Here is a 465,919-nt window from a genome sequence, read left to right as displayed (position 1 = left end):
TCAAAAAAATAATAACATTCTAGAAAAGGGTGGTGCCTGTGGCCCAGTGGGTAGGGCGCCCACCCCATATACCGAGTGCTTTTTTTTAAAGTGCTTCAAAAAGAAAAAAAAATCTAGAAGAAATTATATATCACCCTTGGAAATTATCAAGACCTCTTCATACCATTAGCACATTATATATGTAAATATGCATTTGTTAATTTAATTGGTAGGATGACTTGAAATAGTTTATTCTATGTATAAATACTGCATTTCTAAAATCAAAATTGCAACACATACTGATGGTTTTTTTTTTTTGTTTAGTGATTTTTATTATCAAAAATATGCCTCAGACAAACATCATAGTAAGAATTGTTCAAAAGTGGGCGGTGCCTGTGGCTCAGTGAGTAGGGCGCCAGCCCCATATACCGAGGGTGGCGGGTTCAAACCCAGCCCCGGCCAAACTGCAACAAAAAAATAGCCGGGCGTTGTGGCGGGCGCCTGTAGTCCCAGCTACTCGGGAGGCTGAGGCAGGAGAATCCCTTAAGCCCAGAAATTGGAGGTTGCTGTGAGCTGTGTGATTCCACGGCACTCTACCGCGGGCAATAAAGTGAAACTCTGTCTCTACAAAAAAAAAAAAAAAAAAAATTGTTCAAAAGTCCTTGGGGCAGTTGGTAGTCATTATAGGTGTTTAAGACTAGAGAATCTGGGCAGCGCCTGTGGCTCAGTCGGTAAGGCGCCGGCTCCATATACCGAGGGTGGCGGGTTCAAACCCGGCCCGGGCTGAACTGCAACCAAAAAATAGCTGGGCGTTGTGGCAGGCACCTGTGGTCCCAGCTACTCGGGAGGCTGAGGCAAGAGAATCGCTTAAGCCCAGGAGTTGGAGGTTGCTGTGAGCTGTGTGAGGCCACAGCACTCTACCGAGGGCGATCAGGTGAGACTCTGTCTCTACCAAAAAAAAAAAAGACTAGAGAATCCACTTCAGGATAAAATTATAAATGTAGTTTGAATCATACTTGATGCATTTCGGGGTAAATAACCTCTGAAATACAGTTTCTAGGGAAGCATTAACATTTATTAGGAACCATTACCCCTTAAGCATGTAAAATCAAAATGTCCAGGCTTTGGTTAACATGGTATCCAAGGAATTTTGCTCTAATTGTTAACTAATTGAGATAAATGGGGTTTCTTCTGAGAGTTCAGAAATCCAAAAGGCACTGATTTATTTGACAAGTTTACATAAAACAAAGGAAAAGGAATTAGTTTTATTGGCTAATGGCAAAAGATACATTTAACCATCTTGAATGTATTCCTGAGATGTCTGTTTTGTTAAACTCTAGTTTTTGTGTTTTGTTTTTTTAACCTCAGACCATTGAGCAGGAAGTTACTCTCTAGTTTTCAATATTTTCCTGTGTCTACTATAGGAGAATTCTCAATCTGGGGATAAGGATTAAAGAACCCTTTCAGAGTTGTGTATCTGTACCCAGAAATTCTATTGGCTAGAAAAAAAATTTTTTTGTAGGGCGGCGCCTGTGGCTCAGTCGGTAGGGCGCCGGCCCCATATGCCGAGGGTGGCGGGTTCAAACCCGGCCCCAGCCAAACTGCAACCAAAAAATAGCCGGGCGTTGTGGTGGGCGCCTGTAGTCCCAGCTACTCGGGAGGCTGAGGCAAGAGAATCGCTTAAGCCCAGGAGTTGGAGGTTGCTGTGAGCTGTGTGATGCCACAGCACTCTACCAAGGGCCATAAAGTGAGACTCTGTCTCTATAAAAAAAAAAAAAATTTTTTTTGCTGGGAGTCTCACTTTGTTACCCCTGGTAGAGTGCTATGGCATCATAGCTAACAGCAACCTCAGACTCCTGGGCTCAAGTGATTCTCTTGCCTCAGCCTCCCAAATAGCTGGGACTACACCCCCCCCCCACTACACCTGGCTTTTTTTTTTTTTTAGAGACGGGGTCTCGCTGTAGCTCAGGCAATCCACCCACCTTGGCCCAGGAGTGCTGGGATTACAGGTGTGAGCCACTGTGCCTAGCCGAGTAGAAAAATTTTTGAGCTGGTTTTTGTTTTGTTTTGTTTTTTCCTCCACAATGACCCTTCAGAACTGTTTCAAGAGTGACCTTTTGTGAAGTTAAAATATTGATTTTGAGACTTCCTTAATTTTGCCACTACCTACCACAAAGAAAAATTACTGGCTCGGCACCCATCACTCAGTGGTTAGTATGACAGCCACATACACTGGGGCTGATGAGTTCCAACCCGGCCCAGGACTGCTAAACAACAACAACAAAAATAGTCTGGCATTGTGGTGGGCACCTGTACTCCCAGCTACTTGGGAGGTTGAGGCAAGAGACTCCCTTAAACCCAAGAGTTGTGATGCCACAGCACTCTATAGAGGGCAGCAAAGTAAGACAATGTCTCAAAAAAAAAAAAAATAGGTGTTAAACTATACCACATCCCCGAGCCATGTAGTATCTATACTATAGACTCGCATTCAGATTGAATTTTAGTTCTTTCTCTTTTTGTTCTGAGCGAATCTTCAGTTATCACTATAACCAATTTTCCTCCGCAAAAAAAACCACTTGGTTCTTACAACGTTCCTTGTCAGTGTGCAGGGTATTAGCATATCCCGTTGAGTAAACTATAAGCTCCTCCTTGTAATCAGGCATGAATAACTATTGGTCTTGTGTATTGACTATCAACTATGTCCATCTCCATCGCTACTGGCCAGATTTTAGTATAAATTAGCATTACGCAGTGCTGGACAAGGTATTAGATTCTTACCGGAGTGAACCATCACCATGTTACGGGTACTCATAACTTGGTAACTCTATTCTCAGTCTGTTCCTTACACGGTAGCTGAAAATCCTTGTGCTCTAAAGGGAAGTAAAGCCTGAAAATGGGCCTCTTTCCTGTGTGCTCTCCTCTGAGCTTCTTAGGCACTTGAGCTCCTTGAAAGCCCCATAGTTATTTTGCCATAAAATGTCCAGCCCACCCCACCCCGCCATGGTTCCCACACACTCTTGCCTCAGATCAGGTTCCTTGTATGGCTATTTGTCTTCACTCAACAACCCCATGAGAGTAGAAATTGGGTCTATTCTGCTCACCATTTTAGCTCCAAAATCCAACAGAACACCTGGGTTGGAGTAGGGCACGTAAATATTTTTGAATAAATATTTTTGAATTGACTTATTGGAATTAACTCTTCAAATTATTGAACTTAGCAGAATTGTGACTTTTGCAAATAGTTTTAATGAAATTATAAAATTCTAACTACTTGGGACTCCTATTGTACTATTATTAGAAGTGGTTGATTATTGGAGTAGGATTCCCATATTCCTAGGTTAGCAACATTCTGTGTTGTGAATTCAGGCAAAACAGTGAATCTTGAAATTTACTCAATTGTAAATGATCATAATAATAACCATTTCTTTTAAACCATCTTGATGAACTTCAAAAGAAATTGTATAAGCTGGACACAGTGACTCACACTTGTAATCCTAGCAATTCTGTGAGGCCAAGGCAGGAAGATTGCTTGAGCTCAGGAGTTCAAAGCCAGCCTGAGTAAAGTGAGACCCCATCTCTACTAAAATAGAAAAAATTAGCTGGGTGTTGTGGGGGGCATCTGTGTCCCAGCTACTGGGAGGCTGGGGCAGGAGGATTGCTTGAGCCGACCTAGGAAGTTAAGGTTGCTGTGAGCTAGGCTGACACCATAGTACTCTAGACAGGGCAACAGAGTAAGACTCTGTTTCCAAGAAAAAATTGTACCACCACCTCCCGAAAAACACTGAAAATTATAAAGATGAGAGGGATGACTGACTGTTTATTACCCACATTCTCTAGAACACATCCAGAATGAACTAAGGCTTACAAGAGAAAGACGAAAGATACTTAGAAGGGACTTTAAATATTTCCAGCAAGAGTAAGGATGGATAGGATACAAAAAGTACTTAGTACCTATTCAACTTTACCTCCTTTCTATCCAAACTCACCCCAATTATTAAAAAAAATAAATCAGCAACAGGGTCTTTAAGTGCTAAGCAACATACTTAAGATAGAATTTAAACGGGAGATAGTTAATTGACTCCAAGGAGTTACGCAAGTCTCCAGGGCCACATGAATTACATTCTGGGTTCTAAGCACAGCATTTCTGAGCACAGAAACGCTGGCGGAACACTGCATGGGTCCTGTAAGAATGACAATAGCCAACTTGCCCATTTAAAGTTTTAAAAAGTAGGTCCCAGAAACCACTAACCAAAAAGCAACAGTATCATTAGAAGCTGGCATCATTTTACTAAAACACTGTATAATTTAATAATTATAGTTATAAATACAAATGTCACCTTAAGACTTTAGTCTACCTAAAAACATACTTGATGAACATGTCAGATGGGTAACTCCTCTGAGGTGATATGAAAAACAATGCAATAGGGCGGCGCCTGTGGCTCAGTGAGCAGGGCACCGGCCCCATATACCGAGGGTGGCGGGTTCAAACCCGGCCCCGGCTAAACTGCAACCAAAAAATAGCCGGGTGTTGTGGCGGGCGCCTGTAGTCCCAGCTGCTCGGGAGGCTGAGGCAAGAGAATCGCCTAAGCCCAGGAGTTGGAGGTTGCTGTGAGCTGTGTGACGCCACGGCACTCTACCGAGGGCCATAAAGTGAAACTCTGTCTCTACAAAAAAACAAAACAAAACAATGCAATAAGTAAGAAATATAAAATCAACCTCATTGCCTTTTATTTTAACAGCATTAATACACTGATAGCTTATAGGGCTGAACCTTCAGCAGGTTATCTAATAAAGTTTCAGGGTATCTTTCACTCAGTGAGACAAAAGCAGCAAAAAAATAAAGTACTCACTTTCTAGTGGGAAAGACAGATGAGTCTGAACAATTACAATGCAACGTGTTAGGTACTGTGGTTGAAGGAGCCTTGGGAGCATAGAAGAGGTATACCTAATCTAGTGGAGAGGCGGGTGGTTTTTCAGGGAATTATCTCTTAGGAAGAGTAAATTGGAGGTGAGACTTAAAAGCTTACATAGGAGTTTAGAAAGAATGAAAGGCGTTCTATCTTCTTTTTTCCAAGGCAAGTGGTTAACGAAGTTTATTGAAGAGAAAGATAGGTTCACAGAGCAAGAGCAAGAAACAGGTTCATAAAGCCTGGCGCAGCAGCGGTTCACACCTTTAATCTCAGCACTCTGGGAGGCCAAGGTGGGTGGATTGCTTGACTCACGAGTTTGAGACCAACCTGAGCAAGAGCAAGGCCCCATCTCTAAAAATAGCCGGGTGTTGTGGTGGGCTCCTGTAGTCCCAGCTACTCAGGAGGCTGAGGCAAGAGAATTGCTTGAGCCCAAGAGTTTGAGGTTGCTGTGAGCTATGATGCCATAGCGCTCTACTTTGGGCAAGAAAGTGAGACTCAGTTTCAAAAAAAAAGATACAGGTTTACAGAGCAATATACGTTTGCAGAGTCAGCAACACCAAAAGGTGATGAAAGGCATTCTAGACAGGAGGAAGTATGATTAGAAGGTCCATGAATAGAAAAATTTAGGAAATGGGGTGACTATTTCAAAGTGACTAAAATGAAGACATCATGGTGGGATATGGCAGGCGCCTAAGCTAGAAAGAAGTAAGACCACAAAAACCTGTGTCTTTTTAGTTCTACTCTAAGGAACTTGAACTTTATGCCAAAGCAGGAAAGTGTTTTAGTAATTTATTTCATTTGTAATTGGTTGAACAATCAAAGCCACAGAGGCTTCCCTATTGGAATAGTGTTAACCTGGAGGGATGTTGCTAATGTTAAACAATAGACTTAGGCTGGACCCAATTCTTTTTTTTTTTTTTTGAGACACAGTCTCAAGTGGTCACCCTGGGTAGACTGCTGTGGTGCCATAGTTCACAGCAATCTCCAACTCTTGGGCTCAAGCGATCCTTTTGTCTCAGTTTTTCTTTTCTTTTCTTTTTTTTTTTTGTAGAGACAGAGTCTCACTTTATTGCCCTTGGTAGAGTGCCGTGGCCTCACACAGCTCACAGCAACCTCCAACTCCTGGGCTTAGGCGATTCTCTTGCCTCAGCCTCCCAAGTAGCTGGGATTACAGGCACCCACCACAACACCCGGCTATTTTTTGGTTGCAGTTTGGCCGGGGCCGGGTTTGAACCCACCACCCGCGGCATATGGGGCCGGCGCCCTACCCGCTGAGCCACAGGCACCGCCCTTCTTTTTTTTTTTTTTGAGACAGAGTCTCACTTTATCACCCTCAGTAGAGTGCTGTGGTGTCACAGCTCACAGCAACCTCCAACTCCTGGGCTTATGTGATTCTCTTGCCTCAGCCTCCCAAGTAGCTGGGACAACAGGCACCTATTGCCACCACACCCAGCTATTTTTTGTTGTTGTTGCAGTTGTCATTGTTGTTTATCTGGCCTGGGCTGGGCTCAACCATCGTGGGTGCATGTGGCTGGCACCGTAAGCACAGTGCTATGGGCACCCAGCCATTTTTTTGTAGAGACAGAGTCTCACTGTACCACCCTCGGTAGAGTGCCGTGGTGTCACACGGCTCACAGCAACCTCTAACTCTTGGGCTTACGCGATTCTCTTGCCTCAGCCTCCCGAGTAGCTGGGACTACAGGCGCCCGCCACAATGCCCGGCTATTCATTTTTGTTTTTTTTTTTAACAGAGTCTCACTCTGTCATCCTGGGTACAGTAACCTGGTGTCTTTGTAGAGCACATCAACCTTAGACACTTGGGTTCAAGCGATCCTCTTGCCTCAGCCTCCTGAGTAGCTGGTACTCCAGGTGCCCATCATAAGGCCTGGCTAGTTTTTCTATTTTTGGTAGAGACAGGGTCTCTCTCTTGCTCAGGCTTGTCTCCAACTCCTGAGTTCAAGCAATCCACCCACCTCAGCCTCCCAGAGTGCTAGGATTACAGTTATGAGCCACCATGCCTACCTTGACTCTATTCTATTCAACATTTATCCATAACATTAATAAAGATATCTGCTTAGCTAAAGCAAATAACCTATGTAAGTCAGAGAGATCTTGACAGGCTGAAACATGCAAGGCATCTTAAAAAATAAAATTAGCTATTTAGGATAATTATAGAATTCCATGTTGAGAAAAATGGAGTCTAGATGTCTTCTAAGATCCTTGTTACTTCTGGAATTATGTGACTATTTCCAAAGAACATTGGTCTGCCTTTAAATATCTAGGTCTTCTAATTTCTTGAAGCTCATTTACTCTTAAATTACCTAGTACACCTGAAACTTAATAGATATGTTAATGTTTTTCTTTTTTTATTTTCTTCTTGATTCTGTGTTTCTTTCTTTCTCCACTCTGATTGAAAAGGTGGAAAAGAGTAAAAGTAGCCATTCAGAAGGAGAATGTTTATTTTATCCAGGAAGGAGTCTTCTCTTTAGACATAAACAAAATTAAGAACTACATAATATATTTCATCAAATAAAAGACACCAATAATTGTAAGACATTATTTTATGTGCCACTAAAAAAAGTTGCCAAATATTGGGAAGCTGGGGCAAAAGAATCATTAAACCCAAGAGTTGGAGGTTGCTGTGAGCTGTGATGCCATGGCACTCTACCGAGGGCGGCATAGTTAGACGCTGTCTCAAAAACAAAAAAAGTTGGCGGCACCTGTGGCTCAAAGGAGTAGGGTGCCGGTCCCATATGCCAGAGGCGGCGGGTTCAAACCCAGCCCCGGCCAAAAAACTGCAAAAAAAAAAAAAAAAAAAACAAAAAAAGTTGCCAAATAAAATTTAATACAATATTGATTGTAAGATACTAAAATTTCAGGTATGTTCAAATGTGGGGGAAAAGTCATTATAGAACTGGTGAGTTACATCTTTTTGTAGATAGAAATGGTAAAGGGCCTCAGCACCACATTGGCCTTAAAAAGATTATTACCTCAAATATTTTATAATCACGAAAGGGCACATCATAATTTTATGAGATAATCGTTTAATAACCAAAGGTTTTGTTGCTTATGGGCAACTAAACGTTAGGCCTAATTTATAGGATTACTTGCCATTTGAGACGAGAATCTGCCTAATTAAACATCTGAGCTTCAAGGTCTTTTTCATCTGAGCTTCAAGGTCTTTTTTTTTTTTTTTTCTTTTTTGTAGAGACAGAGTCTCACTTTAAGGCCCTGAGAAGAATGCCGTGGCATCACACAGCTCACAGCAACCTCCAACTCCTGGGCTGAAGTGATTCTCTTGCCTCAGTCTCCCGAGTAGCTGGGACTACAGGCGCCCGCCACAACGCCCGGCTATTTTTTTGGTTGCAATTAAGCCGGGGCCAGGTTTGAACCTGCCACCCTCGGTATATGGGGCCGGAGCCTTACCGACTGAGCCACAGGCGCCGCCCTTCAAGGTCTTTTTAAAAATTCAAGGTATAGGGCGGCGCCTGTCACTCAAGGAGTAGGGCGCCGCGGGTCCCATATGCCAGAGGTGGCGGGTTCAAACCCAGCCCTGGCCAAAAACCACAAAAAAAAAAAAAAAAAAAAAAAATTCAAGGTAGAGTTAGGGAGTTGGCCTTAGAGGAAGCAGAACTAAAATCCAAAAGGTCATGAGTACCTCTTTTTTTTCATTAGGGTTGTTTGGGTTCTACAAAATGGTTATCGAAATGATTTTATTGGCATATATTACAATGTTTTAATGATTTGAAAGATTTGCTAAATTGGTAAGAGTGGAAGAGACTGCAGTCTAGAATTGAACTTTCAAGTTTCTGGCTTGAGCAACTCAAGGGGGGGATATTTATTGAGTTAAGAACTGGAAGAGGAGGGAGGGTCATGGGTGGGGCCACACCTACGGTGCATCTTAGAATGGGTACAGGCGAAACTTACTAAATGCAGAATACAAATGCCTACATACAGTAACTAAGAAAATGCCATGAAGGCTACGTTGAACAGTTTGATGAGAATATTTCAGATTGTATATAAAACCCGCACATTGTACCCCTTGATTGCACTAATGTACACAGCTATGATTTAACAATAAAAATTAATTAATTAATTTTAAAAAAACCCCTCAAAACCCAAAAACCAAAAAAAAAAAAAAAAAAAAAAAAGAACTGTTAGAGGAGGAGAACTTGACTTGTATTAGTGTCAGCACTTACCACCGGGACTCTGCAGCTATCTTAGACAAACTAGATGTGATTTTCTATTCTCTGTATTTCAACATGGAGATACTGACACTGCATACTGATTCTCTATTAGTGAATGAAGGATCATAAAAATTAGAATCACACAAGATCTTAAAAATCATTTAGGGCTCGGCGCCTGTAGCACAGTGATTACAGCACCAGCTACATACACCAAGGCTGGCAGGTTCCAACCGCCCTGGCCAGCTAACCAACAATGACAACTGCAACAAAAAATAAGCAGGTGTTGTGGCGGGCGCCTGTGGTCTCAGCTACTTGGGAGGCTGAGGCAGGAAAATCTCTTAAGCCCAAGAGATGGAGGTTGCTGTGAACTGTGACAACATGGCACTCTACCGAGGGTGACATAGTGAGACTCTGTCTCAAAAAAGAAAAAAAATCATCATTTAGGTTAGCCAGGATGGGTGACTCTGCCTGTCATCCTAGCACTCTGGAAGTACAAGGCAGGAGGATTACTTGAGCTCAGGAATTTGAGACCAGCCTGAGCAAGAGTGAGACTCTGTCTCTACTAAAAATAGAAAAATTAGCCCAGCATGATTTCATGAACTTGTAGTCCAGATACTTAAGAGGCTGATGCAGGAGGATTGCTTGAGCCCAGGAGTTTGAGGTTGCAGTGAACTAGACTGAGGCTATGGAACTCTAGCCTGAGCAACAGAGTGAGACTCTGTCTCAAAAAAAAAAGAATCCTTAATATTAGCTTAAAAATAACAATGTTATACAGTCTGTAATCATTAATTGTGAAATCAATTTTAGTGTGTAGTGACCAGCAATTAAAAAAAGTTAAATAATACAAATGTGTATTTCATAAAATGAAAGTATGTGTATTTCATAAAATGTTTCCATATAAATGTGTGTATATCTATTATATATTTAGATAGTATATAAATTCATAAGTTTATTGCATATGTATACATAACATTTACATTCGTGGATATATGCATATGTGTGTTCTGGGTCATAATGTGAAATGTTTTACTGTGGTTGGGTGGAAAAATTTTTAGAAATACTTTAACATTTACATACATTACAGTGATTTCTGATTTTTTTTTTTTTTGAGACAGTATCACTTTGTTGCCCTTGGTAGAGTGCTGTGGAGTCATAGCTCACAGCTATGACTTACCTCAGCCTCTCAAATGGATTAGATATTTTTTAGATACTAATATCTAAATGGATTAGATATATTTTAGATACTAATGCTGGGATTCTAGAACTTCAGCTTCCGCTACTGTCCACCTCAAATTCTTGAGCTCAAGCGATTCTCTTGCCTCAGTCTCCCCAATAGCTGGGACTACAGGCACCTGCCACAATGCCCAGCTATTTTTAGAGACTGGGTCTTGTTCTTGCTCTTGAACCTGTGAGCTCAGGCAATCCACCGGCCTCGGCCTCCCAGAGTGCTAGGATTACATGCGTGAGCCACTGCGCCCGACCTTGTGATTTCTGATCTTTGATGTTGAAAGCCAAAACTTATTTTTACAGAGATTATCCATCTGTCAAAGCCCTGGAAACTTTAAAGTACTCCATCTCGGACGGCGTGAGGTGGCTCACGTCTGTAATCCCAGCACTTGGAAGGTGGAGGCGGGTGGATTGCCTGAGTTTACAAGTTCAAGACCAGCCTGAAGGTGACCAAGTGAGATTCTGTCTACAAAATAAATAAATAAAGTATTGTGTCTCTAAAATATGTTTGTTTTCCGCTCTTAGCGTAATATCTGGTAAACAGGTGACAAATACATGTTGATTGATCCAAGAACAAGAAATAGTAGGAAGATACACAGTTTCCGTAACGTTCGTGTGCGGTTTAAAATATAAACTACAAATCGCACACGAAATTTATGGACACCCTGTATAAACTAGCGGTTTTTCTCGTGATCAGACTTCTTTTGAGAAGTTGTTGAACGTTTCAGACTCCTCTTTCCAGAAGTGACAAGAACTCATCTATTGGCCCTCTGAGGATTCACAGACCCTAATTTAAGAACCCGGTAAAGTTAAAGGCTCTTTAACTTCTGACAGTGGGTGTGTGAGGTCGCGAGCCTAAGATTTTGGATTAGATTACTTTTTTTCTCTTTTGGGACAGAGTCTCACTTTGTCACCCTCGGTAGAGTGCGTGGCATCACAGCTCACAGCAACCTTCAACTCTTGGGCTTAAGCGATTCTCTTGCCTCAGCCTCCCAAATGGATTAGATATTTTTTAAATTCTACTGGTCTTGGGATTCTAGAACTTCAGCTTCCGCTACTGTCCAAGAATAGTGGGAACATCTTTAACATTTTCTTTACACACTTTGGTATTTCAATGCCGTGATGATCCTGTGATGATGAAACTGACGCTCTGAGGGGCTTAGTGATTTATCTAAAAGGACACAGCTGGTAGGCTCTACAAAAGAGACTAGAATCAACTTTCTCAATTTTCAGAGATGAAATTGGGCAGGACAAACACGCGGGAGGAAGGGGCGGGGCCGCGCACGCGCACCGCTGCGACGGTGCGGACGTCTGTGGGTTTCCTTTAGCAGCTAGCCTTGCTCAGTCCAGTACGGTGGCCGGCGGGAGTCAGACGCTGGGGATGAATGAAGGCGCTGGGTGCAGGTTGAAAAGGTCGCTTCCGCTTTCCCCTCCTTCCAGTCCGGTTCTACCTTTGTGCGGGCTGCCCGTCTTGCCCCCTCGTATCGACAACCCGGTTGGTCCCGGCGTCTGACTTCTTGGTGCCCGAGTCAACTCAGGGCACAGCTCGGGTTTGGGGATCCGGATTATCGCCTAGGCCCAACTTCGGGCCGCGCTCTCCATTTCTGCTGCGTCCCGCCTCCAGGACGCGGAGTCCGGTTGGGGTCCCGTAAGGGGGTGGATCTTAAGGTATGACGCGTTCGCCTCTTAGACCCCAGCGCGTCCATGTTGGCAACTCCTGGACTTTCTCAGCCTGAGGGACCTGTTGGTTGTTGTTACGCCCAGGGCGAGACGTATGAGCTCACTGGTCTTGGCACTTCTGTTCTATCAGCCCGCCCCTCTGTTAAAAGACCAGCTCCTCCTGCTTGAAAACAGAATATCTGCCCACAGCTCTTACCCACGGTTCTGTTAGTCGGTCTTAAGAGGGGATGGTTTTGGCTACCTGTACACTGCCTTTTTGTTTATTTGCTTTTTGTAACTTTGATTACTTCTCAAGGTAGAGAAGTGCCCAAGTGGGACTTTACTTTCTCTCTTTCCATAGCACCTAGACATCTGCTTTTTACCCACTAACACAGAGGACATTGGATAGTGTTGTGGTCCCCAGAGCGTGGTAGCTGACTTTGCTTCTGTCTGGTATTTCCACCGACTCATGGAGGGGGAGGAGGGGAGAGAAGAAGCCCAATGCTTCTTTACGTATGTTGGGTAGGTATGTGAGATTAAAGGGATATGGAAGAGGAGCCTTCTTAACTGGTGACCATTCATTTACTGTTATTCACATTTTGTGGTGCGCGAATGGCTAGTGGAGAAAGACTTGGATTGGGATTTAGTAGATGAAGATTCAGCCTTGGATTGTGCCACTAACTAGTAATATTACTTTGAGCCTAGTACTTCGTGTCTTTGGGCTTCTTTGTTTGTTAAATAAGAGTGTTAGAGCAGAAGATTCCTGAGGCTGGAAGAGATTACCATACTTTCTCAGTGTTCAAAAGGCAGTGGAAACCAACACAGAGAAGACTTGTCTTTAATTGTGCCAGGAATTTGCTAACCTGTTTTTCAGGTGTTTTTAAAAAAAGAGGGATGAGGTGGCGCACACCTACAATCGTAGCACTCTGGGAGGCCGAGAGGTGGGTGGATTGCCCTGGGCTCACAGGTTCACAGGCTGAGCAAGAGAGACCCTCATCTCTAAAAATAGCTGGGGGTTGTGGCTGTAGGTGTAGTCCCAGCTACTTGGGAGGCTGAGGCAACAGAATCGCTTGAGCCCAAGTGTTGGAGGTTGCTGTGAGCTATGACATGATAGCACTCTAAGGAGGGTGACAAAGTGAGACTCTGTCTCAAAAAAAAAAGAAAGAGGGATCATCATATATATGGAAGTTATACCCCTTTCTTTCCCTCCTTCCCTTCCTTCCTTCCTTCTTTCCTCTCTTTTCTTTCCTTTTTTATTGTTTTGAGACAGAGTTTCACTGTGTCGCCCTCTGTAGGGTGCTGTGGCGTCTCAGCTCACAGCAACCTCAAACTCTTGGGCTTAAGCGATTCTCTTGCCTCAGCCTCCCAAGTAGCTGGGACTAGAGGCGCCTGCCACAATGCCTGGCTATTTGTTTGTTGTTATTATTTTTTTATTTTTTTTGAGATAGAGTCTCACTTTATGGCCCTCAGTAGAGTGCCATGGCATCACACAGCTCACAGCAACCTCCAACTCCTGGGCTTAAGCGATTCTCTTGCCTCAGCCTCCGGAGTAGCTGGGACTACAGGCGCCTGCCACAACGCCTGGCTATTTTTTTTTGGTTGCAGTTCAGCTGGGGCCTGGTTTGAACTGGCCACCCTTGGTACATGGGGCCTCCGCTTAACCAACTGAGCCACAGGCGCCACCCGTTTGTTGTTATTGTTGTTGTCATTGTCTTTTAGTAGGCCTGGGCCAGATTTGAACCCACTAGCTGTGGTGCGGATGGCTAGCGCCCTAACCACTGAGCAACAGGCACCAAGCCTGTACCGTAACTTTCTTTCTTCTTTGTTTTTTTTTTAAGAGACGGAGTCTCACTCTGTGACCCTTGGTAGAGTACTGTGGTGTCACAGCTCACAGCAACTTCCAGTTCCTGGCCTTAGGCGATTCTCTTGCCTTAGCCTCCTGAGTAGCTGGGACTATAGGCACCTGCCACAATGCCGGGCTACTTTTTGTTGCAGTTTGGCTGGGGCTGGGTTCGAACCTGCCACCCCCTGGTATATGGGGCTGGCGCTCTACTCACTGAGCCACAGGTGCCCCCTCCTCTTTTTTTTTTTTTTTTTTAGTCTCACTTTATTGCCCTTGGTAGAGTGCTGTGGCGTCCCAGCTCACAGGAATCTCCAACTCCTGGGCTTAGACGATTCTCTTGCCTTCCTCTCCTGAGTAGCTGGAACTACCGGTGCCTGTCACAATGCCTGGCTATTTTTTTTTTTTAAATTATTTATTTATTTATTTGGCCGGGGCTGGGTTTGAACCCGCCACCTCCGGCATATGGGACCGGCGCCCTACCCGCTGAGCCACAGGCGCCGCCCATGCCCGGCTATTTTTTGTTGCAGTTTTGGCTGGGGCTGTGTTCAAACCCGCTACCCTCGGATTATGGGGCCAGTGCCCTACCCACTGAGCCACAGGTGCCGCCCATATACCCTAACTTTGATTTGTATTTTTACCATTAGGATCAATAGGGATGATGACTGAGTGTACAAGCCTTCAGTTTGTCAGCCCTTTTGCTTTCGAGGCAATGCAGAAAGTGGATGTTGTTCGCCTGGCGTCTTTAAGTGATCCAGAATTGAGACTTCTCCTACCATGCTTGGTGCGGATGGCACTTTGTGCTCCTGCTGACCAGAGCCAAAGCTGGGCTCAGGATAAAAAACTGATCCTTCGCCTTCTCTCTGGAGTGGAAGCTGTCAACTCCATTGTTGCATTGTTGTCTGTGGACTTTCATGCTTTAGAGCAGGATGCCAACAAAGAACAGCAGCTTAGGTAATGTCGTGTTATATACTGTGTGGATTAGAATTTACTTGGATTTGTCAAAGAATAGGGAATCAGATGTTTTCCCAAGCTTTCAGAACTGCCCCAGAAAAGATACTACTTAAATCTTTTCTATTTATGGTTAAAGTTCTCGGATCTTTTGAATTCCGTATTATAACGTGTCTAGAGAAGTCTGGCCATGTACTGTTAAACTTGGGCTAAGCTAATCAGGCCAGTTACTCTCAATGGAAGGTGGGTAGGGTAACTTCCCCTAGATTAGAGGGATTTATTGGAATCAGTTGGGAAGCTTTTTAATCTCACATCGATTCCCAGAGATTCTGGGCAGATGTTAATGTGCTTCACTGCCCATTAGAAATCTAATAGTAAGCCATTGTTATTAATGGAAGTGGATACATAGGTTACAAATTGCTGAAATAGGAAACTGAAATAGTATTCCAGAAATAATAGAGAACATGTAGAATGTATACATTTCTTTTGTAGATTATTTCAGTAAAAGATAATTTTTATGCAGTTATTTCCATACCAGTTTCCTTGTAATTGCTGTTTTTACATGTTTTACTTCATTAGGCATAAACTTGGAGGAGGCAGTGGAGAGAGCATCCTAGTATCACAGCTTCAGCACGGACTGACATTAGAGTTTGAACACAGTGATTCACCTCGCCGATTGCGTCTTGTGCTTAGTGAACTGCTGGCAATTATGAACAAGGTGCATTTCTTTTAACTACAGCTTCAGTATGCATGGTCTGATGTCTGCATATAGAAAAGTAGACAGAGGCAAGAAGTCAGGCTGGTTGCATCCTCTTCTATTTTATATATATATATATATATATATATTTTTTTTTTTTAGAAACAGTCTCACTTTATTGCCCTCAGTAGAGTGCTGTGGCGTCACAGCCCACAGCAACCTCCAACTACCTGGGCTTAGGCAATTCTCCTGCTTCAGCCTCCTGAGTATTTTTTGTTACAGCTATTTTTTGTTACTGTAACGGCTATTTTTTTGTTACAGTTTGGCCAGGGCCAGGTTTGAACCTGCCACCCTTGGTATATGTGACTGGCATCCTACCCACTGAGCCACAGACGCCGCCCATATATTTCTAATTTGATAAATGTTTTCTTTTCAAAGGCTGAAAGGATATTAAAAAAGCCTGTCTAAAAGGATTTCTTTCTCTTCTAGACCAGCCTGAGCCAGAGCAAGACCTGGTCTTGAAAAATAGCTGGGCATTGTGGCGGGCGCCTGTAGTCCTAGCTACTTGGGAGGCTGAGGCAAGAGAATTGCTTAAGCCCAAGAGTTGGAGGTTGCTGTGAGCTGTGACGCTACAGTACTTTACTGAGGATCATATAGTGAGACTGTGTCTCAAAAAAAAAAAAAAAGGATGACTTATATGAGATTAGGGCCAGAGTTTCAGAGGCAAAAGTTATTGACTGTTAGAATTTTAGGGTCAGTAAATTTATAGTAAATCAAGTTTAGGTTTTTTTTTTTTTATTTGTTTTGAGCAGGATTTTGCTCTATTGCCCTAGGCTGGAGTACAGTGGTACAATTATAGCTCACTGTAACCTTGAACTTCTGGGCTCTAGGGATCTTCCCAACTCACCCTTCTGAGTAGCTAGAACTACAGACACACACCACCATGCCCAGCTCATTATATCTTACAAAGATGGGATATTGTTTTGTTGCCCAGGCTGGTCTCGAAACTCCTGGCCTCAGAGAATCCTCCTGCCTTGGCCTCCCAAAGTATAGAGGTTATAGGCTTGAGCTACTATGCCCTACCTAGTTATTAGTTATGGACAAAAAAGACTAAATTCCATTTCCAAAGAAAATACTGGTAGTAGCGTTTTAGGTGGTTTCAGGTAGTTTTTATACTATATTAAAAATCTCTATAAAATTTCTATCACAAATAATAATTTTCTTCTTTTTTCTGTTGTACTTTTAAATTTAAACAAAAGATTTTCCTACATCATTTTCTTTTTTTTTGAAACAGAGTCTCACTATGTTGCCCTTGGTAGAGTGCCATGGTGTCTCAGCTCACAGCAACCTCCAACTCTTGGGCTTAAGCAATTCTCTTGCCTCAGCAGCTGGGGCTACAGGTGCTCCCCACAACGCCTGGCTATTTTTTTTTGTTGTTGTAGTTGTTGTTGTTTGGCAGGCCTGGGCTGAGTTTGAACCCGCCATCCCTGGTGTATGTGGCTGGCACCCTAACTGCTGCGCTCCAGGAGCTGAGCCCCTACATTTTTTTTCTTAGTACTTCTAGTAAAATAAGTTACCCTGATGGCTGTAATAAAGTAAGTGACCTTTCTGTTCTGGGAGGTTTATGATTTTTCAGTTTAGCATACTTTATATTTTATATTCTTTGTTGCCCTGAGAGACATGGCATCAGGCTAATTCACAGCAACCTCAGACTTCTGGGTCCAAGAGATCCTTTTGTCTCTCAAGTAGCTGGGACCACGGTGCCAGCCACAATGCCCAGCCACTTTTTCTGTTTTTAGTAGAAACGGGGTCTCACTCACTCTTGCTGAGGTTGGTTTTGTACTCCTGAGCCCAAGCAATCCTCCTGCCTTTGCCTCCTAAAGTACAAGCATAATAGGTGTGAGACATAATGCCCTACCAAGCATTTTTTATTACGTGGTAAATATGGTGATGAAACTACTGTAGAAAATTTTCAAAATTAGCAGGGGCCGGGTGCAGTGGCTCACGCCTGTAATCCTAGCATTCTGGGAGGCCGAGGCAGGTTGATTGCTTGAGCTCAGGAGTTTGAGACCAGCCTGAGCAAAAGTGAGAGCCCATCTCTACTAAAAATAGAAAAACTGAGGCAAGAGGATCGCTTGAGCCCCAGTTGGAGGTTGCTGTGAGCTATGACGTCACAGCACTCTACCCAGGGTAACAGTTTGAGACTCCTGTCTCAAAAAAAAAAAGTAAGAAAAGAGTTCATTCATAACTGAACATGAATATGTATTTGTTAATGTTGCCTTACGTTTGTAGTTTTGAGCTTTTTTAAGCCACAGCTTATATAGGTAGCATTCTTAGTTTATTTCCTTGGTTTGCTTTATCCTTTATTTCTATTATTATTATTATTCTTATTTTTTGAAACAGTTTTATTATGTCACCCTCGGTAGAGTGCTATGGCATCACAGCTCACAGCAACCTCCAACTCTTGGGCTTAAGCGGTCTCCCAACTAGCTGGGACTACAGGTGCCCGCCACAATGCCCGGCTATTTTTTGTTGCAGTTGTTGCTACGGGCGCTGAGCCTATCTTTTAATTCTAGATGTCTCTAAATATTTAGCTAGAAATCAATTCTTGAGACTGATATTGCCATGTCTGAATAATAATGTGACTGCTATTTATTGTTAACTTGGTTGGAATAGACCAAATACTGCATATTCTGGGCTGGGTGCAGTGGCTCACGCCTGTAATCTTTTTTTTTTTTTTTGTAGAGACAGAGTCTCACTGTACCGCCCTCGGGTAGAGTGCCGTGGCCTCACACAGCTCACAGCAACCTCCAACTCCTGGGCTTAAGCGATTCTCTTGCCTCAGCCTCCCGAGTAGCTGGGACTACAGGCGCCCGCCACAACGCCCGGCTATTTTTTGGTTGCAGTTTGGCCGGGGCTGGGCTTGAACCCGCCACCCTCGGTATATGGGGCTGGTGCCTTACCGACTGAGCCACAGGCGCCGCCCTCTTTTTGTTTTTTTTTTTCTTGAGACAGAGTCTTTGTCGCCCTCAGTAGAGTGCCTGGCGTCACTGCTCACAGCAACCTCTAACTCTTGGGCTCAACTGATTCTCTTGCCTCAGCCTTCCAAGTATCTGGGACTACAGGCACCCACCACCTGGCTATTTTTAGAGAGGAGGTCTTGCTCTGGCTAAGGCTGGTATCGAACTCTTGACCTCAGGTAGTTCACCCGCCTCAGCCTTCTAGAGTGCTAGGATTTTAGGTGTGAGCCACTGCGCCTGGCCACGCCTCTAATCTTAACACTTTGGTAGGCCAAAGTGGGAGGATCCTTTGAGCTCAGATGTTCCAGACCAACCTGAGCAAGAGTGAGACTTGGTCTGTACTAAAAATAAAAAAATTAGCTGGGTGTGTAGCAGACACCTATAATCCTAGCTACTCCAGAGGCTGAGGCAGAAGGATCACTTGTGCCCAGGAGTTTGAGGTTGCCATGAGTTTTTCTGACTCCTTGGCACTCTAGCCTAGGCAAAAGAGTGAAACTAAGAATGCTACCTATATAATTAGAGACTCTGTCTCTAAAAAAATAAAAATAAAAAAAGCAGGAAAAAAATACTGCATATTCTGCTGTAGTGTATTAGTGACATTCTGAGAAACATGATCTGCGAGCTTAACAAATAATTATACAAATAAGCTTTAACTCATTACCTGAGATTAACAGAGTTCATGTCTTTTTTCTTTCTTTTTTTTTTTTTAAGGTGTCTGAGTCCAATGGAGAATTTTTTTTAAAGTCTTCTGAGCTCTTTGAGAGTCCAGTCTATTTGGAGGAAGCTGCAGATGTACTTTGTATTTTACAAGCAGGTACTGTACTAAGTGTTAAGATACATTTTCTTCTTTTGCTTTTTTTTTTTTTCTTTTGAGACAGAGTCTCGCTGTGTTGTCCAGGCCAGGGTGCTGAAGCATCAGCCTAGCTGAATTTAAGCAATCTTCCTGCCTCAACCTACTTAGGAGGGGTTGAGGGACCTGGGATGACAGGCACCCACCATAATGCCCAGACAAGTTTTCAATTTTTAGTAGCCTCATTCTTGCTCAGGCTGGTGTGGAACTCCTGAGCTCAAGTGATCTTCCTGCCTTGGCCTCCCAGATTGCTAGAAGAGGTGTGAGCTGCCAGGCCAGGCCAGTTCATTTCATACATAGTTTCTTGTTAAGTGATATTAATGTGTAACTACTAAGATGGGATGCTCTGTTATTTTTACAGGTCATCTAATGGGTATGTACCTTAAAAGTTTAAGTGAAAAATAGATACTAGTAGAATAATGATTAAGTAAATTATTTATTTCCATAGTATGGTATATTGTACAGATATTAAAATGATATACATGTATATTTGATTTAATGATTCTAGTGATTTTTAATGATTTTGGAAAATGTTTAAACTGTGTTAAATGAAAAAAGCAAAGGACAAAGTGGTAATTAGAGTATAATCCCAGTTTTGTTAAAAGTTAAGGTAAAAACAATACCTATGGGAATTAAAATATTTTATGTTATTGACTTGGAGTGACGGGATTAGATCTGATTTTAATTTTCTTCTTTGTACATTTTTACGTTTTTCAGATTCTTTATAATAGGTATGTATGATAGAAATGAAAGAGGACATAAAATTATAATACAAAGATTTTCATGAAACTGTTTAGATCTTCCAATAACAGGGGTCTATGTTGTGCAGTCCAGTATAGTAGCCACTAGCTGCACGTGGCTATGAATTACTTGTAATGTGGCTAGTGTGACTGAAGAACTGAACTACTTTGAATTTTGTTTAATAGGCACATGTGGCTAGTTGCTGTCTTACTGGGTAGCTCGAGTATGAAAAGAAAGTACTTTTATTTAATTGCTTTTTGATGACACATGTGGAGTGCCAAAAGATGTTTAATGCAATGAAATATCAGTTTTTAATAGTAATGCTTTGTTTTCTTGTAGAGCTCCCTTCCTTACTTCCTATAGTCGATGTCGCTGAAGCCTTGCTGCATATTAGAAATGGTGCCTGGTTCTTGTGTCTCTTGGTGGCCAATGTTCCTGATAGTTTTAATGAAGGTAAATATAATTAAGAAAAATAGGATATTGGAAGAGGTTTGCTTGAGCAGGTATAGAATCTAATTTTTTGAACTAAGAAGAAACATTTATGGGATTTTATTTGAGATTCTGTCTTTTGAAAGCTTATTAGTACAGATTTATTGTAGAAATATTGAGTTTAGAGATTTAAAAATTGGTTGACATTGCAGTCTAATTATAGTGAGTGTGTAGCAAAAATAATTTTTTTTGCTATTAGTCAGTAGTGCTGTAATATGACAATAAAAAGTGCCAAGAAACTAAGACGCCATCTTTATGCTCAGGGAGCAAAGGGGAAGAAATACGTCCATGAAATAGCCAGAGAGAAATATTAGATATATATAACCAGAAATACCAACTGTGAGACCATTGTTTAACCATATTGCTGTTAGTCTGCAGAAAAGTGTAGGGTAGGAATTGAGAAAAAGCAACTAAAAATTTTCATCTTTATTGTATACTTGTAGTGATTGAAGATTATTGTTTGGGTATGGGTGATATAAATAGAAATAGCATTTGTCAAGCGAGGTAAATTGTGAATTGGGAGCTGGGGGGTATACCAAAGCACTGGATCTAGGGTCGTAATTCCTGACTTGGTCACTCATTGTGTGACCTCCATCAAGATACTTAACTTCTGGCTTGGTGCCTGTAGCGCAGTGGCTCGGGTGCCAGCCATATACACTGGGCTGGCAGGTTTGAACCCAGCCAGTGCCTGGCACACAGCAGTGACAACTACAACAAAAAAATAGCTGGGTGTTGTGGTGGGTGCCTGTAGTCCCAGCTACTTGGGAGGCTGAGGCAAGAGAATCGCTTAAGCCCAAGAGTTAAGAGGTTGCTGTGAGCTGTGATGTGGAGGATGACATAGTGAGACTCTGTCTCCAAAAAAAAAAAAAGATACTTCTTATCTGTTTTTTTTTTTTTGGAGACAGAGTCTCATTTTGTCGCTCTTGGTAGAGTGCTATGCTATGACATCACAGCTCATGGCAACCTCTAAGCTCTTGGGCTTAGGCCATTCTCTTGCCTCAGCCTCCTGAGTAGCTGGGACTGCAGGCGCCCACTGCAACGCCCGGCTATTTTTTGTTGCAGTTTGGCTGGGGCTGGGTTTGAACCCACCACCCTCGGTATATGGGGCTGGCGCCCTACTCATTGAGCTCCGAGCGCTGCCCAATTTCTCATCTGTTAAATGGAGATAGTGATAATACAATTTCCCTTACTTTTCTAAGAGATTTATTAATTATCTTTGTAAATGGTTCTTTGTAAACTGTGTCCCAGCTAATTTTCTGCCAATTTGTCCTGTCAGTTACTGAGAGAGAGGAGCATTGATGTCTCCTAATGTAATTGTGGATTTGTCTGTTTTCCTTTTCTTTCAGTTTTTGCTTCATGTAATTTGAAGTTCTGTTACTGGGGTCATATATATTTAGTTTTATTTATTTATTTATTTTTTGTGGTTTTTGGCTGGGGCTGGGTTTGAACCCGCCACCTCTGGCATATGGGACCGGCGCCCTACTCCTTGAGCCACAGGCGCTGCCCAATATATTTAGGATTGTTAAATCTTTTTGATGAATTCAGCTTTTTTTCCCACTATGAAATACACTTCTTTATCTAGTAATATTCCTTCTTTTGAAGTCTGTCTCCTTTATCTGAGAAGTACAGCCATGTCATCATTCTTATGTGTTCAGTTAGTGTTTGCATGGTATATGTATTTCTTCATCTTTTCATTTTTAGTCTAACAGTTTATTGAAGGTGGATTTCTTGTGGGCAGGAATATTTGGGTCTTGTTTTTTGGTAATCTAGTGACAGTCTCTGTCATTTAGTTGGAGTGTTTAGACTACATACACAGACCATTTAATGCAATTATTGTGGTGTTAGGTTTAAGTCTGTCACTTTATTATTGTTTTCTATTTGTTCCCTTTTTCCTCTTGTCCTTTGTGCTGCTGTTGTCATAATAGATTTTACTCCTACATGTGTTATAAACCTTACAGTACATTGTTATTACCTTTGCTCTAAACATTTAGATTGTAAACTTTAAAAGGAGAGGGGGAAGAAAGTCTTTCTTTATCTATGTATTTGCCATTTTTGGTGCTTTTTTCCCCTTTATTTAGCTCTGTATTTCCATCTGGTTACTCCTTAGCTTGAAGAACTTCGTTTCTTTTCTTTTTGAAATTAGGTTTCATGTTGCCCAGGCTGGTCTCAAACTCTCCGGCTCAAGTGATCTTCCTGCCCCAAGTGATCGTCCTCTTTTAGCCTCTTGAGTAGCTGGCATTACAGTACATGCTACTGTGGCCAGCTCACCTTTATTTTATATTTTTATTTATTTTTTTATTGAGACAGAGTCTCACTTTGTCACCCTTGGTAGAGTGCTGTGACGTCATAGCTCACAGCAACCTCAAACTCTTGGGCTCAAGCAATTCTTTTGCCTCAGCCTCCCTAGTAGCTGGGTCTACCAGTGCCCACCACAGTGCTCAGCTATTTTGTTGTTGTTGTTGTTGTTTGGCAGGCCCGGTCGGCTTTGAACCCACCAGCCCTGCAGCATGTGGTTGGTGCCCTAAGCACTGAGCTGCGGGCGCCCAGCCTCACCTTTAGTTTTTGCTGGCAACAAATTTTCCTAGCTCTTTTGATCTGGAAAAACCCTCATTTTCGAAACATATTTTCACTGGGCATAAAGTTTTAGGGTGACATTTTCTTTTAGCTGTTTAAATTCTATTGTCTACAGTGATTTTTATCTCTGTTCCTCTGTAATGCTTCACCACCACCCCCTGCCCCCGGCTATTTTTTTTTTTTTTTTAATTTCTTCTGGCTACTGTTAAGATTTTCTCTTTATCAATAGTTTTCAGAAATTTGATTATGATGTCTCTTGGTATTTTCTTTTTTCTTGTATTTGTCTGCTTGGGGTTAATTGAGCATCTGGGTTTATAGTTTTCATTAAATTTGGGGAAATTTCTTCAAATTTATTTTTGTCTTTTACGCCTTTATCTCTCTGAGACTATAATTACAGGTATGTTTGTGATATTGTTGCACAGGTTACTATTTGTTTTGCAGTGTTTTTAGGTTCCCTGATTTTTTCTTCTATAGTGTCTGTCCTGCATAAATTATTAGTTCTCAAGGCTGAACAAAATGGTTTATATCATCTTAGTTTGTAGGGGCCTGATTAAAAATGGAGAACGACAAGATGAAGAAAGTCTTGGAGGAAGGCGCAGGACAGATGCCTTACGCTTCTTGTGTAAAATGAATCCTTCTCAGGCCCTCAAGGTCCGAGGCATGGTGGTAAGAGATCATATTGTTTTTATAAGACAGAGGCCTTTATATTAGGACTAAGAACTATTCCAAGGTGGTTTTAGCATCTTGGTGAGATTTGGAATTTTAAGTATATACTGGATGTATTATTTTCCTTTTGATTCTTATATTTTGTCAGATTTCTGCTTCTAAACATTAGATACTTTAGATTTTGGAGCTTTCTGGCCCATTTCCATAAGATTCTGAATTCAATTTATTTTCCTTGCTGTGTTAGGTGGAGGAGTGCCACTTGCCAGGCCTTGGTGTGGCTTTGACATTGGATCATACTAAAAATGAAGCTTGTGAAGATGGAGTGAGTGACTTGGTTTGTTTTGTTAGTGGTTTGCTTCTTGGAACAAATGCGAAAGTCCGGACTTGGTTCGGAACTTTTATCCGTAATGGACAGCAGGTGAGGGTTATATATCTATACAGGCTAAGGATCAGGATATTTTAACAATTAACCAAAAGATGAAGAAACACTTTTGGAATGATGTCATTAGATTAGCAGTTTTCAAACTTTGTAGTTTCAGGGACCTCCTTACATTTTTATAAATCACTGAGAATTCCAATGAGCTTTCGTTTATGTGACTACTTTTTGCTATTGGTATTTACCACATTAGAAATTAAAACCAGGGCAGCGCCCGTGGCTCAAAGGGGTAGGGCGACGGCCCCATATGCTGGAGGTGGTGGGTTCAAACCCAGCTCTGGCCAAAAACTGCAAAAAATAAAAAAATTAAGGGCGGCACCTGTGGCTCAGTGAGTAGGGCGCCGGCCCCATATGCCGAGGGTGGCGGGTTCAAACCCAGCCCCGGCCAAACTGCAACAAAAAAATAGCTGGGCGTTGTGGCGGGCGCCTGTAGTCCCAGCTGCTCGGGAGGCTGAGGCAAGAGAATCGCGTAAGCCCAAGAGTTAGAGGTTGCTGTGAGCCGTGTGACGCCACAGCACTCTACCCGAGGGCGGTACAGTGAGACTCTGTCTCTACAAAAAAAAAAAAAAATAAAAATAAAAAAAAAATAAAAAAATTAAAACCAAGTATTTTGAAATATTTATTTAGTTAATTTAGAAATAACATCTGGGCGTGATGGCACACACCGTAGTTACGTTTACCTGGGAGGCTAAGGCAGGAGGATCACTTGAGTTCTGGAATATGAGGCTGTAGTATGCCTGTAAATGCCCATTGCATTCCATTTGGGTAACATAGTGAGACCTTGTCTTAAAAAAAAAAATGATAAAAACAATAACCATGTTGCCTCAGCGCCTGTAGCACAGTGGTTACTGTGCTGGCCACATGTAACAAGGGTGGCGGGTTTGAACCTGGCCCAGGCCAGCTAAACAACAGTGACACCTGCAACAAAAAATAGCCAGGTGATGTGGTGGGCGCCTGTAGTCCCAGCTGCTTGGGAGGCTGAGGCAAGAGAATTGCTTAAGCCCAAGTGTTTGAGGTTGCTGTGAGCTGTGACGCCATAGCACTGTACCGAGGGCAACATAGTGAGACTCTGTCTGAAAACGACAACAACAAAAAAAACAAACAAAAAAAATAACCATGTTAAAGGTGAATATAACATTTTTTTTTTTTTTTTTTGAGACAGTCTCAGTTTGTCACCCTCGGTAGAGTGCTGTGGTGTCACACCTCACAGCAACCTCAAACTGTTGGGCTCAAGTGATCTTTTTGCCTCAGCCTCCCAAGTAGCTGGGACGATAAGTGCCTGCCACTGTGTTTAGAGTCAGGGTCTTTCTCTTGCCCAGGCTGGTCTCCAACTCCTGAAATCAAGCAGTTCCCCCTCCCTTGGTATCTCAGGGTGCTAGGATTACAGGCATGAACCACTGTTCCGGTTGTACGTATTTTTAATGAAAAATAACTGTTTTCCCAAACAAAAAAAATTTAATGAGAAGAATGGTATTGTTTTATTACTTTTTTTGTCAAATCTCTTCAATGTCTGGCTTGATAGAAGCCCTTGGAAAGTTGCACTGTATACTCGTGAGTGAATGAGATAGAAAATGGCAGATAATGTTTTATTATTATTATTATTATTTTGAGACAGAGCTGAAGGCTGTCACCCTGGGTAGAGTGCCGTGGCATCACAGCTTACAGTAACCTCCAACTCCTGGGCTCAAGCAATTCTCCTGCCTCTGCCTCCCAAGTAACTGGGCCTACCCGCGCCCGCCACAACACCTGGCTATTTTTTGATTGCAGCCATTGTTGTTTGGTGGGCCCGGGCTGGATTCGAATCCACCAGTTCAGGTGTATGTGGCTGGCGCCTTAGCTGCTTAAGCCACAGGCGCCGATCCTTTAGTATTATTATTATTATCATTTTTTTTTTGAGACAGAGCCTCAAGCTGTGTGTAGAGTGCTGTGGCATCACAGCTCACAGCAACCTCCAACTCCTGGGCTCAAGCAATTCTCCTGCCTTCTCCTCCCAAGTAGCTGGGACTACAGGCGCCCGCCACAACGCCCAGCTATTTTTTGGTTATAGCCATCGTTGTTGTTTGGTGGACCAGGGCTGGATTTGAACCCGCCAGCCCAGGTGTATGTGGCTGGCGCCTTAGCTGCTTGAGCCACAGGTGCTGAGCCTATCATTATTATCATTTTGAGATAGAGTCTCACTCTGTCACCCTGGATAGAGTTCCGTGGTGTCATAGCTCATAGCAACCTCAAACTCTTTAGGCTTGAGCAATCCTCTTGCCTCAGCCTCCTGATTGGCTGGGACTGTAAGTACCTGCCACGACATCCAGCTAGTTTTTCTAGTTTTGGCAGGGATAGTGTGTCTCTTTTTCTCTGGCTGGTCTTGAGCTCCTGAACTTAAGTAGTCCACTCACCTCAGCCTCCCAGAGTGCTAGGATTATAGGCATGAGCCACTGCACCGGCCATGTCTTAGTATTATTAGGAAAATATTTTTGTCTTATTAAGTCCCTGCAAGAGTCTTAGGAATCTCCAGTGTTCTACCTCTTATTCCTAAGAACTTCTGCATTAGGTCATCAAAATAAATTATTGTTGTAGTCCCTACTTTTTTTTTTTTGTAGTTTTTGGCTGGGGCTGTGTATGAACCTGCCACCTCTGGCATATGGGGCTGGCACCCTAGTCCTTTGAGCCACAGGCACCATCCTATAGTCCCTAATTTTAATATACATATCTATATATATTTCTTATTGTGGTAAAATATACATAACATAAAATTTGCCATTAAATCAGTAGTTCTCAACCTTCTTAATGCTGCGATGTATTTTCATTGCTGCAGAGGGGTTGCGACCCGCAAATCGAGAACTGCTGCATTAAATCTTTTTGTTTGTTTTGTGTTTTGAGACGGGGTATTACTCTGTTGCCTCAGCTAGAGTGCAGTGGTGTCATAGCTCACTGCAGTCTCACATTCCTGGGCTCAAGTGATTCTCCTGCCTCGCCGTTCCAAAGTGTTAGGATTATAGGTCTAAGCCTCCATACCCAGCCCACTTTTGCTTTCCAAAAGGAAGTTAACATTTATTGTGTGCTTTATGTATTTTAGGCACTGTGCTAAACACTTGGCATACCAATCTTGTTTCTTTCCTTCTTTTTATTTTGCAGTTTTTGGCCAGGGTCAGGTTTGAACCTGCCACTTCCGGTATATGGGGCCATTGCCCTACTCACTGAGCCATAGGGACCGCCCACCAATCTTGTTTCTAACTGTGCTTTGTATGCAATAAACTTTTCTTCTTTATTTTTTAAATTTATTTTTATTTTTTAATTTTTCGAGACAGAGTCTCACTTTGTTGCCCTCCCATAGAGTGTCCTGGGTTCATAGCTCACAGCAACCTCAGACTCCTGGGATCAAGCGATTGTCTTGCCTCAGCCTCCTGAGTAGTTGGGATTGTAGGCACCCAACACAATGCCCGGCTATTTTTAGAGTTGGGGTCTTGTTCTTGCTCAGGCTGGTGTCAAACTCGTGAGCTCAGGTGATCTGCCTGCCTTGGCCTCCCAGAGTGCTAGGATTACAAGTGTGAGCCACCACACCCAGCCTAAACTTCTCTTCTTTAAACTTACTGTTATTATTATTATTATTATTATTATTTTTGAGACAGAGATTCACTATGTCACCCTTGGTAGAGTGCCATGATGTCATAGCTCATAGCAACTTCCAACTCCTGGGCTTAAGAGATTCTCTTGCCTTAGCCTCCCAAGTAGCTGGGACTATTAGGTGCCCGCCACAATGCCTGGCTATTTTTTTGTTGCAGTTGTTTAACTGGCCTGGGCCATGTTTGAACCTGCCACCCTTGGTGTATGTGGCTCCTGCCATAACCACTGTGCTATGGGCACCGAGCCACTTACTGTTTAAAGCAAGTTTATCATATTTTACTTGGAAACGCTCTAAAGATAAGAATCAACAAACAAAACATTTGTCTAGCCCTTTATAGTTTAGAACTGCTTTTATATGTATGTATTAATTCATTTGCCTACTTAGACATTGAATGCTTGCTACACTTCATGCACAGTGTTAGGCCTTGTTGAGTGAAAAATGACTAACTGGAGAACTCTGGGGGTTATAGACTTTTTATTTATTTATTGCCATTGAGTCACAGCTCACAGCAAGCTCCAGCTCTTGAGCTTAGGCGATTCTCTTGCCTCAGCTTTCCGTGTAGCTGGGACTACAGGCGCCCACCACAAAGCCTGGCTATTTTTTTGTTGCAGTTTGACTGGGGCTGGGTTCGTCCACCACCCTTGGCATATGGGGCTGGCACCCTACTCACTGAGCCTCAGGTGCTGCCTGGTTATAGACTTTTAAACTCTTAATTACAAGAGTTCTATAAGGAAAATATTATTATTGTTGTTGTTACTGTTTTTGCGGTAGGGTCTTGCTATGTTGCCCAGGCTGGTCTCATATTTCAGGCTTCAAGCGTTCAAATTTTTTTTCTTTACTTTTTTTTTTTTTTTTGAAACAGAGTTTCAAGCTGTTGCTCTGGGTAGAGTGCAATAGTGTCACAGCTCATAGCAACTTCATACTCTTGGGCTTAAGAGATCCTCCGGCCTCAGCGTCCAAGTAGCTGGGACTATGGACATCTGCCACAATGCCTGGCTTGTTTTTCTTTTTTTTAGTAGATATGGGGTCTCTCTTTTGCTCAGGCTGGTCTCGAACTCCTGAGCTCAGGTGAGCCACCTGCTTTGGCTTCCCAGAGTGGTAGGATTATAGGCATGAGCCACTGCTCCTGGCTAGTGGTGGGATTTAAATCCACAATCTGTCTCTAAAATCCACACACTTTCTCTAGTAACACATATTACTCTTTTTTCTTTCTTCCTTTTTTTTTTTTTTTGAGACAGAGTTCCACTTTGTTGCCCTTGGTAGAGTGCCATGGTGCCACAGCTCAGGGCAACCTCAAACTCTTGGGCTCAAGCAATTCTCTTGGCTCAGCCTCCCAAGTAGCTGAGACCACAGGCACCCACCACATTGCCCGGCTATTTATTTTTATTTTTTTTGCAGTTGTCATTGTTGCCTAGCTGTCCCGTGCTGGGTTCAAACCTGCCACCCTCAGTGTATGTGGCTGGCGCCGTAACCACTGTGCTGTGGGCGCCGAGCCACACATACTATATTCTTTTAGGTTTTATATATTTAAAAGTGTGTACAATTCAAGTTTTTATTAATTCAGTCTTTTCTCTGCTGCTCATACAAATTAGGATGAGTATTCTTCAAACCAGTGGATTTTGAGTTTCCTTAATTGGTTAAAATGATATTCTATAGTCATGAAAACCTCAAAGAGGTCAATTTCAAGTGTTTAAATGGGGAGCCCTGTTTTTAATTTAGTGAATGTTCATGTTTTCTTTTGTGATCTATATTTCTTACAGAGAAAAAGAGAGACCAGCAGTTCCGTCCTTTGGCAGATGAGAAGGCAGCTTCTTCTGGAATTGATGGCCATTCTTCCCACAGTAAGAAGCACTCGAATTGTGGAAGAAGCTGATGCGGACATGGAACCCAATGTGTCTGTGTATTCGGGGCTGAAAGAAGAGCATGTTGTGAAAGCCAGTGCACTCTTACGTCTGTACTGTGCTTTGATGGGGATCGCTGGACTCAAGTATTCAATAGTTTGATATTTTACCTTTTATCATTTTACTTTCTTGTTTCTAATCCCAAGAAAGTGAGCCAAAGGCCTTTTATTCAGAAGATTCAGGTTTTCTATTGGGCTTAGGTAGTGGGCTGGCCTATAGAAAGAATAAAATCCTCAGGCTGAGCATTTGTAGCAGGGATGTCGTCATCTGTTTTTTCTGATTACAAACAGAATTATGTAAATACAGCAGAACCAGAGCAGTTTTTCAGTTTCTCATCACAGTATAAAGAAACCTATGATTTCCCTATAGCTTGATAAAAAGGATCCTTTACCTGGCCTATTCAACTATTTGATACCTTTCCTGTGTTTCCTTTTATGAACCGAGCTCATAAATTATCTAAAATTGATAATGATGTGCTTATTAAGTACAGTCTTTCTTGTTTAGTCAACTATACAACATCCTTTTGAATATTGTTCTACAGTCTTCATTTTGCATGTCTCTGATATGCACAAATATCATTTATTATAGTTTATTTAAAGGACACTGATCCTTCCATATGGCTCAAATTTCAGTTGCCATGATACATTAACCAAATAATTGTATGATGTACACATTTTGCTGTGAGCTCTTCAGGTGACATTTTACTGTGTAAATGACACATGCATGTCATGATCAGTGACCAAGGGTGTCACTTTTGCCTGTGACTGGTCATTGCACATCTGTTACTGTATTCATGTACATACAGTGAAGTAGGAAATTAAACAGCTGGAGTAACCCTTACCTGAAATGCTTGGATCCAGGAGTGCTTTGGACTTTGGAGTTTTTCAGATTTTGGAGTATTTGCAGTATATTTTCAGGTGGAGCATCTCTAATCCAGAAATCTGAAAGCTGTAATGGTCCAATGAGCATTTCTTTTGTGTGTCCTATTGGCACTCAGAGTTGTAGATTTTGGGGCATTTCAGAGATCAGGTTTTCAGTTTAGAGACACTCAACCTCTATTGCCTACTTTTCTCTCAGTGATAAACCCATGTAACATTTTACTGAAATGGGTAATTGAAAGAGACAATTGGCTCATAAAGCTGAAAGTATAACAAAAAAAAGTGATAAAGCCAAAAATGACATATGAACAAAAGATAAATTGAAGAAATAGGTGACTATCAGAATTTCGACACTGTTGCCATTTTAAAGACCCAAGATAGCCAGAGGAGCTGATGAACAGGAACTTGTTGATATAAATGAGAGAAGTGATGGTGACAAGAGGATGAAGATGTCCGAGAGGAGATGATGCTGGTAAAAATCCTCACATTAAAGGAACTTGCAGGTATTTCATGACGGAAAGTGCAAATGATAAAAACGTTGACAGCTGATTCCAACTTAGGCAGTTTGATACTTTACCGTGGCGTAGAAAGATGCTCCATGTGATACCTTACAGGAGGAAGATGGCAAAAGCTATTCAAGCTGCTCTGATAAAGTTTTTACAAAGGAGTAAAACACTTCAATTTTTAATGTTTTAAATGTTTTCAGGTAGAGTACTACCATGGATAACAATACTAGTTTTACTGTTTTTAAAAAATTTCCCTATGCGTTATAACCAACAGAATTTTTAATGTTTTGATAAAAAATTTTAAAAGTCACAGTATAATTATAATTTCATGATTGATTAAATAACTTCATGCTGCATGGCCATGTCTGTGGTCTCACCCCAGGAGACAAAGTAAGAATACAAACACAGGACAGAATACTGCCTGGGTTTGTGTCGGAGCTGAAACACGGTAGTTATACTCTCTCACCAGTTTTACTTTTGAGAAGATGGTAAAGATTTAGGTCTCTCTCATCTTTGCTCCTTCATGAGAGGGACCCATTTCCAACTCTCTCTGAAGTGCTTTAAACTTTCTCTTTGCTCTTCCTAAGTAGAATCTCTCTTTGTTACCCTAAACAAAAAAAAAGGGAAAAGATGTTAAAGATTTTATAAATAGTGAGATGCCATTATAAAGTTTGAAATTTGTATCTAAAAGGTGAAAATGTTACTTTTGCATCCCCCAACTAAAGAAAGCGAAGCCTGATAATTCATTCTCTTTCAGACCGACTGAAGAAGAAGCTGAACAGCTCCTGCAGTTGATGACGAGCCGCCCTCCCGCCACGCCGGCCGGTGTCCGCTTTGTCTCGCTCTCCTTCTGTATGCTGCTGGCCTTTTCTACTCTTGTCAGGTACCGAGCTCTACAAGGTGCTCTGTTTCCTTACGGTCTGCTTTCATTTATTTATCATAATGTGTGTATAGCATTGGGTTCAGAGCTCACTATAAAAATTGGCCCAGGTATGCGTAGTCGTGGTATTTTTTATTAGAAAGATGTCAGTGGTATCACTATATGCCGTTCTTCTTATGTATCAAAGTTTCCTGTGTACCTTGTTCAAGAGTCTCAATAGTTCTTCAAAATTTGTTAAGGCTGGTAGCAGTCCTTATTTCCTTCCTTATTTCTGCTTTGTTAGAGGCAGTATCATTCAGTTTTTTTTAGCTGATTTCTTTTAGGTGTTACTGTGGCATCTTTAAAAACATGTTTGTATTTGGTACATGTTTATTTTATTTATTTATTTTTTGTTTGTTTTTTGCAGTTTGGCCAGGGCTGGGTTTGAACCTGCCACCCTCGGTATATGGGGTCGGTGCCCTACTCACTGAGCCACAGGCGCCGCCCCCTGTATTTGGTACATCTTGAGTTCCTACTATGAAAGAGTAGAAATTGGCTCGGTGCCTGTGGCTCAAGCGGCTAAGTAGCCAGCCACATACACCTGAGCTGGCGGGTTCGAATCCAGCCCGGGCTGCCAAACAACAATGACGGCTGCAACCAAAAAATAGCCTGGTGTTGTGGCAGGTGCCTGTAGCCTCAGCTACTTGGGAGGCTGAGGCAGGAGAATCGCTTGAGCCCAAGAGTTGGAGGTTGCTGTGAGCTGTGAAGCCATGGCACTGTACCCAGGGCGACAGCTTGAGGCTCTGTCTCACAAAAAAAAAAAAAAGTAGAAATTGGCTCTTTCTTGTTCTCTCTGTCCTTTTTTTTTTTTTTTTGGCCAGGGCTGGGTTTGAACCCATCACCTCCGGCATATGGGACCGGCGCCCTACTCCTTGAGCCACAGGTGCCACCCTTCTCTCTGTCCTAAACACATCTACATATCCTTTCTATCTTCCCATTCCTGTAGTACAGTTACAATAATTTTGATTAGGTGAATATATAGTTGTTTATATTATTAGGTTTATGTAAATAGTACAGGAAGCTCAATCATATGGTAGATGATGATTACTTTTTTCTTCTTTTTGTGGTTTTTGGCCGGGGCTGGATTTGAACCCACCACCTCTGGCATATGGGACCGGCGCCCTACTCCTTGAGCCACAGGTGCCGCCCTTTCTTCTTTTTTTTTGAGATAGAGTGTCATTAGTCCCCCTCAGTAGAGTGCAGTGACATCACAGCTCACAGCAACTTCAAACTCTTGGGGTTAAGTAATTCTCTTGCCTCAACTTCCCAAGTAGCTGGGACTACAGGTGCCCACCATAATACCTGGCTATGTTTTTGTTGTAGTTGTTTAGCTGGCCCCCAGCTGGGTTTGAATCTGCTACCCTTGGTGTATGTGGCTGGCGCTGTAACCAGTATGGGCACTGAGCCTGATTTACTTAATTATCCTATTTCTGGTTGGGCGCAGTGGCTCATGCCTGTAATCCCAGCACTCTGGGAGGCTGAGGCAGGTGGAGTGCTAGAGCTCAGGAGTTCGAGACCAGCCTGAGCAAGAGTGAGATCCCTGTCTCTAAAAATAGCTGGGCATTGTGGCGGGCACCTATAGCCCTAGGTACTCAGGAGGCTGAAGCAATAGAATCGCTTGAGTCTAAGAGTTTGAGGTTGTTGTGAGCTATGATACAATGGCACTCTATAGAGGGCAACAAAGTGAGACTCTATCTCTTTTTTAGAGAGTTCCAGAGTCTCACTCTAAGAACTTCTGGGCTTAGGCAATCCTCTTGCCTCAGCTTTCCAAAGTGCTGGGATTATAGGTGTGAGCCACCATTCATAGCCTGTTATTTATTTATTTATTTATTTTTTGAGACAGAGTCTCACAATGTTGCCCTCAGTAGAGTGCTATGGCGTCATAACTCACAGCAACCTCAAACTCTTGGGCGTAAGTGATTCCTTTGCCTCAGCCTCCCAAGTAGCTGGGAGTACAGGTGCCTGCCACAAAGCTCGGCTATTTTTTGATTTTTTTTGTTGCAGTTGTCATTGTTGTTTTGCAGGCCTGGGCCGGGTTTGAACCCTCTAGCCTCCGTGTATGTGGCTGGTGCTGTAACCACTGTGCTACGGTTGCCGAGCCCAAACACAGCCTGTTACTTGTTTTTAATTTGCTTGGTGTTCTGTGTATCATTAATGCTACCTCAAACTCTGTGCCAGTGTAAATCTTCAGGACAGTCTGACCTGGGATGTTCTGAACTGCTCCAGTCTGGAATGGTTACTGATTATATCTGGTGGCACACAGCTCTCATCCTGGTTCTTCATTTTGGGGACTGACTTCAAGTGCCCTTTGTTTGCCTGTTTCCTGTATCTCGTGTCTTCTCTTTTTCCGTGTGCTCTCACTGTTTCTTAAGAATGAATAGGGGTGAGGTACATTCTTTTGGGAGGGGATATTTCTGAAAATGTCTTTATTCTGCTCTGACCTTTGATTGCTGGTTTGATGGCATATAGAATTCTAAGTTGCATATAATTTGCTTTGAGAATCTTGAAGGCATTGCTCCATTTTTCCTAACTTCCGGTGTTGTGGTTGACAAGTCTGACATTCTGATTCCTTGTCCTTTGTGTGGCCTATTCTTTGTGTGTGTGTGTGTTTGAGACAGAGTCTCACTATGTCACCCTTGGTAGAGTGCTGTGCTGTCATAGCTCACAGCAACCTCAAACTCTTGGGCTTAAGTGATTCTCTTGCCTCAGCCTCCCAAGTAGCTGGGACTACAGGTGCCTGCCACAACGCCTGGCTATTTTTTTTGTTGCAGTTGTCATTGTTGTTTTAGTTGACCCAGGCTGGATTCAAACCTCCAGCCTCAGGGTATGTGGCCAGTGCCCTACTCACTGAGCTATAGGCGCTGCCCTGGTAAGCCCTTTTATTTTAGAAACTTATTTGCTTCAGTTCTAAGAAATTTCCTTGAGTTAAGTTGTTGATAATGTCTTCCCTTGGTTGTTTTTTGTTTAAAACTTCCTTTTATTTGGAATTGGGCTGCTTGAAATGATCATGTTTTTCTCTTATCTTTTCTCCCTGGAACTGCCTGTTCCTAGGGAAGTTCTTATTGAAGATCACACTACCCATAATTAGTGGAGATGGTTGTCCCACTCAGATCTGGCAGGCTGTAAAGGCTGTAATCTTTCTACTATGTAACAGTGTTTTTCTATGAGTTGATTAAAAGTTTAGTTTAAATATGGTATAGTTAAAATGACACTTTAAATTTTCTTAGCTTGGAGCATTAGGAGAAACACACTTTTCAGTTGCTGTCTGTTTTACTTGTTTTCACTGCAATGAAGTGGAAAAGAAATCAATGAAAACTTTTTTATAAGGCAAAGACAGCTTATACATTTCAATCTAAAATCTAGGAATTCCCTTGTAAAAGTCATTGACATTGTTATATATATATATATTTTTTTTTTTGTAGAGACAGAGTTTTACTTTATTGCCCTCGGTAGAGTGCCGTGGCATCACACAGCTCACAGCAACCTCCAACTCCTGGGCTTAGGTGATTCTCCTGCCTCAGCCTCCCGAGCAGCTGGGACTACAGGTGCCCGCCACAATGCCCAGCTATTTCTTTGTTGCAGTTTGGCCGGGGCTGGGTTTGAACCCGCTACCCTCGGCATATGGGGCCAGTGCCCTGCTCACTGAGCCACAGGTGCCGCCCGACATTGTTATATTTTTTATAACCATTTTTGATATCTGGTGAGCCCATCTCTGTCTTTTTTCTTTTTCATGAATAATGATAATTTATTTCTCTATGATTTTTGAGTTCTACTAAAAAGGTTTCTATAAATTAGACTTATTTTTCAGGTAAAAGATGGACTAACTTGTTGTCTAGTACTCAGTTTGTGACTTTTTGGTGCTTAAATTTTAACAGTAGTTTTTTTTTTTTTCCTATATATAAAAAGTATCTGTTGTTATATAGTTCCTTGTAACATTTTAATCCCAAAGGGTGTTTGGTTTTAGAGCAAGTGTATTCTTTCTAACTTGCAGATGCAATAAGTAAGACCTTGAGAGGGTTTGATTATTCAAGTTCATGAATAAAGAAAAGTTCTTCATTCTTGAGTGGTAGAACTTATTTCATATCTCAATGACAGTTAGTGACCAAATTCAGCATGTCAGTACTTTGAGTTGACATTTCAAAATAGGGAAGGAAAGGTAATTCCTACCAAAAGTAATTTCATATTTTCTTATTCATAGGCTAGTATGTTTAGATCAGTGACATTCTAGGCCAGGTGTGGTAGCTCATGCCTGTAATCCTAGCACTCTGGGAGGCCAAGGCAGGTGAATTGCTTGAATTCAGGATTTCAAGACCAGCCTAAGCAAGTGTGGGACCCCATCTCTACTAAAAATAGAAAAAGTAGCCAGATGTTTTGACGGGCAACTGTAGTCCCAGCTACTCTGGAGTCTGAGGCAACAGGCTCACTTGAGCCCAAGAGTTTGAGGTTGCTGCCAACTGTGATACTGTGGCACTCTAGCCAGGGCAACAGAGTGAGACTTTGTTTCAAAACGCCTGTGGCTCAGTGAGCAGGGCGCTGGTCCCATATACCGAGGATGGCGGGTTCAAACCCGACCCCGGCCAAACTGCAACAAAAAAATAGCCGGGCATTGTGGCAGGCGCCTGTAGTCCCAGCTACTCGGGAGGCTGAAGCAGGAGAATCGCCTAGGCCCAGGAGTTGGAGGTTGCTGTGAGCTGTGTGAGGCCACAGCACTCTACCAAGGGCAATAAAGTGAAACTCTGTCTCTAAAAAAAAAAAAAAAAAAATCAAAAAAAAGTAAATAAATATATTAGTGACATTCTGATATGTTTTATATAGTACACCTGAACAGGAGCAGCTAATGGTGGTGTGGCTAAGTTGGATGATAAAAGAAGAAGCCTATTTTGAGAGGTAAGATGACTTAATTTGTTTTAGTTAGTTGAGAAAACTTCTCTCTTAATTCTCTCTTTGGAATTTCATATTTTCTTTTTCATTTCAACAGTACTTCAGGTGTCTCTGCTTCGTTTGGGGAGATGTTATTATTGGTGGCTATGTACTTTCACAGCAACCAACTTAGTGCTATCATTGACTTGGTTTGTTCCACTTTGGGAATGAAGGTAATTTTCTTTTAACTTCTTTCTAAAGGAAGGTGTTTCTAGGCTGGGCATTTTATTGTAGTATAAAGAAAATAGATTGTTTTTTATTTAAGTAATTTTAGTTCTATTATAGTTTGAAATTTTAACAAACTTCAAAATATATTAAAATGCATTAGAAAACATTTATTTACAAGGGTAATAGATATTCACTGCAGAGAGTTTGGAAAGCTCAGAAAATGGAAAAATATCTTATAATTCCATCATTCAGAGATACCTAGTATACTACTATTAACATTCTGGTGTCTGTTCTTTCTTTAGAATGATATGCATATTTTTAATTTTAAAAACCATGGTCATGTATAGGAACAGTTCCTCAGATCAATAAATATTCTAACACAATATTATTAGTATTTTTTTAAGACAGAGTCTCATTCTGTTGCCCAGGCTAAAGTCCCATCACATCGTCATATCTCATAGCAACCTCAAACTCTTGGGGGTCAAGTGATCCTTTTGTCTCAGCTTCTTGAGTAGCTGGGACTATAGGCAAGCACCACCATACCCAGATCATTTTTCTGTTTTTAGAAGAGACAGATTCTTGCTCTTGCTCAGGCTGGTCTAGAACTCCTGCAATCATGAGCCACCTTGCTCAGCCCCCCAGCTCCATTTATTAAATAATACATTTCCTTCCAGTAAATTAAAATGCCAATAGTAGTAATTAGTATTGGCCAGATGTGGTGGCTCACTTCTGTAATCCTAGCATTTTGGGAGGCCAGGGCAGGAAGATCACTTGAGGTTAGGAGTTCAAGACCAGGTTGAGCAAGGGTGCGACCCTGTCTCTACAAAACATAGAAAAATCACCTGATCTTGGTGGCATGAGCCTATAGTTCCAGGTATTTAGGAGGATGAGGCAGAATTGCTTGAGCCCAGAGGTCTGAGGTTGCTGTAAGCTATGATGATGTCACTGAACTCTGCTCTTGGTAACAGTGAGATCCTGTCTCAAAATAAAAATATTATTTACTGAGTACTTTTTATGTTGGTTCTGTGTTTAAGGAAAAAAAACACTTTAATGTTGGGTTTGGGAAGCCACTTCTGAAACACAGGATAGTACTTGAACATGTGAAATTAATATTATATAACATAGTGTTTTAGATAATTTACCAGAGTTGATTATGTTTCATATATTGTATTTTTACATGCTATTATACTTCTTTTGGTTGTTTTAGATTGTAATTAAACCAAGCTCTTTGAGTAGGATGAAGACCATCTTCACACAGGAAATTTTTACTGAGCAGGTACTTCTTTTTATTCTTAGGTATTTATTTAACTTTCTTTCACAACTTCTCTTTGGGAGAAAACTTGTGTACCTCACCTTAAGAGAATAATATGGTCTTTTTTTCATTCTTTTTCTATTTCTAATGATGACTTATTTCATCTTTGAAACTTCTATAAAAAAAATCCGTTTAAAATAATAGTTTTTCCGGCTTGGTGCCTGTGGCTCAAGCGGCTAAGGGGCCAGCCACATACACCTGAGCTGGCGGGTTCAAATCCAGCCCAGGGCCTGCCAAACAGTAATGACGGCTGTAACCAAAAAAAATAGCCGAGCGTTGTGGCAGGCGCCTGTAGTCCCAGCTACTTGAGAGGCTGAGGCAGGAGAATCGCTTGAGCCCAGGAGTTGGAGGTTTCTGTGAGCTAAGATGCCATGGCACTCTACCCAGGGTGATAGCTTGAGGCTCTGTCTCAAAAAAATAAAAAAAATAATAGTTTTTCCGTTTTTGGAGACAGACATTTATTTTGTCACCCTCAGTAGAGTGCCATGGCATCATAGCTCATAGCAACCTCAAACTCTTGGGCTCAAGTGAGTCCTTTGCCTCAGCCTCCTGTGTAGCTGAGACTACAGGTGGCCACCACAATGTCTGTTTTTTTTTTTTTCTTCTTTTTTTTAGAGATGGGGTCTCCCTCTTTTTTTTTTGTTTTTTGTTTTTTTTTTTGGTTGGGGCTGGGTTTGAACTCGCCACCTCCAGCATATGGGGCTGGCACCCTATTCCTTTGAGCCACAGGTGCCGCCCAGAGTCTCACTCTTGTTTAGGCTGGTCTCGAACTCCTGAGCTAAAGCAATCTACCTGCCTCAGCCTCCCAGAGAGCTAGGATTACAGGTGTGAGCCATTGCACTTGGCTTAAAATAAATTTTAAAAACTACTCCTTACATAAGAAAGCATGTTTTAAATTTATATACTTTTGGACACTTTGAGTAGATACTTAGAGCATAGTCTTAGATATCAGTGGGAGGGTATTCACAAGGGGTACTTACTGAATTTGCCAGGAGAAAAAAGACCTGTTTAATTAAACCTTTACACTGTTAGGTTCATTTCTAATTCGATTCTAAATTCCTTATTCTTATATTTACATATTCTTATTTGGCCTCAGCACTTTTGTTCATGGGTAAGCCTAAGTATATTGTATTTCTCACTGAGGAGTCCATTTTAAATTTTAATGTTAATATTCCGAGATCCACATGTGAATTTAAATCTTTTTTTTTTTTTGAGACGTGAATTTAAATCTTTTTTTTTTTTTTCACTGTGTTGCCCTTGGTAGAGTACTATGGCATCACAGCTCACAGCAACCTCCAACTCTTGGGCTTAAGCGATTCTCTTGCCTCTGCCTCCCAAGTAGCTGGGACTACAGGCACCTGCTACAACGCCCTGCTATCTTTTGTCGCAGTTGTTATTGTTGTTTGGATGGTCTGGGCTGGGTTTGAACCTGCCACCCTCGGTGTATGTGGCTGGTGCCATAACCACTGTGCTATGGGCACCAAGCTGTGAATTTAAATTTTTTTTTTTTTTTTAATTTTGCTTTCAATTCTCTTAGTTTGAAGTTTTTTTTTTTTTATTTTCTCTTTCTTTCCCTCCCTCCCTTCCTTCCTTTCTCTCTCTCTCTTTCTTTTCTTTCTTTCTTTCTCCCTTTCTTTTCTTTCTTCCCTTCCCTTCCCTTCCCTTTCCTTTCCCTTTCCCTTCCCTTTCTTGTCCTTTCCCTTCCCGTCCTTTCCCGTCCTTTCCCTTCCCGTCCTTTCCCGTCCTTTCCCTTCCCGTCCTTTCCCGTCCTTTCTCTTCCCGTCCTTTCCTGTCCTGTCCTTTCCTTTCCTGTCCTGTCCTGTCCTGTTTCACTTTGTGGCCTTCAGTAGAGTACTGTGGCGTCACGGCTCACAGCAACCTCCAACTCGGGCTTAAGTGTTTCTCTTGCCTCAGCCTCCCAAGTAGCTGGGACTACAGGTGCCTGCCAGAACGCCCAGCTTTTTGTTTGGTAGAGACTGGGTCTCTGGCTCATGCTGGTCTCAAACCTCTGAGCTCAGGGCAATCCACCTGCCTTGAACTCTGAGGGTGCTAGGATTACAAGTGTGAGCCACCACGCCTGGCCTGTGAATTTAAATCTTAAATTGACAAAATATATGTCTTTAAAAATGAAGTATTTGAGAAAATACTTATGAATCTATAATTGTTGTTTCTTTACTGGTAATTAATATCTTTAATCCCTATACCAAAGTTTCTCTCCACCTCCCAACACACAATACACATACAGTCCTAAATATCAGTCATGTTTAGGACATAGAAGCATCATTAATTTTTTTTCATCTTCAAATTAGCATCACTGGAAGATAACTTTAATGAGGGTTTTGAAAGAAAATTACAGATCTATATATGCCACCTTGCAAATAAAAATTCCTATTTATATTTGTGTGGTACTTTATAATTTACATAATGTTTTTCCAAAAATATTTTTTTTTCCTCACTCTCAACAACCCTCTGAGGCAGTTAAGGTGGCATTGTCCCATTTTGTAATGTGAAAATAGATTTCAGAAGATAAAGTGACTTCTTGGAAGGCATTGATCCCAGATTGTGTGATTCTAAATTTTCTAATTTTTCACCTTATCATACCACCATGTATATACATATATGTTTAAAAATATATTTGCTTCTATCATATGTATTAATACTGTTTTTTCCTTTAGGTTGTCACAGCTCATGCTGTTCGAGTCCCTGTCACCAGCAACCTGAGTGCCAACATTACTGGGTTTTTGCCTATTCATTGTATTTACCAGCTTCTCAGGAGTCGTTCCTTTACCAAGCACAAAGTGTCAATAAAAGTAGGACCTTACATTTATATTTTAAAGAACATTAATGCTTTTTTTCCAGTTCTGTTTTAGTTTGTAGGTATTTATTGTGGGTTTTGTGTATAAAATATGTGGTATGAAGCTAAATTTATTAGTCATTTATATAGTTATAGTAATTAGAAAGCGAATTTAGATTTTTAAAATGAGGTAACTGTTATTTACAAAATGCACGATGTTAGTAATGCTTTTAAATTCTCAAAAAAAGCACATGCTGCTTTATATATTTTAATTTAATTTTCATTTTATTTTATTTTAAGTTTATGTATTTTTCAAGATAGTCTCCCTCTGTCACCATGGGTAGAGTGCCATGGCCTCAGCCTGGCTCACAGCAACTTCAAACTCTTAGGCTCAAGTGATCATCTTAGCTCAGCCTTCCGAGTAACTGGGATTATGGGTGAGCACCACTGTGCCTGGCTAGTTTTTTCTATTTAAGTTGAGACAGTGTCTCACTCTTACTTAAGCTGGTCTGGAACTCCTGAGTTCAACCAATCTACCAGCCTCCACCTCTCACAGTGCTAGTATTGTAGGTGTGAGAGTAGGGCGCCGGCCCCATATGCCAGAGGTGATGGGTTCAAACCCAGCCCCAGCCAAAAAAAAAAAAAACCCAAACAACTTAGAAATTGCCATTTTCTGAATTTTGGTTTCTAGGATTTGTATATTTGTTTGTAAGGACACCTACTACCTAACTTACACATATTTTGATATGTTTTTTGATTTGTCACAGTTGGCTATATCATACACTTAAAAGGTCCTGTAAAGAAAAGGATAAAGCCCAGTAGGTAAAGAAACCAGTTTGAACCTTTTCTATAGAAGCTCCTTTATTTAAAAGAGCAGTGAATAATGTATGCATGATATACCACTTTTAATTGTTTCATGTTTTTTGTGATTTAGTGAAATTATTTTCCAGATAAATCATTATCTTCTGTTTCTTTATATGTTTAGCAAGTAAAATAGCTAAGAATTGCATTAAATGCATACCTGGCATTATCTTTGTTTTCTTTTTTCTTGAGACAGAGTCTTGCTCTGTCGCCCTCAGTAGAGTGCTGTGGCGTCATAGCTCATAGCAACCTCAAACTCTTGGGCTTACGTGATTCTCTTGCCTCAGCATCCCATGTAGCTGGGATTACAGTGCCTGGCTATTTTTGTTGTTGTTGTTGCAATTGTCATTGTTGTTTAGCTGGTCCGGGGCCAGGTCTGAACTGCCAGCCTCAGTGCATGTGGCTGATGCCGAAACCACTGTGCTATGGGTACTGAGCCATACCTGACATTTTCACATGTCCTCCATCCAAAGATAGTTAAGTGATAGTCTGCAATAAGTGCTTGCCAAAGACCCTTTGTTCATCTCTCTGAGGGCTTGCTGTAAAGGACTTAGCCCTCTCCCCAGATTCCTCTCTGCTTTAAAGTCTTCCATGACAACACTAATGGTGCTTTAAATGCAGATATGGTGGAGACTTAAAATGTTTTTCTCACTGCTTAAAAACTAATAGATTATACCAAGTGACAAGCATTTTATTATTTTGGGTTCATCTTAACCGCTTTATAGTATTCTTAGCATTAATGATTAAGTTATAAAGGTAGCTCATATTTTTAAATCAAAGACAGTTATAAAACAAGATAACAGATTTGGAACTGCCAAAAGTTAATAGTTTTATTGATTCATAAGTCACTTAAAACACTATATGCTTTTATAATTTTGCTTCCTTTTTCTTTTTTTCCATAACTGATTCAGTGCCTGTAACCTTTTATTTTAGGACTGGATTTATAGACAGCTGTGTGAAACCTCTACTCCACTCCATCCTCAATTACTTCCTCTGATTGATGTGTACATAAATTCTATACTCACTCCTGCATCTAAGTCTAATCCAGAGGCCACAAATCAGCCAGTCACAGAACAAGAGATACTCAATATTTTTCAAGGAGTCATTGGGGTAAAATGAATTTATATCTATGAATTTATTTTCTTTTAGTTTACCTTCTAACTTATTTCATGTATTTTTCCTATCAGAGAACTTCTAGGTGGCTCTGAATTTAAAATGAGATTACATTTTCTTAAATTACTTGTGTAAAAATTTAAACAATAGTATTAATTCCAAGTAGTTTGTCAAATAAGTACTTGTAGAAGAATTTTTTTTCTTTTGAAACAGAGTCTGGCTCTGTTGCCCAGGCTAGAGTGCAGTGGCATCATCATACTTCACTGTGACCTCAAACTCCTCGGCTCAAGCAATCCTCTTGTCTCAGCCTCCTAAGTAGCTGGGACTATAGGCATAAGCTACCACATCCTGCTAATGTTTCTATTTTTTGTAGAGACGGGGTCTTGCTCAGGCTGGTCTCGAACTCCTGGCTTCAAGCATCCCTCCCGCCTCGGCTTCCCAAAGTGCTAGGATTACAGGTGGGAGCCATTGTTCCCAGACAAGAGGAATTTTTTAAAAAACTATTTTAGGGTGGCGCCTGTGGCTTAAAGGAGTAGGGTGCTGGCCCCATATACTGGAGGTGGTGGGTTCAAACCCAGCCCAGGCCAAAAACTGGAAAAAAAAAAAACCCAAAACAACAACTTTATTTTAAAGTCTAATGGGTGCTCTGGAGATTGTGTTTTTGAACAAGTACTGTGTGAGATTTTAACATACTCAGCAGAGCTTTGTTTAGCTTCCCAGGAATCTTAAGATATACCTAGATTCATTTATGAAGAATTTGATGAAAATCTTTTCCCCCCATTTTGTTAGAAGGGAAAAATAGTTGCTTTTTTCACAAATACAGTTAAAATATATTATCTCTTTTAGGAATTAGTTTCTTTATGATAATTTCTGATAATACTTGAGATTCCTGTCAGTCTTTCAGAGGTACTAGCTGAACTCTTTTTTTATCCTAACTTACTATTTAAGCATCTTGTCTCTCATACCATCTCAAGTTTCATTTATATTTCAAGTTGTCTCTTTGAGTTTAATGTGAACACAGCAACATTTCTCCCTGCTTTATCTGAGCTTGGGAGCAGTAACACTGAATGGTCTATTTTCATCCTTTTATTATATAAAAAAATCACTCATGCAATTTAACATTATTCTAAAATGTTTGTAACATTACTTCCAGGGTGACAGCATCCGCCTTAATCAGCGTTTCAGCATCACAGCCCAGCTTTTGGTGCTCTACTATATACTGTCGTATGAGGAAACTCTCCTAGCAAACACGAAGACTTTAGGTAAATTGTGCATAGGGAAGTGGTTCTAGTGGTAGTTCTTTTTATTTGCTCGTTATTTTGTTACTTTCCAAGCTGTTATATGATAAAATAAGGCCACTATTCTAGCAAACTCCAATATCATATCTTTGCAATATAGGCATTGTATACTTGATAGGTAAATCATGCACGAATGGGCACATAACCACCCCTTCTGGCTCAGTCCTACATTTAACAGGCTAAATTAATAGATAACTGAATTATCTGTGTTTTAACAATTTTATTAACAAATTTAGTTTATCTCTTAACTAAATTAAGAGATAGACCTGAAGGAGCTGTAGCTGAAATTTTTTTGCTTGATTTCAGGCTGGAGTGCAGTGGTGCATTCTTGGCTCACTGTAATCACAAACTCCTGGCCTCAAGTGATCCTTCAGCCTCAGCCTCCTGAGTAGGTGGGAGTACAGGTGTACACCATTGCATCGCCACCTAAAATGCAGGACTTTTAAGGAAACATAGGCAGATGTTTTTCTTGATGGTTTGAAGTTTCAGAACTGTAAAACCTGGAGTTATATCAAGTTTTGTCCAGTAGTTATGTGACTATATTGTAGAGTAATAGTTTATATTAATTTTGAACTTAATTTAAATACAAACATTTAACAAAAGTATTTAGTGGGGAAAATACAGGAAATGAGAATAATTTAAAGAACAAAGCATAAAGCACCAGTACTCATTATTATTATTGTTGTTATTATTTTTCAGACATAATCATTATTATTATTGTTGTTATTTTTTGAGACAGAGTCTCACTTTGTCACACTCGGTAGAGTGCTCACAACAGCCTCAAACTCCTGGGCTCAAATGATGCTCTTGCCTCAGCCTCCCTACTAGCTAGGACTGCAGCGCCAGCCACAACACCTGGCTATTTTTAAGAGACAGGGTCTTGCCCTTGCTCAGGCTGTTCTCTAACTCCTAAGCTAAAGCAATCCACCCACTTCAGCCTCCCAGAGTGCTAGAATTACAGGCATGAGCCATTTTGCCCGGCCAACCTCCTGTATGTAATCCTACTACCCAGAGATAGTCACCACTAGAAGTTTGCTGGAAAACCCTTCCATCTTTGCACGTATGATGATAGCTTTTATGAGGTTGAAATCATAATACATATTTTTAGTCAGCTTTTTCCACTTAATAATATATTTTAAATATTTTTCTGTTGTAGTAATGTTTTTTCTTCTTGTTTTTTTTTTTTGAGACAGAGTCTCACTATGTCACCCTCGGTAGAGTGCTGTGGCATCACAGCTCATAGCAACTTCCAACTCTTGGGCTTAAGGGATCCTCTTGCCTCAACCTCCCAAGTAGCTGGGACCACAGGTGCCCCCCACAACGCCCAGCTGTTTTTTTTTTATTGCAGTTGTCATGTGGCTGGCACTGTAACCACTGTGCTATGGGTGCTGAGCTGAGATAATGTAGCAAGACCTCATCTCTACAAAAAGAAAAAAATATTGGCTGAGTGTGGGGGCCTGTGCTTGTAGTCCCAGCTGCTCTGGTGGCTAAGGTGGGGGGATTGCTTGAGCACAGAATTTGAGGTTACAGTGAGCTATGATTGTGATACTGAAGCTAGCCTGGGTGACAGAGCAAGACCCTACCTCTTAAAAAAAAAAGTACATTTTGGCTTGGTGCCCATAGTACAGTGGTTACAGCACCAGCCATATACACTGAGGCTGGCGGGTTTGAACCCAGCCCAGGCCAGCTAAACAACAACGACAACTGCAACAAAAAGTAGCCAGGCATTGTGGCAGGCACCTGTAATCCCAGCTACTTGGGAGGCGGAGGCAAGAGAATTGCTAAGCCCAAGAGTTTGAGGTTGCTGTGAGCTGTGGCGCCATGGCACTATACCGAGGGTGACAAAGTGAGACTCTGTCTCAAAAAAAAAAAAACAAAAAAAAATTTTATTCCAACCCTATGTCTGTTTCTGGATTTTCTTTTTCTTTTTGACATTTCCCGTACCTTTAACTTATATTGTTCTTATTCAGAATTTCTGGTATTCTCACATATTTAATCTTACCAATAATTTTGTCTGGTTCCACAAAAAATATTATATTGGAATTTTGATAAAAATTATGTTAAATTTGTAGATTAATTTTTTTTGTTTTTTTTGAGAAAGAGTGTCACTCTGTTGGCCTGGCTAGAGTCCCTTGCCATTAGCCTATCTCACGGTAGCCGTAAACTCCTGGGTTTAAGTGATCTCCTGCCTCAGCTTCCTGAGTAGCTAGGACTATTGGCTCCTGCCACAACACACAGTTAATTTTTCTATTTTTAGTAGAGATGGGATCTCACTCTTGCTCAGGCTGGTCTCTCATTCCTGGGCTCGAGCAGTCCTCTTGCCTGGGCCTCCCAGAGTAATCCTCCCATGAGGATTATAGGCATGAGCCACCACATTGGCTTTAATTTTTTTTTTTTTTTTAGACAGGGTGTGCTCTGTTGCCTGGGTCTAGAGTACAGTACATGATTGCAGCTTACTGTAACTTCAAACTCTGGGGCTCAAGCAGTCCTCCTGCCTCTGCCTTTCAAGTAGCTAGGACTGTGGTGTGTACCACTGTGCATGGCTAACTTTTTAATTTTTTTTTTTTTTTTTTTTTGAGGCAGAGTCTCATTTTTTGTTCCGGGCTAGAGTGTCCTAGCATTAGCCTACCTCACAGCAACCTCAAACTACTGAGTTCAAGTGATCTTCCTACCTCAGCCTCCTGAGTAGCTAAGAATTCAGGTGCCTGTCTTAGTGCCCAGCTAATTTTTATATTTTTAGTAAAGACAGGGTCTCGCTCTTAGCTCAGGCTGGTCTCAAACTCCTGAACTCAAGTTATCCTCCTGCCTTGGTCTTCCAGAGTGCTAGGATTACAGAAGTAAGCCATGACCCCCCAACTTTAATTTCTTCATAGACATGAGGTCTTGCTGTTGCTCAGGCTGGTCTTGAATTCCTGGCCTCAGATGATCCTCCTGTTTTGGCCTTCCAAGTGTTAGGGTTATAGATATGAGCCACCATGCATGGCCTAAGTAGATTAATTTGTAGAGAATTTACATCTTTGCAATAGTAAGTCTTCCCATCTAGGAATATCAAATAATTTTTGCTTTTCAATTAAATTTTAAGTATTTTTATTTTTATTTTATTTTATTTTTTTGAGACAGAGCCTCAAGCTGTCACTCTGGGGAGAGTGCTATGGCATCACAGCTAACAGTAGCCTCAAACTCCTGGGCTTAAGCTATTCTCTTGCCTCAGCCTCCCAAGAAGCTGGGCCTACAGGTACCCGCCACAACGCCTGGCTATTTTTGGTTGTAGCTGTCGTTGTTTGGCAGGCCCAGGCTGGATTCGAACCTGCCAGCTCTGGTGTATGTGGCTGGCGCCTTAGCTGCTTGAGCTACAGGTGCTGAGCCAAGTACTTTTATTTATTTATTTTTCAGTTTTTGGCCAGGGCTGGGTTTGAACCCGCCACCTCCGGCATATGGCGCTGGCGCCCCATCCCTTTGAGCCACAGGCGCGACCCACCGAATACTGTTATTTTTAAAAAGCAAAAACACAAGAGGTGTGGTAAGGATACAGAGAAATGGGAACTCTTAGAGCAGGTGTTCTTTCTTTCTTTTCTTTCTTTGGGATGCCATCCCATCTCTCTGCTATCTGGTCTCTTTGCTCTCTCTTTCCCACTTCTTCCCTTGCCTGTCTCCCTCTCTCATTCTAAATTATAAAATAAACTTATACTTTTATATCCTTAAAAAAGGGAACTTTTATATACTGTTAGTGGTCATTGAAATTTGTATAACCTCTATGGCAAATAGTATGGAGGTTTTTCTCACAGCTAAAAATAGACCTTCCATTTGATCTAGCAATCTCAGTACTTCTTATCTATCCATACAAAACCAAAATATTATGTAAAAAAGACACATGTACTTTTATGTTTATGGTAGCACTATTCACAATAGCAAAGTCATGGATTCAACCTATTTGTCCATCAGTGAATGACTGGAGAAAGAAAATATGGTGTATGGGGAAGCGAAAGGAACCAGCCCCATGGGGCGAGCCGCCGCGCCGCTGGGTCAGGGTCAGGCCCTGCTCCCGCCATTTTCGGTGCGGACGGGGCTGCGGTGGCGGCCCCGTGCGGCCCGAGAAGGCGGACGGTATGGCCTCCCACCTCGACTGCGGGGACGGGGCTCGCGCCCAGCAGCTCGTGGTCCTGCTTCCAGAATATTTGAAGGATGCTTCAAAGATGAAACATGGGCTTATGTTTGTAAAACTGGTTAACCCATGTTCAGATGTGGAAAGAGAGATACACTCAGATTTATGTAGCTTCTCCAAGGACGCGTGCCCAGCATGTGTAGGAATGGATCCAGGCTCAGCTTCCTTGATGCCAGAGACTGTGCTGTGCTTAAAGGGAAGGAGCCATTTACTTGTTCGATATGTATCTACAACAGCTGTTTTAAGTAAAAGTTTTCAAGGAAAAACACCATTCTTGGTTTATAAATCAATCAGTTCAATCCGGAGGTGCTCTGCACGTCGCCACCCCCGTGGACCCTCTGTTCCTGCTTCTGCACTATCTCACCAAGGCTGGGAAGGAGGGAAAGTTTCAGCCCCTAGAACAAGTTGTGGTGGATGACGTATTTACCAATTGCATCTTGTTGCTAAAACTTCCTCAACTTGAAAAATCACTTCGCCACGTGACAGAGGAAAAAGAAATAACCAACAAGAAATACTACAATATAGCAAAGAGAAGACTTTAAAGTGGCTGGAAAAAAAGGTTAATCAGACTGTGGTCACACTAAAAACTAATAATGTAAATGTCAGTGCCTGGGTACTGTCGACTGCATTTTTCTCCAGTGATCAAGTTGCCAGTGACAAGGAAGAGGATTACATTCGCTGTGCCCATGGTCTGATATCTGAGTACATCCCTAAAGAAATAAGTGATGCCTTATCTAAACACCTCCAGCTTCCAGAGCTTCCAGCTTCATGGCCAAATCCTCCATCAAAGAAAATAAAGTTATCAGATGAACCTGTAGAAGCCAAAGAAGATTACACTAAGTTTAACAGTAAAGATTTGAAGACCGAGAAGAAAAATTAAAAAATGACTGCAGCTCAGAAGGCTTTGACTAAAGTTGACAAGAGTGGAATAAAAAGTATTGATACCTTTTTTGGTGCAAAAGTTAAAAAAAAAACTGGAAAGATTTGAAAAGTTGAGAGTGAAATCTAACAGAAATACTTGCTTTGTCTATGTTTCATTTCTGTCCTCTGACTACCTTTGGGGTGAGGAGAGAAAAGAGGGCAACTATGAGACTCTCTTGAACATTTCTTTGTGTTTATTTTTTGTGTTTCTGAAGAAAGTATGGGAAAGTAATTTTGTAACTTCAGGTCTCATTTGACTTAATGAAAAGTATTCAAGTGAATGGAATTAACACACGGCACCCTGGTCTCCTCAATAAACCGACTCTGATGACGAAAAAAAAAAAAAAGAAAATATGGTGTATGTGCATACCATGGAATACTACTTAGCCACAATAAAGAATGAAATATGTCTTTTGTAGCAACACGGATGGAACTAGAAGCCATTATCCTAAGTGACTTTCAGAAACAGAAAGTCAAATACTACATGTCTTTTAAGAACAAAAGAGTGGGTGCACATGAACATACAGAATGGAATAACAGACATTGGAGAGTCCACCAGGTGGGAAGTGGATAATGGGTGGAAAGATGCTCTGGCGTATGTGGCTGGCGCCCTAGCCGTTGATCTACAGGTGCTGAGCTAGATTCCAGCTATTTTTTAATGTCTATTAATAAAATTTTATAATTAACTTTATATGGGGTCTATATAATCTTCTAACAAGTTATCAATGGTTATAGAAAAGATATTGGTATTTAGCTTGGACTAGCTAAGCCCTGAATTTTTTTCTTATTGTTAAGATATCATTGGTTTTTTCTTTTGGGATAGGATGTCACTGTTTTGCTTGGGAAAGAATGTAGTGGCATCACCATAGCTTACTATAACCTCACAGTCTTGGGCTTAAGTGATCTTCCTGTCTCAGCCTCCTTGTAGCCGAGACTACAGGCCTGTTCTATTGTGCTTGGCTTGATTTTCTGTTTTTTATTAAGACAGGGTCACACTCTAGTTCAGGCTGTTCTCAAACCCCTGGCTTCAAGCAATTCTCCCCCCTTGGCCTCCCAGCATGCTAGATTATAAGCATGAGTCACTTTACCCAGCCAGGGTATCACTGTTCTAAAAATTTTTTTACTCATCAAGTAAAGTATTTTGGCACTTATTGAAATAATTTGTGTAGTCTGTTTGTATATTTCATTGTATAATTAATGTTTTTATATTCCCGGAATGGACTATACTTTTCCTTGGTATAGTATTCTTTTAGTATGGCACTAGATTTGATTTGCTTGTTTTTTTTATTAAGATTTTTCTGCATATTCTCCTTAGTAAAGTATTACAAGAATAAAAAAACAAGTATCCGGACGGTGCCTGTGGCTCAAGGAGTAGGGCGCTGGCCCCATATACTGGAGGTGGCGAGTTCAAACCCAGCCACGGCCAAAAAAAAAAAACTGCAACCTCCCCCCCCCACAAAAAAAACAAGTATCCATTGTACTCAATACTAATAAGAAACCAATAGATACAACTACATGCCCACATGAGAGAAAAACACAATTAAATTCAAGTGGGTGTAGGGAGAGGGGGTGGGAAAGGGAGGAAAGAGGGTGATTGGTGTGCTCTCACCTCGTGTGCACAATGTAGGGGTTTACAGCACAACCCCTGAGTGATAGGGCTCAACAACAACTTGGCCTTTACCTGTCACAAACAATGTAACCTAATCATTTGTACCCTCATGTTAATCTGAAATAAAAATAAATAACTAAAAAGACAAGTTTAATAATAATAACAAAAAGATTTTGCAGTTCACTCAGTAGGCTATAAAAAAACAAAAAGAAAACAAAGATTTTTCCTTTTGTGTTTAAGCTAGTCAAGTTGACTTTTTTTTTTCCTTTTTTTTTAGGCTTTGGTATCATGTTTATGTTAATTTCATAAATGAATAGGAAGTTTTCCATCTTTTTAAGGATTTAAACTCTAAGAAAAGTAACAAGGGGGGCCCAGAGTAGTGGCTTACACTTGTAATCCTAGCACTCTGGGAGGACAAGGTGGGCAGATTGCCTGAGCTCAGGAGTTTGAGACCAACCTGAGCAAGGGCAAGACCGTCTGTATTAAAAAAAAGAATACAGAAGCTAGCTAGGCATTGTGGGGGGCCCCTGTAGTCCCAGCTACTTGGGAAGCTGAGGCAAGAGTATCTTTTTTTTTTTTTTTTTATTAAATCATAGCTGTGTACATTAATGCAATTATGGGGTACAATAATTGCATTACAGTTACAATACTCGTTTTATATACAATTTGAAATACTTCCATCAAACTGGTTAACATAGCCTTCACTGCATTTTCTAAAAAACCAACAAAAAAAGAATATCTCTTGAGCCCAAGAGTTTGAGGTTTCTCTGAGCTGCGATACCATAGCACTCTACCCAGGTTGACACAGTAAAACTCTGTCTCAGAAAAACAAAACAAAAAATAAATAATATTCAAAACATTTCTACAGTTTTGCTAAGGGTAGAGTTAAATGTTAGCTTTGAAACTTTGCAAGCCATACATTGGAGGAAATTTGAAATGTAATTGGTCATGTTATATGTGTAAGACCAACGATCATCTCATAGGCCTTTCATAATTATAGTTTAGTCTTTTACTGAAAGATTAAGAATATGATTGATGTTATGTTTCACAAAGATCTTAAAAAGAAACAGTTGTTATAGGTGGGGCTTCATGGGCTGCTAGTTTTTTTTTTTTTTGTAGAGACAAAGTCTCATTTTATTGCCCTTGGTAGAGTGCTGTGCTGTCACAGCTCACAGCAAACTCCAGCTCCTGGGCTTGGGTGATTCTTTTGCCTCAGCCTCCCAAGTAGCTGTGACCACAGGTGCCCGCCACAACTCCCAGCCACCCTTTGTTGCAGTTTAGCCAGGGCCAGGTTTGAACCCACCATCCTCGATATATGGGGTCGGCGCCCTACTCACTGAGCCAAAGGCGCCACCTGGCTGCTAGTTCTTTGATGGTATCATTAATATGTATTCAGGGGGTGGCGCCTGTAGCTCAGTGAGTAGGGTGCTGGCCCCATATGCCGAGGGTGGCAGGCTTGAACCTGGACCCAGCCAAACTGCAATAAAAAAAAAAAAGCCAGGCATTGTGGCAGGTGCCTGTAGTCCTAGCTACTCGGGAGGCTGAGGCAAGAGAATAGCCTAAACCCAAGAGCTGGAGGTTGCTGTGAGCCGTGATGCTACAGCACTCTACCGAGCGCAACAAAATAAAACTCTGTCTCAAAAAAAAAAAAAAAAAATGTATTCAGGATTTGTCTTCAGTGTCATTAGTCCAGAAACTCAAAGTATTCATAGTTCACATTAAGCTGATCTTGGGGACTCTAGATCTTAAAAATACTAGAGAACATTTGAGTGCTTGCTATGTGTCAGACAATATTGACGTACTTTATAGATGTTAACTCATGAAAGCCCTCACAGGAATTCTGTGAGACAAATTATCTGTAGTTTACAAGGGATAAGACCCACGGACTGTCACTGGAACTTGTAACTGTTTTAACTGCTTCCTGATTGATTCTTCCTCAATTCATAAAAGATTAGTGTGGAAAACAAGGATGCTAATTTAGTAATTTAAAAGGGGGGTTATATCTAATCATGAGGTATAGGGCCTACATAGATAGTGATTCTCAACCTTTTATTCTAGCACTTGCACTAATACAGTTCTTCTTGTCTTTAATCAAAATATATTGTTAAGCTTTACTACTTGTAATTTGAAAAAAAATAAGTATATTAAATATGCTTATTTGTTTGTTTATTTTTTGAGACAGCATCTCACTTTGTTGGCTTGGGTTTGGTTGAGTGCCATGGCGTTGTCATAGTTTACAGCAACCTCAAACTCTTAGGCTCAAACGATCCTCAAGACTCCCAAGTAACTGGGACTGTAGGTGCCCACCACAACAACCAGCTAACTTTTCTGTTTTTAGTAGAGACAAGGTCTCATTCTTGCTCAGGCTGGTCTTGACTCCCGAGCTCAAATAATCCACCTACCTTGGCCTCTCAGAGTGCTAGGATTTCAGGTGTAAGCCACTGTGCCCGATTTGAATATGCTTTCTAAAACTATAAACACTCAGAGATTCTCATATATTCCTATGGTATACAAGCAAAGTGACTTCAGGATGCTGCACATACAGCATGTAGTAAAGATGAGACAGAGAAAAATAGTGTTACTGACAAGGCCCTTTCCCCTGTAAGATCTGGGAATCCACCGAAATCTGGGAAATCCACTGTATTTGGGAATACAGCCAAATCTGTATTTAAATAAAAGGACTATGACTTCAGGGTGAAGGATGAAATAAAAAGAGAACAGAGGCAAGGAAATTGGGCCATAGAAGCTATTAAAACAGAGAATGAGTAGGCACTGAATTATTAGGGTAGCAGCAAAGAACAGGAAGTAAGACGAAGTTTTTAGAAAGAAAGGAAAAAAAAAAAAAGGATGGGCATGGCTGGTTGAAGGTAGGAGAGAAAGAAGTCAAATTTTGTTGCCTAACTTCCTTTAAAAAGAGTCAGCCAGCCAGGCGTGATGGCTCACACCTATGATCCTAGCACTCTGGGAAGCTCAGGTGGGTGGATTGCTTGAGCTCAGGAATTCGAGACCAGCTTTAGCAAGAGGGACACCCTGTCTCTAAAAACAGCCAGGCTTTGTGGCAGATGCCTGTGGTCCAGCTACTTGGGAGGCTGAGGCAAGAGAATCACGTGAGCCCAAGAGTTTGAGTTTGCTGTGAGCTATGATGCTACCACACTTTAACCTGGGGCAACAGGAGTGAGGCTCTGTCTCAAAAAAAAAAAAAAAAAAAAAAAATCCACCACTACTGTACATAACATGATTAAGTTAAGGCTTCCTTTTGTAAGTTACATTGGAGTTATGAAACTCTAAGCTATATGTTCCTGACCTGCATGTGATGTTCCTAATTAGATTTGGGGAACGTTTGACTGACTTATTGGTTATTTTAGTGTAGCCACTTCTCTCACCTATTTTATGATTTTTCTCCACACTAGTTTCAATTTCAGCGTATTTTCTTTTTAAGGCAGATTAAGATCAGTGTATTTTCTTATGTTGTGTAGCCACTGTTTTGGTTGTGATTCTTCAGTCTTTATGGCTCTATTCACGGATTAAGTGAATTAAAAGTAATTTGACATTGTTTTTCCCATTAGGGTTGACTGTTAAGATTTCTGTTGTTTCTGACACTTTATTTCATTTGACTGACAGCTGCCATGCAAAGGAAGCCCAAATCATACTCTTCTTCTTTAATGGATCAGATTCCTATCAAATTTCTTATTCGACAGGCTCAAGGGCTGCAGCAGGAGTTGGGAGGTATTTATTTTATTTTTACTGCTAAGTTGTTTAAAAACTGTTGCTGTTTACAATGTTAAAGTGTAATAGGTGCTCAATTTTTTTTTCCTTTCATTTTTTTGGTTAATTAGGCCCAGGTGAGGTTCAAACCACCTCCTCTGGTGCGCTAACCACTGAACTATGGCAGCCAGCCATTTTTTGTTTTTTTTTTTTTTTTTGAGGTTACCTACTGGGTAACTGGGATTATAGGAACATACTACCATGCCTGGCTAACTTTTGTTTTGTTTTATTAAGAAATGGTATCTCATAGGTGGTGCCTGTGGTTCAGTGGGTAGGGCGCCAGCCCCATATACCGAGGGTGGTGGGTTTGAATTAGGCCCCAACCAAACTGCAACAAAAAAATAGCCAGGTGTTCTGGCGGGCGCCTGTAGTCCCAGCTACTTGGGAGGCTGAGGCAAGAGAATCGCCTAAGCCCAGGAGTTGGAGGTTGCTGTGAGCTGTGATGCCATGGCACTCTACTGAGGGTGATAAAGTGAGACTGTCTCTTAAAAACAAAAAAAAAGAAAGAAAGAAAAAAGAAATGGTATCTCACTATGTTGCCTAGGATGATCTTGAACTCCTGGTCTTAAACTATCCTCTCTCCTTGGCCTCCTAAAGTGTTGATATTATAGGCCTGAACTACTCTGCCCTCAATGTTAAAAATTCAAACAGTTCTGGAGTGAAATTTCCCTTTACTTTCGCTACGTCTATTATTTCACTTATTGAAAACCACTCTTCACCCTTCAAAGCACCAACTGTTTTTAGTTTGGTATTTTCAGAGATTTTCATTGGAGATTTTAAATTAATTTTGTCTTATGGAAACAGTTTCATATGGTTGAACCTATAGATATACACACAAGTAAAAAAGAACCAATTTTTTTTAGTTTTTTGAGACAGAGTCTCACTTTGTCACCCCCAGTTGAGTGCTGTAGCATCATAGCTCACAGCAACTTCAGACTCTTGGGCTCAAGTGATTCTTTTGCCTCAGCCTCCTGAGTAGCTGGGACTATAGGCGCCTGCCACAACTCCCAGCTGTTTTTTGAAATGGGGTCTTGTTTGCGCTCAGGCTGGTTTTGTATCATGGGCTCAGGCAATCCACCGGCCTCGGCCTCCCAAGTGCTAGGATTACAGGTATGAGCTACTGCGCCCGGCCTTAAAAACCAGTTTTACAAAGAACTATGAATTGTGTTATATTGTGCCTCTTCTGAGACATTCTGTTTTTTTTCTTGGACACTTGAACATCTTTTCATCTGAGTACATGTCAATCTACCTTATTGGTTTTTTTCCTTTGTTTTTTTTGAGGCAGAGTCTTGCCCTGTCACCTAGGCTGGAGTGTAGTGTTACGGTCACAGCTCACTGCAATCACCAACTGTCCAACTCCCAGGCTCAATTGAGTGATCCTCTGGGCTCAGCCTCCTGAGTAGCTACTACAGGTGTGTGCTACCACGCCTAGCTAATTTTTTATTTTTTGTAGAGACAGTGTCTTGCTATGTTGTATAGGCTGGACTTGAACTCTTGGTCTCAAGTGATCCTCCTGTTTTATTCTCCGAAAGTGCTGGGATTATAAGCATGAGCCACTGCACCTGGTGCCTTATTGTTTTTAAATGTTCTGTAATATTCTATAGTATGGATATGTCATATTTTTACTATAATTACTGACTAATAAATGTATCTGTATAGTAGTATTTTTAAAACTTCGGTGTTTTTCTAAATTAAACACCTTAAAATGTTAGAATATGGGTGTTTTTCTTTCCTTAAAGTAGGAATTTTTTTCCTTTCACTGTTATGGTAGGATTTAAGGAGAAACTTGAGGCTTCATTGCTCATTGTTAACCAGATGTCTGCATTTATTTACTTACATCTTTGCATATTTTATTTCCAAAGAAATAATGTTACATTTGGCAACATTTTGCAGTTAACACAATTTATTGAAAAGAGTGTGAAAATGTACATTAATATGCACTTTTGTAAATAGTGTTTTTGAATATTGAGTATATTTTAAGTATACATATATTATGTGCATTTAGAGATTTATTTATTATTATTATTATTATTATTATTTTTTGTAATTTTTTTTTTGGCTGGGGCTGGGTTTGAACCCACCACCTACAGCATATGGGGCTGGCGCCCTACTCCTTTGAGCCACAGGCACTGCCCACATTTAGAGATTTAAACTTTAAAATATTACCATTTTCAATAGCTAAACAATGTCTTTTCAGACATGGTAACATCAGTTTTAAGCTCTTTATGTGAAAAAGGAAGCTGATTTTATCTGCACTGTGCCTAAGTGGTGGTATGATTTGATCTAAGTTGCATAATAAGGGGTTGATTGGATCTAAAATACTTTGATTCCTACTATTGCTACTACTATTATTACTCTTATTACTTTGATGGTGATGATAATAATAGTGTAGCAGCAACAATATTTATTAGGTTGAGTATGTAGCATAGTGCTACTTCATATAACTAATAGGCATTTTTAATTGTGTCATCATAGATTTTTTCTCATTAATATTACACATTATAGTTATACATTATAGTTATAAATAGCCAAATGGTGCTGTAGGCAAAGTGTTAGAAACAAAGCTTTGATTTGGTGAAAGGAAGTTTTCCCATTTCTTTGATCTTCTTTCACCTATGTTGAATGAAAACAAATGCACCCTATTGTGGGTATCATTAGTAACTGCTTCCTTTAGCTAACATACTAGCTGTGTGATTTTGGAATGGTTAATACATGTCTTTCAGCCTATTTTGTTCCTTACAATAGAGTGGAGACATTATTGCTTACTTTGTAGGAATTTTAGGGTAAAATGAGAATATGTATATAAACAACCTGAGACCTTTTAGGCACTCAAAGTGATCAACTTTAATTTTACCCAGTTACAGCAATAAAACTCATTGGGATGGGAGGAAAGGGCATATTCTCTATAGAAGCCTGTCAGTATTTCTGAGTGGGTTTTTTTTTTTTTAAATCATGTGTAATTTTCCTCAAATGTATATTCTTCCTCCCAACCCCCATTTTTCTTTCCTCTCCCCTCAATTGTTCAACCACTGCTTTGTGAAAACAACTTTTTCGGATAGGAGACTATTTATGTTGGGGTGGTGTAGAAGAAAGCTTGAGAACTTTTGCTGTAAGTAGTAGTTCCAGCTCAATGCATATCAGATTACTTGGGAGTCTTTATTTAAGTAGATAAACTGGCTTGAACTACTGTATAGAATTTTTTTTTTTTTTGTTAAGTGCAAAGACCATCCCTATGGCAGAAATTGTATAGAATTTTTTAAACTGTGATATGCAAGCACAAGAAGTACAAATTCCCAAGGCTCAATTCCAGAGCTTCTGATAGAGTCATCTGGGACGGCATCCATTATTATGCATATGCAACAAGCTTCCCAAACTTCTGATGGCAGAGGTGCTCTAATCATACTTTGAAAAACACTTATTTAAAGGACAACCTTTCCTTCTGGCCTGTTGGCTTGCTAAAAATGACATAGGTAGGGGAAGCTTCTGCTGTTTGAAAATGGAGAATCCAATTGATTTTCTATAACTTTTCAAGGTTTGCATTCAGCTTTACTACGTCTCCTTGCAACTAACTATCCACATTTGTGTATTGTGGATGACTGGATCTGTGAAGAAGAAATCACAGGGACTGATGCCCTGTTGAGGCGAATGCTCCTGACTAACAATGCCAAAAGCCACTCTCCTAAACAACTCCAGGAAGGTATAGTACATTGATCCTCCTTTTATTCCTTTTGTAGTGTAAGGAGAAGTTAGTTTAACTGAAATCCTACAGAATTTTGTTGGGGATATAACAGTGTTTTGGAGAATATATTTTAAGTAATTCTGTTTGAGATTAAAGACCTTCAACCATTTCTTTCTGACATGCTTGTCTCTTTTCTTTTATGGTGCTAAGTTATATCGCTTAAAAGGTAGTGTGGTTCTAGGAAGGTCCTAAACTGGTTAGAAACAAGGGTGATGGAATACTCGTTAATGGATAAATGTTCTAGGTCAGCACTGTTAAACAGAAATATAATCCAAGCCACATGTATATACCTTCTATTAGCTACATTAAAAAGGTAAAAAGAAAACAGGTAGTATTAATTTAAATAATCATTTTATTTAACCAAATGTATCTGATATTATTTAATCATGGAATCAACATAAGAATTATTAATATTTTACTCTCCCCCTACTAAGTCTTTGCAATTTTGTGTGCATTTTACAACACATTTCAATTTGGACTAGTTACATTTCACGTGCTTAATAGCCACATGTGGTTAGTGACTACTTTATTGGAAAAGACAATTCTAGATGTTTTTTAGTAACAGCAATTTGCTGGGTGCTTATTCCTATAAAGGGGGCACTTGGAGGAAAGTGTCAGGAAATTTGAATTTCTCAAATGAATGTTAGTGACCACAAGCGATACTTTAGTATATATTCCTCTTTGCTTGTGTTTTTAAAATCCATCTGAATCACTGAGAAAATGAGATTAGGGTTTAATCACTACTGATTTTTAAAATGAAATTTTTGTTCTTTATGAAATTTTTCGTCCATGAATTTTTCTTAAGGCCCTCATTTTAAGTGTAGTCAAAACTATAGCTAGGATTGAAAGTTTTATTTTTTAGCAACATCATTTTCTTGATTGTTTGGCCTATAGTGTAAGAGAGCAATAGTACTTCCCTGCCTGGCAAACTTCACAGAATGTAGTTTATGACTACTTAATGTTCTTTTCAGCATTTTCAGCTGTCCCAGTAAATTACACACAAGTGATGCAGATTATAGAACACTTGACTCTACTCTCTGCCAGTGAACTTATACCATATGCGGATGTATTAATATCCAATATGAGTCAGCTGTTGAATTCAGGAGTTCCACGGAGAATTCTTCAAACAGTCAATAAACTATGGATGGTTCTTAATACTGTGATGCCGAGAAGGTAAATTCAGTGTATTGTTACGCATAATAGATGAATGTATAGCAGCGATAAGATGAAATAACCTAAACTTAATTGTTGGAAAGAATTTTCACAAAACCATTTATGTCGAAATTAATATATTAAGTATGTGACACTATAACGCTTTTCTGAAGATTGCTAATTAGAGTTGTTATAACTTTAAGAAATTGGGGGCGGCACCTGTGGCTCAGTGGGTAGGACACCGGCCCCATATACCGAGGGTGGCGGGTTCAAACCCAGCCCCAGCCAAACTGCAACAAAAAAATAGCCGGGTGTTGTGGTGGGCACCTGTAGTCCCAGCTACTCGGGAGGCTGAGGCAGGAGAATCACCTAAGCCCAAGAGCTGGAGGTTGCTGTGAGCTGTAACAACACAGCACTCTACTGAGGGCGATAAAGTGAGACTCTGTCTCTAAAAAAAAAAAAAAGAAATTGGGAGAAGGGGCGGCACCTGTAGCTCAGGGGGTAGGGTGCCAGCCATATACACTGAGGCTGGCGGGTTTGAACCCAGCCCAGGCCTGCTAAACAACAATGACAACTGCAACAAAAAATAGCTGGGCACTGTGGTAGGCACTTGTAGTCCCAGCTACTTGGGAGGCTGAGGCAAGAGAATCCTTAAGCCCAAGAGTTTGAGGTTGCTGTGATCTGTGACGCCACAGCACTCTACCCAGGGTGACAACTTGAGACTTTGTCTCAAAAAAAAAAAAAAAAAAAAAAAAAAAGAAATTGAGGGAAGTTTCTGTGCCCATAGCTCAGTGGCTAGGGCGCCAGCCACATACACTAGGGCTGGTGGGTTTGAACCCGGCCCAGACCTGCCAAACAATAATTACAACAAAAAAAATACCAAGTGTTGTGGTAGGCACCTGTAGTCCCAGCTACTTGGGAGGCTGAGGCAAGAGAATCGCCTAAGCCCAAGAGTTTGAGGTTGCTGTGAGCTGTGTTGCCATGGTACTCTACCGAGGGCGACATAATGAGACTCTGTCCCCCTTCCTAAAAAAAAAATAAAAGAAATTGAGAGAAACCTTGATGTATTTGTAACTTGAGAAAGTTCTTTAAAACTGGGTTATGGGTCAGGTGTGGTGGCTTATGCCTATAATCCCAGCAGTTTAGGAAGCCACGGTATGAGGAGTGCTGGAGGGCAGGAGTCCAAGACCAGCCAGAGGAATGTTGTGTGACCTTGTTTCTACAACAAAAATTAAAAATTAGGCTGGTATGGTGGCATGCATCTGTAGTCCCAGGTATTCAGGAGGCTGAAGTAGGAGGATCACTGGAGACTTAGGACTTTGAGGTTGCAGTGTACTATGATGACATCAGTACACTCTAGCTTGGGCAACAGAGACCCTGTCTCAAAAAAAAAGAAAAAGGATTCTCATGTATAGTTATTTGCGGTTAATTGTGACTTAGATCATTATCATGTCTTGCATTATTGCAGTGGTTCCAAATTTGGCTGCACATTAAGATCATCTGGAGAACTTTTAAAACTCCTACTCCCCAGATTGTAATCCATCCCAATAAAATCAGATGTCTGTAGATGGGAGTCAGTATTTTTTTAAAAGATTCCCCAGATGATTCCAACGTGCAGCAAAATTTAAAGAACACTGGGTTACTTAGTTCTTCTTTAGTCAGCGGATCTCTACTGTTCAGTATTGCCTGGTCAGCTCTAGAAAACAGAGTCCTAGAGACCTGACTTAGTTGAGATTTTGATTTAGTAGATCTGGGGGAATATATATGCTTTTGAAATTTAATTTTTACTTACATCAAATTAATAAATGCACATAACAGGAAGCTATTATATAAGGTCTGCCTCATACCTTTTTATTTTAGACTAATTTATACAGAGACAACTGTTTTAAGCTCTTTTGTCTTTTATTCTGCCATTTATATCTCAATATATACCAATAATATGCTTATTATAACTGATTTCCCTGAATTTCCAATTTATAAATTATCTGTTGACTTCCTTTGAATCTTCCTCCAATACACATTTCTCCTTCCCCTATTTTTCCTTACACAGGTATACCAAAACTTTTGGTTAAAGCAATATTTAAAGCATATTTTAAATATTTTAAATAAAAACCTTTTATTCATACAAAGGCTCAAAAAAATTAAGTTTCCAGGCAGCGCCTGTAGCTCAGCTCAATCTGGGGAGTAGGGCACAAGCCACATACACTGAGGCTGTGGGTTCGAACCCAGCCCAGGCCAGCAAAAACAACAATGATAATTGCAACAAAAAGTAGCCGGGCTACTTTTTGACCCAAACTTTTAGTTAAAGCATTTTATTATGTCTATAGAAGTAGTATTTATAGTTGAGCTATGTAGTATCTTTTGATTGCAATTTTTTTCTTGTACAAGTTAATACTTGTTTTTTTTTCTATTTGCTGTGGAGGTGAGGGTTGTTTGTTTTGCTATCAGCAGCTACTGCCATCTCTAAATGTCATTATTCAGGGGAAATTTACTTTACTGTTAGCTGTAACACATCATGTAATATATCAATAACAATTTTTTCGGAGGCTGAGGCGGGCATATTGCTTGAGCTCAAGAGCTGGAGACCAGCCTGAGCAAGCGTGAGACCCCTATCCCTTGAAAAAATTAGCTGAGCATCGTGGCAGGTGCAACCAGCTATTTGGAAGACTGAGGCAAGAAGATTGCTTGAACCCAGGAGTTTGTGGTTGCTGTGAGCAATAACACCATGGCACTGTACCCAGGGTGACAGAGTGAGACTCTGTCTCAAAAACAAAGCAAAACAAAACAAAAACATTCCAATTTTTTTTCTTGGAGACTTGCCTTTCAGAATTTTCCATCTTCTTGTTCTCCTCTGAGACATACACAATTACCATACTAGAATTGCTGTTGTCCCTCTGTTGGTTTCTGTGTTTTTCATTTTTTTAGTTTATGGCTTCATTTTAGTGAATGGAACAGTTCCTAAGTTGCTTTCTGAGAAAGGGAGTATGTTTGCAGCTCACAGCAAACTCCAGCTCATGGGCTTAAGTGATTGTCTTGCCTCAGCCTCCCAAGTAGCTAGGACTACAGGCACCTGCCACAACGCCCGGCTACTTTTTGTTGCAGTTGTCATTGTTGTTTTTGCCAGCCTGGGCTGGGTTGGAACCCGCAGCTTCAGTGTATGTGGTTGGTGCTCTACCCACCGAGCTACAGGCACCGCCTGGAAACTTAATTTTTTTGAGCCTTTGTATGAGTGAAAGGTTTTTATTCTTCTCACATGTGATTGATATTTAGCCTAGTATAGAGTTCTGTTTCATTTTTGCTTCTCAGAAATTTGAAGGAATTGCTCTACTGAATTAGAATTTCCATTATTGCTGTTAATAATCTGATGTTATACCAATTCCTAATCCTTTCTATGTGACCATTATTTTTTCTCTTTTAAAGGCTTTAGGCCTTTTTTTTTTTGAGACTGAGTCTGTTTATGTTGCCCTTGGTAGAGTGCTGTTATATCACAGCTCACAGCACCTGAAAGTCTTGGGTTTAAGTGATTCTCTTGCCTCAGCCTCCTCAATAGCTGGGACTACAGGCGCTCACCACAACACCCAGGTATTTTTTTGTTGCAGTTGTCATTGCTGTTTAGCAGGTCTGGGCCAGGTTTGAATCTGCCAGCCCCGGTGTATGTGACCAGCCCCCTAAGAACTGATCTAGGGGCACTGAGGCCCCCCCTCCCCTTTTTTAAACTCTTCTGGAGTTTCATGAGATGATGTATTTTGATGTATTCTTTCATTCATATGCTGGACACTTGGTTGGCCTTTTTTCTCTGGAAAGTAATGCTTTCATTTCTAAGATATTTTCTTCTAGAATTTCCCTCTGGTTTTTGAAATTTTTTGTAATTTTAATTTAATTTAATTTTTTGAGACAGAGTCTCACTCTGTCACCCTCGGTAGAATGCCAGGGCAGCATAGCTCAGAGCAACCTCAAATTCTTAGGGTTGACCAATCCTCTTGCCTCATCCTCCCAAGTTGCTGGGACTTCAGGGGCCCACCATGGATACACAGCTAGTTTTTCTATTTTTAACAGAGACAGGTTCTCGCTCTTGCTCAGGCAGGTCTTGAACTCTCAAGTGATCCACCTGCCTCAGCCTCCCAGAGTTTTAGGATTACAGGTATGAGCCACCTTGCCCGGCCTACAATTTGTATTTTAAAGCTCTTGGATTTATTCTCTGATTTTCTTATTTTTTACTCCTCTGATTTGTCTTTTGAATATACTTTCTGGATTTTTTTCTCAGTGTTATTGGCTGACCTCTCCTTTAAAGTTTTGAATTTCTGTTACATTCTTAATTTCTAAAAGCCTTTTCTTAATATTTTTAAATGCCTCTTGTTCTTGTTTCACGTATGAATTATTTTATTCTTTAAGGGTATTAATTTGTTTTAAATTTCAGATTAATATAAGGGTACGTGCAGTTGGGTAACATTGTTTGCATTTGTTAGGTAGTGTCTGAGTTGTAGTCGAATCCTCATCCAGTGATTAATAGTTTAAAAATAAAAAAACTGGGTGGCACCTGTGGCTCAAGGAGTGGGGCGCTGGTCCCATATGCTGGGGCTTAAGCCGATTCTCTTGCCTCAGCCTCCTGAGTAGCTGGGACTACAGGCACCCGCCACAACGCCCAGCTATTTTTTGGTTGCAGTTCAGCTGGGGCCGGGTTTGAACCTGCCACCCTTGGTATATGGGGCCGGCGCCTTACCGACTGAGCCACAGGCGCCGCCCAAAAATAAAAAAACTTTTTGAGACAGGGTCTCACTCTGTTGCCCCAGGCTAGAGTGTTGTGGTGTCGGCCTAGCTCACAGCAACCTCAAACTCTTGGGTTCATGTGATCCTTCAGTCTCAGCCCCTGGCTGAGTAGCTAGGACTATAGGTGCCTGCCTCAGTGCCTACCTGTTTTTTCTAATTTTAGTAGAGATGGGGGTCTCACTCTCACTCTCACTCAGGCTGGGCTCAAACTCCTGAGCGTAAGGAATCCTCCTACCTCAGCCTCCCAGAGTACTAGGATTACAGGCATGAGCCATAGCACCCAACCCTTAATTTTTTTTTTTTTCTGATCCCTACATTTTATTTCTTTGGAGTTCCTTTTTTTTTTCTGTTTGCATATCTTATTCTTTTTCCAAGTCTTCTTCAAATGAATAACAATCCTTGTTTGTCCATTCATATTTAAGAGGAGGCAGTTCTGTGTGTGAGGTGGGGCTACCATCTCCTGGACTTCACTATAAGACATCAAGTATCCTCCCTATTGCATATCCCTTAGTGATTATGATATGCAGTCAGTTTAATAACCACTTTGATAATCTATTAATCTTTAATCAAAGTGGCATCTTACATTCCAGACTTTATGATGGCTGATGCATATGTAGAATAATGACTTATTTTTATGGGGTTAGATGTAGTTTCAAAGTGCTTTGGTAAGTATTATTTCACTTATATGCGTTATTCCTATAATACCTATAATGAAGAAAAACAGTTCAGAGAGCCTCAGTGACATATATGGAATTATATGGCAAGTATGGTATAACTGAAGTTTTAATTCAGATTTATTTTGAATTAAATTGTCATGATTATTTCATTATGACTATGAAAATTTTGAGACTACTGTGTGTTTACTGTTTTATTTTTGTTTTAGAGACATAATAAGGTTAGATGTATATCGTTTTTAATTTTTCAAAGTTCATTCACACCTATTTTCTAACTTTTTCCTGGATATAAAGGAATGGCTATAATGGCTATAAATGGCTATAAATTTCAGTTATAGCTGTTTGAACATGTGATTATTTTTTCATCAGGCTGTGGGTAATGACAGTTAATGCACTTCAACCTTCAATAAAGTTTGTACGACAACAAAAGTATACTCAGAACGACCTCATGATAGATCCTCTCATTGTACTAAGGTGTGATCAGAGGGTTCACAGGTAGGTGTCATTATAGTTTTGTTTTTATTATAGAGTTATACTTTGGAGAGTTAAAAGAAATTGACTTATATTTTAGTGTTCTTGCACATGACTAGGCCGTATGAACTGTGTGGATTTTTGGTCTTTGTTTAGTTGTATTTATTCCTGAAATACATATTCAGTTTAATATTTAATATGTGATTATTAAAACTTAGCCTTAGATCAGTATTGTTGGTTTTGGTATCCATCAGTAGTGGCTTTTCTTTCTCACACTCAAGATCAGTAAAAAATAACACTATTTCTGCTTGCATGTTGAAAAAGGCCTTTAAACAACTGATTCATTTTGAATCATGACATGAATTAAAACTGTGACCTTTTTGGCATGTTCAATTGTGATATTAGTGTCATTGATTTCTACATTTGTCTTTAATTCCTTCCCAGTTGCTAAACTTAAGCAATTGCTTTGAAGTGGCTTCCACTCAAAGGCAGAACTTAATTAGTTTGTATTAATATTTGAATTTCTGGTTGTTATGATAAATAATATCAAAGATATGTAAGTTGAAGGGCCTTCCTTTAAAGTGGTTATCATCTGCATGGGGAAATGAGACAGATACATGAAAAGTTAAATAATAGGGTCATGAGCAGATGAATGATATATAAATGAATGCTGTTCAGGAAAGATACAGAGGAGGGGGGGACCTGAGTCATATTTTAAAGAATGGATATCAGGGCCAGGTGTGGTGGCTCATACCTGTAATCCTAGCACTCTTGGAGGCTCAGGTGGGTAGATTGTTTGAGCTTGAAACCAGCCTGGGCAAGAGTGAGCCCCTGTCTTTACTAAAGTAGGAAAACAAGCTGGGCGTTGTGGGTGGGTACCAGTGGTCCCAGCTACTCAAGAGGCTGAGACAAGATGATCACTCCAGCCCATGAGTTTGAGGTCGCTGTGAGCTGTGATTCCAGACTCTAACCCAGGTGACAGAGTGAGACTCTGTCTCAAAAAGAATGGACATAGGCTGGGCATGGTGGCTCACGCATGTAATCCCAGCGCTTTGGGAGGCTGAGGTAGGCAGATTGCCTGACCTCACGAGTTCGAGACCAGCTTGAGCCAGAGCGAGACTCCCATCTTTAAAAATAGCCAGGTGTTGGGGCGGCGCCTGTGGCTCAGTGAGTAAGGCGCCGGCCCCATATGCCGAGGGTGGTGGGTTCAAACCCGGCCTCGGCCAAACTGCAACCAAAAAATAGCCGGGCGTTGTGGCGGCGCCTGTAGTCCCAGCTACTCGGGAGGCTGAGGCAAGAGAATCGCGGAAGCCCAAGAGTTAGAGGTTGCTGTGAGCCATGTGACGCCATGGCACTCTACCCGAGGGCGGTACAGTGAGACTCTGTCTCTACAAAAAAAAAAAAAAAAAAAAAAGCCAGGTGTTGTGGCAGTGTGCCTATGTAGTCCCAGCTACTAGGGAGGGTGAGGCAAAGGAATCACTTAAGCCCAAGAGTTAGAGGTTGCTGTGAGCTATGACACCAGGGCACTCTACTGGGGCTGAAAAAGTCAGACTCTGTCTCAAAAAAAAAAGAAAGAGTTGTTTATTTATAAAGGATATCAGGTTTTTGTATGCATATTGCATTTTTTTCTCATTGCTTTATTGATAATACCTTTTAATTTTGTTCATTTTTTAAAATTTAATTTTTTGTCAAGCGATCATTCTCATGGTTTTTTAAAAAAACAATATAAACAAACATAAAAATGTAAATATATAAAAGATATGAAAGTCAGTATTTTCTTTGAATTAACCCAGTGGTAGTGATAGGAAAGTGAGTGGGGGTATATGTAAAAAATATATAGATACCTGTTGAAGCTGGGTGATGAATTCTAGAGGGTTCATTATAATATTCCCTCTTTTATGCATATATGAAATTTTTCATGATATATACAAATAAATGTTTCATAACATGCAAAAGAATTAACAAAAAGAAAAGGTGTATAGTGAAAAGTCTTGCCATCATATATCTATCATTCTGACATTGCTAAAACAAAATTCCTCCTTGGCCTTTTTTGACTAATTTCCAGTTCCATCTCCAGAGTAAACTTCATTATAATGGTGTGTATGTAGTTTTACTTTTCTGTGTACTTACAAATTTGATAAATAGAAATGTTTAGTTTTTTATTGGATGGCTTAAAAAAATACATAAGTAGTATTTATATTGTAGGTATTATTTTGTTCTTTTTAAAAATCTTACTGGGCTGGGCGCGGTGGCTCAAGCCTGTAATCCCAGCACTTGGGAGGCTGAGGTGAGTGGACAGCCTGAGCTTACAGGTTTGAGACCAGCCTGAGCAAGAGCGAGACCTGTCTCTAAAAATAGTCCGGTGGGCACCTGTAGTACCAGCTACTTGGGAGGCGGAGGCAAGAGAATCGCTTAAGCCCAGGAGTTTGAGGTTGCTGTGAGCTATGACTACAGTACACCACAGCACTCTACCAAGGGTGACAAAGTGAAACTGTGTCTCAAAAAAAAAAAAAAGAAAAGAAAACTTACCGAGCTCAGTGTTTTCCATATCAGTATGCATATTTCTATTTCATTTGTTTTAACTATTGCATTATATTCCATATATATATTATCAGGCTTGTCCTCCAGAAACTCATTCACAGTGTCTGGGTTGGAGTTTGGTATATATTTTTTTTAAACAAGCATTCCAGGTGATTTTTCAATTTTGGGAAAAATTGCCATAATTGTTTAAATCATTGACATATTGATGTACACTTAGGTTGTTTCCGGGGTGTCATTTATAAACACAGCTATAATGTCTGCTAATGCACACTAGCGATCTCAGTCTCTTGTAATAGACTGAGAAGTGGAATTTCTGGGTTATTCTAAGGGTGTTGCATTTAAAATTCTAGTGGTTATTAATTTGTTTTTTCTGTTTTTTTTTTGGCTGGGGCTGGGTTTGAACCCTCCACCTCCGGCATATGGGACCGGCGCCCTACTCCTCGAGCCACAGGCGCCGCCCTTTTTTTTTTTTTTTTTTTTGTAGAGACAGTCTCACTTTATGGCCCTTGGTAGAGTGCCGTGGCATCACACAGCTCACAGCAACCTCCAACTCCTGGGCTTAAGCGATTCTTTTTGCCTCAGCCTCCTGAGTAGCTGGGACTACAGGCACCCGCCACAACGCCCAGCTATTTTTTGGTTGCAGTTCAGCCGGGGCCGGGTTTGAACCCGCCACCCTTGGTATATGGGGCCGGTGCCTTACCGACTGAGCCACAGGCGCCGCCCCTGTTTTTTCTGTTTTTTATATTTAAATCTTATGTCTGCTTTTATCTCACTTATTTTTAATCTGTAACAATCTTTGAGGAATGAATAACTGTGTACCCATGTTGTAGATGAAGAGACTGAGGCTCAGTAAGTAACTTTCCTAAGTTAAGTGGATGAACCACTCTTGAAATGCAGAGTTGTCTTGATATCTTGTTCCAAAGAACAAATAGTAGTAAAAATAAGAAATATTCTGCTCTAGCCTCCTTTTTGAGGACAATTGCTTTGTAGGGTCACATCTAAGATATATACTGATAGTGTCATTTTCTGCAAAAGAGAAAATACCTTTTCTTTAGATGCAGTGTTTTTCAACTTTTTTTTTTTTTTTTTTTTAACTTCACAGCACACTTGAACCTATAGCTGAACTTCTGTGGCACACTTAAATTATGTTGATTAAAAAAAAATGAAAAAGAATATACTTACTGTGCTTTAAACTTCTTTTTTTTTGGAGATAGTCTCAAACTGTTGCCCTGGGTAGAGTGCAGTGGCATCATAGCTCACAGCAACCTGCACCTCGGGCTCAAGTGATCCTCTTGCCTCAGTTTTTCTATTTTTTAGTATAGATGGGGTCTCACTTTTGCTCAAGCTGGTCTTGAACCTGTGAGCTACGGGTGATCCACTTGCCTTGGCCTCCCAGAGTGCGAGGATTACAGGCATGAGCCACTGTATCCAGCCCTGAACTTCTTTCAAAAATAATTTATGATCTTTCTTTTTTTTGAGACAGTCTCATTATGTCTCCCTTGGTAGAGTGCCATGGCGTCACAGCTTACAGCAACCTCAAACTCTTGGGCTCAAGAGATTCTCTTGCCTCAGTCTCCCAAGTAGCTGGGACTACAGGCACCTGCCACAACGCCTGGCTATTTTTTGTTGCAGTTGTCATTGTTGGTTAGCTGGCCCAAGCCAGGTTTGAACCCGCCACCTTCGTTGTATGTAGCTGGCACCGTAACCACTGTGCTATGGACGCCAGGCTTAATTAATGATCTTTAAAAATATTCATGGCACACCAATTGAAAATCATTGCTTTAGAATATATTATTCATATTTGATTTTAGCTGATAAGATGAAACAGGTAATATACTATTTATATATAATCTTAAAATATAGAGAATAAGATATTAAGCTTAATTTTGAGACTTGTAATGAGAGAAGTTTCTACTCTGTGCTGTTCAGGTTTTTCTAACTATTTAAACTCAATTGATTATGTTCTGGCTAATTTATAATTTTTCATTGTTTCTCACGTATTTTTCTTTTCCTCTGTCTTTGTTTAGATGTCCCCCGTTGATGGATATCACTCTGCATATGTTGAATGGTTATCTACTTGCATCTAAGGCTTACCTTAGTGCTCATTTGAAGGAAACAGCAGAGCAAGATAGACCTTCCCAGAATAACACAATAGGTTTAATTGGACAAACTGATGCTCCAGAAGTTACCAGAGAAGAATTGAAAAATGCATTGCTGGCTGCTCAGGTAAATTTTGCTAAAGTAAAATTTAGTTAAAAAGAGGAAGGGCTTTCCTGCTAATGCAATCAATTGAATTAGATGGCATATTATTCCCTCTGTGCATTTGTGACATGTTATCTTCCTTTTACTAGAGAATTGATTATAATGATGTTACCTTTGCTCTTTATCAGAAAGACTATATTACTAAAATCAGGAACAATATTTTTAATATGAATTAAATAGCCATTTAAATAAGATTTGTATTTTAATAAAATATAAGATTTTACCTATTCTGAGGTTATAGTCATATGCTCATTCATTCAACAAATGATTTATTGAATGTCTTCTGTGAGGCAAGTACTGTTCCAGGGACTGGAATATAATGGTGAAGAAGAAAAATCCTTGCTTATTTGTTTCTTAAAATCAAATGATAGGGAAAAAGTCAACAGTGGAGAGAGAAAATAAACAGAAAAATAAACAATATATAACAAAATAGTCAGTGATAAATATAAGCATCTCAATATAAGCATCTCAATTTTATATTTAGAAAAGTTATAATCATGTAAAATTTTACTGAAGCCTTAAATAGTCATTTTTAAGTAATGCAGCAGAATTGAGATGTTAAAATGTTAAGCAATGTAAGGTCCTTAAAGCAGAAATGTTTTCATAGTTTCAAATGTGTGGTGTTTTCTAAAATCTTCTCTTACACAATTGGGGAATTAGGAGTAATAATATAGGTTCATAATCCCTTACTAGTAATACAGAAATCCAAAAAGCTAGGAAAACTGATACGTTTCTTTTGTAATTTCAATGGTAGAAAGATGACCTGATGTGAACTTGTTTGGTGACAAAATTTAACCTTAATTGATATTCTTTTTTTTTTTGAGACAGAGTCTTTCTTTGTTACCCTGGTGGAGTACCATGGCATCATAGCTTACTTCAACCTCAAACTCTTGGGCTTGAGCAATCTTCTTGCCTCAGCCTCCCAGATAGCTAGGATTACAGGTGTGTGCCGCAGTGCCCTGCTAGGTTTTCTATTTTTAGTAGAGACGGTCTTGCTCTTGCTCAGGCTGGTCTTGAACTCCTGAGCTCAAGCAATCCATCTGCCTCAGCCTTCCAGAGTGCTAGGTTGGATTACAGGCATGAACCATCCCGCCTTGAATAGCAATTCTTTATCCCACTTAATGTATTCACAGAAATATTTACAAGGGTCTACCTACTTTCTGCTGGTGGGTATCATATAATATTACATTTAAAACGTTCTGAGTTCTGAAAGAAATCTGTCCTTGAGAGTTTCAGATAGGAGATTTATATATCATAATAGCTAACATCTATATAATGCTTACTATACTAAGGGTGCTAGCCTAAGTTGTTTAAATGTATCAACCATTTAATATTTATAAGCATCTTATAAGGTATGGAGTATTGTCATATCCATTTTTACATTGGGAAATGAGACCCAGAGAGGTTAAATGACTTGCTCAAGATTATATCTTCAGTAAATGTTAGAGCTAGGATTCACTCCTAGGCATTCTGGCTCCAGAGTTTGCAAATCAAACAAACAAAAAAAACCAATAACCACCAAAAAATTCTTCACCCCAAACATGGTGATTAAAAAGTATGCCAGGGATAGGGAAGGGAACCTTGTCATGTTGGAAGCCCTCATTAATTTAGCTATAATCAGGTGTGGCACCTGTAGCTCAGCAGCTAGGATGCTGGCCACACAATGGGGCTTGGTGGGTTTGAACCCTGCCCGGGCCTGCCAAACAACAATGACAGCTACCACCACCACAACAAAAAATAGCTGGGCATTGTGGCAGGCACCTTTAGTTCCACTACAGGTGGGACTTCGGAGCCTTGGGAATTGTACTTGGGAGGCTGAGGCAAGAGAATTGCTTAAACCCAAGAGTTTGAGGTTGCTGTGAGCTGTAATGCCAGGCACTCTACTGAGGGCAACATAGTGAGACTCTGTCCCAAAAATAAATAAACAAATAAATAAAAAATAAAATTTAGCTATAAAATCAAGTAAGGCCACATTCAAGAAACTTCAATTAGATGTACTTAAAATTTTCCATTATTTTGTAAAAATCTGACTACTAGGTACTTAATAATTTAAAAAAAAGGAAAAGTACTTGTTAATTTTAAAGTTAACTAAGCTTATGTGACTTTGTTATGTCTGCTTTTTGTTGGAAAGCATTTGAATGTTTGGATCCACAGTTTTAGTTGATTCTCTAGCTGGGTATCAGTCTTTTGTGACCTTAAAGGTGTCTTGATTTGGATGAGGTAGGAGAATGTTGATTTGTGGCAATAAGTGGTTGAAAATCAAGAAAACATTTTTCAGGCATGTTGCTGAAGCCATAAGTATTTTATTAGTGCATTTTCCTGTATTTCAGTTAGATCTTTCTTAGCATCAGACAATGGCTTTAAATTGTCATCTACTAAGCATTCAATCAATTCCATCTGTAGTTCTTTAGGTGCCCAGTGATACCAAGTAGGTGAGCCTGAAATGCTAATTTGAGTGTAATATTATGATTCCCGAAGTTAGTGAACCTTTCCTTGTATTCTTCAGTTAATAGGGCTACAACAGCTGCATATTCTTACTGTGATTCTCATATATCATTCTACTCATCAGTGACCTTTGCTAACTGGGGGAAATGTTCATCCAAAATTTCCTTTTGAAGAAGTGTTTTGAAAAAAGATAGCTTAGGCTGGACACTATGGCTCACACGTGTACTCTGGGAAGCTGAGGCGGGTGGATTACCTGAACTCAGGAGTTCAAGATCAGCCTGAGGAAAGCAAGACCTGTCTCTCCTAAAAATAGAAAAATTAGCCAGGCATGGTGGCACATGCCCATAGTCCTAGATACTTTGGAGGCTCAGACAAGAGGATCTCTCCAGCCCAAGAGTTTTAGATTGCTGTGTGCTATAAAGCCATGGCACTCAACTCCAGGGTGACTGAGTGAGACTGTATCTCCAAAAAGAAAAAAGATAGCTTAAGTTTACTTTGCACAGAATATTCAAGTTGTTTTGATTTGAGATGATATCACACAGAAATGTGGCATTCCTATAGATATCTTCTCTCAATATTCACACTGCTGATTTTGTTCTTCATAAAATTTATCTGTTTGCAGAGAGGTAAAATTTTGGCTAACACCTGTTCTTGTGATAACACTCTTTAGAATGATACACAAATCCTCATTGTTCAACTTAAGCATGTTACAAAACTAATGATGCAGTGTTGTATTTGCATAAATGTAGTTAACAGTACTTATGAATTTTTGTTAAGTGTAACTTAAAATAGTAGTTTTAGCTCAAAGATATTGCTGATGCAAGATATAATAAAAAGAAATGAGAGCACCTACATGTCTTAGTACTTTTTCTTTTTTTTTTTTTGAGACAGAGTCTATGTTGCCCTCAGTAGAGTGCCGGTGGCATCCAGCTCACAGCAACCTCAAACTCTTGGGCTTAAGCGATTCTCTTCCTTCAGCCTCCCAAGTAGGCAGGACTACAGGTGCCTGCCACAATGCCCGGCTATTTTTTTGTTGTAGTTGTCATTGCTGTTTAGCAGGCCTGGGCTGGATTGGAACCTGCCTGCCTTGGTGTATGTGGCCAGCACCCAAACCAAGAGGGTGCCGAGCCTCTTGGTACTTTTTAAAATCTGAGCAATAAACCCTTCATATTTTCTTGTCATGGAAGATGCACCGTCTGTACTTACACTTACTAAATTGACCAAATTCAGTATAACTTCATGACATTTTTCTTTAAAGTTGTTGCAGATACCTATTTCCTGCGTTCTATTTTCAAGAGTACCCAAAGCGGGTGACTCTTCTTAGCAAAGAATATCTTCTGTTATGACCTGACTTAAGTACAAAACCTTCCCTGAGGCTCAGTGCCCTTAGCTCAGGGGTTAGGGCGCTGGCCACATATGCTGAGGCTGGTGAGTTTGAACCCAGCCTGGGCCTGCTAAACAATAATGACAAATGCAACAAAAAAATAGCTGGGCATTGTGGTGGACACCTGTAGTCCCAGCTACTGGGAGGCTGTAGCAAGAGAATCACTTGAGCCCAAGAGTTTGAGGTTACTGTGAGCTGTGATGCCACAGCACTCTACTGAGGGCAACATAGTGAGACTCTATCTCACAAAAAACAAAAGCAGTACTGCCCTGAAATCAGTAGTGTCAGTTGACTGATTCAAAGCGATCAAATAATATATATTTTCCTTTTGAAGTATTGCATGAAGTTGTTCTGTTAAGATGAAGGCTCATTCATGCTGCTGATCAGTTATGGTTCTTTTTGGGGGCAGGGGGAGACAGAGTCTCACTTTGTAGAGTGCTGTGCTGTCATAGCTCACAGCAACCTCAAACTCTTGGGCTCAAGTGATTCTGTTGCCTCAGCCTCCTGAGTAGCTGGGACTACAAGCACCAGCCACAACGCCCGGCTATTTTTAGAGATGGTGTTTCACTCTGGCTCAGGCTGGTCTTGAACCTGTGAGCTCAGGTATTATTACCCGCCTTGGCTTCCCAGAGTGCTAGGATAACAGGCGTGAGCCACCATGCCTAGTCCCCATTGTGGTTCTTGAAAGAGGCAGGTGTTTGTACTTTTTTTTTTTTTTGAGACAGAATCTTACCTTGTCACCCTTGGTAGAGTGCCATAGCATCATAGCTTACAGCAACCTCAAACTCTCAAGTGATTCTCTTGGCCTCCCAAGTAGCTGGGACTACAAGCGCCCGCCACAATGCCAGGCTTTTTTTTTGTTTAGCAGGCCTGGGCTGGGTTGGAACCCCCAGCCCTGGAGCATGTAACTAGTGCCCTAGCCACTGAGCTATGGGTGCCCAGCCGTGTTTGTTATCGAGGGCTAAGCATCCTACAATTCTTTAGCACTTCATTCTTTCACAATTTCTACATCACTGAATGGCTTTGTTCCCTCCCCCCCACCCAAAGTATATAAGCTGCTTTATAAGTTGCTTCAGTGGTATTATTTCTGTTTTATTGCTGCTTGAAAGAATTGGTTTTGTAGTGGGGTGCAGTTGCTCATGCCTGTAATCCTCAAGCTGCTGTTCTATGAAGTGATACTCAAGCTTGTAGGTTGAGCAACAGTGATTTGTGCAGATGGGTGGTAAGGTTGAATCCTTCCTTGTACAACAAGCACTGTAAACAGTGTGTCTTCAGGTTAAAAGGGAAAACAGCTATGGGAAGTGATTTTTTTAGGTATTATTAACTATTACCTTTACAGGAATTAGTAAGTGGATGAGAAAAAGAGGGAAATACTGGATAGGATACTGGGGAAAAAAATTAAGAAGAAGGAAAGGAGATCTTGGTGAAAGACATTTTTGCCTAGGGCCTGTTTTGGTTGCAGTCAGAATGCCCTTCTAGTAGATGTTCTTAAACTGGAGTCCACTGATGAACCTTAGGAAAATACAACTTTCCTGAAATTATGCAGTATGTTTGTTTATGTATGTTAATTTTATGGGGAGAGGATGTATAGTTTTCTTAAGATTCTTTAAGGGTTCATGACCCTAAAATGGTGAGAATCATTGCTTTATAGATTACTTATTTCTGCTCTTAGAAAGTACCTTTTTGTGTGTGTATGTTTTTTAAGAAACTAGTTGCTTTATTATATCTGTGCATGTGAGAACAAAATCAGATTTGGTTTTCAAACCAACTTCTCAGAAACCTTATATTCACTGTATTTTATTTGCTTACAGGATAGCGCAGCTGTCCAGATTCTCTTAGAGATTTGCTTACCTACGGAAGAGGAGAAAGCAAATGGTATCAATCCAGACAGCTTGCTAAGGAATGTTCAAAGTGTTATTACCACTAACACTCCAAATAAGGGGATGGACGAAGGAGAAGACAATTTACTCTGTAATCTTCGAGAAGTTCAGTGCCTTATCTGTTGTCTCTTGCACCAAATGTACATTGCAGATCCCAACATTGCTAAGCTTGTTCACTTTCAGGTCTGTTTCTAAAGAATGATGCTTTGTGGTTGACCTTTATTTTGGGGGCTTTGAATACTATCACATATATTAATAGGGATCATTTAGAAGCTAGAGATAACACAAATGATCATGATCCTTTGCGATATGGAGAAAAACCTAGATGTTTTAGGTTTTTTTTCAACCTAATAAAGTATTCAGATAATTTATTCCTATCCTAGCACATCAGAAAAGTGAAATGCAAGAATACATGTAGGGCACTGTAACCTTTTGAGCAACTTTTATGGAAAGGAAGCGAACTTCATTTGTATTCTTTTCTGTTTTGACTTACAACTTTCTCCCCCTTTCTTGTTGATTTAGGGTTATCCATGTGAACTTTTGCCTCTGACGGTTGCAGGTATTCCATCTATGCACATCTGTCTGGATTTCATACCTGAGCTTATTGCACAGCCAGAACTTGAAAAACAGGTAATGAACATTTTAGAGCTTTCAGACAATTGCTGTCTAGTTGGGTGCCTGTAGTCTCAGCTATCAGGGAGGCTGAGGCCAAGAGAATTGCTTGAGCCCGAGAGTTTGAGGTTGCTGTGAGCTATGACTCCACGGCACTCTACAGAGGGCGACAAAGTAAGACTTTTTTTTTTTGCAAAAAAAAGCAAGAAAAAAAGACAATTGCTTTCTATCCAGTTTTGCATGTTATATAAAAACATTTTTTAATTTTTAATACTAGAGATATACTTGAGAAGTGTGTAATAGTTGGATTGATTTTGTATTGCAGATATTTGCTATCCAGTTGCTTTCTCATTTATGTATCCAGTATGCATTACCAAAGTCACTTAGTGTGGCTCGTTTAGCTGTCAATGTCATGGGAACTTTGCTAACAGGTGTGTAGCCTATCAACATCAACAACAAAAACTTTTAACATAACTTCATACATATAGTTTCTCAATTTAGTGATACAATATGTTTTTTGTGTCACTATGAGGCAATAATGTGTTACTACTATATGCCATCTTTTGAATTATTCTTTTTAAAATTATTTTATTTGCAAATGTGGTTTATAGTACAGCAGGTGTGAATAGGTAGGAAGATTGTATCTTGTAAATGAGTATGTAGATATATAGTAAATATAATAGGCCATCTGCATTTTATAAGTAGAACCCAAATCTTTCTGAATAATTTTGTCAGTAGAAAACAAGTTAGGGTTTATCAAAAATGCTCATAGTTCTAGAAAATTATAATCATATATAAATAAGAGATAAATATAGTAGTTGCTTCTTTAAATTCTAAAACATAGCCTAATATAACCACCTTCTCTGGTTTATAAAGTAAAAGGTATAAAAATAAATTACTTTAGGGAGGGGGGTTGGGCCTTGGTGTGTGTCACACTTTATGGGGGCAAGACATGATTGCAAGAGGGACTTTACCTAACAATTGCAATCAGTGTAACCTGGCTTATTGTACCCTCAATGAATCCCCAACAATAAAAAAAAAAAAATAAATAAATTACTTTAAAATATATTAGCTATAAGTTTAATTTAGTATTCTTTCTCAGAGTTCTCATAATACTCTGTTCATTTTTCTTTATATTGTATTTACTTCCTATTATAATTATTCGCAGTGGCTAAGAAATTTACACTGTGTGAGTTCAGTCCCAGACTCTACCACTAACTGGCTTTGTGACCTTTAACAAGTTTCTTAACTCTCTAAGGCTGTTTAAGAATTTTCTCATATGTAAAATGAGTGTCATAACAGTACCTTCTTCATTTATAAGATTATGGGAATTAAATGAAATAATGCATATACCACATTGCTTGGGCAAAATAAGAATTTATATCTTCAGTGATGACCGATGATGACCGAGACTGCTAGATTAATGAGCTCTCTGAAGGTAGAGGCTGGCCACGTCTTAAAAAACATAGAATCTCTGCCACAACTTAGTTTGTTACATAGGCTGTGTATGTTGAATTTGTATCTGTGAAGTAAAAAATTCTATTTCATTTCTTTACAACAGTTTTAACACAGGCTAAGCGGTATGCTTTTTTCATGCCAACTCTGCCAAGTCTGGTCTCTTTTTGTCGAGCTTTTCCTCCACTGTATGAGGATATTATGTCTTTGCTGATCCAAATAGGACAAGTTTGTGCCTCTGATGTTGCCACTCAGACAAGAGACATTGATCCAATTATTACACGTAAGTGGTAGCTCATTTTCAAGATTTATCCTAATATTTCAAACCCAGAGGTTAAATTACTTTCCAGAGTTTTTGGCCTTAATTTTTCTTTTCTTATGGTTTTAGGTCTTCAACAAATAAAGGAGAAACCAAGCGGATGGCATCAAATCTGTAAAGATCCATCTTATAAAAATGGATCCAGGGACACTGGGAGTATGGATCCTGATGTACAGCTCTGTCATTGTATTGAAAGCACAGTAATTGAAATAATAAATATGAGTGTTAGTGGAATTTAAAAAAAATTTAAGACAATAATATGAAGGTGTTTGCTGCATATACCTAACATGAATCATATCTTATAACAACTCTGAAATGGGAATAGTAATGTCTTGGAATCATTAAAACAATTCAGTTCAACATGAATACTATTTAGAACTTGAGAATTATGCTTGCTTGTATTTGATTGGCACATCTTTGGATCTGCTTTGCTGATGTGTTTATATTGTAGGAGCCGAGATTTTTTTTCCCTTGGAAGCACATTTAAGAAACTCATTACTGGAAAGGGAATTTGGCCTTATAGTTAGCTTTTGATGTGAAGAAAGACTGCCATGCCTTTAATTTCTTATACAAATGAGTCTATGGGTAGCCTTAGTAGTATTTATTTCAATTGTGAGTTTGTAATGGAGTTCAACAAAGATGCAGTGATAGGAGGGAGAAGATATCAAGACAAAGGAGATAGCCGGGTGTTGTGGCGGGCGCCTGTAGGCCCAGCTACTTGGGAGGCTGAGGCAAGAGAATCGCCTATGCCCAAGAGCTGGAGGTTGTTGTGAACTGTGACACCATGGCACTCTACCCAGGGCGACAAAGTAAGACAATATCTCTAAAAAAAAAAAAAAAAAGACAAAGGGGAATTCAGGAAAAATTAGGACGTCTCAGTCTTGCAATGTAAATAGTAAGAATGCAGGTTGGAATTCTAGTGCTCAAGAAACAATATTGAGAAGATATTTAAAAAGGCAAGTAGCTGTTGTAATTGTTTTCCATGGAATACAGATGAAGATTTAAAGAGTTCACATATTTGCTTCAATTTTTACTAATATATGAAGCCATATGTTCAGAGAGATACTTGAATAATTTGGAATTTTAAGATATTGGTTTAAAAGTGTTTACAGAAACATCTTTGTGCAAAGAAAAACCTGAAAGGAGGTCTTATTTAGTTTTTTGTTTTAAATTTATTTTTATAATGTTTTATTAACTTATCTAACACTCAGAGAGGGGAAGTATGTATCAAATTAAATGAAGTGTAGAGCAATAAAACCCACTGGACAAAAGAGCTCTTAGTTTGCCATCAGGATTATAATTTACATCTTAGTTTGAGAAGTTCTTTGAGTAAGAAAATATTTAAACCTCAGGAATAATTAAAATGTGGAAAATACTGTCTTGCTGAAGGATTTTACAGTCCTCTGTTAGTAACTTCCATTGATTAGGCAAATGCATTCAGGTAACCCATAATCCTTTTTTTTTTTTTTTAATTAAGTATCCATTGTAGAAGGTACTTCTCTTCTTTTGCTGAGATATACCTCAATCACACACTTTTCCCCCCACTCAAAATAGACCTCTTCACTTGTAAAAGAAGTTAAATAGACTAATAAGAAAGTGTGGTTTTTAAGACATTTAACTTCAGTCTTTCATTAGCAAATAGTCACATCTCATTTTCCTTCTCTGTAAAATGGGGTTACTACTGGCCCTACCTCATAAAGGTATTATGTAAGAATTAGTTTATAGCTGTTTCAGATCATGAAGTGCATAGTATCATATGTGATAGAATATTTATAACTTTTTATTAAATGCTTAATGTTTGATTAAGTAATTTTGATGTGAAAATTAAAAGCATATGCTTTAAAAATACCATAAGAATTTTCATATTTTTAAACAAGGCAGTTTTGTAGTCCCTTACAATTAAATACAAATCCTGTTTTTTTTTTTCTTCTTAAACTGAGGCCTTGGAATATTTTGTGTGAATAGTGGGATTCCCTAGGGGTTGAGAAAAAGTTGAAGTATGTTTTCTAGCTAAATGCAGTGCACATTCCTGGATCAATTTTCAAAGACTGGTCATTGCCTGATGTGTTAAAATAATAACATATGCTGTTTTTCATCAGATTTGTTGATGATGTAAATAAATGTGTAAATATATTAGTAAATGTTAATATTCATGTATTTTAAGTTAAGGTTATAAAATTTGTCACGATGTGATTTTTTTATTCAAGTAAAACAGATGTGTGCAGCTATTTTGAATATTGATTTATAAACATTCATATTCTTTATCAAATGAACTTATAGTTTTTTGTGTTTCATTCCACTATTGTTAACCTGAAAGGGACAGTTCAGGGATTGGATTCCAGGACTGTGTGGCTCCAGGGCCTATGTGTATCCCTTTCTGTTATGCCACATACATTAAATGGCAATATAAAGTTAAAGCATCAACAGTAAATTACTCCATCTTTTCTTATCCATATGTATTTTCACATTACTGAATTTCTTCTTATTTATTTTTTTCTTTGGCATTGGAATAATGGCCACTTTTTTTTTTTTTTCTTAAGAGACAAAGTCTGTCTCTTGTTTATTGTCCAGGTTGGTGTTCAGTGGCACAATCATACCTTATTGCAGCCTTCATCTCTTGGGCTCAAGGGATCCTCCCATTTCTACGTCCTAAAAAGATAGGACTACAGGCCTGTGCCACTGGACCAGGCTAATTTTAAAATATTTTTGTAGGGATGGGATCTTGCCCAGGCTGGTCTCAAACTCTAGGCCTCATGTGAGCTTCTCACCATGGCCTCCCAAAGTGCTGGGATTATAGGCATGATCCATCATGTCCAGCCTGAATTGATACATTATAACCACTTCTACATTATTAGATTGGGAAGTTCATAACTTTTTTTAGTATTACACATAGGTACTCCATCGTTTTTTCTTTGAAGTATTATCACATTTTCTTAAAAGATTATGCCTTTAGGATTAATTTCTGGGACTGAGATTACAAAGTCAAAGGGTAGAGTTCATTTTTATGACTAAAACTTTTGTCATGTTGGAAGATTCAGTAAAAACAACTTAAATTGAATCAAACAAATCAACATGTTCCTCCTGCTGCTGCTTACCTAGCAGGTTTACATAGCAAACCTTCCCCAAACTAGTTATCTGAATTTGAGAAAGTCTCAGGTTTGGCCTATTTGGGACACTCGTATTTGAGACAAATTCAGGCTATACAGAACTTTAAAAAAAATAACGTAATTTGGCAAAATCATGACTAATCTCTTACCTTTGAGAGAACTGAAGTGTACTTCTTGACAAAGAATAAACTGGTGGCAGGTGAGATGGAAGGCCAATAAGCCTTAATGGAGATATCAGTAATGTGCTGGAAACTTGGGAACTTAACTCTGGCTTGTTTTAATATCTGGAAAACCTTGAAATATGAAATGCTGTAGCCATTTGTCACAGAACCTTCTTGACTACTTTGGCTCAGTAGTCTGGCAATTCCTGCTTCATTCAGTCTTTTCAATACACTGGCTACTGTAAAATTGGGAAATTTAAATTGAGTGGCATTGGGGCATGCGGCTTTAAGGCGATTCTTCTACCCCGTCTACAGATCCTAAGAATGAGACTAGTTTTCAAGGTATTCGTTGTGTGGGTTAAACGGCGGTTTCTAAAGTCAAACGGAGAAAAACCATCTTTCCTTTAAACAAAGCCCCAGGATTTGCTAGAGTAGAATTCCCCAGAGACCGCCTTCGGGTGCCTCCAAGTACCTGGGTCTCTGTTCACTTCCCAGGCTTCCACCGGGGCCAGAGCGCTCGCCGCTAAGCTTGCGTCGGGATTGGTCGATTTTTGCTCTTGGCGGGTGATTGGTTGTCGAGCGGGCTCGGCGATTGGGTGCTGGGACTCAGCGGGGTGGGAGGCGGGAATTCGTCCCGGGCTCTGTTACTGAGACCGGAGGTGAGAGCTAGAGGCTGAAGGAAGGTGTAGCCGCCGCGAGCCCGCAAACCAGGTTGGGGGAGTAGCCGCTCAGTGAGGAAGAGACAGAGGATTAAGGCTTGTGCCCTCTTACCTCTTCCAGGGCTCCGCTTTATTTGCTCTCAGAAATCGGTTTTCTTTTCTGAGGTGAGTTGGAGCCCAGTCAGCGTTGCTTCTTTCGGTTTCCCTCGGAGTAGGCAGGTCTGAGGGAGGTGGACGGGAAGGGCTGGAAGCTTGTCCGCGGGGGTCCTTCTGCCTTCGCCTCAGACGTCTCGCAGACCCGTCGGAGTTGGATCGCCGGGGCCTCGGCAACCTCGGCTGGCTGTGGGGAGAGGGAGATGTGGGGAGAGGGGGACCTGGCCTAACCTTCTGGGGGCGTTACCTCTAGGCGGGGGACAGATGGCTTTGTTTGTCCTTTATGCAATATTTTGGGGAAACGACCTCATTTTGAGACAAGTGTTGCCGCTGCTGGGATTGGGGACGGATTGATTTCTAGGTTATATGTGAGTAGGCCGGCGTGGAGTTGATTCGGATTAAGAGGTTGGATTCCACCAAACCTGATTCTCAGTTACTGAAAAAACCGCCAAAGGTTAGAACGGGAAAACTACCTCAGAATAGTGTTTCTTAACTTTTCGAACACAAAAGTTGTGGTTAATATTAATTGCTGCATGACCTACTGAATTGCTGTTTTAACCAGCTCTTCATCCCCATGAATGGTTGAATTCGCCATTTTTTAAGACTATTGCAAATAATTACACATTTGAAAATGTGTATCATTTTCTATTTCCTTGGGAATTTTTATGGGAAGAGAAAATGGACTTTATCTTTAGAAAGATGCAGCCATGCACAGAAACTTCTCAGGCAGTTTCAGAAGGTTACTGTCTCTGAATCGCATCAGTGGATCCTGTGTCCTTGGTTAAGAAAAGTGGGTTAGAAAAGGAAGATTAAACTGTATCACCTCTGTGACAAATACTGGGTTGGGTGTGGCTAATTTTTACAAAAAACTCCAGCAGATACATAGTATTATTGCAATTCCATAGATGAAGAAGCAAGCTCTGAAAAGTGATTCACACAATTGAATTCAAACTTAACTTGCCTTATTCCAAACCTCTTTCCATTATAATTTATTAACTTTTAAATAAAATTTTTGAGCACTTAATATTTGTTAAGGTATTTTCTCTCTACAACAGTTTTGAAGTTAGGGATTATTACAGATAAGGATCTTAGACTAGAGAAGTAAAAGACACATCAACGCCAACATGTAATTTCCTGTCAAAACTAGATCCACGGCTTTTTCCTTCTAACTGGAAGACTGCACAAATGGGAAATAGGAAGGTGCAGAGTATGTGGAGAAGAGTGGTGCTATGAAGTTGTAGACGAGAGAGTTGCCATCTGATCTGAATTATTACAAGAACTCATGTTAAATCTGCACGTACTCTATATTACACATTATTTCATTTAATCTTTTTTTTCTTCAGTGACAGGACAGAATTTACTGATGGAAAGATTGATAGACTGATAAGCAAAAGAGAGGGAACAGAACCTCTGGCAATGGAGGGGGGTGGAAATCCAAGTGGGAAGCCCCTATTTTGTTAAATCTTTAGAACAATCCTATGGGGTAGATGTTATTACTATCCTTATTTTATGGATGAGGACACTGAGATCTTGAGAAGTGAAATAATTTGCCCAAAGTCACACAACTAATGTAGAGCAGAGATGTAAATCCACATTTGTTAGACTCTAAGTGACATGCTCTTGACTATTGATTGATAAGACTAGGAAATGACTTGCTTCTGTTTGTCTGGTTTATATACATTTGTTAATTCTAATTTTTTTTTTTTTTTTTTTTGAGACAGAATCTCAAGCTGTTGCCCTGGGTGGAGTGCTATCCAGAGTGCTGTCACAGTTTACAGCAACCTCAAACTCTTGGGCTTAAGCGATTCTCTTGCCTCAGCCTCTGAAGTAGCTGGGACTACAGGTGCCCGCCACAACGCCCGGCTATTTTTTGTTATTGTTGTTGCAGTTGTGGGTTTTTTAGCTGGCCTGGGCCAGGTTGGTACCCGCCAGCCTTGGTGTTATGTAGTCAGCGCCCTATCCACTGAGTACAGGCACCACCCTCCAATTTTTATTTTCAGACTTCTGTCCTGGTTTTTGGATTCCTAGTTTTCTTTGAATGGGATTGTTTTAATATTGATTATCATTTCTGTTGCAGTTAAGAATCTGAAATAAACAAGAAAGAACAATGTCTTCAATGTGGTCTGAATATACAATCGGTGGAGTGAAGATTAATTTTCCTTATAAAGCTTACCCATCACAGCTTGCTATGATGAATTCTGTAAGTATTTTTCTCCAGTTAAGTCTTTATTACAACATAGATACTTATAATCCATAACAAATGTTGGGTATGTGACTACATTTCTATTCTCAAGGTTTTTTTTTGTTGTTGTTGTTGTTGTTTTTGCAGTTTGGCCAGGGCCGGGTTTGAACCTGCCACCCTCTGTATGTGGGGCCGGTGCCCCACTCACTGAGCCACAGGTGCTGCCCCTACATTCCTATTCTCAGATAGTAAATGGATTGAGAATACTTGCTGGGTTCATTTGGAAGACCATCTAACATTTTGAAAAATGTTCTTAGCTCTTTTTGAACTTATATTTACTTTAATGAATTATTGCTTTCTACAAAGTATTCCCTTTTTTTTTTTACATAGAATACTATATTTTCCACCTTTAACTTCTTTGTAGTAATTGAATTATATAGAAAATTAGTATACAAATTCGAGCAAACCAACTTTCCAGTTTGTTAAATCTTAATATTTTGCCATATTTACTCCATATCTTTTTTACTGGTAAAAAAATTATCCTGAATTTTTTCTTTCTCTTTCCTGGTCATGTTTTTTACTTTTTTTTCATACAGATGTATCCATAAACACTAGAGTATTATTTTACATATTTTAAAATTTTGTACATTAATATGATATACTTATTTTCATTATTTATTAATTTTTTTGAGACAGAGCCTCAAGCTGTCGCCCTTGGTAGCAACCTCCAGCTCCTGGGCTCAAGCGATTCTCCTGCCTCCGCCTCCCAAGTAGCTGGAACTATAGGTGCCCGCCACAACACCTGGTTATTTTTGGGTTGCAGCCGTCATTGTTGTTTGCTGGGCTGGATTCGAACCCGCCAGCTCCAGGCTGCTTGAGCCACAGGTGCCGAGCCCACTATACTTATTTTTTGTACAACTTGATTGTTTTGCTTAACATTATTTATTTATTTAGAGACAGCTCCTCAAGCTGTTGCCCTGGGTAGAGGGCCTTGGCATTACAACTCACAGCAACTTCCAACTCCTGGGTTTAAGTGATTCTTTTGCCGCAGCCTCCCAAGTAGTTGGGACTACAGGCGCCTGCCACAACGCCTGGCTATTTTTTGGTTGTAGTTGTCATTGTTCTTTGGCAGGCCCAAGCTGGATTCGAACCTGCCAGCTCTGGTGTTTGTGGCTGGCGCCTTAGCTGCTTGAGCTATAGGGACTGAGCTTGCTTAACATTATTTTTAATGTGTTAGCCCTGTTAATTGCTTTTAATTAAAATCCATTTAAATTTCTTTATGGTCTTCATTTGTGTAAATATACCAGAATTTATCTGTCCATTTTCCTCTTGACAGACATTTAAGTTGATCTCATTCCTTTGCAGTGACACTTCTGCTATGAAATTTCTTACACATGTTTCCTTGTGTTCCATGGGATTGATTTTGGGTGTATATTTATGGAACTGGACTTGCTGGAGTTGGGCATTTTCAACTTTATTATAAGTTATTAATCTTTGTACAAGGTGATTGCAAATCAATTTGTAATCCCACTAGCAGTATCCCTTATTAAGTTTTCATCAAAGATACTGATAGATATTAGTGTATTCTTGTTTTATAGAAATGATTGGTATTTGCATAATTAAGGCACAAATTCCTTTTTTCATTTCTTTAGTGCTTGTTATGCTGTAACATAACATAATTTTAGGGAGCGGTGTAAAGGAAAAGTCTAAATTTAATTAAATACTAATATTCACTTCTGCTGTGTTCCCTGGAGAGGAGCCTTATTTCTCCCTGCTATTTTATTTGTACTTCTGAGAAAGTAAAATGTTTACTGATTTTTTTCATTGGTTTCTGTGTCCATAGATTGTCAGAGGATTAAACAGTAAACAACATTGTTTGTTGGAGAGTCCCACAGGAAGTGGAAAAAGCTTAGCTTTACTTTGTTCTGCTTTAGCATGGCAACAATCTCTTAGCGGTAAGTAGTTATGTGCTATCTTTAGGTTGTTGATTGGGACCTGAATAAAGCATAAAGTTTTTTTTTTATCCAGACTGGTTTAATCATGCTCTAGCTAATTTAAATATTCTCTTTTAAGATGTTTCTTTATAATAAGTTATATATTTCCAAAAGAGTTTCAGTATAGAAAAAACATGTTTAATCTTAAAACTATTGAATATAATTTAGTCTTTTATTTGATGATTCAGAGAGTACATAAAAGTTTGCATGCTTAATGTTAATCATGAGAATAATTAGATGATAATTTGTGTATAAAAGATAAAGAGATGGGGCTGTCATGATGCTATAACATATGCTAATTGCTTTTTTTTTAGTAAAGACCCTTTCCTTCCTATAACGTTAGAACATGGAATATATAAAAAAGAAGACATTCTAGTTGATCTTTCTACTTGTTTAGATGGCAGATAAGCAGAAATTTATTATAATATTATTTGTATGAATCCATTTTATTTCCCATAACTTTTACTTTATTTGCTAAGAAATGCCTATTAATATTTACTTTCATGAAATTATATAATTTATAAAATGAATCTGAAATATAAGCTTGGATCAATTTTAGTTACATGATTAGATGGCTTTCACCTAAAGTAATAGAAGAATTTAAAGTGAACCATGGTGTGCCTATGACATTTTATAAACTTTTGGCTATCCATTTTGAGTCTTATTGATGTTAACTTTTCAGGAAAATGAGATTACCCAGATTACCTGTTAATAACTTAAAATTTTAATGGCATATGTCTGGACAATAGAATTAGTAGAATTCTATTATGGGTAAACAGTGTTAGTACTATTTATTTTAAGAAGTAAATTATTCTGCTTTCTTGGGTATATGTGAATTGTATGTTTGTTTGCAGTGTAGACCTATGACAATTATATTTGAGCATCAAAATCACCTATTTTGTATTCATTTTGAATATTGATCTTCAAAGTACATTTCAAGTACTTCAAATGTACTTCGAAGATCATGTCAGTAATTTTTTATTGTTAATAATTTTTTTATGTCAGTAATTTTAATTTTTTTTTTTTTTTTGAGACAGATTCTAACTATGTCACCCTTGGTAGAGTGCTGTGGCATCACAGCTCACAGCAACCTCAAACTCTTGGGCTTAAGTGATTCTTTTGCCTCAGCCTCCCAAGTAGCTAGGACTACAGGTGCCCGCCACAATGCCTGGCTATTTTTTGTTGTTGTTGTTGTTGTTGTAGTTGTTGTTTGGCAGATCCCATGCCAGATTCAAACCCACCAGCCCCCCCATGTATGTGGTCGGTGCCCTAGCTGCTGAGCTACAGGCACTGAGCCTTTATTTTTACTTTTTAAAGCTTATAGTTTTTTCTAAATTTCAAAATATGAAGGTGGTATAAATGTTTTTGTGAAATGGATAGCTTTTATAATGCTTAGGTCAAGACTATTAGTGCACCTATCACCTGAATAGTGTTCACTGTACCTGTTAGGTAGGTTTTTACCCTCCTTGATTTCCGATGACTTCATATATCAGAACTGGTAATTCATCTTGGTAGGGAGCCTATGGCCTTGGGGCAACATGTGGTTTTATGGATCCTTAAGTGTGGTCTTTTGATTGAATCCAAATTTTACAAAGTATATATATATTTTTTGAAACAGAATCTCACTGTGTGGCCCTGGGTAGAGTGCTATGACATCATGATAGCTGACAGCAACCTCAAACTCTTGGACTCAAGCGATCTGCTTGCCTCAGTTTTTCTATTCTTAGTAGACACAGGGTCTTACTTGCTGAAGCTGGTCTCCCAACTCCTGAGCTCAAGCAATCTGCCCACCTTGGCTCCCAGAGTCTTAGGATTACAGGTGTGAGCTACCCCACACAGCCAAAACATATCCTTTTAACAGAGGCATTTGTTCTGTGAAGTTTGTATTTAATCAAGGGGCCACACTTGGGTATCTGGAAGGCCACATGTGGCGATAAGGCTGCAGGTTCTGCACCCCTATGAGAGAGCAGTAATTAAGAATATACTTTAAGTTTTTGTTTCAATCCTTTCCGCTTGATTTTTAAGTAAATCTCAATGTAAATGAATACTTGAGTGGTTGTGCTTTTATCATATTATATTATTAAGCTTTGATTATTAGATTTTTATAGATTGGGTAAATTGATAACTTCTCTATGAATGTTTCTGGCATAAGTATTTTCTCTTGTGTCATGATGCTGCAGATAGGGTGACCAGCTTGTCCAGCTTTGCCAGGTACTTTTTCCATTTTAGGTCTAAAAATCTTGCATCCTGGGAAACCTTCCATTCCTGAGTGAACTATGTTGGTTACTCATCCTAGCTGCATAGAATGATTAATATTTGTTTAATTAGATGTACTCTATAATAAATAGAAGTTCTCTTATTTTTAGGGAAGCCAGAGGATGAGGGGTTGAGTAAAAAGGCTGAAGAACCATTGTCATGTTGTTGTACATGCCATTCAAGGAATTTTGCAAATGATGACATGAACCAGGAAACTTCACATCATTTTAACAGTTCAAGTACACCACCTTCTGAAGGAAATGGTACTTCATCAGTTTGTCAAGGTAGCTTATATTTTGTCTGAGTCTGTTGATATTTGTAATAGAAGTCTTAATTATTACTGTTAGGAGACCTAATTTTTACAAATTTATACACTAATATAATTGATTGTATATCTCCACCTCATTTCTCTGGAATTATTTTATTTTAAGAGATAGGGTCTCAGGTGGCACCTGTGTCTCGGTGGGTAGGGCGCCGGCCCCATCGGGTTTGAGCCTGGCCCCGGCCAAACTGCAACAAAAAAACAGCCAGGAGTTGTGGCGAGTGCCTATAGTCCCAGCTACTTGGGAGGCTAAGGCAAGAGAATTGCCTAAGCCCAGGAGTTGGAGGTTGCTATGCAGGTTGCTATGAGCTGACACCACGGGACTCTACCCAGGGTGATAAAGTGAGACTCTGTCTCTAAAAAGAAAAAAAAGAGAGATAGGGTCTCACTCTTGTCACCAGGTGGGTGTGCAGTGCTGTGATTATAGCACATTGTAGCCTTAAACTCCTGGGCTCAAATGATCCTCTTATCTTAACCTCCCCAGTAACTGGGACTACAGGTACATGTCACTGCGCCTGGCTAGTTTTTTATTTTTATTTTTATTTTTTGTGGGGATGGGGTCTTAGTGTGTTGCCCAGGCTGATTTTGAACTCCTGACCTCAAGTGATCTTCTTGTGTAATCCCAAAGTGCTGGGATTACAGGCATGAGCCACCATGCCTGGCAGAAAATGAAGTTATTTGTAGTTGGTATTGTTAATTATTGTATATGTTAGAATTTTTTAAAACATAATGTTTGTATCTAAGATACAATCTTATTCATTCATTCTTGACTTGAGAATCCTACATGAGAATCAGGTATGCTTATGTATAATCCTTAAATAATTCTTATTTTATTATTTTTTTTTTTATTGAGACTCACTTTGTTGCCTTGGTAGGGTGATGTAGTGTTATAGCTCATAGCAACCTCAAACTCTTGGGCTCAAGTGATCCTCTTGCCTCAGCCTCCCTGGTAGCTGGGACTATAGGCACCTACCACAATGCCCAGCTATTGTTTGTTTGTTTTTTTTTAGCATGCTCAGGTCAGGTTCGAACCCACCAGCCCTGGTGCATGTGACTGGCGCCCTACCCACTGAGCTACAGGCACCCAGCCAATAATTCTTATTTTATTTTATTTTATTATTCTTTTTTTTTTTTTTTTATTAAATCATAGCTGTGTACATTGATATGATCATGGGGCATCATTCACTAGCTTCACAGACCGTTTACCAAGTTTCACATATACCCTTGTAAGATGCACCGCTGGTGTAATCCCACCAATCCCCTTCCCTCTACCCACCTTCCCCCTTCCCTCCCCTCCCTTTCCCCCTTCCCCCTATTCTTAGGTTGTAACTGGGTTATAGCTTTCATGTGAAAACCCTAAATTAGTCTCATAGTAGGGCTGAGTACATTGGGTACTTTTTCTTCCATTCTTGAGATACTTTACTAAGAAGAATATGTTCCAGCTCCATCCATGTAAACATGAAAGAGGTAAAGTCTCCGTCTTTCTTTAAGGCTGCATAATATTCCATGGTGTACATATACCACAGTTTATTAATCCATTCGTGGATCGATGGGCACCTGGGCTTCTTCCATGACTTAGCAAGTATGAATTGGGCTGCAATAAACATTCTGGTACAAATATCTTTGTTATGACGTGATTTTTGGTCTTATGGGTGTATGCCCAGTAGAGGAATTACAGGATTGAATGGCAGATCTATTTTTAGATCTCTAAGTGTTCTCCATATCTCTTTCCAAAAGGAATGTATTAATTTGCATTCCCACCAGCAGTGCAAAAGTGTTCCCTTTTCTCCACATCCGCGCCGACATCTCTGGTCTTGGGATTTTGTGATATAGGCTAGTCTCACTGGAGTTAGATGGTATCTCAAAGTAGTTTTGATTTGCATTTCTCTGATGATTAAAGATGATGAGCATTTTTTCATAAGTCTGAAGGCCGCACTCCTGTCTTCTTCAGAGAAGTTTCTCTTCAAATCCCTTGCCCAGCCTGTGATAGGATCCCTTGTTCTATTCTTGCTAATGCGTTTGAGTTCTCTGTGGATTCTGGCTATTAAACCTTTGTCGGAGACATAACCTGCAAATATCTTCTCCCATTCTGAGGGCTGTTTGCTTGCTTTACTTACTGTGTTCTTGGCTGTGCAGAAGCTTTTTAGTTTGATCAAGTCCCAGTAGTGTATTTTTGAAGCTGCTTCAATTGCCCGGGGGTTCCTCCTCATAAAATACTCGCCCCTCCCGATTTCTTCAAGGGTTTTCCCTGCACTCTCCTCTAGTATTTTTATAGTTTCATGTCTTAAGTTTAAATCTTTGATCCAGTGAGAGTCTGTCTTAGTTAATGGTGAAAGGTGTGGGTCAACTTTCAGTCTTTTACAGGTTGCCAGCCAGTTCACCCAGCACCATTTGTTAAATAGGGAATCTTCTCCCCACTGAATGTTTTTAATTGGCTTGTCAAAGATTAAATAACGGTAAGTAGCTGGATTCATCTCTTGATTCTCTATTCTATTCCAGACATCTACTTCTCTGTTTTTGTGCCAATACCATGCTGTTTTGATCACTATTGATTTGTAGTATAGTCTGAGGTCTGGTAGCGTAATTCCTCCTGCTTTGTTTTTATTTCTGAGTAATGGCTTGGCTATTTGAGGTTTTTTCTGATTCCATATAAAGCGAAGTATTGTTTTTTCCAGATCTTCAAAGTATGACAGTGGAGCTTTAATAGGGATTGCATTGAAATTATATATTGCTTTGGGTAGTATAGACATTTTAACTATGTTGATTCTTCCCAGCCATGAGCGTGGTATGTTTTTCCATTTGTTAATATTTTCAGATATTTCTTTTCTTAGAGTTTCATAGTTTTCTTTATAGAGATCTTTCACGTCCTTTGTTAGATAAATTCCCAAATATTTCATCTTCTTTGGCACTACTGTGAATGGGATAGAGTCCTTAACTGTTTTTTCAACTTGACAGTTGTTGGTATATATAAAGACTACCGATTTATGAATGTTGATTTTGTAACCTGAGATGCTGCTGTATTCCTTGATCACTTCTAAGAGTTTTGTAGTAGAGTCCCTAGTGTTTTCCAGATATACTATCATATCCGCAAAGAGTGAAAGTTTGATCTCTTCTGCCCCTATATGGATACCCTTGATCGCCTTTTCTTCCTTAATTGCAGTGGCTAAAACTTCCATTATAATGTTAAAAAGCAATGGAGACAATGGGCAGCCTTGTCTGGTTCCTGATCTGAGTGGAAATGATTCCAATTTAACTCCATTCAATATGATATTGGCTGTGGGTTTGCTGTAGATGGTCTCTATCAGTTTAAGAAATGTCCCTTCTATACCGATTTTCTTAAGTGTTCTGATCATGAAGGGATGCTGGATATTATCAAAAGCTTTTTCTGCATCGATTGAGAGAATCATATGGTCTTTGTTTTTTAATTTGTTTATGTGTTGGATTACATTTATAGATTTACGTATATTGAACCAGCCTTGAGATCCTGGGATAAAACCGACTTGGTCATGATGTATAATTTGTTTGATGTGTTGCTGGATTCTGTTTGTTAGGATCTTGTTGAATATTTTTGCATCTATATTCATTAGTGATATCGGTCTATAATTTTCTTTTCTTGTTGGGTCTTTCCCTGGTTTGGGGATCAGGATGATGTTTGCTTCATAGAACGTATTGGGTAGTCTTTCTTCTTTTTCTACCTTTTGGAACAGGTTAAGTAATATAGGTACTAATTCCTCTTTAAAGGTTTGGTAGAATTCAGACGTGAAACCATCTGGTCCTGGGCTTTTCTTTTTAGGGAGGTTTTGTATGGTTGATTCTATTTGCGAACTTGATATGGGCCTGTTCAACATTTCCACTTGATTCTGGCTAAGTCTTGGAAGGTGACGTGCTTCCAAGTATTGGTCAATTTCCTTCAGATTTTCATATTTCTGAGAATAAAGTTTCTTGTAATATTCATTAAGGATTTTTTGGATTTCTGAGGAGTCTGTTGTTATTTCGTCTTTGTTGTTTCTGATTGATGAGATTAGAGATTTTACTCTTTTTTTCCTGATTAGGTTGGCCAAAGGTTTATCTATTTTATTGACCTTTTCGAAAAACCAGCTTTTTGATTTATTGATCTGTTGTATTATTCTTTTGTTTTCAATTTCATTTAATTCTGCTCTAATTTTGGTTATTTCTTTTCTTCTACTGGGTTTGGGGTTGGAATGTTCTTCCTTTTCCAGTTGCTTGAGATGTCCCATTAAGTTGTTAACTTCCTCCCTTGCCATTTTCTTGAGGAAGGCTTGCAGTGCTATAAATTTCCCTCTTAGAACTACCTTTGCGGTGTCCCAGAGGGTCTGATAGTTCGTGTCTTCATTGTTGTTTTGTTCCAAAAAATTGGCAATTTCTTTCTTAATCTCATCTCTGACCCAGCTATCATTCAGCATAAGGTTATTTAACTTCCATGTTTTTGTATGAGTATGCAGATTCCTGTTGTTACTCAGCTCAAGTTTTATTCCATGGTGGTCCGAGAAGATGCATGGAATAATTTCTATTCCTTTAAATTTACTGAGGTTAGACTTGTGACCTAAGATGTGATCGATTTTGGAGTAAGTTCCATGGGCTGACGAGAAGTATGTGTATTCAGTTTTGTTGGGATGAAATGTTCTGTAGATGTATGCTAAATCCAAATGTTGGATGGTTAGATTTAAATCTAAGATTTCTTTGCTCAGCTTCTTGTTGGAGGATCGATCCAACACTGCCAAAGGAGTGTTGAAATCTCCGACGATTATGGAGCTGGAGGAAATCAAGTTGCTCATGTCTGTTAGAGTTTCTCTTATAAATTGAGGTGCATTCTGGTTGGGTGCATAGATATTAATAATTGAGATCTCATCATAGTGAGTATTACCCTTAACAAATATGAAGTGACCGTTCTTGTCCTTCCTTGCTTTTGTTGGTTTAAAGCCTATTGTATCTGCAAATAAAATTGCAACACCTGCTTTTTTCTGATTACCATTTGCCTGAAATATGGACGACCATCCTTTCACCCTGAGTCTGTATTTGTCTTGTAGGTTAAGATGTGACTCTTGTATGCAACAGATATCTGGCCTGAGTTTTTGTACCCAGTCAGCTAACCTATGCCTCTTTAGAGGACAGTTTAAGCCATTCACATTAATGGAGAATATTGATAAGTCTGGTGAAGTTTTCGGTATCGAGTTTTTCAAAAGTCCAGTGGGCATTTTTAATCCTTTCGCCAGTGTGGAAATTGGAGTTTGATCCGAAGTTTCTGAGTGAGTTTACTTTTGTGGTATAGGATTGGGTTGGTCATTATGGAGGATAGGTCTGAGACTATCCTGAAGAGCTGGTTTGGTTATGGCAAATTTCTTCAACATATGAATGTCATTAAAGTATTTAATTTCTCCATCATAAATGAAACTCAGTTTAGCTGGATACAAGATCCGGGGTTGAAAGTTATTTTGCTTTAGGAGATTAAAAGTCGGTGACCACTCTCTTCTGGCTTGAAAAGTTTCAGCAGAGAGATCTGCAGTCATTCTAATATTCTTGCCTTTGAAGGTAATGGTTTTCTTTCTCCTGGCAGCTTTGAGGATTTTCTCCTTTATATTAACTTTAGTGAAGTTAATTATGATATGCTTTGGGGATGTCTTATTGGGGTTGAGTCGTGCTGGGGTTCTGAAGCTGTCCGCTATCTGAATTTCAGAATCTCTAGGCATGTCTGGAAAATTGTCTTTCATAATTTCATGCAGAAGGGCCTCTGTGCCCAGCGAGAGAGTCTTCCTCTTTGAGAGTTTGGGAGCGTTCAAAGGCTTTATCTTCGATGTCAGAAATCCTTTCTTCTGCTTGCTCCATTCTGTTACTGAGGGATTCTACTGTATTTTTCATATCTTTGAGGGGTGCAAATTCTTGCTTCAGTGTGTCTAAGTCTTTGGTGGTTTTGTCTTTAAATTCGTTAAATTCTTGAGACAACTTTTGAATTTCTCCTCGAATTCCTAATTCCACTTTGTTAATGTTGTCTGCAATCCAAATTCTGAATTCGATTTCTGACATCTCAGCCAGTTGTTTATGAATGGGATCTTCAATCACATCTGCCGTATCTTTTCTTGGGGGGGGTTGATCTATTCTGGTTATTCATGTTACCAGAGTTTTTCCGCTGATTCCGCCCCATGGTTGTTTTACTCCCTCTGATTTTTTCCCCTGGGGCTTTGTCGAGGGCCTGTACAGTGTTGTGGTCCGAGAAACTGGGGCCCTGTCTGGTGTGGTGGGGCTAAATGGTTCTGCCTTGTTTTCAGCTGGTTTCTGTTCCACCCTAGTGAAACAGATACTTTGGATTGAAGTCTCAGCTGTGGAGAAATATCAGGAATTAAGTCACCCCGCCCCCCACCGGCAAACAATTGGAAAAGAAAAATCAAACCTTCCTACCACCATGCACCTAGGGCACCACCTGATTTGTCCTTAGGTGATTGGTTCGGTTCAAAAATGTCCAAATCAATTGTCTCAGTCTGCACCTGTCTCGGGTGAGAGAGTTTAAGAGGTCTCTGGGAACTGGATCACAGGGGTCTGGTGACTACTCTGGTGTGGCTTGCTCCAGTGCTGCGTGGAGTCAGGAGAAGCCACCCAGCCTATAAATCAGTCTGGGAAGGTTGCTGCCTCCTTCCCCACCTTTCACCACTTCACACCCAGTCACTGATAGCCCTGCAGTTGGCTGACCCAGTTGCCTGTAGTGAATCGGTACTCCAGGAGTTTGTAACTGGCTGAATCACAAGGAAGTCTGCCAGGCTGCCGCGCTCTGCCTCTCTCCAGCAGGAGGAGGTGAGGCCTGACAACCTCGGGCGCTAGATGAAGGTTGAGGGGTTTTCACTCAGGTCCAGTCTCACCCCTGAGTAATGTTACTGACAGAACAGAACAGAACAACTCTGCGTTTCCCCTGCAGAAGAGAAGCTGAATTGAGTTCCAAATCAGCTTGTCTTTGCTCTTGTATTGTCTATAGGCTGACGATCCCCTGAGGGCCAGGTGCGTCTTAGGTTTAGTAAAGCGGACCTCTGGGTCAGCCCCGCCCTGGGTGTTTCCCTGGTTTGCAAGTTTATGTTGCCTCAGGCAAACTCAGAGTCTCTGGTTGCCCCGGGAGACAGGGGGTGTGGCTTCAGAATATTCTGTAGTGAGCCATATTGCTAGGAAAAGAGGGCTGCTGCCTTATGGCTCAGGGAACCGTTGCTCCGGTGTAGCTCCCCTCCGGCCTCTCTCCGCTCCGTACCCCGGAGTCTGTACCGACAGGCTGCAGCCCAGCACTGTCTACACCCCTCGAGCAATCGCCCAAGAGTCTGGACCCCTGGGGGACAGGCCTCCAGACCTTGGAGCGAGAGCAGAGGGGAGCGCGGGGATTGCTGGAAGCCTGGGGTTGCGGGCAGAGAACACAGACAGCTTTACACAGTTTTATGCCTGGCTGTATTATCACCAAAAGACGGCTGTCGCACTGTGCCTCAGGGAACTGCCACTCCGGTGCAGTCCCCTCTCCACCGAGCGACCGGGACTGGCTTCCAGACCCCAGTGTGAGCGAAGGAGAGCGCTGGGAGCTCAGAATTCCAGGTAGAGACCATATACAGTTTATACAGTTTTATGCCTGGCAGGAGGACGCCGTGGCACCCCAGTAGGGGAGGTAGGTCCAGTTTTTAGAGGGTCTCTCCCGTGGAGTGTAGTGGGAGGACCTTTGAACTCTGCCCGTTTGTTTGTGGGGCACTCTGAGCCGTTCTCATGGGGGAGGGGACTCCCGTCCTGTTGGTGATGGATTTTGTACCTTTTGTTTGTATCCTTGTGGTCGCAGCTCACCTCAGCGGGGTTGACGTGCATTCTACAACCTTCTCTCTTAGTGCAGCTCAAATCCACCAGGTTACTTGCTGAATTTTTGTCCTTTAACTCTCCTTCTGAACAGGAGCCTCTGTGGAAAGCTGGCTTCAGTCAGCCATCTTGTCTCTTCCCCCCAATAATTCTTATTTTAAAGAAGATTATTAATAATATATTTTTTAAAATACTTACGATTTTAGCTATATGGAAAGGATTGACTATTATTTACCTAAGACTGAAATCTAGGGACCATCCTGGACACATTGCTCTTCCTTATTTCTTCATGCAAATTTTCATTCCATTGATACCCTCCACAGTCCAAAACACTCATTTGCTTAGAACATCCAAAAAACTTTTCCTGCTTTTACTTATACTATGCTTTTAACTATTTATTGGCAGAGAGAAAGAGTTTACCATCATTAACGTAAGTCTAAATCATATCCACTTCCTAAAAATCAAGGAATGAAGTCAGTTTTCTCTGAAGCACATGACTATATAGAGGAGGGTAGTTGCTTGCACTTGACTATGATTCTTTTAGGAATGAGGAAAAGGAGGTGAAATAGTTGTTGGATAGGTAACCAATAGTATTGTCTACATTGTTGTCACCCTTAGACTATTTTGGCTTTCTTATTATTCCCTCAAACAGTCTGCTTTGTCTTTCCTCAGACCCTTTGTTTGTATTTTTGTGTCTTCTGAGCGAAGTTTCATCTTCAACTTGTTAACCTTCTCTTCCTCAGCTTAAATGTCACTTCCTTTGGGTATCCATCTCTGATTTTTCTGTGAGACTAGAAGTGATGTCCCTATTATATTCCATCATATCATTTTGTACATTTTCTTTATAACACTTGTCACAGTTTGTATTATACATATTTGTATCTATGTGGATCTTTTATTAATCTCTGTTGGAACAATTTCAGTTTGTATACCGTCGATCCCTAGAACCTAGAAGAGTGCCTGACATATAGTAGGTGCTAAATTAATATTTGTTATGAATGAATGGGATTAATTTTGAGCTAATTATAAGAACTCTGGGCGGCACCTGTGGCTCAGTGAGTAGGGCGCCGGCCCCATATGCTGAGGGTGGCGGGTTCAAACCCAGCCCTGGCCAAACTGCAACAAAAAAATAGCCGGGCATTGTGGCGGGCTCCTGTAGTCCCAGCTGCTCGGGAGGCTGAGGCAAGAGAATGGCGTAAGCCCAAGAGTTAGAGGTTGCTGTGAGCCGTGTGATGCCATGGCACTCTACCCGAGGGCGGTACAGTGAGACTCTGTCTCTATGTATAATATTTATGTATGTTAATGTATATGTATGTATAATATTTACATACAACCTATTTATTTATTTATTGAGACAGGGCCTCACTGTGTAGCCCAAGCTAGAATGCAGTGGCCCTATTACAGCTCACTGTAACCTCAATCTCCTGGGCTCCTCAGCATCCTCAGTAGCTGGGACTGCAGGTCCATGCCACCTTCCCCAGCTAATTTTTTCAATTTTTTTGTGAACATGGAGTCTCACCATGTTGCCTAGACTTGTCTCAAACTCCTGTCTTCTTTCCTGGCAACATGAAATAACAGTCCAGAGTAACCCCTTCTAGGGATTGTGAAGTAGCTACAGCAGAGGATTCCTCCTATAAAGAGATGTTAGAAATGACAGAAGGGGAATTTAAAATACAGATGATGAAAACAATGAAGGAAATCATTGAGAAAGTGGAAAATAACCAAAAGGAAATGCAAAAACAGAATCAAATAAGAGATGAACAATATGAGGAAAATAGAAAGGATATAGCAAAAAAATAAAACAAAACAAAAAACCAGTACCCAAAACCAAACAACCAAACAGTAAATACATCCTGCTGAGTATTGTCTGGGCAATAGGTGATCTTCTGAGGTATAAGATGTTGATCACAGGGCGGCGCCTGTGGCTCAGTGAGTAGGGCGCTGGCCCCATATGCTGAGGGTACGGGGTTCAAACCCAGCCTCGGCCAAACTGCAACCAAAAAATAGCCAGGCGTTATGGCGGGCGCCTGTAGTCCCAGCTGCTCGGAAGGCTGAGGCAAGAGAATCGCGTAAGCCCAAGAGTTAGAGGTTGCTGTGAGCCGTGTGACGCCACAGCACTCTACCCGAGGGCGGTACAGGGAGACTCTGTCTCTACAAAAAAAAAAAAAAAAAGATGTTGATCACAATATTAATAACAGCTGTTTGAGATGGAGCCTGGAGGGCTCTGCTGGTCTCTCAGACCCTGTAGGCTTGGGAGCCCAAATGTCTCCTTAGCCCACTTAAGAGACACTCCAATAAATTCCTCCTATAAAGAAATGTTAGAAATGACAGAAGGGGAATTTAAAATACAGATGATGAAAACAATGAAGGAAATTGTTGAGAACGTAGAAAATAGCCAAAAGGAAATCCAAAAACATTATCAAATAAGAGATGAACGATATGAGGAATATAGAAAGGATATAGTAGAGCTCAAGGAACTGAAGCGGTCAATTAGGGAACTTAAGGATATAATAGAAAGTATCAACAACAAATTAGACCATGCAGAAGAAAGAATCTCAGAGGTAGAGGATAAAGCTCTTGAGATTACTCTGATAGTTAAAGAGGCAGAAAAGAAGAAAGAGAAAGTAGAACATTCACTGGCAGAATTATGGGACCCTATGAAGCATTCAAACGAGTTATAGGTATCCCTGAGGGGGAAGAAGAATGCCCCAGAGGAATGGAAGCCATTCTAGAGAATATTATAATGAAAACTTCCCAAATATCACCAAAGATTTTGACATACTCCTTTCAGAGGGATATCCGTCCTCTGGTTGCCTCAACTCAAATAGGGCTTCTCCAAGGCACATTGTGATGAAACTAAAGTCAGGACAAAAGAAAAGATTTTGCAAGCTGCCAGGAGTAAGTGCCAACTGACCTACAGGGGCAAATCTATCAGGGTGATCATGGACTTCTCTAATGAAACTTTTCAAGCCAGAAGACAATGGTCATCTATCTTTAATTTCCTTAAACAGAACAATTTCCAGCCCAGAATTCTATATCTCGCTAAGTTAAGCTTTAAAATTGATGGAGAAATCAAATCTTTTATTGATATGCAAACATTGAGGAAATTCGCCACAACAAGGCCAGCTTTACAGGCAATACTTCAGCCTATTCTACACACTGACCATCACAATGGACCTTCAGCAAAGTAAACATCCAGAAATTAAAGGACAGAACCTAGTTTCCACAATGATGTAAAAGACAAAACTAAGCAATGGACTTTCACAAAATAAGCTGAATAGATCACTACCACACTTATCAATTATCTCAATAAATGTTAATGGCTTGAATTCCCCACTGAAAAGGCATAGATTGGCTGATTGGATTAAAAAACACAAGCCATCTGTTTGCTGTCTGCAGGAAATACACCTCACATCAAAAGACAAATTAAAACTCAGAGTTTTAGGGTTGGCAGTCAGTTTTTCAGGCTAACGGAATTCAGAAGAAAAGAGGGGTTGCATTCTTATTTTCAGATACATGTAGATGTATAGCAATCAAAGTCAAAAAAGACAATGATGGTCACTTCATCTTGGTCAAGGGAAAATTACAACAAGAAGACATTTCAATTTTAAATATTTATGCACCCAATTTAAATGCTCCCAGATTCTTGAAACAGACTTTGCTTAGTCTGAGCAATATGATATCCTATAACACTATAATAACAGGGGACTTTAACACCCCTCTCTCAGAGCTGGGAAGATTCTCTAAACAGAAATTAAACAAAGATATTAGAGATTTAAATGAGACCCTAGAACAACTGTGCTTGATAGATGTATATAGAACACTCCATCCCAAAGATAAAGAATATATATTCTTCTCATCATCCTATGGAACATTCTCCAAAATTGATCATATCCTAGGACACAAAACAAACCTCAACAGAATCAACAGAATTGAAATTCTACCTGGCATCTTCTCAGATTACAAGGCACTAAAAGTGGAACTCAATTCCAACAAAAATGTTCAGCCTCTCACAAACGCATGGAAGTTAAACAACCTTATGCTGAATGACAGTTGGGTGCAGGAAGAAATAAAAAAGGAAATCATTAACTTTCTTAAGCATAACAACAATGAAGACACAAGCTACCAAAACCTATGGGATACAGCAAAAGCAGTCCTGAGAGGAAAACCTATCACTTTAGAAGCCTACATTCGAAAAACAGAGAGCGTATTAACAAACTTACAAGCCATCTGATGAAACTGGAAAAAGAAGAAAAATCTAAGCCTAAACCCAGCAGAAGAAAAGAAATATCCAAAATTAAATCAGACATTAATGAAATTGAAAACAAAAGAATCATTCAGAAAATTAATAAAACAAGAAGTTGGTTTTTTTGAAAAAATAAATGAAATAGATAAACCTTTGGCCAGTCTAACTGGAAATAAAAAAGTAAAATCTCTAGTAACCTCCATCAGAAATGATAAAGGGGAAATAACAGATGCCACAGAGATACAAGAGATTATTTCTGAATACTACCGGAAACTTTATGCCCAGAAATTTGACAATGTGAAGGAAATGGATCAATATTTGGAATTACGCCCTCTCCCTAGACTCAGCCCAGATGAAACAGATCTCCTGAACAGACCAATTTCAAGCACTGAGATCAAAGAAACTAAAAAGTCTCCCAACAAAAAAATGCCCTGGTCCGGATGGCTTCACACTAGAATTTTATCAAACCTTCAAAGAAGAGCTTATTCCTATATTGCAGAAATTATTCCAAAAGATTGAGGAGGAAGGAATCTTCCCTAACACGTTCTATGAAGCAAACATCACCCTGATACCAAAACCAGGAAAAGACCCATCTAAAAAGGAGAATTTCAGACCAATTTCACTAGTGAATATAAATGCAAAAATTCTCAACAAAATCTTAGCCAATAGATTATAGCTTATCAACAAAAAAATCATACATCATGATCAAGTAGGTTTCATCCCAGGGATGCAAGTCTGGTTTAATATACACAAGTCTATAAATGTTATTCACCGTATCAACAGAAGTAAAACCAAAGACTATACGATCCTCTCAATAGATGCAGAAAAAGTATTTGATAAAATCCAGCATCCTTTTCTAATTAGAACACTGAGGAGTATAGGCATAGGTGGCACATTTCTTAAACTGATTGAAGCTATCTATGACAAACCCACAGCTAATATTTTACTGAATGGAGTAAAAATGAAAGCTTTTCCTCTTAGAACTGGAACCAGACAAGGTTGTCCTCTGTCACCATTACTATTCAACATAGTGCTGAAAGTTCTAGCCAATACAATTAGGCAAGACAAGGAAATAAAGGGAATCCAAATGGGAGCAGAGGAGGTCAAACTCTTGATCTTTGCTGATGATATGATCTTATTTATACTTAGAGAACCCTAAAGACTCAACCACAAAACTCCTGGAAGTCATTAAAAAATACAGTAATGTTTCGGGATATAAAATCAATGTCCACAAGTCAGTTGCTTTGGTATATGCCAACAACAGCTAAGATGAGAGGTTAATTAAAGACACAACTCCCTGCACCATAGCCCCAAAGAAAATGAAATACTTAGGAATATACCTAACAAAAGAGGTGAAGGACCTCTATAAAGAAAATTATGAAACCCCTAAGAAAGGAAATAGCAGAGGACTTTAACAAATTGAAGAACATAGCATGCTCATGGTTGGGAAGAATTAACATTGTTAAAATGTCTATACTTCCCAGAGCAATTTACTGATTCAACGCCATTCCTATTAAAATACCAACATCCTATTTTCAAGACTTGGAAAAAGTGATTCTGCGTTTTGTATGGACTCAGAAAAAACCCTGTATAGCTAAGGCAGTTTTTAGTAATAAAAACAAAGCTGGGGGTATCACCATACCAGATTTTAGGCTGTACTATAAGGCCATAGTGGTCAAGATAGCATGGTACTGGCACAAAAATAGAGACATAGACATTTGGAATCATACAGAAAACCAGGAAATGAAACCAGCAACTTATAGCCACCTAATCTTCGATAAACCTAACAAGAATGTCCACTGGGGGAAAGATTCTCTATTCAATAAATGGTGCTGGGAGAATTGGATATCCACATGTAAAAGACTGAAACTGGACCTGCACCTTTCTCCACTCACAAAAATTGATTCAAGATGGATAAGGGACTTAAATTTAAGGCATGAAACAATAAAAATCCTCAAAGAAAGAATAGGAAAAACACTGGAAGATACCGGCCGGGCAAAGACTTTATGAAGAAGACTGCAATGGCAATAGCAACAACAGCAACAATAAACAAATGGGATTTAATTAAATTGAAAGCTTCTGTAGAGCCAAGGAGATAACAACCAAAGCAAATAGACAACCTACCCAATGGGAAAGGATATTTGCATATTTTGAATCAGACAAAAGCTTAGTAACTAGAATCTATACAGAACTTCAATTAATCCATAAGAAAAAAACCAACAATCCCATACATCAATGGGGAAGAGAGATGAATAGAACCTTCTCTAAAGAAGACAGACAAAAGGCCAGCAAACACATGAGAAAATGCTCATCATCCCTAATTATTAGAGAAATGCAAATTAAAACCACCTGAGATATCATCTAACCCCAGCGAGAATGGCCTATATCACAAAATCTCAAAACTGTAGATGCTGGAGCAGATGTGGAGAGAAAGGAACACTTTTACACTGCTGGTGGGACTGCAAACGAATACAACCTTTTTGGAGGGAAGTACGGAGAAACCTTAAAGAACTCAACCTAGACCTCCCATTTGATCCTGCAATCCCATTACTGGATATCTATGCAGAAGGAAAAAAAAACCTTTTATTATAAAGATAATTGTACTAGGCTGTTTATTACAGCCCAATTTACAATTGCTAAAATGTGGAAACAGCCTAAATGCCCTTCAACCCAGGAATGGATTGGTAAGCTGTGGGTATATGTATATCATGGAATATTGTTCAGCTTTAAAAAAAAAATAGAGATTTTGCAGCATTTGTACTAACCTGGATGGAGGTGGAACACGTTATCCTTAGTGAAGCATCACAGGAATGGAGAAGTATACATCCTATGTATTCAACTTTGATTTAAGGACAATTAATGACAATTAATGACCTCGTGGGGCATGGGGGAAGGGGTGAGCAAACAGAGATAGAGGGAGGGAGTGAGGGTAAGGAAAAGGAAAAAAAAAAAGAAAAAAATAGTGACTAATTCTCATATAAATTGGATTTGATTTTGACTAAAGTACATTACTTAAACATTAATTTTTACTTCAACTTGTTAATATGTTGTTTAGGATACAGGATACTGCATCCTCATTTATAAGTGAATTATGTTTGTAATTTCTCCTTTATAATAATATATTTTTTTGTAATTCCAATATCAGGTATATCCAGATTAAGTAGAATGATTTTGAAGTATTTCTTTTTCTGTTGTCTATAAGATTTGGCATGATCTGTTTTTTGAAATTATCTTTTATCTTTATTTATAAATATTAGTTGTCTATTCTTTGATACTTTGGGAAAAAAATAATAAGTAGTTAATTGATGACTCCATACTGAACCTCAGAGTCAAAGCATTCTGTATTAGACATACTCTTATTTGACAATGTGAATGTTACTTTCTTTGCATTACTATTATTATTATTGCTTAATACTTCATTGCAGCAATCGTCTGATTTCTTTTTTGAATGTATTTGTCTTTGTTCGTTCTTTGCGAGGTGTTTGTCTCTGGTCCCCATCTTAAACATTGTTATTGTTGTTAAAGTTTAAACCTTCTTAATTTTGTGAAGGCAAAAAGTGGAAGTCTAATGAACACATGTATATGTGAAAATAAAAAAAATAATAATTTAAAAAAACCCCTCAGTGGTAGCACCACACATGTAAGAGAATGATAACATTTTTTTTTTTTTTTTTTGTGGTTTTTTGGCCAGAGCTAGGTTTGAACCCACCACCTCCGGCATATGGGACTGGTGCCCTACTCCTTGAGCCACAGGCGCCACCCGAATGATAACATTTTTAAAAAACTAGAAATCTCAAGTGATAACAAAAGCATCGAACAATTTTCATATACTACTGCACAGGGTGGGAGAGTAATGAGTAGGGATATAAAGATTGGTTCAACCATGTTGGAAAATGTTGGCAGTATCTATTATAGCTGAACATATATATAGTTTATAATCAGCAATTGCATCCCTAGGTTTGTATCTAATAGAAAATACTGAACCTATTTGTACACATATAAAAAACAAGAATGTTCATAATAGCATTATTTTTAAAATAATAGAAACAACCTAAATGCCTAACAAATGTAGATTAGACTAATAAATTGTGGTATATTTATACAAGGAAATAATACAAGGTTGATGCAAAAGTAATTGCAATTTTGTACCATGATTTTTAAATCATTATAACTAGGCTCAACCACATCTTTATTAATAAAAATAGGAACCGTTACAGTCAACACAATGTTGCCTACAAGAAATAAGTTTGTTTCTTCCTGTAGTATAAAAATTGAGGGGCGGTGCCTGTGGCTCAAAGGAGTAGGGTGCTGACCCCATATGCCAGAGGCGGTGGGTTCAAATCCAGCCCTGGCCAAAAACGGCAAAAAAAAAAAAAAATAAATAAATAAATAAAAATTGAGAAATTCTTGGAGAGCGTTTTCTGGCTGGCAACTTCAAGGCTCTTGGCTCCTTTGCAAACCTTCTTGAATCACCACTGAGCTATACGTTTGTTAGCAGACTCAGCCAAATGCATTGATGATGTTGCAAGTTGTCTCCGCAGCTTTATGACCCATTTCAAACGTGAATAAGAAAATTGCTCAAATTCACTTTTTGTCTAACATCATTTCCATAGCCCAAAATAAATATAAAATAAATGCCAACTAGTAAGTATTAGCAAAAAAAAGCAAGTAATGCACATAAAGATGATGTATAATGTAAGCACATTTAAGAACGTATTCCAGTATCAAACAGCAAATTTCAACAATGCAGAAACTGCAATTACTTTTGTCCCAACCTCACAGAAATAGTAAGTACTATTATATGCAGCAACATGTATGAATCTCACAAATACAATGTCAAGCAAGAGAAGACAGACAAAAGAGTACATATATAGTTCTACTTCTCTAAAAAGGCAAACTTATCAATGGTGACAGCAGGGCAATAGTTACCTATAGAATGAAGGGAAAATAACTGGAAAAGAGCATGAGAAGGGCCTGTGGGGTGTTGGTAATGTCTGTTTACTTCATAAAAATTCATCAAGCTATTAGGATTTGCATTTTTCTGTATTTAGGTTATATATTACTAAAGAATTTACTTATAAAGAGGGTATCAGAAAACAATCCGTATTTATCCCTTTTACACTATTTTTAAATACCCTGCCTCACAATAATGTTAGAATTCGAGTTGTATATATATGGGCTACTGATTTTTGACAAAGGCCATGCAATGAATAAAGAATAGCCTTTTCAGGCTGGGCACAGTGGCCTACACCTGTAATCCTAGCACTCTGGGAGGCTGAGGTGGGTGGATTGCCCCTGAACTCATAGGTTCAAGACCAGCCTGAGCAAGAATGAGACCTCATTTCTAAAAATAGCCAGGTGTTGTGGCAGGCACCTGTAGTCCTAGCTACTTAGGAGGCTGAGGCAGGAGAATCACTTGATCCCAGGAGTTTGAGGTTACTGTGAGCTGTGACACCACAGCACTCTACCTAGGGCAACAAAGTGAGACTCTGTCTCAAATTAAAAAAAAAAAGAAAAGTACTGAATGAGTAGATACACATATACAAAAAATGAACTTGGATCCACACTTCATACCTTGTACACAAATTAACTCAATATAGATCTTAAACCTAAATGCAAAACCTGAAACTATATCTGACAAAAGACTTATATTCAAAATATTTAAATAATTCATCAAAATTTAACAATAGGCTGGGTGCCTATAGTTCAAGCTGCTAAGGCACCAACCACGTACACCAGAGGTAGTGGGTTCAAATTCAGCCTGGGCCTGCCAAAACAACAATGACAACTACAACCAAAAAAATAGCCAGGCATTGTGGTGGGTGCCTGTAGTCCCAGTTTACTTGGGAGGCTGAGGCAAGAGAATCGCTTGAGCCCAGGAGTTGGAGGTTGCTGTGAGCTGTGATGCGATGGCACTTCCAGGGCAACAGTTTGAGGCTCTGTGTCAAAAAAAAAAAAAGTAACAATAAATAAACAACCCAATATAGACAGGATCTTAACTATGTTGTCCAGATAATTCTTGAACTCCTGGGCTCAAGCAGTCCTTCCGTTTAAGACCTCCAAGGGGTAAGCTGGGATGACCAGCATGACCCATCATGCCCAGCTAAATGGACATATCATCGAAGAAGATAGATGGTCAGATTCAAGCTTACTTCTTAGGGGAAAAAAAAGATACATGAATGGATAGTAAGCACATGAAAAGATATTCAACATTCAAATCATGAGGGAAATGCAAATTAAAACCAAAAAGAGATACTATTGCATGCCTATTAGAATGGCTACAAACATTGTGGCAAGGATATGAAAAAACTGGAACTCTCATAATTGCTGGTGGGAATGTACAATGGCATAACCGCTTTATGTTAAGTTTGGAAATTTGTTAAAAAGTTAAACATATACACTCATAAAGTAATCTGACTTTTTCTGCTCCTATATATTTACCCAACAGAAATGAAAGCATGTGTCAATACAAAGACCTATACACAAATGATCGATCCTGGGAGCTGTCTTTGTAATAGCCCCAAATTAGAAACAATCCAAATATATATATGGTGGGTTCAAATATATATATGAACAGCTAAGTGGTTAAACAATTTGTGGTATAGCCATACAATGGAGTATGACTCAGCAATAAAAAGAAACTGTTAATAGATGCAACACAGATGAATCACAAAATAATTAAGATACCAGATAAAGTTAATATATATACAATATGTCCATTTATATGAACTGTGGGAAATGCAAACTAATTTACAATAATAGAAAGCAGATAAATGGTTACTTAGGGAGGGTAAGTCATGGAGGGATGGGAAGGAGGGATAACAAAGGGGCATGAGGAAACTTTGGGGTGATGAATGTAATACGTTCACTGCTTTGATTCTGCTTAAAGTTTCATGGAGGTACACATGTCAAAATTTATCAAAGTGCACCACTTAAAATATATACAGTTTGTTATCTCAAGTATATACTAAGAAAGCTGTTTAAAAAAAAATTTTTTTTTTTTTTTTTTTAGACAGAGTCTCATTCTGTCGCTCTGGGTAGAGTGCCATGGCATCATAGTTTACAGCAACCTCCAATTCTTCGGCTCAAGCATTCCTCTTGCCTCCGCCTCCTGAATAGCTGGGACTATATGGGCCTGCCACCTTGCCCAGATAGTTTTTTCTATTTTTAGTAGAGATGGAGTCTCGCTGTTGTTCAAGCTGGGCTTGAACTCCTAAGCTCAAGTAATCTACCTGCCTCAGCCTTCAGGAGCTGTTTTTTTTTTTTTAAAGGTACCAGCTGCACTGGCTCATGCCCGTAATCCCAGCACTTTGGGTGGCAGAGACAGGAGTTGTACTTGAAGATAGGAGACAGAGTCTTTTTTTTTTTTTTGAGATGTTTAGAGTCTCACTTTCTGGCCCTCAGTAGAGTGCTGTGGTGTCACAGTTCACAGCAACCTCAAACTCTTGGGCTCAAGCGATTCTCTTCCTTAGCCTCCCAAGTAGCTGGGACTATAGGTGCCTGCTACAATGCCCAGCTTTTTTTTAGAGATGAAGTCTCACTCTGGCCCAGGCTGGTCTCCAACCCTTGAGCTCAGGCATTCCACCCGCCTTGGCCTCCCAAGTGCTAGGATTACAGATGTGGGCCACTGCACCCGGCCTCTAGGAGTTTTTTTAAAGGCATATGTAGGAGATATCTTGTTTATTTTTACGTCTGTATTTTAGAGACTTAACTCTTTGATGAGCTTGCTGCAAACTTTGTGGTACATAAAGAACATGAAGATAAGCATTTTTGTATGTGATGACAATATCATTTTTGTTTTTTATGAATTAGGATTAGCCATATTTGGCACATGGAAGTTTAGTCATTTTAAAAATAAATTATTGTTTTGGGTAGACATTTCCTACCCTTTTGATGGGCCCATGTAAATTTAAACCTTGATTTACTTGGGACAGGGTTTCTCAATAGAGGCACTTTAACATTTTGAGTAGGATAATCTTGTGGGAACTGTCCGTTATGAGATGTTTAGCAGTATCCATGGCCTCTATCCACTAGATGCCAGTAGTATACACACCCCAATCCTGCCCTTTTTTCTTTTTTTTTTTGAGACAGAGTCTCACTCTATTGCCCTGGGTAGAGTGCTATGGCATTATAGCTCACAGCAACCTCAGACTCTTGGGTTTGAACATTCCTCTTGCCTCATTCTTCCAAGTAGCTGGGACTATAGTTGTGTGCCACTTTGCCCATAGTAGAGACAGGGTCTCTCTCTTTTTAGGCTGGTCTCATAACTCCTTAACTCAAGCGATCCACCCACCTCATCCTCTCAGAGTGCTAGGATTATAGGTGTAAGCCACTGAGCCCAACCATCACCCTACATTTTATAACGACTAAAAGTGTCTTCAGACATTGCTCAGTGTCCCCAGGATGGGAAGTGGTGGTGTTAAGATTGCCCTAGTTGAGAATCACTTATCTAGGTCTGTTTTGTGGTTTGCTTGGAAATGCAGAGTTCAAAATTACATGTCTTACCTAAAATATATATGGAAATGGAAAAGATTAAGAATAGCCATTCTGAAGAAACAGGTCAAGGTGAGAGACTTGATCTAACAAATATCCGGATTTAGGGCGGCGCCTGTGGCTCAGTGGGTAGGGTGCCAGCCCCATATACTGAGGGTGGCGGGTTTGAACCCGGCCCTGGCCAAACTGCAACAGAAAATAGCCAGGTACTGTGGTGGGCGCCTGTAGTCCCAGCTACTCGGGAGGCTGAGGCAGGAGAATTGCCTAAGCCCAGGAGTTGGAGGTTGCTGTGAGCTATAACGCCATGGTACTCTACTGAGGGTGATAAAGTAAGACTCTTGTCTCTAAAAACAAAAAAACAAATATCCTGATTTATTATATACAAAGCTATGGTAATTAAGACGGTCTGATGTTAGCACATTAACAGACCAAAGGAACAGTGTAGAGAACCCAAATTCATTTCCCCATGTATCCAGAAACTTGATATTTTCCAGGAAGTGCTCCTACAGAGATAGGGAGAAGGAGGGTCTTATTGATGCTCTGGGCCTATTAGATACCCATGTGGAAAAAATTAAAATTAGAGCCTTACTTCACACAACATATAAACACACGTTCTAGGTAGATTTAAGACCTAGGTATGAAAGGCAAAATTATGAAGATTTCAGAATATAGTGGTTTTCAAACTGTGTTCCTAAGAACCTTAGGAAGAAACATGGCTTGTAATGGGAAGGGAATAGTGGATCAGGGAAGTCCTAGAGTTTTAATTTCAAAAAAATAGTCCGGCTCCTTAGAAAAAGCTTGAGAACCTGGCGGCGCCTGTGGCTCAGTGAGTAGGGTACCGGCCCCATATGCTGAGGGTGCCGGGTTCAAACCCAGCTCCTGCCAAACTGCAACAATAACAAAAAAAAATAGCCGGACGTTGTGGCGGGCGCCTGTAGTACCAGCTGCTCGGGAGGCTGAGGCAAGAGAATCGCGTAAGCCCAAGAGTTAGAGGTTGCTGTGAGCCGTGTGACGCCATGGCACTCTACCCAAGGGTGGTACAGTGAGACTCTGTCTCTACAAAAAACAAACAAACAAAAAAAAAAACTTGAGAACCAATGTCGTGTGGCATAGGTTCACCTCTGCTTTTATAGGTTCAAACTTCTTCTTTTTTTAAGTTTTTAATTTTTTTAACATAATTTATTTTTTACTTTTTATTATTTGGGATTCATTGAGGGTACAAAGAGTTAGGTTACACTGATTGCATTTGTTAGGTAAAGTTCCTCTTATAATTGTGTTCTGACCAAGAGATTTGCCATACATCATGATCCCACCATCTCCACTCCCTCATTCCCCTACTCCTCACCTTGCATTAGATTATCTACTGCCTTCATACTAGAGTTCAGTACATTGAATACTTGCATCTCCATTCTTGTGATGCTTTACTAAGAAGAATATGTTTCACTCCAATCCAGGTTAATACAAAAGACATAGTCTCCATCTTTTTAAATGCCTAAATAGTATTCCATGGTATACATATACCACAGCTTGTTAATCCACTCCTGGGTTGGTGGGCATTTAGGCTGTTTCCACAATTTGGAGATTGTAAATTGAGCTGTGATAAACAGTCTAGTGCAAACGTCCTCATATAAAAGGATTTTTTTGTTCTGGGTAATAACAAAATTACAGGATCAAATGGGAGGCCTAATTTGAGTTCTTTGAGGATTCTCCATACTTCCTTCCAAAAAAGATTGTATTAGTTTGTAGTCTTACCAGCAGTATAAAAGTGTTCCCTTCTCTTCACATCCACACTAGCATTTGCAGCTTTGAGATACCTGAGATACTGCATTTCTTTGATGATTAGGGACGATGAGTGTTTTATCATAAGTTTGTTAGCCATTCATTCATCTTCTTTAGAGAAGGTTCTATTCATGTCTCTTGCCCAGTGATATATGGGATTGTTGGGTCTTTTGTTGTTGATTAATTTGAGTTCTCCATAGATCTTAGTTATTAAGCTTTTGTCTGATTCATAATATGCAGATATCTAATCCCATTCTGCAGGTTGTCTGTTGCTTTCTTTGTTGTTTCCTTAGCTGTACGGAAGCTTTTCAGTTTAATTAAGTCCCATTTGTTTATTTTTGTTGTTGCAATTGTCACAGAAGTCTTCTTCATAAAATCTTTGCCCAGGCCAATATCCGAGTATTTTCTCCACATTTTCTTCAAGTATTTTTATTGTCTTATGCCTTATATTTAAATCTTTTATCCATCTTGAATCAATTTTTGTAAGAGATGAGAGGTGCGGGTCCAGTTTCAGTCTTTTACATGTGGTTATCCAGTTCTCCCAGCACCATTTATTGAATAGGGATTCCGTAACGCAGTGTACGTTCTTGTTTGGTTTATCAAAGATCAGGTGGCTGTAAGATGTTAATTTCATCTTATGGTTTTCTGTTTGGCTCCAAATAGCTATGTTGCTATTTTTGTGCCAATACCATGCTGTTTTGGATCACTATGGCCTTGTAGGATAGCTTAAAGTCTGGTAGGGTGATATCCCTGGATTTGTTTTTATTAGTAAGAATTGCTTGGATCTATGGGGTTTTTTCTGGTTCTATTCAAAATCTTGAAAGTATGACGATGGTATTTTAATGGGGATTTCATTGAATCTGTAGATTGCTTTGGGAAGTATACACATTTCAGCAATACTGATTTTTCTCAGCCATGAATATGTTCTTCCATTTGTTAACATCTTCTATTTCTTTTCTTAGGCTTTCATAATTTTCTTTGTAGGTGTAGGTCCTTCACCTCTTTAGTTAGGTATATTCTGTATTTCTTTCTTTCTTTCTTTTTGAAGCTACCATGAAGAGAATTGTGTCTTTGCTTAGCTTCTCATCTTGGCTGTTAATGGCATATACAAAGGCTACTGATTTGTTGACATTGGTTTTATATCCTGAGACATTGCTATATTTTTTGATCACTTTCAAGAGTCTTGTGGCTGCGTGTTTGGGGTTCTCTAAGTATAAGGTCATATCATTGGCCAAGAGGGAGAGTTTGACCTCTTCTGCCCCAATTTGGATGCTCCCACATCCAAATTGCCTTCTCTTGCCTTATGGTATTAGCTAGAATTTCCAGGACTATGTTGAATAGTAGTGGCGATAGAGGACAACCTTGTCTGGTTCTGGTTCTAAGTGGAAAAGCTTTCAGTTTTACACTGTTCAGTATAATATTAGCTGTGAGTTTGTCATAGATGGCTTTGATCAGTTTTAAGAAATGTGCCGCCTATGTCTATATTTAACCTTACTTCTTGAAAACAGTATTGGACCTGCTCATAAAGTCTTTCCCATAGTCTGGAAATCCTTTAAGGCCAAAGATTGTTTCTTTTTCATTGTTTTTCCATGATATCTGGCCATTGTATGGACTCAATGTAATAAATGTTAAGTGAATTCAAGGTATAGGAGTGCAGAGAATGTGTAGAGAGGAGCAAAGAGGAAGGAAGATACCTTTAAGAACGCTCACATTTAGGAAATGGGAAAAAGCAATGTATAGGAATAATTAATTAGGAACAGTGTTAGACATTAAGGAAGAAGATGTATAGTCTGTGTTCCAGGAAGACCAGGTGTTAGGTTTGGCTGTATGCCCAGAGGTTATATTTATGGACTTTGGAGTCAGACAGTAGGATTCAATTTAGTCACATTTAAGCTCTGTCACTTGGTAGCTGTATGATATTGGCTAAGTTACTTGATTTCTTTAAACTTAGTGTTCACATGTGTAAAATGGGGTTAATTAACATTATTTGTTGTTGATGAGGTTGAGAATGAACTTTCAGGACTGTGGAATTAAAAGATAGATTAGGGCGGTGCCTGTGGAGGAGTAGGGTGCAGGCACCATATACTGGAGGTGGTGGGTTCAAACCCAGCCCTGGCCAAAAACTGCAAAAAAAAAATAAAAAATAAAAAAAGATAGATTATATGAGCTTGATTCTATAAGCAATATTTTTAGTCTAAAGAACATGAGGAACTTTAGTAGGAAAGGAATATTGAGATACTATAAAGAGTTTTATGGAAATGAAATATAATCTTTTGAGAGAATCTTATATTTCTTTTTTTAAAATTTCAGATTGATATGAGGGTACAGATGTTTAGGTTATGATATTTGTCTTTGTTAGGTAAGGTCCCTGTTGTTGTTGTGTCCCAAACCCAGGAGGTGTACCATGTATCCTTACATTGTACCCATTCATTGGGTGCACACTAACAATTATATTTCTTAAATCATGTTATTGAGAGTAGTCTAAAAACACATAAAGCTATTACAAAATCAAAATTGGGCTTTTCCTATTGAAAGCATATTTCTCAAAGTGTTTGCTGTGTCTTTGGTAAAGTAAACCGAGTGGTAAAGAAGTGCTTAAACATGTTTAGTGTTTTATGTTTTAAACTATGGGATGACATTTTTAGAAATATCTTACATCTTAGTTCCAATTTTCTTCTGGAAAAATTGCCAAAATGTAAATTATTTATGCTAATTTTTTTATTCTTATGTAAGACTCTCCTGAAAAAACCACTCTGGCTGCAAAGTTATCTGCTAAGAAACAGGCATCCATATACAGAGATGAAAATGATGATTTTCAAGTAGAGAAGAAAAGAATTCGACCCTTAGAAACTACACAGCAGGTAAACAGAATTTATTGGCAGTAAAATAATCCAGTTATTTATAGTCAAACATGGGAGTCAAGTATCAATCAAGTTTTCAATGCATTTGTGGAGATTAGTTGGGTTATGACATAGCTGTAGAGTAAATGGTTATTTGTTGTAATTTCATTTTGTGTAGATATTTGTTATAAAAAAGTTTGCTATTACAGTGGACTATCCATAGTAAAACTGCATGGTGCTTTTTACATAGGAGAAATTTGACAGTGAAACATTTGCTTAACGATATCATCTCACTCTGTTGTCTAGGATAGAGTGCAGTAGTGTCATTATAGCTCAATGCAACCTCAGACTCCTGGGTTTAAGTGGTTCTCCTGCCTTGGCCTCCTAAGTAGCTGGGACAACAGATGCATGCTACCACCCTTGGCTTAGTTTTCTATTTTTTGTAGAGATGGGGTCTTGCTCTTGCCCTGGCTGATCTCAAATTCCTATCTTAAAGCAAACCTTTTCCCCCAGGCCTCCCAGTATGCTAGGATTATAGGTATGAGCCATTGCACCTGGCCTGGTTTATTTTTACTTATTGAGCTTAGAAGACCATTACATGATAAAATATGTATATTTCTAAAAATTACAAGTGAGTTGAATTACCAGAAATTTTAAATGAAATTTACTTCTCATGGATAGACACAATGTTTCCCCAGAATTCATGGCAGTGAGGTAGAGAGGCAGAGATTTTAATAGATTTGATTACAGATAAAAAAGATGATTATTAATTAGTGTGTTATTTGTAGGTAAGCAATTAGGTACTTTTAGTTGACTATACTAAAGGTGTTTGCATCCATATGCAGTTTAACTGTTCTACTTGGAATTTATTTATTTATTTATTTCGAGACAGAGTCTTACTCTGTTGCCCAAGTTAGAAGGTCAGGGCTACAGCCTAGTTCACAGTAACCTCAAACTTCTGGGTACAAGCAAGCCTCCTGTCTCAGCCTTCCGAGTAGATGGAGCTACAGGTGCTTGCCACAACACTCAGCTAATTTTTTCTATTTTTAGTAGACACAGAGTCTTAGTCTTGCTCAGGCTGGTATTGAACCCCTGAGCTCAAGGGGCCTCCCGGAGTGCTAGGATTTATAGGCATGAGCTACTGCCCCTGGCCTCACTTGCAATATTCATTAATTTCTATAATTAAACTTTGGTCTTACAAAAGAATGAGCTATTTTATTACAAATGAGTATTAATCTAAAGAGATTCCAATCCTTCCCCTTCTCCCCCAAATATGTACATAGAATTGCATGTCATGTGGTAGAGCTCAAGGTAAAACATTCCCTGACTTCATGGTTCTTATTTCATTTTTGGTAAGAATGGTATTATCAGTAGAAATGCTTTTTTTTTTTTTTTTTCTCCTTGTAACTTTAGTAAATAGGTCTTTGGTAAGTTGGAAAAAGCATATATATAGTTTGGAAAGAATACTTAGTAGAACTTATGAAGGAAATTTAATGGAAGACAAGTTGGTTTGTCACATCTAGTAGTAGTAGTAATAGTAATCAAATAATTCATCCCATCAGGTAGGCAGTCATCACCGTTTACATTTAAATATTTTATTGAGTTCATTTTAATGTAGAATTATGCTTAAATTTTGACTTATTTTCCAGTTAGATATATGATAGGTCTTTGCTGTAGTACTATTCTGGATGTCCATATGGTGGGACTATTTTATGGGAAGAGCATTTTACAATACTGTAATTTTGATACGTCCTTTATTAAAGTTATTTTGGTTAGGATTCATGAGTTATTATATTTTATTTATTTAAGTGTTATAATGGGGTGATTATTTATGTTTTGTTTTTTGTTTTGTTTTGTTTTGAGACAGTCTCACTCTGTCACTCAGGGAGGAGTGCAGTGGTGGAATTATAGCTCATGGTAACTTCAGAACTTACGGGCTTACGTAATCTTCCCACCTCAGCCCCCTGAGTAGCCGGAACTACAAGGCATGGTCGATCACACTAATTAAATTTTTTTAAAACTTTTTGTAGAGACGGGATCTCATTTTGTTGTCCAGGTTGGTCTCAGACTCCTGGCCTTAAGGGTTCCTCCTGACTCAGCCTCCCAAAGACTCCTGATCATGTTTGTGCTTTTGAAAAATTATTTGATCATTGCCATTTAGAAAGTCTTTTTGTTTTTGGATGCAGAAGAAAATCCCTAGAGCTCTTTTGATGTTGGAGAATAACTAGCCTGTCAAACTTTTAGTTTATGTTAAACTTCATTTTGGTTCTGTGTTTACAGATTAGAAAACGTCATTGTTTTGAAAAGGAAGGGCACCATTTGGATGCAAAAGTTGCTTCTGGAAAGACCATGGATCCCAAATCTCCTTTAGGAAAAATAAACTTCTTTTCTCCACAAAATGTATGTATTTATGCCATTATTTAGTTTAAACATATAGAAAGAAGATTCGAAACTTTTTAAATCCATTTTTGAAAAAAGAGGAAGAAAGCTGGGTGCAGTGACTCATACCTGTAATCCTAGCACTTTGGGAGGCTGAGGCCGGTGAATTGCTTGAGCTCAGGAGTTTGATGCCAGCCTGAGCAAAAGTAAAACCCCTATCTCTACTAAAAATAGAAAAACTAGCCAGGTGTTTTGGCTGGCGCCTATGGTCCCAGCTACTTGGGAGGCTGAGGTAGGAGGGTAGCTTGAGGGCTGAGCACCTGTAGCTCAAGCAGCTAAAGTGCCAGCCACATACACCAGAGCTGGTGGGTTCGAATCCAGCCTGGGCCTGCCAAACAATGACAACTATAACCAAAAAATAGCTGGGCGTTGTGGCAGGCACCTGTAGTCCCGGCTACTTGGGAGGCTGAGGCAAGAGAATTGCTTAAGCCCAGGAGTTGGAGGTTGCTGTGAGCTGTGATGCCACGACACTCTACCCAGGGTGACAGCTTGAGGCTCTGTCTTAAAAAAAAAAAAAGGGAGTAGCTTGAGCCTTAAGAGTTTGAGGTTGCTGTGAGCTATGATGCCAGGGCACCCTATCCAAGGTGATAGAGTGAGGTGCTGTTTCCAAAAAAAAAGAAAAATAGAGGAAGAATAGTATATGTTAAGACAAAGAGCACTAGAAAACTCAGAGGTCCTAAATGCTGTCGCATCTTCACTAACTAATGTATGAGATGGTAAACCCTATTTTCTCCGTTCTTCAGTTTCTTACATATAAAATGAGAGAACTGGACTAGAGAGAGATCTCAAAGTTCTTTTTTCTTCTGTTCTACCTTTTAGAATCTATATTTTTTAGAGGTGGGGTCTTATTCTGTTGCTCAGCCTGGTGTTGGGTGGTGCAATCCTAGCTCATGGTAGCTTCAAACTTCTCAGTTCAAGCCATTGTCCAGTGAACCTCCTCCTCCATTCTCCCAAGTATCTGGGACTACAGGTGTATTCCATTGAGCTTAGTTTTCCATCCTGTATCAACAGTAACTTTTTTCTTTTTCTTTTTTTTTTTTTTTTTTTTAGAGACAGAGTCTCATTTTGTTGCCCTCGGTAGAGTGCTATGGTATCACAGCTCACAGCAACCTCCAATTCTTGGGCTTAGGCGATTCTCTTGCCTCACCCTCCTGAGTAGCTGGGACCGCAGGCATCCGCCACAATGCCCAGCAATAGTAACTTTTTTCACTGTCATTTAGTCACAGTTAAAAAATAAAGTCAGTACACCTGCGGTGCATCTTACAAGGGTATATGTGAAACTTAGTAAATGTAGAATGTAAATGTCTTAACACAACAACTAAGAAAATGCCAGGAAGGCTATGTTAACCAGTGTGATGAAAATGTGTCAAACAGTCTATAAAACCAGTGTATGGTGCCCCATGATTGCATTAATGTACACAGCTATGATTTAATAATAAAATAAATAAAGTCAGTTTCATTTAAGAATGTCTTTCAGGAAGCAGTAGAAATTACTAATTTTATTAAATCTCAACCCTTCATGGCTGGGCATGGTGCTTCATGCCTGTGAAAACCCAGCACTTTGGGAGGCCAAAGCAGGAGACTCATTTGTGGCCCAGAGTTTGAGATTAGCCTGGGCAATATAGCCAGCCCCTGTCTTTACAGAAAATAGAAACATTAGGCAATAGTGGTGGCATGTGCTTGTAACCTTGCTACTGGGGAGGCTCAGGCAGAGGATCGTTTGAACCCAGGAGTTTGAGGTTATAATGAGCTAGGATCATACCATTGTACTGCACTCCAACCTGGGTGACAGAGTGAGATCCTGTCTTTAAACTAAAATAAATGAAGAAATAATAAAATAAATCTCAATCCTTTGGATTTTTAATATTCTATGAAAAGAAATGACTAGTCTTCATAAAAAATTTTGCATATAAAAGATGATTTTGTCTTGAGGAAAAACACTTGCAAGATAGTTTGAATTATGAACTAAACTAACCACTTTTTTCCATGGAACATCATTTTTACTTGAAAGAATGAATTACATGCTAACTATGGCAATTCTTGATAATAAAGTGAACATGATAAAATTTGAGCTTTTAAGTAAAAATCAGAATGTTGAAAAATTAGTATACACCACTGTGAGCTTGACAGTTTTCTGATGAAATTGGTGGTGACATTACAGAATATGACTTTTTAATATTGTAAATAATGTAAGCATTTGTACAATCTGTTAAACTCAGTGAACTGAAACTCAGTGAACTAAATATCATTCACAAATGACCAGTACACGATATCACAACATGATTCCTGCAGAAGATCCATCCTAAGTGCAGGATAGACCAATGGACCTTAATTTCTGCCCTGTTCCCCCATTCCCAGGCAACCACAGATTTTTTTCAGTTACTATAGATTTAATTTGCATTATAGTTGGAGAAATCATCTAGAAACTTCTTTTTTTTTTTTTTTTTTTGGCCGGGGCTAGGTTTGAACCCGCCACCTCCAGCATATGGGACCAGCGCCCTACTCCTTGAGTCACAGGCGCCGCCCTAGAAACTTCTAATGTAAATTGTCAATCACCATAATGCGATCATCGTAATGTGTGTTGTACATTGTTTTGCCAATGTTTTCTCATTCATTTTCTTTCATAGTATCTTATTTTCTTCATAAGCTTACTATTATCCAAATTTGTTACTTATTTACTATCTATCTACCTGGTTAGAATGTAATATCATTTTCTTTTTCTTTTTGAGACAGTCTCACTGTGTTGCCCTCAGTAAAGTGCAGTGGCATCACAGCTCACAGCAACCTCAAACTCTTGGGCTCAAGTGATTCTCTTGCCTCAGCCTTTCAAGTAGCTGGGACTACAGGCACCCGCCAGAACGCCCGGCTATTTTTTTGTTGCAGTTGTCATTGTTGTTTAGCTGGCCCAGGCCGGGTTCAAACCCGTCAGCCTTGGTACATGTGGCTGTGTCGTAACCACTGTGCTATGGGCACCAAGCCTGTAATGTCAGTCTTTTCCATGTGTATCCTTGATGCCTAGAATAGCATATGCCATATACAAGTTACTCAATAGATATGTTTACAAAATCTTACTGAATTCTTAAAATGACTATGAGGCAGATATTATTGCTATTCTCATTTTACAGATAAGGAAACTGAGAAGTAGGTAACTTGCCTAAGATCACAAAATGAGTAAATAATAGAGCTAAATTCTGTCTAGGCAGTCTGATGATCTGGCAAATGCCATAGTCACTTTATTATATATTCTCTCTAAAATGCCTCTGAAATCCTAGAGCCATACAAGCAGTATTCCAACATGAAGATAAGGAAAGGAATATATAGGAGCTCAAGGACAAAGAAGTCAAGTATAGAGTAAACTGCGTGAGATAGATTTTTTATTTTTAGGATTTCTTTTGTTGTTGATTTTACTGGTTAAGAGAATGGTTTTTGGACCCACAGTGCTTTTTTTTTTTTTTAGATAAAAAGTACATATACTTTTGGTGTACAACTTGATGTTTAATATACATACACATAGTGAAATTATTACTATAGTCAAGCTAATTAACATATCCGTCTCCTCACATAGTTGCTGTTTGTTTTTTCTTAGCAAAGTTCCGTTGTATAGTGTAGTAGTATTAACTGTAGTTATCATGCTGTTCATTACATCTCTTGACTTGATTCGTCTTGCATAACTGCAACTTTTTACCCTTTGACCAACATTGTCCCATATTCCCCACATCCCCACCTCTGGTAACCCCTATTCTATTTTCTGCCTGCATATATCTAACTTGAGTAGATTCCACATGTAAATGATATCATGTAGTATTTTTCTTTCTCTATCTGGCCTATTTCACTTAGCCTAATATCCCTCTAGGTTCATAGATATTGTTGGAAATGATGGAACCTCCTTTTATACGACTGTTCTTCCATTTTATGTATTTTATCACTATTCCTTTATCCATTCATCCCTTGAGGGACACTTAGGTTGTTTCCATATCTTGAAACTGGATTTTAATCACAGCTCTGCTCTTTATTGTCTGTGTAACCTTAATTAAGTTTTAAAATCTTGGTATTTAAGTTTCCCCATTTGTTAAATGGGGTTAATAATAGTACTTATCTCACAGGACTGTTGTGAGGATTCAACAAGTTAATACCTATGAAGTACTTAGAGTATACCCGGCATATCTTAGAGTTAAAGTGGTAAGTGGTAGTAGAAGTAGCCTCCATAGCAGCAATGGTACATATTTGTTCTTTAACAATAATATATAATATTACATATTTTTAGTACTTATATGTTTTTCTTTTATTTATAGTTGACACATAATAATTGTACATATTTATGGGAGGAAGAATGATATTCAATGCATGTACGCAATGTGTAATGATCAAATCAGGCTATTTAGCATATCCATAACCTCAAGTATTTGTCATTTGTGTTGTGAACATTGAAAATCCTCTCATCTAGCCTTTTGAAAATATAAATTATTGTTAATCATATTTATCCTATAGTGTATAGAACACTAGAACTTATTCCTCCTATATAGGTGTAATTTTGTATTTGTTAACCAGCCTCTTCCTATTCTCCCCTGCCCCGTCTGAACTTCTAATAACCACAATTCTGCTCTACCTTTATGAGCTAAAAATTTTTTAGCTCTCACACCAGTGAGAACATGCGGTATTTATTTGCCTATGCTTGACTTATTTGTTGCCTCAAATGACAGGATTTTATTTTTCATGGCTTATAGTGTTCTAGTATATACCACATTTTCTTTATCTACCTATTAGTGGTCATTTGGATTGATTTCATGTTTTGGCTATTGTGAATAGTGCTGCAGCAAACATGGGGTACAGGTATTTCTGCTATATACTGATATCTTTTCCTTTGAATAAATACCCTATCTCTATAAAAAATTAAAAAATTAGCTGGGTGTTGTGGCTTGTGCCTGTAGTCCTAGCTACTTGGGTAGCTAAGGCAGGAGAATCATTTGAGCTTAGGAATTCAAGGTTACAGTGAGCTATGATTATGCCAAAGTGAGACTTTGTCTCAAAAAAAGAAAAAAAAGTTACCTGGATTCATAAATTAATGGTGTAGTTCTCTTATTCCTACAAAGGTATAAACGTTAGTCTTTATGTTTTTCAAAACTGTGTTAATGCTATTTTTGACAAATTTTTGCTGTAAAATGATAAATTCATTTAATGATTTTTTTCTTCTGAATTTGACATAGCTTTTCTTTTAAATTATCTTAGTTTTTATTCAAATAATTTAGTTTCCAACCTATGGAATGGAATAATTAGTTGTTTTTCTATCTTCCTATCATCTCTAGTCTTTTTCTCTCTTTTTCCAATCAGAAAATAGTGTCAGTACCTTCTGTGATGGGACTAATTTCCAGTGTCCAATGCTTATTCCCTGTCCTTTCATTTTAAATTAATTTCCTGATAGTAGTAATTCATGTGTCAAAGATCTTGTTCTATATCAGTCTTTACATAGTGAAAATATAGTTTAGAAAAACACTTGGCACCTGCGGCTCAAGTGGCTAAGGCTCCAGCCACATACACCTGAGCTGGCAGGTTCGAATCCAGCCCGGGCCTGCCAAACAACAATGACAGCTGCAACCAACAAATAGCCAGGTGTTGTGGCGGGTGCCTGTAGTCCCAGCTACATGGGAGGCAGAGGCAGGAGAATTGCTTGAGTCAGGAATTGGAGGTTGCCGTGAGCTGTGATGCTACGGCACTCTACCTAGGGTGACAGCTTGAGGCTCTGTCTCAAAAAAAAAAAAAAAAAAAAAGAAGGCGGCGCCTGTGGCTCAAGGAGTAGGGCGCCAGTCCCATATGCTGGAGGTGGCAGGTTCAAACCCAGCCCTGGCCCAAAACCACAAAAAAAAAAAAAAAAAGAAAGAAAAACATTTTGTTTTTTTAGAACGCAATGTTATTAACATTCAGACATTCTATTGTTCCAGCATTCATAATCATTTTCTCTAGATTTATTGGGCAAGTTATTCTTACAGACACATTCTTATGCTTATATCTTTTAATTTATTCATTAAATAAATGCTAATATTCTCTATATACTTTAATAAAAGTAATTATATTTGATGTAATGTAGGAGTAGCATATTTTAATTCATTACTTGGGCCTGGTGTGTAAAAGACACTTGGGTCCAGCAGAGTGCACTGTTGACCTGATAAAGTGCTCACGTTGGGGAGATTTCAGGCTGTGTTTTTCCTTTTTCTTCCTCTCCCACCCTATCTTTCCTCTTCCTTTATCTTCCTCCTTCCCTTCCTTCATTCTCCTCTCTCTCTCTTTCATGTTCTTTAGAATCTCAGGGGAAAATAATGAATTTTCTATGAAAAGTATTTTACAAGTCATTTTCTTAGTTTTAATTTACTTTTGATTTAAATGTTTAAGATAACTGAATACATATGATGATATGATGCTTGCTATGTGCCAGATACTCTTCTAAACACTTCAGAAATATTTATTCACTTGGCAAATACAGGTTTATGTGGATTAATGCTTACTGTCAAGTTCTGTTAACTTACTTTGGGTTTGACAGTTATCAAAATAAAAGAATTTAACTCAGTCCTTATAACAACTCTATGGTGATGATATTAATAATAAATCCCAATTATATAATACATGAGGAAATTGAGGCACATGTCACAAAGCTGATGAGTAGAAGTTAGTTTAAAACCCAACAGTCTGGTCTTAGAGTTGATCTTCTCAACTTCCTTACTATTCTGTCTCTGAATAAACTCTTCCAGATGATCTTTTTATACTGTCACAGGTCATATTATATACGGTACTATGTAGGTAAATAGCTCCTCTTTTAATATCTCAACAAGTCTATCCTCCAAAGTTTATGATTATATATTTAGTTGTAGGTATAATTGTTTTGTTTTGTTTCATTTGCCTTTTTGACAAGCTGGTCATAAGGACAAGAATTATGTCTCTTTTCTCTGCTTTTTTTATAACCAGCATCTGTCACACAGCCTGCACCTAGTAGATACTTGTCAACTTATTGAATAAATGAATTTTTACAGTGGCCAGAGTTATGGAAATGAATGATTCATCACTGTCATTTAGCTTATACCACTTTTATTCACATCTATAGGATATGAAAGTATTGAAGACAGATGACATAATACAAGTTTAAAAAAATATTTTTAAAACTAAATAATGATTTCAGAGACTAAGAGGTAAATTGGCACTTAATATGAACAAAAGATTAGAAATAACTTGATTTCTGTAACTATTATGGAAATAAGTTAAATAATATTACTAGTTGAAATATATAATTTATTCAAGGCAGCAAAAGATTTGAAACCTATTATGTATCAAATACTTAAAAATAATAACCTGTATTTCTTGAAGAGTTAATGATAGTTTTTTGAAATATATACTTATACCAAAAAATTTATATGTTCTCTCATTTTTTTTTTATATTAACATTATTATGAAAAGAGAGCAGGTAATAGGCTCATCTTATAAGTAAGAAAATTGAAGCTCAATGATACTAGATGATTTATCTGACTTTCGTGATATTGTAGGTAAATGGTGGAACCATGATTTGAGCCTTGTTCTAAAATCGAGTGAATAGAAATTCCTAGATTATAAATGGGGAAAAGGAGAGAAATTTTTATTCTTGTTAGCTGGTGAGGAAAAACAAAATTAATGTGTAAGAAAAAAATAAGTTTTAATATTCAACTTGTCTGGCATTAAAAATCTTTTAAGCAGTTAGTCCAAGAATGCTGACATGTGAGTGTCACGGATGGGTGAGTAAGGGTCTAGTAACCAAAGTCATAAACAGTGAAATTGCAACTCCTGTAATAAATATACAATAACAAAACCATGGTGGGGTCAGTCCCTGACAGCCCCCCATTGTTATGCAACTTTTAAACATTTTGTGTATTTTATCTACTAAAGAACCAAAGGAAATTTTAAACTCAATTTAAAAAAAGTATTGTGAGTAATTTGGGTAAGGGTGGGAAAAGAAATAAAAATCTACCTATTAGGTACAATGTACACTATTCTAGTAAACTTCAGCATGATACAATGCATCCATGTAACAAACACTTATGACCCCTAAAATTTTATTTTATTATTTATTATTATTTTTTTTTTTGTCGCCCTCAGTAGAGTGCTATAGTGTCACAGCTCACAGCAACCTCCTGCTCTTGGGCTTAGGTGATTCTTTTGCCTCAGCCTCCCGAGTAGCTGGGACTACAGGGGCCCACCACATCGCCCAGCTATTTTTTTTGTTGCATTTTGGCTGGGGCTGGCTTTGAACCCACTACCCTCAGTATATGGGGCTGGCGCCCTACTCACTGAGCCACAGGTGCCACCCCTAACCCCTAAAACTTTAAAAAATTAAATAAAAGAAAAAACAATTCACATTTCTTTCTTTTTTTTTTTTTTTAAGAGACAGAATTTCACCTTGTTGCCCTCTGTAGAGGGCTGTGCTGTCACAGCTCACAGCAACCTCCAACTCTTGGGCTTAAGCTATTCTGTTGCCTCAGCCTCCCGAGTAGCTGGGACCATAGGTGTCCACCATAATGCCCAGCTATTTTTTGGTGCAGTTTGGTCAGGGCTGGGTTTGAACCCGCCACCCTTAGTATATGGGGCTGGCGCCCTACTCACTGAGCCATAGGTGCTGCCTGCAGTTCACATTTTTTTGAAAAACCTTTAACAGTATGAACCAAGTACAGATTAAAAATTAAATGTTATTCTTTATATTAATCACATCTCCTTTTCTGCTTCCCAAAAGAATCTGAGGAATTGTCACCGAACACGAACACTTTTGAGAATCTGAGAAACTGTCACCATCTAGAGGACCCAGAGGAACTCATTTTTGAAGATGTGTTTAGATTGAGTTTCTTGCATTGAGAATGAACTGATGACTCCAAAAATCTTATTTTACATGCTAATGAGCATCTATTTAACTGAAAATTGCTATATTCTTGAATACTGTCTGGGTCTTATACTCAGTAATTGGGATGTAAGTTCATATCTTTCTTCTTTTTATTATTCCTTTGGAACACATTAGACTGTTTTTTGAGCAGGAAAACTAGATTACTCAACCCTATCATGAGCTCCAAAACTACACAATAGAGTTTCTTTTCTTTTTTGTGGTAAAAACTATATATCATAAAATTTTCTGTTTTAACCATTTTTACAATTGAGTGATATTAAGTACATTCATGGTGTTAACCATTATCACTATTTTCAAAACTTTTCCATCAGAAAAGAAACTGTAGGGTGGCACCTGTGGCTCACTGGGTAGGGCGCCTGCCTCATATACTGAGGGTAGCCGGTTCAAACCCGGCCCAGCCAAACTGCAACAAAAAAATAGCTGGGCGTTGTGGCAGGTGCCTATAGTCCCAACTACCGGGAGTCTTAGGCAAGAGAATCGTCTAAGCCCAGGAGTTAGAGTTCGTTGTGAGCTGTGATGCCACAACTCTACCCAGGGCGATAAAGTGAAAAAAAAAAAAAAAAGAAGAAGAAGAAAAGAAACTGTATCCATGAATTTATATGTTTGTTTGTTTTGAGACAGAGTCTCACTATGTCTCCCTCTGTAGAGTGCTGTAGTGTCACAGCTCACAGCAATCTCAAACTCTTGGGCTTAAGCCATTCTCTTGCCTCAGCCTCCAAAGTAGCTGGGACTACAGGCGCCTGCCACAACGCCCATCTGCATGAATTCATATGTTATACTATATGCATCCAATGATGGATACTGGGGTTGTTTCTACCTTTTGACGATCCTAAATAATAGGGTTTTTTTTGAAAGAAAAAAATATTAAACTTCTCTTAAATTAGAAAAAAAAGAATCTTTCTAGATGTTTTTCTATAAATTTGCAAGATATTTTCATAATTCTTTTCTAGTTTTATATTTATTTTATATTTTTATAATGGCGTTTACTTTAATATATGTCTGAGCTCAAGCTCTAATTATGCTTCTCAAATAAGTGATCAATGTCCCAGTGTCACTGAAAGAATAATTTTTCCTGTTTTGAATTTTTGGTATTATCATATACTAAGTTGTTACATATACTTGGATTGATTTCTGAACCTTTTTTCCCCTTTAAACTTTTATGCTTTTCAAAGAATAAGAGTGACAGAGTTCTACTTGGCTTCAAACAAAAAATCAGTATACCCCTGCCCTAGTTCCATTCTTCACCAGTTGTTACTATTTGAAGTCAGTAACTTTTAAATATTGTACCTATTTATTCTGATATTTATCTATATTTTTAAAAAGTAACATGCTTATTTTGCTTTTTCTTGAATTTTTGATTTTAGACTTTCTTTTGCCTTCCTACTGTCCTTTCTACCTTTTTCATTACTTCTCCCCCTTAGCCTCTCAGTATTTCTTGTTTAAATTATTGTAATTCCATAAATATAATTTAAAGCTGATTAAAGGTTTTTCTCAAACCAGGATTTATTTTTTTCTGGTGCTAATACTTATTTGTCTTGCTATATTTGCTTAGCTTTCTATCTGGAATTTTCAACCTCAGACTCTCTGTTAGAACTTAAAATCTGTCAATTTGTTCAAATACATCAGGTCAAGAAAGTTCATATTTTTAGATTCCATATTTAGTGGAATAATGAAAAATGCATTTTTTTTTTTTAAGAGACAGAGTCTCATTCTGTTGTCCAGGCTGGGGTGCAGTGGCATAATCATATAGCTCACTATAACCTCTAACTCCTGGACTCAAATGATCTTGCCTCAGCCTCCTGAGTAGACTCAGGCATGCACCACTATCTCCCACTAATTTAAATTTTTTTGTGGGGACAGAATCTCACCATGTTGCCCAGGCTGGTCTCTAATTTCTGGGCTCAAGTGATCCTTACGCCTCAGCCTCCCAAAGTACAGGTGTGTTGTACAGGCATGAGCCACCATGCCTGGCTGAAAAATAATTTTTATGTTGAACTGAATTTTGCCTTTTTAAATAACATTTTTTTCTGAATATAAACAATTATCTGTTTATTAGAGAAAATTTGGAAACACTAGAATGTATACTTAAATTATTAATATTAGTCCTTAATTCAAGTATCCCCTCAGTATCAACCCCTGATACATTTATTTTGCCTGCTGTCTAATATGTAGACACACACAAATAATTAGTTATTCTACTGCTATTTAACAAACCATTTATTTAGGTTACTATTCTGGAGGTCAGCAGTTTAGGCTAGGCTTAGCTGAGCATTTCTTCTGCTGATCTTAGCTGATCCACTCATGTGTTTATGGTCAGCTGCAGGTCAGCTACAAGTGAGCAAGGCAGCTCTGCTTCAGGGAGTTGATTGGCAGTTAGCTGGGACTATGAGGTGTATATATTTCATCTATCAGGCTAATACTGATTTCTCTGGTGGCTTCAAGGTTCTAAGAGTAGCAGGAGAATAAACATTTAATTAATTAATTTATTCATTTATTGAGAACAAACTCTTAATGTACAAATGCTTTGTGAATCTTTGTTCAGGTAGCTTGCTGGTATTCCAGTCACCAAAAGCAAATCACATGACCAAACCCAAATTCAAGGGGTAGCATTCACTTCTTGGTGGGAAGAGCTACAAAGTAATCTTGTGAAGGTGCTTATATACAAAAATAGATAGAATTTGTGGGCATTTTTGTTTTTTAATACTTTTTTTGACTTAATTTTTTTTTTTTTTTAATGTGATTGGTAAACTTTGACCCATGGGAGGAATATAGCGTGTTGCCTGTTTTATAGTTCCAATTTTATTTTTTTTTTAGTAGATGTGCTGCCAAAGCAAAGCACTGTTGCCTGTTTTATAAATAAAGTTTTTTTGGAACACATTTTACATTTGTTTACATATTGTGTGTGGTACCTTTTGTGCTACAACAGTAGAGCTAAGTAGTGTGACAGAGACATGATGGCTCACAAACCTGAAATATTTATTCTCTGGCCCTTCAGAGAAAAGTTTGCCGATACTTATTCTATGGTATTCTATTTTTGTTTTTTTGTTGGACAATTTTTAAATTTTATTTTACTTCTTAATGGACAAATAATAATTTTACATATCATGAGTTACAGAGATCAGGGTAATTAGTATATACATCATCTAACATTCGTCATTTCTTTGTGTTGGGAACATTCAACATCCTATCTATGTAAAACTACATGCTACATGATATATTAATATTATTGTTATTGATTAGTCATCCTGTAGTGTCATAGAACATTAGAATTTCATGCTATTTTATTTATTTATTTATTTATTTATTTATATATTGAGACAGAGTCTCACTTTGTCACCGTTGGTAGAGTGCTATGGCATCACAGTTCATAGCAACCTCAAACTCTTGGGCTCACATGATCCTCTTGCCTCAGCCTCCCAAGTAGCTGGAACTGCAGGCACCTGCCACAATGCTCTACTTTTTTTTTTAAGAGATGGGGTCTCGCTCTTGCTCTGGCTGGTCTCAAACCCATTAGCACAAGCGATTTGCCCGCCTTGGCCTCCCCTGAGTGCTAGGATTATAGGCGACAGCCACTACGTCTGGCTTGCTTTATGCTATTTTAATCTTGCTAAGTGAAGTGAGAAGTTAGCGAGATTCTTTTGCCTTATCTGGAAATTTACCTGTGGGCAGGATGAGAGAATGGATTAATAATTGCTTGACTGAATTTTCTTCAGCTCTAATAATTGTGATTTTTTGAGATCTTATAGAAAACATAATAGTGTTCTCTATAGTAGAAATATATAATTCTCAATTTCAAATCTCCTTTATCATGTTGAGTGAACTTGGTGAATATTTCAGAGAAAGCCAACAAAATTTATTCATTTCTTTATTGATATATAGATACACTTAATGATATATGCACAGCTGGGTGCAGTGGCTCAAACCTGTAATTCCAGAACTTTGGAAGGTTAAGGCAGGATAACTTCAGGCCAGGAGTTTGAGACCAGCCTGGGCAACATAGTGAAACTCTGTTTACACAGAAAAGAAAAAAAGACAGAGATGTATAGCAATTCAGCTGACATAAGGATACATATTTAGTGATAGTAGTATCTACAATTATATATTGAAGCTTTTCTTTTTCTTTTTTTTTTTTCTGAGACAGTCTCACTTTGTTACCCTCAGTAGAGTGCTATAGTGTCACAGCTCACAGCAACCTCAAACTCTTGGGCTTAAGAGATTCTCTTGCCTCAGCCTCCCAAGCAGCTGGGACTACAGGTGCCGGCCACAATGCTCAACTATTTTTTGGTTGCAGTTGTTATTGTTTAGCAGTCCCAGGTCAGGCTTGAACCGCCAGCCTGGGCATATGTGGCTGGCACCCTACTTACTGAGCTATGGGTGCTGAGCCTATATAGAAGCTTTTCATTCATGGTTACTGGATATGGAAAGATTGTTAATTGACCAATTGTCTACTTCGTAGATTTATTTTTTGTTCTAGCTTTTAAAAATCTTGTCACAAAATTGGAGATAAATTGAAAGCATAACCTTTTCTCCTGAACCATTTGAAAGGAAGTTGTTAACCTGATACTCCATCACCCTTGAGTACTCTAGAGTGTATTTCCTACAAGTAAAGACATTCTTCTGTATAATCACAATATAAAGTTAAGAATAAGGAAATTAAAATTGATTCATTGCTGCTATCTAATACTGAGAACCAGCTCAAATTTTGGCAGTTGTTTCAATAAGGCTTTTATAGCAAAAGAATTCAGTTTAGAACCACTGTATTTGGTTGTTATTTTACTAACTTCTTTAGTCTGGAACACTTCCTTGGTCTTTCCATGACTTTCTTTTTTTTTTTTTTTTATTGTTAAATCATAGCTGTGTACATTAGTGCAATTGCCTGTACCCATTCTAAGATGCACCATAGATGTGGCCCCACCCATTACCTTCCCTCCACCAAAACCTCCCCCCTCCCTTCCCCTTCCTTGGCCCTTTCCCCATAGTCTTGTGCTATAGTTGGGTTATAGTCTTCATGTGAAAGCTATAATTTAGCTTCATAGTAGGGCTGAGTACATTGGATACTTTTTCTTCCATTCCTGAGATACTTTGCTAAGAAGAATATGTTCCAGCTCCATCCATGTAAACATGAAAGAGGTAAAGCCTCCATCTTTCTTTAAGGCTGCATAATATTCCATGGTATACATGTACCACAATTTGCTAGTCCATTCGTGGGTCGATGGGCACTTGGGCTTCTTCCATGACTTAGCAATTATGAATTGGGCTGCAATAAACATTCTGGTACAGATGTCTTTGTTATATTGTGACTTTTGGTCTTCTGGGTATAAACCTAGTAAAGGAATTATAGGATCGAATGGCAGGTCTATTTTTAGGTCTCTAAGTATTCTCCAAACATCCTTTGGATGAGGAAAGAGAGTATTAGTGGGCATTCCCACCAGCAATGTAGAAGTGTGCCCTTTCTTCCACATCCACGCCAACATTTCTGGTTTTGGGATTTTGTTATGTGGGCTACTCTGACTGGGGTTAGGTGATATCTCAAAGTAGTTTTGATTTGCATTTCTCTGATGATTAAGGATGATGAGCTTTTTTTCATGTGTTTGTAGATCTTGCGTTGGTCTTCTTTAGAGCAGTTTCTCTTCAAGTCCCTTGCCCACCCTGAGATGGGGTCACGTGTTCTTTTTTTGTTAATACGTTTGAGTTCTCTGTGGATTCTGGTTATTAGACCTTTATCGGAGGTATAACCTGCAAATATTTTCTCCCATTCTGAGGGCTGTCTGCTTGCTTTACTCACTATGTTCTTGGCTGTGCAGAAGCTTTTTAGTTTGATCAGGTCCCAGTAGTTTATTTTTGATACTGCTTCAATTGCCCGGGGAGTCCTCCTCATAAAATATTCACCCAGGCCGATTCCTTCAAGAGTTTTCCCTGCCCTTTCTTCAAGTATTTTTATAGTTTCATGTCTTAAGTTTAAATCTTTTATCCAGTGAGAGTCTATCTTAGTTAATGGTGAAAGGTGTGGGTCCAGTTTCAATCTTCTACAGGTTGCCAGCCAGTTTACCCAGCCACCATTTGTTAAATAGGGAATCTTCCCCACTGAATGTTTTTAATTGGCTTGTCAAAGATCAAACAACGGTAAGTAGCTGGATCCATCTCTTGGTTCTCTATTCTGTTCCAGATATCTACTTCTCTGCTTTTGTGCCAGTACCATGCTGTTTTGATCACTATGGATTTATAGTACAGTCTCAGGTCTGGTAGCGTGATTCCTCCTGCTTTGTTTTTATTGCTCAGTAATGTTTTGGAATATTCGAGGTTTTTTCTGATTCCATATAAAACGAAGTATTATTTTTTCAAGATCTTTAAAGTGTGACAATGGAGCTTTAATAGGAATTGCATTAAAATTATATATTGCTTTGGGCAGTATGGACATTTTAACAATGTTGATTCTTCCCAGCCATGAGCATGGTATGTTTTTCCATCTGTTAACATCTTCGGCTATTTCTTTTCTTAGAGTTTCATAGTTCTCTTTGTAGAGATCTTTCACGTCCTTTGTTAGGTATACTCCCAAATATTTCATCTTCTTTGGCACTACTGTGAAAGGAATAGAGTCCTTGACTGTTTGTTCGGCTTGGTTATTGTTGGTATATATAAAGGCTACAGATTTATGGGTGCTGATTTTGTAGCCTGAGACATTGCTATATTCCTTGATCACTTCTAAAAGTTTTGTAGTAGAATCCCTAGTGTTTTCCAGATATACGATCATATCATCTACAAAGAGTGAAAGTTTGATCTCTTCTGACCCTATGTGGATACCCTTGACGCCTTTTCTTCCCTAATTGCGATGGCTAAAACTTCTATTACAATGTTAAATGGAGACAATGGGCAACATTGCCTGGTTCGTGATCTAAGTGGAAATGATTTTAATTTAACTCCATTCAATATGATATTGGCTGTGGGTTTGCTGTAGATGGCCTCTATTAGTTTAAGAAATGTCCCTTCTATACCAATTTTCTTAAGTGCTCTGATCATGAAGGGATGCTGGATATTATCAAAAGCTTTTTCTGCATCAATTGAAAGAATCATATGGTCTTTATTTTTAAGTTTGTTTATGTGTTGAATTACATTTATAGATTTACGTATATTGAACCAGCCTTGAGACCCTGGGCTAAATCTGACTTGGTCATGGTATATAATTTTTTTGATGTGTTGTTGGATTCTGTTTGTTAGGATCTTATTGAGTATTTTAGTATCAATATTCATTAGTGATATTGGTCTATAATTTTCTTTTCTTGTTGGGTCTTTCCATGGTTTGGGGATCAAGGTGATGTTTGCTTCGTAGTATGTGCTGGGTAATATTCCTTCTTTTTTCTATATTTTGGAAGAGGTTTGGTAGTATAGGTACTAGTTCTTCTTTAAATGTTTGGTAGAATTCTGATGTAAATCCATCTGGTCCTGGGCTTTTCTTTTTAGGGAGATTTTGTATAGTTGATGCTATTTCAGAACTTGATATAGGCCTGTTCAACATCTCCACTTCGTTCTGGCTAAGTCTTGGTAGGTGGCATGCTTCCAGGTATTGGTCGATTTCTTTCAGATTTTAGTATTTGTGGGAGTAGAGTTTCTTGTAGTATTCGTTAAGGATTTTTTGAATTTCTGAGGGGTCTGTTATTATTTCATCATTACCATTTCTGATTGATGAAATTAGAGATTTTACTCTTTTTTTCCTCGTTAGGTTGGCCAAAGGTTTATCTATTTTATTGATCTTTTCAAAAAAAAACAGCTTTTGGATTTATTGATCTGTTGTATAATTCTTTTGTTTTCAATTTCATTTAATTCTGCTCTGATTTTGGTTATTTCTTTTCTTCTGGTGCGTTTGGGGTTGAAGCGTTCTTCTTTGTCTAGTTGCTTGAGATGTTCCGTTAAGTTATTGACTTCCTCTCTTTCCGTTTTCTTGAGGAAGGCCTGCAGTGCTATAAATTTCCCTCTTAGGACTGCCTTTGCAGTATCCCAGAGGTTCTGGTAATTCGTGTCTTAATTGTTGTTTTGTTCCAAAAATATGGTGATTTCCTTCTTAATCTCTTCTATAACCCATGTATCCTTCAGCATAAGCTTGTTTAGCTTCCATGTTTTTGTATGGGTATGCAGGTTCCTGTTGTTATTTAGTTCAACTTTTATTCCATGATGGTCTGAGAAGATGCAAGGAATAATTTCTATTTTTTTAAATTTGCTAAGGTTAGATTTGTGGCCTAGGATGTGGTCAATTTTGGAGTATGTTCCGTGGGCTGATTAGAAGAATGTATATTCAGTTTTTTTGGGATGAAATGTTCTGTAGATGTCTGTTAAGTCCAGATGTTGAATGGTTGAGTTTAAATCTAAAATTTCTTTGCTTAGCTTCTTTTTGGAGGATCTATCCAGGACTGCTAAAGAGGTGTTAAAATCTCCAACTACTGTGGAAGTGGAGGAAATTGAGTTGCTCATGTCTGTTAGAATTTCTCTTATAAATTGAGGTGCGTTGTGGTTGGGTGCATAAATATTAATAATTGAGATCTCATCATATTGATATATGAAGTGTCCATCCTTATCCTTAATTATTTTGGTTGGTTTAAAGCCTATTGCATCTGCGAACAGGATTGCAACGCCTGCTTTTTTCTGCTTTCTATTTGCCTGGAATATAGATGACCATCCCTTCACCTTGAGTCTATATCTGTCTTTTAATGTAAGAAGCGATTCTCGGATGCAGCAGATGTCTGGCTTGAGTTTTTGTATCCAGTCCGCCAACCTATGTCTCTTTAGAGGACAATTTAAACCATTCACATAAATTGACAGTATTGATAAGCGAGAGACCTGTGGACATTTTTAATCCTTTTGTGATGTGGAAGTTGGAATTTGATCAAAAATTTTTTGGGTGGATTTACTTTTGTGGTGGAGAATTATGCTGGTCTTTATGGAGGATAGGTCTAAGAATGTCCTGGAGAGCTGGTTTAGTTGTGGCAAATTTCTTCAACATGTGACTGTCGTTGAAGTATTTAATTTTTCTGTCATAAATGAAGCTCAGTTTAGCTGGGTACAGGATCCTGGGTTGAAAGTTATTTTGTTTTAGGAGATTAAAAGTCGATGACCATCCTCTTCTAGCTTGAAAGGTTTCAGCAGAGAGATCTGCAGTTATTCTGATATTCTTCCCCTTGTAGGTAATGGTTTTCTTTCGTCTGGCAGCTTTCAGAATTTTCTCCTTCATATTAACTTTAGTGAAATTGATTATGATGTGTCTGGGGGATGTCTTATTTGGGTTGAGTTGTGCTGGAGTTCTGAAACTGTCTGCTATCTGAATTTCGGCAACTCTTGGCATGTCTGGAAAGTTCTCCTTCATAATCTCATGGAGAAGAGACTCTGTGCCTTGTGAAGCCACTTCGTCACTTTCAGGGATCCCTATAAGACGAATATTAGTTTTCTTCAAATTATCCGAGAGCTCTCTGAGAGAGTGGTCTGTTTTTGCTCTGCATTTCTCTTCTTCTTTGAGGGTTTGGGAGCGTTTGAAAGCTTTGTCTTCAGTGTCAGAAATCCTTTCTTCTGCTTGCTCCATTCTGTTACTGCGGGATTCTACTGTGTTTCTCAGATCTTTGAGGGATGCAACTTCTTGTCTCAATGTGTCAAAATCTTTGGTCATTTGGTCTTTGAATCCGTTGAATTCTTGAGATAACTTTTGGAATTCTAATTCGATCTTATTTGCTATCCAGATCCTGAATTCAATTTCTGACATCTCAGCTATTTGTTTGTGTATGGGGTCTTGTGCTGTTTCTGCCCCATTGATCCTTGGGGGAGTTGATCTACTCTGATTATTCATATTGCCAGAGTTTTTCTGTTGATTTCGCCTCATGATTGTTTTTCACCGTTGCCTCTGGCTGTCCTCAGAGTTGAGGAGGTGTCTCTCCAAGATTAGACCCCAGCGGGATTACTCTATTGTTGCTGGATCTTTGTAGGGAGTGACCCTGTGTAGTTCCTCTGGGACTGCTCTAGCTAGGGAGTTCTGGTTGTGGAAGCAGCTCCCGTTTGTGACACACCCGGATCCAGCAACAGGGCTGGGGGTGATGCGCACGGTTCTGGGAGTGCAGGCGCCCAGTGACTTTGGCACAGAGAGCCCAAGGCTCCAGCAGTCTCTGGCCAGGAGAAGAGCTCTGCGCAGAGGCAGGGACGGCTCCAAAGGGCACGCAGCTATCAGAGTCCCTGTCCAGATGAACGGGCTAGGGTGGAAGCTGGGAGGACACAGGAGGGAGGACGCAGGGTTGCGTGGCTCCCGCAGTTCCTGGTCGGGGAATGTGGAGGCCCGGTGGGTGTGGGTCACCGGTCAGGGGTCGCTGCACAGCTCTTATGGAGGTCTGGGTGGCGCCAAGCCCAGGAGTTTGAGGTTGCTATGAGCTGTGACGTCACGGCACTCTACCCAGGGCAACAGCCCTAGGCTCCAGTGTGCCAAAACTGTCTCACTCTGCCCTTAAGGATTAAGGCTGTAAGGCAGCTCAGTCTACACTTTTAGGCTGCTCAGTCAGTAGATTACTTTGACCTGCCCAATCCTTGCTCTGAGACCTGAGGGCGGAGCTTGCCGGGGCAGTTCTTTCACAATGGCTTCCTGCGCCCAGCTCAGTGGCTCAGTCTGGGGCCCCAGACAATGCCCAAAGTTCTCCACACTCCTGCTCAAGCTCTCCCCAAGGCAGTTCAACTGAGTGCCAAGTCCAGGAACACCAAAACAGTTCACAGGTAAGGCCTTTCCGGTTTGCAGTCTCACTGCTGCTTGTACTTACGGTTGCCGGCGTGATTAGGTCGATCAAACACACGCAACCACTGGCCAGTTTTCCACTGTTTTTGTCCTCCTCTTGGGGTCCAGAAGTCCCTTGCTGGCTCCCTGTATCCTGAAAGGGATGATTATAGGCAGATCCCACCTGCCAGAGATGCCTGGAGTCTTGTCTCCCCAGACTTGCTGTTTCCAGTTGCAGGGAAGCTGTTACTCGACCGCCATCTTTAATCTGACCCCTCCATGACTTTCATGATCTTGGCACTTCAGAATATTATAGCCTTTCTAGACTGTCTCTTAATTTGGGTTTTCTTATAATTAGATTGAAGTTATATATCTTTGGCAGGAACATCACAGAAGTGATGCTGCATTCTACTCACTGCATCCCAGGAGGTGGCAAACAGTTTCATTTTTTTCTCATTACTAATGACCACTTTGCTAACATGAGTAATGTGATGTCTGCTAGATAAAAAAGGCAAGTTTACAGTTACCTTTTAGCATTTATAATTAAAGAAGACTTTATAGGGAAGAACTTAGAAACCATATAAATAGCATGTCCTCATCAAAAATTCAATTTATTCATTTTTTATGTATTTATGGACTTCATGATTTCCCATTTTATTCACTAGCCTGTAATTAATTATTATGTGATTTGTTTTGATATTCAAGTACTAGTCTGATTAAGGCTTGCATCTTCCTGACATGTATCCATCTTGGAACTTGGAAGTGTTCTTGGATTACTTTCTTATTTATTTATTTATTTATTTGAGACAGCGTCTCAAGCCGTTGCCCTGGGTAGAGTGCTGTGGCACCACAGCTCACAGCAACCTCAAACTCTTGGGCTCAAATGATTCTCTTGCCTCAAGCTCCCAAGTAGCTGGGACTATAGGTGCCAGCCACAACACCCAGCTATTTGTGTTGTTGTTGTTGTAGTTGTAATTGTTGTTTAGCGGGCCCAGGTCAGGTGAACCTACCAGCCTCAGTGTATGTGGCTGGCGCCCTACCCACTGAGCTACCAGCATAGCCCACTTTCTTATTTTTTGACACAAAAAGGTGTTCGAAAAGATAAGTCTTGTTTTATATTTTCTCTGCCTCAGTCTTGGAGCCTTGGTTTCTTTTAATGTAAAATAATATCAGGCACCAAGTTCTGAGAGTTAGCTTTGCTAATTGCTATTGGAGTTGCTTTCAGCAGACAGAGCTAAGGTTAATTTTGAAAAAGAAGAACAAAATCGGAGGTCACAAACTTCCTGATTTTCTAAACTTAAGACAAAGCTACAGTAATCAAAACAGCGTGGCTTTGGTATAAATATAGAAATATGGACCGGTGGAGTAGAATAGAAATTCTGGAAGTAAACCCATGTATGATCAAATAATTTTCAGCCAAGGTATCAAGACCATTTAATAGGAAAAGGACAGTCTTTTCAACAAATGGTACTGGGAAACCTGGATATCCACATGCAAAGAATAAAGTTGAACCCTTACCTTATAACATATGCCCAAAGTAACTGAAAATGGATCAAAGACTTAAATATAAAAGATAAAACTATCAACATAAGAGAAAAACTCAAATCAATTTGAGTTCTCCTCCCAGTGGGAGGAGAACAAGGAAGGAGGGAGGAGGGATGGAGATGGGGTTACAGTTTATGGCACACCTCTTGGAGGCAGGACACAATTATAATAGGGACTTTGCCTAACAAATGCAAACCTTGTATCTAATTCCTTGTACCCTTGGAGGGTGCAGTGGCTCACACCTGTAATCCCAGCACTCTGGGAGGCTGAGCCGGGTAGATTGCCTGAGCTCATAGATTTGAGGCCAGCCTGAGTAAGGGCAAGACCCTGTCTCTAAAAAAATAGCCAGGGCATTGTGGCAGACACCTGTAGTCCCAGCTACTTGGGAGGCTGAGGCAAGAAAGTTGCTTGAGCCCAAGAGTTTGAGGTTGCTGTGAGCTATGATGCCACCGTACTCTTCTGAGGGTGACAAAGTAAGACTCTCTCGAAAATAATAATAATAATTCTTTGTACCCTCAATGAACCTGAAGTCAATTAAAAAAAAAAGATAAAACTATCAAACTTCACCAAAGGCACAGGCAATAAAAAGACAAAATGAGGGCAGCGCCTGTGGCTCAAAGGCTTAGGGCGCTGGCCCCATATGCCGGAGGTGGCGGGTTCAAACCCAGCTCTGGCCAAAACTGCAAAAAAAAAATGAATTGGGCTTTATGAAAATTAAAAACTTTTTTGCATCATAGGGTGCCATCACCAAAATGAAAAGGCAACTCAAAGTAGGAGAATATATTTATAAATTACATATCTGATAGGGGGTTAATATCTAGAATATGCAAAGAACTCCTACAATTCAACAACAAAAAAAATTGGATTCAAAATAACTAATTATTAGGAAAATACAAATCAAGAACATAATAATCTATCATTCACACTCATGAAGGTAATCACTATTAAAAAGCAAAGCAACAACAGAAAATGTTCAAGATTAAAGCACCAGGATTAAAGAAATAAACCTGTATGGCAAGAATGTGGAGAAATTGAGTAGAACACTTGTGCATTGTTCGTAGAAATGTAACATGGTATATAGCTGCTGTGAAAAACAGCTTAGCAGTTCTTCAAAAAATTAAACATAAAATTATCATATAATCTAGCAGTTTCTCTCCTAGGTATATACACAGAAGAAGTAAAAGCAGGGACTTGAACAGATACATGTATGTTAGTGCTCACAGCAACATTCACAGTAGCCAAAAGGTGGAAACAACGCAAGTGCCCATTGACTAATGAATGAACAAAATGTGGTATATTCCTACAGTGGACTATTATTCAGCCATTAAAAAGTAATGTAGTTCTGAGATCTGCTACAATATGAATGAACCGTGAAAATATCATGGTAAGTAAAATAAGCCAGACATAACAGGACAAATATGACTTCAGTTTTATGATGTACCTAAAGTAGCCAAATTCCTAGAAAGTAGAATGGTATTTTCAGGAGCTGAGGATAGGAGAATTAAGCAGTAATTGTTTTCTTAAGTATGGAGTTTCAGTTTGGAAAAATGAAAAATTCTTGTGCTAATGGCTGTGATGGTTGCACAGCAATGTGAATATATTTAATACTACTGAACTTATACTTAAAAATGGTTAAAATGGCATCGTCGTCTGTTAGCTCCACTAGTTATGCAGGCAGTGTGTGTCTTAGTGTGCCAACCACATAGGGCTCATTCTCAGCGCAGCTGCGGTAAGAAAAAAAAACCGGTTAAAATGGTAAATTTTATGTTATGTAGATTTTACCATAATAAAAGAAATGAAGGTGAGACAGAAGCTGAAAAGAATTTTTGCTAGTAGGCCTGCACTAGAAGTGTTAAATGAAGCTCTTCAAGCTGAAGGAAAAAAATATGCAATATAGAGACTTGGATCTACATAATGAATGATGGGCACCAAACTAGAAAATAGTAGGGGTAGGAAAGTAATATTTTTTCTCATTTAAGTTTATTTAAAAGGAAAAAGAAATCCAGTGCCTTTGGCCATAGTTTAAGTAAAAAGAAATTTATTTAAAAGATAGATTTTAAGGCTGATGATTTAAAGCAAAAATAACAAAACGGTGTGAGGTGATAGCATATGTAGAAGTAAAATATATGATAAAAATAGCACAAAAGATGGGAGTGTAGACATGGAAGTATGGTGGTAGAAGTTTTTAATACATATTATGTGAAGTGAAATATAATTATGTGAAGGAACACTGTGATGTGTTTAAGATGCAAAGTATAAACCCTAACAACCCCCACCCCAAAATAAAAATAAGAGATGTAGGTAAGAAGACAATGGTGGAGATAGAATCTTTAAACATATTGATTTAGTTCAAAGACAGAAAAAAAAGGGGGGGAATAAAGAACAGTTAGAATAAATAGAAAACAAATAGTAACCATGTTGATAATTACTTTAAATATAAGTGATATAATATTCATATTAAAGGGCAGAGGTCATCAGTCTGGAAAAATACGGAAGACTTAGCTATCTACAAGAAACCCATTTTAAATGGAAAGACATGGATTAAAAGTAAAAAGATAAAGATATCCTATGGAAACATCAGTCACAAGAAATTGGAGATGCAATATTAATATTAGGCAAGGTAGATTTCAGAACAAGGATGGGGTATTATTTGTGAGTTTGGATTTGTGTCCTGTATTTGCATTTATATACATACATACAGAGGGCACCAAAAAAATGTATACACATTTTTATTAGTCTTTTTCCTTACAGTTTCTAATTTGATGTTAATTTTATCTAGTGGGTTCTTCCTAGTTACATTTTGTCTGTGGAGGGGAGGTAATGTTTAAGTATCATCTTTTTTGTTTTCTATCTTTCTGGAATCACAGTCCTATGTTGCCTATTGTCCACTGTCTTAAAACTATTGTTTCATATAGTCTGTCCAGTTAGTAGTTTATGGTGAGAGGATATATAAGATTTTTTTTTATAGCTAGAATTCTCCACATTTATGTTTTTTTTTTTTTTTTGTAGAGACAGAGTCTCACTTTATGGCCCTTGGTAGAGTGCCGTGGCCTCACACAGCTCACAGCAACCTCCAACTCCTGGGCCTAAGGCGATTCTCCTACCTCAGCCTCCCGAGCAGCTGGGACTACAGGCACCCGCCACAATGCCCAGCTATTTTTTGGTTGCAGTTTGGTCGGGGCCGGGTTTGAACCCGCCACCCTCGTTATATGAGGCCGGCGCCTTACCGACTGAGCCATAGGTGCCGCCCCACATTTATGTTTTTAAAAACATTTCTTATTATTTCTTTAAAAGTTGGCCTTTTTGAAAACTTTAATATATGTGTTGTCCTGAGTAAAAACTCCTATAAGCTATATGTTGTGCTAATTGTGCAAGATTAGCATTTGATCTAGAAGGTGATTAATAATTGACAACAAAATTGGAAACATAAACAGATACGAGTTTTTAAAGGGTAGACATTTTTGAGTTTTAGTGGAATAGCATGAATCAGGACAGTAAAAATGTTGGATTCTCCTTGCTGGTGTAACAGGAGAAACAATCACCATCCTTAGGTATTTTACCATCTATGTTGATGATCTCACATTCTGACCATAGTTCCTCAATCTTCTTAATATTCATGACCTACTTTAGTCATTACCAGCATTACTTCACCTTGGAGTTCGCTGTCATTGGAACTGTCTTACCTTCAAACTCAACTCTTAATGGTCCTCATATTAACCATAGAGTGCCTTATTTTTTCTTTTTACAAACATTTCCCCATTCAAATCCCACTGCACATTTATACTCATTGGATGTTTTTCTGTTATTTTTCCTTCCTTTTTATAAGTTTTCTTTTGTATTCTTTATCTTAGCTATGTTGTGTTTCTCCTATTCTTCATAAGAAAACTATGTCTCTGATGTTCCTTGAATTTAATATTCTGAAGAGGATTAGGTGTGAGAACAAATATATTCTTCTCGTGTCATTTCTTTAAGCTGTGTGATTGATTTGATTTCCCTTACTGGATAAAAAGGTTTTTCTTCTCTCATTCTTTTTGGTTCATTTTTTCCAGAGAGCACATGATCTAAGATAATCAAATTGAGTAGAATGATTCCACAAGCCATGAAAAACTAGTTACTGCTTCATGTGGTAGTATCTTCATCCTGCAAATTGTTTTTCTTTATATGTATATTTTTTTAAAATGGGTTTTTTTATACAAATGATACTTGTTTATCATAAATCATTCTAATAACACCAAAGATTTTATTTTATTTTATTTTATTGTTTGGATTCATTGAGGGTATAAAGAATTAGGTTACACTGATTGCATTTGTTGGATAAACACTTATAATTGTGTCCCACCCCCAAGAGGTGTGCCATACACCGTGACCCGTCCCAACTACCTCCTTCCTTCTCTCACCCCCTCCATGTACTAGGTCATCAGTTGTCCTCATATCAGAACTGAGTACATTAGATTCTTGCTTCTCCATTCTTGTGATGCTTTACTGAGAAGAATGTGTTCCACCTCCATCCAGATTAATACAAAAGAAGTAAAGTCTCCATCTTTTATAGTGGCTGAATAGTATTTCATGGTATACGTATACCACAGCTTGTTAATCCATTCCTGGATTGGTGGGCATTTAGGTTATTCCCACAATTTGGCGAATATAAATTGAGCTGTGATAAACAGTCTAATGCAAATGTCCTTATGATAAAATGATTGTTTTTCTTCTGGGTATATGCCCAGTAATGGAATTGTAGGATTAAATGGGAGGTCTAGTTTGAGTTCTTCTCCATACTTCCTTCCAAAAAGGTTGTATTATTTTGCAGTTCCACCAGCAATGTAAAAGTATTCCGTTCTCTCCACATCCATGCCAGCATCTACAGCTTTGAGATTTTGTGATGTGGGCCATTCTCACTGGGGTTAGGTGAACCTTAGGGTGGTATTGATTTGCACTTCTCTGATAATTAGGGATGATGAGCATTTTTTCATGTTTGTTAGCCATTTATCTGTCTTCTTTAGAGAAGGTTTAATTCATCTCTCTTGCCCATTGATATAAGGGATTGTTAATTTTTTAATGTTTATTAATTTGAGTTCTCTGTAGATCCTACTTATGAAGCTTTTATCTGATTTATAATATGCAAATGTCCTTTACCATTGTGTAGGTTATTTACTTTGGTTGTTGTCTCCTTAGCTGTACAGAAGCTATTCAGTTTAATTAAGTCCCATTTATTTATTTTTTGTTGTTGCAATTGTCATGGAAGTCTTCTTCATAAAGTCTTTCCCCAGGCTGATAACTTCAAGTGTTTTCTCCACATTTCCTTCCAGGATTTTCATTGTTTCATGCCTTAAATTTAATCTTTTATCTGTCTTGAATCAATTTCAGTGAGTGGAGAAATGTGCAGGTCTAGTTTACATCGTTTACATAGTTCTCCTAGCACCATTTATTGAAGAGGGATACTTTCCTCCAGTGTGTGTTCTTGTTTGGTTTATCAAAGATTAGGTGGCTGTAAGATGTTAGTTTCATTTCTTGATTTTCTACTCAATTCCAAATGTTTATGCCTCTATTTTTGTGCCAATACAATGCTGTTTTGATTACTATGGTCTTGTAGTTCAGCCTAAAGTCTGGTAGGCTGATAGCCCGGCTTTATTTTCATTACCAAGAATTGTCTTGGCTATATGGTTTTTTTTTTCTGGTTCCATACAAAATGAAGAATTATGTTTTCAAAATCTTGAAAGTGTGATAATGGTATATTAATGGGGATTGCATTGAATCTGTAGATTGCTTTGGGAAGTATAGACATTTTTACCATGTTGATTCTTCCCAGCCATGAGCATGGTATGTTCTTCCATTTGTTGCTATCTTCTGTTATTTCTTTTCTCAGGATTTTATAATTTTCTTTCTTTTCTTTTTTTTTTGAGACTGAGACTCGTTGCCTTGGTAAAGTGCTATGGTGTCATAGTTCACAGCAACCTCAAACACTTGAGCTTAAGGAATTCTCTTGCCTTAGCCTCCCTCCTAGCTGGGACTATAGATGCCCACCTCAATGCCCGGCTATTTTTAGAGATGGGGTCTCGCTCTTGCTCAGGCTGCTTTTGAACCTGTGAGCTCTGGTAATCCACCCACCTTACAGGCATGAGCCACCAGCTGGCCCCCATAATTTTCTTTATAGAGGTCCTTTACCTCTTTTGTTAGGTATATCATTTTCTTTGGAGTTACTGTGAAGGGAATTGTGTCCTTGATTAGTTTCTCATCTTGGTTGTTATTGGCATATACAAAGGCTATTGATTTGTGGACATTGATTTTATATCCTTAGACATTACTGTATGTTTTGATCACTTCCAGGAGTCTTATGGTTTTATCTTTGGAGTTCTCTAAGTATAAGATCATATCATCAGCAAAGGTCGAGAGTTTGACCTCCTCTGCCCTTTATTTGTTTCTCTTGCCTGATTGTATTAGGTAGAACTTCCAGCACTATGTTAAATAGTACTGGTGATAGAGGACAACTTTGCCCGGTTCTAGTTCTAAGTGGAAAAGCTCTCAGTTTTACTCCATTCAGTATAATGTTTAGCTGTGGGTTTGTTGTAGATGGTTTCACTCAGTTTAAGAAAAGTGCCACCTATGCCTATTTTTTCAGAGTTCTAATTAGAAAATGATGCTGAATTTTATCAAATACTTTTTCTGCATCTATTGAGAGGATTATATGGTCTTTGTTTTTGCTTCTGTTGATATAAATGGTGAATTATGTTTATGGACTTGTGTATGTTAAGCCAGCCTTGCATCCCTAGAATGAAACCTACTTGATTGTGATGAATGATATTTTAAAAACATGTAGCTGTAATCTATTAGCTAGGATTTTATTGAGAATTTTTACATCTATATTTATTAGTGAAATTGGTCTGACATTCTCCTTTTTAATTGGGACTTTTCCTGGTTCTGGCATCAGGGTGATGTTTGCTTTGTAGAACATGTTGGGGAAGATTCCTTTCTTCGCAATTTTTTGGAATAATTTCTTCAGTATGGGTATAAACTGTTCTTTGAAGGTTTGATAGAATTCTGATGCGAATACATCTGGACCAGGGCTTTTTTTGGTTGGAAGATTTTTTATTGTTTCTTCTATCTCAGTTCTTGACATTGGTTTGTTCAAGAGATCTATTTCCTTTTGATTACATCTACGGAGAGGGTCTGATTCCAGGTATTGATCCATTTCTTCCACATTGTCAAATTTCTGGGAATAGAGTTTCTTACAGTACCCAGAGATGATCTCTTGTATCTCTGTGGCATCTGTTGTTATTTTTCCTTTATTGTTTGTGAATGAGGTTATTAGAGATTTTACTTTTCTGTTTGTAGTTAATCTGGTCAGAGGTTTATTGATTTTATTTTATTTTATTTTTTTGCAAAACCAACTTATTGTTTTGTTAATTTTCTGAATGATTTTTTTTTTGTTTTCAATTTCATTCATCTCTGATTTAATTTTGATTATTTCTTTTCTTCTTCTGGATTTGGGATGAGATTGTTGTTCTTTTTCCAGTTCCATAAGATGAAGTTTGTTAATGTGCTCTCTTTCTGTTTTTTGAATGTTGGCATCTATTACCATCAGTTTTCCTCTTAAGACTGCTTTTGGTGTATTCCGCAGGTTTTGGTAACTTGTGTCTTCAATGTTGTTATGTTTGAGGGATTTATCGATTTCCTCTTTTATCTCTTCTTGAACCTGACTATCATTCAGCAAAAGGTTATTTACTTTTTTTTTTTTTTTTTTTTTTTTCTTTTTTTTTTTATTGTTGGGGATTCATTGAGGGTACAATAAGCCAGTTACACTGATTGGTTATTTACTTTTTATGTCTTTTGTGTGGGGACGAACATTTGTTGGAATTGAGTTCCACCTTTATTGCCTTATAGTCTGAGAATAGATAAAGGTATAATTTCTACTCTTTTAATTATGCTGAGGTTTGATTTGTATCCTAGGATGTGTTCAATTTTGGAGTATGTACCTTGGACTGATGAGAAAAATGTATATTCCTTAGCTTTGGGATGGTGTGTTTTGTGTATGTCTATTAATCCCATGTGTTCTAGGGTCACATTTAAGTCCTTTGTATCTTTGTTTAGTTTCTGTTTAGAGGATTTGTCCAGTTCTGTCAAAGGGGTATTAAAGTCCCTGACTATTATGGTATTATGGTATATCATTTTGCTCAGACCCATCAAGGTCTGTTTCATAAATCAGGGAGCATTTGATTTGAATGCATAAATATTTCAAATTGAAATGTCTTCTTGTTATATTGTTCCTTTGACCAGTATAAAGTGTCCATCTTTGTCTTTTTTAACTTTAATTGCTTTAAATACCCTGGTATCTGAAAATGAGATTGCACCCCTCCTTTCTTCTGATATTCTTTTGCTTCAAATACTGTTTTCCATCCCTTAACCCTGAGTCTTGATTTGACCTTCAAGGCTAGGTGTGTCTCCTGGAGATAGCATATGGATGGCTTGTGCTTTTTTTTATGCAATCAGCCAACCTGTGCCTCTTCAGTGGTGAATTCAGGTCATTGACATTTATTGAGAGAATTGATAAGCATGGTGGAATTCTACTCATCTTATTTTGTGAAAGTCCATTGTGTAGTTTTATCCTTTGTGCCATTGTGGAAGGTAAGTTTTGATCTTTAGCTTCTGGGTGTTTACTTTGCTAGTGGTCCATTGTGGTGGTCAATGTTGAGAATATTTCCTATAGAGCTGGTCTTGTTGTGGCGAATTTCCTCAGTGCTTATATATCTGGAAAAGATTTTATTTCTCCATTAATTTGAAGCTTAGTTTAGCAGGATACAGAATTCTAGGCTGGAAATTGTTTTAAGAATGTTGAAGGTGACCATGCTCGTCTGGCTTGGAAGGTTTCAGGTGTATAACCAAAGGACCAAAAATCATTTGGCAATAAAGATATTTGCACCAGATTGTTCATTGCAGCTCAATTCATAATTGCAGGATCAAACGGCAGGTCTACATTTAGATCCCTGAGTGTTCTCCAAACTTCCTTCCAAAAGGAACGTACTAGCTTGCATTCCCACTAGCAGTGCAGAAGTGTTCCCTTTTCTCCACATCCACGCCAACATCTGTTGTTTTGGGATTTTGGGATGTGGTCTACTCTTACTGGAGTTAGATATATCAGAGTAGTTTTGGTTTGCATTTCTCTGATGCTTGAAGATGATGAGCATTTTTTCATGTGTCTGTAGGCCATGCACCTGTCTTCTTCAGAGAAGCTTCTGTTCATGTCTCTTGCCCACAATGCAATGGGATCACTTGGTTTTTTGCTTAGTAATAAGTTTGAGTTCTCTGTGGATTCTGGTTATTAGACCTTTGTCAGTAGTATAACTTGCAAAAATCCTCTCCCATTGTGAGAGCTGTCTATTTGCTTTACTTAGTGTGTTCTTGGCAGTGCAGAAGCTTTTCAATTTGATCAGATCCCAGTAATGTATTTTTGATGTTGCTTTAATTGCCCGAGGTGTCTTCCTCATGAAGTATTCTCCCAGGCCATTTTTCTCAAGTGTTTCCCCTGCACCCTCTCTAAGAATATTTATAGTTTCATGTCTTCTGTTTAAGTCCTTTAACCAGTGAGAGTCAATTTTTGTTAGACGAGAAAGGTGTGGGCCCAGTTTCAGTCTTCTACAAGTTGTCAGTCAATTCATCCAGCACCATTTATTGAATAGTGAATCTTTCTCCCAATTTATATATATATATTTTTTTTTATTGTTGGGGATTCATTGAGGGTACAATAAGCCAGTTACACTGATTGCATTTGTTAGGTAAAGTCCCTCTTGCAATCATGTCTTCCCCCATAAAGTGTGACACACACTAAGGCCCCACCCTCCTCCCTCTATCCCTCTTTCTGCTTCCCCCCCCATAAACTTAATTGTCATTAATTGTCCTCATATCAAGATTGAGTACATAGGATTCATGCTTCTCCATTTTTGTGATGCTTTACTAAGAATAATGTCTTCCACTTCCATCCAGGTTAATACAAAGGATGTAAAGTCTCCATTTTTTTTAATAGCTGAATAGTATTCCATGGTATACTTATACCACAGCTTGTTAATCCATTCCTGGGTTGGTGGGCATTTAGGCTGTTTCCACATTTTGGCAATGGTAAATTGAGCTGCCATAAACAGTCTAGTACAAGTGTCCTTATGATAAAAGGATTTTTTTCCTTCTGGGTAGATGCCCAGTAATGGGATTGCAGGATCGAATGGGAGGTCTAGGTTGAGTGCTTTGAGGTTTCTCCATACTTCCTTCCAGAAAGGTTGTACTAGTTTGCAGTCCCACCAGCAGTGTAAAAGTGTTCCCTTCTCTCCACATCCACGCCAGCATCTGCAGTTTTGAGATTTTGTGATGTGGGCCATTCTCACTGGGGTTAGATGATATCTCAGGGTTGTTTTGATTTGCATTCCTCTAATATATAGAGACGATGAACATTTTTTCATATGTTTGTTAGCCATTCGTCTGTCATCTTTAGAGAAAGTTCTATTCATGTCTCTTGCCCATTGATATAAGGGATTGTTGGCTTTTTTCATGTGGATTAATTTGAGTTCTCTATAGATCCTGGTTATCAAGCTTTTGTCTGATTGAAAATATGCAAATATCCTTTCCCATTGTGTGGGTTGTCTCTTTGCTTTGGTTATTGTCTCCTTAGCTGTACAGAAGCTTTTCAGTTTAATGAAGTCCCATTTGTTTATTTTTGATGTTGTTGCAATTGCCATGGCAGTCTTCTTCATGAAGTCTTCCCCCAGGCCAATATCTTCCAGTGTTTTTCCTATGCTTTCTTTGAGGATTTTTATTGTTTCATGCCTTAAATTTAAGTCCTTTATCCATCTTGAATCAATTTTTGTGAGTGGGGAAAGGTGTGGGTCCAGTTTCAGTCTTTTACATGTAGACATCCAGTTCTCCCAACACCATTTATTGAATAGGGAGTCTTTCCCCCAAGGTAAGTTCTTGTTTGGTTTATCAAAGATTAGGTGGTTGTAAGATGTTAGTTTCATTTCTTGGTGTTCAATTCGATTCCAAGTGTCTATGTCTCTGTTTTTGTGCCAGTACCATGCTGTCTTAAGCACTATGGCTTTGTAGTACAGACTAAAATCTGGTATGCTGATGCCCCCAGCTTTATTTTTGTTACTAAGAACTGCCTTAGCTATACAGGGTTTTTTCCGGTTCCATACAAAACGCAGAATCATTTTTTCCAAATCTTGAAAGTACAATGTAGGTACTTTGATAGGAATGGCATTGAATAGGTAGATAGCTTTGGGAAGTATAGACATTTTAACAATGTTGATTCTTCCCATCCATGAGCATGGTATGTTCTTCCATTTGTTAATATCCTCTGCTATTTCCTTTCTGAGGATTTCATAGTTTTCTTTATAGAGGTCCTTCACCTCCTTTGTTAGGTATATTCCTAGGTATTTCATTTTCTTTGAAACTATGGTGAAGGGAGTTGTGTCCTTAATTAGCTTCTCATCTTGACTGGTATTGGTGTATACAAAGGCTACTGACTTGTGGACATTGATTTTATATCCTGAAACATTACTGTATTTTTTGATGACTTCTAGGAGTCTTGTGGTTGAGTCTTTGGGGTTCTCTAAGTATAAGATCATGTCGTCAGCAAAGAGGGAGAGTTTGACCTCCTCTGCTCCCATTTGGATTCCCTTTATTTCCTTGTCTTGCCTAATTGTATTGGCTAGAACTTCCAGCACTACGTTGAATAGTAAAGGTGACAGAGGACAACCTTGTCTGGTTCCAGTTCTAAGAGGAAAAGCTTTCAGTTTTACTCCATTCAGTAAAATATTGGCTGTGGGTTTGTCATAGATAGCTTCAATCAGTTTTAGAAATGTGCCACCTATGCCTATACTCTTCAGAGTTCTAATTAGAAAAGGATGCTGGATTTTATCAAATGCTTTTTCTGCATCTATTGAGAGGATCATGTGATCTTTATTTTTGCCTCTGTTAATATGGTGGATAACGTTTATAGACTTGCGTATGTTAAACCAGCCTTGCATCCCTGGGATGAAGCCTACTTGATCATGATGAATGACTTTTTTGATGATAAGCTGTAATCTATTGGCTAGGATTTTGTTGAGAATTTTTGTGTCTATGTTCATAAGTGAGATTGGTCTGAAATTCTCCTTTTTGTTTGGGTCTTTTCCTGGTTTTGGTATCAGGGTGATGTTTGCTTCATAGAATGTGTTGGGGAAGATTCCTTCTTCCTCAGTTTTTTGGAATAATTTCTGCAGTACAGGAATAAGCTCTTCCTTGAAGATTTGATAGAATTCTGGAGTGAAGCCATCTGGACCAGGGCATTTTTTGGTTGGAAGCTTTTTTATTGTTTCTTTGATCTCAGTGCTTGAAATTGGTCTGTTCAGGAGGTCTATTTCTTCCTGGCTAAGTCTAGGGAGAGGGTGTGATTCCAAATATTGATCCATTTCCTTCACATTGTCAAATTTCTGGGCATAGAGTTTCTGGTAATATTCAGAGATGATCTCTTGTATCTCTGTGGGATCAGTTGTTATTTCCCCTTTATCGTTTCTGATTGAGGTTATTAGAGATTTTACTTTTCTATTTCTAGTTAGTCTGGCTAATGGTTTATCTATTTTATTTATTTTTTCAAAAAACCAACTCCTTGTTTCATTAATTTTCTGAATGATTCTTTTGTTTTCCATTTCATTGATCTCTGATTTGATTTTGGATATTTCTTTTCTTCTACTGAGTTTAGGCTTAGATTGTTCTTCTTTTTCCAATTCCATAAGATCTCTTGTGAGATTGTTGATGTGCTCTCTTTCTGTTTTTCGAATGTAGGCATCTAAAGCGATGAATTTTCCTCTCAAAACTGCTTTTGCAGTATCCCACAGGTTTTGGTAGCTTGTGTCTTCATTGTTGTTATGCTCAAGGAAGTTAATGATTTCCTGTTTTATTTCTTCCTTCACCCATCTGTTATTCAACAGAAGATTGTTTAATTTCCATGCCTTTGGGTGGGCTTGAGCATTTTTTTTTAGAGTTGAGTTCCACCTTTAGTGCCTTATGGTCTGAAAAGATACAAGGTAAAATTTCAATTCTTTTGATTCTGTTGATATTTGTTTTGTGTCCCAGGATATGATCAATTTTGGAGAATGTTCCATGGGGTGATGAGAAGAATGTATATTCTTTATCTTTGGGGTGGAGTGTTCTATATACATCTATCAAGCATAGTTGTTCTAGGGTCTCATTTAAAACTCTTACATCTTTGTTTAATTTCTGTTTAGAGGATCTGTCCAGCTCTGTAAGAGGTGTGTTAAAGTCCCCTGTTATGATGGTATTATCAGATATCATATTGCTCAGACTGAGTAAGGTCTGCTTCAAGAATCTGGGAGCATTTAAATTGGGTGCATAAATATTTAGAATGGAAATGTCTTCTTGTTGTAGTTTTCCCTTGACCAATATAAAGTGACCATCTTTGTCTTTTTTGACTTTAGTTGCTTTAAATCCACATGTATCTGAAAATAAGATTGCAACTCCTATTTTCTTCTGAATTCCGTTTGCCTGAAAAATTGTCTTCCAACCCTTGACTCGGAGCTTTAATTTGTCTCTTGAGGCCAGGTGTGTTTCTTGCAGACAGCAAATGGATGGCTTGTGTTTTTTAATCCAGTCAACCAATCTATGTCTCTTCAGTGGGGAATTCAAGCCATTAACATTTATTGAGATAATTGATAAGTGTGGTAGTATTCTATTCATCTTATTTGGTGAGAGTCCATTGCTTAGTTTTATCGTTTGCATCAGTGTGGAGGTTAGGTTTTGTCCTTTGATTTCTGAGTTCTTACTTTGCTGCTGATCCATTGTGGTGGTCAGTGTGCAGAACAGGTTGAAGTATTTCCTGTAGAGCTGGTCTTGTTGTGGCGAATTTCCTCAATGTTTGTATATCCGTAAATGATTTGATTTCTCCGTCAATTCTGAAGCTTAGCTTAGCAGGGTACAGAATTCTGGGCTGAAAATTGTTCTGTTTAAGTAGGTTAAAGGTAGATGACCATTGTCTTCTTGCTTGGAAAGTTTCATTAGAGAAGTCTGCGGTCACTCTGATGGATTTGCCCCTGTAGGTCAACTGGCGCTTACTCCTGGCAGCTTGCAGAATCTTTTCTTTTGTTTTGACTTTGGACAGGTTCATCACAATGTGTCTTGGAGAAGCTCAGTTAGAGTTGAGGCGACCTGGGGTCCGATATCCCTCTGAAAGCAGTGTGTCAGACTCTTTGGTGATGTTTGGGAAATTTTCTTTTATAATATTCTCTAGTATGGCTTCCATTCCTCTGGGGCATTCTTCTTCCCCTTCTGGAATTCCTATAACTCGTATGTTGGAACGCTTCATAAAGTCCCATAATTCTGACAGTGAACGTTCTGCTTTCTCTCTCTTCTTTTCTGCCTCTTTTACTGTCTGAGTTATCTCAAGAACTTTGTCTTCTACCTCTGAAATTCTTTCTTCTGCATGGTCTAACCTGTTGCTGATACTTTCCATTGTATCTTTAAGTTCCCTAATTGACTGTTTCAGTTTTTTTAGGTCTGCTATATCCTTTTTATATTCTTCATATCGTTCATCTCTTATTTGATTCTGTTTTTGGATTTCCTTTTGGTTATTTTCCACTTTATTAGCAATTTCCTTCATTGTTTCCATCATTTCTTTCATTGTTTTCAACATGTGTATTCTAAATTCCCTTTCTGTCATTCCTAACATTTCTATACTGGTGGAATCATCTGCAGTAGCTACCTCATGGTCCCTTGGTGGGGTTGTTCTAGACTGGTTCTTCATGTTGCCTGGAGTTTTCTGCTGATTCTTCCTCATGAGTGATTTCTTTTATCTGTTTCCTTGCCCTAATTTTCCTTTCACTTCCTCTTGCTCTTTAAGTTCTTGTGCCTGTGGACTAAGGGTTACAGGACCAGATGGGTGAGAAGGTTGAAGAGCAAAAAAAGGGATGAAAGAAAGGAGGACCGAGTGATAAGAAAAGAAGAAAGAGAAAGGAGAGGGGGTGGGTATAAGGAATATTGACAAAAAGAAGAGAGGCACAGAAAGAGGGAGACAGGGCAATATTGGTGTACAGTAGGGTACTTTGACACAACCTTAAAAAACCCCACCTTTTGGGGGTGCCCAGTTGCGTGGTTCCCTTGAGGTCAGCAGCTCTTTGCTAACCTGATCAGACACAGTACCCCACCTCCACCAAGTAGAGAGGAAAGACAAAAATGCTATAAATCAAACCAAAAGAAGCAAACAGAAAACTTTACGGGGATAAAATTGGGTGAAAAACCAAATTATATCGGTAGAAACACTAGCAAAAATGAAGTTGAAGTTATTAAAAAAGGCAGCAATGGGAAATTATAATTAAACTAGGAAAATTGAGAAAGAAAAAGGGATCTGTGTGGAAAAGATTGAAATTAAAAAAACAAAAGAACATCAGCAACGTCAAAATAAACAAACAAAAAAAACAACCAAACCAAAAAAAAAAGAAGAAAAAAATACACAACCAAAAACAAAGCAGTTTGTATATGTTATTGAATATTGTCTGGGCAACACGTGGTCTTCTGGGGTATGAGATGTTAGTCACAGTTCTGATACGACTGGAGGCTGCTGATTTCTCAAACCCCAGCAGGTAGACACCCTAAATCTCTCTTCAGCCCACTTAAAAGGCACTTTGAACTTGTAAACTTGCTGAGCAGAAGCTTTCCCAGCTTTCTCGCTGGAATCGCTGCTGAAGTGGCTATCCACTTACTCAGTGTGCCAAAACCAGTCTCACTCTGCCCCTGAGGGTTAGGGCTGCAAGGCGGCTCAAACCCCACCCTTAGGCTACTTGGTTGCTGGGTTACCAGCTCCCACCCGTTTCTAGCTCTGCGACCCTGAGGGCGGAGCTTGCCGGGGCAGATCACTGACAATGGATCCGTGTGACCCACCGCCAAACACTATTAGCTCCGTCTGGCTCAGCAGCTCAGACTGGGGCCCTAGACAATGGCCAAAGTTCTCTGCACTCTCGCTCAGGCCTTCCCCAAGGCAGTTCAACTCAGCCAATTTATATTTTTAATAGGCTTATCGAAAATCAAATGATGATAAGTGTCTTGGTTCACCTCTTGGTCTTCAATTCTGTTCCATACATCTGCCTCTATTTTTGTACCAGTACCATGCTGTTTTGATCACTTGTGATTTATAATATAGTGTGAATTCTGGAAGCGTGATTCCTCCCAATTTGTTTTTATTTCTGAGTAATGTCCTGGCTATTCAAGGTTTTTTCCATATAAAGCAAAGTATTAATTTTTCCAGGTCTTTAAAATATGAGAGAGGTGGGGTGGCGCCTGTGGCTCAGTGAGTAGGGCGCCGGCCCCATATGCCGAGGGTGGAGGGATCAAACCCAGCCCCGGCCAAACTGCAATAAAAAAATAGCCGGGCGTTGTGGCGGGCGCCTGTAGTCCCAGCTGCTGGGGAGGCTGAGGCAAGAGAATCGCGTAAGCCCAAGAGTAGAGGTTGCTGTGAGCCGTGTGACACCCCGGCACTCTACCCGAGGGCGGTACAGTGAGACTCTGTCTCTACAAAGAAAATATATATATATATGAGAGAGGTGCTTTAATACGGATCACATTAAATCTTTAAATTGCTTCAGGTAGTATAGACATTTTTAACAATGTTGATTCTTCCCAGCTATGAGCATGGTATATTTTTCCATTTGTTAACATCTTCAGCTATTTCTTTTCTCAGAGTTTCATAGTTCTCTTTATAGAGATCTTTCACGTCCTTAGTTAGATACACTCCCAGATATTTCATCTTCTTTGGCACTATTGTAAAGGGAATAGAATCTTTGATTGTTTTTTCCCCTTGACTATTGTTAGTGTATATAAAGGCTACAGATTTATGAGCGTGAATTTTGTATCCTGAGACGTTACTATATTCCTTGATCACTTCTAGGAGTTTTGTAGTTGATTCCCGGGGGTTTTCCAGATATATAATCATATCATCTGCGAAGAGTGACAGTTTGATCTCCTCTGGTCCTATTTGGATCCCCTTGATCTTACCTGATTGCTGTGGCTAAGACTTCCATTACAATGTTAAAAAGCAGTGGAGACAGTGGGCATCCTTGCCTGGTTCCTGATCTGAGTGGAAATGTTTTCAATTTTACTTCATTCACTATGATATTGGCTGTGGGTTTGCTGTAGATGGCCTCTATCAGTTTAAGAAATGTTCTTTCTATACCTATTTTCTTAAGCGTTCTGATCAAGAAAGGATCCTGGATATCGTCAAAAGCTTTCTCTGCATCAATTGAGAGAATCATATGGTCTTTGTTTTTTAATTTGTTTATGTGATGTATTATATTTATGGATTTATGTATATTGAACCATCCTCGGGACCCTAGGATGAAACCCACCTGGTCGTGGTGTATAATTTGTTTGATGTGTTGTTGGATTCTGTTTGCTAGGATCTTATTGAATATTTTTGCATCAATATTCATTAGAGATATTGGTCTATAATTTTCTTTTCTTGTTGGGTCTTTTCCTGGTTTGGGTATCAGGGTGATATTTGCTTCATAGAATGTGTTGGGAAGTATTCCTTCCTTTTCTATGTTTTGGAAAAGATTAAGTAATATAGGTATTAGTTCCGCTTTAAAGGTTTGGTAGAATTCTGATGTGAAGCCATCTGGTCCTGGGTTTTTTTTGGGGGGGCGAGATTTGTTATAGTTGATGCTATTTCAGAGCTTGTTATAGGCTTATTCAACATTTCCACTTCTTTCTGGCTAAGTCTGGGAGGGTGACATGTTTCCAAGTACTGATTTATTTCCTTCAGATTTTCATACTTCTGAGAGTGGAGTTTTATGTAGTATTTATTAAGGATTTGCTGAATTTCTGAGGAGTCCATTGTTATTTGGCATTTATCATTTCTGATTGATGAAATTAGGATTTTACTCTTCTGCTTCTGGTTAGGTTAGCCAACGGTTTATCTATTTTATTGACCTTTTCAAAAAACCAACTCTTTGATTGGTTGGTCTGTTGTATGATTCTTTTGTTTTCTGCTCTAATTTTAGGTATTTCTTTTCTTCTGCTGGGTTTAGGGTTGGAAAGTTCTTCCTTTTCCAGTTGCTTGAAATGACTCATTAAGTTATTGACTTCTTCTCTTTCCGTTCTCTTGAGGAGGGCTTGCAACACTGTAAATTTTCCTCTTAGGACTGCCTTTGCTGTATCCCAGAGGTTCTGATAGTTCGTTTCTTCATTATTGTTTTGTTCCAAAAATTTGGTAATTTCCTTCTTAATCTTCTCTATGACCCAGCTATCATTCAGCATGAGGTTATTTAGTTTCCAAGTTTTTGTATGCATGTGGAGATTCCTGTTGTTAATGAGTTCAACTTTTATTCCGTGGTGGTCCGAGAAAATAGAAGGAATGATTTATATTCTTTTAAATTTGCTGTGGTGGTCTGAGAAAATAGAAGGAATGATTTATATTCTTTTAAATTTGCTGTAGTGGTCCGAGAAAATAGAAGGAATGATTTATATTCTTTTAAATTTGCTGAGGTTAGACTTGTGACCTAAGATGTGATCAATTTTTGAGGATGATCCATGGGCTGATGAGAAGAATGTGTATTCGGTTTTGTTAGGAAGAAATGTTCTATAGATGTCTGTTAGACGCAAATGTTGAATGGTTAAGTTTAATTCTAAAATTTTTTTGCTTAGCTTCTTTTTTGAGGATCTATCGGACATTGCCAGAGGAGTGTTAAAGTCTTCAACAATTACGGTGCTGGGGGAAATCAAATTGCTTATGTCAGTTAGAATTTCTCTTATAAATTGAGGCTCATTGTGGTTGGGTGCATAGATGTTGATAATTGAAATCTCATTATGTTGAGTGTTACCCTTAACAAATAAGAAGTGACCATCATTGTCTTTTCTTACTTTGATTGGTTTAAATCCTATTGTATCTACGAATAAAATTGGAACACCTGCTTTTTTCTGATTTCCATTTGCCTGAATTATAGATGACCATCCCTTCACCCTGAGTCTATATTTATCTTTTAAGGTAAGGTGAGATTCTTGAATGCAGCAGATGTCTGGCCTGAATTTTTGTATCCAATCAGCCAACCTGGGTCTCTTTAGAGGGCAATTTAAGCCATTCATATTAATTGAGAGTAATGATAAACCTGATAGTTTTGGGTATCGAGTTTTTTGAAAATCCAGTGGACATTTTGAATCCTTTTGCCACTATGGAAGTTAGAATTTGATCAAAAGTTTCTGAGTGATTTTACTTTGGTGGTGGAGGATTGTGTTGTTCATTATGAGGATAGGTCTGAGAATTTCCTGAAGAGCTGTTTTAGTTATGGCAAAATCCTTCAACATGTGAATGTTATTAAAGTATTTAACTTCTCCATCATAGATGAAACTCAATTTAGGTTGATATAGGATCCTGGGTTGAAAGTTATTTTGTTTAAGGAGATTAAAAGTCGATGACCACCCTCTTCTAGCTTGAAAGATTTCAGTGGAGAGATCTGCAGTCATTCTAAGGCTCTTCCCCTTGTATGTAATGGTTTTCTTACGTCTTATGGCTTTCAGAATTTTCTCCTTCATATTAACTTTAGCGAAATTAATTATAATGTGTCTATGAGAATTTTTATTCAGGTTGAGTCGTGTCGGTGTTCTAAAACTGTCTGCTATCTGAATTTCAGAATCTCTGGGCATGTCTGGAAAATTTTCTTTCATTATTTCCTGAAGCAAAGCATCTGTATCCTTTGCAGCAACCTCATCACTTTCAGGTATTCCTATAAGGCGAATATTAGACCTCTTTGAATTATCCCAGAGCTCTCTGAGAGAATGATCTGTTTTTGTTCTCCACTTTTTTTCTTCTTTGAGTGTTTGGGAGCATTTATTTATTTATATTTTTTATTTATTTATTTTTTTGTAGAGACAGAGTCTCACTTTATGGCCCTCGGTAGAGTGCCGTGGCCTCACACAGCTCACAGCAACCTCCAACTCCTGGGCTTAAGTGATTCTCTTGCCTCAGCCTCTCGAGTGGCTGGGACTATAGGTACCTGCCACAATGCCCGGCTATTTTTTGGTTGCAGTTTGGCCGGGGCCGGGTTTGAACCTGCCACCCTTGGTATATGGGGCCGGCGCCTTACCGACTGAGCCACAGGCGCCGCCCTGTTTGGGAGCATTTAAAACCTTTGTCTTCGATATTGGAGATCCTTTCTTCTGCCTGCTCCAATCTGTTACTGAGGCATTCCATTATATTGTTTAGATCTTTGAGGGCTGCAAATTCTTGCTTTAATGTTCAAAATCTTGGTTCATTTTGTCTTTAAATTCATTAAATTCTTGAGACATCTTTTGAATTTCTGCTTTAAATTCTAATTTCATCATTTCCTCCATTTTTTTTGATCCTATTTGCTATCCAAATTGTGAACTTGATTTCTGTCATCTCAGCCGTTTGTTTGTGAATAGGTTCTTGTGCTGTATCTGCTTTATCATTTCTGGGGAAGTTGATCTACTCTGATTGTTCATGTTGCCAGAGTTTTTCCACTGATTCCGCCTCATGATTGTTTTTCACTGTTGGCTAGGTGGTCTGGTAAGGTGAGATTGGATTAGGGTTTCCTGAGGTTGTGGTTAACCAGCCCTTTGTTAAGGATCTGAGACTGATGACTGCAGCTTTTTCCCCTTTAGCTTTGCAAAGGACCTGTATGGTATTACAGTCTGAGGCTAGGGAAACCTGCTTGGTGTGGTGGGGTTAGGTGGCTCAGTCTTGTATTCAACTGGTTCTTGTCCAATCCTGGTGGATCAGTGACTCTGGTGAAGTCTTAGCTGTGAAGAAATACAAGCAATTAAGAAACCCCACCTCCCCAGACAACAACTGAAATCAGAAAATTGACCCTTCCTGTTACTACACAACCAGGGTATCCCCCTAGAGGGTCCTTGGGTGATTGTCTCAAGTTAGGGGTTCTGAACCAGTTGACCCTGTCAGTATGAACTCTCAGGTGGGAGAGTTTGAAAGGTCTCCAGCAGCTAGATTGCAGAGGTCTACTGGCTGCTCATATTTGGCTCTCTCCAGTGCTTTCTGGAGTCAGAAAGGCCCGCCCGGTAGCACAGTAGGACCAGGAGTCTCTTTCTCCACTTTGTTCCTTTTTCACGCGTAATCACTTGTGACCCCGGAGGGCTGCAGTCCTGTAGTCCTGTTTCCTCCAAAAATGCCAAGTGCCAGGGCTTAGCACCTGTCAGAGTCAAAGGAAGGTCAATGCCCCCAAGGCCCAGCCACTGCCCTCAGCTACCAGACAGCTGGGGGAGCTGAGGCCTGTCTGCCTCGGGTGTTCAGTTTTCACTGGCAAGTGTTCCACTTGGGCTCAGTCTAATCCTGGGGGTATCAGGCCTGCAAATGCTTATCTCCCTCAGCCACCCCGCCTTTGTCCCTGCCACTCTGCAGCACCAGTATCCCTATAGAGTGACTTCTGGTTTCCTCTGGCAGTGCACAGTGTTGGGGCGGGGGGATGTTTCTCCAAGATTAGACCCCGCGTAATCACTCTATTGTTGCTGGATCTTTGTGGGAAGTGCCCCTGCACAGTTCCACTACCACTGCCAAAGCCAGAGAATTCTGGCTGTAGGAGCAGCTCTACGAGCGTGCTGCACACTAATCTGGCAGCAGGGCGGGGTACACTGCACAGATTCTGGCACTATCCAGCACTTGGTGACTTCAGTAAGAACACTACTCCACTGGCAATTCTGGTCGGGCGGGGGCTTGGCGTGGAGGCAGGGCAGGCACGGTGCACAGCTTCAGTGGTCTCCGGATGGGCGGGGTGCAGCACATGGCCTCGGTGGTCTCCGGGCAGGTGGGGCTATTTTTACTTTTTTTTTTTGAGATAGAGTTTCTGTATGTTTCCTTCGGTAGAGTGCTGTGATGTCACAGCTCACAGAAACCTTAAATTCTTGGGCTGAAGTGATTCTCTTACCTCAGTCTCACAAGTAGCTGGCACTACAGGCACCTACCCAACACCCGGCTATTTTTTGTTACAGTTGTCATTGTTGTTTAGCTGGCCCCAGCCAGGTTCAAACCCACCAGCTTTGGTGTATGTGGTTGGCCCTGTAACCACTGTGCTACGGGTGCCGAGCCTGACTTTTTAATTTTAAAAATGATATATCTCTCTAGTATGAAATTCAAGGAGAATGAAAGGGTGTGTACGTGCGTGTGTTTGTATATATGTGTGTGTGTGTGTGTGTATGTGTTTATATATATAGAAAGAGAAAAAGAGAGAGTCTCCAGCCAGGCTTTGTGGTTTATTACTGTAATCCCTGCTACTGGGGAGGCTGAGACAAGAGGATCATTGAGCCCAGGAGTTTGGGACTATAGGTAGCTATGATCATGCCACTGCACTCCAGCCTAGGTGACAGAGTGAGACTTCATCATTTCTCTCAGAGTTTTGAAATTACACTTGACTTAATCAGGGGTAGTTTGCTCTGTAAAAATAGAAACCCACCCAAAGAAAGATGAGGCAGGAGATATAGCTGTCCTTATTGGAAATCTAAAGTTTTTAGGCAGCTTCTTTTTGGGGCCTCTCGTGTGACATTTATGTGTCCCTTTGCAAAGTTCTCTCATTTCTTGTGATTGTTTTTTCCCGATTTTGTATTATCTTATAATGACATCTCAAAATGGAAGCCTTAAGGTCTAGAAAATGTTGTAGTTTGGTTTTTGTAGTAAGTTAACTCAGTCTAAAAGCCCCAAATACAAATTCCTAAGAAAGTGAACTTAATTGGTCTCACTTTGCCTGAGAGTATTAGTGGGTGTGGTCATGTGTTATTAATGTGCATGTTAGGTACAGCCTCTTGGCAGCAAAAATAGATAATGACCTATTTTCAGAATAAGGGTTTGGGGCTTGGTTCCTGTAGCTCAGCGGCTAGGGTGCCAGCCACATATACTGAGGCTGGTGGGTTTGAATCCGGCCCAGGCCTGCCAAACAACAATGACAACTACAAGCAAAAAAAAAATTGGCGGGTGTTGTAGTGGGCACCTGTAGTCCCAGCTACTTGGGAGGCTGAGGCAAAAGAATTGCTTAAGCCAAAGAGTTAGAGGTTGCTGCGAGAGCTGTGATGCCATGGCACTCTACCCAGGACAACATAGTGAGACTTTGTCAAAAAAAATAAATAAATAAATCACAAGGAATAAGGGTTTGGATATACGTCCAAAGAGGTCCAGCATCTTTATCATATATTCTAAATTATTAAATTTAAATGAATATGTATGCTTTTTGCCCATCTTCTTTTGTAAAAGGTTTGTTATTTTCACTAGTTTATTTTCCAGATTAAATTTATAAAAATTTTTTAGATTCCCCCCCAAAAAATCTTGATGGGATTTTGATTGAAATTCAGACAAAGATTAGAACAAAAAAGATTAGAAAGAAATGTACTAATCTACAAAATTTGTGGATCCAATTTTCATGAGCTGTAACCCTAAAGAGCTTGTTTTACATATAGGCACAGAAATTTTATAGTGTACTTTTTCCTCTCTAACTTGAATTTGCAAAGAGAAGTTTATTCATACACACATGCACACACATGCACAGTGTGTGTAACCGTTGCAGACAGTATAGGATCTAGAGTCTCTGGTAATACTTTAAATCCTATATTTCTGGTAGAATAGCTACTGGGCACATGTAACTATTTCAGTTAATTAAAATTGAAATTCAGGTAGTTGCACTATACTTGCCATGTGAGTAATGGCAAGTATAGTGAATAGTGCAGACATCGAACATTCTTTCATCACAGAAAAGTTTAGTGGGTAGTGCTCTTTAGAGGCTTGTATATTGATAATAACTTACTTAATTTTCTATGCCTATGAAAGAAGCAAAAATGTCTATTTAGTATGAGTTTTATTTGCAGCATTTTGATTAATATGTAGAAGATGACAGGATAGCTTTGTTTTCTCATTAATAAAAGGTTTGCTCAAGATAGTGTAACACCAAAATATCATAAAGGAGAATTTAAAAATTACCTATAATCTCAAGGGATAGAATTTTTTAAAAGCCCTTTTGAAATATAATGTGCACATATCCTAAGTGTACAATTGGATTAGTTTTCACCAACTAAATAATACATGTCTTTTTACTAGTTACCCTTTTTTCAAATTCTTTTTGCTTCATGTTTTGCTTGTTTGGATTTAATAACCAGGCAGTTTTATTTAAGATGGGCATGTAAGTATGTTTCTTGTATTACATCAGGAAGCATATGATGCCAATTTGTCTCTCTGCTGCTGAAACTAAATTTTACTACTTGGTTAAAGTGGTGACTACCAGGTCTCTTCATTATAAAGGCACCTTTTCCTTTTGTGATTAATGAGTAATCTATAGGGTGTTACTTTGAGATGATGTGAATATCCTGTTCCCCAACAACTTGTCACCCAATGATTTTAGCATCCATTTGTGTAACTTGCCTGAATCAGTTATTATATGGGAGCTGCAAAATGCTTTTTATAATTCTATCATTCCATTTACAAATTTTAGCTGGTATTCTTTTGTAAGGAAAAGCTTTCCATTTCCCCTTCTCCTTGAGTCTTTATTCCTTTCCCTTTTTTTTTTTATTATAAACAACCAGGACCCAGGGTATTTTCTTTAAGTTGGTCAGTATCATTCATCACTACTTCGAGACTTACTGTTATAATCTAATCTGTGTAAAGTGGTATTATATCAGGAGAATTTTTGCTTTATGGCAGGCCAGTTGTCCTTATAATGCTTGTTCTTAAAGTGAGAATTCTTATTAATTCTGCTGAAATAAAGACTTTTCAGAAACTGGGGCAACTGTGTTAAGGAATTCCCATTTACACTAGGCAAGAAAGTAAACAGTAAGTGGAGAGTAGGGTAACACACACTTATGGTATCAAAAAACAACCGTGAAAAGGATCTGTCTTAATGTGCTAGCCCATTGCAGTTTAACATATTGCTTACAACCTTCACAATAGAATTTGAGTGACTTCAGTTACACATTCCAGGAGATTGGCAGTCTGTTATAATCAGAGTCTGAACTTTAGAGCAGGCTAATTTACAGCGATGGATGAAGAAAGTTGTGGATTTGTATTACACACTCTCACCTGACACTGTATCTGATCCCTTACCTGCTGATTGACATCTTGAATGAGCTCTTTGAAGCATGTTCCAGCTTAATTAAAACGTTTGCCTAGTTAGCAGTGATCTGTGAAAGCCTGTGATAAATATTGAATGAGGTTCACCTGCTGGTTGCTGTGAGTGAGTGGATAAACAGCTGCTTTGTGCAGTTTAATCATGAAAGTGGCAGTAGAGTACTACTATTTGAATTTTTTTTAAAAAGAATACTTGAAAAGGTATAGTTAAGTCACTTTTGCTGTCTTACTAGAGTGTGTACTTATGTGTGATTTTGCACAACAGGCATTCAGTACCTTTTTAGATGCCTTGGACAACAGAAGATTGTCGATAAAGATTAATAATCCTTTTTTTTACATCTCAAAGATTGTGTAATTCTGTGTTGATTGTCCTTTTTCTATTAGCATTTTATGTACGTGACTTTTTGAAATTAAAAAGGGGCGCTATTTTGCTTTTTGTTCACTTAAATAGTAGATGAAAATGATTCTGTTAAAGCTTTGTTTTAAGATTATGAATTTTAACTTCACAAATTTATTGTGTATTTTATAGCAACTTGAAGAACTCTTTTAGATTTATCTATAAAATGGAGTTAGAAAAATATGTTAGTGAACTATCTAAATATTTAGCCTTAAGTTAATGTTAGGTGATTAACAAACATTTAAATAGAGATGAGTTTACAAGCTGTGGAAGAGCCTTTATAAAATTATCTTCTTTTGACTATCAACTTATTTATCCCTTTACAGAATAAATGTCTGGCCAAGTTGGTTGTAAAGAAAATGCTATTTCCATAAATTTTGGAATAAAATTCTTATTCAAATCAGTCACAATCCCCTTTGAGCACCTGATGAAAGTTATAGATTCACTTTCCAAAAATGCATACAAAATTGTTTCTGTCATTTCTGGATGATCTGAAACCCTCTGTAATAGTCTATGAACCCTAACTGAAGAATCTGTTTCCTAGTAAATTAGGTTGAAAACTTTGGTGAGGAGGGGTTATGATGAAAGCTATTTTTTTAGGCATTAAATAACTGAGGTGAAACCAGAATAGAGTATAATTTGCTGTGTTATGTTTCTTTTGCAGCATTTCTAGAATTTTTCAGGTATGCTATTGATGACAATTCTTAGCTGTAAAAATTATCTACCATAGTAGCAATTCCTCATTTTCAACCTAAACTTTTTCTATTTCTATCATCAATTTATTTGGACTTCTATGGGGAGAATAAAATTTTATTTAAGTTATACTCAATTGGCGCAACATTTTTTTTCATACTTATGTTAATATATGCAACTCTGGTTCATATTTTTCATTTTATATGTTATTCCATTAGCTAGAAAAAACCTTACAATTTATTTATCCATTCTGTTGATACACTGAGCTTGTTTTCCTCACTGTTAAAATAGTGCTGCAATTAATGTTCCTCTTGTATCTCTCTTGATGTGCAAGAGTTTCTCTAGCATGTATACTTAACAGTGTCAGGCTGGGTCAAAGAGTATATGTATCTTTGATTTCATATGGATCACCAATTTGCTCTCTAATATGTATGTGCAAACTTATACTCAAATCTGTTTATGAGAGTTGTTTCATATTCTTTCCAATACCCAATCTGGTGAATGCAAAGTGAAATCTAATTATGGTTTTAATTTGCATTTTTCTAATTACTAATGAAATTGAGCATTAGTTTGCACATCTTTTCAGATGCTTATTAGGTTTTCAGCTTTTCTTTCCTGTTGTTTGTCTGTTCTTGGCTTTTCATAGGGTTTGTCTTTTAAAAATAGATTTAAGTTATATGTTATGGAGACTGACCTTCAGTATATTTCTTCATCCCATCGCTGTAAATTAGCCTGCTCTAAAGTTCAGATTCTGATTATAACAGACTGCCAATCTCCTGGAATGTGTAACTGAAGTCACTCAAATAGATTTAAGTTATATGTTATGGAGACTGACCCTCATATACATATAACTTAAATCTATTTTATTATTATTTTTTTGAGACACAGTCTGAGGCTAGGCCACTGCATCAGTCTATCTCACAGCTAACCTCAGCTCCTGGGCTGGAGCAATCTGCCTGGCTCAGCCTCTGGAGTAGCTGGGACTACAGGCTTGTGCCACCAATGCCTGGCTAATTTTTTTCTATGTTTAGTAGAGATGGAGTCTAGCTCTTGCTCAGGCTGGTCTCTGCCTTGGCTTCCACCAGTGCTAGGATTACAGGGGTGAGCCACTGCACAGATGCTGAGTTGCTTTTATTCATTGCAAATAACTTCTCAAAGTATCAGCTGCCCTTTTACCTTTTTTTTTTTTTTTTAGGAAGATGTCTTTTTAAAAAAATTCCGATTACTATGGGGGTACATATGATTAGGTTACACAGTTTGCTTTAGTAAGACTTTAAGTCTGGGTTGTAGTTGTGCCCTTTACCCAGGAAGTGTGTAATATGCCCATGTAATATACTCATAGGGTAGGAATATGCCCATGTAATATACTCAGTCCCTTTCCCCCTACTTGAATTTAATTGAGTTTTTCTCTCACATGAGCATGTAGTTACTAATCTACTGTTTCTAATTAAGTACTGAGTACATGTGATGCTTGTTCAAGAAGATGTCTTTTTAAATAGAAGTATTTTACATGTTAATGAAGTTGTGTTTTTAGCCATTTTGGTTTATTGTTTTGAGAAATCCTTCCCTACATTTGGATCCTAAAAGATAATTTCTTATGTAGTAACAGAGACCCTGTAGCCCACAAAGCCTGAAATATTTACTCTCTGGGCCTTTACAAAAAAGGTTTCCTGACTCTTGCTCTATGAGTCCTTTAAGTGAAAATTTTTGCTTTTTTTTCCCTTGTGGAATAGAACATGGATCTTGTTAGAAATATTTGATTTAAATGTCAGCTAGTAAGTATAAGTGATTTTTATGAAGTAAAGTTTATAGTTTACCCTTAAGAATATTTTGTAATTACATTCAGAAAATAATGGACTTAGAACTAACTTTAAGCAATTCCTTAATTTATGAGTGATACTGATAATTGATAAATTCCAGAAAGTATGCTTTGTAGAGTGATTAAAGAGTAAAGCACTCTTTGCTGAGATGAGGCAGCCCTTGTCATTGTCTTCTACGTGGCTCAATATATCAAGCATTCTAATGTTTCTTGAAAGAGTGAGTGAGTGAAATGAGATAGTACATGAAAAGTGCTTAGCACTAGGATAGTCTTAATAAATGGTCGTTATTATTAACAATGAACTTATCAGGATATGTGTTTGTCACTCACAACTAAAGTGACTCAAATATAGCATATGATGATTTTTCTTTGTCTCTGAAAAGTAACAAATACTTTTCTTTGAAAAGCTAATTGTTTGATTTTGAAGTAACTTTCTTATATGTGCAGCACTTCAAATCAGGACATCATTTAAACATGTCAGATTTTAAAAATGTGATACATGGGTATAGTAGCTGATTCATGAACATTTAGTTGAAGTCCATCAATTAGAAAAAAATTAAGGTACAGTTATGTGCAAAACACCATGCTCAATGAATCAATTATATAAAGAAATGTAAGGCATAGTTTCTGTCTTCAAGGACTTTTTAGTGTAGTTGGAAAGGCAATATACGCACATGTGGAAAGCTATGGAAAACACAACTCACTGTTTTCATTGACCTAGTCTTCCCTCTGGTTCATTCAAATAGCTTCTGTTCAGCCTCTTCCTCTCTACTTCTTTATATACACTTATTTTTCATATCAAACATATACTTTTATGCCTGCTTTTAGAATTCAATTTATAGCTTCCTTTTAGAAAGTTCCCTGATTTATGGTTAGCAAAGTAACTTTGTTTCTGGCAATGAAATTAATTTTAACTATTGCTTTATCATTTTTCATTTTTTAAAATATTTATTCACCATGCTCACTTTATTTTTCAAATTTGGGGGGATAAGATTTTTTTCTGTTGGTGGGGAACGTTTAGAGATAATTAATGAAACTTTAGAAGTTGACATTGTAGCATGTTGCTATTTGAACTTATAATGATAACTTTGGGAAAGAAATAGTGGCAAAGACTTAGCAATTGGCCTTTCTCTCAAGATCAAATCTTTTAATCCTTCATCCTTCCAAAGAATTTAACTATGTCTCTATATCATAGGATAAGAGAAGGAATACATAGAATTTATTAATAGGAGGAAAATTTTCTAAAAGTCTTTGCTGATCTTCTAAGAACTGTTTGGTTATTATGCATTTGAAACGTATTTTTAAACAATTAAGCCCTGAATGTGGAAATATTATAGCAGTCACATCGACATTTATCTCTTATTTTTCTCTTTAAATGATGATATATTTGGGGTTGTATTTTCTTACTTTTTATTGAAGTAAAAGGACTCTGAACAGTTTCTAGGTATAGAGAGGAAGCCATGTCTTAAAGAGATTGATTTTGCCACTGAATGTAGCACTCACAGGTCTTAGCGTTGACAGCCCATGTGTTTTGGGGGTTTTTGTTTGTATGTTTTTTTAAATAATTTTTTATTTCAAAATATTAGAGGATACAGTGTTATTACTTGGATGAATTGTATAATGCTGACTTTTAGTGTGCTCATCACCAGAATAGTGTACATTGCACCCAATAGACAAGATTTTATTCTTCACCCCCTCCCACTCCTTATATTTTGTCTGTTGATCTTCAGATATATTGGATATGAATGAATACTTTTAAATTTGTTCTCCAGTTTTCTATTGCAATCTCTGTACACTTACAGAGCAAAAGGGAAAGGAAAGCATCCTTATGAAAGATAAACACGATCATTTGTTAACAGAAGGCATATTTAATAAATGATATAAAATTATTTAATTTTATTACTCTAATTGTTTTAAGACCCCCTAGGTCAAAAGGTTTTAGTGGCTACTCGGGAGGCTGAGGCAAGAGAATCACTTAAGCCCAGGAGTTGGAGGTTGCTGTGAGCTGTGTGATGCCACGGCACTCTACCGCGGGCCATAAAGTGAGACTCTGTCTCTACAAATAATAATAATAATAATAATAATAATAATAAATAAATTAAAAAAAAGGTTTTAGTGAAAGGCCATAAAGTTAGCTTATTAATTGGATACTATGATCTCCTGTCATTACTTTTATCATAATCCTTCCTTGGTCTAATTTTCTGACAGCATTTTCCTTTCCTGTCCTATTGTTCAGAAGGCAGGATCTCACTGCATTTCAAGTTGCTGATTTTGGTACATGCAATTCTCTTTTGTTATTAAATAAATGTCTTTTTGAGGCTCTGGTATACTGCCACAGTCAATTTTTCTGTCTTCAAATATGATTGTATCAAATCCTTTAATCATTTCTGAAGAAATAATTTCTCTTTAATAATGCGAAGGAAAAAGAATCAGCTTTCTTTATTTCTGTCTTCTACTCTACTTGTCTAACCACCCATTGAAACTGTCTTCTTGAGAAATCTACCTGATATTTATAGGTAGTATAATTAGTTCAGATCATTTTAAAACTTGAAAAACAAAGAAGGATGTGTTTAATGTAAAATTAATTGTGGCTTTTAATATTCTGAATTGTGGAGTAAAACCAAACTTAAGGTGCCTAAATAAACCAACTCTAGCGAGAAAAGTTTTCTGAAACTAGATCTTGATCTTTTACTTTTATTAGTACGCGACTGGTATGACATTTTTAAGATGAGCAGAACAACATTCATTTAAATTTTAGTGCCAAATTCACCCCTTTTAAAAATTAGAAAGTTTGCATACAGACCATCTGGTTATAAAACTGTATAAGATTATCCCTTCCAGGGGAAATTATTTGTGATGGGTTATTTATTTTGTATACTTCTATATGGTTTGAATTTTTTGGTCAGAAAAAAAAGTATGGCATTAAAAGGAATAGTTGGTAAACTTTTAAGTAGAATTGATGTTGTAAAGTGTTATGTCTAAAAGTAGGTTTTCCAAGCCTTAAAAAAAGACCACTTTATTGGATTACTCTATAGTTTGGATATAATATATGTATAATTATGCACTGGGCCATAGTGTTCGAATATTCAAGTGAATTTACCATATTATTAGGAAGAAAAATAGTGTAATTGAGTGAAAAGATTGAAGGTATAAAAAGTAAACCAATTCTGCTACCTAGAGTTATCCTAATTCTTTTAGTATGTTAATTAATTAATGCAATCATTGCAAAGGCCAAAAAGAATTCAGCCACAAATAGAATGATATAATTTGCATTCCATTTTCTGTGTGACTATAAATTGCAACATATGTAACATAAACCACTTGTCAGCTGTTTCCTGCCTCACTGTTGACAAGAGCCCCATTCATAATTCTTCTTTTTATCCTTTTAGTGAATACGTAATTATTCAATATAGAAGGCAGGATATTTGGAACTGGCTATTTAATGTGGCAGCACTCAGTAATGAAATCTGCTGTTACTGGCAACCTGATAGGAGAAAGTAACAATTCCAGCATGGCTGTAACTTTATCTGCTTTGACTGACTGTTTATTTGGCACATCAGTGAACCTTTTATCCCAGTGAATGACAGCTCCAGAAGGGTCACATTTACATCCATTCTATCATGTATTGTAATATTTAATGGCGGACAAGGTTGAGAGAGACTGAGAGTAATTTGAACTTGCTTTTCCACTGAGTTGAGGCTAAAAGACAGCTTGATCCCCAGTATTGTGGTGTAACATGCTATGACTTAGCGTTTGTTTATGAAGGCTAATCTTACTGATTATAATTAAAAAAAAAAAAAAAACTCCAGTCAAGTAGAGTATTTGTTCTACTAAACTAAAACTCTCCAGTATACAATTTTTAAGTTGTATTTACCGTTGATGCTATTTACCGTTTTTCTCCATCAGTAACTACTGGTGTAAATTAACCATTTTGCAGTATTTCCGTAAGTTAAGTCTTCTTTCTGTCTCATTTGGTGTAGTAATAATTGAGGCTTAGAAAGTAGTATTTAAAAACCTGTGAGTTCTAACATACAGCATTCACCCTTTTTGTATTTGAGAGTTTAGAACACAAGACAGGAAAATCAGGTAAATATTAGAATATATTCATGATGTTCTATATAGTTTGCGTGAGGAGACATTTATATAACTCTTCCAATTATGAAACTGAACTATGAGTGAAATTGTCCAGGATAAGCAGTCCTGGATAATTTTACTGTTGGGTTTGCATTCTATGACAGGTAATTGAATTTCAGATATATATTTGTTCCATACAAGCAACCTGCCTTTACTATTAAATATTATTTTGCATTCATTTTCATACATTTGTTAGAGAAGAACTTTTTCTTCTCTTTTTTTGTTTTTTAGTGATAGTTTAGATAGTTTTTTTCTACAAAAAAGAACTTGATAATTCTTTTTGTAAACCATATTTAAAATTCTTTGGAAAATATTGGCGTATTATGGGATATTTGAATGAGCTATGCTGGTTTGAAACTATCAACTCTAAACTGTAATGTCATAAGTTCATTTGAAACTTAAGCAAAAATTAAAATTGTCCTCTACTTTGTCTTATCATTTTTTATAATTTATGAAGTGAGTTAAAAATGGTCTTAAAATATTTTGAATTAGAAAGTTGGAGTGTTATGTTAGAAAGAATATAAATATGGGAACATCATTTATAACTTTTAAAATAGGGAATACAATTTGTAGTTTTATTTTTAATGGCAAGTTTTAGATACTATAATATCTTGAGTTTTCTCTCTTTTGACCACTGTGATTATTTATAGAATGTGATTCCATGAGACATTAGCTAACTTTTTTTAAATAAAAGTTTTAGATTCTAGTTATCTTTTCTTTCCTTTGTTATAGCCCCCTGGCTCCTGTTCTAAGTGCTGTTCTACTAAACAAGGAAATTGTCAAGAATCTTCAAATACCACTAAGAAGGATCATGGGGGGAAATTCAAGATACCTAAAATATATTTTGGGACACGCACACACAAGCAGATTGCTCAGATTACTAAAGAGCTCCGGAGGACAGCATACTCAGGGGTCCCAATGACTATTCTTTCCAGCAGGGATCATACTTGTGTTCATCCTGAAGTAGTCGGCAACTTCAATAGAAATGAAAAGTGCATGGAATTGCTGGATGGAAAAAATGTGAGTAGAGTTATTTTGTTTTGGAGAAAAAATTAAGCTGAAAATGTTCAAGTTATTCAATATTTTCATATGTACATTTCTAGTGGTAATCAAATAACTTAAATCAAAACTGCTAGTATTGATTAGATTAAACTGCTAGATGAAATACTTTTAGCATAAGAAAATATTTAGTCAAGTTTAAAATTATGAGGTTTGGTACTAAAACTTGGAGATTTTTAATTCCTTGAAATTAATTTCCATTGTAGTCAGGTATCTTCTTACTTCCTTCTTTTAACAAACAATAGTCAAATGTGGATGTCATATGAGAAGCTTTAAAGTGTTTAAATGATTTAGGCCTAAAAGGTCTAATATACTTTACATATTTAAAAACTTCAAAAGAAAATATTTAGGCTCTCTGAGCAAATTTTCAAGTGTTTTATAGACTGAATTAGAAATATAATTATTCTATCTTATAATTCTATCAGCACAAACTTCTAAGACTTTTCCTAAATTATTAACTTTAAAAATATCATGGTTTTGAAAATTTTTAAAGAATTTAGAATATTTTGAGTTTTGGGTAGGTGGAAATAGAAAACAAGTCTTTCTTACTAAAGACTTAAATGATTTTTAAATAATTTTTTGGACAGCATTTGGGAGTCTGTATTCTGGTATGATAACTACTTCACTCTAAAATTAGAGTTGAAATTAGACCTAGAACTCAGTAAACCATAAATTGATAGTATATAAAATGACGAATGCTGTTTTGATATATTTTGAAAGTTACTTTGTCTTTCACTAGTGTTTTATCAAACAGAATTGGTGCTATACCCAGAAAAGTACAAAACAGCCCCTAGAGTTTCTTTCAGGATGTACCACCTCCTACCGTATAATGCTAATACTTTATTTTGTATTATGCTTTTCTTCCTTAATGCCTTCTTTTATTAGATGAGAATTTATTTGAGCTTTATTTAGGGATATTTAAAAGATACTTTTCATGGTTATTAAAATATGAGATTACAAAGTATAAGTAGTAAGGGGCTCCAAAGGAAAAACTTAAGTAACTTGTTCAGAGCCAACAAGAAAATATAGAATTAGTGAATCAAAAACACTATTGAATCGACAGTCATTTTTAGTTCTATTTAAGTTCTTTCTAACTAACTGAAGAAATGTGAAATACCTTCATTCTATAGATTAAAAAGCTTTTCTTTAAGGAGAGATGAAAATATTAAAGTGTCAAAAAATAATAAGGAAAAAAAGCTCATCATGGTAAAACTTCATAAATTTCATGCTTAAGTAGATCTTTTTCCATAGTGACTAACTGATCTGCTGAAGGCCTCAAATGCTTGAAATTTCTTTTTTGGTTATGTAACCTACGCAAGAAGACTTGCTGACATTGTCATTATTTATCTTTTTCTTATTAGGAAAATTACTATATATTTGGAAAAAGCACATATATTGGTTAAAGCAATTAAGATTAAGATTGTGTATTGAAGACAAATAGTCTAATTTTATGTGATCTTCTAGACTCCTATAGTGCTGGTTATTCTAATTGATCTTTACTCTTCTAAGTTTGAATCATGTAAAATTAAAAGTCCAGGCATAGTGGCTTGCCAGTAATCCCTGCACTTTGGGAGGCTGAGGTGGGAGTATCACTTGAGACCAAGAATTCAGAACTGGCCTGACAACATAGAGACAAAAAAAAAAATTGACCAAAAGTGGTGGTGTATACCTACAGTCCCAGCTAATGGAGAGTCGAGGCAGAAGGAATTCCAGCCTTTGATGAGCTACGAGAGTGGATTATCTCAATGGAAAAAAAAAAAGCAAGTAATTAAATAGACTTCAATGTTCAGAATTTTTCATTGGACTTTAGTTTGTCTTAAAGTGAATAATTATTTTATTTTTGAATATTAGTACTATAAATAATTGAAAATACCTGCTTGTGATTTGCCCTTACCTAATTTTGCCTCAGAACGCTTACCTCATGGGCATACATGAACATTCTTTTTCTTGTTCCCAAGCCCTCTGAGTAATTTGGTATTGTAATGAGGGCCAATTACAAAGTCACCATAGGTGTCTATGTTTAACCGTGGTTGAATTACCAAAGCGAAATGATAAATTAGATAACTGACAGTTTGAATGAAAGAGTTTAAAGTGAGATAAGGCTTCAATTGACAGGCTCCTCTCTGGATTGTGTTACACTGTTAAAATGGATTAGTTTTTCTGGTTTTCCTATCAGCATGCACAGGAGTGTCATTCTAACTGCCCTTAAAGTGTAAACCTTCTGATTTTTTGGCTTGATCAGAAAGCACATGTGTTTTTGTTCACTATTTCTTTTACTAAAGTGCTCTTAATTCTGGAAAAGTATGCATGTAGCTGTTAAAAGTTAATTTTTGTTTCAATTAAGAAATAATCATTTTAACTAGACCTGAGAATGACAATTTAAAAAAATTATTTTAGAACATTTATATTTTGTTAAAATGAGAACTATCAGTTAATCATAGCTTTGGAAGGCACTTTGGTATTAATTTTCTTTTTTTTTTTTTTGTTTTTTTTTGTTTGTTTGTTTTTGGCCGGGGCTAGGTTTGAACCCGCCACCTCCGGCGTATGGGACCGGCACCCTACTCCTTGAGCCACAGGCGCCACCTTAATTTTCTATAAAGATAAGCTTTTAGAATTGTATAGGAGATGTTTGGAATGAAGAGATAGTGAATGTGAATGTCAAATTATTAAACTTAGTTGCTATCAAATTCTGTATGAAAAATAATTGGTACATCTCCACCTAACTCTGAATATTGAAAACCATAGAATTTTAGAGCTGGAAGGAACTTTAGAGATGGAAAAGTTAGTCAGAAGGAATCTTAAAAGGCTTGGGGTTTGGCTTGGCGCCCAAAGCTCAGTGGTTTGGCACTGGCCACATACACCAAGGCTGGCGGGTTCGAACCTGGCCTGGGCCTGCTAAACAACAGGGACAACTGCAACAAAAAAATATCTGTGCACTGTGGCGGGTGCCTGTAGACCCAGCTACTTGGGAGGCTGAGGCAAGAGAATTGCTTAACCTGAAGAGTTTGAGGTTGTTGTGAGCTATGACACTATGGCACTCTACTGAGGGTGACATAGCGAGACTGTCTCAAAAACAAGGCTTGGGGTTCAACTGTCCTTTGATACCTAGTCATATGAAAAAAAATGGGCCCTGAAGTTTGCGCAGACAAGTAATTAGCAAGAAAGGAGGAAGCAAAACCCAGGTTTCCTAACTCCTGGTCTCTTGCTACTTTGATTACACTAGAAATAAAAATAAAAGGTGGCAATGAGGTATGGGGACGTGAACACAGTATAAAAGATAAAAAGAATAAAGGTTCCACAAAGCAAGTGAACAATGTAGAAAATGAAGTAAATAAATATAGTTAGGTGAACCCCTTTCCTCCTAATTTTCATTTGTAATACTTTCGAGGATCAACATGTAGTTTTCCTTGACATGACTGAAAACAGAGCTGAAGCAGAAGTGGTCCTGAGCTTTTCATGCCTTGTCCTTTGTTTTGCTGAAATTCTTTTATAGGTTATGATGATTTACTCTGTTTTTAGCAATTTCTGGGTACATACTGATGTATGTATGTTTTGAAAACAAATTCTTCTTTTGGACAGTTCACAGATAAAAATACATACATTTAATTTATATATCTTATATTTAGTTGTTTTGACATATTAAGGATAGAAATCTGGTAAAGAGAACTATTTTTATTTCAAAATCACATTTTTAAAGTAGATACATGGAATTAACAAAATAAAATTGCTCATTGTTCTACCACATAGTCCCAAATGACAATTGGAAAACCAAAGTAATACTGTGGTTAGAAGACTCAAAATTATAGAAACACATAAAATGTAAAGAGACTCTGTCTCTAGCTTCTTCCATCTCCTTAATCCTTCAAGAAACCACTGTAAACTTTTATATATATTATAACATTTTAAAAAAGTATTTGCTATACAAATTTGCTATATGTGTATGTAGTCTTTACAAACAATTTACATGAAATTAGTCATTATATATACATTATTCAACATCTATTTTTCTTATGACTTAACTTTAGAGAGCCTAACACATCAGCATATAGGCAAATCTAACTCTTTTTGTTTGTTTGTTTTGAGACAGAATCTCACTATGTCACCCACGGTAGAGCGCTGTTATGTCGCAGCTCACAGCAACTTCCAACTCTTGGGCTTAAGCAATTCTCTTGCCTCAGCCTCCCAAGTGGCTGGGACTACAGGTACTTGCCACAACACCCATCTATTTTTTGTTGCAGTTGTCATTTTTGTTGTTTAGCTGGCCCAGGCCAGGTTTGAACCCGCCAGCCTTAGTTTATGTGGTTGGCACTGTAACCACTGCTATGGGTGCCGAGCCAAATTTTATACATTTTTAATAGTATATAAAATACTCTTGCTAGGACTGGGTTTTATTGACTTTTTTTTTGTTTTGTTTTTGCAGTTTTTGGCTGGGGCTGGGTTTGAACCCGCCATCTCACATATGGGACCAGCGCCCTACCCCTTTGAGCCACAGGCGCTGCCTTATTGACTTTTTTTTTTTTTTTTTGTGGTTTTTATGGCCGGGGCTGGGTTTGAACCCGCTACCTCTGGCATATGGGACCGGTGCCCTACTCCTTGAGCCACAGGCGCCACCCTGACTTTTTTTTTTTTAATTTGAGACAAGGTCTCTGCTGTTTAGGCTGGAGTCCAGTGGCTTCAGCATAGCTTACTGCAACCTCAAATTCTTGGGCTCAAGCAATTCTTCTGCCTCACCCTTCCAAGTAGCTGGGACTACAGGCACATGCTACCATGACTGGCTAATTTTTCTATTTTTTTTTATAGAGATAGGTGTCTTGCTCTTGCTCAGCCTGGTCTTGAACTCCTGGCCTCAAGTAATCTTCATCCTCCCTAAGTGTTAGGATTAGAGGTGTAAACCACTGTGCCCAACCTAAATCTTATTTTTTTATTAATGAGTGTGATGAAATTTTTTATTTCTAATAATAGAATGTGACAGAATATTAGTAGATAACATAAAAGAAGAAATACAAATCACTGTTAAACCTTGTTAGAATATTTAAAATGCTGTTTTAAACTTTGCTAGAAACTCTAAAAAATACAAATCAAGGCAAGATTCTATTTTGATTCTATTTGTCACCTTTTGAAAAGACAAACACGATAAAAGATATTACTATTATAAGGAGGTGGGAAAAGGGTAATACAAAATGGTTAGTTTCGGGGGAATACTTTGGTTATTATATATTTTCAAGAAGCATAAAAATACTTCATAGTTTCTGGTCTCCTAATGCCATTTCTAAAAATGTACACTAAGAAAATGTTTAGAAATTGGCATAAGAATGTTCACTACAGCATTATTTATAAAGCAGAAATTGGTTACAATCTAAATGCCCAGGAATAAGAAAACCATTAATCAACTGTGGCACCTTATTTCAGTGTACATATCTGAGCAGCAGTTAAAAAAAGTGATATGAGAATTTTTTCCTGATATGATTTTTTAATAAAATAGAGTAAAAAAAAAAGTGAATCTAGTTTTATATCCTCGTTAATACAGTGGTGAGTAAGAAAAAGAATAGAAATGTTTATTGTGGCTAGATCGTTAGCAATCTTCAATGCCTAGGGAAAATTTACTTTGTTCTGAGTATTTTAATGATGGGTCACATTGTAGAAATATCCTTATGTATGCACATACATATGAAATAGGAAATGAAATAAATCAAAATGTTAATAATATAGGGGTGGCGCCTGTGGCTCAGTGAGTAGGGCGCTGGCCCCATATACCAAGGGTGGTGGGTTCAAACCCAGCCCCTGCCAAACTGCAACATAAAATACCTGGACGTTGTGGCGGGCGCCTGTGGTCCCAGCTACTTGGGAGGCTGAGGCAAGAGAATTGTCTAAGCCCAGAAGCTGGAGGTTGCTGTGAGCTGTGTGATGCCATAGCACTCTACTGAGGGCGATAAAGTGAGACTCTGTCTCTTAAAAAAAAAAAAAATGTTAATAGTATATTATTTGAGTGATGGAATTATTGAAAATGTAGGTGATTTGGGGGAGTACTCTTTTGTATTTTCTGAGTTTCCCCCCACCAGGTTCCAACCTTCTCAACTACCTTCCTTCCTTATTTATATTTGAATAAACAATACTGTCACATGGTCCAAAATTGAATAAGAGCAAAAAGGTAGAAGAAAAATCTCTCCGTAGTTCTCATCCTTGGAAATAACCAATGATACCATTGTTCTATGTATTCTTTCAGAAATATTTTATGCCTAACATCACTTTAATCAGAACAAAGCTACAACTAACATATTTTAAAAATATTTTCTCAATTTAAGGAATCTGGAGCTCTACTAATCTGGAATTCTATCTAAGTCAACTAATAGAGATTCTTTAAAATGATTGTGATTTAGATATGGTGTTATCTGTTTTCTCTGTAAATCTTAGTCTTATGGCTTGAAAATTTCTAAAATTCTGAGATGAACTGATTTTATGCCTTTTATTCCAATATTGGATCACATTTCAGTTATGCACATTTGTTTTTAGGGAAAATCCTGCTATTTTTATCATGGTGTTCATAAAGTTAGTAATCAACACACACTGCAGACTCTCCAAGGGATGTCTGAAGCCTGGGATATAGAGGAACTTGTCAGCCTGGGAAAGAAACTAAAGGCCTGTCCATACTACATGGCTCGAGAACTAATAGAAGATGCTGACATAATATTTTGTCCCTACAACTATCTTCTAGATGCACAAATAAGAGAAAGTGTGAGTATATATGTAAAAATTAGAAGAACTTTTTTCCTACTTATTGTGATATAAATGTTGAATATAAAGCTTTTAGATGTTTTAATGTGTTAATTTTTTTGCTTTAACTTATGTAAATAAATTTGTGTAAACCTCAAAGTACTGAACAATATCTTAAAGTGCATTAAAAACTGAATTTTAGACCTGGTCATTTTAATTTCCAAAATAACAAGCAATTTTAAACAAGTGGGATTATGGCAGGGTTTCGCAGCCTTGGCAGTAATGACATTTGGGGTTCGATAATTCTTTGGATAATTCTTATGGTGGGTTGTCTCGTGCATTGTAGGATGTTTAGTGACCTCCTGGCCTTTGGTTCTAAATTACTAGTGGCACCCTCACAGTTGTGACCATCAGGAATGTTTCCAGAAATTGCCAAATGTCTCTTGGGGAACAAAATTACCTTCATTTGGAATCCATATATAGCTGTCACTCTTTTCCATTTATGAGTAGTTAAAAAGAACTATTTAAAAATATTTTTCTATAGCCAGGCAGTGGTACATCCCTGTAGTTGCTGCTGCTCAGGAGGCTGTGGTGGGAGGGTTGCTTGAGCCCAGGAGTTGGGAACAGCCCAGGCAGCCATAGTGAGACCCTATTTCATACACACACACACATTCTCTCTCTCACACACACACACACGAAAAATTAACCTGGTTGTGATGGCTCTCATCTGTAGCCCTAGCTACACAGGAAGGCTGAGGTAAAAGGATTACCTCTGAACCCAGGAGTTTAGAGTTACAGTGAGCTGCGATTGCACCACTGCTCTCCAGGCTGGGTGACATAGTGGAAGCTCATCTCTAAAAATAAATAAATAAACAAACAAAAACATTTCTCTGAAAAAGCTATGTTTTTTTTGTATTTTTTTCTTTTTTTTTTTTTGAGACAGAGTCTCACTTTGTCTCCCTTTGTAGAGTGCTGTGGCGTCACAGCTTATAGCAATCTCAAACTCTTGGGCTTAAGTGGTTCTCTTGCCTCAGCCTCCCAGTAGCTGGGACTACAGGCACCCGCCACAATGTCCGGCTATTTTTTTTATTATTGTTGTTTAACAGGCCCAGGTCAGGTTTAAACCCATAAGCCCTGGTTCATGTGGCTGGCGCCTTAACCACTGAGCTACGGTCACCGAGCCAGAAAAAGCTATGTTTTGAAGAACTTATGTTGAGAGAATATGCATGCTATGTGAATTATACTTTGTGAGCCTTTGAGAAGTAAACTTCAGATGTATCATTTGCATTTATTTGCCTGGATCTTAAAGACATGCAGTTGTTATAGTGTAAGATGAAAAGTTCTAACTTGGTATAGTCAGTTTTCGTTTTTTCTTCAGGTGTGACTACATAGTTCATCTTAGCTTTCTATTTCTTTTCTTTTTTTTTTGAGACAGTCTCACTATATTACCCTCGGTAGAGTGCCATGGCATTACAGCTCACAGCAACCTCTAACTTTTGGGCTTAAGTGATTCTCTTACCTCAGTCTCCCAAGTAGCTGGGACTACAGGCACCCACCACAATGCCTGGCTATTTTTTGGTTATAGTTGTCATAGTTGTTTGGTAGGCCTGGGCTGGCTTCGAACTTGCCAGCTTCGGTGTATGTGGCTGGCGCCCTAGCAGCTGAGCTACAGGTGCTGAGCCAGCTTTCTATTTCTTTAGGTTCAAAATAAACAAGCATTATGTTTACCCCTACTATCCTACCTCTTAACTAAGTCTATTCCCAAGAAAATGTATGTATCAATGCCCAGTCAGTCTTTCTAATACTGCTTTTCTTACTTACTTTCTCTTTGCAAAAATTTCCTATTGCTCCCTTTCTCAAGAGATGAGTGTAAGCTTAAGAAGATGCTTAGTAGTCTGACCTAGATCTCACTAACTGAGCCCTTCAAAAATTACCTCATAGTCCCCTGAGGATACCTTGTTCTTTCTTATGGCTCTGCTTTTTGATAACACTTCTGCTGAAATGCTTTGTCTGTCCAAATCCAAATCATACTCATCTTTTAAACCCCAGCATATTTCATACTATTCCAGGGTCTTTCTCAGTCATTTTCAGCCCTTTGTGTATTTTTACTTTTTCAGAAAACTTACTGACAGTTTTTTTTGTGTGTGCGTGGTATTTCCTTGTATTGGTCAGGACTCTTTGTTTCTTTTCTTTTCTTTTTTCTTTTTTTTTTTTTTTTGAGACAGAGTCACTTTGTTACCCTCGGTAGGGTGCTGTGTTGTCACAGCTCACAGCAACCTCAAAGTCTTGGGCTTAAGTGATTCTCTTGCCTCAGCCTCCCAAGTTGCTGGGACTACAGGCATCTGCCACAATACCCAGCTATTTTTAGAGACAAGGTCTCACTCTGGCTCAGGCTGGTCCCAAACCTGTAAGCTCAGGCAGTCCACCCGCCTCGGCCTCCCAAGTGCTGAGTCAAGACTGTTTGAATTGCAAGTGGTACAAACCCACCTTAAAAGAGTTCAAGGAAAAATACTTGACCCTCTCTTCATAGTGATGGCTTTATTCTCAGGCAAGCTTTTTCCTTGTAGGAATAAAGATAACCACAAACAGCTAACTAAACTGGAGAAAAGAACATGCTTTCATATTAGTCTTCTAAATTATTCTGACTGGCTTAGCTTGGATCGTGTTGTGTATCTATTCCTGAATGGACAGTCACTGTGATGACAGAGGGATGGAGTACTGTATTTAACTGATAAGCCTGGGTTATGAGTCTTACCCCTGTTGTAAAAGTGGTGATGTCCTTTGATTCACAAATTAATAGTCCTGCCAGTATCACACAGGAGTTGAGGAAGAATAATTCTCAAAATGCAGAACAGATTAAAAAAAAATAAGTATATACTACATTGTGTTAGTATTTTACGAGTCATTTAAATCTTGTGTTGTTATTTTATTTTCCAAGGTTTTATATCTGTTTTAAAAATTATTTGGGGCCTTTATGGGGGCTCACACCTGTAATATACTAACATTCTGGGAGGCCGAGACAAGTGAATTGCTTGAATTCAGGATTTAGAGATTAGGCTGAATAAGAGTGAAGCACTGTCTTGGTGCCTGTAGCTCACTGAGTAGGGTGGCAGCCATATACACCGAGGCTGGTGGGTTTGAGCCTGGCCCGGGCCTGCTAAACAACAGTGACAATTGCAACCAAAAAATATCTGGGCGTTGTGGCGGGTGGGTGAGGCAAGAGAATCACTTAAGCCCAAGAATTGGAGTTTGCTGTGAACTGTGATGCCATGGCATTCTACTGAGGGCCACATAGTGAGACTCTGTCTCAAAAAAAAAAAAAAAAAAAAAGAATGAAACACTGTCTCTACTAAAAATAGAAAAATTAGCCAGGTGTTGTGGCAGGGGCCTGTAGTCCAGCTACTCTGGAGGCTGAGGCAGGAGGATTGCATGAGCCCATGAGTTTGAGGTTCCTACGAGCTATGATGATACCACAGTCCTTAACCCCAGGACGACAGAGTGAGACTGTCTTAAGGAAAAAGAATTATTTTGGAAACTCCTTTAAGGGGAATTTACTATCCTTCTTTGTAGCCAGCTCATTTAACACATTTTTTTTAATTGATAGGTGTATGAAGTATTTTCTGAGTATAAAATGGCAAACTTTGTAATATAGAGTTGATATTGGTTAGCCTTAGTGTTTCAGAGGTTTCATTTAACACTGAGAATGGGTTGCTTATGTGCTTGCAATATCAGCCTATAGTGTGAACCTTATGTGAAATAAAATATCTTGCCTGCTATTGTTAAATTCATTTTGTCAAATGTTTTACAGGAAAATTCTTTTGTCTTATAGATGGATTTAAATTTGAAAGAACAGATTGTCATTTTAGATGAAGCCCATAACATTGAGGACTGTGCTCGGGAATCAGCAAGTTACAGTGTGACAGAAGTTCAGCTTCGGTTTGCTCGAGATGAACTAGATAGTTTGGTTAACAATAATATACGGAAGAAAGACCACGAACCCCTACGAGCTGTGTGCTATAGCCTCATTAAGTAAGAATATTTTTCTGTCAGTGTATTTGTGTTGTCTTTAATATTAAAAACATGACTGGAGTATTTTAAGGTTACTAAGCAATGATTAACCAGGCTACTTGGGAAATAGGTTGTTCCTTGCCAGTTAAACTCTTTTTTTTTTTTTTGTAGAGACAGAGTCTCACTTTATGGCCATGGGTAGAGTGCCGTGGCCTCACACAGCTCACAGCAACCTCCAACTCCTGGGCTTAAGCGATTCTCTTGCCTCAGCCTCCCGAGTAGCTGGGACTACAGGCGCCTGCCACAACGTCCGGCTATTTTTTTTGGTTGCAGTTTGGCCGGGGCTGGGTTTGAACCCGCCACCCTCGGTATATGGGGCCGGCGCCCTACCGACTGAGCCACAGGCGCCGCCCGCCAGTTAAACTCTTAAAAAAAAGCTAGTCCAACCTTTATCTTGTTCAAGAGAATGTAATGAACATAATTGATTTTAATAATTGTGAATCTTATTCCTAATTTAGCAGGATAATTTAACAGTCCCAAAGGACATGGAATAGAAGCCAAACATAACTTTAATTAACATATTTTAAATTCTGGATCATGGCTTTATTGCTTTATCTTCCCATTTAGGTACGATTCTAGTTTGATGGGTTTTATTTTATTTTTATTTATTTAGTTAATTTTTTGAGACAGTCTCATTATGTCACCCTCGGTAGAGTGCTGTGATTTCACAGCTCACAGTAAGTAATCTCTATCTCTTGGGCTTAAGCGATGCTATTGCCTCAGCCTCCCAAGTAGTTGGGACTACAGGCTCCCGCCACAACACCTGGCTAATTTTTGTTGTAGTTGTTATTGTTGTTTAGCAGGCCCTGGCTGGGTTTGAATTCTCTAGCCCATGTATGTGGCCAATTCTGTACCCACTGTGCTATGGGCGTTGAACCTTGATAGGTTTTATTAGCCAAGATTTCCATATTCTAAAATAATATATTTAGTACCAAGTTCATTAAAATTTACATTTTATAATTTTCCTTTTATTAGACATTAAGTTGTTATCTGAGAAAAAACCTCCCCTAACTCTACATCCCCTTCCATTTATTGCAGAATTTTTCAGTTTGCTTCACTATGTACTTACTAAAATTTTGAATGCTGTACAGTCACATGGTTTGAACATAAAACGTATACAAACTTATCGTTTTTTCTTTTTTTTCTTTTTTTTTTTTTTTTTTTTTTTTTGCAGTTTTTGGCTGGGGCTGGGTTTGAACCCGCCACCTCCTGCATATGGGGCTGGCGCCCTACTACTTTGAGCCAAAGGCGCCACCCAATATACAAACTTATCTAGGAAAACCCTCTACCCTCCCCTGTCACTGATCTGCTAAGTTTCTGTTCTCCTAAACAAGTTTCTCATTCAGTGCATGTTTACGCATATATAGACATATTCTCTTATCCCTTGTCTTTTGTCCAAATGGTAACACACTATACCTTATGTTTTTCTGTAACTTGCTCTTTTGCTTAATAGTATGTTTTGGAGAGCATTCCATATTATAATCTAGAGAGTTTTTTTTTTTTGTAGAGACAGGGTCTCACTTTATCGCCCTCGGTAGAGTGCCATGGCATCACACAGCTCACAGCAACCTCCAATTCCTGGGCCTAAGCGATTCTCTTGCCTCAGCCTCCCGAGTAGCTGGGACTACAGGCGCCCGCCACAACGCCCAGCTATTTTTTGGTTGCAGTTCAGCTGGGGTCAGGTTTGAACCCGCCACCCTCGGTATATGGGGCCGGCGCCTTACCGACTGAGCCACAGGCGCCACCCATCTAGAGAGTTTTTTAAATTTAAAAAAATACTTGCATAGAATTTCTTTGGATGGATGTACAATAATTTACTTAACTAGCCTCTCATTAATAAAGGGAGCTGTTTCTAGTATTTTATTATTACACTGCTTTGAATATATACCATTTTATATGTATTCAAATATATCTGTAGGAAAATTTTATAAGTGGAATTGTTGGGTCAAAGCATAGATGTATTTGTAATTTTGATAGATATTGCTAAAATTGACACAATAGATTGGTGAGTGTGGGACTAATGTATCCTTCTACCATCAATGTATCACAGAATGAAATTTGTTTTTTCCTAGCCTGCTAAGTGAAAAGCAGTATTCTAGTGTAATTTTCATTTACATTTCTCTTAATATGAGTGAAATGAAGCATCTTTAGGGGCCATTTATATTTTGTCTTATGTCGATTGCCTGTGGACATCTGTCTTCTTTTTTTGTTCTTGTGGTAGTTCTTTTTACATTTACAGAAACCCTTTATATATTAGTGAATTTTTAAATTTCAGGAGTTTTAGGGGATATGAATGTCTTTTTTTTTTTTTTTTTTAACATGGATGAACTGTAGTATGTATAGAGGTGAAGTTAGGGCTTTTAGTATACCTATCACCTAAGTAGTTAGGGAATTAATTCGTTGCCTATAGAAAGAGTTTTATTATTATTATTTTCTTTTTTTTCTTTTTTGAGACAGACTCTTACTTTGTTGCCCTTGGTCCAGTGCTGTGGCATCATAGCTCACAGCAACCTCAAACTCTTGGGCTTAAGCAATTCTCTTGCCTCAGTCTCCCAAGTAGCTGGGATTATAGGCGCCTGCCACAATGCCCAGCTATTTTTAGAGATGAGGTCTTGCTCTGGCTCAGGCTAGTCTCGAACTTGTGAGCTCAGGCCATCTACCCATCTTGGCCTCCCAGATTCTAGGATTACAGGTGTGAGCCACCATGCCCAGCCTATAGAATGAGTTTTGAATATTTTCCGCCCCCTTATGCTGTTTGAGGCTTTCATTGTAATATTTTTGATATGCGAATTTTGCCATTTTTATTTCACAGTGTAATTTGTTGAAAGAGTTCTCTCTAATTGCTAATTCTACTTTCTCACTTTATATTTTTCCTTCATCCATCCTATCAGTGTTGTTGTTTGGGTATTTCTACTGAAACTGTCTTTATCAAGGCTATCAATTATCTCTATAGTGTCAAAACAAAGATTTATTTTCTTTCTTTCTTTCTTTCTTTTTTTTTTTTGAGACAGAATCTCACTTTGTTGCCCTCAGTAAAGTGCCCTAGTGTTATTGCTCACAGCAACCTCAAACTCTTGGGTTCAGGTGATTCTCTTGCCTCAGCACCTGACTAGCTGAGCTTGCCAGGTGCCTGCCACAATGCCCGCTGTTTTTAGAGATGGGAGGGTCTCTCACTCTAGCTCAGGCTGGTCTTGACCTGGTGAGCTTAGGTGATCCATCCACCTTGGCCTCTCAGAGTGCTGAGATTACAGGTGTGAGCCACCTTGGCTAATTTTGTTTCTTAATCTCTCATTGGTGTTGAATATTCCCCTAGAGCACCTTCGACAAGCTTTTTTTTTTTTTTTCTTTTGAGACTGGGCCTCAGTCTGTTGTCCAGGCTAGAGAGCCATAGTGTCAGCCTAGCTCACAGCAATTTCAGCCTCCTGGGCTCAAATGATTCTTCTGCTTAGCCTCCCAAATAAGTGGAAGTTTAGGTGCCCGCCACAATACCTGGCTAATTTTTCTATTTTTTTTTTTTTTTTTTTTTGTAGAGACAGAGTCTCACTGTACCGCCCTCGGTAGAGTGCCGTGGCATCACACGGCTCACAGCAACCTCCAACACTTTGGCTTATGCGATTCTCTTTCCTCAGCCTCCCAAGCAGCTGGGATTACAGGCGCCCGCCACAACGCCTGGCCATTTTTTTTGTTGCAGTTTGGCCAGGGCTGGGTTTGAACCCGCCACCCCCGGCATATGGTGCTGGCGCCCTACTCACTGAGCCACAGGCGCCGCCCCTAGTTTTTCTATTTTTTAGTAGAGACAAGGTCTTGCTCTTGTTCTTAGGCTGGTCTCTTAGGCTGGTCTCAAACTTCTGACCTAAAGTGATCTTCCTAGAGTGCTAGGATTACATGTATAAACTGCCATCCCTGAACCTGAAAAGCAATTTTGTCTTCACTTCCTCGTGACATCTCTAGTTTTCTCCTTTTCACAGTCTGTTCTTTTTCAACTTCTTTTGATAATTCTTATTCTTTTTGATGTCTAAATGTTAGAGTACCTCAGCAGCTTGTTCTGGAACCTAATTTCTAGCTCTGCATTTTCCCTAAATTATATAATCCAGTACTGTAGCTTAGAACATAATCTGTAATGCTGGTAAAGCTTGATTCCTTTTCTGTAGCTTCAACTTCTCCCTGAAATGCCACTCTCATATAGTCAACAATCTACTTTATTTTTCTGTTTGGATATCAGGTAAACTTTGCAACATTATACCCAAACAAAACTCTTTTACCCTAGCCCCAGTCTTCCTCATCTAAGGAAACAGTATTTATTAGTTCCTCAAATTAAAAAAAATCTAAATACTATCCTTGATTACTGCCTCACCTCATGTAATTCATCAGTAAGTCTTATAGCTGCCACCTGCACAGTATATCCTAAATTCATCTATTTCTTTAACTTTCCACATCTGTCATCCTAGAATCATCTCTCAACTAGAATACTGTAACAGCCTTCTGAAAAGTCTCTGCTTTCACTCTTTCTCTTTCAATCCATTCTGGCTTAGAAGCTGGAATTGTGTTTTAAGTCTTTAAAACTCTCTATTTAAAACATTCTATTGCACTTTGAATAGAATCCAAATTTCTTATTCTGACTCAAGATGATCTGGTTTCTGCTTATCACTCTAACATTATTTATAGCATTATAAGCTTACGTTTTAGCTATTAAATGTTTGTTTTACAATATAAGACATTCATTATTTTTTAAAGGTATCCTAATTAATCTGTTCTAACTGTTGTGTCCTAACAGTTAGAAGGCGTACAGATAAATGACGACAGCAATGACAATTCTCTTCTTCTGTTGAAATAGCATATTTAAGGATGATACTAGCTGACGTAATTGTATTATTTTATTCTAGTTGGTTAGAAGCAAATTCTGAACATCTTATAGAACGAGATTATGAATCATCTTGTAAAATATGGAGTGGAAATGAAATGCTCTTAAATTTACACAGAATGGGCATCACTACTGCTACTTTTCCTATTTTGCAGGTAAGATTTTTGTTTCTACCTGTGAAATTTATTTAGTGAAGCAGAGGTGATTTAGTAGTGAGTAAATATGGTGGATAATTCAGAATTTTAAAATATAGCAATTTAATTATTTTTAAATTTTATTATCTAAACTTGATAATCTTTAAGTGATGGAATAGGTAAATTATGATTGCAAATATAACATCATTTAGTTTGAGGGAAATATGTATTTAAGGCTGAGGTGGGAGGATCAGCTAAGCTCACAAGTTCAAGACCAGCCTGAGATAGAGCAAGATCCTGTCTCTAGAAGTAGTTTGGGGGGGTGCTTGTGACTCAAAGAGTAGGGCACCGGCCCCATATACCAGAGGTGGCGGGTTCAAACCTGGCCCTGGCCAAAAACTGCAAAAAACAAACAAACAAACAAAACAAAAAAAAAAACAGTTGGGCATTGTGATGAGTGCCTATAGTCCCCGCTAGTCAGGAGGCTGAGGCAAGAGAATCACTTGAGCCCAAGAGTCTAAGGTTGCTGTGGGCTATGACGCCAAGTCACACTACCAGGGGTGACAAAGTGAGATTCTGTCTTAAAAAAAAAAAAAAAATGTAAAAGGATTAATTGCTTTATTCAAAGCTAGAAGGAGTCAAATCGATATTTTGAAGTTGTAAATTTGTCCATTATAAAGTTAAAATTTTAGGGTGGTACCTGTAGCTCAGTAGGTAGGGTGCCAGCCACATACCCAGGCTGGCAGGTTTGAACCCGGCCAGGGCCAGTGAGACAACAATGACAACTGCAACAAAAAAATAGCTGGGAGTTGTGGCAGGCACCTGTGGTCTCAGCTACTTGGGAGGCTGAGGCAGGAGAATCGCTTAAGCCCAAGATAGGAGGTTGCTGTGAACTGTGATGCTACAGCACTCTACCAAGGGCAACACAATGAGACTCTGTCTCAAAAAAAAAAAAAAAAAAATTAAAAGTTAAAATTTTAGGAAATAAAAAGAAGAAATTCATATTTTGTTTGCTTTAACTTAGAATGATAAAGATGGTGGTTCATGGATAGAGATCATAAGTAGGCTTTGGAAGACTATGAACCTTATGAAATTGCATGCACAATTCTATGAGTATGTACTTTCATACTTTTTTCTAGATAGAGGCTGTGTAACTTTTATTGTTTTTTTTTTGAGACCGAGTCTCAAGCTGTCACCCTAGGTAGAGTGCCATGGCGTCTTCAAACTCTAGGGCCTAAGCAATTTTCTTGACTCAGCCTCCCAAGAAGCTATAGATAGGCACTGCCACAACACCCAGCTATTTTTGTTGTTGTTGTTGCAGTTGTCATTGTTGTTTTAGCTGGCCCGGGCTGGGTTCGAACCTGCCCACCTGGGTGTATGTAGTCAGTGCCCTACCCACTGAGCTATGGGCGCCACCACTTTTATTGTATTTTTAAGAGTGTTTTTTTGCAAATAAGAATATTCTTTCTAGTCTGGGTATAGTGGCTCATGCCTGTGGTCCTAGAACTCTGGGAGGCTGAGGTGGGAAGATTTCTTGAGGTCAGGAGTTTGAGACCAGCCTGAGCAAGAGGGAAACCCCCAACTCTGTTAGGTCCCTCTAGAGAGATGGGTTTCTTGGTTCTTCCCTGGTTCTTGGCTCCCAGTGTAAAAGAATGAGCACTGGTGCCTAGCTGATGATGATGATGGAATGATCACAGACACAAATCTCCAACAACATACATTTATTGTAGAACAAAAGTACACAAACTACAGGGAAAATACATCTCAAATGGGATGAGTCCCTTCCTGTGAATGGAGAAGAGGCTCTGAGTCTGAACACACATTGTCTTTTATAGGCTAACTAAATTACCTGGTTTATCCTGTGTTTCCCCCAGCAGGATTAGCTGTTGTCTCCCTCTTTGAGGGTGACTTACAGATTGATGTTATAAAACAAAACTACTTGTTTTTTTGTAATATGCACGTGTCCTCCCTCCTTCTGCAAGAACATATGGGGGTCAAAATTTGCAAGTTTAATTATATGCTAATGAGCCCAGTGGGCTGAGGTCTGTGTAAGCTCCTTAGGAGGTCCTCTCACTATCTATTTTGACTAGGGACAGTGAACAGCCCCTAGCCAGTAACTTGATTCCCTACTCCACACTCCCTAGTCTTCTGTCTGTCAAGGAGGCAGGGAGAGCAGCTAGGAACGAGGTTGGTAGTCTCTTCCTAGGCCCAGCTGCTCTGCCCTGTCAGGGAGAGAGGTGGGGGCTGAGGCAGCATGTGTCCCCCAAAAATGAAAGAGGAAAGCTGGGGGCTGAGATGGCACGTCTTCTCCCATAGGCACAACAGCCCTGGAGGGTGGCACAGACTGTGCAGCAGCTGCAGCGTTGCCAGAGCTGTTGCCCACTGCCACTGCAGCTGCTGAAGCTCCTCCATTTGCTTGCTGAGGCTCCTGCCTCCAGGGTTGTAGCATAAGTCAGTGCTGGCAAGGGAGATGCCTTTACAGTTTGCCTCCTCCCTGGAGGTGTAGGCCTGCTTTCCACAAGCCTGTTGGTGATTTGAGGCCTAAGAACTCTAAAAAATAGAAAAATTTAGCTGGCATGGTATCATGTGCCTGTAATCTCAGCTATTCAGGAGGCTGAGGCAGGAGGATTGCTTAAGCCTAGGAGTTTGAGGTTGCTGGGGGCTATGATGAGACTACTTTCTGCATTCTAATGAGGGTGACAGAGTAAGGCTGTGTCTCAAAAAAAGAAAAAAAGAATATATATTTTTGTTTCTTTTAATTTAAATTAATAGATTATATTCTTTGGAGTAGTTCTAGGTTTAGAGAGAAATTAAGCAGTAAGTGCAGAATTCTCCTATATTCCTACCCCCAGCCACACACATAGTCCTCCCCAGTTTCCACTATTATTGATATTATGCAAAAGTGTAGTATATTTATTATAGTTGACGAACTAATATTGGTACATTATTGTTAAAGTCTACAGTTTGCCCTATAGTCCACTCATTTTTTTTTAAATTTTATTTCAGAATATTGTGGGGGTACAAATGTTTTGGTTACACAAATTGCTTTTGTACTGTTCAAGTGAAAATTCTAAGTATCCCCATCACCCAGATAGTGTCTCTTATACCTGTTAGGTGTGAATTTACCCATCCCTTCCTCCCCTATTCCACCTACTTGATTATTGTCAGGTTTTATTTCCATATGTGCACATAAATGTTTATTGATTATTTTGATCTTAATATTGAGTACGAGGTGTTTATTTTTCCATTCTTATGATACTTCACTTTGAAGAATGATCTCTAGTTCCATCCAGTTTGTTACAAAAGGTATGTTCTTTGTGTGGTATAATTCTACTACATTTTGCCCAGTAATCCACCATTACATTGTGGATTATAGAATTATAGAATACATTCACTTTCCTAAAAGTCTTCTTTTGTACCTATTCACCTCTCCACCATACCATATTCTACCCCTGACAAACTCTTGGCAACTACTGACCTTTTTACTGACTATGATTTTGCCCTTTCCAGAATTCCATAAAGTTAGAATCATACAATATATAGTATTTTCAAACTGGTATCTTTCATTTAGCAATATGCATTTAAGTTCTTCAGTGTTTTGGTGGGACTTGATAGTTCAATTATCATTGTATACTCCATTGTCTGATGTACCAGTTTATCTATTCACCTATTGAAAAGCATATTGTTGGTTTCCAATTATTGGTAATTATGGAATAAAACTGCCATAAGCATTTGTATTCATGCTTTCTTGTGGATATGGATTTCTACTAATTTGGGTAACTACCTAGGAATACTGTTGTTGGGTTATTTCATGAGACTATGTTTATTTTTGCAAGAAACTGCTAAATTGTCTTCAAAAGTGGCTGTACCAGCCAGTTAAGGTGGTATGTGCCTGTACTGTAGTCCCAGATACTTGGGAGGTGGAGGCAGGAGGATCACTTGAGCCTGTTAGTTTGAGGCTATAGAGTGCATTATGTTTGCATGCCTGGAGATAGCCACTGCATTCCAGCCTGGGCAACATAGTAAGATTCCACCCTCTTAACAAAAAATTTAAAAAGTGGCTGTACCATTTTGCATTACTACCAGTAACGAACAGGAGTTCCTGTTCCTCATCTTCACCAACATTTGGTATTGTTGGTGTTTTTAAATAGGTGGTATCTTGTTGTTTTAATTACAATTCCCTGAAGATACAATGTTGAGTGTCTTTTATATGCTTATTGGCCATCTATGCATCTTCTTTGGTGAGATGCCTATTCAGATCTTTTGCATACTTTTCAGTTGAGTTTTTTTGTTGCTGAGTTTTAATAAGAATTCTTTGTATATTTTGAAAATCTTCCAAAGAAGAAAAGCCCTGGACCAGATGGCTTCATACCAGAATTCTGCCAAACCTTCAAAGAAGAACTAGTACCTATACTGCATAGTCTATTCCAAAAAATAGAAAAGGAAGGAATCCTCCCCATCATGTTCTGTGAAGTAAATATCATCCTGATTCCAAAACCAGGAAAGGACCCAACAAAAAAAAAAAGAAAAAGAAAAGAAAACTAGGCCAATATCATTAATGAGTATCAGTGCAACAATATTCAATAAGATCTTAGCAAGAGAATACAGCAACACATTAAAAAAGTTATACATCATGATCAAGTGGGCTTTATCCCAGGGATGCAAGATTGGTTCAACATACATAAATATAATTAATGGCATAAATAAAATCAAAAACAAAGACCATATGATTCTCCCAATTGATATTGAAAAGGCTTTTGACAATATCCAACATCCTTTCTTGATAAGAACACTTATGAAAGTAGGCTTAGGTGGGACATTTCTTAAACTGATAGAGGCCATCTATAAGAAATCCACAGCCTACACACACATATATATAATTTTTTTTTTTTTTTTTTTTGAGACAAGAGTCTCACTTTGTTGCCCTGGTAGAGTACCATGGCATCATAGGTCACAGCAACCTCAAACTCTTGGGCTCAAGTGATTATCTTGTGTCAGTCTCCTGAGTAGCTAGAACTACAAGCACCCACCACAACGCCTGGCGTTTTTTTTTGTTTTTTTTTTTTTTTTTTGTTAGAGATGGAGTTTCACTCTAGCTCAGGCTGGTCTTAAACTTGTGAGCTCAGGCAATCTGCCTGTCTCAGCCTCCCAGAGTGGGGATTATAGACGTGAGCTACTGCACCCAGCCCACAGCCAACATCATATTGAATGGAGTAACACTGAAAGTATTTCCAATCAAATCAGGAACCAGACAGGGATGCCTATTATTGCCACTGCTATTCAACATAGTACTGGAAGTCCTAGTCATTACAGTCAGGCAAAAGAAAGAGATCAAGGGTATTCAGATGAGGAGTTCAGACTCTTTCTCTGTGCAGATAACAAGATCTTATACCTGAAAAATCCCAGGGACTCAACTACAGTGCTCTTAGAAGTGATCAAGAAACATAGCAGCGTCTTGGGATACAAAATCAATGCCCACAAATCAGTAGCCTTCATATATGCCAATAATGGTTAAGCTGAGAATAAAATCAAAGACTCTATGCCTTTTATAGTAGCTCCAAAGAAGAAGAAATACCTGGGAATATATTTAACAAAGAATATGAAAGATTTCTATGAAGAGAACTATGAAGCCCTGAGAAAAGAAATAACAAAAGACATTAACAAATGGAAGAAAATACTGTGCTCATGGCTGGGAAGAAGCAACATTTTTTTTTTTTTTTAATTAAATCATAGCTGTGTACATTAATGCTACCATGGGGCACCATACACTGGTTTTATATACCATTTGACATATTTTCATCACACTGGTTAACATAGCCTTCCTGGCATTTTCTTAGTTGATGTGTTAAGACATTTATATTCTACATTTACTAAGTTTCACAGGTACCCTTGTAAGATGCACCGTAGGTGTAATCCCACCAATCACCCGAAACAACATCTTTAAAATGTCCACACTACCCAAAGCAATCTACAGATTTAATGCAAGCCCCATCAAAACACCAATGTCATATTTTGAAGAACTTGAAAAAGTAGTACTTTGTTTCATAGGGAACCAGAGAAGACCCCCAAATAGCCAATACATTTCTGAGAAATAAAAACAAATCTGGAGGCATCATATTACCAGACTTCAGGTTAGATTACAAGTCTATAGTGATTAAAACAGCATTGTACTGGCACAAAAATAGAGACATAGACCTATGGAATAGAATAGAGAATCTAGAGATGAATCCAGCCACTTATCATTTGATCTTTGGAGAACAGGTTATATATAGAAGACTGAAACTGGACCCACACCTCTCAATTCAAAAAATTGATTCTCACTGGATAAAGAATTTAAATTTAAGATAGGAAACAATAAAGATTCTAGAAGAGAGTGTGGGAAAAATGCTTGAAAATATTGGCCTGGGCACATTTCATAAACTGATCGAAGCCATCTATGACAAACCCACAGCTAATATTTTACTGAATGGAGTACAACTGAAAGCTTTTCCACTTAGAACTGGAACCAGACAAGGTTGTCCTTTATCGCCACTACTATTCGACATTGTGCTGGAATTTCTAGCCAATAAAATCAGGCAAGAGAAGGAAATAAACGACATCCAAATGGGACCAGAGGAGGTCAAACTCTTCCTCTTTGCTGATGATATGATCTTATACTTAGAGAACCCCAAAGACTCAACCACAAGACTCCTGGAAGTGATCAAAAAATACAGTAATGTCTAAGGGTATAAAATCAATGTCCACAAGTCAGTAGCCTTTATATACACCCCCTTTCACAATAGCTTCAAAAGAGGTGAAGGACCTCTATATGAAACTTTAAGAAAAGAAATAGCAGAAGATATTAACAAACAGAAGAACATACCATGCTTATGGCTGGGAAGAATCAACATTGTTAAAATGTCTATACTCTGGCATGGCGCCTGCAGCTCAACGGCTAGTGTGCTGGCCACATACACCTGGGCTGGCAGATTTGAACCCAGCCTGGGCCTGCCAAACAACAATGATAACTACAACAAAAAAATAGTTGGGCATCATGGTGGGCACCTGTAGTCCCAGCTACTTGGGAGGCTAAGGCAAGAGAATAGCTTAAGCCCAAGAGTTTGAGGTTGCTGTGAGCTGTGATGCCATGGCACTCTACGAGGGCAAAATAATGAGACTGTCTTAAAAAAAAAAGTGTATACTCCCCAAAGCAATCTACAGATTCAATGCCATCCCTATTAAAACACCAACATTGTACTTTTAAGACTTAGAAAAAATAATTCTTCGTTTTGAATGGAACCAGAAAAAAAAAAAAACATGTATAGCTAAGGCAGTTCTTAGTAATAAAAACAAAGCTGGAGGCATTAGCCTGCGAGATTTTAGGCTGTGCTACAAGGCCATACTGGTCAAAAAAGCATAATATTGGCACAAAAATAGAGACATAGACATCTGGAATAGAATAGAAAACCAGGAAATGAAACTAACATCTTGCAGCCACCTAATCTTTGATAAACTAAACAACATACACTGTGGGGAAGAATCCCTATTCAGTAAATGGTGCTGGGAGAGTTGGATATCCACATGTAAAAGACTGAAACTGGACGCACACCTTTCTCCACTCACAAAAATTGATTCAAGAAGGATAAAAGACCTAAATTAAAGGCATGAAATGATAAAAATCCTCAAAGAAAGCATGGGACAAACACTGGAAGAAACATTGGCCTGGGGAAAGACTATGAAGAAGACTTCGTGGCAATTGCAACAACAACAAAAAATAAACAAATGGGACTTAATTAAAATCAAAAGCTCTGTTCAGCTGAGGAGATAACAACCAAAGCAAATAGACCGCGTACACAGTGGGAAAGAATATTTGCATATTATGAATCAGACAAAAGCTTGGTAACTAGGATCTACAGAAAAATTAATCAACATGAAAAAAGCCAATAATCCCTTATATCAATGGGCAAGAGAGAGGAATTGAACCTTCTGTAAAGAAAACAGATGAAATGGCTAACAAACATGAAAAAATGCTCATCCTCCCTAATTATTATAGAAATGCAAATCAAAACCACCCTGAGATATCATCTAACCCCAGTGAGAATGGCCCACATCACAAAATCTCAAAACTGTGGATGCTGGCATGGATGTGCAGAGAAGGGAACACTTTTACACTGCTGGTGGGACTGCAAATTAATAAAACCTTTTTGGGAGGAAGTGTGGAGAACCCTCAACTCAAACTAGACCTCCCATTTGATCCTGCGATCCCATTAGTGGACATCTATCCAGACCAAAAAAAAAAAAAAAAATCTTTTACCATACATACACGTGTACTAGACTGTTTATCATAGCTCAATTTACAGTCGCCAAAATGCCCACCAACACAGGAATGGATTAACTAGCTGTGATATATGTATACCATGGAATACTATTCAGCCATTAAAAAGATGGAGACGTTACATCTTTTGTATTAAGCTGGATGGAAGTGGAACACATTATTATTATTATTATTATTATTTTTGTAGAGACAGAGTCTCACTTTATGGCCCTGGGTAGAGTGCCGTGGCATCACACAGCTCACAGCAACCTCCATCTCCTGGGCTTAAGTGATTCTCTTGCCTCAGTCTCCTGAGTAGCTGGGACTACAGGCACTCGCCACAACGCCCAGCTACTTTTTTGGTTGCAATTCAGCCAGGGCGGCACCTTACCAACTGAGCCACAGGCACCGCCGGAACACATTATTTTTAGTAAACCATTGCAAGAATGGAGAAGAATCCAATGTACTCAATTCTGATATGAGGACAATTAATGACCTAGTACATGGTGGGGGTGGGGGAAGGGGAGAACAGAGCGGGGGAAGGAGGGACGGCTGGGAGGGTCACAGTATGTTACATATCTTTTGGGGGAGGGACACAATTATAAGATGGACTTTACCTAACAAATGTAATCAGTGTAACCTGGTTCTTTGTACCCTAAATGAATCCCCAACAATAAAAAAAAAAAAAGAAAATATTGGCCTGGAAAAGATTTTATGAGGAAGACTCCTCTGTCAGTTGAAGCAACACCAAAAATAAATAAGTGGAATTTAATCAAGTTAAAAAGCTTCTGCACACCTAAGGGTACACAGCCAAAGCAAACAGACAGCCTTCAGATGGGAGAAGATTTTTGCATATTATGAATCAGACAAAAGCTTAATAACTAGGATCTACAGAGAACTCAAATCAACAAGAAAAGAGCAAACAACCCCATTTATAAGTGCACAATAGACTTGAACAGAAAATTCTCTGAAGATGACAGATGAATGGCCAATAAAAACATGAAAAAAATGCTCATCATCTTTAATCATCAGATAAATGCAAATCAAAACCACTCTCAGATGTCACCTAACTCCAGTAAGATTAGCCCACACCACAAAGTCCCAAATCTGCAGATGCTGGCATGGATATGGAGAGAAGGAACACTTAAACACTGCTCTTGGGATTGCAAACTAATACAACCTTTGTGGAAAGAAGAGTGAATTCTTAACAAACTAAAAGTCAACCTTTCATCTCAACCCTGAGTTCCATTATTAGGTATCTACTGAGAAGAACAAAAATCATTTTACCACAAAGACATTTGCACCAGAATGTTTATTGCAGCCCATTTCGTAATTACCAAGTCATGGAAGCAACTCAAATGCCCATCAACCCATGAACAGATTGATAAACTATGGCATATGCATGCCGTGGAATACTATTCAGCCATAAGAAAAGATGGAGATTTTACATCTTTTATGTGTACGTGGATGGAGTTGAAACCCATTCTTAGTAAAGTATCTCAAGAATGGGAAAAAAAAATCCAAGGTACTCAATGCTAATATGAAATCAATATATAAACAATTGCACAAATATAAAACACAAATAAAGGCTAGTAAGGGGAAAGGAGAGAGGGAGAGGGTGATTGCAGGGATCTCACCTAATGTGCACAATGTGAGGGTATTCGGCATGCTCGCTGAGTGAAGAGCTCTTCTACCACTTGATGTTTACCTTAAAAGTGAGAACAATGTAATCTAAAATTTTGTATCCTTATGTTAAATTGAAAAATAAAAGAGTTCTTTGTATATTTTGAATACAAGTCTTTAGTTGGAAATCTGTTTGCAAGTATATCCTCCCAGTTTGTGACTTGTTTTTTCATTCTGTTAACAATGTCTTTTGCAGAGCAGAAGTTTTTATAATAGCTTTAATGCAGTTCAGCATATCAATTTATTTCTTTCATGGGTCATTCTTAAGGTTGAGTCTAAAAACACATCACCAAACCAATTTGTGGATTGATGGGCACTTGGGCTTCTTCCACAATTAGCAATTATGAATTGGGCTGCAATAAACATTCTAGTACAGATATCTTTGTTATAATGTGATTTTTGGTCTTCTGGATATATAACCTAGTAGAGGAATTATAGGATCGAATGGCAGGTCCATTTTTAGATCTCTAAGTGTTCTCCAAACATCTTTCCAAAAGGAATGTATTAATTCGCTTTCCCACCAGCAGTGTAGAAGTGTTCTCTTTTCTCCACATCCATGCCAACATCTCTGGTTTGGGGATTTTGTGATGTGGGCTAATATTACTGGAGTTAGATGATATCTCAAAGTAGTTTTGATTTGCATTTCTCTGATGATTAAAGATGATGAGCATTTTTTCATGTGTCTGTAGGCTGTACGCCTGTCTTCTTCAGAGAAGTTTCTCTTCAAGTCCCTTGCCCACTCTGAGATGGGATCACTTGTTCTTTTCTTGCTAATACGTTTGAGTTCTCCATGGATTCTGGTTATTAAACCTTTGTCGGAGATATAACCTGCAAATATCTTCTTCCATTCTGAGGGCTGTCTGCAAATAAAAATAATTTTAAGTAATATGTGGGTTCTATTATTTTTCAGTTTTCAATCTGAGAAAATCTTCACTTGTTTCACTTGTTTTGTTCTTTCTTTCTGACATACTTTTTTTTTTCCTGAGAAAATTTTATTTTCTCTTTTGGATTCCTATTAAGGATAATGATGATTTACCTCCTTTAGCCACAAATACACACTTACACACAATCTCTTTTTCTCTCTTTGTTCTTCCCTCCCTTCCTACTTTTCTTTCCTTTTTCCTTTCCTCTCTTCAATCTATATTCTTGAAGCATGGTTATATTGATATTCAGTGTGTATATCATCCTGTGTACATATTATAGCTCATGATAGTATTATCATGTGACCATTTTTCATACAACTTTATGCTTCCTGTGGAGCCATAATTAACTTTATTTTTTACATTGCTTAGTTTCTATTTTTCTACCCTGCAACTCAGCTGCCAATGTTTAGGTAACCTAACTAGAAGCAAGCTTAGAGTAGCCTCATGTTTTAGTTTGTAGAGTTTTCTTAGCCCTTCTATTTTTAGTAGAGTGACTCACCTTTAGTAATTCAGTCTCTCTATTTTTTTTTTTTTTTTTTTTGTGGTTTTTGGCCGGGGCTGGGTTTGAACCTGCCACCTCGGGCATATGGGACCAGCGCCCTACTCCTTGAGCCACAGGCGAGGCCTCTCTATTTTTTTTTAGAGTAAATTTCCAGTGTTCTATCAGTGTTGGGTAAAAGTAGTAGCTTTGGTATAAGTCATTGCTGAGGGGACTTGATTTTTATTTTTTTTTTGAGACAAAGTCTCATTATGTTGCCCTTGGTAGAGTGCTGTGCTGTCACAGCTCACAGCAATCTCAAACTCTTGGGCTTAAGCGATTCTCTTGCCTCAGCCTCCGGAGTAGCTGAGACCACAGGTGCCCACCATAACGCTTGGCTATTTTTTGTTGTTGTTGTTGTTGTTGTTGTTGCAGTTGTCATTGTTGTTTAGCAGGCCCAGGCTGGACTTGAACCCACCACCCTCAGTGTATGTGGCCGGCACCCTACCCACTGTGCTAGGGGTGCCACCCTGGGACTTGATTTTTTAAAGAACAATTTAATAGTTTTATTTCAATAGCAATTTGGAGGACTGAATGATTTTCCAAGTTCATTTTGTCCTTTTCATTTGTCGTTTTTTTTTTTTTTAATTTACATTATTTATTATTTTCACTTGTTTTGTTCTTTCTTTCTGGCATACTTTTTTCCCCAGAATATTATGGGGGTACACACATTTTGGTTACATAGTTTGTTTTTGTGTATTTTAAGTCAAAGTTATAAGCATGCCCTTCACCCAGGAAGTGTGTGAATATACCCATGAGGTGTGAATTTGTCCATCCCCTTCCTTCCCCCTCCCACCTACTTGAATTCCATTGAGTTTTGCTTCCTTATCTGCACATTGTTAATCAACTAGTTCCAATTTAGTATTGAATACATGTGGTGTGTGTTTTTCCTTTCTTATGATACTTTACTTAGGAGAATGGTCTCCAATTCCATCCAGCTTGTTACAAAAGATACTAGATCACTATGGTTTATGGCTCAGTAGTATTCCATGATAGACATGTACCACATTTTATTAATCCACTCATGTATTGATAGACATTTGGGTTGTTTCCACATCTTTTGAGACTGAATTGTGCTGCAGTAAACATTTGAGTGCAAGTGTCTTTCTCATAAAATTTTTTTTGTCCTTCAAGTAAATACCTAGTAGTGGTATTGCTAGATCAAATGGTAGGTCTACTTTTACTTCTCTGAGGTATTTCCATAGAATTTTCTGTGGAGGTTGTACTAGTTTGCAGTCCTATCATCAGTGTCTGAGTGCCCCTTTCTCTCCACATCCACACCAGCTTCTGTTGCTTGGGGACTTTTTGAGGTAAGCCAGTCTCACTGGAGTTAAATTTGATATCTTAACGTGGTATTAATTTGCATTTCCTTGATGATTAGAGACACAGGGTATTTTTTCATATGTTCTTTGGACATTAGTCTATCTTCATTTGAAAAATTTATGTTCATGTCTTCTGCCCACTTTTTAATATTTGATCTTTTTTAGCTGATTTGTTTGAGTTCTTTACAGATTCTGGTTATCAACCCTTTATTGGATGAATAGCATGCAAATATTTTCTCCCATTCTGTAGGTTGTCTATTTGCTCTACTGACTGTGTCCTTGGCTGTGCAGAAACTTTTTAATTTGATCAAGTCCCATTTGTTTATTTTTGTGGTCTTTTAAAAAAATTCTTTGCGAAGGCCACTATCTATAAGATTTTCCAACATTTTCTTCTAGAATTCTTTTTTTTTTTTTTGGCCGGGGCTGGGTTTGAACCCACCACCTCCAGCATATGGGACCGGCGCCCTACTCCTTGAGCCACAGGCGCCACCCTCTTCTAGAATTCTTACAGTTTCATGTCATAGGTTTAAGTCTGTTGTCCACTATTCATTAATTTTTGTGAGTGAGGAGAGATGTGGATCCTGTTTCAGGCTTTTACATGTTATCCAGTAACATGTTTTCCCATCTATCCAGTTGGGATATCCAGCTTTTCCCAGCACCACTTATTGAATAGAGATTCTTTTTCTCTGTATGTTTTTGTCTGCTTTGTCAAAGATCAGAGGGGACTATGAGGATGGTTTCATGCGTGGGTTCTCTGCTCTGATCCACAGGTCTATGTCTATTTCTATGCCAGTACCATGCTGCTTTGATCATGATAGCCATGTAGTATAGCCTGGAGTCTGGAAAACTGATGCCTCCAGATTTGTTCTTACTACATAAGGTTGCATTTGTTAGTCAGGATCTTTCTGATTCCATCTAGATCTCTTACAGGCTGGAGCAGGGAGGGTGCTCGTGTCTCTGCCTGCTGCCCAGGCCCTTGGCCGCTATCTTTGTTTTTTTTTTGAAAAATCTTTCCAAATATTTTTATTTTATTTTTTAACAAAAAACCAGATCGTATTTATGTAATATACATCACAGGGGTCAACCAGAGACAATTTAAAAAACAGAAAGAAAACAAAATAACATCACAGCTCAAGATACAGAGTCCTATACAGAAATTGAGGAAGGGACATACCACCAAAGGAAAAAGTAAAAGGACAACAGAAGAGAGGCTGGATAGCCTGACTCAGGGCTTGGGCTGGTTACATGGTTTGAGCAGGTTTCTTGCAGGTAATTCTTAAAAGCTGTGGAGTTACTCCAGAGCTCAGCAGCATGTATATTCAAAGGCTGTCATGTTGGGTTCTCATAGCAGGCTCTGGCTGGAAAGCAAGATGATCCTGGCAACAGATAGGGCAGACCACTTGTCCTTCAGGATGTCCAGGCAGATGTTACCCTGGTTGTCCACGCTGCGGTGGTAGCAGTGAATGAATAACTTCACTGTGGATGTGTTGAAAGGGTAGCCACTGGGGAACTCTAGGGAGAGCTATACCTCAGGTCCTCATATAATGTGCCGTTGCTTTATGGATGGTCCCCACCCATTTGGAAAGGTTGTTTGATTCAGGGAGGGCAGAAATTCCTTCGTCACCAGACATCATGAAGGTCATCAGCTCATCACTCCTGCTGTAGCCTTTTCCCTATGGCCCCTTCCCACTGGGCTTGGCTCCTTTACGGGATGCCGGGAGGCTGATGGAAGCTGGGTTGCAATTTGGGGCAGTTATTTGTTTTTTTTTTTTTGAGACAGAGTCTCCCTTTGTCGCCCTCAGCAGAGTGCTATGGCGTCACAGCTCACAGCAACCTCCAGCTTTTGGGCTTAGGTTATTCTCTTGCCTCAGCCTCCTGAGTAGCTGGGACTACAGGTACCTGCCACAATGCCCGGCTATTTTTTGTTGCAGTTTGGCCGGGGCTGGGTTTGAACCCACCACCCTCAGTATTCGGGGCTGGCACCCTACTCACTGAGCCACAGGCACTGCCCGTTATTTGTATTCTTTAATTTTTGGTTCGGTGAAGACTGATTTGTACTCTTGTAGATTTGTGTTAATTCACAAAGTACCTGGAAATTAAAATTTATATGTCTTATTTATCTTAACTATTTCCCCATTTTATATTAATTGGACACATTTTCTTATTAAATATAGATGTTGTCACCACTGTCTTTTATTACTTTAATATTCAGAATTTTCTCTTTTACAATGTGGGGAAGCATACTTTTCTGCCTTCTTATAATTTTGTCTTGATATTCACATTAAAACTTAGGAGCCGGTGGTGCCCCATGATCATACTAATGTACACAGCTATGATTTAATAAAAAAGTAAATTAAAAAAGAAAAAAAAAAACTTAGGAGCCGGGCGGCACCTGTGGCTCAAGGAATAGGGCACCGGCTCCATATACCAGAGGTGGTGGGTTCAAACCCAGCCAAGCCAAAAACTGCAAAAAAACAAACAAACAAAAACAAAAACACCCACAACAAATACTTAAGAGCCATTTAAAAGCTAATGAGCCAGTTAGCATACATTTTGTTACTAGCATGTATTGTTTCCTTTAATCCTTTTAATTTTACATGTCATATAGACATATTGTCTCAGCATCAGAATTAGTCCCTGGAAATAATTCAGGGATTTAGAGCAACATGTCAACTTTTTAAAGTCCCCTGGAGAAGCTATTTGCTATATTTTAAAATAGTTTGTGACTTCTGAAAGGCACTAATAATATTCTACTTGCCTGAAGAAGTATTGAATCTTCTAAATGCCTAAGTTATTATCAAAGAGTCTTTGAGTCTGAGAATTTAATGTAGGAATCCAAAATACATTGTTAGCACTATGTATTAGTATTTATCTTAGTCTGTTTATGTTGCTATAAAGGAATACCTGAGACTGGTAATTTATAAATGAAAGAGGTTTATTTGGCTCACAGTTCTGCAAGTTGTACAAGAAGCATGGTACCAGCCTCTGCTTCAGAGGAGGGCCTCAGGCTGCTTCCACTCATGGCAGAAGGTGAAGGAGAGCCACCTGTGCAGAAATCAGATGGTGAGAGAGGAAGCAAGAAGAGAAGGGAAGGAGATGTCAGGTTATTTTTAATAACCAGTTCTATGGGAACTAAGAGAGTGAGAACTTACCTTACCCCGCTACAGGGAGACCATTAATCATTAATCTTTTCCTGAAGGATCTGCCCTCATGACCCAAACACTTACCACTGGGGATCAGATTCAAGGTAAGATTTGTAGGGCCAAATTGTTGATAATGTTCACCTAAAATTCCAATGCACATTTCATTTGGGTTTCATTACACTTTTGAGAAGTTTCTTCTCTCCTTATGCTCATAAGAGAGTTTCTCTCTCCTCTTATGCTCATATACTTAATATGATGATTTCTTATAGGGACATTTTTCTGCTGTTCTTCAAAAAGAAGAAAAAGTCTCAGCAATTTATGGCAAAGAAGAGACAAGAGAAGTACCTATTATTAGTGCTTCAACTCAGATAATGCTCAAAGGACTTTTTATGGTGCTTGACTATCTTTTTAGGCAAAATAGCAGGTGAGTAAAGATATCTCATCTGTATTTTTCTTAAAAATATTAGCCTAATAGGATGGTAGCATGCGTTTAATACATACCTATTTGGGTTAAGTAAGTAGGAACATTGTAAGCAGATGTTATAAATATTATGATGTATTTGCTCTTACTTCTTGGCACAGACTTAGATTAATTGAAATTAGTCTTTTTATCAATGAAAAGAATATTGAAATCGGTAAATAAATATGTTTAATTAATTCATCATTAAATTAACGATCCTCAAGTACTAAACATAAGTACTTACATTTATTTTTAAAGTATGGTTTAGTTATATTTCTATCAGTGTCAGAAAATCTCTTTCCTATGCACATATTATATGTAGTGTAGAAAATGAAAATCAACACCTGTGGCATCTGTGGCTCAAGGAATAGGGCGCTGGCCCCATATACCTAGGGGGTAGCAGGTTTAAGGCGGGCCCGGCCAAAACTGCAAAAAAAAAAGGAAAATCAACCACCCCTCCCATCCTATCCTTTGTTAAGTTATAGCACTACCTAGTTCCGGTATTTTTTTTTTTCTTTTTTTCAGTTTTTGGTCAGGACTGGGTTTGAACCCACCACCTCCACATATGGTGGCGCTGGCCCCACTCCTTTGAACCACAGGTGCCACCCTCCATTATTATTTTTTTAATGTGGTGAAATATATATAACATATTCCATTTTAACCACTTTTAAGTAAACAATTCAGTACTATTAAGAACAGCATATTCACAATATTGTATATTATATCAGTTTCCAGAAATTTTTCATCATTCCAAATAGGAATTCTATACCCATGAAATAGTATCTTTCTGGACTCAATCCCTCAATCCCATAGTAACCTCTATTCTACTTTCATCTTATGAAGTTGCCCTTTGTAGGTATCTCATGTAATATTGGTCCTTTTTGTCTGGTTTATTTCAGTTCACTTAACACAATGTTTTCTGAGTTAATTCATGTAGTATTGTATATCAGAATTCTATTCTTTTTAATGGTTCAGTAATATTCCAGCATATGTATATACCACGTCTTGTTAATCTATTCTTTTTTTTTATTTTTTATTGTTGTTGTTGAGGTAGTCTTACTGTGTTGCCCCCGGGTAGATGGTGTCATAGGTTGCAGCTGCCTCAAACTCCTCGGCTCAAGTGATCATCTTGCCTCAGCCTCCCGAGTAGCTGGGACTACAGGTGCCCACCACACTGCCCAGCTAATTTTTCTTTTTCTTAGTAGAGATGGGGGATCTCATTCTTGCTCAGGCTGGTCTCAAGCAATCCACCCACCTTGGCCTCCATGAGTGCTAGGATTACAGGTGTGAGTCACCATGCCCAGCCTATCCTCATATTGATGGACATTTGGGTTGTTTCCACCTTTTTACTTTTGTGAATAGTGCTACTGTGAACACTGGTATACAAATATCAGTTTGAGTCCTGCTTTCAGTTCTTCTGAGTGTATATCTAGCTTATCTAGCATATGCTTATCTAACCCTGGGTCATATGGTAATCCTACATTTACTGGTAACATTTTGAGGAATTGCCCTACTGTTTTCCACAGCAGCTGTGCCATTTACTTCCCATTAAGCAATGCATAAGGGTTCTAATTTCTTCACATCCTTGCCAACATGTGTTACTTTGTGTTTTTGTGTAATAGTCACCCTAATGACTATCAAATGATAACTCCTTGTGGTTTTGATTTATATTTCCCTGATGACTGGAGAAGTTAAGAATCTTTTTCATGTGTTTATTTACTTATTGTATGTCTTTTTCAAAGAAATATCTAAAATCTTTTACCCATTTTTGAATTGTGTTGTTGAGTTATAGTAGTTTTTAAAATTATTATGGATACGTAATAGTTATATGTCTTTATACATGTTTTGATATAGGCATACAATGAATTAATCAAATCAGAGTAACTGGGGTATCCATCACCTCAGGCAAGTAACGTTCTTTGTGTTGGGGCAGCATTGGATGTTATTCCTGTATTAGACATGTTTTACAGGTATTTTCTCCCATTCTGTGAGTTGTCTTTTCTTGATAGTGTCCTTTGATGGAGATGCAGTTTTTATTTTGTTGTCATATCCATGAAATTGTGGCCAATTCTGATGTCATGAAGATTTCTCCTTTGTTTTCTTCTAAGAGTGTTATAGTTTTTGGCTTCAGTATTTTTTATAAAATTTTCTCTGTAGGGCGGTGCCTGTGGCTCAGTGAGTAGGGCGCTGGCCCTATATACCAAGGGTGGTGGGTTCAAACCCGGCCCCAGCCAAACTGCAACAACAAAAAAATAGCCGGGTGTTGTGGCAGGCGCCTCTAGTCCCAGCTACTCAGGAGGCTGAGGCAAGAGAATCGCCTAAACCCAGGAGTTAGAGGTTGCTGTGAGCTGGGATGCCATGGCACTGTACTGAGGGTGATAAAGTGAGACTCTGTTTCTAAAAATAAAAATAAAAAAAATAAATTCTCTCTGTAGTAGTTGGGCCCCTGACTTTAACTTTGGGGTGTAATCTCTCCAGGGATGAAATTAACAGTGAAATATTTTAGGGAAGATATAGTAGAAAATACCACATTTTATTCTTTATAAACCTAAGCATTTAGAGTCTTACTGAAAGAAGTTATAAACTGGATGGGATCACAGATAGAATGATTTCAGTAGCTTCATTAAAAGTAGATGAAGGTTGAGGCTCAGTTAAAGGAAGTTAAAAATTTCATAATTTTTTACTGACACTTTTATAACTTTCAGTGAAAATTATCTATTTTGTTGTGTAATGAAGTACAGCTCACGTTTTAGCTTCTTTAACTATAGTACTGTTTTCTATTTTGCAACTAATCATATAGTATAGAGTACCAAAACTCTGGATTGGGAGTTAGGAGGCCTAGATTTTAATTCTGGTTCGGTCAAGATTTATATGATGTTTGAAAATGGGGTTGGAAAGTGGCTAATGAGGGATAGATGGTTAGATGATTTATAATATTTCCTGTAAGAATCACTTGATTCTATGATGTAATGGCTTGTTTTATAGCAGAATTACTGAATTTAATTAGTGGTGGGGAGAATGTTATTTTTGAATGGTAAAGTACCAGCGCGCTCAATTGAGTTTTAATATAATCAATTTTTATATTATATGTAGGTGGTTATTATGTTTCCTAAAGTTTTACCATTTAATTAGCATTTCCTTTACATCTAGATTTGCAGATGATTATAAAATTGCTATTCAACAGACTTACTCCTGGATAAGTGAGACTAATGTTTCAGATAAGAATATGTTCTTTGCTCTTCCAAAAAATAAGAAACGTTCACGACAGAAAACTGCAGTGCATGTGCTAAACTTTTGGTGCTTAAATCCAGCTGTGGTAAGTGCATCATGTTGTAAATGAAAATTTTGTCTTCTTGCTCAATAACAACGTTTAAGTGAATATGATTGGTTCTTTTAAAGTTAATTTTATGTATCTAATGTTTCCTTTTAGGCCTTTTCAGATATTAATGGCAAAGTTCGGACTATTGTTTTGACATCCGGTACATTATCACCAATGAAATCCTTTTCATCAGAACTTGGTGTAACATTTACTATCCAACTGGAGGCTAATCATGTCATTAAAAACTCACAGGTTAGCTTTTCTTTTCTTTTTTTTTTTTTGAGGGCCTCAGTCTTTCTGCCTCAGCACAGTGCTAAATAAACAGATGAGAAAGTACCTAAAGTGCAAGCAAACAAACCCTGGTAGGAAATTCAACCTTTCAGGTTTAGAATAAAAGAAAATGTTAGCTACTTAATAGTGTCAACAAAAGGAAATACTAAATGAATGGTATTCTGTGATTTCTTCATTGTAATAAGACTGTTTTTTATGAAAATTAACAAAAGAAAATTTTTACTTCACTATAGTTTCTATTGTGTAATTATTTATATATTTCTCTTTTCCATTAGACTATAATATATCCTTATACTTCTTTTTACATTCCTATTCTTCCTCAGAATCAAATTAATGATTTGATTAATTCCTCAGATTAATACCTAGTATTTGGTAAGTGTTCAGCACATTTGAAAATCTGAAATGAATTAAAAGTACTCTTATGAATCCTATTATTAAGATAGTAATTCTTAAATAACAATGCCTTATATATGTTATTTTAATTTTCCTAGGATTGTTTGGGTTGTCATTTTTCATTATGCCTGCTGGCTTTTTTTGATGAAGTAATTTTAAGTGCTCAGCTATGTGCCTAATATCTCTGTGCCTCACAGAATTCTAGCTCTTTATAAAGTTGTATATGCAGGTTTATATATGGGCACATTTTTGGTCTCACAGTTACTTGGGAACAATTACTGTCATTTAGTAGTTGGGAGCCTAGAATGCCAAGCTCCTATATAACTAAGAATTTTGTTTTTCAAAATGACAGAGTATTCCTGTAGAGAAACATTACAGTGAGTTGTAAGTAAAGGAAGAATATATGTTCCACATTTTCAAATTGCTTTCTTAAGAGGCACAAATAAACATAAGAAGTTGATACATTCAGCATATACTACATATTTGTCAAAAGAACATTATTATAGTCTCTAATTGTGTTCTTAACCTGTGTACAAAAGTCCTTTTAAACCTGTAATTTCACCGGATTATAATAACAATGCTAGTTTTGTAGCCGTATTCTGTTATTCTATAATATTTTCCCAACTTTAAAAAAAATTACTTTTTATTTATATGTAAATACATATAACATAAAATTTGCCATCTTAACCATTTTTAAGTGTACAGCTCAGTCAAGTATATACACATTATTATGCAACCAATCTTAACAACTTTTCCTCTTGCAAAATTGCAACTCTTTTCCCATTGAATAACAATTCTCCATTCTTTCTTCTCCCTAACCCCTTGTAACTAGCATTCTAATTTGTGTTTCTATGAATTTGATTACTCTAGATACTTTATATAGGTGGAAGCATAAAATATTTGTCTTTTTTTTGTGACTAGCTTATTTTACTTAACGTAATATTCTCAAAGTTGTCCATGTTGCAGATAATGTCCTCAAATTTCATCTGTGCTATAGCAAATGTCAGAATTTCTTCTTTTTTTAAGGCTGAATAATAATCTGTGTGTATATGCCTGAGATATTAAAATATTTATTTGGTCTTTAATCCCTTTATTGGCATACAACTCATACAGTATTTAGAATCTCTACATTGATCTTTTTGTATGTTAATGAGATGACTTATGGCAGGGGAGCTTCAGGATGGGGGCTGATCTTTAAGAAAGACCAAGACATAGGGCAGTGCCTGTGGCTCAAAGAAGTAGGGTGCCAGCCCCATATGCTGGAGGTGGGGGGTTCAAACCCAGCCTTGGCCAAAAACTGCAAAAAAAAAAAAGAAAAGAGAGAGAGAGAAAGACCAAGATACGATTGGAGGGTTGGGACTTGCAGCCAAAGGTTAAATTGATCCCAGTGGTCAGTGGTTTAATCAATCATGCCTATATAATATAACTATAAACTTTCATAAAAACAAAAGGGTAGGATTCGGAGAACTTCTAGATAGCTGAACACTTGGAGGTCTTTCCCTTCCCATATGCCTTGCCCTATGCATCTCTTCATCTGTAACCTTTGTGATATTCTTTATAACAAACCAAGAAGTGTTTCGCTGAGTTCTGTGAGCCACTCTAGCAAATTAATCAAATCCAAGGAAGGTGATTATATACCTGGTCAGAAGCATAAGTAAAATAACTTGGAGATTGAGGTTTTTATGAGAAATAGGGGGCAGTCTTGCGGTCTGAGCTCTCAACCTGTGGGATCTAAAGATATCTCCAGATAGATAATGTCAGAATTGAACTGAATTATTTTGAAGGAGAGCTTCACTGGGGGAAAAAAAAAGAGAGAGAGACTATTGAATTGAGGGACACCTGTTGGTGTCTGCTGCAGAATTGCTTACATGGTTGGTGTATAAGGAAAAACTTCCACATATTTTGTCAAAGAAGTCTTCTGTGTTGATTGTTGTGAACAATCAACAGAACAGAGGAAAAATAATTTTTTTCCTCACTTAGTGCCACATTTGATTCCTGAAATGTTACTGAATGAAGAGGGTCCAGCCACCTGTCACTGTCAGCCAATATGCAGAGACGGAGGTTGGTCCGCCAAACTTTGTCAGAAGGCCAGCAGTTCTGGAGAAAATGAGAGTAGCCTCTCCAAGATTGTTCTGTTCTTTTATTTCCAAAATCAGTTTTATACTTAAAAGTAAAATCCATACTAACCCTTATCTTAAACAGCACTAATTAATTCTTATCTTAAACAACAGTAATCACCATAACTTATGACCTATAATAAATAATAATTGTCATAAACCATGACCCGTATAACAACATTCCAATTCAAAAGCTAATCTCCTTAATTGTCTTAAACTACTCAAGATAGACACCTTTAGGTTAAAGCCGAATTTATAAAACAAAAGAAATGGAAGACACAAGGTGACAGTCACATAGGACCTAACCTGGCCAGAACAACTATGATGTCTCAGTCCTATTCTGATTGACTCTATCTTATTCTCACTACATGTGCTCTCATCAACTTTGTTTTGAAAAATTGTAAATTTCAGAAAAATTTAATTTGTTGTTGTTGTTGAGATAGCATCTCTATCACCGAGGTTAAAGTACAGTGGCACGATTATAGTTCACTGTAACTTCAAATTCCTAGGCTCAAGAGATCTTTTGCCTCCATTTCCTGTATAGCTGGGGTAACAGGTGCACATCACTCATTTTTTTAACTTTTTGTGTAGAAGGGGGACTGGAAGTGTTGCCCATTTTGGTTTCAAACTTTTGGCCTGAAGCAATTCTACCACTTCAGGCTCTCAAAGTACTGGTGTGATAGGCATGAGTCTTCCCAGTGAAAAAGTAATATTGATGTAGTAAGGGGCTTTGTATCCTTCACCTAGACTGATGAATTACTAACATTATGCAATATTCGCTTCTCTGCCTCTCCTTTTCTATTTCAAAAATTTGTTACATGCTTAATTTTGCAAAGCTGTTGAGAAAGATAAGTACAACCCTTTTTGCTTTTAAAGAACTTTCATTCTAAGAGAATTCTGTTATCTTTCTAAGGTAGAACTTAGTATAACTATATACAGTATAACTATATACAGTTAATTAAAGGTAATATGAAAAAAACAACAATTTTAAAGTAAATGTTTGTTAAACTTGTTGCTTGATCCATTTTTACAAATACATAAATACTTCCAGCTAAATATTAGTATCTTTCCCTTATTTAAGCATAACCCTAATACTAACTAACATATTTATATTCTAGGTTTGGGTTGGTACCCTTGGGTCAGGCCCCAAGGGTCGGAATCTCTGTGCTACCTTCCAGCATACTGAAACATTTGAGTTCCAAGATGAAGTGGGAACACTTCTGTTATCTGTGTGCCAGACTGTGAGCCAAGGAATTTTGTGTTTCTTGCCATCTTACAAAGTAAGGAAATATTTATTGTTTCTTTTGCCTATAAACCTCATTTAAATAAATAAATTATCATGATAATTTAAATATTACCATGATAAGTTTCCTAGGGTCAGAAGTGACAAGGTAATTATAGTTTTCTAAACATTATAGTTTGTTTTACTTATTAAGATACTGCTTGATTTTTCTGCTAATGCTTTACTTAAAAGTCTAAAAGAATAGAAGTCATCAAATAATGTTATTTATGAGAACTCCTTGAGTGTAAGCGATTTTTTTTTTTTGGATACAGAGTCTCACTATGTCACTCAGTAGAATGCTGTAGCATCACAGCTCACAGCAACCTCAAACTCTTGGGCATAAGCGATTCTCTTGCCTCAGCCTCCCAAGTAGCTGGGACTATAGGCACCTGCCACAGTGCCCAGCTATTTTTGTTGTTGTTGCAGTTGTCATTGTTGTTTAGCAGGCCTGGGCTGGGTTTGAACCTGCCACCCTCAGTGTGTGTGGCCGGTGCTGTAACCACTGTGCTATGTATGGGAGCCAAGCCAGTGTAAGTGATTTTTATTCTTAGGGGCAGGTTGATATTTTCAAAGTTAAAGACTAAAGGAGCGGGGCAGTGCCTGTGGCTCAAGGAGTAGGACACCGGCCCCATATACCGGGGGTGGCAGGTTCGAACCCAGCCCCGGCCAAAACTGCAAAAAAATAAAAATGAAGGTAAATGACTAAAGGAGCATTCTTTTTCACTTTCACAAATTATTCTTTTTAATATTTCCATAAAGTGAATATAAGCCACACTTTCTTTGTTGCCCATTATTTTGCTTCATGTTCTTTTCTTGTTTTTTTTTAAGCTTGATTTTTAATAAAATTTTTTTAGTTAAATTGAAATTTATATCAGTACATTTTGGTCCTCCTATTATTAAAGCATCGAAACCATATATAATACCTGACAGTAACATCACATTTTGTCAAAATCTAAAGAACTAAATCCAATTTAGAGATGTGATATTCTCTTTTCTGTTTTCATGGGAAGTTATACCTCTAAGGACAGACACATAATTAATATGTTTCAGTGACAATTTTGATATTTTTGGCTCTCTTACTGTCTTTCTATATGTGCATACTTTGTTAGCCAGAAATACACTAAAGCAATCAGTCTCATAAATTAAAGGATTTGTTTTCAGAAGGAAATTAATCAGGTAATTTTGTAGCAAGAATATTTAAAAATAAAATGGACATAAACATTTAAAAAATTTTTAATAGAAAACAAAATTTATGTTAGAGGATAAACATCTACACCAAATAATTATATGTAGGAAAACTAATAATTAAATCTGGTATTAAGCCATACAATAAAATATGTGGGGATTTGGCCTTACCTAATAATACTTGTAGACTTTTAGTTTTTAAATACGGAAACAAATCTTATAGAATTATGTAAACCATATTCCCTCCAGAGTTATATAAGACATAAAAACAAAATCTTGTCACATTGGTAGCAACCTTTTTATATTTTCAAAGTTCATTCACTTGTAGCATATATCAGAATTTATTTCTTTTTATGACAGTATTTCATAGCATATATGTAATATACATATGTACATACATAGGCACACATATATACACATAGTGGTATATAGTCATATATATCTATATATGTGTGTGAATTTGTTTATACATTCATTTGTTGATGGACATTTGGGTTATCTCCACCTTTTGTCCATTGTGAATAATGTTATGAACATTGGTGTATTCATATCTGTTTGAGTTCTTTCTTTCAATTCTTTTGGATATATACCTAGTAACAGAATTTCTGGATCTTATAGTAAATTAATTTTTTGAAGAACAGGAGTTTTTCATAGCCATTGCACAATTTAGATTCCTGCCAGCAGTGCAAAAGGATTCCAATTTCTCCACATCCTTGCAAACACATTATTTTGTATTTTTTTGATAATTGATTTCTTAATGAGCATGAAGTGGTATCTCTTGTTATTTTGATTTGCAGTTCCCTAGTGGCTAATGAAGTTGGGTATCTTTTCATGTGACAATTTGATTATCTTCTTTGTAGAAATATTTGTTCAAATCTTTTGTGCATTTTTTAAATTTAATTTTTAGTATATTCACAAAGTTGAGCAACCATTACTGCTAACTCCAGGACATTTTTCTGACCTCCAAATGAAATCCTTTACCCATTAGCAGTCATTCCTTCCTCTCACCTTCTATTTCCTGATAACCACTAATCTACTTTCTGTTTTTATAGATTTGCCTTTACTGAACATGTCATATAAATTGAATCATACAATATGCATGGCCTTTTATGTCTGACTTTTTCACATAGCATAATGTTTTCCAGGTCTGTCTGTGTTGTAGGATGCTTTAATACTTTATTCTGTTTTATGGCTAAGTAATATTCCTTTTACTTTCAAGCTATTTGGGTCTTTGCATTTAACTTGTGTCATTTATAGACAACATATAGTTGTATCATTTTCTTTTTTAAAACTTTATTCAAATTAATATTTAGGTTACATTGTTCTCACTTCCAAGGTAAAGTTCCATTTGTGTAAGAGCCCCTTTCCCAGGAGTCATGTTATACACCCTCACAATGTACATATTAGGTGAGATCCCACCTCATGCCCTCCCTACTTCTGCCATTTCTTCCCTCCTTCCCCCTTCAACTCCCTTTACCCCCTAACAGGACTGTAATAGTGTTTTATTGTTCTTATGAACATGTCATTGCTTATATATTGATTTCATATTAGTGTGGAGTACATTAGAGATGAATTTTTCCATTCTTGGAATACTTTACTAAGAAGAATGTATTTCAAGTCCATCCAGTTAGTTAAATATAAAAGATGTAAAGTCTCCGTCTTTTTAAATGGCTGGATAATATTCCATAGTATACATATACCACAGTTTGTTGATCCATTCATGGGTTGATGGGCACTTAGGTGGCTTCCACAACTTGGCAATTATGAATTGAGCCACAATAAACATTCTAGTGCAAATGTCTTTGTGGTAAACTGATTTATGTTCTTCTGGGTAGATACCTAGTAATGGGATTGCAGGGTCAAATGGAAGGTCTACTTTTAGAGCTTTGAGGATTCTTCATACTTCTCTCCAAAAGGGCTATATTAGTTTGCAATCCCACCAGCAGTGTAGAAGTGTTCTCTTCTCTCCACATCCACCGGCATCCACCAGCATGTGGATGTCATTTTGTGATGTGGGCTAATCTTGCTGGGGTTAGGTGATGTCTTAGAGTGGTTTTGATTTGCATTTCTCTGATGATTAAAGATGGTACATTTTTTCATGTGGTTTTTGGCCATTTGTCATCCTCGGAGAAGTTTCTTTTTTTTAAATTTATTTTATTACTATTTTTTTTTTTTATTATTTTTCATTAAGTCAAATACACATAGATCATGAATACATTCATGCATATGTGGGGTACAATGTGCTGATTTTTTTTTATATAATCTGATGTAGTTAGATCAAACCAATCAACATAGCTTTCACCTCATTTACTTCATTATTGTGCCAAAACATCTATGTTCTACACTTGACATATTTGACTTGTACCCGTGTCATATGCTCCATAGGTGTGGTCCCGCCTTTTACCCTCCCTCTGTCAACACCCCCTGCCCCTCCTTTCCCACTCCATTTCTCTCCTTCATCTTGGGCTACAGTTGTATTCTATCTTTCATAATAAAGTGTGAGTAAATATAAGTAGATTTCATAGAAGTACTGAGTACACTGGATACTTCTTCCTCCATTCTTGAGACATTTTACTCAGGAGAATATGTTATAGATCCCTCCATGTAAACATAAAAGGTAAAGGCTTCATCTTTTTTAAGGCTGTATAGTATTCCGTGGTATACATATAATCGGATCTCTTGCCCACTTATAGAGAGGGTTGGCTGCACTTATTGTTTAATTTGAGTTCTCTGTAGATTGTAGTTTTCAGGCCTTTGTCAGATTCGTAATATGCAAAAATTTTCTCCCATTCTGAGGGCTGTCTTATTGCTCTGTTTGGGGTACTTTTAGTTGTGCAAAAGCTTTTTAGCTTGCTCAAGTCCCCATTATTTATTTTTAGTATTGCTGCAATTGCTAGGAGGGTCTTCCTCATAAAGTTTTTCCTCAGGCCAATATGTTCAAGTGTTTTCCCTACACTCTCTTCTAGAATTTTTATTATTTCGTGTCTTAAATTTAAATCTTTTATCCAACAAGAATCAATTTTTGTCAATGGTGAGGGGTGTAGGTCCAGTTTGTCTTCTGCATGTGGTTAACCAGTTGTCCCAGCACCATTTGTTAAGTAAGGATTCTTTTCCCCATTGCATGTTTCTGTTAGGCTTATCAAAGATTAAATGACAATATGTGGCTGGGTTTATTACTAGAGTTTCTATCTTATTCCATAGATCCGTGTCTCTATTTTTGTGCCACTACCATGCTGTATTGATCACTATAGCTTTGTAATGTAAACTGAAGTCTGACAACATGATGCCTCCAGATTTGTTTTTATTTCTAAGAATTATGTTTTCTATTTGGGTTTTTTTCTAGTTCCATATGAATCAAAGTATTATTTTTTCAAGATCTTTAAAGTGTGACGTTGGTGCTTTGATGGGGATTGCATTAAATCTATAGATTGCTTTGGGTAGTATGGACATTTTAATGATGTTGATTCTTCCCAGCCAAGAGCATGGTATGTTCTTCTGTTTGTTGAAATCTTCTGCTAATTCCTTTCTCAAAGTTTCATGATTCTCTTTATAGAGAATCTTTTTTTTTCTTTCCTGTCTTTCGTTAGATATATTCCCAGGTATTTCATTTTCTTTGGCATCTTCTTTGGTGCTATAGTAAAAGGAATAGAGTCTTTAATTTTGTTCTCGGCTTGACAATTATTGGCATATATGCAGGCTACTCATTTGTGGGTATTGATTGTATAACCTGAGATGCTGCTATATTCCTTGATCACTTCTTTTTCTTTTTTTTTTTTCTTTTTGTTATTGGGGATTCATTGAGGGTACAATAAGCCAGTTACACTGATTGCAATTGTTTGGTAAAGTCCCTCTTGCAATCATGTCTTGCCCCCATAAAGTGTGACACACACTAAGGCCCCACCCCCCTCCCTCTATCCCTCTTTCTGCTCCTCCCCCCATAACCTTGATTGTCATTAATTGTCCTCATATCAAGATTGAGTACATAGGATTCATGCTTCTCCATTCTTGTGATGCTTTACTAAGAATAATGTCTTCCACTTCCATCCAGGTTAATACGAAGGATGTAAAGTCTCCATTTTTTTTAATGGCTGAATAGTATTCCATGGTATACATATACCACAGCTTGTTAATCCATTCCTGGGTTGGTGGGCATTTAGGCTGTTTCCACATTTTGGCGATTGTAAATTGAGCTGCAATAAACAGTCTAGTACAAGTGTCCTTATGATAAAAGGATTTTTTTCCTTCTGGGTAGATGCCCAGTAATGGGATTGCAGGATCAAATGGGAGGTCTAGCTTGAGTGCTTTGAGGTTTCTCCATATTTCCTTCCAGAAAGGTTGTACTAGTTTGCAGTCCCACCAGCAGTGTAAAAGTGTTCCCTTCACTCCACATCCACGCCAGCGTCTGCAGTTTTGAGATTTTGTAATGTGGGCCATTCTCACTGGGGTTAGATGATATCTCAGGGTTGTTTTGATTTGCATTTCTCTAATATATAGAGATGATGAACATTTTTTCATGTGTTTGTTAGCCATTCGTCTGTCGTCTTTAGAGAAAGTTCTATTCATGTCTCTTGCCCATTGATATATGGGATTGTTGGCTTTTTTCATGTGGATTAATTTGAGTTCTCTATAAATCCTAGTTATCAAGCTTTTGTCTGATTGAAAATATGCAAATATCCTTTCCCATTGTGTAGGTTGTCTCTTTGCTTTGGTTATTGTCTCCTTAGCTGTACAGAAGCTTTTCAGTTTAATGAAGTCCCATTTGTTTATTTTTGTTGTTGTTGCAATTGCCATGGCAGTCTTCTTCATGAAGTCTTCCCCCAGGCCAATATCTTCCAGTGTTTTTCCTATGCTTTCTTTGAGGATTTTTATTGTTTCATGCCTTAAATTGAAGTCCTTTATCCATCTTGAATCAATTTTTGTGAGTGGGGAAAGGTGTGGGTCCAGTTTCAGTCTTTTACATGTAGACATCCAGTTCTCCCAACACCATTTATTGAATAGGGAGTCTTTCCCCCAAGGTAAGTTCTTGTTTGGTTTATCGAAGATTAGGTGGTTGTAAGATGTTAGTTTCATTTCTTGGTGTTCAATTCGATTCCAAGTGTCTATGTCTCTGTTTTTGTGCCAGTACCATGCTGTTTTGACCACTATGGCTTTGTAGTACAGACTAAAATCTGGTATGCTGATGCCCCCAGCTTTACTTTTATTACTAAGAACTGCCTTAGCTATACGGGGTTTTTTCCAGTTCCATACAAAACGCAGAGTCATTTTTTCCAAATCTTCAAAGTATGATGTAGGTACTTTGATAGGAATGGCATTGAATAGGTAGATTGCTTTGGGAAGTATAGACATTTTAACAACGTTGATTCTTCCCATCCATGAGCATGGTATGTTCTTCCATTTGTTAATATCCTCTGCTATTACCTTTCTGAGGATTTCATAGTTTTCTTTATAGAGGTCCTTCCCCTCCTTCGTTAGGTATATTCCTAGGTATTTCATTTTCTTTGAAACTATGGTGAAGGGAGTTGTGTCCTTAATTAGCTTCTCATCTTGACTGTTATTGGTGTATACAAAGGCTACTGACTTGTGGACATTGATTTTATATCCTGAAACATTACTGTATTTTTTTTTTTTTTTGTAGAGACAGAGTCTCACTTTATGGCCCTCAGTAGAGTGCCGTGGCCTCACACAGCTCACAGCAACCTCCAACTCCTGGGCCCAAGCGATTCTCTTGCCTCAGCCTCCCAAGTAGCTGGGACTACAGGCGCCCGCCACAACGCCCAGCCATTTTTTGGTTGCAGTTTGGTTGGGGCCGGGTTTGAACCTGCCACCCTCGGTACATGGGGCCGGAGCCTCACCGACTGAGCCACAGGCGCCGCCCACATTACTGTATTTTTTGATGACTTCTAGGAGTCTTGTGGTTGAGTCTTTGGGGTTCTCTAAGTATAAGATCATGTCGTCAGCAAAGAGGGAGATTTTGACCTCCTCTGGTCCCATTTGGATTCCCTTTATTTTCTTGTCTTGCCTAATTGTATTGGCTAGAACTTCCAGCACTATGTTGAATAGTAAAGGTGACAGAGGACAACCTTGTCTGGTTCCAGTTCTAAGAGGAAAAGCTTTCAGTTTTACTCCATTCAGTAAAATATTGGCTGTGGGTTTGTCATAGATAGCTTCAATCAGTTTTAGAAATGTGCCACCTATGCCTATACTCTTCAGTGTTCTAATTAGAAAAGGATACTGGATTTTATCAAATGCTTTTTCTGCATCTATTGAGAGGATCATGTGATCTTTATTTTTGCCTCTGTTAATATGGTGGATAACGTTTATAGACTTGCGTATGTTAAACCAGCCTTGCATCCCTGGGATGAAGCCTACTTGATCATGATGAATGACTTTTTTGATGATAAGCTGTAATCTATTGGCTAGGATTTTGTTGAGAATTTTTCCATCTATATTCATGAGTGAGATTGGTCTGAAATTCTCCTTTTTGTTTGTGTCTTTTCCTGGTTTTGGTATCAGGGTGATGTTTGCTTCATAGAATGTGTTGGGGAAGATTCCTTCTTCCTCAGTTTTTTGGAATAATTTCTGCAGTACAGGAATAAGCTCTTCCTTGAAGGTTTGATAGAATTCTGGAGTGAAGCCATCTGGACCAGGGCATTTTTTGGTTGGAAGCTTTTTTATTGTTTCTTTGATCTCAGTGCTTGAAATTGGTCTGTTCAGGAGCTCTGTTTCTTCCTGGTTAAGTCTAGGGAGAGGGTGTGATTCCAAATATTGATCCATTTCCTTCACATTGTCAAATTTCTGGGCATAGAGTTTCTGGTAGTATTCAGAGATGATCTCTTGTATCTCTGTGGGATCAGTTGTTATTTCCCCTTTATCGTTTCTGATTGAGGTTACTAGAGATTTTACTTTTCTATTTCTAGTTAGTCTGGCCAATGGTTTATCTATTTCATTTATTTTTTCAAAAAACCAACTCCTTGTTTCATTAATTTTCTGAATGATTCTTTTGTTTTCCATTTCATTGATCTCTGATTTGATTTTGGATATTTCTTTTCTTCTACTGAGTTTAGGCTTAGATTGTTCTTCTTTTTCCAATTCCATAAGATCTCTTGTGAGATTGTTGATGTGCTCTCTTTCTGTTTTTCGAATGTAGGCATCTAAAGCGATGAATTTTCCTCTCAAAACTGCTTTTGCAGTATCCCACAGGTTTTGGTAGCTTGTGACTTCATTGTTGTTATGCTCAAGGAAGTTAATGATTTCCTGTTCTATTTCTTCCTGCACCCATCTGTTATTCAACAGAAGACTGTTTAATTTCCATGCCTTTGGGTGGGGTTGAGCATTTTTGTTAGAGTTGAGTTCCACCTTTAGTGCCTTATGGTCTGAGAAGATACAAGGTAAAATTTCAATTCTTTGGTTCTGTTGATATTTGTTTTGTGTCCCAGGATATGATCAATTTTGGAGAATGTTCCATGGGGTGATGAGAAGAATGTATATTCTTTATCTTTGGGGTGGAATGTTCTATATGTGTCTATCAAGCATAGTTGTTCTAGGGTCTCATTTAAATCTCTTATATCTTTGTTTAATTTCTGTTTAGAGGATCTGTCCAGCTCTGTAAGAGGAGTGTTAAAGTCCCTTGTTATGATGGTATTATCAGATATCATATTGCTCAGACTGAGTAAGGTCTGCTTCAAGATCTGGGAGCATTTAAATTGGGTGCATACATATTTAGAATTGAAATGTCTTCTTGTTGTAGTTTTCCCTTGACCAGTATAAAGTGACCATCTTTGTCTTTTTTGACTTTAGTTGCTTTAAATCCACATGTATCTGAAAATAAGATTGCAACTCCTATTTTCTTCTGAATTCCATTTGCCTGAAAAATTGTCTTCCAACCCTTGACTCGGAGCTTTAATTTGTCTTTTGAAGCCAGGTGTGTTTCTTGCAGACAGCAAATGGATGGCTTGTGTTTTTTAATCCAGTCAGCCAATCTGTGTCTCTTCAGTGGGGAATTCAAGCCATTAACATTTATTGAGATAATTGATAAGTGTGGTAGTATTCTATTCGTCTTATTTGTTGAGAGTCCATTGCTTAGTTTTATTGTTTGCATCAGTGTGGAGGTTAGGTTCTGTCCTTTGATTTCTGAGTTCTTACTTTGCTGCTGATCCATTGTGGTGGTCAGTGTGCAGAACAGGTTGAAGTATTTCCTGTAGAGCTGGTCTTGTTGTGGCGAATTTCCTCAATGTTTGTATATCCCTAAATTATTTGATTTCTCCGTCAATTTTGAAGCTTAGCTTAGCAGGGTACAGAATTCTGGGCTGAAAATTGTTCTGTTTAAGTAGATTAAAGGTAGATGACCATTGTCTTCTTGCTTGGAAAGTTTCATTAGAGAAGTCTGCAGTCAATCTCATGGATTTGCCCATGTAGGTCAACTGGCGCTCACTCCTGGCAGCTTGCAGAATCTTTTCTTTTTTCTTGACTTTGGACAGGTTCATCACAATGTGTCTTGGAGAAGCTCGATTAGAGTTGAGGCGACCTGGGGTCCGATATCCCTCTGAAAGCAGTGTGTCAGAATCTTTGGTGATGTTTGGGAAATTTTCTTTTATAATATTCTCTAGTATGGCTTCCATTCCTCTGGGGCATTCTTCTTCCCCTTCTGGAATTCCTATAACTCGTATGTTGGAACACTTCATAAAGTCCCATAATTCTGACAGTGAACATTCTGCTTTCTCTCTCTTCTTTTCTGCCTCTTTTACTGTCTGAGTTATCTCAAGAACTTTGTCTTCTACCTCTGAAATTCTTTCTTCTGCATGTTCTAACCTGCTGCTGATACTTTCCATTGCATCTTTAAGTTCCCTAATTGACTGTTTCATTTCCTTCAGGTCTGCTATATCCTTTTTATATTCTTCATATCGTTCATCTCTTATTTGATTCTGTTTTTGGATTTCCTTTTGGTTATTTTCCACTTTATTAGCAATTTCCTTCATTGTTTCGATCATTTCTTTCATTGTTTTCAACATGTGTATTCTAAATTCCGTTTCTGTCATTCCTAACATTTCTTTACAGGTGGAATCATCTGCAGTAGCTACCTCATGGTCCCTTGGTGGGGTTGTTCTAGACTGGTTCTTCATGTTTCCTGGAGTTTTCTGCTGATTCTTCCTCATGAGTGATTTCTTTTATCTGTTTCCTTGCCCTCATTTTCCTTTCACTTTCTCTTGCTCTTTAAGTTCTTGTGCCTGTGGACTAAGGGTTACAGGACCAGAAGGGTGAGAAGGTTGAAGAGCAAAAAAGGGATGAAAGAAAGGAGGACCGAGTGATAATAAAACAAAGAAAGATAGAGAAAGGAGAGGGGGTGGGCATAAGGAATATTGACAAAAAAAAGAGAGGCACAGAAAGAGGGAGACAGGGCAATATAGGTGTACAGTAGGGTACTTTGACACAACCTTAAAAAACCCCACCTTCTGGGGGTGCCCAGTTGGGTGGTTCCCTTGAGGTCAGCAGCTCTTTGCTAACCTGATCAGACACAGTACCCCTCCTCCACCAAGTAGAGAGGAAAGACACAAATGCTATAAATCAAACCAAAACAAGCAAACAGAAAACTTTACGGAGATAAAATTAGGTGAAAAGCCAAATGATAGCGGTAGAAACACTAGCAAAAATGAAGTTCTAGTTATTAAAAAAGGCAGCAATGGGAAATTATAATTAAACTAGAAAAATTGAGAAAGAAAAAGGGATCTGTATGGAAAAGATTGAAATTAAAAAACAAAAGAACATCAACAACGTCAAAATAAACAAAAAATAAACAACCAAACAAAAAAAAAGAAAAAAATACACAACCAAAAACAAAGCAGTTTGTATATGTTATAGAATATTGTCTGGGCAACACGTGGTCTTCTGGGGTATGAGATGTTAATCACAGTTCTGATACGACTGGAGGCTGCTGATTTCTCAAACCCCAGCAGGTAGACACCCTAAATCTCTCTTCAGCCCACTTAAAAGGCACTTTGAACTTATAAACTTGCTGAGCAGAAGCTTTCCCAGCTTTCTCGCTGTCGCTGGAATCACTGCTGAAGTGGCTATCCACTTACCCAGTGTGCCAAAACCGGTCTCACTCTGCCCCTGAGGGTTAGGGCTGCAAGGCGGCTCAGACCCCACCCTTAGGCTACTTGGTTGCTGGGTTACCAGCTCCCACCCGTTTCTAGCTTTGCGACCCTGAGGGCGGAGCTTGCCGGGGCAGATCGCTGACAATGGTTCCATGTGACCCACCGCCAAACACAATTAGCTCCTTCTGGCTCAGTGGCTCAGACTGGGGCCCTAGACAGCGGTCAAAGTTCTCCACACTCCCGCTCAGGCCCTCCCCAAGGCAGTTCAACTCAGTGCCAAGTCTAAGGACACCAAAACAGTTCACAGGTAAGGCCTTTCTGGTTTGCAGTCTTGCTGCTACTGAACTTACAGTTATGGGCGGGTTTAGCCGGATTGAACACACACGACCACTTGCCGGTTTTCCACTGTTTTAGTCCTCCTCTTGGGTTCCAGAAGTCTCTCGCTGACTCCTGTATCCTCATAGTAGTGATGATAGGCAGATCCCACCAGCCAGAGATGCCTGGAGTCCTATCTCCCCAGACTCACCGTGCCCAGATGCAAGGAAGCTGTTACTCAGCCGCCATCTTGCTCCGCCTCCTCCACTTCTTTTTCTTTTATTCTGAGACAGAGCCTCATGCTGTCGCCCTGGGTAGAGTGCTGTGGCATCACAGCTCACAGCAACCTCCAACTCCTGGCTGAAGTGATTCTCTTGCCTCAGCTTCCCAAGTTGCTGGGACTACAGGTACCCGCCACAATGCCCAGCTGTTTTTTGATTGCAGTTGTCATTGTTGTTTGGCAGGCTCAGGCTAGATTCAAACCCACTAGCTCTGGTGTATGTGGCTGGCGCGTTAGTTTCTTGAGTTACAGGCGGCGAGCCTCCTTGATTACTTCTAAGAGCTTTGTAGTTGAGTCCCTGGGGTCTTACAGGTATAAGATCAGGTCATCTGTGAAGAGGGAGAGTCTGACCTCCTCTGCCCCATTTGGATTCTTTTCATCTCCTTCTCTTGCCTGACTGTGATGGCTAGGACTTCCAACACTACGTTAAATAGCTGTGGAGACAGTGGGCTTCCTTGTCTGGTTCCAGATTTGAGTAGGAATGCTTTCAGTTTTACTCTATAGAATATGACATTGGCTGTGGGTCTGCTGTAGATAATCTCTATCAGCTTAAGGAATGTTCCTTCTAAGCCTATTTTCTTGAGTGTGTTTATCATGAAAGGATGCTGGATATTTTCAAAAGCCTTTTTAGCATTAATTGAAACATCATATGGTCTTTGTTTTTGATTCTATTTATGTGGTGTATTATATTTTAGATTTTCATATGTTGAACCAACCTTTTGTCTCTGGGATAAAACTCACTTGATCATAGTGTATAACCTTTTTAATGTGTTGTTGTATTCTGTTTGCTAATATATTGTTGTATATTTTTGCATCGATATTCATTAATAATATTGATGTATAGTTTTCTTTTTTTTGTTGGGTCTTTTCCTGGTTTCGGGATCAGGGTAATATTTGATTCATAGAATGTGTTCAGGAAGATTCTTTCTTTCTCTATATTGTGGAAAAGTTTATGCATTTATAGGAGCTAGTTCCTCTTTGAAGTTTTGATAGAATTCTGGTGTGAAACCATCTGGTCCAGGGCTTTTCTTTTGTGGGAGATTTTGTATAGATGCTATTTCAGTACTTGATATTGTTCTATTCAAGATTTCTAAGTTTTTCTGGTTGAGTTTTGGAAGGTATTGTGCTTCCAGATATTGGTCCATCTCCTCTACATTTTCATATTTCTGGGAATAGAGTTTTTTGTAGTAATTGTTGAGAATCTTTTGTATTTCTGTGGCATCTGTTGTTATCTCCTCTTTATCATTTCTGATTATAGTTATTAGAGGTCTTGTTTTTCTGTTTTGGGTTAGTCTAGCCAGGGGTTTATCAATTTTATTAATCTTTTCAAAGAACCAACTTTTTGTTTCACTGATCTTGTGAATCATTCTTTTGTTTTCAATTTCATTTAATTCTGCTCTAATTTTGGTTATTTGTTTTCTTCTGCTGGGTTTATTCTTCCTTTCTGATTGTTTGAGATGGCCCTTTAGTTTGCTGACTTGCTCTCTTTTTGTTTCCTCAATGAAGGCATCTAATGCTATAAATTTCCCTCTAAGGACTGCGTTTATAGTATCCCACGGGTTTTGATAGTTTGTTCCATTATTGTTTTTTTCTAGAAATATAATGAGCTCCTTGTTCTCATCTGTGACCCAGCTATCATTCAGCATGAGGTTTTTTAGTTTCCATGATTTTATTTGAGTATAAAGATTTATGTTGTTGTTGAGTTCAACTTTTATTCCATGATGATCTGAGAAGATAAAGGGGATAATTTTTATTCTTTTGAATTTGTTGAGTTTACCCTTGTGACCTAAGATCTGATCAATTTCGAAGATGATCCATGGAGTGATGAGAAGAATGTGTATTCATATTTTTGTTAGGATAAAGCATTCTATAAATGTGTGTTAAGTCCATTTGTTCTAGGGTCTTGTTTAAGACCATTATTTCTTTGTTTAGTTTCTGCTTTGAGGATCTGTCCAGTACTGCCAATGGGGGTATTAAAATCTTCAACTATTATAGTGTGGGAAGATATCATATTGTTTAAATCAGTTAGGGTTTGTTTTATATATGGAGGAGCATTCAAATAGGGTGCATAGATGTTAACTATTGAAATCTTTTCATATTGTGTGTTTCTCTTGACCAGTATGTAGTGTCTCTCTTTGTCTTCATTTTGTTTGTTAGTTTGAATCCCATTGTGTCTACCTACAAGATTGCAACCCCACCTTTTTTCTACTTTTCATTTGCCTGGAATACCGTTGCCCATCCCTTCACGCTGAGTCTTGTTTTATCTTTTGAGGTAAGGTGAGTTTCTTGTAGGCAACAGATATCTGGCCTGAATTTTTGTATCCAGTTGGTCAGCCTGTGCCTCTTTAAAGGAGCATTTAACCATTCACATTATTGAGAAAATTGATAGATGTGGCAGAGTTTTAGTCATCTTGTTTTTCAGAAGTCTAGAGCTTAATTTTATCCCTTTCATGATTATGGAAGGTAGGCTTTGTTTTTCAGAAGTCTAGAGCTTAATTTTATCCCTTTCACCATTATGGAAGCTAGGCTTTGTTCTTTGTTCTTTAATACCCAAATTTCTGGGTAGGTTTTCTTTGGTGATGTACCTTTCTATTGATTATTATGAAGAATGGGTCTGAGTATTTCCTGTAGAGCTGTTTGAGTTGTGGCAGATTTCCTCAGCATGTGGATGTCAGTGAAGTATTTGATTTCTCCATCACAAATGAAACTCAGTTTAGCAGGGTACTAGATCCTCAGCTGGAAATTGTTTTGTTTAAGAAGGTTGATGGTTGATGACCATCCTTTTCTGGCTTGGAAAGTTTCAGCTGAACGATCTACAGTCATTGTTATACTTTTCCTTTTGTTAGAAATACTTTTCTTAATGCCTGGCTGCTTGCAGAAGTTTCTCCTTCATATTAACATTGGCAAAATTTATCATAATGTATCTAGGAGATGCTTTGTTTGGATTGAATCACACTGGGATTCTGAAACTATCTACTGTCTGCATTTCTGTGTCTCTTGCAATTCTTGGGAAGTTCTCTGTCATAATGTCTTGGAGCAGTGAATTTATGCCTTTGGGACCATCTTCTTCTTCAGGAATCCCAGTAGTTCAGATGTTTGATTTCTTGTAATGATCCCATAGCTCCCTCAGAGAATATTCTGTTCTTTTTTCTCCATTTTTCTACCTCTTTGAATGCTTAGGACAGTTCAAAAGTCTTGTCTTCTTTATCTGAGATTATTTCTTCACACTGCTCAACTCTTATTTCTGAGGGATTCTACTGTATTTTGAAGCTCCTCAAATACTTTTTTCAATTCCTTAAGCTCTGCTGTATCTTTCCTCATTATGTCCATATCCTTGCTGACTTTGTCTTTGAATTCATTAATTAATTTCTTGTTGGGTTTTTTTTGCAGTTTTTGGCCAGGGCTGGGTTTGAACCCGCCACCTCTATATATGGGACCGGCACCCTACTCCTTTGAGCCACAGGTGCTGCTCTTGTTGGATCAATTTTTAAAAACTCCATTCTGTTAATCTCTGCCTTTTAACTGGAGTGCTTACTCCATTTATTTTTAATGTAATTACTGATAAGATAGTTTTTATGAATGTTACTTCACTATTTTCTGTAGGTTTAGTGCCTTGTAAATCTAACAGATAGATATTGCATAGATATTTTCTAGTATGCCATGTAAATTTTTCTTTTTTGCGTCAGAGTCTCATTCTGTTGACCAGGCTAAAGCACCACCATGGCGTCAGCCTAACTCACATTGACCTCAAAGTCATATCAAAGCATTAGTATTAGTACATAGTACTATTTCTGAGGAGGTTTTAGAATAAAATTTGCCTGGTTTAGATAATATTAATTTGAAGATGATATACCTAGGAAGTTGTATTAACATGAAAGATCATAAAGGAAGAAAAATAATCAAGGAAAGATTCTACAGATGGCAGCTCAATGGAGAGAAAAAATAGATTTTATTTTTTAGAACAGTTTTAGGTTCACAGTAAAATTGAGTGGATGGTATAGAAAGCACTCATTATTTGCTGTGCCATGCCATGAGATAGTAAATGGGTATTGTTTTCATGGTACACCATGGGTGAACCTTCAGGTTATTATACTGAGTGAAATATGCCAGTCATAGAAAGGCAAATAACTGTATGATTCCACTTGTAAGAAGTACATATAATAGACAATTTCAGAGAGACAGAAAGGGTAGTTGCCCAGTCTCTGATAACCACCATTCTACAGTCTCTGGTAACCAACATTGTACTCTCTTCCTTGATGAGTTCAATGGTTTTAGATTCCACATACAAGTAAGAATATGTGCTATTTGTCTTTCTGTGCCTGGATTATTTCAGTGAGCAGAATGTTCTCCAATTCTGTCCATGTGAATAATGCTGCAGTGAACATGGGAGTATGGACTTCTCTTTGAGAAAATGTTTGCAGATCTTTTGGGTAAATACCTAAAAGTAGAATTGTAGGATTATATGGTAATTCTATTTTGAATGTTTTGAAGAATCTCTATTCAGTTTTCCGTAAAGGCTGTACTAATTTAAATTCCTACTAAGAGTGTACAGAGGGTTCCTTTTTCTCTACATCCTTACCAACAGTTACCTTCCATCTTTTTGATAATTTACTTGTAACAGGTTTGAGGTGATATCTCATTATGGTTTTGATTTGCCTTTCCTTGATGTTGAACATCTTTTCATCATATATTTGTTAACCATTTATATGTCTTCTTTGAAGAAATGTATGTTCATGTCATTTGCCTATTTCTTAATTGTTTTTTGCTATTAAGTTTTAGGGGGGTCTTATATATTTTGGATATTAACTCCTTATTTATTTGGGCTTGCAAATATTTTTTCTCAATCTGTAGGTTTTCTCTTGACTATGTTAGTGTTATTCCTTGCTATGCAGTTTTTTTGTTTGATGTATCTTATTGGTCTATTTTTGCTTTTGTTGCCAGTGCTTATGGGAGCAAATCCAAAATAAAAATCATTGCCCAGACCAATGTTGTGTAGTTTTCCCTCTATGTTTTATTCTAGTAGTTTTACTGCTTCAAGTCTTAGGCTTAAGTCTTTAATCCATTTTGAGGTTGAACATGTTGGTTCTTGGTTTGTGTCTGTAATTCCAAATTCCAGCTACTCGAGACCGTGAGGTGGGAAGATCACTTAAGCCCAGGGGCTTAAGGCTGCAGTGAGCAATGATCACACCACTGTACTCTAGCCTGGGTGGCAGAATAAGACCCTGTTTCTGAAAGAAAGGAAGGAAGGAAGGAAGGGAGGGAGGGAGGGAGGAAGGGAGGAAGGAAGGAAGGAAGGGAGGGAGGGAGGGAGGGAGGGAGGGAAGGAAGGAAGGAAGGAAGGAAGGAAGGAAGGAAGGAAGGAAGGAAGGAAGGAAGGAAAAGAGAAAGAAAAAGAAAAATTCATTTTGAGCTGATTTTTATATATGGTGTAAGATAAGGATCCAATTTCATTCTTCTGCCTGTTGATAATCCGGTTTTCTCAGAACTATGTATCGAGGGAACTTTTTTCTATTGTATATACTTGGTACCTTTGTTGAAAATCAATTGGTTGTACCTGTGTGGGTTCATTTCTGAGCCCTATTCTGTTCCATGATATAGCTTTATAGTGTAGTTTGAAATTAGGTAGCATGATGCCTCCAGCTTTGTTCTTTTTGCTCATGATTGCCATGGCTATTCAGAGTTTATTATGGTTATATAGGAATTTAGGATTAATTTTTCTATTTCTATGAAAAATAACTTTGGAATTTTGATAGGGATTGCATTGAATTAGTAGATCCCATGGGGGCAATGTGGACATTTTAACAGTGTTCTTCAGTCCAAGAACACAGGCTATTTTTCCACTTACTTATGTCTTCAGTTTCTTTCATCTAAATTTTATGGTTTTCAGTGCATGGATCTTTTACTTTCTTCGTTATAGTCTTTTTAAATTTGTAGCTGTTTTAGAAAGTGTTGTTTTCTTAATTTCTTTTTTGGATAGTTCTTAGTGTACAGAAGTCCTACTGATTTTTTGTAGGTTAATTTTTTATCCCCCAACTTTACTGTATTCACTTATTCTAAGAGTTTTTTTGTGCAGCCCTTAGGGTTTTCTATATATAGCATTATGTGGTCAGCAAACAGAAACAATTTCACTTTTTCCCTTATTATTTGCATACCTTTTATTTCTTTCTCTTGCTAAATTGCTCTGTCAGGGACTTCCAGTGCTGTATTAAATAGAAGTGGTGAAAGTGGGCATTCTTACCTTGTTCTAGACCTTAAAGGAGAGGTTTTCAACTTTTTACCATTGAATATAATGTTAGCTTATAATGTCTGGCCTTTATTATGTTGAGGTACATTTCTTCTATACTTAATTTGGTAAGAGTTTTTCTCATGAAAAGATGTTGAATTTTGTCAAAGGCTTTTTCTGTATCTAATGAGATGATCATATGCTTTTTGTCCTTCATTCTGTTAATGCGAGGTATTACATTAATTCATTTGCATATATCTAATCATCCTTGCATCCCAGGGACAAATCCCCTTTGATTATGTTAATGATCGTTTTGATATGTTACTGAATCCAGTTTGCTAATATTTTGTTGAGGATTTTTGCTTCTATATTCATCAAGGATATTGATTAGTGTAGTCTTCTCTTTTTGTAATATCCTTATCTGGCTTTGGTATCAGGGTAATGCTGGCCATATAAAGGATTTGGGAGTATTCCTTCCTCTTCAATTTTTTTGAAAAATCTGGGAAGGATTGGTATTAGTTCTTCAAATGTTAGGTGGAATTTAGCAGTGAAGCCATTGGATCCTGGACTTTTCTTTGACTGTAGAGAACTCATTATTGGTCTGTTCAGATGTTCTATTTCTTTATGATTCAGTCTTTGATAACTTGTATGTATCTAGAAATTTATCCATTTTTTTCTAGGTTGTCGGTTTGTTGGCATATAATTGTTTGTAGTAATCTCTTATCCTTTGTATTTTTATGACATAATGTCTATTCTTTCATTTTTTATTGTATTTGAGTCTTCTCTTTTTTTCCTTATTAATCTAGCTAAAGGTTTCTTGATTTTATCTTTATAAAAACCAATTCTTAGTTTTGTTGATCTTTTATTTTTCTGGACCTTATTTTATTTATTACTGCTCCGATTTTTATTATTTCCTTCCTTCTCTTAACATTAGACTTACTTTGTTCTTTTTCTAGTTCCTTGGGGAGTTATGTTAAATTGTTTATTTGAAATATTCTTTTGTGATCCAGGCATTTATTGCTATAAACTTTTCTCTTAGAACTGCTTTTGCTGCAACCCCAAAATTGTGGTGTATTGTGTCCATTGTCATTTGTCTCAAGATAGTTTTAAATTTCCCTTTTAATTTTTCCATTGACCCAGTCATTGTCCAGGAGCATGTTGTTTAATTTTCATGTATTTCTGAATTTTCTAAAATTGTCCCCTCCCCCCCCCCCCCGCCCCCCCCAAGATAGGAGTCATGCAATTTTGCCCAGGCTGGTCTTGAACTTCTGGCTTCAAGTGGTCTTGCCTCAGCCTCCTGAGTAGCTAAAACTATAGGCATTAGTCACCACATCCAGCATCTTCTTGTTGTTGATTTCTGATTTTATATGATTGTGGTCAGAAAAGATCTTGATAATGATTTCAGTCTTACTAAATTTGCTAAGACTTATTTTGTGGCCTAAGATATGCTCTGTCATAGAGAATGTTACACATACATTTGAGAATATTGTGTATTCTATTGCTGCTGACTGGGATGTTCTATGCCTTGTTTTATTGCACTGCACAACCTTGTATCAAGCAAAACTATTGCACTGTTTTCCCAACACTATGTACTCAGTTTGTTTTCTGTGTCAGCATTTTTTAGCCAAGTATTTTTAAATCAAGGTAAGACATTAGGTTTTGGACATAATGCTATTACACACTTAATAGCCTATGATATAGCATAAACATTACTTTTACATATACTGGGAAACCAAAAAATTTGTGTGACTCACTTTATTGCAGTATTAGCTTTATTATAGTGGTCTGGAACCAAATCCGCAATATCTCTGAGGTATGCTTGTACATGTCTGTTAGGTACATTTGGTCTTAAGTGTTATTAAGTCTGATGTTCCCTTATAAATCTTCTGTCTGGATGATTTGTCCATTGTTAAAAGTCAGATATTGATGTTCTTACCATTATTATATTTCAATCTATCTCTCTTTTCAGATCCTTTAATATTTGCTTTATATATTTAGGTACTTTGATGTTGAGTACATATGTATTTACAATTGTTATGTCTTCTTGATGAATTGACCCCTTTATCATTATATTAGTATAATATCCTTCTTTGTCCCTTTTTTGCTATGTTTGACTGAAAGTCTCTTTTGTCTGATATAAGTATTGCTTACCCTGCTTCATTTTGGTTTACATTTGTGTGGAATATCATTTTCCATCCCTTCACTTTCAGTGTGTATGTATCCTTAAAAGTCTTTTGTAGGTAGCATATAGTTGGGCCTTGCTTTTTTATTCATTTAGTCACTCTTTGTCTTTTTATTGGAGAGCTTAATTCATTAACATTCAAGGTAATTATGGATAGGTAAGAATTTACTTTTGTTATTTTGTTAATTGGTTTCTATTTGTTTTATAGATTCTTTATTATGCTTGTTGTCTTCATTTGTGATTTTTTTCTGTAGTGGTATGCCTGGAATTCTATTTTTTGTTTTGTACCATATTACAATAATTATTTTTTAAAATCTTTTTCATTAGATTATGAAATGGTGCTTTTTCCAAAGCATTTCATTTTCAAGTTTTATAGCAACAGGTTGATTACAGTTGATTCAGGTTGGCAATACTTAGTAACTTTTAGGTAACATTATAGTGATTGCTTCTTAGTCATTTGCTTCTCTCAGCCTAGATTCTAATAGTGTTAAGTGTGCTTACCTCATATGGTTTACTTTAATTACTACCCTTTTTACAGAAGTGTAGAAAAGGAGTGGTCTCCTTTGCCCTATTATTAATCTACTCAGATAAGGAATGAAACATACAGTTGAATTTGTGTGAATAAATTCATTCAAATTTTAGCCAACATTTACTAAGCCAATACTTCTTCACCCCTAAAATAGCAAAACCAGTTAAACTTTGGACATTTTAACCAAATGGTTACTTCAGACATTGATGACCTAAATTGCCATTTACTCAATTGCATTGAATCAACAGTAATTCAGAATTTGTTTCAGAGAGTTAGGAATTTCTTCTATCTGTATCTAGCTGTTGCGTTCTTACTGCTTTCTTTTCAAGAGGTTTCAGTGAAATTGATTGTCATGAAGAAATGTATTAGTTATTTTGCAAATGCCATTTTGAGTTTTTTTTTTGCATAGTAAGTATCAGTGTGTGTTTTTACCAAAATATATCAATAAGTGACTCTATATATAAATGTATCAGGATCAGTAGTATAGCTTTAACATTTTCAGAGTCTTCAATCTTTTAACGAATTTATGAGAGGGAGTGTTCCTGTTCATTTCTACTTAGATTGCCAACAGCTTTAATATAAGGGGTCTTATTTTCACTTAAAGGTAATATTTCTCCATATTATTTCTCTAAGTGCACTACTGACTACATCTGTATTCATTGAAAGTTTGTTCCTGAAATATAATCCAGCCTCTTGAGATGAAGGTGCTGAGTCAGATATCACCAAATATGAGGTTGTTTCCATAGAAATTCATGATTTTGGTCATGTATCTTCTGTTTGTATATACCAAGAATTAAGGCTATATTTATTTCTACTATAACTAAAAAAGTTACTTTAAAAACCTACCACTTTATTTTCCATTTTTATTAGTATTTATAAGGAACTGTTTGTTTCTAAACATATGCCGCTGTAGACACAATAAAAGAAAGTTAACATTTCTTAAATATTAGTACGTCACAAATGAATAGTGAAGAATCATCTTTAGATGGAAAAATATGGCAGATTTTACCTATGAAATAAATTATGTGAATAAGATCACAAAAGATGGTAGTCTGTTTAGGCAGGCCTATTAAAAGCATTAAGACTTGAGTACTGGCTATTAAAGTGAGTAAACGGCAATATTATAAAGTTAAACACATGCCAAAAAACATTTTCCAGAGGACTGGGATTGTAACAATACCATTAATGAGGGCAAAGAGGTCTTAATGCAATTTGCACTTTCTAAAGTTTCAAAAAGAGGCTCAAAGTTAGTGTATTATTAATGTGCTGAACATCTGGAAGTATGTAAAAGCTACGGACATTGAGTAAATGCAGGATTTCCCCACTAGGTTGCATTCTAACTTACTGCCTCCCTAGTGAAATACTGGTTTTAAGAAGTTTGAAAAAATTAAAATGAAAATATCCAGATAAAGTTCGGGCATTCCAAAGTGTCTTTTAGTTTCTAAGGTCTGACTTTAAAAAAAATTGCCTCTGAGGTTAACAAATCCAAGTAATGTGAATACCAATTAGTAAATAAAATCATCTCTATCGCTATATATCCACTGATCCCTGTCTGTGAATAGTATTTACCTTTTATGAGCTATTAAGTAAAATAATTTATAATAAGGATACCTCACATTTTTCATAAATATAAGCCTTAAAACCTGAGAGATGGTGCTATATCTGTATACTTTCTTGTAATGTATTTGATTTTTAGGCAATTAGTTAGGATACTTAAGAGAATTTCACAATTGAGTTATTTATGTGTTTTCTCTGGCAAGTGGGAAATAATTAAGCTGTATAAATGTCCATTTTGAGTGTCACCTTCAATGCGGATGTAAAAGCAGTAGACCTAAATATTTTGAAACTGAAAATTTGCTGTAGGCCAGTTTTGCTTAAAATAATTAGTATGTTTTTCCTATAGAACTACATGCCAAATTTGCATGTAGCCCCTGTGTAATCCTTAATGAAAAGCTTTTAAGGTACTTTTTAAAAACCTCTCATGAACACATTAAAATAAACACATTGTGCTCTGTGGAAATGTTGTCTCATAGTCACTAAATTTTCCTCTTTTCAAAGTGTTCCTCATACTTGTTTGCCCGAATTAAGATCTGCATACACCCAGAGGTTATCATACCACTTCGTCATCAACCCTTTTAGATTGTGACTGTCTTTTTTTCTCATAACTTGTAGTACCTCATATTCAGCATCCCATTTACTCTTCATTGTTCCTTTTAAACTTTCACCTGCTTTCTTCAGAAAGGAGGGAAAGAAAGAGGGAGAAAAGAATTCAACAAAAAACTCTAGTTTCTGAGCTCATCACTCTTTCTCCTTTATCTTTACTATCATCTTACAAGGTGTCTAAATATTCTTCCTTTATTAAGGACTTCAGCAGCTGATTTTAGAATTATTTTTTCCCCACCTCCTTATTCTCTTCTCTGACCTTCCATTATTTGGGCCTGCCTTTTTCATTCATTTATGGAATCCATTCAATAAATATTCATTTATCACTTTCTGTGAATCATGTACTGTTCTATGTGCTGAACAATCAGCAGTTGTAAAACAGAGAAAAATCATCGTCCTTTTATATTACAGTGTAAGAGATAGAAAATAAACCATATTTTATATATAGGCTCTGCGCCTGTAGCTTAAGCCACTAAGGCACCAACCACTACACCAGAGCTGGCAGGTTCGAATCCGGCCTGGGCCTGCGAAACAGTGACTACAACGAAAAAATAGCTGGGTGTTGTGGTGGGCGCCTGTAGTCCCAGCTACTCAGGAGCCTGAGGCAAGAGAATTGCTTAAGCCCAGGAGTTTGAGGTTACTGTGAGCTGTGATGCCATGGCACTCTACCTGGGGCAATAGCTTGAGGCTCTGTCTCAAAAAAAAAAAAAAAAGAAAGAAAGAAAGAAAAGAAAAGAAACCAGGGACATATAAAGGTACTGGTATGCTAGATGATGTTGTAGATTGAACGTTTGTATTCCACCAATTTTTTTTTTTTTTTGACACAGTCTCACTTTCTTGCCTGTGGTAGAGTGCTGTGGCGTCATAGCTCACAGTAATGTCAACTCTTGGGCTTAAGTGATCCTCTTGCCTCAGTTTTTCATTTTTAGTAGAGGCGGGGTCTCACTCTTGCTCAGGTTTGTCTCGAACTCAGTGAGCTCAAGTGATCCACCTGCCTTGGCCTCCCAGAGTGCTAGGATTATAGGTGTGAGCTACTGCACCCAGTTTTCCACCAAATTTCTTATGCTGAAGCCTTATCCCTCCAATGTGGCTGTATTTGGAGATGGGCCTTCAAGAAAGTAATCAAAGTTAAATGAAGTTGTAAGGGTGAGACCCTGATTTCACAGGCTTAGTGTTCTTACAAAGAAAAGACACTGGAAAGGTCCCTTGCTCTTTCTCCTTGTCTGTTCATGCATAGAAGAAAGGCTAGGTGAGGAAACAGAAGGTGTTTGTAAGCTAGGAGGATAGTCTTCATCAGAAACCGAGCCAGCCAGTACCTTGATTTTAGACTTCTTATCCTTTAGAACTGTGAGGAAAAAAAAATTTGTTCTTTAAACCACTCAGTCTGTGATAATTTCATTATGGCAGCATGAGTGGACTAATACATAATGGTGATACGTGCTATGTAGAAAACTAAAGCAAGGCAAGGGGGAGAAAGGATTCTGGGAACATGAGGGGAGTTAGTGTTAAATTTTAATTGGATGGTTCAAGAGGCCTGACTGAGCTGGTGACATTGAGTAAAGGTTTAAACGAGCAGGGGAAGCAAACCATTCTGCTTAGAGGGAACCTTGAGATAGGAGACTGTCTGGTTTGGGCAATAAAGAGATGTGTAGCTGTTGCAGAATGTGGGTGAGGCATGGGGATTAGTAGGAGATGAGATCTGAGAATTAGCTAAGGATAAAATCACAAAGCAGTAAGGATTTAGAGTGTTCTAAATGCAATAGGAAGCTATTGGAGGCTTTATTTTATTTATTTATTTTTGAGACAGAGTCTTACTCTGTTGCCCTGGCCGTGGTGTCATTGCTCACAGCAATGTCAAACACTTGGACTCAGGTGATCCTCTTGCCTCATCCTCCCAAGTGGCTGGGGTCACTGGTCATTAACATTATACCCTGGTAGTTCTTCTATTTTTGCTCTTACTCAGGCTGGTCTTGAACTTCTGAGCTCAAGCAATCCACCCACCTCAGCCTCCCAAGGAAGGCCTTTTAAGAGGTGTTTAGGTCATGAGGGCTTTGCACTTAGTCCATTCATGTTCAGTTCCTTGTCATGAAATTCCCTATACTACCTCAGGACTGTGTACAGAGTTCCCACCAGAAAGGAGGCCCTTACCAGATATAGCCCCTTAGCCTTGGCCTTCCCAGCTTCTGTAACTCTAAGAAATGACTTCCTTTTCTTTATAAATTACTCAGTTTCAGGTATTCTTTTAAGCAACAGAAAAAGTACTAAGATAGTGTAATTCACTCAAATAGCCAATACTAGAAAAGGTCTATGACTGGAAGGAAAGATTACACGTTTTCTGCCTTTGAGATATTCAAGCTAAATGTTGACCTGACAGTTGAATATTGGCATGTTATAGTTAAAGGTCAGAATTGAGTTATAAATTGTGAAATCAAGATAAAACATGAAACTAAAAGAATTCACTGACTAGCAGGAGAGTACAGATAAAGGGCCTAGCAAGAAAACCTTACCTCCTCTTTCTCTCACATTATACATCCAATCCATCAGCAAATCCTGCCTGCACAGACTCCAAACATTTCTCACTACCTTTATTTACTGCTACGACAGTGGTCCAAGCTACCACCATCTCTCACCTGGACTTAGGAGTAGATTATTAAGCAGTCATCTTGCTTTTTACTACACTCTCTAGAGTCCATTTTCTTCACAGCAGCCATCATAATCCTTTTAAAAAAAGTTTAAAGCCTCCGCTGAGGCCAGGCATGGTGCTATAATCATAGCCCTCTGGGAGGCAGAAGTGGAAATGGAGAAAAGGGTTCATAGATGCCCTGTAGTTTATCTGAATAGTCCAAATGTGCTACGATTTGAATATATGTTTTCTCCATTTCCTGTCATATCCAATCCAACACCACAATTTATTTAAAATTTTAAACATTTTTGTAGTCTGTTTACTTTTCTTTCTTCACAGTTAATCCTCAAAAAGATAAAATCATGGCTCACATAAAAACATCAAACACCTATCAAAGATTTTTTAAAAACTCATTGATTGATGAGGAAATGAGTGTGATGTTCATTTAGAGACCAATTAAGGAGCTATGCACCCTATAGGAAATTTAATAAAGGAATAGAATTTAAGGTTGCTGATCTGAATACAAAACTGATTTATGTATCACAGGCCAGTAAACTGTAACCTTTCAGTTTATCTTTTTTCCAAGACAGAAATAATTTTTGTGTCTACTGGACAAGTATATTTAAGTTAAAATGTAATTGCACTAAATCTGGAACCTTAATAGTAAGCATTGAGTTCAACAAAGAACATTTCCCCAGAAAAATTTTATAGTGGGCCTTTGCCTCCATTAGAAATGGAAAGTTTAGCCAGGCACAGTGGCACACACCTGTAATCCCAGCACTGTGGGAGGTTGAGGAGGGAGAATTGCTTGAGCTCAGGAGTTCAAGACTTGCCTGAGCAAGAGTGAGACCCCAACTCATGACCAGCCAGGACCCACGGCAAGCGCCTGTAATCCCAGGGGCTTCTGGAAGCTGAGGCAGCAGGATGCCCACAGCCTGAGTCTGAGATTGCAATGAGCTATGACGCCTTGCACTCTGCTCAGGGGCTTAGGGAAGGACTCTGTCTCAACAACAACAACAAAAGACATGGAAAGTTTGTACCATTAATCTTTTACCTTACTTTCAAGGTTTACATATTTTTTCTTAACTCTAATTCAAGCTACCTCCATTTTTTGATTACTATATTAATAATATACCAATTACTATATTTAATTATATATAATTAGTAGCCCAAATGCACCCTCTGTCTTATAACTCATCTATCACAATACCTGAATAATGTTTAATTTTTATGCTTTTTATTTGTGAAATATGATGTATTTAAGTATATACAACTACTATGCTCATTTTAAATACAGACAGTCCCAGGTTATAAACAAGATAGGTTCTGTAGGTTGTTCTCCTCCCCTCATAAATATAAGGGTACATACAATTGGTAACATTATTTGCATTTTTTTTTTTTTTTTTTTTTTTAAGACAGAGTCTCACTTTGTTACCCTTGGTAGAATGCTGTGGTGTCATAGCTCACAGCAACCTCAAACTCCTGGGCTTAAGCAATTCTCTTGCCTCAGCTTCCCAAGTAGCTGGGACTACAGGCGCCTGCCATAACACCCAGCTAATTTTTTTAAAGACGGGGTCTCACTGTGGCTCAGGCTGGTCTCGAACCTGTGGGTTCAGGCAGTCCACTCACCTTGGCCTCCCAAGTGCTGGGATTATAGGCATGAGTCACTGTGTCCGGCCATGTTTGCATGTGTTAGGTAGTGTCTGAGTTGTAGTTGAATCCTTCACCCAGGAGGTGTGCCATAAACCCTACATTGTACCCGTTAGGTGGGAGCTTACTGAGCCCTTTTCCCCCTTCCATCCTCCCCTCTACTTGAATTTACTAGTATTTTTCTCTCCTATAGGTCTGTAGTTTTTCATCTACTAGTTTCAGATTAGTATGGAGTACGTAGGGTGCTTTGTTTTTCCATTCTTGAGATACTTTACTAAGGAGAACATTCTTTAACTCTATCTGGGTAAATATAAAAGATATAAAATCTCCATGTTTTTTATGGCTAAATACTATCCATGGCATATATATACAACAGTTTATTAACGCATCCATGGGTTAATGGGCACTTGGATTCTTTACACATCTTTGTGATTGTGAATTAAACTGTTATAAACATTCAAGTGCAAATTTCTTAGTGATAAAATGATTTTATTTTCTTCTGAGTGGATACCTGGATTAAAGAGGATTACTGGATTAAAGAGAAGGTCTACTTTTTTTTTTCCTGTGGCAATAATCTCATTCTTTTGCCCAGCTAGAGTGCTGTGGGATCAACTTAGCTCACAACATCCTCAAACTCGTGGGTTCAAGCAATCCTCCTGCTTGGGCCTCACAAGTAGCTGAGACTATAGGCACCTGCCACAATGCCTGGAATCTTTCTATATTTCGTAGAGACAGGTATGGAACACCTGTGATCAAGGGATCCTTCCACCACAGCCTCCCAGAGTATGGGGATACAGGCATGAGCCACTCTGCTTGGCCTGCAGATTTATTGTTAAGTTGAATTTGTATGTAATTTGGAACAGGTACATTTACCTATTATCTGTAATAGCCTCCATTCATAAGTGTGAGTTGTACATCAGCCAGATGTTTCTAACCCAGGGACTGCATGTAATAATATAATGGACATCTGGATATCCACTACCCAACTTAATAAATAGGACATTATTCCTACATTAGAAGCTCTCATTTGCCCCTTCCCAGTTGCATGCCCTCAAACCTAAAAAGGTTCATTTTGCTTGTTTTATGAAAGCTTATATTTTTCTTAAATAATATTGTTTTTAAACTTTATATAAGTGAAATCATATAAATTATCTATATTTGCTTTTTTTTACTTGATACCTATGTTTATGATTCTTGATGTAAAACTAGTTTATTCATTTATACTACTGTGGAATATTCATTTGTGTATGTGTGTTTGTATTTTTTTAATTCTTAAGATGTGGTAAAGTATACATAACATAAAATTTACCTCATCAGCATTTTTAAGTGTACTATTTAGTGCCATTAAGTACATTCATATTATATAACTTGTCACCACTGTTGTTTCCCCAAACTTTTAAATCTTCTCAATCAGAAATACTGTACCCATTAAACAATAATTTCTCATTCTTCCCTTGCCATAGGCTCTGGTAACACTTATTCTACTTTCTATCTCTATGAATTTGTCTATTGTAGACATAGACTACAGTGGAATTAGAACTATTGGAAAAATAGTGGAATCGTATAATACTTACTCTTTTGTGTCTGGCAGTTTTTCTCCTACAATAATGTTTACAGAGTTCATCCAAATTCAACCCTGTTTACAGGGTTCATTCCTTTTATGCTTGAATACTATCTTGGTGTATGCATACATAGGTAACACATTTTGTTTATTCATACGTTGATGGACTCTTGAGTTTTTTTCTACTTTCTGGCTGTTATGAATAATGCCGCCATAAATAATGTACAACTATCTGTTTGGATCCCAGTTTTTTCATTTCTTTGGAGGTTTGTACCTAGGAGTGGAATTGTTAGATCATGTGATAATTCTACGTTTATAAATTTTTGAGGAAGCACCAAACTACTTTTCCCTGGCAGTTGAACTGTTTACATTACCACTAGCATATGAGGGTTACAATTTCTCCATATCATTGCAATCCTTGTTATTTTTCTCTTTTGGACAGTAGTTATCCTAATGGGTATGAAGTTGTGATTTTGCTTTGCAGTGTCCTAATGACTAAGTATATTAAACATCTTTTCATGCCATTATTGGCCATTTTTTATATTTGTTGGAGAAATATGTATTTAAGTCTTCAGCCTATATTTGAATTGATTTGTTGTTGAGTTGTAGGAGTTCTTTATATGCTCTAGATATTAATCTTTTATCATATATGGTTTGCAAATATTTTTTCCCATTCTGTACATTACCCTTTTTACTTTCTTGACAGTATCCACAAAAGTTTCTTAATTTTTTTTTATTGTTAAATCATAGCTGTGTACATTAATGCAATAAAGGGGTACAATGTGCTGGTTTCATATACAATCTGAAATATTCTCATCAAACTGTTCAATGAAAAGTTTCTTAATTTTGATGAAGTCTAATTTTATCTGAATTTTTGTTTTGTTACCTATACTTCTGGTGTCATAGCCAAGAATTCATTGTCAAATCCAAGTTCATAAAACTTTCCTCTATGTTTTTAACTCGTATAGTAAGGTCTTTGATCAATGGTGAGTTAAAGTTTGGAAACTGTGTAGGCAAGGTCTAACTTCACCTTTTTTACATGTATGTAGTTTTCCTAGCACCATTTGTTGAAAAGAATCTTCTTTTTTTTTGAGACAGTCTATGTTGCCCTCTGTAGAGTGCTGTAATATAACAGCTCACAGCAACCTCAAACTCTTGGGCTTAAGTGATTCCCTTGCCTCAACCTCCCAAGTAGCTGGAACTACAGGCACCCGGCACAATGCCCGGCTATTTTTTGGTTGTAGTTGTCATTGTTTGCAGATGTGGGCTGGATTTGAACCTGCCAGCTCTAGTGTATGTGGCTGGCCCCCTAGCCGCTGAGCTACAGGCGCCAAGCCAAAAAGAATTTTGTTTTGATCATGCATCATCCTACTAGATGCAGTAAAAGCATTTGATGGCTGGGCCTGGTGGCTCATGCCTGTAGTCTGAGCACTTTGGGATTCAGGGCAGGAGGATCACTTGCCAATGGGCAACACCAAACATGTGTTCCAGACTTTGTCTCTTCTAAATATAAAAAGATTTGTTGTTCAAAATCAGTTGATTATATGTATATGTGTGGATTTATTTCCAGCCCGTCTTTTATTCCAGTGGTCTATATATTGGTCTTTATGCCAGTACCATACTGTTTTGATTATGTTGACTCTGTAAGATGTAAATGTCATCAAGTATACCTGTAGCTTTGTTCTTTTCTCTCTTTTTTTTCCCTATATTCTTTTTTTTTTTTTTTTTTTTTTTTTTTTTTTTTGCAGGTATTTAACAGATTTTATTAGAATTTGTGCAAAAGGCACATGAAAAGTATAAGACTTGGTCCTTGACTTTGAGGAATTTCTTTTTTTTTTTTTTTTTTTTTTTTTTTTCCCATTTTTTTTTTTTTTTTATTGTTGGGGATTCATTGAGGGTACAATAAGCCAGTTACACTGATTACAATTGTTAGGTAAAGTCCCTCTTGCAATCATGTCTTGCCCCCATAAAGTGTGACACACACTAATGCCCCACCCCCCTCCCTCCATCCCTCTTTCTGCTTCCCCCCCATGACCTTAATTGTCATTAATTGTCCTCATATCAAGATTGAGTACATAGGATTCATGCTTCTCCATTCTTGTGATGCTTTACTAAGAATAATGTCTTCCACTTCCATCCAGGTTAATACGAAGGATGTAAAGTCTCCATTTTTTTTAATGGCTGAATAGTATTCCATGGTATACATATACCACAGCTTGTTAATCCATTCCTGGGTTGGTGGGCATTTAGGCTGTTTCCACATTTTGGCGATTGTAAATTGAGCTGCAATAAACAGTCTAGTACAAGTGTCCTTATGATAAAAGGATTTCTTTCCTTCTGGGTAGATGCCCAGTAATGGGATTGCAGGATCGAATGGGAGGTCTAGGTTGAGTGCTTTGAGGTTTCTCCATACTTCCTTCCAGAAAGGTTGTACTAGTTTGCAGTCCCACCAGCAATGTAAAAGTGTTCCCTTCTCTCCACATCCACGCCAGCATCTGCAGTTTTGAGATTTTGTGATATGGGCCATTCTCACTGGGGTTAGATGATATCTCAGGGATGTTTTGATTTGCATTTCTCTAATATACAGAGATGATGAACATTTTTTCATGTGTTTGTTAGCCATTCGTCTGTCGTCTTTAGAGAAAGTTCTATTCATGTCTCTTGCCCATTGATATAAGGGATTGTTGGCTTTTTTCATGTGGATTAATTTGAGTTCTCTATAGATCCTGGTTATCAAGCTTTTGTCTGATTGAAAATATGCAAATATCCTTTCCCATTGTGTGGGTTGTCTCTTTGCTTTGGTTATTGTCTCCTTAGCTGTACAGAAGCTTTTCAGTTTAATGAAGTCCCATTTGTTTATTTTTGTTGTTGTTGCAATTGCCATGGCAGTCCTCTTCATGAAGTCTTCCCCCAGGCCAATATCTTCCAGTGTTTTGCCTATGCTTTCTTGGAGGATTTTTATTGTTTCGTGCCTTAAATTTAAGTCCTTTATCCATCTTGAATCAATTTTTGTGAGTGGGGAAAGGTGTGGGTCCAGTTTCAGTCTTTTACATGTAGACATCCAGTTCTCCCAACACCATTTATTGAATAGGGAGTTTTTCCCCCAAGGTAAGTTCTTGTTTGGTTTATCGAAGATTAGGTGGTTGTAAGATGTTAGTTTCATTTCTTGGTGTTCAATTCGATTCCAAGTGTCTATGTCTCTGTTTTTGTGCCAGTACCATGCTGTCTTGAGCACTATGGCTTTGTAGTACAGACTAAAATCTGGTATGCTGATGCCCCCAGCTTTATTTTTGTTACTAAGAACTGCCTTAGCTATACGGGGTTTTTTCTGGTCCCATACAAAACGCAGAATCATTTTTTCCAAATCTTGAAAGTACGATGTAGGTACTTTGATAGGAATGGCATTGCATAGGTAGATTGCTTTGGGAAGTATAGACATTTTAACAATGTTGATTCTTCCCATCCATGAGCATGGTATGTTCTTCCATTTGTTAATATCCTCTGCTATTTCCTTTCTGAGGAGTTCATAGTTTTCTTTATAGAGGTCCTTCACCTCCTTCGTTAGGTATATTCCTAGGTATTTCATTTTCTTTGAAACTATGGTGAAGGGAGTTGTGTCCTTAATTAGCTTCTCATCTTGACTGTTATTGGTGTATAAAAAGGCTACTGACTTGTGGACATTGATTTTATATCCTGAAACATTACTGTATTTTTTGATGACTTCTAGGAGTCTTGTGGTTGAGTCTTTGGGGTTCTCTAAGTATAAGATCATGTCGTCAGCAAAGAGGGAGAGTTTGACCTCCTCTGCTCCCATTTGGATTCCCTTGATTTCCTTGTCTTGCCTAATTGTATTGGCTAGAACTTCCAGCACTATGTTGAATAGTAAAGGTGACAGAGGACAACCTTGTCTGGTTCCAGTTCTAAGAGGAAAAGCTTTCAGTTTAACTCCATTCAGTAAAATATTGGCTGTGGGTTTGTCATAGATAGCTTCAATCAGTTTTAGAAATGTGCCACCTATGCCTATACTCTTCAGTGTTCTAATTAGAAAAGGATGCTGGATTTTATCAAATGCTTTTTCTGCATCTATTGAGAGGATCATGTGATCTTTATTTTTGCCTCTGTTGATATGGTGGATAACGTTTATGGACTTGCGTATGTTAAACCAGCCTTGCATCCCTGGGATGAAGCCTACTTGATCATGATGAATGACTTTTTTGATGATAAGCTGTAATCTATTGGCTAGGATTTTGTTGAGAATTTTTCCATCTATATTCATGAGTGAGATTGGTCTGAAATTCTCCTTTTTGTTCGGGTCTTTTCCTGGTTTTGGTATCAGGGTGATGTTTGCTTCATAGAATGTGTTGGGGAAGATTCCTTCTTCCTCAATTTTTTGGAATAATTTCTGCAGTACAGGAATAAGCTCTTCCTTGAAGGTTTGATAGAATTCTGCAGTGAAGCCATCTGGACCAGGGCATTTTTTAGTTGGAAGCTTTTTTATTGTTTCTTTGATCTCAGTGCTTGAAATTGGTCTGTTCAGGAGGTCTATTTCTTCCTGGCTAAGTCTAGGGAGAGGGTGTGATTCCAAATATTGATCCATTTCCTTCACATTGTCAAATTTCTGGGCATAGAGTTTCTGGTAGTATTCAGAGATGATCTCTTGTATCTCTGTGGGATCAGTTGTTATTTCCCCTTTATCGTTTCTGATTGAGGTTACTAGAGATTTTACTTTTCTATTTCTAGTAAGTCTGGCCAATGGTTTATCTATTTTATTTATTTTTTCAAAAAACCAACTCCTTGTTTCATTAATTTTCTGAATGATTCTTTTGTTTTCAATTTCATTGATCTCTGATTTGATTTTGGATATTTCTTTTCTTCTACTGAGTTTAGGCTTAGATTGTTCTTCTTTTTCCAATTTCATAAGATCTCTTGTGAGACTGTTGATGTGCTCTCTTTCTGTTTTTCGAATGTAGGCATCTAAAGCGATGAATTTTCCTCTCAAAACTGCTTTTGCAGTATCCCACAGGTTTTGGTAGCTTGTGTCTTCATTGTTGTTATGCTCAAGGAAGTTAATGATTTCCTGTTTTATTTCTTCCTGCACCCATCTGTTATTCAACAGAAGATTGTTTAATTTCCATGCCTTTGGGTGGGGTCGAGCATTTTTGTTAGAGTTGAGTTCCACCTTTAGTGCCTTATGGTCTGAAAAGATACAAGGTAAAATTTCGATTCTTTTGATTCTGTTGATATTTGTTTTGTGTCCCAGGATATGATCAATTTTGGAGAATGTTCCATGGGGTGATGAGAAGAATGTATATTCTTTATCTTTGGGATGGAGTGTTCTATATGCGTCTATCAAGCATAGTTGTTCTAGGGTCTCATTTAAATCTCTTATATCTTTGTTTAATTTCTGTTTAGAGGATCTGTCCAACTCTGTAAGAGGTGTGTTAAAGTCCCCTGTTATGATGGTATTATCAGATATCATATTGCTCAGACTGAGTAAGGTCTGCTTCAAGAATCTGGGAGCATTTAAATTGGGTGCATAAATATTTAGAATTGAAATGTCTTCTTGTTGTAGTTTTCCCTTGACCAATATAAAGTGACCATCTTTGTCTTTTTTGACTTTAGTTGCTTTAAATCCACATGTATCTGAAAATAAGATTGCAACTCCTCTTTTCTTCTGAATTCCATTTGCCTGAAAAATTGTCTTCCATCCCTTGACTCGGAGCTTTAATTTGTCTTTTGAAGCCAGGTGTGTTTCTTGCAGACAGCAAATGGATGGCTTGTGTTTTTTAATCCAGTCAGCCAATCTATGTCTCTTCAGTGGGGAATTCAAGCCATTAACATTTATGGAGATAATTGATAAGTGTGGTAGTATTCTATTCGTCTTATTTGGTGAGAGTCCATTGCTTAGTTTTATCTTTTGCATCAGTGTGGAGGTTAGGCTCTGTCCTTTGATTTCTGAGTTCTTACTTTGCTGCTGATCCATTGTGGTGGTCAGTGTGCAGAACAGGTTGAAGTATTTCCCGTAGAGCTGGTCTTGTTGTGGCGAATTTCCTCAATGTTTGTATATCCATAAATGGTTTGATTTCTCCATCAATTTTGAAGCTTAGCTTAGCAGGGTACAGAATTCTAGGCTGAAAATTGTTCTGTTTAAGTAGATTAAAGGTAGATGACCATTGTCTTCTTGCTTGGAAAGTTTCATTAGAGAAGTCTGCGGTCACTCTGATGGATTTGCCCCTGTAGGTCAACTGGCGCTTACTCCTGGCAGCTTGCAGAATCTTTTCTTTTGTCTTGACTTTGGACAGGTTCATCACAATGTGTCTTGGAGAAGCTCGGTTAGAGTTGAGGCGACCTGGGGTCCGATATCCCTCTGAAAGCAGTGTGTCAGAATCTTTGGTGATGTTTGGGAAATTTTCTTTTATAATATTCTCTAGTATGGCTTCCATTCCTCTGGGGCATTCTTCTTCCCCTTCTGGAATTCCTATAACTCGTATGTTGGAACGCTTCATAAAGTCCCATAATTCTGACAGTGAACGTTCTGCTTTCTCTCTCTTCTTTTCTGCCTCTTTTACTATCTGAGTTATCTCAAGAACTTTGTCTTCTACCTCTGAAATTCTTTCTTCTGCATGGTCTAACCTGTTGCTGATACTTTCCATTGCATCTTTAAGTTCCCTGATTGACTGTTTCATTTCCTTCAGCTCTGCTATATCCTTTTTATATTCTTCATATCGTTCATCTCTGATTTGATTCTGTTTTTGGATTTCCTTTTGGTTATTTTCCACTTTATTAGCAGTTTCCTTCATTGTTTCCATCATTTCTTTCATTGTTTTCAACATGTGTATTCTAAATTCCCTTTCTGTCATTCCTAACATTTCTGTATAGGTGGAATCCTCTGCAGTAGCTACCTCATGGTCCCTTGGCGGGGTTGTTCTGGACTGGTTCTTCATGTTGCCTGGAGTTTTCTGCTGATTCTTCCTCATGAGTGATTTCTTTTATCTGTTTCCTTGCCCTAATTTTCCTTTCACTTCCTCTTGCTCTTTAAGATCTTGTGCCTGTGGAAGTTGTGGGCGGGTTTAGACGGATTGAACACACGCGACCACTTGCCGGTTTTCCACTGTTTTAGTCCTCCTCTTGGGGTCCAGAAGTCTCTCGCTGACTCCCTGTAGCCTCATAGGAGTGATGATAGGCAGTTCCCACCAGCCAGAGATGCCTGGAGTCCTATCTCCCCCGACTCACGGTGCCCAGATGCAAGGAAGCTGTTACTCGGCTGCCATCTTGCTCCGCCTCCGACTTTGAGGAATTTCATGTGCTTTGCAAAGGGTTTCCTTGTAGATTGATGGACACCACCTTCCCTCTCCCCCACAGCTTTTATAGGTGTAGCTGAAGCAGAGTCAGGAATGGCTGCAGGCAGTGGGCACAGCTGGAGCAAATGCTGGAAGTCAGAGGAAAGGCTGGGAATTTGGATCCTATTCTTTTTTTTTTTTTTATAGGAACTTTTTTTTTATTGTTAAATCATAGCTGTGTATATTAGTGTAATCAAGGGGTACAATGTGCTGGTTTCATATACAATCTGAAATATTCTCATCAAATTGTTCAATGTAGCCTTCGTGGAATTTTCTTAGTTACTGTTTGTAGGCTTTTGTATTCTGCATTTAGTAGGTTTCGCCTGTACCCATTCTAAGATGCACTGTAGGTGTGGCCCCACCCATTGCCCTTCCTCCACCCTAACCTACCCCCTCCCGTCCCCTCCATTGGCCCTTTCCCCATATTCTTGTGCTATAGTTCGGTTATAACCTTCTTATGAAAGCTATAAATTAGCTTCATAGTAGAGCTGAATACATTGGATACTTTTTCCTTCATTCTTGAGATACTTTGCTAAGAAGAATATGTTCTAGCTTCATCCATGTAAACCTAAAAGAGGTAAAGTCTCCATCTTTCTTTAAGGCTGCATAATATTCCATGGTATACATGTACCACAATTTGCTAGTCCATTCGTGGGTCGATGGGCACTTGGGCTTCTTTCATGATTTAGCAATTATGAGTTGGGTTGCAATAAACATTCTGGTGCAGATGTCTTTGTTATATTGTGATTTTTGGTCTTCTGGGTATATACCTAGTAAAGGAATTAGAGGATCGAATGGCAGGCCTATTTTTAGATATCTAAGTATTCTCCAAACATCCTTCCAAAAGGAACGTATTAGTGTGCATTCCCACCAGCAGTGTAGAAGTGTGCCCTTTCCTCCACATCCATGCCACCATCTCTGGTTTTGGGATTTTGTTATATGGGCTACTCTTACTGGGGTTAGGTGATATCTCAAAGTAGTTTTGATTTGCATCTCTCTGATGATTAAGGATGATGAGCTTTTTTTCATGTGTTTGTAGATCATGTGTCTGTCTGCTTTAGAGAAGTTTCTCTTCAAGTCCTTTGCCCACCCTGAGATGGGATCATTTGTTCTTTTCTTGCTAATATGTTTGAGTTCTCTGTGGATTCTGGTTATTAGACCTTTATCGGAGGTATAACCTGCAAATATTTTCTCCCATTCTGAGGGCTGTCTGCTTGCTTTACTTACTGTGTTCTTGGGGGCTGTGGAGAAGCTTTTTAGTTTGATCAGGTCCCAGTAGTGTATTTTTGATACTGCTTCAATTGCCTGGGGAGTCCTCCTCATAAAATATTCACCCAGGGCGATTTCTCCAAGAGTTTTCCCTGCCCTTTCTTCAAGTATTTTTATAGTTACATGTCTTAAGTTTAAATCTGTTATCCAGTGAGAGTCTATCTTAGTTAATGGTGAAAGGTATGGGTCCAGTTTCAGTCTTTTACAGATTGCCAGCCAGTTCACCCAGCACCATTTGTTAAATAAGGAATCTTTTCCCCGCTGAATGTTTTTAATTGGCTTGTCAAAGATCAAGTAACGGTAAGTAGATGGATTCATCTCTTGGTTCTCTATTCTGTTCCAGACATGTACTTCTCTGTTTTTATGCCAGTACCATGCTGTTTTATAGTACAGTTTCAGTCTGGTAGTGTGATTCCTCCTGCTTTATTTTTATTTCTGGGTAATGTTTGGCTATTTGAGTTTTTTTCAGATTCCATATAAAATGAAGTATTATTTTTTTCAAAATCTTTAAAATATGACAATGGAGCTTTAATCGGAATTGCATTAAAATTATATATTGCTTTGGATAGTATAGACATTTTTAACAATGTTGATTCTTCCCAGCCATGAGCATGGTATGTTTTTCCATTTGTTAACATCTTCAGCTATTTCTTTTCTTAAAGTTTCATAGTTCTCTATATAGAGATCTTTCACGTCCTTTGTTAGATAAACTCCCAAATATTTCATGTTCTTTGGCACTACTGTGAAAGGAATAGAGTCCTTGACTGTATTTTTAGCTTGGCTATTGTTGGTTTATATAAAGGCTACAGATTTATGGGTGTTGATTTTGTAGCCTGAGACATTGCTGTATTCCTTGATCACTTCTAAAAGTTTTATAGTAGAATCCCTAGTGTTTTCCAGATAACGATCATGTCATTTGTGGAGAGTGAAAGTTTGATCTCTTCTGACCCTATGTGGATACCTTTGATCACCTTTTCTTCCCTAATTGCGATGGCTAAAACTTACATTACAATGTTAAAGAGCAAGGGAGACAATGGGCAACCTTGCCTGGTTCCTGATCTAAGTGGATATGATTTCAATTTAACTCCATTCAGTATGATATTGGCTGTGGGTTTGCTGTAGATGGTCTCTATTAGTTTAGGAAATGTCCCTTCTATACCAATTTTCTTAAGTGCTCTGATCATGAAGGGATGCTGGATATTATCAAACGCTTTTTCTGCATCAATTGAAAGAATCATATGGTCTTTACTTTTTAGTTTGTTTATGTGTTGAATTACATTTATAGATTCACGTATATTGAACCAGCCTTGAGACCCTGGGATAAATCCCACTTGGTCGTGGTGTATAATTTTTTTGATGTGTTGTTGGATTCTGTTTGTTAGGATCTTGTTGAATATTTTAGCATCAATATTCATTAGTGATATTGGTCTATAATTTTCTTTTCTTGTTGGGTCTTTCCCTGGTTTAGGGATCAAGGTGATGTTTGCTTCGTAGAATGTGTTGGGTAGTATTCCTTCTTTTTTCTATATTTTGGAAGAGGTTTAGTAATATAGGTACTGTTTCTTCTTTAAAGGTTTGGTAGAATTCTGACATAAAGCCATCTGGTCCTGGGCTTTTCTTTTTAGGGAGATTTTGTATAGTTGATGCTATTTCAGAACTTGATATAGGCCTGTTCAACATTTCCACTTCATTCTGGCTAAGTCTTGGTAGGTGGCATGCTTCCAGGTATTGGTCGATTTCTTTCAGATTTTCATATTTCTGAGAGTAGAGTTTCTTGTAGTATTTGTTAAGGATTTTTTGAATTTCTGAGGGGTCTGTTGTTATTTCATCATTACCATTTCTGATTGATGGAATTAGAGATTTTACTCTTTTTTTCCTGGTTAGGTTGGCCAAAGGTTTATCTATTTTATTGATCTTTTTAAAAAACCAACTTTTGGATTTATTGATCTGTTGTATAATTCTTTTGTTTTCAATTTCATTTAATTCTGCTCTGATTTTGGTTATTTCTTTTCTTCGGCTGGGTTTGGGGTTGGAGTATTCTTCCTTCTCCAGTTGCTTGAGATGTCCCATTAAGTTATTAACTTCCTCTCTTTCTGTTTTCTTGAAGTAGGCTTGCAGTGCTATAAATTTCCCTCTTAGGACTGCCTTTGCAGTATCCCAGAGGTTCTGGTAATTCGTGTCTTGACTGTTGTTTTGTTCCAAAAATTTGGTGATTTCCTTCTTAATCTCATCTATAACCCATCTATCCTTCAGCATAAGGTTGTTTATTTTCCATGTTTTTGTATGGGTATGCAGGTTCCTGTTGTTATTGAGTTCAACTTTTATTCCATGATGGTCTGAGAAGATGCAAGGAATAATTTCTATTTTTTTAAATTTGCTGAGGTTAGATTTGTGGTCTGGGATGTGGTTGATTTTGGAGTATGTTTTGTGGGCTGATGAGAAGAATGTGTATTCAGTTTTGTTGTGATGAAATACTTTGTAGATGTCTGTTAAGTCCAGATGTTGAATGGTTAAGTTTAAGTCTAACATTTCTTTGCTTAGCTTCTTTTTGGAGGATCTATCCAGCACTGCTAAAGGGGGTGTTAAAATGTCCAACTACTATGGAACTGGAGGAAATCAAGTTGCTCATGTCTGTTAGAGTTTCTCTTATAAATTGAGGTGTGTTCTGGTTGGGTGCATAAATATTAATAATTGAAATCTCATCATATTGAGTATTACCTTTAACAAATATGAAGTGTCCATCCTTATCCTTCCTTATTTCGGTTGGTTTAAAACCTATTGCGTGTGCGAATAGGATTGCAATGCCTGCTTTTTCTGCTTTCCATTTGCCTGGAGTATAGATGACCATCCCTTCACCTTGAGTCTATATTTGTCTTTTAATGTAAGATGAGATTCTTGTATGCAGCAGATATCTGGCTTGAGTTTTTGTATCCAGTCCGCCAACCTGTGCCTCTTCAGAGGACAATTCAAACCATTCCCATTAATTGAGAATATTGATAAGCCTTTTGAGAGTCTGGTGGACATTTTTAACCCTTTCGCAACTATGGAAGTTTGAATTTGATCAAAATTTTCTGGGTGGGTTTACTTTTGTGGTGGAGGATTATCCTGGTCTTTATGGAGGATAGGTCTGAGAATATCCTGGAGAGCTGGTTTAATTATGTCAAATTTCTTCAACATGTGAATATCATTAAAGTATTTAATTTCTCCATCATAAGTGAAACTCAGTTTAGCCGGGTACAGGATCCTAGGTTGAAAGTTATTTTGTTTTAGGAGATTAAAAGTCGATAACTATCCGCTTCTAGCTCGAAAGTTTTCAGCAAAGAGATCTGCAGTTATTCTAATATTCTTGCCCTTGTAGGTGATGGTTTTCTTTCATCTGGCTGCTTTCCGAATTTTCTCCTTCATATTAACTTTAGTGAAATTGATTTTGATGTCTCTGGGGGATGTCTTATTTGGGTTGAGTCATGCTGGAGTTCTGAAATTGTCTGCTGTCTGAATTTCATAATCTCTTGGCATGTCTAGAAAGTTCTCTTTCATAATCTCATGGAGAAGAGACTCTGTGTCTTCTGAAGACACTTCATTGCTTTTGGGGATCCCTATAAGACGAATATTGGTTTTCTTCTAATTATCTGAGACCTCTCTGAGAGAGTGATCTGATTTTGCCCTCCATTTCTCTTCCTCTTTGAGAGTTTGGGAGCGTTAGAAAGCTTTGTCTTCAATGTCAGAAATCCTTTCTTCTGCTTGCTCCATTCTGTTACTGAGGGATTCTACTGTGTTTCTCAGATCTTTGAGGGCTGCAACTTCTTGTCTCAATGTGTCAAAATCTTTGGTCATTTGGTCTTTGAATTCGTTGAATTTTTGAGACATCTTTTGGGTTACTGCTTGTAATTCTAATTCGATCTTATTTGCTATCCAGCTTCTGAATTCAAATTCTGACATCTCAGCTATTTGTGCATGGGATCTTGTGCTGTGTCTGCCCCATTGATCCTTGGGGGAGTTGATCTACTCTGATTATTCATATTGCCAGAGTATTTCATTGATTTCGCTTCATGAGTGTTTTTCACAGTTGCCTCTGGCTGTCCTCAGAGTTGGGGAGGTGTTTCTCCAAGATTAGTTCCCAGCGAGATCACTCTATTGTTGCTGGATGTTTGTAGTGAGTGACCCTGTGTAGCTCTTTGGGGCTGCCGCAGCCAGGGAGTTCTGGTTGTGGAAGCAGCTCCGGCAGTGTGACACACTCAGATCCAGCAACAGGGCTGGGAGTGGTGCACACGGTTCTGCAAGTGCCTGGCACCCAGTGACTTTGGCACAGAGGGCGGAAGGCTCCCACACTCTCTGGCCAGGAGAAGGGCTCTGTGCAGAGGCAGGGACGGCTTCGGAGTGCATGCCACTACCAGAGTCCCTGTGTGGAGGCAGGGAGGGTACAGGAGGGAGGACACGGGGTTGCCCGGCTCCCAAGGTTTCTGGTCAGGGTGTGGGGAGGCCTGGCTGGTGTGGGTCATGGATCACCGCTCAGCTCTTATGGGTGTCCTGGCGGGCGCCCATCACGGGTCACAGCACAGTTCTTACAGAGGTCCCAGTGGGCACTGATCGCGGGTCACGTCACAGCCCTTCCAGAGGTCCAGGCGGGAGACAATCGTGTGTCCTGGCGCAGCTCTTATGGAGTTCTGGGCCTAGATATTCTGTATTCTTAACTTGTGGCTCCTTGTTTCATCTGGAAACCGATGGGCCTGCAGGAAGTTATGAAGGCGCTCCGTCTGGTTCCGAGTGCCTAGCCCCGTTGCTGGGGGAAAGCACCTGTTCTTTTCTCTTAAGATTGTTTTTGACTACTTAGGGTCCTTTGTGGTTCCATATGAATTTTAAGGTTTCTTTTCTTTCTGTTTTTATAAGGAATGTCAGGGGAATTTGATAGGAATTGTGTTCTAAATGTTTCTTACAACAGCATTGGAGCCATCAGGTCCTGGACTTACCTTTGAATGGAGACTTTTTGTTACTTTTTCAGTTATTAGTCCATTCATAGTTTCTATTTCTTTATGATTCGTTGTTGGTAATTTGTGTATTTCCAAGAAATTGTCGATTTCTTCTAGGTTATCCAGTTTGTTGGCATATAATTATTCAAAGTAATATTTTATAATCCTTTTTATTACTAAGTTATTATGTCTACTCTCTCATTTCTGATTTTATTTGTCTCTTTTTCTCAGTCTAGGTAAACGTTTATCATTTTGTTTGATCTTTTCCAAAAAAATCAACTCTTAGTTTAATTATTGTTTTTTTATTTGTTATTCTGTTCTGTAATTCATTTGTTTTTGCTCTAAGCTTTATTTTTTCCTTCTGCTAACTTTCAGTTTGTTCTTCTTTTTCTGATTTCTTCAAGTAGAATTGCGTAATTTTTTCTTTTTGGCTGGAGCTAGTTTTGAACCTGCCACCTCCAGTATATTGGGCCCATGACCTATCCCTTTGAGCCACAGGCGCCACCCTAAGATTTGTTTTTAATGTAGGCATTTATAAATTTTACTCTTAGTACTGTTTTTGATGAATCCCTTACTTTTAGCATGTTGAGTTTTGTTTTTATTGATCTCTAGATAATTTTGTAACTTACCTTTTGATTTCTTCTTTGATCCATTCATTGGTTGTTCAGAAGTATATATGTTTTTTTGGGGTTTTTTTTTTTTATTGTTGGGGATTCATTGAGGGTACAATAAGCCAGGTTACACTGATTGCATTTATTAGGTAAAGTCCCTCTTCCAATCATGTCTTGCCCCCAGAAGGTGTCACACACACCAAGGCCCCACCCGCCACCCTCCTTCCCTCTCTCTGCTCTTCCTTTCTCCACCCCTCCCTCCTCCTTTCTCTCTCTGCTCTCCCCTTCCCCCACCCCCACTGTGACCTTAATTGTCATTGATTGTCCTCATATCAAAATTGAGTACATAGGATTCATGCTTCTCCAGTCTTGTGATGCTTTACTAAGAATAATGTCTTCCACTTCCATCCAGGTTAATACAAAGGATGTAATGTCTCCATTTTGTTTTTTTTTTTGGTTTTTGGCCGGGGCTAGGTTTGAACCCACCGCCTCCGGCATATGGGACCTTCATCCTACTCCTTGAGTCACAGGCGCCACCCAAGTCTCCATTTTTTTTAATAGCTGAATAGTATTCCATGGTATACATATACCACAGCTTGTTAATCCATTCCTGGGTTGGTGGGCATTTAGGCTGTTTCCACATTTTGGTGATTGTAAATTGAGCTGCAATAAACAGTGTAGTACGAGTGTCCTTATGATAAAAGGATTTTTTTCCTTCTGGGTAGATGCCAAGTAACGGGATTGCAGGATCAAATGGGAAGTCTAACTTGAGTGCCTCGAGGTTTCTCCATACTTCCTTCCAGAAAGGTTGTACTAGTTTGCAGTCCCACCAGCAGTGTAAAAGTGTGCCCTTGTCTCCACATCCACTCCAGCATCTGCAGTTTTGAGATTTTGTGATGCGGGCCATTCTCACTGGGGTTAAATGGTATCTCAGGGTTGTTTTGATTTGCATTTCTCTAATAGATAAGGATGATAAACATTTTTTCATGTTTGTTAGCCATTCATCTGTCTTTTTTAGAGAAGGTTGTATTCATGGCTCTTGCCCATTGATATAGGGGATTGTTGGCTTTTTTTATGTGGATTAATTCGAGTTCTCTATAGATCCTAATTATCAAGCTTTTGTCTGATTCAAAATATGCAAATATCCTTTCCCATTGTGTAGGTTGTCTCTTTGCTTTGGTTGTTGTCTCCTTAGCTGTACGGAAGCTTTTCAGTTTAATGAAGTCTCATTTGTTTATTTTTGTTGTTGTTGCAATTGCCATGGCAGTCCTCTTCATGAAGTCTTTCCCCAGGCCAATATCTTCCAGTGTTTTTTCTGTGCTTTCTTTGAGGATTTTTGTTTCATGCCTTAAATTTAAGTTTTTTATCCATCTTGAATCAATTTTTGTGAGTGGGGAAAGATGTGGGTCCAGTTTCAGTCTTTTACATGTGTATATCCAGTTCTCCCAACACCATTTATTGAATAGGGAGTCTTTTGCCCAAGGTATGTTCTTGTTTGGTTTATCAAAGATTAGGTGGTTGTATGACGTTGGTTTCATTTCCTGGTTTTCTATTCAATTCCAAGTGTCTATGTCTCTATTTTTGTGCCAGTACCATGCTGTCTAGACCACTGTGGCTTTGTAGTACAGCCTAAAATCTGGTATGGTGATGCCCCAGTTTTATTTTTATTACTAAGGTATATGGGTTTTCTTTCTGGTTCCATACAAAATGCAGAATCATTTTTTCCAAATCTTGAAAGTACGATGTTGGTATTTTACTATGAATGGCACTGAATAGGTAGATTGCTTTGGGAAGTATAGACATTTTAACAATGTTGATTCTTCCCATCCATGACCATGGTATGTTCTTCCATTTGTTAATGTCCTCTGCTATTTCCTTTCTGAGAATTTCATAATTTTCTTTATAGAGGTCCTTCCCCTCGTTTGTTAGGTATATTCCTAGGTATTTCATTTTCTTTGAAACTATGGTGAAGGGAGTTGTGTCCTCAATTAGCTTCTCATCTATACTTTTATTGGCATATACTAAGGCTACTGACTTGTGGGCATTGATTTTATATCCTGAAACATTACTGTATTTTTTGATGACTTCTAGGAGTTAAATCTTTGGGATTGTCTAAGTATAAGATCATGTCGTCAGCAAAGAGGGAGAGTTTGACGTCCTCTGCTCCCATTTGGATTCCCTTTATTTCCTTGTCTTGCCTAATTGTATTGGCTAGAACTTCCAGCACTATGTTGAATAGTAAAGGTGACAGAGGACAACCTTGTGTGGTTCCAGTTCTAAGAGAAAAAGTTTTTAGTTTTACTCCATTTAGTAAAATACTAGCTGTGGGTTTGTCATAGATGGCTTCAATCAGTTTTAGAAGTGTGTCGCCTATGCCTATACTCTTCATTGTTCTAATTAGAAAAGGATACTGGATTTTATCAAATGCTTTTTCTGCATGTATTGAGAGGATCATATGATCTTTATTTTTGCTTCAGTTAATATGTTGGATAACGTTTATGGACTTGCATATGTTAAACCAGACTTGCATCCCTGGGATGAAACCTACTTGATCATGATGTATGACTTTTTTGAGGATAAGCTGTAATCTGTTGGCTAGGATTTAGTTGAGAATTTCTGCATCTATATTCATGAGTGAAATTGGTCTGAAATTCTCATTTTTGGTTGGGTCTTTTCCTGGTTTTGGTATCAGGGTGATGTTTGCTTCATAGAACGTGTTGGGGAAGATTCCTTCCTCCTCAATTTTTAGGAATAATTTCTGCAGTAGAGGAAGAAGCTTTTCCTTGTTTGATAAAATTCTGGTGTGAAGCCACATGGACCAGGGCATTTTTTGGTTGGAAGCTTTTTTATTGTTTCTTTGATCTCAGTGCCTGAAATTGGTCTGTTCAGGAGCTCTATTTCTTCCTGGCTAAGTCTAGGGAGATGGTGTGATTCCAAATATTGATCCATTTCTTTCACATTGTCAAATTTCTGGGCATAAAGTTTCCGGTAGTATTCAGAAATACTCTCTTGTATCTCTGTGGCATCTGTTATTTCCCCTTTATCATTTCTGATTAAGGTTACTAGAGATTTTACTTTTCTATTTCTAGTTAGTCTGGCCAGTGGTTTATCTATTTTATTTATTTTTTCAAAAAACCAAGTCCTTGTTTCATTAATTTTCTGAATGATTCATTTGTTTTCAATTTCATTGATCTCTGATTTGATTCTTCTACTGGGTTTAGGCTTAGATTGTTCTTCTTTTTCCAATTCCATAAGATGGCTTGTGAGTTTGTTGATGTGCTCTCTTTTTGTTTTTCGAATGTAGGCATCTAAGGCGATAAATTTTCCTCTCAAAACTCTTTTGTAGTATCCCACCGTTTTGGTAGCTTGTGTCTCATTGTTGTTATGCTCAAGGAAGCTAAAGATTTCCTGTTTTATTTCTTCCTGCACCCATCTGTTATTCTACAGAAGGTTGTTTAATTTCTATGCCTTTGTGTGGGGTCGAACATTTTTGTTATAGTTGAGTTACTCCTTTAGTGCCTTATGGTCTGAGAAGATACAAAGTAAAATTTCAATTCTTTTGATTCTGTTGATATTTGTTTGTGTCCCAGGATATGATCAATTTTGGAGAATGTTCCATGGGGTGATGAGAAGAATGTATATTCTTTATCTTTGAGATGGTGTGTTCTATATGCGTCTATCAAGCACAGTTGTTCTCGGGTCTCATTTAAATCTGTTATAGCTTTGTTTAATTTCTCTGTAGAGGATCTGTCCATCTCTGCAAGATGAGTCTTAAAGTCCCCTGTTATTATGGGGGTATATGTTGGTATTTTCGTATATCATATTGCTCAGACTGAGTAAGGTCTGTTTCAAGAATCTGGGAGCATTTAAATTGGGTACATAAATATTAGAATTGAAACGTCTTCTTGTTGTATTTTTCCCTTGACCAATATAAAGTGACCATCTTGGTCAGTTTTGACTTTAGTTGTTTTAAATCCACATGTATCTGAAAATAAGATTGCAAGTCCTCTTTTTTTCTGAATTCCATTTGCCTGAAAAATTGTCTTCCAAACCTTGACTCATAGTTTTAATTTGTCTTTTGAAGGCAGGTGTGTTTCTTGCAGACAGCAAATGGATGGCTTGTGTTTTTTAAATCCAGTCAGCCAATCTATGTCTCTTCAGTGGGGAATTCAAGCCATTAACATTAAATGAGATAATTGATAAGTGTGGTAGTATTCTGTTCTTCTTATTTTGTGAGAGTTCATTGCTTAGTTTTATCTTTTTTTTTTTTTTTGTAGAGACAGGGTCTCACTTTATGGCCCTCGGTAGAGTGTCGTGGCCTCACACAGCTCACAGCAACCTCCAACTCCTGGGCTTAAGCGATTCTCTTGCCTCAGCCTCCCGAGCAGCTGGGACTACAGTAGTTTTATCTTTTGCATCAGTGTGAAAGTTAGGTTCTGTCCTTTAATTTCTGAGTTCTCACTTTGCTGCTGATCCATTGTGATGGTCAGTGTGTAGAAGAGTTTGGAGTATTTTCTGTAGAGCTGGTCTTGTTGTGGTGAATTTCCTCAGTCTTTGTATATCCATAAATGATTTGATTTCTCCATCAATTTTAAAGCTTAGCTTAGCAGGGTAGAGAATTCTGGGTTGGAAATTGTTCTGTTTAGGTAGATTAAAGGTAGGTGACCATTGTCTTCTTGCTTGGAAAGTTTAGAGGAGTCTGCAGTCACTCTGATGGATTTGCCACTGTAGGTCAACAGGCACTTACTCCTGGCAGCTTGCAGAATCTTTTCTTTTGTCTTGACTTTGGACAGGTTCATCACAATGTGTCTTGGAGAAGATTGGTTAGAGTTGAGGTGACCTGGGGTTTCATATCCCTCTGAAAACAGTGTGTCAGAATCTGTGACGATATTTGGGAAATTTTCATTTATAACATTCTCTAGTATGGCTTCCATTCCTCTGGGGCATTCTTCTTCCCCTTCTGGGATTCCTATAACTCATATGTTGAAACGCTTCATAAAGTCCCATAATTCTGTTAGTGAATATTCTGCTTTTTCTCTCTTCTTTTCTGCCTGTTTGACTATCTGAGTTATCTCAAGAACTTTGTCCTCTACCTCCAAAATTCTTTCATCTGTATGGTCTAACCTGTTGCTGATACTTTCCATTGCATCTTTAAGTTCCCTAATTGACTGCTTCAGTTTCTTCAGCTCTGCTATATCCTTTGTATATTCTTCATATCATACATCTCTTATTTGATTCTGTTTTTGGATTTCCTTTTGGTTATTTTCCACTTTATTAGCCGTTTCCTTCATTGTTTCCATCATTTCCTTCATTGTTTTCATGATGTGTATTCTAAATTCCCTTTCTGTCATTCCTAACATTTCTGTATGGGTGGAATCCTCTACAGTAGCTACTTTATGGTCCCTTGGATGGGTTGCTCTGGAGTGGTTCTTCATGTTTCCTGGAGTTTTCTGCTGATTCTTCCTCATGAGTGATTTCTTTTATCTGTTTCCTTGCCCTAATTTTCCTTTTACTTCCTCTTGCTCTTTAAGTTCCTGTACCTGTGGACTAATGTTTCAATGAATCCTTTTGGTACAGGACCAGAAGGATGAGAAGGTTGAAGAGCAAGAAGGGATAAAAGAAATAAAAAGAAAGAAAGAAAAAAATATATAGAAAGGAGAGGGGGTGGGTAAAAGGGAATATTGACAAAAAGAAGAGAGGCATAGAAAGAGAGAGACAGAGCAATCTATGTGTACAGTAGGGTACTTTGACACAACCTTAAAAAAAAACCCAACCTCTGGGTGTGCCCAGTTGGGTGGTTCCCTTTGAGGTCAGCAGCTCTTTGCTAACTTGATCAGACAGAGTACCCCACCTCCACCAAGTAGAGAGGAAAGACAAAAATGCTATAAATCAAACCAAAAGAAGCAAACAGAAAACTTTACGGGATAAAATTGGGTGAAAAAACAAATAATAGGGGTAGTAACACTAGCATTAATGAAGTTCTAATTATTAAAAAAGGCAGCAATGGGAAATTGTATTTAAACTAGAAAAATGGAGGAAGAAAAGAAAGAAAAAAAAGAATAGAAAAAATCTGTATGGAAAAGGTTGAAATTAAACAAAACAACTACAAAATAAACAGAAAACATACAAACAAAAAAACAACCATAAACAAAGCAGTATATGTCTGGGCAACAGGTGGTCTTCTAGGGTATGAGACATTAATCACAATGCTAAGACTGGATTCCTCCGCTTATTTCTGAAACTCCCCATGGTGGAGACCCTAAATCTCTCTTCACCCTCTTGAAAGGCACTTTAAACTTCTAATCTTGGCTAAGCAGAAGCTTTCCCAGGAAAGTGCTTGTGACTGGGATCACTGCTGAAGTGGCTATCCACTTACCCAGTGTGCCAAACCGGTCTCACTCTGGCCCTGAGAGTTAAGGCTGTGAAGCAGCTCAGTCTCCGCCTTTAGGCTCCTCAGTCACTAGGTTACTAGCTCCCACCCGATCCTTGCTCTACTGCCCTGAAGGCGGAGCTTGCCTGGGTAGTTCTCTCCCAGTGGCTCCCTGCGGCCCACAGCCTAACACTATTAGCTCTGTCCAGCTCAGTGGCTCAGTCTGGGGCCCTAGACAGCAACGCAAAGTTCTCTGCACTCCTGCTCAAGCTCTCCCCAAGGCAGTTCAACTGAGTGCTGAGTCCAAAAACACTGGAACAGTTCACAAGTAAGGCCTTTCCGGTTTGCAGTCTCACTGCTGCTGTACTTACCAGCTGCTGGCGGGATTAGACTGATGGAACACATGCAAACACTTACCAGTTTTCCACCATTTTTGTCCTCCTCTTGGGGTCCAGAAGTCTCTTGCTGACTCCCTGTATCCTCAAAGGGATGATTATAGGCAGATCCCCTTAGCCAGAGATGCCTGGAGTGTCATCTCCAAGACTAACGGTGCCCAGTTTTAGGAAAGCTGTTACTCGACCACCATCTTGCTCTCACTCCCCAAGTATATTGTTTTGATTTTCATATTTCTGCATTTTCTGGTTTTCTTTTTGCTATTTAATTTTGGTTTCATTGTGTTGTGGCTGAGATGGTATTGATTTAAATATTCTTAAATTTGTTATGAACTTACTTTGTGACCCAACATGCTATCTATTCCCGAGAATGTTTCATATACAGTTAGGAATGTGATACTGTGCATTGTGCTGCTTTTAAGTAAAATGTTTTCTCTGTATATCTATTAGGTCCATTTGGTCTCCAATATTGTTCATGTTCTCTGTTTCCTTATTGATCCTCTGTCTGGATGTTTTATTCATTACTAAAAGTGGGGTATTTGAATTCCTATTATTATTGTATTGCTGTTTATTTCTCCCTTCAGTATTATTAATATTTGTTCAATATTTTTGGATGCTCTGATGTTGGGTGCATATATATATATATATATATAAATTGTTAACTTTTCTTGGTGAATTAATCCATTTATCCTTATATAATGCCTTTTTTGGTTTTTTGGCAGTTTTTTACTTAAAGCCTATTTAGTCTGATATAAATATTGCTATTAGTGTTGTCTTTTGGTTACCATTTATAAGCACTATCCTTTTTCATCCTTTCACTTTTAACTTGTGTGTGTCCTTAAATCTAAAATGACCCACTGGCTGGGTGCATTGTTTCACACCTGTAATCCTAGCACTCTGGGAGGCTGAGGTGGGTGGATCGCTTTAGCTCACAGGTTTGATACCAGCCTGAGCAAGCATAAGACCTCATCTCCAAAAATAGCCGAGTGTTGTGGTGGGTGCCTGTAATCCCAGTTACTTGGGAGGCTGAGGCAAGAGGATCACTTAGCCCAACAGTTTGAGGTTGCTGTGAGCTATAAGGCCAGTGCACTCAACCCCGGGGTGACTGACTGAGACAGTATCTCAAAAATTTAAATAAATAAATAAAGTGACTCACTTGTATGTGGCATATAATTGGATCAGGCTTTTATCAATTTAGTCATTTTATATCTTTTGATTGGAGAATTTAATTCATTTACATTAAAAATAAAGACTTATTGCTGTTTTGATAATTGTTTTCTGTATATTAGTAGCTTTTTTCCCCCTCTTTTTCTTTCTTGCTCTCTTTTTCTGGAAAATAAATATAGTTTGATAACTTGTTAGCTATGTTTAGAGAATTATAATAATTCTTCCTTTTTAATTAAAGCAGATTTGAATGATTTCTATGTAAGGAAAAATTTTTCTTGTCCAAGTTATAAGCTTTACATTAACAATAAAGTTTGTTTATTTATTTGTTCATTTGTTGTATTTATTTATTTAAAGTCAGAGTCTCACTGTGTTGCCCAGGCCAGAGTGCTGTGGCATGAGCGTACTTCACAGCAACCTCAAAGTCCTGAGTATAAGCAATCCTCCAGCCTCAGCCTCCTGATAGCTGGGACTATAGGTACCCACCCAGCTAATTTTTCTATTTTTAATAGAGATGGGGTCTCACTCTTGCTCAAGCTGGTCTTGAATTCCTGAGCTCAAGTGATCCTCCTGCTTTGGCCTCCAAAGTGCTAGTTGATTTGCAGATGTGAGCCACTTCACCCTATCAACTGTAAAATTTTAAAGCTCTAATACAAATAGAAAAATGTAGCCTGCTTTTGGTGTGTCTCAGCTTTCTCCTTTTTATGCTCTCCTATTCTCTGAATTATAATCTTATACATTATTATTATTATATGCTGACAATTTTGATTAAAAATCAATAGAATCTACTGACTTTTTTTTCTTTTTAATGTCACTGTCGGTAGGATGCCATGGTGTCACAACTCATAACAACCTCGAACTCTTGGGCTTAAGTGATTCTCTTGCCTCAGCCTCCCAAGTAGCTGGGACTACAGGCGCCCACGACAACGCCGAGCTATTTTTCTTGTTGCCATTGTCATTGTTGTTCAGCTGGCCCAGGCTGGGTTCAAACCCACCAACCTCCATGTAAGTGGCTGGTACTGTAACTACTGTGCTACGGGCTCTGAGCAGAATCAACTAACATTTGAGTCAAAAGTTAACTCAGATGAAGCTCAGCACCCGTAGCACAGTGGTTATGGTGTCAGCCACATACACTGAGGGTGGCGGGTTCAAACCCGGCCCAGGCTAGCTAAACAACAATGACAACTGTAACAACAACAAAAATAGCTGGGCATTGTGGCAGGTGCCTATAGTCCCAGCTACTTGGGAGGCTGAGGCAAGAGAATCATTTAAGGCCAAGAGTTGCGGTTGCTGTGAGCTGTGATGCCACCGCACTCTACTGTGGGCAACATAGTGAGACTCTATCTCAAAAAAAAAAAAAAAAGTTAACTCAGATGTCAATGAGCTCAACAGTATTATTTTGTAGACAAGTTTTTTTTAAGGACATTAAAAACATGTAATATAACAATTTATTTTATATTTTAATAAAAGTTTTCTTATGGGATCAGTATTATATATTTTGCATTTTTATTATAATATTCAATATTTTTAATGAACCCTATGGCCATTTTATTGTGCGTAAATTTCTCAAGCTCTAAGAAACTGAAAAATTATCAGTAGTCAGAATGTCTTTGTTCTCATCCCTTCTAACAAATTTGAAATAATTGCACACATCATATATGCTTTTAAAAAGTATAAATCACATTTAACCCTGATAATCTGAATTCTTTTCTATATAATGGGGGAAAAAATACCTGCTAGATTTCTTTTGGGGAAATTTTGTACATTTTACCAATTCTTTGCTTCTCAAACTTCTCACTTCAGCAGTTCTCAACCTTGTGGGTCACAATCCCTTTGTTCCATTTGTAACAATGTGGCAATTAAGAAGGTTGAGAACCACTGTTTTAAATAGAATTCTTCTAACCTAATTGTGGAATGTATTTTGGAATCATCAGCACAGTGGTCTTACTCAAGTAGTTTAGGAGGTTTTTCTCTAGATCTTTGTAACCTTTAGTATTGGAAGTTGTTGTCTCAGGATAACGGAATCAGAAGAAAAACAGTGTATCATTGGATTAATTCCATTAGGTAGCAACAATTATGCAAAATCATGACACATGTCATCTGGTTTTATATCCTCTCAGTATTTTTATCCTTTTCTAATCTGATTATTCAGCAAAGAAATTTAAGTTATTATTATTATTATTATTATTATTTTTTGTAGAGACAGAGTCTCACTGTACTGCCCTGGGGTAGAGTGCCGTGGCGTCACACGGCTCACAGCAACCTCTAACTCTTGGGCTTACGCGATTCTCTTGCCTCAGCCTCCCGAGTAGCTGGGACTACAGGTGCCCGCCACAACGCCCGACTATTTTTTGGTTGCAGTTTGGCCGGGGCCGGGTTTGAACCCACCACCCTCGGCATATGGGGCCGGCGCCCTACTCACTGAGCCACAGGCGCCGCCCAGAAATTTAAGTTATTTAATAAATTATTCTGAACATTATTGACTCTGTGGCAAGCTTTTTCTTTTAAGACCCATGTGACTGTTGCATACACACTCTTGCTCTGAATATTGTCATCAGAAGGTTTTTAAAAAATATTTTCTATGTACTTGTGCAAGACTTTGATTCAGAAACAGTACAGAAACATTCTGATGGCTAGCCTTTTAGATTGATAGCCCTATATTTTTATGTAGTATGGTATTATAGGGAATTTTAATTTTTATTGATCAGGGATACTTGATCATGGTAATAGCAATCAAATATTAGAGATTTAAAATTTGCTTTATGATCTTATTAAGAAGTTTATTTCTAAAAATAGGTAAGAGTAAAACTGAGGACATAAACAATCTTATATAAATTTCTAGAGAATTTTGGTTGGTTTCTTGTAATAACTGGTCCATATTATATAGAATTCATGATATGGAACAACTGGGTAAACAGTTCAACTTAAATCATAATCTCTGCTTCTGGGTTTTGTATTTTTCATTTATTTAGCTCTTTATTATTAACTCTACTTTCTTTGCATTTGCTTCTTGGAAAGAATACTTAATTCTTTTATTGTCACATTTCAAAACAAGTATATTTTAAGCCATTAAGTGTATTTCTAAGTACTGCCATTGCTGCTTGCTACATGTTTTGAAATGTGAGTACTTTTCTTATCATTCATATCTAAAGATTTCATGAATTCTACTGTGTTTTTCTATTTAACTCACATGTTTTTAAGAATGCCAATTTTTGTGTTGGGCTTATTTAGTTTTTTCAGACTTCCATTATTGACTTTTAATCTAATATGGCATAACTTTCTACTTGTCGGCTGAGTCTGTTTTTATGTGTATTTGATTTAGATTATTAATGACGATCAGATTTTCAAATAATGGGTCTGTGTGCCTATATACTTACTTATTCAAATGAACTTAATCTTTATTTAAGGACTCATTAGTTAAGTATATTAAACAATTTCACCTTAGGGTTTAAAGAGAGAACTCGAATTTATTAACTTTGGCCAACGTCAATTTTTTTTTTGCTTTCGAAATTGCTAAGTTAATAGTAGTAGCAGCAGTAGTGTTAGTGGTAATAGTAATGTTAACAGTAACACCAGCTAATATTTATTGAGCTCTTACTATGTGCTACCATCATTGAAACCTCTCTAAGTCTGTTAATAAATTTAACCTACCACAACACCCAGCAATTTTTTATTGCAGTTGCCACTGCTCTTTTAGCTGGCTGGTGCTGGGTTTGAACCCACCACCCTTGGCATATGGGGCTGGCCCCCTACCCACTGAGCCACAGGCGCCACCTGAGCCCAGGAGTTTAAAACCAGCTTGGGCAATATAAAAAGACACCACCTCTGGGTGGCACATGTGGCTCAACGGAGTAGGGCTCCGGCCCCATATGCCTGAGGTGGCAGGTTCAAACCCAGCCCTGGCCAAAATCTGCAAAAAAATAAAATAAATAAAAGGCACCACCTCAAAAATAAATAAATAAATATCAATGTCCAGGTGTTCAGGGAATAGGAAAGCAAAAAAGCTAAACCCTTAATAGAAAGATAAAATTTTGGGCAGTGCCTGTGGCTCAGTGGGCCCTGGCCAAACTGCAACAAAAATATAGCCAGGTGTTGTGGTGGGTGCCTGTAGTCCCAGCTATTTGGGAGGGTGAGGCAAGAGAATTGCCTAAGCCCAAGAGCCAAGAGTTGGAGGTTGCTGTGAGCTATGACGCCACAGCACTCTACTGAGGGTGACAAAGTGAAACTCTGTCTCAAAAAAAAAAAGAAAAAGAAAAGGGTTCTTTAAAAATGCAATTTCAATTTAAGTTGGTTTTATTTGAAATTTACAGTGCTCCTAAGCAAAATATCTCTACTCAAATGCAACTATAAAATATTAACAAGAATAGATTCTTACCAGGCAGAGGAGTTTAAAATGTCATGCAAATTTTTAAAGTAAGGGTATGTGTCTTCTTTTGGGGGAGATAATCCCAGCCAATAGTCATATAATTCCTGGGATTTTATAAAGTCCTAAAGGAAATAGAGATGGTCTGTTTATAAATTGTTTCCTATTTTTGTACCTTTCATTGCCTTATAATGAAATTTCTTATAAATAACTGTTTTAAGGTAACATTTCACATAGGACTACTACTTTTCAATGTCATTAAAAGCAATTGAAAGAAAGTAAAAATAAATGAATAAATAAATTTAAGCTAATAACAGCTCTATTATGAGATATAATTGTTTTCCTCATTTTGAAGATGAGGAAAGACACAGAAAGGCTATATGCCTGCCGTTGTCTCATTGTAGTCACATTGGCTGTAAACCAACAAAGGTAAGTTTGTTTAGCTGCATACACAAAAAATTAATTTTTTTCTTTCTTTGTTTTAGTTATTAGAAAAATTAAAAGAACGTTGGCTCTCCACTGGCTTGTGGCATAATTTGGAGTTGGTGAAGACAGTCATTGTAGAACCACAGGGAGGAGAAAAAACTAACTTTGATGAATTGCTGCAGATATACTACGATGCAATCAAGTTTAAAGGAGAGAAAGGTAACTGGAAATTATTTCATGGTCAGTGAAAAATATTTTTAATTATAAAGTAAGAAGATGTTGGTGCTATTAGAATTTTATTTGTATTGTATTTTTAAATTGTTAAAAGAATGTAAATTAGGTAAAGAAATTATTTTATTTAGAATTGTCCTTATATGAATATTTTCACTTAGGTGCGTCAATTCAACTGAATAAACAGCATGCCTTTAGATCTTATCCTATAGTTCTTGCACTACCTGAAATATTTTGTGCAAGAAGGCAGCTAGTATATGTATAAATACCTTCCTTTCTAGCCAGAAGAGGCCTGTATTTTTTTGCAAATAGTATACTTTATGCTTATATTCTATTATACTATATAAGGTAAACTAGAGTTTTCAAAACATAACTAAAGACTCAACTTCTAGATTAGAGAATGTCCATACAGAGTTTAATGTAAAAGGCTAATAGAAATGACTTATGAATAATAAGTAAAATAAGTAAAAATAATATAACATAATTAATAAGAATACATATAGTGTTCCGTGTATTTTAAGTACTTTTCAATATAATACTGATTCAATGGGATAATTTTATAAATTCAAGTTAAAGTGTTCTGAGAATTTTACTTTTCTAGTGGTAAAGATATGATTGCAATTTCAATTTTTATAAAATAATACTGTTCATAATTGCTCAGTTCCTATGCAAGTTGCTGTTCTAATGTGGTTTTACTGTATAAGTTATCTTGGAGATGAACAGTTTGTAAATTGGTATGTTACTCTATTGCATATAAATATGATTTTGTTCCCCTTATTTACTTAAAGACATTGAACTTCTAAAATTTGTCTCATAATTGTGTTTTATAAGATTTTGAATATTTTAAATATGCTATTATAGTTAACAATCAGGTCTTTTTGAAATGAAAGTGAGCAATTTCTGAGGATTTTGAGTATGCTTTTTAAAATGTCTATTTTCTGTTGCTTAAGATGGGGCCCTCCTGGTAGCAGTTTGTCGTGGTAAAGTGAGTGAGGGTCTGGATTTCTCAGATGACAACGCCCGTGCTGTCATAACAATAGGAATTCCTTTTCCAAATGTGAAAGATCTACAGGTAGGCCACTGAAGCCTTAAGAAGTTTTATCATCATTGGAGTCATTGGGTTTTTGTAAAGTTAATCACAGGCATACCTCATTTTACTGCACTTTGGTTTATTTTCTTTTTTACAAATTGAAAGTTTGTAGCACTCCTGCCCTGGGCATGTCTTTTGGCCCCAGTTTTCCAATAGCATGTGCTCACTTCATGTCTCTGTATCACATTTTGCTAATTCTCATCATATTTCAAACTTTTTCATTATTATATCTATTGTCATCTGTAATTGGTACTCTTTAATGTTACTGTTTTATTATTTTGGGGGTGCATCAAACCCTGCCTATATAAAAAGGCAAATTTAACTATTATCTGTTATGCATGTTCTGACTGTTTCACTGATTAGTCCTTCCTTGTTTCTCTTTCTCTCTTCAGCTTCCCTTTTCCCTGAGACACAACAATATTGAAATTAAACCAGTTAATAACTCTATAATTGTCTCTAAGTATTTGAGTGAAAGGAAGAGTTATATATCTCTCACTTTAAATCAAAAGCTAGAAATGGTTACACTTGGCGAGGAAGGGATGTCAAAAGCCAAGATAGGCCAAAAGCTAGACCTGTTGCATCAGAAAGCCAAGTTGTGAATGAAAAGTACTTGAAAGAAATTAAAAGTGCTACTCTGGTGAACTCATGAGTAGTGATAAGGAAGCCAAACAGCTTTATTGTTGATTTGGGGAAAGTTTTAGTGATCTGGATAGCTTAAACCATCCTTAACATTCCTTTAAACCAAAGCCTAAGTTAGAGCAAAGTTCTAACTCTCTTCAATTCTGTGAAGGTTGAGAGAGATGAGGAAGCTGCAAAAGGAAAGTTTGAAGCTAGCAGAAATTGGTTAAAGAGGCTTAAGGGAACAAGCCATCTCCCTAACATAAAAATGTAAGGTGAAGCAGCAGTTGCTGATAGAGAAGCTGCAGCAAGTTGTGCAAAAGACAGTGTAGATGAAACAGCCTTCTGTTGGAAGAAGATGCCACCTAGGACTTTCAAATAGCTAGAGAGGAGAAATCAATGCCTGGCTTCAGATCTTCAAAGGGACAGACTGACTTTCTTGTCAGAGACTAATAACGGCTGATGGCTGATGACTTTAAGTTAAAGCATGCTCATTTACCATTCTGAAAATCCTAGGGCCCTTAAGAATTATGTTAAATCTACTCTGCTTGTGATGTATAGATGGAAAAACCAAGAATCGATGACAGCACATCTGCTTATAACATGATTTACTCAGTATTTATTCTAAGCCCACTGTTGAGAACTACTGCTCAGAAAAAACAATTCCTTTCAAAATGTTACTGCTCATTGACAATTCACCCAATCACCCGGGAGCTCTGATGGAGATATACAAAGAGATTAATGTTGTTTTCATGTCTGCTAAAAAATATATCCATTCTGCAGTCCAAGGATCAAGAAGTAATTTTGACTCTCAAGTCATATTATTTAAGAAATATATTTTGAAGACTTTAGTTGCCATAGATAGTGATTTCTCTGATGGATCTGGATGAAGTAAGTTAAAAACCTTCTGGAAAGGATTCACTATACTAGATGCTATTTAGAACACTCATGATTCATGAAAGGGGGTCAAAATATTAAAATTAATAATGAGTTTGGATGAAGTTGATTCCAAACATGGATGACTGAGAGATTCAAGACGTAAGTGGAGAAAGTAATTGCAGATGTGATAGAAATAGCAAGAGAACTAGAATTAGAAGTAGAGACTGAAGATGTGACCGAATTGCTGCAATCATGATAAAACTTGAACATCCTTCTTTCTGGCCACTGAGCTAACTCTGAGTATGATCCATATCCCTCCACTCAGGTTGTATAAGGTCTCATACCAAAGCAATGTTCATTAGTAAAGTAGTTATCTTCTTTATTGTTAATACTTTACTAGGCACTGTGAATTATGCAGTTTTACTTTTATTTCTCTAGGCCATAGCAATCTTTGAGGAACATGAATAGTTATAAAATAGTATTTCTCTTGTTAGCCCCTATTCTTTCCATAACTTCTTGACCACCTCACAATTTCTGAAAGTCTGCAGGGGATATCTCATCTGATGATTCATAATCTAATCCTTTTAGCCTCCACTGACTTTGATGGCTTCCATGACCTTTCTCTAGTTACCAGTGCTCCCACTGTGAGGGCCCTGATGGCCATGCCTCCTATCCTAAAATGACTAATGTTGCCTTGACTACTACTACTGATGAAACAATTGACATCTACTCAAGTAAACTAGTGTGTTCACCATCAATAGCATTAGTGATGCCTTCCAATGAAACTGAATGTTACTGATGGCACGGCCGTTGATGGTAGTATTGTCTCCTTCTGTCTTATTATTTTACTCTGGCCTTATATGATTGCACTAACCCCACTTTGTTAAAGTAGAGAGAATCTCTTTCCCTTTATATCACATGTTTTTAAAAACTCTTTTTTTTGAGACAGAGCCTCAACCTGTTGCCCTGGGTAGAGTGCTGTGACATCACAGCTCACAGCAACCTCCAACTCCTGGGCTTAAGCAATTCTCCTGCCTCCACCTCCCAAGTAGCTGGGACTATAGGCACCTGCCACAACGCTCGGCCATTTTTTTGGTTGCAGCTGTCATTGTTGTTTTGTGGGCCCAGGCTGGATTCGAACCCGCCAGCTCAGGTGTATGTGGCTGGTGCCTTATCCCCTTGAACCTAAAAACTTTTCTTTTAACTTTTTAAAGACACTCTATCACCCAGGCTAGAGTGCAGTGGCGTCATCATAGCTTACTGCAACCTTAAATTCCTGGGCACAAACAATCCTCTTGCCTCAGCTTCCTGAGTAGCTGGGACTACAGGCATGCACCTACATGTCTGGCTGATTTTTCTATTTTTAGTAGAGAGGGGGTTTTGCTGTTGCTCAGTTGGTCTTGAACTCCTGGCCTCATGCAATCTTCCTGCATTGGCCTCCCAAAATGCTAGGATTATTGGCATGAGCCATCACACACCTGACCCTAAACATCTTACATAATTAATTTTTTCCCTAAAACTAGTTCTTTCAATTTTTGCCTATATCTTCTTTCTTAGGCCTACATATGACTTTTTAATATATGTAAAAGAAGATAAACATTATGGATAACACTGGGTTTTACTAAATACTGATATCTATGTATTAACAAAGTAGCAAGGCCTGAAAGGATTCATATCAAACCCAGTATACTGATTACAATACAAGAGAAATAAATGATATTGGGATTCGTTATCAAAAGGAACTTTAACTTTTCCCATAATTTTTAATAAAAAAAAGAAAATAGGAGGATAGGAAGTTTTATGTTATCCTTTGTTATTATTTCAAAAATTCTTTAAAAAATTGTGTGAAGAAAACAACATTTTATTTACCTTCTATTTTTCCCACTTTCACCCCAACAACTATGATTCTGGGCATGGTTATTATTTCAACCTTAGATTCTTAATGCTTTTTTCCTCAGGATAAATTCTTCCTAGGTAACATGTCAACCTTTCATGCAAAAAAAGACACCTGGTGGCCTACTCTGACACTTCCTAGTCATGATCCTACTTGTTACAGTTCTGTTTATCTGAATCCCAGTGGCTCAAGTGTGTGTAACAGCAGAGTAACAGAAACCATCAGTGAGTTCTGGGTAGAGGGGAGGAAGGTGATTTTTAAGGACTTTCCCTAGTGGTTCCTGAAAAGATCAAGTAGGATTGACCCAAGAATGGTTCAAACTGCAGGGAAAAAGGATAGAAAAAGAGGGAAATTCTTTACTCACAGTACCAGATGTAAGGGAAATGTGTATCTTGTTGCCATATGTCTGGATTAGTTCATCCTGTGTAACAACTCCAAGACTTAATTTCTTAAAACAACAATCATTTATTATAGGTCACACATCTGTGGTGTGACTGGGTGGCAAATGATCTAGGCTTGGGCTTGTTTGGGCAGTTCTGCTTATTTTAGCTGGGATCAGTTACCCTGGTTGGCTAATCTAGGTTGGCTCAGCTAGGTCAGCTCTGCTCTATAAGTATCTTATTCTCCAGAGACCAACAGACTAGTCAAGACATGTTATCATTGTAGTGGCAGAAGTACAAGAGGGCGGGTTTGTGCACTTTTCACAAATCTATTTGCATCTCATCTGCTAATCTCCTCTTGCCCAAGGTATGTCACATGCATAATCTCAAAGTTATGAGATTGGGTTGAAAGGGAAAATTTCCCACCACATATGGCAAAGGACGTAGAATCATGAATCCAGAAAGGATCCTCAAGCCCTGGCATTTTATTTATAGCTGAAGAATATTTGTTATAGATCCATTCATTAGATTCGTGTTTATAAGTTTTGAGAGTCTGGCCATGCAGTTTTTATAATGATTAAGAAGACATTTATCATTTGGAAATACTAAGAATATAGCAATCAGGGGGCGGCGCCTGTGGCTCAGTGAGTAGGGCGCCGGCCCCATATGCCGAGGGTGGCGGGTTCAAACCCAGCCCCGGCCAAACTGCAACAAAAAAATAGCCGGGCGTTGTGGCGGGCGCCTGTAGTCCCAGCTACTCGGGAGGCTGAGGCAAGAGAATCGCGTAAGCCCAAGAGTTAGAGGTTGCTGTGAGCCCTGTGACGCCACGGCACTCTACCGAGGGCGGTACAGTGAGACTCTGTCTCTACAAAAAAAAAAAAAAGAAGAATATAGCAATCAGTACCTGAAATACCTGAAATAAATCAGACCATCTTTGTGGATGGTTTCTTAAAATATTTTTAAGTGGTTAAACAAGTTGTTGAAAATATTTATTTTTACATCTGTATGGGATATAAAAAATATAAAAATTTCAAATTTTTGTATGTTGCCTGTGCCTTCGGTGTCATTTAGAAAACAAACCGTTGGTAAATCCAAAATCATGAAAATTTGCCCTTAATGTTTTCTTTGAAAAATTTTATATTAATATTTTTAAGTCTTTAATTTAGGTATATGATGCATTTTGAGTAAATTTTTCCATATGGTATGACGTAGGAAGTTCAATTCCTTATATTTAAAGTGAGTCTTTTATTTTTTTTCTTGTCTTATATTCTTTATTCTTGTCAAATTTCTTCTTATCAGATTTCTTTTTTTTTTTTTATTAAATCATAGCTGTGTACATTGATATGATCATGGGGCATCATTGACCAGCTTCATAGACCGTTTGACACACTTTCATCACACTGGTTAACATAACCTTCCTGGCATTCTCTCAGTTACCGTGCCAAGACACTTACATTCCACATTTACCAAGTTTCACATATACCCTTGTAAGATGCACCACTGGTGTAATCCCACCAATCCCTTTCCCTCAATTCACCTCCCGCCTCCCTCCCCTTCCCTTCCCCCTTCCCCCTATTCTCAGATTGTAACTGGGTTATAGCTTTCATGTGATAACCCTAAATTAGTTTCGCAGTAGGGCTGAGTACATTGGGTACTTTTTCTTCCATTCTTGAGATACTTTACTAAGAAGAATATGTTCCAGCACCATCCATGTAAACATGAAAGAGGTAAAGTCTCCATCTTTCTTTAAGGCTGCATAATATTCCATGGTGTACATATACCACATTTATTAATCCATTCATGGATCGATGGGCACTTGGGCTTTTTCCATGCCTTAGTAATTATGAATAGGGCTGCAATAAACATTGTGGTACAAATATCTTTGTTATCATGTGCTTTTTGGTCTTCTGGGTATATGCCCAGTAGAGGGATTACAGGATTGAATGGCAGATCTATTTTTAGATCTCTAAGTGTTCTCCATATCTCTTTCCAAAAGGAATGTATTAATTTGCATTCCCACCAGCAGTGCAAAAGTGTTCCCTTTTCTCCACATCCGCGCCAACATCTGTGGTCTTGGGATTTTGTGATATAGGCTAGTCTCACTGGAGTTAGATGATATCTCAAAGTAGTTTTGATTTGCATTTCTCTGATGATTAAAGATGATGGCATTTTTTCATGTCTGAAGGCCCACGTGCCTATCTTCTTCAGAGAAGTTTCTCTTCAAATCCCTTGCCCAGCCTGCGATAGGATCCCTTGTTCTTTTCTTGTTAATGCGTTTGAGTTCTCTGTGGATTCTGGTTATTAAACCTTTGTTGAAGACATAACCTGCAAATATCTTCTCCCATTCTGAGGGCTGTCTGCTTGCTTTACTTACTGTGTTCTTGGCTGTGCAGAAGCTTTTTAGTTTGATCAAGTCCTTGTAGTATGTTTTTGAAGCTGCTTCAGTTGCCTGGGGGGTCCTCCTCATAAAATACTCGCCCAGACCGATTTCTTCAAGGGTTTTCCCTGAACTCTCCACTAGTATTTTTATAATTTCATGTCTTAAGTTTAAATCTTTAATCCAGTGAGAGTCTATCTTAGTTAATGGTGAAAGGTGTGGGTTCAGTTTCAGTCTTCTGCAAGTTGCCAGCCAGTTCACCCAGCACCATTTGTTAAATAGGGAATCTTTTCCCCACTGAATATTTTTAATTGGCTTGTCAAAGATTAAATAATGGTAAGTAGCTGGATTTGTCTCTTGGTTCTCTATTCTGTTCCAGACATCTACTTCTCTGTTTTTGTGCCAATACCATGCTGTTTTGATCACTATCGGTTTGTAGTATAGTCTGAGGTCTGGTAGCATAATTCCTCCTGCTTTGTTTTTATTTCTGAGTAATGTCTTGGCTATTTGAGGTTTTTTTCTGATTCCATATAAAACGAAGTATTGTTTTTTCAAGATCTTTAAAGTATTACAGTGGAGCTTTAATAGGGATTGCGTTGAAATTATATATTGATTTGGGTAGTATGGACATTATTAATGGCATATAGTTGGCTCAGGTGTTTTGAAATTCATTCTGCCAGTCTCTGGCTTTCAATTGAAGAGAGTTTAAGCCCTGTACATTTAAAGTAATAACTGACAGAGAAGGACTTACTCCAGCCAGTTAGCTGTTTATTTTCTGTGAGTCATATGCTTTTTGTTCCTCAATTCCTTCATTGTTACCTTTTTTGTATTTGCTGTATAGTATACTATTTTGATTCTTTTTCTTTCCTTTCGTGTATATTGTTTAGTTATTTTGTTAGTGTATACATTGGGAATTGTAACGATCATCTTAATTCCCCCCCTTTTATATGATTGTCACAGATTACATCTTTATTCATTATGTGTCCATTAACATAATTTGTAATTATTGCTTTATACATTCGCCTTTTAAATCATAGGGTAAAAAGGAGTTAGAATTCAAAAGTATAATAATATTACCTATACCTTTCCAGTGTCCTTTATTACTTCCTAAGGACATATTTAGCACTTCTACATAGTAAATATGTTTTATAATGTTAGATGATATGCCTTGAGGATAGAAATTTCTTAAGCATCTTTCTGTCTTCGCAATTAAAATATTGAACTTAGTGTTCAATAGATATTTTAATTAATGATTGAGTGGAGGTTTACTTGAAGTTATTTATTTATTTTTAAAATATGGACTACTTCATGAATTTTTAGGTCATCCTTGTGCAGGGGCCCTGATAATCTTCTCTGTATCATTCCAATTTTAGTGTATGTGATACTGAAGCAAGCACTTAATAGAAGTCATTAAAATTGTAGTTGTTTTTTTCTAGACAGAGTCTCACTCCATTACCTCGGTGTAGAGACAGTGGTATCATAGCTCACAGCAACCTCAATCTTTTGGGCTTCTTGCCCAAGAAACACCTTCTTGCTTCAGCTTCCCAAGGAGCTGGAATAACAGGCATACACCACTACGTCTAGCTAGTTTTTCTGTTTTTAGTAGAGATGGGGTCTCACTCTTGCTCAGGCTGGTCTTGAACTTCTGAACTCAAGACAATCCATCCACTTCAGCCTCCCAAAGTGCTAGGATTACAGGCATGAGCATCAGCCCCAAAATTGTATTTGGTTTTGTTGTAGGTTTCAGGAAACAACTAACACCCTCCATTCCTAAAGACTTCAAGGCACAAAAATGATAGTAATTAGATTAAATGGATTAATTAAATCAGATAGATTAGATTAGATAATAATGAATAGGATGGTAGTAAACATTAATATGACTTATAAGGAAGCAATACAATGTGTTATAGTCATGAATCATTAAAGGATTTGTAGAAGGAAATGCTCAATCAACAGCATCTAACACTTGAATATATACAGAGCCTAATAAATGGAGTATCTTACATTGAGTATACTGGCTGTCTCTATTTGTATTAGGTTTCTGTCTCCATGTAACAAATAGTGGCTTAAAACAATGTATATTTATTATCTCAGTTTCCCTGGGTCAGGAGTCTGAGCATGTCTTAGCAGGGTCTTCTGCTTAGGGTTCCACAAGACTGCAGCCAAGGTGCTGGTGAGGCTTGTGTTCTCATCTGGAGCTTCAGGTTCTTTTTCAAGCTCATTCAGGGTGTTGGCAGAATTCAGTGCTTTGTGGTTGTAGGACTGAGGTTCTTTCTAATCTATCAGGTATGAATAGAAGCTGCTCTCAATTCTTTGCCACGTAGCCTTCTCACAGGTCCTTTTACAACATGGCAGTTTATTTCTTCAAGGCCACCAGGACTCTCTAGCTCCAGTCAACTTAGACAGAGTCTTATACAACTTAATAAAATCATGGAAAGAAAATAAAAATAAAATTTAAATTTGAAAAATTAAATTACAGGAGTATCTTCTCATCACCTTTGCCTATAATATAACTTAATCAAGGGAGTAACTGTCCCATAACCATATGGTTTGCCATATGCTATTAGTTAAAAGCAAGTCATAGGTTCTGCCCTCGAGGGGAGAGGATTATAAAGGTATGACTCTCTGTGTATCACCTTAGGGTTATCTGCATACTCTTGAGCTCTCTTAAGGGAGAAAATAAACTACATAATTTCTGTAAATGACGCTTCTATAACTAAAACTATGCTTCAAATTACAGGACCTTAAATTAGGACTTTATGGTTTTCTTTTTTTTGAACTTTATAGTTTTCTTTTACATGTATGCTCAGTCTGTCTTGCAGAAATAAGCAGAATTTATTTATAAATGAAAAATATAAGTATTTTATCTTATAGAAACAACCAGTTTTCATATTATCTTCTCTACTTCATTTGAATTCACATTTTAGAAGTTAAGATCAATGCAGTGAAGGCTGATCTTCAGTTTGATGAAAGTGTTTCAAATTGTATATAAAACCAGCACATTGTACCCCATAATTCCATTAATGTACACAGCCATGATTTAATTTTTAAAAAAGTTTAAGATCATTGTTTTGAGTTAGAAAAGTGATTTGAATGGGAAAAAGAAGGCAATGGTATTAAATTTTATGATACTGATTTTTTTCCTTAAATTTGAGAAAGATTATAGAAGTAAAAATTAAAATATCGTTTAAAATACTAACATAAGACTTTGCAGTCTCAATAGCAAAATTTGGCTTTTTGAGAAGCAGGAAAATGTATGTTAGAGCCAAAAATATAACTTCTTTGGCTGTGACCAGGATTTCCTCTTCCCACCTTGGGGACTAGAAAGTAGAGGTAGGAAAATTTCATTTTGGAGCCAAGTGTGACTTGTTTAGTTCAAGTCATAATTTATTGCATATACCTCAGGGACCTGAAAATAAAGAAACCCACTATGAAATGTTGAGAATGGGCCACTCTGAAGGGCAAACATTAAGCTAACTTTCCCAGTGAGGATTTTTTTCACTTCCACCTTTCCCAGATGCTTCTGATCATTCATAAGGACATACTTAATCGTATAATAGTTAAAAGAAAACTTTCTGTGCACTAAACCAAACTATTTGAGGAGCATGAGAGTGAACCAAGGTTTTATATGACTAGATGTCAGTGAAAAAGTATAACCAAAATAAAAGTTGTTTTTTTAATGCAATTAAGTCACAGTGTAACAAGGCTGTCTTTTTAATGGATATCTAAAGCAAATTCTTTGGCCAATTACTGTGATCTAACAGCTAGGAAAGTATTCAGCTTTATAATTCAAGCATTCACATCTCAAATTGGTGACATGGGCATAGTTTGTGGGACATGATAAGGTACAATTTTTAGATTTTTAAATTGCATTTTATTTGCATTTTTTAGCGTAATTTAGTAATTTAGAAATACTTTCCCTCATGGGTATTATTCCTTTACTTCTCTGAGAAAACTTTGTAAAACCATGGCATATGGCTGAAAATTTTTATACTTTAAAAATGTTGAAGTGGTATCTTAGATTTTGTAATTAGTTTAATAAAATTTAACAGTACTAATCACTATCAGAAGTGCTCTTACAATGATTAGAATAATTTATTAAGATAATATATTTTAAATTTGTGTATTGTAATGTGTTGAGTTACCAAAGTAGATTTTATTTGGAAACTTTTTAAAATTCAAATAGTATCTGAGTATCTGTCTTATTGGCATATATAATCAATTATTTTATTGTGAGTTCTTTGTTTGTTTGTTTAGGAAACTTCTCTTAGCTCTGAATGTACCAAACTATTTGAATGCTTATTTAATCATTGTTTTAAAATGACATTTATGGGCTCAGCACCCATAAATGTAGTAGCACAGTGACTGCAGCACTGCCCACATACACCGAGGCTGGCGGGTTTGAACCCAACCCAGGCCAGCTAAGCAACAGACAATGACAACTGCCACAGAAAAATAGCCAGGCATTGTGGCCAGTGCCTGTAGTCCCAGCTACTTGGGAGCCTGAGGCAAGAGAATCGTTTAAGCCCAAGAATTTGAGGTTGCTATGAGCTGTAATGTCATAGTACTCTACTGAGAGTGACATAATGAGACTGTCTCAGAAAAAAAAAAAAATTACATTTATGATTGAAATACAAGTATCGGCAGCACCTGTGGCTCAGTGGGTAGGGCGCCAGCCCCATATACCCAGGGCGGTGGGTTCAAACCCGGCCCCGGCCAAACTGCAACAAAAAAATAGCTGGATGTTGTGCCGGGCGCCTGTAGTTCCAGCTACTTGGAAGGCTGAGGCAAGAGGATCGCCTAAGCCCAGGAGTTGGAAGTTGCTGGGAGCAGTGATGCCACGGCACTAGCAAGGACGATAAAGTGAGACTTTGTCTCTAAAAGAAAAAGGAAAATACAGGTATCTATTTTAGTTACATTAGTTATTGACCTCATAACACACACTTTTATAAATTCATGGGCTTCCACACATTGTTGGCATTTTATAAACTGCAGAAAAAGGATGTTTTCCCCAAAGGATAACAGCATTAATAAAACTAAGTGCAGGCTCAGCACCTGGATTATAGTGGTTACATTGCTGTCCACATACACTGAGGCTAGCAGGTTCGAACCCAGCCCAGGCCAGCTAAGCAACAATGACAACTGCAACAGAAAAATAGCCTGGCGTTGTGGTGGGAGCCTGTAGTCCCAGCTACTTGGGAGTTTGAGGTAAGAGAATCACTTAAGCCCAGGAGTTTGAGGTTGCTGTGAACCAGGACACCATGACACTCTACCTAGGGTGACATACTGAGACACTGTCTCAATAGGGAATGAATCCCTATTAAACCAGTGCTTTCAAGTGTCCAAATATTATCAGATGATGACAGTATTAGAATTCTTAAATCCAACAGATTTCTTTTTCAGAATGATGTTGTTCCTTTATTGTTGCTTTGACAGCAGAGCTGAATATTTGTGATGGACGAATGAGGGCAGGAATGCAATGGACTGTAGTGTATTAAGACAAGCTTGATTTTAGGAACAAAAACGTTTTGTTGGGACTCTCACATGAAAGCTATAACCCAGCTACAACTTAACAATAGGGGGAAGTGGGAAAGGGGGGGGTGGGTAGAGGGAGGGGAATCGGTGGGATCACACCTGTGGTGCATATTACAGGGGTATTTGCGAAACTTGGTAAATGTAGAATATAAATGTTTTGGCACAGTAACTGAGATAACGCCGGAAAGGCTATGTTAACCACTGGGATAAAAATGTGTCAAATGGTTTATGAAGTGAGTGTATGATGCCCCATAATCATATCATTGTATACACTTATGATTTAATAAAAAAATTAAAAAAAAAAAAAAAAAAAAAAAAACGTTTTGTTTTGTTTTGTTTTGTTTTGTAGAGACAGAGTCTCACTTTATGGCCCTCGGTAGAGTGCCGTGGCCTCACACAGCTCACAGCAACCTCCAACTCCTGGGCTTAAGCGATTCTCTTGCCTCAGCCTCCTGAGTAGCTGGGACCACAGGCACCCTCCACAACGCCCGGCTATCTTTGGTTGCAGTTTGGCCTGGGCCAGGTTTGAACCCGCCACCCTCGGTATATGGGGCTGGCACCTTACCGACTGAGCCACAGGCGCCGCCCCGGAACAAAAATGTTTTAAGTAGATTCAACCTTTCCTTTTGAGTAGATTCATATATCCCTTTTGAATACTTTTCTATCCTAATTATGTTAATGATCTTGAATGTTTCAGCATTCGTTTATTAATGTAACAAACTTTTACTAAGAGCCTAATTTGTATAAAACGCAGTAGGTTCAAAAATGAATAAGATGCAGTCTCTACAACAGTGATGTTTATGATTTAGCAAAGAACAGGGCCAAGTAGTAAGATGTTTTGGTGGAACAGAAACTAAGTGCTTAGATGCTTAGAAACAGTGAACCTTTTACCTCCCATCCAGATATTAATTTACTTTGACTTATCTAAAAGGGACAGAGCAGAGCCATAACCACTGTGCTACAGGCGCTGAGCTGTAGCAAGTGTCCAAATATGGTGGGTTCGAACCCAGCCCGGTCCAGCTAAACAACTGCAACAACAACAACAAACAAAATAGCTGGTGGCAGGCACCTGTAGTCCCAGCTACTTGGGAGGCTGAGGCAAGAGAATCACTTAAGCCCAAGAGTTTGAGGTTGCTGTAAGCTATGACACCACGGCACTCTACCTAGGGCAACATAGTGAGACTGTCTCAAAAAAAAGAAAAAAATAATAAAATACAATAAAAAAATAAAAGGGATGGAGGAGCCAGAGAGATGAGATTTGTCTACATTCAGATTTAGATTATAAGACTATTTAGAATAATGAAACAACCATTTTTTAGTGTCTGGCTAGAATGCCAAATATTACAGTAGACACTGGGGACACAGTGATATACTACAAAGATTATGGCCCCCTGTCTCATGTAGCTTATAGTCCAGTCAGGAATATTCACATTAAAGAAATGAAGAAACAATCACAGTTGTAATGAAGTCTATAAGAAAAAGTCACAGGAACCCTGAAAACATTTTAGCAGGTCCTTGGGGATCAAGAAAGGCTTCCTGAGGAAGTGATATTTAACCTGATACAGGAAAGAAAGCTACGAGTTACGTAGGTGAACAGAATGGATAAGAGTATTCTCAACAGAGAGAACAGCCTATGCTAAAATTCTAAGGTGTAAAAGAGGATAGCAGTTTTCCAGGAATTGAAAGAAGCTGAGGAGGTAAGTTGGGAGAATGGCATGTGAATAGAGGCTGTGAAAGGTATTTAGGAGCCAAATCAGTTAGGACTCAGTGTGCCATTTTCAGGATTTGAGGCTTTATTCTAAGCTATAGGAAACCAGATCCAAGAACAGAGCCTGAGGTCAGAGCAGAGTGGAGTTCTGGTCTAGTTATAGTGCAGCATCTGATACAGAAACCCACCTGGATCTAGCCCTGATAATAACATGTGGTTACCCAGGGGAAATAGCTGGGTGTATAAACTTAAAGTGCTGTAATACTAAACTCTTTAACATTTAGGAGTCTAGCAACTTGCTGTTGGAATTTTGGGGCATACTTAGGCCGAATCACAGCTATGGAAAAAAAACTCTGTCACCTATAAATGTCAAGAATGAATGTATCTTCAATTATTTAAAGCCTTTGTTTTCCCTCCTCAGAACATTGTTTTCCTAGAAAAAACAGATTGGCCAAAAATACTATTAAAAGCAATTTCTAAGTATAACTTGTAATTCCAAAGTTAAAACCTTATCTAAATCTAAGATGTCTAGGTTGACAACTTTGTATTTGTCTTGGGCAGTGAAAAGGCAAATAATAAAACCCTTTGTATCCCTCTATTCTGAAAAATAAATGAAGAGACCAAAAAAAAGAAAAGAAAAAAGAACACACAAAACAAATAGTTGCTGAGGTTAATTCTTTTTACATTCTCCATACCTTGCAAAGGGATGTTTTAGAATCAAAGGAAGATACATTTAAAATCATAAAGTTTTAAGCAAGTTTGGTTTATAGCCTTTTTCTCCCAATACTCATGTAATTGTATTTTCTTAGAGAAAAAAGCCATGCCTGGTAATATTGCTGTAAGTTTCTTTGGATAATTAAAAAAACAAATAAAAACTTAAATGTTTTTGATTTTTGAACAATTCTGAAGGTTTTTTTTGTATTTATCTTGTTTTGGGTTAGAACAGGAACTTAGTCGATCCTCATATGTTAGTTTTACTCTCAAACTAGGTTGAAGGCTTTAAAATGAAATTATCACCCTGTGGACTTACAGGATTGATTTATACTTACCTACTTCTGTTGACACAGAACATAATCAGCAACTCAGAGGAACCAGTGGAATTGTTTTTTAACTTTTCTGAAAAAATAACTTACATTTTTGTCTTTAGAGGAAAATTTTGGTTGTGGATTTTTAATCAGTTTACTTAGATCCCCTTAAATCCTACAGACTGGAGGTAAGTCGAGGGGCTTTAGGTGAGTATGTCACTTGATTTTTTTTGCAAGTATAATGTTGTAAGGGCTCAGATAACATAAACTGTAGTAGATACCATTGTTCAGTGTTTACACCATCCCTCTTTCCCATTTTTCACTAAAATTAAAGGAAAACCTTGGGAATAATTTCATGTTATGCTTTCTAACAATAGGACACATATCCCCAGTATGCCAGGAATATAATAAGCTGTTCTGTAACTCATAATGTATTTTCCTACCGCATCAAGTATACCAGATTTGTGGCTTGAAATTACTTTATACATGTAGCTATGTTTCTCAAACTCAGTGCTCTTGACATTTTGGACAGTTTAATTCTTTCTTCTGAGGGGTGTTGTATGCATTGTAGGATGTTTAGCAGATACTCTAGCCTTTAGCAACTAAATGCAAGTAACAAGACGTGCTACCACCACCCCTGCCTCCAGTTGTGATGACCAAAACTATCTCCAGGTATTGCCAATATCTTCTGGTAGGCAAAATTGCTCTCAGTTTCATCACTACTGTTTTATATAAAAAGACATACAAATTTATGTTGTGAATTAAAATGAACAGTACATTTATTTTAAAATTATGTTTTATCATGTTGAAAAATGTCCAATAAAGCTTTTACTAAGAATCTGGTATATACTAAATACAGAAGATGGTTTCTTAAAATAATAATCTTTTGGCTTCTGTCACTCTCCCACCCCCTGCTTCTGAGAGACGGTGACTTTAACTTCTTTTAGCTGTTCGTTCTGGTATTTTCTTCTGTATTTTATCTTTATTTAATCAGTTTTAGACATTAAGTTCCTGTTTGACATAAGTATTTTAGCTCACTTATGCAACTTTTTTCCTTCTTGTGTCCTCCTAATAATTATTTAACTTTTTTTATTAAATCTGTGATCATTTACATTATGACTATGAAAATACTGTTCACTGTAATCAAATAATTTCCTTCTTATCTTGAATGTTAGAGTTAAATAATGCCTTCCTCCTCTCCATTCCTTGTTTTCTTTCTGAAAGATCTTTATCTAAACAATTTTGTCACCATCTCAATAGATGTATGCAGTGGCTCTCAGATTTTCCTGTCAGACCTATCAGGTTATATCAGTTCCTTTTTTCTCCCCTTGGAGACATCACTTCTGGAGCCTCCTGATCTCCTACTTCAAACAAGACCAAGTTATTCTTTAAGTCCACCTAACTGCTGCTATCCTGATAGTTTCCTTTGCTGTTACTTCATTTGCCTCTCTTTTATGATGAATTGCTAGTTTCCTGGGTCTCAGATCTTCCTCTTGTTTCTTGTTTGACTTCATCTTTGTTGTACATATCCTCCAACCATTTCCTTATAATTCCTTTTCCTGAGACATTCTGGACTTTTGCAAGCCAAACTGGCTTATTTCTCACAGTAGCTCTGTGTGTACATCAGTTTGAACTTTCTCTTTGATGCTTAGTCATTTACTATTTGTCCTTCTGCTTTTCACGTTCATATTGGGATTTGGGTTTATACATGTATGTTAGTTTAATTGAAGTTGGTGACTGTGTTTTTCTTTCTTATTTGTCTTTTAATATGAGAATAGATTTTTAAGAGGCAAGAGAAAAGGAAATGTCTTTTTTTTTTATTTCTTGAAATCAGAAGTATTCATTACTTTCTAAGGTAAAGTATGAGTTTTCTAAGTACTATGATTGCATATACCTTATTCCCACATTTACTTGTTCACTTAAGAAGCTATGCATCAAATATTCTTGGTAGTAACATCTTAACAGTAGAAAGTAATAATACATTTTTAAAATCAAATCCTATGTTTGAAAGATAATTTAGATGTAATAAAAATCTAGATGGCAAAAATATCATACTTCATTTGCTGGACTATGGAGGTAACACATCAAGTTTTAAGGTTTTAAGTGTATTTTCAGTATTTTCCAATACTCATTTGATTTTTTACTTATATGTATACTTTCTCTTACTCATGTTCATTTTTAGATGTTAGTGTGAGCCTGAGTCTCCTTTCATTAGGCTTAACTTTTACTTTCTATGTCTACCATTGTCACTAAACCTTTATATAATTCCCCCAGGACGATAATGCTCAGTATTACATCTTTTGGCATCTGTAAGCTTCTTCCATGAGTGATCTTGCCTTCTCCTAGGGTTGTATATAGAAGTGGGTATAGGTCCCTGTCACTTGCTAAGTGTAGCACTACATTACCCTGAAAAAAGCTCTTAATATTGGCTCATTCCTTATATGCCTACACTTCTGTTTATAACGTGCTTTCTTACATAAGATAATACTCATTTTGTTACTTGTTATTGATGAAAGGGTTTATTGATGGTTATTGGGCTCTCACATGTGACTTTAACAAGAAAGCTCTAGACTGTAAGATATTTGAAATAAATAGCATTTAGATTAATATGAGACCAATCGTGCACTCATAGTTTATGCCACTAGCATATTTTATGTACTTCTGCTTTCAAAAACAGCTCATAGGTTACAAGTGACCTAAACGTATTATGGAGGATATTAAAGAGTGCTAATGTTAGCTATAATTCCTCAAAAAATTTAAGATCATTTATAGAAGTTATTTAGAAAAAGATTTGTTTCAGAACTGTTTAAACACTATTTTCTGTGTCCTGCCAATGTAAACGTTTTTTCTGATATTGATGATAAAGTAAACACTCTATAAACTGAAGAAACTTACTTTATAAGTGGTCACCTAAAATAATGTGCCAATATATTGAGCAGTATGGTCAAAGTTTCTTCTTGAGAGAGTCTGTTCAGGTGTTAAAATGATTTGGGGTGAACAGACTAAGGTAATAGGTATATGGCCTTGCATAGTACTATGGCTTTTTTCCACATATATGCAACAGTATATTACAACAGAATATAAAGTTCACTAAAACCTACACTGAGTTTCAGAAATACGGGGAAAGTTATGACCTCCCGGCCTTCTTACCTCTAACACATGGTTTTTTACTGTGTCGTGCCCACTTTCATTTATTTCTTCAACCAACTCTGTAAGGTAAGTTTGGCTAGAATTATTTTCCTCTTTTTACAGAAAAGGAAGTTGAGAAAAGAAGCTATGGGGGGTGAGGGGTTACTGTGACTTGCCCAAGGTCAAAGAATTAAATGTGCCTTGACTCCAAATCATGTACTTTTTCCATTATACCTTCCTCCCTCAAAATAACTATAATGTGAATGGTAACATTTTCTACAGATATTCATTTATTTATTTATTTTTTAGAGACAGGGTCTTATTCTGTCACCCTCGGTAGAGTGCTGTGGCGTCACAGCTCATAGCAACCTCCAGCTGTTGGGCTTAGGTAATTCTCTTGCCTCAGCCTCCCGAGTAGCTGGGACTCCAGGCGCCCGTCATAACGCCCAGCTATTTTTTGTTGCAGTTTGGCCGGGGTCAGGTTTGAACCCACCATCCTCCGTATATGGGGTCAGTGCCCTACTCACTGAGCCACAGGTACCAGCAGATGATAATTTAAACGTTTGCATGTTTACCTGAGCAATATTTTAACATGGAAAGCCTAACTACTCCTAACATTTTGTAACGTTAGCTTCTTATAGAATTAAGTTTAAGATTTCTTTTATTTCTTAGAGTATTAACCTTTTTTTTTTTACAGGCAAATAGTCACTTTGGTCCTGTGATAATAAATTTTTAAAAACTGAGACTGACAGGTGTTTTTCATTGTTATTCTCAAAGCATATATTCAGAAGTGTTTAAATATTACTGAGTATGTTGAGAGCGGGAGATAGGTGATTCGAGAGGATTATACAGGATGGCCATGAAGTTTGTGTGCAATTTAAACTAGCACATGAACTTTATGGCCAACCTGTATTTTGTTCAGTTTCTTAAATTTAAAATTTTCAGACCATCTTTTTCAGTACTGACAATTTTTGATACAAAGTTTCAAGGTATCTTATCCTAAAGCAGTCTTGAAACATATGTGAAATAAGTTATATTGCTGTTATTATGTCTTGATAGGTCATTGTGGTCAGGTCCTAATGTAACAGGGAAAGTAAGTAACAATTGAAGACCATTTCTAATGTGCTTTTTTTTTTTTTTTTTAATTTACAAGAGAGCCTGGCTTCTTAACTCTTGGCAGATACTCATTTTTCCCCGTTTAAAAGAATGTATATACTATATTTGGTTAACTCAGTGTTTCAGAAATCTTGAAAATATGCCCGGTAAAATAAAACCAGCTGTATTCCTTTTATCTAGCTAAATTATTTCACATACATGATTTTATGCTGAGTTTAGAACTCTAACCATTGGAATTTATATTGTGATACCCTGATAGAAGTGTTTACACTATGATGATATGAAGCAGTAAATATCTCTAATGCACAGTCTCTGTCTTCCAGATTTGGTTTGCTATAAATGTTTAGGTTTTAGACCCTGTACCTTGGCTAAAGATAAAACTGTTCTTCTTGAGTGTTTGCTAGAAAAATGTGTTTATTTTTCTGAAGCAAAGTTTTCTTAATATTTTTTAATTAATGAGTTTAGCTGATTATTTGTTCTTAGTGTTGTTTGGAGGTTTGAACTTTTTTCTTGAAGCTTACATACAGGAAAAAAATTGTATTCTGCTTATGTTGATTGCTTTCAGGAAGGCATTTGTTACTGAAATCATAGTACATATTTGTATGAATTGGGATGAAATCTACCATCTTTCCTATGAGTAACAGTAAAGTGGAGGGATGCATTTATAGTTCCACCTCATATTTAGCACACCATTTATTTTTTCAGGAGCTACTTATAAAATGTATGAAAGACTACTCTGTAACTAGTATGCTATTATACCATTTCCAATAAAACTGAGGCATGGAGAACTTAGGGAACTTATAGTTTTATCTCAAGTATATTATAATGTAGTAGTGAAAATGAGAATCCAAAATCATATAATTTCTGCTTGAATACTATCTGTCTACTGTGTATTTTTATTCAATTCTATAATATCCCCTCGATCTTAGTTACCAATACCTTTGTTATTCAGGATCTTCTACTTATATCAGTTAGGTTACATTTTCATGCAGATATGTTTTTATTTATCTAAAAACCATCATGCTTAGGGTGCTTTTCGGTTTGTGTGAACTTTGACCTCTAATTCTAAAACCATAAATTTTTGTGAATCAATGAAGCATCTGAACCAGTTGCAAACTCAAGCAGCTACGTGACTTAAACAGTTTATTTATTTGTTTATGACAGGATCTCATTCTGTCACCTAGGCTGGCGTGCTGCAACATGATCATAGTTCACTGCTGATACAAACTCCTGGGCTCAATCAATCCTTTTACCTAAGCCTCCCAGGAAGCTGGGACTATAGGCATACGCTACCATGCCCAGGCTATTTTGTAGAGTTGAGGTCTTGCTGTGTTGCCCAAGCTAGTCTCAAACTCTTGAATGACAATTCTCCCATTGTGGCCCCCCCAAAGTGCTAATAGGAAAGACATGAGCCACTGTGTCTAGCCTAAACAGATTAATTAAATGAATGAGTCAGTTGAGGACAGTGGTGAAATAGACAAAGTTTTAGATATTGGCAAATAAATTCAAAGTACTTTAAGCTACAGTAAGGACCACACAGAACTCAACTATGGACTTTTCAATTGGCAATCTTTGATAAAATAGTTTGCCTTCTTCCTGCTGTTCATACACCCCTCCATAATTACACATATTCTAATTTACTAGGGAGAGGGAGCAAGTGGTTTAAACTTTTCCCAGAAAGTACAATTAAGTATATCTTTCTATTTTGGGAAAGGCTTATAAAATGTATTTGAAAAGTTATATTAACTGCCCTAAAAGATCATCTTTCCAAACCATACTTGAGCTCAGTTTATAGTGTTTACTTTCTGTCAAAACTTAGAAAAAACATTCACAGTTAACTTCCATAATATAAAATGTCTGTCTCATTAGGCATTAAAGAAGCATTGGTCAACAGGTATAATGTTGTTAGACTATATAGCTAATGTGAATGTGGGCATGACCTCCCAAAAAGATCAAAGACTAATCTTTTTGACAGTTACCAGATGGCAGAGCTTGCCTTGGGCATTTTGCTGCTGCATTGGAACTATTTGTTTGGAAAGCATGCCTGAGGGATAAGAATGTGTTTATAAGGAGGAGCAGGTAAAAGTAAAAGGTTGTCTTTTGACATTTCAATTAATCCCTTCCAGCCTTTGGTTTACTTAACATTTAGGCTATTTGCTGGCAGGAGAAAATGGCTTTTTTACATATGCTGTATGTCATTTTAAATTGGGCATTGATTTTCATGCCTGATAATCCCTAAGTGTACAAATGAAATAGATTCCAATGTCGTTAAAATGAGGTGTGTTCTCTTTCTATTTTTTCTAAACCCTTAGTTTTGTTTTTTTCCAATTAAATAAAATCTATTTCTTTACGTAATAAAAATTATTTCAAAGTAAAATATTTTCAAGGTAAAATATTGGTAGTATTTTAGTATATGTGCTGCCGAAGCAAGTACAATATTGGTAGTATTTTAAAGGCCATTTGGATTGTAAAAAGTGTTTGAAAATTTGCAAGAAACCAAACTAATGTAGTCATACAGAAAAATTCGTTCTTTTAATGAAACATAAAAGACCAAGGAGCCAATTTTGTTTATTTAAACTAATAGTTGCTAAGTGTAAATATTTCATTTACAACTAATACTTCTTAGAGTAACTGTTGTCATCGTAACAACGATCATTATAAAGTATTAGTCTGTCCACAATGTAGGGAATGTTGCAAACCCCTAAGTTATGTCTAATTTCTTTAGGGAAATATTGTTTAAAAACTGAGAAACTGCTTCAGTTATATTTTGAGAGCTAGACAGGAAATATTTTTCCCCCAGATAGAATTTTTAAAGTACTTTTCTTCTGTTCTCTATCATGTGCTTTATTGCTGAATTTTCAGAAATTGTTTTTACATATTATCTGATATTTATTATGGTGCTATATTGTTTACTATTTATATTGCCTCAAAAATTAGTTTATTTCCTTTATCTTCTAGTTATAAAGTTTTACTTCAGAAATCTGACAGGTTATTTTTAAGATGATATAAAATAAAATTTGAAAAATTTATTTTCTTCTTTTTTTTTCTTTCTGTAACTCTTCTTTTTTTTTCTTTCAGTGTTAAAAAGTTCATATTTTACTTTTCATGAGACCCCCAGGGGGTGCCTGAAACCTTTGGATATTACCCAAACCTTATGTATACTATGTTTTTCGTACATACATATGATAGTTTTAATTAAATATGAGACACAAAAAGAGATTAACAATAATACCTAATAAGTTACAATCAGTAAAGTGTTATTAAGTAAAATAAGGGTTACTTAAATACTGTGATACCTGATAGTCAACCTGATAACTGAGACAGCTAAGTGATTTAACTGTTGGGTAGGAATACAACATGATACGCTAGACAAAGAGATGATTCATGTCAGGGCTGGACAGAGAAGAACAGTACAAGATTTCACGATGCTGCTCAGAACAGCATGCAATTTGAAACTTATGAATTGTTTATTTTTGGAATTTTTCATTTAATATTTTCACCCTGTGGTCGACTGCAGGTATCTGAAACTGCTGCAGGTAAGGGGGGACTACTGTATAAGTTCTGTTAATTTATCTTAAAAGTCCAAATTTTTTCCAAAAAAGTCATTTTTGTACCTTAATTAGGCTTGTACTACAAAAATATATGGTCAGCCCTCCATATTAATGAGTGTCACATTGGTGGAGTCAAACAATGCAGATCAAAAAATATGTTTTTAAAAATTGCATATGTACCAAACATGTACAGACTTTCTTGTCATTATTCCCTAAATGCTACAGTATAACAACTGTTTACATTATATTAGATATTATAAGTAATACAGAGATGATTTAAGTACATGACAGGATGTACATAGGTTATATGCAAATACTATACCATTTTATATCAGGGACTTGAACATCCATGAATTTTGGTATCTGTAGCAGGTCCTGAAGCCAATATTCCATGGATACCAAGGGGCAACTGTACATTTTGATGTACCAGTCCGGGAATATATAAAGGTTATCTTTTTTGTTGTTGTTGTTAAAACAGAATGTCACTCTGTTGCCTGTGCTACAGTGCAATGGCATCATCATAGCTTACTACAACTGCAGACCCGTGGGCTCAAGTGATCCTCCTGCCTCAGCCTCCCAAGTAACTGGGACTATAAGCACATGCCACTGCATCTGGCTAATTTTTCTATTTTTTGTAAAGATGTCACTCTCTAGGTCCGGTCTGGTCTCAAACTCCTGGATAGCCACTACACCTGGACAGTATTTTTAAAAACTGACTAGCTGACCTATTGTGTCACATCAGATTAATAATTAGTTTCTAGGAATTGTAGTAACTTTCTGTGAGCTTCTAATACTAGCAGTTTATTACAGATAAATAAATTTCAGTTATAGAATTCTAGGACCTTTTTTTACTTAATTAGATGTCCTTACTCAGTTTTTAAATAGGAAAAGTAAGGCATAACAGACTTGACTTACCTAAGATCCCTTAGAAAAGGTCTATAGTATCAAACTCTAGAGTTGTCACTCTTAAGAGAGCCAGCTGTACAGTCAGACAGACCTGGGTTTCAAACACCAAATCTATTATTTACTGTTCTTTAATCTTTTAGACCTCAATATTTTTCTTCTTCTTTTTTTTTATTTCAGAGTAAAACAGGGATACAAATGTTTTGGTTACATATAATCCTTTTGTGCCATTTGAGTCAAAGTTATAAGTGTGCCCTTCACGCATATAGTGTGCATTGTACCCATTTAGTGTGAATTTACTTATCCCCTCATCACTCCTCCCACATGTTTGATTTCAGCTGAGTTTTACTTCCACGTGTGCACGTTAGTGTTGATCATTTAGTTTCAATTTCGTATTGAGTACACGTGATGTTTATTTTTACATTCTTGTAATACTTCACTTAGAATGATCTCCAGTTCCATCCAGGTTGGTACAAAAGATACTAAACCACTATTTTTTATGGCTGAGTAGTACTCCACGGTATACATACTTCACATTTTATTAATCCATTATGTTTTGGTGGGCACTTGGGTTTTTTCCACATCTTTGAGATTATTAATTGTGCTGCTATAAACATTTGAGTGCAAGTTTCTTTTTCACAGAATCTTTGGGTAGATACCAAGTAGTGAAATTGCTGGATCAAGTGGTGGGTCTGCTTAGTTCTTTAAGGTGTCTCCATACTACTTTCCGTAGAGGTTTTTACTATAATAGTTTGCAGTCCCACCAACAGTGTATGAGAGTCATTTCTCTCTGCATTCACGCCAGCATCTGTTATTTTGGAACTTTCTGATACGAGTAGTTCTCACTGCAGTTAGGTGATATCTCAAGTGGTTTTGATTTGCATTTTTCTGATGATTAAATAGTACAGCATTTTTTCATGTGTTTGTTTTGACCATTAGCATATCTTCATTTGAAAAGTTTTTTTTTTATTATTTTTATTAAATCACAGCTGTGTACATTGATATGATCAGGAAGCATCATTCACTAGCTTCACAGACCGTTGGACATACTTTCATCACACTGGTTAACGTAGCCTTCCTAGCATTCTCTCAGTTACTGTGCCAAGACACTTACATTCCACATTTACCAAGTTTCACATATCTGTTTGTATCTTTTGCCACTTTTTAATGGGGTTGTTTTGATTTTTTACTTGCTGATCTGCTTTAGTTCTTTGTAGATTCTGCTTATTAGCCCTTTATTAGATGTATAGTATGCAAATATTTTCTCCCATTCTGTTGATTGTCTATTTGTTGTATTGATTGTGAAAACCTTAATTTTCTTATCTGTAAAATAGAGTTGAGTAGTGCCCCACTTACTGGTTTTGCTTTTTGTGGTTGCAGTTACCCACATTCAACCATGGTCTGAAAATAGATGAGTATTGTGCAAAAAGGTATTTTGAGAGAGAAAAACTGAAATCACATTTATATAACTTTCGTTATAATATATTTTATATTTATTAGTTATTGTTAATGCCTTATTGGGCCTAGTTTGTAAATGAAATTTTATCATAAATGTGTATATATGGGGATAAACATAGAATATATAGATAGGGTTTGGTACTATCCATGGTTTTAATTATCTACTGGGGGTCTTCGAACATGTCCCCTGTAGATAAGGGAAGACCATGATAATAATATCTACCTTTTAAGGTTATTGTGAAGATTAAGTGAGATAATACTTATTAATCACTGCCTTGTGCATGGAACAGTATAGAAGCTCAATAAATTTACTATTATTATTATTATATTTGACTCCCAACCTTTCCAGTGTTGACTCTCTGTGTAGTTTGTATTGTCAGTTTCTGGTCTAGGTTTTAGCAATCGATTTTTTAACATGACACAAATCAAATTTATCCTCTTCAAGCATACTTGTCTTCTCTCAGTGGATTACTGGATATCTCTCAGTAGTTGGAAGCTTGGAGTGATTTTGGCTTTCCTTTTTTAATAAGCCACATGCCTACTTAGTCACATAGGTCCTACAGCTCCACAATGTCTTCCAAGCTGGGCCTCCTTTCTTTTTTTTTTTTTTTTTTTTTTTTGTTTGCAGTTTCCAGCTGGGGCTAGGTTTGAACCCACCACCTCCGGCATATGGGGCCAGCGCCTTACTCCTTTGAACCACAGGCGCTGCCCTAGGCCTCCTTTCTATTCCTTTTGCCTCTTCAGGTCAGGCCCTCATTACTCTTGTGTCATCATTCCTCACTTCCTTTTACTTGGATACAATATAATCAAGGTTAATATTTTAATACATATTTATTTGATAATCATTTGTGCTTATATTTTCTGTACATTGAAAGTTCTTGCTAGGCAGAAAGTATTTTTAACTCTTTGTATTACTAGTGCCTAGCACAAATAATCTAGCACACATCCAAAACTACAGATTTGAACTGAATTTATTATTTCTTTCAGCCACCAAAATTTTCTTCTTCCCATTATATCAATTTTTTTTTCAGATTAATATGAGGGTACAAACAATTAGATTACAGTGTTTGCATTTGTTAGGTAAAGGCGCTATTGTAGTTGTGTCTCATACCCAGCAGGTGTGCCATAATACCCTTATAATCTGCCCATTAGATGGGTGCACACCAATCCCCCTCCCTTGTCTCCTCTTCCTCCTCCCCCAACTTGAATTTAATTGAGTTTTTTTCTTTTGTGGGCATGTATTAGTTCATCTACTGGCATCATATTAGTATTGAGTACATCAGATGCTTACTCTTTCATTCTTGTGATACTTTACTTCTTAGAAGAATGTATTTCAACTCCATCCAGGTATAATTTTTTGTACTTTAAGTGTTTTTTTAATATATATATATATATATTTTTTTTTTTTTTTTTTTGAGACAGAGCCTCAAGCTGTCACCTTGGGTAGAGTGCTGTGGCGTCACAGCTCACAGCAACCTCCAGTTCCTGGGCTTAAGCAATTCTCTTACCTCACCCTCCCAGATAGCTGGGACTATAGGCACCCATCACAACGCTTGGCTATTTTTTTGGTTGTAGTTGTCATTGTTGTTTGGCAGGCCAGGGCTGGATTCGAACCCTCCAGCTCTGGTATATGTGGCTGGCGCCTTACCCGCTTGAGCTATAGGCTCGGAGCCTAAGTGTTATATTTTTAATGTTTTTGCAGCATTCTTGAGCTTTTTTCATTTAATTAGGGTGAAAAGTCTAAGATCATAATACAAGGGAAACTCTATAGTTGACTTCCTCCTTGAGGTGACCTAATTTTCATAGACTGTGCATGTACCACATGTACATATTGGTGCAGAATAGATCTAGTTTGTATGTTGACCAGTTTGTTATAGTCTCTTGGGTGGTCAACTTTCAGAGGTTCTACTGCACATTATTTCCTTTCACTCAGAACTTGCATTTTACTTTTCTTTTCTCTGCTATGATTTCCTAAGTTCATTCACTAAGCTGTGTGTTTTGGTATTATTTAAATATATTTCTAACAGGTTCTTTCAAGTCTTTACTATTCTAACAGCTGGGTCCCCTCTCATTTGTTTTCTACTCAGTGCTGTTTTTTCCTCCTTACAATGGTTCACATTGTTTTGGTAATTTTTTTTTTTTTAATTGTTGGGGATTCATTGAGGGTACAATAAGCTAGGTTACACTGATTGCAATTGTTAGGCAAAGTCCCTTTTGCAATCTGTTTTGGTAATTTTTATTATTCATATATTGGACAGTGTGGATAGTACATTATAGAGATTCTGGATTTTGTTATCTTTTTTTGAAAGAATATTGATTTCTGTTTAGGCAGTTAATTTAGTATCTTATTATCTTGAACTTGTGTGTTGTGAGTTGATGACTTGGGGGGAGATTCTGAAAAAGCTCTAGCTCTTCAATCTTTAAATTCTGTCTTTTCTGTGCAGCTTGCTGGGGATTGGTTAAGGTCTTTGTTGGGGGTGGTTTAGTATAGGTATTATTCTGAATTGTGGTTCTTATTCCTAACATGATACCTGGCATTTCTGATGTCTCAAATGGCTGCCTAAGGTACTAATGGGTGTTAACAGCATAATCTCAGTATGGCTGGACCAGAATTTCAATATCTTAAAGCATTCCTTGACCTGTATTATCTCTGTTCTATTCTCTTTTGTATTAAGTGTTCTCAGGTAAGCCCTACATGCACGCAGCCAAACTTTCAAGTGGGAATTTGCTAAAGACCTGAAAATAGACTGCAGAGATCCCCCCATACTGTTCTCTCCTTTCTGCCCTGTCCCACTGATTCCAACAACTTGAGACCCCCTAAACTTTCATACACTTCCTTAATAAGCCCAGCAGAACAACTGTGTTCTGTATTTCAGCTCCCTGCACTACAGCTGAAAAATTGAATCCAGGGGGTGCTTAGAATTACTCTCTGTCCTTTGCCCTTTGCTGCTGGAAAGAGTTTCATATGCTTTATCCAATTTTGTGATTGTGTATGGTAGGAAACTTAGTAATGGTTACTCTATCTTAACTGGTATAGAAATGATGTCATCCTTCTTTTAAATGTTTGCCATTCTTTTGATGAAAAGTACCATTTTATTTTAGTATTCCTAGTTCCTAGTAAGATACCGTTTTATGTGTTGATAAGTTATTTGTATTTCTGTTATTAATAACAGTTTTATATACTATTTCATTTTTTCTTTAAGGCTTTTGGTCTTTTATATGTAGAAGCTGTACATAGTACCATAGACACTATTAATACTTTAAGTTAGAAATATATTCTCACAGGACGGCGCCTGTGGCTCAGTGAATAGGGCGCCAGCCCCATATGCTGAGGGTGGCGGGTTCAAACCCAGCCCCGGCCAAACTGCAACAAAAAATAGCCGGGCGTTGTGGTGGGCGCCTGTAGTCCCAGCTGCTCGGGAGGCTGAGGCAAGAGAATCGCGTAAGCCCAAGAGTTAGAGGTTGCTGTGAGCCATGTGATGCCACAGCACTCTACCCGAGGGCCGTACAGTGAGACTCTGTCTCTACAAAAAAAAAAAAAAGAAAGAAATATATTCTCACTTTGTATATATTTGTTTATAGTTTTTTTTTTTTTAACCTTAGAAATGTTTGCATTTCAGGTAGTTATCTGTGAAATCGTTTCCTCTGTAGTCTTTGTATTATAGTCTTGGAGGGGATGGTCTTCCCCACTTTAGTATTATAAAATAGTTCCCTATGTTTTCTTTTAAAACATTTATAGGTTTTAAAAATACCTTGAATTTGTTGAATCTCTATATAACATAGGGAGTCAACTTTTTTCAAGTGGTTATTTTTTCAAAAGTTATTCCTGATACTATTTGTTTATCTTTTCCTCACTGACTTGAAATTTCACTTTTATTATGTGCCAAACAAGCAATGGTCTGTTTCCAGACTCTATTCTGTATTTCTATATTAGTATCACATCATTTTAATAATTATACATATATTTTAATACCTAACTATCATTAACATACAGTTTTCAAAAAAATTAACTTTGAAATTGTTTCTTTCAGTTCATTAAAAGTTACCTAACAGTTAATTTATAGAAAAGAGTTCCTGACTGAGGATGTTGTAAAGCAGTCATTTTTAATTAGTGATTCTCAGGATCTTTTTGAGAATATGGTTAAAGCTATGAACTTTATCCTCAGAAATATGCACATGGGCACAGACCAAATAAGTCTTTCACAAGCCCTAGAAGCTTATTTTTCAGCCCTGTAATACATGGACTTGAGCTTGGAACCCATTTTAGAAGGAATTATTCAAGCATTTAATAAGATTCTTTCTAACCCAGAATGTCTCTAATTTATAGCCGAGAAAGATATGAATGGCACAAAGTTATAATTCACCCTACAGAGTTTGCTTTACTACACCCACACACATACACACACACAAGAGAAAATACGGGCAAGGATATATACTAAACAAAACAGACAAAATAGTGACAATATTATATGATGGAAATACCTTACACAATTTTCCTTTTGTATATGAAAATTTTTCAACAATAAAACATTTTTAAAAAATAAAATTCACGAACAAGGCAGTAACAGAGACCAAATTTGTCCTGCCTAAAAGAAGGAGAAAAGTGGATATTATTATGAAACAGTGTTTTATAGACATTGGATAGTAGGCAGAATAGGACTCACATTCCTAAAAGGAAAGAACCCCCACAATTGCACTAAATTATTGCCTGAATGCAGTTAGTTACCAGGCCACAGTACAGGGAGAATAAAACAGAGTCCGTGGTCTCACTGAGTTGAGGAGACAGACTTTAGGGAGACCATGGCAGCTAGATTTTGAAAGGCAAAATATCAGAGGATGGAACTGCCCAAAGAGAAAGCTTCAGATATCTTCAAAGGAGTCTGCTTGAGTCTTTGTTTGAGTACTGATTGGTTCTACCTATATATGTGAAAGGAAACTACATATGGCCAGGAAAAGGGGTAAGCAGAACAAAATTTATTGAGCTGACAAGGTCTGGGAATAGTTTGAGTTTCCATCGGCTGGAGTAGAAAAGAACTCATACATGGGGCATTGGATACAGTCATCAGAAGAGTTTCACCTTTTACTGGGGATAAATTAGCCTTAGACTATAGGCTGCTCTAGACCTGCCCTAACAAACCTTAAAAGTAAGCCTCAAAAGAATCAACCTCTTTTCAGATGTGATGGTTCACACCTGTGATCACTTGAGGCCAGGCATTGAAGACCAGTCTAGACAACATGATAAGACCAGTTTCGACAACAGTAACAAGGAATTAACTGGTTCCAAGTAACCTAACTGCACTCCAGAACAAAATAAAGCACTGTTTAAGTTATACAACAAAATCCAATAACTATTAATGTAACATTATAATGTTTAGTATCTAACCAAAAATTAGCAGCCATGCCAAAAAGAGAATATAAAGGAAAACCGATCAACAGAAACAAAACCAGAAATGACAGAAGTTAGAGCTGGAAGGCAAGGATGTTATAGTATCTTATGTTTTGTGTTTTGTGTGTTCAAAGGAGATAGAAGAAGACATGAACATGCTAGGAAGAGAAACAAGACAATTTTAAAAGAAGTTTAAATGAAAGTTTTAGATATGAAAAAGATATACTAGATTAGGCAGAAGGAAAGACCAGAGAGCTTTAAGGCACAGAAATAAAAAAGTCCAAAATAAAGTACAGAGTGATTAAAGAAAGATTGGTAAAAGTAAACAGAACATCAGTAACATACTGAATAATGTAATTTGGTTTAATAAAGTTAAAATTGGAGTCCAAGAAGGAGAAGATTGTATGTTGAGGCAGAAAAAATATATACTTAAAGAAATAATGCCTGAAAAATTTCTAAATTTGATGGAAACTATAAACCCACAGGCCAAAGAAACTTAATAGCTCAAGCAGGCTTGTGGCCCGTAGTTCAGTGGTTAGGGTGCCGGCCACATACACCGTGGTTGGTGGGTTCAAACCTCGCCCCAGCCTGCTACACAACAATGACAACTGCAACAAAAAAATAGCCAGGTGTTGAGGTGGGCACCTGTAGTCCCAGCTACTTGGAAGGCTGAGGCAAGAGTCGCTTAAGCCCAAGGGTTTGAGTTTGCTGTGAGCTGTGAGGCCACGATACTCTACCAAGGGCGACATAGTAAGACTGTCTCAAACATAAATAAATAAATAAAGCTCATGCAGAATACACACAGCACTTCGTAAGCCAAACCAAAGCTGCCAAAGAAAAATGAGACATTATTAATAGAAATAAGATAATACCCTGTTTCACCGAAAATAAGACAGTGTCTTATTTTAAGGTGTGCTCCCAAAGATGCGCTAGGTCTTATTTTCAGGGGACATCTTATCGGTCCTGTAAGTAGGTCTTATTTTCAGAGGATGTCTTATTTTCGGACAAACAGGGTAGTAGACTTTTCTTCAGAACTATGCAAATGAGGAAATGATGAAGAGACATCTTTAAAGTACTGAAAGAAAAAAAACTCAACTTAGAGTCTTAATCCAGTGAGAAAAATCTCTCAGAAATGAAAATGAAGTAAGGCTTTTCAGAAAAACAAGAGTTGAAGGAATTCCTTGCCAACAAATCTACACACTAACTAATGTTAAAGGAAGTTCTCCAGGTAGAAGAAAAATGATACAGATGGCAATTTAAATCTACACAGGGATGAAAAGTGCTAGAAATGCTAAATCTGCAGTTAAATACTATATCATTTAAGGGATAATTATCTGGAGAAAGTGAAAGACTGAATAAAGTGCATAGATTATTTATTATTAATGTTAATTTATTTGTTTGACATATGTGCCAAAGTAATATATTAACAGGGTAAATTGAATAAAGAATGTAAAGAATTTCTGTACTATCTTTGCAACTTTTCTACAAATCTAAACTTAAAAAGCTTAGTTAAAAATAATTTATTGCTTAGATCAGAATGTTTTATGGGTTTATAGCATAGGTAAAGCTAAGATGTATTACAACAGTAGCATAAAGGAAAATAAAGGGAAACAGAAGTAGATTGTAGTGTAGTTTTTATAACATGTGTGAAGTGGTTTATTATTTTAAGGTAGACTGTTATAAGTTAAAGATGTATATTGTAAACCCTAGTGTTTTGTGAAAATCCAAGGACAGTATAGACAAACCACCCTCCATACTGAGAGGGAACTGGGAGACCAAAGAATGACTCACACAAGACCAGTTTGACAAATTATTAGAAGTTACTTACTAGGATACTTGCTCGTGGGTGGCATAGGAATTTCTTCCACAGAAGCATTCTTGCATGCAAAATCAGCATTTCTCCTCCCTGTGGTATTGCCTTCAATCTCTTCCCATTAAGTAACACAAAGTTTTTATGTTGTATCTTTGCTTGTTCACAGTGAAACATACCATGTAGGTGCATTACTACCATCATATGCTGTCACACAACCCATGTTATGTAAATAATATTATAATTAGCATTGAGAGGTATAACAAGTTCACAAATTTGCCACTGTGTGCTTACGTTGACAGCACTGTACAGACAGATCAGTAAGGATTCATAACTTTGGCATATTAGTGTCTCACAACTGTGTTCATCTCAACATGTGGCGAAATCTTGCTGAGTGGTGTTCATTATTGTTTTTGCATATTTTTGTGTGCCATTACAAGAATGTCAGAGCTTGAATTAGAGCAACAAACAAACATTAAGTTTCTTGTTAAGTTTGGGTAATGTAGAAGTGAAATCAGGGATTTTTTAGTCCAAGTTTATGGAGATAATGTCATGAAGAAAACAGCAGTGTACAAATGGATTAAACATTTTTCTGAAGGGAGAGAAAGTGTCACTGTTGAATAGAGATCAGGGGAACCAGTAATGAGTAGAACTAATAATAACATTGCAAAAATTCATCAAATTGTGCATCAAAGTCATTGGCTGAGTCTGAGAAGCCCAGCAGACCAAGCAAACATCAATGGAGAAACAGGAAAATCTTAGCATGAGAAAGGTATGTGCAAAAATGGAGTCAAAGGATCTCAAAGGAAAGTCAGTTTGTGAAGACCTTTTTGGAGAGGCAAGACAATGTTTTTGGTCATGTTATCACTGGTGATGAAACATGAGTGTACCAAGATGACCCAGAAACAAAGATCAAAGTGCACAATGGAAGCCAGCCAATTCTCCATGACCAGAAAAAGTTCAAATCAAGAGTCAAAATGATGTTGCTAACCTTTTTTTGATATCAAAGGGATTACTCAGTTTGAATTTGTACCTACTAGACAGTTAATCAAGTTAACTATTTAGAAGTGCCAAAAAGTCTATGTGAAAAGGTTAGACAAAAACAATCTGAACTGGGTGGTGCCTGTGGCTCAGTGCGGCCATATAGTGAGGGTGGTGGGTTTGAACCTGGCCCCAGCCAAACTGCAATAAAAAAATAGCCGGGTGTTGTGGCAGGTGCCTGTAGTCCCAGCTGAGCGGGAGGCTGAGGCAAGTGAATCACCTAAGCCCAGGATTTGGAGGTTGCTGTGAGCTGTGACACCATGGCACTCTATCCAGGGTGACAAAGTGAGACTCTATCTCAAAAAAAAGGAAAGAAAAGAAAGAAATTAGTATGTGAAGAGCATGACAGGTGCACAGGACCAGCATGCAGGTGACTCTGCTAAAAGGCAGGAGTCATGGAGAACACGAAAATACTCCAGTGCTGATATGAAGATTTAAAACTCTTAATTAGTAAGACTCTTGTGGAATAAGAAAATATTTTTCACTCTACCGAGGGCAATAAACTAAGACTCTGTCTCAAAAAAAAAAAAAAAAAACCTGAACTTTTCACCAACCACTCAGGGCTCTTGCATCACAACAATGTACCAACTCAAACAACATTGTCTGTGCAGAAGTTTTTAGCTAGTAAGCAAATAACTGTATTGGAATACTCTCCCTACTCACCTGATTTGGCCCCCAACGACTTTTTTCTTTACTCAAAGATAAAGGAAATATTGAAAGGAAGACATTTTGATGATACTCAGGACATCATAGGTAATAGTGACAGCTCTGATGGCCATTTCAGAAAAAGAATTCCAAAATTGCTTTGAAGCAAGGACTAGGTGCTGATGTTGGTGCACAGCATCTCATGGGAGTACTTAGAAGGTAACCATGGTGATATTTAGCAATGAGTTATATAGCACTTTTTCTAGGGTGAGTTTGCAAACTTCATTGTCAGACCTCACAGAATTTTATGTAAATGTTATCTTACAGTATATAATCATTTTTGTCTTTTTTTCATTAAGCATGTTTTTAGAATTCATCCATGTTGAAATTCATATGAGTTCATTCTTTTATCAAGTCTGGTAATCTACTTTTTAATTGGGATGTTTAGACCATTTACATTTAATGTAGTTATTGTTACCACTGGATTTATGAGGTCTGACAATTGGGTTCACAAACTCATCCTAGAAAAAGTACTCACCTTGGCTATCTGGTGATTGTAGTGATATTTAACAATGAGGTTTATAGCACTTTTTCTCGGATGAGTTTGCGAACTTAATTGTTTGACCTTATATTAAGGGTAAAACAGAAAGCAAATCAATGGTTACTAGGGCCAGTAGTGGAGAAAGGAAATTGACTGAGGGGACCAGAGGGGCCTTTTAGGGTGATGAAGATGTTCTATATTATGATGGTGGTAGTGGTTCTATGATTCTTCATTTGTCAAAACTCATCTACTTATACATTGAAAATGTGTGAAATTTATTTATAAATAAATTTATTTTAACTTATTTATATTATCTCCATAAAACTGTTTGACATCACACAGCTATTTAATCATATGCATGAGAGAATTTAAAGAACATAAGCATAAATAATAAAAGTAAACCTGAGTAATAAAAAAGCATAAATAAAACTATTTTAAATGAAATGGGGGAAAATGCTGAAAAACAATAGATTCAAACCATTAGTTAATATGATATACAAAATAAGCTTTAATTATTCTTTTTTAATATATTTTGAAATTATTAGGTTGAATTAAAGCGAAAATACAACGATCATCATTCAAAATTGAGAGGTCTTTTATCTGGCCGTCAGTGGTATGAAATTCAAGCATATAGGGCCTTAAATCAGGCCCTAGGTAGGTAAGTGGAGTGAAATTTAATGTTACTGTAATATTATCTGTGACCAGGGCTAGATGTAGAACTAGTCTTGTTACTTTACTCTTTATAATAAATTTGGTAAAATTTTATTTAACTGGAGTTTTAGGAACTGATACGTTTTCTTTTTTCTTCCTCTTTTTTAGGGGAGGAGTTGGTATGTAGGTGAGAAATTAGTGTAGCCAGGTTAGTGGTGGAGAACAGATGGAGGGGGTGAATACAGGAGCTGAAAGGGAAACATCATCTGAAAAATGAAGAGAGGGAGAGAAATACAATACAGCATGAGGCCGATAGAGTGAAGGTCAGAAAGTATAGCAAGTTCAAAGAAAGACAGGAAGTAGAGCATTTTAGACCCCTTATCAGCCAGTGGTGATAGAAGGTTAAGTACTAGGATGCATTATGATTAGGACATTTTTGATCATTTAACTTATTAGAGATAGAGAAGTGATTTTCTGAAGTCCCCATAAGGGCCACCAAATGATAGATTTGGAAAATGCTCTCAGTTGGTACTATGTGCAGGACAAGAAAAGAAATTTTCTTAGGCCAACGTTAAGATATAAAAGTATAAGTTTATTTTATATTAGCGAAAGGGAAGAGGGGAGAGGTAAGAAAGAGAGAGAAGAGAGCAGGGAGTGAGTAACGGGAAGATGGGGGCAGGGAGAGAAAAAGCGAGAGAATGGTGTGGCCTCCCAAAGAAAGAAAAGAATGAATGCCAGCAGAAGTGATATATTTTCAAAGATAAACATCACATGTGGAAGTTGAAAAGAGTAAACAGAATAAATGAGAGTCAAAATAAAATTCATAATTTGCTAACATTTAAAGAAATGTTGTGATTGGTCAAATAATGAATGGCACATAAAGGTGCTAAATAAATGTTTATTAAAGGAAGTTTACCACCAAATTAAAAAGTTATATCTCGTGAACATCAAATCTAAGATGATGATTGATAGACATATTCCTCCCCCAATATGTCAGGGAATAAAGTTGATAAATTAGTCATGAGGAGGAGGTATTCTATTTACAGAGTTTACTTTCAATAATTGAAAGTATGTATATAGAATCCATGTATCTTTTACTTTTATCAAATACAAACAAAATGTCTTATACTACCAAGTGTGATCTTGTAGTTGCATAATTTTTTATTCAACTTCCAGGTAAAGAAGGCATCTAGCAAAAAAATATATATATTTGTTTTAATGTCATTTCTCAGGTTTAGATAACAATGTGATTGCAGTCTGTATTTTCTTCTGTCTTCTATGTTTGGTGATAATGTTGACAGGTAGCATTCAAATTGAAGGATATTGATTAATTAAAGAAAGAAAAAATAAAAGATTGGTTACTGTTTTGAGATGTAGAAATAGGCAATAGAGCATTTAGCAATTCAAGAAGGGTTAAAACAAGCCATGGTCATGGTACTAAAGAATTAACACCAACTAAACAGCATTTAATCCTAATACCCTATTTCCCCGAAAATAAGACATCCTCCAAAAATAAGACCTACTTACAGGAAAGATAAGACCTAGCGCATCTTTGGGTGCACACCTTAAAATAAGACACTGTCTTATTTTCGGGGAATCAGGGTAGATGGTGTAGCCTCCTGCACACCTAGGCTACATAATAGCCTATTGCTCCTAGTCTACGAACCTGTACAGTATGTTACTGTGCTGAATACTACAGGCAATTGTAACACAATGGTAACTATTTATGTCTCTAAACATATCCAAAAGTACAGTAAAAATACAATATAAAAAATAGTACAGCTTGATATGGCACTTACCATAAGTGGAGCTTTCAGGACTGGAAGCTGCTGTGGGTGAGTCAATGACTGAGTAATGAGTAAATGTGAAGGCCTAGGACACTCCTTAACACTACTATAGACTTTAAACACTGTACACTTAGGCTACACTAAATTTATTTAAAAATTTTTTTCTTCAATAATAAATTACCCTTAGCTTACCATAAATTTGTAAACTTACTTTTTTAACTTCTTGATTCTTTCATAGTAACAATTAGCTTAAAACATAAGTGCATTGTACAGCTGTACAAAAATATTTTCTTTATATCTTTATTCCATAACTTTTTTTCTATTTAAAGTTTTTTTTTTATTTTTAAACTTTTTTGTTAATAACTAAGACACAAAGCCCTAGGCCTATACAGGGTCAGGATCATCAGTATCACCTTGTTCTGTTGGAAAGTCTTCAAGGGCAATAAATAGTACGCACAGAGTTGTGTCTCCTATAACAATGCCTTCTTCTGGAATACCTCCTGAAGGACCTGCCTGAGGCTGTTATAGCTTTCTTTAAAAAGTAGTAAAAGCGAGGCCACTCTAATGATAAGAATTACAGTATAAGAAATACATAAACCAGTAACATAGTCATTTATTTTCATTATTAAGTATTATACCTAATTATATGTACTATAGTTTTATATGACTGGCAACACAGTAGGTTTGTTTACAGCAGCATCACCTAGAAACATGTAATGTGTTGCACTACAATGTTAGGAGGGCTAAGATGTCACTAAGCAGTAGGAATTTTTCAGCTCCATTATAATTGTATGGGTCCACTGTCATATATGCAGTTCATCATTGACTGAAATATCATTATGTGGCGCATGACTGCATCATGTTTCATATTGTAGGACATAAACATTCAACTTATAAACACTAATCAGTTCTTGTTCAACTTAAGATTTTATATTCTCTATTTGGAAAATTGTAACTAGTTTAACCATGTAATAATTATTTAACTAGTGAGGCTGTAAAGCATTTGGATAATTCATATAATGAAACAGGTTAAGTGTAGTGGCTGACACCTGTAATCCCACCACTTTGGAACTCCTGATAGGAAGATTGCTTGGGACCAGGAGTTTGAGACCAGCCTGAACAATTTAGCAGGACAAAAGTAGAAAAATTAGCTAACCGTGGCAGCTTGTGCCTGTAGCCTCTGCTACTCCAGAGGCTGAGGTAGGAGGGTCACTTGAGCCCAGGAATTTGAGGTTGTGGTGAGCTATGGTGATGCCATTGCACTCTAGCCTAAGCAATAGAGCGAGACCCTGTCTCAAGAAAGAAAAGAAAAGAAACAAGAGTAAAATCATGAAAACAGGACTATTTAACATATTTGCAGATCAACTAGACATCCCACAGCTAACCATAATCTGAGTTAGCCAAATCCAGAATTTAGATTTTTCTGAAGTATCTCATGTACTCACATTAGCACATTTGCACACTAACATAACAGATTGTGTCAGACAGAGTTGAGATTTACATATAACTGATAGCACAGGACCATAACAACTGGATTTAAGTCCCAGAACACATCACCCATTCCCTTCCCCATTTCAGAATGGTATTCTGCAGGTGTTTTTCTTCAAACTGAGTGATTCAGTTCTATGGGTTAAGCTGACATCTGCTGCCCTTTACTACCTAGAAATCCCATTTTTACTTGGAAACAAGTTTCACTGCAAGTTGTTACTAAAGCATTTCATCTGCTTATTTTGTCTCTCCCTGATGATTGAACTGTTTTGATTGAATTTTAATATTCAGCTGATAGTTTCTTGGGGAGCTGAATATGTATTTGAATGTATTTATGTTCATTCGTTCTTTACAAGGTTTTTGTTTCTAATCCTTATCTTAAACATTGTTATTGTTATTTAAAAAAATGTAATATCAAATGAACTAGCTATGTGCACTATTAAAAAGTAAAAACATTAAAAAAAGAAAAGGTGGGGCGGCACCTGTGGCTCAGTCGGTAGGATGCCGGCCCCATATACCGAGGGTGGCGGGTTCAAACCCTGCCCCGGCCAAACTGCAACCAAAAAATAGCCGGGCGTTGTGGCGGGCGCCTGTAGTCCCAGCTACTCGGGAGGCGGAGGCAAGAGAATCGCTTAAGCCCAGGAGTTGGAGGTTGCTGTGAGCTGTGTGAGGCCACGGCATTCTACCGAGGGCCATAAAGTGAGACTCTGTCTCTACAAAAAAAAAAATAAAAATAAAAATAAAAAAAGAAAGAAAGAAATCAAATAAAAACATTAAAAAAAAAAAAAAGAAAAGCTGAATGTGGTTTTACATGCCTGTAGTTTAGTTCTAGCTACTACAGAGGCTGAGCCAGGAGTATCACTGGAGGCAATAGAAAGAGACCCTGTCTCTAAAAAATTTAAGAAGCGCCTGTGGCTCAGTGAGTAGGGCACCAGCCCCATGTACCTAGGGGTGGCGGGTTCAAACCTGCAGCCAAACTGCAACAACAACAACAAAAAATAAATAGCCAGCGTTGTGGCAGGCACCTGTAGTCCCAACTACTTGGGAGGCTGAGGCAAGAGAATCGCCTAAGCCCAACAGTTGGAGGTTGCTGTGAGCTGTGACACCACGGCATTCTACGTAGGGCGACAAAGTGAGACTGTGTCTCTAAACAAATAAATAAATAATTTAAGAAACAAGTTTAAGGGGCAGCGCCTGTGGCTCAAGGAGTAGGGCCCTGGCCCCATATACCAGGGTTGGCAGGTTCGAGCCCAGCCCTAGCCAAAACTGCAAAAAAGAAAAGGAAACAAGTTCAATAAATAAATAAATCTTCAGTGATGAAAGTCAATAAGAACCTCCACATTCATACATGGAAAAGCCCAGGACTTGGCCCACTCTAAAGTATCAATGAAAGTAAGGTCATAAATGTCTGCAAATTGGTCTTATTCCTACCAAGTTACCCTACAGCAAAACCTTCCGGCCTCTGAGCCCCACCCATAGTTACAGAGCTGCTGATCAGGGTTGTAGTAACTTTCTCTTAAGTAAGTGCAGAGTCTTCAGGAGATATTCAAAAGAAACCTCTAACATGAAAAATAAATCAAAACAATAGCAAACCAATTCCAATGATACAAAAACAGAAAACAGAAGCAGTACTATAAAATAGGACAAGGATTGGTCCTGAACTTTTCTTTTTTTTTTTTTTTTTTTTTTTTTTTTTTTTTTTTTTGGCCGGGGCTGGGTTTGAACTCACCACCTCCGGCATATGGGACCGGCACCCTACTCCTTGAGCCACAGGTGCTGCCCGCTGAACTTTTCCAGTGACAGAAAAGACAGGTGTCCTACAAAAGATTAGGGAATCAGAATTGTAGCAAACTTCTGAAAAGCAATATTGAAAGCTAAAAGGTAGAGAAATTTATCTTCAAATTTTTTAGGGAAATTTTTGACTTACAATTCAAAATACCAATGAACTAGCTGGAATAACTATATTAATCTCAGTAGAATTCAGGGTAAATAAAATTAGTAGGGATAAAAAAGGGCATTATAGATGATAAAAGGGCCAATTCACCAAGAAGACTTAGCAATCCTAAACGTGTATGCGCCTAAAACAAGGTTTCAAAATACATGAAGCAAAAACTGACAGATCTGAAGAGAGAAATAGAAAATCCACTTTATTTTAGTAATTTTTCTACTAGGAACTAGTAGACAATCTTTATTAGTTTTACAGAAGATTTGAACAATATTATTAACCTTTAGGATTGAATTGACAATACGGAACACATCACTTAACAACAGGAAAATAAATATTTATTTCAAATGCAGATGGAATAGTCCCAATGTAGACCACCATTGTCTCTGGCTAACTGTTAAATCAGTATGTTAAGTTTGTTCTCTGATCATAATAGAATTAAACATTTAAACTGGAAATCAATAACAGAAAAATGTTGAAATACTTGGGCATTAATCAAGATACTTCTAAATAATCTATAGATAGGAAGTCTTAAGTAAAGTTGAGAATATTTTGAACTGATCAAAAATGAAAACACAGCATATCAAAACCTGAAGACTGCAGCTAAAGCAGTGCTCAGAGGAAAATTTATATCATTAAACTCTTACTTTAGAAAAGAAGAAAGATCTCAAATCAATGATCTGAGTTTCTACCTTAAGCAACTTGAAAAAGAAGAGCAAAATAAATGTAAAGCAAACAAAAAAGGAAATAAAACAAGTATAAATCACCAACGAAATTGAAAACAAACAAAAAAAAGGATATCAAACTAGAATCAGGCTCTTGAAAAGATCAGTAAAATTGATAAAGCTGTAGCAAAATTGACAAAGAAAAAAAGAAAAGCCACATTACTAACATCAGGAATAAAAGAAGCGATATTACTACAGATTCCACAAAGTAAAAGGATAATAAGAGAATACTGTGAATAGTTCTAATATGTATACATTTGATAACTCAGATGAAACGGACTATAAATTCTCAAACTCACAAAATAACAAAACTCACCTAAGATGAAATAGATAACATTTCTTTCCTCTATGAAAGAAATTGAATTATAGTTTTAAATCTTCTGAAAAAATTCTCCACACAGATGGGTTCACTAGCAAGTATTACCAAACATTTAAAGACTAGCACCTATTCTACATGATCACTTCCAGAATATTCTCTTCCCAGTTTATTTTATGAGACCAACCACTGAAACCAAGTGAAAACTATACAAGAGCAAAGAGCAAAAGAAAAATGAGAAGACATTTATAGACTAATATCCCTCCTGAACATTGCTAAAGATGTTCTTAAAATATTAGCAAATTGGATGAGGTTCTCAAAACAGACGAAGAACTCTGAAAGTTCTAAAAGCAATGAGAAAATAGGCAAGAGGAGTTTAGAATCAATTTTACAACAACTGTAGCTATTAACCAAAGGCTACAGTATTTCCAGAAAGCATTTATTTATGAAAAATGATTGAATGTCATCACAGTGAGTTTTGTGGCATTTTAACTTGTTCAATCCGCCACCCTCTAACCCCAACCCCAACCCTGCCCCAAATTCACAGTAGTCTTAAAAACCAGCAGTCTGAAATCCCAGTGAAAGCCAGCAACCTGACAGTCACTAGAAGGGGCAAAATGGGGCTGGAGTGCATTCCCAGAAAATTGCCATTATAAGACCTGTCCTTTGGAAGACCCTACTCACAAAGCTATCTTTATTTGACCTGACTCAGAACTCAGCCAGGCAATTGTCTAACTTTATAGTTGCTGAGACAATGAATGACATTTGGGGCATTTAAGAGGCTAGCTAAGAAAAAAAAGAAAAAGCTGAGAAATGAGATGTCCCTGGAAGGCTTTTAAAAGCTATGACATATTCCTGGGAGCCTCCAGGCAAAGAATGGGAGATAGACAGATCCTAGACATTTAAGGATATCTCTTTCTTATCAGTAGCTGACTACTAATCTAACCAAGCAGTCTTCAATGGCCACATAAGACTTTGCAAAATTATTCCAGAAAAGTCACAACAAAAAACTTTGAGGAGGAAAAAGAAGCTTACTTCTCTAAATACTCTGTGCTGATTATGCCCCTCTGCTCCAAAGAAGCTGATTTCTAGACTTGCCACAAAATATTATTTAGCCAGACATAGTAGCTCACACCTATAAATCCCAGCACTTTGGAGGCCAAGACAGGAGGATCACTGGAGGCCAGGAGTTCAGACCTAGACTAGACACTATAGCAAGACCCCATATCTACAAAATAACGTTCTTTAAAAAATTAGTTGGGCATGGTGGCACCTGCCTGCAGTCCTAGTTACTCTGAAGGCTGAGACCAGAGGATCACCTGAGCCTAGGGGTTTGAGGCTATAATGAACTATGATCATCCTACTGCATTCCAGCCTAGAATAGAGTAAGACTCTGTCTCAAAAAAAAAAAAGAAAGAAAGCTATTTTCAACAACAATTATGGCAAAGAAAGAAAAAAAGTATATCCATATACGGGGGGGGGGGGGGGACAGAATAATCAATAGAAACTGAGGAAGCCCAAGCATTTTAAGACATTTTACTTAGTACATAAAGCTAGTTTAAATACGTTTAAGAACTATAGGAAACTAAGGAAACTATAACAAAGGAACTATAGTAAATTATGGGAATGATGTCTTGCCTCACCAATTAGAGAATATCAATGACAAGATATTCTTCACATGAAATCAACAGATAGTAGAATTCCTGAACAAAACTAAACCAACAACTCCAAACAAACCTAGCAGACATCTGATAGCACACTTCACTCAACAACAGCAGAATATACATTCTTCCCGAGTAACATGGCACATTCTTCAGGATAGACCCTAGGTTAGGCCATAAAATAAGTTTCCGTAAGTTTTAGAAGGAGGTTGAAATCATTAAAAGTATCTTTTTGACCACTAAGAATGAGATTAGAAATCAGTAACAGAAGGAAAAATGGAAAACTCAACCAATACGTGGAAATTCAATCACACACTCTTTAAACGACCAGTGGGTTAAAGAAGAAATCATAAGAGAAATTGGAAAATACTCTAGTTTTGGAAATTGAATAGTGTTATTCATAATAGTCCAAAACTGGAAACAAGGCAATTGTCTATTAACTTATGAATGAAGTACTGACACAAGACAATTGAGTGGATCTTGAAGACATCACTAAGTGAAACAAGCCAGATACAAAATGCTACATATTATATAATTCCAGTTAAATTAAATGTATAGAATAGGCAGATCTTTAGGGACAGAAAGCTTATTAGTTGTTGCCAGGGTTAATGGGGAGTAATTAGGATAATTTGGATATACTGCTAATTGGCACAGGGTTTCTTTTGAGGGCAAAGAAAATATTCTGGAATGAGTAATGCTATAGGTTGTACAACCTTGTAAATATACTAAAAACTGTTAAATTGAACACTTTAAATTTTTTTAGTAAGGGTTTTTTTGAGAGTCTCATGCTTTGTTGCTCTTGGTAGAGTGCTGTGGCATCATAGCTCACAACAACCTCAAACTGTTGGGTTCGAGCAATCCTCTTGCCTCAGCCTCCCAAGCAGCTGGGACTACAGGCACCTACCACAATGCCTGGCTATTTTTAGAGATGGGAATCTCTCTTTTTGCTCAGGCTGGTGTTGAACTCCTGAGCTCAAGCAATCCACCCGCCTCGGCCTCAAGGATGAACCAACATGCCCAGCCTAAATAATTGTTTTAAAATAGAAATTTTTTAAATACTAACAAATTGAATCTAACAATCTATAAAAAGAATAAGGAACCACGACTACATATGGTTAACCTAGGACTATAAGGCTGGTTCAATATTTGAAAATGAACCAACGTGATTCCCTATATTAGCACTTGAAAGAAGAAAAACTACATGATGATATCAATTGAATTTTAAAATATTTTTGACAAAATTATGTGTTCCATCATAATAAAAACTCTAATCAAACTAGTAAAAAGGACATCTACATAAAACATGAAATTATTAGTAATACTTAAGGTAAAAACTAATCTTTGTAGTTAAGATGGTCTTAGAAAATATTTTCTATAATCTTGATTTAAAAATAAAATGTATAGAACATTTTTTGCTAGAAGTTATCAGTAGTTGGCAGAAGTAGAAAATTTTTTTATAGATCTATTTTGGTACATTGCATTGGGTAGCTTCTATAACTTGGCATAACAAATTGATTAAAGGAATATATAACTGACACATTAAATTTTTAAATTTCTGTCTCATTGAAAATCTGGCTTTTATTTTCTATGTTACAATTAATTTATGTTCCCACTATTTTTTTTGTAGGTGTATTCGACACAGGAATGATTGGGGAGCTCTTATTCTGGTGGATGATCGCTTCAGGAGTAACCCAAATCGCTATATATCTGGTAAGATTCACAGCTCAGCTTACAATAAAATGTAGTAACAAGCTGTGGTTTTTGTTTTAAAAACACATAATATGAGATCTGTTTTCTTAACAGCTTTTTAAGTGTATAGTACAATACTGTTAACCATAGCAGAATATTGTACAGCAGATATGCCAAACTTTTTAATTTTGTGTAACTAAAATGTTACACAAATTGAACGCTAATGCCCCATCCCTCCTCTCCCCTCATCCACTGGCAACCATCATTGCACTATCTGCTTCTGTGAGTTTTACTACTTTATGTACTTCATATAACTTTAATAATGCAGTGTGTCCTTCTGTGACTAGCTCATATCACTTAGCCTAATATCCTCAAGGTTCATTCATGTTGTTGTATCTGACAAGATTTCCTTTTCTATAGCTGAATATTTTATGAATACATTTAATTGTATGTGTACATTATACCATATTTTATATTACATCTGTCAGTAGACATTTAAGTTGTTTCTGCCTCTTGGATATTGAGAACAATGCTGCAGTGAACATGGGATGCAGCTATTTCTTGAAGATCCTGATTTCAATTTGGTGGATCACATGGTAGTTGAAGTTTTAGTTTTTTGAGGAACCTTCATACCAGTCTTCATAGCAACTGCATTGTTGGGCATTCCAGTTTCTCCACATCCTCCCTAATGCTTGTTATTTTCTTTTTTCTTTTCTCTTCTTCTATCTTAAATCTTTTTTTTGTTTGTTTTTGGACACTAACAATCCTAATAGGAATGAGATGATATCTCACTTCATTGTGGATTTATTTGGTTTGCATTTCCCTGATTAGTGATGTTGAGCACCTTTTCATCTACCTGTTAGCCATCTGTATGTCTTCTTTGAAGACTTGGGTTCAATTTATGTTCCCACCTTAACCTCCTGAGTAGCTGTAGTTGTGTGCCTGCCACTGCACCCAGCTAATTTTTCTATTTTGGGGACAGAAAAGGTATCATTCTTACTCACACTGGTCTCAAACTCCTGATCTCAAGAGATCCTCCTGCCTCGGCCTCCCAGAGTGCTAGGATTACAGGAGTGAGCTACAACACCCAGCCTTGTAGTTTTCTTATAGTGTCTCTTTCTGACTTTGCTGTCAGGGAAACATTGGCCTCTTAAACTAAGTTTTGGAAGTATTCACACTTCTGTTGTTTATAGGAAGAATTTTGAGAAGGATTGGCATTGATTCTTCTTTTAATGTTTGGTAAAACTCATTGGTAAAGTCATCTGGTATTGGACTATTATTTGTTGGGATATTTTTGATTACTGATTCAACTAGTTACAGGCGTATTCAGATTTTCTATTTCTTTATAACTTAATTTTGGTAGATTGTATGTTTTTAGTAATTCATCCATTTCTTCTGTTAAATTTATTGGCATATCATTTTTAGAGTTAGTATCTTATAATCCTTTATTTCTGCAGCATCAATGTAATGTCTTCTCTTTCATTTATGATTTTGTTTGAATCATTTCTTTTTTTCTCAATTAGTCTTATTCAAGGTTTATCAAATTTGTTGATCTTTTTAAAAAATCAACTCTTATTTTTGTTGATATATTCTGTTATTTTTCCATTGTCTATTTATTTCTGCTCTAATCTTTATTATTTCCCTCCTTCTGCCAATATTAGTTGTTTGTATTTAGTTTCTTGAGCTGTAGACTTGGATTACTTATTGAGATATTCCTTTTTTAATTTAGGTATTTGCCATTATAAACTCTCCTCTTAGTACTACTTTTGCTGCATTCCCTACTTTTGGTATGTTGTGTTTTTATTTTCATTGCCATGAAAATTTTTTCTATATCCTTTGTGATTTCTTCTTTTTTTTTTGGTTTTTGGCCGGGGCTGGGTTTGAACCCGCCACCTCCGGCATATGGGACTGGTGCCCTACTCCTTGAGCCACAGGCGCCGCCCGTGATTTCTTCTTTGACCACTTCATTGGTTGTTCAAGAGTGTTGTTTAACTTCTACATATTTTTTAATTCTCCAGTTCTTTTCTGCTGTTTCTAATTTCCTGAATTCTAATTTCATTCTATTATGGTAGATACTTGATATGATTTCAGTCTTCTCAAATTTATCAGGGGAAAGGGAGGGCAGGGAGGGGGTGGTGGGTAGAGGGAAGGGGATTGGTGGGATTACACCAGCGGTGCATCTTACCAGGGTATATGTGAAACTTGGTAAACTGTGAAGCTAGTGAATGATGCCCCATGATTATATCAATGTACACAGCTATGATTTAATTAAAAAAAAAAAAAAAGACTTGTTTTGTAACCCAACATGTGAACTGTCCTAGGAAATCGTCCATATACACTTGAGAAGAATGTGTATTCTGCTGCTTTAAAGGGAAATGTTCTGTACATATTAGTTAGATCCGTTTGGTCTATAATGGTTTATTTTTTATTTTTCAGACACAGGATAAAGAAGAGCTACAATGTTCTTTAGTCTTTTGTTTCTTTATTGCTCTTCTGTCTGAATGTTTTAACCATTACAGGTGGGGTAATTTGGGTGTTCTGATGTTAGATGCATACATATTTATTTAGAATTGTTATATCTTCCTGGTGAACTGACCTATTTAGCATTTATATAATATTCTTCTTTTCTCTTGTGACAGTTTTGGATATAAAGTCTGTTTTGTCCGGTATAGCCACCCTGCTCTTTTAGTTATTTTTTGCAAGGAATGTCTTTTTCATTCTTTCACTTTCAACCTGTGTGCATTCTTAAAAGAGTCTCTTGTATGCAGTTAGAACAGATTTTCATTGACATTCATCTATTCTTTGTCTTTTGATTAGAAAGGACTATGATGTGAATGCTATGTCCCCTAAAATTCGTATGTTGAAATCAAACCACAAAGTGATGGCGTTAAATCATGGGGCCAGAATTTTCTGAATCAGATTACTGTCCTTATATAAAAGTTCTTATATAAAAGTTCTCTCAGGAGAACTTTCCTGTCCCTTCCTCTATATGAGATTGAAAAAGCAGCAGTTTATAAACTAGGAAGCAGGACTTTACTAGAAATCGAATCTTCCAGTGCCTTCATCTTGGACTTTCCAGCCTCTAGAATTATGAGAAATAAATACTTGTTTACTTAAGCTCCCCAGGCTATGGTTTCTTGTTATAGCAGTCTGAACAGAATAAAATAGAAAGTTTAATTCATTTATATTAATGTAATTATTGATAGGGAAAAATTTGTGTTTCTATTTGTATATTGTTTTGTCTTTTTTGTAGCTCTTTTAGTCCTTTTTTCCTCACTTGCCATTATCCTTAGTTTTTTGTTGACTTTTTGAAGTAACATACTTTGATTCCTTTCTAATTTTCTTTTTTGTTTATTCTATAGGTATTTTCTTTGTGGTTATGTGGGTCTAAAATATCTTATTTTTTTAAGATTTAAAAAAAATGTAATACTTTCCCCCTTAATATTTACTGCTTTTATTTATTTATTTATATTATTTTTTATAGTGTTTAAGATTAATTAAGGATACAAAGAATTAGATTACACTGATAGCATGTTCCATAAAGTCCCCCCTATAATTGTGTCCCGCCCCATGAGGTGTGCCATACACCATAACTCTCCATCTCCCTTCCTCCTCCCCTCTCCCCACTCGCTCATACCCTTACCCCTTTCCTTGTATTACCTCATCTACTGCCTTCATATTAGAATAGAGTACACTGGATTCTTGCTTCTTCATTTTTGTGATGCTTTACTAAGAATAAGTGTGTTTCACCTCCATCCAGATTAATACAAAAGATATAAAGTCTCCATCTTTTTTAGTGGCTGAATAGAATTCCATGATATACATATACCACAGCTTGTTAATCCATTCCTGGATTGGTGGGCATTTAGGCTGTTTCCACATTTTGGTGACTGTAAATTGAGCTGTGATAAATAGTCTAATCCAAATGACCTTATGATAAAAGTGTTTCTTTTCCTTTTGGTAGATGCCTAGTAATGGGATTGCAGGATCAAATGGGAGGTCTAATGTGAGTTCTTTGAAAATTCCCTATACTTCCTTCCAAGAAGGTTGTATTAGTTTGCAGTCCCAAAGCAGTGTAAAAGTGCTCCCTTCTCTCCACATCCATGCCAGCAACTGCAGCTTTGATACTTTGTGATGTGGGCCATTCTCACTGGGGTTAGGTGATATCTCAGGGTGGTTTTTATTTGCATTTCTCTGATGATTAGGGACAATCAGCATTTCTTCATATGTTTGTTAGCCATTCATCTGTATTCTTTAGAGAAGGTTTGATTCATCTCTCTTGCCAAGTGATATATGGGATTGTTGGCTTTTTTGTTGATTAATTTGAGTTCTCTATAGATCCTGGTTATCAAGCTTTTGTCCAATTTGTAATATGCAAATGTTTTTTCCCATTCTGAAGGTTAAGTCCCATTTGTTTATTTTTGTTGTTGTTGCAATTGCCATGGAAGTCTTTTTCATAAAATCTTTCTCCAAGCCTATATCTTCAAGTGTTTTCTTCACACTTTCTTCAAGGATTTTTATTGTTTCATGCCTTAGATTTAGATCTTTTATCCATCTTGAATCAATTTTCATAAGTGGTGAGAGGTGGTTATCCAGTTCTCCCAGCACCATTTATTGAATAGGGTAGGGATTCTTTAACACAGTATATGTTCTTGTTTGATTTATAGAAGAACAGGTGGCTATAAGGTGTTAGTTTCATCTCATGGTTGTCTATTCGGTTCCAAATGTCAACATCTCTATTTTTGTACCAGTACCATGCTGTTTGATCACTATAGCCTTTGTAGTATAGCAGAAAGACTGTTAGCTTTGTTTTTATTACTTAGAATTGTCTTGGCTATACAGAGTGTTGAGCCAAGAAACGTAGAAGTGTAGAGCTTCAGAACCAGAAAAATGAAGAATTATTTTTTCCAAATCTTGAAAGTATGATGATAGTATTTTAATGGGGATTGTGTTGAATCTGTAGATAGCTTTGGGAAGTATAGATATTTTTACCATATTGATTCTTCCCAGCCACAAGTGTGGTATATTCTTCCATTTGTTAATATCTTTTGCTATTTCTTTTCTTAGGGTTTCGTAATTTTCTTTCATCTCTTTAGTTAGGTGTATTATTAGATATCTCATTTTTTTTGAAGCTATTATAAAGGGACTTGTGTCTTTGCTTAGCTTCTCATCTTGGCTGTTATTGGCATATACAAAGGCTACTGATTTGTGGATGTTGATTTTATATCCTGAGACATTACTGTATTTTTTGATCACGTCCAGGAGTCTTGTGGTTGAATCTTTGGGGTTCTCTAAGTATAAAGTCAGTAAAGAGCGAGAGTTTGACCTCCTCTGGTCCCATTTAGATGCCCTTTATTTCCTTCTCTTGCCTGATTGTATTAGGTAGAACTTCCAGCACTATGTTGAACAGTTATGGTGATAGATGACAACCTTATCTGATTCCAGTTCTAAGTAGAAAAGCCTTCAGTTTTGCTCCATTTATTATAATATTAGCTTTGGGTTTATCATAGATGGCTTGAATCAGATTCAGACATGTGCCACCTCCATCTATATTCTTAACTGTTCTAATTAGAAAAGAATGCAGGATTTTATCGAATACTTTTACTGCATCTATTGAGAGGATCATATGATCTTTGTTTTTGCTTCTGTTGATATATATGGGGAAATACGTTTATGGATTTGCGTGTGTTAAATCAGCCTTGCATCCCTGGGATTAAACCTACTTGATCGTGATGAATGATTTTTTAAATTTGTACCTGTAATCTATTGGCTAGGATTTATTGAGAATTTTTGCATCCATATTCATTAGTGAAATTGGTCTGATGTTCTCCTTTTTAGTTGGGACACTTTTCCTGGTTTTGGTATCAGGGTGATATTTGCTTTGTAGAACATGTTGGGAAAGTTTCCTTCCTTCGCAATTGTTTGGAATAATTTCTGCAGTATGGATATAAGCTGTTCTTTGAAGGTTTGATAGAATTCTGGTGTGAAACCATCTGGACCAGGGCCTTCTTTGGTTGAAGATTTTTTATTGTTTCTTCTATCTCAGTTCTTGAAATTGGTCTGTTCAAGAGATCTATTTCCTTTTGATTAAGTCCAGGGAGAAAGTCTGATTCCAGGTATTGATCCATTTCTTCCATATTGTCAAATTTCTGGGCATAGAGTTTCTTATAGTTCTCAGAGATGATCTCTTGTATCTCTGTGGCATCTGTTGTTATTTCTCCTTTATTGTTTCTGATTGAGGTTATTAGAGATTTTACTTTTCTGTTTCTAGTTAATCTGGTCAAAGGTTTATCAATTTTATTTTTTTGCAAAACCAATTTTTTGTTTTGTTAATTTTCTGAATCATTCTTTGGATTTCAATTTCATTTATCTCTGATTTAAATTTGATTATTTCTTTTCTTCTGCTGGGTTTGGGATGAGATTGTTCTTATTTTTCCATAAGATGGTTCATGATGGTTCATGATGTACTCTCTTTCTGTTTTTCAAATGTAGGCATCTAATGTGATAAATTTTTCTCTTAAGACTGCTTTTGCTATATCCCACAGGTTTTGGTAACTTGTGTCTTCAATTTTGAAGTACATACCATGGGCTGACAAGAAAAATTTATATTCCTTAGCTTTGGGTTGATGTGTTCTGTATATGACTATTAATTCCATTTGTTCTAGGGCTACATTTAAGTCCTTTGTATCTTTGTTTAGTTTCTGTTTAGATGATATGCCCTGTCTGTCAGGGGGTGTTAAAGTCCCAAATATTATGATGTTATGGGATATCATATTGCTCAGACCCCTCAAGGTCTATTTCATAGAGGAGCATTTAAGTTGGGTATCTAAGTATTTAAAATTGTAATGTCTTCTTGCTATATTGTTCCTTTGACCAGTATAAAGTGTCTTTCTTTGTCTTTCTTAATTTTAGTTGCTTTAGATGCACTTGTATCTGAAAATAAGATTGCAACCCCTCCTTTCTTCTGATTTCCATTTGCTGAAATACTGTTTTACATTCCTTAACCCTGAGTCTTGTTTGTCCTTCAAGGCTAGGATGTCTCCTGGAGACAGCATATGGATGGCTTATGCTATTTTTGTATAACCAGCCAGCCTGTGCCTTTTCAGTGGTGAATTCAGTCCATTGACATTGAGAGAACTGATAAGTGTGGTAGAGTTCTATTCATCTTATTTTGTGAAAGTTCATTGTGTAGTTTTATCCTTTGTGCCACTGAGGAAGCTAAGTTTTGACCTTTAGCTTCTGGGTGTTTACTTTGCTGGTGGTCCATTGTGGTGGTCAGTGTTGAGAATAGGTCTAAGTATTTCCTGTAGAGCTGGTCTTATTGAGTCTAATTTCCTGAGTGCTTGTATATCTGCAAAAGATTTGATTTCTCCATCAATTTTATAGCTTAGATTAGCAGGATACAGAATTCTTGGCTGAAGATTGTTTTGTTTAAGAATGTTGAAGGTGGTTGACCATGCTCTTCTGGCTTGGAAGGTTTCAGGGGAAAAGTCTGCTATCATCCTAATGGCTGTGCCTTTGTAGGTCAGTTGGTGCTTACTGGCTGCTTACAGAATTTTTTCTTTCACCTTGACTTTGGACAGGCCATTACATTGTGTATTGTAGTCCAGTCTCCTACTGGACTATCATAAATGTTCCATTCCTTTGGGACAATCTTCTTCCCCTTCAGGAATCCCTATTATTTGTATGTTTGAACGCTTCATGGAGTCTCATAGTTCTCTAAACACCTGTTCTGCTTTCTCTCTCTTCTATTCTGCCTCTTTAACTACCTGGGTTTACTCAAAAACTTTATCCTCTAGCTTTGAGGTTATTTCCTCTCCATGGTTGAACCTATTTTTGATACTTTCTATGGTGTCTTTACATTTCCCAATTGTCTCCTTCATTTCCTTAAGCTCTGCTATATCCTTTCTATATTCTACATATCTCTTGTCTGACTTTTGGTGTCCTAGAGACATATTGCAACATATTGTCATCAACAGCAAAGACTTATCCCCCTTGCTGTGCTCCCTGAGCTATGACTCTGGGTAAGGTTCCTGCGCCAGGTATGGCTGGGTTGTCTATTTTTCCCCAGTCATCGTAGGAGAGCTCAGCTCAACAATCCCAGACTTTTCACCTGAAACCTTCCAAGCTAGAAGAACATGGTCAACCACCTTCAACATTCTTAAACAAAACAATTTTCTCATCCATTCCTTTTATTGTCTTTATCATCCATATTTGAAATTCCCTTTCTGTGAAGTCCATTAATTCTTTATAGGTGGAGTCTTCTGCAGTAGCTACCTCATGGTGCCTTGGGGGAGTTCCTCTGTTTTGGTTTCTTATATTACCCAAATTTTTCTGTTGGTTCCTCCTCATGTGTTCTTTCTTGTTCATCTCCTTGTCTTCCTTTTTCCCTCTCACTGCCTGCATATATTGCCATATGTCTCCAGGACAGCAGGTGGTGCTGAGGTTGTTTTAGGAGACATAGAGCACAGCCAGCAACTTCTGTGGTCCTTATTCCAAACTTAGTTACCTTCGGTGATCGCCTGATTGTTTCCTCAGCATTCAGACTCCACCAGGTTGAGATCTAAAAGCTTACAAGAATCCTTCGGGGTCATGTGTCACAATGCCCCCTGACTCCAGTTCCCATGGGTTGCAGGAGTCCCTCAGCCTGTCACAAGAGTGGAGTTCTGATCCCAGCAGGTGGAATTAAAACAGCTGTGCTTTAGGTCCCTGCTAAAAACTTCTCACAACCTTCCCACAATGGCAGCCCCCTGGCCACTGAGACCTTCTCAGTATGGCTCCTTTGCCAGCCACCAAACCTATGGCAAATCCACTCAACCAACATTCAAATGTGGTTGCTATATATTGTTCAAGTCCGCCCACTCTTCTAAGCTTTCCGCTCAATGAGAAGCTTTCTCCAACAACTAAAAGGCTTCCTCCTGTCCCAGACCTCTGTGGGTAGCCAGCTGATCTCAGCTGATCACAATCACTTGCCTAATTCATATTTCCACTGCTCCAGATCATATGCTGTCTCCAGCTCACCACCACCTTGCTGTGCTCCCTGCACTATGACTCTGGGTAAGATCCCCATGCCAGGTGTGGCTAGGTTGTCTCTTTTTCCCCAGTCGTTCTAGGAGAGCTCAGCTCAACGATCCTTCTGCTCCACCATCTTGCTCTGCTCCTCCATAAAATATCTTATAACAATCTATTTTCAACATTGTTAATTTCAACTACGCATAAAAACTATACTTTTGGCTGGGTATGGTGACTCATGCCTATAATCCCAGCATAAGGCCAAAGCAAGAGGATTGCTTGAAGCCAAGAGTTTGAGACCATCATGGGCAACATAGTAAAATTCTTTCTCTACCAAAGGAAAAAAAAAATAGCCAGCATGATCACATTCACCTTTAGTCCTAGCTACTCAGGAGGCTAAGGCAGGAAGATCTCATAAGCCCAAGAGTTCACAGTTATGGTGAATTATGATCATGCTCCTATACTCCAGCCTGGGTGACAAAGCAAGACCCTGCCTTCAAAAACAAAACAAACAAACTCTCTGCTTTACTTTTCCCCATCACACTTACATTATTTGAAGTCACAAATTACACTTTTATATTGTATGTCCGTTAATATATTTCTTTTTTATACTTTTGTCTTTTAACTTCTGTACAAAATTTAAAGTGATACGCACCACTGCAATTGTATTAAAGTATTCTGTATTATGTTTACTTTTACTAGCAAACTTTATACTTTCATATTACTATGTAGCAAACTCTTTCTAGCATATCTTTTAAGGCAAGGCAGGTCTAGTGATGATGAAGTCCTTCAGCTTTTGTTTATCTGGAAAAGCCTTTATCTTTTATTCATTTTTTGATGGCTGGTTTTGATAGATATAGTATTCTTGGTTGACAGGTTTGTTGTTTTTTTGTTTATTTGTTTGTTTTTGTCTTTCTAGCACCTTGAATATATTATCGCATTCCCTTCTGGTTAGCAAGATTTCTCCTGAGAAATGTGTTGACAGTCTCGTGGGAGTTCACTTGGGCATGATCAGTTGCTTGTCTCTTGATGTTTTAAAAATTCTGTTTTTTCTTTGACTTTTGACAATTTCATAATAAATGTATCTTGGTATGGACTTACAGATTTATCCCATTTGAGTTTGTTTGACTTCTTGAATCTGTATGTAATTTTTCTCCCACATTTGCTAAGTTTTTGGTCATTATTCCTGTAAATAGGCTTTATAAAGCTCCTTTTCCTTTTTTTCTTTCTTTCTAGGTAGAACTACCAGAATGCATACATTGCATTGGTCTGCTTGATGGTGTTCCTTGAGTCTCACCTTTTTTTCAGTATTTATTTTTTCTTTTTTCTCTGGATAATTTCAAATGACCTATCTTCAAGTTTGCTGACTCTTTCTTCTGCTTGATTAAGTCTGCTGTTGAACACTGTTAGTGAGTTTTTTTAAAATTCCTTATCAAATAATTCATAAACTTCTATTTCTTTCTTTCTTTTTTTTTTTTTTTGGAAACAGAGTCTCACTATGTCACCCTTGGTAAACTACTATGGCATCATAGCAGAGTGAATACCAGGAGTTCACTTGTTATCAAAGAGCTGTGGGATATACTTGCATCTTTATTATTACCTTTAAGCTAAAAAATTCATTATAAAATTTATACATGCCAAATTTTGTTTCTGATTACCTGTCTTTGGGTGTAGACTCTACCTTTTCCATTCAGAGTCTAATTACTGTATTGGTTTGATGTTAAAACATAACCATCTGGATTAAAGCACAACATACTGCTTTATTATTAATAATTTTATGTTCCCTTTTCATATAAAGCACACAGCAGCTTAGATCAAGGAGTAACTAAAGGTGAAAATGCAAAGTGCTGATATTTAGTCAGCAGGTGCAGCTCAGTTTCAGTTTTTCAAAAACAAACAATAACATTTTACACTAAAAGGCTTTCTTTAATTATAAAAAGATTGAAATGAAAAAGTAACTAATACTAAAATTTTTTAATTTTAAGGTAACTTCCCATTTTTATTTGGTATAATCATTTTTCCTAAGCAAACAAAATAACTTTAAGGGAAATGCCTAGTTTTTATTTTTAAAATGCAGAACTTAAATTTTTACTTCATAGTTTAAATTTGCACATATAGAGAATTGATAAAAAATTTAAAGCTGAAAGGCTAGGACAATGGTTTATGCCTGTTATCTTAGCACTCTCAGAGGCCAGGACAGGACGTTTCCTTAGAGGTCAGGAATTCAAGACCAGCCTGAGTAAGAATGAGACTCCCATTTCTACGAAAAATAGAAAAAATAGCCCGTAGTCCTATCTGGCTCAGCTCAGGAGGCTGAGCCAGGAGGATCACTTGAATCCTGGAGTTTGAGATTATGAGGAGCTATGATGATGCCACTGCATTCCAACCTAGACAAAAGAGCAAGATTTTGTCTCAAAAAAAAAAGAAAAACGTTAAAGGATTGTATTTGAAATTATAGTAGTCAAGTTACATGAAGCTCTTCATAAAATATTATTTTATCTGAACTTAGGATACTGTAGTGACTTTATTGTTTTCAAGACCCTGTCTCACTTCTGTCACTTGGGCTAGAGTGCAATGGCCATGATCGAAGCTAACTGTACCCTCGAACTCTCTAGCTCAGGTAATCCCATCTCATCCTTCTGAGTAGCATGGACTATAGGCACGTGTCACCATGCTCACCTAATTAAAAAAAATTTTTTTTTGTAGAGATGAGGTTAGATTGCCTTGAACTTTTGGCCTCAAGCAGTGCTCCCACCTCAGCCTCCCAAAGTTCTGAAATGATAGGTATGAGCCACCACACCTAGCCACTATAATGACTTTTAAAACTGTTAGCCAGGATTATTTTGTGAAAGCCCATATATCTGATTTTGAATTTTAATCTGAAGTGAGTCATAGTACAAAATATCTTAAACTCTTACTATGGTTCATTTTTATGCAGCTTTTGTATGTTATAGCTCAAATTATATCCCTTACAACTTGATTATTTATGTATTAAAAATCATTATATGATAAAAATTTAGATGGGATATGGGATATAATTTTCCCAAAAGAGTGTATCACTTCTTTCACCCCCTGAATAGCTTATGATGTATTTAGAATTAGTACAGGAGGAGAACAAAAAACCTTTGAGAATAGAATATTGCAAATGGAGTAAAATTTAGAATATTAGAATAGAAGGTTGTGTTGTTTACAATTTCTAATTTGCCATATTCACCAGTTATTCTTTTTTTTTTTCCAGTTTGGTTGGGGCCGGGTTCGAACCTGCCACCTTCAGGGTATATGGGGCCAGCACCCTACCCACTGAGCCACAGGTGCTGCCCTCACCAGTTATTCTTAATGAGAGTAATATGTTTCACTCTCTTCATCCTACTTCCCCTGACTCTTCCATCTCTCCATATGACAATAACTGCATATAAAGAGAAATGTTACCGATATATGAGCATATTGTACATATAAAGTAAGGACCATTGAGTACCATTTTGTGTATTCCTAATGTAAATTAGAGTCCTTTTGTACAAAACATGAACTTTATCTTAATAAAAAATGTCTTAATAACTAAGTGACTAGATTTTCCCCCTGGGTTTACCTCTTACTTTAGGACTTTCTAAATGGATACGACAACAGATTCAGCACCATTCAACCTTTGAAAGTGCTCTGGAATCCTTGACTGAATTTTCTAAAAAGCACCAAAAGGTCACGAATGTATCCAAAAAGGAAGGAAAGTATATACAGAACAATGAGTCTACATTTGAAGTTACCTGTTTGAAGGACAATACTCCAACTTACTTATTGGAAGCAGCAAATCATCTATCACCAGAAAATACTAGGGAAGATGAAGCAAAAATATGTGTTCGGGAACCACAAAGTCCTGAAATGATTACTAAAAATTCATATCTACCAAGCGGCATCATTTCCAGAAAGGAGAAAAGTATGAAAAGTTCTGCCCATTTATGTTTGCTAGAGAAGTCTTTTATTATGTTCAGTGAAATGATATTTATTTGGGTATAGATTAATTTTCTTAAATATGTTAGTTTGTAATATAAGGTATTATTATAAAACAATGAAATAATATGGTGTTTTGGAATGGAAACAAATTTTGTCAAGAGATTAGATTACTTTGTGATCATGAGAAATCACTTAACCTATTTGAGTCATAATAGAAAAAAAAGAATGCCTGCCTAGCTATCTATCCCTCCAGCTAAAGGTCAAATAAGATGGCAAATATCACAGTACTATAAGGTATGATATAAGTAATAGATGTTATTTCAAAGGCTATATTAAAATTTGGTCTAATTTATAGATTCTTCTAGGAATTTCTTCATTATCAGGTGAGAGACATTTTAAATGATAAATATTATTTTAAAATGTATTAGAAATAATGGTCTATATCAGGGATTAGTAAACTAGCACATAGACCAAATTTGGCCTGCTGTCTGTTTTTGTAAATGCAGTTTAATGGAACAGAGTCTTACCCATTCATTTACATACTGCTTCTCAGCCTTTTGGTTAAGGTTAAATGTAGTATGTATTGCAAACAACAGCAGAGTTGAGTACAGACAGTCCCCCGGTTATGAACTAGATAGGTTCTATAGGTTTGTCCTTAAGTTGAATTTATATGTAAGATGGAACAGGCATATTTATCTATTACCTATAATAGCCTCCATTCATAAGTACAAATCATATGGCATTTAAATGTTTGTATGGACTGCCTATAGTTTATGGCCTTAAAACAGCATGATTTGAGTAGCTATAACAGAGATGATATGGCCTGCAAATCCTAAAATATTTACTGTCTGGCTTGTAACATAAAAAAGCTTGTCAATCTTTGGTCTATGTCATTGGATATGATTTTAATTGTTTTAATTAATATATTATTGCTTATAAGTCAATTATTAAATACTTATTTTGTAGTGTATGTGTGTGTGTATATATATATGTATATAAACACATATTATTATAATTTTTTTTTTAAAGACAGGGTGTCCCTCTATCACCCAGGCTGGAGTGAGCCTCCAACTCCTGGGCTCAAGAGATCATCCTGCCTCAGCCTCCCAAACAGCTGGGACTATAGATGTGCAATGCCTAATTTTTTAATTTTTTGTAGAGATAAGATCTTGCTGTGTTGCACAAATTGGTCTTAAACTCCTGACCTCAAGTGATTCTCCCACTTTGGCCTCCAAAGTGCTGAGATTATAGGCATGAGCCACCACCCCTGGCCAGTGCATTCTTCTATAAAAAAGTCATAGTAAATTTAAGGCTATTATCTTGATAATCAGGAAACCTAGGTTCTAGTCCTGATTTTTTTTTTTTTTTTGAGACAGAGTCTTACTGTATTACCCTCAGTAGAGCGCTGTGGCATCACAGCTCACAGCAACCTCAAACTCTTAGGTTTAAGTGATTCTCTTGTCTCACCCTCCCAAGTAGCTGGGACTACAGGTGCCCACCATAACGCCTGGATATTTTTTTGTTGTAGTCGTTGTCATTGTTTTGGCAGACCCAAGCTGTGTTCAAACCCGCCAGTTCCAGTGTATGTAGCTGGCGCCCTAGCCACTGAGCTACAAGTGCCGAGCTGTCTAGTCCTGATCTTAATAACTAGTTTTATAACTTTGAGTAAATAATTTAGCCTTGTAGTTGTGAGTTTTTTTATTTATTAAATAAGAGAATTAGTCTAAGTCAGTTTTTCTCAAAATTTCAAGGCAAATTTTTATAGCCTAATTCCCTCCTTTATTCAGCCCTCTTCCTCTTCTTTAACTTTTTTTTTCTCAATAAGCCTTTTTTTTTTTTTTTTTTGAGACAGAGTCCCACTATGTCGCCCTCGGTAGAGTCCCATGGGGTCACAGCTCATAGCAACCTCAAACTTTTGGGCTTAAGCGATTCTCTTGCCTCAGCCTCCCAAGGAGCTGGGACTATACAGGTGCCCGCCACAATGCCTGGCTATTTTTTTGTTTTGTCATTGTTGTTTAGCTGGCCTGGGGTGAGTTCCAACCTGCCAACTTTGGTGTATGTGCTACAAACGCCGAGCCACAATAAGCCTTTTTTGAAGCATGAACGTCTTTAAGTTGTAAGGTGAAAGTTCACAACTACTTGGTTACAGGATCTAAGTTATGTATCCTTTTTTTTTTTTTTTTTTTTTTTGTAGAGACAGAGTCTCACTTTATCGCCCTCGATAGAGTACTGTGGCCTCACATAGCTCACAGCAACCTCCAACTCCTGGGCTGAAGCGATTCTCTTGCCTCAGCCTCCCGAGTAGCTGGGACTACAGGCGCCCGCCACAACGCCCAGCTATTTTTTGGTTTGCAGTTCAGCCGGGGCCGGGTTTGAACCCGCCACCCTCGGTATATGGGGCTGGTGCCCTACCAACTGAGCCACAGGCGCCGTCTATAGCATTGTTTAATTATTTCTAATCAATATTTTAATCTGACAATTATTATATTAATAACAAGCAGAAAGTTAAAGCTCTCAAATTTTTGTGTTCTTAGATGATCCAGCATTCTTAGAAGAATCTATCCAAACAATGAACACAGAAAAAATTGTGATTTCCAGATCCACAAGCCCAACTTTCAGCAAACAAACAAATAGAGTCAACTGGGATAGCTTTAAAATACTGAGTGCAGCACCTGAACTCAGGTCATCAGAGAATTGTGCCTCTATTCCTTTCAGTTTCAAAACAGAAAGGATGAGAAGTAAAAGTGTTTTGCCATTCAGTGATAAATGTGAATCTTCAAATTTGACACTAAACACATCATTTGGGTCATGCTCTCAATCAGAAACCATTATTTCACCAATAAAGATTGATGCTTCTCTTACTAAAAATAATGATTCCAAACATCCAATCTGCAGTGAAGAAACCGTGGATCCACATATTGAATTGTCTCTAGTAAGTGAAGAAGCTAAATATTCCACTCCAAATAGAGCTTTTGAAACCGAAGAAGATGAATCTATCTATTTTACTCCTGAACTTTATGATCCTGTAGATACAGATGAAAAAAATAATGACCTAGTTGAAACTGAAAGAGGCAATATATTGGCTAATAATTCAAATTGTGTTTTAGCTGAAAACCTTTTTGAAACTAAAACTGTGGAAGGAGTGGATTCAGTTGGTGAAATGAAAGCGGAGACTTGCACGAAGTTGAATGGAATCATGCCTGTTAAAGAAAATAAAATTAGCAACATTGATGGTAATGCAGATACAACTTGGATAAATTAATTGGAAAACTCATGAAGTGGAAATAAAGAACTTTAAATAGTCTCCTTTCAAAAGTAAAGGTGTATTCCCTAGTGTTCAGTAATAATACTCTCAACCTGTAAAAATATGTCGTCATACTTATGTTAAACTCTATTATAAGTAATAGTTTGTACATAGGATAAGTAGGGTACTTTTAAAATTTTTTAAAATATATTTTTCACTTTAATTCATTGTCATCAGATTTTTCAATCTATTTTATGTTCAGAAATACAAGCTTTACTATTTGATAAAATGATCCATACAAAATATTTTCCTCCAAATATGTCTTTAAAAGCTAAGTGCAGTTTAAAATTAATCAATCTGATAGCTATTTAGAGTTTTCTATAGCACTTCCAATTATATAAATATTCATATGTTGTGATTCTCTTCATCCATTTGTTTTCATACTGGTACATAATAGAAAAGTCTAGCATACCTCAGCCATGTTTCACTGTAGATTTTACTCAAATCTGTCTCAAATTTTTTTTAAAATCACTTTTGTCTTGAAAAATTTATTCCCTTATTAAACTGCCTACCTATAAACAATTAAGAGAAATTAAAGAAAAAAGCAGTATAATTTTTAATTGAAACTATTCTACTTTTTTGTTTGATAAACCTAAAATCAAACATGTTATAAACAAAGTTATGTAAAATTAAAGAATGCCAAGTGAAGTACTCCAAAGTTTTAATTCTAATCATTTTGCTTCATCATCATTGTGGAAAATAAGCGATATGTTCTGGCATAATGCCTTAGTTATACAATTATTAAGATAGAAAACTTCATATATAAATTTGATAAGCAAACCCACACACACACACACACAAATATATAAATGCACCTGCAATACATCTCTTTAAAGCATAGTAATATTTTTCTTTTTTTTTTTTTTTTTTGTAGAGACAGAGTCTCACTTTATGGCCCTTGGTAGAGTGCCGTGGCGTCACACGGCTCACAGCAACCTCCAACTCCTGGGCTTAAGCGATTCTCCTGCTTCAGCCTCCCGAGTAACTGGGACCACAGGCGCCCGCCACAACGCCCGGCTGTTTTTTTTTTTTTTTGGTTGCAGTTCAGCCGGGGCTGGGTTTGAACCCGCCACCCTCGGTATATGGGGCTGGCGCCTTACCGACTGAGCCACAGGCGCCGCCCCATAGTAATATTTTTCTGTGAATCTTCTGTTGTATGTTTTTGTGAATGAAGCTATTCATCTAATCAAAAATGGTTGTAAAAGATGCTTATCTCTAATATCATTCCAAAAATATATTCACTGACCTTTTTCTAAGAAACATCTGTTATTCATTGGTCATTTTGACTTCTTGTGAGCGATTTGGATTGAAATTTTATGAGCTGTTCAAGTAGCTTGTATGGTCTATTATTTTCAAGTCAAATTCCCAGAAATCAGGACTATTTTTTATATTGATTTGGATAAATGAATTATTATGTATGCATATGTTTGCTTTAATATTTATTCCATTTAGATTTGTTACAGCTTATTTCAATAGCTTTGGATGTTACAACTCCAAGAATAGTTCAAAGAAATTTAAATTGACAATTTACCAACTAAAGGATTTATGTATAGCTTGTGGTATATTAGATCCCACCTAATAGTATATATTTTTCTTAGTTGATCAGTGAATAATAAATACCAAACACTAGATTAAAAGGTAATTTCTACATTGCTTTGAAAGAGTAAAACTCTTTCTTCCCTCTGGTGTTGTTCTTAACCACAGATAATAATAGTAGTGTTTGTGAAAAATAAATTCCAGATGAAAGACAAGCCTTGGGCTTCATTCCTGGCTCTGCCACTAATTTGCTAAGTCATGTTGGCAATCACCATGCCTTTCAAGGAATTAGTTTCCTCTAGAAAATGCAGAAGTTAGTACTATAAAATCATACAAGCCCTTTTAGCTTTAAAAATCTATAATTTAGGGTGGTGCCTGTGGCTTAGTGGGTAGGGTGCCAGCCCCCATGTACCAAGGGTGGCAGAGTTGAACCCGGCCCTGGCCAGCTAAAATAGCCGGGTGTTGTTGTGGGTGCCTGTAATCCCAGCTACTTGGGAGGCTGAGGCAAGAGAATCAATCGCCTAAGCCCAGGAGTTGGAGGTTGCCGTGAGCTGTGATGCCATGGCACTCTACCAAGGGTGACTAAAAAAAAAAAAATCTATAATTTAAAGGAATATCTATTGATACTTTACTCTGAGTCAATTTTCAATAGCTTATGTTTCACAGTGCATAAAACATTTTGTGAAAAAGGTGGAGTGACTACATGTAGGGAACAATTATGTGAATATGTGCGTACTAACTTGGAAAACTAGATATTTATTTTAACAATCCTACAACTAAAACATTTGGGGGGCCTTTTGAAATTGCCTTTCGAAGAATTGATAAACTACTTAAGAAAGTCAAGCATATTATTTTATAGTCATATCAGTGTTATTACCCAACTTGATCTCAAATGCCTTTCCCTTTCCCTAGCTAGATAAGACTTTTTATTCTTTCAAAAATCTCATCCTCTCAAGGTAAAGATTGCCATTACTAAGAATGTGCCATAAGCTTTTAGGAATTCTAAAAAGTGTTTCAAAAATTTTATATAATCATATTGTTGAAATAGATGTAAGATCACATCTTTGACCAATATGATAGTCCAAGAACTAAAACTACTGGCCTTTACAGAGAAGGACATAGACCATTTTCATTACTGATAACATGCTTTTTAGAGTTAAATAAGTTAAAACATAAAAGCATTTAAAATAGTACCTGCTGGCACATGGCAAGGCCATCAATTTTTAGTTAGTAGAAAAAAAAAATCGCACCCTTGCATTATATGAAAACTTCCCTAACTATAGTTAGATAGAGACAGTAAGAATTGTTAGAGGAGAGGGACAGTTTGGAATCTGGTTTATAGTTAAGGTGCACCAGCAAGACCAGCTGAGAAGATGCCAGTGGCAGTGATAGTGGAAAGTGCCCTCAGTTTCAAAAAGTTGCTGGATTAATGGAAGACCCAGGAGCTTGAGGCTCCTGGATGAATTGCTACACCTCCAGTGTATGGTCAACCTCTAGCTTTATATTCATTCTATAATGACATGAGTAATGCAAAATACCTTTGGAAAAGAATACCACCTTTTCTAAAATCTGCAAATTCTGAACTTGGAAGAATTTGGTTAGTAGGACAAAGAATCTGGCAGAGAGGTTTCCCTGGGATCTATGCCACCATCAGCACTCACCAGTGGTCTGAGACAGTTCAGCCGATCATGGAAGCACTTAAAGATGCAACAGGAGACAGCCTTCTCCATGGTCTCCATAATTGCTGATGATTTTGCAGCCTTTGTTGGACTTCCTGTCGAAGAGGCTGTGAAAGGTGTATAAGAACAAGGATGGCAAGCAGACTTTACCTCAAGAATGGTTCTGCCCAGAAAGCCAGTTGCAGGAGCCCTGGATGTTTCCTTTAACAAGTTTATTCACTGATCAGAGCCTGCCCCAGTTCCCCTAATTCCCAATGAACAGCAGTTAGCCAGACTGATTGATTATGTGGCTTTCCTTGAAAACTGATCTGTCACCCTGAGTTCAAGATCACCTTCAGAATCCTGTATATTGACTAATGTACAAATGTAAAAAAATTATTTTCAATTTATTGGATGGATGAAGCACTTCAGCATTCCTTGCTGAATATGTGATAAAATGCATATATAACATAAAGCATTTTGCCCTTAAACATGATGAATAATTGGTTTTTTGTTTGTTTGTTTTTTATTGTTGGGGATTCATTGAGGGTACAAAACCAGGTTATATTGATTGCATTTGTTAGGTAAAGTCCCTTAGAATAATTGTTGAAACAATTCTCATTTTGTAATATTTAACAATGTGGATGGAGATTGTCATTATTATATGGTTAGTTTATATTTCCTAGTGACTCATAAAATAAATCCTCCTGTTTCATGTAGAACAATGGTCATCAAGTGTCATTTTTTTGTCCCAGCACATGCCATCCTCCCATCTCTACCACTGGTTAACAGTTGTGATTAATTTGGAGTTTGAAGAGGACTATCCTGAGGGGCAATGTCTGAATTGCTAGGGATTAAGAGTCATTAGAGAACATGCTCTCTTTTTTCTCCATCTCCTGAGACTCTCTAATGTAGAATGCAGAAATATAGCAGAGGAGCAAATAGACCATTTCCATAGTAAACCAGTTTGTTAACTTTAGATTTTTTTTCCAGTAGTGTCAGTACATCTATTGCTGGCAGTGGAAGACTTGCCATGAAAATGGGACTTAGATGTTCACGAGAAATATTACATTGTAGTTCCTTTCAAAAGAAGGGAGAAGTTAAGTGCAGAATGCATTATAGGGGAAAGAAGCTATGAAGGTAAGCAATATATTTTATACAACTATCTTGCAGTCTATCTGTTGCTTATATTTATCCCTTGGTTCAAGTCCTACCCTTTGGAGAAATACCAAACAAGTCTTTCATTTTTGTGTGTATGACAATCCTTTAAATATTTAAAGTTGTTTGTTGTCTTCAGGTTAAAAAACTCATTCCTTTTTTTTTTTTTCTTTTTTGAGACAGTCTCACTTTGTTGCCCTTTGATAGTATGCTGTGGCATCACAGCTCATGGCAACCTCAAACTCTTGGGCTCAAGCAATTCTCTTCAAGCAGCCTCCCAGGGGGCTGGGACTACAGTCGCCTGCCACAATGCCCAACTATCTTTTTTTTTTTTTTTTTTTTTTTTGAGTTTTTGGCCGGGGCTGGGTTTGAACCAGCCACCTCTGGCATATGGGGCTGGCGCCCTACCCTTTGAGCCACAGGCGCCGCCTGTGTGCCCAGCTATTTTTTGGTGGTTGTTGTTATTGTTGTTTAGCAGGCCCAGCCGGGTTCAAACCCACCAGCCCTGATGCATGTGGCCAGTGCCTGTGGGTGCCTAGCCAAAAGACTCATTCTTTAACACTGCTTATAAAATTTAATAAAAATAAAGTGTCTATTAAAAACCACTTGCAAGTGGTTATTGTAATTATCTCTAAGTGATGACATTACTGCTCCTTTATTCTCACTTAATGCTCCTTTAAACCTTAAATTTCTCAGTGAGCTACACAAGAACTTACCTTAACCTGTATGAATTCTTGGTAGTTTCTTGTCTGTTTCTATAGGTAAATATAGTCAATCTTTTGTAAATAGATAGCATTGATGAAATTTTTCATAATCAGAAACAAAAGTTTAAGACCACATCATACAATATGTAAGGAAGCTAAAACTCTAATGTGAAATATCAGTGGGGCTATGAAACATACAGTGAAGAATATCACTTGAGGAAATGGAAATTTAGGAAATGACTACGGCTTATGATCCCCTGGCCCTAAAGGATTTCTACACCTCCTTAAGAATTTTTTTTCTTAAGGTTTCATTTGATAGAACCATTAGCTGCCCAGCTTCCTATACTTCACAATAGAGCCTTGTTATAATATCCATGGGATAAGAGCCAGTAGATCACCTTCTTGGTAAGACTACCTTACAACGAGGTGCTTTCAATAACTAAACCCTCTTGAACTAAGTCCAAAACAACCCATCCTACACCAAATTCCATTCTATAATAAACAAGCTTCAATGTATTGGAGAGAAAACAAAAGCTATATGAAGCTTATGGTTCCCAGAAATTAACTTTTGAAAATCTTATGGCAAATACTGATTAAAAGGACCATTTATTCATAATTAGGTAGATATTTTAGTACTTATAATAAATTTGTATTTTCTTGGCCTAGTCTTTTAATTATCTTATGCTTTCCCCCCAAATTTCAATGTATTAAAATATTTTACATCAATATTTATAGAACTCAGTATTAAGATACTTAATTTGGCTCCTTGTTATCAATTACTAAATTGTGCACGTGGCATATCATTTATATAAGCTAATTGGGTGCTATCATCTTTTATTTATGATTCATACATAGTTGAAGAGTTTTGAAGAGTATGATTCATTATTTTGGATGGAGTATTGTCTTGATATATTTTCCCTTTTTCACAAACTGATGTTATAGTATTCATATTTAAATGTTAAATATCCTTTCAAACATTAATCTTTTTTTATCTGTTATAAAAGGACCCAAGTAACCTGCCTTGCCACGGGACTCTTTTGCCCGTGAGGCTGAATTACTATCTACAGCAGAAAGAGACAGGAACTATAAAAGCTTACTTTGTGCCATCTTTAGAATCATTGTTGGAGATAAGGCATGGCCTTAAGGAATTATTTAGAGTATAAACTCACTTAAATATAAATTACAATTAAGTAAAGTTGGGTGCAATGGTAGGTGCCATTGGGAGGGTGAGACAGGGAGAGCCCTTCAGGCAGCAGTTCAAGGCTGTAGTGGAATACAATCACACCAGTAAATAGTCACTGCACTATAGCCTGGACAACATACTTAAAGAAAAAAATTACAATAAAATACATTGATGTATTAATATTTCCATATTTCAGTCTTTAAAGTTGATTGGTGATATACATGGATTTTGTTACCATTAGACTTGAAAACATGTTCCAACTCCACCTGCTGGTTTACTTTGGACAAGTTATTTTATCTCTCTGAACCTCTGTTTTTTCCTCTTAAAATGGGGATAATCTTATAAGAAGCACATCAAACATAAGAATCATGTAGAGTATAAAGAAACTGTTTTGTAAAGGCACTCAAGGGTATGAATTTGAATTTCGCCTTGCTACTCACTGGGTGGCCTTGGTCATCTTACTTTACCTCATTAAACCTCATTTTGTTTTCTGCCCCTCCCCCCAAAAAAAAATTGAGGCTGGGCACTGTGGCTCATGCGTGTAATCTTAAGCACTTTGAGAGAAAGGGTGGAAGATCTTGTCAGGCCAGAAGTTCAAGACCAGCCTAACCAACCTAGCAACACTTTGTCTCTACAAAAAATTAAAAGACCAGCCAAGCTTGGTGGCAAGTGCCTATAGTCTCAGCTACTTGAGCGGCTGAAGCAAGAGGATCACTAGAGCCCAGGAATTTGAGTTGCAGTGAGCTATGATGATGCCACTGTACTTTAGCCCAGGCAACTGAGCAAAAAAACTCTGTCTCAAAAAAAAAAAAAAAAAAAGATAATTGTGAGTATTAAATTAGGTGATATGTAAAAATATGAATTCTGAAGCACTGTACAAATACTAATTTGAAATAATAAACTAGTATAATTGATACCTTAGTATTCTGAATTGCACCTTCAAAGGTCTAATTAGGGGTGGCGCCTGTGGCTCAATGGAGTAGGGTGCTGGCCCCATATGCCGGAGGTGGTGGGTTCAAACCCAGCCTCGGCCAAAAACTGCAAAAAAAAAAAAGGAACAAAGGACTAATTAGCCTGCTAGAATTTGTTCTGAGTGCTAAAAAGCATTTTGAGATTTTTGTGAAAAAATATATAACTTATATGATTATTCCTTTACTAGCAAGACTTAAATATTATGAGAGGTTATTTTCTATTTTTAACCTCGTACTTTTATATCTTAAAATTTGTGCATATTATGAACAAAAAAAAAATCATCAAAAGAACATTGAAAACTCTGAATTCCAATGAGAATATTTGCCCTAAGGTCCCTTAGGGCAGGAATTTGTGTTGGCCTGTGTTTGTGGCTATATTCACAAGATGATACATATTTGCTGACCAAATGAATTGAGTGAAGCATTCTATTAATAATGTTTGTATTTATTTCTCAGCTCTCATATGCCTATTTGACCAATCTCTAGATGCTAGCGAACTTTTCTCCAGACTTTTTTTATTTCTTTTTTCTTTTTTGAGACAGAATCTTACTTTATGGCCTTGGCTAGAGTGCAGTAGCATCAATCTTACCTCACTGGAACCTCAAACTCCTGGCGCAAATGACCTTCTGCCTCAGCCTCCTGGGTAGCTGAGATTATACGTGCTCACCACAACACCTGGCTAGACTTCCTATTTTTAGTAGAGACTGGGCCTCACTTCTTGCTCAGGCTGGTCTTAAAATCCTGAACTCGAGTGATCCTCCCACCTCAGCCTCCCAGTTTTAGGATTACAGGTGTGAGAGCAACTGCACTGGTCCGAGACTTTTTATTCTTATTGCTATAACTATATTCAATCCCTTAAACTTGTCTCTATGCTTATATTCTAAACCTTTATCTCTTCAGCTGTGAGCTAGAGATTGTCTTTTCTTTCATTACAAAGGGTGTACCTGTACTAACTTTACCTACCAAAGAATATTGGACTTTTGCAGTTTTTTTTTTTGAGATACTCATAAACAGTATTATTCTGAAGGAATTGGATTCTAAAATATGAATTGGGCATAGTCTTAGAAATCTGAAAGCAAACCTCATCTTTTTCTGAAGTAGTTTCCAGAGTCATCTCACAACTACATGAAGATACATAAACCCCCATTAAGGAGTATGAGCTCTCTGGGGGCAGAAACAGTCCTGGAGCATAGTATACTGCTTGAGACATAGTAGGAGCTAGTAAAAAAAATTTTTTTCTTTTTTGGATGAGAAGAAGGAATCTTCTCAAAATAACCCAAAGAACGTAACAGATTTACCTTAGGTAACATAGCTAACTATTGACACTAGAGTCAGAACCTAGTACCTTAGTGTCACAAGTTGTGATTCCAGATTTTTAAAACCATACTGACTTACATAATACCAAAGCCTCAGTTTCTTGACTTCAGTGTTTTTTCACTTCCATTTTATCTACCCACTTCCATTAACTATACCCTAAAACTTCCTCACTCATGTAACTGAACGCTAACATATCTCTCATCAATCACCATCCTTCATCCTTTCAGCTTTCACTCCATTACTCTTTCTATACCTATTCCCTCTATTTTATTATGGTTTATCACCCTCCTTCAGACTTTATTCCAAGTCTGGACTCCCTCTTCAGTTACTGCAACTAATTTCTCACTAGTGTCCTGAACTCCTGTATACCTCTGTTGTTCTACTGTCCTGGTCTTGCAAAATCCCCAAACATAGTTTAATGTCACCGTCTGTCTTTGCTGTTACTACACCTGGAAAGTTGAGCACTGCTGAATAAAGTTGTTACATTAATGTGGATTGGTGCCACTGCAGAGTCATAGGTTTCTCAGCAATGCTTTTCAGCTTCTGTATTTTCCAAGACAGTTTCCCTCTCCTCTCACCCACCAGCAACTGGGCTAATGTTACATGTTACTTCTTTTCAAAAACCATTTCTCTTCCCAGTATATGTGCTTCCTGTGGAGAATCTTTTCCTTTGTTGGCCTGTATGCTGATGATTACTAACCTATTTCATCCAGCTGTCTGCTCCACATCCTGGATGTCCCATAGCATCTCAAACAGTTTGCACAAATTGATTCATTCTGGAGTGCACTCTTCTTGTTTCAGCTGGTGGTACCATCATCTAATTGGCCCAATCTTAAACCAGCAACTCATCTAAGTTTCCTTTCTCTCTTTGAACCATTTCTAGCCAGTCATTAAATTCTTTCTGCCAGTTTCAACCCCTAACTACCCCGTTTTCCCGAAAATAAGACAGTGTCTTATATTAAGGTGTGCTCCCAAAGATGCGCTAGGTCTTATTTTCAGGGGACGTCTTAGCTTTCCTGTGAGTAGGTCTTATTTTTGGAGAATGTCTTATTTTCGGGGAAACAGGGTATTTCTCTTCCTTTCCATCTTCATTGTAATTGTATTAATTCAAACCCTTATAATCTCTTTTTTCTAAGACAATTTTTTTTGTTTTTTTTTAATTTGAGACAGACTGCTGTTCTCTTGCCTGGGCTAAAGTGCAGTGGCTTTAGCATATTTGTAGCTCACTACAACCTCAAACTCCTAGGCTCAAATGATCCTCTTGCCTCAGCCTCCTAAGTAGCTGTGATAACAGGCATGCACCCGTTTTACTGGTACCCCTATGTGCAAAAATCTGTAGTGTCATCTTCTAGTTAACTAACATACATCCATAAACACACCTTAATAAATTACTACAGTCAGAAGTATTTTTTTAGGAAATCAACAAATATAATTATTGACATAATATGCCTCTCCTAAATATTTTTCACCTTATTTTTATTGTTAGGGTATTTTGAAAAATTTTCCCCAAGAATAATGGGCTGATAAAAATCCAAAGACTCTTCCTGAATGTTAAATTGTAGAAAATCCCTTTGCTGGGTGGCATGTGTGGCTCAAAGGAGTAGGGCCCCGGCCCCATATGTCAGAGGTAGTGGGTTCAAACCCAGCCCCGGTCAAAAAACTACAAAAAAAAAAAAAGAAAATCCCTTTGCTATCATTTAAAGTGAGTCAGGATACAGATCAGAAGAAAATTTATCTCATGTCATCATCGATCATGCCAGTGCAGCCCTTAACCATTTAAAAACCGACTTAATGAGGACCAGGTGCTGTGGCTCACGCCTATAATCCTAGCACTCTGGGAGACTGAGGTGGTAGACTGCTTGAGCTCAGGAATTCAAGACCAGCCTGAGCAAGATTGAGATCCCTGTCTCTACTAAAAATAGAAAAAACTAGCCAGACTTCACGGTGGGCTCCTGTAGGCTACTTGGGAGGCTGAGGCAGGAGGATGAGGTTTGATGTTGCCAATGAGTTTGAGGTTGCGGTGAGCTATGATGATATGGCACTCTACCCAGAGAAACAGAGTAACACTGTCTCCAAAAACCAACTTAATAGTTTATGGTTTATCAGACCCAGTGAAGAATGAAGGTAAGCTTATTTCATGACTACGTTGCTCCTTTGTCACTTTCTAAAATCTTCAAATGTAAATACAGTATCTTCTGTTTCATTATTGTTTAATGAAATTTAGGCAATTTCCCAACCTCTCTAAGGATGTTCATCATGTTTGTTTTTATCTTGTTGGATAGAAGGAAATAACCTACACATTATGATTATCCCGAGCCTTGCACTAACCCAAATAATCCTAAACTCTACTCATTCTTAAAATTGATATGGCCAATGGCGGTGCCTGTGGCTCAGTGGATAGGACGCCGGCCCCATATGCCAAGGTTGGCGTGTTCAAACCCGCCCGGCCAAACTGCAACAAAAAAATAGCCGGGTGTTGTTGTGGGTGCCTGTAATCCCAGCTACTTGGGAGGCTGAGGCAAGAGAATCGTCTAAGCCCAGGAGTTGGAGGTTGCTGTGAGCTGTGATGCCATGGCACTCTACTGAGGACAATAAAGTGAGACTCTGTCTCTAAAAAAAAAAAAAGATATGGCCAAGGAGAAGCATATTACTTATATTCTAAGATATTGACTTCAAATAACCCAGCATCTACTATTTCCCCATTTTTAAAATTCATGAAGTCATTTAAATTATCTTTTCTGTCTAAAACTGGAAGGTAACAAGTTCTAAGATATTATCTATTAATTCAACATTTAAGTATAAAAAACACTTAAAACTGTTATTTGGGATTTTCCCTGCTGCTACACACTCAAAGGTGGACCGTTCATGACAAATTTTACTTTGGTTACAAATGTTTGCAGAAACACATGGTCAGATCATATGGTTCTAATAATGTCCTCTTTAGTATTTTGCAGCCTTGACCAATTTCAATATTTTTTTTGGAATTGAAAATTCTTTGTTGTGGTAATGTACTCATTTATCAAAAAACGAATGAGTGGTTATAAGAATTTTTTGACTTATTGCAATATGGAAGATTGTGAGTTTTTCTGAGAACTACACTTTACATAGATTCATAGTCATATTATTACACAAATTCTTCATGTTTTCAACTGGGTATCCTTGCACTTGATGTGGAAGGCTGTGCTGGTACTATTTTTCTGAGCTACCTATCTCCTCAATTCTGAGTTTCCACTCCTCTTTTTCATTCAATGGATGGTGACTTCCAGGCACAAATGTAATTCCATCCCAAACATGACTGGAGGAATGGGAGTGTATAAGAGAGGTTCCTTCGTAGTCTACTGTCTTCCCTCTGCCATGAATAACTCTATAGTATAGTACCATTAATTTCTACAAAAGGCAGCAAATGCTCACTTGTGAATCACCATAAAGCATTCAATATCTGGAGCTCTCACTTCCTTTGTGAAAATTTGAAGTTTTGCTCACTCATACAGATGGCAGTTCAACATAAAGAAGGTTGTCCTCCCAAATTTGAGATGTGGAATGTTTGGTCGATTGTTCACCTAAAGAATATGGAGAAATTTTTTGTCTTGATGTACAACAGTGTGGTACCTATTATTGTTATGAATGTTCTACAAAACAGCAATCGTCAACCTTTTTGGCAACAAGGACTGCTTTCATGGAGTTTTTCCATAGATGGGGATGAGGGGGATGGGAGAGATAAGAGAGATCGGAGATGGCAGGGATGGGAGGGAAATTTAATAGGGGGATGCTTATGCATAGTCATCCTCATGTAATGATAAACACATGAAGTATTGCTATGCCACAGATAAATATAATTAATAATGGCTATTTATTGATAAAAAAAACAAATATAGCGTGTGACAAACTACTAAAGAACTATTCCTAGATAAAGTATTTTGCTCAGTTTGGCATTAAACTGTAAGTATCCAAGCCAAAACTAAAGAGACCTTTAGTATGGCAACATAAAAATTTAGACACATTATACTTCCACATTACACTTTAGAAACTTGCATTGTTAAAGTAAGCTAGTTTTATCTCTGTGTGTTTTTAATCTGCTCATTTAAGCTAGTCAGGATTGAATACACATTGGAGATAAAGACATGACCCAAAGATTAGTCTTGTAAAATAAGGATCAGATTTCTAACTCAATGTAAATTCCTATTGCATCCCTAAACCAAGCAGATTTAAAGTTATAATAGTAATGTAAACAATTTGGTTATGAATACAGTTCCATCAGAAGGTTGTAGTGCTTTTAGCATATTCTGTGGATGAGACTAGGTATGTTCATAAAGTATTATAAATAACATTATTTTAAAAAAATAAATTGGGCAGTGTCTGTGGCTCAGTGAGCAGGGGTGCCAGCCCCATATACCGAGGGTGGTGGGTTCAAACCCGACCCTGGCCAAACTGCAACAAAAAATAGCCGGGCATTGTGGCAGGCACCTGTGGTCCCAGCTACTTGGGAGGCTGAGGCAAGAGAATCGCCTAAGCCCAGGAGTTGGAGGTTGCTGTGAGCTGTGACAATACGGCACTCTACTGAGGGTGACAACAGTGAGACTCTGTTTCTAAATATATATATTTAGAATATAAATATAATATATATGTAATATAATAAATATATATATTTATTATATTATATATATATATATAATAAATCCCAGGTAACTAAATGTAATGTTTTTTTTAATGTTTTCTTAGTATAAATATAACGTGGTGGTTAAGAATGTGAACAGTACAATGAAATTAGTTGGATGTCAAATTCAATTTCTGCCTGTATTAATTGCATGATCTTGAGGAAGTTATAAAACTCTGTGTTTTATTTTTATGCAAAACTATGGAAATACTACCTAGCCAGTGAGGATTAAATGGGTTAATTCACGTAAACCACTCAAAATAGTACCTGGCATATAATAGTTCTGCAAATATTAGCTAGCATCAGTAATCATAATGATAACAATGATATAGTAGTGTTATTGATATTACTTTAAAATTAGTCCTTTATAAGAAAGTGTGGGCTTATTCATTATTTCAACATTAAATAATGTGTTAATAATTAGAGATTAGAATATTTTTCCATTTCTGTGCTTAAATTGTCTGATGATAGCTAGGCATATGAACAATTTAAACTATGATACTCCTGTCTTAGCATCATGAAATATTGTAGTATCATAGTCCCTTAGCAACGAGAAACATTCTACTGCTGTGGATTTTATATGGTGAGTTTCAGCACACATTCAGAGGAAATGCTATTTATAAGCATTCAGTTAATTGAGTGCTCATAGGAAGAACATAGTTAAGTACCATTCCTTTGTGGACTGGTAAATTATATCTTACAGTTAATACTTCTCTGTGAGAAAACATTGAGCTTGTCTTTCTTCCAAGGAAAGTAAAATTAGCAATGTGGGAACACTGAAAAATTCTAGCAGGGTTGTATATTTTATTCTTTAAAATTTACTCTTCCCAATTGGAAATGTAATAAAGATTTTGTAACAAAGTTGTTTTCCATTGTCTTACCTGATAAGAAATTTAGACAAGAGGGTAACTATAATCTTATTTTGTGGAGACCTATGGGAATTAGCTTTCAAATGTGGCTTTCTTTTAGGGATAATCCTAAAAGATATAGGTTATCGGTATAACCTGTATCATATCCATCCATATTATATAGTGAGTTAGGAAATTATATCATTACTTATTATACATATTAATTGAATATAACCATCATCTGCATTCCTGAGAAATAGTTCACTTTTCATTCCCTAATTCAATCTTACCTAATATCAGAACTCCTAAATTCAGATGTTATTTTTTAACTTATTTAATATAATGATTCTTTTTAATAAGAAGATGCTTGGGAATTTGAAATCTGAAATGATTACACATGCAAATACGTTATTTCTGATGTTTTCAGCTTTTATGAAAGTAGTTTTTATAGCTATTGGCAATCTTATGAAAATGAGATGTGTTCTAGAGATGTTAATATTTTTAACGATTGAGCTCAGGAGTTTGAGACCAGCCTGAGCAAGAGCAAAACCCTGTCTCTACTAAAAATAAGAAAACTGGCCAGGCATTGTGGTTGGCACCTGTAGTCCCAGTAACTTGGAAATCTGGGGCAAAAATATTGCTTCAGCTCAAGAGTTTGAGGTTGCTGAGAGCTATGACATCATGCCACTCTACCCAGGACAAAAGAGTGAGACTTTTTAAAAAGGAAAGAAGGGAGGGAGGGAGGAAGGAAGGAAATTTTTAACTCAGGTATATTATCAACCTCCACTCAGCACAGTCAATAGTTTGGTATCTGGGAAATCTCTGTTCCCAGAGTGTTGTGGCTATTTGATTTAACTAAGAATCGAGGGGAGAAAACCCCTACTTCCAGGTCACTACTCAAACAGTATTAATCTTCTGGCAACATCACAGCCACCTAAGGCTGTGCTTTCAGTTGGGGCAAACAAGAGCCTGGCTAGGACTTTAATGAGAAATCTTGGAGAAGTAAAAAGGGATAGGGGGCCAGACATGGTGGCTCATGCCTACAATCCTAGCACTCTGGGAGGCCAAGGTGGGAAGATTGCTGTAGGTCAGGAGTTCAAGACCAGCCTGAACAAGAGCGAGACCCCATCTCTACAAAAAATAGAAAAATTAGCTGAGCATCATGGTGTGCCTGTAGTCCTGGGAGTGTGAGTCAGGAGGAGGATCACTTAAACCCTGGAATCTGAGGTTGCAGTAAGGTATGATGATGCCACTGCATTCTAATTGGGACAACAGAGTAGGACATTGTCTCAAAACAATAACAAAAACAAAACAAAATAGAAAGCAAAGGTAAAAAAGAGGCATAGAAAACTTTGCAAAGCTGATATTTTCCTGGGGATCTAAAAAGCTGCACATATGAACAAGGTGGTGTACGTGCTCACAAAGATGGGAAAGAAGAGTGCCCAACCACTCCTAGTTAACTTTGAGGTCCTGCACAAGAAAGAACTAAAAGGTAAAGGTAAAGGTGTCTTATAAAAAGTTTGAAGGTGTTAGCAGCTCCTGTAGCTCAGGGGGTAGGGCACAGGCCACATACACCAAGGCTGGCAGGTTCGAACCCAGCCCAGGCCTGCTAAACAATAATGACAACTGCAACAAAAAAAGAATAGCCAGGCATTGTGGTGGGTGCCTGTAGTCCCAACTATTTGGGAGTCTGAGGCAAGAGAATTGCTTCCGCCCAAGAATTTGAGGTTGCTGTAAGCTGTGATGCCACGGCACTCTACCAAGGGCAACATAGTGTGACTTTTGTCTCAAAAAAAAAAAAAAAAGTTTGAAGGTGGGCCTTCTCACACAGACTGCCTTGGCAAAAGGTGAAAACATAAAGACAAGGCATTTTAGGAAATCTAATGGACCACAGGCTGATCACTAAATTTTAGTGATCCAGAGGTGACCACTAGAAATTCGGACTTAAAAATAAGACAAAATCTTTTTTTTTTTTTTTTTATTGTTGGGGATTCATCAAGGGTACAATAAGCCAGGTTAACACAAAATCTTAAAAAAAAAAAAAAAACGAAGTGAACTCAATGGCAGGGAACACATAACCTACACAATTAGTTCAGGAAAGTTGCTGAACAACAAGAAAAACAATAAACCTTGGGGAGAAACAGACCAGATAACCAGACTTGCTACAATATATTATCTAAAACATCCAGTTTTCAACAAAAAATTACTAGACATGTAAATAAATAGCAAAGTATACAAAATACATAGAGTAAAAAGCAGCCAAAGAAAATGTCTCTCAGCTGGCTCAGATGTTGGATTCAGAAGAACATATTAATGGTTGCTAGGGATGAAGGAAGGAGTTCAGGAAGAAGGGAAGTGAGAGTAGCTATAAAGAGCAACCTGAGAGAGGCCATGTGATGGAAATGTTCTGAGTATTGACTATATCAGTGTCAATAGCCTGGTTGTGATATCATGCTATGGTTTTGCAAGATATTGGGAAACTAAATAAAGGTTCATAAACTGGGTCCTCTGTACTATTTATCACTACTGTAGTCTATAATCATCTTAAAAAGCTTCATTTTAAAAATGAAGGAGAAACTAAGACATCCTCTGATAAGCAAAAGCCCAGAATTTGTCCCTAGCAAATCTATACTTCTAGAGAGAATCCTTCAGGCTAAAATGAAAAGACACTAGACAGTAATTTGAATCCATGAGTAAGATATAAAGACCATGAGTAAAAGTATACTACAGAGATAAACATAAAGACAGTATAAGTGTATTTTATGTTCATAATCCTGTTCTATTTAAAAAGGCAAATACATAGCAATCATTATATACCTGTGTTGATAAGCTTATACATAACATATAATTTATATGAAAATAATAGTACAAAGGAGGGGATGGATATATTGGAGAAGAATTTGAATATACTATTAAGTTGGCTGGGCATGGTGGCTCACACCTGTAATCTTGGCACTCTGGGACACTGGGGAAAGTGGATTGCCTGAGATCAAGAGTTTGAAATCAGCCTAAGCAAGAGCTAGAACCTGTCTCTAAAAAATATGCAGGTGTTGTGGTGAGTGCCTGTAGTCCCAGCTACTCAGGAGGCTGTAGCAAGAGAATCGCTTGAGCCCAAGAGTTTGAGGTTGATGTGAGCTATGATGTCACAGCACTCAACCCCAGGGTTACTGAGTGAGACTCTGTCTCAAATATATGTATATTTATAATACATATTATGAATAAATAATTACATATTAATATATAAATAAAGTTACTGTTGATCTAAATTAAATTTTTAAATTAAGATGTTAATTGTAATCTCCAGAGCAACCACTAAGAAAATAAAGAATATGGTAAAAGAAACAAGGTAATTAAAATGGCATAGTAGAAAATACCTACCATGAAAGATGATCATAATCAAAAAGCAGGTTAATGAAAGATGCAGAAGATGTAGAAAATAAATAGCAAAATGGCACATATAAATCCTACCTTATCAGTAATTACATTAAATGTAAATGGATTAAATATGTCAATCAAAAAACACTGGCAGAATGGATGTTTTAAGAACAAATATGATCTACAAGAGACATAGTTTAGATTCAAAAGATACAAGTAGATAGAAAGTAAGAGGATAGAAAAGTCATGCAAATAGGAACCAAAAGAGTTCTTTCAGAACTTTAACAAAATTAACATTTAGCTATTTTGAACTTTAAAAACCCAGAAGAGTCACATTACTACTGACCTTAAAGAATTAAAACTGATTATTACAGTGAAAAACTGTATGACAAATAATAGGGGCAGAAGCACTGACAAAAATGAAATTCTAATCGTTAAAGAAGGCAAAAATGGAAGATTGTATTTAAACTAGAATAGTGAAAAAAAGGGAGAAAAAAGTGTCAAGGAAAAATGTTGAAATTAAGAAGAAAAACAACAAAACAAACAAAAAACAATACCTAAAACCAAACAACCAAAAGGTAAATATATCCTGCTAAATATTGTCCAGGCAATAGGTGATCTTCTGAGGTATGAGATGTTGATCGCAATATTAATAACAGCTGTTCAAGATGGAGCCTGGAGGCCTCTGCTGAGGCCTCTGCTGAGACCCTGCAGGCTTGGGAACCCAAATGTCTCCTCAGCCCACTTAAAAGACACTCCAAACTATAAACCTTGCCCAAACAGAAGATTACTCCTATAAAGAAATGTTAGAGATGACAGAAGGGCAATTTAAAATACAGATTATGAGAACAATGAAGGAAATTGTTGAGAAAGTGGAAAATAACCAAAAGGAAATCCAAAACCAGAATCAAATATAAGGAATAAAGAAAGGATATAGCAGAGCTGAAGGAACTGAAGCAGTCAATTAGGGAACTTAAGGATGCAATAAAAATTATCAACAACAGATTAGATCATGCAGAAGAAAGAATCTCAGAGATAGAGGATAAAGCTCTTGAGATTACTCAGATAAAGAGGCAGAAAAGAGAGAGCAGAACGTTCACTGGCAGAATTATGGGACCCTATGAAGCATTATAATATATAAAGCTTATATATATATAACGTATATTTGAGTTATATATATATATGTAACTCATATATAATATATAATGCTTCATATATATAACATATATTTGAGTTATATTATATGAATTATAGGTATCCCTGAGTGGGAAGAATAATGCCCCAGAAGAATGGAAACCATTCTAGAGAACATCATAAATGAAAACTTTCCAAATATCACTAAAGATTTTGACATACTCCTTTCAGAGGAATATCCGTCCCTTGGTCGCCTCAGCTCAAACAGGGCTTCTCCAAGGCACATTGTGATGAACTATCTAAAGTCAGGACAAAAGAAAAGATTTTGCAAGCTGCCAGGAGTAAGCGCCAACTGACCTACAGGTCTATCAGGGTGACCGTGGACTTCACTAACGAAACTTTTCAACCCAGAAGACAATGGTCATCTATCTTTCCTTAAACAGAACACTTTCCAGCCCAGAATTCTATATCACTCTTAAGTTAAGCTTTAAAATTGATGGAGAAATCAAAACTACAGATGCTGGTGCGGATATGGAGAGAAAGGAACACTTTTACACTGCTGGTGGGACTGCAAACTAATACAACCTTTTTGGAGGGAAGTATGGAGAAACCTCAAAGAACTCAACCTGGACATCCCATTTGACCCTACAATGCCATTACTGGGCATCTACCCAGAAGGAAAAAAAAAAACCCTTTTATTATAAAGTTAATTGTAATAGGCTATTTACTGCAGCCCAATTTACAATCGCTAAAATGTGGAAGCAGCCTAAATGCCCTTCAACCCAGTAATGGATTGGCAAGTTGTGGTATATGTATACCATGGAATATTATTCAGCTATTTTTAAAAATGGAGATTTTACAGCATTTGTACTAACCTGGATGGAGGTGGAACAAATTATCCTTAGTGAAGCATCACTGGAGTGGAGAAGTATGAATCCTATGTATTCAACTTTAATATGAGGACAATTAATGACAATCAATGGCATAGTGGGGCATGGGGGAAGAGGCGAGCAGACAGAGAAAAATGGAGCGGGTGATGGTAAGGAAAAGAAAAAGAAAGAAAATAGTGACTAATTCTCACATAAATTGGATTTGATTTTGACTAAAGTACATTACATTACTTAATGTGTCTGGTGTCCCTGTCCGTATTGTAATTTCCTCCTACTATAAGAACACCAGTCATAATGGATTAGGGTCCACCTTAATAATCACATTTTAACATACTTACCTCTTCAAAACTTATATCTCTAAGTATAGTTGCATTCTGAGGTACCGTAGCTTAGGGCTTTGACATATGAATTTCAGGAACTCAAAATTCACCCCCTAACTCTGATGTATATCGTTTTCCTTCTTTCTGAAATTTTTCTCCTAACCTTCTTTTGTAAGGTAGATCTACAGTGACAAATTCCTTCAACTTTTTTTTGGGGGGTGGGGGAGACACTCACTTTGTTATCCTTGATAGAGCGCTATGGTGTCATAGCTCACAGCAACCTCAGACTCCTGGGCCCAAGCAATTCTCTTGCTTCAGCCTCCCAAGTAGCTGGAACTACAAGCACCCACAACAATGCCCAGCTAATCCTGAACCTGTGAGCTCAGACAATCCACCTGCCCTGGCCTCCCAAGTCCTAGGATTACAGGTTTGAGCCATCATGCCTGGCCTTCGGATTAACCTTTAAAAAAAATCTTTTAATATGCCTCATGATTTTTTTGTTGTTAAAAACTGGACCTGATGTACTGGATAAAAGAAATGGAACAAATAGCTTTCTTGAGGGATTTTATGTTTATCTGAGTAAGAGTTAGACTGTGTTTATTGTTTGCTGTACCTGCAAGGTGTCAGATGCTAAAATTTCCTCTGGTGTTCTTGTAGCATCCTCTGCTGTCTTCTTAAATAAATTCTGAGACATGCAATTCTTTCCGTTGTATTCCTCTGCTATTGTATTGGAACTCTATTGATGTAGCAATAAATTTTGGTGGGAGGGAAAGTATTGTATATAGTCTTATGATTTGGTCTTAATCTTTTTAAAATTATTATTAAATCAAAGCTGTGTACATTAATGTGATCATGGGGCACCATACACTGGTTTTATAGACCATTTGACATATTTTCATCTGATCTTAATCTTTTAATGAACCTATGCACCAGGCCACGCAATTGCTTCTCAGTTTTATTTTGTTTTCCCCTCAGGTAACACAGGTGTGTACAGGGGTGTATGTTTAGACATGTCCTTTCCCCCATGTGAAAGGCTAGAGGGAATTGAATTTTGGTATTTTCCTTCCCTCACCAGGGAAGACTGGGGTAAGCTGAGCTGGGTATTTCCCTTCCTACGAATATCAGTTAGGCTCTAATAAAACCCTGGTTAATTAAGTTCTGATAAAATAGTTTCTCTTGAGGACAGGCCTTGTTAAGAAGAACAGAATGCCCTGGACATATTTCATAATGGCTATTTTCATCCTCCATACCTAGAAGCATAAGGCGATTTCTCTGTGAGGTTCATAGCAAGAACATAATAGGATTCTTGAAGGTCCTCCTTTGACTAGATCCCCATGAAATTTTTAAAACTTGTCTATAGTGAGCCTCCAGAAAATTTTCAATTACAGTTGATATATTCTTACTCCAGTTTGGTTCCCACAAAAATTTCTGCTCTGGTAAATTGTGATACTCTACATCTGCTTGTCTGTCTCTCCAATTTTGGAGACAACCATTTACCCTGTGATCTCAATTCTCTAATGGACCTATGAAAAGTTACTGATTTTCAGGGTTTGTTTTTTTTTTTTTCCAGCATTTTCCTTGTTCTGAGGATGGGAGAGATGACTCCATACATGCTAAACAAAGTCTCACTAGAAAATTTTCACTGGATATAAAATGCTGGGTTAACAGGATTTTTGCCCCCTCAACTTTGAAAATGTTGTCTTCTGGCCTCTGTTGTGTTTGATTAAAGGTCTGCCATCATTCGTGTCATTCCCCTGTAATATGTCTTTTTGCTGTTACTGCTTATAAGACTTTTCTCTTTATCTCTGGTTTTCATCAGTTTGGCTGTGATGTTCCTAGGTATGATTTTCTTTGTAGTTATCCTTTTGGGGGTTGGCTGGACTTCTTGGATCTGAGAGTAGATCTTTTAAATAAAGTTAGAATATTTTAGCCAACATTTCTTCAAATCTTTTCCTGCCTTATTTTCTCTTTCTCCAGTTCACATCTAGGCCTATTACATGCATGTTAGATACTTGATATTGTCCAACAGGTCACTGAGGTTCTATTTAATTTTCCTCAGTGATTTTATCATTTGCACTTAAGTTTGGATAATTTCCTTTATTATATCTTCAAACTCAATGATTGCAATTTTTAATGTGCTGTCAATCTCATCATGTAATTTTTTTATTTCAAATATTGTATTTTCAATTCTAAGAGTTTCATTTCTTTTCAGTTTTCAAATATCTCCTGAAATTTTCCCATTTCTTTATTCATTTTTTTTAGTTTGATTATTTTTATTTTTATTTTTTATTAAATCATAGCTGTGTACATTGATATGATCATGGGGCATCATTCACTAGCTTTACAGACCATTTACCAAGTTTCACATATACCCTTGTAAGATGCACCGCTGGTGTAATCCCACCAATCCCCTTCCCTCTACCTACCTTCCCCCTTCTCTCACCTCCCTTTCCCCCTTCCCCCTATTCTTAGGTTGTAACTGGGTTATAGCTTTCATGTGCAAACCCTAAATTAGTTTCATAGTAGGTCTGAGTACATTGGGTACTTTTTCTTCCATTCTTGAGATACTTTACTAAGAAGAATATGTTCCAGCTCCATCCATGTAAACATAAAAGAGGTAAAGTCTCCATCTTTCTTTAAGGCTGCATAATATTCCATGGTGTACATGTACCACAATTTATTAATCCATTCATGGATTGATGGGCACTTGGGCTTCTTCCATGACTTAGCAATTATGAATTGAGCTACAATAAACATTCTGGTACAAATATCTTTGTTATGATGTGCTTTTTGGTCTTCTGGGTATATGCCCAGTAGAGGGATTACAGGATTGAATGGCAGATCTATTTTTAGATCTCTAAGTGTTCTCCATATCTCTTTCCAAAAGGAATGTATTAATTTGCATTCCCACCAGCAGTGCAAAAGTGTTCCCTTTTCTCCACATCCGCGCCAACATCTCTGGTCTTGGGATTTTGTGATATAGGCTAGTCTCACTGGAGTTAGATGGTATCTCAAAGTAGTTTTGATTTGCATTTCTCTGATGATTAAAGATGATGAGCATTTTTTCATATGTCTGAAGGCCGTGTGCCTGTCTTCTTCAGAGAAGTTTCTCTTCAAATCCCTTGCCCAGCCTGCGATGGGATCCCTTGTTCTATTCTTGCTAATGCGTTTGAGTTCTCTGTGGATTCTGGCTATTAAACCTTTGTCAGAGACATAACCTGCAAATATCTTCTCCCATTCTGAGGGCTGTTTGCTTGCTTTACTTACTGTGTTCTTGGCTGTGCAGAAGCTTTTTAGTTTGATCAAGTCCCAGTAGTGTATTTTTGAAGCTGCTTCAATTGCCCGGGGGGTCCTCCTCATAAAATACTCACCCAGCCCGATTTCTTCAAGGGTTTTCCATGCACTCTCTTCTAGTATTTTTATAGTTTCATGTCTTAAGTTCAAATCTTTGATCCAGTGAGAGTCTATCTTAGTTAATGGTGAAAGGTGTGGGTCCACTTTCAGTCTTCTACAGGTTGCCAGCCAGTTCACCCAGCACCATTTGTTAAATAGGGAATCTTTTCCCCACTGAATGTTTTTAATTGGCTTGTCAAAGATTAAATAACGATAAGTAGCTGCATTCATCTCTTGGTTCTCTATTCTGTTCCAGACATCTACTTCTCTGTTTTTGTGCCAATACCATGCTGTTTTGATCACTATTGATTTGTAGTATAGTCTGAGGTCTGGTAGCGTAATTCCTCCTGCTGTGTTTTTATTGCTGAGTAATGTCTTGGCTATTCGAGGTTTTTTCTGATTCCATATAAAACGAAGTATTTTTTTTTTCAAGATCTTTAAAGTATGACAGTGGAGCTTTAATAGGGATTGCATTGAAATTGTATATTGCTTTGGGTAGTGTAGACATTTTAACTATGTTGATTCTTCCCAGCCGTGAGCATGGTATGTTTTTCCATTTGTTAATATTTTCAGCTATTTCTTTTCTTAGAGTTTCATAGTTTTCTTTATAGAGATCTTTCACGTCCTTTGTTAGATAAATTCCCAAATATTTCATCTTCTTTGGCACTACTGTGAATGGGATAGAGTCCTTAACTGTTTTTTCAACTTGACTGTTGTTGGTATATATAAAGGCTACCTATTTATGAATGTTGATTTTGTAACCTGAGATGCTGCTGTATTCCTTGATCACTTCTAAAAGTTTTGTAGTAGAGTCCCTAGTGTTTTCCAGATATACTATCATATCATCTGCGAAGAGCGAAAGTTTGATCTCTTCTGACCCTATATGGATACCCTTGATCGCCTTTCTTCCCTAATTGCAGTGGCTAAAACTTCCATTACAATGTTAAAAAGCAATGGAGACAATGGGCAGCCTTGTCTGGTTCCTGATCTGAGTGGAAATGATTCTAATTTAACTCCATTCAATTTGATATTGGCTGTGGGTTTGCTGTAGATGGCCTCTATCAGTTTAAGAAATGTCCCTTCTATACCGATTTTCTTGAGTGTTCTGATCATGAAGGGATGCTGGATATTATCAAAAGCTTTTTCTGTGTCGATTGAGAGAATCATATGGTCTTTGTTTTTTAATTTGTTTATGTTCTGGATTACATTTATAGATTTACATATATTGAACCAGCCTTGAGACCCTGGGATAAAACCGACTTGGTCATGATGTATAATTTGTTTGATGTGTTGCTGGATTCTGTTTGTTAGGATCTTGTTGAATATTTTTGCATCTATATTCATTAGTGATATCAGTCTATAATTTTCTTTTCTTGTTGGGTCTTTTCCTGGTTTGGGGATCAGGGTGATGTTTGCTTCATAGAACGTGTTGGGTAGTCCCAACACGTTCTTTTTCTACCTTTTGGAACAGGTTGAGTAATATAGGTACTAATTCCTCTTTAAAGATTTGGTAGAATTCAGATGTGAAACCATCTGGTCCCGGGCTTTTTTTTTTAGGGAGGTTTTGTATGGTTGATGCTATTTCCAAACTTGATATGGGCTTGTTCAACATTTCCACTTGATTCTGGCTAAGTCTTGGAAGGTGACGTGCTTCCAAGTATTGGTCAATTTCCTTCAGATTTTCATATTTCTGAGAATAAAGTTTCTTGTAATATTCATTAAGGATTTTTTGGATTTCTGAGGAGTCTGTTGTTATTTCGTCTTTGTTGTTTCTGATTGATGAGATTAGAGATTTTACTCTTCTTTTCCTGATTAGGTTGGCCAAAGGTTTATCTATTTTATTGACCTTTTCGAAAAACCAGCTTTTTGATTTATTGATTTGTTGTATTATTCTTTTGTTTTCAATTTCATTTAATTCTGCTCTAATTTTGGTTATTTCTTTTCTTCTACTGGGTTTGGGGTTGGAATGTTCTTCCTTTTCCAGTTGCTTGAGATGTCCCATTAAGTTGTTAACTTCCTCTCTTTCCGTTCTCTTGAGGAAGGCTTGCAGTGCTATAAATTTCCCTCTTAGAACTACCTTTGTGGTGTCCCAGAGGGTCTGATAGTTGGTGTCTTCATTGTTGTTTTGTTCCAAAAAATTGGCAATTTCTTTCTTAATCTCATCTCTGACCCAGCTATCATTCAGCATAAGGTTATTTAACTTCCATGTTTTTGTATGAGTATGCAGATTCCTGTTGTTACTCAGCTCAAGTTTTATTCCATGGTGGTCCGAGAAGATGTATGGAATAATTTCTATTCCTTTAAATTTACTGAGGTTAGACTTGTGACCTAAGATGTGATCGATTTTGGAGTAAGTTCCATGGGCTGACGAGAAGTATGTGTATTCAGTTTTGTTGGGATGAAATGTTCTGTAGATGTATGCTAAATCCAAATGTTGGATGGTTAGGTTTAAATCTAAGATTTCTTTGCTCAGCTTCTTGTTGCAGGATCGATCCAACACTGCCAAAGGAGTGTTGAAATCTCCGACGATTATGGAGCTGGAGGAAATCAAGTTGCTCATGTCTGTTAGAGTTTCTCTTATAAATTGAGGTGCATTCTGGTTGGGTGCATAGATATTAATAATTGAGATCTCATCATAGTGAGTATTACCCTTAACAAATATGAAGTGACCGTTCTTGTCCTTCCTTACTTTTGTTGGTTTAAAGCCTATTGTATCTGCAAATTAAATTGCAACACCTGCTTTTTTCTGATTACCATTTGCCTGAAATATGGACGACCATCCTTTCACCCTGAGTCTGTATTTGTCTTTTAAGTTAAGATGTGACTCTTGTATGCAGCAAATATCTGGCCTGAGTTTTTGTATCCAATCAGCTAACCTATGCCTCTTTAGAGGACAGTTTAAGCCGTTCACATTAATGGAGAATATTGATAAGTGTGGTGAAGTTTTGGGTATTGAGTTTTTCAAAAGTCCAGTGGGCATTTTTAATCCTTTCGCCAGTGTGGAAATTGGAGTTTGATCCGAAGTTTCTGAGTGAGTTTACTTTTGTGCTATAGGATTGGGTTGGTCATTATGGAGGATAGGTCTGAGAATATCCTGAAGAGCTGGTTTGGTTATGGCAAATTTCTTCAACATATGAATGTCATTAAAGTATTTAATTTCTCCATCATAAATGAAACTCAGTTTAGCTGGATACAAGATCCGGGGTTGAAAGTTATTTTGCTTTAGGAGATTAAAAGTCGGTGACCACCCTCTTCTGGCTTGAAAAGTTTCAGCAGAGAGATCTGCAGTCATTCTAATATTCTTGCCTTTGAAGGTAATGGTTTTCTTTCTCCTGGCAGCTTTGAGGATTTTTTCCTTCATATTAACTTTAGTGAAGTTAATTATGATATGCCTTGGGGATGTCTTATTGGGGTTGAGTCGTGCTGGGGTTCTGAAGCTGTCTGCTATCTGAATTTCAGAATCTCTAGGCATGTCTGGAAAATTCTCTTTCATAATTTCATGTAGAAGGGCCTCTGTGCCCAGCGAGGCCACTTCATCTGTTTCTGGAACCCCTATGATTCGGATATTCACCTTCTTTGAATTATCCCAGAGCTCTCCGAGAGAGTGATCCGTTTTTGCTCTCCATTTCTCTTCCTCTTTGAGAGTTTGGGAGCGTTCAAAGGTTTTATCTTCGATGTCAGAAATCCTTTCTTCTGCTTGCTCCATTCTGTTGCTGAGGCATTCTACTGTATTTTTCATATCTTTGAGGGCTGCAAATTCTTGCTTCAGTGTGTCTAAGTCTTTGGTGGTTTTGTCTTTAAATTCGTTAAATTCTTGAGACAGCTTTTGAATTTCTCCTCGAATTCCTAATTCCACTTTGTTAATCTTGTCTGCAATCCAAATTCTGAATTCGATTTCTGACATCTCAGCCAGTTGTTTATGAATGGGATCTTCAATTGCATCTGCCATATCTTTCCTTGGGGGGGTTGATCTATTCTGGTTATTCATGTTACCAGAGTTTTTCCGCTGATTCCGCCCCATGGTTGTTTTACTCCCTCTGATTTTTTCCCCTGGAGCTTTGTCAAGGGCCTGTACAGTGTTGTGGCCTGAGAAACTGGGGCCCTGTCTGGTGTGGTGGGGCTAAGTGGTTCTGTCTTGTTTTCAGCTGGTTTCTGTTCCACCCTAGTGAAACAGATACTTTGGATTGAAGTCTCAGCTGTGGAGAAATATCAGCAATTAAGTCACCCCGCCCCCCACCGGCAAACAATTGGAGAAGAAAAATGAAACCTTCACCGTGCACTCAGGGCACCACCTGATTTGTCCTCAGGCGATTGGTTCAGTTCAAAAAGGTCCAAATCAATTGTCTCAGTCTGCACCTGTCTCGGGTGAGAGAGTTTAAGAGGTCTCTGGGAACTGGATCACAGGGGTCTGGTGACTACTCTGGTGTGGCTTGCTCCAGTGCTGCGTGGAGTCAGGAGAAGCCACCCAGCCAATAAATCAGTCTGGGAAGGTTGCTGCCTCCTTCCCCACCTTGCACCACTTCACCTCCAGTCACTGATAGCCCTGCAGTTGGCTGACCCAGTTGCCTGTAGTGAATCGGTACTCCAAGAGTTTGTACCTGCCTGAATCACAAGGAAGTCTGCCAGGCCGCTGCGCTCTGTCTCTCTCCAGCAGGAGGAGGTGAGGCCTGACAACCTCAGGCACTTGATGAAGGTTGAGGGGTTTTCACTTAGGTCCAGTCTCGCCCCTGATTAATGTTACTGACAGAACAGAACAGAACAACTCTGCAGTTCCCCTGCAGAAGAGAAGCTGAATTGAGCTCCAAATCAGCTTGTCTTTGCTCCTGTATTGTCTATAAGCTGACGATCCCCTGAGGGCCAGGTGCGTCTTGGGTTTAGTAAAGCGGACCTCTGGGTCAGTCCCACCCTGGGAGTTTCCCTGGTTTGCAAGCTGGAGTTGCCTCAGGCAAACTCAGTCTCTGGTTGCCCAGGGAGACAGGGGGTGTGGCTTCAGAATATTCAGTAGTGAGCCATATTGCTAGCAAAAGAAGGTCGCTCGCTGCTTTATGGCTCAGGCAACAGCCACTCCGGTGTAGCTCCCCTCCGGCCAACAGTCCTCTCTCCGCTCCCGTACCCCAGAGTCTGCACCGACAGGCTGCAGCCCAGCACTGTCTACACCCCTTGAACAATCGCCCAAGAGTCCGGACCCCTGGGGGACAGGCCTCCAGACCTTGGAGCGACAGCAGAGGGGAGTGCGGGGAGCGCTGGGAGCCTGGGGCTGCGGGCAGAGAACACACAGAGCTCTACACAGTTTTATGCCTGGCCGTATTGTCACCAAAAGACGGCTGTCGCACTGTGCCTCAGGGAACTGCCACTCCGGTGCAGTCCCGTCTCCGCCGACCGACCAGGACTGGCCTCCAGACCCCAGTGTGAGCAAAGGGGAGCACTGGGAGCTCAGAATTCCAGGTAGAGACTATATACAGTTTATACAGTTTTATGCCTGGCAGGAGGACGCCGTGGCACCCTAGTAGGGGAGGTAGGTCCAGTTTTTAGGGGATCTCTCCCGTGGAGTGTAGTGGGAGGACCTTTGAACTCTGACCGGTTGTTTGTGGGGCACTCTGAGCCGTTCCCATGGGGGAGGGGACTCCCGTCCGCTTGGTGATGAATTTTGTACCTTTTGTTTGTATCCTTGTGGTCGCAGCTCACCTCAGCGGGGTTGACGTGTGTTCTACAACCTTCTCTCTTAGTGCAGCTCAAATCCACCAGGTTACTTGCTGAATTTTTATCCTTTAACTCTCCTTTTGGATGAGAGCCTCTGTGGAAAGCTGGCTTCAGTCAGCCATCTTGTCTCCTCCCCCCGTTCAGTGCTTCTTCTTTATTCATTTTTTTCATGTAAAATTCTTAACATGTTTATAATAGTTAATTTAATATCTTTGTCTGGTAAGTCCAACATTTGGTTGTCTCAAGGTCTCTTTCTTTTTTTTTTTGTTGTAGAGACAGAGTCTCACTTTATGACCCTTGGTAGAGTGCCGTGGCCTCACACAGCTCACAGCAACCTCCAACTCCTGGGCTTCAGCGATTCTCTTGCCTCAGCCTCCCAAGTAGCTGGGACTACAGGCGCCCGCCACAACACCCAGCTATTTTTTGGTTGCGGTTCAGCCAGGGCTGGGTTTGAACCCGCCACCCTCGGTATATGGGGCCGGCACCTTACCAACTGAGCCACAGGCACCGCCTGGATCTCTTTCAATTGACAGTTTTCTTCTTTGAGTCTCATTTTTATGTGTTTTCTTTTTTTTAACATATCTGGTTTTTATTGTAATTGACAATTGTAGATAATATAGAGACTCTTCATTCTGTTATTCTCCTCTGAAGAATTTTGAATTTTATCCTGGAAGGCACATAAAATTGGAAGATACCTTAAATCTTATAAAGGCTTAGTTTATTAAACAGGGTCTATTTTTTTTTTTAGTTGCAGTTTGGTCGGTGCCAGGTTTGAACCCACCACCCTCAGTATATGGGGTGCCCTACCCACTGAGCCACAGGTGCCACCCGACAGGGTCTATTTCGATTTTGTTCTTAGTCCTGTGATACGGTCCTTAGGTGTAAGATGTAACCTCCCTGGGATTTAATCAGAAAGCCCAAGTGTTTCTCTAGCTTAGTGAGACTTGAACTCCAAACTCTTGTTTCCCAGCAGCAAACAGTGGCTGAACTCTCTGGTCACCTCTTTCTACCTTACTATTTTCCACTGGGCTGTTAGTTGTGCCTTTCACATAGTCCAAGGATTTGAGGGATATTTATACTTGTGTTTTTGGATTCCCTTCTTTGTGGCACAATCTTGCCCAGGATTTCCTCCCTCCATTTCTAGCCATTTTAGCAACCCCAAATTCATGTGTCTTCTTCCTAGTGAGTTGCAACTTTCTGCTTGAGCTTTATTCTCTGTCATATGAACCAGGGCATTCATTCAAGGGAAAAGCTGATTAAATGAACATCTCCTTTAGTGTGTTTCCATCTTTCAAGTCCTGTATCTCCACAAGTTGCTGCTGCTGGCTACTCTAATACCTCAAAATTTGTTTAAAAAAATGCTTTTTTCAAAATTGATTATTATTGCTGGTAGGAATAGTGATCTATAGAAGCTATTCCACCATTAACCAGAAATTTACTCTTCACAAATATTGTGAAATCTTTAGGGCTTTTAAAAAATTTGAACTAGGTTCCTAATAAGGTGTCTTACCTACCCTGAGATAGGTTGAGGTGTTTTTAAAAGTCTCTTTTATTCTACAAATTCCCCCATCACTGTTTATTAAAAAATTATTTGTTTGTTGGCTAGGCACATATAGCTCAAGTGGCTAAGGCACCAGCCACATACACAAGAGCTGGCGGGTTAGAATCCAGCCCGGGCCTGCCAAACAACAATGACAACTACCACCAAAAAAATAGCAGGGCATTGTGGTGGGCACCTGTAGTCCCAGCTACTTGGGAGGCTGAGGCAAGAGAATCACTTAAGCCCAGGAGTTGGAGGTTGCTGTGAGCTGTGATGCCACGGCCCTCTACCCAGGGCTCTGTCTCAAAAAAAAAAATTATTTGTCTGAAAAACGACAATCGATTATTTTTTTTTATTTTTGTAGAGACAGAGTTTCACTTTATCGCCCTCGGTAGAGTGCCGTGGCGTCACACAGCTCACAGCAACCTCCAACTCCTGGGCCTAGGCGATTCTCCTGCCTCAGCCTCCCGAGTAGCTGGGACTACAGGCGCCCGACACAACGCCTGGCTATTTTTTTGTTGCAGTTTGGCGGGGGCCGGGTTTGAACCCACCACCCTCGGTATATGGGGCCGGCACCCTGCTCACTGAGCCACAGGCGCCGCCCACCAATCGGTTATTTTATACTGTAGTTTCCCACAGTCTGGCTTGGGCTGGTTTTTGCCCTATGGGATAGTATAACAAGGTTCTCTGACCTATATTTTTCATAAATTGATAGTTGCATCTAGTGGCTTATCTAGCTTAAGTTTGACTTTAGCAAGTCTACTTTATAGGTTGTATTGTTTTTCCATCAAGAAGCATATAGTCTGGGCAACATTTCAAGATTCTGTCTCTACAAAAATTTAAAAAATAGCTAGGCATAATGGTGTACACTTACAGTCTCAGCTATTCAGAAGGCTGAGGCAGGAGGATCACTAGAGCCTAGGAATTTGAGGCTGCAGTGAGCTATGATCATGTCACTGTACATCAGCCTAGGTGACAGAGTGAGACCCTGCATCTAAATAAAGAAAAAAAAGAAGCATGACTTGTGTATCTATTTTCATCAATAGCCATTCATGCTCAATGCCTAGGGCCTTTAGTTCATTAGGGTTTGCAAAATGATGATGCTCCAATTCTATCCCCCTCAGTTATGTTAGATCAGTTTTAGAAGAAACCTTACCTACTATTTGGTTACCCAGGTGGATAGTTTTGGTTATTTTTTATATATTTTTGAGAAGAGTGTCTCACTCTGTCATCCTGGATAAAGTGTCATGGCGTCATTGCTCACAGCAACCTCAAACTCCTGGGCTCAAGAGATCCTCTGGCCTCAGCCTCCTGAGTAGCTGGGACTACAAGCGCCTTCCATTACACCCAGCTAATTTTTCTAATTTTAGTAAAAATAGGATCTCACACTTGCTCAGGCTGCTCTCAAATTCCTGAGTTCAAGCAGTCCCTGCATCAGTCACCCAGAGTATTAAGATTACAGGTGTGAGCCACCACATCCAGCTCAGATGTATAGGAAAGTCAGGATAAATATTTGATACCTTCCTTTACCATAATTATCAGAGTAAATTTGTTTACTAGTATCCTATAAGAATGTTTTTTATTTTTTAGTTTCACTATAATTTCATAAACATAAACATATGGATATACAGATTCTCCTTAACTTATCATGGGGATATAGAGATATTTTCTGATAAACCACCTTAAGTTGGCCAGGAGCAGTGGTTCATACCTATAATTCTAACACTTTGGGAGGCCAAGGTGGTAGGATTGCTTGAGCTCAGGAGTTCCAGACCCACTTGAGCAAGAGCTCGTCTCCACTAAAAATAGAAAAACTAGGTGGACATGGTGGCAGGCACCTGTAGTCTCAGCTACTTGGGAGCCTGAGGCAAGAGGATGTCTTGGGCCCAGGAGTTTGAGGTTGCTGTGAGTATGATGCCATAGCACACTACCTAGGGTGACAGAGCAAGACTCTGTCAAAAAAGAAAAGAAAAGAAAGAAGGAAAAGAAAATATTGTAAGTAAAAAAATGTGTTTAATACACCTAGCCTACCAAACTTCATAGGTTAGCCTGGTCTACCTTAAAAATGCTCAAAACTGTTCAGAACCCTTACATTATCCTACAGTTGGAAAAATTACTACCACAAAGCCTATTTTATAATTAAAAGGTCAAATATCTCATGTACTTTATTGACTATTACACTAAAAGTGAAAAATAGAATGGTTTTATGAGTATCAAAGTATGGTTTCTCCTGAATGTATATCACTTTCACTCCACCATGAAAATGAAAATTTCTAAGTCAAACTATCATAAGATGGGGACCATCTATATTTCAATTTCTATCAGATTTCTACAATGGCATAAAACTAAAATTGTATTTACTTGCTGGTTAATTATAACCACATTCAGGAGACATTGATCACCAGTTGACTTGGAACACAAAATGTTGACCAAACACGTGTTTAAATGGCCAATAAATGTATGAACAGATGCTCAACCACATTAGTCATCAAGGAAATGCAAGTTGAAAGCATAATACAAGACCACTATATACCCACCAGAATGGCTAAAATGAAAACAGAAAATGCAAAAGATTCATAAGAATGTATCACTGTTAATGGGAATGTCTACAATTGGAATTGGTATGTCTATAACCATTTTGGAAAATCCTTTCATACTTTCTGCTAAAATTGAACAAATATGTATGCTATTCCCCAGCCATATTCCTGGATATATAACCAACATAAATCCATATATGTGAAGGCTGTCCATAAAGTATATCTCTATTTTTCATATTTTTCATATTACATGGCTGGATACTTTATGGACAGCCCTCATATATTCACCAGAAGACATAGAAAGTGTTTGTAGCAGCACAATTCATAGTAGATATAAAGTAGAAAGGGTGATAGAATGGATAAGTAATCCAAAATCTACCACCAGCAGTGGAATGGCTGTATAAATTGTGTATATGTGCACACAGAGAATGAATGAACTACACACTAAAAAATATTGAAGAATCTCATAAACATGTTGAGAGAAAAAAAGTGAGACAAGTTCAAAAACAAGCAAAATCAACATACATTTATTTACAATCAGGTTAGTGAATTGATAGAGAGGGATCTAGTGACTGGAATGGGCTTCTAATACAAGACCACTATATACCCACCAGAATGGCTAAAATGAAAACAGTTCCTTTTTTTTTTTTGAGACAGAAAAAAAAATCATTGAATAATGTATTTGACCTTTGGGGTACTTATAAATGATGAAAAGTAGTAACAACACCCGTTTTCTGTGATCTGTGAAGATTGGTAGTATGAATCTGTGGAGAGAATGGGTGCTATTTGGTTGGCACTCCTGAGATTTCAGGTCAGAACCTATACCTAAAATTGTGTAGGTCTATTTGACAGGCGTTCATGTCCATGCCTGGGTATTCTTCAGACAAGAATAATCCAGGTACACACATGAGTAGGTAAACCTCAGCACCCAGTATATTAGAATGGGCTTCTAATATACTGTTCCTTTTGTGTGTGTGTGTGTGTGTGTGTGTGTGTGTTTTTGAGACAGAGTCTCAAAAAAAAGGACTCTACCAAGATGGACCATCTTGAGGTAGAGACCTGTGACATCATAGCTCACAGCACCCTCAAACTCTTGGGCTTAAGTGATTCTCTTGCCTCAGCCTCCCGAGTAGCTGGGACTACAGGTGCCTGTCACAACACCCGGCTATTTTTTTGTTGTAATTGTCATTGTTGTTTAGCAGGCCTTGGCCAGGTTCAAACCCACCAGCCCCCATGTATGTGGTTGGTGCCCTAACCACTGACCTACAGGCGCTGAGCAGAAGATACTGTTTCTTGATGTTCCTTTTTTTTTTTTTTTTTTAAATCTGGCTACAGGTTAATAGGTATGCACACTTTTTGAAAGTACATTGAACTTTTGACTTATTATTTGTGTACTTTTTTTTAGGTGTTTGCTATACTTAAAGAAAAAGTCTTAGAAATACGGTATGTGATAGCCTTGCCTAACCTCTTACATACTTTAGTAAGTAATACTTATTTATATAAGAAACAATTCTTGAACCCCACAGGGTCCAAAGCATTTTAGGAACATAGATATAGTAAAACAGATTTTCTTCAAGTTGCTTACATTGAGGTCATTGGTAGAAAAATTCAAGCAATGGAACTGCTTGGTCTCCTGCACAAGTTTATCATAATCTCAGTGTTTGGAGATCAAAACAAATAAATTTAAAACTACTCTAAAACATTAAATACACATGACCCATAAAAATGTTTAGTCTATTTATTTTCATAATTGTTCAGACAAGACAGCTGTTGAAAAGGTAGCCTTTGTGCAATAGAGAATTTGCAGATTTTTTAGTGGGATCCATGTTAACACATTTGATAAACTTTTATCTTAATGCGCCTTTCTGGAATACCAGCCTGACCTCAATCTGAACAAAGCCTTAGTTGATGATGTTTGTAGGAGGTAGCTTGGTCATTTTCTCAGCCTGTGTATTATTGAATGTTAATCAGATTCATCATTAAAGATTTCATCTGCCACACAAATGCATAGTTGGCTATGTCTGAGTGGCTCTCTTTTGTCTTGAGCAGATTGCTAAAACTGCATTATGCATCATTAGACCAAAATGATGACCTTAGTAATTTGCTCTTGTTTTCTAGCAGATTGGGCCTTATTATTATGCAAACACAGTATAAAGAACAGTCTTAGAAAAACCTCATGAATTTCTCTTAGCTCACAACAGGTTTTTATACTGAAGGAGGCATGAAATAATTGCCAATTATGTTTATTACTCTGTTTCCTTTTGTGAATATTATAGAGCATGATTCAGAAATTGGGAGTTAAAAGTAGTACAAAAGTAAGAAATCTGTAAATTAGGCATTGCTCTTCTACCTTGATCTGTTTTATCATCCATTTTTATTGATAAAATGATACAGGGGAAAAAGTATTAAATATACATGCAAGTTAGTTTTCTCTTAAAATCAATGAGATAGAGATAGGAGAAAATAAAGTATAATTTTTAAACATATATTTGTTAAATACACATTTTCACTACATAGTTTTCTTAAGATCACATTTGCCAAGTTTCTTCGTATGTGATCTACAGAATTTTATTTGTGAAATATCCATCTAAGGTTTAAATATCCAAAAACAATGACAGGTAAAACATCTTTCTTGTTCTACTTACGGTTATGGTTAGGTAAATTTTATGGAAATTAAATGCATGAAATTGGCTGTCATTTGCAATCTGACAATTTCAGCATAATTGGTTTAAGCAGGATGCGCTTCAGACTGATCTCCAGAATATCTTTGGTAATCTGTCTGCTCCTAGAGCTGAGACTTGGCCACGAAAGAAGTTATTGCAACCCTAGAGTGAAATCCTCACCCATAAAGGGTTAAGGTGAATTTAGCTTTTTAATCTGGTTTAAAGGTTTTGAGTAGATAGATTTAGATTGGTATCTTTCGTGTTTCATTACCAATGAGTTTTAGGGAACGAAATCTGTGATTTTATATTTTATCAAGGAACAGAATCCTCTCAAATTCGTACATCACACCCCACACTTATGAATTGTAAAGTGTTTTACAAAGTACTTATTATATGCTGTAAAAACTCTTTCTTTCTTTTTTTTTTTGTTTGAGACATAGTCTTAGTTTTTTGCCCTCAGTCTAGAGTGCTCTGGTGTCACAGCTCACAGCAACCTCTAACTCTTGGGCTTGAGCAATTCTCTTGCCTCAGCCTCCCAAGGAGATGGGACTACAGGCACCTGTCAAAACACCCGGCTATTTTTTGGTTGTAGTTGTTGTTTGGCAGACCCGGGCTGGGTTCAAACCCGCCAGCTCCAGTGTATGTGGCTGGCACCCTAGCCACTAAACTATAGGCACCAAGTCAAAACTATTTCTATAGTATCTATTTAAGAGTGAAGATATTTACTCTTTAATGAGAATATTTTCATAGTATATGAACCAAACTTTTTACAGCACTATAAAACAGAACTGGCTTATAGAGGAAGGGAATGTTAGCCTACATGGATTTGGTAACTGAAGTGTCAAAAGAATTCATTATGAGTTGACAAATGGTACAATGTTAAATTTAATGAAATACCATTTATTTATAAATGATAGCAAATATTAATTGACATAGCCTAAATAAAACACTTCTCCAAACTGACCAATTGGCCAGTTTGTTTTAAGGCCAGATTTTTTCCTTGACTCCAACTCCTGTTGTTTGGCAGGCCCGGGCTGGGTTCAAACCCACCAGCTCCAGTGTATGTGGCTGGCATTACTCCTTTCCAGCCATCTTCACTGTCTTCCTGTTAAGGACTCATCTCCTTTGTGAAGCCTTCCCTTAACCTTGTGGCCACATTCGTCCCCTATTTTTCTGATAGTGCCTCCTGTCTATTTTACACATTTAATCTCTGTTTACCTGGTGTAGGTCTTCCATACCACTTGAGATATGTTCTTCAGAAATAACAACTCTAGTATGTACAGATGGACGGATGGATAGATGGATGGAGATACTGAATAAATTTTTGTCAAAGTGAATTATACCCTCCGCCCCCAATGGCCTCCTCTTTTTCTTCATCTCAAAATGAGCCACACTTCCAGTCACTTCTCTCATTCCTGGTGCTACTGTTTTTCTTTTCTTTTCTTTTCTTTTCTTTTTTTCCTCTGTTTTTTGTTTAGTTTGTTTTGTTTTGAAGTCAGGGGTTTGCTCTGTTGCCTGGGCTAGAGAGTGCAATGGTGTCACTCCTGGGCTTAAGCAATCTTTGGGCCTCAGCCCCACAGATAGCTGGGTAGCTTAGATATGCCACCTTGCCTAAGTTTTCTATTTTTTTCCTTCTTTAAAAAAGTATTTTTAAGAGCCAGGGTCTATGTTGCTCAGGCTTGTTTCAAATTCCTGAACTCAATTGATCCTCCTGCCTCTGCCTCTCAGAGTGGTAGGGTTAGAGGTGAGAGCCACTGTGACCAGGCATTTTCTCTGCTTTAAAAAATGTTTTTTCCTAACTATAAATATGTATTAAGTGGAAATGTGTATGTATTGTGTAAATAGTATATTCATAGGATTTGAATCGGTCCTAACACTCAATAGTGTAATCTTGTCCAAAGATAAATATAAGTATATAATACTTACCAGACAATTGGTAGGTGTTAATAAAGTCTGACTTCTTAAAAATCTAATTTTTAGTGTACTGGCTCCTTTTTTTCTAATTTCGAAGTGGAATTAAATTCTATTTCTACCTAACTCATAGAGATGCCATAATTAAATAATGTCAGTGAGCTTTGAACTCTAACCATGTGTGATTGTACATTTAAAAATAGATATAAAATATGTGTTCAGGTTATAGATGAACCATGGGTAGCTTGTTTACCTATAGAAAAAAGAATTTTTTTTTTTTTTGAGACAGAGTCTCACTTTGTCGCCCTTGGTAGAGAGCTGTGGCGTCACAGCTCACAGCAACCCCAGCTCTTGGGCTTAGGCGATTCTCTTGCCTCAGCCTCCTGAGTAGCTGGTACTACAGGTGCCCACCACAAGGCCCAGCTATTTTTTGTTGGCCAGGGCTGGGTTTGAACCCGCCACCACTTGGTATATGGGGTTGGTGCCCTATTCACTGAGCCACAGGCGCCGCCCCAGAAAGCTGATTTCTCTGTCTTGCTGAAGGCCTCTGATGGCAGATAAATTCATATTTGTTCTAGGCAATAAGATTCAAAAGAAGAACAGAACTAGTAAGAATACAAGGAAAAGGAAAGAATTAATTATAGGTAGCATCTAATAAATCAAGTGATCACCACGAATTTGAATATAACTAACACTAGGTATAACAAAGTAATCAGAACTTTAATCAGGATATGTAAATAAGGCATAAAATGTGCCTATTGCTCAATATTAAGTTTGCCTGCCAATGTTTGGCCTTTTTGAAATATAAAACAGCAATTTCAAGCTGTTCAGCCTAATAATGTTAATGTTTTAATTTACATGGCAAGGCTCCTATCAAGAGCTGTTTTGCTATACTGGTAAGGCAGAGGAGCAGGTTAAATGCCTTGCTCAGTAAGACGACTATATTCAAGTTTTGTTTGTTCTTTTTTTTTTTTTTTATCAACCCACTACTTTGTTTTCATGATCAGTGTATTGTTTTATATTTTACATTACTAACTCATCTCAGAAGCCAGTGGATCCTAACTCAGAGCCTCTGCTTGTACCACTTAATTAGTGTTCCTCTGGGCATTAGAAAGAATACTGGATTAGGAATTTAAAAACCTGGGCACTAGTCTTAGCTTTACCACTGTAATTCCTTTAAAATCTAAGTAAGAACAGCATGTGGAAGATTAATGCCTTTACCCAAGATTTCTGTGAATCAGGACAACGGAATTAGTATGTTTTCTTCTTTACCATGAAGTCCAAGCTTATGCTTTGCTTGAATTTATTCAGCTATGAATTAATTCTTCTTCCTTCACACGCTGTCCCTGTCTCACACTGTGATAACTGGGATATAAAATTGGACCCTACTCCTAAATATTGTTTCAACAAATGATGTGCAGCAATTAGATATCCACAGGCAGAAAAGAACCTTGAACTAAACCTCATACAAATGGATCATGGACTTACATGTAAAATATAAAGCTATAAAACTTTAAGGAAAAATATAGAAGGAAATTTGGGATCCAGAACTAGGCAGAGTTCTTTGACACCAAAAGCACAATTTAGAGGGGAAAAAATAGGTAAATTGTTTCTTTAAGTTTAATTGCAACAAAAATAAAATTTTTGTTCTTTGAAAGCCCAGGTGAAGAGGATGAAAAGATGAGCTACAGAATAGGGAGAAATATTGCAAATCACATATCTTACGAAAGCCTGATATATAGAATAAAGAACTCTGAGAATGCAACAGTTTTTAAAAATTGAAAATCCAAATAGAAAATGGAAAAAAAGCCATGAAGAGACTTGTCACTACAGAAGTTATACAGATGCAAATGAGCACACGAAAGATGTTCAGCACAAGCCATTAAGGAACTGCAAATTAAAACCACAGTGAAATGTCACTGCACACCTATCAAAATGACTAAAATAAAAAAGAGTGACAATACCAAACGCTGACAACAATGTAAAGAAACAGAATCTATGATACATTGATGGAGAAAATGTAACATATTATAGCCACTTTGGAAAATATGTTGGCAATTTCTTTAAAAACTAAACATGTACTTACCATGCAACCCAACAGTTGCATTCCTGGGCCTTTATCTCAGAGAAATGATAACCTATGTCCATGCAAAAACCTATACACAATTGTTCATAACCACTTTACTTGTAAAAGCCTAAAATGGAAAACAACCAAAATGCTTTAGAATAGGTGAATGGTTAAACAATGTGTGGTACAACCATACTATGACCTACTACTCAACAATAAAAATAAATGAACTCTTTTTATTTTTTCTTGCAGTTTTTGGCCAGGGCTGGGTTTGAACCCGCCACCTCCAGTATATGGCGCCTTTGAGCCACAGACGCTGCCCATAAATGAACTCTTGATAACATGCAACTTGGACAGATGTCAATGACATAAGCTGAGTAGAAAAAAGCCAATCTCAAAAGGTCATACACTTCGGCTGATTTTGAATGCCAACTTGACTGAATTAAAGGATACTCTGCTGGTAAAGTATTATTTATTCTTAATGCTTCAGTAGGCACTAAGCCTCTCTTTTGTCAAAAATGAAACCTTGGTGGTTTTGCTTTTGATTAGAATGATTGGGCTTCCCCATGTGTTTCTGTGAGAATGTTCCCAGGGGAGATTGAACTTACTCTGGATGTGAATTTTCCTTCCCTGTACACAATGTTCTGCCAAAACTACCATCTACGAACTTACAGAATGCCTCACCATCATCATATTCCACACAGCATTGCTCCTGACCAAGGAACTCACTTTACAACCAAATAAGTGTGGCAATGGGCTTATGCTCAAGAATTCATTGGTCTTATCATGTTCCCCATCATCCTGAAGCTGCTTGCTTCAAAAAACAATAGAACAGCCTTCCGAAGACCCAGTTATTATGCCAGGTAGGTGACAGTATTTTTCAGAGCTGAGGCAAGGTTCTCCAAAAGGCTGTATGTTCTCTGAATCAGCATCCGGTATATGGGACTGTTGCTCCCATTGCCAGGATTCACAGATCCAGGAATCAAAGGGCAGAAACGGAAGTGGCACCACTCACCATTACCCCTAGTGGTCCACAGCATTTGCTTCTTGTTCCCAAGCCTTTATGTTTTGCTGGCCTGGAAGTCTTAGTCCTAGATGGAGGAAGACTTCCATCAGGAGACACAACAATTTCATTGAACTAGAAGTTAAGACTGCCACCTGCCCACTTTGGGTTCCTCTTGCCTCTGAGTTAGCAGGCTAAGAAGGGAGTATCTTTGTTTATTTTGCACTACTATAAAGGAATACCTGAGGCTGGGTAATTGATAAAGAAAAAAAGGTTTATTTGACTCATGGTTCTGTGGGCTATATAAGAAGCAGGGTGACAGCATTTGCTTCTGGTGAGGGCATCACAATCAAGGCAGAAAGTAAAGGTAATCAGGTACGTCACATGATGAGAGAAGAAGCAAGGTGGGGAGGCTGACTCTTTAAACAATCCGCTCTCACCAGAACTAATAAAGCAAGAACTCACTACATTACCACAGGGAGCACACCAAGCCATTTATGAGAGACCCACTCTCATGGCCCAACCCCTCACACTCAGCCCCACCTCCAACACTGGAGTGTCAGTGGCACTATGCCACCTTGTCACCCTTGTCAGTGCTGCTATGGCACCCCATCACCGCATGAAGGAAACAGCGGGGACACAGATTAGAAGTACAATGCTTGCAAAACGTGGACGTCCCACAGGTGCAGGGAAGTCCTGAGTAACTTCTGCCATGGCCTTTTATTTTATTTTTTTTTTTTTGTAGAGACAGAGTCTCACTGTACCGCCCTCAGGTAGAGTGCCATGGCGTCACACGGCTCACAGCAACCTCTAACTCTTGGGCTTATGCGATTCTCTTGCCTCAGCCTCCCAAGCAGCTGGGACTACAGGCGCGCGCCACAACGCCCGGCTATTTTTGTTGCAGTTTGGCCGCGGCTGGGTCCGAACCCGCCACCTTCGGCATATGGGGCCGGCGCCCTACTCACTGAGCCACAGGCGCCGCCATGGCCTTTTATTGAAGCATTATACAACAGGTGTGGGAGGTGACCAGTGATGACGTACAAGGGCTACATGCTCTTTCCCCACAGGCTCAACTCCCACCCTGTTGCACCACAAATGTTCAAAGTATAACACCTGCTTGTTAACCAGCATGGATCTTATCTCATTAACGCATGCAGTTGCTGAGGGCTTGTCTCCAGGCTGCAAAACATCTCCATGCTGGAGATTGTCCCGCTCCTAGGGCCTTCCCTCAAGAACCGGTGACTGCTCCTACAAGCCTGGTGTTCAGTCTCCTACACTGGGGATTGAATTTCAACATGAGATTTGGAGGAGTCAAATACCCAAACTATGTTAGGGGAGTAATGGTGTTGGCTAGGGCAATTGGTCTGGACTACCAAGGGAAAATTGGATTACTGCTCTACCATGGAGGTAAGGAAGAGTATGCCTCAATACAGGGTGGACATTAAGTTTGTGTGCAATTTAAAATAGTTTAGCATGGTAAATTGCACATGAACTTTATGTCCACCCTCTATAGGAAATCCTTTAGGACCATGATTTTCAACTGGTGTGCTGCAAAGAAGCAAGGTGGGGAGGCTCACTCAATTTTCTTTTTTTTTTTTTATTTTAAAAATATGGAATGCTTCACGAATTTGAGTGTCATCCTTGCGCAGGGGCCATGCTAATCTTCTCTGTATCGTTCCAATTTTAGTATATGTGCTGCCAAAGCGAGCACGGCTCACTCAATTTTCAACTGGTGTGCTGCAAAAATTTTGATTATTTTGAAATTTTTATTATTAATTATCTTCAAAAGAAGTTCAAAGCACAGTAAGTATATTCTTTTTTTTAATCCTATTTTTAGATCAACACAATTGAAGTATGCCATAGATGTTTAACTATAGGTTCAAGTGTGCCATGAGATGAAAAAGGTTGAAAAACATTCCTGTAGGGTAACTCTTAGTATTACTATGCCCCATGATTAAGGTCAGTGGGAACTCACAAAACTCAATCCAGGCAGGACAACAGTTGGCTCAGACCCTTCAGGAGTGAAGGTTTGAGTCACTCTCACATCAGGTGAGGGATCACCAGCTGAGGTGCATGCTGCAGGCAAATGGGATACTGAATGGGTAGAAGGGAGTTATAATACCAGCTAAGGCCCTGTGAGGAATTATAGATACAAAGGCTATATTTCCTCACTGTTTTGTTAAGGATGTTTATACACATATCTATTAAGGAAATATCTTTGGCTTCTTCCCCACTGTCTTCCTTGTATTGTTTTGTTGAGGTATATTGAGTTTATATTAATATTTAAATACTGTTAATTTAACATTATAGTATTTAAGTTATAAGATGCCAGGAGAGGAGTAAACATCACTTTAGGGCTTTGCCTCCTTTTCTGGGGAAGGAATTAGTGTGGTTTTTGTTGTTCACAGGATAATTGCATTATATTAGGTAGATCTATGACCTTGTTATTGTCTTTCTTTGGAGATTAAGGTGAAAGATACAGATAAGTGCCAAGTTGACAAGGGGTAGACTTGTGATGCATGGTTTTGAGGTCAGCTTGTTTAGGGGATACTCAGATAGCTGGTAAAACATTATTTATTCTCAATGCTTTAGTAGGCACTGAACCTACTCAGCCTTTTCTGCTGAAAGGGAAACACAGGTGTTTTGCTTTTATTAGACTAATTGGGCTGCTCTGGTATGTCTCTGAGGGCATTTCCAGAGGAGACTGACATGTGAGTTGGTGAACTGCGTGAGAAAGATCCACCTTTGATGTGCACAGACACCATCCTACTGGCTGGGAGCCTGGATATAACAAAAAGATGGAGGACTTTAGTGAATTTCCTCTGTGGAGTCAAGATACCCTTAGATATCAGAACTTCAGGCTGTCTGGCATTAGGCTCTGGGATCCACACCAGTGGTCCCTTGGGAATCACACCATTAGCTTTCTTGGTTCCGAGGCCTTCAGACTCATACAGAGCCACACTACCAGCTTGCTGGTTCTCCAGCTTGTAGACAGCCTATGGTGGGGCTTTTCAGCCTCCGTAATCAGGTATGTAATACTCTTAGTAAATCCCTTTTCATCTCTCTCTATATACAGAGGGTACCAAAAATTCATACACACACATTTTAAGAAAGGAAAAAAACTATTAAAATTATAATACTCAATATATACTGATTAAAAGGTGAATATATGTCACCTTAAGCACCTGTCGTAATTGCAGAAGTCAAATGTAACTTGAGTATTACAAATTTAACATAGTTTTTTTCCTTTCTTAAAATGTGTGTGCGTTTTGGGAGCACCCTCAGTATATCCTATGTGTTCTGTTTCTCTGGAGAACTTTGACTGAAATGCATACTATGTGATTCTATGATATAACAGTCTTCAAATGACAAAATTGTAGAGGCAGAAAACGATCGTGGTCTCCAGAGGTTAGAAATGGTGGCGAGGAGTCACGAGGGAGAGCTCTACAGTGCTGGATCTTTTCTTCAGTGGTGGTTATGTGACTCTACATGTGATAAAATGGCACAAAACTATATACTCACTTTATATCAATGTCAGTTTTCTGGTTTGGATATTGCACTATAATTACATAAGCTGTAACCAAGAGAGGAAACGGGAAACACAGGACCTTGCAACTTCCTATCAATCTATAATTATTTTTTTAAGTAAAAAAAAATTCAATGTAATGACTATTAATAGACTTAAACATAATCATATGTTTAAATCATATGTTTAAAATCATATCTCAATAGATACAGAAAAAGCATTTGGAAAATCTACCATCCATTTATTCTTTATTTTTTTAATAATAATTGCACATATTCATGGGGTACACAGTGATGTTTTGTTACATATAATGTATGGAGATCAGATATGGGTAATTAGTATATCAATCATCTTGAATATTTATTTCTTTGTGTTGGGAAATTACTATCTTCCTTCTACCTATTTGTACAAGTATGTTGTCATTACTATAGTCATACAGTGGTATAGCACACAGAACTGATTCCTTCTATCTAGCTGTAATTTTATTTATTTATTTATTTTTTGTAGAGACAGAGTCTCACTTTATGGCCCTCGGTAGAGTGCCGTGGCCTCACACAGCTCACAGCAACCTCCAACTCCTGGGCTTAAGCGATTCTCTTGCCTCAGCCTCCCGAGTACCTGGGACTACAGGCACCCGCCACAATGCCCGGCTATTTTTTTGGTTGCAGTTCGTCCGGGGCCGGGTTTGAACCCGCCACCCTCGGTATATGGGGCTGGCGCCTTACTGACTGAGCCACAGGCGCCACCCCTAGCTGTAATTTTATATCCTTTAGCAAATCTCTCTCTAACCTCCCTTTCCCTCTACCCTTCCTACTCAATAGTATCCTCTGTTAATGTGTTTTGCTTCTATGAGATCAACTTTTTTAGCTTCCATACATGCGTGGGAACATGTGGTGTTTAACTTTCTCTGCCTTATTTCACTCAGCATAATGCCCTCCAATTCCATCTATGTGGCTGCAAACAATAGGATTTCATTCTTTTTATGGCTGAATACTATTCCATGGTGTACGTGTAACACATTTTCTTTATCCATTCGTCTGTTATTAAACACCTAGTTTGATTCCAAATCTTGGCTATTGCGAATAGTGCTGCAATAAATATAAGGGTGTAGATGTCTCTTTGATATAATGATTTCCTTTCCTTTGGATAAATTCCCAGTAGTGGGATTGCCGTGTAGTGGTAGTTCTATTTTTACTTTTGTGAGGAACCTCCATACTTTTTTCCATAGTGCCTGTACTAATTTGCATTCCCATAAACAGTGCATAAGAGTTCCCTTTTCTCTGCATTCTTGCTAGCATTTTTTTTTTTTTTTTGATAATAGTCATCCTAACTGGAACGAGATGATACCTCATTGTGGTTTTGACTTGTATTTCCCCAAGGAGTACTAATGTTGAGACTTCTTTTTCACATATCTGTATGTAGTGTTGGGGGGAGTGTAGGAGAGTGGGGGAGACCTCAAGACTGTTACTCAGGCCCTGGGTACAAGCATGTAGCTGCCCTTGCTCGTCCAGGAGCATGTCAGCTGCTCAGAGTCTTGAGGGTCTCTTCTACTTTGGGGAGGGCATGCAGCAGTTTGGCTGGCTCAAGGGTTGGTTTGCCCAGGGAGGGACTGCCTGACTGCTCCTCTGGCTGGAAGTGAGGGCAGCAGGAGTTGGATTCCCTACTGTGTAGGGTCAGCATCACAGCTGATCCTGGGCCCAGTCTCTGCACTGCTGGGGTTGAGGCATTTAGCCACTGAGGTGCGCTTGGTAGAATGAAGATGGAGGACCCTCAGTGCTGCAGAAGTGTGCTGGCTATCAGCCCCCAGAGGAGGGCACACTCCAGAGGTGTCCCTGGCCTCAGGACAACATCATGCTTCAGCCACTTGGCTGAAGGGGGGTGCCCCTAACATGTAGGACTGCAGTCTTGTGAATTTCTAGCAGCTTTCTAAACAGAGAGACTGTGGGATTCTCCCTTTGTGGGGACTGTAGGTGCTTGAATTGTCAGTGTGGTCTGGTGGGGATCTTCTGCTTACCTTCTGTCCTCTGCTTCTTGTAGGGGAGATGGCAGGACAGCAGAGGCCAGGTGCCTCCACACTGCCTTCCAGAACTTCCGACCACCACAGGTGCATCCACTCGCCTGCTGTACTAGCACTCTCTCTTTGACTCTCCAGTCAAATCTTAGATGTTTGTTACCTCACTCCTCTCTTGTGGGGGAAACAAATGCCAGGAGTTTCTAGACAGCCATCTTGCTCCCAAGCTTAGGGGTTCTTTACGACTAGGTCACTGCCTCCTTTTCAGCTCTAGGGGGCACCTGAAGCCCAGGTTCACCTAACTCTAGTAAACAGAGTGCTGCCCTTCTCTCCAATGGGGAAGGTCACAAAGGGGAATCCCAGCAGTGTGAGAAGGCTGGCTATGGGACAAAGCTCCCCCAGCATGGTGCTCTGATTTGGTGTCTCCTCTGGCTGACTTACAGCGTTTCTAAGACTGGGGCTGCCTCTCCTCTTTGTCTCTGGCAGGGACAGGTCTCCGTTCAGGGAACCCAGAATGGTGGGAAGCTGGTTGTCCACTTGGACCTTACTTTTCCGAGAGTACAAACAGTAAGTTGAGGGAAATTCTTTCCATGCACTTGATCCTGGGCAGAACGAGGGATCAGGTGTTGATGGGGTAGAAGTTTGATTCTCTTACCATCTATTTGGAGTTCTTTCACTTCTCCTATGGCCCTAAGAACTGTCTCACTTCGTATTTGAATTCTAGGACTTTTTTTTTTTGAGACAGAGTCTCTGGTCATGGTGTCACAGCTCACAGCAACCTCAAACTCCTGGGCTTAAGCGATTCTCTTGCCTCAGCATCCCAAGTAGCTTGATAATATTGGTGGTGTGTATTTGTTCTCAGTTTTCTGTGTGTGAGGGTAGGGGTGGGAGGAGGTGAAGCCAGCCTGCTTCCATACTGCCATTTTGGAACCAGAAGTCCATCCATTTACTTTCAACAAACAGGATGAAAAAGGGCATCTATGAAAAACCCATAGCTACCAACATGCTTAATTATGGTGAAAGATTAAATGCTTTTTCCTAATATTAGAAACAAAGTAAGAATATCTTTTTTTTTTTTTAAGACAGAGTCTACTTTGTTGTCCTGTGTAGAGTACTGTAGTGTCACAGCTCACAGCAACCCCCAAATCTTGGGTTTAAGTGATTCTCTTGCCTCAGCTTCCCAAGGAGCTGGAACTACAGGTACCCACCACAACTCCTGGCTATTTTTTAGTTGTAGTTGTCATTGTTGTTTGGCAATCTAGGCCTGGTCTAGATTTGAATCCACCAGCTCCAGTGTATGCGGCTGGCACCCTAGCCCCTGAGCTACACCAAGCCAAAGTAAGAATATCATCTATCATCACTTCCATTTAACACTGAACTGAAAACTCTACTTAGTGCAATAATAGAAGGGAAAAAAGTAAAGCTATTGGACTGGAAAATAATAAATAAAGCTGTTATTCACAGATAACATGACAATGCATATAGAAAATCCTAAAGAATCTACCAAAAAAGCTACTAGAAATAATCAGTGTGTTTATCAAGTTTTCAGGATAAAAGATTAATGTACAGAAATACTTTTACATAGTAGTATTTTTTAGTGTTGGTCTGCTAGTGATGAATTCTTTCAATGTTTAATGGCCTAAAAATGTTCTTTCATATTCATTTTTTGAGGATATTTTCACTGAGCGTAGAAATATAGGTTGGAGTTATTTTCTTTAACCACTTTGCAAATAGTAAATAATCTGTTGTCTTCTGATAACATTGTTTTCACTGAAGTGTCATGTGTCCTTTTTTCCCTCTGCCTTTAAGATTTTCTCTTTGCCTTTGGTTTTTAGCCCTTTCTATTATGATATTCCTAGTGTACTTTTCTTGTGTTTATTATTCCTGGGGTATTTAGCACTTTTTGACTATGTGGCTTGATATCCTTTGTGAATTTTTGAAAATTCTGAGGCATTGTCTTTTCAAATATGTGTTGCTTCTAGCTCATTATTCTTCTCTTCTCCTCCTCTTCTGGGACTCCAAAATTAGTCTCAAAACTTTGTACTCAGCTTGTTCCATGTTTTGTGGAAGAAACTGACTCAAAGTACTCTTGTCTTTTTATATTGTTTTTTTAGATTGTTATGCCATAAATGTATTGCATATCATGAAGACAATAATTCCTTAAGGGTGGGCACCAAAGCTTCTGAATAAATTTCAAAGAATATGTGTAGTATTTATTTGAACATGTGTAGTATTTATTTGAATATGTGTAGTATTTGATTTTTACCTTCTTTTGAATTAATTAGTTTTGCTTTACAAAAAAATAACCATCAGTCTCAAATGTTGTTTTGGTATTTAAACTGTATTTTATAAGCATTAACATCTATTCACCCACACTTATGGAAAAAATCTGTATCCTTCATTTATTGCTAACAGCCGGGGATATATGGTTGTGAATGCATATTTCTGTTTCAGCTTTTGTTTGAGCAACTTCCAAAACATCATCCTATAGGTTTTTGGAATCTGTGCCAAGTTCAGCTCAGATTAAATTTCTTTGTTAGAATTGCTTTTTAAAGCATCTGGATCAGAAATCATATACTTCTGCTGCATAGCAAAGAAACGTTTGGAAATCATCAGAGACATCATAACAGAGGATGAATAGTATTGTATGTTTTTTCTCAGGGTAGATAAGGCTACAAAAAAAATAATTTTATTAAGAATTTAGAAAGTGCTAGTTGTTAAAACCTTTTAAGCAGCTGATAGCTTACTTTCAAAATACTATTCTTTATATTCCTAAAGCTACCATGGAATATTTCTGAATATTCCATGAAATAAAAAATATTTCTGAATAAAAATATTTCTGGGGTGGCACCTGTGGCTCAGTGAGTAGGGCACTGGCCCCATATACTGAGGGTGGCGGGTTCAAACCCAGCCCCGGCTGAACTGCAACCAAAAATTAGCCGGGCGTTGTGGCGGGCACCTGTAGTCCCAGCTGCTTGGGAGGCTGAGGCAGGAGAATCGTGGAAGCCCAAGAGCTAGAGGTTGCTGTGAGTCCTGTGATATCATGGGGCTCTACCAAAGGCGGTAAAGTGAGACTCTGTCTCTACAAAAAAAAAAAAAAAAAAAAAAATTTCTGAAAGTATTTCTATTTTTAATGCTATACACACACACATACATGTTCACATTTAAGGGTATGGAAGATTAAAACATTTTAGCTTACCGTCATAACTTAATTTTTATTTTTCCCCCAAATTTGAAGCAGATTAAAACATTTTAGCTTACCGTCATAACTTTATTTTTATTCTTCCCCCAAATTTGAAGCAGAGACCTAAATAATCCTTTATTTCATTCAACAAATAACATCCATTTGAGTAAAGATAGGTTTGGTTTATGATTCATTCAACAATAATAATTCATGTACTCTCCTGAAGAGAAAGACTCATAGTTTTAAAAAAGATCCAGCCAGGTGCAGCGGCTCATAGCAATAATCCTAGCATTCTAGAAGGCTGAGCAGGTAGATTGCTTGAGCTCAGAAGTTCTAGACCAGCCTCACCAAGAGTGAGACTCTACTACAAATAGAAAGAAAAAAAAAAAAAACTAGCTGGGCCTGGTGGCACAGGTCTATAGTCCCAGCTGCTCAGGACACTGAGGCAAAAGGATCACTTGAGCCCTGGAGTTTGACATTGCTGTGAGCTATGACACCGTGGCACTCTAGCATCAGGCAACAGAGTGAAACTCCATCTCAAAAAAATAAAAATAAAAATAAGGATCCAAGAGAAACTTTCAGTTTCTAATATACCATGTTATATCATATTCGTAAGTGAGCCAGAATTGCAAAACGAGTCTCAGAGCTTTTGTATCTGTGGAATAAACCTCTGGTTTTTAGGCTCTCCAATAATTCCCAAAATGATTGATGGGTTTGGGAGAGATCATTTGACTATCTCATTTATAGCTATGAGAAGGTACACTTAGGTTGTGGTCTGGTAATCAAAATGATTTAGTGGATAAGCTCCAGTCTGTGGAACCAAAAGAAAAGGGTTCTTTTTCTGGTTGGAGGGTGACCTTTGTCATGCTCCCTTCTGTGTTATTCCTAAATTTATAAATAACTTTCTCCTCTATGTTCACTTCAAAAGGATGGTGTGAGCCTAAGAAATCATCATGGTATTTTACAACCTAAATGCCCTTCTCATGGCTATATACAGAATAGTCAAATGATCTCTCCAAATTTCATCCATCATAAAATCATACATTGACCATTTGGGTGCTAATTAAAATGTATGTAGTTCATATTTTTACAAACTTTTCATATTGGTAGTTCTAGTTTTCCAGAATCTCTAACACATGTTTATTTTGCCTCATCTCATTAGAAAGAAGATAAGAGAGGAAAGGTAGACAGATTCTTCAAGAAGTAAGAAAATGCACTTTTGCTTCTTTATAGTCTACCTTATCTCTACTTTAAAGACATGGCTAAAATATGATGTCTGAAATATACGTAGCAATGAAGCTTTTATTGATATAAATATGTATGGCTTTGTTCAACTGAATGCTGCTGGTAGGAGTTACTGGCGTATGTAATACATTATCTTATTACACTCATTTTATGGAAGCCGATCCTGATGGGACAGTGGAAGGAGAGCTTACTCCAGCTTTCTGGAAAAGCAATTAATCCTACTGCTTATGTAGCAACGATGTCTTGGATCGCACTGGTGTGCTGGCACCCCTTCTCCTTTTATTAAAACAAAAATGCAGCTGCTGACCAGAAGTGCAGCTCTACAAGTGGGGCTTTCATCATGTTGGTAAGAGATTCATATCCAGGGTTGACATCATTTCAGTTATGGCCTTTTCATTATTAAAGTTTGGAATTTCAAGTTTGTTTATTAAAGATTTAAAGCTATAGGTTAAATCACCAAATTGAAATCCACTTATATTCCTATACTATGATAAGTGGATAAGGTTGTGCTGGAAAATGTATTTTTCAGATTTTACCACCAGGTGAAGTATTTTAATTGTGAAGTGAATTGTATTATGAGGAAATTGACATTTATTTTTTCCCCCCGAATCTTCATTCAGCGTTTCTTCTTTACAAGTAACTCACATCCTCTCGTTTCTAGCAAGTACATTTAACAAATGTTTGAGAGCTGTTGACTATTAAGTGTTAGTAAAAAATAGTGGCCAGGACTTTTACTTAGCCCTTGTGGCAACTTTACTGTGTGCTTCATCTGTTTCTCATCAGTCTTTAAAATTGATAATTCCTCGAGACACATGGCATTCACCAGTGTTTACAAAGATTTTTAACTCTCAGTATAGTCTTATGCTCAGGGGCTCTCTTAATTTGTAATCCAATCTTTTTCATGGTCCTGCATCATTTATTACAAAAACAAAAATTAGCAAAATGCTTTTTATCTAGGGTTTAATGTCAATTCTATCTGAAACAGCAGGATTAACATCGTATAGTTAACAAAGACGATTTTTATAAAGGCATTAATGAAATAGAAAGTTCATATTTTATAATTTCTAGTGTTTTGGGCTTTTGGTATTTTAGCTCTTGCTTTCCCCATTAAATTGTAGTCTATTTGGTTTTTCTTTTGATGTCTATAAAATGACTGTGATAAAGACCACTAAATACATATACGATGGCTTTTATCTTCATACCTTGTGTGTTCTTCGAAGTATGAGTAGGTAATAATTGAGTTTTGTTGGGTTTTGTTTTGTTCAGATGAAAACGTTTAGAAAAAGCAACTGGAGTTAATGGCTGTGATGTCACTGTGATATCTTTTTTTTAAAGACTATTGTCACACTTTATGGGGGCAAGACATGATTGCAAGAGGGACTTTACCTAACAATTGCAATCAGTGTAACCTGGCTTATTGTACCCTCAATGAGTCCCCAACAATGAAAAAAAAAAAAAAAAGCAGGAGCAAACAAAAAAAGACTATTTAAATTGTTTAGTTACATATTGCAGGAAGCAGAGTGGAAGCAAATCCAAAAGTTTAGAATTCTTCAACTGTTGGTTGCTGTGTTCCAATACCCAACTGTCTGATGCCAGCGGGGTATCCTTCAATTCATTTCAGTTCTGCCACCAACTACCCTGAGTTTGCATCCAGCTTCACAGGTTTGGGACAAACCTTCACTGTCCCCATTTCAGAGACCAAACACAAGTTTTGTGTGTTACCAAACTTGGGCTCAGCCAACTACAAATTAGAGCTTCCCACAACCTCCTCATGTTTGACAGTTCTCCAGAATGACTCACACAACTCAGGGAAGCACTGAAATTAAAATTATTGTTTTGTCATAAAGGATAAAAATCAACAAAGAAGAGATGTGTAGAACAAGGACTGGAAGGGTCCAAAGAACAGGAGCTTCTGTTCTTGTGGAGTCAGGGTGTGCCATTGGTACATTACTAGGTTCACAGGCCAGGAAGGTCCCCTGAGCCCTGATGTCATTACATAGGCATGACTGATTAAGTTATTGGCCACCTGATTGAACCCTTCAGTCCCTCCCCTCTCTAAAGATTAGGCTTTAATCATGTGGTCACTTTTTCTTATCTTAAAGCTATCTTAAAGCTATCTAGGGGGCCCTCCTTAGCATAACAAAGATACTCCTTTCACTCAAGAAATTGCCTGGGTGGTTGTGTATGCCAGGAACTTGGAACAAAGGTCAGATATATGTGGATTTTTAAATTATATCACAGTTACCTATTACAAATACTTATTGTCATGGAGGAAAAATGAAGAGGTATTTAGAAAGGTAATTCTGATGGAATTTCACATGCGGCAATAATCAGTAAATGAATGAGTCACATGAAGATAAGTCTTCTATGGGTGTTGCAATTTTTTTCTGTTTAAAGTGGGCTTAAAGACCCATAATAAGAGTTACTTATTTGATACAGAATCATAAAAATAATGTTCTGATTCTATTTTACATTCTTAAAAACCTTTGCCTTCACAAAGGAAATACCAAACACCATTCAGGGTACTTGAAATATGCAGTTTCTAGTCACTAAAAACTGTTATTATTAGCCAACTTGTACTTACAATATCTGTGTCACTGTAATTGGCTAACACAAAGATCGATTTATTTTTTTCAGCCACACGTTGTCAGTGCCAGAAATTCAAATATGAATACTGACTTTCCATAAGCCTATTCTTTCTTAAAGTGCCTATCCATAGTCTAGTTGAAATTATAGAATAAAATTTTCTCTGAAATATTTTGATGTTTGAATGACAGTATAATTATTACAATATCACATTACCAGATTTTATTTACTTTTTATTGATATTACTCCAATTGGCACAATAGATTTCCTTACGTATAATGAACAACATGGTTTCAATCTTATGGTTATATAAACTGAGTAACCATGCTGTTTTTATTATTATGAGAGTAAGAATTGAATTTAGTTCTCCTACAAAGATCTAGGTCTGTGTATAAATAACTATGAGATGTACTTCTCGCAAAATAATCAGAAGTCTCAAAGCTACGTAATCTAGGAATAGCTGAGCATTGATATTAGGTAAAAATACTACCACCACCACCATAAGAACAAATCGAGAATTATTTTTTAAAAATTCTCTTTTCTTAGTAACAACTGTGTTACTAATAAATTCCAACGGAATTGGCGGGTATGGCAAAACACAATTTTTTTTCTTTTCTTTCTTTCTTTTTTTTTTTTTTGGAACAGAGTCTGATTCTGTCACCCTGGATAGAGTGCCATGGCTTTACAACTCACAGTAACCTCCAACTCCGGGGCTTGAGCGATCTTCTTGCCTCAGTCTCCCAAGTAGCTGGGACTATAGACACTCACCATAATGTCCCATTATTTTTTCTACTTTTAGTAGAGATGGGGTTCTCACTTTTCCTCAGGCTGGTCTCCAACTCCTGAGCTCAAGCAATCCAACAGTCTTGGCTTCCCAGAGTGCTAGGATTACAGGCATGAGCCACCATGCCTGGCCAGCAAAACACAATTTTCAAGAAATTAATAAAACAAAATATTTTCACTAGAAAATGTGACATGAATGAAATTATTGCACTATTTTAGCATAATATCGTAGTCCAACCGTTAGAAGAAAGGATCAATGATTTTATGGAGAAAATCAATGTAAGTTAAGCTAAAAAAATCTTTATTTCAGTCTAGATTTCTTTTAAATCAATGAGATAGGAACAAAATATACTTACTATTTAATACACAGAACTAAATAATTATATAAAATTATAATTCTTAATTTAATTTTACTGATACAATTCTTAATTTTTAAACGAATGTTATATATTTGGTGTTGCAATTATGTGTGCATATATATGTAGTTGGGATATATGTGTGTGTATTTGTGTATGAGCATTAACAGCTGGTGTGTATTTGGGTGTCTCTTCTAGGAGTGGGAAGAGAAAGGAAAAGGAAATTTCAGGGGGTAACAAATAAAATGAAGGAGAAATGAGACCCTGAATAAGTCTTAAGTAGAAAAAGCATTGTTTTGCTTATCTAATATAATTGGACTGTGGAGGTAAAACATACAGCCAGATTTTTTCTAATGTATAAACATGGCTAGAATTTCACAATCAGCTATTATTGAATATATACCATTTACTTAGCACTGTACTAATAAGGAGATATTAAATCCAGTAGGGATTTCCAAATTAACATATCTAAGAAACTGGGGATATAAATTATATGATATTGATATGGAAAGAGTTAGCTCTTCAAAGGAGGTAACCAAATTTGCAAGTGTTAGAAAAAAAAGCATGTAAATTCCTTCCTAAAGTTTCAAACACAAGCAATCATTCCTAAAATCAGGTCTTCCTTGTTCCCATTAGGAAATTATAACTTATTTGCTAAAAGCATGGTGTACCAAAACTCTTTTTATAGAGAAACAGGTCTATTTTAATGCCATAAAATCACTGTTTTATGTTTTTGTGGGTTGTAGCTGCTAAAGATTTAAAGCCAAATTTTTGCAAACCTTCCTGTTAATGCTCCAAGAGCCAGATAAAATTAAGCTATGTTGATTGAAACCTTGATATTAGGGTAGGAAAGGTTCTCCTTCTTTTGTCCCTACTGTTTGTGGATTAGGTAAGAAAAAGTCTTAATGAAAGGAGCCTACAGAATTCCTTAAATTAAATCATCAATGAGGATAAATTGGCAAGAAATAATTTTCTCATGTTATTTCAATACTACTAAAATAATTTCAGAAAACATCAAAATTTAATACAAAGACTTAAAATTAACACCATTTGGTCGTTGGTGTTGCATAGATCAAGATTGTTTTTATAATAGATAACTCATTTGTGGTCAGTGAGTATAAAATGTTGCTTTAGATGTGAAAGTGCAATGAAATTAAATTTATGTCACTCTATTTTTGCTTTCTTTTCTATGAACTAATCATGAATCTACTGTGTCACTTGAGTTTGCTCAACAGCTGGTGTTGATGAAAAGATACTGGTCCTAGTATATAGTAAAGATGGTTATAATAAACTCAGTACAATATGCTGAAAATTTTTATGAGTCAATTAATAATGTACATGTGAACTTGTCAAAAAATCAATACCTTAGTGAAGGATAAAATTGGGGAATTCTGAGATCAGAGTTTTTAGATTATTTTGTTTATGGGGAGGCATTGTTTGCTCTTGGCTTAGAGTTCTGTTTTCTGAATTTTATAATTTGTTTTCAAGTTTGTTAAAAGTAGATATTTTAAAATTATATGTGGATTACATTTGCATATTTTTAGCTAGCTATTTTTCTCCTATTAGATTAGTAAACAAATCTGATAGCTTATAGATGTTAAAAAAAATTGGATATGATGATATTAATTTGCTGTTAACTAATGTTGTACAACATTGCTAAATGACAGCCCATCTGTCAAATTAACGTCATGACATCCTACTTGTTATTTTAATATGTCATGAAGATGAAATGTGTTTTTTAGATATGTTTTACATTTGTACTAAGTAATGGAAAGTACAATATATTATGTGCTTGTGCCCTGAGGAAAGTTTTTAACAAAAATAATTGAAGGTAATAAATCTTACTCTACATTGCCCCTTCCCCCATATACCTTTTGTACTATTCTATCTCCTATACGTAGCTAGCCTTCTAAATAGTGACAAAAAGGTTATTTGTGTGCACATAGAATAAAACCAGCAATACCTGCCAGAATTTTGCTTTGTCCTGAACCATTGTTTTAATAAACACTCTCTACAATCACTTTTATGATTTGAATCCCTTTCCTAAGATTGAAACGTGCTCTTGAATGATATTGCAATTGAACAAAAGATGAATTTTTCAAATAATTAGGAACATGTACAAGCTAATAATCTCTCCTACGGTTTTAATTTGATTGTGTACTTGGTAGATGTTTTTGCTTGAGAGAGTATGTGGGGGAGGTGTATGATTTATAATGTGTTTGGGTTTTTTGTTTAAATTGTCATAGGTCGCAGTGGTAAAATTTGGTGCAGAGAAATGATGCAATTCACATTTGTTATATAACTTATTATTATCTTTAATCATACCTTGATCTTGTCTGCATCCCCCATGTGAATTTTTAAAATTTGAAGATGATTCTCTTTGAGACATACTACTTTCACATCTAAGTTCATTATAATGCTTTGTTTTCAAGTCTAAATATATAGCACAGTTGAGTTTTATACAGTATCTTTTTGAAAATGATTATAGGGTTTTGTAGCTTTTGTATAACATTATCCAGAGTATTTTCAGTATATGTTTAAATGTGACAATATATTGCGAAAAGCAAATTTTTCAATTATTTGAATGGAATACTTTTCAACAAAAATAGTGATGTGAATGTAAACTAATCCGATCTATATGAATGCAGCTTAGGCTTGCAATATTGGTTTATCCATTAATTTTTTTAGGCCAGGTGTTTGTTTAGTGGGAAGTCATCTCACAGAGTGATGATAGATGTATTTTACTCAGAGCTGGTTGTACAAGCTCGTATACTTGTGATGCTCAAAACTGTTTGGTTAGGAACCATTGCCTACAAAGCTAAAATATCAATTTCAGGAAAATTATTCCTGGTCTTTCAATAGAAGGAACACTTTCTAAAAGCTTTCAATGAACAAATTAGACCATTTAAAAACATAGGTAGAAATGAATTCTATTCATTATTTCATCGTAAAATTCTTTTTTTTGTAGGGGCAGAGTCTCACTTTATTGCCCTCTGTAGAGTGCCGTGGCGTCACACAGCTCACAGCAACCTCCAACTCCTGGGCTTAGGCGATTCTCTTGCCTCAGCCTCCCGAGTAGCTGGGAATACAGGCGCCCGCCACAACACCAGGCTATTTTTTTGTTGCAGTTTGGCCGGGGCTGTACTTGAACCCACCACCCTCGGTATATGGGGCCGGCACCTTACCCTCTGAGCCACAGGTGCCGCCCATTCATCGTAAAATTCTTAATGAATCATTTTAGACCAGATTTTTTTTCTAAAATGGGAATCCTTTACTATGTTGATTTTTATACTTAAAAAGTATTTTTTTTTTTAAATCAAGCAATACAAAATCTCAGAAGTGGGAATTCTGCTTATAATCTCACCTCTCAGAGAAAACCATTGTTAACACTCTGCTGTAAATACTTCCAGGATTATTTTTACAAAATACTTTACAAGTTATAGTTAATTATGTATTATAATATAATGATGTATGCATAGTACTTTGAAAACTACCTTTTTTAACTTAACAGATATCTTTCTATATCAAAACACATAGATGTTGATAATTTTTAATGATTTCATGGTATTCTGGTTGTAGTTAAACCACATAGAGGTACCCACAATTTATTTAATGAATCTATTAGTGGACATGTAAGTAATTTACAATTTGGAGTTATTATAAACAACATTGTATTTATTTGATTTCCTTGGAGTAAATTCCTTAAAATTCAAATTCTTGGATTTAAATGTTGAGATATTTTAAATTTTTATGTATCTTGCCAAATTGCTCTGTGAGCTGCTAATCAATATACAACTCTACAGTGCCACCAACAGAGTATGAAAGTACTCCACATATTCACCCACCCTGTGCATAATCAATGTTCCTAATATTTGCCAGTTAGATAAAAGAAAAATTATACTTTATTGTTTCAAGTTTAAAATTTTCTGTTACTTATAGAGTAGCACATCTTCCATGTTTATTGACAATTTTAGTTTTTTTCATTTGTGAATTACCAGGAAATGATGCATGCCTCTTTCTCATTTTTCTATAATAAGTATTTATCTTACTCTTATTGATTTGTTAGAGTTCTTTATATGGTGAAGATATTAACCCTTTGTGTATCATGTGTTGGAGTATATTTTTTAACTTAATTCATGTTATGTGGTTAATTTGTGGTCAACTATCTGGTGAATTAGTCTTTTTTACTGATAGTTGATAGCTTTGTGGGTTGTTTGTTTTTGAGACAGAATCTCACTTTGTCACCCTTGGTAGAGTGCTATGGCGTCATAGCTCACTGCAACTTCTAACTCTTGGGCTCAAGTGATCCTCCTGCCTAAGCTTCCCAAGTAGTGGGACTACAGATGCACATTGCCACACACAGCTAATTTTTCTACTTTTTTGTAGGGCCAGGGTCTCTCTTTTGCTCAGGCAGGTCTCGAACTCCTGACCTTACGTGAACCTCCTGTCTCAGCCTCATAGAGTGCTAGTATTACAAATGTGAGCTACCACACACCCAGCCACTTTGTAGGAGTAATGAATGCTAATAAAGTCCTCTTTACCCAAGATTATGAAAATAGTGTATCTTATTTTCTTCTTGTGCTTTGGTAGTTCCATTTATTTGTTTTTTATTCATTTTAATTGATATGCAGTTAACATACTATAAATTGTGCATATTTAATGTATGTAAATTGACAAGTTTTAACGTATTTATAACACATGAAACCATCGACACAATCAAAATAATGAGCACATCTATTGCCTTAAAAAGTTGCCTCATGCCACATAAAGGCTCTCCCTCCTACCTGTTTTTCCCCCAACCCTTTACCCCTATCTTCAAACAGCTATTGATTAGCTTTCTGTCATTGCAGATAAGTTTAAATTTTCTAGAATTTTATAAGAATGGAATCATTCCCTCATATAATGTGTATTCCATTTTTGGCTTGGCTTCTTTCACACTGTAATTTTTCTGAAATTTAATCCATATTATTTCCTTTAACAGCAGTTTGTTCCCTTTTATTGCTGAGTGCTATTCCAGTGTATTGATATGCCAAATTTTATTTGTTCACATGTTAATAGACATCACATTATTTTCAGTTTTGATTATTACAAATAAAGTTGCTATAAACATTTATGTACAAGTCTTCATATGGGCATATGCTTTCATTTCTCTTGGGTAAAAAAGTAGGAGTGAAATGGCTGTATCATGTAGTAGGCATATATTTAACTTTTTTAGAAATTGTCAAACTGTTTTCCAAAGTGATTGTACCATTTTATATTCCCATCAGCAGGATATAAAATTTTAAGTTCTTCCACATTGACTTGGTATGGTCAGTCTTTTTAATTTTACCCACTCCAGTGGATATATAGTGATACTTCATACTGATTTTAATTTGCATTTCTCTAATGACTAATGATACTAAGCATCTTTTCATGTGTTCATATACCACCTATATGTCTTATTTGGTGGAGTATCTGTTCAAATCTTGTTCCCATTTTTAAAATTTGTTTGTTTCTTGTTATTGCATTTTGAGTTTTCTTTATATATTCTGGATTCAATTCCTTTATCAGATATACACTTTGCAAGTATTTTCTTCCAGTCCCAGTCTGTGACTAGTCTTTTTGTTCTACTAATAGTGGCTTTCAAAGAACAGAAACTTTTGATTTTAATGAAGTCAAATTTGTCAATTTTTCTTTTATGGATCATGCTTTTGAAATTTTATCTAAGAAAACTTTGCCTAAATCTAGGTTACAGAATTGTTTTCTCCTATAGTTTCTTCTAGAAACTTTTTAACATCTATGATGCACTTTTAGGATAATTTTTATATATAGTATAAGATAGGGGTCTAAGTTTATTTTTTTAATTCATTTATTCTAGAAAGTTATTGAAATTAGTTTCTTCTCTCCACTGAATTGCCTTTGTACCTTTGTCAAAAATAAGTTGTTTTGTAAGTATGCTCTATTTCTTAAGTCCATATTCTGTTGCATTTATTCATCACTACCACATTGTCTTGATTACGTAGCTTAAGTCTTGAAATCAGGTCATATCAATCCTCCAACTTTGTTCCTGTTTATCAAAGTTGTATTGATCATTCTAAGCCCTTGGCATTTCCATATGAATTTTAAAATTTCTGTTTATACCAAGAAATTTACAGTAATTTTGATTGATTTTTTTTGGAAAGAATTGACATATTGAAAATATTGAGTCACCCCATGCATGAACAAAGTATGTCTCCCCATTATTTGGGTCTTGGTTAATTTATCTCAGCAATGTTTTATAGTTTTTCAATACAGGCCTTGCCTATCTTTTGCCATATCTATTATTAAATATTTCATATTTTATGCCATTGTAAATAGGTTTTTTATTTCAATTTTTGATAATATATAGAAATATAACTGATTTTTACATATCACTCTTGTGTCCTACAATCTTTCTAAACTCACTTATTAACTCTAGTAGAGCTGTGTATATTGTCGCGGATACTCTTTTATACATACATCATCATATCATCTGTAAATAAAGACTTCCTTTCCACCTGGATACTTTTCCTTTTTCTTTTTTGTGCTGTCTAAAACCATAGGTACACTGTTAAATAGGCATGGTGAGAGGAGACAAACTTATTTTTAATCCTAGGGAGAAAGCATCTAGTCTTTCCTCATTACATGTGATGTTTTTTGTTTTTGTCTTTTTTTTTTCAGACAGTCTCAAGCTGTCACCCTGGGTAGAGTGCCATGGCGTCATAATTCACAGCAACCTCCAACTCTGGCTCAAGAGATCCTCTTGCCTTAGTTTTTCTATTTTTAGTAGAGACACACTCTTGCTTTTGTTCAGGCTGGTCTCCAATTCGTGAGCTCAAGCAATCCACCCACCTCGGCCTCCCAAAGTGCTAGGATTACAGGTATGATCTACCACGTCCGGCCTTAACATGCGATGTTAGATGGAGATATTTTTAAGGTTGAAGACATTTTCTTTTATTCCTATTTGCTGAGAGTTTTTATCAGGAATGTACATTGGATTTTGTCAATTGCTTTTTCTGTGTCTATGAGATGATCTCTGTTTTTTTTTTTTTCAATTTTATTTATATGATGATTCACATTGATTCATTTTTGAATATTAAACCAACTTTGTGTTCTTGGGATAAACCCAACTTTATTGTGATGTATTATCTTTATATTGATGGATTTGATTCGTTAAAATTTTGTTTAGGATTTTTACTTATTTGTTCATGAGGAATATTGGTTTGTAGTGTTCATTGGAAGCTATTGTAAGGCCCAGAAAAGAAATGATGAGAGCCTGAACTAAATCAGTAGCAGTGCTAATAGAGGCATATTTTAGAGATTAAATGAAAGACTTGCTGATTTAGTAATTCGTGTGAGAAATAATGGTGAGAGTAGAAAAGGTAATTGTGTTGTGATGACTCTCATACATTCATTCAGCCATTTGATTCAAGATGATCCTTAAAGATCTTCTGTAAGTCAGGTGCCCTACTGTATGCTAAAGATCCAGTAGTGAGCAAAATAGATGTGATCCCTGCCCTCAGGAAGGTAACAGACAATGGGACACTGCCTGTACCTTGTCATGTTATGAATGGACATTATGCAAATAATTTCACTTTATACATATGTAGAAATTGTGATGACTACTATGATAGGAAGGACCTGAGTTCTCTGAAAGAGGAGATCAAGAACTAGTTTAGATTAGGAAACAAGGAAAAGCCTTCCTTTCTTAGAGATAATTTAGGTGGCACCAGGATAGGAGGTAGCCAGGCAGGTACATGGCATGGAAAAGTAGTCTAGGCAGAGGGAGCAGCACGGTTGAAGTCCCTCAGATAATAAGGAGCTGATTGTGTTCAAGAAATCAGATGGAAGCCAGACTGTAGTCTGAGTCACCTGGGAGGCTAAGCCAGGAAAACTGCTTGAGCTCAGGAGTTTGAGGTTGCAGTGAGCTATGGCGATGAGGAAGCAAGACTGTCTCAAAAAAAACTAAAAATGAAAGGAAATCGGAGGTGCTAGAGCTCAGTGAGCAACTGGGGAGAATACAGTAAAACAGGGTTGGAAAGGTCTTTGGGGACCAGATTATAAAAGGTGTCACTGACCTTGTTAAGGAATTTAAATTTCTTTCTAAGAACAACGAGAAGCAATTGAAGAGTTTTACCCTGAGGAATATCAGAATTAGATTTGAATTTTAGAAGATTGTATTAGTGGTTGTAATACAGAGAAGGAATTAGATTTGTGGATGACAACAGTGGAAGCACGAAAGCTCTTGCAGTTCTATTTCTGGGTAGGAAATATAATTTTTTAAAAAGCCTGGATTGAAGGTGATGTTGGAGTAGCTGTATAAAAGTGAATGGAGTCCAGGTCTATTCTGGAAGTAGAATTAACAGAACTGAACGATAAAGAAAATGTGTGGGGAAAGGGTGTTGAATTTGAGTTCTTTGGCTGCAAGTTATAAAAATCAACTCTGGCTGACTTAAACAGAAAGGGAATTTTTATTTTATTTTATATTATTTATTTATTTTTTTAAATAAGGATATTGAACAACTCAAAAGGTTAGTGAACTAGGCTTAGAAATGACGGGAGCAACATCAACAGGAACTAATTGGCAGTTTCATTGGGCTACTAGTGCTGGAATAAAAGAAGTTCTATTGTTTTGTTTTGTTTTTTTTCTGACTCCCATTTATGACTCAAGTAGTGGGGGAGGACAATGTGAAGGAAGGAAAGAAGTTTAATATTATGTTTGGTGGGGCAGAGAACAGGAAAATACTGTCTAGACTTAGAAGTCACTGGGAAGCTGAAGTTAATATAGGTTTGATAACTAAAGGAAAGGACCAGAAAAGGCTCTGCCAACTAGCTGAGTTTAAGCCACAAAATTGGCTTTTGATATGCCAAGACAATAAGAGTAGAAGATTATCATATGGATGGAATATATAATTGCATCTGGGATCCCCATCAGTTTTCATAGAGGGAAGACAATGTATTTTGACTTATTGTCCTCAAGACTGTACAAAATGTAGTGAAGAAAATCCTTACCCCCTCCAAAAGTTAGGGTGATGTTAAGAAGGGAAATTGAATTTTGGGTAGCCAAAGAAACATCAGATGCCCACAAGAGAGATGGGGGTCAAGGATGATTCCCTTTCTCCAATAATAGAGTTCTCAGACTTTAAAACAGAAATTCAAGAGTTTAAATTTCAAATGACAGAAACATAAAAGACATCTTCACTCAAGACTCTGAGCTCTTTGCAGACCTTCTAGCTTAAAAAACTTAAATTGTCAGGGGGTACCCTTCCACAAATGAGAAAGAAGCAATTTGACAAGAGATATACTGCAGTCCCCAAGGCATAATAATGGATTAGAGGTGGAGTACTTCAAATGATTTGCACGTATAGTCCTCCTTAACCAACTTAAGGACTGAAAAATGTCGTCTTTATTTCTATTATCAAAACTATTAACTTCATATTCTCTGTGATTAGACAATATTTTTCTGTCCTTTGTCCCACTAAACCTGATATTAAGTTTCTTTTCTTCCTATACAATGTCCCCCTTCCCTCCCTTTCCTTTCTTCTCTGATATAAATAAACAATACTGTGGAATTGGATGTTGGAACCATCTAGTACGTCTTAGAGGTACTCCATTAAAATAGATAACTTTTAAACTTAGAGACCTGCCATCTGCCACCAAACAGCACATAGAGATTGTGCATGAAGTATTCCACTTAGTAAGCATTAAGGGAGAATGGTATTGGTCTGTCATCAAATGCCCGGCTCTTAAGAGTTCTAGACAACATGTTCAATGCGGAAAATCTTATAGTCTTTTGAAAATTGAAATTGGTCTCAAATTAAGTGGCGATTACATTTTTGATCCTCTTTGAAGAAATAGTACCACTATCTAGATGCCACTTTGGAAGGTATATTCATAAAGATGAACCTGGATAAATGGGAACTATTCTAATCAACTGAGATCTTTAAACAAATATCTCGGGGACAGGACTAACATGGAAAGACTTATCCTTCCTAGTTAGGGGACTCTGATCTTTTAATCTCCTATCCCATAGTCACCTATCAATGTCACACTTAGGAACTACTTGAGATGCCTTCTTGAGATTGTAGTTTCTCTTTCCTATCTATAGATGGCATCTGAACCATGCTTCAGCTTTCCTAGTATTGATCCCCACCCTTAACCAAGCCTCAGCCTGCCTGCTACTTTAATGAATTCTGATCCAAATTAATCCCATTGTTTGTGTTTTTTTGTTATTGTTATTTTACAATTACCTTTTCCTGACCCCTGCATTTGACTGCTTAATCTTCCTCTACCCCAAATAGTCTACATCATAAAGAAACCAATTTGGTGTCTATCAGTATTTATAGGCAGTTCTAAGAGGGAAGCCTACATAGCATGATAACTTGCCATTGGTTCCGAACATCATCATCACAATTAAATCAATGAACACTTTTATAAGGATGCAATGCCTGAAAAGTAATAATGACAGGCACTGGGGAGGAGGACAATACAAAGAAAAGTCATGATTCTTGCCCTCAAATAGCTTACTGTCTAGTGAGGGAGTGGACAATACAATTAAAAACAATGTCAGTTTAAACAAGAAAGCAAACACATGGTTTTACCAAGAGAATTGGCCAGATGAGGACGGGGAAGACTTCACAGAGGAGCTGGAATAAAAAACATTAATAAGAGCAAATGTTTTATATAGTATCATGTTCCAGGTTCAGGTACGGTTCTAAGTGCTTTACATATAGTAACTCATTTTTTAAGGGGTTAATAGGATTCCATGATGTAACTATAGAGGGAAGAGCATTAGTCAAAGCACAAAAGCCTAATCCATAAATTCTTTCTCTAAAGAGAGAAGGTTAGGCTAGTATTATATCATTCTCACATTGACCAGAAAAGGCTCAGATTAGAACGACTGGAGAGGAAGTTCATGTGGCTGAATACTCAGAAACGAGATCTTTTACTCTGTTCATACTCTGTCTACAGAAAGCTAGATTATGGAGCTATTTTACCTACCTGTAATTGCTGATCTGTACTTTTATTTCTTACATATAAATCTCAACAAGTAGTAAAGGATTTTCCCATTCAAACAAGGTAAGTATTTTGAGGGTGTGTTGCTATAAACACAAGGAGGAAGTACAAGAGAAAGGAAAGACTACTTTCCCAAGCCATGAACACAGCAAAAAGCTCTAAGCCCTGGGGTAGCAGCAACAAAAACCGGGAATTTGGTATTTCATCACAGAACAGAAGAGCATGGTCTCCATTTGCACACACAGAGAAGACTTAGATAATTCATCTAATGCTATGTAAGGAATTGGTATTGAACAATGGGTTAAATCTAATTCAGCTAATCTATTTGATCAGATGCAGTTAGAATCACATTTAAGGTTAACCTATGAGCTAAATAAGCAGGAAGTTGAATGGATAGCTCTGTTAATTGTGGTTAATTTTGAACTACTGTATCCTGCCTGTAAACCAAGCAAGCTGTCATTTTAAGACCGTGGCCAACCCTTCCATTTACAGTGCTGTGAATCCCTGAAGTATATATATTAAAGCTGGCCACTTATGGAGATCTCTGTGGGACCACTTATATGAAAAGACTAAGAGGGTTACATTTTTAAAAATTAAATCTGAAGAGATTTCCCAGAAGTCATGTATAAACCTTCATTAGGTACATTTTCCATTTTGAATTCTTGTGGATGGGAGCCAATAGGTCTGTGAAGCCAACATCACATACTGCAATATACTCAGTGCTTAAATGTTTAGGATTTGAATCTTTCAATATTTTTGCCTGGGTATAAAGCAGCATCTTTTAAGCCAAGTGAGAATAATAAAACTGAGAAAGCTTTTGTTGGTAAAGACACAGATTTTTTTTTTTTTTTTTGAGACAAGGTCTCTGTTGTGCAGGCTGGAGTGCAGTGGCCTCATCATATTTCATTGCAACCTCCAACTCTTGGGCTAAAGCAATCCTCCTGCCTTAGCCTCCTGTAGCTAGGACTACAAAGACACTGATTTTAATAGGAATCATGGCTTGATGCCTGTAGCTCAGCAATTTGGGCACCAGCCATATATACCAGAGCTGGTGGGTTCGAACCCGGCCCAGGCCTGCCAAACAACAATGACAAATACAACCAAAAAATAGCTAGGCATGGTGGTGGGTGCCTGTAGTCCCAGCTACTTGGGAGGCTGAGGCAAGAGAATCACTTAAGCCCAAGAGTTTGAGGTTGCTGTGAGCCATGACATAACAGCACTCTACAGAGGGCAACATAATGAGACTCTGTCTCAAAAAAATATATATATTAAGGTACTAGAATCACATGGTGCTTTAACACCTATCTTCAATTTTTTTATTTCATGACAAGAAAATGTATAAATCTGTAGCTTTGGAGGAAAATGCACACACACAGTGTATGTGTGCATTCTTTTGTTTTTGTTTTTAAGTCTTCATACCTAAGCAGTTTTGCAAAGAGAAAATATATCCTTATAAAGCTAAAAAGGCAGTTCAGAAAAGTAATATGAATTGGAATGGACAGAAGTCTGCTATGGCATCTTTCCATGCTGCCTTTCTGTCACTTGCTCTGAGAAAGTGATGCACGTGTAATGTCCTTGGAAAGGTGATGAATTAAGAAAATTGTCTTCTGGTAAAATTCTAAATTTCAATGTAATGATTCTGGGGTAGGGGAAGCTTCCCATCAGCAGCCACTTTGCAGACCCAACAAATTGTTAGGACGGAAACTTCAGCACTACCTTACAGACCCAGGAGACACCAAACAAGGGATAAAAAGAAGAATGTGTGTGTTTTTTTGGATGCCAGCTACCCTTGTTTGGTCCTTATCTATATTCCTCCACACTGCTTACATTAAAAGGAAAAATTTGATACCATTGGAAAATAAAATCCTCAAGGCTTTCATAAATTCAGACTTTATAAACTGAGGTGGAGATTTTGGAGCAATGACAGGAGTTTTAATAAAGGAAAACAGAACACCAAACTAGGAATTTTAAAATTGAGGAAGTGCTGGGTGTTGATGAAAGGTACGGGTATGGAGATTTAAGGAACTGAAGGACTTGGTTTCCCATGGAGAGGCTCAGAGCCTCTGGAAACATTTCCTTCCCCAGAATTCATGTTGAATACTATTCCACTTTTTCTTTTTTCTTTCTTGAAATTCCTGGCACAATTTCTGATTTGGAAAGGGGAACTAATTACATTCTCTTGGTCATTGCAATTAGAAAACTTTGTTTCTTTTAAACACAAAACTTACGTTTATCCAGGGTAACTATGTCCCACTATTAACCAACTTGCTGTCCTTAGGTTTAAATCAAAATATATCTATGAGTCATATAATTTTAGTTCAAATAGAAATTTTGAACTGATATTTAATTTCTCAAAAGATGATGATGCCAATCAGCTCTCAGATCCTAGAATTCAAGAATTCTAGAAATAGAAAATTATCTGGATCTGGCTACAGCTCACTGGAAAACAATTGTAGATTTTGATTCTTTTGTTTTCCTTACTATTACATTTGCCCTGGTTGAGTTAGGTGATATGGTATAGAAAAAAGAGAAAATAAGTCAGAAATGTGGGTTCCCATCCCAAGTTTATCACTTCCTATCCAAGTGATGCTGGGAAAATGATTTAACCTTGAAAGGGCTGGGTCTCTGCTAGTCGTCTGCTGTTCCTCCAAACACTATAGCCATGCCAAACTTCCTTCAGCTCCTGCAACGTCATGCTCCCTTGCCCTCAAGCTTTTATACATGAAACTCCATCTACCTCGAGTATGCCTATTCATCTTTCAAATCTCAGCTTTAAAATCATTTTCTCAGGAAAATTTACCCTGATCTGTAGACTATTTTAGGTCTCTCTGAAATACGTTCCCATTATGCCTCTCTTTACTATGAGGACTTGTTTAATGTTTGTCTCTATAACTCTGTTTAGTGTTTATCTTCCAAACTGAATGAAGTGGCTGTGTCTTTCCCATTCACTGCTGGGTCTCCAGCCCAATCAAAGCCTATCAAGTAGCAGGGTCTCACTAAATACCTGTTGAGCAAATGAGTAAAGAATGAATTGACAATGGTTAGCACTCAACAGCTTATTCATTGAATAAACAGTCTTAAAAACCAAATACACTACTTTCTGTTCAGAGGAGAATTTCCCCCAGTGAACTCATTGCCATAGAAGATGTTATCCCAGCATCTGAAATTCTGGAATTCTTTTTGGAATTGCCTTCAGAGCATGTGATATGGTCTCCCAAACATTTAGATGTAGAGGCAAATACTCCCACTTTGGGACTGGATTTTTATTTTGGAAGAAGCAAAACATTCAGAGCCAAAATGGGTAATCAAGCTGGGTAATAGTATCAGAGGTGAAAAATTATGCGTAACTATAAATTAATGAGTATGATTTTGCTATATGGCTCATGAACTGCGTCATGAGGCAATTTCAATAGACAAGTTCCAAAAATGATTCGATGTTTGGCAGGATTGTTACAATTTTTGTATAGCTTCCCAAGGGAACTCCTTTGCACAGAGTACAGCTCATTTAGATGTATACAGTCAGAAATTTGTAAAAAAATTCTTGTTTCCTTTAGACACAGTTTCTATGTACATAAGTGCTTTTCTCAAAGCTTCAGGAAGAACACAAAATAGTAGGGAGAGCCCAGAAATTAAAAGTAAACGTTACTTATCATCACTATTTGCAAAGCACAAATTAATCACCACCATAATCTGGCCACATATCACCCCAAAGCAAAGTTACATTAACCCACCTACTTCAAATACTTCCTCCAACAAAAATGGTATGAAATAAAAAAGAATCCTTTGCCAACCAAGATAGTTTTCCAGGGTACCAGTGGCTGTGAGGTTAGATTGGCTCAGTTTATTGAAGTTCACGAGCGAATACAAGCTTCAATGCACAGATGGTATATTCGCACTCTAGTCAGACAAAACATGTATTAATGGTTGCAAGGGAAATCATGGGCAAGAACTGAGCTCCAGAAATAAGTCTATTAAGAGCAGCAATAGGAGGTCTCATTTAGATCTCCTACTATGTGGCAGAAATTGCTAAACTAAGCACTTAATACATAAATATGATTTTTCATTTCAGATACCAAAGCTAAGCAACATTAATTGATCTGTCCTTATCTTATGTTAATAATCAGGAGAGCTAGACTGAGAACTCATGATCTATGTGATTCCAAAGCCCATGTTCTTTCCTCTTCACTTAAACTATGTAATAAGCTGGAACCAGGCCATCCTCATCTGCCTAAATGGTACATTTTAAGTCCCACCTCTATCACTGCAATTATTTTGAGTCCTCTCTTTCACCAGTATTTCAGTGTTTTGGCAGTTTTACCTCCATCAAAATGAACACCAGAGTTTTTTGTTGAATATATTTTTTCTCAACTTTAGAATGTTGAGTGTTTTCTGGCTGTGTTCTCAACTTTGCTCAAAGAACTATGCTTAACATTCTAACCTCACTGCCCCAAAAGTTATTATCCTCTTCAGATGACCTGTCCTGTGAAACTTCCTAAGATCTTTGCCTCTTGTAGACTAGCAGGAAATCAAGGAAATTTGGGGAATCTTTCCTGCTTAATAATCGAGTGTGACATGGGGAAGGGAGGAGGTTGACACAGTATTTTCAGCTACTAAATGTGGTACATATAGCTTGTCCAAATAGACTCCAACTTAAGTCTTGGATATTGCTACCAGACTCTGTTGTTCTCCCAGGGAATGCATTGGAGAGCATAACATTTTTGTCATATCCCCATTTTGATTATGCCATTATATAGATGAAACAAAATTCAGTTATTGCTTTTAACTTGGTATCCTTGATGAGATTCTTGGAGAGAGGCGTGATTTGTCTTACGTACATAGGGTAACATATTCTCTCTGACTTCTGGCTTGATACTAGCAAAAAAGACTGTGATGCAAGAGCCTTCAGTGCCCAGTGATAAAGAAGCATCCAATTAAAGAATATTAGAAATTAATAAAGTTTTATTTCATAAAAATCAGCAATACATCCAAAACTAGAACACTTCAAACTTGTCTCCTTGTCTCTTCTCATAAATACGTATATACACACACATATGAATATATTCATGATGGACTGCAAGAGTTCATTTTAAGGTCAGTTTTTTTTTTGAGATGGAGTCTCAAGCTGTCGCCCTGGATAGAGTGCTATGGTGTCACAGCTCACAGCAACCTCAAACTCCTGGGCCCAAGAGATTCTCTTGCCTCAGCCTCTCAAGTAGCTGGGCCTGCAGGCGCCCGCCACAATGCCCGGCTGCCTTTTGGCTGTGTGTGTGGATACGAACTCGCCAGCTCTGGTGTATGTGACTGGCGCCCTAGCTGCTTGAGCCACAGGTACCCAGCCAAGGTTGGTATTTATTTAAGGTGTGTTTATAGCACACCATAAATGTGTGTGTGCATGTGTGTTTTGGAGACAGGGTCTTGCTCTACCACCCAGGCTGGAGTGCAGTGGCATCATCACAGCCTAGAACTCTTGGGCTCAAACAGTGTTCCTGCCTCAGCCTCCTGAGTAGATGGGACTACAGGTGTGTGCCACCATGTCTGGCTAATTTTTCTATTTTTTGTAGAGACAATCATAGAGACAGTCTTGCTATGTTGCCCAGGATGGTCTTGAACTCCTGGCCTCAAGCAATCCTCACTCTTCAGCCTCCCAAAGTGCTAGGATTATAGGTATCAGCCTCCACACCTGGCCTCACCATACATTTTATATCTTCATGTATCCCTTACTGTGGGAGAACAAATTCCAGTTGTCTTTTATGAAATAATATTCATCAATGACTGTGGAGAAATGTGTAATCCCTGCAATTCTCATTATGCTTGACTTTGTACTTATTTGCTTGCTATGTGACTGTGACTGAGATAAAGTAACATATCATGAGCCATAAATAACATGTGTGGGAAACACGGAACAAAGACATCTTGAACTATGCATAGGCAACAGGCTGTCCAGGGCAGTAGCAAAGTTACTGACCTATGACACTAGTTAGGCACGTGTAACTGTAACGAAGTTGCAGTCACATGCACAGCAAGGAATAGGGCATATGCGTCAGCAGCAACAGTTGCAACGACATGCACAACAAATGAATTACTTAGCTAGGCAGAAATAGCTAAGGTGGATCTAGTCAGACCAATAAAACAGCAGGTGTCAGAGGACCCCTTCTCCGTACTAAGATACATAACTAAGAAAAGCAGTCACATTCTGCTACACGTTGTAACATTCGTGGGGGCAGGACACAGTTACAAGAGGGGCTTTACCTAACAACCGCAATCACTATAATCAGTATAATCAGTATTTGCACAAATCCCAAACAATAAAAAAAAAAAAAATTCTGGTCAAGAATCCATAGTTTGAAAATCTCTGCTTAAATTGTCCACAGCTAAAACAAAATATGAGTTACTGATGACATAGGCTAGTCTAAGCCAATTTCAGTAAGAGAGATTTAACATCTTCCCGCACACACATACTAACAAATGCAAACTTTTTTTAAAAAAAGAAACTTAGTGTGCTGATTGATATTTTATTATAAGACTCATCTGGGAATGTAGGACATTTTGTTTGCCATCTATGAATCATACAAGAAACATCTTTTCTAATTTTATACCCATTTTTTTTTCCTTTTTATTTATTTATTTATTTGCAGGGGTTTTTTTGCCAGGGCTGGGTTTGAACCCACCACCTCCGGTATAGGAAATGATACAAATGCTATTCTAATTCCATTTAAAAAACTTATCAAAAGATGGAAGTTAAATATGCTTAACATTGCATATTTTTAGGATGCTAAAGAGTTTTTACTTAAGTTGCCTGATATTATTTCAATGTAATAGCACAAAAGCAAAGATTTATTTGTTGTTTTAAATCAACTAGTGTGAATTTCAAACAGCAGATTTCTGCTTTCTTAAATAAATCATTTGTATCAAATTCATCTGTTCTTTTTTTTAATGGTATATCACAAGTGGGTTGCAGCTGGCTTCCTTACAAACTAGAATTTGGATCCCATTAGTGCTGCAGTGAAGCTCTCCAGTATCTGAGCTTCTTCGTTGCTACCACAAACTGAACATGGCTTTAGCACAATTACTTAAAGGTCTCTCAATTAGAAATTGCAAGGTAGCTGTCATCAAACTTATGTAATGTGGACCAGCCAAGTATCTGGCAGAATTCATATGTGCACCAGATTAAATACCTACATTGTTTTCTCATCTTGAAGCAAATACATTGCTTTTATAGCTAATGGAAAAATCAGAAGCATTTCTATTATCTTAGTTTTAAAAATACACATACAACAAATCATATCTCAAAGTAAAACTCATGTTTTTAAAATATCACATTAAGAAGTAGATAAAATAGTTTTATTTTCATCAGAGTGACATTTTAGCATCACTTTTAAGACATGAAATATAAAAATCGTAAGGGATTGATAGCTTTTCATTAAGTAGCATAGTTGCTAAGCATAATGTATTTTACCACCTGGAAAGCCCATTTAAAATTTATTTTACTTCTGGGTGGCACCTGTGGCTCAAGGAGTAGGGCGCCGGTCCCATATGCCAGAGGTGGTGGGTTCAAACCCAGCCCCGGCCAAAAAAAAAAAAAAAAATTTTTACTTCTAAGCAACATTGTGTCATGGTAGAAAAAGCACTAGGAGGTATAGAAAGCCGGAAATTTGGTCTTTGCTCAGCCACTAACTGATAAAAGTATAACTTTAGGTGATTCAATCAATCTATGTGACCCTCAATTTTCTAATATTAAAAATAAAGTTGTTGAACCACACGGTTTGTAAATTCTATAGTATCTTGGGAATAGTTAGGTTTTAAATAGTTATTTAGCGTATGAACATTAACAAACAAAAATTATCCTCTCTTTCCTTTCCACATTAATTTCTGGGTACCTAGCATCATCATACAGGTAGGAAGTAAAGCAATATCTTTGTGTAAAGGCCAGAAACTTTAATAAACATTAAAAACCATGTCTGACTCTTCTTAGAAACTAATAGAAATGAGGTTTCTAAAAATCTATTCTGGTTATTTAGGCAAAGCTTGTGATTGCTTATACTAAAAGAATTAATCATATAGAAAAACACTGAAGAAAGTGTGACCCCTTATGATAAAACGGTGTGCTCACCCACTTGCATCAATAAAAAAAGGCAATGTGTTTTTATCCATTTGAACTGAACAAAAATTATACTTACTGATGAATACGAGGCTACCAGAGAGAGAGAATGGTGACCATCTGGAGCTGAGAAGTTTCTTCTTCGGGTAATCGCAGTGATGATGACTTCATAAGTGGCAGAACATAGTAAAGCATTAATCTTTCATTCCACAAGATGGTGTGCTTTGCATAGAAGCTAGCTCGGGTAGTATTTTTATTCTGAATCTAATGATATGCTTCTTAAATGGTTTTCTTATTTTCGCCTTGTTTGTACATCATTTAGAATCCTGCCTCTGGGTCTAACAAATTGCCCCATGTCAGTGCAGTTACATGGACTTGTTCCCAAATTGATAACATATGCCAAGATTTTCTGTATTGCCCTCAATAAACACACTTCTGGGGATATTCTTGACCTTGATTCCAATGTGAAGTCCAAATGTGTTCCCTTTCAGTAACCACAGTGTGCCCTGTGGTCCCCCTCTTTGGCTGAGGTTTAAAAAATAAGAGAAATAATCTCTTTACTGTAAATATTATACGTATAAGACTGAGGTTTATGAAATACTAGAAGTTATTTGAAACAAAAGTTATAAACTATTTGCAATGAAGTTCACTAATTTTAACCTTTCTGAGAATCTACATAGAGCATTCCAGATCCCCAGGTTTTGTCTTTTTTTCTCTGCGATAACTTCTGCAACTGAATCCCCTTTCAAATTCTAACCCTTCAATATTTAACTTCAAGGAACCCAGGTTAGAGGTATTTGATTCTGATTCTCTGTCTCCTAGATCTTTGTTTCAGAAGTATCTGTATACTGTTCATGAGGACACTGCCGTTTATCTGCTCAACTCATTTATTCTTTCAATCATTTGTTAAATATTTATTGAGAGTTTTTCTTGTGCCAGGCATGGTGTCAATCAGTGAGGAAGCAAAAACGGGATGACTCTCCATTAAGTGACATGAGAGTAATGGCAGCATTCAACCCAATATTCAGCGAAGTAAATGAAACATTAACTTTTTATTTAAAAAAGAATCCTTTATTCCCAATGATTTTCTCTATTGCTTTCTATCATTGATTTGAAGTTATTGTTTCATTTGTTTTCTGCTTTCTTGTCTTTAATATAGTTTAAGAGTTATTTATGGTTTGAACACCACATCTTCCCAGAAAAATAAAATGATTAGGAAATGCATTTAAACATTTTATGAGTTTTAGTGGCTGTGAGTTGTTATTCCACTCTAACTTCTGTATTAAATTTATATTCTTATTGTATGCTTGGGTCCTAGAATGTTAGAAAAATGGAGGAAAATGGTTTCTGCCAGCAGGTCTTTGTGGAATGGAACTTGAATGTTATTTAGAGAGGATTACAGTAGGTATGAGCTCAGAGATCAGGAGACAGGACACACTACAAAAGCAAATATAATTATTAATAGAACACATAATAGAGAGTTTAAGTATGTTTAAACAGAAATGAGTAGTTGCTTTTCACTCTGGGAGGGGTTTGTTGTCTTGTTAAAGAGGATCCCAACTCAAATGCAAGGCAAAACCGTGATCAAATGCTTTCCTAAACTAGGGGATTACCTCAGATGTTTACATTTAACAGTCTTTCTACTCAGGGCATTTAAAAAAAGACATTTTAAAATAAAAAAATTTTTTTTTGTTTACTGAGAAAATGATACTACTAAATTGCAAAGTAATTCTTATTCAAACTGAAAATATCTCTTTTTCTTTCACTCAAACTGAGTCATAAGAACTTTCGGTTAAGCTGATAAAAGGAAGAAAGAATGAAATATTCAGAAATAAAACATGTCTATACTTAACACAGTTTCAAGTTAGAGGTGGTTGGTTAATTATCTTGAGTTGCTACCCAATGCAATGCTTAGGACTTAAAATTGCTGGAGTGCTGAAAAAAAATGAATCGACTCTTACAACACCCTTTAAAATGTGTTAGTGTTGTTGCTCCAATCTCTAAGACAGAGGGAAATTTATCATTTCCGTAAGAGTATACTGAGCTGGAGGGTCTACAGTAAGCTTAAAATACCCTTAGTAAATTAATACGGTCTGAAGATAAGGTATGTACTCTGCAACACTTAGGGAATAATTCAAGACTGGACATGATTACTTACTGAAATAGACAATACATGATCAGAGTACAGAGGTAGAAAACCAGATATATAGTCGGCCACATGCACCGCTGAGGCTGGCAGGTTCGACCCAGCCCGGACCTGCTAAACAACAATGACAACTGCAACCAAAAATTAGCTGAGCGTTGTGGTGGGTGTCTGTAGTCCCAGCGACTTGGGAGGCTGAGGCAAAAGAATCACTTGAGTCCAAGAGTTTGAGGTTGCTGTAAGCTGTGACACCATAGCACTCTACTGAGGGCAACAGAGCAGAATCTGTCTCAAAAAAAAAAAAAAAAAGAAAAGAAAAAAAGAAGATGGCTACAATCCTGCTTGTGAAATTTTTCTAAAACAAGAGACAACAAAAACCAGGCAAGCATTCTCCGGGAGCAGGTCTTAAAAATTAGAGAAATGACCAGAAATTTAGGGGAAAAAACAGAGTCAGGGCAAACATTGTGCAGTTTTTCACATGAGTTCTTTCCCCCTTGCTTTTTTTTTTTTTTTAAATAAATTCACTCATTCACAAGATTTTCCAACTGCATTCTTTTGACATATGGTAAGAGTGTAAACATACTGGATTTATTTCAGGGAAAGAAGTAACTTGATTGATTCAAACAAGTACCTCAGAATTTATTCAGAAATGTCAAAAGTCACAACTTCTTTTTATCACTTTGGATTCACAAAATTGCATCTGAGGAAGATATATGCCTGAGTGTGATTGCTCCCAGACACGTGTTTTTCTTCCATCTAAGATCTGAAGTAATACTAAAAGGCCAACTTTTACTTGTGTGGGTTGTAGTGGCCCTGATCCAGGCTGATTTCCCAACTGCGTGTTGTGCCAGACCTGTGAGACAATAAGGATACATCCTGACACCAGTCATTTTTCTCTCTGGCATCTAAACTTTGGATTCTTCTGTTGATATCCCTGCTCTCCACTTTTAACCAGCTGTCAGATATTGCTTTCTTGAGGTAAGGGCAGGAATGATGAGCAGGCGAGAATGAGAGCGAACATATGAAAAATCAAAAGGATGTGAAAAATTGCCAAAGAATGGAAGAGTTCTAATATCAGAGACGATGCTAGTCTCACATTTTGAAATGAGTAATGCAAAATGCAAAGTATGCTTTAACTGCATGTAGGGAAAGTATACACTGGAATGATGTCGGGTGCTGCCAAGGATTAAGTCCCTCCCACGCCCACGTGTCACCACACTAATCAGTAGCAGGACACACTGTTGCACTGTGCTTTTCCCAAAGTGAGATGTCTGGGGATGAAATCAGAGATCATCTGCTTGTGAATATGGGGAAACAAACCCATTTTTACTGCAAGGATTTAATGTGATGTTGATGGTAAGTGACATGATCACTGAAAACAGATGCCATATGGCGTCTTGTTGATTGATGTGCAAATCTCTGACAGCAGAAGCCCAGGTTGTCAGTTTGCCTTCATGGTTGTCTTATTGAGATCTAGTCAGGAAAGAATCCTCTTCATTTCAAATGTTGGAACATGAATCACGCTGACAGAGGAATAAAAGGTTCTTCTCTCTGGCTGTTCAATTCTAAAATGTAAGCGATAGGGGTGGGGAGTGAGACTCAAAGGTGAGACTCAGGAACTCTGAAATGCCCCTTAACAACTTCTCATCTTTAAATGAAGAAAATTTTCACTTGGTAGTTCACAAGGGCCTGTTTTTTTGCTCACAACGATGTTTTATTATCCTTTCAGATAGTTGCTATTACCTTTAAAGTTTTTGCCGTCTTTCCAGATCTGTGTGTGACAACTTTGGTGAATTTGGGATTTTGTGGGATGAGGGATTATGGCCCCTCATTAGGCTTTTGTGTGAGTTTAGATGCTGTCACTATACAAACAGAGAAAAAAAATGACTTTACCATGTGTTGTAAAAGAGGGGCTGAATTAAATTAGAAAACCTCTCAGGAAGCAGCCCAAGGAGCCTTTCCAACTGAACTAAATTTGGGAGACATGTGCAGCTTGGTTTTAATTGGTGCAGTCTGATTAAGCAAATCAATAGAATGAAGTATTTATAAACTCTAGAATGAGTGTGCTATTTTTTTAACTCTCAAAGAACTCTATATGGTGTTAGACAGTAATCATATGTGATACTATGGCAACAGAATCATTTGGCAACAACATGAGAAATGATGGTATTATATGATGTGATGTAGTGGAAAGGAATCTAAACCCAAATCCTATATATACTTCATTTCCAGTGGATGATTATTATTATATTTTCTTTTGATTGATTGGCTCACATGATATTTGTTTTAGTAATATTTATTAGAGAGTTTTCTACTGTAAAAGCAACACATATTTTTCGTTAAAAACTTGGATGATACAAGAAAAACCATCTATATTTTTACTACTCAAAGACAGCCATTCTATTTCTCTATTTTTTTTTATATTTAAAAAAACATACCATCTATGCAATTTTACATTCTGCTTCTTCAACTTCACACTATCATGTCAGATAAGTTTTGTGTTAAAGTCTAAATTGTCTTTTATTAGCTACAGTGATAATTATCAAATGAATATATTATGATATTCTTAATTATTTGCTCCTTGGTATTTACTACTTATTATAATAAGCACTATTGCAATGAACATTTCTCTGCAAAGCTGTACTCTAAATCTTGGTTTATTTTTATGTAATTGGCTCCCTGGCGTAGATTTAGTAGGTTAAACTATAAAAACTTTTTAAAGGCTTCTGAGAGAAATCATGGAATTGTTTTCCAGAATGGTTGTTTCAGTTTACAATCTCTCTAGCAGTGTGATAGTATTCATTTCATGGCTCATTGAAATGGCTGATTTTTGAAACTCTCTGGAGATTTCATGAGGCATAGTGGAATTTGGAAGGAGATGTATTTCCTGTTTGACTCTTTACTTAACCCCCCTCAATCCCTCCACGTCCCCTTTTCTTCCTTATAAGATTAATTACGAAATACTTGACAAAAAGTGTTATGTGGAAAAAAGTAAAAATGGAAAATCATTCACAATTTAAAAATACTTCTTAAGTACCTATTGTATGTGGGATTTTATAGTATACAAATTGGGCACACCTAATATATTTTTATTTTTGCCAGATGATAGTAGTCTAGGGAATAAGAAGATGAAAAACTTTGCTTAGAGAATTGGGAGACCCATTCTCTAGCAGGCTGTTTCACTAACTTGCTGTGTGACCTTGAGCAAATTACTTAACAGCTTTGGGTCTCTTTCTTCATTAGGAGGGCATTAGATTTAACCAGTTTATCTCCCAAGTGCTTCTGATTCCAAGAGTCCTTGATGCTATCAGAAATATTTTTCCAGAAAGGAATGGCTCTTCTAAACTCCTCCTTCTTCCAAAATGCGAATGGATAGTCCTATGGGGATGTATTTCCAAAAACTTTCACAGAGTTCAAATCTATATTATTATACTGGGGTGACTTTCATGTTTCTATTCAGATTTACTTTAAAGAAATATCACAATGTGGCGATAACCTTTGCATGATCCTTTTGTCAGTTAAACAAAAACAGATGAAAGATATAACAAAGAATCCTTTAAAAATATAAATACACTGCAGACTGTGCCAAATTATACCCTAAGCTTTGTAGTGTAATGGTCACTGGTTTCAGTGGGAATTTCACACAAATCTTTGAAATCAAAATTTAAGCCTTGTAATTACAGTGCAAAAAATATCCTACTCTAAACAGATAGCATCACTTTATCTAGCCTGCAATTAACACTTTGTTTATTTCGCTTTTGTGTATACTCTAAAATACGGTTCTAAAAAGAAAAAAAATAATATATTATTTCCTAGCAGGATTTTCTTACAGAATATTTAGTTAGATGTGTTTTTTTTTTTTAAATAACAGCTTTATTGTGATATAATTCACATGCCATATAATTCACCCCTTTTAAATGTATAATTCAGTGTTTGTTTGTTTTTTTAACATATTCAGAGTAGTACAACTATTACCATAGATTGTATTAAAATGAAAAGGTCTGGACTATATGCCTAGTGCTTGCTTCTGTTTAATGGATTTGGTATTCTATATAGATTTTTTTTTCATTCAAGACTTTGAACATAAGAATTTAGACCATTCGGAGTTAATTAAATAATTGGATATATTTAATGGGCATAGTGTCAGTTCAATTTGAAATATACCATCTACCAAATCCTACTTGAAAATATTTAGTCTGAGCTTCTTGGGAGGCTGAGGCAGGAGAATCACCTAAGCCCAGGAGTTGGAGGTTGCTATGAGCTGTGACGCCACCGCACTACCAAGGGTGATAAAGTGAGACTCTGTCTCTACAAAAAAAAAATAAAATAAAAGTGTGTGTTGGTTTTATAATATGAAAGACAAGCGAGGTACTTGCTAGAGTTCATATATTTCTGAATTAATTAATTTATTTATTTTCTGAGACAGAGACTTAAGCTGTTGCCCTGGGTAGAGTGCATCACAGCTCACAGCAACCTCACATTCTTGGGCTTAAATGATTCTCTTGCCTCAGCCTCCCATAGCTGGGACTACGGGTGCCTGCCACGATGCCTGGCTATTTTTGGGTTGCGTGATGAGCAGGCCCAGGCCAGGTTCAAACCCGCCACCCTAGGTGTATGTGGCTAGCGCCCTGACGCCTGAGCTATGGATGCTGCCTGAATTTATTTTAAATATTTAAGTTATTTAAAATTTTTACTTCCCTCTACTGACTTATAATTCTTTTGTTTTTTAATTTTATTTATTTATTTATTTTTGTACAGACAGAGTCTCACTGTACCGCCCTCAGGTAGAGTGCCGTGGCGTCACACGGCTCACAGCAACCTCTAACTCTTGGGCTTATGTGATTCTCTTGCCTCAGCCTCCCGAGCAGCTGGGACTACAGGCGCCCGCCACAACGCCTGGCAATTTTTTTGTTGCAGTTTGGCCAGGGCTGGGTTTGAACCCACCACCCTCGGCATATGGGGCCGGTGCCCTACTCACTGAGCCACAGGCGCCGCCCTACTGACTTATAATTCTAATGGATGATTAAAAAAATATGTCATGCCCAGAGAAAAATATATAAAGATAGTAGAGGAATAATTGTTGTCTTTTCAAGCCATGAACAAAAACCAAAACTGCCTGTATCTTGAGAAAACACGGGTATGATTCAAAGTGATAAGTAATAATCGTTGAGCTATTTACATTTTATCCTAAGTATTTTAGAAGATAATTATGAAGTTAACTAGATTTTCCAATTTAAGCCTTTGCTTTGCAATAAGATTACTAGTAATTTTTTTTAACTATTTTATAAACAAACTATATATGAATGACTTTGTAGTAATATGTGCTATTGCAGCTACAAAGGCATAATATTGCCATTTTAAGTTTGGATAAAATCTTTTCTCCTTTACACTTAGTAAGCTTTCCAGTAAAGCATCTCATTTTTTTTAGAAATTAAATGTATTGTTATAAATTATTCTCTTGCTATACAATTTGAGAAATTATAACTATTTTTACAGATGAAAAATTCTAGTAAACCTCTTACTAGACAGACTTTTAAAAAGGAGAGGGCTAATATTCTTGCTAGGACCTTAGTACTGACCTGAATGATGAGAACTTCTACTGTGTCTCATCATTCTATGTCTAATCTACTATGTAGATTACTTGAGATGACCTGGAATCGGTCATTAACCCTCACATACTCACTTATCTCATCCTCTGAATGAGAGTAAGGAGTGTTTCAATTACATGGCTGCTTATAATGACCAGAAACAGTTGTATAACATCAAGTAATTGTATATATTTGATTGCTGGGAAAGACATCAACAAACTAATATATATATATTTTTATTATTAAATCATAGCTGTGTACATTAATGCAATCATGGGGCACTATACACGGGTTTTATATATAATTTGACATATTTTCATCACTCTGGTTAACATAGCCTTCCTGGCATTTTCTTAGTTATTGTGTTAAGACATTTATATTCTACATTTACTAAGTTTCACATGTACCCTTGTAAGATGCACCGTAGGTGTGATCCCACCAGTCACCCTCCCTCCGCCCATCCTCCCCCCTCCAAACTAATATTTTTAATATGACCTATACATCTTCTATGGTATCTTTATTTACGTTTGGGAAACTAGTTGAACTCAATATAAAATACACTTGAAACACTATGAAGATATAAATAAGCTAATATTGATCATACCATTTTAGAGACACCACGCACATTGATTTTTTGTTATTTTGTTTTTCATTGAGCATTAAGATATAGGAGAAGAAAACTTAGTGTAAGGAAAATAAAATGACTCATAATGAGATGTAAGAAAAATTCAGAAAAAGGTATGGGACAGTTAGCAGTGATCAAATACTTAGCTGAGAGAAAACAAATTTGTGAACAAGTTAGAGACTAAGACAAGTTAGTTAGAACAAGTTAGTAGACATGACTTTTAGTTCTGTAAATTCAGTTGGTTATTTCTAGAAATATTCTGTGTTTTATAATGTGATTTAGGGCAGCGCCTGTGGCTCAGTGAGTAGGGCGCCAGCCCCATATACCGTGGGTGGCAGGTTCAAACCTGACCCCAGCCAAATTGCAACAACAAAAATAATAGCCAGGCATTGTGGCGAGTGCCTGTAATCCCAGCTACTCGAGAGGCTGAGGCAAGAGAATCACCTAAGCCCAAGAGCTGGAGGTTGCTGTGAGCTATGATGCCATAGCACTCTACCAAGGGCAACAAAGTGAGAAGCTATCTCTAAAACAAACAAAAAACACATTAAGTTATAATGCGATTTATGTATCAGTTGGATGCTAATTACTGAGGCAGCATTGTCCTCTACAAAAAGACTGATGCTGTCTGCAGTCAGGGAGGATCAACCTGAGCCAGGAGTTTGAGCTGCAGTGAGCTATGATCATAGTACTGCACTCCAGCCTGGGCAACACAGTGACACCCTGTCTTTAAAAAAAAAAATCGGGCGGCGCCTATGGCTCAGTCAGTAAGGCGCCGGCCCCATATACCGAGGGTGATGGGTTCAAACCCGACCCCGGCCAAACTGCAACCAAAAAATAGCCGGGCGTTGTGGCGGGCGCCTGTAGTCCCAGCTACTCGGGAGGCTGAGGCAGGAAAATCTCTTGGGCCCAGGAGTTGGAGGTTGCTGTGAGCTGTGTGAGGCCATGGCACTCTACCGAGGGTAATAAAGTGAGACTCTGTCTCTACAAAAAAATCCTAAGGCAAAGTAGTCAAGGAGGAATACTGTGAATTCTGGCATCAGCACCCTCGTGGGATGAATCCTACCTATGTATGACTATTTCACAACTTCACTCAACTTCTCTCTCAAGTGAGGTCACATCATCAATCAAGTACACAATCATCATTCTTTTAAAAAATATTTTTGTAGGGTGGCGCCTGTGGCTCAGTCAGTAAGGCACCAGCCCCATATACCGAGGGTGGCGGGTTCAAACCCTGCCCCGGCCAAACTGCAACCAAAAAAAAAAATAGCTGGGCATTGTGGCGGGTGCCTGTAGTCCCAGCTACTTGGGAGGCTGAGGCAAGAGAATCGCTTAAGCCCAGGAGTTGGAGGTTGCTGTGAGCTGTGTGAGGCCATAGCACTCTACCGAGGGCCATAAAGTGAGACTCTGTCTCTACAAAAAAAAAAAAAAAAAAAAAAAAGTTTAAAAAAAAAAATATTTTTGTAGTAATAGAATTGTGTATGCCAGTATTCAAATATTAAACCAACATTTGATGTTCCTGGGATAAATACCACAGGGTAAAGTTTACAATTCAAAAAGAACTTGAGATGTTTTCCCTTCTCCTTTAATTTCTAAAAAAGTTTGTTTAGGGTTGATGTTATTCATTCCTTAGAAGATTGATAGAATTTACCAGAGGAATTTCTGGAATTTTCTCTTTGAGAAGGTTTTAATAATTAATGTATTTAATATAATTGATATAAAACTATTCACATTTTATGTTTTTCTTGAGTCATTTTTGGTAACTTGTATTATTCAAGAATTTGTAAATTCCATCTATGTCATTACATTTTTTGGCATAAAGTTAAAAAAAAAGAATTTTGTATGCCATTGAAATTTGCAAAAACTCGTAAGGTGGAGGCATGTTGTGTATGAGATTTCTCTTGAAATGAGACAAAAATGGTTTCCTTTGGTAACTAAGAGGAACCTCAGTCAAAAATTCTTCCGGAATTAATGAGCACCTCTTTACTCAATGAAGCAGCTTGAAAGATTAAAATGTTTGCTAATCAGACAGGTCTAGAATTGTTATTTTTTTCATTATGTTATCAAAGCGTATGAAAAATTCTGGCTGTAGATGGCAGCATCATACTGATGCATCCTTTCTGAAGCCTCCCACAGCCAATTTGGGAAAAAAGACACTAAAAGCTCTTTGGTGTCTGGAAGACTACAGTTCATCCACTAAAAAGCAGCCACAATTTTTCAATTTTTCTTTGTTGAAAGTGAAACCATTCTTTGACTCTTCAAACCTCCATTTCTGAAGTCACTACAATCAGACTTGTCGTTAAAGCTTTGAGCGTGTTCCTCTGCTTATAGGGTTTGGGAGACACAATGAATGTGTGGTTTATTAGAGCTTCTGAAAATACTAACTATAGGGCCTTCAAAAACAGATTTGTCAGCATTTCCCATTAATAGGCCTTTTACTTGTTTGTTTTTTCTCTCTGATTTATAGATAGCACCCCATCATGGGGGCAGTATATCTTCATTTCAATACGTTTCAAGTATTTATGATTAGCGATGACTTTGAGACTGGGGTGTTTTACTTTGTTTTATTTTTATGAACAGGTTTATTCTAGTGATAATGATAACAGTAGAGCTTATAATAAAAGCAATTTAACAGTGTTCTCTGGATGACTGGAATAATCAGAATTAACTGCATGACAAGTCCAAATTTTTCATGAAGTCCATTTTCATTTCAAGCTATATTCTAACTTAGATTTATAACACAAGAAAATAATAATAAATGATGAAAACTCACAATGTAATGGACATAGTGTAAGGCTCTTTTATGTCTTATTTCACTTAACCCTTGCTATAAACCCATACTTATTTTGTACCTGGAGAAGCAAGGGCAGAGAGATTCAATGACTTGCCTGCAATCTCACAGCTCATAGTGGGAGAGCCAGGCTGACATGCAGGTTTTTTTATGATCAGATCTGTTCATTCAGCCACTTCTCTGAGGAAAAGGCAGGCAAGGAAGTAGGGCAGGAGAACTTTAAGGCTGGATGTTACTTGCAAGCACTTGGAATAGATGAAGAGTGATTCTGAATAATTTTTTGTTTCTTCATTCAGTGTATACTTCCTAAGTTTTTAGTATGTGCCAGGCCAAGGATAGGAACTGATGAAACACTGACATAATCTATAATGGGGAAACCAGCACACAAATATTATAACCCAGTGTACTCAGTCACTGCACTTAGAACCTTGTATTACATGGTAATATAGGGACAGAGCAGGCAAACTTTACCTAGGGAAGAGGGAGAAAGAGCTTTCCTGAAAGAGATATTTCAGTTGGGTCTTACAGGCTAGATTAGCCTATTGGAAGGGATGGAGAAGGGCATTCCAAGTAGAGGTAATATAAACCAAAGACAGCATGGGATGTACCTTAAATAATAGAATCCAGCACCAATATTCAAGAGCAAAATCTAGAAAATACTTTTGTTGCATTCAAAGAGATGTTTCAGAGTCACTATTTTATTAAGAACTCTTAATCTAAAAAGTATAATAATGCTAAATCTCAAAGCCATGTATGTGGCAACCTCAAACATCAAAAACATGGTGAAGAATCTGGGAGGGAGGCTGAGTGTGGTGGCTCATTCCTATAATCCTAGCACTCTTGAGGGAAGCTGGATGCAGTTGCTCACACCTGTAATCCTAACACTTTTGGAAGCTGAGGCAGGTGGATTGCTAGAGCTCACAAGTTTGAGATCAGCCTGAGCAAGAGTGAGGACCCCCCCGCCCCGCCATCTCTAAAAAAAAAAATAGCTGGGCATTATGCCTGGTGCCTGTGGTCCTAGCTACTGGGGAGTTTGAGGCAAGAGAATCACTTGAGCCTAAGAATATGAGGTTGCTATGAGTTATGATGCCACCGGCACTCTGCCCAGGGCGGCAAAGTGAGACTCTGTCTAAAAAAAAAAAGAATCTGGGGAGAGGTGAATAAGAAAACACTTATTGAATAACCATTTATGTTATCTCAGTCAATGCTTCCCATTAAATCTGTGATGTTAATATTAATGTATGTGTTCTGTGATAAGTCTTTAAGAGTTAAGGAATTTGGCTGGGCATGGTGGCTCAAGCCTCTAATCCCACCATGTGAAGGCCAAGGTGGAAGGATTGCTTGAGACCCTATCTTTACTAAAAATAGAAATATTAGTCAGGCGTGGTGGCAGGTGCCTATAATCCCCACTGCTCAGGAGGCTGAGGCAGGAGGGTCATTTAAGCCCAGGAGTCTGAGGCTATTGTGAGCTAGGCTGATGCAACTGCACTCTATCCTGGTGCAACAGAGTGAGACTCTATCTCAAAAAAAAAGAAAGAAAAGAAAATTCAAAGAACTTGCCAGTTGGGACTCTGGTGACTATAGCATCTGTGCTCTTTTTATGGTTTCTTTCTTCATAATACCCAAAAGTTGGGCATCTCAAAGTCTAGAACACTCTTATGTACTTTACCCATCCGAAATCTCCTCAAACTCTGACTCAGATGGTTTACTTTTGTAAATCACAAATCTATTCCCATTGCCAACTCCTCCTCATCTCACACACTGATTAAAAATAATCTCCCAACTCCCTCTGGCCTCAGTCTGACCACTACTTGTTGCCCCGGGTAGAGTACTATGGCATCATAGCTCACAGCAACCTCAAACTCTTGGACTTAAGTGATCCTTTTGCCTCACCTTCCTGAGTTGTGGGACTACTGGTACTTGCCACAATGTCTGACTATTTTATAGTAGAGATGGAGTCTTGGGTCTTGCTCTTGCTCTTGCTCAGGTTTGGTCTCAAACTCCTGAGCTCAAGCGATCCACCTGCCTTGGCCTCCCAGAACGCTAGGATTACAGGTATGAGCCTCCATGCCCAGCCTCAGTTCCTTTTCTAAAATAGAACTAATCACATCACTTTTCCAAATAAAAATCTTTATGCCTTCTGGGTACCTTAATAATAAAGCTCAAATTCATTAGTATAGTACCATACACAAGACTAATTTCTTAGCCCTATCATGTCTGTTTCTCTGTTCATTTCTCTTTCACACACACACACACACACACAAACACAAAAAACCATTCCCCCAACCTTTTATCATGACTGTAGTCACACTGAATGACTTACCATTCCCTGTTTATAATGTGTTCTTTTTCTCCAAAATGTAATTCCTATCTTTCTCTGATAAGATCTGACAAAATCCAATTAATCTTTCAAGGCCTAGTTTAAATGTCACATCCTCTGTGAAATCGTCCCCTGGATTCTTGGGTAAAATTAATACTTCCTTCTTTATATTCCTACAACACTATTCCGACCTTCCTTAGCACACTTACTTTGTCTTACAATTAGCTGTGTATATAGACCCTTGTTAGATTGTAAATGTTGTTATGCTCACCTTAGAGTATGAAAGTCACTAGCAGTTTCTCTTAAACCAAAGTAGTAGACATTCAAAATGTTTATTGAATGAATAAAGCTCAGTTATCTGAATTTACATAGGCATTATAAATAATGAATTAGGAAGGGAGAAATGAGATTACAAATTATGACAGGCATGCTGATTGCAGCAAAATGCAGCTTTCAGCAAGAGGCAGATAGGAAAAACATATGAAATCTAAATAACTAAAAATACCAGCTTGAGAGTATTTACTATGGAGTTCAAACATCTCATTTATTTCAATGGATCTTGAAGAACGTTGTTTCAGTGCAATTGATACCAACAATTTGTTCTGTACAGAGTTTGTAACATCCTTTTGCATGGTGGCATAAGGACAAATAAATCAATGGAATAGAATTGAGACTACAAAAATAATTCCACGTGTTTACAGTCAACTAATTTTTGCTAAGGATGCCAAGACCATTCAGTGGGGAAAGAATAATTTTTTAAATAAATGGTAGTAGGACAACTGAATATCCACCTGCAAGAGAATAAGTGGGTCCCCACATCACAAAATATATAGAAATTAACTCAAAATGGAAGAAAGACCTGAACGAAGGAGGTGCAGTCGTAAAACTCTTAGAAGGAAATTTAGGTGTCAATCTTTACAACCTTGAATTTGATGATAGATTTTTAGATATTACACAAAAAGCACAAGCATCAAAAGAAAACAATAGATAAATTGGACTTCACCAAAGTTTACAACTTTGTACATCAGAGGACACTATCAAGAAAGTGGAAAGGGAGAAAATATTTGCAAATCGTGTATCTGACAAGATCTAGTTTCTAGAACATATATTTTAAAATATTACCTTTGAACAACCACCACAAAAAAAAGCCTAATTAAAAAAAATGGACAAAGGGCTTAAATAGAGAATGGCCAACAAGCACATGAAAAAACTCAACATCATTTGTAACTGGGGAAATGCAAAGTGAAACCACAATGAGATGAGATACCACTTCCGACCCACTAGGATGGCTATAATAAAACCTGTGGGAAATACAGGTGTTAGTGAGGATGTGGAGAAACTGGCACTCTTGTGCATTGCTGCTGGGAATGTAAAATGGTGCAGGTGCTGGGGAAAGCAGTTTGGTAGGTCCTCAGAAAGTTATAGAATGACTTTATGACCCAGCCCTTCCATGCCTCGGTACCTACTCAAAAGAATCCAAAACATGTATTCATACAAAAAATTATACACAAATGTTCATCACAGCATTATTCAGAATAGCCAAAGGGTGAAAACAACCCAAATGTCAATCACCTGAAGAGCGGAGTTAACAAATCTGAACATTTTGCCATATTGGCTTCAGTGAATTTAGTGTGTGTGTGAACCTGTCTCATTTCTTTTTATATTTGTTTTGCATATATTTGAATCCATAAACAATAGTATTGTTTCATTTGGTTTTTCTACTGTATTTTGCTTTTCTTTTTTTTTAGAGACAGAGTCTCACTTGGTCGCCCTTGGTAGAGTGCCGTGGCGTCACAGCTCACAGCAACCTCCAGCTCTTGGGCTTAGGCAATCCTCTTGCCTCAGCCTCCCGAGTAGCTGAGACTACAGGCGCCCACCACAACACCTGGCTATTTTTTTGTTGCAGTTTGGCCAGGGCTGGGTTTGAACCCGCCACCCTAGGTGTATGGGGCTGGGGCCCTACTCACTGAGCCACAGGAACTGCCCGAGTATTTTGCTTTTTGTTACTCAACACTTTCAATAGATTGTAAAATTTGTGAAGTAATTTTAAGACATTAAAAGACTCACAAATGTCTCCTGATATGGTCTCCTTCCTCTTTAGTGCCCTGCTGTCTCTAGTGCTGTCCTGTTTAACTATTTCAATAGATGAAAATTCTAATAATCAAGGTCATATATGACATAAAAGATAATTCTATAGCTCAAAAATATATTCCAAATACCGTCTATGTATTTTTGCTGTTACAACTAGGTTTACAGAATTCAAGCTCTAAGACACAAACCACTTGAAGAAAATCATGTTTAAAAGTTACAGTAAGCACTCAAGAATCTTTGCTTAATTGTATTTCGATTTCTGGAAAACGCTGGCCATGTACATAATTCAAGCATTTTATCAAAATTAATACTATTGGGCAGCACTGTGGCTCAGTGGGTAAGACGCTGGCCCTGGCCAGCTAAAAACAGCAGTGGCAACTGCAACAAAAATAGCTGGGCATTGTGGCGGGCTCCTGTAGTCCCAGCTACTTGGGAGGCTGAGGCAAGAGAATCGCTTAAGCCCAAGAGTTGGAGGTTGCTGTGAACTGTGATATTACAGCACTCTACTGAGGGCGACAGAGTGAGACTCTGTCTCAAAAAGAAAAATGTTATCAAGAAATGCATATACATTCAAAATATTTGAAGAATTTGGGAGTAAAACTACTTAAATAACCACATAAAGTCCAAAGTTTAGGCTAGATTATAACCATGTTTAGTGTCTACAGATAATCTTTGACTCAAGATGGACCTTGGTTCATGCCTGGAGTGTGATGCATGTCCCAATTCTCTCCTTCCCTTCCCCACTCTCTCCCTTTCTTATACTCACTTAGTCAGTTACTAGGCACAAGTGGTTTGGCTCCCGCTGACATCTCCTGGCACCTAAGCCATTAGGCTGGCAATTCATTTATGCAACTTTCTGGCTACATGTTTCTCATGATCTCATAACAGTATTTTCCTGGGTGGTATTTTTTTGTTGTTGATCTTTATGCTTAAATGCAGATTCTTATTTTTCTCTGTGAATCACTATGTCAACATAGGTGTGGTTGGTTAGATAAACACAGGAGATACATGAGCTGAATCTGAACCTGTAGAAACATTCTATTTTCCGTGCTTATAGTATTGACTTGTACAGTTGTGATATTTCTTTCTGGCTTCTTTTCATGATGAGTATTGAGTCTGGAAGTTTCAAAAAAAAAATGGGAATAGATAGACATTGACAGGGAATGCTTAAAATCAAGACACCTAAACTGAAGGTTTGATTTTTTTTTTTTAATTTGGAATTCATTGAGGGTAAAAAGAATTAGGTTACACTGATTGCATTTTTCCCTCCTATAATTGTGTCATGCCCCAAAGAGGTGTGCCATACACTTTGACCCCCCCACCCCCTGAAGGTTTGCTTTTGAGTAACAAAAATGCACACAAAACACTTAAAGATACCTCTCAACTGACAGTTCTCAGGTAGAATTAGTCACCTCAACTTTGTAATACCTTCCAAAGTGTGCTTCTTCTTTGAACTTATAATTGAAACGAAACCTGGGTTAATTAGCATGCAGCTTCTTGTCTTGGAGATCAACCCATTTTAAAAACCAGGTGGAGAAGTCAATTACAATGTTAATCTAGAGTGTTTGAAACGTCTTTTGGCTTTAAAACGCTTTAAAGTATCATACCTCCCAGATCTATAGAAAAATAGGTGTTTGTTAAGCAACTTTTCTGTTTGTTTTCACTTCATTTTCATTTTTAGTTTTCATATAGATAATAGTCCCTAGTAATAATTATTTCCAGTGAAAAGAAGTTCAAGGCCAATTGAAAATATTTTTGAATGAGCTCAAGCAATTACAATGTCTATAGAATACAGTACTATAGAACACAGTTCATTCTGTGTTCTCTTACTCATAAGTAATATTGTTTGATGGTTGTGAACACGTTAGGTACAAGATCAATGAATTCTGCTTGATAATACCTTGTACTTTAAAGTGTAGTTAGTGTTTATTTATCATCTGGTTTTAATGTGGTGGAGTCACAATACATAAAAGAGAATATTCACTAGGCCCATCTTTTGGGTTACACCCATTAACACAAAAGTTGTAATGTTTTCTAAAATGCCTTCATGTAATTACCAGTTATGCTGAACTTTTCACAAGTTGCATGAATAGCGAGTCACTTAAATAAAAATCTACCAGTGTGTACAATAGAACAAAAGAATGGGGCAAAAATAAGTTTCAGCCTCTAGACAGATGGAGAATTTTCAATAGGTACAAAGAAATAACCTTTTGTCAACTTCCTATCCTATTGAAGAGCTGCAAGAAAAATACTAAAGAATCTACACCAGGTAAACATTCATAGAAAACTAATATTTCAGCAGGTGTTCATGTTGCTTTTTAAATTGAGCACAGTAATCCTTTGATCATGTCTCTCTCTGTAAAGGTTTTTTCTTTCCCAGATTAACTGCAGCAACTTTTCTTAAAGGTATAGCTTCTCTTTCTGGAAATTTCTTGATATCCTTACTAGTTTTTGTTTAAAAAAAAAATTACATAAACACGATTTGAAAAGTAATCATTCGCCATTATGAGACTATTTGTTTTGCTTTTACAAGTTCTCCTATTTAGATAAACTTACTAACATCTGTCAATATGCATGTGATAAGCTAATCTTAAGCCTTATAGTAGAATTATACTTTTCCCTATAAGATCATGCTATATTAGCTTCACTAATCAACAAATGTTTATAGGATGCATGTCCAAGACTGGGCTATGAATTGTGTTTTATATATATGAGAAGAGGTAGTCCCTTCATGGAGCTCATAGTCTAGTTAAGAAAATGACATTAGCGTCTATCAGTATGGTTAGCATAGGATTAAAGATGTGCATGACGCCACAGTAATAGCGAGGTAAATTGTCAACAGTTGGAAAAGTAATTTTTTTTTAAAAAAGCTACTAAATTGGTGACATATTACTGTATTTTGAAGGTTTCACAGCTACAATGTTTTTAACAGTTTCCCTTTTTACCAGGTTTTGTCAGTGCCCTGCAGGCATAGCCTAAGGACAAACCTCTCCATCCCTAATACTGATGCTTCAATTCAAATGGGCAGTGCACTTTGCCTTCCAGCCTGGCTTTCTGCCACTCTCTAATCTAACTTAACTCTGTCACCCACACAGCACCCAGAACAATCTGCCTCATACAACCCTAACAATCTGCTAAAACTCTCAGTGGTTCTTTGTTATCCAATGAATAAAACCCAAGCTCTTTAATATGCACAGAAAACCTCTGGGCCCCCATTGCCCAATCTTATCTTCAGCATCTCTCCATTTAGACTTTTTTTTTTTGGAGACAGACTCTCAATTTGTCACCCTTGGTAGAGTGTCGTGGCGTCACAGCTCACAGCAACCTCAAACTCTTGGGCTTAAATAATTCTCTTGCCTCAGCCTCCCCAGTAGCTGGGACTACAGGCGCCCACCACGACACCCAGCTATTTTTTTTTGGTTGTAGTTGTCATTGTTGTTTGGCCCGGGCTGGATTTGAACCTGCCAGCGCTGATGTATGTGGCTGGTGCCCTAACCACTGAGCTACAGGCACTGAGCCTCCATCTACATTTTTGTGCTTTAGTAATACTAGATTTTTAAAAGAACTGTTACATACAAACAACATGCTGTTTCATAGCTTCAATGCCTTTTTTCTTCATATGTCCCTTTATTAAGGTAGTTCTTCCCATGAGGCTTTGATTGACTAATCCTTGCTCATCTTTTAGGACCAATTCAGGCATCATTTTCTTCTGAAGTTTTAGGTTGAACTTAAAAGCCCATTTTGTTGGGATACAGTGGCTCATGCCCATAATCTCAGCACTTTGGAAGGCTGAAAGGGGAGGATTGCCTGAGCCCAGGAGTTCAAGACCACCCTGGACAACACAGCAAGACTACATCTCTAAAAAAAAATTAAAAAATTAGCAGGGGGTGGTGGTACACACCCATAGTCACAGCTGCTTGGGAGACTGAGCCAGGATTCCTTTAGCCTGAGAGTTGGAGGTTGTAATGAGCTGTGTCACTGCACTCCAGCCTGGTGACAAAGTCAGTCTCTCACACACACACATAAAATCCCTTTCTTGGCGATGCCATGACAATCTCTTCAAATCACTGTTCAGCATATTATATTGAAATTATTTATGAAGGGGACATGTCTTCATTCTTGTGTCATCAGTGATAGGGAACAGAAGCATGCATTTTTAGGTCTATTGGAGTAAACATATAATTGTTCAGTAGGTGTTGTTCCTGTTTATATTATAGCTTTACTACTTTTTAGCTAAGTGCCCTTGGGCAGATCACATCTTTGAAACAGGTTTTTATCTTTGAAAGATGAAAAAAGGTAGAATAATACCTAACATTTATTAGGCACCTGCTATAAGTATTCTTCTAAGTGCTTTGCATGTGTGCAGTACTTGAATTCATAAGTGCCAAAAAATGGAAAGCAAGTATGGTGTGAGAGACCAAAACAGATGTCTCTTTATCAACTAAGACTGACCTCATGTTAAGGAAACCAAATTACCTATGGGTTGAGGGCTCAGGGCCTGGCTGGCATGGCAAATTTCTAAATTCCCACAGCTAAAATCCCCAACAGTAAGAACTATCAACTCTGATTTACTGCCCAGACCACTAAAACTGTGATTGGATAGAGGACCGACCTTAGCTTTATAAACATTCTTTTCTGATAAGCAACTGCAAAATCTTAAGCCAGTTTCAGCCAGTTTATAAAGGCTGTGCACAAACTGTCCTCATATCCTGTAATTCGCCTTCTGATGTGAAGAGACAAATTCCACTTCATATTAATGTTAAAATCTCCCTGCAAAGTGAACAAGGGGGGATACGTTACATTTACTGTGTGTAATATGTAACTGTACACGTGCTCATCTCTCCTCATAAATATGTACAACTTTCCTCCCTGAATCTGCTGACTGTGTGTGACACTGGCCCTGTAAGGCATAAAACCCAGCCTGGTCCTTCCCCTCTTCAAAGAGAGAGAGCACCTTCAGCCCAAGCCAGAGACGTTGTCTTCCCAGTTTACAAACTGATTTTGTAATTGGTCCTTTCTACTGTTTAGCCATCCCAGTGGTCTTTGGGATGACACAGAAGTATGTCCTTCAATTGGTGAATGGATAAACTACGTGGGGTATGTTAGTGCAATGGAATATTATTCAGTGATGTATAGAAAAAGAGCCAGTGGGTATTGGAGAGGTCTCTGTACCTTCTACTCAATCTTTCTGTGAACCTAAAAGTACTCCAAAAAATCAATTCTATTAAAAAAAAAAAAGCTATCAAATACATATTGCTGAATGAAAGAAGCCAGCTAAAATGTCGTATGTACTCCATATTGCAACTATATTGCATCTGGAAGGTGAAAGCTTTGAGACAATAGAAAGTGGTTTCAGGGGTAGGAGGAAGGGATGATAGGTGGAGCCCAGAATTTTTGTTATAATACTATAATGGCAAATGCATGACATTATGCATTTGTCAAAACCCCGAAAACTGTACAACAGGGAGAGTGAAACCTAATGCAAACTATGGACTTCAGGTAATAATAACTTATCAATATTGGTTCCCCAGTGGTAACGAATGTGCCACATGAATACAAGGTGTTCATAATAGGGGAAACTTTTGTGCGTGTGAGTCAGGGGTGGTAGTGCACAACAACCCCGATGCTATGCTGCCTTTCAAATATTATTTTAAATACAGTCTCCGTGTCCTCCCTAGAGGTGAATTTTGTCACAATAATCTTCCCATTTACATTGTATGTGTCTCAAACTACACATGCTTTATTCAAAATGGGTTTATTCTATTTGGAACCAAAAGAAAGTGTAACAAAGTAAAATAGACCTGTCATCCAAGTGAGGACTTTTAAGATTGACATCTATACATAACCTGCCTGCCTCCTTGATGTACATGTGTTTAAAGGTAGAAACACACATGTTCTAAATGTACTTACACATTTGCTTGTAATCAGTGTAAGAAATCAATGAAAAATGTGATTGTCATTTAGAAGTTGGAGCACCCAAGTTCATTATTACCTAGCTCCTTTCTTCTTAAATAAGAAATACCAGAATTACATCCTCTTCTGAAGAATGACAGCCTGTGAAATAGCCAGAGACATTTAAAAATTTTTCTAAATTGAAATCAACATTGTAGTGGAAATAGGGAGGAGATCTGAGCTCCAAATGCCCTGACTTTGGTGCGGTTAGGTGAAAAAATAGTAATTTCATTTTAGTGCTGGTTTTTAACATTTAATTTCCTTTTATAAGAGTAGTTTGACCTTTGTGGAACACGGGAAATGTAAAGGGACTAAAAAAAAAAAAGACCCAGGGTTTTTCTCCCACCATTCCAGAACTGTCTTCTCCAAAGGTCCTTAGACTAGACCACCTGCTTTAATATTACTCAACTATATTCAGATGGATGGGCTTCTATCTTGTAACAGCAAAATGCTAAATGAATCTCCTATGTGAGAAACCTACAGGATAATGTTAACCTTAGCAGCCATACACGTGGCATAATGTGCCCTGTTTACCTACCAGCTTGCTATGTCTTAATATGTGAAGTTCTTTTTCATGCCTGTTTGTTTCTGTTGGACTCTATGTGTTAAAAATAATATAAGGTCAAATTCCATAGGAAAGCATGGTTCTGATTGAATTTCCAGTCCTGAAGTCTGGACCTATGCCAGTAGGATCTGGGAATGTGGCAAGGATAGTATGCCTTGCACTGCAGCGCTCCAAAGTGACTACTTAGGTTGATTAACTGGTGGCAAGGATAGGTTTAGAAAGGTATTTCAACCAGACTAATTAGCAAGCAGTCAGATGTGACAGAAAAGCAGGTAAAATATATGCCATCTTTTTGGAAGGAGCAAAGGTAGAGTAAGACCCGTGCTAGAGCCAGAGTAAGAAAAGTTAGCTTCACTGCCTGTATGCCTCATGTTTAAAAATAGAAGAGTTCTTTTTTTTTTTTTTTTTTTTTTTGGTTTTTTGGCCGGGGCTGGGTTTGAACCCACCACCTCTGGCATATGGGACCGGCGCCCTACTCCTTGAGCCACAGGCACCGCCCAAAAAAATAGAAGAGTTCTTAAAAGTGATTGGAGTTAGACTCAAAGAATCCAAGTCCTGAATATGAGTAGTTAGCCACATAATTTCGGGGGCAATTTGTTATAGGTTATGTTGACCTTAACTTCATTTTAGAGTACAAATTAAGACTTGAAATCTGTCTCAAAAAAAAAAAAAAAGCTATTTGTCCCCCAAACTGCATCAATCTAAATATAAGCTCTGAAAGGATCAGTTTTCTCTTTCTGATTTCTTTATAAAATACCCAGCAAAATACATATATTCATGCAATTCATTATACAATAACATCACCTTTATAATGTTATAATGTACAACTGTATAATCTGCTCAAGAGTATCACCCTTAAAAAAATGGGTTGTGATTATGAATGTGATTGTAAAGATAGTGACTTCTCTTAAACTGTGGCTCAAACAATGAAGATTTTAACCACCCTCCTACTCAATTTTGTGGGATTTTGGTTCTCACTTATATTTCTGCTCTGGAACACTTTCTTTTAGTATTTTGCTTGGAATGCCTCTCTTGCCCATTAGTTTAATGAAATCCTACCCATCTTTCAAGGTATAGAATTAAAAATAATCTACGGAAAATCTCTTCCATTCTCTACCCTCTAGTCTTCTCCGACAGAATTACCCCCCATTCCGTGGCTTCACAGGACTTAGTTCTGCTTCTATTAAAATTTCCTGTCCATTATGTCATAGTTAGCACGTATTTATCATTTGTTCAAATTAATTATAAGCTGGTGGAGGGTAGAAACTATCTTTTTAACCTAGAACACCCACCCACTCACCATGTTCAAGAAATTAACACAATGGCTTACACATGGTGAGGACTTAAATGTTTTTGAAGCCCAAGGATCTTCAAAGTAGAAATTTTTGTTAAGAGTGGGGGATTTTTTTTTCCAAATGTTCTCCTGCTTTGTTATTGAGCTAGGTTTCCTATTTGCCCACATTCTGCCCAGTTATATCTTCAAATCTGTATATCATTTTTTCTCAATGTGAGATTGGACATGTTACTTTCAATCCATTTATTTATTCAGAAAGCATGTGTTGATCATCTACTAACTATGACATTGCTGTAATTTCCATCAACGTTAACTCATTTTCCTAAAATGCTGATAAGTAATGGTATCTACTAGTATCATCATTGGTATAGATAGCCTCTTATAGCTTACAAAACATTTTCACAGCCTCCATGTCATCAAATCTTTCCAAAATGTCTGATATGGATTTACTAGGTTATTTTTAAATACATTTCTTAGATTCCCAGCTAAGGTCACTGTAGAATATTTTGTTTAGCCATGTTGAATCATAAAACATAAGATCTCTAATGGACCTTAAAGATGACTGAGTCCTTCCCCTTCCTCTTGCAGATAATTAAAATGGACTTATCTTACAGATGAATAAAATGAGATCTGGACAGGGGAAATGACTTCTCTGTCACATATTCTTTTTTTTTTTTTTCCAGATTGATGTGATGTTACAAATGTTCAGGTTACCGTGTTTTCATTTCTAAGGTAAAGCTCAAGGTGTAGTTGAGCTCTTCACCGGGGGTCTGTCACATATTCTTAATTAATGGAAGAGTCTTTTTTTTTTTTTTTTGTAGACTGGAATCTGTCTTCTGAGTCCAAGTTCAGTGTTCTAGCTACCCTTCATATTGCCTCTAGGACAAAAAGTTTGAGTATACATGTATGACCTCCATTTTTGAGAAATTCTATTTATTCTTTTTTTTTTTTTTGAAGAGTCACTTCTGACACTATTTTGCAAATCTCTTTGCTCTTATCATAGGCTTCTCCCTGACTTGTCTTCTCTTTTTCTCCTTTGTCTACAGTCACCATCTGAAGTAGAATTTGCATACAGCTAACACCAGGTGTAATAACTTTTTCTAAGCAATTTTTTCTGTCTGGTAGGTATTATCTATCTAGGTTGCTAACCTTCATTATTATGAATCTTCTAATTTCTATTTTTTTTTGAGACAGGATTTCACTCTATGATCCCGGGCAAGAATGTAGTGGCATATAGCTAACTACAACCACAAATTCCTGGGTTCAAGGGATCCTACTGCCTCAGCCTCCCACGTAGCTGGGATTATAGGCAGGAGCTACCATGCCCTGGCTAGTTTGTGTATTTTATGTAGAGATGGAGGGGTCTCACTCTTGCTCAGGCTGTTCTTGAACTCCTGGCCTCAAGTAATTCTTCCTCCAGCTCCCAGAGTGCTAGGATTATAGAGCCATAGTGCCAAGCCGAAATCTTCTAATTTCTTAACCATTAGCTCTTGTTTTCAGTATTCACATAGTTAGTTGGATGGTTTTACAGCATTTATCTAAAGGTCTGATGAGAGACCCAGGCAATGTGATTATGTGAGTTCCTTGGCCCAGTCCTACTCCTTCACTGAGAACTCAGGGATTTTTAAACTGGAATGAATTCTTAGAGACATTTGGTCTAACTCCATTGTTTTGCCCATGAGAAAAAATGATCTCCAGTGGAAAGAAACTTTCTATAGTTACAGTTCCTGGTTCCAAATCCAGGATCTAACCATGGCCTTTCCACATTGTACTGCTTGTAGCCTGGAAATAAGAAAAAAGCCTCTGAACAAGGGCAAAGGTATTGGCTGAGTACAGAAAAAGGAAACTAAAGAGTTTATGCCAATGAAATCCCCAAACTAGATAATCCTCAAATGGTCAAAATTTTAAATAATTTGAGAATTCTGGTTACAAAAATTGACCTTATTTTGCTAAGACCAACAAAGTCTTGTGAAGAGCCTAGCAAATCTTATCTCCCTCTTCAGTGTATCAGATTATTAGAAATATAATTGTTTTAAGGAAAATGATCCTTATGTGACAATTTTCTGGCACATTTTGCCACTTTATCTCTAAATACAAACCCTATTATTCTTTTCATGGTACATTATAGGGAAATACCGATAGTGCCTCAGCTGAAACTAGCCAAACTTAAACATAGCATGTGAACCCTTTATAATTTATTAACAAGATTTGAGAAAAGAGCCTGATTTTTGTAAAATTTGGTTCTGCGAGACAGAGTCTTTTGCATTGATTTAGGATACATAGCTTCAGACTGAAACTTTCCAGACTTGAGAGTGTTCACATGTTCGTAGCTTAATTGTAAATCATCTTTCATTTACAAGATTTAAAGACAGACTAAAGACCTAAATCTTTTCAGTCACCTTCCTCACTAGGAAAAGCCTCTCGATGAGCCTTATTAGGGTCTTTCCTAATGGATTAGAACAGACAGTTTGATAATGTTCAAATAGAACAAATACTATCTCACAAGGAAAACAACATTTTCCTCCAAGGGTTAAATGTAAAATTAGGTGTCATTATAGGGCATTTGGAAGATGTTTGAAAGCGTCTAGCCCCAGCAGGCCAAACCGCTCAACTGTAATGGGCAGCAAATCAAAACCAGAGTGGTAGGCTTGTTGTTCCCATATTTGTTTTGCTTCTTTCTGCTTGATTATTTTGGCAAAGTCAAGCTGAAATGGCAATGCTCTGAAGTTCGGTAAATTTAAGCTTTTAATTAGGTAAAAGACTCTTTTGCAGCCTTTGTCGAGTGCTTGTTTTGTACTTGGAACACTTTATTCCACACTCTGGCATTTTTTGAATAGAGCTGTGGTACTCTGAGCTGACTCCCTTCAGGAGCCACGAAAACCCACCACAGATACGTCCTCAGTTTCATCTGCTTTGATGTTGCCCTGTAGGTGCCTGATGGATTTGGACATCTCTGGAGTTTTCTGGACATTTGCACTGTTAAGAAAAAACTGAATTTTGCTTCACGTTAACTGTGATCAAAACTTTCCTATTTAAAAATGATTTTTAATTTAACAAACATTTCAAAATGAACATTACCTGTAAATAGTAGATTTTTTTCCTCAGAAGAATTTTCTACTTTACTTTTCTGCTAACATTTTCTCAAATGTTTAACTGCTTTGCACATGTTTTTATATCTGTGGTTTTTAACTAAAAAATGGAACCCGGGAGAAAAGCAGTTATCCAAGGACTATGGAAGACTGGTTTTTTTTTTTTTAGTAAAAACAAGTTTTATGGTCTTTAAATTGATATTTTTTGTTTGGATAAAACGATCTTGGAATAATATTCTCATATAGTAGGATTTTAAAAAGGTTAGAGTCTGCCTTATAAAGGATTCATTTAAGCAATGCAAGATTCAAGAGGGAAATTTTGATTAGAATCTACTAGGACAAGTGTGTGTATGGAAACATAAGTCACTTTTAGCATTTTTTTTTTTTTTTGGTGCAGTTATAGGAAATTCCTAAACCAGTTTCTTTCTGAAATAGGAAATATATTGTTTATAAATTAGTAACCACAGTTAGAGGATATTTGCTTTCAATTAGAATTGAGTCTGCTTTTTGCCTGGGATATAATGTTCATCTGCATTATATAAAAAGTAGCAGTCTTACAAAATAAATCCTAAAGTATGTGTGTTAATAGTCAAATATTAAGAATGTCTTACAGAAAATAAGATACCACCCATTGGTGATCTTATTATACTTTACTCTTGTGAAACAGGTGTCTGAACTGACACGGGAGCTGTATTTCACTTTTGTCAGTGTTTAACTTCCTACAATGCAGTTGTACTTAAGTGTTATGAGATTTATTTGATTAAGTGTGCAAAATGACAGACAAGGCTGTCTGGTGCCCATCTTCCCTATTAAGTAAACTAATCACCTTTGGATTCTGGGCTTCATCAATGAGTGAGTCCTTTCTTTACACCAGTAAGCTGCATTTATCAATCCAAACATTTGATCTTCACGTGACTGCATTAGTTAAAAGTGAGGTCCCAGATAAAAGTTACCGTCTGGATTTAGGAAGGTGTTGTGTAATCCCAGCATCTTTCCTCCAGGCTATGTTGACATTACAGTCCTGCACATGACTTCAGCTTAGGTGGGAATCACAACAGTGTTGCCAAGGTTTAAAGCCTCAACAGCTGTAAAGTAGTCAAGACTATATCTCTTCCTAGCAATAAGGTTGCTCAGAATCCAGAATAATTTATTCCTGGAAGCACAGTGTTCCAGCTGACGGCTTGAGTCTGATACCAGTACCATCATTTGTACATCTTTCACTTGCCCTTTACTTGACACACTTGGGGGATTTGAGGCGATTAATTGCTCTCTTCTAGGTAATGACTGCCTCCCTGAAGGTACCATCATTTTAGTGTATTACTGGTAGTGATGACTGGGATTTTGCAACACTAGCTTAAGGAAGATGACAAAGCATTTTGTGCTTATTATCTCCTCCCTTTGAGGAAGAGGTCAGAATTGTTATTTAGAGCATTCTGGTGGGAAAACTGAAGTTCTGTATTGAGGGGACTTGTCCTAGGTCTTCCAGATACAAAGTGGGCGTAAGCAAGGACTAGGTCCCTGTCTCCTGATTGTTCGCCCACTATTTCTTCCATCAGATTGCTGTTCCCTCTTCATTTTTCACAGTGAGTAGGCACCACTGGCTTTCACATTTTACCTCTAGTACTGCAACAATAATCTCCTTGCATTGTGAAGGAGATTTATATACTAGCTTGAATTTGTTTTATATGAGTCTCTGCATATGGTGTGACGTATCTTTTTAATAAACAGGCGTGTAACAGAATGGCTTAACTCTGAGTCCTCAAACGTGAGGTACAGGAGCCATTGAACTTTCTGTGTATTGCATGTCCAAAAGCACAGGTTGCATGCTGTGAATATGATTGGATAGCACTAAGGATGGCATCAGCCTCCTTTGTATTTGGGACTTCAGTTTCTCTTGTTTTTAATTTTCATAGGATCATTTCCTTCACCAGCCCTATTCCATACCTCACAATTCATATATGACTGTGGGAGCTGACTAAACTCTTCTATAATTCTATAGAATTCCTTAAGCAAAACAGATTATGTCTTTGGTGCTTTGTGTATACCTCGCCCTCTAACACCCAGTTCCTTTTATGAGCATCAACCCTAATTTGAGAGCCTTTCTCATGGTAAAAAATACAATCAGATGAAAACAAGAATTTAATTTGACTCATGTTTGGCTTGCAAATATGTTGTTGATGAAGGGTCCTACTTAAGTATATGGTTAGACATAGATATTTATCACTTTCAATTGATTATTTACCATGTTCTTTATAAAGGGAAGGGGAAAGAAGAGAAGGGAAACTTAGCGACGTTGAGCATTGATTTTGTAACAGTCTCTGTCTTACATGTTTTCATAAATTTATCTTATCTGAACCTTATTAAGCCTGCAAGATAAATGTTATTCCCTCCCCAACCATTTGAACAGAAGAGAGAACTGAGAGTCAGATAAGTTAAGTATTATAACTTGAACAAGTTCTTTAGTAATAAACTAATAAATAGCAGAGCCTAACTTTAAGCCCAAGTGTGTCAAATAGTTTTTAGCCACTCTATACGTGGAGATGCCCTTGGGTCAATTTAATTGCTATTAATGAGTATCATGGGCATACCAAAGTTGAGTCTTACTTATGGGGGAAGCTTACATTCCCATGCAGATATTAAATACAAACACAAAAGAAATATTTCCTAGTCCTATAGCTTGCGACATTTGAAAAAAGCTTCTCACAAAGACCCCACTTTAAAAGTAAGTGTACTGTTTTAAAATCTGAGACAACTGTGAGGAAATCTGAAGAAAAATGTGTGTTCTAGGCTCACTGCGTTGGCAGAAGCAAACATCTTTTGGGTTCAGATTTTGTAGGGGAGTAAACTGTAGGAGAATCCGGTGCTTTTAGTCAATATTTCAGCATCTAGGTGGGATAAAAAAAATACCTGGAAGAGGGAATATTTCTATTGGCCATTTTGCGTTTAAAAAAAAGAAAAAGACAGAGTCTTACTGTCACCCTGGCTAGAGTGCAGTGGTGTCCCAGCTCACTGAAACCTCAGACTCCTGGGCTTGAAAATCTTGAGAAGTTGGGGCTACAGGCATGCCACCATGCCTAGCTAATTGTTCTTTTTCTCTCCTATCCTCTTCTTCTCTTCTCTTCTCTTCCGACCGGTCTCACTCTGGCTCAGGCTGGTCTCAAACTCCTGACCTTAAGCAATCATCCTTCTTTAGCCTTCCAGAATGTTAGGATTACAGGTGTGAGTCACTGGCCCACCCCTATTTTGCATTTCTTTTTTTATTTTTATTTATTTATTTATTTTTGAGACAGAGTCTCACTATGTCATCCTTGGTAGAGTGTGGTGGCGTCACAGCTCATAGCAACCTCAAACTCTTGGACTCAAGCAATTCTCTTGCCTCAGCCTCCCTAGTAGTTGGGAGTACAGGCACCGCCACAATGCCGTGCTATTTTTTTTTTTTTTTTTGATTTAGCAGGCCTGGGCTGGGTTCAAACCCACCAGCCCTGGGGCATGTGGCTGGCACCCTAACCACTGCACCATGGGCGCTAAGCCCCCAGTTTGCATTTCTAAGCACTAACTAGTTTAGTGCTTAGAGACAGAGCCCTTCTCTCTAGAGGGATGGAAGAGCTGCTCCCATTTTTGAAGGGATCTAAGTATAGACTGGGGCCATCAGGTAATAGATTACTTCCAACATTTAACATCCATAGATTTAAATTTTGTAAACATTAAATTGTAATGGTGCCTCAAAACGGCTTCAGAAAAACTGTAGACCTCAAAAAATTGTAGTAATCAAGCAAAATGACTACACTAGGACACTGGGTGCTGAAGGTGAAGAAGTGGTCCAGGAGGCGAGGGGAGACCTAAATTCTACCTCATAAGCATTTCTGCATAGGCTCCAGTGACACACCTATCCTGGTGCCTCTGGAAATAATTTTCAAATCTTGGGCAGGCTGTGGATTGCCTATGTCTAGTTGATGTTTTCCTGAATATCTAATTCTAACAGTGAAGCCATTCATCTTCTCAACAGTAGAGGGCCTCAGTAGTATTATTCTTCAAATAAGATGCTGAAAAATTCTCCCTCCCCTGAGTTATTTGGCATTTATAGTTGCTTACAGAACTTGTCATTTTATGGGCACAATCGTCTATTTTTATGTCATTAATAAACAAACATGTTTCAGTTATCATTGTCTGAACTTGGCTTACAATGTCATGATCTTTTTTAACCACTGAAATAATGTATCAAAAATGAGTTGACTCAACAGTGGAATAATCTGAAAAATATATAAAAACCATTCTCTTTAAATTTTGGAATAAAAAGACTATGAGAAAATGTTTAGAGAAGATTTCTTGTGATGAAAGAAAACAATGATTTTTTTGTGGGGGTGGAGGGTCAGCTCTGGTTTTCTGAAAACTGACAGTTTACTTTTTGTGTCTAGAAGTACAGAGCGTGATACGCAGGGCATTATTTTTTGATTCACCTTTTGCTTTTGTTCCAGGGATTTTCATTTGAATTTTCTGCCTGTAAACACAATTCACTAAATACTTCTTCATTTACTCCCTTTTTTCACCAAAATTTGACATTGTCCTTAACTCCCAATTCTTTACTCTCCTTGTAGCAATCGCTAAATCTTATCAATTCAACCTCATATATATATATATATATATATATATATGACTTATTTGTGACATTTCCTATCTCTCTAGTCTCCACTGCCCTAGTTTGGAACCATAACTTGATCATTATAACTTTCTTCTAACTAGTCTTCTATTTCCATTTCCATTCCTGTATAGTCTAACCCAGTGTTTTTCAACCTTTTTTAGCTCATGGCACACTTGAACCTGTAGTTCAACTTCTGTGGCACACTTAAATTATGTTGATCAAAAAAAAAAAAGGATTAAAAAAAGAATATACTTACTATTCTTTGAATTTGTTTTGAAAAATAATTTAATTTATGATGTTTAAAATTTTTATAGCACACCTAAGATTATCACATGGCTCACCAGTGTGCCAGAGCACACTGGTTGAAAATCACTGGTCTAGTGCTTCACACCTATAATCCCAGCATTCTGGGAGGCCAAGGCAGATTGGCCCCAAATTGCAATCCAATTGGATTACTTGAGCTAGGAATTCAAGACCAATCTTAGCAAGAGGAGTCCCTGTCTGGAAAAATAACCAGGCATTGTTGCAGGCATCTGTAGCCCCAGCTACTAGGGAGGCTGAGGCAAAAGGATCACTTGAGCCCAAGAGTTTGAGGTTACTGTGAGCTATGATTGATGCCACAGTACCCTATCAAGGGTGACAAAGTGAGACTTTGTCTCAAAAAGAAAAAGAAAGAAGGAAGGAAGGAAAGAAAGAAAGGAAGGAAGGAAGGAAAGAAGAAAGAAAGAAAATCACAGGTCTAAACCATACACTGCACAGTTACAAAACTAGCTGTCTAAAATGTCATTTCTTTACTTAATACCTTCAGTGGTTTGCCATCACTACTGAATAAAGCACAAACTTCTTAGTGTAGCCTGCCCATTCCTTTATAACCTTGCCCTTAACTACTTCTCCAGCTTTATTGCTTCCTTCTCCATTTACCACAGCCCTCAAATCTCTGTTCCAACCATGCACTGAACTGAATGACTAAGAGCTGCTCAAAAGCATCAGACTATTTCAGCCTTTCTGTCTTGTTGTTTGTTCTTTCCAATATCATCATTTTTTTTCTTCTCTCCTTGTTTACCTGACAAACACTTAACTCTTAAAGATCCAGGCCAAGTATCTTTTGCTTTGTAAAACCTTTCCTGAACCCCAGGCAGGGTTAGCCATTACCTTCTCTGTGCCAATACTCTACTATAGAAAGTCTTGCTCTACTATACTGTATGATACTAATTATTCCTTCTGCTAGAAGGTATGAAGGAGGGTACAATTTTGCCTCTCAAGGGATATTTCCTAACATTGGGATCAGTGTCTGGATATATTTTTGATTGTTACACAAGTGGGATGGTGGTAGAGCTACTGGAATCTATTAGGTAGAGGCCAGGGATGCTGATGAACATTCTATAATGCCCAGGACAACTTCTCATAACAAATATTACCTGGTCAAAAATTCAGTAATACCAAGGTTGAGAAACTCTGTGATAGACAATAATCTTGTATTTTGTTTCTTTTTTTAAACTTTGAATTCTTAGGACTTAGAACAATGCCAAGCAAGAATTAGGCACTAAATAAATACTGGTCGAATGAGTGAAAATGTCATAGGATTTTTGAAGGGAATTCATTCAATTATAGAAAATGTGGGAAAATAGCCAGAGTTCAAATTCAATCATATTCAAAGGTATAATTTGAGATATATCTTAAAATATCCCTAATAATACATAGAGAGATAGATTACAATTGTGACCAAATTATATGCCTACTTCTCCTCCCCTAAAGTCAGAAAATATAATACAGGCTCTGTATTGAAAACAAGGAAAAATACATTAGATTAGATATTTTGAAGAACCTCTGAAAGAAAACACAGGGGATAGAAAGGAGGAAATAATCAAAGAAATAATAGAAGAAAAATCTCCAAAACTAAAGGAAGATAGAAACTTTCAGATCAGGACTCACATCACAAGCTTACATCAGAATATCAACAATAAAGAGAGGAAAAAATAATATAAAAGGAATATATATCATATTGACATTTTACGTCTCATTACTGAGATTAGATACCAAAATAATATTGAGATGAAATAATATCTCAACATAATTAGGGAAAATTATTTTAAAGTGAAAATCTTACTCCCAGTAAAATTAACGATTAAGTAGTGGGGCAAAATGAAGATATTTTCAGCCACAGTAAGACTTTGAAGCTTATCAAGCACAAATTTTGTCTTTAGAGAATTACTAAAAAATATAACCCAACCCTTTCCCTCCAAAAAAAGGAATTCAGAGAAATATAAGAAATGTAAGAAACAAGTGATGGGCAAAGAAACAAAACCTAAAATAAGTCTAATGATGCTAATGCAAAATGAAAAATAATTTAAAATCTCAAACCAAAATGCTAGCTGATTTCAGCATGGGAGGAAGAGGAAGAAAGATGAGAGCAGAAAGAAGTGAATGAATGCTTGCTAAGACTCTTGAGTTGAGGGAAGGGGCCTCTGGGTATATACACAAATGATTTAAAAAGATAGAAAAATAAAAATTTAAAAATCAAGGTTAAAAATGTCAGAGTAACCACTAGAAAAAGGAAATATATAGCTTCCGAGATAATAAAGAGGAAAAGAAGAATTAAATCAATATAACAAAATGAAATAAGAAAGAAAAACACCCCAAAATTATAGTAAATAGAAAACATAAAATGAGGTAGCAAGATTAAGTGAAAATATACTGATAGTCAAAATAAATGTAAATAGCTTAAATTCTCCAATTAAAGGAGAGAAAATCCAATTGGATTTTTCAAAAATCTTTTCATATGTTATTGATGTAAATCAATGAGGACAATTTTAAAATGAAGAAATGGAAATATGTATTTCATATAAATGATTAAAAAAAGAAAATAGGTATTACACATTAATTTCAGACAAAAGTTTCAGTCTAAAAGCAAGAAATAGAACAAAGATTTTTCATTCTGGGGTGGTGTCTGTGGCTCAAGGAGTAGGGTTCCGGCCCCATATACTGGAGGTGGTGGGTTCATGCCCTGCCCCAGCCAAAACTGCAAAAAAAAAAAAAAAAAAAAGATTTTTCATTCTGATAAACAGTACAATCAAAGAAGAAATAAAAATTTTGAACTTTTATAAATGAGCACATAGCTTTGAAATATACAATATTAAGTAAAAACTGAAAGAAATACAAGAAGAAATCCACAAATCCACAATTAGAGTTGGAGGTTCTAACAACGATGTCTCAGAAATCAGATGATCAAGTACACACAGAAAGTAAAGAATTAGAGGATTTAGGGCGGCGCTGTGGCTCAGTGAGTAGGGTGCCGGCCCTATATCCCGAGGGTGGTGGGTTCAAACCCAGCCCCGCCAAACTGAAACAAAAAAATAGCCGGGCGTTGTGGCGGGCGCCTGTAGTCCCAGCTGCTCGGGAGGCTGAGGCAAGAGAATCGCGTAAGCCCAGGAGTTAGAGGTTGCTGTGAGCCATGTGACCTCATGACACTCTACCTAGGGCAGTAAAGTGAGACTCTGTCTCTACAAAAAAAAAAAAAGAATTAGAGGATTTAAATTAACAAGTAAACAAGTCTGATTTAAATAATACACACATACCCAACAAAGACAGAATACACTTATTTTTAAACAGCCATGGAAAATTAACAAAATTTCGTCATGTATTAAATGACAATGAACATTTAAAAAAATACCAGAAAAACATAATTTTTTTTTTTTTTTTTTTTTTTTTGTAGAGACAGAGTCTCACTGTACTGCCCTCGGGTAGAGTGCTCACAGCAACCTCCAACTCCTGGGCTTAGGCGATTCTCTTGCCTCAGCCTCCCGAGCAGCTGGGACTATAAGGGCCCGCCACAACGCCTGGCTATTTTTTTGTTGCAGTTTGGCCGGGGCTGGGTTTTGAACCTGCCACCCTCAGCATACGGGGCCAGCGCCCTACTCACTGAGCCACAGGCACCACCAGAAAAACATAAATCTTAAATGACATGAATCTCTGATCACAAGTCAAATAAAATTAATGACTAGTAATTTTTTTTTTTTTTTTTTTTTGAGACAGAGTCTCACTCTGTTGCCCTGGATAGAATGCTGAGGCGGCATCATAGCTCACAGCAACCTCAATCTTCTTCATCTTCCTCATCTTCTCCAGCTACTTGGCACTACAAGGTATCTACCACAATGCCCAGCTAGTTTTTTTTTTTCTAGAGATGGAGTCTCATTCCTGTTCAGGTTGGTCTCCAACTCCTGAGCTCAAGTAATCCACCCACCTTGGCCTCCGAGAATGCTAGGATTATAGTTGTAAGTTACTATGCTCAGCCAATGATTAGCAATTAATAGTTAAAGGAGAGCCCTTCAAATTGCTCTACAAAGATAAAAAAAATTAAACAGCTTCAATCAATGTTACTGTATTAAATTAAAAACTTTTTTTTTTTTTTTTTTTTTGCAGTTTCTGGCTGGAGTTGTGTTCGAACCCGCCACCTCCAGCATGTAGGGCCAGTGCCCTACTCCATTGAGCCACAGGGGCTCAGGGCTCAGGGAGTGGGGTGCCAGCCCCATATACCGGAGGTGACAGGTTCAAACCCAGCCCCAGCCAAAAACTGCAAAAATAAAATAAAATATTTATTAAAAAAAAAAAAAGTGGAAACCAACTAAAGCACAATATATCAAAATTTGGTAATTAGTGATATTTGGAGGAAACTTTAGAACATTATTATAAAATAACATTTTAGAAAAATTTAAAATGATTTAATTAAGCATTTGACTTGAGAACTACAGGGAAAAAAACAATAAAATGAATCCCAAAAGAAGGAATAAGTTAATCAAGATATAAGTGGAAATTAATGGAAAATAAAATTTGTAATACCAATGAATAAAACCAAGTTATCAGAAGTTTTTAAAGACCAATAAGATATAGAAAGCTCTTATAAATCTGACCAAAAATCAAAGCACAAATAAATACTTTTAAAGTTGTACCTACATATGAATAAATTTGGAAATCTAAATGAAATGGAAGGGTTTCTAGAGAAACATAATAAATCTATTTTATAAGATAAACAATTTAATATATAAAAAATGAAAAAAGAAATTTAAGAGTGAAAAGTCTTCTAAGAAGGCATCAAGCCTAATATTGTACAGATGACTTCTACAAAATACTAAAGAACAACTTTTTCTTTTAATAGACAAAATACTCTAGAACATTTCATGAACTAAAGCTTTCTAATTCAACCTCATAGACAGAAACCAAATTCTAGACAAGGGGAGTCTATGCATAGATGTAAACCAGTATCATATGAAAGATTCAAAAATTTAAATAATGTATTCACAAATCCAATAATGTATTAAAAGATAAATGCATTATGCCCAGCTAGGATATAGATCAGGTATATAAAGATGATTTCATATTCTATAAATTAATCAATTAGCAGAGAGGAAGAGATAATCTCAACAGATACAACCTTAAAAAGAACATAATAAAACTCCATACCTATTCTTCATTAAGTTAAAAAAAAAACATAATTGTAATAAATTAGAAATAGAAGTAAACTTCCTTAAGTTGGTAAAGCTTATCTATCAGAAACCTATAGCAAACATTTGAACAATATAAGCTGGGCAAGGTGGTTCACACCTGTAATCTCAGCACTCTGGGAAGCTGAGGTAAGAGGATTGCTTGAAGTCAGGAGTTTAGACTAGCCTGAGCAAAACAAGACCCCATCTCTACTAAAAATACAAAAAATTAGCCAATAGTGATGGTATGCCTGTAGTCCTGGCTACTCAGGAGGCTGAGATAGGAGGATTGCTTGAGCCTAGGTGTTTAAAGTTGCTGTTAGCCAATGTGATACTACAGCAACTCTAGTCTAGGTGACAGAGCGAGATTCTGTCTCCAAAAAACCTCCCAAAAAATAAAAAGGGATGCCTAGAATAACTATTCTTTCACTCTTTAGTGTTATACTGAAAGCCAATGTGATAGGAAAAGAAAGAGAAATGAAAATAATAAATATTGGAAACAGAGACAAAAGTATTTTTGTTTGCAGACCATGATAGTCTAATTAGAAAAATCAATAGCTCTAAGAACTAAGAGAATTTTGCAAAGTAACTAACTAAAGATCAATGTAGAAAAAAATCAATAGATTTCTTATATCCCAGCAATTACATGAACTAGATAATAAACCCAAAAAGAAATGTGTGTGATCTATATGAGGTAAACTACTGAGCTTCAGTGAAAGTCATAAAAGAATAATCAATAGAGACAAATAGCATTTTTTTGGATCAGAAGAAACATTGTAAAGATCTTATTCTCAAATTACTTAAGTTTAGTGCAATCTCAGTCAAAATCCCAGTATTTTCATGGAACTTGACAAGCTGATTCTCATTTATTTATTGAAAAGAAACTGAATAAGACCCTAAGGGAATTGCCTGATAAAGAACAATGAGGGGGAAATTGCCTTGCCAGATATGAAACTTTTCTATAGAACTATGATAACTAACACATGATTTAAAAGAATAGAAATTATACAATGTCATAAAATGGAGTTAAACTAAAAATCAATAATGGAAAGTAACTAGAAAATAGCAAAACATGGATGATGCAATAACACACTTCTAAATCACAAATGGATCAAAGTAGAAACCTGAAGAGAAAGTTAAAAATATTTTGAAATAAAAATGAAAACAGAACTTTTCAAAATTTGTGGGATGTAGTAAAGGTAATGCTTAGAGGGAAATACAACATTGAATGTGTATATTAGAAAAGAAAAAAAAAGATCTAAAATCTGTCATATAAGTTTCCATCTTAGAAAACTAGAAAAAGAAGAGCCAATTAAATGTAAGAAGAAATAATATTAACTAGAGCAGAAATCAATGAAATTGAATCAAGAAATCAGTAGAGAAAACCAATGAAACCAAAAGCAGGTTCTTTGAAAAGATCAACAAAGGGAGGCGCCTGTGGCTCAGTCGGTAAGGCGCCGGCCCCATATACCGAGGGTGATGGGTTCAAACCTGGCCCCGGCCAAACTGCAAACAAAAAATAGCCGGGCGTTGTGGTGGGCGCCTGTAGTCCCAGCTACTTGGGAGGCTGAGGCAAGAGAATCACTTAAGCCCAGGAGTTGGAGGTTGCTGTGAGCTGTGTGAGGCCATGGCACTCTATCGAGAGCCATAAAGTGAGACTCTGTCTCTACAAAAAAAAAAAGAAAAGATCAACAAAACGAATAAACCTCTGGCCAAGCTAACCAAGAAAAAAAGAGAAAGGACACAAATTACTAATATCAGAAATGAAAGAAGAAACATCACTACAGATCCTGTGAACTTCACAGGCATAATAATAGTATGAACAATTCTACGCCCACAAATTTGGTAACATAACATAGATGAAACAGATCAATTCGTTAAAAAGACACAATCTGCCAAAAGTCACATTGAGGAGAAGGAAATAGGGCAGGTGTCATGGCCCATGCATGTAATACTAGCACTCTGGGAGGTCAAAACAGGTGGATTTCTTGAACTTAAGAGTTCAAGATAAGCCTGAACAAGAGTGAGATGCTGTTTCTACTAAAAATAGAAAAATGAACCAGGTGCGGTGATGCATGCAGTCCCACTCAGGAGGCTGAGGCAGGAGGATCACCTGAGCCCAGGAGTTTGAGGCTACAGTAAGCTATGATGACCCCATTGTACTCTACCCAGGTGACAGACTAGGACTGCATCTCAAAAATTAAAAATGAAAAGAAGTAATAGACAAAGTGAATAGGCCTGTATCTATTAAAGAAATTGAATCAATAAATATAACTTTCCAAAACAAAAAGCACTAGGCCCAAATGGGTACATGAGTGAAATCTACCAAACATTTACTTTCAGAAGATAAAAGTAGAGATAACTTCCTAACTTATTCTAAGTAAGAAACCAGCAATACCTTAATATCAACACCATGCAAAAACCTTACAAGGAAAGAAAACCACAGACTCACATCATTCATAAACATAGAAGCAAAAATCATCAACAAAATATCGGCAAATTGAATCTAGCTATATATAAGATGAATTATATCCCATGACCAAGTGGGATTTATCTCAGGTATACAAAGCTGGTTTGTCATTCAAAAAATCAGTTAATGTGATCCATCACGTTAAAAGAAGGCTGAAGAAGAAAAAAATCACATGATCATATCAATAGATGCAGAAAAAGCATTTGACAAAATATAACACCCATTAATGACAGAAACTCCTAGTAAATTAGGAATAGAGGAGAACTACTTAATAAAGAATATCTACAAAAACCTACAGCTAATATCATATTTAATGGTGAGAAATGCAGAGCTTTCCCACTAAGATTGGGAACAGGAGAAAGATGTCCCCTTACACCCCTCCTTTTTAATATCAGACTGGAAGTCCTATGTAATACAATAAGACAAGAAAAGGAAAGGAAATGTATACAAACTGGCAAAGAAGAAATAAGCCTGTCTTTGTTTGCAGATGACATAATCAGCTATGTAGAAAATCTGAAAGAATCAACAAAAAAAAATCTCCTGGCCCTACAAAGTGATTATAGCAGGATTGCAGGATGTAAGGTAATATACAAAAGTTAATTGCTTTCCAATATACCAGCAATGAACAAATGGAATTAGAAATAAACAACACAATTTCACATTATTGCCCCCCAAAATGGTATTCTTGGGTATAAATACAATAAAATATCTATAAGATCTACAAAATGCTAAATAAAGAAATCAAAGAACTAAATAAATAAAGATGTATTCCATGTTTATGGATAGGAAGATCAATATTGTCGAGATGTCAATTCTTCCCAACATCATCTACAGATTCAATGCAATCTTGATCAATGTCTCAGCAAGTTGTTTTGTGGATATCTGTAAACTGTAAAATGTGTATAAAGAGGCAAAACACTCAGAATATCCAACACAATATTGAAGAAAAACAAAGTCAAAGAACTGACACTACCTGATTTCAAAACTTACTACAAAGCTATAATAATGAAGACATTGTGGTAGTTGTGAAAGAATAAACAAATAGATCAGTGGAACAGAATACAAAACCCAGAAATAGAGCCACATAAATTTATTCAACTGATCTTTGACAAAGTAACAAAGGCAATACAAGGGGTAATTGTCTTTTCAATAAATGGTTCTGGAGTAATTTGACATCCACATGTGGAAAAGTTAATCTAAATACAGACCTTAAACCCTTCACAAAAATTAACTCAAAATTTGTCATAGACCTAAATGATGTAAAAACACCAAACTATAAAACTCCTAAAAGATAATATAGGAAAAAATCTAGATGACCTTGGGTTTGGCAATGACTTTTTTTTTCTCTAAAGATTTCACTTGTAGTAAAGCAATGAATTTTTAAACATGCAGTATAATACCCAAAGAAAGAAAGAACTGATAATCTGGACTCCAAAATCTTATGTTTTCTTCTCTGTGAAAGATTGTCAAGCCATAGACTTGGAGAAAAGATTAGCAAAAGACATATCTGATAAAGGACTATTATTCAAAACTCTTGAAACTCAAGAATAAGAAAACAACCAGATTCTGAAAATGGGTCAAACACCTTATTGGACATCTCACTGAAAAAGATATACAGATGGCAATTAAACATATGAAAAGATGCTCCACATAATGAGTCATTGGAGAAATGCAAATTAAAACAATGGTGAGATACCACTACACGCTTATTAGAATGGCTAAAGTTTAGAACACTGATAACACTAAATGCTGGTGAGGACATAGAACAACAGGAATTCTTACTCATATTACTTACTCAGATATTTATAGCAGCTTTATTCAAATTGCTTGGAAGCAACTTGGAACAAACTTCCGTTTGTTCATTTCTATTTCCATTTGTTCAAACTTCAAACTTGGAAGCAACCAAGATGTCCTACAATAGGTGAATGAATAAATTGTGGTATATCCATACAATGAAATATTATTCAGTGCTAAAAAAAAATAAGTGAGCTATCAAGCATGAAAAGGCATGGAAGAAGCTGATATGCATATTTTTAAGTTAAAGAAACCAATTTAAAAAGGTACCTACTGCAGGTGTACCTCAAACATACTATAGGTTTGATTCCAGACCACTGCAATAAAGCAAATATTGCAATAAAGTGAGTCTCGTGAATTTTCTGATTTTGCAGTGCATATAAAAGTTATGTTTACACTAAACTGTAGTCTATTAAGTGTGCAATAAATAACATGTCTAAAACAATGAGCATACCTTAATTATAAAATACTTTATTGTGAAAAAAATGCTAACAATCATCTGGTGTCCTTAGCAAGTCTTAATTTTTTTGCTGGTGGAGGGTCTTGCCTCAATGCTGATGGCTGCAGAACGATCAGAGTGGTAGGTGCTGAACAGTGGGGTGGCTATGGCAATTCTTTAAAATAAAACAATAACCTCAAAATCATCCATGATGTTTGGAATCAACTTCTTCTAAACTCCTATTAATGTTGATATTTTGACCTCCATCCATGAATCATGAATGTTCTAAATAGCATCTAGAATGCTGAATCCTTTTCAGGTTTTCAATTTACTGTGTCCAGATCCATCAGAAAAATCACTATCTTTGGCAACTATAGACTTACAAAATGCATTTTAAATAATATGACTTGAAAGACAAAATTATTTCTTGGTCCTTCACTGTAGCATGGATATTGTTTTTAGCAGGCCTGAAAATAACTTTAATCTAACTTAAATCCTTAATCTAACTTTAATCTTTATTTCCCCATCAGAGCTCCTCAGTAACTAAGTGCATTGTAAGTGAATAGTAATACTTTGAAAGGAATCTCAATAGTGCACTTAAAATATTCAGTAAACCATGCTGTCCACAAATGTGTTGTCATCCAGGCTTTGTTGTTCCATTTCTAATGTACGAGGTCTAACAATTAAGTTCACAAATTCTTCCTAGAAAAACTGCTGCATACCTCATTGCTAAATATCACTATGGTCGCCTTTGAAGTTCTACCCTTGGGAAGCAATGCACTGATGCCAGCACCTAGTCCACTGTTTGAAGCAATTTTGGAACTTTTTTGGAATGGCCTTCAGTGCTGTTGTCATATGAGGTCTGACAAGTTCATGAATTTGCCACAATGTGCTTATGTTGGCAGCACTGTACAAACAAGTTGGTCAAGTTTCATAACCTTGGTGTATCAGTGTCTCATAATTGTGTTCGTGTTGATGTGTAGTGATATCTTGCTAAGTGGTGTTCATTATTGTTGCATGTTTTTGTGGGCCATACAATGATAGCTCTGATGGTCATTCCAGAAAATGAGTTTCAAAATGCTTTGAAGGGTGAACTAGGTGCTGGCATCTGTCAACCTTGGCAGCTTCCCAAAGTTAGTGCTTCAAAGATGACTGTATTTAGCAGTCATTATTTAGCAATGAGGTTTGTAGCACATTTTCTAGAACAAGTTTATGAACTTATTTGTCAAACTCTACTTGTAGAGGCAGAGCAAATTTAGGGTAATTCTTAAGGGACCAAAGATTTTCAGAATGGTAAATAAGCTTTGGTTTCAAATTAAATCCACCAGCTGCCTTCGCCCCTAATGAGAGAGCCAGCCTGTCCTTTGAAGCTTTGAAGCAAGGCATTGACTTCTCCTCTCTGGCTATGAAAGTCCTAAGATTGTTTCATCCACATTGAAAGCCTGTTGTTTATTGCAGCCACCTTCACCAATTATCTTAGTTAGATCTTCTGTATAACTTACTACAGTTTTTACATCAGCACCTGCTGCTTCACCTTGTACATTTATGTTATGGAGATGGCTTCTTTTTATAATCCTCACAAACCAACCTCTCTTAGCTTCAAACTTTTTTTCTGAAGCTTCCACGCCTCTCTCAGAACCGAATGGAGACAGAGCCTTGCTCTGGATTAGGTTTTGACTTAAGGGAACATTGTGACTGGTTTTATCTTCTATCCATATCACTAAAACTTTCCTTTTAGTAGTAAGGCTATTTGGTTATCCTGATATTCATACATTCACTAGAGTAGCACTTTTAATTTCCTTTAGGAATGTTTCTGTAACCTTTTTAGTAATAAGGCTATTTGGCTATCCTGATATTCATACATTCACTAGAGTAGCACTTTTAATTTCCTTTAGGAATGTTTCTGGGCAGCGTTTGTGGCTCAGTGGGTAGAGCACTAGCCCAATATACCGAGGGTGGCAGGTTCGAACGCGGCCCCTGCCAAACTGTGACAAAAAATAGCCAGGCGTTGTGGCGGGCGCCTGTAGTCCCAGCTACTCGGGAGACTTGAAGCAAGAGAATCACTTAAGCGCAGGAGTTGGAGGTTGCTGTGAGATGTGACACCACAACTCTACCGTGGGCAACAAAGTGAGACTCTGTCTCAAAAAAAAAAAAAAAGAATGTCTCCTTTGCATTCACAGTTTGGCTATTCGTTGCAAGAGGTCTAGATCTTGGCCTATCTCAGCTTTCAGTACACCTTCCTCACCAGACTTAATCATTTCTATTTTTTGACATGAGACTCTTTCTTCTACTTGAACACTTACAGGCCATTGAAGGGTTATTAACTGGCCTAATTTCAATATTCTTCTGTCGCAGGGAATAGGGAAGCCCAAAGAGAGGGAGAGACACAGGGGAATGGCAGGTGGTAGGTGGAGCAGTTGGAACACACACAGAATTTAGCCATTAAATTTGTCATCCTGCATGGGTACAGTCCATGGCACCCCAGAACAACTACAGTAGTAACATCAAAGATCACTGATTGTGTGTCACCATAAAAGCCGTAACAATCATGCAAATGTTTGAAATATTGTGAGAATTACCAAAATGTAACACAGAGACATGAAATGAGCACATGCTGTTGGAAAAATGATGGTGATAGACTTGCTCAAGGCAGGATTGCCACAAACTTTTAATTAGTAAAAAAAAAAAAACAAAACAGTATCTGTAAAGTGCAAGAAAGTACAAGAAAACAAGCTATGCGGGCCATGTATGATTTCAACTATCTGACATTCTGGAAAAGGCAAAACTATGGACAGAGTAAATAGGGCAGTGGTTACCAGGAGTTAAGGAGGAGGGAGGAATGAATATCTGGAGCACAGGGGCCTTTTAGGGCAGTGAAACTATTCTGTATGATACTGTAATGATGGTTACATGTCTTTATGAATTTGCCCACGCGTACAGAAAGTACAACGCCAAGAGTGAACACTAATGTAAACTATATGTATCACGCTGGTGGGGATGTTTAAATGACCTATTGAAAGGCATTTAAGAGCCCACTCTCATTGAACTATTACTTTAGTTTCTTGGGTTTTATCCTAGATAAATACTTACACCTGTATACACTGACATGCATATAAAGATGTTTAGTGCAATGTTGTTTATAATAGCAAAAAATGGAAAAATAATGTATATATTCATGGACCTGATTAGACCATGGTTCTATGAATTCACAGACTACTATCCCATTTATGAACAAAATTTAAAAAGCAAAATATGTATACACACATATAAGGTATAATTATAAAAAGAATTGTCAGAAAGGATATATCAAACTATTAACATAGTTTGATCTTAAGCCAGGCATAGCGGCTCACTCTTGTAATCCTAGCATTCTGGGAGGCTGAGACAGGTGGATTGCTTAAGGTCAGGAGTTCAAGACCAGCCTGAGCAAAAGCAAGACCCCATCTCTACTAAAAATAGAAAAAATAGCCAGGCATTGTGGTAGGTGCTTATAGTCCCAGCTACTCGGGAGGCTAAGGCAAGAAGATCACTTGAGCCTAGGAATTTGAGGTTGCTGTGAGCTATGATATCATAGCATTCTAGCGTGGGGCAACAGAGTGAGAGCTGTCTCAAAAAAAAAAAAAAAAAAAAAAAAAAACTTTTATCTTAGGAAGTGGACAGGGGATAAGAAGTATTTTCAATATATATACTAACTATTTATATATATTTTAATATTTGGAGGATATATTTTTTATATAAATTAAAAATTTGCCTAAGTGTTTGAAGTTATACTCTTATTATGGAAAAACTATGTGTGTTGTTTTAGAAAATCCAGAGAAGGAAAATGAAAATTAGCCTGCAAACCCAGAATAACCCTTATTAACATTTTGATGTACAATTGGTTCTGATTTACAATACTTGGACTTAAAAGACTTTTCCAACTTTACAATGGTGCAAAAGAAAGACCTATTCAGTAGAAATCATACTGACAATTTTTAGCTCTTCCCAAGCTAATGAGATGCAGTATAATACTCTCATGATGCTGGCCAGTGGGTGAGCCACAGCTCACCATCAAGTCACGTGATCACTTGGGCAAATAGTTAATACACCCTTTCTACACTTTCAGCATAGTATTCAGTAAATTGTATGAGATATTCAATACTTTATTATAAAATAGGCTTTGTGTTAGATGATTTTGCCCAACTGTAGGCTAAGGTAAGGCTTTGAGCACATTTCAGGTGATCTAGGCTAAGCTATGACCTCAGTAGGTTCGGTATATTAAATGTGTTCTCAACTTAATGATATTTTCAACCTCCCATGGGTTTATCATGACATACCCACCTTGTAAGTCAAGAAACATCTGTATAGCCTGCCAATTTTTTTTGTATATATGCATTTTTAAATAAAACTGATATTAAGTATTGTGACTATCTTCCCCTAACATAAGAATATTTGTGTACAACATCCTGTTACAAAGGCTACACTATATTGTTCAATTATACTTACTAGAGATACAATTGTGAGTAACAGTCTAATATATTTAGCCAATCCCCTGTTGATGTACTTTTCGGTTTTTCCAATATTTCAATCTTGAAATACCTCTGTACCTAAATTCTTACTGTGATTATTTCCTGAGACTAGATTTCCAAATTGCTAGAATTGTTATTACTGGATCAGAGGTAATGTACATATTCTAAGCTTTTGGTATGTATTTCCAAAAGCCCTCCTGAAAACTATTATTTAATATCTTTTAGCAGTGTATGAGTGTACCAGCTTCCTAGTACTCTGAGCAACGTTGCATATTAGAATTTTTAAAAATTTGAATTTGATAACAAAATCTGGCATTTTGTTTCTATTTATATCATTGTTCTTTGATATGAATAAAGTTCAAATTCAGCACATTAACTCTTTGACAGTATATTGCAAGTACACTCAAACTTTTTAGTCCCCAAACCATAACTGAGATTACATTTGATTGTCTTCAGAGTTCTCAGTAATATTAGTTGCTTACACATGCTATTAAGCATGTATTTTATATTTTTTGTGTGTATATGAAATACATCACTCTACGCCAAAAATAACATTCCCATTTTGGCTTATGATTGATTCACATATTTCCTTATAGAAAAATAAATTTATTTTCAATCAATTATGTTGTTTTAAAAATTAAACTGTTTTGTGGAAAACTCCATTCTTTGGGGGAAGGCTTTTTCTATGAGAGATTAAAATCTGCTTTAGAGTTTTACATGGATTAAGTTTTAAATTAACATAGAAGAATAACAATATGAATCAATTTGATCAAAGAAAAAGTGTCACTAATTATTTAAACAAGACACTTACAACAGGGATTTAAAGGCAAAGAAGCGGATTTCCCTTGCATGTGGATCAAATCAGAAGTATCCCATAATTGACTCTTTACAAGACCCTGCTTTAGTATAATGGACTAGATATTAAAGCTCTAAGTATTTAAAGCTAGTTTCCGTCTTTCTCTAAATGGAGGCCTGCCACTAAGAGCTATTTTACAAGTCTGACACATTAGCTGCATCACGAGGAAATACACTGGCTCTGCTTCTATGGTCCGGAATTTCAAGTGCTTTCAATAGTTAAATGGTGTGAAATGGGTAACATTGAACCTGTGAGAAGCAATGAGCGTCTTAAAAAATAAATTCCAGATGGGAAGGGATATAGATACTGTAATGGTTCTTTTCAATGAATTAATTCCAAAAAGAGCCCATATTTTTTTTTCTGTATTTTAGCCAACTTATTTGTGCATAACTTTGGGGGGGGAAAGTTATAATTTTTTTCCCTTCTATTATTTAACATCGTTTGGGAACAAAGGGGGTTTTGTAAACTATTACTGTCAGATCAAACACAGAAGTGGGATAAAAGGAGCTATATAAGGAGTATTTTATAACTTTTTTACAGCAGTAATGTCAAAAGGGTCCAGTCAAGGCCGCAGATCTTCCTTCAAGTGCTGTATTAGACTAAATAACCTCTTTATACTTTCGCATTCCCACTGCAGTTTCTGGTACCTACCACTATAGTATATTACTCAGGGACACGTGATATGTTTTAATGTATCCAAGGGTTTTGATCTTTAGAAATTCACAGATGAAATAATTTTGAAGAAGCATTACAGTGTAGTGAAAAGGGTTTTAATGTTTGGCTAGAGGTGGATTTAAATGTCAGATCTGCCACTTAGTAAATGTACATCCTGGATCAGGTTACTAAAATCTCTCAAGGCCTCAGTTTCCCCACTTATAAAACAAGGATTATAGTCCTGTTTTCATGAAGATGAAAAGGATTACACAATTCAATGTCTGAAAAACCCTAAGCATGTGTCAGCCTTCCACCAAAATCATAGCTGTTATTTGTCATAGTAAATGTGTATTGAATTAAATTTCTTATAACCATTCTTCCCAATAATCAAAATACAGCATTAGATTAAGCGGTACCAAACAAGGGGTCCCATTCTGACTCCCAAATGCCGGCTGTCTTTCTCTTGTACAGAATACAGAATGTTAGGAAATAGATATCTGCTTCTAATGTCCAATATAATAAATGAAATGGAGCCACTGCGTCACCCCGAGAGGGGGCTCTGAAGTTCTAGCTTCACGTCTTACCAGCACAACCGCACCAGCCAGCAGTTCCCAGGCACCGCAGTGTCCCAGCAGAGTGAAAGTCACATTGGCGGTATGAAGAGGGACTCACTCTGCAGCGGCTGCCACTGCTCCATTTGGCAGTAACTTCTCATAAGTGAAAGGTGCTGGAAGAGACAGCCTGGCAATCTGGCTCTCTGACTCTAGTTAAAGTTCTCCATGTTTTCATTACCAACTTCATTTTTATGGTTTAGGTCTTGGCTATAGTAAACTCCAGATTGAATAGACGCCTCAAATATACATCTGAGACCAGCATTTAGCCTTAAACAGCAGTCAAGTTGCCTGCAGATGCATTTTTTTTTTTTTTTTTGAAATGGAGCATAGAAAGGGTTTTTTAAAAAAAATGTCAGGCGTCAAGCAGCCTCACAAATCATTTTTATGTGGCTTCCTGGACCTTTGTTTTTAGCAAATCCCTTAACGGAGGATTGACTCATTTGTGTATTTCTTCAAAGGAAGGATTTTGCAGGTAGCTCTTCATGAGGCCTGCCGCCTTCCAGGATTTGGGAGAAAGAGTTTTAAAAGAGTAGATATGTTTATTTTTGAGAAGTCATTGTTTGGTACCTGCCGCCATTAGCTCAGTCACTAAACTGCCAGCAATCTCAGTAAAAGTATCTGTCTGCACACTCCTGTAACTCCCAGGACTGAGCTGGAGGCAGAACCCTGATGTTTCAGGATCTCATTAACACTATTGGGTTCCATTTAACCTAAGAACTGATTGTGTCTTGTTTTATAAGTAAGAATTCTAGATACAATGTCTGCTTTTAAAACAAAACCATTTAACGTTATGAAATTATTTTTTGTTCCTTTATGTTGTACTTTTGAAATAAAAACATACATGAATTTAGATGGCGTGTGCCTCTAACTAAGTTAAAACATAAGCAAATCTACTTAGCCAAAAAACCAAATTTATTCTCATTTTATTAGGCAGGTGGTGTACATATTAGATGATTTCCCTCTCGGGTTTTACATTTATTTCATGTGTTTTTCTCCAAAGAACAGGAGTTATTCTGTCAAAAGTGGGGAGGTGAAACCTCGGTTAAGGGGATACTGCAAATTCTACCCTTTCAGCAGAAGTAATTTATAGTTTCATAATATTCCAGAGTTTCTCTTTGTCTTTTACATGACAATTTATGGCCAAGGTATTTTCATGTTTCCCTTACTTCTTGCTACAAGCCTGAACAAATAAACTGTGCATACAGGTCCTGTTTCTCCATGTTATTTTCCAGGTATCATTATTTTTTTTCCTTTGAGCTCACGTGATGTAAACTGAATTCTGCATTGCATTATTTTAATCCAGATAATGGTGCATAATGTGAAACTTAACTGGTGAGAATGAGTTTTTTTGTTATTTTGTCCGAAACTATGCCTTATGGTAATCCAAATGATAAAAACCAATATTGTAAATATAGTAAAAAAAAAAAAAAAAATATTTTGGCTGCCCAGGGAAGATGTATATCTTTTTTTTTGTTTTTTTTTTTTTGGAGACAGAGTTTCATTTTGTCGCCCTCGGTAGAGTGCTGTGGTGTCCCAGCTCACAGCAACCTCCAGCTCCCGGGCTTAAGCTTTTCTCTTGCTTCAGCCTCCCTAGTAGCTGGGACTACAGGTGCCCACCACAACGCCCGGCTATTTTTTTTGTTGCAGTTTGGCCTGGGCTGGGTTGGAACCCGCCACCCTCGGTATATGGGGCTGGCGCCCTACTCACTGAGCCACAGGTGCCACCTGGAAGATGTATATCTTTGGTATGCACAAAGAATGACTTTTTTCAGACATTTGGCCTTGGATTTAAAGTAATTTATTGTGACATGTATGAAACTGTGTAAAAAATAATGTAGCAAATGCATCTCTACCTACTGCCTAATTTAAGAAATTAAACATTAGCAATAAAATCAAAGCCTTAAGTGTGCTGCTCTCCTTGGTTGAAACCTCCTTCAATGAGGGAATCTGGTGGTTAACATTTCCTAACATTCCTGTATATTTTACTATATATGTATATGTCTTTAAACAATATATAGTATTAATATCCATTTTAAACATTATGTAAATGTTATTATATGTGGGTATTCTTCTAAAGCTTGCTTTTTTTCTCTCAAAGTTTTGTGTCTGAGATCCATTCACTCTGACTTGTTAATTTTCACTGCAATCTTGTATTCCATGGCAAGGTTAAACCATAATCTATTTACAAATTTCCAGTTAGCTTATCTGCTGTTTTTTGCTTAACATGTGACTATGAATGTTCTTGTGCCCATGTACAGGCATTTCTCTAGAGCATATCCCTCAAATGGAACTAATCAGTTATACCATAAATGCATAATCCCTTTTTCGATTTATTATTAGTTTATTTTCCAAAATGGTTAAGTCAAATTGCTCTCCCACCAGCAGGTTTGCTTCATCTCACCAACATCTAGCGCTGTAAGACTTTTTAATTTTTGTTAATCTGATGGATGTGAACTATCTAATTTTCCAGTTTACTTAGTTCGGTTTCTTATTTATTTATTTATTGACCCATGTTTCATCTTCTGTGATATATCGGTTTATATCTTCCATCCCTTTTAGGAGGATTGTTTGACTTTTTCTTACAGATTTGTAGAAATTCTTTGTATAACCTTTGTTGGTTCTATATATTTCAAACAGCTCTTTCTAGTCTGTGAATTGTCTTTTATTTTTTTCTTTATGGCATGTTATTTGATAAACTGAATTTTAGTTTTTAAAATAGTCAAATGTATTAATCTTTTTAGTTTATGATTTTTGTGTCTTAATAACTTTATAGTATGAAGTATCAAAATATTTGACTTTTGATGAGACAAATATGCCCACCTGTTTGGGGTTTTTTTGCAAAATTATATCTTTGGATTTTCAATACTTTTTCTGTTTTTTTTTCTTATAGTATAAATTGACTTTAAATATCAATTTCTGGCTATCTGATGATTTTCACAAGTTGCCTGAATATATCTTTTCAGAGTTCATTACTGTGTGTGATGGCCTCTCTGTCCTGTCCCTCCTGCCCCCTGTGCCCATCTGTGGTATAGCCTCTTTCCTGCCCTCTCTGATTTTCAGAGAAGTATAAAAAAGTTTGATCATCTCTATTTAGATTACTGAATAAATGGTCAGTTACTCTGTAAAGAGCCAAGAATCATAAACCCTAAACCTTGTAATGCTAAAAGGAATCAAAGAGATCATTGACTTAAACTCCTTTGTAAATGGTAGGAGGATAACGGAAATTTTAACTAAATCTAATTTCCTTAAGCAATAGAAAACTAACCCATGATCAAATACAAAGAGTATATGCTTTAGATTCAGGCATTTCTTCTTACTAGCTCATTATTCAACCTCTCTGAACTTTGGTCTCTTCTTCTATAAATTATCTCACAAGTTTTTTATGAGCATTAAATGTTAACTATCTAGCATGATGCCTACAATATAATAGGTGCTTAATGTTCTTCTCCCTTCAACCCTCTCTCCTAACCTTTGCCCATAATGGTAACCACAATGCTATGGGAATATGGTCTCAGGAGAGTTGAGAAAGCATCCCAGAGAAGGTAATGGATCAGCTGAAATGTGGAAGAATGTGTAGCATTTAGGAGTAGAGAGTGGCCAAGGAACATTCTAGGCCCAAGGAACAATGTGTTTGGAAGCAGTTCACAAAGTCTAGGTTACTGTATGTAGGCCAGATATCTTTGGATAATTAATAAAGAAAAAGGCTGCCAGAGGCTTTCCTGAAGGTTACTATGGTCATGAGTTAGAACAAAGAGCTTGTCCTTCTTCATGACTTTTGGACTTGAGTTTTCTGTTAAGCATTTTAGTTGGTTGTGGGTGTTAGACAAAGTTGGTAAAGAGCGGAGGATATCAAAGTGTGGTCCAAGGACCCTGGGAGTTTCCAAGATCTTTCCGGGGTGAGGGGTGTCTCAAGGGGCATAACTATTTTCTTAATAATACTAAGACGTTGGGCGGCACCTGTGGCTCAGTGGGTAGGGTGCCGGGCCCATGTACTGATGGTGGCCAAACTGCAACAAAAAATAGCCAGGCGTTGTGGCAGGTGCCTATAGTCCCAGCTGCTCAGGAGGCTGAGGCAGGAAAATGGCCTAAGCCTAGGAGCTGGAGGTTGCTGTGAGCTGTGATGCCACGGCACTCTACCGAGGGCAATAAAGTGAGACTCTGTCTCTAAAAAAAAATAAAAAATAATACTAAGATGTTATTTGCCTTTTGCACTATGTTGCCTTTTGCACTGATGGTTGAAAAGCACCGCTGGTAAAACTGCTAGCACGGAGCTATAGGAGTAGCTGTTGCATTCTCCATCACCCCACTCTCTTAGTAAAAACAAAACAAGTCCAAATAGCCAGTTTCATTTGAGGATATCCTTGATGATTAAGTAACTTTTTTTTTTTTTCCATCTAACTCTCCGTACAGGATTTTTTAATGGTCAGTGTGACAAAGTGGGAAGTACACGTAGGCACTTCTGCCTACCAAAAGGCAATAGCCACCTCAAAAAATAGTCAAACTGCTTGAATTTCCAGCTGAATTAATAGTTTTTTTTTTGCAGTACTTTTTTTTTAACTGAAAAATAAAGTTTTGTTACTCAAATTTGACAGACATTTTCTTAGGAGTGAAAAAAGGGAGCCTGTCACTTCAACAGCTAATAAAGTATTGTTACTAATAATGAAATTCTAGCTTTCAGGCAAACAGAATTTTGGAAAACTTTCAAGACATTTTTGATTACTTCAATGGTGATAATAACAAGTAACACAAATGTTAACATGTAATTTTTTGATATTATATAATGAAATTTGGCAACATTTACATCACTTAATGAACCAGTATTTGCTAAATTACCAGTGAAAGATGTTACAAAATCATTCATGGGTAAATAATCCACTCAAAGCACATGAGAGACCAATGATTTTAATGTAAAAGAGTGCAAAAAATTCATTAATAAGGTTTCAGATTCTACATTTCAGCTAATCATTAAGAAATTTCCAATATTTTAAAAGAGGTTTGTCAGTTCTTTTTTGTGTAACATCAAAAACTTAGCCACAATTACCTCCAAACGCTACTTGAAATTCTCTCTCTTCTTTCAACTCTATGTTTGTATGAGGCTGGTTTTTCTTCATATTCTTCAACCAAAACAACATTTCACAGCAAATAAAGGGCAAAAGCAGATATCAGAATCCCATGTTGTATCAAACTATATGTTAAAGAGATTTGCAAAAATAATAGATAATAACCACTACCACTCTTCTTGCTATTTTTGCTTTAGGAAATCATTTTTAAAAATAAATTTTATTTTGGGTGGCACCTGTGCCTCAAAGGAGTAGGGCTCTGGCCCCATATGCCAGAGGTGATGGGTTCAAGCCCAGCCCCGGCCAAAAACTTCAAATAAATAAATAAATGAATAAATTTTATTTTGTTAACATGTAATGGACTTACATTTTTTAAATGAATGAATAGATATATATATTTAAATTTTTTCTCAATTTCAGTTTCTAATATGGTAAATACTGAGATATAACTCACATACATAAAGAACTTTTGGAGCCTTCAATAATTTTTAAGAATAAAGGCTCACATGACAAAAATTTTTGATAATCACTGGTGTAGAAAGAGAAGAAACTTTGGGATCTAAAGATGGTAAACAAATTAGGAATAATGAAATCCGTACCAGAGGTGAGCAGAAGAGGGTCAGCTCCCATCCTGTGAGCTTGTATGGTTGATGGATGGCATTGAATTAGAGCAGTACTATGATACATAAAAGGTACCAAGTGTAGTAAAAAAAAAAAAAATCACTAGAGTCTGAACTGATCTCTCTCTCTAATTCAACCATTAAGCATCGGTTACTTCAAGTAACTAGAAGCCACTTCCCTTTAGAGTTGCCAGACTTGGCAAATAAAAATACAGGATGCCCCATTAAATTTGAATTTCAGATAAACAACAAATTATTACCTAGTATAAGTATGTCCAGAATATGGCATGGGATTCAAATTTAACTGGGCGTCCTATATTTTATCTGGCAGCCCTATTTCCTTTCTCAGGTCTTAATTTTCACATAAGTAAAACAAAGGAGTAGGCTAAATTCCCGAACATATCTACTCTTGTACTGATGCTCGCCTATGACGACACAAGAGGAAAAATTAGGAAAATATAGCATTTGTGTACATGTATTAATATGAAATTGTAATAGCCCTTTATTGAGAAGAACTATTATTTATTTTTAGAGCATTCTTCCTGTCTTTTTGGTGTTATAATATGCTTTCTTTTGTGAGATGACAAGTATTGTTTTTCTAATGTCCTTTTTGACAAAATTTATAGTTAATCCTTAAAATGGTTTTGAAATTTAACTTGTGTATAAAATCTGAAAGATTGGAAACCACTGCACAGGATGGTATCTAAGTTTTCTTGCAGCTTTCACATCCTGTGGGTGTTGCCTGTGTAAGTCAGAAAGCATGAAAGGCACATACTTCTTTCGCTTGATATCCTATGTGACTCTAACATAATTTCTTTTCTAGGACACTTTTCCTCAATGTGTAATACAAAGACGATAGTCTGCTCTTCTCTCCCGCATGGTGAGTTACTAGGAGAATAAATAAAGTCATGTCTGGAAAGTGTCCCAAGCTCTTCAGAGAAGGACCTAGAAGGGGAGAGAAGTGCCATTGCCCTGAATTTGGAGCAATAGTTGAGTTTTTAGGATGAACTGAAAAGCTGAGAGTACATTTAATGTATTGTTTTTGATTTGCACATCTTCAGTTTGATTCTTAGCAACACGTTTGCTTAGATTCCAGGAATTTTGTGATTTTACTTCAGTGTTGACATTTTACATCTTTCCCAGAACTCTAAGTACTCTTTAAGGAATGTGTGGTTAATGTAGTAGAGAGAAAAATCCCAAATCACACTGCATCTGAGAGCCAGAATGTCCAGCCTTTTTATTGGCTTCCAATACCAGCCTTAAATAAACATGACTCGTTTTTCTGGAAACACCTGTCAACTTAAAACACGCAAAGACAAAACCAGAATCTTCAAGGCTTACTGAATTGCTAAGTCAGATATCATTTCTATCTTCCAACGATCGCAATTGTTTCTTTTTCCATAGAATTTCTTAGACACCAAAAATAAAAGCTAAATAGGATGCATCATGAGGAGAGAATTCTTGATCCAAAGCCCCAGAGATTACCTGACTTGATTATTCCACATATTCTGTATTCTCAACCAAAATAGACTTCTTTTTAAAGAGAATCCAATTTCCAATGGGTTTAACCTAGAAAAACAGCAAAAAGCTAATAAAAGCTCACAGCCTGGTCCAAGGAAAGCATTGTGGCTGCTACACATTTGGAGCCCTGGTCTAGTGGAGAGGTTTGGAATATTTGCCAGCTCCTCTAGTGAATTTGCTGTTCTCTGGGTTGTGGGATGGGGCACCTGGTAGACTCCTAGTAAATTCTTGACCAGGAATAAATTACCCTTGACTGCTCTCCTATATTGCCAAAACTTGGCCTAATTGAGATGGTGGAGTCATTAACAGACTTAGTCTCTGGAAAGAAAGACAGTGTGAATGTGGAGATAACTTATTCTCCAGCTTCCTCCACTCAGCCTGCACTACCCTAATTAGGGCGGTGTTCCTACTTTGTGGCATACCTGAGAACAAAGTTTCTTCAGAGAAATAGTTTAAATGCCTGGAGTAAGCCTACCATTCTCCTATCTGTTCTCTATCATAATATCCTAGGCCAGGGATTTTCAGATATTTTACCCAAGAGGTATGCTCATACCCTGTTTGCACTATTCAAGCCTGAGTGGATTCTTCTGGTATCAGTAGCTGGGTAACCTCAGCAAGCATCAGATGACCTTCCCTTATTTTTCCCCACATTTATCAGATCTCTGAATTCCGTGCTCTATTTAAATTGTTGCCAGGTTTAGCCCTCAAACCTATGTATATTGTATGGTAGATTTTATTTCAACATCTCTCTCTATATATATAGCATAGTCTGATCAGGAATTTCTTTCTGGGCTTCAAAACCTACTTTATTGTCCTCATGCTCAGGTGGAAGACAAGCAGCTCATACAAATGTGGCTGTTAAAGCAATTAAAATGAGCGGGATTGGGGGGCTAAACTTAGGGTCTGGGATGCCCCCAATACTTCTCTGAGTGCCAGAGTCCTTAGAAAAACTGACTACGTATCCTCTAGGAGAGAAGTTCTATCTAGTAAGGAATTATAAAGCAAACAATTAAAACAATTAAGTGACACTATTATCTCCAAGGAGAAAGGTAGAGATTAAATATAAAATTGCTATGTAAAATGTCCTATTGAGGCTCAGATTGATGCTACCATGAAATGTCTCACTTCCAGCATACATGTTGGATCCTAATATCAGATAGTGGTTTTGGAAATCAAATGCCAAACAGAGAAGTTTTCTATGAGATGAACTCAGCCTGTTGGGCCTAAACCACTGAGAAAGCCAAGTGATTCCAAACCAACTCCTAAATCAGCTTCAGAGAACTTGCCTCTCTGTTTCCAGGGTGAATCTATCAGATCTGTCTCCTGAACCATGGAACAAAGAGACCATCATAAATTTTTTTTTAAAAAGCTCATTTATTAAGGGCCTATCATGTGCCAGTAATTATGGATATGTTATTCTATTCTTAAAACAACTCTGAAAATTGAGGTGTTATTATTCTCATTTTAGAAGTAAGAAAACTTTGCTTAAGAGAGATTGAAAGATTTATTCAAACTAGTGAAAGAATTGAAATTTAAGACCAGTCCCAAAAAGCCTTAGAAGTCTTCTAATCTAAACTGGTCCTCGTTATACAAAAAGGGACTCTGAATTCCAGAGAAGGGAAATGGAATTTCTAAGAACATATTGTTGGTAAGTAGAAAAGCTGGATTTAGAACCCAGTTGAATGTTCCTTTTTTTCTATCATGTTCAGATTCTCCATGATCTGAGGAAACCATAGGGCAGACCATAAAATGAGCCTCAATAAGTGTAAAAGGATAAAAATAATACTCAGTTTATTCTCTTACCATGATGAAATCAAATTAGACATTGATAACACAAGGAAATTTGGGAAACTCACAAGTATGGGGAAATTAACACTCCTAAATAACCAATAGTCAACAAATAAATCAAAAGAGAAATTAGAAAATACATTGAGATAAACGAAAATGAAGGCACAACATATGGGATGCAGTTAGAGCAATGTTTAGAGGGAAATTTATAGCTGTAAATGCCTATATATTTTTTAAAAATCAGGTTCAGGGTGGCGCCTGTGGCTCAGTCAGTAGGGCGCCAGCCCCATATACCAAGGGTGGCGGGTTCAAACCCAGCCCCGGCCAAATTGCAGCCAAAAAATAGCTGGGTGTTGTGGCGGGCGCCTGTAGTCCCAGCTACTCGGGAGGCTGAGGCAAGAGAATCGCTTAAGCCCAGGAGTTGGAGGTTGCTGTGAGCTGTGTGAGGCCACGGCACTCTACTGAGGGCCATAAAGTGAGACTCTGTCTCTACAAAAAAAAAAATCAGGTTCATAAGTTAATCTTCCACTGTAAGACATTGTAAAAAGAAGAGCAAATTAAACCTTATACAAGTGGAAGGAAGGAAAGAAAAAAATTAGAGCAAAATCTATTAAATAAAAAGAAAAAAAGGGAAGATGAATGAAACAAAATTCTGTTTTTTTAAAAGATCAAAATTAGCAAACATTTGGCTAGATTGACCAAGAAAAGAAGAAACTCAAATTGTTAGAATCAGAAATGAAAGAAGGGATTATTAAGAAATATTATGAATAATCGTGACTAAATTAGGTCATGTAAATGAAATGGAAAAATTCCTAGAAACAAATTACTAAAACTGACTCAAGAAGAAATGGACAGAGGCGGAGCAAGATGGCGGCCGAGTAACAGCTTCCTTGCATCTGGGCACTGTGAGTCTGGGGAGATAGGACTCCAGGCATCTCTGGCTGGTGGGATCTGCCTGTCATCACTCCTATGAGGATACAGGGAGTCAGCAAGAGACTTCTGGACCCCAAGAGGAGGACTAAAACAGTGGAAAACTGGCAAGTGGTTGCGTGTGTTCAATCCGTCTAAACCCGCCCATAACTGTAAGTTCAGTAGCAGCGAGACTGCAAACCAGAAAGGCCTTACCTGTGAACTGTTTTGATGTCCTTGGACTTGGCACTGAGTTGAACTGCCTTGGGGAAGGCCTGAGCGGGAGTGCGGAGAACTTTGGCCGTTGTCTAGGGCCCCAGTCTGAGCCGCTGAGCCAGACGGAGCTAATAGTGTTTGGCGGTGGGTCACACGGAACCATTGTCAGTGATCTGCCCCGGCAAGCTCCGCCCTCAGGGTCGCAGAGCTAGAAACGGGTGGGAGCTGGTAACCTAGCAACCAAGTAGCCTAAGGGTGGGGTCTGAGCCGCCTTGCAGCCCTAACCCTTAGGGGCAGAGTGAGACCGGTTTTGGCACACTGGGTAAGTGGATAGCCACTTCAGCAGTGATTCCAGCCAGAAAGCTGGGAAAACTTCTGCTCAGCAAGTTTACAAGTTCAAAGTGCCTTTTAAGTGGGCTGAAGAGAGATTTAGGGTGTCTACCTGCTGGGGTTTGAGAAATCAGCAGCCTCCAGTGGTATCTGAACTGTGATTAACATCTCATACCCCAGAAGACCACGTGTTGCCCAGACAATATTCAATAACATATACAAACTGCTTTGTTTTTGGTTGTGTATTTTTTTCTTTTTTTTTGTTTGGTTGTTTATTTTGATGTTGTTGATGTTCTTTTGTTTTTTAATTTCAATCTTTTCCATACAGATCCCTTTTTCTTTCTCAATTTTTCTAGTTTAATTATAATTTCCCATTGCTGCCTTTTTTAATAACTAGAACTTCATTTTTGCTAGTGTTTCTACCGCTATCATTTGGTTTTTCATCCAATTTTATCCCCGTAAAGTTTTCTGTTTGCTTGTTTTGGTTTGATTTATAGCATTTTTGTCTTTCCTCTCTACTTGGTGGAGGTGGAGTACTGTGTCTGATCAGGTTAGCAAAGAGCTGCTGACCTCAAGGGAACCACCCAACTGGGCACCCCCAGAAGGTGGGGTTTTTTAAGGTTGTGTCAAAGTACCCTACTGTACACCTATATTGCCCTGTCTCCCTCTTTCTGTGCCTCTCTTCTTTTTTTCAATGTTCCTTATCCCCACCCCCTCTCCTTTCTCTATCTTTCTTTTTTTTCTTATCACTCGGTCCTCCTTTCTTTCATCCCTTTTTTGCTCTTCAACCTTCTCACCCTTCTGGTCCTGTAACCCTTAGTCCACAGGCACAAGAACTTAAAGAGCAAGAGGAAGTGAAAGGAAAATTAGGGCAAGGAAACAGATAAAAGAAATCACTCATGAGGAAGAATCAGCAGAAAACTCCAGGCAACATGAAGAACCAGTCTACAACCCCACCAAGGGACCATGAGGTAGCTACTGCAGATGATTCCACCTGTAAAGAAATGTTAGGAATGATAGAAAGGGAATTTAGAATACACATGTTGAAAACAATGAAAGAAATGATGGAAACAATGAAGGAAATTGCTAATAAAGTGGAAAATAACCAAAAGGAAATCCAAAAACAGAATCAAATAAGAGATGAACGATATGAAGAATATAAAAAGGATATAGCAGACCTGAAGGAACTGAAACAGTCAATTAGGGAACTTAAAGATGCAATGGAAAGTATCAGCAACAGGTTAGACCATGCAGAAGAAAGAATTTCAGAGGTAGAAGACAAAGTTCTTGAGATCACTCAGACAGTAAAAGAGGCAGAAAAGAAGAGAGAGAAAGCAGAACGTTCACTGTCAGAATTATGGGACTTTATGAAGCGTTCCAACATACGAGTTATAGGAATTCCAGAAGGGGAAGAAGACTGCCCCAGAGGAATGGAAGCCATACTAGAGAATATTATAAAAGAAAATTTCCCAAACATCACCAAAGATTCTGACACACTGCTTTCAGAGGGATATCGGGCCCCAGGTCGCCTCAACTCTAACCGAGCTTCTCCAAGACACATTGTGATGAACCTGTCCAAAGTCAAGACAAAAGAAAAGATTCTGCAAGCTGCCAGGAATAAGCGCCAGTTGACCTACGGGGGCAAATCCATCAGAGTGACCGTAGACTTCTCTAATGAAACTTTCCAAGCAATGAGAAAATGGTCATCTACCTTTAATCTACTTAAACAGAACAATTTCCAGCCCAGAATTCTGTACCCTGCTAAGCTAAGCTTCAAAATTGACGGAGAAATCAAATCATTTACGGATATACAAACATTGAGGAAATTCGCCACAACAAGACCAGCTCTACAGGAAATACTTCAACCTGTTCTGCACACTGACCACCACAATGGATCAGCAGCAAAGTAAGAACTCAGAAATCAAAGGACAGAACCTAACCTCCACACTGATGCAAAAGATAAAACTAAGCAATGGACTCTCACCAAATAAGACGAATAGAATACTACCACACTTATCAATTATCTCAATAAATGTTAATGGTTTGAATTCCCCACTGAAGAGACATAGATTGGCTGACTGGATTAAAAAACACAAGCCATCCATTTGCTGTCTGCAAGAAACACACCTGGCTTCAAAAGACAAATTAAAGCTCCGAGTCAAGGGTTGGAAGACAATTTTTCAGGCAAATGAAATTCAGAAGAAAAGAGGAGTTGCAATCTTATTTTCAGATACATGTGGATTTAAAGCAACTAAAGTCAAAAAAGACAAAGATGGTCACTTTATATTGGTCAAGGGAAAACTACAACAAGAAGACATTTCAATTCTAATATTTATGCACCCAATTTAAATGCTCCCAGATTCTTGAAGCAGACCTTACTCAGTCTGAGCAATATGATATCTGATAATACCATCATAACAGGGGACTTTAACACTCCTCTTACAGAGCTGGACAGATCCTCTAAACAGAAATTAAACAAAGATATAAGAGATTTAAATGAGACCCTAGAACAACTATGCTTGATAGACGCATATAGAACACTCCACCCCAAAGATAAAGAATATACATTCTTCTCATCACCCCATGGAACATTCTCCAAAATTGATCATATCCTGGGACACAAAACAAATATCAACAGAATCAAAAGAATTGAAATTTTACCTTGTATCTTTTCAGACCATAAGGCACTAAAGGTGGAACTCAACTCTAACAAAAATGCTCAACCCCACCCAAAGGCATGGAAATTAAACAATCTTCTGTTGAATAACAGATGGGTGCAGGAAGAAATAAAACAGGAAATCATTAACTTCCTTGAGCATAACAACAATGAAGACACAAGCTACCAAAACCTCTGGGATACTGCAAAAGCAGTTTTGAGAGGAAAATTCATCGCTTTAGATGCCTACATTCGAAAAACAGAAAGAGAGCACATCAACAATCTCACAAGAGATCTATGGAATTGGAAAAAGAAGAACAATCTAAGCCTAAACTCAGTAGAAGAAAAGAAATATCCAAAATCAAATCAGAGATCAATGAAATGGAAAACAAAAGAATCATTCAGAAAATTAATGAAACAAGGAGTTGGTTTTTTGAAAAAATAAATAAAATAGATAAGCCATTGGCCAGACTAACTAGAAATAGAAAAGTAAAATCTCTAGTAACCTCAATCAGAAACGATAAAGGGGAAATAACAACTGATCCCACAGAGATACAAGAGATCATCTCTGAATACTACCAGAAACTCTATGCCCAGAAATTTGACAATGTGAAGGAAATGGATCAATATTTGGAATCACACCCTCTCCCTAGACTTAGCCAGGAAGAAATAGACCTCCTGAACAGACCAATTTCAAGCACTGAGATCAAAGAAACAATAAAAAAGCTTCCAACTAAAAAATGCCCTGGTCCAGATGGCTTCACTCCAGAATTCTATCAAACCTTCAAGGAAGAGCTTATTCCTGTACTGCAGAAATTATTCCAAAAAACTGAGGAAGAAGGAATCTTCCCCCAACACATTCTATGAAGCAAACATCACCCTGATACCAAAACCAGGAAAAGACCCAAACAAAAAGGAGAATTTCAGACCAATCTCACTCATGAATATAGATGCAAAAATTCTCAACAAAATCCTAGCCAATAGATTACAGCTTATCAAAAAAGTCATTCATCATGATCAAGTAGGCTTCATCCCAGGGATGCAAGGCTGGTTTAACATACGCAAGTCCATAAACGTTATCCACCATATTAACAGAGGCAAAAATAAAGATCACATGATCCTCTCAATAGATGCAGAAAAAGCATTTGATAAAATCCAGCATCCTTTTCTAATTAGAACACTGAAGAGTATAGGCATAGGTGGCACATTTCTAAAACTGATTGAAGCCATCTATGACAAACCCACAGCCAATATTTTACTGAATGGAGTAAAACTGAAAGCTTTTCCTCTTAGAACTGGAACCAGACAAGGTTGTCCTCTGTCACCTTTACTATTTGACATAGTGCTGGAAGTTCTAGCCAATACAATTAGGCAAGACAAGGAAATAAAGGGAATCCAAATGGGAGCAGAGGACGTCAAACTCTCCCTCTTTGCTGACGACATGATCTTATACTTAGAGAACCCCAAAGACTCAACCACAAGACTCCTAGAAGTCATCAAAAAATACAGTAATGTTTCAGGATATAAAATCAATGTCCACAAGTCAGTAGCCTTTGTGTACACCAATAACAGTCAAGATGAGAAGCTAATTAAGGACACAACTCCCTTCACCATAGTTTCAAAGAAAATGAAATACCTAGGAATATACCTAACGAAGGAGGGGAAGGACCTCTATAAAGAAAACTATGAACTCCTCAGAAAGGAAATAGCAGAGGATATTAACAAATGGAAGAACATACCATGCTCATGGATGGGAAGAATCAACATTGTTAAAATGTCTATACTTCCCAAAGCAATCTACCTATTCAATGCCATTCCTATCAAAGTACCTACATCGTACTTTCAAGATTTGGAAAAAATGATTCTGCGTTTTGTATGGAACCGGAAAAAACCCCATATAGCTAAGGCAGTTCTTAGTAACAAAAATAAAGCTGGGGGCATCAGCATACCAGATTTTAGTCTGTACTACAAAGCCATAGTGCTTAAGACAGCATGGTACTGGCACAAAAACAGAGACATAGACACTTGGAATCGAATTGAACACCAAGAAATGAAACTAACATCTTACAACCACCTAATCTTCGATAAACCAAACAAGAACTTACCTTGAGGGAAAGACTCCCTATTCAATAAATGGTGTTGGGAGAACTGGATGTCTACATGTAAAAGACTGAAACTGGACCCACACCTTTCCCCACTCACAAAAATTGATTCAAGATGGATAAAGGACTTAAATTTAAGGCATGAAACAATAAAAATCCTCAAAGAAAGCATAGGAAAAACACTGGAAGATATTGGCCTGGGGGAAGACTTCATGAAGAAGACTGCCATGGCAATTGCAACAACAACAAAAATAAACAAATGGGACTTCATTAAACTGAAAAGCTTCTGTACAGCTAAGGAGACAATAACCAAAGCAAAGAGACAACCTACACAATGGGAAAGGATATTTGCATATTTTCAATCAGACAAAAGCTTGATAACTAGGATCTATAGAGAACTCAAATTAATCCACATGAAAAAAGCCAACAATCCCATATATCAATGGGCAAGAGACATCAATAGAACTTTCTCTAAAGACGACAGACGAATGGCTAACAAACACATGAAAAAATGTTCATCGTCTCTATATATTAGAGAAATGCAAATCAAAACAACCCTGAGATATCATCTAACCCCAGTGAGAATGGCCCACATCACAAAATCTCAAAACTGCAGATGCTGGCGTGAATGTGGAGAGAAGGGAACACTTTTACACTGCTGGTGGGACTGCAAACTAGTACAACCTTTCTGGAAGGAAGTATGGAGAAACCTCAAAGCACTCAACCTAGACCTCCCATTCGATCCTGCAATACCATTACTGGGCATCTACCCAGAAGGAAAAAAATCCTTTTATCATAAGGACACTTGTACTAGACTGTTTATTGCAGCTCAATTTACAATCGCCAAAAT

At 37.6% G+C, this 465,919-nt stretch overlaps 2 protein-coding genes, 2 non-coding genes and 3 pseudogenes across 7 annotated transcripts; 4 read left to right on the top strand and 3 right to left on the bottom strand.

Moving 5' to 3' along the window:
* Positions 1 to 11,659: 11,659 nt before the first annotated feature.
* On the top strand, positions 11,660 to 80,942 carry INTS2 (integrator complex subunit 2). 3 transcript variants are annotated; one of them, XM_053570022.1, is made up of 25 exons: positions 11,660 to 11,716; positions 14,450 to 14,756; positions 15,333 to 15,471; positions 19,182 to 19,284; positions 20,401 to 20,514; positions 23,660 to 23,790; positions 24,035 to 24,208; positions 29,606 to 29,832; positions 31,888 to 32,013; positions 36,865 to 36,936; positions 37,028 to 37,142; positions 38,345 to 38,413; positions 41,125 to 41,259; positions 43,038 to 43,214; positions 44,371 to 44,479; positions 54,829 to 54,933; positions 58,505 to 58,669; positions 59,683 to 59,884; positions 65,674 to 65,799; positions 70,344 to 70,542; positions 76,219 to 76,470; positions 76,810 to 76,917; positions 77,225 to 77,330; positions 78,461 to 78,637; positions 78,743 to 80,942. In XM_053570022.1, the coding sequence occupies exons 2-25, from the start codon at positions 14,461 to 14,463 to the stop codon at positions 78,910 to 78,912; spliced, it is 3,597 nt and encodes a 1,198-aa protein (XP_053425997.1). In that variant the 5' UTR covers positions 11,660 to 11,716; positions 14,450 to 14,460; the 3' UTR covers positions 78,913 to 80,942. The 3 variants fall into 3 exon arrangements, with proteins under 3 accessions (XP_053425997.1, XP_053425998.1, XP_053425996.1); XM_053570023.1 differs by lacking the exon at positions 11,660 to 11,716 and adding an exon at positions 12,334 to 12,484 and having other exon boundaries at positions 24,035 to 24,112; XM_053570021.1 differs by lacking the exon at positions 11,660 to 11,716 and adding an exon at positions 12,334 to 12,484.
* On the top strand, positions 48,487 to 49,745 carry LOC128570169 (ribonuclease H2 subunit B-like; annotated as a pseudogene). The gene is made up of 2 exons (XR_008375531.1): positions 48,487 to 48,725; positions 48,874 to 49,745. The product of XR_008375531.1 is annotated as a ribonuclease H2 subunit B-like (transcript).
* Positions 80,943 to 82,621: 1,679 nt separating the features above from the next.
* BRIP1 (BRCA1 interacting helicase 1) lies at positions 82,622 to 329,407 on the top strand. Its single transcript, XM_053569091.1, has 20 exons — positions 82,622 to 82,765; positions 84,836 to 84,953; positions 86,779 to 86,890; positions 89,296 to 89,469; positions 114,586 to 114,713; positions 116,973 to 117,092; positions 171,188 to 171,475; positions 178,025 to 178,246; positions 182,055 to 182,254; positions 187,177 to 187,309; positions 203,460 to 203,614; positions 206,801 to 206,966; positions 207,081 to 207,221; positions 210,889 to 211,050; positions 266,816 to 266,975; positions 267,938 to 268,059; positions 302,619 to 302,731; positions 312,274 to 312,356; positions 324,946 to 325,275; positions 327,827 to 329,407. Exons 2-20 carry the CDS (start codon positions 84,861 to 84,863, stop codon positions 328,552 to 328,554), a joined length of 3,630 nt encoding a protein of 1,209 aa, XP_053425066.1. The 5' UTR covers positions 82,622 to 82,765; positions 84,836 to 84,860; the 3' UTR covers positions 328,555 to 329,407.
* LOC128570168 (ubiquitin-conjugating enzyme E2 C-like) lies at positions 201,194 to 201,804 on the bottom strand (annotated as a pseudogene).
* On the bottom strand, positions 275,516 to 275,622 carry LOC128571353 (U6 spliceosomal RNA). The gene has a single exon (XR_008375783.1). It is a non-coding gene; the product is annotated as a U6 spliceosomal RNA (small nuclear RNA).
* Positions 329,408 to 330,592: 1,185 nt separating the features above from the next.
* On the top strand, positions 330,593 to 332,287 carry LOC128570464 (COP9 signalosome complex subunit 8-like; annotated as a pseudogene).
* A 38,476-nt stretch (positions 332,288 to 370,763) lies between these two features.
* Positions 370,764 to 370,870, bottom strand: LOC128571314 (U6 spliceosomal RNA). Its single transcript, XR_008375746.1, has one exon. It is a non-coding gene; the product is annotated as a U6 spliceosomal RNA (small nuclear RNA).
* Positions 370,871 to 465,919: the final 95,049 nt, after the last annotated feature.

This window comes from Nycticebus coucang, chromosome 18, assembly GCF_027406575.1.
Source record: "Nycticebus coucang isolate mNycCou1 chromosome 18, mNycCou1.pri, whole genome shotgun sequence".
In the NCBI taxonomy this organism is placed as follows: Eukaryota; Metazoa; Chordata; class Mammalia; order Primates; family Lorisidae; genus Nycticebus; species Nycticebus coucang.
This window is presented reverse-complemented; position numbering and strand designations above follow the sequence as displayed.

Coding starts and splice junctions, on each gene's coding strand:
- INTS2 (XM_053570021.1), top strand. Junction 23,791..24,034: donor TCAAGGTCCGAGGCATGGTG/GTAAGAGATCAT, acceptor TTGCTGTGTTAG/GTGGAGGAGTGCCACTTGCC. Junction 24,209..29,605: donor TTATCCGTAATGGACAGCAG/GTGAGGGTTATA, acceptor TATTTCTTACAG/AGAAAAAGAGAGACCAGCAG.
- BRIP1 (XM_053569091.1), top strand. CDS start 84,861: ATGTCTTCAATGTGGTCTGAATATACAATCGGTGGAGTGAAGATTAAT. Junction 211,051..266,815: donor GTTTCTTGCCATCTTACAAA/GTAAGGAAATAT, acceptor TCTTTGTTTTAG/TTATTAGAAAAATTAAAAGA. Junction 266,976..267,937: donor CAAGTTTAAAGGAGAGAAAG/GTAACTGGAAAT, acceptor CTGTTGCTTAAG/ATGGGGCCCTCCTGGTAGCA.